Source organism: Tenrec ecaudatus, chromosome 13, assembly GCF_050624435.1.
Source record: "Tenrec ecaudatus isolate mTenEca1 chromosome 13, mTenEca1.hap1, whole genome shotgun sequence".
Taxonomy (NCBI): Eukaryota; Metazoa; Chordata; class Mammalia; order Afrosoricida; family Tenrecidae; genus Tenrec; species Tenrec ecaudatus.
The window spans coordinates 87501654-88078369 of record NC_134542.1 but is presented as its reverse complement, the minus strand read 5'-3'; the positions used below and the strand labels follow the sequence as shown (position 1 = coordinate 88078369).

At 41.7% G+C, this 576716-nt stretch overlaps 3 protein-coding genes and 2 non-coding genes across 14 annotated transcripts; 3 read left to right on the top strand and 2 right to left on the bottom strand.

Moving 5' to 3' along the window:
- Positions 1 to 94613: 94613 nt before the first annotated feature.
- LOC142425241 (small nucleolar RNA SNORA22) lies at positions 94614 to 94747 on the bottom strand. Its single transcript, XR_012779590.1, has one exon. It is a non-coding gene; the product is annotated as a small nucleolar RNA SNORA22 (small nucleolar RNA).
- A 12648-nt stretch (positions 94748 to 107395) lies between these two features.
- FMNL2 (formin like 2) lies at positions 107396 to 444004 on the top strand. 7 transcript variants are annotated; one of them, XM_075529754.1, is made up of 28 exons: positions 107396 to 107631; positions 314219 to 314302; positions 336254 to 336334; positions 342813 to 342889; positions 352919 to 353002; positions 357359 to 357511; positions 359048 to 359167; positions 376742 to 376850; positions 379214 to 379290; positions 381123 to 381216; positions 406177 to 406251; positions 410796 to 410906; positions 413940 to 414089; positions 416518 to 416619; positions 418461 to 418773; positions 419056 to 419271; positions 423994 to 424118; positions 424803 to 425005; positions 426558 to 426792; positions 427948 to 428016; positions 428111 to 428191; positions 429423 to 429552; positions 434792 to 434955; positions 435872 to 435973; positions 438268 to 438366; positions 439062 to 439182; positions 441623 to 441669; positions 442988 to 444004. In XM_075529754.1, the coding sequence occupies exons 1-28, from the start codon at positions 107515 to 107517 to the stop codon at positions 443024 to 443026; spliced, it is 3378 nt and encodes a 1125-aa protein (XP_075385869.1). In that variant the 5' UTR covers positions 107396 to 107514; the 3' UTR covers positions 443027 to 444004. The 7 variants fall into 7 exon arrangements, with proteins under 7 accessions (XP_075385869.1, XP_075385868.1, XP_075385867.1 ...); XM_075529753.1 differs by having other exon boundaries at positions 441623 to 441716; XM_075529752.1 differs by lacking the exon at positions 441623 to 441669.
- A 6358-nt stretch (positions 444005 to 450362) lies between these two features.
- On the bottom strand, positions 450363 to 494194 carry PRPF40A (pre-mRNA processing factor 40A). Of its 4 annotated transcripts, none has more exons than XM_075529744.1 (26): positions 494040 to 494194; positions 492668 to 492799; positions 474776 to 474856; positions 473331 to 473361; positions 471817 to 471833; positions 469323 to 469433; positions 467060 to 467180; positions 466778 to 466831; positions 465668 to 465692; positions 464654 to 465025; positions 462423 to 462531; positions 461906 to 461970; positions 461370 to 461534; positions 460794 to 460902; positions 459426 to 459576; positions 458138 to 458271; positions 457489 to 457603; positions 457223 to 457326; positions 457025 to 457141; positions 456570 to 456707; positions 456230 to 456325; positions 453088 to 453174; positions 452908 to 453004; positions 452765 to 452826; positions 452020 to 452151; positions 450363 to 451407 (listed from the first exon to the last, which is right to left on the bottom strand). In XM_075529744.1, the coding sequence occupies exons 1-26, from the start codon at positions 494079 to 494081 to the stop codon at positions 451315 to 451317; spliced, it is 2760 nt and encodes a 919-aa protein (XP_075385859.1). In that variant the 5' UTR covers positions 494082 to 494194; the 3' UTR covers positions 450363 to 451314. The 4 variants fall into 4 exon arrangements, with proteins under 4 accessions (XP_075385859.1, XP_075385860.1, XP_075385857.1 ...); XM_075529745.1 differs by having other exon boundaries at positions 457223 to 457314; XM_075529742.1 differs by having other exon boundaries at positions 493914 to 494093.
- A 373-nt stretch (positions 494195 to 494567) lies between these two features.
- On the top strand, positions 494568 to 533804 carry ARL6IP6 (ARF like GTPase 6 interacting protein 6). The gene is made up of 4 exons (XM_075529747.1): positions 494568 to 495637; positions 497287 to 497340; positions 513747 to 513879; positions 530418 to 533804. Exons 1-4 carry the CDS (start codon positions 495238 to 495240, stop codon positions 530509 to 530511), a joined length of 681 nt encoding a protein of 226 aa, XP_075385862.1. The 5' UTR covers positions 494568 to 495237; the 3' UTR covers positions 530512 to 533804.
- A 32296-nt stretch (positions 533805 to 566100) lies between these two features.
- Positions 566101 to 566207, top strand: LOC142425113 (U6 spliceosomal RNA). Its single transcript, XR_012779488.1, has one exon. It is a non-coding gene; the product is annotated as a U6 spliceosomal RNA (small nuclear RNA).
- Positions 566208 to 576716: the final 10509 nt, after the last annotated feature.

Below are 576716 nucleotides of genomic sequence, written 5' to 3'. Positions count from 1 at the left end.
AAATCAAATCTCTAAAAATGATAGCTTATTTTGGGGGCACCCCCCCCCAAAAAAAGCAAACTTGCTGCCATTGAGTCACTTCTGACTCATGGTGGCCCTAAAGGACAGCATAAAACTTCCCCTGTGGGTTTCTGAGACTGTAAACCTTCAAGAAAGTAGAAAGCCTCTTCTTTCTCTGATTTTGGTTTTGAACTGCTAACCTTCTAGTTAAGGCACAAAGGCTAGCCAACTGCTGAACAAAAGCCGCCAGTTGTATTGGTGATCCAGCTGTCAGTCTTGTCACTATTTACAATGTTTTCCTTCAGATAGTTAAATTGCCATGCAAATTCTTGAGTTGCAGGTGGTATTGAGATGATGATTCTGCATAGGAGATTGTGGGTGGACACTCACCTGCCCATGCAGGTGTAGTCTCCAAGTGAACCCTGGCAAAGATAGAACCATTACCATTCATGTCTGGTGGTGCATGATGATGCTGACAGCCTCAGAGCTCTGGCATGGAACAGGCAGCTGAGTTAAACAGTAGTTACCCTTCGTGAGCTGAAATGATATTTCTCAGAGTGCGGTCCAAGGGTCACCTGAATCAGGGTCACCGAATGTCTATTCAACACTTTCAGTGAAATTTACTTACTTTATCTCTAGCAAAGGAGCTCAGCAGTCTGTACTTCAAATCAAGAAGTAGAATACAATTACTACCTTTTCGAAAGGATCTACTATATAAAGAGCTATGGGAGTATTTTGCACTTATCACATTAAACATTCTTTATGATTGTACGTTTAGATATTAAAATTGCCTATTATTAACTCAGGGCGCTCAAGTGTCTAGACCAAGATCATACTTCTGGCCAGTGACAGTGACAAGATCCAAACCCATATCTGCAATTCTCAAGCCTTGACCCCTATTTTAATCTATGGTTCAGATTTTTCTTTTCTCTGCTTTTTCATTCCAATGTCATTTGAAACTCCTTACTTTTTGTAGGTGTTTTCTTTTAGTTTCATCTTATGTATTGGATTTAAACCTTTTTAAACTCAAAGATATTTTGCAAATACTCTCTCCAGATCACTTACTTCTGGAATGATTTGGTCAATAATAAGGGCCCTGTGTTTCCTTGCTAATAGCAACTTCCTTCTGGCTATATTTCTGATGGGTAGTGTTTTTGTTTTATTTTGCTTGTTTTGGAAGGAAGCATCACTTCCTGATGCAATCCAAGCTGAAAATGGATCCTTTGTTGGTTAAAACTTGGCATGACACTGAAATCTCATTTTCCATCTTCCCTCGCTGTAGCATCTCAGGGATATTACTATAAATGATTTCATACCTCATTTTGGGTGGAGTCTTTTCTGATTATCTACAGCTATTTAACAAACTAACAAAATAACCAATGGCTTAAAAGGCGATGTATTTTTCTTCCAAATTTGTGTTACTTACTGGGCACAGCTGTGTGATTATCCTTTGGCATCTCTCATGCAGTTAGGGAGCGGCTGGGCTGTTGTCCTCTGCAGACGCAGACGGGTGTCCAAGAGTTTCTTCACTCTCATCTAGTGTCTAGGCTGAGGTGATATGAACAGCTGTGGGCTGCCTGAGTATCTCTCTCCAAATGGCTTCTTGGTGTGCCTAACTTGAGCATTCCCACGGCCTGGGTGTCTCAGTGTCCTCAGAATTCTTACGGAGTGACTTGCCTCAAGGAACGAACATTTCAGAGACTAAATCAGAAGTAGCAGGCTCCTTCTGATCCAGTCTTGGAAGTTCTAGCCCATCACTGCCACTGCATCCTATTGGTTTGCCGGTACCAGCTTAGAATCAAGGGACGGCAGTACACACAAGCAGGAGCACCAGGAGGCATGGCTTATTGAAGGCTGTGTGTCAGGAAGAATTTCCACATAATCGACGCTATAAGTGTCTTCCCTCAGGCCACCTCATCCTAAGGAAAAGACTAAAGCATGGGTTTTATGTTTTCTCCAGACTTCTTCAGGATCCCAAGAGGAAGTTCACAGTTCCTGATTCGACTGGTAATGCTGCTTTCAGCCATTTAGTAACTTTAATTAGCAATGGATGCTGCTGCCCTTAGCTCAGAATAGGATCTCAACATTATTTGGGGGAGGTTTGACCTCACTATTGAAATGGCTCGTCTGTGAGTTGTCAGGAGTGCTCTGGTTGACTTGGTAGAGGGGTCTCCCATCTGCATCAGTGCTACAGCTCTTGGATTAGGTTATCCCAAGGGTAGGTTAGCTCCAGTGGTGGGCTTCAACACCTCGTTTTTATTGAGTCCCACAACCTGGTTACTAAAACGGCACTTGTAATCAGGGTTCTTTTTAGGGTAGGAAGCTGGGCTGCCACCCAGTGTAGAAATCACACATGTACTTTCCTTACTCTACCCCCACCCCCACCCCCAGTTTTATTGGCACATACTCCACATCATACAATTCAATTGTTCAATCATGTCGTGAAGAATTGTACAATCATTACCACAATCAATTTCAGAACATTTCCTTTTCTCCCCCCACCCTCAGGACCAAATCACCTTTAAAGTGAGCTGTGTAATCACATTCTTTTCTAGTGCTTACCTCCCCCTCCCACTTCCCTGTTTACTTCCCTCAACCTCCCCATCTCCCCCTACCCCCCTACAAATCCTTGCATCAATCGTTATCTCTATGCATCCACTCCTTCTGTGCTCCATTGGCTGTTAACCCCAACAGCAACAATAAAGGACAAGAAGGAGATGAAGTGGTAAGGACAAAATAATAGCAATATGAAGATAAAAATACCACAGCGAGCAGGAAAGAAAAGGTCCAGCCAGGATGAAGCAAGAGATCCCAGCACCTAGAACAAGTCCAGGTTGGGTCTAGAAGGCCGACTGGACAAGTATCAAGTGTTATCTAGCCTAAGAGATGACAATGATTTCTGTGTTATAGTAAGGCTGTTTCAGATCTTTGTGGCTAGTGCGGGAATCGCCAGTGGCTTCATCTGACTAGATACTCTGCAGATGGGTTTTGGGGTCCCACTGCCCTCCACAGCCTTCCACAGATCACAATTTGTAAACACAAAGTATACACAGTTTAAGCTCTGATACTTTTCCCTTTGTCATATTTGAATTTTGTACTTCTCACCTTTGGATCACACAAGCTGGTGTGCTTTTTCCATGTGGACTTAGGTGACTCCTTGCTTAGATGGCTGCTTGTTTGAATACAAGACTTTAAGACTCCAGACACTATTCCAATTGATAGCCAGGCACCATCTGCTTTCTTCACCACACTTTGCTGTAGCACCCGTATTTCATGAAGGCAAGCATTGAGCAGGGTCATGTTATCAGAACGAACTATTCTTGGATTGGGGCTAGAAGTAAGCAGGCACCAAGAATCCATCAGCTTGCCCATGGAATATACATGACCGCTCTTACTTTTTTTTCATGTTCATCTGTGCCACAGTGTATTCTGAGTGATCATTCCCATCCACCGGGACAAAAAATTAGACAGAGCTATGCCTGTAATATTTATTTGTAATTTCATAAAGCTCATTATGCTTCTGATGAAATACTAAATTGTTGAGTGAGGGGGAGCAGGGAGGGAGGGGAAAAAAGAGGACTTGATGCAAAGGGCTTAAGTGGAGAGCAAATGCTTTGAAAATGATTAGGGCGAAAAATGCACAGATGTGCTTTATACAATTGATGTATGTATGGATTGTGATAAGACTTGTATGAGTCCCTAATAAAATGTTTTTTTTTTAAAAAGCAACAACAACAAAAAAAAATTTTAAAAAAAAAAAGCAACAACAACAAAAAAGAAATACTACATTGTTATTCCTATGTACTCCAGTAAACGAACACATAATGGAAAAGAAGGGTCAAACAACCAGAGAAGGACACACTGCCTTTTGTTTCAGCTTTATGTTGGGACCCCAAATCCCCACGAGATAATATAAATGAGTTATGCAATTCCTCAGAGTCTTCCAAGAGCTACAAATATTGTCAGAACAGTTGATGTAAGTTTAGCAGAAGTGGAGAGGAGTTTTTCAAAGATGAAATTCATATTTTTATAGAAGAGAAGTTGCCTAACTGATTCTAATCTATCAAACACTAAGACTATGTGGTCTAAATGACCTACCTCTAAAGGAATGAGATCTTAATCCTACAAACACGCCTGTAATTTGAGAACTTAAGACGGAAAATTCAGGGTGAAGAAGCCTAAGACAGCTACCCCAAGATTATTGAACTGTCAGTAAGTGACCAAACATTGACTTACTACATCAATGCCTGGTTATGCTGTATTAAGATATATATTACTGTCGCAAACCTGTGATTGGCATCTGTGAATATTATTGTGTAATTTCCCTCACAACCAACTCCTGTTGTGTAAATAACATATGGGCTTGTTGCTTCTCTGCTAGATGACCACTTGTTTAACTTCAAGCCTTTAAGACTCCACATGCTATATTTTTTGATAGTCAGGCACCATAAGCTCTCTTCACCACGTTTGCTTATGCATTTTGTCTTCAGCAATCGTGTCAGGAGGGTGAGCATCACAGAATGCCAGGTTATTAGAACAAAGTGTTCTTTCATTGAGGGAGGACTTGAACAGAGGTCCGAAGTTCATCCACTTCCTCAATGTATTGCCATATAATAATATATGTACATCGGCCAATACCTCTATTTTATGAATTAATATGTTTACATATGTACACACCTATGTTTATATCTTTATCCATAGCTTTGCTTCCTAGACTTTTCCTCTGTTTCGTTTTACTTTCCTCCTGCCCCACCATCCCACTTGCCCTTCTTCTGCCTCTTAGTAATTCTTCTCCGCTAGATTGCTGTTGCTCCTACAGCACTGGTATCTCTAAATCCTATTCATTGTTGCTTTAAATTCTCTCGTTGTTCCCTGTCTATGACATTGTTTGCTCCCTGCTGCCTCCTCCCACCATCCTGCTCCCCACAAGTACCTCCAAACCATCGGTCTTGTTGCTTTCTCCTCTGCTTGCTTCCCATGTCTATCTTAAACAGGTAGGCAAAACAACAATAACGGAGACAAAACCCAAAGAAAACAAAAGATTGAATAAAAAGAAAGTGAAAAAAATAGGAAAAGACAAATAAATGAAAAAGCATACATACACAATTCCAGGTATGTCTGCTGAGCATTGAGACCTTTGTGTGTCTCCCCATCAGTCCTAGTGGTTGGGGGAGGGGGTCTGGGAACTTCCCCTACTAGCCTGAAGTCTATTTTGGGGGCTCCTGGGGGTTTTGTGGCTTTGCTTTCCTCCTGTTGCTGATTTGTTATGTTCCCTCCTTGGTTCGCCCCACTGTGGGGGGCTCAGACTGGACGCACTGCCCGCTGTGTGTACCCAGTGTTGTCCCCTGTTGCAGTATGCTGAGAGTATTTCCCTTCTACCAATCTCTCTGAAGAAAATGTAAAGAGAGGTAAATATGTGTTTTCTCTTTTTGAGTACTAGGACTCTTGATCTTTCCCTTTCAGGGATTTGAGGTTGTTAGGGAGGAAACACATGTGTCACATTAAAATTCCCAAAGTTCACACTTATTGCTCAGAGGCCTACGGTGGCCTGCAAAACTATCATTGTTAATTACACAGCAAAACCATATCTACATAAATGAGCTAAGAAGATAAGAGTAAATATATCTTAGAATTTAATAATGTGATCCAAAACCTGATTGTATCTTTCAATGATGGCCTAGGAATTGCATATTTTTCCCCATGAAGCTCCATTTGGGAGAGTATTTGTCACTGTACCATACCAATGTAGCCAGAGTATCAATGTTTCATGTATAGGCATATGGATGTGTGTGCATGTAAATGAGTATATAAAGTTCATGGCAGAATATGCTTATGTAAATGGAATACCTATGCCTTCCTAGTATAAATATTTCATTGGTTTCTGTTATGAAGCTTGAAACTAGAGGTGTGGACCCTTGTGTGTTATCTTTTAGATAACTCTCACATGTAATTTGTGCATTAAACATGTATGTGTGCTTCTTGATAGCTCCATAACTGTCATATCCACATAATATATGTGCTCAACAGACAAAGAGCTTATTTCCCCTTTGAATTAAAATTTCAAAAACACGAATCTATCTTGAGAAAAAGAAAACATTGATCAAAGAGCTCAATAAGATACTCACGAGGGACAAGTGATGAAAAGCCTGTTGTAATTATGGTGAGCAATAATTTCTGATGGTGGGCACATGGAGCTGTTTAATAGGCTCTACATGTTCCAACTCCACCACAGCCTTTTTGTCTGACAGTCAGCCAGACCCTCACCTCACCTGGCAATTACCCAGTATCTCAGGAATGTTGTGCAAATTAGTTTCTGGGATCGTTTTTTTTTAAAGATCATGTGAGAAGATAAGGAGAAAGACATAAGGTTTTTACCATTCCTTTCTCAGCTACTAACCGAAAGGTTCGCTGTCCTACTCGCTAGCTGCTTGGGGCCACAGTGGCAGCCAGTGTCCATCAAGATTGTAGACTTGGAAACCATAGTGGGCAGGTCTGTTTCTGAGCTGATTCGGAATCAACTCTATAATAGTGGTGCCTTTTTATTGCATTTTCTATTTTAAAACACTTACATAGCACTTGTCAGACATTGTTCTATGTGTTTGACAAGTGCTAACTCATCTAGTATTCCCAGAAAAGGAGAAAAAACATTCACTCAGGTTCAGAAAGGGGAAAATGAGACACAGAGAAGTTAAATATGATGGGGCTTCATGTAGTGATTGAAAAAAAATTGAATCGAAAGATAATAAGATTTTCACCAACTTTTTGAAGCCCTCTTGAATGTTATCTAAGATCAGGCAGCTGAGATTTTAACTCAAAGGTTGGTGCTAAAGCTCATGCTTGTAATCTCTCCCCACACTCCCTCACCCTGAACACATGGTGCCCAAGAGCAACTCCTCATTTAACCTTAAGCAAATTAAGAAATCCTACTGGACCTTAAAGTTACCTTTTTAAAAAGATGGTTGATTCAACACAGGGAATCCAGGACAGATAAACCCTTCAGGACCAATAACGAGAATAGCGATACCAGGAGGGTAAAGGTGAAGGTGGTGGGAAAAGGGAAATCGATCAGAAGGATCAACATATAACCCCTTCCCACGGGGACGAACAATAGAAAAGTGGGTGAAGGGTGACAGAGGATGATGTAAGATATGAAATAATAATAATGATTTATAAGCTACCAAGGGTTCATGAGGAAGGGAGGGTGAGTAAGGAAGGAAAAAGATGAGGAGCTGATAACAAAGGCTCAAGTAGAAAGCAAATGTTTTGAGAATGATGATGGCAACAAATGTACAAATGTGCTTGACACAATGAATGTATGTATGGATGTGATAAGAACTGTATGAGCCCCCAATAAAATGATTAAAAAATAAAAAGATGGTTGACTCACAACTATTCTTACCAAAGCATATCTTTCATCACTTGAATGTTCACTTGTCATACTGTGGAGGCTTGCATGTTGCTCTAAAGCTGGAAGCAAGGGCACTAGTATAGACAATTAATGTGAACAGGTTTCAGAAAAGCTTCTAGATTAAGTCAGACCAGAAAGGAAGACCTGAAAACCTACTTCCAGAAAATGGGTCAGTGAAGCCCTTTGAATAGCAGGGGAGCACTGTTTCATAGAACGGTAGAAAGTGAACACCTCCAGTTGGAAGTACTCAAAATACAACTGTGGAAGAGCTATCTCCTCAAAGTAGTTGTTGTTAGGTGCTGTCAGTCAGTTTTGATTTACAGTAATCCTGTGTACAACAGAACAAAACTCCGCCCAATCCTGCACCATGCTCACAATTCTAATATTTGAGCCCCTGTTGCTGCCACGATGTCAGTCCATCTTGTTGAGCTGCTTCCTCCCTTTCGTTAGCCACCTACGTCAACAAGCTCAATGTCCTTCTGACTGGTCTCTCCTGTCAACATGCCCAAACTGTTTCTTGATATCTTTGCTTCTAAATAACATCTAGTTGTACTTCTTCCAGGAGACATTTATTTGTTCTTTGGTAATTCATGGTCCATTACCATATTCTTTGCCATTACCATCATTCAAATGCATCAATTCATCTCCAGTCTTCATTATTCATTGCCCAGCATCACATGCATATGAGGTATTGGAAATAGCACAACTTGAGTCAGACATACCTTGGTCCTCAAAGTGAAATATTTGTTATTTAGCACTTTAAAGATACCTTGTGCAGCAGATTTGCTCAATGTAATGCATCGTTTGATTTCTAGACTTTTACTTCCATGGGTGTTCATGGTGGACCCAAGTAAAATGACACCTTTTTTGGCATCAGGATTGGAGGAAGGCTTATTAACAACCTGAGATATGCAGATGACACAAATTTGCTTGCTACAAGTGAGGGGAACTTGAAGCCTTGCTGATGAACATCAAGGATTGTAGCCTTCAATATAGATTATCACTCAGGGTAAAGAAGATCAAACTATTCATAACTGGACAAATGGGTCACATCATGAAAAATGGAGAAAAAAACTAAAACAGAGGGGAAAATAGAGAGAGAAAAACACAAGGGTGATGGGGCAACAACATGGCACTAATACACTCATGAGGAAGGTATTGCTTATGTGTCCGCAGGAAAGGGAGAGAAGAACCAGATCCCATCCCGGATAGCCAAGCCTTGCGGGCAACATACTGGCATGGAGCAGTGAACTAACATAGGATGAAGGGCTGGGTCCAAGTTGAGCAATATTTACTCCTCCCCCTGAAGAATGTAATACAGAGGACAGCACTGAAGATATAGCCAGGGGAGACAGGTGGGTCAGGTGTGAACGAAGAGAGAAAGAGAGTGGATCTCATCGTGGCCCACCAAGCCCTAGGGATGACATCCCTGCTTGGAGCAGCCAATACACAGAGAGGAGGACTGTAGGGGCAGCCCCACCATGAAGCAGGACCTACCCTCACTGACCCATAGCGCTATGGGAGACAAGTCCCCAAGGAATCCTGAAAATAGATTTCTGACTCGGGGGGCATGGCTTAGCACCTCATCAGATCCAATTAGAAAACACTCATAAGGGTCACCAGAAATACCTGGAACTACCTTTTTCTTTTCTTTTTTTGTTGCCCTATGTCTGTCTATATAAGATAGGCAAGACAAACAATCATGAGGAGAAAGCAACAGGACCAGTGGTCCCAGGGGGACTTTGGAAAGAGGATGGGGCAGGGAGGGGGAGGGGGGAACCAATAAATTCAGGGATGAGGGAACAACAAGAGATCTAAAAATGATGGTTAGGAGGCCTGGTGGGGTTTGATCAAGTGCAAGGTATACCAGAGGAATTACTGAGAGCTGAGTAGAGGATGAGCATGTTAGTGTGACAAGAGGAAGGTGAAAGGAAATAGAGAAAAGAAGTAGGAAGTAAAAGCTATTTATAGACATATAGCTATAGGCATGGTATATGTAAATATATTAATTTATAATATAAAGGATGGAGGCCAATGTACATATATTTATATGTTAAGTACTTAGATAGCAGATGGACTTTGGGCTTCTACTCAAGGCCTCCCTAAACACCAGAACACTGTTCTGATAATCTGGCACTCATTAATGCTCACCTTCCCAACAAGATCGCTGAAGACAAAATGGGTGTATAAGCAAATGTAGTGAAGAAAGTGGATGAAGCCCAGCTATTGAAAGATATAGCATCTGGGATCTTTAAGGCTTGAAGTTTAACAAGCAGCAATCTAGCAGGGATGCAAATAAGCCCACATGGAAGAAGCACACCAACCTGTGTGATCATGAGGTATTGACAGGATTAGGTATCAAAAGAAAAAAAATTATATTGATGTGAAAGAGTGGATTGGAGTGAGACCCAAAGCCCACCTATAGACAATTGGATATCCCCCGCCAGAATGGTTAATGAAAGAACAATTCAACCAGGGTTCAGTATAGCACCAATGAAACACACATCATTCCTCTAGTTCCTGAATGCTTACTCACTGCTCTGCCCACCCCGACTCTCCGCCCCACTACCATGACTCAGTTCTACCTTACAAATCCGACTAGACTGGAGTACACACATTGGTACAGATAATAGCTCTCGACACATGGAATTCAGAACAGAAACCCCCCTCAGGAACATCCCCTGAGGGTAGGGGGATGGTGAGGGCAGTGGGCGGGAGGGTTGAAGGGGAAATTGTATATTTAGCCCACTCCCCAGGTGGGCGAATAACAGAAATGTGGGTGAAGGGAGACAGCAGACAATATAAGACACAAAATAATAACAATAACATATAATTGATCAAGGATTCATGAGGGTGGGAGGGTGAGGGAGGTAGGGGTAAAAAGAGGAGTTGATACCAAGGGCTCACGTAGAAAGAAAATGTTTTGGAAATGTTGATTACAACATAAGTACATGTGTACACAATCTAATTGAATGATGGATTTTTCATAAGATTTGTAAAAGCCCCCAATAAAATGATAAATAAAAAATGGAGGAAAGAATGAAGTTGTGAAGAATTTCATCTGGCTTGGATCCACAATGAATACTCATGGAAGCAGCAATCAAGAGATCAAAAGACACATGACATTGGGTCAATCTACTGCACAAGACCTCTTTAAAATGTCGAAATGCAAGGATGTTACTTTGAGGACTAAGGTACCCCTGACCCAAGCCATGATATTTTCAATTACTCCACTTACATATGAAAACTGGTCATTGAATAAGGAAGACTGAAAAAAAAGCAATGCATTTGAATTGGGGTGTTAGCAAAGAATATTGAAAGTGCCATACGCTGCTTAAAGAACAAACCAATCTATTTTGGAAGAAATACAACCAGAATGCTCCTTAGACACAAGGATGGTGAGACTTGGTCTCATGTACTTTGGATGTGATATCAGGAGAGACAAGTCCCTGCAGAAGGACATCAAGCTTGGCAAATTAGGGGTGCAGTGAAAAGAGAGAAAGGCCCTCAGCGGCTACAATAATGGGCTTGAACATGGAGACAGTTGTGAGGATGATGCGGGATCTGACAGTGTTTCTATTCATTATTCAGAGGGTTGCGATACATTGGAATGGACTTGATGGCACCTAACAAAAGCCTTATTGCTCTCCTGCAAAGCAGTTGGTGGTTTCAAACTGCTGACCTTGTGCTGACCTTGTGGAAACCCACTATCCCACCAGGGCTCCTGCACATAATAGTTTGTTAATGCTCTTTCCTCCAATCCTGATGTCATGTTCTTCATCATATAATCCAACTTCTCAGATTATTGGCTCAGCCTGCAGATTGAATAACTATGGTGAGAAGATGCAAGCTTGACATAACACCTTTCCTGATTTTCAACCACCATGCATCCCCTTGTTCTATTCAAACAGGTATCTTTTGGTCCATGTACAGGAAGGATACTTAAGTGCCCTGGAATTCTCATTCGTCATAATGATATCCATTGTTTGTTAAGTTCCACACACCTGAATGCCTTTGCTTAGTCACCACACACACACACACACACACACACACACACACACACACACACACACGTAAACATCAGTAAAAATCCATCTGATGTCAGCAATGTTATCACTCATTTCCTCATCCTATTCTGAATCTAGCTTGAATTTTTGATAGCTTCCTGATGATATATTACTGTAATCATTTAAAATTATTTTCAGTAAAACTTTTTCTTGACTGTGATGTTAATGATGTTATTTGATGGTTTGCACATGCTTTTGGATTACCTTTCTTGGACATTGGCACAAATATGGGATCTCTTCCAAATGGTGGCACAGGTTAGTGAGTGCTTCTTCCAGTGCTGCATCAGCTTGGCAAAACAATCCAATTCATCTTGGTTCAGTCGCTCTGTGTATTTCTTCTGTATTCTTTTAATTCTTCCTGTATCATTCAATATATTCCCCATGGAATCCTTCAATATCACAACATAAGGCTTAACTTTATTCTCCATTCTTTCAGCTTTGGTTTTCTGACTCTAAGCCTTTGTATAGTCTATTATTATTATTATTTTATGTATTTAATGTGGCAACTGGTATTTTATTGGTTGCTTTTCGGATCAGTACAGAGAGATTGTAAACAATCTGTACGTAATTCTTTTGTTGTGATGGTTCAGGATCACACTGGCTGTATTTCTGATGTCTGGGGTTGGAAGGGGATGGCAGGGCAGGCAGTTTGATCACACTGCTGCCATAGGCTGGGATGTCCTCAGAAACTGACTTAGTTCAGTGTCCACGGCCAATGGAAGACTCCGGATCTCCAGCCTGCTCCGGTTCCCTGGCCTACTCGGGGTCTCCAGCTGGCAGCCACGTTCTCTTATTTTCTGATCCAATGGGAGCACAGAGCAGATGATTCCATCTGGGCACCATCTCCCCCAGAAGTCCCCTGCACGTTTTATCAAAATGCTTACTTTATTTTCTTGAGTTACCTTTTGAAATTTTATGATCAGCTATTTTACATCATCATTTCTTCCACTAGCTTTCAGAGTTTCTTCTGGCATCTACTTTGGCCTTTTCTTTATTTTCCATCTTTTTAATGACCTCTTATTTTCTTCATTTTTAACACTTTCTGACTATATATATATATAAAATCATTTTATTGGGGGCTCTTGCAGCTCTTATAGTAATCCATACATCAATTGTATCAAGCACATTTGTATATTTGTTGCCATCATCATTTTCAAAACATTTTCTTTCTACTTGAGCCCTTGGTATCAGCTCCTCTTTTTTCGCTCCCTCCCTCACCCTCATGACCCCTTGATAAATTACAAATGATTATTTTTCATATCTTACACCATTCACTGTCTCCCTTCACTCACATTTTGTTGCTCTTTCCCCTCCCCCTGGGCGGTGGGTGCATTACACGTTGATCCTTGCCATCAGTTCCCCCTTACTCCTGCTTCTCCCCACTCCTTCCCCCCTACCCTCATGGTATCACTACTCCCATTACTATTCATGCGGGGGGTTATCTGTCCTGGATTCTGTGTGTTGAGAGCTCCTATCTGTACCAGTGTACACGCTGCAGTCTAGCAGGATTTGTAAGGTAGGACTGGGGTCATGACAGTGGGGAGTGGGAAGCATTAAAGAACTAGAAGAATGTCGTGTGTTTCCTTGGTACTGTATGCACCCAGATTGGCTTGTCCCTTCCATGTGACCCATCTATGTATGAGGGGATGTCCAGCTGTCTACAGATGGGCTTTGGGTCTCCACTCTGACCCCCCTCATTCACATAGATATGATTGTTTTGCAAGCAATTTTTCCAAGGCACCTCAAAGTGGGTTCAAACTACCAACCTTTGAGAGACGATCTGAGCATTTAGACATTGATGACATCCAGGGGCTCCTGATACTGTACTAGAGGCTGGGAATACCAACATGAGTGAGACTTTCATGATGCGGTGGCTCATAGAGCAATCTGACAAAAGCCAACGTGCATCAGAACCTCCGTCAAAGATTATAAGGAGGCATGGTGGCATGGTGGTTCCTCATTGGGCCGTCCACTGCAATGCCAGGTCAGCAATATTTTATATATCATCCTACAGCTCGACGAGTATAGATCTTTGGTGTTTGTGGTGGTTAAACAATTTCATGCCTACTGGATAAATAGAGTGAAGGGGTGGAGTTTAGCCTGTCAATCAGGTTATAACCCCATTGTGCCTCCTGGCGGGCATGACCTTCTTAGGTGGATTCTGCGAACTTCATCTGTTCCCCCTTGGAGGTGGGACACACTGTCTTTCTGCTACACATTCCTGTTGACAAGCCACATAGAGCCACATTGATGTCAGCCAGAGCCCTGCAGATGATTCCACCACCACTGGACCCACAGGCCATTCCACCCACCAGCCTGTGATCTTCCTGCCTTTGCCATCATTAGCTGTGCTACGTGAGTCTGAAGAGGAACTTATGGGCTAATATTGGACTTATGGGCTAATATCAAACTTAAGGACTTCATCTGGACTGGGCTGGGAGGTTTTCTTAATATATAATTACTCTTTGAGATAAAGCTTTCTCTTACACATGTAGGAGTGTCTCTGGATTTGTTTCTTTAGTCAACCTGGTCTAACACAGTGTCCAATATATCAAACCTATTCTTTAGATAGTCTTTAAACTCAAGTGGGTTCTACTCAAGGTTATATTTTGTCTCTCTGGACTTATTTTCATTTTCTTCAGTTTGCACTTGAATTTGCATGTGAGCAATTGCTGATTTGTTCCACAGTTAGCCCCTGTTCTTGTTTTGGCTGATGATATTGAGCTTCTCCATGTGTCTTCTCACAAATGTAATCCACTTGATTCCTGTGCATTCTATTTGATGAAGTCCACGTATATTAGTCCCCATTTATGTTGTTGAAAAAAGGTATTTGTAATGAAAAAGTTGTTGGTTTTGTACATTTATCTTGCTATCTCTGGTGTAGTTTCTATCACCAAGGCCTTGTTTTCCAACTAATGGTCCTTCTTCTATAAGGGAAATCATTTTAAATGGCTATTGAAATTTATATACCATTGAAATGTATATGCCAACCACAAATATCAAAGATGAAATTGAAAAATGTTACCAACTTCGGAAATTTAAAATGTATCAAATAGTTCGTCAAGATGCCTTGCTGAATTAAAATGTGAAAACAAAGAAGGGTCATTAGTTGGGACCTATGGCCTTGTCGATAGACCCCAGAGATTGCATGAAAAAGTCTTGCAAGAAGTACAACTTACTCATTGCAAACATCTTTTCTCTATAACGTAAATGGCAACTATGCACATGGACTTTGCTGCAGGACATTCACAAGAATAAAACCAGCTCTATCTCTGAAAATAGATGATAGAGAAGCTCAGCATCATCAGTTAGGTCAAGGCCAGGGATTGACTACGTCACAGACCATCCATGTAAATATTCCTTCCATAAAAACCTACTATTAATATGCAAATTCAAGTTGAAGCTGAACAAAATTAAAACAATCTCAAAAGAACCAACTTATTATTTGCATTTAGAGATCATATCAAGAATATATTTGACACACTGAACACTAATGACTGACATTCAAGAGAGTTGTGGAATGATATCAAAAATATCATATATGAAGAAAGCTAAAGATCATATAAAGGACAGGAAGAAAAAAATGGATAGCAGAGAAATTGATGATTGCTCTTAAACACAGAGTAGTTAAAGGATATGAAAACAAATAAAAAGATAACAAAATAAAGTATTACAATGAAATGTGCAAAGATCTTGAATTACATAACTAAAAGGGAAGAAAATACTTGAGCTCTCAAGTTGAAAGAACTTAATAAAAAAATTCAAACCTTGAATTGCAATATTAGATGATTCTATGGATATGTTGAATGATACAGAAACATCAAAAGAAGATAAAAAGGGGGGGAAGAGGAGCTGATACCAAGGGCTCAATAGAAAGTAATTGTCGAGGGGGGAGCAGGAAGGGAGGGGAAAAAAGAGGACTTGATGCAAAGGGCTTAAGTGGAGAGCAAATGCTTTGAGAATGATGAGGGCAAAGAATGTACAGATGTGCTTTATACAATTGATGTATGTATGGATTGTGATCAGAGTTGTATGAGTCCCTAATAAAATGTTAAAAAAAAAAAGAAGCCAAATGCATAACTACTACTATGTCAACCAGCACTCCTAAATCAGAATAAACTCAATGATAATGGGGGGAAAAAAGAGAAAGTCATTGTCTAGAAAAGAATGCTGACAATATATGTACAAATACGCCTGATAAAATTGATGTATGGATTGTAATAAGAATTGTAAGAGCCCCAATAAAATGAACAAAAAGATAAAAAGAATACATAGTCACTATACCAAAAGAATTGGTTGACACTCAATCATTTTAGGAAGTAGCATATGACCAAGAACCAATAGTATTGAAGGAAGAAATGCAAGCATCCTGAAGGCATTGGCAGAAAGGGGATCTAGGAACTGATGGAATACCATTAGAAAGGTTTTATCAAATGAGTGCAATGCTGGAAGCACTCAGTCATCTATACCAAGAAATATGGAAGACAGCTACCTAGCTAAGCAACCAGAAAAGATTCACATTGTGCCCATTGCAAAGAAAGAGGATCCCAAAGAATGTAGAAATTACTGAATGTGTTAGTCTGGGTTGACTAGAGAAAAAAATCCAGAGACACTCATATGTGTATAAGATAAAGCTTTATATAAAGAGTAATTGTACATTAAGAAAACATCCCAGCTCAGTCCAGATCAAGTCCATATGTCTGATACTAGTCCATGAATTTTTCTATAGATTCACACAGCACATGCAATGATACTGAAAGCAGGAAGATCACAGGCCAGGGGGTGAAAAGTCTTGTGGAAGCATTCCAGGGCTGGTGTGGGTCTCCATATGGCTCCTCCAGCTCCACGGCTCTGGCTCCATCATTGTAGCTCCATGTGGTTTGTCAACAAAAATGTCTTCTAGTAGGCATGTGTATCTGGCCTCCAGGGAAGAAGACAGGAGTTCCCAGAATGCTCAGGAGAAGTCCAAGACCACAGAGAGGCCTCATTGGCTATGACCTGATTGACAGGTTAGACTCCACCCCTTTGCAAGTTGACAGATCATGTAACTGCCACCTTGGATACTACTCTTAATATCATATGGAAGTAAAACTTTGCTGAACATAATTAAAAAATGGTTGTGGCAGTATATTGATAGGGAGATGCTAGAAATTCAAAATGGATGCAAGAAGAGGATATAAACCAATGGCTATCATTGCTGATATTGAATAGGACTTGGCTAAAAGCTTCAGATACAAAAAAGATGTTCATTTGTATTTTATTGAGCATGCAGATGCATTTAGCTGTGTGACACTGGGAAGAATGGGAATGCCAGAACACTTAAGTGTGCTCAAGCAAAATCTGTACATAAACTAAGTGACACTCATTAGAACAAAACAGAGAATACTCTGGATTAAAATCAGAAAAAGTATGTCAGGGTTGTACCCTTTCACCATACAGATTCAATCTGTATGCTGAGCAAACCTAAGAACTATAAGATTATGTGAAGAAGAAAGTGGCATCAGAATTGAAGGAAGGCTCATTAACAATGGGATCAAACATAGGAATGTTTGTCAGGATGGTGCAGGACTGGCAGTGTTTCATTCTGTTGTACAAATGATCACTCCGAGTTAGAATCGACTCAATGACACCTAACAATAAACACGTCCTAGGGGTAGGGTATAAAGACATGAACTGCATTGTAATTTTCAGTTCAAGTATCTTTTAGAAGTTATATAAGAATGTATTGCTTAAGATAAATTTTATCAATACGTTGAAAATTTGTAAACATCGTCTGGCTTTAATCTGATAATTCTGATGATGTAGCAATTAAGATTTTAGACAAATTGAGGGGTTGATAGGGATTAGATAGAAAAGTTACCAAACTGAAGCTCTAAGTCTGCCAGGCTATTATTTAGTCTTGTGAATTGCTTCCTCTATCTTCTATCTGATGCCTTCTTAGGAGTCTAGTTCCTGAAATGAATCCGCCTCCTCCGTTGTATTCCTGTGTCCAGACCTTAAACTCTGGCCACAACTATTAACACTAATTGGTAGGCTCAGCAGAGAGGCCGAGGGTTGAATGGGCACCAAGAACAAAAGTAGGTTCTCTTCTTAGAACTGTGTGAATAAAAAGGGTGGGAAAGGCCAGTCTGCTGCTTCCTGCACTGAATCTACTGTGGAAGAAAGGACTTCATTCTGGCACATCCCCTGGAAAAAACAGTTTAAAAGAAATCTCACTAAGCAAAATCTTCTCTTTGGATTTTGCAGATTATATTGGGTTTTGTATAGAAATGCACACACACAAAAGAAATCAATCTATCCCATCCCTTCTGACCAAAAGGAGATTGTAAACACTGGACTCAAAGTTCTTAATTTTTCCAGAGGAGCCCCAGTCCTGTGATTATCGTGCTGAGAGCTTCCTGTGAGTTTAGCTTTTACTGGGTCTAGCCAGTGACTCACCCTAGGGTCCTTGAATCCTTGGTCAGGGTTCTAGGCAGGGCATTCTGTGCCTATTGTACACAAACAAAACAAGCTAACAACAGCAACAATAACAAAAAGGACAGACAGTAAGAGCAGGGCACTTCAAATCTCATTCTATGGAAGGAGGCTCTTGACTGCTACATATAAGGAAGACAATAGACATCTAACTGTCCTTTAGTAGTAGCAGAGAAATTACGGCATGAATAAATTTGGCCACAGAAATGAGAAATTGTGGAATTCTATTTTGCTCTTTGGTCAGTGGGAATCCATGGTATGAATCTAGATGAAATTGAAAAAGCAAGTTTTAAGTTTCTAAGAACACCCCTCTAGATAACACCAAAAAACATACTGCCATCAGGTCAGCGCCCACACATAGCAACCCTAGAGGGCAGGTAGAACTGACCCTGTGACTTTCTGAGACTGTAACTCTTTATGCGAGTAGAAAGCCTGGTCTTTCTCCGGAGGAGTTGATGGGGGTTTAAAACTGCTGACTGCGGTTAGCTGTCCAGTGTGTAACCATTAAACCACCAAGCCTCTATTAAGCCTTTATTTATTTATTTATTTATTTAAACATTTTATTAGGGGCTCATACAACTCTTATCACAATCCATACATATACATACATCAATTGTATAAAGCACATCTGTACATTCTTTGCCCTAACCATTTTCTTTCTTTTTTCTCCTCTTCTTTTTTTACATTTTATTAGGGGCTCATACAACTCTTATCACAATCCATACATATACGTACATCAATTGTATAAAGCACATCCGTACATTGCCTGCCCCGCCTCTATTAAGCCTTTAGATGATCATGGTTAACTTCAAAATTTGGAAAACCGGAGTTTTGAATTTTTCTGACTAAAAATGACAAATGTTTCTCCCTTTCAAGGAGAGTAGTAGTCATAAAAAGTTGGAAATGGGAATCATGGTATTGTACTTTAAAAGGGACAAAAGCCTTTATTCAAACAACCTGATAAAGTTGCAGGTTCATGAAACTCAAGCATAATGTCTAGATAACACAGAAAACCTCTTATCTATGAGTAGAAACTCTTCACTTCGTAATGATTTTAGAAATCAAGTTATCAATCACTTCAATGGGCCAACGTGATCCAGAGGCCTACGAGGTGTTAGACCTCACTTGAATAACACAAAAGGCCGAATGATACTCATACACAGTTTTAATGTTGAAATAGAATTTGCAGGGATAATGATATAAACACCAAAACAATTGCCAACATTTCCCCCTGAACTCAAAATCCAGTTTCCTTTCCAATGTATTTGGCTGGTCTTTCTCTTTATTTTATTTTGTTTTGTGGCGAATATACACAGCAAAACACCAATCCAACCGTTTCTACACATACAATTCAGTGACACTGATTGCACTGTTTGAGTTGTTCAACAACTATCGTTCTCCTTTTCTGAGTTGTCCGACGGGTCTTTTCATCACTGGGTAGCTATAAGAATAGCATGGGGGCAGGGCCTGACATCTGTGACTTCACAAGAGGAAAAGAAACTCAAACGCAATATCAGCCCAAGGCTAATTTCTATGAGGCAAAGGTCAGACATGCCTCCAATCTTTAATTTAACCTTCTGTACCAATTCTGGTATCAACCATGCCACCCCTCTAACTCCTCTGCTGAGTTTGCTAATACATGACAGTGGTGATACAGAACAGACTCACAATTATGAAGCCTATTCGGGAAGTTAACAAGCTACAATTCAGGATCAGAAATGGTCAGGACACAGTTCTCTCAGTAAGGGCAACCTCTTCTCAGCTGTACCCACAGGCACACCTTTCTCTGGTTCTTGGGCGCTTAGCCTCTGCTTTACTCAGGAATCTGTTACAAAGCTATTTTAACATTGCTGGTAAAATGCCCAAAGGGCATGCTACTTTGCCATAAACCCCTGCCTGCCAGTGCTAATCTCTAGCTCCACCAGTCAGCAAACCTATCTCCCCATTAAAGTGCCAAAAGTCACTCACTCCACACGTGCACATCCTTCCCAAAGGCACTCCACTGTACTCCGTTTATGGTGGCGGAAGCCCACCACTCTGTGACTCTGCTGTCGCCACCCTGCTGATTATCTGGTGTCACAGCTCTGTGTCCTGGATCAAGGCAGTTCAATGTGTGGGGAAATTCGAGGTCCTAAGTTGTACTCCATTCCAGGTTCTTCTTTCTCCATGGTAGTAAGACCTCTACCTCCTTCTGAGATGCCTTATTTTATGCTCATCGATGGCAAAATCGACCCATCTTTGTGTTAGAGTTACAAGATTTTACATTCACAATTAAACCTGTTAATAATTACTCACAACTGAATTGTATAATTCTTTACTTTTCATTGTAAATCAGGTGGGGACTACGTGTCAAACCATTAACTTTGCATTCTACCTTTTAAACAACTAATCAACCCCCACCCCTATCAGCTGACTCCTCCCCTGCTCCTTGATTTCCCTTCTCCCTCCTGTGGATCACTTCCACTTCACCCAAGTCAACACCTATTAACATTCTAGCTAATTTCTCTATCCTTTTGTTTTCCTTGTATAGCAGGTAAGATTTGTTCTTTTGTGATTGACTAATTTCACTCAGCATAATGTTCTCCAGCTCTATCTATATATGGTGCTTTATAAAATTGTATAATTCTTCTCCACCTTCCCTTACCTAGAAACCACAGTGACATATAGTTTCGCATTGGGCTGCTAACGTAGAGGTCAACAGTTCTAAACCAACAGCCAGTGGCACAGGGGAATGACAAGGCTTTCAACTTCTGTAAAGAGTGACAGTCTCAGAAACTCACAGAGGCAGTTCTACCCTGTCCTGTGGGATCGCTATGCATTAGAATTGAATCGATGGCAGAGAGTTTGGTAATTGTTTTGTTTTGTTTTATCCTCTTATTGAAACCCATCAGGAAAAGAGGAAAAAATACACCCAATGATCTTACCCAGATATTTAGTGGGAGTTACAAAGATTATGGCTAGAAAAACCGTATTAAAAAATTCGCTCTACTGCCATCAGTTTGTTAGTTTTTTCCTCAGAAGTCTCTCACCCTTCCCTGGAACAACTGAGAAAATTAGGAAAGTGTGCATTGGTTTAATCCCTGATACTCTGGCCTCCTGACGTCCTACTGTTGTTGAACACAGAAATACTCGAGGCACACTCAGGTTTGTGGTGTATGGTTCTTTTCAAATGTTTTATAACTTGTATTACATTGTTCAGAAGCCACCATAACAGATAGCTCTGTATGGATGTGTGTAATGCGTAACAAAATTGGTGACAAAGGAAACATGCTTTTGCTATTTTTAGTTCTTGGTTATGAAAAGAGACATAAATGGAGCAGAAAGCAATTGCTTATGGATGCACTGGAGCTAAGCAGCAACACCAGTGTGTTTTGCCTACAGAGCTACCTCTTCAGAGTCATACCTCTTTATGGCCTATCACAGAAGTCACTGGAATCTCTGTTTATTAAACTGATACAAGAGCCTCATTAAGTGAACTTACAGAAAAGGGAGACCTGCTTCTAAAGCTGTATGGTGAGACTAACATTCTAAAAAATATTTTGAATGTAGCAGATGTGTACCTGTCAAAAAGACAACATCTAGAAGGCTTTCGCTTCTCCTGAAGATCACAATGATTTAGTATTCAGACATAACTTGGAGGACACAATCACCAACATCCAAGAAGGAAGGGTAACCCACTGAGTGATGGCAACAGTCCAAACCCACAAGGTACTCCTGAGGGGAGTGGAGGGTGGGAGGAGGGATGGGACTTTTTCACTCCCATAAAGAGTGACAGTCTCAGAAACCCACAGAGGCAGTTCTACCTGTCCTATAGGGTCACTATGAATTGAAATCAACTTGGTGGCAGTGCGGGTTGTTTTTCATGTTTTATTAGTTTAAGAATGCTTTCCTTTTCTGAGAAAACAGACGGAATCATGTTCTTGCTCCTACCCTCCCTGTGAAATGTGTGCTTCTTAGGCCTTGCTGCAACCATGCTTTAAGAGCTGTCCAAGACACCTAAGTCCATGAAGGAATTAACCTGCTAGGCAAGTGAACAAGAGTGAGTCCTTGTTACCACCAAAGCCTAACCCAACCCACTGCCATCAGAAGAGCTGTCAACTCGGTTGTCACCAAGTGTCTCCTTTCTCTGACTAGAGGGGTGTGGCATGAATCACCACAACCAAGAGGACTGACTTCATGGGTCACTAAGCTTGAGTCATTTCTCCAAGGAATTTTCCCTGCAGACCTGGCTGAAGACTCCCTCATGTTAATTCTTGGTAAAATTTGGCTGTGTGAACTCACTAGCTCAGATTTTAGGTAACTGCTGACAATAGGTTAAGTAGAAGATTCTTCAGAGTAAATGACCAAGAGTTCTGAGAAGATCTTAAATTTCTAAATCAGTGCTTCCCAGTTGAAATACGGGACACTTAGGTCATTAACATTTTTCTTCTAAGCACGTGTCTTTGTTATCTAGTGCTACTATAATAGAAATCACAAGGGGGTAGCTTTAACAAACAGAACTTTATTTTTTTCACAGTTTAGGAGGCTAGAAGTCAGTTCAGGATACCAGCTCTAGGGAAAAGCTTTCTCTCTGTCAGCTCCAGTGGAAGGTTTCTGAGCTTCTGCTTCTGGAAAATCTTCATGTGGCTTGTCATCTCTCTTCTTCCATCTGTGTTCTGCCACCTGGTTTAATCGGTTTTATATCTCAAAAGAGATCGACTCAAGTGTGTATTATATACATCCTGGCTCATTAACATAACAGAGGCAATCCATTCCCCCAAACAAGATTCTAACCACAGGTAGAGAGGCTAGAATTCATAACATATTTGGGGGGTGGAGGTTTCGAGTAATTTAAGCCATAACAACATGCAAAGAAGGCCAGAAGAAACAGGTACAATTAATTTTAATAATACATTTTATTCTGCTCGATATACCTAAGTATAGCTCTGATTTACATTTTACCACGCTTCCCACTAGTGGAAAGAGACCTGTTGGCACAGAGGTTACACGTTGGGCAGGTCACCACAAGGTCAGCAGTTGAGGTTTCCTAAGCCTGTAAACACTTGCAATCTCTGAAACCCAAGGGGCACTTCTACCCTGACCTGTAAGGTCACTGTAAGTTGGAATTAACTTGAGATAGTTAAGGTTCCTTGTGGGAACCTGGCTGATAAACATGTATAATTAATTAAAGGGCGGAGAGATAAATGGCTCCTTGAGCCTCGCCTTTCTAGTTCTCAGGTCTCTTGCTTTCTGATGGTTGGACCAGGGTGCAGCTGCCCTAGCCAGTTCCCTGCTTCTGCTCACAAGGCTCATTACCTGCAAGACATTCCTGAGGAGAAGCCACATGAAGCACTGGGTGCTGCAGCAGCCATGTGGAGGCCCCTGCCAGCGCTGAGATGCTTACACATTCACTGACTCAGCTTTCCTCCTGTAGTCAGCATCATTGCGTGTGTTTTGTGAGATGGAGGAGGACTTTGTGGATTGGTGTTGAATATATGGGCTAATGTTGGATTTATGGACTTGGGCAGCACTGGGTTGGGATGTTTTCTTAATGCAAACTTACCCTTTATATAAAACTCTCTCTTACACCTATGAGTTTCTGTGGAGTTGTTTTCCTAGCTTACCCAGACTAACACAAACTTGAGAGCAGTGAGGTTGAATTTGGTTTACCCTCTAAGTTTTTTTGTTTGTTTGTTTGTTTTTTTCATGATTCACGATCCAGTTACAGACTCTGGTGCTTTGTACCTGGTTACCCCCTGCTGAAGTCCATAATCTTGTGGAAAGTAAATACCTCCTATAATCAGAAGTCAGTTATCAGAAAGAAAGGGCAAATTAGATTTGGCTATAAAGCCAAAAGTGCCTGCTCCAACATTGTTGCTATTTTGGTACCAGGCTTGATTTTCCTGTGGTGACCAAGACTCTCTTCAGATCATCCTGAAGTCCACATTAGGCTATAATGAGGCCAATCCAACCATGTTGCTATGTTGGGCATACTCGTTGCTTCAGGGATGACTTAACCACCTGACTTAAGTCAGACCATGAGAACCTTAACTGAAACAGCTAAAAGCATGATATAAAAATCTGTTTCAAAAAAATCTTGTTTCTACATGTACTGCCAACTCTGGGGTGATTGATAGCATCTAGCCACATGAGATAGTTAAGGTTTATTGTGCCAACCAGATGGATAAATACCTATGGGGTTAATTGAAGGGAGGAGGGAGGAGAAGCTGCATGGACCTACCCTGATGCAGCCCTGGGTGCTGGAGCAGCCATGTGGAGACCCTGCCAGCACTGAGATACTTACACACTCACTAATTTGGCTTTCCTCCTGCAGTCCGCATCATTGCATGTGTTTTGTGAGATTGAGGAGGACTTTGTAGATCTGTATCGGATATAGGCTTGGACAGCACTGGGTTGGGATGTTTTCTTAATGCACACTTACCCTTTATATAAAACTCTCTTACACGTATAAGTTTCTGTGGATTTGTTTCCCTAGTTTATCCACACTAACATACCACATGAAAGGAGAATCCATCAGAGAATGAAGCCCACAAAAAGAAAGCTGACCTATTCCTTGGAGAGAAAAAAGATTCATACATCGTTTCAGAATTTTGATCCTGCTATGCCTGAAGCTTAGATATACTCCTAAACTGGTTATATGAGCCTACGAATTATCTTCCCTCCCCTGTCCCAAGTGAGTTTGAGATGGATTTATGTCACTTGTAACCAAAAGAAGTCTAATATACATGAGGATCTTCAAAAAAAAAAAAAACAAACTTCGCAGCCATCGAGTCAATTTTGACTTGTAATGGCTCTATAGGACAGAATAGAATTGTCCTTGTGGGTTTCTGAGACTAAATATATTTTTTTACTTAGAATTTTTATTTTAAAAATTCACATAATGATAGGTAGCAAAACCCTTTCCATATAAATTTCCTATTTCAAAATCCCCCAAATTTATAAATGTATGCATTATAAATAAATAGCACATGAAAATCAGTAGAAATGCTTTCATCTATGGAACTTTTATTTTAACTCAAAATTTGAGACTGAAAATCTTTATGGGAGTAAAAAGTCTCATTTTTCACCCACAGAGGGACTGGGGGTTTTAAACTGTTAACTTTGCGTTAACAGTCCACCATTTAACCTACCATACCACTAGGGCTCCTTATCACAACCTTAGAAAGTTTTTTGTATTCTAACAGTTGAGAGAGGCCCAGTGTTCCACAATCCTTAGCCTAGTAATAGTGTCATGAAGCAAAGACTATGGAAGAATCAACAGAGCAATTGTAATTATTCTCAATTTTTCTGCCAGGCTTACTTGACCAGTTTATTGCCTTTCTGAATGGTAAAATAATATTGAAAATTTCAAGTCATTCCTGCCAGAGAATTGATGAACACATGTTTGGAAGCAGTTTCAAGTCCTCTAAAGATGTGGCGAAGTGTATTGCATTTTCTTAGCCTGCACCTCTATTTATCCTCTAGTCTGCAGCCAATAAAAAGTACTGTGATTCAACACTTGCACATATGGCATATATCATTTTAAAAAACAAACTCATGACTAGAAAAAGACTTTGACGGCCACATCTGCACATGTCAAGAAAGTGGTTCCCAAAGGTACACACTGGGTGTTTCCCTGCACGGACAATGCTCTGGGTTTTCTTTGTTCTCTGTATTCCTCTGTTTGACACTGGGATTGAGGTCACCCTCCCAGGTGGCCCCACCCCATCTTGCCTGAGGGTAGACAAGGAAGCCGAGTCGGCAGAAAACGAACCGGCAGCTGTGACACAAGAAGTGTGACAGGAGACAGATTTTCTCGCAGCTGCACAGCTTGCATTGTGTTGGAGCCCCAAAATGGCATTTCAGGAGTCTTCCCTTATTTTTTAAAGGCGACCGACTTCTCTTTCCTTGGTCTCCCCTGTCCGCTCTGTGTGTACCCCACCAGTGGTCAGGGTCTGTGGTGGTGTGACCCAGCCATGCGGTTAAATCACACGGTCACCACTAAGCTGCCACTCAGTACGGTTCCGGGTGGAAAAGACTGCACAGTTATAATACTGTAAGTTTTTCTTCAAACAACGACCCCATTTCACTTGAACCCGTTAAAATAAATGATGTTTGTCATTTGGAGGCTGAGCACATATGGATGGATTTTTAGTTTTAAAAAATTCAAACCATGAATATGGCAACAATATTCCCTCTTTGGGGGAATATGATATCATGATTTTAAAAGCATGTTGGGGAGCTCAGCATACTCCTATTTCCTCATCCTCCCCAAACTGACAAAGATAGCTGAGCTACATCTCTGGCTCACACCCATCTGATCAGATGTTAGGAGAGAGTTCTGTTGTAGGTAGATTAGTGTTAGCCAGGTACCAGTCTCAGATCTGGCAGACAGCAATTCAAGTTTGAGTTTATGGTGTCTGAGATCATTGGCAACTTATTTTCAATTTGCATATAGTTCATAGCAAACAAATTTAAACAGTTGTGTTTGTTGGTTGGTTCAAAGGTCCCCTGCTTGCTTTTTGACTGTCTCTAAACCCAGAGAACCTCATTCCATCCTGGTTAAAAGAGCTCACATTTTATTTCCATTTTCGACATAAGGCTGTGTACAGGATAAAGTGGCTTTGTAAACCAGTAAGATCTTGGTCTTTTTTGAAGGAAAATATCACTTGGTTCCTTTCTTCCTTTAGCGTTGATGTATTTGGTTACCAAACCTCAAGGGTTCTACTACTTAAAAATTTTTAAATAAACACTTTTATTGGGAAACAATGCAATTTTCATACAATTCAGTAGTTCAATCATATCAAGAAGAGTTTTACAATCATTACCACAATCAATTTTAGAGGTTTTTTGGTTGTTGTTTTTTTTTACTATTATTAGCTCCCCATTTCACACCAACCTGCCCTGCTGTGCCCCCAATACTGTCTTCTCTATAGATTCAGTTATCCTGGATTCCATATGCCAAAACATGGTCAGAAAAAATAGCAAAACTAAAGAATTCAAAAAAAGCTAACAACAAGATTAAAATAAAATAGAGAAAAACTCCAGTTGAAAAGGAAACAGAGAATTTTAAAAATCAGAACAATTTTCAAATCAATTAAAAGAGATCAAATAATACAGTGTTAGATTCTAACCAAACTACGTCTGCCATGCTCCACTGTTCAATGCATTCTGTATGACACCAGGGCTGCTCAAGTCCCTGGTGTGTGTTCACAGGGAATTCACCAGAGGCTTAATTCACTTATATTTCCCCTTCACCCTTTTTTTTAACTGATAAACCTTCTAAGTGGATTATAATGGGGATCGTCAAATATTAAATTTTCACCTGGCTATACCTATAATTGTCTTTACAATACTCTCTGTCTTATAACAAGACTATTCACATCCCTCCACTATGGTCAGAGGGAAATCACCAGAAGTGTCATCTGTTTGTGGATCTTGCAAATGAATTTTGGGCTTCTGTTATCCGTAGCCTTCTGCAAACCAAGTGCTCACAATGTAAACTGTGATACCATCCCCTCCTTTGGATTTGGATGATATTATTTACAATCCTTGATCGCACAAGCTCGTGTGCTTCTTCCATGTGAATGTTGTTGGCACCTCATTTAGATGGCTGCTTATTTGAAGACAAGTCTGTAAGACCCTAAATGTTAATCTTTCTTCACCACATTTTGCTATAGCACTCAAACATTCAGAGAGCTCTTCAGAGGGCGAGTACAAGCAGGGCCATAACATACAAACCAATGGTTCTTAGATTAAGGCTAGAATTAAGTGCGAGTTCAAAATCCATTCATTAGCTATGGTTTATATATGTCTCTGGTTCACCTTACAGACATTGTCATTTATGACAAAGAGCATTATCAATCATCTCCCTGGGACATAAAGTCATTCCATTGATAGTGACATTAATTTGACCAAGGTTACAGAATTAGGGCTTGCTTCTTAAATGATTGTGTTATTTTTTTGTTCTTCTACATTCTCATGTACCAAAAGCCCTATCATTTCTCACCTGGATTTTGGCAAAAAGCTCACAACTGATATCCTTGCCTCAATCTTCAGTCCTGCTGCAAAAATGATAGCTTCTCTCTTGCTTAAATTAAATGTAACCAGTGCCTCTCCAAAGGACCGTAGCAGCATAGTGGTTACACATTAGGCTGCCAAACACAAGGTCATCAGTTTGAAACAACTAGCCACTTGGTGAGAGAAAGACAAGGCTTTCTACTCTCGTAAAGAGTTACCCACAGTGGCACTTCTGCTGTTTTGTACGATCCCTATGAGCTGGTATTGACTCTGGCCATGGATGAGAGAGCAGCTCTTCATTGCCAACAGAGCCTTGTAGAACACACACGGTCTTACACATCTCGCAGTGCTAATTTATCTTCTTATCTTTCTCACACTCCCCACTGGATGCTTTCAGATGCTAAATTACATATGAACTCTGGTTCTTTCTCATCTGAACCTTTGCTGTGTACTGGTGTGGTTGTGACATAATCTGTTGTCAATTTGAGGCTTACAAGTGAAAGGGTGAAGTTTAGCCTGTCAATCAGGTCACTGCTTGAGATCTCACTTGGAGGCACTAAGGAGATAAATAGCTCTCTGGAGGCGGGACACAGACACTCCCTGAGAGCCATTCCTATTGAGAAGACACATGGCGCTATGTGGAGACCCCTGCCAGCACTGAGATGCTTCCTCTATGACTGGATCCACAAGACTTCCCACCCACTGGCCTGTGACTTTCCTGCACTCAGCATCATTGCATGTGTTATGTAAGTCTGAAGAAGAAGTTATAGATGGTATTGAGCATATGGACTTGATCTGGACTGGGCTTGGATGTTTTCTTAATATTCAATTGCTCTTGTATATAAAGTTCTTCCTTATACACATATGAATGTCTATGAATTTGTGTCACTAATCAAACCAGACTAACACAACTGGTTATAAACTTGTGCTGCTGGAATTTCGAAGATAACTCAGATGTACCTGTCAAACATCTTTTCCTGTCTGCTTCCTGGTAAGGAACTTTTTCTATTTTCCCCTTGTGACTACCTCCATTGACAGTACTCACATTATTATGCAGTCTTATTATTCTTTCCTCACTTGTCTGCCTTGCCCACTAGCCAAAAAAGACTGTTCCTCGTACTTCTGTAGCCCTGTCACCCACCAGGTTCTTGGCTTATAGCTGGTGCTCAAATGCTGAATTCATGAGTTAATTGTTTAATGATGTGTCACATTAATTAATTGTGGTTGTACAAGTTTAATCATTTGTATTTGGTTGTTTCTAATTGACAGTGGAGTGACCACTGGGTATATCTATTCAGTTGGGCATTTTTGATTAGGCTGGGAAAGCTTTGAAGTACATATTGAATCTCTTTCCAGTCAACTGCAAGAGCACTAAATTATTCAACACAATACGCTGTAAGAAAAACGCAAAAGTTTGCCACATGGAGCCAATGAAAGGTGTTAAAAACAGAGGGTAAAAGTTACTGATAAAATGTGACAAGGTTTTCAAAGAGAGGCAATACTGCCTGTTTAAATAGCAGAGACCTTAGCCACACTTAGCAGCAAGCAAAGGAACATTGATTGCTGTTTTATTTTGAAATATTGGGATGATGGACACAGCCTTGAACTCCTGCACCCCGAGTCATTATCTAACACCAATTATCATAAAAATGCATGTTCTACCACTCTCTTGTCTGAGTTTCTTATTGCTTTCTAAGTCCATTATCTTTTCTCCAGCTTCATGCCTTTGCTCAGGTGTCTCCCCCAGTTTGGGATATTCTGCCTTGAACCTTTGGTCTACTTGACTTGAATTCTTCCCCCTCCTTCATACTCAGCCTCAATCTTATTTTACCACCTTGGAGGAATCTCCCCACCTTCTGGCTCATATACCTTGGAGCTTTCTTTGGTTTCTAAACAATAGATCTGTGGCCCTCGTGTAGCTCTTTGAGGACCTGTCTTCAGTAATCCCTCCTCCTTGCCGTCTTACAGCCCATGGACCCTAATGCTTCTGGCACGTCCCCACCCTCCGCATGTCTCCACTCCCCTCTGCATGCACCGTCATGATTATTAATCCTTTGGAATTATTTTCAGCTCTCATTTATCATACTCTCTTCCAAAAAAATCCCTCTCCAGGGTAGTTCCAACTATCCATATATGGTGGACTTGCACTCCCCGAGCTCAGCATGACTCCAGAAAAACAAACCATACAGACTGATCTCCTTCTGAATACCAGATCATGATCTCTGCCTGGGTTCTTGCTGCTGCCTGGCAGTCTTTTCACTCCCCCCCACCACCACTCCCCATCCCTATTCCATTCACACTTTCTCTTTCCAAAACAACTCATGTCATCAAACATTAGCTAGTTCTCCAGTAGTTTGGGCAGTCTTGTGTATGCAAAGCTGTATATATGACTTGAAGACAGTATCCCATGGCCAGAGACCCCTTTTTTGGGCATTAATCATACTAAACACATGGCAGGTGGCCTGTACATGGGCCAGGTCTTTGAGTAGACCTTCTAGTCCATCCTCAAGGCATATCAAGGAATTCCAGGAATCTCCAGAGTTCTGTTCAACTTGTGGAAGACCAAAAGCTACTTGAAATCACCTCATAGAGAGCAAGAGGGTGCCAGGAGAGAGACAATTGAGGGTCCTTTAAATCCAGTAGAGAGGACCAATGAAGGATCAGAAAGTTGAACCAGCGTGCCTGTGTTTGAATCCTAGCTCCATGAATTGGCTGTGCGACAGTGAGAATGTCATCAACTCACCTTTGCATCAATTTCCACTTTAGTAAAATGAGCCTAGAAGTAGTACCTAACACATAGAGTTTAGCAAGTTTAGGTGAGCTGGGTATGTAAGACACTAGCACATATAAACATCCAATAAGAATTCACCATTGTTTTAGGAATTAAAGTGGGACTGAACAGGTTTGATTGACCTTTCCAGCTTGAAAAAAACAATCCTCTAATTATTATTTTAATGAGTTTTATAATATTATGTGGCTTCCTCCTCCTCCTCCTCCTTTTTCTCTTCTTTACCCTGAAACCTTAGAAATGTGGTTAAGTTTTCCAATAACAACTTCCCTACCCCCTTTCTATTCAGGGACCTCACAGCTATAGAAGCCTGCTGGGCTCTCTCTCAGCTGACTTGGCCAGATCTGATCTTTCAGTTGGTACAACTTGTATCTGACTCAAATGGTAATAAAATGTATTGAAATGATTTGAATTCTGGAAAAGGAAATAAGAAGCAACCCTACTCTGGCAATAGTGAAGAGTTATGCAAATATTTTCAGTTTACATTAATATATATGTGTTAAAAGCTCAAAGACAACTCCAGAGGAGAAGGGACGCTTTAATAAAGGGCCAGCAAAAGCCCTCGGGAAGGTGCTACTGCTGATGATGTGAGCCCCCCAGAAAGCTTTGGTATTATTTGTCAATACAAATAGTAGAGCATCCATCTCTGTTCACCCAAGCTATAGCTTTCCCTTTAGCATCTACCAATCATTTCTTGAGCTTTATAATAGACACAAAGGAAGATCCGATCTAAATCTAAGACATGGCCCTGCCTTCAATACTGGCTGACTAGTTAAAAGACTTTCAAGCAAACACACGCTAAGTTGGGACCATGGTACACAGTCTGGTGTTAGACTGAGTGAGATCATCTGTATACAGAGAATAATGATATCAAAATAGTCTCATTAGTCAATGGATCATTTAGGTCTCCATGTTCTTTGGGTAGTGTCAGAGAAGCCATTAATTAATGATGTATGTACCTGAGCGTGGGAGACGGGATGATGGCTACAGTCTTGTCCATTGTGGTAGTTACATAATCTGTCACCTTGCGAAGGGTTGGAGTCTAGTCTGTCAATCAGGTCATAGCTAATGAGGCCTCTATGTGGGCATGGGCTTCTCAAGAGGATTCTGGGACCTCCGGTTTTCCTCCCTGGAAGTAGGACACACATACTCTCTGCTTCGTCTTCCTGTTGACAAACCACAATGGAGCAATTGAGCCAGCGCTGAGATGCTTACACCACCATTGGATCCACAAGACTTTCCACCCACTGGCCTGTGATTTTTCTGCATTCAATGTCATTGCATGTGTTGCATGAATCTGAAGAGGAATTTATAGACTGGTATTGGACATATGAGCTAATATCAAACTTATGGATGTGAACTGAACTGGGCTGGGATGTTTTCTTAATATACTAAAGTAATGGGATTAATTGAAGGTCCGAGAGATAAATGGCTCAGTGAGCCTTCCCTTTCTAGGTCTCACATCTCTTGCTTTCTGATGGTCAGACCAGGGTGTAGCTGCCTTAGCCAGTTCTCTGCTTCAGCTCGCAAGGCTCACTTCCTGTGAGACATCCCTGAGGAGAAGCCACATGGACCTATCCTGATGCAGCCCTGGGTGCTGGAGCAGCCGCGTGGAGACCCCTGCCAGCGCTGAGATGCTTACACACTCACTGATTTGGCTTTCCTACTGCAGTCGGCGTCATCGCATGTGTTTTGTGAGATGGAGGAGGACTTTGTAGATCGGTGTCAGACATATGGGCTAATATTGGACTTATGGGCTTGGACAGCACTGCGTTGGGATGCTTTCTTAATTACACATACTCTTTATAGAAAACTCCCTCTTATACATATGTGAGTTTCTGTGGATTTGTTTCTCTAATGTACCCAGACTAACACATATACAATTACTGTTTGATGTCAAACTCTGTCTTACACTCATATGAGTGTCTATGAATGTGTTTCGTTAGTCAACCCCAACTAACACATCATGATATTGCTTGTTCACCTGTTTTGAAGCTTGTGTGTGAATGTCTACAAAATTTAAACTAAACATTTGATCTAGAAATCTAATTTTCTGGTTACTAACTTGCTAGCATTGCTTTCTGCTTTATGAAATAACATAGGATTTCAAATGTCCTTCAATTTCCTATATAGAGATATATAATTTTTACAATTTTCCTCCATGCCAAACACATATATAGCTGCTAGACTATCCTATCCCATGTTCCAGGGAAATGATACTTCAATAATGTAGTCACACATGAGGGAAACACAGCACTGACTGTAAGACATCATTCAGAGAAGAGTTTGGTGAGGAGTAGGTTAGGACGGATCACTTTCACCCACCAACAGACTAATTTCCTTTTGCTACTCTTTGTCCTTCGTGGGCCCAGTTGCATTCTGGGGAAATGCATCTAGCCATACTTAGTCATCCATTTTTTGAAATCACTTGTTCTTCCTTGTGTTCAATCATTGACTCCTTAGTTTTATTGCTGTTTAAATGCTGTATTTGTTTGGGGAGAGAGGAAGGGAAAGAGTGACATCAATCATTAGAAATGAATTGTAGGGAGAGGCTGGAGCAAGACATACTGTCCTTACAGCAACACTGTCACAAAAACATGCCAGGGCTGCAGATCTGAATGCAGCCACCAATTTCCGAATGTCCCCTGCCACCCCCCACCCCCGCCCGACTAACTTCGCCAGAACATGATGTAAAGCAGTCCACACGAGATTTTATGAGATCTCATTTGAAGACTTTACAAGGCGTTCTAATACTACCAGTTGCCTTCAAGAAGATTCCAACTCATGTCAACCCCACATGTATCATAGGTGCTTGATCACATGGTATCACATGGTGCTTGATATCACATGGTGTTGACAGGTTTTTCAGTGTCTCACTTTCCCTAGATTGCCAGGCCTTTCTGTGGAAGCACTCTGAGTAAGCTACAACCTCCAACCTTTTGGCTAATAGCCAACCATGTTAATCATTTGCACCACCAGTAACAGGCTTTAATGCTAGATGAGGGAAAAGCCAAGAACTCGACCAGTGTGATTACATTTTGTCCAGAGTCTGACATTTGAATTAAACTGGAGTGGTTCGTTATTCTCATTTCAACCGTGAGTTGTCAGTCCAGCCCCAGCATTTACTAGTTCTAATTCACAAAATATGAAGCACATAATTATACCAGCTAATTTTTATTGAACTCTGCCAGTCATTTGCTGAGAGCAAGAAGCTCCAGTTTTCATGGTTCCTAATCTAAGTGATGAGTCTCCGGGTGGGTGAGGTGGTTAAGTGCTTGACTTCTGATCACAAAGATAGTGGTTCAAGCACAGTCAGAGGCCCTAGGAAGAAAAGCATGGCAGTCTACTTCTGAGAGGGCTCAGATGGGGAAACCTTATCAGTACAACATGATTCCGAAACACCTAATATCACCAAGAGTTGAAATGGATGGGATAACAAACGGATTGTTTTTAGCGAAAACAAACAGCAACTTTCAACTACAGTTGAGTTGGGATTGGCTGTGGGTCAACGAAGCAGTGGGGTTAAAAGTGAAGAACCCCAAACAATGATAGACACCTACATACCTTAGAGCATTTTATTTTAACTTAAAACAAAATTCTTCTTTGGTCACAGTGAAGGGGGTTTCCTAAGAAAGTTGGGGAGCACTGGTGGTGTAATGATTATGTGTTGGGCTGCTTAACGAAAGGTCAGCAGTTCGAAACCACCAGCCTCTCCTAGGGAGAAGGACGAGGTTTTCTACTCCAATAAGTAGTTTTACCCTGCCCTGAGAAAGGACTTGCTAGCAGTGAGCTTGGTTTTTTAGTTTTGTTAAGAAAATGAATAGGTTACCACAAGCCAGGATCAGAAAATGGTAAGCATATGGTCTTTTGTTCACAGTAGTGCCTCTCCAAAGCCAGCAGCCAAACCTTTCCCTCTGGTCCTTATCCTCTCAGCCATGTGGCTCCTTAGCCTCTGGTCTGTATGGGCCAGGAAGCCAGCACGCTGCTCTGCAGTCTCACAGTGTCAGCGTGACCTCTTCATTCTCTCTCATTGCCTCCTTGCCTCAGCCTCTGGTCTTGGTGTGGCATGACCTCTCTCGCCTCCGACACTCACACAAGGAGATCTTGAACATGTGCTGCCAGTGGCTCTTCGTCTTGATCATACTGAGAATTTTATCTCTTCTGCTTCGGAGATGGCTCATTCTTATAGGAAAGAGAGTCGCAACGAAAACCGACCTGTCCCCTCTACTGGTGTTTTTCACACCCTCTTTGCATATTCCCAGTTAATCATTTGGTAGGAGTTATAGGAACGTAGACAGAAGACCATATTAGGAAATTTCAGAATAAATTTTGAATGCTTTCTACTGCTTACATACTTTGGACATGTTGACAGGAGAGACCAGTCCCTGGAGAAGGGGATTCTGTTTGGTGAAGTAGAGGGGCAGCGACAAAAAAAGGAAGAAGGCCCTCAATGAGCTGGATTGACACAGTGGCTGTCACAGCGGGCTCAAGCATGGGAACCACTGTGAGAATGGCACAGGACTGGGCAGCGTTTCCTTCTGTTGTGCATGGAGTCACTCTGGGTCAGAACCACCTCATTGACACCTAACAACAACATCATACAAAACGTTCCTTATCCTCGTGCAGCTTATAGCAAAAAACAAAAAACAAAAAGATAATCCTAGATTCAGATGCTCTGAAGGAAAAGCCAGTTCTGTTAGTAGCGTGGGGTGACCAGCCACAACATTTTTTAAATGACCAGAAGTATTCTCTTGTCACTCATGTGTTGTTGCGTCAAGACCCTTTTTTCAATGCATAGGGTTTAGTTGTGCTTTGTTGTTGTCATTTTCTTCCCCCAGTCACACATCACACAGTGAAAATGGTCTAATTTCACCAGAGGGGAGGAGAATCAAGATCAACATCAGCCAAAGGCTGATTGCTATAGGGTCAATGTGAGAAATGCCTCCTCTCTCCAACCTGTTTACCAATTCTGAGCCCGCCCATCACTTCCACGTGCTCTCTACGTCTCTGCTGGGTTTGATAATCCATTGCAGTGGCCACACAGAACCCACAGACGATATTGATCACTAGCATTAAAGCACATGTGTGAACTAAGCTTAAACCTAACACACATACTTTCTCTGTAGGCATAGCACTGCCTTCTTGCGCTTATGGACGTTAAGCGGCATCCCCTGTACACCAGGCTTACTAAGGAGAAGGAATTGCTGGAGCTTTCTTATTCAGCTGAGAAGCATGGTAATTGGTCAATTCCTTGAGAAGTTTTGCAGTATCTACTACTACACATCCTTTGAATCATGAATTCATGTACCTCAAAACTCAAAGTCATTGCCATCGAGTAGATGTTGACCCACAGCAGCCAATGATCTACCTCTAACACTGTGAAGAAGAAGAGAAGTTTGTTGGAAGATGACCCCAGCAGGAAGACGGCCAGAAATGCAGACTGTCTTCTTGGCATCCTGCTCGTGCTCGGGATACATGACACTGCAGCTGTGTCCATGGCTGGGCACATTTGTTTGGAGTCACGTACTTTTCCAGGTACTTTCCATTACTCATGTCACAAGATAATCACAAGGTGTAAATGTCCACTATAACAATCAGATAAAGTAATAAAATTTACATTTATGATGCCCAAGCATTCTCCTTGGATGTCTTAGTCACCCTCCAGGCAGAGTTGTCCGGGCGCTCCTCGAGGGCAAACCATCCAGAGGAGCACACACCATATGCCTCTCTGCAAGCAATCTGATGGTTATAAAAATTCCAGAGGTTGACGTGAGGGACAAGGCAATATGGCACAAGTAAAGCTAACTACAAACAGGGAGTGAGTCTAAGCTGCATGGCTGTGAACACCAGTCAAGCTCTGAAGGAGAAACACAGGGCTTTCTACTCCCATGAAGGGTTATAGTCTTGGAAACTCGCAGGGGCAGTTCTACCCTGTCCTATAGGGTCACTGTGAGTTGGCAGTGAGTTTGGTATCTGGATTGGGTCACTAAAAATAAGAAATGACTCAATGCCATTGGATGCAGCTTTTGATTTGGGGGGAGTAATGACAAAGGAGAATTAAAGGAAAGTCTCTAGGGCAGTGGTTCTCAACCTGTAGGTTGCGACCCCTTTGGGAGTCGAACAACCTTTTCACAGGGGTCACCAAATTCATAACAGTTGCAAAATTAGAGTGATGAAGTATCAATGAAAATAATTTTATGGCTGGGGCATCACCACAACGTGTATTAAAGGGTCGCAGCATTAGGAAAGTTGAGAACCACAGCTCTAGGGTCTTGCATAGCTGATCTGTATTTGTTGTTATTGGGGTGTATTCAATTTGTAAAGACCAAGCAGTAGACTTAAAATTGGTACCATTTTCTGTATATTTGATAAAAATAAAATAGCCCCTCATGGAAAAATAGAGCTGGAACACAAGGCAAAATGTGAGAAGTGTACATCATAAAGAGACCGTAAATTAAATATTGTAGGATTATATAGAGAGAATACGAGGAGGTAGTATCCCCCAAAAAACCGGAATTGCACTGGGCTGAGCAGAGCTTTCATAGTACAGATTTCCCGCCCTAGGTGAGCATTGAGCAACACATCTGAATTAGTGCACCCAGTGGCTTCTCCTGGGAAAGTTCTCTCTGGTCACAATGAATTTTTCCATAAAAGCAGTGAGGTAGTTTATTGTGCCAACATGGCCAATAAACACATGTGGGGTTAATTGAAGGGTGGAGGGATAAATGGCTCAGTGAGCCTTGCCTTTCCAGTTCTTGGGTCTCTTACAATTGCCTTTGCCAATTCCCTGCTTCAACTGACAAGGCTCACTTCCTGCAAGACATCCCCGAGGAGAAGCCATATGGACCTACTCAGCTGCCCTGGTGCTGGAGCAGCCATGTGGAGATCCCTGCCTGGGCTGAGATGCTTACACATTCACTGACTCAGCTTTCCTCCTGCAGTCGGCATCATAGTTTGTGGTTTGTGAGACGGAGGAGGACTTTGTGGATTGGTGTCGGACATATGGGTTGATATTGGACTTGTAGGCTTGGGCAGCACTGGGTTGGGATGTTTTCTTGATGTGCACTTAACCTTTATATAAAACTCTGTCTTATACATGAGTTTCTGTGGATTTGTTTCTCTAATATGCCCAGATTGACACAAGCAGTTTTGCTCAAGCCTTGTTTTATGTGATGGCATATTTAAGAGAAAAGAATGGAGTTGTGAAATTTTGTTTCCTGCTCAGGAAAAATGCTGCAGAAACTGTTGTGATGTTGAACACAGCGTATCAGGATAGCATGATGGGAAAAAACTGTCTGAGTGGTTTTCTGGTTTCAAAAAAGGTGAAATGTCGATTGATGAGCATCCTTGTTCTCGATGCCCGTCAACTTCGCTAAAGGATGAAAATGTTGACTCGTAGTGCATTTGTGGTTCGTTCTACATGGTCAGACTGTTACTCAACCTTTGTATTTAGAGTTTCTGAAAAGATAGCTTAACAAGTGTGCTACCAAAAAGGTCTCATTGGGGCAGACAGGAGACTTGTTTTGCCACCATAACAATGCACCTGCTCATGCAGCCATCTCAGGGCACCAGTTTTTGGCAAAAACAGTATGCCCCTCTTGCCCCACACATCTTACTCATCTTAGTGAGACTTCTTTTTGTTTTCGTGGATAAAGAGGAACATGATGTAGAAGAGGTGAATAAGAAAAAAACAAGGGAGGTGCTGTCAGCCATCCAAACAAGATGGTTTTGAAAAATGTATCCAAAATGGAATAGCAGATTTGAGAAATGTATTAAGTGTAATAGAGAGTACTTTGAAGGTGGTAAGGTTTTGTAAAAAAAAAAAAAAAAAAGTAAATGCATAGCTTTGAAAAAATAATTCATTTTTGGGGGGTACCCCCTCATATATAAGGATTGAAGAAATTATGGGAGCTTCCAAGGAAGAAGAGGGTGAAGTGGGAGAAGGCAGGAGAGAAGCATTTCCAGGGAAGGTGAGTAACAAACATAGAGGTACAGTATATGCCCCAGAAATATCAAATATTTGAACTTGGCTAGAAGGTCAACTACAAGAAGGACTAGGGTGAGTAAAGACTGGAAAATAGGTTATAATTACATTGTGTAAGTAATTGAAAATCAGACGGAGAAATCTAGTTTCTACTCAAAAGGAAATAGAGAGACATTGAAGATTTTTGCCAGTTATTCCTTTGCAAGTTTAAATTAGTGGCAGAAAGAAGGGAATGTAGGAGGAAAGAAACTGAACTGGAGGTAATCAACAGTCTACCTCAAATGAACTAGGAAAAGGCATTGAGAACCTGAAGTAGGTTGGAGGCATTACGCATGGAAGAAGATGTAGAGTGCAGGTGTGGCAACATTGAAGGAGACTTGATAGACCTTGATCCCCAATTGGACTTTTGAGTTTGGGCAGCACAACGTCAAGGACAGACACCAAGGCTGACCAGGAAGATTGTGATACATTCATTTCACCATGAAAAAAAGCTTAAACTACGAAACCTTTTCATAGATCCTAACCTCCTAAAATAGAGGTATAATCTTTATCATAACAGAGACAGTATGTGACCAAGATTACCCTCCCCCTTACCCCTTGCTTTCAGATAGATCAGGAGTTTGACTCGGCTTTCAGTCTTATCTAAGCCAAATGCAATAATGCTTTGGCCCAACAAATTAGCTCAAAGGGAAAGAATTTTCAAAGGCAACATATGTTAAACATACTTGTGTTTAATTCCTAGGTAAGATTGAAGATTGTTAAAAAAGAAATTTCCTCATCCAATGAACATTAAGTACCTCCTATAGATCAGCCACCTTAAAGGACTCATAGGATTTGGAAAAACTTCTTAAATTTATGGGATTCCAAATTTTAGGCATCAGAAATAAAGTCATGGATGGGTAGCTTTAATGAAACTTAGTAGATAGAATATGTTTAAATAACCAAGTCCCATGGGACAATTTAAAATTGTCCCATAAATATTTTGGTTCAGTGTTTCCTAAACGTAACTCTTTAAGCTTTTTATTGTTTTTCAGTACCTGGACTGTTCATGAGGCCAGAAAATGATGTTCTCTGAAAAGAAATGCTGGGTTTTAGATTCATAAAACAACCCTAAATAGTACTGAAGGGTCATGAATGATTTTCATTTCCCTTGAATCCTAGGATCTAGAGCCATTCTGCCCCGAAGAACTTTTGGTAGTGATAGAAATGTTCGTTCAAAGCTCTCTACCAATGGACTTATGTGGCTACTGAACATTGGACATTTGGCTAGAATAACTGAGAAACTAACGCTCAGACTAAGTGTGATTCATTTGATGTGCATGTTAAATGGTCACATGTGGCCAGTGTTTACCATATTGGGCAGCATAGTCTAGGATGTTACTTAATGACTACTCTCGGGAGTGTCCAACTTCATGGTGACTGAATATTTTATGTAGAGAATCCTGGGATTTATTTTGCTGAAGAATCTCAGGAATTTGGTAGGGGTGATAAGGGCACCTTAGGCTGTTAAGATGACTGAAACTCACAACCATTTATTGCCCGCCAATGCCAGATTCTATGATAATGCAGGAAATATAGTCACAAGGGAGGTTCTTTGTTTTGGTAATTAAGCAATAGCTGAAGAATTACAAGTAAGCAGATAACGTTGATTTAAAGTAGAAGGTGGTAGAAGGAATCCAAGGGAAGAGCACTTCCTAGATTTCAATCCTGGTGTGCGTTTTAATGGCCCAATTGGAATAAGCTAGTGAAGCAAGAAGGAGAAAGTTGTCCAGAACACACGGAACAGCAAGAGGAAAGTCACACATCCGGGAATCACAAGGATAACGTATCGCTGTTAGTATTCTGATTTGCACGTGCCCTGATTATTCAAAACCAAACATGCTGAAACATGTCTCTGTGATGGCTTCAGGCAAGTTCTCCCGGTGCTATACCTGTCTTAGTCTTGTTAGAACACCTTCCAAAAAAGGGGAACTTCCTGTGCTGGGTGGGGGGGACATGGTGTACACGATCATCTTGAGGTCAGGGGCAGTATATTTTTTAACCAAGTCCAAATGATTATCTCCCAAGTGATTGAAGCTTAGCGACAAGGTCGCAGGAATGCTGCCTCGCATAAAACAACGATTCTATTGACTTGAGCTTTCCCCACCCTCCCTCCTTTCCCTTACCCCTTCCACCACCTGATCCCACCCTCCACCACCATCAAAGTCTGTTTTTATCGAACAGCATTTTACATTTGAATTTTTGTGGTATTTGGCAAGAGGTCAGAGTATGAGAAAATTCTGATATCCTTCTAAACCAGAGAGAAAAAAATAGGAAAGCATGACGATTTGGGAAACTTTATGTAAATCTTTATGTTCTCTTTCCATGCTTCTGCTATACTGTCTAAGCTTCCAACATCGAATCAGTATTGATCATGACAAGAGCAATACTTCACCATAGGTTAGCACCTGTCTAGAAGCAGAAGTCTGTCTATCCTACTGCCATTGAGTACATTCTGGCTGGTAGTGGTCCAAGAGGGCAAAGTCGAAGAGTTTCCAAGGCTTTACAATGTTATTGGGGCAGACCGCCTCAACTTTCTCCTGCTGAGCCACTGGCTGGTGTAATCGCAGCTCAATGCATGTTTCAAAGAGCCACGAGTGACCCACTCCCTCCCCAGAGCTCTGAAGTCTGTCCAGATGGATGAATTCCCAAAGTCTCCTCTAATAATCTGCACTCATCACAGAAGGAATCAGAGACTGAGCCTGTTATTACCAGTAAGGATGGCATTGCATGTGATGATAAGCCATGCTGATTATCTAATAAACAAGGTAACCATGACTTGACTTGTGCTTGTGTCCAAATCTATAGTGAACAAGTTTCACATGGGTTTCACCATATCCTGGACAACAATTTGATGCAGTAAAAAAAATGTGAAACTGTTCATTAGAGCTTAGTAAACACATGCACACAAGCCTGTGCTTGTCTTGAAGTACATCACTGTCGGGGATCGTAAAAACTGAGAAGGGCTTTGACTCTGTAGTAAAGTGCTATGGGGTTGGGAGAGAGACCCATGTCAGCCAGGCCTAGAAGCAGAATTCCTGATGTGGTGAAAATTATCATTACAGAACCCCTTGTTTACCGGGTTTATTGGGTAATCGGACACTGATGAAACCCTCTGAAACAGACCTGGTAGCACTAGTTGGCATCACATTTCAAACCACAATGAAATCCTCCTACTGAATTATGAGCTAGAAAAGCAGGCTTCTTAAAAAAAAATAATAAAACCCCGAAGTGACACCACCTTGGTATGCGTGCTGGAGGCCATAATTATCGATTGCTTAACACTCGGTGTGCAAGTGAGAACAGATGGAGAGATAGCATTGCAAATGCTGATTCCTCTTGACTCCACTTCTGGGATCCTATGGCAGTGACAACAGGCCGCAATTGTAATTCCCTGAGGTGGGGGGTGATGGTTCTTGTCCTGTCATCTGCTCTAGCTTTATCAATAGGAGGATGTCAAACTCTTTGCCTTTTGTGTGGCTTTGGGCTGAGGTTCCTTCAGCTCTGAGAAAATGCTTCATCCTGAATGGCTCTTTTCAAAGCTCAACTTTAATGCTACAATTTTGCTCTGAGCAAAATGGAGCTTCGTGTGTGCGTGCGTGTGTGTGTGTGTGTGTGTGTGTGTGTCTGTCTGTCTCTCTGCCCTTAGCAATGCTTCTAGGTCTCACTTCAATTTACCTGTAAAAACATGGGCTATCTACAGGGGATAATACTGGAGACACAGTGTTGGAATTGCGCCCAATCTAATCCCACCACACCAAGGCAAAACACTAAGGAGGGGCAACAGAACAGCCAGGGAACAGAGTGGCGAGGTCCCCAGGGAATGCTGAAGGTGGACTTTGGGGCCAGGGCGTGGTGTCCCCACAGACTGGACTGGAAAACACTCCTAAAGGCCAACAAACAGTCCTTAAACTAACTACAAGCTTTTCTCTCTCTTTTTTTGTCATTGGTTTGTTGTTGTTGTTGTTGTTTTGTTGTATATTGTTGCTTTGTTTTGCTCTGTCTTGTTTTTGTGCATGTTATTATCTCTGCAGGTTTGCCTAAATAAGATAGGCTGGATGAGCAATGTGGAGGAGAAAACAATGGGACCAGCAGTTCCAGGGGGACGTGGAAATGAGGGAGGTGAGGGGAGGGGAGATAGTGGTGTTAAGAAACCCAGGGACAAAGAAATAACAAGGGACCCAAATCGGTGGTGAGGAGGGTGTGGAAGGCCTAATAGGGCATGATCAAGAGTAATGTAGCCAAGAGGAATTGCTGAAACCCTGGTGGAGACTGAGCATGATAGTGGGACAGGAGGAAAGTCAAAGGAAACAGAGGAAAGAGCTTGGAGGCAAAGGGCATTTATAGAGGTCTAGATAAAGACATGTACATATGCAAATATATTTATATATGACGATGGGGAAATAGATCTATGTGAATATATTTATAGGCTTAGTATTAAGGTAGCAGAAGGACATTGGGCCTCCATTCAAGTACTCCCTCAATACAAGAATATTTTCTTCTATTAAATTGGCATTCTATGATGCTCACTTTCCCAACACAACCGCTGAAGGCAAAGTGGGTGAATAAGAAAATGTGGTGAAGAAAGCTGATGGTGCCTGGCTATCAAAAGATATAGCGTCTGGGGTCTTAAAGGCTTGAAGGTAAACACGCAGCCATCTAGCTCAGAAGCAACAAAGCCCACATGGAAGAAGCACACCAGCTGGTGTGATCACGAGGTATTGAAGGGATCAGGTATCGGGCATCATCAGAACAAAAAATCTTAAAATAGTGAATGAAGCGGGGAGTGCGGAGTGGAGACCCAAAGCCCATTTGTAGGCCACTTGCAGGGGGGTCTCAGGGAGGAGAGGAGCCAATCAGGGTGTGATATAGCAACGATGAAAAATACAACTTTCAAAAAAGAAAAATACAACTTTCTTCTGGTTCCTAAATACTTCCTCCCCTCCCCACTATCATGATCCCAATTCTACCTTGCAAGTCTGGCTAGACCAGAGGACGTATATTGGTGCATATAGCAACTGGAAACACAGGGAATCCAGGGCAGATGATCCCTTCAGGACCAATGGTGTGAGTGGCAATACTGGGAGAGGATAGGGAGGGTGGGTTGGAAAGGGGGAACCGATTACACGGATCTACATGTGAACTCCTCCCCGGAGGGTGGACAACAGAAAAGTTGGTGAAGGGAGACATCAGACAGGTCAAGATATGACCAAATAATAATTTATAAATTATCAAGGGCTCATGAGGGAGGGGGGAGTGGGGAGGGAAGGGAAAAAATGAGGACCTGATGGCAGGGGCTTAAGTGGAGAGCAAATATTTTGAGAATGATGAGTGCAATGAATGTACAAATGTGCTTTGCACAATTGGTGTATGTATGGATTGTGATAAGAGTTTTATGAGCCCCTAATAAAATGATTTAAAAATTTAAAATACCTAAATCATAATAAACAAAAAAAGATATCACACACACAAAAGGATAGCTTTAGAATAAAATCAAAATTAAAGCCAATAAAATATTTTATTTTACTAATAAATATTTATTTACTAATAAATAAAATCTTTTATTTTATACTAATCTTTTATAAGATCCTACATCCAAAATCAAAATATGAAATTAGAACATTTTGGGGCATCTATCCTGTCCTATAAGCCTGTAAGTCTCAGAAACTCACAAGGACAGTTCTATTCTATCCTATATAGTCATTATGGGACTATGAGTTGCCATCAACTCACTGGCAGTGAGGATTTTTTCTTTTTTACTGGAATGATGCTTTCATACTTCTAGCTGGGTTTTCATATCAGTAAGCATTTTTTAGCTGTGAAAGAAATGGCTGGATGTGTGTTTTGTTTGAGAGATGAGCAATAAAATAGCTGTACCCTAAAAATAAAGAATTTATATGTTATACAGTTATTTTATATAATAAAAAGTTACGTATGAAAAAGTTCTGTATATAAATAAATATATATATATTATATATAATGTGTATATATATATACATATATATATGTATATATATTCAGGCAGGCAAGATAAGAAATTTGAAAGACAGCAGCCCAGCCAACTGACTGGAAGAGATGCATATCTGTGCCTATTCTAAAGAAAGGTGACCCCATGGAATGCCAAAATTATCTAACAATATCATATACAAGTAAAATTTGGTTGAAGATAATTCAACAATGGTTGCAGCAATATACTGCCAGAGAACTGCCAGAAAGTCAAGCAGGGTTCCAAAGAGGGTGTGGAATGAGGGATTGTGATAGTTAGGCTATTGTGCCAACCTGACCAATGGGAACATGAGGGATTATTCAGGTTGCAGTTTGACTGGAGGACAAAGAGAAAAATAGCTCTGCAAGGCTCGCTCCCATCTCTCTTGCTCTCTGGTGAACCTACCAACATGCTCTGCTTTAGCTAGTTCTTTGCTTCAACCTGTGTGCTGCACTACCTGTGGGCCCAGCCAACCCATGGATCGTGTTGCTAGAGACCTGCTTCATTACACTGCTAGTGTGTACATCGCTTGAGCTTGAGGCTGGTGGATCCTGTCACCTTGCTTTGCTTGAATTTGATATCCCATCCAGGTCTGCTTCACTAAGCTCCAGAGCTCCTGACTATTGGTGACCCACCCTGCTGCTTGCTGCCTATATATAAACTGTGCCTGCCTTGCCTGAGAGAGGACTCCACTGTCTGCTTCGTTGGCCTTGGATCCAGCATCCCATGTGAGTTGAAGGACTTCCAGTGTATTAACTGTTCCACGAAAGTGAGTTGAACTGAGCCTTCTGCATTTCTGTGTGGATTAATGAGCAGTTATATTCCTTCTAGCTGTATATATATATATATTATCATATATATATAATCATAAGCATATATATAATAATAAGGATATATATAATCATAAGAATATATATATAATCATAAGGATCCTGGTTTTGTTTCTCTAGAGAACCTTGCCTAACACAGAGACATCCCACTGATGTCAACTCGTTGAAAGCAGAAAATAACAGAAAAATGATTATTTGTGTTTTATTGATGATGTAAATACATCTGACTGAGTGGATTATAGAAAAATATGGATATGACATTGTAAAGAATGGAAATTAATGCAGAATCTGTACACAAATTATGAGGCAGTTATTTAATACAAAAAGGGCATACTGCATGTTTAAAATTCATAAAGGTGTGTGCAAAGGTTGTATGCTTTCATCATATTTATTCAATTTGGATGCTGATCAAATCAGAGAAGCTGGACTATATAAAAAAGAACATTAATATCAGAGGAAAGCTCATTAATAATTTGCAGTACGTGGATGACACAACTTTGCTTGCTGAAAGTGATAAAAACTTGAAGCACTAAAATTAGAATTTCAGTATATTTTACACCTCAGTGTAAAGAAAACACACAACTAGATGAATAAATAACATCATAAAAGACAGAGGAAAGTTTGAACTTGGTAAGGATTGCATTCTACTTGGATCCACAACTACTGCCCATGCAAGCAGCAATGAAGAAACCAAATGACTTATTGTATTGAGCATATCTTCTGCAAAAGACCTCTTTAATATTTTAAAGTACAAAAATATCATTTTGAGAGATAAGGTATACCAGCTCCAAACCATAGTATTTTCAATCTCTTCATGTGCATGTCAAAACTGGACAATAAGTAAAGAAGTGAGGAGAAGAGTCAATATACTTAAATTATGATATTGATGAAGAAGATTGAATTTACCAAAAGATCAATCAAATTTGTCTTGGAAGAAATGCAACCAGAATGCTCCTTAGAATAAAGATAGTAAGACCTTTATCGCATGTATTTTGGACATATTATCAGGAGGGACCGTTCCCTGAGAAGGAGACCATGCTTGGCAAAGTAGAAGGCCAGAGAAAAGTGGAAGACTTTCAAAGATGGATTGAAACAGTGGCTGCAACAACGGACTCAAGCACAGGAAAACTTGCAAGGATGGCACAGGCTGGGCATGATTTCATTCTGCTGCACACAGGATAGCTGAGAAGAAATCCACTATTATAACACCCAGCAGCAGCAATGGACCTTGAATATTGTTTACCTTTGAATGTAATTTAATTTACTTAAATGTAAATTTATATACATACTTTTCTTTTAATAATCTCTGTATTTAACAACCAAATGACAAAATTCCTGAAATGTAATAATCACCCCTCACCAATCTGGATGAACTGACTTTGGCAAACTATTAGAGAGAAATTTACCATGCAATGAGGGAGAAGCAATGTTTAGACACTTTACTGAATTGGCCACTACTACAAATGACTCAGTGCTGAATTACACAGAACCTTCTGAAACCCCTTATGAAAAATATCTCAACCCAGCCTTGCTTCCAGGCTCAGAAAGGAGTGATCCATGGACTCCCACTGGAAGTCACCGCAGTACAACAAACGGAAAGCTCCCAGTTCTGTTCTTTTCTTTCTTTTTAAAATAGCTTTGATTACAGTCTTCACTTGTATAGTTTGTTGCTGTGGAGTTTGCTCTAATTTTCGGTGATCTTATTACAACATAATGAGATGCTGCCTGATCTTGCATGTCATTCCAGGTAAGTTTGCGTCAATTGTGGCAATTATCTACCGAAGGTTTTCCTAATTTTTGTGGACCTACTTTATTAAATATGGTGTCTGTTTCGAAAAAAAAAATCATCTTTTTTTGATGACATGCCAGCACTATCACATAAAAAAATACTAATATTGTTAGTAAATTTTTATGTCCATTCTTCTACTAGCCTGTGAGCTCTGTGATATCAAGACTGTGAGATCTCTTTGCCTCTTATTGCCCCAGTATTGAATAGTTGCATCTTGTATATAATTTATGTGATTAATAATTTAGATAAAATATGTGATTGGGTGATTAAAAGCAATCATCAATCATTTCCTAGCCTCTTTCCCTTCTCCAACTACCCTCCAGCATAGAAAATGGGAGGGGGGAACACTCCCCCTCCCACCAAAATAAACCCAAAGCTTTTAGATACAGTAAATATTACTGAGGCTTGGAAGTATGGGAAGATGTAATCATTTCTTTTTCTACTCTCTGTCCATTTTCAGGGTGGTTTCCATCAGGCTCTGGAAAGCAATTAGTCTTTCTTCCCCTAGTTGGCTCATTCCCTATTGTTCCATATCCTGAGCATTAATATGCTCATTCCAGCAATAGTCCATTTACTTCCTGTCTCTCTCTTTAGAAGCATCGAGGTTTCTAGAGACATTGGGCCTCCCATCTTTCCATGTGATTCTCTCATCTTGTGGAAACGAGCAACATAATTTATTTCCCCAATAATGTGGACTATGACACCTCTCTAGAAGAAAAACATGCCCCTGGTTGCTCTGAAGTTTAATTGTCAAAATTCCCATCTTCATCACAAAGCAATGCCTGGGAAAATACTTAACACATAACCTAACCCAATAAACATCAATCCCATGTACTTTTGTGACTCTCATACAACTCTCCCATATTTTTATATAAATATAAACTATTAGATCTTAAAAACAAAAAAACATTTTTATTGGCACTCATCCGCATATCATATAATTCAATAGTTCAATGAGATTAAAAAAAAGTTGTACAATCATTACCACAGTTTTAGAACATTTTTATACTCATTGTTATTAGTGTAATTTTAAAATGTGGCATAAATATACACAACAAAACATTCCCCAATTCAACAACGTCTACATGTATAATTCAGTGCTATTGACTATATATTATTTACTTGAAATTTCTTTGAACCACTTTAATTTTTAGATAATAAGATTTTTTCTATGATATATGTTTATACCTACTACAAAGAGAACTTTTTGAATCCTTTGTTATAAATAGAAAGTGCTGATGAAAATATAATCAAGTAAAAACAATGTAATTGATTAAATATCTTGATAAATACTTCGTACATGGTACGGTTTAGCTTTGTTTATAGAAAGTGGTCTAACGTGTTATTTTCAAAAAACATGGGCCTTAGAGATCCCCCCACCCCCGACATAATCAAAGAGATTAAAATAGAATTTATTTTATTAAAAAAATCATTTTATTGGGGGCTCATACAATTCTTATCACAATCCACACATATATCCTTTGTGTCAAGAACATATGTACATTTGTTGCCATCATTCTCAAAACATTTGCCTTCTACTTGAGTCCTTAATATCTGCTGCTCATTTTCCCCCTCCCTCCCCACTCCCCTCTACCTCATGAACCCTTCATCATTCATATATTATTGTTATTTTGTCATATATTACACTGTCTGATGTCTCCCCCTGCCCTCTTCTCTGCTGTCTCTCCTCCAGGGAGGAGGTTATACGTATATTCCTGTAATCAGTTCCCACTTTCTACCCCACATTCTCTCCACCTTCCAGGCATCGCCACTCTCATCACTGGTCCTGGAGGAGTCATCTGTCCTGGATTCCCTGTGTTTCCAGTTGCTATCTGTACCAATGTACATCCTCTGGTCTAGCCAGATTTGCAAGGTGTGGGAGGAAGTATTTAAGAACTAGAGGAAAGTTCTATGTTTCATCGTTACTACCCTGCACCCTGCCTGGTTCATCTCCTCCCACAACCCCTTAGCAAGGGGTGTCCACTTGGCTACCATTGGGCTTTGAGTCTCCACTCTGCACTCACCACATTTTCAATGATATGATTTTTTGTTCCTTGATGCTTGATACCTGATCCCTTCACAGCTTGTGGTCACACAGGCTGGTGTGTTTCTTCCATGTGGGCTTTGTTGCTTCTGAGCTAGATGGCCACTTGTTTATCTTCGAGCCTTTAAGACCCCAGGTGCTATATCTTTTGATAACTGGGCACCATCAGCTTTAAAATAGAATTTAAAAGAGCATGATTTCTTTGTTATGCTGTAAATAGTTTTTGGAGTTGTATCTGTGTACTCCTACAGAGCAGCTTGTATATGTGACCTTGGTTTCATTTGTACTGTATGTAAGAGTGAACACTTGAGAAAGTGATGATGATTCATTCCATAAATGCCCATTGGCATTCATTTGAAAGAGAGCATTCTGCCTTGAGCTTTTAATCTTCTGCTCCTTTATTAATAATAATTGTTATTATTATTATTATTAAAAGATCATTTTATTGGGGGCTCTTACAGCTCTTATAACAATCCATACATCAATTGTATCGAGTGTATTTGTACATATGTTGGCATCATTATTTTCTAAACATTTACTTTCTATTAAGCCCTTAGCATCAGTTTCCTTTTACTGTCTATGGACTTAAAATGGAAGTGAAAAATTATTCCATCAAAATCATAGAAACTTTTATCTAAAAAAACCACCAAACCGCAAAGCTACTGTTTCTCAACATCCTCCCTCTAGGTTTGGACACTTCATCTCTATCACCCCTCCCTGGGGAGTTCTGTGCTCTCTGATTTACACCTTTCCAAAGGACAATTTGGGCATCCCTAAGGGATACAAACTGTGTTCCTCTGAAATGTCCCTTTATTTTTAGGAACAAAAAGAAGCCTGAAAGGACCTGATCAGGGCTGCAGCGTATACTGGGTTTCTAATGAAATTCTTGAGAAGACGGCCCTTGATAATGGCAAAGACTGAGTAGGTACATGATCACGATTTTTTTAAAAAATTCAAATTTCCTGGCACAACCCCCGGCCTTTCCCTCACCAAGGCAGTTTTCTAGTTTCTTAGAACTTCTTCCTATGAAGCCCCATGATCATCTGTGTCTTTGACCCAAATCCATCAAGATGACCGCCTTGAAATGAAAAGCAAAGCAAACCACTCCCCATAGCCTTTGACCTGACCTCTCTGATGGAATGTTACGGGTCAGCCTCCCCCTTTAAGAGCCACTGTTTGGATTAGATCTTCCTGTATGGCTCATACCGGTAAATCGTAGCTTCCACAGAATCGCCTTCATTAACTTTGAATTTGTTTGTTTTTTTTAATTGATGGAAATATCAACCCTTTGAGGTAACTGATCTCCGAGTTAGGTTTTCACACCTATCAATCTTAAAGCTTGCTAAGGCCGGGATGTTTGCTTAAAATTGAAAACGCAGAACCAGGCGGGTTCAGAGCTTCAGCAGTTACCATATCAATATAATTCTACCATCTTCTTCCAAGTCTCACCTACCATTTATTTAGTCACGCAAGTTGATGGGCTCCCCTCTTTTGACTTATCTTTGAATAGGGAAGACCACATAATTTGAATTGTGGTGTTGGCGAAGAATATTGAAAATACCACGATTGCCAGACAAACAAACAAATCTGCCTCAGAGGAAGTACAACCAGAATGCTCATTAGAGGTGAGGATGGCATCTCTTTTACTTTCAGCATATTATCAGGAATGATCAGTCTCTGGGGAAGGATATTGTGCTTGGTGATGTCAAACAGAAAAGAGAAGACCCACATGCGAGGCAGTGACAGATCGACTGCAACAATGGGCTCGAGTATGACAACAATCGCAATTGTGAAGAGAGGTTAACTGGGTTGTGTTTTGTTTTGTTGTTCATGAGTCACAGCTAACTCAGTGGCACCTAACAATAACATGTACCTGACGTAAATCTTGTGAATCTTTAACAGATCTACTAGGCCTGGGCCATTAAGGTGGATATTGGAAGCCTGCCTTAAATGTCTCTGCCTGCAGATAAGTTAACCATGAATTCTCTCTGCTACCACTGTGCCCTAATTTTTTAAACTCTTGTACTTCACACACCATGTTAGAACCAATTTGTCTATATGGGTGTCCCCCACCCCCTGCCGCCCCTCAAGACTGCACTTCTTGAGGAAACAATTACCTCTGTATCCCCAGATAGACATTTAATAACTTTTTAATTTACATAATTCAAATTATGTTTTATTACTTGTGTCTAGAACAACTCCATAAGTGTCAAAAATAGGTCATTTCCTCCCTAAGTCATCTGCCCCTGGACTTCAGAAGAACCCTGGGCAGGCACGCTCCTAAAGGAAGGGTTGAGATTTAGACCCTGATGTGTCTGCTTCCAACACATGTGCTCTTCTCGTTACGTAGTACGGTTGGCAGTCAGAGGAGAGCTGACGAGAAAAGCAGAAGTTTGCAAATCATGCTTCTACTTGTTTACTAGAGATTCAACTAAGGCGCAAAGGCACAAAGGGGACCAGCAGCCTTATCTGTTTTCCAGGTTGCAGTTTATTACAAAAAATAATAATAATCCTTTCTTAAACACTATACAACATTGAGCTGACAGCCAAAGTCATTTCAACGAGACACTAAGTATTTAGAATAGATGTTCTTTTATCAAAGATGACTTTTCAGAAACGGGGGGATCGTGCCTATAGTAGGAACTGCATGGGAAAATGGGAATGGGGACAACATCAGTGCAAATGCCATGAGCCATGAGGAGCAGGCACGTGGTCTTATATTTTAGGATGATCTCAAAACCTTTGGGCTTAGTGTCAACCATGGTCCTGTTGACCTAAACCACAGGGGGCTGGTATAAAAGCTCTATTATGAGAATTACAGGGAAGGGTTGAAAATCAGGAAGATAATCAAGTTCATGTTTAGTCAAAAATACCTAAAGTAAGGAGCTGTAGTTTTATCCAAGTTGGCTAGTTGAGAAAAAAAAAAAATCAAACCCAGAAAACACACATTAGGCACATTAGGGATAAAATCATTTGGGGGTTAGCTCATAAAAAAATGAACTCATTTCCCTCTCCATATGTGTTAGAAATGAGAAAATCCAAATTACAGAAAGCTGTCTCTGTCTCCTTACTGAAGCACTGGCAGCAGGCAGTAGGAACAAATGACCACACCTTCTTCCAAATCCGTCGGCTGGAGCAATAGGCACAGTGCCGCCTCTCCTGTTCCTCCCTCCCTCCCATCTCATTGTTGTGTTCACATAATGTAAATATATTTAGACAGGTGCTATAACTCAGGTTCATTTTTATGAGGTACATATTGTGTGCTCATTCCTTTACTGAAAATATCTGGTTCTGACCATGAAAAAGAAGTATCGTTGGATCTGATCAATTAAAAAAAAAACATCCACTGCACCAAATAACTTGTATCCTCAATGCTTCTTTCAAGGTAACATCCTTGGGCATACTAATAGGCTTAAGTCAAATAAAGCCAAGAAAGTTCCATCCATGTTGCTGATAATTATCAGTCTGGCAAGATCCCAGGTCTCAGAGCAGTGTTGACATGGCAAATCGGCCTGTACTTTTTCAAGTGCTCGTTAAAGGCATGTCCTCAAAATTGCTTGCTCAGTGTATTTAGGTCATAACCTGGGAGTATGGACAAGAGAAAGGGTGAGCATCATTCATAGACTACCGGGATCATCTTAATACCCAACATCAGCGCGAGTGCGTGTGTGTGTGTGTGTGTGCGCTATGAAAAAGATAGAGGGACATAGAGAGATAAAGGCGAAATTCCACTGTCATGAGTGAGCCAACTACCTGCAGAGCAGCAGTGTTACAGAGAAAGGGCATCAGACTTAGGAGAGCTGGGGTCTAGTTGTCCCTCTGCGACAATCACCTCTGGGACCTTGTCAAGTCCTGCCACCTCCCTGGGACACTGACATAATGAGGAATTTGACTAAATCGATGGTAACATTTCTCGCCAATTATAACAGTCTAGTATCTGACGCCAACATTCCCGACTCCGGTGCATTTGTTGGAGCTGACCCCACCACTGGCTAGAATTTCCCTCTACCCATCTTCAACATGTCCTATCCCAATAGGAAGTCAAAGTTTCATAAGAGGGCCGCCTTCATCGTTGACCTTTCCGTCTGTGTTAGCTCCTGCACCCACAACTGGTTCTCACAGATACAAGCTATGTCATGTTCTAGTTTGTTTTCTGAGGCAAGAAGGAGGTTGCTAAAGCCTTTGTTTCCTAATTCATCTGGGCTTCGTGCTGTGTGCTATACTTCCTAGAAGCTAGGACTAGCATTGGGCACTTTCATTGTGCTTCAAGCGGAGACCCTCCATCATTCCCATCTTCCTATAATAGCCCATCAAATCCCTTCTCTTTACTCCTCTCCTTAGGCTGTACCTCTTGGTTTCAGACCACGCATATCTAGTATTCTGTTTTAGTATCATAGAAGTTCATCATAATTCTCAAAGGAAATTAAAGGAGAAAAGGAATGCGATAACAAATGATCCCATGAACTATAAATAATAGCACCCTCATCTGTTTGGAATAGGTTTGTGATAAATTATTGTAGTAAGGACACTCAGTTTGTTCACACCTCCTTGTAGCCATTTCCCTTAAAGATTTCTCTCTGACCTCACACTTTGAGCTCGATCAGTGGAACAATAGTAAATGTGTCGCAGCAAAGATTTGAAAATACTTATGATTGCTCTTGCCCCCTCTAGTTGCTCTTGAACCAGGTCATCGCTGGTCCTGAATTGCAGCCAGGAGACAGGACTTTGCTAAGCAGCCTTCAAAAGTCAATTCAAACATCATCTCCAATGTGCATATTTGGTTCCTCCTCAGAGTTTGCATATTGCTTTGTGTATACTTCTATGATGACATATATAATTTATTTATTTATGTAGCAGTGCCCCTTGTCAGAATATTTAATTCACAAGCCAATTTCTTCTGCTGCTGCCTGTGAACTTCCAAGGACATAGGTTCAGAGCCCAGAGAGTACCTTGCACATTAGAACTACTGATATGTAATCCTGATGCCAATGGGATTGATGAACAAATTATCCCATGCATTACAAAGGGCTTATCTAATGGGAATATATTTCTTTTTGTTAGAAGCAATAAATTCAATAGAAATAGCATAATAAATCCCAGAAGGGAAAAAATCCATTAGGAAATTTCACCAAAGAGGGAAAATTTTAATTGTCATTAGTTTCATCTGATGCTTCTGAAATGAATGAGGAAATGAAGAAACTGGAAAGTAGAGTGGGATGCATAGAGAAAGCATTTTAACTGATGGCCCACTTTCTATCATGGAGAGCAGAAGACAACTGAGCTTATGTGTAATTAAATACTAAAATACATTAGGTAGACTAATAAATGCCGATGAAGAATGGGTATTAACTGTGCTATCACTTAGAGGCTGTTTGAGGTTCTGTATTGAAAGAGAGAAATTTTCTTTATGACAACTGACACTCTGTAAAAAAGTACAACCCAATAGCAGGACTCTGCCAAAGAATATTAAGACTTGTGTTATTTCCATACGCGTGCACATGAAACTCAGCACATTACTCTGATTGCTATGATAAACATACAAGACTGGTTTCGACAAGCAGTCGGGCTTTGGTATAATCTCAAGTAGACATAATTAGTTAATATATTGCTGTTCTTTTCTTTCTTTTTGGTTTTTACACTTTTACTGGCATATAATTCACTTATCGCTCAATTCAATCATTTAATCATATTAAAAAGAGTTGTACACATTCTTTTCTTTTAAAGGATAGTGGTTTTCATTTTTACTTCAGCAAATATTGTGCAGGCCAGGGGACTCTATCTTGGGGAGATTTTCAGTCTCCTGATAATTAGGGAGAAGTACAGTCAGCATGGCTCCTCCCTCTTTCTTTTGGTCTTGAATGTGGATGCAGTGGCAGAGCTGCAAAAGCAGCCTCCTTATCTTGAGGGAGGAAAAGGCCAGGAGCACTAGAGAGGCTTTGGCCATGAACTCTTTCCTCCACTAAATTGTCTCAAGCAAACACTTAACTCCAGACTTTTCATTATGAGAAAGTGTATCCTTTCGTGCTTACCCCATTATAATCAGGCTTTATGTACATGTAACCAAATTTGCTTCCAGGTGATATTTCCATCAAAGAACACGTTATTGCTCTGGTTCTGTAAGCAGGTTTAATAATAATTGTTATTATTACTTTGCTTCTTTCTTTTGATGGCAACGAACAGTGTAATTGTGGCAAGAACCATAGTTTACACATTTTCCCCAAAAGTGTAGTTATGTTACTACCTATACTATACATGTAATAAAATTGCCAGTAGTACTATTCTGAATATAAATTATGAGCTGAATTGCTTTGATTGAGTTTGCATCTGTATTTCTAATTCTGCTAGATTAATACTGACTAGTTATAATGTGCATGCTGATGTCAAGCACATTATTTTGGTGCTTGAGTATTGATGCTGATAATGACTGGCCAGGAAGAGCAACATGGTGACAGGTGAAGAGTGGTGGGTGTGAGTGGCAGAATATAAACAAAGCATCCAATTGCTATGGAGCTCCTAGTAGGCCAGTTCTGAATAGAGACATCAACACAGGTCCAAAGGCAAAGCCTACCCCACCCCAAGGAGAGAGCTTAAAGGAGTTTAAGATGTAGACTAAATAAAGCGTAGAAATGACATGGTGTTTAGTAGAAACATGGTGTAGTAGAAAGTACATTATCCATGGGGGCTGGGGGTGGGAAAAGTCAAATAAATGTGATTTTGAGTTTGGTATATGTATTAGCTGCATTACTTTATCCAATTAAACTCTTATTAGCCTCAGCGTTCCCTTCTATAATATGGGAAGAAAAATTGCCTGCCTGACATTAAAAATAAAATGCAATAGCCTATTTCTAACTTAATTATCTCACTTTTGTCCTGTTTCACTTTGATATGCTCAAAGCCAAAGTAAAGTTAGCAGAGATCAAAGCAACATCTGTTGTAACGTCATAGACTGAAGTGAGGTGTGGGTGTCAATGGGTTAAACTGATGGAAGCCCTGTGCACTTGGGACCTTATAAAATCAGCACCCCAAAGTGACCGGCTGGAGTCACTCAGCCTTCTGGGCTGAGACGAGAAGGAAAATAGGGTCTCTGAACCTGAATGAATACAGTAAACGCCTTAAAATTCTCACAGAGTCGAGGGACTCAATGGCTTCTTGCATGTGCTGCTTATGATAACAGCCAGAATGTTTAAGTACAGTAAATATTTATTGAATTAACAATATGGTAGAACACTGAAACCTTTTTAGTGGTGCCTATAACAATATTTACCCAGTTATAGAATAATCTTGGAATTTTTTTCAAGTTATAATTGGAAGTAACTTTTCTAGCGTCTACTCAGGAGGTGGTCTAGACTGAATTAAAGAACACCTTGAGAGTTTTGATATGATATTTCATCACAGCCAAAGTCAATTAACATTTCATTATCCTTGGAAGAAGCAAACTCCAAAGGCTGTTTAAGCAGTTTAACTCATGAGGGAATGGGGATTTTACTAATTGAAGTTGCTTTTATGGGCACGTTTGGTGAACATTTCAGCTATTTCCATAGAGTAGGAAAGATTTCCCATGCTGTATTTCATTCTAAAGTTAGATTTATGCATTCATTAATACAACAAGTACTTAGCAAGAATTTTCCATGTACCCGAACTTTAAAAGCCAACTAACTGTGAGGTCCAGTACAATGGATCTCATGTTTGAGCCTGTTGTTGCAGTGACTGTGTCAATCATGTGGGTAGCTTGTTAAAAATGTATATTTCCTTACATACATGTACATATGTAAATATATTTATATGTGATGATGGGGAAATAGATCTGTGTACATATATTTATAGGTTTAGTATTAAGGAAGCAGATGGACATTGGGCCTCAAGTACTCATTCAACACAAGAACACTTTGTTCTAATAATCTGGCACTCTGAGATGCTCACCTTCCTGACACGATCGCTGAAGACAAAGTGGGTGCATAGGCAAATGTGGTGAAGAAAGCGGATGGTGCCCGGCTATAAAAAGATACAGCATCTGGAGTCTTAAAGGCTTGAAGATAAACAAGCAGCCACCTAGCTGAGAAGCAACAAAGCCCACATGGATGAAGCACACCAACCTTTGTGATCATGAGGTATTGATGGGATCAGGTATCAGGCATCAAAGACCCAGAACAAAAAATCATAATGTGAATGATGGGGGGAGTGGGGAATGGAGACCCAGAGCCAATCTGTAAGCAATTGGACATCCCCTTACAGAAGGGTCATGGGGAGAAGACGGGCCAGTCAGGGTACAGTATAGCACTGATGAAACATACAGCCTTCTTCTGGTTCTTTAATGCTTCCTCCCCACCACTATCATGACCCTAACGCTACCTTATAAATCTGTCTAGATCAGATCATATACATGGGTATAGATAAGAGCTGGAAACACAATGAATACAGGACAGATAAACTCCTTGGGACCAATATTGAGAGTAAGCATACCAGGAAGGTAAGGGGAAGGTGGAGGGAGAGGAGGAACGGATCACAATAACCCCCTCCCAGGGGGATGGACAACAGACAAGGGTGTAAAGGGAGACAGCAGATAGTGCAAGACATAAAAAAAATAATAGGAATTTATAAATTATCAGGGGTTCGTGAAGGAGGGACAGTGGAGGAGAGAGGGGGGAAGTGAGGTGCTGATTCTAAGGGCTCAAGTAGAAAGAAAATGCTTTGAAAACAATGATGGCACCATATGTACAAATGGGCTTGACACAATGGATGGATATATAGATTGTGATAAGAGTTGTATGAGCCCCCAATAAAATGAATTTTTAAAAATGTATATTTCTTAGCTTTACCACAGAAATTCTGATTCATGAGAATGAAGCAAACATTTGCATTTCTTCTTTTTTAATTAATTTATTTTATTTTTCATTTTTTGCAAACATTTTCATTTTCCTAAAACACCCCAGATGATTCTAAAGAAGACTGTGGTAGAACTACAACCTTTGAACTAGTGAGAAGGAAGCAGATAGATGGGTACGTAGATAGATAGATAGATAGATAGATAGATAGATAGATAGATGATAGATAGATAGATAGATAGATAGATAGATAGATAGATAGATAGATAGATAGCTCTGGGTTACATATTTGAGGTAGTACAATATGTTTGGTTGCATTACTCCTAGCAAGGGCAAGACATGATAGCAGGAGGTAAGCTTAATGAGGAAACCACTTTTGGACTTTTACAGTAATCATTTGTAAACTCAAGGAACGGAATCCTCTGGAGTTTTGCTGAGGGATAGTTCGTTAGGAGACTGCTCCATGTAGCAAGAGAACATATGTAAGGCTTGATAAGGTTGTGGGGAGGCGAGACCAGTTGAATCTTTGATCCAGCAAGAGCTTAGGAAGGAAATAATATGATTATAATGTAAGTGGAGATTTCTTATCCTTGAGGCTCCATTTGGAATGCTCTGGAATAAGAAGAGATTTAAAGCAGGAAGCTGTCACAGTGGCTATAATTCAGACCAAGGCAGCATGACCTATAACATGTGAAAACAAGAAAGGTCACGTGAACAAACAAAGAGGGAGGAATCAAGCAAATTCCCAAAGTCTGAATTTTCGTAACAGAGAACTGAAGACATTGCCATGTTTGGGAAAGCGGTTAATGTTAGGACCTTCAGTGGCAAGATGACAAGGACACAGGATGATATATGAGGATGAAGACAGAGGTAGGAAAGCAGAAGAGGTGTCTTAAGGGACAAATGAATCTGGGGTTACCTGGGAGGCGGTGATCATACAGCTAAACAAACAGTTCAAACTTCTTGTAATTAGGGGGCTGATGAGTCAGCTGCAACTCAGTGACCCTGTGCACAGTAGAACAAAACACTGTGCAGGCCTGCATCATGCTCCCAATTGTCCCTAACTTTCAGTCCATTGTTGCAGCCACTGTGTCAATCACCTTGTGGGGGGATCAGCCTCTTTTTTTAATGACACTTTGTTACCAAGCATGAAAAACCGCTCACCTCCACTAGCCACTCAAGAGATACATATCAAAACAAAGATTAGATACTACCTGCCCCAGGGATTGATAACAAAGTTTAAAATAAAAAACCACCACCACCCCAGAAAATAGCAAATGTTGGAGAGAGTACAGAGAGATTGGAATCCTCATACACTGCTGGTGGGGCCGTGAAACAGCACAGCCCCAGAGGAGACCCAGATGGCACTTCTTCAGACATTTGGGCATAGAAATACCACATGTCCTAGCAATCACTCTAGTTGGTAGAGACCCTAAATAAGTAAGGCATTTCGAGCAGATTTATGCACATCTATGTTCATGGAGGCACTATTTACAATAGCAAGATATTTACTATTTACAGTAGCAAGAATATGGAAACAACCCCAATGCCCCTTGATGAAAGACTATAGAAAGAAACTTGAGTTACATACATGTCATGGAATAGTATGCACCCCTAAAGAATACTGATGAAACTGAAGCACCCCATGACATGAAAGGATTTGGGGAACATTCTGCTGAGTGAAGTTAGTCAATCACAGAAAGGCAGGTATTGTATGAGACCATTGTTATAAAAATAATCGAGATAAAGGTTATATTACCGAAAGAAAGAGACTCAGATGGCGGCCCAGGGTGGGAGTGGAAGGAAGGGAAGAAGTGATGGGCTAGAGGCTAACTTGTGTGAAGAGGAAGATGATATCCTATAAGAGGGAGAAGGGCACAAGTAAAATAGGAGCAAAGCAAGCCTGGGGGCGGGGGCAATTTGGTAAGCTGTTTAAGTTGTTGAATGCACAAATAATGCTCTGATATGCAAACCTCCACCTCCATAATGAGAAAAAACAAAAAAAAGGTCGGGTGGGGTGGAACGAGTGTTTCACTTCTGTAGGCACTGCTGTTTCCATCCTACTTTGGGGTTTTCCACGCTCAAACCTTGACCTTCGCATCACAGACTACTTTGCCTGAGCATTCAGTCATTTTTGAGGGTCAGTGACCCCACCTATTAGAATCGGAACTAGATTTGTTCTTCCAAAGCAGCTCTTACTGTCAGCTACCAATGGGCCTTCCAGCTCTCCTCCACATGTTACAACCATTTACTAATCACTGTCTCTCATTATCCCAGTGTGGGGCACCAGTGCAACTCAGGAATAACCAATCGACTCGATTATCCTTGTCCGCATTTCCCCCCAGTACTGACTGAAAGTCTGAGTCATCAGATATTTCCCAAAGCGCTACGTGTGGCCAGCCATTGGGCTGCCACCTGTGTAGAGACTGCTTCTCCGCATGGAGTCCTTACTAACAGGGTGGTCCGGGCTTCAAATGCCATTGTACCATCCAGTGGCTCTGCAGGAGATGCCTCTGGTGGTCTCAGAAAGGGTACAACCTACAAAATCCTATGGGGTAGTTCTCCTATCACTGTGAGTCAAAAATCAACAGGCAGTATAGAACAAAACCTACTTTCTTGGACCACTCGGGTATTGTTATCCGCTGAGTCTCCTGGACAGCAGATGTCAAGATTGAATTCGATCTGCAAGAGACTGAGAGTAACACCTGTGAAAGACACAGGGAAGGCGCATAGGTAGGTAGGCAGAGCTTACAAAGCTGCAGTGTTGACCTCACATTTGTGAAGGAGAAGAGAAAGGAAGGAGGTTACATAGGAAGGGTCTCAGACAACTAAGCATTCCTAAGAAAGTCTCAGTCAGTCCAAGGAGAAGTCTAGCAAAAGATAGTCTGCAGATGAGTCCCACATTGGGCAGTAATGGTCAGGTCTTGTGCTTTGTTGTCTGGGGTTACTCAAGAGGAAGGTGACAGACAGGCTGTGAAGTTACTGATTTTGAAAGCTGTCGGTCTAAGAGAGGCGGATCAGTGTCTGAGGAGCAAATAGCGCACTAACCAAAAGCAGGTTGTGGAGTCATTAAAGTCTGGATTTACATCCCACACCAACCCTGTGGCCGTGACCAAGTTACTTAGCATTTCAGTGCCTTTCCTTATCTGTAGAGACAATATGTGCGGCCAAGATTAAACGAGTTCGTGTGTGAAAGCATTAGTCATTCTGCGTCACTTGAAAGCCAGTGGTTTCTGTGACACATGCGGAGAGCACTGAGAATACTGGAGTCCTGTGTCTCTCAAGAATCGTGAGTCGTCTCATCTGTGGGCGCTACTCGGCCCCCTCGTAGCTCAGCATCCTTACAACCAAGTCTCTTTTTGAGTAAGCTAATATGACTGGAGCTTTGGTGATTGGCAACAGAAAACTAATATCCAATATAGCATGTGATATTGTAAAAAAAATTGTACAACCAAACAAAAAGAAAAAATACTTTACCATAACTTATCTCTCCAAACAAGTTATTTCTTTAGGAGGCTGTATTTATTTGAAAGTTGTGCCTTTCACTTAGAATATCTATTTTTAATTACCTTCAGAGCCTGTAACATATTTCTCCTTTCACACAGTATCAGACAGTTTGTCCTTTGAAAGGCTTCTAGTTTGATCTTTGGAACAAGCCAAATGTGGGTGCTTGAATCTGAACAATAAGGTGCATGCCCTGGTTAAATAAACTCGCTTTGCCTGAAGATCAAGGATCTAGTTGATTTAATATGACAGATTGTGTGAGAGAGGTTTTGGTTTGAAATCTGGATGGGAGAACCACTCGGGACCCCATTCTCCACACCCCCCAACTCTCTCTCTCTCTTTCTCTCACACACACCCACACACATACACACGCACACACACACACATACACACTCTCACACACACATACACACGCGCACACACACTGTTTTGAATGCAAAATTATTAGAGCAAGTGTGCACTTCTAAAAGTGTTTTAAAGGAACCACACCTATTCAAGTCATTGCACTCTGATGTATATGTTAAAATTTTGAAACATAGTATTCACACAGTAAAACATTTAAACGTATACTTTAGTGCCTATCCAATGAGTGTTTAATAGCATATCCTGGTGATAATGCACATTGTCTTGACTCTAATGGGTTAAATACATTTACAACGGTACAATTTTAAAAGTGGTTTATTTGATCTTGTTGTTGAGACATGTAAATTTCAGTGGCATTGAGTACCATCTTCAAGGTGTGCCATTTTTATTGCACCTCTCTAAATTGCCTTCCCTCGACTAACAGAAACGCATAGACGTCCAAGTTTCCTAACTCCTCTTTTTAGCTTCTGTCGTCAGTTTGACCCCATGCAGAGGTGTTTTTTTAAGCACAATGCTCAAAGCAGGTATTATTTATTAAATAAAATATAAGTAATGAAACGATTGGTTGACAAATCCTAACAGCTACACTCATAGCAACATCATGATAAACAAAGAAAAGATTTAAGTTGTCAAGGACTTCATTTTACTTGGATCCACAATCAACACCCATGAAGTAGCAGTCAAGAAATCAAGTGACTATGGCACTGGGAAAATCTGCTGCAGAAGTCAAATTAAAGTGTTAACGAACAGTGATGCCATTCTGAGGACTCCTTGCTCCTGACACCAGTGAGAGTATTTTCAATCACCTCATATGCATGTGAAAGTTGGACAATGAATAAAGAAGACAGGAGACTAATCGGTGTCTTGGACTTGTGGAGTTGGAGAAGAACTCCATTGAAAACTCCAGGAACTGCCAGGAAAACTACCAAATCTGTTTTGGAAATTAAAACCATAAGGCTTCTTAGAAGTGAGGATGGCAAGACTTCATCGCATGTACTTTGGACACGTTATCAGTTGTGGTAGTTCCATAATTTCTTGTCAATTTGAAGTGTAAGGTGGAGTCTAGCCTGTCAGTCAGGTCACAGTTTGATGGTGCCACCTTGTGGGCATGACCTTCTCATAAGGAGGGTTCTAGGAACCTCCCCCCTTTCTCTTTGCCTTCACCCTCAGGCCTATGAGCCACACTGAGGTCTGCACCAGCTCTGTGATGCTTCCACACCATTGGATCCACAAGACTTTTCACCCACCGGCCTGTGTTCCTCCTGCATACATACTGCATCGTTGCATGTGACTGCGTGAGTCTGAAGAGCAACTATTGATTAGTTTCAGATTTATGGATTTGACTTGGACTGGGCTGGGATGTTTTCCTGATAAACAATTACTTCTTGATATAAAGCTCTCTCTTATACCTATATGAATGCCTCTGTATTTGTTTCTCTAGTCAACCTAGCGTAACACATGAGGAGAGATCAGTTTCTGGAGAAGGACATCATGCTTGGTAGAGGGTCAGCGAAAAAAAAAAGACCCTCAAGGAGCTGGATTGAGGGTCCATGGGTGCCATATGCTCAACCATAAGCTGTGAGGACAGTGCAGGCTGTGCTGGGCAGCGTTTGCTGTTGTACATAGAGTTACTATGAATCAAATGGACTTCATGATACCTTACGACAAAAACAGCAACCTTGTTTGACTAAAAGATTATCACAGGATAACAGTATCACTCATCCAACTTCAATGACTGGCTCCAGGAAGTCTGGATTTCATGAGAATTTTCCATTTTGTCCTGCATTTTCCCCTCTTTACATCATACACGTTTAACAACCAAATGACAAAATTCCTGAAACTTAATAATCAACCCTCACCTGTCTGGATGAACTGACTTTGGCATACCATTAGAGAGAAATTAATTATGGAATGTGGGAGAAACAATGTTTAGCTGCTTTATTGAGTTGACCATTACGACAAATGACTCAGTGCTCAATTACACAGAACCTTCTGAAAATCCTTATGGAATGTATCTCACATCATCCTTCCATGCTCAGAAAGGAGTAAGGGTTGATCTATTTATGTACAGGCACCGCGAGGTAGAACTGATGCAACAGCGGTAGGCTTGGGTATAAAAATGGCTCTAATGTCAGATTATTTAGACAGTTTGGGGAGATTGACCGGAATAATCCAGCTAGACATTTATAATGCAGATTCCTAGCCCTCAGTCTTAGATCAGAGAACCCCTCGTGTTTAAGAAAGTAGAAATCTAGGGGATACATCAGGAGAATAAGAGCAGAAACTGGCCTGTTCTAAAACATTATGTTCAAATCTACTTTTAAGAAGATTGCTTACAAAGAAGTGAAGTGTTCCCGGGGCCTCTGGAGTGACTGACCAGTATTTAAAACACGTAGCAACTTCCCTATTTTCTCCATCAGCCTGCCTTGGTTACTGGTTGGTTGCTAAGATCGCGAAAAGCCATCATTGGATTAAAGGGATAGAGAAGCATATTTGATTTTCACAGGTTGATTCCCTTCTTTTGTTCTCAGAATGCAGGTATGCTCTGAGGTTCCACTTCTCAATTTCACTTTCCTGTCAGAAGTACCCCTTTCTCAGAAGTCACGAGCTGGCACTGCTTTCTGTCCCAAAGCAACGCATGTACAGAGATATTCGATATGATAGAATTATCAGGGCTTCTTCTCTATACATCTAGTCATTTAAAAAATACCGCCCTTGATTTCTCTGGCTTTTTGCTGTCCAATTACTACTTTTCCCTGACTAGCAGAATTATTTCAAGTTCTAGTTTAGTACTGTATTTTTATTTTTGTTATCTATAATCACCTTAGTGGAAACAAATATCTAAGAATTGACAGCGTACCAGTTGAAATGTTTCAACAAAATGATGCAGTCCTGGAAGAATTCACTAGTACATGCCAAGAAATTTGGAAGACAGCAAACCAGCTTATTGGTAGAGCTTCATATCTGTGTACATCGCAAAGAAAAGTGACCCAACAGAATGTGGAAAATATCAAACAGCATCATTAATATCACATGCAAGTAAGATCATTCAATAATGGTTGCAGCAGTACATTCACAGGGAAGTGTCAGACAGTCAAGCTACATTTAAAAGAGAATGTGAAGGGAGAGATAGCATTGCTGACATCAAATGGATCTGAAAGCAGAGGCTACCAGAAAGATGTTTTGTTTGCTTGCTTTTCAGATTTTAATAAATTCCAACTTAATGGGTTTTTAAAATCATTTTATTGGGGGTTCATAAAACTCTTATCATAATCCATACATCCATCTGAAAGATGTTAATCTGTGGTTTATTGCCTATCTAAAGGCGTTTGTGTGGATCATAACAAATTATGTATAGCATTGTGAATAATGGAAATTCCAGAACACTTAATTGTCTCCATGTGGAACCTGCATATTGACCATGTGGTAGTCATTGGTACAGAACAAGGGGATCGCGCAGCCCTTAAAATCAGGAAAGGTGTATGTCAGGGTTGTATCTTTTTACTATACTGATTCATTCTGTACACTGAGCAAAAGATTTGAGAAATTGAACTAGATGAATTAGACATGTCACGAGGATTGGATGAGGGCTCATTAACAACCCTCCATGTGCAGAAGCACTTACTGATGAAGATCAAAGACCAAAGTCTTCAGTATACTTCAGTCTGAAGTGTAATTGGACTATACTTCAGTATAAAGAAAAAAAACCCTCACAATTGGACAAATTGTCAACATCATAACAAACAAGAGGAAAGATGGAAATTGTCAAAGATTTCATTTTACTTGGATCTGTTGTCACTAATGTGAAAGTAACTGTCAAGATTGACATTGTACTGAGAAAATCTTCTGCCAAATGCCTCTTTAAAATGTTAATGAACAAAGATGCCACTCTGAGCGCTAAAGTGTGCCCAACCCAAGCCATGGTTCTTTCAATAGCCTCATATGCACGTAAAAGACGACCAATGAGTAAAGAAGAGAGCACAAGAAAAATGTCTTGAATGGCAGTGTTAGGGAAGAATACTAAAAGATGCATGGACTGTCGGAAGAACAAACAATCTTCAAAGAAGTACAGCAAGAATGTTCTTAGAAGTTAGCATGGTGAGGCTTGGTCTCACCTAGAGTGGACATATTATCAGGAGAGACCAGTCCTTGGAAGAGGACATCATGCTTGGTAGAGGTGAAAAGGGGAGAGACCCTCAAGGAGACACAGTGGCTGCAACAATGGGCTCAAACATACCAACAATTGTCCTGTTATCTATAGGCTTGCTGTGACTAGCAGCCGATTTGATGGTACCTGACAACAGCAATGATGAAGTCAAAGAGCTGAACAGAAAATTGCAAAGGACAGCACGAAAAGACAAAATAAAATATTATCATGAAATGTACAAATCCCCTGTGGGATTTTCCCCACTCATGTAGCCTCTCCCCAAGGCTCAACTCTGCAGGCCTACAGGGACCTGGGAGGGCTTGCTGATCTGAAGAGCAGTTTCCCCTCACATAGCCCGGCTACGAAGCCCCAGATCAGCACCATGTCCCATGGCAGGGAGACCTCGCCCACCTCTACCTTGTATTACGCATCACTAGATCTTGGAGGGAAAATAAGGGGGAACATTTATATATATTATCTTGTGCTTGTTTTTTCTTTTTTTCTGTTACTTTCTGTGTTTTCTTCTCCCTCGTCTCTCTTCCTCCTTTTTCATTATTACTATTACTTCTCTTCTTCCCATTTTCTATAGGTTTTCCTTCTATCTTTTTTATCCTACCACTTCCACTATTATCACTTCTTTTCTCTCTTTTATAGCTTCGCTTTCTCTCTCTCTCTCCATTTTTTTCTTTTTCCTCCCCAATTTTAAAAAATTATTTTTAACTATTAAAAAAGTTTCTCTCTTATTACAAAACAAAAAATAGGGCTGCTAAGGGTACCCTGACAGACCAGGTCAAAGCAGCCTCGGAGCACTCACTGAGGCTCCAGCCCCACTCCAGTCACTGAAACATATCACGACTGTGGATCACTAAGCCTTCGGGGAACTCTGCCTACACAGCAGTCTGACCCATCCTTATAGTAGGTCACAGGCAGTCACCTGAAAGAATCCTTAACAGTAACACAGACAAGGTTCCCCTGGCCTCCAAGAAACATTGGGCCTATGAAAGGATCGAGGAAAAATGAACAGAACACATCACTCCCAATAAAAAAAACAGAGAGGCAAAACATAGTAGCAGAGGGAAGGTCTCTCATAGAAGAAACAGATACAGAGCTGCCACAGAAGGAGATCTTCAGAAGCCTGCTTGCAGTAATATAGGAAGCAACCCAGAATAAGGATGCAATGATAGAGGAGATGAAGTCCACAATAAAGGGGATGAAGTTCACCCACCAAAGGGAACTACAGGAGATCTCAGAGGAGGTAGCAGAAGCCACACACAAGGTCATAGAATTTACAATTAAGCTTGAGGAGGCAGAAAACCATATCAGTGATTTCAAGGACACTTAAACAGACCTAAGTGAGCGAGAAACACTGTCAAATAGTAAAATTAAAGAAACAGAAGATAGCCTGAGATCAATGACAGATGCTATAAAGAGGAATAATATTCGAATAATCGGTCTATCGCAGCACAACACAACACACGTTGACAGCCAAGCTAGCAAAGGAATTTCTGGAAGAAAACATTCCCACCCTAACAAGGGAGAACCAGGCATTCATACAGGAAGCAGAAAGGACACCAGCTAGACTAGACCCCAAGAAGGACACCCCAAAGCATTCAACAACATCCAACACCAATTCCTATTTAAGACACTTAAGAAAATATGAATGGAAGGAAAGTCCCTCAAGATAATACAAGCTATATATGAAAAACCAACAGCCAATGTGGTAGTCAATGGAGAAAAGACTAACACAATCCCACTGAAAAAGGGGACCAGACAAGGATGTCCCTTGCCCCCACTCTTATTTAATATCGTGCTGGAGGTTTTAGCTAACAGCATAAGGCAAAGAAGAGATATCAAAGGTATTCTTCTGGGGAAGGAAGAGGTGAAACTATCGTTATTTGTAGATGATATAATTTTATATATGGAACACACCAAGACACATAATAGTAAAAATATCCAACTTCAAGGAAAAAGAGAAAATTTTACAAGAAGCAAGAGAAAGGAAGACAATCACATACAAAGGAGCACAGGTAAGCATATGCTCAGACCTATCAGCAGATACCATGAAGAGGAAGAGAGAATGGTGCAACATCTTCCAAAGTTTGAAAGAAAAAAATGCCTCCCCCAGAATCCCGTATCCTGTCAAGTTATCCATTAAGATAGATAGTGAGATAAGGGTCTTCCAGGACAAGGAAAGACATAAAGAATATGCTGCAAGACACCCAACCCTGCGGAAGATACTGGCTGACTCACTATGGCCAGAGGATCAACCTCCACCAGGAAAGTTTACCAATCCAATTGTAATTCAAAAAAGGCAGAGGTGGCTATCTTAATCTCCGACCAAATGGACCTCAAGATCCAAACCATAAAAAGAGACAAAGAGGGACACTACAGAATGCTGAAAGACTCAGTAAACCAAGAAACACTTAGTATATTGAATATTTACACTCCAAATAATGGTGCGGCGAATTTCGTCAAACAAACTATTAAATAGATTTTTAAAAATCACGGAATCAATAATCATAATAGGTGACTTTAACACTCCGCTATTAGAGAAAGACAGGTCACTGGGAAAGAAGCTCAGCAAAGAGGCCAAGGAGCTAACCAATGTAATTAGGCAACAGGGCCTGATAGACATTTATAGAGTTTTCCATCCAAATGCAAAGGATTTCACATTCTTCTCAAGTCCACATGGATCTTTTTCAAGAATAGACCACATGCTGGGACACAAGTCTAGCCTGAGTAAATTCAAACATATAGATATTATCCAGACATCTTTCTCAGATCACCATGCCATAAAGCTGGAGATTAATAAGAGGATGTCCAGAAAAGCAAGGGCAACCAATTGGAGGATGAACAACAATCTCCTGCAACATGAATGGGTACAGGCCCAGATTAGAAAAGATATTAGGAAGTTTCTAGAAGCTAACAAGAACAAGAATGCAACGTATCAAAACTTATGGGACATTGCGAAGGCAGTTATCAGAGGTAGTTTCATATATTAGACAGATATATGAAAAAAGAAGAGAGGTGTATGACAGATATGTTAACACAAAACCTCCAACAATCAGAGCAGAGTCAACAGAACAACCCCTCCAATAGCAAGAGAAAAGAAATAATAAAAATCAGGACAGTTAAACCAGTGGGAACACAAGAGAACAATGCAAAAGATAAATGCAGCCAAAAGCTGGTTCTACGAAAGAATTAACAAAATGTACAGTCTTCTGGCAAAGCTTACCAAGGATAGAAAGGAGAAAACAGCAATAGCCAGGATGAGGAATGAAACGGGGGCAATAACAACAGACCCCAATGAGATTAAAAGGATAATCACAAAGTACTATGAAGGTCTGTATACTAATGAATTCAGAAACATGGAAGACATAGATAAATATTTGGGAAAACAGTCTCTCCCTAGATTAGCTCACATAATCTCAGATCAAGTACCTCAAGAAATCCATAGCGAAAGAAGAAATAGAGAGAGTCATCAAGAACCTACCAACAAAAAAAACCCCAGAGCCAGATGGCTTCATGGCAGAATTCTACCAAGCATTCAGGGAAGAGTTGATCCTCCACAAAGTATTCCATAACATAGAAGAGGATGGCAAACTCCCAAACTCATTTTACGAAGCCAGCATAATTTTGATACCAAAACAGGCCAAAGACCCCACAGATATAGAGAATTACAGACCAATATCTCTAATGAACATAGATGCAAAAATCCTTAACAAAATATTGGCCAATAGAATACAAAAGTATATAAAACATATCATCCACCACAACCAGGTAGGATTCATCCCAGCTGTGCAGGGATGGTTTAACATCTGAAAATCCATAAATATTATACACCACATTGTTGAAGCCCATTCAGACTCAGCCTTGAAATGGCTGAGAAGTCTCATGACCTAAGTGTTTACTGATTTCTTCTGTGACTTTACGCTTTGAACAGACTGTCACGTACAAGAAAGCAAGCAAGGTCTGGGAAAAACAGGTTGTTTAATTTTACTCAAGGATGTCTGGGTTGGCAGAAGATAAAGTTGCTATGTGTATTAAATGTGCTTGCTTAACAATGAGATAATTAACCCCGGGTTGTTTCTGCATGGATATAAGGAGTGTGTAGAATAAACTCGGGTGCTTCAGTCCATCAGACTGTTGCCCTCCCAATACTTTCTGTCTCTCTTTTTTCCCTTACTCTTCACTCCCCCTTTCAGGACTGTTCAACTCGTCAGCTGGCTCCGACACCACATCGAGAAGAAAAAGGATAAAAACCATATAATAATATCCATAGATGCAGAAAAAGCATTTGACAGCATCCAACACCCATTCCTTATCAAGACACTCATGAAGATAGGATTGGAAGGTAAGTTCCTCAAGCTGATACAAGCTATCTATGAAAGGTCAACAGCCAACATCATAGTCAATGGAGAAAAGACAGAAACAATCCCACTGAAAAAGGGTACAAGACAAGGATGCCCCCTGTCCCCACTTCTATTCAATATAATTTTGGAGGTTCCGGCTAACAACATAAGACAGCAGAAGGACATCAAGGGAATCCAATGGAAGAGGAGGAGGTGAAACTATGGCTATTTTCAAGTGACATGATCCTATACATTGAAAACCCCAAAAGTTCCGCAGCTGGAGTACTTAGAGTGATAGAGGAATATGGAATAGTGGCAGAAAACAAGATCAATAAACAGAAGTCGGTAGATTTTCTATACACATCGGACAGGACCATTGAAGAAGGGATTAAAAAGGAAGTACCCTTAACAGTTGCTAAGAACAAACTGAAATGCCTAGGAATATATTCAACAAAAAATACTAAAGTCCTATACAAGGAAAACTATAAGACCCTACTACAGGAACCCAAAAGTGACCTCCACAAATGGAAGAACATCCCCTGCTCATGGATTGGAAGGCTTAACACAGTAAAGTTGACAATCCTTTACAAGTTCAATGCGATACCAATTCAGATACTAGCGATACCAATTCAAATACTATCAACCTTCTTCAAAGAATTGGAAAAACTGATCACCAATTTCATATGGAGAGGGAAGAAACCCAAATTAGCAGAGAACTCCTCAAGAAGGACACAGTTGGAGAACTCGCCTTACCCAATTTTAATGCCTATTACACAGCTACAGTGGTCAAACAGCATGGTACTGGCACTTGACAGACACTCAAACCAGTGGAAAAGAATAGAAAGCCCAAGAATAAAACCATCAGTATATAAACAACTGATCTTCAACAAGGGTCCCAAAACCATCTATTGGGAAGCAGATGCTCTTTTTAACAAGTGGTGCTGGAAACAATGGATATCCACATGTAGAAAGATGAAATGATACATCTACCTCACCCCATGCACAAGAATACACTCAAGGTGGATCACAGACTTAGAAGTTAAACCCGAAACCATCAGGACCATCAAGGAGGGAATTGGGACTAACCTCAGAACACTGGCCCAGGAAACTCGTAGGCTCACTGCAGTAGGGAAGGGTACACACACAGGTGAACTGGAAATCGACAAATTGGATCTAATAAGAATGAAGCACCTGTGCACCTCGAAAGACTTCACCAAAAGGTGACAAGACAACCACAGACTGGGAGAGGATTTTTAGTAATGACACATCAGACAAAGGGCTCATTAATAAAATCTACAGCACCATCATGACCTGCAAAAAAAAGAGGAAAACTGTTAACCCCCTAAGGAAGTGGGCAAAAGAACTGAAAAGAACTTTCACTAGGGAGGAGACCATATGGCCAACAAGCATATGAGAAAGTGTTCCCAGTCATTAGCCATAAGAGAAATGCAAATCAAAATACCATGAGATACCACCTAACACCCCTGAGGCTAGCCCAAATCAGAGAGCAACAAGTGTTGGAGGGGCTGTGGTGAAGTAGGAACTCCTCCACTGCTGGTGGTTGTGTAGATTTGTACAGTCACTGTGGAAAGCAATCTGGAGATACTTAAAGAAAATGGAAATTGATCTACCTTATGACCCAGCCATCTCTCTACTGGGCATATAACCGGTGGAAGCAACAAATAAAACACCACCAGTCATCTGCGCTCCAATGTTTATTGCGGCACAATTCACAATCGCAAAGACTTGGAAACAGCCTAAGTTTCCATCGATAGATGAGTGGATTAGTAAACTTTGGCACATTCACACAATGGAGTACTATGCAGCACTGAAAAGCACAGACTGTCACATGAAACACATCGTTTCGTGGGAAGAACTTGAAGGAATCATGTTAGACGAGGTAAGCCAAACTCAAAAGGACAGGTATAACATGAGTCCCCTGAGGTAAGTACAATCAGCACGCCAGGAATAGAAGAATAAACACCTATCTCGCAACAAACAGGTGGAAGCATAGATAGTTGAGGAGAGGGAAGACCACACCCAGGGAGGTACATGAGAGTCCAACATAAGGAAGGGGGAGGGGGCAGTTGGAGGGACAATCGGGGTGGGGAGAAACTGAGTGGATGGCAGGGGGGGAACAGGGCACTAACCCACCCAGGGGGAGAGTACTGGTGTATCCCCACAGAACTGGAACATGCATACGGACCCCACCATAACATGCCAAACCAGGAGGGCAATGTAATACGCAGAGGAATCCACAAAGAGACTGGACCATACGCCGGCTCCAACCAGAATTAGCCCGACCCCCACCATGGAAGGGAGTGCCACAGAAAATGAAAATAGATCGTCTCATGTGGGAAAGGAACTGACCTACCACACCACACCCAGGAGGAAGCTGAAACAAAGGAAGGAGGAAGAACGGAGCAGAGCACACCTGGGCCCACCAAGCGCAGAAGATGATAGCCTGGCTCGAAGGGTCCAATGAACAGAGAGGTCCATATAGCCGACCCCACAGCGAGAAGCAACATCCTGCACTAACCCACGACCCTACATGGGACAGCACTGGAGACACAGTGTGGGATGTGTGACTGAGCTGACCCCACCACACTGAGGCAAAACACTGGGGCTGTGCAATGGAGTGGCAGGGGAAGCAGAGCAAGGAGGTCCTGGGGGAGTATAAAGGATGGCCTCGGGGCCAGGACGTGGCACCCTATCAGACTCATCGGGAAAACACTCCTAAGGTCAACAAACAGACCTTGAACTATTAACAGGCTTTTTCTCTCTTTTTTTCTGTCTTTTTTTGTTTGTTTTCTTTTTTTCTCTTTTAAATTTTGTATGTCAGTGGCTTTTTTGTTTGTAAGCTTGTCAGTGTTGCTGCCGTCATTGCCATGTTCTTATGTGCCACTTTGGTACTGTCAAAGCCATCCCCAATTTTATGCACATATTACTATATCTCCAGGTCTACCTAGATAAGATAAGCTGGACAAAGAATGTGAGAAGAAAATAACGGGACCAAGCATCCCCTAGGGACATGAGAGCATGGGAGGCAGGAGAAGGGAGGAGGTGTTGGCTAACACAGGGACAAGGGAACAACAAGTGGTTCAAAACCAGTGGAGGGAGGGGATGGGAGCACTGGTAGGGAGTGACCAAGGGCAAGGTAATAATGGGGGAACCGATCACAAGGATCTACATATAACCTCCTCTCTGGGGGATGGGCAAAGAAAAGTGGGTGAAGGGAGACGCCAGGCAGTGTAAGATAAGATAAAATAATAATTTATAAATTATTAAGGGTGCATGAGGGAGGGGTGAGCGGGGAGGGAGGGGTAGGGGAAAAAGGGAACTGAGGAGCTGATTCCAGGATCCCAAGCAGAAAGTGAATGTTGAGGATGATGAGGACAATGAATGTATAAGTGTGCTTTACACAATTGATGTATGCATGGATTGTGGTAAGAGTTGTATGAGCCCCAATAAAATGATTTTAAAAAACCAACCTTCCTCTAATACTAAAAAATAATAATAAATTAAATTAAAAGCAAACAATAAAAAACATGCTCATGGAAGCAGCAGATGTGCTGCCTTTGGTAAATCTACTGCATTGGACATTGAATAAGAAAGACCAAAGAATTGGTGCTTTTGAATAATGGTGCTGCCAAAAATATATATAGAAAGCATCCTTTTCACAAAGATGGCCCTGAAGGCGAAGAAGGACACTCCTGCCTCTCCCCAAACGGAAGCCAAAGCAAAGGCTTTAAAAGCCAAGAAGGCTGTGCTGAAAGGCGTCCACAGCCACACAAAAAAAGAAGATCCGCACCTCACCCACCTTCCAGCGGCCCAAGACCTTGAGACTAAGAAGGCAGCCCAAATACCCTCAGAAGAGCGCCCCCAGGAGAAATAAGCTGGACCATTATGCCATCATCAAGTTCCCCTTGACTACAGTCTGCCATGAAGAAGATCGAAGATAACAACACACTTGTGTTCATGGTGGATGTCAAGGCCAACAAACACCAGATCAGACAGGCTGTGAAGAAGCTCTATGACATTGACGTAGCCAAGGTCAACACCTTGATCAGGCCTGACAGGGAGAAGAAGGCATATGTTCGACTGGCTCCTGACTATGACGCTTTAGATGTTGCCAACAAAATTGGAATCATCTAAAGTGAGCCCAGCTGGCTAATGCTAAATATAAACTTTTTTTAATACATAGAAAAAAAGTATCATAGACTGGCACAAGGACGAAACTCTGTCTTGGAAGATGGATGGCCAGAGTGTTTCTCAATACTTTGCACATGTTGTCAGGAGAGAAAAGTCCCTGGAGAAGGACATTGTGTCATGCTTGGTAAAGCAGAGGGGGGCAGGGAAGAGGAAGGATTGACACAGTGGCTGCAGCAAGGGGCTCAAGCATTGTGGGGATGGTGCAGGATCAGGCAGTGTTTCATTCTGTTGCACATCGGGTTGCTATCAGTTGTAATCAACTTAATAGCACCTAACACCAGCAACAACAGAACTCACCTTAGCTACCTTACACACACACACACACACACACACACGTTCTTTTGATAGCCACAAGTCTATGCACTATTCACTACTCACAAGCCCCCTGCATTTGTTATACTTTTAACTTGCACTTTTAATCAGTAATATAGCGAACTCACTTCCTCCGGGTCAGTTCTGACTTACAGTGATTCTGTGTGTTGCAGAGTAGAATGTTGCATCGTTTTTTAAATTCAATTTCCAATGTCTTACCCTGTTTCCATCATGGGTTACCCATTTCCCTTATGTTGGATATTGTCTTCTGCACGCAAGTTAACCCTTGGGTCTGTATGTTTCCCTTCCCCGTACCGGCAACCATCCAAGGCTGTTTCTCGTCGTGTGAAAAATCTTTTCTTGATTTTAAAAATTAGCTGTGGTCTCATATAATATTTGACCTTTGTGACTAATTTCACTCAACAAAATGCCTTCCAGGTTCCTCCATGTCACGAGGTGTTTCGCGGATTCATCTTTATTCATTAGCATGTATAGTGTTCCATTGAATGTAGGCACCTGAATGTATCTATCTGTTCTTCCACCGATGGGCATGTAGGCCCTTTCTATCGTCTTGCTCTTGTGAACAGTGCAGTGATGGACATGGGTGTGCACATATCTGTTCATGCCACAGCTCTTATTTCTTGAGGTATACACCAAGTAGAGGGAGGGCTGCATCACATAGTATTTCTATTCTCAATTGTTTGAGGACATGCCATCCGCCTTTCCACAGTTGTACTGTGTGTACAAGCCCACCAGCAGCGTCTGAGGAGTCCAATCTCTCCACACCTTCTCCAGCATTTGCTATTTTCTTTCTTCCTTTCAACGTTGCTGTCATTGCTGAGGTGAAGTGGTATCTCCTTGTTGTTGGGACTTGCATCTCTCCGGTGGCTAGTAATGGCAAGCATTTCTTCCTGTTTGTTGGCCACCTGAATGCTTTCTTTGGTGAACTGTTCGTGTCCTCCACCCATTTTGAAAATTGGATCAGTCGTTTTTCTTCTCTTTTTTTTTAAGTTGAGGTGTTGCAATTTTCTATAGATTTTAGAGATGAGTCCTTTGTCCAAGGTTTTCTCGACTGAAATCTTTACAGAAATTGATTGTCAGGCCTTTCTTCTGTGATGCTGCTGAGTGATTCAAGGCACTTTTCTTTAGCTTCGCAATACCTGTGCCTGTGCACATTCTTTCTCACACACAGCTTTGGAAATTTGCTTCTTTCTCGCAGATTTCAATGTTTTGAATTGCTTTTTTTAAGAATCTTAACAAACAACCCCCCTCCCCCAGTCCCCTAAAATCAACAAGACAAAGCAATCTGGCAATGAAAATCAGACATGAGACAGGCCTGTCTGGCCCCTGTGGTGAGCACTTCTGTAGTATGGTTGGATTAAAATAAAAATAATAATAAGGTGAGTGGAATTCAGCTCTCTGGAGAGAGGACGACTTCTGCAGCCTTCGGCAAATAGTGATTGTAGCTCAGGCAAAGCGCTCCATCTTTGAGGCAGGCACTTGAACCAGTCGTTTGCATTTGTATTCCTAAGAATCACCAGGTGATCATATTAAAATGCAGAGCTTCTGATTCAGTCTACTTGAGATAGCAAGGCAAATTCTTGACTAAACCAAAACCACACTCAATGCCATTTGGTAGATTCTGATTCACAGAAACCTTATAGGAGAGGCTAGAAGTGGCCCTGTGAGTGTCTGAGACTAACTCTTTATGGGAGTAGAAAGCCCTACCTTTGTTCCTCATGGCGCCTGCTGGTTTTGAACTGCCAACCTGCACTTAGCAGCCCAATGAGACCACTATGCCTCCAGGGCTCCTAAGAATGGAACAGGGACGTTTAAATCAGAATGAAATGGTTCAAAGCCCTGTTTTAAGGAGGTCTTTTAGTTCTACTAATTAGCTACTTCTTTCCACAGTAAACTTCTTTTTTATCTTAATTGTGCACAGAAAATGATTGCAACTAGAATGATTTCACGCAATAAACATTTGTTAATAAAATTAAACTGATAAATTCAAAATGATCTAAGAAGCATTCAGTAGCTCTGGTCAATTGCTTTTTTTCTATTCATAATGTAATTATTTGGCTTCTATTCAGTCTACCTTTTCTTATAACTCTGGGTATGGAGGTAGGAGGAAACCTGCAAAACTGACAGCCAACCTCAAATCTTGGCCACCTGACAAAAATCAGATGTCCCAATCGAAATCATTGGTGGATAACTTGCATCATAGAACACACAGTGCCCAGAGAACTAAAAAGCATAGCAAATGTAAATATGAAGGATTGATGTCATTTTAAAAGTTTTATCATTTGTATAAATATAGATGGAAAAGAACAACCCCACTGATTGAAATAACAGTTAATCCAAATTTTAAACAGTGCAGATACTATAATTATTCAATGGATTTAAAATAACTTGGCATTGTTCCTTAAGTAGAGGCATTATTGCTTAATTGCCGATGAGTCATTTCCCCAGTCCTAAGCAATTACTCAGTGTTGCCTGAATTAGGAGCCACCTGGGGTGTTTTAAACAGATTCCTGGGCCCTTCCCCAACCTACAGCATTAGAATTTCCAAGGACAGCATGTAGAAATCTGTCTGTTCAACACGTACCCTCTATGACTCTTGTTATCCCACAGGTGAGGAAATATTGTTTGGATTCCTTTGACAGTGATATTAACTTCTTGATTTCCTAGTAAACAAAGTGACTGGAATAGAGCTTCATCACTGGAAGAACCAGGACCATAGGAAGTTCTCTTGGATTAAAAATCAGTGCATGTTCTATTTTACCTGAGCAAACCATCCAGCTACCTTAAACAAGTGTCCGGTATCTACATGTTTATCCTTTAGTCATTCAGGTACTGCAGAACCTTGTACTCTTTATTATGAAGTGCAAGATGAAACACTTATTACCGTTTGAAAAAAGGAACTTAAGGAGTAAAGCATCTCTTACTGACCCTCTGATATATCACAGGCATGATCCTAGATGATTTAAATAAGTTAATTCTATTAATCATTTAACTGATTTAAACTACCTTTTTGAGAATTTAGGAGCTTGGTAGCTTGTGATTATGAATTGGGATGCTAATTTCTAATTATTTAATCAATTTTTTAATCAATTCAATGAACAATTAATTGACAGTAGCATTCTCATTTTTTTATTAAAATCATTTTATTGGGGGCTCATACAGCTCTTATCACAATCCATACATCCATCTATTGTGTCAAGCACATTTGCATACTTGTTGCCATCATTTTCTTTTTTTTTTTTACATTTTATTATGGTCTCATGCAACTCTTATCACAATCCATACAGCATTCTCATTTTATAGATGAAGAAGCGAGACTTGAAAAGTAAGCAAAATAAAGAAGGAAAGTACGCAAAATAGACAGATTCCAACTCAACCAGCCATGCTCTTTGCACTACATAAACACTCAAGAATTTAAGTTCCAAGTGTAAGAACTCAAATTCACTCTCTGGAATAGTTAAGGGTTTGTGAAAGTGCTGCTCTCGAAGCCAGAAAGAAGGACATTTTTCAGGTTTGGGTTGTCTCCTTTGCTAGAAAGGACAAGAAGTTTTCAGAAAGTCTGTTCAAGTCTTCTGGGATGATAGCCTCTTTCCCAAAGAACAGACTAAGACAAAATATGCTTCCAAAAACAAAGACGAGGGGGGTGGGGGAAACAACAACAACAACAACAAAAACAAAGACGAGTAAGTAAAGGTGTAGATCCAGCTATGGAGCACGTGCAATTCAGGCTGCACTGCCTTTGACTCCAGCTCGGTTTCTTTCTGGGGACACAGTTTATTCTGGGAGAAGTGGTTGCAGCCAGAAACAAAAATTGGCCCCCTTCTGGCTTTCTTGTTTTAAAAACTCTTTTTATAAAGGTTTTGTTTTCTTAGACTTGGAAGCTGTTGAGAGGTGCCAGATGGATGGCTCTGAAGGCTGTGTGTTCTGTGTTTATCAGCAGAGGAGGGTAGACGAGGATGGGGTATCCTGGACTTCCCACACAGCCCTGCTCAGAAACTCTCACCCTCGTGGATGACTGTTAATATTAAATTGAAAGTTGAGGGGACTCCCTAAAAGAAATCAGACAGGAGCTGCAAATCAGCAGCACATTCTTTTGTTGTTGTTGCCAAGGTTGTTGATCTCACAACCCTTTCATCCAATCATTTGTAAGGTGGGTTCTTCAAGAGGGTTTCCGAGGCAGCAATAGGTACAGCAAAGCAGGAAGAAGGAAAAGCAAAGCTAGTCTGAAACTTGACTTTTCCATTCAGTGCTGTCAGCAGGTTATAGTATGTTTACTTATCTACACAAGAGCTGCATGCTTCCGGAGCACATCAAATTACTTCTGGGAGATAACTAATTTGAAAGAGGCTTTCAAATTAAAAAGCAGCTATTTTGAAAGAGGCTTCAGTAGAATTTTAAAAAATCATTTTATTAGGGGCTCATACAACTCTTATCACAATACATACATACATCAATTGTGTAAAGCGCATCTGTACATTCATTGCCCTCATCAATCTCAAAACATTTGCTCTCCACTTAAGCCCTTGGCATCAGGTTCTCATTTTTCCCCTCCGTCCCTGTTCCCCCCTCCCTCATGGGCCCTTGATAATTTATAAATTATTATTTTGGCATATCTTGCCCTATCTGATGTCTCCTTTCACCCACTTTTCTGTTGTCCATACCCCAGGGAGGAGGTCACATGTAGATCCTTGTAATTGGTTCCCTCTTTCCAACCCACCCTCCCTCCACCTTCCCAGTATCGCCACTCACACAGCTGGTCCTGAAGGTATCATCTGCCCTGGATTCCCTGTGTGTCCAGTTCCTATTTGTATCATTGTACATACTTTGGTCTAGCCAGACTTGCAAGGTGGAATTCAGATCATGATAGTGGGGGGGAGGGGGAGGGGGGGATTAGGAAATAGAGGAAAGTTGTATTTTTCATTGGTGCTACATCGTACCTCGATTGGCTCGACTCCTCCCCTAGAGCTCCATTGGCCGACAAATGGGTTTTGGGACTCCACTCTGCACTGCCCCCCTCATTCACTATAGTAAGATTTTTTTTTTGTTCTGATGATGCCTTATACCTGATCCCTTCGATACCTCGTGATTACACAGGCCGGTGTGCTTCTTCCATGTGGGCTTTGTTGCTTCTGAACTAGATGGCCACTTGTTTATAACTTCAAGCCTTTAAGACCCCAGACACTATGCCTTTCAGTTGACTTTTTAAGTTACATAGTGTGTATATATTTAATACATATTAACTTTGTATGAATAAAATTATATAAGGGTTTATTAAACTTGTATAAACAAAATTAAGTTGTTGTGCTGCTCTCTTCTGATTATTAAAATAAATGACCCCTAGCTTTGTTAGCCAGATTTCAAGAACGTGGCTGTGTAATGTTTGAGGACGACAGGACTTGATATTTCTGTGACGCAGGCAAGGTAAGAGCTGGGATTGAAAAAAAATTTTTTTTTAAGAGCTGGGATTGGTTGGAATTGGTTCATAGCTCTCAGGAACAATGGTGGAGGGGCATTATTTGGTTAAGAAATAGTTTTAAAATTAAATTTCTAGTGCCTACTACAGCTCAGAAACAAAAGAAAAGCAGATAATAAGTGCAATCAAGATGGAAAACAGAATAGAAGCCACCTTTTCTCCCATCCAAAAGTGTCTGGAAATGATGGGGGGAAATAATAACAGTAAAAAGGAGTGTAAACCATAATTAAAGAATTTATAAGGGAACAGGCAGGTTTGAAAAAGAACTGGGACTTCTACCAAAATATCATCAATGCAATTTAAATCACAATGAATAGGGGAAATTATAGATTATAAAAGATTACAAAGTTTCTGTACTGGAAGAGCTACGGAAATCAAGAAGAATGCAGCAAAGAGAGAGAAAAAGATTCTTTATTTAAATATGAAAGAAGTCTTAAAAGGATATCCAGGGAATTAAGCTAAGGCTCAATATACATTCAGCTCTCATTTGTGGTGTATTTGAGTTACACCGAGCCGTACTTAAAACCATCAACATTTCTGGAACATTGCATTTTTCTAAGAGAAAGTTTTAGAGAGATTCATGCAAAGGATGCAGAATGATATTCTGAATGATGTGACCATTCTCTAAGCATTTGTTCAGGATAATATGAAGAAAGTGATCAGTGGGAAAATCCATATGGCAAGATTGTTGAATTTAGAACCTGATATAGATGTGGCACAGCTGGATCAGGAAGAAAGAAGTGACAGATTGAGAATTCATGAATTAAAAAAAATAATTTTATTAGGGGCTCGTACAACTCTTATCACAATTCATACACACATACATGTGTCAAGCACATTTGTACATTTGAAGCCATCATCATTCTCAAAACATTTGCTTTCTTCTTGAGCCCTTGATATTTATAAATTATTATTATTTTGTCATATATTGCAATGTCCAACATCTCTCTTCACCCACTTTTCTGTTGTCCATCCCCAGGAGGAAGTTATATATGGATCCTTGTGATTGATTTCCCCTCCCCCCCCTCCCCCCCCCCCCTCCCCCGCTCCACTCTCTGGGTATCACCACTCTCACCACTGGTCCTGAAGGAATCATCTGTCCTGGATTCCCTGTGTTTCCAGTTCCTATCTGCACCAGTGTACATCCTAGCCAGATTTGTAAGATTGGAATTCATGGATTTTGAAGAGGAAAAACATGCTGAAGAAGGAAGAAATTATGAGGAAGAAGAAGAGACATCAAAATGTTTTATAGTTGAAGTATTATTTCATTGGAGTTTTTTTTTTCTAAACTAAATCAGGGGCTTCATTTGCTTGAAAACTTAGACCCAAACACTATTCATTTTGCTAAAGTCAATAGGCAGATTCAGGAATAAATGAGATATTATTACATATAAAGAAAAAAAGGAGGAGAAGAAGCTAAAGGACCATATAGAAAAGTCTCACTAATTATTTGAATAGAAACACAATCCCTATTCTTAGGGATAATGATCCAGAACTTTCCACAAGTGGAGACATTATGACAAATTTACAAAATGTCAGTGTCATTCATTCTAGGTATTATTGTAATTGATAAAATCCCAGTGTCAACTGATAAAATACCATCGTTGGAGTAAATTTTTATGATTTATATGTTCTCAATGTTGGCATATATTAAAATATATCTGTAATTTAAAATGTTTACAGTTTTATTGGCATATAATCCACATATCATATAATTCAGTAGTTCAATCATATTAAGAATTGTACAATAATTATTATAATCCATTTTAGAACTCCCTGCTATGGTTATGTAACCTTTAAAATTAGTTATATAATCACAATCAGTTCTGGTGCTCCCTCCCTCCTACATTCATTGTTTACTCCTGAAATACTCTCACCCTCCCTAAATATCTGTACATTTATATGTAATGTTTCTAACCCTAAAACACAAATATAGATTAAAATACTGATGATAAAAAGTAGAAGTGGTAACTTAAAAAAAAAGATGAGGCACTTTACTTAATGTCACAACCAATTTTTTTTTTTAGTTCAAGGATCGTTTGTTGGCCCTTAGGAGTGTTTTCCAGTCCAGTCTGTTGGTATCACAACCAATTTATCACAGTATTGAAACGGAGCCCTGGAAGAAGTCAAGGACTACTTAGGTGAATGAGTACAAGTTCCATAAGGAGAAAATAAAAGAATGTGTGAGAGACAATATTTTAAAAGATAATGGCTGAGAGTTTCCCTGAACTGAAGAAAAACGTGTCATAAAGTGGAGAGAACAAACCAAGGTTTAAGGAGGATAAATATAATCACCAGACCCCTAGACACTCTGGAACTCTGTAGATAATCACAGACAAAATGTGTTAGGAAATCTAGCAGGGAAGAAACAAAGCTCACATGGAAGAAGGACACACCAGTCTGTGTGACCCTGAGGTATCAAAGGGAATAGGTACCAGAAGTTTAAAAACAGCAATCAGATTGATGTGATGAAGCATGGACGGAGAAGGTACCCCAAACCCACTTGTAGGATTATTGGGCAGTTCCTCACAGAAGTGCCACATGGAAGGGATTATAAACCCAGGGTGTTGTATAGCACTGATGAAACACATAACTATCTTCTAGTTCAGTGGTTCTCAACCTTCCTAATGCCAAGATCCTTTAACACAGTTCCTCATGTTGTGGTGACCCCCCCGAGCCATAAAATTTTCATTGCTACTTCATCACTGTAATTGTGATACTGTTATGAATGGGCGAGCCCTGTGAAAGGGTCATTTGACCCCCAAGGGGGTCACGACCCACAGGTTGAGAATCGCTGCTCTAGTTCTTTAATATTTCCTCCCCTTAGTATTATGGTTTTTGTTTTACCTCATTAATCTTGTTAGACCTGGGTTTGTTCATCTGTATAATTAAGGTCGTTGGATGCATGAAAGCCAAGATAGATAACCCTTCAGAAATAGTAATGGGAATAATGATGTCTTGAAGGTACGGGTGGGGTTGAAGAGGGGAGAAGGGGAGCTGATAGCAGTGGTGACTGTATAAACCCACTCAAAGGGAATGAATATATTAAAAAAAAAAAAAGGACTACTGGGTTTTTGTTTGGAAATGTATAAAACCCATTGATCAAATTGGGACAATTTAACACCCCAACAATCCTGAGTCTTTTAACCTATGAACATAGTATACTGTAGTCTTTAAGGTAAAGGTTTTACACATCTTTCGCCAGATTGATCCTGAGTATTTCATTGGTTTCATGCTATTATGAAGAGCGTCTTCTACAATTTTTCATTTTTGGAATGTTATTTCTACTTTATAATAATACAGAAGTCTCTGTATGGTGCAAATGGTTAAGACCACTAGCTGAAAGGTTTGTGGTTCGAACCCAACCAAGAGATACCTCAAAGGACAGGCCAAACAATCTACTTCCAAAAGGCCACAACCTTGAAAAACTGATGGATCAGTTCAACTCTGCACACATGGTCACCATGCGTCAAAATCTACTCAATGGCAAAACAACAATGACAACATAGTAATAATCTTTAGATTTTTTTTTAATCTTTAGATTTTGTATACTGTTACCTCCCTAAACTCAGGTTAATTCTAGCAGTTATTTTAAGAACCATGGGAATGTCTACATAAATGATTGTTTCATCAGCAAATGAAAATAGTATTATATCTAAGGATATCTGAAAGCAAGTATTCTTACTTCATTCTTAATTCTAGGCTGAAAGCACCATTTAGTATTATCAGCAAGTGTTTTGTAGACACTTTGAAAAAATAGTTTTAGTGGCATATAATTCACACTTCATACAATTTAGTAGTTCAATTATATTAAAAAGATTTGTGCAATCATCACCACAATCAATTTCAGAACATTTTCTTCTTTCTAGTACTCATTGTTGTTAGCTCCTTTTCTCCCCCGCCCCCAACCTCCTGCCATGTCTCTAGGCAATTATTAATTCACTTACTGTCTCTATAGATTTAAAAATCCTGGATTTCACTTCTAGAAAATCATGCCAAATAAAAACAAGAGAGGAAACAAAACAGAGAAAAACCTCAGTAGAAAAAAAAAACCAGAAAATATTTAAAAACTGAAACAACTTTAATATGGATGAAAAGGAAGATCAAGTGATAAAGTGTTACATTTTAACCTAAGTACATCTGGTCAATGGCCAGAAGGATTGCGCTGGAGGTTAATCCGCAAGGGCACCCTGCCAATGGATTTTGTGCTTCAAATGCCATCTATAGCCTTCGGCAAACTAGCTGTTCAGAATTTAACTCTGATACTGGTCCCTCTTCCAGTCTTGGATTTTATTATTTACAATCCTTGGATCACACATGTTGGTGTGTTTCTCCACTGTGGACTAAGTTGTCCTCTCACTGAGATGGCTGCTTGTTTTAAGACAAGCCTTTACGTGTAGATGCTTTTTATCAAGCTCTGGAACTTGTATTCTTCTCATAGTTAAGGGTTTTTCATGAGGAATAGATACTGGATTTTGATAAATGTTTATTCTACATCTATTAAGATGAGCATATGGTTTTTCCTTTTTAGTCTGTTATGATCAATTAGGGATCCCTTTTGGCATTGAGGTTACAAATTGGGCTGCTAACTGCAAGGTCAACCATTAGAAATCACCAGTCACACTTAGGTAAGGCGTTACAGTCTCAAAAACCCACAAGGGCAGATTTACCCTGTGTTACAGAGCCACCATGAGTCAGAATTGACTCAAAGGCAGTGAGTTTGGGGTTGAAGAGGGTCAGGTATATGGATTAATTTTTGAAAACTAAGCTCACGTTGGATGTGCTATATTATCCTTCCTTTATATCGTAGAATTCTTTGTACTAAAATGTTGCTAAGAATTTTTGTGTTTATGTCGATGAGGGATATTGTCCTATAGTGCCCTTTCTTGTAATAGCACTGATAACACTGGACTCAAGAATAAACGGGGAAGTATTCCTTCATGTTTAATTTCCAAATGACTTTATGTGGAAATTTTATTCTTTCTTGTTTAAATGATTGGTTGAATTTTCAGTGAAGCTATCAGGGCCTGCTCTTTGTGAGAAAATTTTAAGAACAGACTCTAGTTCTTTCATAGATATGGAACTACAGCTCTTTATTCTTGAATGATTTGTAGTAGTTTGCATCTTTTAAGGAAACTGTCCATTTTATTCAATATTGTTGAACTATTTGGCATAATTTTTTTCAAAACATACCTTGATTAGCTTTTGAAATACCTCCAAAATGTGTTGTGATTTCTGGTTCCTGATTCCAATCTCTCATTCCTGACATTGCTCATTTGCGTCTTTTCTTTTTCTGTTTAGCAAAACTGCCTAGAGATTGTTCACTTTTACAGATTATTTCAAGAAACTAACTTTTGTTTCATCAGTTTCAGCATTGTTTTCCTGTTTTCTATTTCAATGGTCTCTACTCTATTCTCTGTTATTTCACTTCTTCTACTTAGTTTGGTTTTACTTGCTTCTTTTTTTTCCTTCTAGTTTCTTAAGGTCGAAAGTAAAGTTGTGGCTTTCAGTTCTTTCTTTTGTAATACAGGCATGTACTGTTTTAGCCGCCCCCAGCAGATTGTACATATTTATTTACTTTAACTTTTTATTGTGGTCTGAGTGAAAGTTCACAAAGCAAACTGCTTTTCCCTTCGCTCACACACATTTCGCTTGGGTGACATTAACTGCTGTCCCCACAATGTAACAGGACTCCCCCACTTCCTCTTGTGTTTACCATTTCCATTTGACCGTCTTTCCCATCCATTCCTGCCCTCAGAGCAAACGCTGCCATTTTGATATGGTTTGGCTGATTGTCCCACAGAGTGTGTACCTATCGTGTGTTATTGTTTACCATGTAGTCCTGCCTCCCGTTTGCTTGAAAATTGATCCAAGTGCCTGAGTTGAATCCCTTGCTCAGAAAGTGATCAAGAATGATAACCTCAGGGACTCTATCCATCAGTCTCTGTCAAACCTGTAAGCCTGGTAAGTTATTTAGTTATTGTATGAGTTTGCGCTCCCTTCCATGTTTTTCTTGCACTTTACCCAGGACTCTCTCTATTTTGATTCCTTCAGAGCAGTGGTGGTAACTGAACACCATCTACTTCTGGTCTCAGAGTCATGGAGGTTGAGGCACACGCGACTCATTTCACCAAACAGATTTTAATACGTTGTGTTATTTTCATTCCGTTTGAATTATAATTTCCCTTTTAATTTTTTAGTGACCCACGCATATTTTTATAGTGTGTCATTTGGTTTCTAAATATTTGAGTATTTTCCAGATATATTTCTGTTCTTGATTTCTAATTTAATTCTATTGTGATTGGGGAACATGCTTCATATAGCTTGAATCCTTTTCAATTTATTTTATAGCCCAGTTTATGGTCTATATTGGTAAATGGTTCCTATGCACTTGAAAATGGTTCCTATGCACTATGGGTATTAGGTAAGCTATTCTATAACTATCAATAAGATCTAGTGGTTGATAGTATTCTTGAAGTCTTCTAGATCCTTAATGATTCTCCGTCGAGTTCTGTCGAAGATCGACTTTTCTGACCGACATTGTGTATTTGTCTATTATTCTTTTCAATTCGCGGCTTTAAAGCACTGTTATTGTGTGATCAATTCCCTTGATGAAATGATTCCTTTATTATTTTCATGTAATATACCTTATCCTTTTCTTTGCTCTGAAATCCACTCTGTCTGATATTATCAAAGCCATTTCAACTTTCTTTTCACTAGTGTTAGCATGGAATAGGAGCTTTGGTGGTTCCGTGGTTAAATTCTCAGCTGCTAATTGAACCGTCCCTGCTTTGAACCCATCAGACGCTCCATAGGGTAAGTATGGAAGACCCCTGGAATCTCTAGGGGTCATTTCCAGTCTTTGTCGGAACCAACTCCATGGCAACGGATTTGGTTTTTTTTCTTTGGTATGTTTCTGTTGTTGTGCACTGTTGAGTCAGTTCCAATGCACAGCGACACTGTGCAGCAGAAGGAAGCGCTTCCTGGTCTTGTGCCAGACTCATAATGGTTGTTACATTCCAACCCATTTGTGCAGCCACTGTGTCAGTTCACTTGTCTAGGACCTTCCTCTTCATTGCTGCCCCTCTCCTTAGGAACCCTGGTGTTCTTTTCCAGGGACTGGTCTCTCCTGATAATTCGTCCAAAGTACATAAAATGAAGTCTGGCCGTCTTTCCTTCTAAGGAGTAGTCTGATTGTATTTCTTCCAAAACAGATTTGCTCATTCTTTTGGCAGTTATGGTACTTTCAATATTCTTCACCGGCACTGTAATTCAAATGTATAATATTTTATTATATTTTTTGTTAAAAATGGGACAGCAAAACACTCTCCTATCCAATAATTTCTACTTTTAATATTCATTAATATTGGTTATACTATTCACGTTGTGTCAACATTATCAATATTTCAATTCTGGTTGTTTCACTTTTAAAAAAATAATAAATCATGTTATTGGGGGCTATTACAGCTCTTATCACAATCCATACATCCATCCATTGTGTCAAGCACATTTGTACATACGTTGTCATCATCATTTTCAAAACATTTTCTATACACTTGAGCCCTTGTTATCAGCTGCTCATTTCCCTTCTCCCCTATCCCTCATGAACCCTTATTAATTTATCATTTATCCCCATGTCTTACATCGACCACTGTCTCTCTTCACCCACTTTTCTATTGTTCATCCTCTTAGGAAGGGGTTATATGTAGGTCATTGTGTTTGGTTCCCCTGTTTCTTGTTTCTTCCTTTAAAAATATCACTTTATTGGGGGCTCGTACAACTCTTATCACAATCCATACATACATCCATTGTGTCAAGCACATTTGTACATTTGTTGCCATCATCATTCTCAAAACATTTGCTTTCTACTTGAGCCCTTAGGATCAGCTCCTTATTTCCCCCGCACAGTTTCACTGATCATCCCCACACTTAGCTTTTTAACCCATTTCTATCTTTATTTGTAAAGTGGGTCTATTGTAGGTAGCATTAGTTGCTTCTTGTTTTTAGCTTATTTTAATTCCTGCTTTTTAAATTGGGGTGCTTATTATGCTTTTATGCTAATGTTTACTGTACTTTTTGATAATATGAGATTTAATTCTACTCTCTTGCTATTTGTTTCCCAATATGCTTTTTTCTGCTTTAAAAATTTTTTGTGATTTTTTTGAGTACTGCATATGAGTTTATTTTCTCTTTTGTTGACTTATAGTGATAACTCTATTATATTATTTTATTTGTGTTAGTATTTATAATATGTATGAGGGGGTACCCTCCCCCCAAAAAAGCTCCACTAGGCAGAGCTTTTGTAGTACACATTTTTCCTCCCAGGCGAGCACCAAGCAATTTGCTCTCTAAGTTAGTGCACCCAGTGACATTGCCTGTGAAGGTTCTCTCTGGTCATCATGAATATTTTTGTAAAAGCAATTTCATTCAAGCCTCGTTTTTTTTGTGATGGCTGATTTAAGAGAACAGCGTCAACTTCCTGAAGGGGCAAAAATGTCAACTAGTAGTGCATTTTGTCTTGGAAGATTTTTTTCTGCATATTGGTTTAAACAACTTGATTATGATGGGTCTTGTCCCAAATGTTTTTGCATGTGCTTATGGTTCATTGAGCCTCTTGGTTCTGTGGGTTTAAAATTTTCATCTAATTTGGAAAGTTTTCATCCATAGTTTCTTCTCTTCCCTCCTTCGGAACTCATTTGTGCATTTTTGCTACATATCCTTAACCTAGAGTTTATTTCCATGTTTCATTTTGGATAATTTCTTTTGCTATATCTTCAAGTTTAATCATTTCTTCTACAATGTCTAAACTGATACTAATCTCATGCAGTATATTTTCCATCTCAGACATTTTGGTTTTGTCTCTAGAAGTTCAGTCTAAGTTCATTAACATATTAACATAGTTATCATGCTTAATCTTCCTCATAACTTCTTTTCAACTAATTCTATCATTTGTATTTTGGTTAATATTTCTTCTGATTTTCACCTGTCTAATTTTGCTTCTTTGCATGGCTGGTAATTTTTTAAAAAACTCATTTTATTAGGGGTTCATACAACACTTATCACAATCCATACATACATCAATTGTATAAAGCACATTTGTACATTCGTTACCCTCATCATTCTCAAAACATTTGTTCTCCACATAAGCCCCTAGCATTAGCTCCTGATTTTTCTCCCTCCCTCCCCGCTCCCCCCTCCCTCATGAACCCTTGATAATTTATAAATTATTATTTTGTCATATCTTACACGGTCCAACGTCTCCCATCACCCACTTTTCTGTTGTCCATCCTTCAGGGAGGAGGTTATATGTAGATCCTTGTAATCAGTTCCCTTTTTCCACCCATTCTAACTCCCCCTTCCAGGTATCACTACTCTCACAACTGGTCCTGAAGGGATAATCCGTCCTGGATTCCCTGTGTTTCCAGTTCCTATCTGTAGCAGCGTACATTCTCTGGTCTAGCCAGATTTGTAAGGTAGAATTGGGATCATAATAGTGGGGGGAGAAAATATTTAGGAACTAGAGGAAAGTTGTATGTTTCAACGTTGTTACACTGCACCCTGACTCACTCATCTCCTCCCTGCGACCCTTCCATAAGGGGATGTCCAATTGCCTATAGATGGGCTTTGGGTCCCCACTCTGCACTCCCCCTCATTCACAATTATATGCTTTTTGTTCTGATGATGCCTGATACCCAATCCCTTCAAAACGTCATGATCGCACAAGCTGGTGTGCTTCTTCCATGTGGGCTGTGTTGCTTCTGATCTAGATGGCCGCTCGTTTACCTTCAAGCCTTTAAAACCCCAGACGCTATATCTTTTGATTACCAGACATCACCAGCTTTCTTCACCACATTTGCTTATGCACCAATTTGTCTTCCGCCATCGTATATGGGAGTTGAGCACAAACTGATAGGATTTTTTGTTCTTAGATGCCTGATAACTGATCCCTTTGGCACCTTGTGATCACGCAAGCAGGTGTGCTTCTTCCACGTGTGCTTTGTTGCTTCTGAGCTAGTTGGCCGCTGGTTGACCTTCAAGCTTTTAAGACCCCAGATGCTATATCTTTTGATAGCCGGGTACCATCAGCTTTCTTCACCACATTTGCTAATGCACCCGCTTTGTCTTTGGCGATCATGCTGGGAAGATGAGCATCATGGAATGCCAGTTTAATAAAAGAAAGTATTCTTGCATTGAGGGATTACTTGAGTAGAGACCGAATGTCCATTTGCTACCTTAATACTAAACCTATAAATATATGCACATAAATCTATTCCCATCATCATATATAAATATATTTACATATGTACATGTCTTTATTTAGATCTCTGCAAATGCCCTTTGCCTCCAAGCTCTTTCCTCTATTTCCTTTTACTTTCCTCTTGTCCCACTATCATGTTCAGCCTTCATTTGGGTTTCAGTAATTCCTCTCAGTTACATTACCCTTGATCGCACCCTACCAGGCTGCCTACACCCTCCTCACCACCGAGTTGGATCACTTGTTACCTTGTCCCTGAGTTTGTTAACACCACTTCCTTTCCCCCAACTTCTCCCTCTCCCATGTCCCCCTCGAACTGTTGGTACCATTGTTTTCTCCACCACATTGTTCATCCAGCCTATCTTATTTAGACAGACCTGCGGAGATAATAACATGCACTAAAGCAGACAGAACAAAACTAAGCAACAGAAGAAAACAAAACAACAATAAAAAGCTAATGACAACCTCCCTCCCCCCACAACAACAACAAAAGAAATGCTTGTAGTTAGTTCAAGGACTGTTTGTTGGCTTTTAGGAGCATTTTCTGGGCGAGCCTAATGGGGCACCAAGCCCTGGACCCAAAGTCTATTTTTGGTATTCCCTGGGGACATCATTGCTTTGTTCCCCTTGCTGTTCTGCTCCACGTCCTTAGTATTTTTCCTCGATGTGGTGGGATCAGATTGGGTGGAATTCCCACACTGTGTCTCCAATGTTGTCCCCTGGAGGTCAGTGAGGGACGTCATATCACATAGTGGGGCCGGCCATATGGTCTTCTGTGTGGATTGGCTTCTCTGAGCAGGAATGTCGTCCTCAAGGCTTGGTGGGCCAGGATGTGCTCTACTCTCTCTTCCTCCCCCTTCATTTTCTCCTGTGTGCTCTGATCAGACATGACCCTCTCCCAGAGCTACAGATTCAATACTGCCTTCTGAAATATATTCTTCTAGGGGGAGGGGCAGTTGTCCACATAGTTGGGATTGGGGCTGGCCTCTCAGGCCTCGCCACTGGTTCCCTACTCCATATCGGCATGTTGCATTCACATCTTGGAGCACTGGGTTATAGTCTGGTCCCTCTTTCCCTATGGAGAAATATACGATACCCTCCCCTTGGGTGGGTTAGTGTCCTGTTCCCCCACTACCCATTTCACTACATTCCCTTCCCCGCACCCCTTTTTAGTTAACTACCATATGTATCCCTGAATTTGGTCTGGCCCCTGCCATACTACCTGGTCTTCACCCCAGGAATGTTTGTGTACAGTAGCTTTTTCCTTATATCCTTTTGTATTTTCTTTTTAAAGCTTACTCCAGTGGACTCATGTAACTATCCTTTTGTGCTTGGCTTACTTCACTTCTCATAGCATTATTTCCTCCCGTTCTTCCCATGCAGCAATGTGCTTCGTACAATCATCACTGCTTTTTAGCAATGCGTAGTATTCCATTGTATGTATGTACCACAGTTTTTAAATCTACTCGTTAGTTGATGGAAATTTGGGTTATTTCCACCTCCTTGCAATTGTGAATTGTTCCACAATGAACATTGGAGCACAGATGTCTGACTGTGGTTTCTTCCTTGCCTCTTCTGGGTTTATGACCAACAGGGAGATTACTGGGTTGTAGGGTAGCTTGATTTCCATCTGTTTTAGATATCACAAGATTGATTTCCATCGTGGCTGTACATACAAGTACACCAGCAGTGGATGAGTGTTCCTGTCTCCCCACAGCCCCTCCAACACTTGTTGCTTTCTGATTTTTTGAACTGGGCTGTCTTTGAGGGTGTTAGGTGGTACCTCATTGTTGTTTTAATTTGAATTTCTCCATGGCTAAAGATTGGGAACATTTCCTCATATGTTTATTGGCCATTCAGATTTCTGCCCCTGTGGAACTTCTTTTAAGGTCCTTTGCCCACCTCCTCAGTGGGCAATTAGTTTTTTTTCTTTTGGGAAGCTAGCAGAGTATTGTAGATTTTAGTAATAAGACCTTTGTCTGATGTGCCATTGGTAAAGATGTTTTCCCAGTCCGTGGACTCTCTTATTACTCTCATGGTGAAGTCTTTCGATGTACACAGGTGTTTTATCTTCAGTATATCCCATTTGCAATTTGTACCTCTGCTGTGTTTGTGTTCTTCTCTATTTCTGATAGTCTATGTATTCCCTGTGCCAAAATTCTCAAGTTGGTCCCAATTTCCTCATTGATTGTCCTAATAGTTTGGGGTTTAACTTTAAGGTCTGTGATCCACCTTGAGTTTATTCTTGTGCATAGAGTAAGATAAGGGTCTTGCTTCATTTTTCTGCAGGTAGATATCCTTTTTTTCCCCCTCACCACTTGTTAAAGAGGGCAGCTGCTTCCCATTGGATATATTTGGGGCCCTTATTAAAGATCAGTTGTCTGTAGGCTGATGACTTTATTTCTGGGTTTTCAGTTCTTTTCCATTGGTTTTAGAATCTGTTATTGTACCAATACCATGCAGTTTTTACAATTGTGGTTATGCAGTATGTGCTAAAGTCAGGTAAAGCAAGCCCTCCCACTGTGTCCTCTTCTTGAGGAGTTCTCTACTAATTCTGGGCTTCTTCCCTCTCCAAATGAAGTTGGTAATCCATTTTTCCATTTCTTTGAAGAAAGATAAGGGTAATTGTATCGGGGTTGCATTAAATTTATATAGTGCCTTGGGCAGAACTGACATCTTTACTATATTGAGGTTTCAAATTCACAAGCATGGGATATTCTTCCATTTGTTGAGGTCACTCTTGGTTTCCTGTAATAGTGTTCTGTAATTTTCCTCATGTATATCTTTTGTTCTTTTACTTAGGTATATTCCTAGATATTTCAATTTGTGCTTGGCTATTGTGAAGGGTACCACCTTTTTGATCTTCTCTTTTGTGGTTTTATCAGATGTGTACAGAAGTCCGGTGAACTTCTCTTTGTTGATCTTGTATCCTGCGACTCTGCCAGACACCTCTATTGCTTACAGTACTCCCCTTGTGGAACTTTTGGGATTTTCCATATATAAAATTATATCATCTATGAATAATGATAGTTTCACTCTCTCCTTCCCCAGACGAATACCCTTGATGTCTTTTCTTTGTCTTATGCTGTTAGCTAAAACCTCCTGTGCAATGTTAAGTAAGAGTCGGAAAAGGGGTATTTCTTGTCTGGTCCCCTTTTTCAGTGGGATTGTGTTAGTCTTTTCTCCATTGACTACCACATTGGCTGTTGGTTTTTCATATATAGCTCCATTCCTATCTTCTCAAGTGTCTTAAACAGGAATTGGTGTTGGCTGTTGTCGGATGCTTTTTCTGCATGTAGTGATATCATCATGTGGTTCTTATAGTTTTTCATGTCAATGTACCAAATGGTACTAATGGTCTTTCGTATGTTGAACCATCCTTGCATCACTGGTATGAATCCCACTTGGTGATGGTGAATTATTTGTTTTATGTACTTTTGTATTCTATTGGCCAGTATTTTGTTAAGGATTATTGCATTGATGTTCATTAGAGATATTGGTCTGTAGTTCTCGGTTCTTGTGGGATCCTTGCCAGGTTTTGGTATCAGAGTTATACTAGCTTCATAGAAGGAGTTCAGGTGTGTTCTGGAAGAGTTTGTGTAAGATTGGTGTTAGTTCTTCCCTAAATGCTTGGCAGAATTCTCCAGTGAAGCCATCTGGTCCAGGGGATATTTTTGTTGGTAATCTCTTGATAACCATGTCTATTTCTTCTATTGCTATGGGTCTGTTGAGATTTTTTTTTTAAGATGTGCTGGCCTTTTGAATACATTTGAAAGGACGAACGTGCCTTTCAATGCAGAGGAAAAGACCAGACGTTGCTCTAGCACAGTGTCAAGGCCAAGGGAACTACGAAGCACACTTGGATGTTTATTGTGCGAGTCTGTTGAAATTCTTGACGTCCTTTGGGGATCGTCTAGGGAGGTATTGTTTTTCCAAGAATTTGTCCATGTCTTCCAAGTTGTTGAATTCATTGTTGTACAATCCTTCATAGTACTGTGTAATTATCCTTTTGATTTCATTAAGGTCTGTTGTAATGTGCCCTCTTTCATCCCTCATTCTTGCTATTTCTTTTCTTATGCTATTAGTGGGATTGTCCTGCTCACTCTGCTCTAGTTGTAAATTTTGTGCCAACATATCACTCATGAGTCTCTCATCCTTTTTCATGTGTGCATGTATTGCTATGAAACTTACTCTGATAACCGCCTTTACAGTGTCCTATAAGTTTTGGTCCATCGTTTTCTCATTATCATTGGTTTCTAGAAATTTCCTAATTTCATCTCTGATCTGTGCCAGTATGCACTCCTTTTGCAATAGAAAGTTATTCATCCTCCAATTGTTTGCTCTTGTTTTTTTCATCTTCCTTTTGTTGATTTACACCCTTATTGCACAGTGGTCAGAGAGAGAGGTCTGTATGATATCAATTGTCTTAAATTTATGTAGCTTCGCCTTATGCCCCAGCATGTGGTCTATCTTCGAATAATTACCACGTAGGCTTAAAAACAATATGATTTTTTTTATTTGGATGAAAAAAAACTCTGTAAATATCAGGTCAAAATGACTAGTAGCTAGGTCTAGGTCAAATTGTAGTATTTAGTTCTCTAGTCTCCTTGTTGAGTTTCTTTCCCTGTGATCTATCTTTCTCAGAGAGTGGTGTATTGAAGTCACTGACTATAATTGTTTAGGCTGATTTATTTTTTCATCTTTTGGAGTGTTTGGTTAACATATTCAGCAGGTCTCTCATTCGAATATATGTTTACAATACTTAGTGGTTCTTTGTCTACCATTACCTTGAGCATTGTATAGTGTCCCTCCTTATCTCTTTTTATGGTTTTCACTTTGAGGTCAATTTTATCCAAGATTAGGATTGCAACCCCTGCTGTTTTTTAGTTGTTGTTTGCTGGTATGCCTTTCTCCAGCCTTTGATTCTCAGCCTATTTTTGTCTGTAGCCTTGAGACGTGTCTCCTGTAGACAGCAGATTGATGGGTTGTGTTTTCTAAGCCAGTCTGCTAGCCTCAGTCTTTTAATGCCTGAGTTCAGGCCATTGATATTCAGGGTTATTATTTCCATTTGTGGACTCTGTGATTTCATCTTATACCTTTTGTTTTGGGGGTTTTCCTACCCTCCTTTCTTATTAGTGTTTTGTGTGTGTGTGTGTGTGTGTGTGTATCATTCTTGACTTCTTTCCATTTTAAGCCAATGCTATCTTGGGGCCTGTTTTCTCTTTGTTGCCCTCTGGGTGAGGTTGTTCTATGTGGTGGTCTCTTATTTATGATTGGTGAGTGTTGTTCTTCTGCCCACACTGGGTTGGCAAGGGTCTTTTGTAGGGTTGGATTTCTTCTAACATATTATTTGAGTTTTCCTTGTCTGGGAAGACTCTCACTTCTCCTTCTATAGGTCTCAGCGTATTCTTATTTGGAAACTTTTATATGTGATTGCTTGTTTTTCACTAGCAGCTCTCATGATTTTCTCCTTTTCCTCAAAGTTGGATAGTTTATTATGTGCCTTTGTGATTCTTCTTGGGATTCAGTCTAACTGGTGTTCTTTCAGCCTCCTGAATGGTTGCCTGGTTTTTATTGATTAAGGTGGGGATGTTTTCCTCCAAGAATTCTTTCACTATTGTTCCAGATGACTTCTTTGTTGTGTTTTTATCTGGTAATCCAATAATTCTAATGTTGTTCCTTTTCTTAGCATCAGACATAGGTCTTAGATTTTCTTCAGCTTCTCTGATGTACTTATTAGATTTTTGTTCATGTTTGTTAAAGTCTGCTTGGCTGTCCTCCAAGTCACTGGTGCAGTTCTCTGCTTCCTCCAGTCGATTCTCAAGGTCCATGATTTTTCTACTGGTTTTTGTTATCTCTTCCTTAAGCTCTTGTATTTTCCTTTGGTGTATGGACTTTATCTCCTCTATCGTTTCAACCTTTTTCTGTATTGTTTACTTCATATCCTGTATGACTCTAAGCAGCATTCTGAAAATTTCTTTGTGTGGCAGTTCAATGTCTGCTTCTTCTATGCATATCATTAGGTTCAGGACATCTTCTGCGATTGTCTTTTTTTTTATTTTTTTAAAATTTATTTTATTTTTTCTGCGATTGTCTTTTGTTTCTCCTGTTTTTTTTTCATTGAGGTTGCTGGGGCTGATGACTGCGTTGCATTGTTTTAGAGGAGCCAGGTGCCATTTTCCAGGGAGCAGAAGAGCACTGGCTCTTTCTGGGAGACTTCTAGGAACGCTTCTTCGAACTGCCTACGGCTAATTTCACTATGGAATTGGCCTACCACTTTATCCTCCTGTGGCTTCCCTCTCAGGAGAGTGACCCAGAAGGCTTGTGGATTTCCTGCTTTGGTACAGAACACTGCAAGTGGTGGGCAGAATGGCCTTGGCCAGGTAGATCACCACAGAGTTTGGACAGAGGTTCCCACAGCAGCTTGGAATGTTGGCGTGTGTTGGCCGAGCTGCCTTAGGCCATGTGAGGCCCAAAGTAGGTGGTGGAAATTCTCTCAGTCACTTGGGACAACAGAGGAAAAATAGGAACTCCCCAAGCCACACAGGGAGGAATTCCCTGGTAAGAAGTTGGGTGGAGTATCCCCTGGTGGAGTTCAGCTGGGCTTTCCCTAGCCTCAGGCTATGCTGCACAGGGTGTAGCTCACCTAACTGGATGTGGGACAGGCATAAATGCCCTAGGTTAAGGGGAGTGGTCTGGAGGTCAGCAGTGGAGTGTGAGAGAACAGGGAAGAGACAAAAAGGAGAGAGAAAAAAAAACTAAGCCCACTGAGACTGTGGGGGGGGGGGGATAGAGAGAAGAGAGGGAAACAAAAGTAGCAATGTAACTGAGCCCTGATTCCTGACCCTGGGGCTGCAAGGATTTAATCCCTGCCCCTAGGCAGTGGCAAGATCTGGCTGTGATGAGATTAAGCTCCTCTGCTGGTTCCAAATGGTCCTGGCTCCAGCCAAGACAGTGGTGGGACTAAGGTTAAACCCTAGCTGGCCTCCACATTGGTAAGCCAAAAGCCTCCAGCCCCTCAAAACCTTGTGGATTTGTGCCTACTTATTTTAATGATGCTCCTCCAGCAATCCAGCAGTGTTGAATTTCCCTCTTAGGAACTCTCCAGGAGTTATTTCTGCGGAGTCCCTCTGGTATGTATTACTCAGTTGCTATCTTCTATTTTGTCATATCTTACACTGTCCGACGTCACCCTTCTGTTGTCCATCTCCCCCAGGGAGGAGGGTATATGTAGATCCTTATAATCAGATCCCCCCTCTCTACCCCACCCTCCCTATACCCTTCTGGTATCGCCATTCTCACCATTGGTCCTGAAGGGATCATCTGTCCTGGATTCCCTGTGTTTCCAGTTCCTATCTGTTCCAGTGTACATCCTCTGGTCTAGCCAGATTTGCAAGGTAGAATTGGGATAATAGTGTTTGGGGAGGAAGCATTTAAGAACTAGAGGAAAGTTTTATGTTTCATTGTTGCTACACTGCACTCTGACTGGCTCATCTTCTCCCGTGACCCTTCCATAAGGGAATGTGCAGTTGCCTATAGATGAGCTTTGGGTCCCCACTCTGCACTCCCCCTCATTCACAATGATATTTTTTGTTTTTGATGATATGGCTGGTAATTTTAATTAGATGTCAGACACTGTAAATTTTGCCATGTTGGATATTTTTGTATTTCTATAGATATTCTTGAGCTTTGTTCTAGAACACTCTTAAGTTGTTTAAAAATGGATATGATCTATTTAAATATTACTTTTAAGCATTGCTAGGCTGCAACAGAGGTATTGCCAATACTGAAGCAAGACTCCTAATACTTTAACCAATGCTTCCTGAATGATGAAGTTTCTACTTCATTTGGTGGCACCTGGGAATATTCCTAGAACTGTGCAAATGCCCATATTCTTTATTCTTATCCTTTTGTATAATTCTTTGTCCAAACTTGTTTTTTTTCCCTCATATGGATGGGCCCATAAGTAGCCAACTGAATACTAGAATGTGAATTTCTATCAAATTCTGGAGCTCTCTCTCTCTCTTTACAAAGAGCTGTAGTGGTGTAGTGGCTGTGCATTGGACTGCAAACAGAAAGGTCAGCAGTTTGAAACCATCAGCTGGCACATGGGAGAATGATGGGGTGTTCTACTCACGTAAAGAGTTACAGTCTCAGGAACTCACAGGGCAGTTCTACCCTGCCCTGAAGGGCCCTGATGAGCCAGCATCCACTTGATGTTAATGAGTTCTCTCTTTTAAGCTCGTACCTTTTGAGTAATCTGTCCGAAGAACAGAACGGCCTTTCACCTTGGGGTCCTAGCTACCTGAATTTCTATCTCTGCCTGGAGTCAGGGAGTAGAACAGGCTCAGTCTAGTTTCCAGAAATTTTCTCCTGGTAGTATGCCAGTTTTACTATAGGTCTCACCTTCTCTCCCATCTTCCAGGAAGTATTATTCTTCAGTCTTGATGTTCAATTTCTTATGTGCAATTGCTTATATTTTGTCCATTTAAAAAATAATTTTCAAGTCAAAGGACAAATTCCTATTGCTTCATTTAAGTGGAAGTGGAAGCCTTATTATCTTATAACTGTAAATGATAATTATTCCAAAGAACTTTTTTTTAAGGACATCAGAGGGCACTAGCTTGGGAAGGAGTTAAATGAGATAAAGGAAAATAATTTTGTAATATATAAAGTCATATGCAAATATAAAGTATTATTCAAAAATGCAAAATATATAAGAGAGAGGCTGGAAGATATTGTGTGTGTACCCATTATCTATTCCCTTTCCTTTCTTGATATCACAATCTTAATTCTACCCTGGTGAGGACTGATTTAAATTACCCAGTATCTCTTTCTTTTGTTCAAACTACTGCCTCTTGGTTAGTGTACAGGTTTTTAATTGTGTTCTCGATCCCATTCTTCACAATGTTATCCATAATGTGTAATAATCCACACAATCAAATGCCTTTGTATGGTCAACAAAACATAAGTATACATATTTCTGATATTATCTGCTTCCAGTCAAGATCAATCTGACATGGGCAATAATATACCTTGTTTCACATTCTCTTCTGAATCTAGCATGGATTTCTGGTAGCTCTCTGTGGCTGCACTGCTGCAACCATTAAAACATTATTTCAGTAAAATGTTACTTGCATATGACATTAATTATATTGTTGGATAATTTCTGCACTCTGTTGGATCCCCTTTCTTTCGAACGGCCACATACAGCAATCTCTTTCAGCAGTTGTTTATCCAATTGTTTTGGCAGAGATAAGCACGTGCTTTCAGTGCTGCATCAGGTTATCAAAACATTTCAGTTGGAATCCGATCAATTCCTGGAGACTCATTTCTTGTTAATGCCTTCTGTGTAGCTTGGGCTTCACCCTTCCACACCATCCGTTCTTGATCATATGGTAGTTTTTGGAATGGTTGTACACCAACCAATTCTTTTTGATACAATGACCGCATCATCCTTCCATCTGCTCTTATGCTTCATATCTTGTTCATGATTTTACACATAGAATCCTTCAATATTGCAACTTAAGGCAGTGAAGTATAGCCCTGGCTTTCACTTCTAGAAGATGAGAAATATGGACTCTCTGCTAGTGGTTCTTATAGACTTGACTGACATTGCTCCCCCCCCCCCCCCTTCCTGCTTTCTGCCCCAAAGACAGACCGGTTTGATTCAAGGAACTCTAGCAGTTATTTGGCAAGCTTGTGGGGAAAAAACAAACAAAACCCAGACTGCCTTATTTTTCCCACAGACACTGGCCCCGGCAATACTGAGTTGCTGAAACAACATTAATTAATCACATTCCATCAGATTGCTTATCTAATGAGAAAAAATATATAATTTAAGCCATAACTAGTTGAGTTTCCTTTTACTTAATGATCAAATCATTACTAACTGTGTTAGTCTGGGTAGACTAGAGAAACAAATTCATAAACACACATGTATATAAGGGAGAGGTTTATATATAAGAGAAATTGAACATTGAGAAAATATCCCAACCCAGTCCAGTCCAAGGCCATAAATCTTATATTAGCCCATATGTCCTATACTGTGTTAGTTGGGGTACATTAGAGAAACAAACAAAAACTCATAAGAGAGAGTTTTCTATAAAGGTTAAGTGCACATTAAAAAAAACATCCCAACCCAGTGCTGCTCAAGTCCACAAGTCCAAGTCCAACATTAAACTATATGTCTGACACCAATCCACAAAGCCCTCCTCCATTTCACAAAACACACGCGATTATGCCGACTGCAGGAGGAAAGCCAAATCAGTGATCATATAAGCATCTTGGTGCTGTCAGAGGTCTCCACACGGCTGCTCCAGCACCCAGTGCTGCATTGGGGTAGGTCCATGTGGATTCTCCTCAGGGATGTCCTGCAGGAAGTTAGCCTTGATAGCTGAAGCAGGAAACTGGCTAAGGCAGCTGCAACCTGGTCCGACCATCAGAAAGCAAGAGACCTGGGAAATTAGAAGGATGAAGCTCACCGAGCCATTTATCTCTCTGCCCTTCAATTAACCCCACATGTGTTTATCAGCCAGGTTGGCACAATAAACTTTAACTATATCAGATATCAATCTATAAAATCCTCTTCAGACTCACAAAACACATGCAATGAAGCCAAATGCAGGATGATCACAAGCCAGTGGGTAGAAAGTCTTTGGGTCCAGTGGTATTGTAAGCATCTCAGTGCCGGCAGGGATCTCTATGTGGCTTCTCCGGCTTCCGAGGTCTGGTTGTGACGATGTGGCTGTCTTCTACAATGTCTCCCAGGGAGTAGCTACAAGAGAAGTGTCTTCCACCTCCAAGGAGGAAGTACTAGATTTCCCAAAATTCTCAGGAGAAGGCCATGCCCACACAGATGTCTCATTGGTTATCTCCAGATTGACAGCCTAGACTCCACCCCTACACTCTTAATCCTTAAATGGACACCAGATTAGATGACTGCCACACTAACTGATTTAGAAAGAGATGCGAATTGGTGTGCTGAGACACAGCTTTGCAAGTTACCAGCTATATTGAAGGTTAGAGGAAGCATTGGCTAAAGAAGTCATGTTTAAGGTTGACCAGCAAGAACAATGTCTAGATCAGGGAGATGCTTAATAAATATTTTTAAAGTGAAGGAGAATGATGTATAAATGCCGCTGGACAGTTGTGAATTTACATTGGCATGTCGGAATCCCTCAGTACTACTTCATGATTTTGCTTCAGGGCTTTGGATGGTTCAATGAAGTCTATTATTTTTATCTAATTGCTGTATAATTATATATACACTGGCATTTTTCTTTTTTCTTTTTTAACACTGGCAATTTTCTTAGAGGGACTACACTGCATTCCTAAGATGCCAAAAGAAAACTGCTTTTTTTAAATTAACATTTTATTAGGGACTCATACAACTATTATCACAATCCATACATACATGAATTGTATAAAGTACAACTACTTTTAAAGGCAGTTCCTTACCTTTAAAATCTGAGGAGATTCTCCCCCCCCCCCCCCAAAAATTCAACTCCAGTTCTTCAAGAGGCAGATTGGTAGTCTTGTTGTGGTTGTTAGTGAATGATGGAAAGTCTGCTTTCCTCCTACACTATGATGGTGGGCTCTCTGACCAAGCCGACGTTGACATAGTTTGCAATGCCCAACACATGGAATATTAGTGTTCTAGAGTTTTTGCTTTATGGAAGTTAAAAGAAAATGGGGGAAATATTAGCAGATAGATTCAATAAATGGTATATTTTTGCCAATGTTTTATAACATCAACTCTCACAAAATGATATAAAATGGAAAATAAATTTAAACATGACTGCCTGGTTTCAATTTTGTGGACAGACAGGAGACGTTCTCTTTCCTCTTTCTTCAAGTTCTCCCCCAAACAAAAATGTTCCTAATATTTAGTTCAAAATGCCTGCAGAACATAGACAATTATTGGAATAACTTACTCTTGAAAAATATGCTGGATTTCACCTTGCCTTGTTTATTTTGCAGCAAGAATCTATAAATAACAACCCAATAGTAATGATTGCAAACCTTGAAATGGCAGAGACATTCTGTAAGTTCATGGATTTGCACACTTTGTCCTTGGCTGCTCTCAAAGGGCGACATTATGAGAGACTCAATGTGATAAGACTTTAGTGGGGGAAAAGGTCCTAGTAACTAGCAGAAATATGGCCCGTGGGAACCATAAATATAACAAAAAAGGATTTCCCAACTGCAGAAAAGAATTCCAGTCTTTCCCCCCATTTGGTCAACCCGCAGGGTGGGCTGATTCTGTGCGTCAAGCTGACCCAGAGTCTATGCCTAGAGATGACAAAGAAAATAAATTCATTTGTGGCCCAGAAATAGTTTTCCTGCTTTGTAGTTTGGACCTGCTCTTCTTTCTCACTCATTTTCATTAGTTTGTTGTGTGTGTATTAACATATCCTTGCTTTTTCTCTTATATCAGTAACACCTTTACCATTACCGTTGGCACAGATAATTTTAGAAAGACAATGCCTCTATTAGAATTATAAGTTGAACATTTTTATGCCCTCTTTTAAGAAAATCTTTAGAGGTGTTTCACTGAACACAACACACACAGTGTATTTCTGTAGTTCATAAGCTTTTGGCAAGAGTCACTTGTGCAGTCAACACATGGTCATCGAGTTTGTACTATGTTCAAGACATCTTGGAGTTCATGAACTGAAAGAAATATGGCCCTCGGTGCATGTTACCTCCCTCTGGAGAAGCCCTTCTTTTCTAAGAAGAGGAGGATGACAACCTTCGCTGTAAATCAGAAGCTTCTGAGTAGCTTGTTCAAAATACACCTTCCCAGACTCTAGGTCTCAGTTTAGGGAGATTCCAGTAATGGATAAGGCCCAATATGAATGTAAATCATTTCTGGCTAAAAACTTTTCAAGTGAACCTTATAGCCAATCAGCATGAAGAAGCATCCCTTTTAGCTAAAAAAAGGACTAACGGCAGAGTTCAACCTCATCAACCAGGCGACTGCTCTTGAAATTTGTTACATAACAGCTGGCTAAAATTGCTAATAAAGCTGTTTCTCATTCCACTGCTGCAGAATTGGCATTTGTTAGTTTAAGCCAGGTTTTCAAACCACTTCGTTTCAGTTTGATCCCAGTTGAGACATGGCCCTCTTTAACTTAAGTATATGGAATCAGAATCTACATTTTAACAAGATCCCCAGGTGTTTATTGTGGATCCTCAAGCAATTCTTATGTAAACTGACTCCACTTATGTATAAGCATCACCTGGGGATCATATGGGAAATGAATTTGCTCTGTAAACTTTCACCCAAACCACACCTCAAGATTTTGTTTTCAAAGTAAATTCTGATTCAATATGCTTATCTGGAAAGACTAAATCTCAACTTGGGGTCAAACTGGAAAGACCCTGATGGGAAGATCTGGCCAGAACACACCTCAGAGGACAGGGTGGGACCCAATCTTCTCTGCTGGCACCTGGGACAAGACTGCTCCTGGGGCCAAGAGAACTGCAGTCCCCAAAGAGCATCTCCAAAGCCTGCCAAAGGACTCTCTTAGGCCATTCTCAGACCACTGCTTGACTCTGGAAAAATGATTATTTGTATAAATTTTCTTCTTCACAAAATTTTTAAGTATGTTGGTGTGTTACCTTTCCCAGAAGCACTTGTTTTTTAAATGAGGATGATAACAACCCTAGCTGTTATCAGAATTGTCCTCTTTCTTCTCACTAAGGAACACAATTACCAACCTCCCTGCCCCCACCGCCCCATGTCGGACTGTCATAAAATAGTCCTGACTCATAGGACAGAGTAACTGCTCCTTAGTGCCTGCAGACTAGAAACCTTAAAGAGATCAGATTGCCTCACCTTTATCCTGCTGAGGGTCAAACGCGCCAAATTTGCAGTTAGCAACCTAATGCTTAAACCACAGTGCTACCAGGGTTCTTTGGGGCAGGTGGCAGGGGTGGGCAGGCATACAGTAATTCACACGTAATAGCTGTTTGTTTGACAGCTGTTTTGAATTGAGTTGTGTCCTTTCGCATCTAAGAATCTCATCATTAGCTACCAAGTTACAAACACAAACGGGATGGGATTCCTGGTGGCGCGCACACACGTTTAAAAACAAAATCTTGGATGCATGAAGAGAGAGCTACTGGGCTGGCCCCAACCAGAGCCAAACTGACTTCCTCCTTGGAAGTGGGTGTGGCAGATAGCAGAACTGAATCTACAGGTTGGGGAGAGGGGTCAGCATGCCACACACACATGGAGCCAGGCCTGGAGGGAGGAAGAGAAAGAGAGGCGGAGTGGACCCCATGCTGTCACCTTGCTCAGAGGATGATGTCCCTGAGGGGAGCTAATGGGACACAGAGGGGACTGGGCAAACCACAACAGCACATGTCATGCTGTCCCCTTACTGGAGCAGACTGCTGACAGAGGACATTTCTGGGGTCACATGGTGGGGAAGCAGCACAGTCTGAACCCCACAAAACGGAGCAAAACAAGAAGGGCGTATACCTGGGTAAACAATCTTAGGAGAAAACAAGGAACCGACGCTGGGGGTGGGGGTGGAACATGGGAGAGGGGGAGGTGGGGGAAAGGAAGTGGTGTTAACAAACCCAGGGACAAGGGAACAACAGGTGATCCAAAATCTGTGGCGAGGAGGGTTAAGAGGCCTGGTAGGGCTTGAGCATGGCTTGAGCAAGGGTAAATGAGAGGAAGTGCTGCATTTATAGAGGTCTAAATACAGGCATGTACATATGTAAATATATTTATATATGATGATGGCTAAATAGATTATTGTGCATATATTTATAGGTTTAGTATTAAGGTAGCAGAAGGACATTGGGCCTCCACTAAAGCACTCCCTCAATGCAAGAACACTTTATGAAACTGGCATTCCATGATGCTCACTTTCCTCACACTATCACTGAAGACAAATGGGTAAGTAAGCAAATGTGGTGAAGAAAGCTGATGGTGCCTGGCTAACAAAAGGTACAGCGTCTGGGGTCTTAAAAGCTTGCAGGTAAACAAGCAGCCATCTAACTCAGAAGCAACAAAGCCCACATGGAAGAAGCACACCAGCCTGTGTGATCATGAGGTGTCGAAGGGATCAGCTATCAGGCATCAAGGAGCAAAAAATCCTATCATTGTGAATGAGGGGGAGTGCAGATTGTGGACCGAAAATCCATCTGTAGGCAATTTACAGAAGGGTCAGGGGTAGGAGACAAGCCAGTCAGGGTGCAGTGTAGCAACAATGAAACATACAACTTTCCTCTAGTTCCTCAATGCTTCTTCCCCTGCCACTATCATGATCCCAATTGTACCTTACAAATCTGGCTAGACCAGAGCATGTACACTGGTACAGACAGGAACTGGAAACACTGGGAATCCAGAACAGATGATCCCTTCAGGACCAGTGATGAGAGTGGCAATACCAGGAGGGTGGAGGGAAGACGGGGTAGCTGGAAGGAACCGATTCCAAGGATCTCAGTGAAGGACAACAGAAAAATGGGTAAAGGGAGATGTCGGACACTGTAAGATATGACAAAATAATAATAATTTATAAATTATCAAGGGTTCATGAAGGAGGGAGGGGGGAGTGGGAAGGGAAGGGAAAAATGAGCTGATACCAAGGCCTCAAGTAGAAAGCAAATGTTTTGAGAATGATGATGGCAACAAATGTACAAATATGCTTGACACAATGGATGGATGTATGGATTGTGATAAGAGTTGTGTGAGCCCCCAATAAAATGATTAAAAAAAAATCTCTCAGCCACATAAAATAATACTGCCACACATAAGCCAGGAAGAACAATAAGATAAGCACCCATGTATCCACCACCAAGTTTATTAAATCTGACGTTACTAATGCCTTCGGGGGTCCCTTGTTGAACTAGATTCTTTTGTACAGTGCGCTTGCTCTGAAATTCACATTCACTCTTTGATGGCGTTCATTCATTCATTCCTTCGTCCAACACACACTCTTAGCGTCGTGATCTCTGCTCTTGGAGCGAGGGATATGAAGAGGGACATAGGCTCACCTCTCCGGAGGCCTTGGCTGGAAGCAATTCCAACCCAGCCCGGCGCTCGGGAGCGGGCGTGGTTTCTGCGCGCGGACACTTGCCGCCGAAACTACCGGTCCCGGCAGTCCGCGGGGCGAGTGGGAGGAGCCGGGCCGGGGGCGGGGGCCCGGCAAGAGGGGGCATTGTGTCGGGGAGCGCCGAGCTGCATTTGTCTGCTCGAGGTGCTGGCCGGCCGAGCCTGGCGGGCGCGGGCCGGGGGCTGCAAGTGTCAGCGGCGGCCGAGGCCCCAGCGGGAAGCCGAGTGCGGGGACCGCGCGCCCGCTCGCCGCGCCAGCTGGCAGGGGGCATCGTGCAAGGGGAGCAACATGCCGAGCGGCGCCCGGCGCCCTGACGACCCCTCCCGAGGAGCAGAGGCCGGGGCCGGGCTCGCGCGGCGGGGAGCATGAGGGAGGCCGGGGGGCGGCTGGGCTCGGAGCGCAGCTAGGGAGCGGCGCGCGCCGCACACTCGCCGGGGCGGGGCGGGGCGGAGGGCGGGGAGCCGGGCAGGTTGCGCCAGCGGGCAGGAGCCGGCCGCCGGGAGCTGTTCCGATTGCGGACGCGGACGCGAGGGGCCCGGAGCAGCCCCTGGCCCCGGCGCGCCGCCGACATGGGCAACGCGGGGAGCATGGATTCGCAGCAGACGGATTTCAGGGCGCACAGCGTGCCGTTGAAGCTGCCGATGCCGGAGCCAGGTGAACTGGAGGAGCGCTTTGCCATCGTGCTGGTGAGTGAGTGCGCGGAGAGCCGGGGGCCCCGGCCGGGCGGCGCAGCGACCCCCCGCCCCGGCCCTTTCTCCCGGTGCGTGCGTGGAGCCAGCCTCCCGCCGGGCCCAGGGGGCTCGCACCTTCCCCATTGTGGCCTCTCCCTCCGGGGCTCAACCCTCTCCAGGTCCCGGGATGGAGCCGAGGGGCTCGGGGCATGCTGCCCAGCCAGCCCCGAACCCATTGTCTAACTGGAGAGAGACACCTCGCCGCGCGTGTGCCCCGGAGGTGCGCCGTGGGTGTGGAGGGAAGGTGCCGTGGGCCCGCGCGCGGGGAGGGGGCGGCGAGCGGCTGAGGCTTTTTGTGTCACGCAAAATCATGCCCGCAACCCCCGAGACCCCGCGGGGACATCCCGCGGGCGCCCCGCCCGGGCCTGCGAGGGTCCCCGGCAGATGGGCGCATGTGGTCGCCCGCGGGAGCAGTGCCGAGCGCTGCGCGGGGGCGAAGTTGGAGGACCGTCGCCCGGCTGGGCTCCGGGAAGCTCTCGGGAACGGGAAAGGGAAGGAAAAAGCCGCCGCAGCGCGGGGGTCCCTCAAGGGAGAGGGGGGCATCGGAAACCCAGCCTCGCCTCGGCGCGTTCTCCTTGGTCTTAAATCTTGAACCACAAAAATGTGCCGCTTTGCGGGGACGTGTTGCGATCTGTCCTGACTGCACAGGCGGGACCCCCTTTCTTTCTCTGGTGTCAACTAGACAAGTCTCCGGTCGCCTCCCGGGCGCTGCTGCTGCTCTCTGCTTTGCAACTCTTGAAATCCAAGGCTCTCTTCTTTCTCCCGTTGCTGCCGGGACTAAGTCTCTGTGCCGGGGCCTGTCACAGTGCTGGGGCCCGGGCTGTGGGGGCCGCTCCGTGCTCCAGCCCGTGTCTGGGCCACGGTTGGTCCCACACTTGAGAGCCTCAGTCTGGTGGAAGGGACGGTGAGAGGCAGGCCTGGGGGCTGTTCTACACACGTGTACACTTTCCCCGGGTTCCCCCCTTTTTAACCGGTTATCCTTAAGCGGTCCAGAAAAGTCTGCAGCAAGAGAAACTTGTGCTTGGGGCAGCCAACACTTCTTGTTTTGTTTTCACCATGTATCCTGACTCTGAACAAAATCAAGAATCGGTTTTCTGAGATGAGAACATTGACCGGGGCATTTAAATCGTCAGATTTTTACGTCTTTACCAGGGGCTGATTTGATGTGGAGAGCCAGGTTCTGGCTGGCGGGTTAACTTTATGCTCTTAGGGGGAACAGAGACCTTGGGCTTGTTCACGTCCTTAGGAAACTCTGGTCTGATGTGGCAGTCTGGGAGATAGATGAGGCTGCTTGTCTTGCTGCGTCTCTTCTGTGATCACCCACAGCTGCTCCCGCTGATGTGCAAGATGGAGCGCTCTGAAAGGAACAGCTTAGGCTTAATGACGCTCAAGGCAGCCTGGGTGCATTCTTGACCCCTCTTTCCAGAGACAAACGTTTTTGTTCAAAGTCCTCATCCGACCAGACATATGGTTCTTACCTTCTGCCTGTGTGCATCTAGATGCGAATGAATGATTGTGGTGGAAGGACCGGTGAAGGGAGACCAGTGCACACAGCCACCGTGATACCTGAACGATAATGCAGTGCAATTCTGCTCAGCTGGGACCGGCCTTCTTTACAAGTGCTTTCCGTTACCCTATTGATTAATAGCACATGGTATGAATTAATCTTTACACAAACATTGTCATGTTATTAACATCATAGGTTTATATTACTGTTAAGTCTAGCAGTTATGAGTTTAGTGCGTAAGCATTTCTGAGTGTGTATCACAAGTTCCTGAGAGCGGTGATTGTACTACATGCCACACATAGTTTATGGATGTGTTTACACTATTCTAAATAGAAGAGAACCCCCACCCCATCCTCAGAATCCAAACAGATTACAAAAACTAAACAGGTGGGCCTGTGATGAATAGAGAAAACTTTTGGGAGTGCCTAGGCCTTTTAAGGATGATTGTGGTGGTATTTTAATTTACTTTCTTCAATCAGCTCTATTTACTCTTTGGAAAGCCACAGAGGGGTTAAAAGGAAACTCCTGAATTATTTCTAGGAACTAGGAAGTATGGCAATTTCTCTGGTATGCTACCCTCATCCCCCCCACTAAGTCATACATGTGACACTCAATGTTGCCTTTTGCTTAACAAATGAGCTCAAACTACGTAATTCTGAAGACCGAGCTTGAAAGGCAAGTTTTTTTTGTGTGTGCCAGCTCTGTAATTATAGGAAGGAGTCTTCCAAAAGTTTGTGGAAACATGAACTTGTTCAAAATGAAAAGATAATGAAAAATTTCCACAAACTTTTTGAAGCCCTGTCATTGCTTGCGCTCTCTCTCGCTCGCGCTCTCTTGCTGCCTCTGCCTCTGCCATTGAGCTAGTCTTGCTGACTCACAGTGGCCCCCTAGGGCAGAGTAGAACTGCCCCTCCTGTAAAGCGACTGTAACGCTTTACAGGAGTAGTAGAAAGCCTAGTGTCTCCCCTGAGGAAGGCCTGGTGGTATTGAATTGCTGACCTTGTGGATTGCAGCCCAGTGTATAACCAGTTCTCCAACAGGGCTCCTCTATCCGTAGATAGTAGGATTTGTGTTTATATAGAGTGATATTAGTTTTATATTCCAATGTAATAAAGATTACATATGTATTTTAGAAACAAAACCAAGTAGTGAAACTGTGCTGTGCATAAGAGTATACAAGGATCTTGTGGAAAGTATGGCTTATATCAGGGATATCAAACTGGTAGCCCCTAGTCTGCATGTGGCCCCCGAGGTAATTTTTTGTGGCGCACGATGCTCTGAAATAAAATGAAAATAGAAGCAATTGTTATGAAGAAAGTAGTGCTTAGGGGAGATTGAGGCAGTACTGTACACACAATTCCCTTGTTACATTTTATTTCAGAGCATCCTGGGCCACAGAAAATTACCGTGGAGATGGGGCCGGGGGCCGCATGTGACCTGGTTTACATCAGCACTTAATGAGTCATCTTAGAAATGGAAACAATTCATCCTAAAACCCAAGCTAGAATATTTAAAACCTTCAAAAAGACTCCAAACTTATCGTTTTCAAGCCAGCCCTATAGGACAGTAACTCTGTACAGGAATGGAAAGCCCCATTTTTCTCCCAAGAAGCTCCTGGTGGTTCCGAACTGCTGACCTTGTGCTTAGCAGCCCAGTTTGTAGCTGCTACCCCACGAGAGCTCCCCTTTAGTGGCTCCTAAAGGAAACAGTAAATAGATAATAAGTTGGCAGAAGTCCATTTTAGGCCCAGGTAGGAAAGCCTTATGAGAGGACCAACTGACTCGAGGACTGTGGTCTTCATCAGTGGACAAGGGTTAAATGATAAAAATGAAAGGAAAAAACCTATTAATGGAAAGAGGAGAGAAGAGTCACAAAGTGAAAGACGACTGAATTAAAATAAATGAGGGCTACACTTTTAAACGTAATCATTTTTTAATGTGGAAAAGATCTTAAATAAGACTAAGTGGCAATTACAGAGTCAACCTCTTGCCCCAAACTCCTCTGCAGCATTACTGTAGTAATATTTGTAAACAGCATACAAGAGGGACGTTAAAAGTTCATGGACAAATGGAATGAAACGACAATGAAATGTTTAAGTAGACTTTTTTTTGGGAAACCTTACATGTATTCAACAGTAAAGATTATGGTATAGGGGTATAAGCCGAGTGTTTCAGAACATTTCTTGTGCAGTTTTTGTGGTAAAATTGAGTGCCTCGGCTGATATTCGGGTCGGCTTATCTGCGAGTACATACGGTAGGCACTCTATTCGTTGAACCATTTGACTTCCTTGTGCCTAACATTCAGGTGTAGGGTGTGTGTGTGTGTGTGTGTGTGTGTATGTGCATGTGTGATTTTGTTGTTACCGAAGGAGCTCTGGTGGCATAGTGGGTTACATACTGGGCTGCTAACCATAAGGTCAGTAGTTTGAACCCCCAGTTCCTGCATGGGAGAGCGCCGAGGCTTTCTGCTGCTGTGAAGGTTTACAGCTTTGTGCTCTGGGTCACCATGGACTGGATGGCAGTGAGTTTGGTTTGGTCTTCAGTGGAAGTGCTTTGTGAATCATAATCATCTAACTCAAACTTAGATTCTAACTCAATTTTTGGGGGGGAATGCATATTTTACAGGTGACATACATTAGCCTGTACTTTTCATATGGCTTTCCATCTGTATTTAGCATTTCTAATTGTTGGAGAGGTATGTGTGTATGTGTGTGTGTGTGTGTGTGTGTGTGTGTAAGTGGAAATCTGGTTGTGCCGTGGTTAAGCCCTTTGCTGCTATGGAAAGGTTGGTGGTTGGAATCCATCAGCCCCTCAGAGGGAGACAAGCCCTGGCAATCTGTTCTCAGACAGATTTCAGTCTAGGAAAATGGATGTGGTCGTACTACCATGTCCTATAGAGTCTAGATGAGTTGGAATTGACCTGGTAGCACCCAGCACCAATAACACGTGTGTGTGGTGTTCATATATGTATTACAAAGACAAGCCCTTTCCCATCACGTTGATTGTGACTCTTAGCGATGCGGTAGGGCAGAGTGGCACTGCTCTCCAGAGTTTATAAGACTGAAATCTTGACAGAAGTAGATCGTCCTGTCTGTCTTCCATGGAGTGACTGGTGTCTTCAAACTGCCAAGGTTTCTGTTAGCAGCCGAGTGCTTCAACCATTGCACCACCTGCACACTCTCACCACACACACACTTTAAAAGGTTTTTGGAAACATAACATTTTTTTTTCATGAACTTCTTAAACCTGCTTTGTATTTTTCCCCCCAAAGATGTTGTGGTAAATTTGATTCTTTAGGGGTTTGAACAACTGATTTCGTTCATCAGCAATTCATCTTTCTACATTTGATTTGATATTATTTTGTAATAATGTTCACTAATTTTTGGTTTATAGTGACTGATTGCTACTGAAAATCTAAGGCCCACGATGCCTTTGTGTAGGAGCTGTCGTAAGGAATTCTTGCCTTGAGTTTCAGAGGAAAGGATAATTTTAAATCCTCTGGTTTAGAGGCTGAATCTCTGTGCCCCATCAGATATTACGCGGCTCTGCAAAGAGATTTAAGAAGTCAGATTAGGAAGTAATGGGTTAGGGCAATATTATCTCATGGTTGAGACTGGGAACTGCTTTACTATCTGATTAAATTGGGTCAATTTCCTTTCCAGTTTCTTTTCCTGCCCTAGGGGTTGAATGTAGTCATTCTGTTTTAGGAGGAAGTGGAAGCAGCTTTTGAGTCCTACTATGAGTCAAACCCCATGCTGGGCACTTCTTTACATGTTCGAGGTTTACGTGTTCTAGTTTAAGCCTCATAATTCCAGTTAGCAGTGCAATAGAAGAGGAAATTACGTTTAGCAAAATTGCCCGAAGCCATAGAGCAATTAAATAACCAAGCTTGGTTTTTAACCTAGATTTTGAACTCTGCTTACCACCACCACCCTCATTTGTATTGTGCATCTCTAAGCAGAGACAAGATCATATCTATATATTTGTGATAGGATTATATGTATAAATATGGAAGGTTTGTTAATACAACAATATTTCAAGTTTATGCACCAACCACGTAACCCAATGATGAACAAGTTGAAGAATGCTACCAATTAACTCAATCTGAGATTGATCTAACATGCAACCAAGGTACATCGCTAATTGCTAGTGATTATAATGGAAAAGTTGGAAACAAAGATTAATATTTGGAAAATATGACCTTGGTATTGGAAGTGAAGATGGAGATGATAGATTTTTTCAAAAACTGTGATTTCTTCATTGTAAATTCCATTTCAACAACACACATGTTGTTTATGCATGTGTCCCTCGAGCAGCTCTCATGGGGTAGTGGGTTGCCCATTGGGCTGCCAGTCGCAAGGTCAGCACTTAAAATCCACTAACCACTCCCTGAGAGAAGAATGACCCTTTCCACTCCCATAAAGGTGACTAGCCTTGGAAATCTACAGAAGTAGCTCTTCCCTGCCATGTATAGGCACTCTGTATCAGAATGAAATTGATGGCAGTGAGTTTATACACGTATATTTCACCAGATGGAATGCACAGGAATAAATGGACTATGTCTTTGGAAAAAGACTGGGGGTGGGGTGGGGAATTCATTATCAGCATATAAAACAAGACTGGGGCCCAACCATAGAACATATCAATTGCTTATATGCACGTTCAGGTTGAAGTAGAAGAAAATTAGAACAAGTCTATTAGAAAGTAGTAAATCCCACTGGAAATTTAAGAGACCAACTCTGAAGAGCAGGCTTGATGCAATGGACACTAGTGACCTGAGGCCAGACAAGTTATGGAATGATATCAAGCATGTCCTACACGAAGAAAGCAAAAGATCATTAAAAACAAGGCAAGAAAGACAAACCAGAGTGGAGGTTAACAACTGAAACTTGCTCTTAAATGTAGAGGAGCTCCTGCAAGTCAAAGAAATGATGAACAGAAAAATTTGAAAGGCAGCTCAAGAAGACATAGTAAATTATTATAATGAAATGTGCAAAGACCTGGAGTTAGAAAACCCAAGGGGAAAAACATCTCAGCATATCTCAAGCTGAAAGAACTGAAGATCCAAGATGCATTAAAAGAAGATGGAAGGAATACACAGTCACTGTACCAAAAAAGAATTGGTTGACATTCAATAATTTCACGAGGTAACACATGATCAAGAACTGATGGCACCGAAGGAAGAAGTCCAAGCGCCACTGAAAAACAAAGCACTAGGGATTTCAACAAATTGATTCAGCATTGAAAGAACTCAAATCTATACCAAGAAAATTGAAAGACGATATTCCCATTATGCCCATTCCAAAGAAAGATGGCCCAAATAGAATGGAAAAATTATTGAACAATATTATCACATGAAAGTACATCTTACTGAAGATAATTTGAAAGATGGTTTCAGCAGTACATCAACCGTGAGCTGCCAGAAATTCCAGCTGGATTCGGAACAATGGCTGTCATTGCTGCCATCAGCTGGATTTTGGCTGGAAGCAGAGAATATCAGAAAGATGTTTACTTGTGTGTTACTTACGATGCAAAGTCAACTGTGAGGATTATAACTGCTAAAAATTGGAATTCCAGAAGAATGGGATTTTCATGCACACTTAAGAACTTATACATAGCCCAAGAGTCAGGCATCGGAACACAACAAGGACATGCCGCATGGTTTAAGATCAGGAAAAATGTGTGTCAGGGTTGGATCCTTTCATCATACTTAATGTGTCCTTGTGCTGAGTAAATAGTTGGAGATACTGGACTGTATGAAGAAACGATGCCGCATCAGGGTTGAAGGACACTTTTTTTTTTTTGGCTTGTTCTGTGCCTCAGTTTATTTTTATTTTTTTTTAAATTTTAACAATTTATTAGGGGCTCATACAATTCTTATCACACTTCATACATATACATACATCAATTGTATAAAGCACATCTGTACAGTCCCTGCCCTAATCATTTTTTTCTCCTCTTTTCTTTTTTTACATTTTATTAGGGACTCAAACAAATCTTATAACAATCCATACATATACATACATCAATTGTATAAAGCACATCCATACATTCCCTGCCCCAATCATTCTCAAGGCATTTGCTCTCCACTTAAACCCCTTGCATCAGGTCCTCTTTTTTTTCCCCTCCCTCCCCTTTCACCCCTCCCTCATGTGCCCTTGGTAATTTATACATCGTTGTTTTGTCATATCTTGCCCTATCCGGAGTCTCCCTTCCCCCCCTTCTCTGCTGTCCCTCTCCCAGGGAAGAGGTCACATGTGGATCCTTGTAATCAGTTCCCCCTTTCCAACCCACTCACCCTCCACTCTCCCAGCATCGTCCCTCACACCCTTGGTCCTGAAGGTATCATCCACCCTGGATTCCCTGTACCTCCAGCCCTCATATGTACCAGTGTACAGCCTCTGTCCTATCTAGGCCTGCAAGGTAGAATTCGGATCATGGTAGTTGGGGGGAGGAAGCCTCCAGGATCTGGGGGAAAGCTGTGTTCTTCATCGGTACTACCTCACACCCTAATTAACCCATCTCCTCTCCTAAACCCCTCTATGAGGGGATCTCCATTGGCCGACACTTGGGCCTTGGGTCTCCACTCTGCACTTCCCCCTTCATTTAATATGGTATATATACATATATGCATATACATATACACACATATACACATACATACACACACTTATATCTTTTTTTTTTTTTTTTTGCATGATGCCTTATACCTGGTACTTTGGCACCTCGTGATCGCACTGGCCGGTGTGCTTCTTCCATGTGGGCTTTTTTGCTTCTGAGCTAGATGGCCGCTTGTTCACCTTCAAGCCTTTAAGACCCCAGACACTATCTCTTTTGATAGCCGGGCACCATCAGCTTTCTTCACCACATTTGCTTATGCACCCATTTTTCTTCAGCGATCCTATCATGGAGGTGTGCAGTCAATGATATGATTTTTTGTTCTTTGATGCCTGGTAACTGATCCCTTTGGGACCACTCGATCACACAGGCTGGTGTGTTCTTCCATGTGGACTTTGTTGCTTCTGAGCTAGATGGCCGCTTGTTTATCTTCAAGCCTTTAAGACCCCAGATGCTATATCTTTTGATAGCCGGGCACCATCAGCTTTCTTCACCACATTTACTTGTTCACCCACTTTGGCTCCAGCCGTTGTGTCAGGAGAGTGAGCATCATAGAGTTCCAATTTAATAAAAGAAAGAATTCATGCATTGAGGGTGTGTTTGAGTAGAGGCCCAAGGTCTGAAGGACACTTTATGAACAACTTCTGGTATGCAGATCACTTTGCTTCCTGAAAAAGAAGAGGACTCGACTCCATTTACTGGTTAAGATAAAATAGCGGAGCCTTCTGTATGGATTACGATTCAATATAAAGAAAATAAGACTTCTCAAATTGGACCAATAGATAACATGATAAACAGGCAACAGTGTGAAGTTGCCAAGAAATCCACAACTAACATCCATGGAGGCAATAGTTAAGAAATCAAAGAATATATTGCACGGGGCAAATATGCACAAGACTTCTTTAAGTGTTAAAAGAGCAAAGGCGTCCTGTTGAGGACTGACCTGGTATCTATTCCCTCCAATACATGCTATGGTATCAATACAAGGTATGGTACCAATTCCTCCAATACACGTGAAAGCTGGACAATGAGTAAAGAAGGCCAGAGAAAAAATGACGCAAGACTTTGTTCCATTTACTGTGGACATGCAATCGGGAGAGTTCAGTCTCTGGGAAAGGATATCATACTTGGTAGTGTGGACGGGCCAGTGCAAAAGAGGAAGACCTTCAACCGCATGGTTCAAGCATGAGCTTCGACATAACAGTTGTGAGGATGGTGCAGAACTGGGCAGTGTTGTGTTTTCTTCCGTTGTCCGTAGGATAGCCACGAGTCAGAGCTGACCCAAGGGCACCTAAGAACAGAGCCAAAGAAAGAAAGGAAAAATAGTAAAACAAAAAACCAAGTCCACTGCGCCGTCCAGTTGATTCCCACTCACAGCAACTACTGGACAGAGCAAAACTGCTCCATAGGGTTTTTGAGCCTGTGAAACTTTACATAAGTGACTGCCTCTTCTTTTTGCTGTGGAGCGGTTGCTGGCTTTGAACTGCTGACCTTTCAGGTAGCAATTTAACAAGTAACTCACTGTGCCACCAGAGCGCCTTAACAGTCAAGTCGGGAAAAATGAATTCCTAAATCTGATAAACACAAGCTTCAAATTGTTTACTTGGTTGAAATTTCGTAAACAGTAAGGTAACTGTCTCAGTGCAGAAGGAAAGTCCATTAGATGTTTCTCTCTGGATGTTACGCTGCTTTAGCGCTAGGCATGGAATTAAATAGCAGACTGGTATAAAACTTGGCTTTTCCTTTCAAGGTGGACTTGAAATACCTTGGTTGGGAAGTTCTGGTCTTCCAATCAGAAGGAAGAAACAGGCTGTCATGGAAATGGGTACACTTCAAATGTAATTACTTGTGAAAGGGACAAGGAAGGTCAAGTTTCACCATTTAAGTTCCATTTCCCACTACAAAGTGCTGTTCGCTTTCAACCGCTTCCAAGGGGAGCACTTGCCATGTGTCTGTTCAGCAGCTGGAGGGTAGGATGTGGTTCAGCTATCCGATGTGTGCCGAATTGTTTCCTCACAGTCTTCTGTTCTGAGGTAGGGGAGTGGGGTTGACTACGAATCTTTGCCATCTCCTCCTGGGCAGATCTCCCAAGTGAGAACATGTGCTTAGGACACAAAGTATCCCCCGCCCCCAATAATGCCAGTAAAATACTTGAACATGGATTTGGGTGCCTGGGACGGACAATGATCGAATGATGATGGAATGCCCTGAATCCCAGTGTTTAGCTCCAGCGAGAGACAGGCCGCAGCGTACACTGATGGAATCTGTGCGAGAAAGTCTGCATGCTCTTAAACCCTTAAGCTGTAAGAAGTATTCTTTTGCTTGCGGTCTCTCTCTGGCAAAGAGATATGGCCTGGAAGGTTGGAGACTGAGTTTCCAGAATCATACTTTCTGTATCAGGTTGGGCTTTTTAAACTTTCCTCTCTCGTACTTGTTTTACCCTGAGTGATATTTGATCCAACTATTGAGATAGTCAGCCCTGGTAATTAATGTATTGGTTATGTGTTGAGCTGTTAACTAACTGCAAGGTCAGCAGTTTGAAACCACCAGCTACTCCAAAGGAGAAAGATGAGATTTTCTTCTTTTGTAAAGAGATAGTTTCAGAAACCCACAGGGGCAGCTTGACCCTGTCCTTTAGGGTTACTATGAATTGGAATCGAGTAGTCAACGAGTCTTGGTGGTGGTGTTGAGTAAGTGTTGGGCCACTAAATGAAAGGTCATTGGTTTAAACCCACCAGCTGTCTCTCAGGAGACAGATGAAGCTATCTGCTGTAAAAAATACTTACAGTTTTGGAAACAGGGTCACTATGAGTCAGGTAGTTTGTTAAGGAGCCTATGATACAGTGGTTAAAACACTTGGCTGCTAAGCCTAAGGCTGGTGGTTCAAACCCACAAACCTCTCTGGAGAATGATAGGGCACTCTGCTCTTGTAAGGCTTTGGGGAAGGCTGCCCCCTACAGGACAGTTCTACTCTGCCCGTTAGAATTCAACTCGACTGCAGTAGGTTTTATTAGGATAGCTGTGAGAAATAAAATGATGAAATTTGGCACTTTCAAATGTAAAGCAGCTAGAATAGTTTGTGATCTGTAAGTCAACTTCAAGTTTTGAAAGTGTAGAAAGGGTATCGCTATAGCCTGTATGGTCTGGAACAGCGCTGACAAACTGAAGTTCACGGGCCACATGCAGCTCTTTGGCACTTGCATATGGCTATGAAGTAAAATTGAGAGAAATGTAAAGGATTTTATTCAGATAATCTTGATTTCATCTGTTTGTCAAGATAGACTTGTGGCTCTTGAATAATGTATAAATTGTGGTGAGGGACAGGATGGGCCTTTCTGTCTCAAAAGTTTGCTGACCCCCTATTCTGGAGAATAGAACTCTCCAGGGTCAGTGAGTGAAAGTTGCATACGTAGTAGAAAGAATATTCTAATGTCAAAAAAGTGGACTTTGAAGCTTCAAAAAAGATAGTGAATTCTCTCATGGAATTCTTCCAACAGATGCTGTGTGGGAAATGTGGGCCATTGAAAGGTCCTCCTTGAGGTGAGTCTGTCAACTGCTGGTTGTAAGCATAGACTTAGAAGAGGTTGGGATTGATCTTCAGGTAAATTCCTTCTGAGCTCAAAGAAGACCATATCTATATATGTCTCAAGTTTGTTCTGGAAATTTGTTAGGTTTTATAAAATCTCTTGCCTGAAGGGCTTGGTCTAAATGAACTCTGTTCTTTTTATACTTAGAACCTGGAGTAAGTGACAGGTGAAATGGAGTCCCGGGTTTTCAAATTTTATAAAGTAGTAGGTATAATGAAAGTGGCTGTCAGGGTACTGACTCCAGATGATTTTCCCAGTTTGACAAACTTGTGTTGGTGCTTGGAATGCTGTGAATAACAAAGCAGTGACTCCTTATGAAGAACCAACTGGTAGAACTTAGCATGGAAGGGCATTTACTACCTGTGCAGCAGAGTGGCACATCCTCTTGTGTAGAATAGCCCTATCGTGTTCCTGGGCTACCCACTCCCGTCATGTCAGTTTTTTACCTCACAAGAAATAGACCCCCAAGTTTCAGGTTTGTGGTGGTTTCTCCTTAGCTCTGATGTCCTTCAACCTTGTGGGCAGCGTTACCTCATCCACCCTCTTGCTTTACAATGATATTTGTTCACATTGCAGGGTGGTTTTCCTTTCACCTCCCCAAGTCCCCATTCTCTCCAGAGCCTCCTCTTTCCATGTTCTTAAAAAACAAACCAGAAACGTGATCCTTGGCTTCACAGCTCATGGGTGGCCACATGACCAGTTTCTGTAATTTCTAGGACATAACAAGGGCATTTCTCTGACCACACCTTCGCGGTTCCTGCGTACCTTGTAACTGATGCTCATTAACTCACTGCCATTGAGTTGATGCTATGGGACAGGATAGAACTGCCTCTGTGGTTTCTGAGGGTGTATATCAGGCGTCCTCAAACTACAGCCCGCGGGCCACATGCCGCCTGCCAAGGACATTTATCTGGCCCGCCAGGTGGTTTTGTCCCATTTGTTTTTTACTTCAAAATAAGATATGTGCAGTGTGCACAGGAATTTGTTCATAGTGTTTATTTATTTATATTAAAATCATTTTATTGGGGCTCATGCAATTCTTATCACAGTCCATACATACACACATACCTGTGTCAAGCACAACATTTGTTGCCATCATCATTCTCAAAACATTTGCTTTCTACTTGAGCCCTTGATATCAGCTCCTCATTTCCCCTTCTCTCCTCACTCCCCTCTCCCCCATCATAGTTTTTTTAAAACTATAGTCTGGCCCTTCCACGGGTCTGAGGGACAGTGAACTGACTCCCTGTTTAAAATGTTTGAGGAGCCCTGCTGTATATGTTTACGGGAGCAGTAGGCCTGTATCTGTATCCTGTAGAGCAGCTGGTGGGTATGAACTGCAGGCCTTACGGTTAGCAGCCCAACTGGTAACCTATCAAGCCACCGAGTGACTGGCTTTCAGGCCACTTCTTTTCACATCCATAATTTCAGTCGGCTTTGTTGCATTAGTAACCCCACGATTGTATTTGCTGCCACAGAAACTGAAATCCCTGAAGTGTGTAGACCCCAGTTGCTCAAAGGATAATCTCACTTGGATGACTTCTGTATAGTAGACGATGCTGATGGTCCTGTTCATTAAAATTAACAAGCCCCCCCAACCCCAAACCCAATCAAAACAAAAAAATATCCAACAACAAACAAAAATTCTTATCTCCAGGAAAAGTGTCAAATGGTATGCATTTTTGGCCACTTGTCTGGTGCTGGGGCATGAAGGTGTGAGATGGCGCCTGAAGGGATCTCAGATTTTCCCTTACTGAATTTCAGTTTTGAGTTAACTATTTGCTCAGAAACCTGACTTGCTTTCTTCACTCCGTTTTCCTTTTACCATAGAAATCTAGCCGAACACCTTAACCTTTTTTAAGGTCATTCACTTGCTCACTGCCATCGAGTTGAGGCTCGCTTATAGCCGCCCTCTAGGTCAGGGTAGAACTGACTCACGGGGTAGAAACTTTTGAGTTTCGGAGACGGTCACTGTAACAGAGTAGAAAGCCCTGTCTCAGAGGAGTGAGTGGCTGGCTGGTGGTTTCAAACTGCTGACCTTGCAGATCGAAGACCAGCTTGTAACCACTGCACCGCCAGGACTCAGCTTTGTTTATTTGTTTGTTTGTGTTCAGTTTCCCCAGGTGGTAACGTTGTGCAACCAAACTTGAAAACCTCTGCTTCAGCTTATTAGTCCTTATTTGAGGTTGGCTGATGAAAGGACTGGTAGGCAGCAACCAAGGTTTCAAGCTTGGTTGCATAGTGATACCATAAGGGGAGATTGAACCTAAGCAAACCATTGAAAAACAACTGCATGACTCCCACTGCCAAAGATGCTGATAGGTCTATCTGTGTGTGATCTGAGCATCAGCATTTTAACAATCTCGATTGATGCGGGGAGCAAGGCGGAGCTGATATCAAAGAGTTCACGAAGGAAGAAAATGCTTGGAAACTAATATTGGTAGCACTTGTACAACACTGCTTCCTGTGATTGAACTATGGAATGCTATGGTGTCTGGATTAGCTGCTAATAAAATGGTTTGGAAACAGACGCTGGCTAGAAGAGTCTTAACATGCAACCAAGAGTGAGGAACTCAGTGATAGAGAAATGTTCCTCCTCCCCCACCTTCTCACTGGCTCCCAAGACCAAGCATGACATGAAACCCCAGTGAGAAAAATGACGACAGTAGGGATTCAGTCCAAACACGGTGCCTTTGAGTTGGTTCTGACTCACAGGGAGTCTGAAGGATCAAATGCCCTGTAGGGTTTTCAAGTTTGTAACTTATTCTCGAAGCGATTGCCACGTCATAGCACCAGGGCTGAGAGTAGTACATCAATCATTTAACAATTTTAATGGAACATTTGAAGACATTAGTTAAAGTGGACAAGGGTTCAAAAGAAAAGAAAAAAATTAAAACATATTTTCAACCCACACCTGCAAGTTGAGAGATACAGAAGAAATGGAACACAGCATGGTAACTGGTGATGGGACTCACATCACCAGTTAATGAATAACCATCAAATAAATGAAAATCGTAGAGGAAGTTCTTGTGTATATTATAGCCAAAATGAGGTGTGCTTCTGGAGTAGAGTCATCAATAAATCAATTGTATTTTTGTTCAGGCCTCTGTATTTGCGAAAGTTTAAGAGTTTGTGGGTTCAGCGCAGGCCTTTTGCTTTGATCTCTGGTTTTACCACTAACAAAGACTTGATGAGCTTGGCTTCCTGGAGTAAAATTCAAATACACTTGTGAAATGTAAACAACATTCATTTATTAAGAATCCTATAATCAAGGCAAATTGGAATGCTTATATAAGCAATTAGCTTGGAGACTAGAAGATAAATAGGAGGCTAGGTTAGGAATTGAACTGACTGTTCTCCGTGGAAGACGCTAGTCATTTCTTTATTAGTTTTAAGCAAACAGAAAGTTACCTTCATAATCTTTTTAACAGTGGTTGAGGACAGTATGTGATTTTTCCGAAACTGTGAGAATAGAAGCAATTATTGTCTCATTTTCATATAGAAGGTTTAATAAACATGGACATGTGGGTAGTTGGTTTATGACCAGATAGAACTTTGTTATAATGGGAAACAAGATGAAGGAAACTATGGATTTGGTTAGGAATATTAAAGGGTACTGGATTTGATTTAGGTGGGGAAGGTAAAGAAGAGTATTTTGTAATTCTCAAACCATTAAATGATTTTGACTACCCACTGAATAATATTCTTTGTGTGTGTGTCTAAAATATGGAAGCATCGTAACTTGGCAAGTCAGTTTTCCCAATGAGATAAATACCTCTAAATGTCTTGTTTGTGAACATTGAAGGCCTAATTTGATGGTGATGAATCAGACGAATAACTATAGGTTAGTGTTCTATCCCTTTCACTTCTCCAAATTGTCAGCCTTGTGGCTTTTCCAAGGAAAAGTTCCCTTTTTTAATGACAGTAGGGAGTCTAGACTGTTCTGCATTCGTTTTTCCCCTGAGGGCTTATGCTCCGTGAACCTAGGAAGCTGTTGCAGTGTTAATTTATGGGGAGCAGGATGCCATTAACTTGGCATTAGTGATTCTCTGGCCACACAAAATTCATATTTGACGTCAGATATGAATTTGGAGAATCTGGACTCCAGGATTTGTGGAACCATTCACATTCAGCATTGGCAGTATCTTTTCATATTAAGAGTTCTCAGTCAGGACTTGGCTTTTGGGGAAAATGTACATATATATATTTTTTGCTGGGTGCAATCTACTTTATTGATGGTACATGACAAGGTCGGCTCTCTAAGCCCCTCCCCTTCCTTCAGGGTGTCTGGATGTTACATTCTCAGTATGTTGGGGGATTCCGTTGGGGGCAAAGACTCCCCAGCAACTGAGAGCCTCTCTTCCTCTAGTGCTGTTGCTGGGCTGGTGGTCCAGGGGGGCTCTTACTCCTTGGAGGCCATGTGGACCATGAGGTCCACCACCCTGTTGCTGTAGCCAAATTCATTGTCATACCAGGAAATGAGCTTGAGAAAGTGGTCTTTGAGGGCAATGCCATCCCCAGCACCAGAGGTGGAAGAGTGGGGGTCACTTTTGAAGTCACAGGAGACAACCTGGTCCTCAGTGTAGCCCAGGATGCCCTTTAGGGGACCATCGGCCACCTACTTCACCACCTTCTTGATGTCATTGTACTTGGCAGATTTTTCCAGATGGGAGGTGAGTTCCATGACGGACACATTGGAGGTGGGGACACGGAAGGCCATGCCAGTCAGTTTCCCCTTCAGCTTCGGGATAACTTGTCCACAGCCTTGGCAGCGCCAGTAGATGCGGGGATGATGTTCTGGGCAGCCCCACGGCCATCACGCCAGCGTTTCCCAGAGGGGCCGTCCACGGTCTTCTGGGTGGCAGTGGTGGCATGGACTGTGGTCATGAGTCCTTCCATGATTCCAAAATGGTCCTGGATGACCTTGGCCAGGGTGACCAAGCAGTTGGTGGTGCAGGAGGCATTGCTGACAATCTTGAGGGAGTTGTCATACTTCTCGTGGTTCACGCCCATCACAAACATGGGGGCATCGGCAGAAGGGGCAGAAATGATCATCCTTTTGGCACCGCCCTTCAAGTGAACCCCGGCCTTCTCCATGGTGTTGAAGACACCGGTGGACTCCACGACATACTCGGCACCGGCCTCGCCCCACTCAATGTTGGTGGGATCTCACTCCTGGAAGATGGAGATGGCCTTCCCATTGACGATAAGCTTCCCACCCTCAGCCTTGACGGTGCCATTCAACTTGCCGTGGGTGGAATCATACTGGAACATGTAGACCATGTAGTTCAGATCAGTGAAGGGGTCATTGATGGCAACAATGTCCACTTTGCCAGAACTGAAAGCAACCCTGGTGACCAGGCGCCCAATGTGGCCGAATCCGTTCACTCTGACCTTCACCATCATGTCTCGGGGATGCGGCTGGGACTGCTCGGGAACGGGAGAGGTGGCTGTCTATCGCACGAGGAGCAGAGAGCGGCTTTTGGAAAATACTTGTTTAGTTTAGACATCTCTGTATTATCTGGGAATTCACTGGATCTTAGTGGTTAAGTTTTGTGCTGCAATCTGCATGGTTGATAGTTCAAAACCACCAGCAGCTCCTCCTTGGTAGAAGGACTGGGCTTTCTACTCCCGTAAATAGTTAACAGTTTTGGAAACCCACAGGGAGTCAATATGAGTCAGCATTTACGATAGCAGTGAGATTTAGATGAATTAGTTCTCACTTAGGAGCCCTTATGGTACTGTAGGGTAGGTGTTCGGCTGTTAACAAGGCGAGGTTGGTGGTTCAAACCCACCAGCAACTCCATGAGAGACGAGGCTCTGCTCCATTATCTCAAAAACTCTCTCTAGGGTGACTGTGGACCAGAATTGATTCAATGGCAGTAGGTTTTTGAGTTTTCAGTTTTCACTTAACTGGAGTAATTCTTTAATATTACCAATAGAGAGAGAGAGTGTGTGTGTGTGTATATGTATATATATACTAATTGTCAGAAATTTCAATACTTCCTCTCACTTTCCATTGACCATTGGGGGAAATTTTATATATATAATTTTGTTGTTGTTTGGAATGATCTCTCCTAAAGATTCTTAATAAAAATATTTTATTCTTAATAAAACATTTATTGAAGAATAATGTAAACCAAAATGAACTCATATATTAAGTTCACATCTTGATGAATTTTTGTACACTGAACATATTGTTGTTACTAGGCCTCAGGTCAGTAATCAGAATCTCACCCTTGATGGTTTTTTTTAAATGTGGTTCTTAGGCCTCCCAGCCACTGTCGCTCTCCTGAGTTTACTTTCAAAGTGGTCAGACCCAGCGAGAGCGAGTAGGCCACAGGGTTGGGCCTGTGGTCTGGCTCTAAATGACTTTAGCCATGAGGTTCCCACCACATCCTTTGAGATGCTTCCTCTGTCAAAGTAGGCCTCACTGTGAGTAAATATTGACATCACAGCATCTTTCTGTTGTTTCCAGTTGTGTCCTCAGGAACTCTGACATTAAAAAAAAAGAGTCTGAGAAAGAAGACAGTTTGATTTGTGTCCCTCGAGTAAAACATGAGTGGGGAGTAGCTTGCACAGAGAGAAGGAGCTCTTGTGCTTTGGGCTCCAGTCCTTGGAATTACACGTGCGTGGATACAGGTTTTGTGTATTCCTTCTGTAGTCTTTGCTTTTGCCATCTTTCAGGATAACCCTCGGAAGGTAGGTTGTAGTTGTTTTCCAGTTGATTCTGACGGTGAGTCTGTGTGCAGAGTAAAATTGCTTTATAGGGTTTTTAAGGCTGCGACCTTCGGAAGACGATTGCCAGGTACCTCGGGGGTGTGGGGTTGTGGGTTAAGCTACCAGCCACTCGTGCCACATCATGTTAAAAGGATGAGCTTGTGCATTTCATCTTCTGGCTAAAATTTCCCGCCAGCGCCCTCTTTCCTTGTTCTAGCCATTGGACCTGACTTGAGCAGCTGTTGGCCATGTTCACTGTTACTGGTTTACTTCTGAACTCCTCTCTGACTGCCGTGTCACGGCCATCCCTAGATTGTCCCCGTCCCCTGGCCTCTTCCATTTCATTACAGGACTCTGACCTCGCGTGTGCTTTACCCCTGCTCCCAGAACAGAACCTCACTTCCCCTCCTTTACTCTTTTCTCCTACTGGCTCCCCGGTGCATAGACATTTCTCCTTTTGTGTCTCTGCTTATTTAAGTCACGTCCAGTCTTTAAGACTTCTTAAATTCCACCCCTTCCAAGTGTTCCCATAGGCCTACATCAGCTTGAAGGAGATGGGGAAAAACATCTCCTTTCTTTGATCTCTTTATAGGATGAATTACTGGTCTTACTCATGAGGCACTTGATTAAATATCACCCTGGGGAGGTGTGATTGTCAAACGAGGGGATGCTTTTCCTTGATGTGTAGCTTGGTAGTCACTCATCACACTCTCAGCCACCTGCTTGTGCCCTTGTTTTATCTTCTAGTTCACACTGTAGGCTCCTTGAAGGCAAGGATGGTAGCTTACAGGTCCTGGCAGCTCTAACTTAGCCAGCTCGGTGCTTGACCCACGGAAGGGTCTCTTCAGATAATGAATGACCTCCTTGTGAAGACTATGCCCATTGAAGCAGACTCAGAGTCGAGTAGCAGCCTCCAGAACCAATTTAACTAACCCTGCAGGTTGCCTGTTCATTTTACACAACTTGTTCTTGTGTTTCAAGGGCACTTTTTAATAGATTCTTCTTTTTTAAAACTTGTAATTGTTTTTTATTGGTTTATTTTTGAACAGATTTATTGACATATAATTCCTGTCCCATATACTTCATTCATTTAACTGTGTTAAAGAGAGTTGTGCAGTCACCACCACAGTCAAATTTAGAACATCTTCATCCTTGGATCCATTATTATTAGCTCCTCATTATCCTCCAACCTCCCTTGCCACAACCCCAAGGAACTATTAATCTAGTTACTGTCTCTATAGATTTACCTAATAGATTCTTACTCATCTTGGTGTTCCCCCTTCCACTTGAGTGGTGGTGTTGCCCAAGAATACTAACCGTACAGAGATAATGAATTGGCTTCCTTCGGGAAGACATGTGAATTAGCAGAAGAGGAGGGGGGAAGTGGAAATGGCCAAAGAAAATCAGGAGTTTGTCTCTCCCACCAAGCCAAATTGAAATGTCACGCTGTACTGTCTCGGAAGGAGAGGACGGCACCCTAGGAAAGGACATGATGTTTTCTTTTTTTCTTGGAGTGAAAGCAAGTTTAAGCAATCAACATTTCTTATTTTGGCATTTCAGTGTTTCCTGTATGTGAAGTGCTTCAAGTGTGGTACTTTCTGTGATTATGAGAGTTTTTAATTTAATAAATGAAGCAAATAGGGTATGTGGATATGTGACTTGAAGTCCTACAAGAAAGTGGTGGTAAAGTTCGTGAATGGATTTGAGGTCTTTGCACTAAAACTCCAGGAGAATAATTCACACTAAAATAACGGCAATGTTTATGTGCTCTCTCATATATTATCATGTGCTTTATAAACATTAATTGTCGCCCCTGGTAATCATTCAAGGTTAGTATTGTCTTTCCTAATGAGGCAGTGGGGTTCACAGTGACACAAAGGCCACAACCAAGTGATAGAGGCGGGACTTGAATCAAGGCTCGTCTGACGAGAGAACCTGCTGAGACAGTCGGTACGTTTTCTGAGTGACTGCAAGGATGCCATGAAATGTATGCTGCTTGTTCTTTGCTCTTAATACCCGATGAGCGTAGTTTATGAATCCATACCATAGCCGTTTATTTTGTCTGTATGAGCACAGCTTGTTGATCTCAAGGGACTTGGGATGTGTCTTGGAGAACAATCAAGAGAACTGCAGAGACCTTCATAATCCCTGTAGATTACATTCTAGGGGTTTTGAAGGAAAGTATCCCTTGTATATTTTGAGGGTCAGAAAGCTTCCTCAGACTAGGAAGTAGAGAGCTAGCGTTCGAGATGGCCATACTCATCCAACCTTTACTCGCTGCACTTTCATTCTACACAGTGTAGTCTGGCCCCGCTGACACTGCTAACAAGCACTTAGAATGTACCCTGGTGGCGCAAATGTTAAGAGCTTGGTTGCTAACTGAAAACTTGGTGGTTAGAACCAACCAGCAGCCCTAGGAGAAAGACCCAGACTTCTACTTCCATAAAGATTACAGACAAGAAGACCCTGCCGAGTAACACTGCTCTGCTACAGGAGGTTGTTGTGAACTGAAATGGACCTGAGAACACTCAACAGGAATAAGGGTTTATCCTTTCACCAGGTAGACCAAAGGTACTTACTCAGCACTAACTGTGTGCCGGGCGGTGCTGTTGGCAGGGTTGGACCTCAGGGAGTTTACAGTCTAGTGATGAGAGGGTACAGTGGGGTGGGGGAGGGGTCAGGCATCGAGGGGTAAGTGGAAACATAAATGGAAAAGTACCGATACTATCTGGGCTCCTATCTTAGTGATGAGTGGTGGAAGATCAGGGTTGTGCCCTCCTGCAGAAGGAGTAGTCGGGGCTTGATTTGCTTCTCCCTCTGTTGGCTCAGCGTGGAATTTTGCTGACCCTGGAACAAATGAAGGGAGCGGCGTAGGGAAAAGTACTCAGACCCTTGGCCTCCTTTTTTTTAGGAACCATGTAGGTAGGTGCCCAGAAGTCTGTTTCCATTGACTGTCCTAACAAAGCCATTTCTTGTAAGTAGCTTTGTGCAAATACAATCCTGCCGCTTGTTCAATTCAGATGAATAATGGTTTCATGTGGTTTGAGAATGGAGCATCTGACTCCAAGTAAAAGGACTTTCAAGGCCGGTATGTTGAGTGGTCCAGTTTTCCTCTTAAAGCCGTAGGTTAACCTGGGCCAAGAAAGCTAGAAAGAACTGAAAGAGCTGCCGTTACCGTTGCTACTAGCTTGTGCTCAGACTCAATACTCCCTCCCTTTTCTCCCCCTCACTCTTCCTGTATGATTCCATCGAGAGATTTGGTTCTAAAGTTATAAATAAAAGTTGGGCATAGTTTAAATTAACCCTGCACTAAAACAAAACAGAACAAAAACTACACTACCCTCTTGCCATTGAGTTGATTCACACCCATAGTAATCCTAGATAGGGTTTCCAAAACTTTAAGTTTACATGGGAGCAGATAGATCACTTCAACTTTCTCCTGCAGAGCGGCCTGCTGGGTTTGAGCTGCCAACCTTACGGTTAAGTAGTCCATGCTTACTCAAACCCAAACCAAACTCACTCCATCAAGTCGATTCCGACCCACAGGGCACTGTAGGGCAGAGCTGTAGGGTAAACTTAGTTGCCTGGTGGGTTTCTGAGACTTAGCTCTTTACAGGAGTAGAAAGCCATATCTTTTGCCCACAGAGCAGCTGGTGATTTCGACCTGCTGACTTTGTGGTTCGCAGTCCAACATGTAACCTATGCCACCAAGGATCCTTCAGAATTGCCCAAAAAGTATGATTCCGTATATACAACCTAGATAGTAATTTTTTAAATGCATGCAAAAGTTCACAAACCTCTGAATCTGGCTAAGGATAAGTCATGAAAGTCCAAAAGAGAAAGGAAAAGACAAGAAAGAAGTCCACATGGGATTTCAGACCATTTTGACCTTCAGTTCTCAGAGCTCCAGTAATGATCGAAAAGATGGTGGAGAATTCTAGTCGCTTTGTGTGTTTACTCCACTTGGTACCTCTGTGTCTATATTAATGAGTTTGTTTCTTGTGAGGATTAAAGGCAGACTACCCAGTAAATGTGGGCTTGGCATATGTATTGTAATAATAGGAGCAGATTACTTAGTGTGCATTTCTTTAATCATTCAGCGACTATGACGGGCAGCTTGGGAAACCTGAAAGGTGGGCGCTAGCTATCGTGTCTTTTGCGGGTCTGAGAAGCTGAGGATTGGAGCTGTGAAGGAACTTGCCCGAGGATAGACACTTTCAGTAGAGATGGAAGCTGAATGGCAAACCCTTTTGACGCTGAAGCTGTGCTCCTAACATATTGTTTTTGATAATTATTGACAAAAATAAAATGTTTCAAAGAAAATTGAAAGCCCTATTAGGACAAGTCCTATTGGTACCTATATTTATTTTGTTGACGTATACCCCAAGCATCTGTATGTATGTATTTGTGTGTGTTACAATAACTGGACAAATAAGCCACTGTCCACTGTTGAAATGGTAAAGGCCAAATAAGCTTGTGATCCAATCGGCTTTTTCTAGGAACAGTTGTCCTCTGAGGCTCTCTGAAGGCTCTCTTTCAGACAGCTCTCTCTGAACCTTTGTTGTTGTTTTTCAAATGTCTCTAGTAAAATGGCTGTGTTGTTACAGCTTGAAGGCTCTGTAGTAAGTCCTTTGCTCGGTCTGTAGTGTTAACCCCTCGACTTTGACTTCCTTGTGAGGGGAACAACCCCTGTTATCTTCCATCAGTAGGCCTTATGTTGGGGTTTGCTTATTAAAAAAAAAATCCCTTGTAAGCCTGTTCATTCACTCATTCAACAAATGTTTTCTTTGAGTGTTTACTTCAAGCCAAGGTTAGGGTGCTGGGACACAAAGGTGAATAAAGCATCATTCCTCCCTCTGGAGTTAACTGCCTGCTGGAAGATAGTTTTGAAAATGTAGGTTATTGGATTAAAAACAACTATTTGCCATGTGTGTGTGTCACAGAAGGCTGTGAGTTGGCTGCAAACCACAAGGTCAGCATTTGGAAACAAATATAGATGAATTCTGCTCGAATGCTTAAAAATCCAGATCTGTTTATATCAGCGTGTATCTAAAGGTGTCTGTGTACAAACAACTTGGAGCAATCTGGTAAAGAGTGCTAATGGGTTATAGGCAACGAGACTTACTCTTAAATTACAAGTATCAGAAACGGTCTAGTCCTTTCTTACAAAGCTACTCGGAAGAACTGTTGGCATCGACCCTCTTATAAGGGCATTTAACCAAGTTATTAGAGAAGGCTCAGTTTTGAAATTAAGTAAAAGCTTATTTGGGAGCACAGGCTTTGGGATTAGGATTCTGCTCCTTACTAGGTGAGAGATTTTTTAATCTGGGTGCCATATCTGTCATAGAGATTGTTAGTGGCCGTGAAAGTAAGTGATAGAGCTTTGCACACCCCACTTTTAGCACCTCGGTGAGTACAAAAAGTGGTGATTTTCATAATTTTTGTAGCCTTTTCAATTTTATTTCATTCATGCACAGATAAGAATCAGGCTGTAAGCTCAGACAGGACTCTCACACGCCTCACAGGTAACTCACATTCAGTTATCCTCAGACTGAAATGAGAATAGTAACAGGAAGTCCTTGGCCCCAGGGCACCCGCCATTGAGTTGATGGTGGTCCCTGCTAGTCTTGCCTTGCTGATCATTTTTGGTTTATCTTTCCAAAAGCCAATATCCATGTGGACAGCCTCCACTTGGATATCTTTCATTATCCTGAATCCTGTATGTTTTGTGCTTCCTGGAAAATCTAGAAAATACCATGGTATTCCAGGGAAGTGCACTGTATGGTTTCAAAGCCCATTTCATAATCAGAGCATACAACCATCATGCTGTGTACAATGCTGGCACCACAAAGCAGCTAGTTCACATGAGAAAAGATTCAAGGTCTTGACCATCTGTGCCTTGAAGAAGCTGTGTTGAAGTTTTGTTTGAGATGGATGGAGCCATTTGGACTTTATTCTAAATTCCAATGTTGCCAAGGGGAACACAAAAGTATCTGTGTAACTTTTGAGGTGACCTTCTGTTTGATTTGAGAGATAGTCCACAAAAGTTGTCATCATTTTAAATCAAGAACATCCAACTTGATGTAGAAAACAGAGTAGTTACATACCCCCAGTGACTCATTGTTGTATTTTATTCCCTCAGATGGCCCCATATTGATCTATATTTAGTTATGCTTCATGCAATTAATCTTGGTACCTCCATCGAGAAATGAGAGTCAGAATATCCTGAAGACACTTACACAGTCTTCCTTTTAATTCATTTCCCACTGAAGAAAGCTACTCATTTTTCTCCCAGCTGGTAAATTTCACTATTGTCCTGACTGTTACAGTGGTAGTCATATTTCTCAAAGTTACTGAGATAAAAGAATATGGGAGATAAGATTCTCCCTGTTTTTGGTCCCTGGAGAGTTCTCAAACTGCATGGCTCTTTTTCTTGGTGTCCGATTTTTTAAAATATAAAATGGACTTAATTTTGGGACTCAAAGAATGGAGGTATGAACTCAATCTCCTAGGCTTCTTGGATCATTTATTGTAGCTCTTACTCAGCTTAGAATTGCATGAAAGGAAGTAATAAGCCAACTCTAAGAAGGTCCAGATGAAAAGAATTATAAGATGGTACAAAAATATTAGCATGCCTGGCCCAGCCATGTGACTCATTCCTTTCAGAGTAACCATTTTGACAGCTTTTTTGAATCACACATCAATCACAATGCTGATATTTTTGGCGGAGTGCTAGACTCTACCCTAATGCTGCTGATGGTAACTGCCAAAAATGAACAAAGAGAATTATAAATTAAACATAACAGCATCACAAACATTTATTTTTTTTCTTGAGCAGAAACAAAATTGGGAGTCAGAGGATAGCTTTTCAGTGTCCCAAGAATATCACTGCCTTTTCCCAATGAAAATAAGACCCTGTTGCTTTATCCCCAGTCTTTGGCAGTGGGACCCCCTACTTCTTGTGTTAGTTTCCACTCAAGAGTTTCCCTCCCTCAACATTCTTCCCTGTTCTAGGAATAATTATTTCAGCGCTTGAGGTTTTCCTCCCAATGTGTCCCCGGGGACTAAGCTTGCTCTTGGCTCGTTTTACTCTACTGCATGTAGCCCTTCTGCAGATGGAACACCCATGAACTTCAAAGGGACAACGGATACACAGGGTGCAAGTAGAAGTGAACATTTGACCTTTTGCCTTGCTTTCCCATCTCTTCCTTACATGCATCTTTCCTCCTGTGCAAACAGACCCTGGTCACAGTTGTACTCTAGCATGCTGTTAGTGGTTTGCAGCACGCTTCGCATCGCAGGTGCTGTACATGCTTGCAGAAATCTTGCATACAGTTTATGGCTCTGAAATGCATGTCTTTTGTAGCAGGTACACTTATATACTGAGATACAGTTTTAGTGGGCAGTCCCAGCATACAAAATACTAGGATAAGATCCTCATATTCCTGAGAGTGTTAAATGCTACAAATACAGTCCAAGCCTCTGTCTGGATCATGTTCTGAGCAGATCCAGTCTGTCCTTATTTACCTCTTACCATCCTCAGAGGAAAACGACTCAAAGTTGACATGTGTCATGCCTACACACATTTGTCAAGAAAAATTTGCACTTTTCATTTTCAAAGGAGCAAATGGTATCATAACCTCCCTGTACTTTTGAAACTTTATGAGTTTGATTGGAGAATTATTTACGATGATGCTTATAGCTCGAGGATGTCTAACTTTTGAATCATGCTCATTAAATTATTAATCTCTTACCCTCTTAATGGATGTATTAGGTTATTTGTGGTTTTTATGGCAAGCCATGTTAACAGTCATAATCCTTACCCGTGTTCCATGTGTAAGTTACTTAAAGTTGTTTACATGGAAATGGAGTTGCTGAGTCCAGGGCATTCTTGTCATCAGCTTGAGTGGCTGTTGCTGAAGTGCTTTCTGAAATGGGTGTTTTCCTGATGATGTGATGGGAATCAAGTTCACCCTCATGGTCTATTCAGATTCTATCAACATAGCAGTTAACATGTATTTGTTAGCATCTAATTGGCCCTAGATATTATGAGCAATAGCCGTGAGTCATCATTTAGAAGCTTACAGTATGATTCCGGTGATAAGCTCCAGAAACATAAACTAATGAAAACTTAGTTACAATCCATCCTAAACCTTGAGTGAGATATGAGTACAGTTTTGGATAGTTTGAAGAACATGTATATAATAATAATAATTAGTAAAAGCTAATGCCTGTTGAGTGTTAATTTTTTTTGCTGGCTCTTTATCTTTCAATGCATTTAATATTAGTGACAAGTCAATGAGGCAGATACTGTTATTAATTCTATTTTTTCTGAAGAGAAAAGAGATGCAAAGAGATTAAGCACCTTGTTGAATGTTACACAGTGAGACAGAATTTGAATTTGAACTCTTCTCTCCTTAGCTCACTGTTGGGACCCTGGTCTACACATGTCTCAGTTCACCACTCAATTTTGCACATGTAATCATGGTTTAAGAGGTATTTTTTCTTTAGGTTATAGATAAAAATAATTCAAGGAAGCTGGGGAAACCATATAGTAGCGAGCTAGTTTTGTTTAAACCAGGTGCAGAAGTGAGGTGGAGTTTTGTTATAGGGGACTGTCTTGGTTTTAATACTGATTATTCAATCCCTCTTTGCTCTTTTGGGTGGGTGGGTGGAGGGCAAGGCATTTCCTTGATTCAGTTATTCCCCATTAACCTTTTGCAAAGCTGTGGAGCCCTTTTGGAAGTGGAAAGGAATCTGGTTTTTGTCTGTCCCATTCGTGCCAGAGTTATAAAACTGGCTACTTTTTGAGGATTCTCTCTAGGTCAAGCACTGGGATTGGTGGATATAGTTCTCAGAATCACCTTTTGGTGTCTTAATAATTCACTTAGTAAGTGGTTGAATGGGATGTGGATTTGGGCCTCTGATTCCATAGCACACATTCAACTTACTCTGCTTGACTGCCTCTTGGTGTGAAGATAGAGGAGGAGGGTAGGTTAGAGTGGCTGCGAAAGTGGAGCCGCTGTCGGTCGTGACCCCTTGGGGGGGGCGTCTAACGACCCTTTCGCAGGGGTCACCCAATTCATAACAGTAGCAAAATGACAGTTAGGAAGTAGCAACGAAAATAATTTTATGTTTTGGGGGGGTCACCATAACAGGAGGAACTGTATTAAAGGTTCGCAGCATCAGAAAGAGAACTATCGTGATGGAGGATGGCTTGGGATGGTGAGATCCCGTAGTAAGTTTGTAGGCCATGAACCCAAAGGACTGCAGATTAACTTGGAATGCCATTATTTGTGTTAATTTTCGAAAAGAGCAACTAAAGCATAAAAAGGAATGTTCTGGAAGCCACAAACAGAATTGTTGTGTTTAAGATATTTTTTCTTGTTCACAATAAGATGATTTCAAGTTTGCTACTTAACATTCATTGTTTTTAACAGCCAATGAATTTTTTCCTATTAGCAAATAATCTAGCCCCCCCCTTTTTTTTCCTCTCGAAGTATGGCCTTTTTTGAAGAATAAGATTATTTTTTTAATCCGGTCTCCCAAGCAAAATGAGGTGCTATGCCTTCCAAATGCTCATGATTCATATATCACCCCCTCATTGGTACATCTCAAAAACCACTTCAACAGAAGAGGCCTCATGTCAGCTTGGGTCAGATCCTTCTATTGGGGGTGGGGTGAAGGTACGCTCAGTCATTTCCTACAATAGAACATAGTTCTTTTAGTCACCCCAAATCAACAGATAATCCTATAAGGGTACAGGGTAAACATTAATGGAAATTCAATTCCAGAGGTGAATTGGGGGGGCATGTCCTCAGAGAATGTGATTACACTTCTATTGATGGGTAAACCAGGTGGGGCAACCTACCATTGGGAAAATATAGAACATTATTTATATAGACTCCATTTATGCCCATTATGGTATTCCTAATTTCGCAATTTTGACTTAGTTCCTCTCCAGTCCTTGGAGAACAAGGATGAGAGTTATAGACAACTGACACTTTGGACCCTGTCCTTTGGAGGTGCACACATCCTTCATGGACTACACCAGAAGGATCTGATTAAGAAGCCCCACTATGACACCAGACTTTACCTTAAACACATCTGAAACAGATAAAAGGAACTGAAATACTCCTTTGGACACAAGTTGAAATGTCTTAGTGTGAGAAGAAGCAGATGACTACTATCTCAAGGTTGTGGATTTGGAAGTCTTTCGACTTTGGTTCAATCTCTTATATTGAGGGTGCTTATTAAATGGCATAGACTGCCATGTATTTGCTATTTTCATATTCTTTTTGCTTTTTTAAATGTTGTGCCCTAGTCCAGCAGGCTTACTTCTGCCTTTGTGAGTGAGTTAGTGAAAGTTTTGCCCTATCTCCAGCCTCATTGTTTACATGAACAGTGTCCAGCCACTTCAGTTTTTCAGCTATACAAGTCAACCACCCATGCACTTTACTCTAAAAAGCTGTCCTGCAACAGAAAAGGGGGTGAAGGGTGACGCCGGATAGGGCAAGATATGACAAAATAATAATCTATAAATTATCAAGGGCTCATGAGGGAGGGGGGAGCGGGGAGTGAGGGGGAAAAAAAAGAGGACCTGATGCAAAGGGCTTAAGTGGAGAGCAAATGCTTTGAAAATGATTAGGGCAAAGAATGTACGGATGTGCTTTATACAAATGATGTATGTATATGTATGGATTGTGATAAGAGTTGTATGAGCCCCTAATAAAATGTTTTTAAAAAATAAATGTTTCCAGGGGTGGGGGGAATGAAAAGCTGTCCTGTACATGAATCCTTTTCTGAACAGTGTCTTAAATTCTATATAATTGCCTAAATTAATGATACTCCAAATAGAATTACCAAATGCCCCATGGGGATGATTTATAATGTTTCCTAATAAACTGATAAAGATATCTCAAAAGTTAACCAGAGACATATAAACCATAGATATATGAATGGATTTTGGGCACGTCCTTAATTGTAGCCCTAATCTAAGAACGATTAGTTCTTATGACATGCCACTACTAGATTCTTGCTCTCATGAAGGGATCATGAAGATGTGGGTGCTATAGCAAAACTGGGGGGAAGAAATCAGATGGTGACTGGCCATTAGAAACTGTCATGTCTGGGGTCTTAAAGGTTTGTCTTCAAACAGGCAACCATCTAAGTGAGGTGACAGCTAAGCTCACATGGAAGAAGCACAGCTGCCTGTGTGATCTAAGATTTGTAAATACTAAAATCCAAGATAGGAGAAGGGAACAGTTTTGGATCTTAAATTCTGCGCACCCAGCTTCCAGAAGGCTATAGATTAGATTAGCATGAAGTATGGTGGGTTTTTCTCGCTTGGTCAGTCCCCACCCAAGAGTCACCTCATTAGTACAGCCTCTAAGGTGTGCTCTGGAGCCCTCGTTAAAGGCACTGAAGATTACTCGGGGAATTCCAAGGCTTGAGAGGTTATCTCTCAGGAACCAGGAAGAAAAACGAAGTTAACCCCTCCAGCTGCTGTCAGGTGTCCTTGAGTCCATTTTGACTCTAGCAAACTCACTTGACAGAGACCCGCTAGACAGGGCTTCCCAGCCGGCCGTCTTCATGGGAGCAGACGTCCAAGTCTTTTCTCCCACAGAGCTGGGAGACAGGTTTGAACTTCCAGCCTTTCCGTAGCATCCAAGAGCTTAACTGGCATGCACCATGGCTTTTCCCACATGATAGTAACACAGTTTCACCAATTTTCATTTAAAATTTAACATGTCTTCAACTTAATTTTCACTTGTTGCAATGTTTCCACTGAAATAAAAGTGGGCAATGAAATCCACAGGGTAGTCTTTTGAGGTATTTTTTCTAAACTGTAAACAATTTCTACAGATATTTTTTGTTTTGTTTCAAACATACATTTAAAAAAGAGCCCCCAAACTGGCTGATATCTTTATAGATAAAGGTCCTTTGTTGTGTCTGTGTTTCTACTCACATTTGGTTTCTTTTTGCCTTTAATAGCAAAATATTATCACAATAGAAGGTGGTTGATACTTTGTTTCTGTCTGCCTCAAGTTCACATCTGTAGACTTCACAAGGTAGCACTGTTCCTGTGAAAATCATTGTTTCCTTTCTCTGGTTTTATGCTTCTGATTTGCAGTGTAACCGCGAGGTCTGGCATGACTTAAACCCCCAGGCTTTCATCCCCAAGGTGCCAGCCCTACCCTTAAGGTCCCTGTCTTTTAGCTTTGCCCTTGTAAACCAGAATAACCTTTGCTCTTACTATCCCAGGGGGTAAGATGCTGCACCCGTGTGGACCAAAGCCTCAGCCAGAGGCAAACAGCTTCATATGTAGTAGCGTGGAATGAGGAGTTGCCCTCCGTCTGGTGCTGTAGAGTCATAGTTATAATTGCCAACGATTACTGAAGGTTGCTTTATTCTGACTTGATTAACAATCCCACTTAAGAGGTTATTGACTTAAACTTTGCTGAAAAGTCACGTTTCCACACAGTGGAATGTCATTTGGACATAAAAAGTAACGATATACTGATTCATGCTGCAACATACATGAACCTAGAGCAGTGGTTCTCAACCTTGCCGATGCCGTGACCCTTTCATACAGTTCATGTTGTGGTGACCCCCCCAACCATAACATTATTTTCGTTGCTACTTCACAACTGTAATTTTGCTACTGTTATGAATCGGGCGACCCCTGTGGAAGGTTCTTTTGATCCCCCTAAGAGGTCGGGACCCACAGGTTGAGAACTGTTGACCTAGAGGAAGCATTCTGGTAAGTGAAAGAAGCCAGACACAAAAGACCTTAATGTCATGATTCCTTTTATATGAAATGTCCAGAATAGACAGATTCAGAGAGACCGAAAGTAGGTGAATAGTTGTCTAGCAGGCCTGGTGGCACAGTGCTTATGTGCTGGGACAGCAGTTTGAAACCAGCTGCCACTCCAAGGAAGAAAGGCGGGATTTTCTGTTGCCATGGAGAGTTACAGTTAGAAACCCACCAGGGCAGTTTTAGTCTGCCTTACAGGCTCACTGCGAGTCAGATTGACTTGATAGCACTGAATTTGACCTGGAGGGGCAGGGAGGCCTGGGGGGGTTGGAAGCTGCTTGCGCTGGTTCTTTCCGAGGTGATGCTGCGATTGTTAGGTACAGTCGAGTGGCCTGGCTCATAGCGACCTGATGCACATCAGCGTGAAGCACCCTGCTGCTGTGCCATCCTCACAGTTGTTCTTGTGCTTGAACCCATTGTTGCAGCTGTGAATCTCAAATAGGCAGACCGTTGGATTCCACACTTGTTTCCTCTGATTTTTTTTTCCTTACCAACATACTTCCCAATCTAATGATTTATGACCTGTCTCATTGTTTCTTATTGTATCTAGAGTGTTTCGTAGGGTAATTCTTTTGCTTGCTTTTGAAAGATCAGTATTTTGATCTTCTAACTAGTGGGTTGCATTTTATTTTTTATTTTAATTTTATTTTTTTATTTTTTGTATTTTATTTTATTTTATTAAAAAACATTTTATTAGGGGCTCATACAACTCTTATCACAATCCATACATATACATACATCAATTGTATAAAACACACCTGTACATTCTTTGCCCTAATCATTTTCTTTTTTTTTTCTTATCTTAAAAAAATTTTTTTTTTTAATTTTAACAATTTATTAGGGGCTCATACAATTCTTATCACAGTTCATACATATACATACATCAATTGTATAAAGCACATCTGTACAGTCCCTGCCCTAATCATTTTTTTCTCCTCTTTTCTTTTTTTACATTTTATTAGGGACTCATACAACTCTTATCACCATCCATACATATACATACATCAATTGTATAAAGCACATCCATACATTCCCTGCCCCAATCATTCTCAAAGCATTTGCTCTCCACTTAAGCCCCTTGCATCAGGTCCTCTTTTTTTTTCCCCTCCCTCCCCTTTCCCCCCTCCCTCATGTGCCCTTGGTAATTTATACCTCATTATTTTGTCATATCTTGCCCTATCCGGAGTCTCCCTTCCCCCCTTCTCTGCTGTCCCTCTCCCAGGGAAGAGGTCACATGTGGATCCTTGTAATCAGTTCCCCCCTTCCAACCCACTCACCCTCCACTCTCCCAGCATCACCCCTCACACCCTTGGCCCTGAAGGTATCATCCACCCTGGATTCCCTGTACCTCCAGCCCTCATATGTACCAGTGTACAGCCTCTGCCCTATCCAGTCCTGCAAGGTAGAATTCGGATCATGGTAGTTGGGGGGAGGAAGCATCCAGGATCTGGGGGAAAGCTGTGTTCTTCATCGGTACTATCTCGCACCCTAATTAACCCATCTCCTCTCCTAAACCCCTTTATGAGGGAATCTCCATTGGCCGACACTTGGGCCTTGGGTCTCCACTCTGCACTTCCCCCTTCATTTAATATGGTATATATATACATATACATATACACATATATACACACACTTATATCGTTGTTGTTTTTTTTGCATGATGCCTTATACCTGGTCCCTTGGCACCTCGTGATCACACTGGCCGGTGTGCTTCTTCCATGTGGGCTTTTTTGCTTCTGAGCTAGATGGCCGCTTGTTCACCTTCAAGCCTTTAAGACCCCAGACACTATCTCTTTTGATAGCCGGGCACCATCAGCTTTCTTCACCACCTTTGCTTATGCACCCATTTGTCTTCAGCGATCCTATCATGGAGGAGTGGGTTGCATTTTAGATCTGCTATCTAACAGGACTGTTTATTAACAAGTTAATTTGCATATTTTGGGATTCAGGGTTGGGTTTCCTTGGCTAGTTGAGTTGTTCATGAGGTAGTTCCTGGGGAGCCTCTGATACTGCTCCTCTATTGGGACCCTTCTTGCTCTTAGATGTATTCTGGAAAAGTGAGTCCTGGCAAAGGAACAGTCGGGATAAGAATCAGAAAATTAAGACCCTGTTTGGGCCTTCTCTGCGAAACTTTCACACCCTTTAAATATTTATGAAATTCTTAAAAATCTGTTCTTTCTTTCCTTGTGTATTAGATGCGTATATGCATGTATATGCATGCACAGAGTTATAACACAGTGGACTGCCTAAGGAATGAATGAAAGAACATGTTGGAAGTATTGCCTTAAGGTCCTAGAAAAGCACAAACATACCTAGCAGGTAAAAAGAAGCAGTGCTGCAAACATCATTATGATTCCTAATTCCATGGTTCAAACCCTTCATCTGCAGAATGGTAAAGATGAAAGAATCAGTAACTTCATGTTTAGTTTGGAGATTTAGGAGATTATTGGGTGCAGCCAGTAGAAATGGGCCGATTGAGAAGAACATCTTATGGGATGGCGGGCTCAGTTCAGCTGGGCTGAAAATTTCCCACCAGGGTAGAACAGTACCTTTGTGTCACAGTATTTGTTGAACATACGCTCTCTACTAGAGATTCCTTAATGATGGGCCGAGCATGAGAATGTGTATTAGATTAGACGCAGGATCTAGATACACATAGGGAAACATGAATAGTGGTAGAGTTGCTGCTTCAGACACAGTGTGCCCTGGTCTAAAATGCCCGAGCAATGGCCTTATTTGGTGTTTTAACCATGGGAGGCTACTCTATGACTATGTATTGTCAGTGTTGACTTTAGGCATTTAATAAGCATTTGTGCTTTTAGTCTCTGACTGGACATGTGAAGGATTGCCAAAGGCTATTTCTCAGAATGACGTTGGAAAGATGTGGACGTTCACAGTTAAACAGGTCCAGACTCTCTATATTAATATGTTTGCATTCAGCCGTTCCCATATTTTAGCTGACAAAATTCTCAAGCGATCATTTCCACATCTGAGGAGTCAGTTGGAAATGTTGTTAGATTCCCCCAGAGCAATAGAATTTGTAAAACAGGTTAGCAGGCGATTATGAAATCAGAGTCTGGCTTCCAGGTGTGAGGTCATCTTCAAAGCACACCTCAGGGCTCCGACAGCTGACAATGTGCATCTGGTCACATGCTTCAAAGAGATTTTGTATTCTAGTGTTTAACAGCTAGTTTTCACCGTCCTTTGGGATTGCCAAGCCCATTGATGAGGAAAGTTTATAGACTCGGTATCCTTTGGGCTTCCTTCCTGATTATTACGTTGACGTTGCTGTAGTCCAGGCAACCCTGTGATGCACCTGCTCAATGGAGTTGACAGCCCAAAGAGCCCTCATTTCACACTTCACACTTTGGTTTCAGCTCCTGGCTTCTCAGAAGTGTGGTTCCATATTATCAGCATCAGCGCTGTCTGGGAACTTGGTAGAAATGCAGAGTCCTGGGTTCTGTTCCGGAATCAATCTCCATTTTAACAGGAGTCCACAGTGATTTATTTCCCCTTTAAGCCCCACAAGTGACTTTTATGTAGCAACTAAAACATACTTGTCTAAAACTATACCTGCTACATGAGCAGGAGTTCTCAGAATCTTTGCTGAAGCTTCAGGTTTTTCCTTTTATTTTCTATTAAGCGCTGATGAGGAACATCTGGTTACCATTTTTTGACAGTACAAATCCATTGGTTATTCATTTTTTTAATTAAAAGATCATTTTATTGTGGGTTCCTACAGCTTTTATAATAATCAATACATCAATTGTATGAAGCATATTTGTACATGTTGCCATCATTATTTTCTAAACATTTACTTTCTATTGAGCCCTTGGTATCAGCTGCTCTTTTTCTCCTTCCCCTCCCTCGTGGTCCCTTAATAAATGATAAATGATTATTATTTTTGCATCTGTTGTTTGACCCCCTGGTGTGTGTGTGTTTATATGTCAAGCATTGTGATTGGTTCCCCTTTCCCCCTCTCCCTCCCCCTATCCTCCCCACATCGCTACACCCATTCCTGTTCCTGGATTCCATGTGTCATGAGCTCTTACCTTTTATCTGTACCTGTACACATGCTCCTGTCTCACTCGTAGTGAAAGGCAGGACTGGGCTCATGATAGCGGGGGTGAGGAGGCCTCAAGGAACCAGAGAAACACTGTGTTTCATTGGTGCTAGCTATATTGGTTACCATTTCTTATATATAAATTTTCATGGTTAATGGTGATTTAAGTTTGTCATAGCGTTCTCTTTTTCAGGTTTAATAGTGGAATTTTGTATAATCTCTTTTCTGAGAGAAAGTTATTTTTGTTTTTCCATTCTGTAATGTTTCTGGTTTCTGTTTCCCAGATGATTAAAAAAACAACAACAATGTGATTTCTGAAAAAGGCTTGTTAGAGGATCTGGTTGCTGCTATTAAGTACACAAAATAACTTTTGATTAATGAGTTTCATGTTTTGGGTTCATCCTGAAAGTTTTTTAAATAGTAAAAATCGTGAGTGATACTTCCTTCTGGATAACTTTCAGGTCTCCCATCCAAGTACTAACCAGACCCGACCCTGCTTAGCTTCCTTGATCAGACGAGAACGGGCATATTCAGGGTGGTATGGCTGGCCTTAGACTGACTTTCAATTGTAAAAGTATTTGCTTGACATTTATTTGTGAAGGATGGAGCAAACTGACCAGTGTCTTTGGGGTATTTTATTTGGTTGGCATTTAAGAGTAATTAAAAAAGAAATTGAGGGAAGGAAAAAGACTGATGGACAGATTGATACCTACCTAAATAATAATCCAAGGCAGAAGAACTGAGACCACTCAGTCCAATAATGAAATAAGAGCTTATTATTAGTGGTTATATGGAAATCTTTTCTTTTGGGGCATGTGAGAGAGATTTACTTGAAGATTTAAAAACCTTCATGTACTAGATTTATTGTCAGAGCTTTATCCATTTCCTGTTTATGCAAAGAACCTACAGTTTTGGTGAAGAATTGAAAGGTGTAAATAACAAGATTATTTCTGAATCTTCAGAAAAACTTTTGGTATATTTTTGAGTCTTTTTAGAGTGGGCATCAGTGAATTTTGTAAAAATTGTAGCTCTGAATGAGATACCTTTGTAATTTTCTGCAATTAAGCATCAGACAAAAGAGAAGTTTGAAGTGATTCTTTAAACCACGCTTTTGCAAGATATGACAAAATAACGAGGTATGGATTACCAAGGGCATATGAGGGAGGGGGGAAAAGGGAGGGAGGGGGGGAAAAAAAGGAGGACCTGATGCAAGGGGCTTGGGTGAAGAGCAAATGCCTTGAGAGTGATTGGGACAGGGAGTGTATGGGTGTGCTTTGTACAATTGATGTATGTATATGTATGGATTGTGGTAAGAGTTGTTGGAGTCCCTAATAAAATGTAAAAGAAGAAAAAAAAAAGAATGTACAGATGTGCTTTATACAATTGATATATGTATATGCCTGGATTGTGATAAGAGTTGTATGAGCCCCTAATAAAATGTTTAAAAAAAATAAATAAACCACGCTTTTATTTTTTTTGTCAAAGGAAATTATTTTTGTAATTTCAAAACATGGGAATTGAAGATAGCATATTCAGTTTACCATCTTGTCACAAAAGGAGCAGGCAATAGTTGGTTATTCATGATTTGCTTCCTATTCATTTATGTAAGGTTATAGGTTCAGCATTACCTTGTGAGGTTGTAATTTAACGAACCTCAAAGTTTTCTCTCTCTTACTGAAATCCAAGTCAGTACTTAACATACTGACTGACTGGGGAAGGCTTGGACCCCTGGTTGCTAAGCAGGTAAATTACAGCCTACTCACCTGTTAAGAGTGGCATTCATTGCACGGTAATGTGTTTTTGTTTGATGTCCTGCCTTTGATTTTTTTCATTTTATTGAGTTTGTTTGCATCCCTGTTAATCTTCAGAATTTGTGGCTTGGGTAAGCTGATGTGAAGTAGGTAGAGGTTCATTTGTGTGAACGCTGCATGCCAATTGTCTAGGCCACCAAGGCATGCAATTTAGCCTTCCATGACTGGACATGTATATAGTTAACATTAAAGCATTTCTCTGTTCTCCCCGGGAGGTAATGGGGTCTGAGTTAATGGGAAAGAATGTAGGGATGTGGAAATGTGAACCTTACTTTTCCTGCTCCTGTGCACCTCAGGAAACAACCTTTTCTTTTCTTTCTTTCTTCTCTTTTTTAAGATGAAGGGAATAAGCTTATTTTTGAAGGATACTATGAAAGAATTAATAATTAGAAATACTTCATGATGATAAGGAATTTATTTAAAAAACGATAGGCTCTTGTTTGGCTCTGTGCATCTCCTCTTATCTTTTTCAAAATAGTACTTTGCTGTGCTTCAGTGACGACTTACGCAGCAACCTTGGTTCCCATCCAATGATTTATACAGAAATTGTTCGTGACGTTGGTTACATTCTTCACAATACATGAATACTCTCATTAGTTTTGCTCTGGTCACTCCATTCCAGTTCATTGAGGTTCCCTGTTCTCATATATTTTTGACTTTGACACTTTAGTTTTCACTCTAAGTTATGAGCGGGGGATTAGAGGATGAAGCCTGAAGGGAAGAAGGGGAGGTGTAAGGAGCATTGTCAATACAGGGGTTTGACTTTATAAAGGAAATGTTCAGATGACTGAACAGTGTTTGTGAACCCATAGTTCAGTCCTCATATTCCTTCAAATAATAAGCAAATCCCATTGCCACCAAGTTGCTTCCGACTCATAGTGACCCTGTATAGAATTTTCGAGGCTGTAAATCTTTATGGGAGAAGATAGCCTCAACTTTCTCCCAAGGAGCAGCTGTTGCGTTTGAACTGCTGACCTCTAGGTTAGCTGTCCAACACTTCTCTGACAGCACCAGCTGTCAAATAATAGTTGCTTTGGTATGGAATATATGGGTTAAGTTTCTTGGAGGTGAATTTTCAGAGGTGACGTCTCACATTGATCTTGTAAAGATGATGCCTGTTCGATGAGGTCTTCTATTGGTCCCTCAGGAATTGAACAGTAAGTGATATAAGTCATTGGAATCATTGAAAAGGACAAAATCGACAGTGGGATATGCTACCTTTTTATTTCCTGAGAGGTTAACCAGGAACATGTATTATCCATTGCTGTACAACAACAAATTACCTCAAAACCCAGAGACTAAAAGCACTGGTAAACATTTATTTTCTTTGTTTCTGTGGGTCAGGAAGTTGGGCTTTCAGAGATTGGGGCATCTGTCAAGACTGCATTCTTATAAAAAGGCTACAGTCACGTAGATTTGCTTGGGTGAACTTCCAAGGTGGGTTACTCACATGTTTGGTAAGTTGTTGGCAGGAGGCCTCAGTACCTTCCCAGGAACTGAGACTTCCATAGGTTGCTTGGGTGTGTCCTTCTAGAATGGTGACGGGCTTCCCCCAGATGGAACATTCTGGGAAAAAGCAAGATGCAGACCACGGCACTTTTTGATGGCTTAGTCTCAGAAGGCAGAGCTTTTGGGATACCCCAGTTGGCTACACAGATCATCCCTCTTCATTTTGTGGGTAACATAGAGCATGAATACCTAAGATCCTGGGGGGCTCTATTGAAGACTGGCTATCATAAGAGAGAAACTCATTGTGTGTGTGTTTAGATGATTCGCTCCTTCTGAGGCTGTATTAGGCAACACTACTTGACAGTGTCTTTAAACTTGTCCCTAGGGCGTGTACTGTGTGAGACACCCAAATTCGCTGACATGCGATCGATTCTGACTCACAGTGATCCTCAAGGACAGGTAGAATGACCCTGGTGGGTTTCTGACATGGAAACGGTTAGAAGACCAGTATAGGGCCTCCTCTTTCTCTGTGGACCAGCAGGTACTTTCAAACTGCCGACCTGGCGGTTAGCGGCTCAAAGTATTTCCATTACCAGGGCTCCTTAGGTGGGAGACAGGAGTCATCAACTAAGCAAGGAGAAATCATACACCTTTGGTAAGGATCTTCCCATTGCTGATTAAAGTATTTGAATTAATATTAGCGCATAAATGTACTCCTTAACGTGTTTTATTAGCCTCTTACATTTGTTGCGCGCTTAGGATTACCCTGTAGAGAGATGAGTTTATAGTGAGTGGCCCACCAAAGGAATATACAATTTTAGCATTTGAGTTAGATTTATGGTTCATAATATGTTCCTTGTAGGAAAAGTTCTTTTGGAAATTGGTAAATTGCCTGCCCCCAGATAGCTTGCATCAAGTCTGCATAACATCTGTCTTGAGTTTGTAGTTTCTTTCTTTATATTTTTGCCAGAACTTTTTGTTTTGTTGTCAGATGTCTAGCTTTGGTATGTGGTCCTATGGGAGAAAGCTCATTACTACACAAAGGAAGGTTTTCACTGAACAGTGCTGTCACCTTGATAAAGGTCCTGAACTGCCCCATTGTGCTTTAACCTTGGCACTGCTTGTATGGCTGACCTTGAACTTTTGAGTATACCTCTGCCTTCCCCCTGGGAAGCCTGAACAATGGTTGCTTAATACCAATCAAAGTCAAGGACTGTCCCTCTCAATGGGTTACTATTAATTATAGTCACGCTCCAGCCATCTGAGACAGAGCTGCTTTCTCTAGTTTCTTTAAAGACTGATTTAGCTCTTTTCTGTTTTGTTTGGTTGGCTGGTGAAATCTAAGAGGTAAATGCTCATTTGAGTAAGGAAGAATATTCTTGACTTCACAGAGAGGTGTTTGGGGATTAGAAGATGTGGGCTTTATTCTTCCCCCTCATTAATTTATAGAGAGGTTTTTCAGGATGGATTGAGACTATAAGGGAACGTAGTGAAATCAAACAGCCCTGTGTGTGCGCGTTAGGGATCAGGGCTTTAGTTCCAGCCTTAACTCTAATTGTGTGTGTGTCTTGCAGCAAATCATTCTGTTTCTTTCCCTATCAGTTTCCTGATTAAAAAACAAAACCAAACAACAAAAAAAGATTTAAGTGATTATCATTGTGTTTTCTGCCCCTAAAATTCTATTTTAAAAATTACTTTTTTTTTCCTTTGTAGAGTGAAATGACATGTTATGTGTACTGAAGTCTTGTTAGTGTTGAATACACGAGTTTGGGAGGCACTGTGGTACCAGTGGGTGATTTCAGTCCAGGTCTTAGAAAAAGAGACCAGAAGCTTAAATGAAAGTGAAAGCTACAGTGGTAAAAAATTTCATTTCAGTGGCTCTGAAGTGATCAAAGATCTTGAATTAAACTTCAATAGTATCATAGGGAGGGATTTTGAGAAAATGCTTCACAATCGATTTCCTATGCGACCTTATCACTGCCACTGGGTGAAGTCTGCTTTCTTTCCATTTGAATCTGCATTTGTTTGAAATTCTGGTGGGTTGTGCATTGGGCTGCTAACTGCAAAGGCAGCAGTTTGAAAACACCAGTTACTATGTAGGAGAAAGACAGGACTTTTGCTCCCTTAAAGGGTGACAGTCTTGGAATCCACAGGGGCAGTTCTACTCTGTCTTACAGGGTTGCTGTGAGTTGAAATTGACTCCATGGCAGGAGTTGAGTTGAGTCAGCTCCCTAGTCTTCTTCTAATGGGCCAATGATCCTATATGTTGATTATTTTCCATTTGTCTCCCAGATCCTCTGTCGGACTCTGTGCCTCAGGAGCTGTATCTTCAGAAGGCCCCTAGCTTTTGCTTTTATTTGGGTTCAGTCCGTGGAAATCAGAGGATAGCACTGAGTTGATATTTATTTGTCTCTGCTCCCCAGTAGGCCTTGAGATGGTCATGTAGGTCCTTCTATGTTGCTATTGAACCTGAACGCCAGTGGTTTTTATTTAATTGGTGGGTGTGGCATGCTGTTACTATGTTGTAGACGTGTATTGTTTCCCTCAGGATGGAAATCCATTGTTTCCTAGGACCCAAGAAGAGTATTAATAGTGTTTCCTATTCTTGCTACATCACCTTTTCATGGGGGAAGAGCTTTGCGGTCTTAATGATGCGCACGGAGAAGCCATATAGCCCATGCTTGGACCACTGTTGGAGACTAGACAATTTGAGTCCTGTTCATCATTCTCTGCTGACCAGCGTCTCAACCAGCAGTAGCTTTTTTAATTCAGAAGGAATGGACTTCACATAACCCCTAAATTCTGATGCTTGAAGATGTGGGGTTGTAAGGATGAAGCGAGGTGTAGTGTGTGTAGAGTGCTGAGAACAGGACTTGGCAGAGAGCAAGTACACAGTGGGTATTAGTGGAGATTATGAACAAGTTTAGCCCATTCATTTTTAAAATCAGAAAATGGATGCTGACAATGCTATTTCATTCAGACAGGAAGATTTACTAGGACATCTTTCAGATACCCCAATTTTAATTTTCTTTAGACAATGCCATTTCATTCAGACAGGAAGATTTACTAGGACATCTTTCAGATACCCCAATTTTAATTTTCTTTAAGTTGGAGATAACTTGGCTTAAATTTTTCTTAAAGTTTTTAATGAAAGACAATGTGTGAAGTTGTAAACTGTAGTTAAAGGTGGTTTCTCAAAAACACTACCAGTTGTTTATCATTTTAATTTACAAGTGAAATGCTCTGGTTTGAGTTGTTTTCCGTCTGGGCTCTTCACCACAAGCACCTGCCATTGAATTGATTCTGATTCCTAAGCAAGGTCACTCTTAGTGACCCTGTAGGGTAGACTAGAACAACTTCTTTGGGTAGTGGCTCTGTGCCATGGAGCAGACAGTGGATTTGAACTATTGACCTTGTGTGGTTCGCAATCCAGCGCATAACCCACGGGACCACAGGGTGCCTTGGGCTCCTGGCATTAGCTGTTAGCTTAGGCTAACATTCTGTTTTCTTGACACACCAAATTTTGGTTACCCATTCATCAGTCGATAGACAGCTGTGTTGGGTTCTACCTTTTGGGTTTAATGAGTAATACAGCTATGGGGATTCATGTTCAAGTTTCTGTGTGATCATATAGCTTCATGGGAATGGTCTTTGTTCCTGGCTGAAGCTTCTAGTGCTGGATTGTTCAACTCTGCACATACTTCTGATAATGTCAGAGAGGCGAGGACTTTTCTGAAGTCAGAAAAGCCTTCCCTGTAGAATTCGGCATGGGGTCAAATGGACTTGTGGGGGTGCTGGGGAACGAGCCTTGAGCCAGGGATGTGTGAGGAATGGAGAGAATTCAAACTTAACCTTTCACTGTGGCCCTGAGTGATCCACCTGCCAGCTGCCCTCTCTGTGGGAGAAGAGGGATGTTATTAGTGAAATGTGTAACCTCCCCCTGACTTAGCAGTGAAGATTAATTACTAAGTGTAGGCTGTGTTCCACTTCTTCTTTTGGGAGTTCTCAGAGGGAGCCATGGCGGGGAAGTGAAGGAAATCATCTCTATTCTGAAGAGAGGATTGAGGTAGGGGCTCCTCTGACAATAAAGTTGTAGAAATGTAACTTATTGCTTTCTGTGATGGGAGCTTATCTTCTGCTTGGTTAGTATACCAGCTGATTTCCAGTCTTCCAGGTGGATATTCCCAGCTCCTGGGAATTCTAGAGAAATGTGCTCAACTTCTTCAGTGAAAGCCTCAGAGGCAGATGGCTGAATTAGACATTGAGGATCTACCCTGCAGGAGACAGTATAGAAAGGATCTGCTCTCAGGCGCTCTGTAGACTTATTGGAATCCTGGGTTTGCTAGTCTCCGTAGAGTTATGTAATAGGAATGATGATGGCTAATTGTCACAAGAGGTGAGGGTAGAATATGGAAGTGCTTGTAAAGAACTTATTACAGCGGTTCACAAATCGTACATAATCTATGAACACTAATGTCCTGTTTCATTGGGTTCATTATTGAGCTTCAAGGCCTTATAGAGAAATTGGGATGGAGGGCCTGCCTGTCATGTAACTGTCAGATTGAATTGGCCCTGGACGGGGCTTCACTTCTTGTTGTTTCTAGTTCTTGGAAGGTCTCTGCTAGTATAAACATTCTTAGATAGGTATCTGGATTTATTTTTAGAATTTAAGGGCCCTATTCATCCTCTCTTGAGGTTTTGTTAAAAGATGAATGCATTTCTTTTCCAGCCTATATTTCTAGGTTTTCTGCCAATATGATAGCCATCCGTCACAGGGGCCTATTTGAATATAAATTGGTTAAACTTATAAAATTAAAAATGGAAATTCTCAAGTGCACATTTACAGAACTCAGCAGCAACATTGCTACCCTATTGGACAGTGCAAACAGAGAAAACTTGTATGTAAGCGCAGTAGGTTCCATCAGGCAGTGTTGCTCTGTAGAATAAGACTTTAAGAAATAGAACATGCAATAGAAACTCATTGTCTCATCCTTGCATTTGGGATTTCTAAGATAGTTGATACCTGCGGTGGTGACCCACAACAGTATCTTTGTTTGGACACTTGTTAGCTCAAGTTACCAGCTTAAAGATACAGTACAAATTCAGTCTATGTTTACTCTGTAAACAACCTCAACAGCTGCTCAGAACTTTGCCAAGTCATAGGGATTGACTTGCTTTTAGTGGAGAGTTTGGGAAGCAAGCACTTAGATCATGGAATAATGTATACAAGCACATTTTCAAGTACGATCATTTAGAAAGAATGTGTTTGAATTGAGTTTGTATTAAATAGACTAATCTTAACACTTTAATATCCTTTCCCATTTATGGAAACATCCAAACTCATGGCATTTACATATCATTTTCAGAATGTCAATGTTTTTCTTAGCACTGGAATGATTGTACTTCTTTATCCCTGTGTGGCTTTGTAGCTTGGTTACATTTGGATAGAAGTAGCTAGATATTTATGTGTTTGCTTTCATGTTGAACCCCTCCTTTATTTTTTCTCCGAATTTTCCTTTCAGCACATTGGGATAGAAGCGGGCAGAAGATGTAATGTTTATTGTCTTCCATCCACCCTAAATCCCATTCTTAGTTATTAAGCCTGGTCTGTGTGAGTTACTGATGATGCAAAAAATGATCCCAGCGTTGTTTGTGCACAGGAGGGGCGCTCTCGTGTGTGATGTGTGGATATAGTGATATACGACTTCTGCCTTGCTGTTGTGTTGATGGAGCTGACAAAGGCTTAAATGTAAAATGCTGTGTAGACTGCTCACAGTTCTGTGAACATCATGTTGTTAACATCCCTTTTTATAGGTTGGGTGGACAGGTGGTGTAGTAATGAAATTCTTTATGGCATGAGTTTTCTGGAGGGATTTTCAAGAGGGAGAAGAAGTGTGTCTTAAAGCAGGTGAGTTAGAAGAACCTATTTCACAGGTGTTGAGCTGGGATGATTAAGAAAGGACTAAATCAAGCAGCTATGAAACAAGCTTGGGCAGAGGACAGAAGTGGAACTGAGCTGTCTGTCTGTCTTCTGTCTGTATGGGTATTTGTGTTTCCTAATGGAAGCTTTGTGGTCAGCGGAGTGATGCTTCCCAACTCAAAACCAAACTGACTGCCATTGAGTTGAAGCTAGCTCATAGGGAGGCTGCAGGGCAGGGAAGCACTGCCGCTGTGGGTTTCCGAGGTGATAAGTCTGGAGGGGAGCAGACAAGCCACTTCTTTTTCTCAAAGAGCAGCTGGTGGGTTTGGCCTGCTAACCCTGTGGTTAGCAGCCCCACATGGAACCTGCTACTTCACCAGCGCCCAGCTTAGCACTTGTGACGGAGAAGGGAGATTGATAATGCCCCTTTAAAGCAGGGGTTTTCAACCTTCCTCATGCTGGGACCCTTCAACAGTTCCTCAGGTGGCAGTGACCCCTCAACCATATTATTATTTTTGTTGCTGCTTCATAACTGTAATTTTGCTACGGTTATGAATCGGGTGAGCCCTGTGAAAGGGTTATTTGACCCCTCCCCCCCAAAGGGGTCGCGACCCACAGGTGAGAACCACTGCTTTAAAGGCTAAATGCAGTGTGTCTTGGGGCGAAACACCAGCTATTTAGGTTAGAAACCTTTCTCTTGCTTTAGGACAAGTGCTGAGATGTGGAAGCAGCAGCCCTAACTTTCAGCCCTGTGTTGGTTTCTTGGGCAGCCTCGGATTAGTGCTTCCACATTGTTACTGCACTTTCCTGAAAACCTTGGGTAGTCTGTGTGTACTAATTTCCATGAAAGTACTCGGGATTTGTGGTGAGGCAAATTCATTTTAAAAAATGTTTTATTTTACTCACCAGGTCAGAGAGTTAAAGACCTGTCTATCTTGATACAAACTAGAATTTAACTAGTTTAAAGTATCCTAACCAAATATGGTTAATATTCTACTCTTCGTTTGCTTAGCTATGCACTCCCTAATTTTGCTTTCAAACGATGTTTTGAGTTGCCGTATATCATGAGAAAGTTGGTCAGTGGAGACAAATACCTCTGAAATGATGGTCTTGGCGAAGAACGTTAAATGTACTCTGAACTGCCTGAAGAGTGAACAGGCCTGTACTGGAAGGAGTACAGCCACAATGCTCCTGCAAAGCAAGGGTAGCGTGGATTTTGTCAGGAAACTAAATAGGATGGGCGGGCACAGTGGCTACAACAGTGGGCTCAAATATTGGCATGAATGTGAGGTTGGAGTAGGGCCGGGCAGTGTTTTGTTCTGTTGTACGTACGTTTGCTATGAGTGAAGCCAACTTGATGGCATCTGACCACCACCGTCACTACCATATTTTTAAGTGTGTTAAGATAGGCCTTTTTCTTAGCCCCACATATTTTACCGACCTTTAAAGAAGCAATAGTACTAGGTGTTAGTGCTTTATATCAGGTTTAAGAAATCATCCTCTGTTCCCAGAACCAGGTCAGTGCTATATCCCTAGTTTTACAGTGGTAAATGGAATATTGGGAAAACCTAATTGGGAAAAGGAGACAAGTATTTGGAAGGAACTTGGTGTTATAGTAAGTTTTGACTTGATGATTCTGAGTTGATTCTCTTAAATAGATAGTAGGGCACAAAGGATGTGGAGAATCATATAAAAATTTGTTCAAGACCTGATCTAGTTGATTATTGGTCCTAATGTTGTAGTCATGGAAAATAGTAATGACTTTATAGACACGTGGAGACGGGACAATTTAATAGCTTTGTGGAAATGTCTACAAATAGATAACCCAGAAATCGATGCAGTTGTGTCAAGGGTGGGCCTACACATAGACAAAATAGTAAATTTAAAAAGATGTTTTGTACTATTTCCCTTTTAACATGGACCTAATAAATTGATGAAACCAAACCCTCTGCCATTGAGTCAATTTCACCCCATAATGACCCTGTGTAATTGATGCTAGGCACTCCCTATTTGCTACTCACTCATCAGCTTTCATTCACTGTATTTGTTGCCTTTCCTTCTGGGCTTTGAGCAACCCAGGATAAGGCCAATTCATCCTCACATCCCTAGGATCTGGCACGGTGCTTGCACATAGAAGGTCTTCAGCCAAGGTTGACTGAATGAATGAACCTTCTGTATGTGCAGAATTAGTTTGCTGTACCTGAGCCTTGTTCATGTTGGCCAGCACGCTGCTGGGGCAGCTTTTCACTTGCCTAGTGATCTAGCAACCAAAGTCTTATAAGAAGTGCGAACATCCTCAAGGGACTTCCCTCTTTCTGTTATTGAGACAGCAACAATGTGTTCACGTGCCCCTAGTTGTGTGTCGTAAGGTCTCACAAGTCCATGAGGCATTGTGAATCTTAAAACGTTTCACAATCCTAACATGAAGAGTGGAGTTGAAGGGATTGTTCATTCTTCCCTACACACCCTGGACCCTCCCATCTCTGCATCTGGGTTGGGTTTTCCCTTTACGGGGAATGCCCTCGCTCTTCCTCCTTACCTTTGTGGGCCTCCTCCTTGACTCCACTTGAAGTTTTCCCCACAACTTTTGTAAGAAGGCAGGCATCTGAATCACAGGAAAACCCCCACCCCAGTGCTATCAACCACTGGGCCAGCAGGTGTGTATATGGTGTGTTGCACACAGTGGCGACTGCATTGGGAATACTTCCTTAGTGTAGATGAAACCATGCTCTTTGAGAGCATGAGCGGTAGCAACCACGAGATAACACTGACTCTATCAGTTATTAACTCTATAGGCATTTAAAAATAGTTTACTTAAAACCGAGCTTTTTTTATAAACAAGAAAAAAGGGAACGGAGCATGCCTAAATAGGACATTGTATATAAAACATGCTGGTGGAAAATGCAGCTTTCTACTCCCATACAGAGTTACAGTTTTGAAAACCCACAGGGGTAGTTCTACCTGGACCTATAGTGTCACTAAGAGTTGGAATCCACTCAATGGCAGTGCGTTGGAGTTTGCTCTATGACAGGTAGGAATGGGGCATCTTCCTAATCGCCCAGTTATGTTGATACCAACTCATGGAGATCCCACGTGTGCCAGAGTAGAACTGCTCCGTTGGGGTTTCAGTGGCTGATGTTCTAGAAGCTGATTGCCAGGCCTTTCTTCCTAGGCACCTTTGGGTGGACTCACCCTCCCATCTTTTGGTTAGCAGCTGAGCATGTTAATAGGTTACATCACAGTGGTGCATCAGAATGGCTCGGCTATTTCCGAGGGCGTCAAAGGAGCCTCGTTATAAAACCAAGAGCTGCCAGTCCCATGAAAGGTTATATTTGTTGTCACAGTTTGATGACACCTGATTCCTTTTCAGAATGGCTTTGGGATTTTTTGCCCCGTAAAGCACATACAATTGAAATTACTAAAAGACATAGCCCGAGAAGTCGAGACATCAAAGAGGATCGCGTAAACAGCACTTCGACAATTTCTGCTGTGGCAGAATTAACAGATCCTCCGCCGGTGTCCACGTCCCCCAGGGAACAGAAGCTTCATGATACACGAGCTCATGCAAGTCCTTTTCCTTGTTCCCTCGTCCAGCAGTGGACGCCGCCCCGCCAGGGATGCTCACTGCCGCTGACACCACGGGCAGGCGCTTCTGGTTTGGGTATCTCTGTTCACAGCAGAGAGCTTATTTGAAGTCTGCTCGTCAGCACAAAAAGAGAGAGAGTGCATTAGAAAATGGTTTAATATTTCTTCTGTTGAAGTTCCCTCTCTCTGTGGGGGTCACAAGAGTCACAGCCCTTATTTTGGATTCTGAGAAGACAAGTTGCTTTATTTTGAGAAAAGCACCTCACGGTCTTCGGGGAGTGAGAATTCTTCCTGTGAACTTCTGACTGCGGTCCGCGACACAGTTGCTATGGAGGTTTCTATAAAGGAGTTCAAATGCAGATGTTCTCAATGCCCCTTTGCCCCGAGAAACCATAGATCTCCTTGTTGTTGTTTTTTATTAAATCGTTTTATTGGGGGCTCGTACAACTCTGATCACAATCCACTGCTACATCCATTGTGTCAAGCACTCCTGTGCATGTGTTTCCCTCATCATTCTCAAAACACTTGATTTCTACTTGAGCCCCTGGTATCCGCACTTCATTTTTCCCTCCTCATTCCCATGAACCCTTGATAATTTATAAATGATTATATTTTGTCATATCTTGCATCATCCAACATCCCCCTTCACCTACTTCTCCGCTGTCTGTCTCCCAGGGAGGAGCTTGTATGTAGCTCCTTGTCATCTGTTCTTACCTCCTTGTTTAGTAAGCTTAACAAATAGTAAGGCACATCTTTCTATACCAGTTTCAAACATTTTTTTATTCTTGCCCGGCCCCCAGTTTCAAACATTTTATTAAACTTTTTGAAGTACTTGATAGGTAAACGTACTTACAGAAATTAGATAAGAGGAAAACAACACACACACATACTCAAAGTTGACTTACCCCTAATATCGTGCTCCAGTTTTGCTGAGTGATTCGGCCATTACTTTGGCAGCAGGCCTGTGGGAGGTTGTCCTGAAGGAAAGTGTGTGTCTTTGCATTGGCTTCCCTTGGATGTTCGGATGTGAACTAGCCTGGATTCTACAGAGCAAGCTTCTGGAAGCCTCTGTCAATAGTGTGTGGGAAGTCTTTTCTGGGCTTTGTTAGTGCATCTGCAGCCCCGGTGCAAAGAGCAGACCGTAACAAAGGCTGGAAGGGAGTCGAGAGTTCATTTACCCTCCCTTTTGAGAGTCTGGTGCAAGGGAGGCTGGCTGAAGGAGCCACTTTGGCTTTCACTTCTGACTGAAATATTAAAGCCCCGAAACTCACTGCCATCAAGTCGATGCCTACTCATAAGACCCTGGGACGGGATAGAACAGCCCCTGTGAAGTTTGTAACTCTTTACAGGAGTAGAAAGCCCCGTCCTTCTCTTGCGGAGTGACTGGTGCTTTTGAACTGCTAATCTTGAGGTTAGCACCCCGAGGTGTAACCACAGACAGAGCAGTTTGGTGAGAGAGGGGAATCAAGAGGGAAGAGGAAGGTCATCCATTTAATTCCTGGGAGGAGAGATGATGATGTTATATTGCCGTCCCGCGAAGCCCTGCAAAGAAAGAAAGCAGGCAGGCTTTGAAAAGTGTACAAGACATTTGTGAATTTGACTTTTCTTTTTCCTTTTGGTAATATCTGGGAAGCACTATGTTGTGGGCTCTAAATTTGTAATGACTACTATTTGGTTTTGTTTCTTCTTTTTAGCATCCCTGGATGATGCAGATGGTTAGCCCTCTGAGCCAGTAGCTGAAAGTTAGAGGTGTGAGTCCACAGAGAGGTCGGTCCCTTGGCAGAAAGGACTGGTGATCTCCTTCGGAAAATCCAGTTCTTAGGCGCCATTCTACTCTGACGTATGTGCCGTGAGTCACAGCCAACTCTGTGCTAAGGCGAACACTGGGTTCTTCCTTCTCTGAAGCATACTTTATTGTCCCTGCATTTTGATTGTTTTTTGTCGTGATAATTGTTTGCTCCTCATGCAGAATGTTAAATAGTTACCTATTAACAGCTCTAAATGTAGTAAACATTCAAAAAAAATTAGCTGCTGCTTTAAGCCTCTATGTCACTCAACACTCACTGCCATCGAGTTGATCTCTACTCATATGGACCCTACAGGACAGGGTAGATCTGCCCTTGTGGGTTTTTGAGACCAACTATGTAAGACTAGAAAGTGGCGTCTTTCTCATGCAGAGCAGCCGCTGAAGGTTTTAAACTGCAGGCCTTGCAGTTGGCAGCCCAGGTTGAAACCTCTGCACCACCAGTCTGCCCTCCTCTGGCTCCACTAGGCGGACAGAGAATCCAACTCCCTATCAGCCAAAGGCAGGTTTCTAAGAAGCAGAGGTCAGACCTGCCTGCATCCTCTAAACTTCTTTACTCTGACACCTACAGACCCGCCCACAGCTCTCTGCTTCTCCACTCCGTTTGAGAGTCTGATGCAGTGGCCGCACAGAACTTACAGACAATACAGTACTCAGAATTATGGGGTTGATTAGGTGGCCTACGTTATAGGTCTATACCTTTACATAGCACACTATACCTCTTCTGATATGGGGTTTATTAGAGAAGCTAACAGGTTATAAGTCAGGATCAGAAATGTTAAAGTTACAGTTCTTTTATGAGCAGTGTGCTTTTTGAGCCAAGTTGGCAGGCAAATTTCTTTCTGCCTGATCCTCAGCCTCTGAGCCATGTGACTTTTTTGTTTTGCCATGGTTAAGGCAAGTATTACAAATATTCATTAAGTGCTGATAAATGCTTACAGGGCACCTGGAGCCTGCAAGTTTGTTCTATCTCATGTTCTCAGTGCTTCTGTCACCACTGCTTTTGCTGCTGCCTCCCAGGGATCTTGGTGTCTAATGTGTTCAGTTCTGCTTATGACTCTTCTGTCTTGATGGCTGTGAGATGGCTCTGCATCTGAGATGCCTCGCTGTGTGCCCAGTGGAATGGTAAAACTGACCAATTCCCACTTCAGAGCCCCATGTTCTAAAGCCCCCTATTTATATGTTCCTATCCCGACAGCTGATGGGAGTTACAAAGAGGATGGGTAGAAAGAGTTGTACCAAGCAATTGAATGACACCACAGTGGTTCACTGATTGGCTACTAACCAAATGGCTGTTGGTTCAAACCCACCAGCTACTCTGGGGGATAAGGATGCTCCCATTAGCATTTGAAGGTGTGGCAAGTCTGTGGGGCAGTATTGTGTCCTATAGAGTTGCTATGAGTCAGAATCAACTTGATGGCAATGTTTCATTTTAAGTAGGATAATTATAATAATGCTTTTGTCCTGTCCTGACTGGTCATAGCAGACTTGGTGATTTTTAAAAATTTTGTATCCAGTTAACTTTGGAAAGCTAAGAAGAGCCATTGAGGATATACAAGCCATTCTAAAATTTAGAGCAAATAAATTAGTACATTTACTTCAATTTTTTGAGAGCTTTGACTATAAGTAGATTTATAATGAAGAAATGAACAAAAGTAGTCACGCAGAGCCTGATCATTAGAATTTTGATACCATAAATTAGGAACTTGCAAGGCAGTGTGTGCGTGCCTCTTTTGAACCAGGGTAGCTGCCTTTTTGATACCTGAGAGATGTAGGGACTGTGTCAAAAAGAACATCTCATGATTGACTGGTCTGCTCAGGATTGCCATTTGCTATGGGAAAGAATATTGAAAGAACTATTGACTGCTGATGGGACAAACCAATCTATCCTGGAAGAAGTATGGTCCGAGTGCTCCTGAGAGGCAAGGCTGGCGAGACTTCGTCTTACCTGTTTCGGACATGCTGTTAGGAGAGACTAGGCCCTGGAGCAGGACATCATGTGTGGCAAATTAGGGGTGCAGCAAGAAAGAGGAATGCTCTCAAGGATTGGCACAGTGGTGCAAATATATGGATGAAACCATGCCTTATCCCCACTCTCCAGTCTGGGGAGAGTGTGGAGTTCAGTAGTAGGGAAAAGTGCTGAAGGTAGGGCTTGGGCATCAGGTGTAGGCACCAGTAGTGCTGGCTGGGTAGAAGCCAAGCTATGTATTGATTGTGGATGAAATTCGGCTGATGGGGAAGGTTGGCCTGTTCAGATGGCTGGCATTAATGAGCAGTCAGGAGAGTTCCGTGACTATTGACTGGTACCCCAGGGCAGAAGCAGAAGCTTCCTGTAGAAATGTAGCCTCAAAGACCACCCTGAGGGTGAGCTCTGCTCTCTGCTCACAGACTCCCTCATGTTCTCTTTCTTCCCGAGAGAGCTCACTTCTTGGGAAGATGGTATGGAAAGCAAAGGCTTTTAGGGTAAACCATTATACTTCAGCTAAAATCAGTCTTTCCTGGTTCATGTCTGCACATTGCTCTAAAATTCTTTCATTCTCGCATCATCCGACTGCTGCCCAAACCAAGGGAAGAACAAGATTTACACCCTGGGTTTATTGTCTTCTTTCTTCACTGACAGGCCTCTTGTCGCTTCATTTTACAGTAGTGATTAGTTAGATCATCAGTCCGTTTTATAGAAACCAATACCCGCACGGCCATTGAGTTGGTTCTGCCTCATAGTGACCCTAGCGCTCCCCTCTCCTAACTCACTGCATCACTAGGACTCCTGGTCCACTTGAGAGTAGACGGCAGAAATGAGTTAGAGGAAGCATTCATTTTCAATGCACACTCCAGAGGTCTTTTCTCTACCTTTACCTAACCCATCCATGGACCCTAGCAATGAATCTTAGTCCTGAACTCAGTGGTTCTCAATTTTGCTACTGGTTCCCAACCTGTGGATTGCAACGCCTTTGGTGGTGGGGTGAGTCCGACGACCCTTTCACAGGCATCGCCCGATTCATAACAGTAGCAAAATGACAGTGATGAAGTAGCAATGAAAATAATTTTATGGTTGGGGGATCGCCACCACACGAGGAACTGTACTGAAGGGTCGCGGAACTGTACTGAAGGGTCGCGGCATCAGGAAGGTTGAGAACCAGGAAAACAATGGGGGAGAGGAGGTGTTGTGCCTGTCCCCTGTTAATCCCTGTTTGCTGAAAGCGTTAAAGAGTGACACTTGACCAGGGAAGCAACTGTTTTTGGTGTTAACAGCACCCAAGTGCCAATAAGCAGCATCTGAGTGAGGAAGAAGGGAGTTGTTCTTGATGTTGGTTGGAGGATACATTCTCTGCCCAGGATCCAGAGATGAAGTCGAATGCCATCCACGGAGGGCTGCATGTAGGGAGTGGGTGGGAAAACGAACTTGGTGGGTTTGGGAACTCCCGTGGCTTTGAAACTCGGGCCGAGGCCTTTTATGCTGTGCTTAGTGTTCTCACAAATATGCTTCCAATAAAAACAATTTGAAAGGCAAAATTGAACATTCTTTCATTTAGGAGCACCTTGCTGAGATCTATGGTGGCTGCTTAAACTGTGCTGTGATTAGAACCATACCCTGCGAATGTGTAATGTGCTGTTGGAGCAGATGGTAATATAATATTCACTGTCCTGGTAAGATTACATTAAGAGAACTCCCTCCCGCACCCCCCAAACAGACGTTGGCTGGGAAACTTGAGCTAAGTCAAAGGCATATCTTTGTCTGAGACTGGTTCATTTTGTCTACAAGTGATTAAGTGAGTACATTTCAGGGACAAAGTTCTATTCAACTGATTTGTCCTCTATAAAGTTTACATAGCAGTCTGTCAGTATTTATTGCTTTCCACAATTAATTGCGATGTTAACTCTGTGGTGTGCTCATGAAGTTTTTATTTAAATGACTTAAGAAAATGATCAAAACAGATACCCAGGAGATCTAAATTATGTTCTTATGTTAAGGATATTCTTCAGATAGTCAATTCAACCAGATGAAAAAGTAACATCAGGTTGGATCCTAAATTGTATAAGTGATGTTACATTTGTGGGGACTGCAATATGAGTGGAATCCAAAATGTATGTGAATTATTGAACGGAAAACTGATCTATTCTGTAATCCTTAACAAAATTCACAATGAAAGAAAAAAAGAGGGGAGAGGGCTGTCAGGAGGGTCTTGATTTATCTTTCTCTCATTCCTCTTGGATATGCACCACATTGCCTTCTTTCAGTCTCAACTTCATACACCTTGCTCTGCAGACAACAATCTTGTGCTTAAGCATCTCAGAAGTAGGAGTCTCTTGGGAGGGAAGGTGTTGGCTAGCAATAGATAAGAGATTAGAGCCTTCGGAAATGTCACGTACTTGATGGCTACAGAAGGCAGCACAGTTTCAGGGAAACAAGTGGAGTTTGACTCTAATGCCATGCTGAGCTCTATCCCTAGCACTGTCTTAGATTCCATTGTGATCTCAGTGTCAGGGAGGAAGTGTAAGGCAGAGAGTTCTACTCTTGTGCTTAGTAATCTTGGGTGAGTGCATTCATCTGATCTCATTCACCCTGAAGCTTTTCTGAGGACCCGGAATGGGAGGTGCTTAGGACCTTCTCCCCTCCCTTATAACAAGATCCTTTGTAAGGGTCTCTGTCATTGCTGCACTTCTCTTCAGCCTCTTCCTGGGACTGCTGTTCCACGATGGTTGGTAATTTTGGTAGCTCTTAATTGGGTAGGGTCAGTGCTCTCTAGATTCATTAACACATTCAACAAACTGTAGGCTTCAGTTGATTACTTTTTGTCGCAATCTGTCTCCATTGCTAGTTATTTTTCTTTGATTTTGAGGGCGTTGACCTTAAATATGTCTGCCCTTTTCCCTTAAAACTTTTACAATTCTGCATTTGAAGCACTTCTTGTGTGATTTAATATATATATATATATTTTTGATTTAATATATTTTTAAAAAAACTTAGTGTGAACTGGGTAAAGGTTTACAGATCCCATCAGTTTCTAGTCAACAGTTTATCTTGTTTTGTTTTATCCCATTGACTTGCAAGCCCCACCAAGAAACATCACTTATCCCACCTCCTCCCCAGGTTTCCTGTTCCCATATCTCCTTCTTTCCTAACCCTCCTGAACTTTGTCCTTTTGGTAATTGTAGCCTTTTTAATCTCAAGTAGTTGCTTATTCTAAGATGGGCATACCTTCCTCATTGACCTGTCTATTGTTTGGCCCTAAATTGAGACCTTGGGGTGAGTTTATTTCTAGACTTGAAGGGTGACTTAGGACCAAAGTCTTTCAGGTTCCTTTGGTCTCCATTTGACCGGGGAGCCTAGTTTCTTTTATAAATTTAGGTTTTGTGGCAATTACATAATTTGGTGTCAAATAGGGACTTGAGAGGATTAAGAGTGAAGGGGTGGGGTCTTAAGACTTGACTGTCTAGCTCAGAAGCAACAAAGCCCACATGGAAGAAGAACACCAGCCTGTGCGATCATGAAGTGTCGAAGGGATCATGTATCAGGCATCATCAGAACAAAAAAATCTTATCATTGTGAATGAGGGAGAGTACAGAGTGGAGCCCCAAAGCCCATCTATAGGTAATTGGACATCCCCTTATGGAAGGGTCTCGGGGAAGAGATGAGCCAGTCAGGGTGCAGTGTAACAACGATGAAACTTACAACTTTCCTCTAGTTCTTAAATGCTTCCTCCCCCCAACTATCATGAACCCAATTCTACCTTACAAATCTGGCTAGACCAGAGGATGTACACTGGTACAGATAGGAACTGGAAACACAGGGAATCCAGGGCGGATGGTCCTTTCAGGACCAGTGATGAGAGTGGTGATACCGGGAGGGTGGGGTGGAAAGGGGGAACTGATTACAAGGATCTACATATGACCTCTTCCCTGGGGGATGGACAACAGAAAAGTGGGTGAAGGGAGATGTAGGACAGGGAAAGATATGACAAAATAATAGTTTATAAATTATCAAGGGTTCATGACAGTAGGGAGCGGGGAGGGAGGGGTAAAATGAGGAGCTGATGCCAGGGGCTTAAGTGGAGAGCAAATGTTTTGAGAATGATGAGGGCAATGAATGTACAGATATGCTTTACACAATTGATGTATGTATGGATTGTGATAAGAGTTGTATGAGCCCCTAATACAATAAAATGATTTTAAAAAATAGTGTAGGGTGGAGTCTAGCCTGTCATTTGGATCATAGCCAATGAGGCCTTTGTGTGGGCATGGCCTTCACCTGAGAATTCTGGGAGTTCCTGATTTTTCCTCCTTGGAGACGGGAGACATTGTCTCTCTGCTCACTTCCTGCGAGACATCCCTGAGAAGCCACATGGATCTACCCTGATGCAGCCCTGGGTGCTGGAGCAGCCGCGTGGAGACACTTGCCAGTGCTGAGATGCTTCTACTGCCACTGACTTTGCACCCACTTGCCTGTGATCTTCCTGCATTTGGTATCATTGCATGTGATTCGTGAGTCTGAAAAACTCTTTATAGATTGGTATCGGGCATATGGGCTAACATAGGACTTATGGACTTGATTTGGATTGGGCTCAGATGTTTTCCCAATATTCAACTGCTCTTATATATAGAGCTCTTTTTATACATATAAGTGTCTATGAATTTGGTTCTCTAGTCTACCCAGACTAACGCAGGTTTTGTTCTATATTTTTCTCCCTTTCCATCCGGAACCTTCTAATTTTCTCTTTCAGAGCAGTTGGTAGTGATGATAGGAACTATTGGTAGGTTTCAGAGTTGTGGGGACTGGTGTTTCTGTGGTCCATTGCCTAATTATTTTCATGTGTTTTTAGTTTTCATTATTCTAACCTGCAGATGAGGAGAAACCAATATTTGCATCTTTGATGGCCACTCACTAGCTTTTAAGATCCCATGCACTAATTACAAATGAGAATGTGGACCCTTACCCTACAGAGCACTGTGTTATACCAATTGACTTTGGTGTCATTTTGCGGACTTCTTACGCAGGTGTTCTTCATTGACCCAGGTAAACACTGAAGCAACTTATCCTAAGTCACTCATATTAGCATTCCAGCCCCCTCCTAATTCTTTATTAATTATTCACCACAGTCTGATTAAATACATTTAGTAGTAGTAGTAACTGAGTGAAGTGGTTTCTGGTTTCAGAATGTATTTAATTATTTTTAATGGCCTGTAGAGATAAACTTTATTACTCTAGGTTAGGGGGCTTTACCGGGACAAATATGTTGTTCTTTCTCCCTGATTTCTCCCCCTCCATTCATTATATTTCCACAAAGCTTAACAGATGAATGTAGAATAAAAAGATCTTGGGATATTTACATGAATATCTGTAACTTGTCTTGGGGTCAAGTCCTTACTCCTCCAAGTCAAACTCCCTATCATAGAGTTTATTCTGACTCGTGGTGACCCTATAGGACAGGGTAGAACTGCCCCGTAGATTTCTGAGACTGTAACTGCTTATAGGAGTAGAAAACCTTACTAGGAACTAGAAATGGGCTCTTCATTGCTTTATAGGTGCATGCATTTCTGATTAGTCTTTTAATTTAGCAGAGCACACTGGGATTGAAAATCAGGTTTCTGTTATCCTATTGGATGAATGGTTAGCCTAAGTTTTACCCTAGACTCTTAATGTTTCATAAATTTAATTGCTGGCTGGCTTGTTGGACATTGAGATATGAATTGATTATGCCTACTATGTATGTTATAATTAAGACCTACTCTTAAGCCACAAAATAAATAAAAACCTTAGAAAAGTTATGATGGTGATGACCACATTATTAATGACAGGTGTCACTAAATTTTACTTGTAGAAAATGTTAGATTGACAAGGGATGTTGAAGCTACTGGTGGAGATGTGATTAACATAGCACGATCAAATCTATTTCTCTTGAACATGGAGCCACAGGGATGCTTTGGAAAATGACTTGCCTGCCACTGCACTTTTCCTGTAGGATAAGTAGTAACAATTTTCTTTCCTTTTAAAAAAATTTAAATAAATCATTTTATAGGGGGCTCTTAACAGCTCTTATAACAATCCACACATCAATTGTATCAAGCACTTTTGTACATATGTTGCCATCATCCTTTCCAAAATATTTTTTCTTCTACTTGAGCCCTTGGTATCAGCTCCTCTTTTTCCCCCCTCTGTCTTCTCCCCACCTGCCCTCCTGAACCCTTGATAATTTATAAATTATTTTTATTTTCATATTTTCTGCCATTTGTGTCTCCCTTCACCCACATTTCTGTTGTTCGACCCCCTGGTGGTGGTTGGTGGCGGGAAGGCTGGCATGTAGTCAAGTAACCGTCTCTGGAGGCAGTACCACTCCTGCTTTGTTGGTTTGGAGAGAGAAAGAAGGCAGACCGTTTGAAAGTACGTCTACAAGCCAAGGAACTACCCAGGCTACCGGAAGCTGAAAGAGTCAGCGTCTTCCTAGAGATTTCTGTTCCTGCTGGATTTTTTAATTTGGACATGTAACCTCTTGAATTGAGAGAAAATACATATTTATTGTTTATAGTCATTCACTCTGTAGTACCTTTTTTTTTTAATGACAGTGCAAGGAAATGAATACCCATACTAAGGAAATTGAGTCATGAGGTAAGTACAAGTATTCATGTTGGGATTGTCTTCGATTACAGTCGAAATGCAGTTTTCCAAATCAGACTGAACTGGGACCGTGACACTAGGGAAGGGAGTGTTTTCTTTTCCAGAGGTTCACATAGTATGAGGGAGACACTTTCCTTACCTGGATTTTTAAGTGCCTCTTGGGAATTACTACAGTTTTATTTCATTACGACAGTTTTATTTCCTCATTTGTGATGCCATGTTAAAATAATTAAGGTAATTACTCAACTAAGACATGAAAATACATGGCTTCTATGAGACAAAAGCAAAGAGGATGTTGAGAACTTTCACACCCTGGTTTCAGTGGGTTATTGCTGTTCTTTTTGGCTAGGCTGAGGCATGAGTAAATACTGTAGCAATGATAACCACACCCTGGCTGTGTTTCATTTCTTCAATTTCATCTGTTCTTGAAGCTTGAGCTTAAGCCCACATCCCTGATCTTCCAACCTCAATTATGTTACTGTGTCCTGGAGTTGATGCCCATCTACATTTAATTAAATCATTCATATTTTTTGGGGGGGTTCAATTTCACTTTAAACTTCAAAGTTTCACTTTAAGAATGCCAAGTGAACACACTGGAAATGGTTAACGGCCTTTTGGGGGATTCTGAAGGAATTCAGGGCTCACAACAAACACACATGAAAAGACTTAAGTTTTCAGAAAGCAATTACTAAGGAGCTACTGATGTACCAAGTAACTGTGAAGAGGGTGGAAACAATTGAATGGAAATTCATAAAGAGCTGGAAGGAGTGGAGTTCATCAGCTAATGTTCCTTGTGTGTCAGACTGGGAGGGGTCCCCGAGATGGAGAATTGAAAGGAGAACCTGTAGAAAGGAGAAGAGAAAACAGAAATGCGAGCTTGAGTGGTAGCAATGGAAGCGTTGCTTCTCTTGATCCGCACCGTGTACTCCTCCTGAAGGAGTTAAAAATAAGATCCATTTTCAGTATGAATGTGAGACCCCTGCTTTCCCCAAAGAAGGAAGTTTCTTTGCTTCCTTCAATCTGGCCTTTTTCTAGATTCCAGCTCCTATTGTCTCAACAAAATAACTGAGTAGAACACGTACAGCACTGACTAGGAGTCATGAATTTGCAGATACAGAAGCCTAGGAACCACTCCCACCTGCCCCAGGCCGCAGCAAAAACCCCAAATGAAACTCACTGCCATTGAGTTGGAGTTGACTCATAGCAACCCTGTACGACAGAGGGGACGTGCTCCTAGGGTTTCTGAAACTGTAAACCCCTTTGGGAACAACAGTCTCATCTTTCTCCCTCAGAGCAACTGGTGGGTCTGAACAGCCAACCTTGTGGTTAACAGCCCGCTGCTTAGGCCACAGTACCGCTAGGGACCTTTCTAAGCCATACACAACCCCATCAAACAAACAAGCAAACCTAAACTCACTGCCATCCAGTCAATTTCTACTCATGACTCTAGGACAGGGTAGGACTGTTTCTGAGGAAGGTTTTTGAGACTGGTTTTGAACTGCTGCCCTTGCACTTGTGGACCGCGCTACACCACAAAGACTCGAAGCCATAGAGAACCTGGAATGTGGCCTATTCTTAGCTCTGCCACTCCTTGATTTCATTCGCCACATTACCGTTGCTATTTAAAGACGATCATTCTTTAACTCCAAACCCCTGTGTGATTTCGATGTAATTTAAGTGAGATTCTACTTCAGCAAAATGTCAGCTATTTAGTTATCATGAGAGTTGTACCTAAGTTTTGTGGAAAACATTTTGTTTAATAAGTTTGCTCTGCTTAAAAAAATTTGACTATTCAGATATTTCCTCCCTCCCCAACCCCCCCAATCTCCCTTTGCCAAAGTTCTTTTTGAAGTGATCAAAGCTTCTAATTTACGGGTTAATTTGGGATGAGATTGCTGAACACTGGCATTTATTTCCACCCCGCTCCCTGGTCACAGTGTAAAGGCACTCTCCGTCTTCCCTATTGGAACCTTGGCTGGAGTGACTGAGATGGCTGTTCTTTTTCTTCCTTAGACCTGTTTCTTCATTTTGGGGTAGGTAGTGGTACTGTCTGGATGACAGTCTCCTCGTGGTTTTGTCACCTCTGGTTTCCAGTGGGATTGGCCTTGGCCAATCAAACCCACCAGCTGCTCTGTGGGAGAAAGATGCAGCGTCCTGCTCCTGTAAAGACTTACAGCCTCTGGAATCCATGGGGGCAGTTCTACTCTGTCCTATAGAGTCGCTACAAGTTGTTCATCATTGATGTGCTGCAATGACTCCAAGTACAATTTGAGGATAAGTAAAAAACTTCTTATACTGAAAATCACAAAACTATTTGTATACAGGAGTGACTTTTTTTTTTTCAACTCGTCGGACTTTAGAACCTGTCGGCTGCCACTTCAGTTGACCACGGGAATAAGTAGGACACGTTGGTTTTCTAATACCACCGAGAGCTATTCCTGCCCAAACAAAACACGGTTGTGTTGTCGATTGCTTCGTACAGCATAGTCCACCAAGTCTATAAAGAATTCTGGAAACAATTTTTTTGATGCCTTCTTAATTCTTGGGCTCACAGAAGAAAATCTTACCACATAAGCGCTCCTCTGGTCAGCCTGTATTTGTAGATAGAGTGCCCTTTCACTGAGGAATTTCTGAATGTCCAAGCTGAGTTGTCGTGGTACTGTGACATGAGGTAGCAAACCCCACACAAGAGTTAAAGCGGTGACGATGGAAAAGAAAACTTGCCAGCAAAGTCTAGGCATGGAGGTTGAACCAAACAGTTTCATCCAACATGCAAAAACTAGGTGTCCATGTGCCGTTGTTGACAGATGAGATCCATGACTTGATTCTGCCCTCAGTGGGCTCTGGCTTTAGTTTAGGAAAATAGTACCAATGTTATTGTCTACAATTGTCCGCAACCACCATCTGGATCCCTCTTTAAAGCTAAGAGTTAACTTTGATGTGATCTTTTATTTGAAGTCTTAAATCTGTGTCTCCTGCAACCATAGGATGTGGTTTTGTTCAACTTCTCTGACCAGTATATGGATTTGCAGAAAAGCAGGCGTGATTAAAGAATCCTCAGGCTGACATGAAACCAGAGACAATGTGGAGAGCTCCTTGAATTCGTTTTTGTAAGCCATTTTTATCGATGAAAGACAATCATCTGTGGATAATTGGCCAGGCTTTGTCCTTTTCTTTGGAATATGCTTCATCCAAGGACTCAGCTGTGAGATGAATAGCAAAAATGAATTTGGGAAGCAAAAGAAGTGTTTTGTTTTTTTGGCGTGTCTCTCCTCTCCACCCTCACTTTAACTCAAAAGCAAACCAGTCATGTGGAATCTTTGGCTTTTGTTATTTAAAATACTGCTGTCTTCCGACAGAGTCAGAGACTCTTCTTAAGCACATTTACCAGGAGCGAGAGTCAGTGATCTGTGCAGAGGATGCTGAAGTCTTTAATGTGGTCTGTGAATGTATGCTTGCTGTTTAATCATGGCATTTCTGCAGAACCAGCTCCTGTGCCCTCATCTCGCCCCTTCTCTCATTTCTGCTAGTGTCTTGGCTCTAGACTAAGCATTTGAACAGCCATCCCTAAGTATTTCCACTGGAAAACTAGAAGAACTTGGCTGGAGATTGTCCTGATTTAAAAAAAATTTTTTATGGGAGGGAATTATTTCTCCCTTTCTGTTTTAGAAGTTGTCACATACGACACCTGAACTGGCTTGAAGCGCCAAACAGGAATGAGTCTAGCTACTAAATTTAGAAGACTGATTCATAATTTCTTGATCTAATATAAGTGGACAATATTGTCATTGGCTATTATTTCAGTGCTTGCCAAACCTGGAATAAAATTCAAGGCTGTTTCTTAAGTCTGTCTGACTCTAGTGATTCCTTCCTACTTAACCATGCTCATTTTTGAAGAAAACAATGTTACTAAAGGGCTTATGGGTTCCTACATAGATAGATAAATACATATCAGGGCAAATTTCCAGGCTCTGGAAAATTTTTCAGATTTGAAATATTCTCTTTGTCTTTCCATTGAACAAATAAATATGTTTTCACTTAAGTCGGGGCTAATTCTTTTGTCTCATTGATGTGTTCTTGGCCCATATCCAAGTATAGTGAAAGGGAGATTCAAAATACCTGAGAAATTACTTTTGTGTAGATGTCCTCCTTTTGTCTTAAGCTCATCCTTACCTGACATTTCCACTCACCATTTAGAAGAACAGTTATTCACAGAGTATTACCTAAACTATGTGTTTTCAAAGGTGGACCTCCCCCCAACTTCACTATTGTTTCTGAAGCTTTCTACAAGCTTACTTTGCTTACTGAATCACAAGACCCATGAAGTGGAATGTATTTGGCTTGTTGTTCACTATCTTGTGAATTTGTAGACTAAATATATTATTCTTTCTGTGGCTCACCGACAAGATGTTGTCATCCTTTAAAATCGCAATTAACACGGTTGTAAAATTGGCTGATGGAAAGCGACGTATTAAGATTAAGTATATTTTGGATTTAACTTTGCTTTATTTAAGGATGTTAACATTGAACTAATCCTCCTTCACCTGGGATTTGAAGGCAGAAATATTGAGAAATTCGATGGAACTTTAAAAATAAATTATCAGTGACCAGGTTTGAAGATTTGAAAAAAAAAAAGACCAACAGCCGCCCCCTCGTCCCCCCAAATATCACAAGCACAGATGGCTCACCTGGGTGATGGACAAGGAAACCAGATGGGCAGAATGTAGGGGAGGGGAGATATATGGTAATTTCTTGGATAAGTTCAGCTTTTTCCCTTGACCGATCTGAGCCATTTAGAACGAATTGGCTTTTTGGATGTCAGCTACCTGCTGGAATTATTCAGAGAGCTTACACTTTCCAGAATAAACACCAAAAAGAGGAGACTTAATTTTCCAGTGTGATACTTAAAAAGAAAAAAATAATTTGTGCTGGGGAATGAGGTAGCACATTTTCAGGTATTGAACCCCAGGTAATTTCCTGGCCAAGAGATGTTGCTACTAGCTTGTTTTCAGCTGAGTTTTTGGGGTTTGTTTGTTTTTTTCAACTGAATTCTTTAGGGAAGCAAAATCAGGAGAGAGATGCAGGGTAGGGTTTGAGAGTGGTGGGGGTGGGGTGGGGGAGAAATGGCTTCTTTAGTTGTAGAGGTGGGTTAAGTCCAAGTCAGTGGGTCAGTTATTTGGCTGGAGGCTTCTCTGGACTCTATTGGGGCCGATGAATCCAAGATTCGTAGGTAGGTAGGTCAGACAGCAGACTTCTCTGACTGAAAAAGCGAGTGAATCCAAGGTTAACGGATAAGGTGGCAGGCTACTGAAAACTCCCAGAATTGACAGGCAGTACAGCAGGCTGCTGGCTCCTTCCTGGCTCAAGTGTAAAGAAATAGAGATCAGAAAGTAAGAACCATGTAGGGTCCAGACCAGCAAAAGGCAAACAAGCTTTTCCACAGTGCTTTTTCCACATATATTGGAAGCAGACCACTTCCCCGAGCAAACTTTCTTTCAATTGATTGCATGTTCATTGCAGATTCCATCATAGAAATTCTTACATTATGTTGGATCTCATGAAGGGGATTACTAAGTTATAGCTGCCAAACCTGAGACTCCTGGCCCAACCTAGTTGGCCCAAAACCTTCAGTGTGACATTGTCCCTCTGACTCCCCTCTATTTTTTTCTCTTCTGCCTATCAGAGTTACCCACAATACTAAATCTGCTTTCTTTACTGTTCTTCACTGACCGCCTGCCTTGGCATTAGTGAGAAAGCTATAGCCTATACCTGCCTGCTGGCCTGTGAGCCTCTCGAGGGTGGAACCTGTCATTTATTCACGGATTTGTCCTCCATTCTAGGTTAGTGGCTAGCCTGTAAAAAGGGAGAATGCTAGAGTAGGAAGGCAGTGAGGGAAGTGGAAAAAGCAGATTTGTAGTCAGACTAATTAGATGACTTTAGGCAAAAGTATTTAAATTCTCTGATCATCACTTGTAAAATAGGAATAACGTCTACTTCAAAGGGATATGAGAATTAAAAGTTTTAAGTGAAGTGCTTTATTGCCTGGCATATGTGACAGGTCCTCAAGAAATGCTAGTTTCATTCTAGGCTTTTGGTAATTACAATTTTGGAAGATTAAATTAGCATTCAGCTGATAATTTTTGATCAACTAATATTTAAGACTCTTCTAAGTCTTGAGGGGGTATTAAATCATGAATAGGGTGAGCAGACATTATTTTAAGCTGCATAGAGATTTTATGTACCTTAATCTTCTCTTCAAGTCTACAATGCATACACCATTATACCCCCAATTTATAGTTGAAAAAGTATAGAAAGTTAATTTACCTGGGGTTAGTAGTGATTATGCATTGGGCTGCTAACTGCAAGGTCAGCAGTTTGAAACCACTAAGCACTCCTTGACAGAAATACAAGGCTCTCTACTCCTGTAAAAATTTACAGTCTTAGAAACCCACAAAGACAGAAATGAGTCAATCAATTTGAAGGGAACTGATGTTTGTTCTTCTTTTTGGGTTTTGTTAAAAAAAATTAAAAAAGGAAGCATAGGAGTGGTGTCTGACCTAACTTAGCAAGAGGGAAGGAAGATCACTGTTGACTAGCCTGTATGGCCAAGGTCAGACATTCTTCTACCCTCAGCAGTTCTAAAACCAGTTGTACCTTCCATTGCACTTTATAGTCTCTGTGCTGGGTTCACTAATCTGTGGCACTGCCCACAGACAACTCACAAACCATACTCATGATTGGGTGTGTGTGTGTGGCGGGGGGTGGGGGTGGTTTCATAAGAAAATCACAATTCAGGACTAGAAATGTTTAGGAGACAGTTCTTTGGATAAGACTACCTCTTGTTAGCTGTGTTAGCAGGTACCCCTCTCTCGGGTTCTTGGCTTTTGCCCTACTTGGGCAGTGTTACAAATCTCTTTCATTGTTGCCAGTAAATGCCCCAAAGGAACCCAATTTTGCTATAAGCTTCAACCTGAAGGTGTCAACTCTTAACTCCTTAGGTGAGCAAGCCTACTTGCCCCATTTAAATGCCTGGGAACAGCTCTCTGCAGGTGGCCCTCCTGCCTGAAGGTACTCAATTCTTCTTGACTCTACGCCGCTCTGCCTCTTGGTCTGGTGCTTGGTTTTGCTGCTGCTGCTGCTGCTGCTGCTCTTTTGGGACTCTTCTGGTGTCACGGTTTTCTGTCCCTGGATTGACAAAGGTTCAGGGCAGGGATCTTGGGGACCAACGAACTCCCTCCTCTCCTGGCTTTTCATTCTTGAGGTCAGTGATGGTTACCCCCCTGCTCCTGACATGGCTCACTGTATATAGCAAAATGGTCAAATGGATGACTCCCTGGTAGTGTTTCAAGCTTTAAGAACCATAATTAACAGTCACTCACAAATGAATCCTGTCAGCGTCTTCCCCTACTTCCTCTGAACCAGACACATCAGGATTACGCCAAGTGGTGGGAAGTCCACAGATTATGGCTAGAAGAGCCATTGCAAATAACTCGTGGTACCACCACAGGTTTACCCTGCCTGTACATTAGTGATAGAGTTGGGTGAGGCAAAAAGAGATACCTTGAATGCAGTACAAGGCACAACATGGCGTTTATTTGATAAAAGATCGAAAACGATCAGATGACTTAAAAGAGCAAGCCATTCTGTTTGGTTGGGTTGGGAAAATTTGGAAAGCTTAGACGGAATATTCCATCTAAGATGAGTCTACAAGGAATGGTTGTGCAATGCGTGGAGAGGCAGGGATATGCATTAGAGAGAAGAATGCAGAGGTAGGAAAACTTGGCTTGTGTGTGTGGCCAGGAGCCGGAGATAGGTTTGTGAGGGTACCAAGTTTGTACTCACCAGCCCACAGTCCTAGAGCTGATACTGAAATTCCAGACCTCAGTTGGGGTTTGGGCACATAGTTTCCCATGCCCGAGGCTGCTGGGTGGGAGTAGTGGAAGTTGAACTGGGACATTGACAGAAGTCAAACCAGAAGTAATGTGATGAAGAAAAGTTCATCTGAGGGACAGAGGAATGGAAAGCAAAACCAAACAGGAGTAAGAATATTTGAAGTGATGGTTGAAAAGGGAGTCTGGAGAATTCTCAGAACCAAGGATGGATCCTGCTGTGTCTCTGGGCTATAGATCCTGGTAACTTTGGAGGTGGGTAGAGCTCGACTTCATGTGCTTGTCTTAGCCTTGAAAGGAATTAGGACACAACAGACTGGCTAAGTGACCAGGAGTGGTGGTGTTGGAAAGCCAGAGTCCCGAATGCCAGAGTGAATTTGGATTTGAAGAGTTTGATAAGTGGCTGAAAAAAATATTTCTTTTAGGGGGAAAGGAATGCGTCATGGGAATTAGACTTTAGGAAGATTGATCCCCGGTATTTGTGTGAGGAATGGATGAGAATGTTTTATTTTGAGGGAAGGGCATTTGAGATGGTGCCTTTTTATCTGGAGGTGGACTTCATAAAGACTTTGCCATTGATTTGAAGAGTGGAAGATTGAAGGAGGAGGGAAAAATGACCATACCGTATTTTAACAAAATGCTTGTTCATTTAGCAGATATTTCCCTGAGTTCCACATGGCAGGCAAAGTTAACCACTGGCAATAGGGTGGCAAACAAAACTGTGTTGGGTGGACGGATAGAGAAGAACTGAGCGAAATAGCTGAGGTTTTGAACCTGGGTCCAAGGACACAGTTGTGTGGCGGTCCCTGAAACAGGGAAAGTGGTGGAATAGTGGACTTGGTGGCCCTGGTGATAGGCCTTGGTTTTGAGGAAGTGCATTTCATGTGGATCATGGCAAGTCGTCAATGATGACATTAGACATTTTGGACAGAGGTTGGATGGCAATAAACGAAAAGTGGGTCGGACTGAAAAAAGGCAAGATCATGTCAAGCATAAAAGGAGGATGGGCTGTAAAAAGCATCGCCCAAGGCAGATTTCTGTGAAGCTGTAGTGAGACACGTGTCATCTTCCAACCTTCCTTCCAATTGACACTAACTGTCTGTCCCACATGGACAGTACATCCTCTTCTCAGCTGGACTTACAGGCAGTCCTCTTTTAGCCACACAACCTGTTGGCCTCTGCCTTGCTTTTGCAATGTTACAGAGCTCATGTAGGGCTCCCAATAAATACCCAAAGGCCATCCTCTTCACCTTACATCTCCACCCAAAGAAGCTTAGCTGCATGTTAACGTCATGGGTCAGGAAGGAAAGGACAATCACCTTTCCTTGCTCCATGGGCTGGGAAGTCCACCGCTCGCTCTCATGCTCTGACTGCTGGCCCTGCTGCTGCTGCTGCTCTGCCACTTCTCAGGTGTCACAGTCATCTCATGGGTCAAGGAGACTCAATGTGCTGGGATCTTGGGATCATAAGGACACATTCTCCTCTTATGCTGCTAGTGAGATCCCTTCCTGCTTCTGAGGTAGCTCATTTGATACCCAACAGGATGACAGTCACAATGAATCCTGTGACCATCACTCAAGCGACTCTTATAACCCTATCTGTATCTTCTCCCACTTTCCCTCCCAGCCCCATCAGGAAGAAAAAAAAATTGGATATGGGCCTATGACTAGGAGAGCTACAATGAATAATTCACTGCAGTATAAGGGAAGAGGAAAAACACATTCTCATGAATATTTTGAAGCAGACAATTTTGTGATGGAGTGCTGTCTATACAACATAGTATCCCTAGCCTCTATCCACTAGATGGGAAACCTCCAGGTAGCACCCCTTCCCCGGCTGTGACAGTCGAAAATGCCTGCAGACACTGTCCATTATACCTTGATTGGTGGGCAAATCACCTGTAGTTGAGACCCACTGATTCAGAGAGAACAATTTTGTAATCGTTTCCTTTATTTGACTACAAGAGTTTGGCGACTCAAGACAGTGACAAAAAAAGGAAGCATTGGATATTAAACTGTGAAGTGGTTTTCTAGATTAGGGGAGAGATAGATTGGCAAGACTACCGTATATACCCGAGTATAAGCTGAGGCGCCCAATTTTACAACAAAAAACTGGGGGGCTTAGTCAGCACATAACATGTGCTAACACTGGAGTATATATGGTATTTCATCCCAGCTCTCAACAGGCCTGGGCTTGTGACATGATTACACTCGTGGACATTGCCAGGGGGAACTCCAGCTCTGGGAGTTTAGGGAATTTATCAGTTTTAAGAAGAATATTATTTTTACAGAAGTTCTATGCAGTCTTTCATTGTTTATAGGCAAAGCCATTAATTTAATTCCAAGAAAATAAATGTGTGTCTTTGTGAAGTTCCCCAGCAGTTCTAGCTGAGCACCTCATCCCAGGGTTAACGAGAAGGATGGACTACCCTTTCACCTAGTAGTTAGCTGAGTGAAATTGAATCCTGGCTGTCTGCTATTTTTGTTTGGGATTCTTCTCCTTTGAAGAAGAAGTGCTGGGAGGCAAAAAGCTCCTGCTTACGTCTGTGCAACCTATCAAAGAGCAAGCCTGTGATCTGCCAGGAGTGTTCACCTTTTCATGGGACATCTTTGTTTCAAGATTGGCCTTGTGGGTGTACTTGTTAGGTCAGCACAGGGTGGGACGGTGATACAGCTTGGGGCTCTTCCCTTCCAGGTGCTCCTCACTTGCCTTTGAGCCGACAACCGATTTCTGACAAGTGCTGATGACAAGTGGTTGTTGGACTCCCTTTGGTGTACTAAGGTGTTCACAGGACTCGAGAAACTGGGAGGAAGAGGCATGTGAAACAAAACATTTAACTACTCCTATTTGTAAGTCGTTTCAGATGTTGTTTTCAATCATTTAAAAGCCTGCAAATACGTGCCAAGAGTTGTTCTCGTTTATAAGGAGTGGTGAGACTGAAGCAGAGAAGTGCATGGGGTGTGTGTGTGTGCAGAGGCTTCAATTCAGAAAGTGCACAAGGGTGAGTCTACCATAGGCTGCAACCCCCAAGCAGGCCAGGCTGTGCCTTGCATTGCTCATGGTGACCTCATGCATAACAGAAGGAACCCTCACAAGGTCCTACTCCATCTTCGTGGCCCTTTGTCTGTCTGTGTCCATTGTTGTAGCTATTGGGTCAGTCCATCCTCTTGAGGGTCTCCTCATTTTCCTAGCGATTCGTCTTTGCTCATGTTGTGCTCAGAGTAAGTGGAGTTGCCAGGAGAGCAGGCTCCACGCCTTCTTTCTCTTTAAAAAGAGCAGAATGTGCTTGTTAGACTTGAAGCCACGGAATAAAAGCTGGGCTGTCCTCTGAGTGTAGATCAGCTCTGGACAGAAGCAGATTTACCCCCAACAGAGTTCTACTTTGAAGCCTGTGGGTGACCTCTACCAGGACATGGAGATAGTACCATGAAGACAGGAAGAGATGAAGACAGACAGTTGCTGCTGAAGAGAATTTGGACCAGGGTCGTCCAGCCCTTGAACACAGCTTTCTCATTCATTCCCTCTTACTTGACTTTTTTTTTTAACTTTTGTTTTTGGAATAATTTAGATTTACAGAAAAATTCAGAAGATAGGATAGAGTTACTATATTTCCCTATGCCAAATATCCCCTGTGACTAATATTTCACATTAGTATGGTACATTTGTCATATTGAGCCAATGTGGTATATTATTATGAATAAGAGTCTATTTTTAATAGAGTTTCTCATTTCTTGCATAATGTCTCTTTTCTGTTCTGTGATCTCTTTCAGTGGACTGTGATTGTTAGGTGCCAACAAGCCAGTTTTGCTTCCCACTCACTCCATGTACCCCAGAAGGAAGGACCACCTGTCACTCTGCCGCGCTGTCTCTGCTGGGTTGGAGCCCATATTGGCCACCGTATCCATTCTGCGGAGGCTCTTCCTCTTTTTTTGGATGACTACAAGCACGATGTCCCTCTTGATAACATGTCCAAAGTACATGACTTTCAGGAGCATTTTGGATGGCTAACAAGTCAGTTTTGACTCACAACAACTGGTGGTATAGTGAAACATTGAGCTGCTAATCCAATAGAGTCAGTAGTTCAAAACCACCCACTGATCCAAGGGAGAAGGATGAGGCTTTCTACTCACGCAAAGATTTGGAGTCTTGGAAACCCACAAGGACAGCTCTATTCTGTCTTCCAGGGTTGCTATCAAGTGGAATTGATTTGAAAGCGGTCATTTTCCTAGTTATTTTGGTTGTTTTTCTTCGGACATAGATGTGCACATTCTTTTACCAGTCCATGGTATGTTCAGTATTTTTTCACCAACACCATAATTGAAAGGTACGAGTTCTTCAGTTTTCCACTCTCATATGCATACGAGGTGATTGAAAATATTATGACTTGGGTCAGATGTACCATAGTCTTAAAAGTGATGTTAGGATACCCCATTGCATTTAGTCATCATGTCTCTTTAGGTTCCATTTGGGTGTGATGATATCTCAGGCTTTTCTTGTTAAGGTGACCTTGACAACTGTTAGGATACTGATCAGGCATTTTTGTAGAATGTCCCTCAGATGGAATTTGTGTGATGTTTTTCTTGTGATTTCACTGGGATTGTATGTTTTTAGGAAGAAGATCAGAGATCAAGCATACACACTGTTAAGATGGCTTACTGTTTTCTATTTTTTTGACCTTGGTTCCCTAGTTGAAGTAGTTCTTTACAGGTTTCTCCTCTTTAAGTGGTTCTTTTACCACTTTGCACACTGCCTGCTGAGAGGAAGTTACCACACACAGCCACACTTAAAGAACGGGAGTTCTGATCTACCTCTTTGAGGGGGAGTGTCAAATGAAGACTGAAATTCTTTTGGGTGGGAGGTATTTCTCTTCTATCCCATTTATTTATTTACTCAGCCTTTATTTGTATTAGACAGGACTTACGGATATTTATTGTAAACTTTGGGTTTTAATGAATTCTCTTTATTTAGTTCAAGTTGTTCCACCTTTGGCCGTCACTAACTTGTTTAATCGGCCCCTGTCCTTTTGACGTACCTCCATCATTGTTTGTTTTGCGTTTCAAAAACACTTCCTTGTTTTCTGGCACTACAAGGTTCTGCTTTGATTTTTTTATGTGCCTTTGTAATACTATCTCCCTAGTGTGGATTAATGCCAGATTAAATGCTTGGGGACCTGAAAACTAAGTTTTTGGTCTGAGTGCAGCTGACCAATTCACTTCACCCTTTTGAACCCGTTGTTTACACCTTGAACATAGAACAAATCTCTAGTTAGCCGAGTTGTGAAACTCAAGTAAATGTAAAAAGGCTTTATGCATATTAGGTATCAATCTATGGCTTTGATTTAGTTAGGTTTTTCTCCCGTTGAAGCGTGTTTTCTTCAGATTTTTTTCATCTGGCCATTTCTTTAGTCCAATGCATGTTTATTGGATGCACCAAGAGTGTCCAGTGAGTGCCATGTAACACACTGCATTCCATTTTCTTGCCAGCTTAACATGTATGAATATGTTTGTGCTTTCCCATTTAAGCATTTTGCATTTTGAATTGCTTACAGGTGCCCCCTGCTTTTCAAAAACTCATTTTCCCCCATTTTGCTTTTATGAAAGACCTGTTTCTAGTACCTGTTTCCAGTAACTGGTAGAAGTCAAAGAGGGTTCTTGCTTGTCCGGGGGCGGGGGATAGGTGAAAAGTGAAGCCGGTACCCAGCATTTGCCTCACAGAAAGCCCTTGCAGAGGCAGCAGCGGGAGTGAGGCATCACCAGGCTCCTTTCCTGGAAATGATTTGAGCACCGACAGCAAGCTGCTGTAACTCTGGGATGTGCCTGTGAGCAACATACGCCAGTGCTGTTTTAGGTCTTATGTGCTGTTGGTATGAGTGAGTGGTCGGTGACTTTTTTAGGTCTGCGAACACACAAATTAAAAATACCCCATATAACTTTAGTCATTGCTTTAGGCCATGTTGGCTTACAGATAGGATCACAGAAGCACTCTGCTTTACTGACAGCCCAGGAAGCCTGGATCTTGCCTCTCCTCAGAACATGTAGCGTGGCTCACAGGTACTTCCATCTGCCGAGAAGCAAATAGTAGAGCAGGAGGCGGACTTTAAATGGAAAGGAAACCAAACAATCCAAGTGAGGGAGTATAAACAAGCTTTGGGGTTATGTCACTTCTTTTTCCTTCCTATTAATTCAACCCCTCAAATTATTCCTATTACGAGTCCCCGTGTCACTAGATTATTAATGATGAATGAGTGAGTGAGGGAAGCATTGCATGCCTGGAGCTCTGTGGGATTCTGGTTTTGATAGGTTATCTTTTGGATGATTCGTCTGTGGTGAGTTCTCCACCAGGGCCCGCCCTAGACTCTTTACAGGAACTTGTGGGTGGTGGAATTAGAGAGACACACAGGTGCACTAGAGGATGTTTGCGTGATAAAATCCAATGGGGGGCTGGAATGGGTGAGGAAGAAGAAGGGTTCAAGTGACATCAACCCATTGTCTTAGAGCAGGTGCAGGGATTTTAAAAAATTGAGTTTTTAAAAAAGAGGACAAGGTGTTCAATTGTGACATTTCCAACGCAGGTTCCCCAAACAGTATATTCCTCTAAGACAGTGGTTCTCACCCCTCCTAATGCCTCGACCCTTTAATACAGTTCCTCGTGTTTTGGTGACCCTCCACCCATAAAATTATTTTCGTTGCTACTTCATAACTGTAATTTTGCTACTATTATAAATCGGGCGACCCCTGTGACCCACAGGTTGAGAACGACTGCTCTGAGGCATGATCTAACAAAGGGAGCCACTTAACAATTAAGAGAATGCTGGAAGTAAATGGTTCAAAAGAAATTAATTTTAAATCCTACTTACCGGGGCTACGGAACTCTGGTGGCGCTGTGGGTTAGGCATGGGACAGCGAACCACATAAGGCTGATCATTCAAACCCAGTAGCCACTTTAAGGCAAAACACGAGGCTATCTGTTCTCCTGCAAAAGTTCCAGTCTTGGAAACCCTATATAGAGTTGCTACTGGCCGGAATTCACTCTATGGCAGTGGATTTTCTTCTGGAGGGGGGAGTGGGGTAAGGGGGTTTAGGAATGACAAGATAGCAATGTCCCCATGTGTGTGAAAAGCCCAGCCTTTCACCAGAGGACTGCGTACTGCCCGTGACTGCTCACCATTTTCCTTTTCCTTTCTCTCTCTTCTCTCTCTCTCAACCTCTCTTTGCTTTCCGTCACCCTTGGGGATCCTTACTTGCCCTACTTAACTTCTGCCTGTGAAGTCAATGGCCAGTCAAGGACACATGGATATTCTGGGACATGTCGGAGAAGAAGGGATATGTGCATCTACAATGTTGGTGATCTTGCTAGCAGGTGGAGGCATCAAACCTTTCCTGAAAACATAGGATTAAAAGATGAATTTTACCCCCATGTACTTTATGAAGTCTGCTCGTATTGGGAAGCTGTCCTGCTGAGTGCTTTAGCTGCTCATCTATCTCTGTGGTTCTAGATATACTGGTTCAAGTTCAAATGTTCATGGAAGGAGCACAGCTCCTCAGAGCATCTGCCTTTCTGATCGGTTCTGATCTGTGTCGTTTCCCTTCATTCCTCCCTGGGAAGGTGATCTGGTTCCTGCCCTCTAACTGCCCAGCACCTAGGACGACAACAGAATGACTCATGTTCCCAACATCCTGTCCTTGTTCTGGAGAAAGGGAACTGTTTGCCTTTGGAAAACGCAGAGCTTGCCTCTGTGGAAAAACCCGACACGTGTGGCTACAGCACATAGGTTTTCTTACGGCAGACTAGTTACCCTTTTACTTCCTCTTGTGATTTATTTTTTAAAGCGAAAGTTTTGGGTTCTCTTGTCCTCACTGTGTGTGGCAGCTAATTGAGAATTCAGAGTGTGAACCACGGGAGGGACCTTGGGAAGCATCTTATCCCAACTCCTTTTCAGGGTGGAAATAAAGAGGGCTGAGGGCTGGAAACTGATCAGTGATCCTAACAACTGACTAGTACCCGAGCGTGCCGATTCCTGGCTCTGGGACCTGAGTTTTATGATTTGTAATATGGGATTTTCATTCAGCTTATTAGTAATCTCCCTATTTAAAATGATACTGGTTGATGTTTTAAAATGTCTGTGACTTAGAGAAATATTTCAGAATACGTGATATACATTATGACTACTCAGAAGCTAAGGGGATTTAGAGGAGTAGGTAGTTTCCTGAGAATCAATACATTCTGACACCAGTTAGCTTTATGATAGATTTTGGGCAAATCTTATCTCTTTCAGACTGTACTCAGAAGGTGCCTTAATTAAGCTGTTTCAGGCTCTGAAATTTTATGACTTCATATTTCTATGATGCATGTTGTGTGCTTCTGACATGAAACAAAGTGTGTGGTATGGGTCAAGACTTACTGTTTAATTCTAGTCTTACTAGAAGATGGAATTGCAGTTGGGATACGGGTGTTAGATGCGGGTGGTCTGCCTTTATGTGTCTAAGAGCTGCGGTTGAAGAGACTTGGCAAGCTCTGTAATGGTGATAGTTTCAATTCCACTTACAACCCACACTCTCTCCTCGGAGATTTCGATGTTCATGATGGTAGTTTTATCTGAATGGCATTAGGGATGATGCGTCCGTCACCTTTTCTTTCTGCTGTTTTGTTAGGTGCTACAGAGAACCAAACACTGCTTGGTCCTGTACCATTCTCATCATTTACTGTTCCTTGGAGCCCATTGTTGTGGATGGGCACTGTCATTCCAGCTGACCGCCTGTCTTCCTCTTCTTTGCCGATGTCCGTGACTGAGCATCACGTGCTTCATCAGGAAGTGCTCTCTCCTGATAGGCTGTCCAAATTACATCAGATGATGCTTCACCAGCCGGGCTTTTAAGAACAATTCTAGCTGAACTTGCTCCAAGACCCGTTTGTTCTTTTTCTAGGCCTCTTTAAAGATTCTTTCGAAGCACCATAATTCAGATACACCAGTCTTTAATGGTCTTCTTCATCCATTTTCCAACTTTGAAATGCATTTCAGCCATTGAAAATACCATGGCGGAGTCAGGTGACTCTTATTCTTGAAAGTGACGTCCCTCAGACTTTTAAACAGGGGGCCAGTTCACCATCCCTCAGACCTGTTGGAGGGCTGGATTGTAGTTTTTTAAAAAATATGAATAAATTCCTATGCATACTGCACACATCTTATTTTGAAGTAAAAAAGACAAATGGGGCAAAAACACCCGACAGGCTGGATAAATGTCCTTGGTGGGCTGCATGGTGGGCCACAGTTTGAGGACGCCTGGTCTAAGACAATGCATTTTGATTTCTTGACTGCTGTTTCAATGACCATTGCTTGTGTATCCAAGTAAAATGAGATCCCGGTTAACTTTGATCTTTTCTTCGTTTATCATGTTACTGCCTTCTTGGTCTAGTGAAGATTGTGTTTATTTTGAGTTATAATCCATACTACAAGACCACTTGGTGTTCAGCTACCAGGTTTTGTCATCTGCATATCTCAGGTGGTTAATCAGCCTCCCTTCATTCCTGTGGCCTTTTCTATAAATACCCCCCCCCATTTTATAGATGAGACATTGATTCTTAGAAAACATCAGTGCTTTGCCCTAAATCATTTTCCTGACTTGAGTTCATGCTCTTAATCATGTTACCATTTAGGTATTATATGGGCCCCTTGTTTAATTGTGAGATGTTTCATTACATTATTTTCTAACTGGTTGAAAATGTACTGTTTTCCCGTCAGTATTTAGTATCTAGTGTAGGACCATAATAGAAACTTAAAATTTTTTTAGTAAAATATCATTTTACTGCGGTCTCTTAGAACTCTTATAACAATCCATATATCAATTGTATCAAGTATATTTGTACATGTGTTGCCATCATTCCTTTATAGACATTTATTTTCTATTAAGCCCTTGGTATCAGCTACTCTTTTCCTCCCCTGCCCCACCCTGGTGACCCCTTGATAAAATGATAAATGATTGTTTTCATATCTGATATCCATCGCTGTCTCCCCCCCACCATGGTTTCTGTTTCTCGCCCCCCGGGTGGGGTGTGTGTAGTTATGGTTCCCCTTCCCTTCCCCCCTCTCCCCAATTTCCCCCTTGGAAACATTTTTATTAATGATTTAAAGGTAGTAAACATGAACTGAAAATAATAGTAAACTAACATGGCTCTGCCACTTTGTAACTTTGGGCAAAAAGGCTACCTTTGCTAAGCATCGATTGATTTGCCTGAAACAGTAAAGGGAGAGTGATATTTAACTCAGGGCACTGTTGTGAGAATTAGATACAGACTGTACTAAAACTGTGCATTTCTTAGCACACAGTAAGTAGTTAATGAATGGTAGTTGTTCAGGTTGAGGTGAAATAAATCAAAACTAAAATGTCTTTTTCATTTTCCCTTTTTTACCCGTAAGTTCAGAGCGATGACTCAATCTGGATGTCAGTGGGTTTGGCTTTGGTTTGGAAGTCAGAGCATGTGATTTCCTTTAAATGCCTGCTACCCTCAGGGAGGTCTCAGTAATAGGATGAGCATATCATCCATACAATATGAGGATTTAATACTATCGGATTCTATTTTTTTTCATTTCTCTGTTCTTTTTCAAAAAGCCATCCAGGGGAACTCCCTGGCAGCTGCCTCTCTTTGGGGAATTGGATGGAACCTGCATAGTAATCAGTCTCTTTTCTTCACGCCCCAATTTTCAGTTTGCTGGAAAAGTCCCTGAGTCTTTTCTTCAGTGTACTTGTGGCCCAGTAGGCAAGAGAGTGACCCTGTGTGTTAAACGAAGAAGCGTCATGATAATTGTCTGCCACACCAAGTCTACTGTGTCCCCAGTCATCTGTTCTCTGTCTTCATACGCCACCAAGAAGAAGCCCTGGTGGGATAGCCTTGGGCTGCGATCCGCATGGTCAGCAGTTTGAAACCACTGAGCCATCTTCTCCCGTAAACAGCTGGACTTGGAAACTCAGAGAAGGTTGCTGTGAGTCAGCGTGGACTCGGTGGCAGTGAGTTTGAGTTGAAGAGTTCATATTTCACAGGTTGTATTAGGTTTTTTCTTCAGTTTCATTATTTTTGCAAACAAATCTCTGGGGGTGGTATGCAGATCAAATTGATTGTGGTGGGGAATAACTAAAAAGCAAACAAACAATCCCCCTGCAGTGCTGGTCCCAAATAAGAGCTCAAGTAAAAACTCTAAAAGGTCAAAGTCGCTAATCTTTCTGACTCACAGAGACCCTGTAGGACAGGATGGTGACTCCGTGGGTTCCCGAGACGATAACTTTTTTTTTACTCTCCAGCTTTATTGGCCAACAATCCACATATCATACAATGCAATTTCAGTCATATCAAGAAGACTTACACTATCCAAGACTGTAACTCTTTATGGAAGTAGAAAGCCCCATGTTTCTCCTTCAAGTGGCTGGTGGTTTTGAACTGCTGCCCCTGCAGTGCGCAGCTCAACATGTAACCATTGTGCCACCAGGAGCCCTCTGAATAGTTGTGGTAAATTAGGTAACATATCTTTTACTCTTCCAAAAGCTTACCTTTTCTTCTTATTAAATATTTTTCATCGAGTGACTTTACTTTGTATTTTTCAGTATAGGCTAATGTTCTGGTCTATGTTTTTATTATATTCATCTTAGACTGATTCAATAAGCTCTGTCAATTTGATTTTAAATAATTTATGGATTTTAAGTCTCTGGGTGATCAGGATTGAATTGAAGATATATGAAGCTTCATAATTGCTGGCAGATTTCTGGCTTAGCATTTTTGTTAGTTTATTCCCAGCTAATTTGACTCTTTTAACAGTCAGAAAACAATTGAAATTCAGGTTTGCTTTAGTTGCATACCAGACATTGGTACAATAAATCCTGTATATTGATTATTAAACCCAATCATTCCAAACCCAAATTCTTTGCTGTTGACTTGGTTCTGACTCATAGAAACTCTGTAGGACAGAGTAGAACTGCCCCACAGGGTTTCCAAGGCTGCAACCTCTAGAGTCCTGAGAGTCAAGAATGTATTTACAATGGACCACTCAGAGGTGCTTGCTTTTCTTACACACCTCGTCTTTTATGTTACACGACACTAAGGTGCTTCAATAAAATAAAGTCAGTATTACTTTATTTTAATACTGCATTCAGTATTAAATGCTTACCTGTATTCAGCCTGACTCCAACTGCCATGTGCAATGCTTAAAGAAATTCCTTCACCTTGGAGGATTAAGAAAATGACACCTTTAGGATATTGATAAAATACTATTTGTCCATTAATTCTTCATGTATAGCAACATTTTTGGAATATGAAAGTAGAGAAAGGAAATAAAACCACTGAATCGATTCCGTGGCAACAAACAACAACCTGGACTAAACTATAGTCTAAGAGGACTCTTTAGAAGTCGGAAAAATGGCGGAGTAAGGGAGCAGAAATTCATGGTGACTTGGGAAGTTAGGAAAGTGATGTATGGATTCTCCTTGAAGCAAACAGTTCTGCCTTTGACCTTGGTTCTGAACCTGACTGCCCCGAGGCCAGTGAGTGGAGGTTGCCCTGCCCAAGATGGCGCATCTGGAGTCTTGATGTGTGGACTGGCCTCATGAGTTTCATGATGTAATTTCCATGTGGTGAGACCCATGGAGGCGACTGTTTTTTGGTTGGTAGGCAGGTTGCAGCAGAGACACACTACCTCTCACTACTTGGGCAATACTTATCCTGCCCAGGTTTTTAGCCAAGGATACAATAGAGCAGGGGTCCTCAAACTTTTTATACAGGGGGCTGGTTCACTGTTCCGTAGACCCGTTGGCAGGCCGGACTATAGTTAAAAAAAAAACTGTGAACCAATTCCTACACACACTGCACATATCTTATTATGAAGTAAAAAACTAAACAGTGCAAAAACACCCGGCGGGTCAGATAAATGTCCTTGGTGGGCCGCGTGTGGCCCGCGGGCTGCAGTTTGAGGATGCCTGCAATAGAGCCACCCTGTGGACTTGTATTTATCCACAGGCCATTTTGCTTGGTTGTGTGAACTACATGGTATTGTCCTTGCCAAGCACAGATTGTGCTATTTTTCATTGCATTCTTGACATGCTTAAAAAAAAAGGAGCTTCTACAATCTACTGTAGATGCTTGATGCCAGGAAGGTTTGCTGCCCCAACAATAGCCCTTCTCTATGAAACACACCATTGATACTTTAAGAACTCATTACTGCTAACTAAACAGTAGTGGTTTTATTACTGTACGAATGGAGCCTGGTACTTGGAGGCTGGGCCATGGGGTAGGGGTGGGATAAGGAATGTGGTTGGTAAGATGGATCCCTTCCCATAATCTCCCCCCAGAAAAGTTATTAAGTAGTTTTCAATAAAACAGTGTGATCATCTGGACAAATGCCAGAATGCAATGTGCATATGCAAGGATGCACTAAATGAATGATTTCCAACTGCGAAGAACAGGGCTTTCTCAATGAGGAGTCAGCAAGACAGCGTGCGTTTTCTCTAGCTTTTCCAAACAGATGATTTGCCTCCTGAACAGTGCCTGGAGGCTACAAATGAGTGGTGAAGGCTGTGGGGGCGGCTGAGGGGTGCAGAACGAGGACAGACTTGTCACACCTCTCATTGCAGGCAACAAGAGAGGCCAGAGTGGCTGCTTGCACCTTCTTTGCCCCCTCTTCATGTTGATTGTAATACACTGTCTTTCCCTCCTTGTTGCCCTCCCTCTCATCTCAATTCTTTGTAGTATTTTTTCCCCTTGTATCGAGTATTTTACCCATTGATCTTTAATGCGATTTCTGATGAGTCTGAGTGCATACTTGCCACTTAAGTGTTTTTCTTTTTGACTCACCTGTTTTGTGTCTTTCTCTCCTCTCTGTTTTTCTTTTAAGCAGAGCTGTATTATTCCATGCTTCCATTATATTAAACTTGTTAAATGTACATTATTTTCGTCAGTTCTCCAGCCATTACAGGGCAAATGCTTGACTCGCTGTAATCTAATACAATCCCTTGTTTTAACTTCTGTGTCTCTTAATGGATCTCATTGACACTTCGGATGATGTTATCTTTGTTTTCTTCTGCAGAGGGTCTGGTTTGCTGAACTTGCTTATAGCTTTTGCAGAGCCTCTGCCCAGTGTCCCTGCTGCCCCCGCACTGTAGTCAGAAGTTGACATCCCACAGCTGAATTGTGCTTCCTTGTCTCCCCATGAGGCTGTAAACCCCTGCACAGCAGGGTTTGCTTTGTCCCTTGTGCCACAATACCTGGCCCACAGTAGATCCTCAGTAGATATTTCTGGTTGACCGAAACCAGATACCAGAGGCCACTCAGAGTTAAGATACAAGTGGGATGTGTTTTACCTAATTTGGGCAAATGCTAATCTTTTAGACTTTGCACATTCTACCAGTCTGTTCTGGCTGTTTCTGTTGAGTGATGATTGTTCCTTCTTTTCTTCAACCTGAAGTTAAACAGTTTATATATACTTGCATTAACTGTCATCCCTGCTCATGTGTGAACACGCTCCTCCAGATTGCTACATTTAATGCCATTATCAAAAAAGTTACAAGTGGGAGATGAGTTTTCAAGTCTGCCTGAACTGCTGTTTTTTCCCCCCAGAGAATTGTGAGGAATATGCACAAAACCATAGTCTGTAAAAGTGCCTTGAATTCTTCTTGGACTTGGGCTTGTGGACCTGACGCATATAAAGGAATACTACCTTTCAGTACAAAATAGCGTTTTATCCCCAGATTCAGCTGTGTTGTGGGGTCACTGATCTTTGTCTATTTTAAATGGTCATGAGGAAAGACTTCCACACAGGTGTGGTCTTTGGTGGTGGCGGTGTCAGTCCTGCTGTGTTACTGGTGTTTTTAATAAGCCCAGAGGTTGATCAGGTTGATGAACACACTCAGTTCTCGGTGATGAAGATTGTGTGGGTCATGCGGGTTCTTTCTTGGATCCAGCATAGCCTACCCAGCAACAGCTTGGGTTTGTCATGGCCCAGGTTCAACTTTGAGCTCTGCTACTTTCTGTGACCCTGTGAGTGGTGAATTCACATAATCTCATAGGAAGACTCAGTTTATCTCACAGGCATGTTGAAGAGAAAAAGTTAAAATAATTGGCTCTTGAAAGTGTCTTGAAAACGGTGAGTCATTTTACATATGCAGTTGGTAGCTTCTGTTTGTCCCTCCTAGGTGTTTTACATCCAGACACCTTAGAATATGGGCATTCCCCAGGCAGGGCATGCTGATAACATTTAATTACTATTAAGGTGGGTAGTGGAACATGGAAACGATTAACTAATTGTGTGTTTAAGAGAATCTTTTTTTCTTCTCAATTTCTTCTCTTCTGGGGAAAATGAGTCTGTTCCAAAGGTGCCAGGCCGCATGCTATGCTGTAGACGCTTTTAAGCATAGTCATCTTTCGGAGAGTATTTTCCTCAAGGCAAGTGGCCAAGAAGTTGTTTCCTTAAAGGCAACGGTTGGAGTTGCCCTGTGCCTTGATGTGAACTCCCCGCCGAGCAATATTTCACTGCAGCCTCTCATTTTGCTAAAGTGAAGGTGGTTGCCAGTGGCGACAGCAGCCCCGTCCATATCCAGACAAGTGCAAGACCTGGATTCAGATCCTTTGCTTCCCATGGCTGCCAGCCCGTCTGAAGTTGGGCGTATCCATGGACTGCCTGCTCAGCATTTCTCTCACTAAGAAGTGGGGGTACTCCTTAGACTGGAGCGTGTGGCAAGCACGAGTGAGGAAGGATTTTCACATTTATAAAATTACTTTTTGAGAGGCTGGTGAGTGAAGGGACAGCTCTGCGGACATGCTGTTCAGTGCCTAGAGGCCTTCGTGAAAGTGTTTCTTAGGTAACCCTAAGAAGAGTCAGCACTCAGCGGGAGGAAAGGAGGATGCTGTCCCGGACAGAGCAGGGGGCCTAATGTCCCTTCCACATTTCTGGAATTGACCTCAAGGAGTGATGTCCTCTCCTTTTCAAAGCAAGGTTATTAGATAGTGACAGTAACTAGTGACAGTATTTTATCTTCAACTTTCATGAAGAATGAGCCCATTTCTTGATTTCTTTAAGAAACTGCACCAGAGTGTAGCCTCTGCTGTGGAAGGCTGGATGCATGTTTGGCAAATCTTCCATCAGATCTCGAGGTTTTTGGTTTTTTTCCCCTCCCCCTAGCAGTTGAAGTGAATGGCCAAAGCTAGACTGGAATATATTGGATGCCTGACTTCTTTCCACTGCTCAACTGCAGCCTTTCCAAATGTCTCACAGTTGGAAGTGCCTGAAACTATAGTTGTCCACGCTGACTTCTAGCCAAGCCAAACCCAGAGGCATTTCTGTGATTTGAGGAGACTGTGAATGAAATTAGGTTTAGTTGCTATATTTAACTTTTACAATTATGCCCCATTGGAATTAGTTTTAATTTCCTAAGTGTTACAGCCAAACCATGAAAATGTGGGTCAAGTAAGTCATTGTCACTCACAAATATAACAAAATAACAATAACGAGAAAAACCCGAAGTAAGGAACCCCTAAGAATCTACCAATTTCGTCTCCAGTAATTAAGTAGAGCAGCCTCCAGTCTCTGAAGGCTGTGACGGCTTCACAGGTGCAGATCATTAGTTGGCTTCCAAGGAGACTTGAAATAGGGCATTTCCACGTGGGTTGGTACATCTGCGGGCAGTCAGGCCTTAATGATTCAGGTGTAGGTTATCTACTGTGGTTATCTGCAATGAATTACAAGCCTGTGCGGATTTACATATAGCCGCTTGCCATCCCCATCTGATTAGGGAACTCAGTCCAAGCAAAACAAGACTAGCAGACACACCTGACTTGTGTAAGGTTCCTAAATCCTAAATAGAAAGCTCATGGGTTTGTCTGTGAATCGGATGATTCTTGCCAGTCCTCTGCCCCCTGAGGGTCAGTGATTAAGCGGTGACAGAGGTTTGTTTTGAACTTGTGCTTGATGTCTTCAGATACAAAACGTCAGAATTCTATCTTCACCAGGAGCTTTTGGTAGTTCTTTGAATGCCATTGGCATGCACAAGGAATTCCTTGGCTTTCTGGCAGCCGAATCTGGTGACCGGTAAGAGTGTTGTGGTCCAGGAAACAGTCTTGCTGTTGGTCAGCTGGTGTGCTGAGGGGAGCAAAAGGGGTGGGTCAGAAAGCAGAGGTGAAGGGCAGTGAAAAGTTGGGATGTACCTACACCGCGGTGTTGTTGTGATTTGTGCACATTTACTCAGAGATAACTGGGGCCTTGGGGCTTAAGGCTGAGAGGCAGGTTTTCAAGGCAAAAGATTAGAAGCAAGAAAACATGCCTGCACATGATCTAGCTCCTCCTCTGCTCTGCTCCCAGCTACATTTCTGGCTGCTGTGCTGACATATGACCTTACCTTCCGTGTGCTTTGCTGAGTGAGTGCTAAAATCCCACTGAACCCACACTTATGTTGACCTGTCCAGTTTGCTCCTTTGTGGACCAGTGAGTATGTGAGTGGATGTGTTGATTTCTAACAATCGCTGCAGGTCTGTGGAGCAGTTGGAACTGAGAAAAGTCTCCACTATTCCACTGCACTCTGCCTCATGATGCCTTCGCCTCATCACCGATGCCCATTGGTTTCTAAACCAAACACAACATTGTGAACCGGTGGATGCATGCCTCTTCATATCCACAGTTGGTTAACACTTTTTTCTAGTCTTTTCTGTTTTTTAAATACCTATTTTTCATCGCATCTCTTTTTTTGGGGGGGAGGGGGCTTTTGGATTTGTTTTAATTTTCTTCACTTTTTTTAAAAAACATTTTATTAGGGACGCATACAACTCTTATCACAATCCATACATACATCAATTGTATAAAGCACATCTGTACAGTCTTTGCCCCAATCATTTTCAAAGCATTTGCTCTCCACTTCAGCCCTTTGTATCACATCCCCTCCTTCCCCGCTCCCCCCTCCCTCATGAGCCCTTAATAATTTATAAATTATTATTTTGTCACATCTTGACTTGTCCTGCATCTCCCTTCACCCCTTTTTATGTTGTCCGTCCCCCAGGGAGGAGGTCACATGTAGATCCTTGTAATCGGTTCCCTCTTTCCAACCCACTCACCCTCTACTCTCCCAGTATTGCCCCTCACACCCCTGGTCCTGAAGATATCATCCGCCCTGTGCCTCCAGCTCCCATATGCACCAGTGTACAACCTCTGCCCTATCCAGTTCTTCAAGGTAGAATTTGGATCATGGTAGTTGAGGGGGAGGAAGCATTTAGGAACTGGAAGAAAGCTGTATTTTTCATCCGTGCTATATCGCACCCTGACTGACTCATCTCTCCTATACCCCACCGTGAGGGGATCTCCAGTGGCTGACAAATGGACTTTGGGTCTCCAGTCTGCACTTGCCCCTTCATTCTCTATGGTAAGATTTTTTTTTTCTGATGATGCCTTATACCTGATCCCATTGACACCTTGTGATCGCACAGGCTGGTGTGCTTCTTCCATGTGGGCTTTGTTGCTTCTGAGCTAGATGACCACTTGTTCACCTTCAAGCCTTTAAGACCCCAGATACTCACTCTCTTTTGATAGCTGGGCACCATCAGCTTTCTTTGCCACATTTTCTTTTGCACCCGTTTGTCCTCAGCAATCATATCATGGAGGTGTTAACTCAATGATAAGATTTTTTTGTTCTTTGATGCCTGATAACAGATCCCCTCGGAACCACGTGATCACACAGGCTGGTGTGTTCTTCCATGTGGACTTTGTTGCTTCTGTGCTAGATGGCCTGATTGTTTATCTTCAAGCCTTTAAGACCCCACACGCTATCTCGTTTTATAGCTGGGCACCATCAGCTTTCTTCACCACATTTGCCATTCTCCCGCTTTGTCTTCAGCGGTTGTGTCGGCAGGGTGAGCATCATAGAATGCCAATTTAATAGAAGAAAGTATTCATGCTTTGAGGGAGTGCTTGAGTAGAGGCCTAAGGTCCTTCCGCCACCTTAATACTAAACCTATAAATATAGACACATAGATAATTTTCCCCATTCTCATATATATATTTGCATATGTACATGTCTTTGTCTAGACCTCTATAAATGCCCTTTGACTCCTAGCTCTTTCCTCTTTTCCCCTTGACTTTCCTCCTGCATCTTTTTGAGATCCATTTTGAAGTCATGAGTTATCTGAATAATAGAGTTTAAGTAAGAACACAAATATGGGCTCTCTTATGGAAAAGCCAAAACGACAGAGTGTAAAAGAATGTCAACACTCCTGAGAACTCCCCAGGATGACATGTTAGGGTTTCCTTTTTATTGGGCCTCCGTCCAGTAGAACAAAACCCCACCCCGTCTTGCGCCAGCCTCACATCTGGGGCGATATTTGAGCTCCTTTCACAGCCACGTGTAAATCCCATCTAACCGAGGTTGCCTGTTCTCTCTTGTGCTGGCCTTCCGTTTATCAACCAGCATGATGTCCTTCTGCTGGAAACGACCTTCTTTATAATCTATTCAAAGTACATGTGATGGAAGTTAGCCTTGCTTTTGAAAAGCATGTGGCTGTACTTCTTGTGCTTCTGGCAGTCCACAGTATATTTAACACTCTTACCATTGTACCTTTAAGGAACTTAATTAGTGAACGCTTGTGCTGGATGCTGCAAGATATGTGAGGAAGCATTGGTTGTAAGAGGCAAGTTGGGGAAGAGTTTTTAAAATCATGTTTCTAGGGAGTCCCTGGATGGTTCAATTAGTTAATGTACTGGCTGCTAACTGAAAGGTTGGAGGTTCAGGTTCAACAAGAGGCTCGTAGAAGAACGGCCTAATGATATATTTATGAAAAATCAGCTCCTGAAAATCATAAGGAACACATTTCTACTTTGAGAAACACATCAATAGATTTTTCTGGTGAGACATAAAGGGATTATACAAGGCTAATGGCAGCCACAGCCCCGGGTTGTACAAATGATTAACACACTCTGCTGCTTAACTGAAAGGGTTGAGTTTCAAATCTATTAGAAGGTGCCTTGGTGGAAAGGCCTGGTGATCAACTGCTAAACATACCAGCCTCTGAAAACCGTATAGAGCACAATTCTACTCTCACCCATGGGGTTGCCATGAGGTAGGGTCCATTTTAGGGCATCTACTTAATGCCAGGCCCTAATGAGAGCAAAATTATCCAATCCATCATCATTCCCCCAAGGCTGATGGCTTTTTAAGTAGTTAAGAAAAACTTGCAAGGGGCAAGGAGAGCTAGAGATTAATTAAAAAACTTGTCCCCTGCAGGCCAGTCTTTTAAAAGCCTGGATTTACCAAGAGGCTAAGGCAGTGATTAAGCAAAGACTTTGAAAAGAAACTTAGAAAACTCTATTAGGAGTGATTATAGGGTATGGTTAGTAAACAGCAGAGTTTTTAAAAGCGACTAAAGAAGCAAAAAACAAAGGCTTTGTAAGAAGACCAATTTGGTCACCAAAACTTACAGAAACTTTAAGAGCAATACAGAGAATGCTTGTGGGCAAAATGGAATTCTTTGTGGACTTGAGTTTTAAAATATTTAGTGTGGAGCCTCGTTTGTTAACATGATTTCTAAGAATAAGGTGGAATGATACTTAAAATGCTAACAGTATAAAACAAAACACCTATAGTTCTTTAAAAAAACATTTTATTGTACTTTAGGTGAAAGTTAACATATTTCTTTTTTACTTAACATTTTTAACCCAAAACTTTGAGAAGAATCATTGACTTTGATTATTACCTTAAGGAATCAGCCCTTACTGTGGGCTCCCGGGAAGAGCCTCAGTTGATCGTGTGGAGATTTGCAGAGAAGAGCAATGTCAAGAATGAATTGAATGGGCGGAGGCTCTGACCATGACTGTGGAATTAAACTGCACAGCAGGGTTCCTAAGCCATGACTTCTGTGATGACTGTACCTCCACAAAGAGATGTAGAAATCCACTGAGAGAAAGGGCTTGATCAGGTTCCACTATGAACTCAGTTTTAGAGGCAGTGTGGCATGGTGCACGAGACTAAGGGCAGAGAGCCAGGCTGTTTGTTACTCTTCTCGAGGCTTCCTTGGAAGGGTCAGATCCAGCTTGTACGTGGGACGCTTTTGGAAATGCTCTCATTACTTAGGGTTCTCTTGTCAGTGGGTGTGAAGCGCCCATTAATATCTTTGGACCTACCCGGGTTGCAGAAAGCTCTGGCTGACAGTAGAAGCCCCAATTCCATGTGTAGGGCATTCCCACATGGATTAAGCCTCTGGTGAATGCCCTCTAGCCATCGACCAAGGGTGGGAATACCCTTGCTGTCAGAGTACATTGGAAAGTGGACCATTGAAGATGCAGTTGGGTTAAAATTTGATCTCCTTTTCTAACTTTTTAAGATTTGTTCTGGCTTTTAATTTTCTGCTTTCTTTTTTGTTGCATTTTTTCCTGTTTTATTTTGTTATTGTTGGTGGTTTTGTTTTTTGGGGTGGGGGGTTTCTGTGTGTGAAATTCAGGGAAGGTAAATCTATAGAGACCGTAACCAGATTCATAGTTATTTGGTGGTTGTATATTGGGCTGCTAACTTCAAGGGCATCCGTTCCAAACCACCATCTGCTCTGTGGTAGAAAGACAGAGCTTTCTTCTCTCATCAAAAGTTACAGTCCCGGAAACTCACAGGGTCAGGTCTACCCTGCCCTATAGGGCTGCTGTGAGTCCTCATGGATCCAGTGGCTATGAGTGTACTTTCCTTTTGATTAGTATGGCAGGAGAGGCTGGGTATATGTGTGTGTGGGTGGAACAGGGGTCTAATAACAATTAGTTCAAGAAAGAAGGCAGTGTTATAAAATTGATTATGGGGATGATTGCACAACTCTTGTTGAACTGTGGTTGAACTATTGAATTGCATGATAGGCAATTTATATATGTCAATAAAACTTTAAAAAAACAGTGTTGGCTCTTATGGTTATCTGAGATGAATTAATGACTGCAGGGTGTGAAAAATGAAGTGCTTGATCTATTCGGGACCTAGTGGAGGTTTGCCTTTTCCTAGAGCCAGTGGTGTGAGTTGCATTAACCAAACACTGAATGATTCGTGTCCTGTTTGGGTGACAGTGTTTGAATTGCTTGTGCAACATACGCTCTGTGAGTCTGGACAATTAATAATGAACAGCCACGCTGGGACAACAAATCAATGCTAATGTGTCCAAGGAAGTCGAGCTGCAGGCCTGGCATGTCTGTGTCCATCCACAGACACTGCAAAGGCAGGCCATGGCAGCGGGCTTCACTACTTGAAATCTATGAACAGGGCTGAGTGTAGAGAGTAGACATTGAGACTCCCTAAACTTTTCCACAATTGGCTTTTGAAAATGCTTCTCCAAGAACACGGAATTCTCCTGGAAACTACACATGTCAAAAGTTCTGACTGTTGCCAGCATGCCTTTCTGTTACTGGATGTCAGCAAACTGGGTACTTTTGTGCTGAGAAAAATGCAGAGCAGAGGAATATGGTCAACGGTTGATATGACACGGTGTGGGTATAGATAAAGAATTGATTTTTTAAAAGGTGGGCTGCCTTGTTATTTTGCATGATATCTGTTTGATTATATTTCTGTATGATTGTAATGTCATTGCAGTTTTGCATTTGAGGTCTTACCATGCATCAAACACTAGCCTAGTTTAGGTCCCTTACTCTTGTTGTAAGTGAGGTGGCTTAGTGGTTACACATTGGACTGCTAACTGCAAGGCCAGCAGTTCAAAACCACCAGCTACTCCTCGGGAGAAAGGCTGGGCTTTGTCCTCCCCATAACAGTTACAGTCTCGGAACCTCTGGTCTACAGGGTCACTATGAGTTGGCATGGACTCCACAGCAGTGAGTTTGGAGATTGAGGCTTAACACCTCTCATCTTGGAGGCACCTAGAAATTAGGTGGTTTCATCGATGAGGACACTGACTCAGACGGGTCCAAGGTAAATGCTCCTAGGCCCTGGAACTAAGTGTAGCCTGGACCTGAAATAATCTCCAAAAGTCTCTGAAGGCCTGAGCTCGTTAGGCCATACTGTGCTGCTCTCATGCTGAGGGGAATGGGCTGAAGAAATTCAGGGAAAGTACTTTCCTGTTGAGACATGCTTTCTTAGTCACAAAGTGCTTAAATTGTTTTGTGGTTGTATGAGACATTCTTCCCAGAAGCTAAAAAAGCTTCTTGGGGGTTCTCTTATTCCTCTGTTTTGCCATTGTACTTAAATTCTCACCACTCCGAGTGAAGTTCGAATGAAGATCTGCTCCTGATGCCGTGAACATCGCTCTTGTCTTGGAAGAGGTACCAGGAGTAGGTTTCACTCTCTGGTTTCTGACCCTAACCCTGTTTAAGAGTTTCAAGTTTCATTGTGATGGCCAAATGGCTGAGTTAGTGCCATTGCTCTTTATTTAAATGTGACATTTATTGAGGTGTAATTTAAATGCCATAAAACTAATTCATTTAAAGTACAGATTTGAATATTTTTTGTTGACTTTATAGTGCCCTGCCAGCAGTCACCACCGTCCAATCTTAGGACACTTCTGTTGCCTCCAAAAAGAATCTTTAGGTTGGTTCTCCCCATTTTCCATTTCTGTTTTATGGTATCCTCCTCTGATTTGCCTCTTAGGTTTTGTTACAGACAATGAAGAGGAAGGAGCTATTTAAAATGTTTATGGTTTATTTTAACAACCATTTAATATAGCATCCACCTTATGCCCGATGGAAGAAAGGCAGGACTTTCTATTCCCATAAAGACCTACAATCTCGGGAAATCCACAGAGGCAGTTCAGTTCCACCCTGTCTTGTAGGGTCATTCTGAGTTGCCATTGACTCAATGTCAATAAGGGTGTTTTTTTTTTTAAATGCCAGATACTGTTGAGTGGCTTTGAGAAGATGAACTCGTTTAATTTGACTGATTTTCTCATAACTTTACAGCAGGTACTATGATACCAAGTATACAGATGAGGAAGCAAAGATCAGGAATGTTTTGGTTTTTTTCCCCTAATTTTTATTTTTTCAATATCATTTTATTGGGGGCTCTTAACAATTCTTATAACAATCCATATATCGATTGTGTCAAGCATATTTGTACATATGTTGTCATCATTATTTTCTAAACATTTACTTTCTATTTGAACTCTTGGTATCAGCTCCTCTTTTTACCTTCCCTTCCCCGCTCCTACCCTCTCATGATCCCTTGATAAATTATAAATCATTATTATTTTCATATCTTACACCAAACACTGTCTCCCTTCCCCTACGGTGTCTGTTGTTCATCTCCCTCGTGTGTGTGTGTGTGTGTGTGTGTGTGTGTGTGTGTGTATTGGAGAGGTTATGTGTCAATCCTTGTGACTGGTTCTCCCCTCCTCTCCTCTACCCTCCTGGTATCGCTACTCCCATTTCTGTTCCTGAGGAGTTTATCTGACCTGGATTCCGTGTGTTGTGAGCTCTTATCTGTACCAGTGTACAGGCTTTGGGTTAGTGCACAGTGGAAGGCAGTACTGGGGTCATGATGGTGATGGGTGAGGAAGCCTCAAGGAACCAGAGGAATATTATATGTTTCATCAGTGCTATATTGTGCCCCGGTTGCCTCGTCCCTTCATGTGAGCCTTCTGGGAGGGGATGTCCCATTGTCTACAGATGGGTTTTGGGTCTCTCCTCTGATTTCTTTCTTAACAATATTTTTTTGTTTGTTTTGGGTCTTCTGATGTCTGTTTCCTGATCCTGTTGACACCTCATGGTTGCATAGGCTAGTATGCTTCTTCAATGTGGGCTTGTTGCTTTTCTGCTAGATGGATGCTTGTTTAACTTAAGTGTTTAAGACCCCAGATGCTATAGCTTTTGATAGCCAGTCACCACTAGATTTCTTCACATTTGCTTATACAACCATTTTGTCTTCAGTGATTGTGTCTGGAGGGTGAGCATCACAGAATGCCAGGTTGTTAGAACAAAGTGTTTTTGGGTTGAGGGAGGGCTTGAGCAGAGCCCCCAAATCTGTCCACTACCTCAATGTATTACCATATAAATATATGTACATAGGGAGATACCTCTGTTTTTATGAGTTGATATATATACATATGTACACACCTGTGTTTTTACCTCTATCCATAGTTTTGCCTCCTAGATCTTTCCTCTGTTTCCTTTACCTCAGGATTTTTTTTTTAAAGGCACAGTATCAGTTCTAGTACTAGTGATTTGCACAACCAGTTTGAAGGTAATGTTACAATGTGGGGCAGGCTCTAAGATAGATGTGGGGATACAACTCCCTTTGATGCAATTGAATGATTGAACTGTTCAATTACATGACATGTGAATTATGTGTCAATAAAACTGCTTTGTCTGTGCACACACAAAGACACTAAAAAGTCTTCAAACTCACGCCACTAACGCTGGTGGAGTCAGGATCAAAAACCTGTTATTCATGGCAATCTAAAGCACTGAGGAGACCACAAAGACGGGGGATGTCGTAGCTAAGCAGATGGAGGGGAGGCATCAGCAAGAAGAAGCTTGTGTCCTCCAGGAAAGAGTATTAAATAAAGTGGGGCATCCATTCTGGTTCTCCGCATAGCACATGTCTGCATATAGGATTGTTTCTCCTTCCATCCTTCGATGTCATTGGAAGGGATAGTGTGTAGGCTTGCATTTGGTGTGTAGACATGATGCCAAGGGGCTGGAGTCTTGTGCTCGAGGCCTTTGTCCTCATCAGGGTATGTATATGCGAGGGGTCTTAGGTTCAGGCCACTGGGTCGTTGATGAGGGTCTGAGAATAAGAAGCCTGCTAGGGAATGATCTTTGAGAGGAACTGGGCGCAGGCATTGTCCTGTGCCCTGTCCTGAGTCCCGGCTCCATAGCGCCTCTTCTGCTGTATTGGAGTTGCGAGAGTCTGCCGATTAACTTTGCCTACCCTGACACCTGGAACCGCTTCTCTGTTTAAGAAGGTACTCTTCCAGTCTTACAGGTGCTAGGTTTCTGGTGAAGCAAGCCCATGAGGGTGCTAGCGCTGTTGAGAGGCCCCAGAAATGAGCTACCTGGAAGATGGCAAGCAGAACAGCAATTCCTACTTGGCTCCAAGGGCGTCCGCCTTTACTCTCATTTTGCTTAGCGTCATCCCCTGTTGTAGAAGTTCTGGGGTAGTAGACACAGTGACATGTGGGACTGTGGGCTCTGAATCTACCATGCTGGCAGGGAGGGGCAGGTGCGGGGTGCTCACATTGATATATAGTAAAGTATAAATGCATTCTGACACAAGGAAAAATTGACTCAACGTTTAATTTGTAATGTGCCTTGGGTTCAATGATGGATTGATTTGCTCATTTCAGTACACTGGCTTCTTGTTTTCTCTTTTTGTTAGCCCACTGCCTCTCTATTCTGCTGTGTTACAGCTCTCAACTTGCCGCTGACAAATTGAGGCACTCTTAACCTATGCCCGAGAGGGAACTGAGGATGAGTATGTGGAATGCAAGGGTGATCTGTCGGAATGGTTTATATTAAAAATAGGAAGCATTCTAACTTAGAGTTCTGCTTATACACCCCCCCCCCTTCTTGTCGCCTCATGCTAGCTTGTTTGAGATGACAAACTTTGAAAATAAAATACTATTGCGCTTAGGAATCTATTGACAGACTCAAATGAGAGAGTGTTTGTCTTAACTAAATTTATGTTCATCAGTTTTAGAAATTGAACACCACCAATGGAATTTGGACACCTGCTGGTTGCTGAGAATGCACGAAGCGAAATGTGATCAAGAATTTGTACCTGCTCTTTTAATTATTGTATAGTCTAACTTCTCTGTCTTAATAAACTTCTTTCAATCAATTTCCTGAGCAAGACACCAATTTTAGGTAAATTTTACTTGATGAGTTTAAGCAACACTGGTGATGACTAAGACTCCACAGTGTCTAAGACCCATTGGTACGCATTTATTTGGAATCTGTATCCCTTTTCACTGTCGATCTGAGCTTTCCTCGTGGAAAAAAAAAAGAGAGAGAATATTTGACCCTGTGTTCATTTTGTAGCTCTCTGGGCTCATTTCTGCAGAACCACATTTTTGTCTGATGGTTGCTTCTAAGTACTAGGTGTTTGTCTGGACTGAGCTACGGAGCAGCACAGCCGAGCTTGTGGAACCCGAAGAGGGAGGATTCAGGAGCTTGAAAGGCACCTCTTTTCCTGGGGTGACTGGAGGACGTGATGGTTTGGAGAGACTTTCTTTTATCTGCCTTTTATCATTTATGTATGTTTCCAATCAATATTTTCGGCAGTGTCCAGATGAAGGGCTAGTGCTCCAAGGAACCAATTGGGTTACGAGTGACGAGCATACACAGGTCGTAAGGCCACTTGCTTTCCGGCAGTTTTTTCGCTGGTCTCCTCTTGATTGAACACCACCTTCCTTCCAAAGGAGACTAAAAAGGGGGAAAACGGAGATGGATGTTGTAAAATTAATCTGTGAAATAAAAACACTAGCAGACCGAAGCCTCTAGCTCGTGAGTCGATTCTTACCCATTGCGATAGGGCCGAGGGTTGTGTGAGGGTTTCTAACGCTGCAGATCTCTAGGAAGCAGAAAGCCTCATCTTTCTCCCTGCTGTGTTCAAATGACCAGTGATATGGTTAGCTGCCCAATGCTTATTTCATGCTCCAGGGAGATATAAAATGCAAAAAAATTTTCTTTTTCGTCATGTAAGTGTTATTCCCCAGTCTAGCGGTTCAAGGTAACCTCTGTGAAGTTCCTTGTCCATCCTTCCAGAATTGTGTAAGCACTGAGGCAGGACTTGTTGGCTTGGCTATGTGGATTTCACAATGAATGCTCTTTGTGGTTGTGCAGTGTATACTCTCTAGGCCATGTGTAATCATCATACCTGCAAAATAAGGATATACTACCTTTAAAAACAAAATGGGGAGGGAGGGGAAATTTGAGGAGCTGATATCAAGGGCTCAAGTAAGGAGAAAATGTTTTGAAAATGATGGCAACAAATGTCCAAATGTGCTTGGCATGGTGGGTGTATGGATTGTGATAAGAGTTGTGCGAGCCCCCAATAGAATGATTTATTAAAACAGAAACAAAAACGTCCAAAATGAAGCACAATAAGATTATGCTCAAAGTACCATGCTGGTCCTTGTCTTTTTTTTAACTCAACAGCTTATGAAGAAAAGGCTTCCCTTATTTCCAAAGGGCAATGCTACATTACCACACATCCCATTGAAGAGGTGGTGTTGATATACGTATCCACTGTGTATGAAGTTGCCTGTTGCTCCTCATTCTTACCGATTTTTCATTTTATCAAATTTGAAAAAAAAAAAACCTTGATGGATGACTTGATAACATACTCCTTCCCAAACATGTTTTAAGTGCCTTCCACATGTCAGACTCTGTGCTCTACGCTGGAATACAGCAGTCAGTGACAGGCATGCTTCCTGCTTCCATAGAACATTGTTTTTAGTGGCTGGAGGAATACAAAACAAATAAATCATGATTACGTCATGTATGTTTGTCCTGGAAACAAAGGGGAGTTTAATAATCTGAAGCTTAAAATGCCACAGAAATATGCTTCGTGGCTTCTATTCCTGCAGACTCCCCCTTCGATTTGTAATATATTTTCTATGTAGTTTCTTCATTTGTTTTAAGTAAAATTATCTCTGTTCATCTTAGAATCCCTTCCTTTAACTTCAAGCGCTCTGAATATCTAGCAAATAGTAACACTCTAGAGACTTCTTTTTCAAAATGTTTCTAAAATGATGCCACATTATTTTGGGGAAGCCAGGGGCTACTATACCAGAGCACTTTAAAATTTGGTGAAAACTGGTATTAACGATAATGGAATGGTTTCACATACTGTTTGAACTTTCTTTGAGTACTTTGAGCTAAGAGTTTATAGAAAATTTTGTCTTTAAACTGTTGTATAATTCTGTGGTATAGCCCTTAAACTTGTCCATAGTGACTTTGACTGTAAATAGTTGAAGTGTGTGGGGTTGAAAATATTTCTACATATTGCCATCTAGTTGATGCTCCCTCAGAGGGGCCCTGGAGGACAGGGTGGAACTGCCCCTGTGGGCTTCTGAGACGGTCACTCTTTACAGGAGTAGAAAGCCTCTTCTTTTTCTCCAGGAGCAGGTGGCTTCCAACTGCTGACTTTGAGGGTGTGAGCTGCTGACCTTTCAGTTAGTAACTCAACCCCCAATCTGCTACACGAGCAGGCCTCACAAAGCGCTCATCGTTGTTGCTTTGTCACATACATCGAAATCTAATGTCTGCTGCTAAATTTTTGGTGTGTCTGGAGCTTTGTGCATCACAGATGCCTGAAATGGCTTTAATGGAAGAATGGGCAGTATAGTTCCAAATGCAGCCCTGTCCTTTGTCTCTCCTTGCCTTGTATTGTGTATAAACTCCTGACCCTTCGTCAGTGTCTGGTAAGGGCCTAGTGGTGAGAATCAGAGCAGGAATTGGTAATAACTTAATTTTTGTTTACTGTATTGTTTCAGGGTAGAGGCTTTATTGATATTTTAAGGGAGAAATCAAAGTTTATTTTAGTTTTCTAACTATTGCTGACTCGTACAAGTTTGTTGTTGACAATTTAAGGTGTTGACATTTAGGACTGATCCTTTAGATGTCTCATTTCTCTCTCCTATAAGGCCTTCTGCATTACTTGACCTGTGTGTGTGTGATTCTTTTTTTGCTTTTTCATTTGTAGGTTTTCAGAAGTCTGTGTTCTCAGACCTCTTACCTGAGTTGACACAATGTGGTAGCGATTCAGTACCTCATTTTGCTCTTAAGTCCCATGAATGTTACTGTGTTAGTCTGGGTAGACTAGAGAAACAAATCCACAGAAACTCATATGTGTATAAGAGAGAGTTTTATATAAAGGGTAAGTGTACTATGTAAAGGGTAAGTGTACATTAAGAAAGCATCCCAACCCAGTGCTGTCCAAGCCCATCAGTCCAACATTAGCCCATTTATCCGAAACCAATCTGCCAAGTCCTCCTCAATCTCATAAAACACACGCAGGGACACCGACTACAGGAGGAAAGCTGAATCAGTGAGCATGTAAGCATCTCAGCGCTGGCAGGGGTCTCCACACGGCTGCTCCAGCACCAAAGGCTGCATAGGAGCAGGTCCATGTGGCTTCTCCTCTGGGATGTCTTGCAGGAAGTGAGCCTTGCCAGCTGAAGCAGACAACTGGCTAAGGCAGCTACACCCTGGTCTGACCATCAGAGAGCAAGAGACCCGAGAATTAGAAAGGCAAGGCTCACCAAGCCATTTTGTTTTTCTGCCCATCAATTAATTCCACATGTGTTTATCATCCAGGTGGCACAATGAACCTTACTCATCTCAGTTACATAAAAACAATTTGAAAATTTTGTGCTTTAGTTTCCTGTATCGAAAACACTATTTCCCCAATGTAGGTGACATTGTACTGTAACAGTTGGGGGAGAGGGGCAAAATGCAAAAGCAGATACCCACACTTTATCCTGCATTATGGACTAGAGTATGGTTGAGATTATTGTAATAATAATTTTAATAAACCATGACTATCTTCTCTTTCACAAAGTAACAGTGGTATTTATTTTGCATGTAAATGCTAAAAGAGATTGTAATGTACCTGAGCTTAGGAAATGTGTTCTTGTATTCTTCTGTTCCAGCACTTGGGAATGTGCCATCGTTTGTCTATTCCTTAGCAAACTGCATCTCTTTGCCAACATACCTTGTGTGTGCACTCTTGCTTCTACTTCTCTTTGGTAGCACTGTTACACGCTGAGTGAGCAGTTTGCTGACTGGCTTTTACTCAGTGCTTTTACTTGGGATGAAAGTGAAATATCACTTTCTAATGGCTGTTTGGATGGCTTAGAGTACTGATCATTGGAACTGGTTGAAGATAGAAGTGTTACAAGGCAACTTATTGTTCATATATCTGCTGTAATCATCACATCATTATTAATCTCTAACCTTAAAGATTTGATTCAAGATTTAGCAATTCCTGGGATGGACCCCAAATTATTAGTGTGTTGGTAGATGGTTAACAAGTAGAACCTACAAGTCCAATTTCCAGATTGACTTTCATGTGCCTTGAGTGGTTGTGTTTTGTTTTACAAAGTGACTTTTGGGGCTGAGTTGTTCAAGTATCACACAAGAATACAGAGATAATCATTAATGACTGCTTGAGATTCACGTTATTGAATATTACTTTTGCTCTTTCTAAAAATAGGGAAAAAGAATTCTCATCCGTCTCATTATAAAGTTCAATTGAGAATTAATGGTATGGAAACACATAAAATAAAAATTATGAGCAATTGAGTCCATCTAAGTTTACTTATCAATATTTGTGTAACAAATTTTAAAATGTATTTGTCTACCAACTAGCTATATGTTCTCAGTTAATCCAAGTGACTCATTTTTTATAGCAAATGGAGGGACATGCATCTCCTTGTGGATTACATTATAAGATGAAATAGTTCCTATTCTGATTGCCAAAGTAAATGGAGCAACATTTTTTGAAACAGTGTGACGTGTTTGATGGATTGATCCTTCAATTCAAGAATCACAAGCTTTGTTGTGGTTATATAAAGGTTCGAGTACCTTTGTTAAGCAAACAAACAACAACTCACTGCCATCGCATCTATTCTGACTCCTATTGACCTCACAAAACAGGGTAGAATTGCCCCTATGGGTTCACAAGACCGTAACTCTTTATAGGAGCAGAACGCCCCATCCTTCTCTGGATGACTGGCTGGTGGTTTTGAACTGCTGATTTTGTGGTTTGCAGCCCAACTCATAAACTATTGTGCCGCCAGGGTCTCCCTTGGTGATTTAGGAGAAGTTAATATGCCATGCATTCATCTTAAAGATTGAACGTGAAAAAATTTATATATGAGAACAATGTGGTGATAAAAAATGGCTTATGTTACTGTTTGTTTTATGTATTGGCTAGTGTTATTATCAGAGGAAAATGGGGTTTTCATATTCTGAATATGTGATCTCTCCTTATAAATAAGGACCAGTGATTGAATTTAAAAATAAATCTCTTGGGCCTCTGCTCAAGCCCTCCCTCAATGCAAGAACACTTTGTTCTAACAACCTGGCATTCCGTGATGCTCACCCTCCCAACACAATCACTGAAGGCAAAATGGGCACATGAGCAAATCTGGTGAAGAAACTATAAGCAAATGTGAAGAAATTGGATGGTTCCCAGCTATCAAAAGATATAGTGTCTGGGATCTTAAAGGCTTGAAGTTTAACAAGTGGCCATCTAGCAAAGAAGCAACAAGCCCACAGGGAAGAAGCACACCAACCTGCGATCATGAGGTGTCCGTGGGATCAGGTAACAGCCATCAGAAGACCCAAAACAAACAAACAAACAAAAGCATATTGTTGAGAACAAGGGGAGTCAGAGTGGAGACTCCCAACCCATCGATAGATAATGAGACATCCCCTCACAGAAGGATCACAAGGAAGGGATAGAGTCAAGCAGGGCTTAGTATAGTACGGATGAAACACACAATAGTCCTCTGGTTCCTTCAGGCTTCCTCACCCCCCACTATCATGACATCAGTCCTACCTTTCACAGCTGGCTAGACTGGAGCATGTGCACAGGTACAGATATGAGATAAGAGCTCATGACACACGGAATCCAGAAACAGGAATGGGAGTAGGTTGAAGGTGGGGAGAGGAAGGGAGCAAGAGGGAACCGATCACAATGATCTACACATAATCACCACCACCACCCCCCTCCAAACCCCCTGGAGGGGATGAACAACAGGAACCGTGGGAAGGGAGACAGTGGTTGGTGTAAGATGTGAAAATAATTTCTAATTTATCAAGGGGTCATGAGGGTTGGGCAGGGGGGAACGAGAAGCTGATACTACAGGCTCAATAGAACGTAAATGTTTAGAAAATAATGGCAACATATATATAAATATGCTTGATACAATTGATGTGTGGATGGTTACAAAAGCTGTAAGAACCCCTAATAAAATGATCTTCTAATAAAATAAATAAGTAAATAAAATCTCAGATGATTCAGTGTTCATCACCACTTTCCTGTCTCCTGCTGGCATTGCCTGTGTTGATTGAACATGTTTAAGCCTGACATCATGATCCAATCATTCTCTGATTTCACAATAATTCAAAATGGAGAGGAAGCATTGTTGGGAGAATCATCTCTGACTTCTTAAAAGTCTGACACACCCATCCTAATTTACAGTATTGTTCTAAAGATGCACCAGGAAACACACAAGCAGCACACCCCACTGAGACATCTGAAGGAACTTGACTGCCTCCTGCACCTTTCCTGTCCCCTCCCTTTATTTTCCAGGCGCATCAGCAGATGGCTGCTCAAGCTCTAAATTTGTACCTTACGGTGACCTTTAGCCTGCTGGAAGGCAGATCTCTTCAGAGGGTAGATTCCAGGCCATCGCAAGTGGCCTTTTGTGAACTGTTATAAGGAAGCTTAAGTCTTTGGATGTTCCTTTTGAGATTCAATTAGAACGCATGCCTGTTGATTCAACTCTTGCCTGTGCACGCTACAAATTTAAAGATGTGTGAGAAAGTTAAAGGAGCCCTGGTGACATAGTGACTAACCTCAAGTTTAGCAGTTTGAAACTACCAGCTGCTGCTCGGGAGAAAGACGAGGCTTTCTACTCCCCTGAGGATTTACAGCCTCTGAAACCCACCCTCAGGAGCAGTTCTGCCCTGTCCTTATAGTCACACTAAGGACCTTATACTTTGGAATAAACTTGAATACAGGAAGATGAAAAAAAGTTAAAAACTTCCCTGCAATGTGAGAAAATACTTACTATACTGCAGTAGAATACTTCTGCTGAGGGTGAGCTTTGAAAAATGCCTTTTTGGGCAGCAGAGCTGACAAGAGCATGGACTTGGAGTCAGGCTGACTAGGCCTTAAATTCTGACTGCTGACCACTAGCAGAGGTTACCTCAGAGAGCTGTTAATCTTAAATGACATGTATTCATGCAGTGCAGAACCAGTCCTGGAGCTAACAGGTAGGTACTCAATAAATGCTAGCCCTTTCAGTTTTCTTTCATAAGAACTTACTCTTCAATCTCTGTGTTTCAAGGACAGGAGGACAAGGAATCATCGAAAGAGAGGGAGATTGTGTCTCGCCAACTAGAGCATCAGAATCATGTGAATAATGTCATCCACTTCTTTATCTTTAGCTACAAAACTGATCACCTTATGTGCCCTTTGGCTACTGTAACATAACAAGGAATGTAGGTAGTCTTTTTTTTTATACATTTTATTAGGGGCTCATACAACTCTTACCACAATCCATCCATATACATACATCATTTGTATAAAGCACATCCGTACATTCTTTGCCCTAATCATTTTCAAAGCATTTGCTCTCCACTTAAGCCCTTTTCATCAGGTCCTCTTTTTTTCCCCTCCCTCCCCGTTCCACCCTCCCTCATGAGCCCTTGATAATTTATAGATTGTTATTTTGTCATATCTTGCCCTATCCGGAGTCTCCCTTCCTCACCTTCTCTGCCGTCCGTCTCCCAGGGAGGAGATCACATGTGGATCCTTGTAATTGGTTCCCCCTTTCCAGCCCACTCACCCTCTACTCTCCCAGTATCACCCGAATGTAGGTAGTCTTAAAGAAGTGGTGGTCTCTTGTTTGTGGCATTTCATTTGAGGGTGGGAAAAGTCACATATAAAAGTTGCCCTGTCCTCCGAAAGACGTAAAGGGAGATGAAAGCAGTTGATGTAATCATCTGTGGAAGAGAAAACAAACCCACCTTCTTCTTTCAGCTTATCTCTTCTCACTACGGCGCTCCAAGGATAGTCCGAGAGTGGAGGAGTCTTGCTATCCCAACAGGAAGCCAACACTTAGGGTGACATAGCAAGGATGTTGAGGCTGGTTTGCTTTGGAGGTAGAATGCTGCTGGGTTTGCTGTTTGGTTAAGAGATGATAGGGAAAAGTGAATAGACTGAGGTGGAAGATCAGGCTTAGGGTCCCTCAGCAAAATGTGTTGTCATAGTAGGTCTGTGGCAACTGTTTACTTGACTAAGCCTGTCATCAGAGGGTGCTGGATCCATGCAGGGTCACCATTCCCTTCTCATTACTGCACCCTTGTTCATTGCCCACAATTGTCCCCACCCTTCCCCAGAAAAAGCTCTGTAGACAGCAGTGGGAGAAAAACAGTCTGATGTAGCCTGAAGAAAATGTGTGTCCGCCCTACTTTCCCCTAGCTTTGAAAATTTCAAATGCAAAGCCAAACAATGAATTACTACTAACATGATAGAGGAAACTGGTTCTATTAATGTCACGCAAGGAGAAAGCCCATTTTGAGTAGAAACAGAAGGACGTTTATGAGGGAAAAGTTGGCTGGCTATGGCAAAACTGAGTAGTAGGAAATTTTACTAATTCCATTGAATCTTTTAGAAAGACAATTAGCAACATCGCCATCACACTGTGAGTACGCGCTGACCTAGAGCTCTAGGGAAGGGATCAGAGATGCAAATTTTGTGTGCAGACAATATTTTTTAGCCAGAAAATATGCACAGTAAATTTCCACCTAAGATCAGCCCTGGTTAAAATTTATAAATTGGGTGGGGGTGGGGGTGGATGAAGGCATTAAGATAGTATGTGATCTGGTGGCCCTTTGAAATCTGTGTGTTTGCAGTTCGTGTTTCCTGTTGCAGCTAAATCTGAATTTGAGAATTCAAATCCTTTGAATCAAACTAGGTGTGTAAGCATTAGACACTTGATCTCCTGCTTCTTGTCCAGTACACTGAAACTCTAGTGCTTCTTAAGCTTCGACACCATCTGGACTCCAACTGTTAAGAGATTATGTGGCACCAAGGTGAGGGCAGGGTGCTGCAGTGGCAGGGCTTCCCACCAAGATGAGGGGCCTCTGCCAATCCAAGGAACCCAGTGTGTGTTCACCAGCCTACCTCTTGTTTGCCCCAGTGGGCTGGAAGTCAGCTTTTATGTGCGCACTTTGTTGCTTATTGGTTACAATTAGGCAGGTAGGCTTAGCTCCAGTGATTATACATGGCCCTTTGGGAAAGTGTAAGCTGTTTATCCAGAGTTCCCGTGCTTGGACTTTAGTGGGAATTCCATGGCCAGGCCAGCTGCAGGATTAGTATTAATGTGATACTAATCTCGGGGATGGTCCCTCAGAACGAGGCACCAGAATTCATCTTTTCACATCCAGAATCCACCAACATAGGCTCAGTAATGCCAAACAGGCTTTAGCTGGCACTGTTAAATGGTTTATGTCCACAGATACTTGTCAAATTTATGGAGAGAAAATCAGAATATAGTCTAAAAAGAGTTCCCATATTTAATGACTGTCTACCTTGGTATCATAACCCAGATTTTCTTATTCAGAAGCCTGAACATGTATATTCCCTCTCCCCATTGTGCTTTCCTGGTACATTTATCTAAAGGAAGATGGGATGGCTTATATATGAACACTTTGGAATTCAGGTTCTGCTCACCCTTAGAGTAATTGTATCCATGTATCTCATATTGGTTATTCCTTGATATCTTTCTGTTCCATCATTTGTCCTTGGGATTTGTTATTACTTGTGAGTACCTTATTTCAGATAATGGTTTTCCATACCAGTTCGTTGGATGCCAACTACGTGGAATGACTGAAAACAAAAAATGGCAAAATAGACCTTGATCAGGGTAGTAAAGGAGGTGCAGGATTCTGTGGACTTCATCTTGAATATGGAGATTTTAGCATTTTTATTCAAAGTAGAACTGAGCTAGTTAGTACTTGAATCATCAGGAATGGAGAAATATGAGAATGAATCCAACACAGTGGGAATTGCGTCCTCAGCAAGCAAGTGTTATAGTGTGATACTTTATGGATGTTAGAGGCTGCATCGTTGCTGAACGATTGCATTTTTTGCGTGTAGCTTCAGTGTGGCATTACTGCTTTCTAATATGCTATGGTGCCAGCCCTGGAGTCTGCCACCACCAGGACCACCCACAGCACTTCCCGTCCCATCCTGGCCTGCACCTTACACTTGCTCCTCTCATCCACTGTCAAGCACTGTACCCTACCACCCAGAAAACCTCTTTGTTTTGTCCCTTATCCTTTTTCTGAAGCTAACTGAAATACAGAATACCACGCATTGTTGAAATTCCAGGAGCCCTATTGCCTTAGTGGCACTGCACTGGGCTGCAGGGTCTTGAAACCACCAGTTGGTCTTGGGAGAAAGACTGGGCTTTCTACGTCCATAAGCATTTAGTCTTAGAAACTCCCAGGGGGGAGTTCCACCCTGTCCTATAGGGTCACTGTGAGTCGACATTGACTCGATGGCAGGGAGTTTTTGTTGTTGGTTTGTTTTTGGTGGTGGCAACTCCATGCTTGTGAACGCAGACCTTTTCTCCTGCTTTCAGGCAGTCTTCCTGGCAGTCTGCTCCCATACAGTCTCAGAAGGCTTTGGTGCAGTTCTGCTCTGTCCCATAGGGTGACTGTGAGTCGGAAGCGACTCCGTGACAGTGGGTTTGGTTTTGGATTTGGTTATTGTGTCCCAGGAGGATCTACCAGTTGCTCCCCAGAAGAAAAAAGGTATCTGCTTCAATGCAGAGGAAAGCTGATGGGTTGATTCTATTCCGTCCTGCCCAGGAATTATGAGCTGAAATTGACTCGACAGCAATGGGTATTTGGTTTTTTGTATATGTGTGTGCATTTTGTTCAAATAACCACTTAGTGTGTGTGTGTGTCTGGTAGGCGGGTAGGTCTCTGATTTCTTTCTTTTAATATCCTACTGCCTGTTCCCTGGGGAGGGCTTTGGAATCCTCTGAGGAGGGTGAAGACTATTTCTTGATTTCCTTTTCTCGGATGCTACAGACATTCATCCCTTCCCCTGGTGTTCCAGTAATGAAAAGCCGTCCATTGTTGCTGGTAACTAACTGTCTGGTGATGCTGACAGATGGTGACCCCTGTGTGTCAGTGCAGAGCTGCTTCATAGCACTGGTAAGACTGTGACCTTTTGAAAACACACCACCGGCCAGTCTTCCAGAGCGCCTCTTAGTGGATTCTAGCAGCCACTCTTTGCCTGGAGGTGTAGCGTTTACTTATTCATACCACCCAGGGAGCTCTGGTCATCCCATATACTCTGCCATCAAGTCAGTTCTGACACTTAGTGACCCACATCGGAGTTCTCAGCTGTAAACATTCACGGGAGCAGCTAGCTTTACGTTTCTACCAAGGAGCAGCTGGTGGGTTTAAACTGCAGACCTTGTGGTTAGCAGCCAAACTCCTAACCCACAGTGCCATCACCTAAATGCTAACCCACTGTCAGTGTCAACTCATAGTGACCTGAGGCTGGGTTTCTGAGATGATAATCTTTACTCTGGAACAGACACCTTCCTCTTTCTCTCGAGGAGCACCTGGTGGCTTTGAACCACTTACATTTCGGTTAACAGTGCAATGCCTACTCAGCAGTGCTGCCTTTACAGAGGGTCCTGTAAAATATAGTCGTTTGGTGGCAAGTTACTTCCCAGTGATGTTAGGAGGAGTAGGAATTTTGAGAGACAGTGAGGTAGTTAGTTTATTGTGCCAACCTGGCCGATAAACACATGTGGGATTAATTGAAGGGTGGAGGGATAAATGGCTTGGTGAGGCTTGCCTTTTTAGTTCTTGGGTCTCTTGCTTTCTGATGGTCGGACCAGGGTGCAGCTGCCTTAGCCAGTTCTTTGTTTTAGTTGGCAAGGCTGACTTCCTGCAAGACAACCCCAAGGAGAAGCCACATGGACCTATCCCGATGCAGCCCAAGGTGCTAGAGCAGCTGTGTGGAGACCCCTGCCAGCGCTGAGATGCTTGCATGCTCACTGATTCGTCTTTACTCCTGCAGTCGGCATCATTGCGTGTATTTTGTGAGATGGAGGAGGACTTTGTGGATTGGTGTTGGACATATGGGTTAATGTTGGACTTGTGGGCTTGGGCCGCAGTGGATTGGGATGTTTTCTTGATGTGCACTTACCCTTTATAGAAAAATCTGTCTTATATATGAGTGTCTGTGGATTTGTTTCTCTAAAGTATCCAGACTAACACAGAGAGGTAGCCCCCCTGCCCATTTATATTTATAATAGGAACATCTAGATTGGACAATATTTGAATATGGCAGGACATTACTACTTTTACTCACTGCCATCTAGTCAATTTGAACTCCTAGTGACCCTGTAGGACAGAGTAGAACTGTCCCTGTAGGTTTCCGAGACAGTAAAACTTTACAGGAGTAGAAAGCCTCATTCCTTTTGGCGGAGCAGCTAATGGATTTTGAATTGTTGACCTTGCAGTTAGCAGCCTGGTATGTAAACCACTGTGCCACCAGTGCTTCCGTGGCAGGGGTGGGCAGCATATTTGTCACCGTGAATCTGGCACAGGACAATTTGTAAACCTTCTGGAGTGTATTTCACCACCTGCCATACTGTTGAATAAAGTGTTCAAAAGATCAAATGAGAGAATATCTGAGAGTAGATTGGGGAGAGAAACTTCATGTAACTGCAAAGCGATTGTGGGTTTCTGTTCATGCTTTACACTTACCAGTGTCAGTGAAAACGATGCTGGAGCTTAGCGGAAATGATACTGACTTTATGAGATTATTCATGACCTGGAGCAGAAGGCTGGTGTAATGCCACTTACTAAGAGGCGGAAGTAGGGCGAGTATGATGGTGGAGCAGGAGGAAGGTGACAGGAAACAAAGCTATGGGTAGAGGTATAAGCATAGGTATGTACATATGTAAATACATTAATTCATAAAAATAGAGGTATTGGCCTATGCACATATGTTTATATGACAATTCAGTGAGGTAGTGGATGGATTTTGGGCCTCTGCTCATTCCTTCCCTCAATGCAAGAACACTTTGTTCTAACAACCTGGCATTCTGTGATGCTCACACTCCCAACACAATCACTGAAGACAAAATGGGTGCAGAAGCAAATGTCGTGAAGAAAGCGGATGGTACCCAGCTATCAAAAGATCTAGCATCTGGGGTCTTAAAGGCTTAAAGTTAAACAAGCAGCCGTCTAAAAGAGAAGCAACAGTTCACATGGAAGAAGCACACCAGCCTGTGCGATCATGAGCTGTTGCCCAGACGGGTAACTGGCTTCAGAAGACCAAAACAAACAGACAAACAAATAAGCAAAAGTATTGTTGTGAATGAGGCGGATCAGAGCAGAGACCCAAAACCTGTCTGTAGACAAAGGGACATCCCCCCAGAGGGGTCACAGGGAAGGGATGAGTCAATCAGGATGCAGTAAAGTACCAGTGAAGCACACAGTCCTCCTATGGTTCCTTGAGACTTCCTTACCCCCCACTATCATGACCCTCGGATTCCTTTCACTTTGGGCTAGACAAGCTTGTGCTCATGACACTTGGAATACAGGAACAGGAGTAGTGATACCAGGAGGGCAGGGGGAAGGTGAGGAGAGGAGGGGAGGAAGGGCAAACTAGTCACCATAATAATAGACACAAAACCGCACCCCTCCCTCCAGAGGACGAACAACAGAAACCATGGGGGAAGGGAGACAGCTGTCGGTGTAAGATATGAAAATAATAATTTGTAATTTATCAAGGGGCCACGCGGGTGGAGGTGGACTGATGGGAGGAGGGAAGAAAGAGGAGCTGACACCAAGGGCTCAATAGAAAATTAATGTCTAGAAATAATGATGGCAACATATGTACAAATGTTTTTGATACAATTAATGTATGGATTGTTACAAGAGCTGTAAGAGCCCCCCATAAAATGTTTTTAAACCACATTTATATAAACCTTAATTTTATATTTTTGCCTTTTATCAGTTGGCCAGAAACTGACTTTATTTGTAATGCCAGCATCTAATAACTTGGATACCAGGGTCCCTTAAGAAGAATCCCAGATGTAAACAATAGAAACAAAAGTGATACAGCAGTGTTCCCTCTTGTCCATTTTTCAAGGATTGCTTGGTTCATGTCCGTGAATTACCATGGTCTTGCGGCTGTGTCTTGGGTGCATCTTCTAATAGAGGCCAATTTGGGGACATTCCTTTGCTAAGCATCACTACTTATTACTGTCTTGAGGACACATTAAAATGTGTGGGAGTGGGCATGGGGCGTACAGAAGTGAGCCTTTATGAAATGTATACTTGAAACCAGAGAAAGGTTTACCTTAAAACTGGCAACAGTAAACAAGACTCTCACATGGGAATTCTGAAGATAATTTTTAGTGAAAATTTCCCGGAAGGTTGGTCTGTCTGTCTTTCCTGTTACTGCCAAAACACGAAGCCCAGCTACAGGGCATTTAACATGCTGAGGATAGGAAATTTTAGCTTGGAGATGGAGAGAACTACAAATGAGAGGGACACAGGCATAAGGGAAAATAGAAAGGCCCGTTCAATATTGAAGAGGCCCCGGTGACCCAGTGGTCAGGCACTCGTTGGCCGACTAGAAAGGTTGGAAGCTTGAATTCACCCTCCGCAATGAAAGTTATGTCAAGTCTGTTCCCATAACAATTGCAGTCTGGGAAACCCTGTGGGCCGTGTGATTCGGTCCCCTGTGATTGCGCAATATGAGTTGGAATTCATTAGGTTTAAATAAAGAATAGATAGAACCACATCCCTCTGTAGTCAGTCAGAAATCAGAAGCAGCCAGCCAGCGCCACCCACTTCTATCCACGCCCACAGCTTGTTTCTAGAAGTTCAAGAATCACATAGACAGATGTCCCCAAAGACCCTGCAGAGTTTTATTAGTTTCCAGTGTTCCATAATAAAGTATGTACTACAAATCAAGTGGCTTATAATAACAAATTTATTATCTTGTACTTCTGAAGACAAGGATTCTGATTTCAGGGCATTATCTGAATGAGATAGAGGGTTGATCCTTCCTTGTCTCTTCCAGCTTTGGGTTTCCCCGGGTGTTCTTGGCTTGTGGCTCTACCATCACATGGTCCTTTCTCTCCAGATTGTCTCTCTGTATCCCTTCCCTCTTCCATACGGACACTATCCCAATTGCTCTGGCACCTCCTTTACTGTAGTGTGAACTTACGTTGACTTAGCTGATAACATCTTCGAAGACCCTGTTTCCAAATAGTGTCACTTTCACAGGCTAGGGTTTCAGCATACCTTTCTGAGGGGACACAGGTGAATCCATGATGAGATTTTAGACTGAAGGTGACAAATGGAGGGCTCAGGTCCCATTCCAGGAGGAGTTGGAAGGAGCGAGAAGCTACTAAAGCTTCATTCAGAACTGCAGGGCCGGTTGAAATGCTGTATAGAAATGCACCCTCAGTGGTGTCAGAGCTTCAGATCTTCTAGGCGATGCTGGGACTACAGATCTATTTAATTTAATTTATTTTTTGAGAAATATATGGTTTTTAAATGTAGTTCAGTGAAAATCTGCCTGCTGGGCTTATTTGTCCTGAGAGCCACCTGCCTTGGCTTTTATTCTGGTGGCAAGGGAATGCATATTTGCTTCTGGGCATGTGATACTGGGGGTGGGGGTGGGGCCCTCACTGGTTTAGCTGAATGTTCACTAGGTAAACAATCAGGCTAAGCTTTTTGCAGCTGCAGCCTCAGGGGCTAAGGCCATGTTGAATCTCTTACCAGGCTGGCCTGGCTATATGAAGAACTTTCTATTATTGGATTTTCTTTCATAAACAGAAATTTTATTTGGTTGTCCATTCTTATGATTCCAGTATTTGAGATTGGCAAATCAACAAAGATGGTTTGTTTTGTGGTTGAAAGCACCGCTCATTTAAAATCTCCTTGGTTGCTGAAAAGAAAGTAAAATAACAGCATTCAAATTATTAGCGAGCCTATGAAATGGTAGGAATTCCATTTTGTGTGTGTGTGTGTGTGTTGTTGTTGCCGTAGTTAATTTAGATGGTCTAGGTTTAATGTCAGGGACTCTGGTGAGGTAGTGGTTACTTGTTAGCCACAAGGTGAGCAGTTCAAAACTACCAGCCGATCAATAGGAGAGAGAATAGGCTTTCTACTCCCGTAAGGAGTTTCTGTCTTAGAAAATGACACCGGGCAATTCCACCTTGTCCCATAGAGGCACTATGAGTTGGCACAGGCTTGGTGGTAGTGAGTGATGTTTACTGTTTCTGTGTTTTTAGGAGGAAGCAAAGTTTCTAGATAAAGAAAAACAATTACGGTGTAAAACACAGGGCAGTTGATAAAGGAAACATTCTAATCAGGAGAAGGAACTGCTGATGAGTATTGCGTGCCTGTTTGCAAACTGCTGGCTTGAAGGTGAAACCCTGAGAATCCGTGAAAATATCTCAAGTCCAGAACTGACTGCTGTGAGTTTCAGATTTATTTCTCCTAAGAGAAGACAAGTCTTCCCTGGGCGTGTTTTTTAAAATCAAGCCAAGCTTCATTTTCTTTCTTTGACGTAATGGGCATATGGTAATTAAATAAGAAACAGGTTTTTAAAAAGCATTTTCATTTTTAAAAGTGTTCTTTTGTCTACATGAAAGTGACCTTTATGTCACCGCGTCCCTCTGAACTTCCATCTGTCATTGTGGTACAGTTTGCCCTCCCCTGCAGATGGCCCTTTAGCACCCCAGGGTCATCTATACAATGCAGGCCTGATGCCACAGTGATAAAGAGATCCACTGTTTGTGGACAGTTTGATGATTTGAACCCCCACAGTGGGTGGGTAGAGATCTGCTCATTTTGTTGTTGTTGTTGTTGTTTTTAGAGATCTGCTCTTGTAAAGATTACATAGAATGACTCTTCTGTGGGATGGCTTTGCTCTGATTCAGAATTGACCTGCCACCTGCCTGTTGCAGTACCTGTTACATCAGTCGTTCTCAACCTGTGGGTCGTGACCCCTTTGGGGGGGGGGTCGAATGACCCTTTCACAGGGGTCGCCCAATTCATACCAGTAGCAAAATTACAGTTATGCAGTAGCAACGAAAATAATTTTATAGTTGGGGGATCACCACGACGAGGCACTGTATTAAAGGGTCGCAGCATTAGGAAGGTTGTGAACCTCTGTGTTACATGATAGAGACTTACTTGGTCCTCTCTTCTGGGTCTCTGCAGTTATAGAGACCAGGGCAAGCGGCTCCTAACCCAAGGTGAAGAATGAATACTCTTGTGTATCGTTACTACAGTTCCTTGGCAGCATTTGCCACTCCCTGGACCTTCTAGACACCGAGCAGGTGCATAGCGTGGTTCTACCATGCACACATGTTTTATCGTAGCCTTTGTGAAACTGCACAGAAAAGTTGATATTTTACTTCTTTTTTAAACATTTAAAAAATAATTTTATTGGGGCTCGCACAACTCATCACTATCCATACATCCTTCAATTGTGTCAAGCACATTTGTACATTTGTTGCCATCATCATTCTTAAAATATTTTCTTTCTACTTGAGCCCTTGGTATTATTAGCTCCTCATATCCCTCCCCATCCTTCCCGACCCTCCTTCCCTTATGAATGCTTGAGCATTTATAAATTATTATTTTTTCATGTCTTACACTGTCTGATGTCTCCCTTCACCCACTTTTCTGTATTCCATCCCCCAGGGAGGGGGTTATATGTAGATGATTGTGATCAGTTTCCCCTTTCTCTCCTACCTTCCCACTCCCCCTCATTCACAATGATACGATTTTTTTGTTCTTTGATGCCTGCTACCTGATCTTAACAACATTTTTGTGATCATACAGGCTGGTGTGCTTCTTCCATGTGGGCTTTGTTGCTTCTGAGCTAGATGGCCACTTGTTTATCTTCAAGCCTTTAAGACCCCAGATGCTATATCTTTTGATAGCCAGGTACCATCAACTTTCTTCACTACATTTGCTTATGCACCTGCTTTGTCTTCAGCGATTATGTTGGGAAGGTGAGCATCAGGAAATGCTAGTTTAATAGAACAAAGTGTTCTTGCATTGAGGATGTACTTGAGTGGAGGCCCAGTGTTCATCTGCTACCTTAATACTAAATCTATAAATATATGCACATAGATCTATATATATAAATCACATATTTACATAATATATACATATATTTACATATGTACATGTTTATGTTTAGACCTCTATGAATGCCCTTTGCCACCTAGTTCTTTCCTCTATTTCCTTTTGTTCCATTATCATGCTCAGCCTTCATTTGGTTTCCATTAATTCCTTTCAGTTACATTTCCCTTGATCAAGCCCTACTAGGCCTCCTACACCCTCCTCGCCATCGATTTCGGATCACTTGTCCCCTGTCCCTGGGTTAACACTCACTTCCTTTCCCCGGCTCCCCCTCTCCCATGTCCCCCTGGAACCATCGGTCTAGTTCTTTTCTCCCCCAGATTGCTTATCCCACCTATCTTACCTAAATAGATTTGCAGAGATGATGATATGCACAAAAATAAGACAGAGCAAAACAAAGCAACAAAAAATAAATTAAGCAATGACCAAAAAAGAAAAAAAGCAAAGAAAAACCTGTAAACAGTCCAGGGTCTGTGTGCTGACCTTTAGGAGTGTTTTCCGGTTGAGTCTGATGGGGTGCCATGCCCTGGCCCCTAAGTCTATTTTTGGTATTCCCTGGGGACTGCGTTGCTGTTCCCCTTGCTGTTCTGTTGCATGCCCTTAGTGTTTTACCTCGGTGATGGGGTCAGATTTGGCGCAATTCCTGCACTATTCTCCAGTGTCCCCTGTAGCACTGTGGGTTAGTGAGGGACATCGTGTCTAGTAGTGGGGCTGGCCATATGGTCCTTTCTGTGCGTTGGCTGCTCTGAGTGGGAATTCTGTTCTCAGGGCTTGATGGGCCAGGATGTGCTCCACTCTCTCTTGTGCTCCACTCTCTCTTCCTCTCCCTTCATTTGCTCCTGTGTGCTCTGATCAGACATGTCCCTCTCCCTGAGCTGTAACTTCAGTGCTGTCCTCTGAAATAAATTATTCTGGTGGGAGGGGCACCTGTCCATGTAGTTGGAATTGGGGCCAGCCCCTCAGACCTCTCTACTGGTTGGTTCCCTGCTTCGTGCGGGGGTGTTGCATCACATATTGGGGCACTGGGTTGAAGTCTGGTCCCTCTTTCCCTGTGGAGATTTAAACAATATCCTCCCCTTGAGTGGGTTAGTGCCCCTTCCCCTCACTACCCATGTAAAAGTTGATATTTTAACCAGTAGTAGAAAGAAAGAAATAGTTTTGCCTGTCTTGCTAAACAGACCTGTCTACAAAGAATATCTCCAGATAAGTTGCATAAGAGAAAGTCCTCCCCAGCTGTAAGTGTTGGGCTTGATTGCATATTAAGTTGGAATTTAAGCTTCCTTCCAGCTCTGTTGTGCAGTTGCTTGCCTGCCTGTAGGGGAGACATGGAAAGAATAAAGTTTGATAAATGTGCGTGCTGTGACTTGCTGCTTTTCAGAATGGCCCCGATGCTAACAAGCCTTTTGACAAACACTGTGGCTGATAAGGACAGGGAAACAGAATGCTTGCCTGTGTTTGGAAGTCAAGATTTCTTGTCTTTGCCTTGGGATGAAACGGGTGTGTTCTTAGAATATGAAAGTGAAACTCTTCTCACAGGATTCAATTCCATTCCTGTGGTATTGGTGAGTTTTGAAAGCCCCGTCTGATGGATAATCTCACAGCAGTGATTAACTTTGTGGTTTAAACAAACAAACAAACAAACAAACAAACAAACAGACAGTTGTTATAGACTGAACGATATTGTGAACACACTCCTGTAATCAATTGTGGCAGGTCATTATCTAAGTTTGCCTACAGAAGGCAGAGTGCAAGATGATGATGATGGTTTTCTTTTGAAGCATTTTCTTTACTCTTTCCTCCCATCATGACGAACCACCTTAATGGAAATGGACAGGAACGTTGTCATTGAAACATTGTTAAATTCTTGGTCACTTAAGTCTGAAATAGTAGTAAATCATACCAGCTGGGATGGTCTGATTGGAATGTAAATCCCACAGAAGGGTGGTAATCGAAGAAGCTGCCTTTACTTTGCTTCCCCCCTCCCCAAATGGGAGACGATAGGAACAGCAATACTGAATCTTAAGATAGGTGATTTCTGAGTGTCAATCACCAGTATTAAGGGCTATATAATAGATACAGAGCAATAACATGATAACTGGTAATGTTTTTATACTTAACAAAAAGATCAGTTTTAACTCTTGACAGGCTAGTCATAAATGCCAACATGTCCTTTTCTTGGCAAACACTTTTGCCCATGGTAGCCTGTGTGTTGCTGAACGGGTTTCAGCAGAGCTTTCAGACTAAGATGGACTAGATAGAAGGGCTTGGCAATGTACTTCTGAAAACTAGCCATTGAAGAACCCCATGGATCAACAACCAGTAATTAACTTGTGCATGGGCTTACATTGAGTGGGGATAGGGGTGGAGAGGGAGCTGAGCCAATGGCAGCTAACAGTAGAGGAAGAAGGTACAGCTGAAGAGGTGGGGGGAGAAGGGGGTGGGATGTGCACTGATGTCAGGAGGACCAAGAGAAATGATTGCCTCAAGAAGAGAGGTGTCTAAAAACACTGTCAAGTGCTGCTTAGAATGCAAGAGAAAGCGAGTATTGAGATGGTTTCATTTGCTTTCACCGCATCAGTCCAGTGAGCATGGATTCATTGTTCAATGAGTCCCTACTTAGGGTTAGGCTCTATGCTAAGCACCAAGCTCTTGACTGTGGTCAAGGTTTTTCAACTTCACACTGTCATCAAATTGATTTTTGACTCAGAGAGACCCTATAGGACCGAGTAGAACTGCCCCTGTTGGTTTCCAAAACTTTGTAGCTCTTTACAGGAGTAGGAAGCCTCATCTTTCTTCCACTTCAGTGACTTGGAAGGGGTGAAAGCCTGACCAAACCTAAGCCCAAACTCACTGTTGTCAAGTCCAGGAGAGACAGAGATTAAGTAATGTGGAAGGACTTGGTACAGAAGATAAGATGTCTATAAATGGAGCGGAAGGGAAGGGAGTGCAATAGGCTGGAGAACAGATGTCTTTCTTCTTATGGTATAAGAAACTTGTACCTGTTTATATTCTGATAACTCAAACTCACTGTCATCTATTTGATTTTTACTCACAGTGACCCTGTAGGGCAGGCTAGAACTGCCCTGTGGATTTCTGAGACTGTAAATACATATGTGTGTGAGATAGTTAAGGTGTATTGTGCCAGCCTGGCCAATAAACACATGTGGGATTAATTGAAGGGTAGAGAGATAAATGATTCGGTGAGCCTTGCCTTTCTAGTTCTCGGGTCTTGCTTTCTGATGGTTGGATCAGGGTGCAGCTGCCTTAGCCAGTTCCTTGCTTTGGCTGGCAAGGCTCACTTCCTGCAAGACATCCCTGAGGAGAAGCCACATGGACCTACCCTGATGCAGCCCTGGGTGCTGGAGCAGCCACATGGAGACCCCTGTCAGTGCTGAGATGCTTACATGCTCACTGATTCGGCTTTCCTCCTGCAGTTGGCATCATTGTATGTGTTTTGTAAGATTGAGGAGGACTTTGTAGATCGGTGTCAGGCAGATGGGCTAAGTCGGACTTATGGGTTTGGACTGGATTGGGTTGGGATGCTTTCTGTATGTGGATTTGTTTCTCTAGTTTCCCTAGACTAACACAGCATGGGGGTAGAAAGCCTTTTCTTTCCTTAGGAACAGCTGGTGAGTTCTACGTGCTTGACTGTAGATTTAGCTGCCCAACTGGTAACCTAAGTAAAGATGTCAAAAGCCTTTAGAAAAAAGGAAATTGGATTCAAATCTATGAGAATATGGAGGGGAAGCACAGCATAGACCCTACATAGATGGCCTGCCTGCCCATCTCACAAGAGCCAAGTTTGTATGAGTATCTAGGCCCGATGGGCACTGATTTGCAAATGAAGGCCTGGCTAGAGGCTTTCCCTGTTGATGTGCTGCACACACCGCCTGCATGTCTAGCCTTAAAGATTTATTCCTTTGGCTTGTTTTCCTGGAGAACCATCAAATACATATTTCTGGAAAGGACAACATATGATAACAATACACTCCAATGATCAAGGGAGTTCTTCGCTCCCATTCTACCTGAGTGAAGACAGCGAGCTTGAAGTACCCAGGAAAGATGGAAGTTTGGAGATTCTTAGTTTACCAAGCTTAACTTATGGCTCACAGGAGATATGGCCCTGTATGGTCTTACTACTACAGTTCTTTCAGATGGTATTAAAATTTAACTGAATATATCGAATGTTCAGAAGCATGTGGATGACTCATAGAGTATCTAGCATCACCAGCCTCTGCAAGGGTACAGATGAGGTTGTGTTAGCAGTAACCTTAACATGCTGCTACATCCTGGGAGATGAGCAAGGTCATGGGCCTCTTCATGACGTCTCTTGGTTATGTCTGTTGGTGTCCAAGTGGTTCAAAAACAGTCCCAACACTTTCTACTCTGGCAAAATAAAAATAACCCAACTCACTGCCATCGAGACAATGCTGATTCACAATGACCCTATAGGACCGGGTAGACCTGCTTCTGTTAGAGTTTATAAAACTCTTACTGTTTACGGGAGTAGAAAGCCCATCTTTCTCCTGAGCAGATAGCCTCATTTTTCTTCTGAGGAGCAGCTGGTGGTTTCAAACTACCAACCTTGCTGAAAACAGCCCAAGGTCTAACCACAGTGTCCGCTCGTCTCCTCTGTACTCTGGCAGCAGACATTGGTGAGGAAGTTTCTCACCACCTCTGCTGCTGCTGCGGCGGCATTCCACGAGGATGGAGGCCATTTGGCCCGGGTTCCCATTGAATCCTGAGCTGCAAAAATTTCCAAGAACCCATTTGCAGTGTTTCCTTTAGTCTTGATGGCGTCGTTCTCTCCTGTTGTAGAGACCCCAAGAGCTGGCCCCTTACTTCAGTCTGTTTTACCTGGTCCCTGGTGAAAACACCAGTTTCAAGAATTGCTTGCAGGCCCTATCTATTTTCTGTTGGTACAGACCTGGCCTGTGTGCCCATAAGTCACCATGTTTTCTTCTCCTCTTCTGTAATTCTCTGATACTTCACCTTATGGAAATAAATCATGCAGTGGACACCCAGTAAAGTTCAGTTGAAATATTTATGACCCTTGCCGCCCAGTTGTGCTTTGTGCAGTATTGGAAATGGTCTATGATCGGAGTAGCCACAAGAGACTGAGGAGGAGGTTTGGTGGCACTCTCAGGTAGGTATTGGACTGCTAACTGCAAATTGGCAGTTCAAATCCACCAGAACAAAGTTGGAACTATCCGCTCCTATAAAGATTTATTATACCCTCGGTAACCTTTCATAGGGCATCATCATGAGCTGCATTGACTCAGTGACAGTGGGGTTGGTTTTGGTTTTGTCATGGAGCTGGTGAGCATTGAAATGTGGCTAGAATTAGTTAAGGAGTATTAATTTAGTTTTTGATTACTTTAAAGCAGAAGTTAAATAATCACGTGGTGGTGGATACCCCCAGTCACATTGGGCATGCATCAGGGTCATCTGGAGGGCTGGTTAGAGAATAGATTTATGGGATCCACCTCTAGACTTTCCAATTCTGGAGGTCTGGGTTAGGGCATGGCATTTGCATTTTTTAAGACCTTCCCAGATGAAGCTGCCAGTGTGGGGGAGGTTACACTTTGAGAACCACTACTGTGAACCGTAGGTAGAATATTTAATTCACAGACTAATTAGCACAGCTAGAAATGCCATCTGCCTGTCTTCAGGGCTCCTGTCAGCTGGTTGACAAGTGCCTAACACCCTCCGCACCTTCTCCCCCACAAGCCACATTGGGTCCTGCTTGCCAACATATCTCAGCTCATCTTTAAAACTGAAGAGCGACTCTTTCTGAGCGGCCACAGTAGCTGAAGCGCAATGGCTGATTAGGGACATTCCAGCCTTGAAGAGACTTTATTTTCATTCCAGTTTTATTAATGTGCTCTGCAGCCTTATAAGAAATTCGACCATGTGTGTGGTGTGTGTAGACTGAGCAATTTTATCTTTGCCAAGCTCATACTTGGCATTATTCTTGAGTGATTTTTGCATTCATTTTGGATGACTGGACTGGGCTGAGATGGACTGTCCTTAAAAATCCTGTCTTAGCCAGTAGTTCTTTCTTTGGAATAAAGGATAAAGTATTTGAATACTCAGAAACATTTTTTAATAAAGAAAAGATCTCTAGATCTATAATTATTATTATGTTATTTTCTAGAATAATGAAGCATTTTCTTGTGGATAATTGCTTATAAAAAGGCCCTTCTGAGCAGAGGCATAGAGATTAGAACTGATGCAAGGTTCGAGGGGAGGTTGAGGTGGGATTGGGGAGTAGGGAGGGTGAAGGGGTTGGGGGAGCAAACAATGTTTGCGTGAGCGGGGAGAGAGCACTCTCTAGAACTGATGGTGATTACACAACTCATTTTAAAGTTATTTAACCATGGTGGTGGGATGAGGGGTGGGAAAGAAAATGTTCTAAAATGGGTTGTGGTAATGATTGTACACCTCTTCTTGATATGATTTTAACTATTGAATTTTGTGATATGTGGATTAAGTGCCAGTAAAACTGTTTTTTTAAAAAAGAGGCTCTTCTCAGAATGCATATTGGAGCATTTATAGATGCAGTGCTATGCTGTGTGTGATGCTCTCATAGCATCCCTATAGTAGAACTGCCCTGTGGGTTCCTGAGATGGTAGCTCTTTAGGGGAGTAAACAGCCCTGACTTTCTTGAGCAGCGTGGCTGGTGGTTTTGAATTGCTGACTGTGTTATTGGCAGCCCCGTATGTTAATCACTAAATCACCAGGGTTGCTATGCGTGCACATCCACTCGATGGCAGTGAGTTTGTTTGGTGGATCCTCTGTAGAGACTGGGTGGGAAAGGGGAAGTAATACAAGATGGCAAAATGGTGGTGGTGTTTGATGGGATGTGATGGGTCTATGGAGTTACGCCATTCCATGGTCTACTTTTGTGATTGCTCTAATATATTTCTGTCCTAAGTTAAGACATGTTCCTAGAGACACTAAGTGTGAGGGGGCTTCCTAAAGTTCGTGGGAAGATGGAATTAAAAGATGGAACTTTTCCACAAACATTTTGAAGCCCCTTCATGTATCATCTTAGTGAAATGCCAGGTGGATAATCGAAACAGAAAACTTTGTTGGTTTTGCTCTAGAATTTTAACTGAGCAAAGATTTTAAAGAATGAAGGAAGGCAGAAGAGGATAGCAATGGTTTAAGTGTAATAGGCAGAGATAATAGATACTTCATAAGTGTTTAGAGTCCTGGTGGCAGGGCATTGGACTGCCCAACTGCAAGATCAGTGTTTTAACTCACAAGGTATTTTGTGTGTGTGTGTGTGGGGGGGGGAGAGGTGGGGTTATCTGCTCCTATAAAGATTTAAAGTCTCAGATAATCTATGTAGAGATACTATGAATCAGAATTGATTTGTAATAGCAGTCTCATTTATTAATTTTTTAAAATGCCTATGGTATTTAAGCAGTGGGAAATAGACCTTGCCAGTTTTCTGCATGCAATAAAGATCCCTCTTCTTTGAAACATGAGTTTCCAACGCTAGTACTTACTTCAATCAGTCAGTAGTATCTCCCCTGAGTTGGGTGAAGGCACCACTGAACACATAGAGGAAGGCAGCTAAGCCCTTCCTGGTGGCAGTTTAGATTTTCCTAACACAGTGATGATATTCGCCCTGAGCAAGACTTAAAAAGAGCTCTCTGTATCTTCCAAAGTCTGTGTGAATATATTCAGCTCATTTTTGATTCAGGGGGAGGAATATCTCAGATTTCCTTCTGCTGGACAATGAACCTTAGTAGGAGTTGAGTAGTTTAAAATTCCTTGGTGACTACAGGAAGTAAACAAGTGGTTTTATTAAGTCGTCGTGGACTTCAGGCCAACATGCAGGATATAAACGAGTTCCAGTTGTTCCTCTGAAATAGTAAATCTGCCATTTGTCATTTTCTGCTTTAAATGTCCCATTAGTGCATTTTTTGTGCCTAGCCCCTATTTCACACTCTAGCTCAGTTCTTACTATCATCTGCTTAAGTTACTGCAATGGATTCCCCCCTCTCCCCCCATTTGCCCTTTTCTCTTTCATCCCCTCAGGGCTTTCCCTTTTCCACGACCATTTTCTGTACTTGGAACACATGATGCCGCTTTCATTTGTTCTTGATTACCTGGATAATACTGTTTGCCCAATTCTGAAAATTTTGCATGTGTGTTTATTCCCATGTCACATTTCATACAGAGCCTAATGGTGCTGCTGGCATCCGGTTGAAAATACTTCTGGAAGGTAATGACGGTTTCCAGTCTCTTGTTCTTTTAAAAACTTGCCTGTAATTGAATGGAGGGTACATATGTCAAAGGTGGCGTCTTTCTCAGTATAAGACATTACCTTCAGGCCGGGAGACTGTACTCATAGATGGAGAGGTATTTCGAGACTTTCGGGCCTCTACTCATTGAACTTTATTGATACATCCCTGGATCAATCAAAGTTGGCTGTTAGAGTAAGTCTAGACTGTCCTGTTGGTTCAATCTGACAAGACAGATGACATGCTAATCAAGTCTTTACTTGGTATGACCTCAAAGCTAAATGTGGAATAAAATTCTTGGAGGTTTCTTTCTCTGTCTTTTTTAATTAAAGGCATGGTATAAAAGGAAGCCAGTAGGCCAAGAACACGATTTGAACCCTGATTCATTCATCAAAGTATTTTTCAAGCATTAGGTTCTGTAATTTTCTCAAACCCCTTTACCTTTTTAATGAATTGAAAGTGGGTTAGGATCATATTGAAGTAAAAGAGATTGAGAGGGAACATCTTGTGTGTGTACTTTAAGGCATTCATTTTGAAGACAGCACAGAAGGAACTGTGCCCATCAAAGGGATGCTGAAACCTCATGTTGATGGTTGAGGAGCCAGTTTGTGGTCACAGCTAACAGCTTTCAACTCACCAAACAGGAGCACAGGGAGGGTATTGAATATTTCCATTTGGGTAAAGACCTTTGTGCCTTCTCCTTGCTAGAGAGGACCCAAGATATTAATTTACAGACACACTTAGCCACCCCCGCCCCCATGCCTCCTTTTTCCCTTCCCACTCTGGGTTTTCTTTCCTGGATGGTGGACTTTTTATTGCATGACAGCATGTGACCTTCAAGGTAAATCGTGGTTACATGTACCTCCAAGAAGACTCTGGGTTGTTTTTTCTTACCCCCCCCCCCCCCAACACACATTTTTCCTGTGCTCCTACACTTTGGGATGGGTTCCCTTCTTAGGATTTTCCTGCCATCGGATGGATTTCTGCAAAATGAATCAAGAGTATAAGGTTTCTCACTGTTTTCCATGCCCCTTCCCCCAAATCATCTACAGTTTTATGGTGGGACGGTGGGGCTCCCAACCACACAATGAAGGACTAGTCGAGGTCTTCCCTGTAAAAGCCTCTTTCAGAGGTTTAAAATTTCCAGCAGTTATCCTTCATCGAGAGGAGGAAAGCCTTCTGTTTATGTCTGTACCATTTGAGAGGAAATTTGGGGTGAAACAGACTAAATGTTTGTACTTACTGGGATTTGGGTTTTTTTATGATTATTATTCATTGCTTGGCTAACTGGTAAGAACAATGAATTTTAGAATACTCCATAAGCCGAGTTATGGTTGACTGACTCACAGGGACCTCTTATGCATCAATCAGAGTGGAACCGCGCTCCAAGGAGTCGCCAGTGGCAGAGTAGAATCATGCTTCGTTGAGGCTTCAAGGGCCCATGTTCTTGGAAGGAGATTACCAGGCTCTTCTTCTTAGGTACTTCTAGATGGATTTGAACCTCCAACCTTTTGGTTAGCAGCTGTGCGAGTCTTTACTGTTTCTACCCCTCAGGCATTCCAGCCGAAGTGGTGTTGTGTTGTGGTTGTTGTTTGGTCTAATGTAATGAAGTACGGACCATCATCAGGTTTTTTTACTTCTATAGAGTACAGTTTTCTGTGATGAGATTGGATGCAACAGTACCTTAAGCGATTGCATGGTTTCTATACGTGATAATTATGACAGCTGGGAATGTTGGTCATGCATTTGGTGTTGCATTGAAGAAATGGAATAACAACGGTGTCCTGGTTAATTGTTTGGTTATTTACTACTGACTGTTTATTAGGAAACTCTTGCTCTCTCTCCACTTTTCCCCTTTAAAAATGGTCAATAAATTATCAAGGGTTCATGAGGGAGTGGGGAGCTGGGAGGGAGGGGAAAATGAGGAGCTGATGCCAGGGGCTTAAGTGGAGAACAAATGTTTTGAGAATGATGAGGGCAATGAATGTACAAATGTGCTTTACACAATTGATGTCTGTATGGACTGTGATAAGAGTTGTACGAGCCCCTAATAAAAAAAAGGAAATAAAAAGGTCAATCCTTATTTATCCATAACATGGTCAGAGGGACATTTCCAGAGTTTCTATAGTGACAGAGACCAGAAAGCACACTCACCCTCAGCTCTTCCTCCTCCTGCTTCTACTTGACGGCGTCCCATAGGATGCAGGGCCTAACATCCCATCTCATTCTCACTTGCTTTACTTCACTGTCTCCGGTCTGCCTGAGCTCTCACAGAGTCTTAGAACCAATCATTCTGCCTTCACCCTCTTACCTCTCTGGTCCATTCACTGACAGCTTTCTTCTTAAAAGACAGAAAAGGATAAGATCTTGCCCTTACGTGTTCATTACTCAGGGCAATTGTATGTCCCCAGAATATGTGTTATAAATCCTAAGCTCTGCGCTGTGGTTATAACCTGACTTGGGAATGGGCCGTCTTTGTTGTGTTAATGAGAACAGATTGATGGAGGGCATGTCTTAAATTGATCTTGTTTCAGATATAAAGGAGATTAACCAAGCAAGCAAAATAAACAGAGATGTGTAAGGAAAGATGCACACGAACATGGTGGTACCCAGAATTTGGTCTTCTAGCTTCCTAAATCATGGGGGAAATACATTTCTGTTAACAAAGCCACTCCCTTCTGGAATTTCTGTGATAGCATCACTGAGAACTAAGGCAAATGGCATTTATTTATTGACAAATGGTTTTTAAAAGGTGCCTTTTTTGCTGAGTAATTTTTTGGTTACAGTTTTATTGGCTCATAATCCACATATCATATAATTCAATTGTTCAATTTTTATCAAGAAGAATTGTGCAATCATTACCACAATCAATTTTAGACCATTTTCTTACTTTGTCCCCCCAGGACTAAATCACCTTTAACATGAGTTGTCTAGTCACATTCAGTTCTAGTGCCCCCTCCCACTCCCACCTTCATTGTGTACTCCCAAAGGTGCTCTTTAGGAGAGATGGGACAGGGTCCCTGGGTCACTCCAATCCTCTCTATCCCATAGAGCTTCAGTTGATTTGGGTTCACTTTTGTTCTGCATTTTGAACTTTGAATAAAATTTTATATTACATGTTAAAGGGCATTAAATAAAACCAACTTTAGAGACCACAGGATTATTCTCTCTTTTTTGAAGAGTTAATATTGAACATTTTTGGTCTTTGATTTTATTATTATAATTCAACAAGTTTTTGTGTATGTGTTGTGATTGAGTTGATTCTAAGTCCTGGCATTGTCGTTGAGTGTGTGTGTGTGTGTGTGTGTGTGTGTGTGTGTGTGTGTGTGTGTTGTCAGCTCTTTCACAGTTTTCCAGAGTATGGAACGCATGCTTTCTGTGACTAGTGACTGACTGGATGGCACCGTTTTTGGTTTTGGTGCTGTCATCGGCACTTTCAGGAATATTAGTTCACCTTACTTAGGTACAAATAAAGTTAATTTGTACCTAATTGGTACAGGTACTATTATTAGCACCATTTTCCAAATGAGGAGACAAGGCACAGAGGTTAACTCCCTTGCCCAAGGTTGTATAGCTCCAGTTAGTGGTGGAGCCTGGATTGGGATTCAAGTAGATTTGCTCCCCATGTTCCTAGTTTTTTTTGTTTTTAAAATTAAAGTATTTATAGGGAAGACATAGCTATTTTAACCATTTTCTAAAGTACAGCCCAGTGACATTAATTGCATTCATCATTTGTGCATCCATTATCACTACTTATTTCTAAAGTTTTTCACCTCTACAAAGAGAAACTCAGTACTCCTTAAACTCCAACTACTAATTCCTCTCTCTCCCTCAGCCCCCATGCACTTTCTTTCTTTCCTTTCTTTTCTTTCTTTTAACTTTCTATCTCTGCATTGGCTCATGTACTCATTGACTGCTAGTGAATCGATGCCGACTCACAGCAATTCTATAGGACAATGTAGAACTGCCCCTGTGAGTTTCCGTGACTGTTGATGGCAGTAAAAGACCCCATCTTTCTCCCTTGGAGCCGGCTAGTGGTTTTATACTGCTGCCCTTGTGGACTGCAGACCAATGAGTAATCAGTAAGCCACAAGGGTTCTTCTGCATTTACCTAGTCAAGATGTTTAATCTAAGTGGGATCATATAATATCCTTCTGTAGCTGACTTATTCCACTCTGCATAAGGTTGTCCAGGCTCTTTCATGTAGTATGTATCAGAATTTCATTTCTCTTCATCGCTGTGTAATGAACTAGTGGCCATCTAGCTCAGAAGCAACAAAGCCCACATGGAAGAAACACACTAGCCTATGTGACCACGAGCTGTTGAAGGGATCAGGTATCAAGCATCAAGGAACAAAAAAAAATCATATCATTGAAAATGGGGGTGAGTGTAGAGTGGAGACTCAAAGCCCATTGGCAACCAACTGAACACTCCTTACTGAAGGGTTGTGGGGAGGAGATGAACCAGTCAGTGCAGGGTAGCAACGATGAAACATAACTTTCCTCTAATTCTTAAATGCTTCCTCACCCCCACTATCATGATCTCAATTCTACCTTACAAATCTGGCTAGACCAGAGCATATACAAAGGCACAGATAGCAACTGGAAATACAGGGAATCCAGGACAGATGACTCCTCCAGGACCAGTGGTGAGAGTGGCAATGCCTGGAGGGTAGAGAGAATGTGGGGTAGAAAGGGGGAACTGATTACAAGAATCTACTTATAGCCTCCTCCCTGGGGGATGGACAGCAGAGAAGAAGGCGGGGGTGGAGTGGGGGGGGGGAGAGACATGGACAGTGTAATATATGACAAAATAATTATGAATGATGAAAGGTTCATGAGGTAGGGGGGAGTGGGAAAATGAGCAGCAGATATTAAGGGCTCAAGTAGAAGGCAAATGTTTTGAGAATGATGATGGCAACAAATGTACATATGTTCTTGACACAATGGATGTATATATGGATTGTGATAAGCATTGTATGAGCCCCCAATAAAATGATTTAAAAAAAAGTCTCTGCATCACTTACATCAGATTTTCAGGAGTGTGATTCTTTTTCTTAAAACTATGAGGGAGGGGGGAGCAGGGAGGGAGGGGGAAAAAAAAGAGGACCTGATGCAAAGGGCTTAAGTGGAGAGCAAATGCTTTGAGAATGATTGGGGCAGGGAATGTATGGATGTGCTTTATACAATTGATGTATGTATATGTATGGATTGTGATAAGAGTTGTATGAGTCCCTAATAAAATGTAAAAAAAACAAACAAAAATAACAACTATGAGATACTACACTAAAAATGCTGAGCTGAGCACAGCTTCCAAACCCAGCGCCCTGCCCCCTCTCCTGCTTCTGGTAGCTCTTCAGAACACCAAAAGCTTGCCCTGAGTGTTTCCTCTTGCACAACTCTTGACACAGGGGTTCGCCATGGCAGGGCCAGCCAGGGCCACTACCTTCGTTTTCGTAGGCAGAAACCACTAAGCAGTGGGTTGAAGGAGCAAAAACTTCTGTGCAAAAATAAATAAATGTGGGCTGGTTGGAATTTGCAAAAAGAAAAGAAAAACAATTTTTTAACACTTTAGTCATGGAACAAATGTGACTGCCCAGATCATTCCCACATGGGCCCTTCAGAATATATTTTATCACTCTTTTGTGTGTGTGTGTGTGTGTGTGTGTGTTTGGTGTAAGTAAGAGACACTCCCCACTAGACAGCAGGGAGGATATTGCACGGGTCCAGGACTACCTCTGTACACGTGTGTCCTGGGCAAGGTGGGGAAGGCTGTTGTCCCAGGTGAGATGCAATTAGTGGTTAATCTCACAGCAGGGAACCAGCAGGGTTTGGCTCTTCAATTTATGAGTCCCAGTGAAAACCAGAAGTTAGTCACAGTGTGGTGCAGGTTTAGAAAGACAACATGGCTGAAGGGAAGGATCGGGAGTGGATTCTGGGACCTAGTGGCCCCTGCGTGATTATCAGCAGGTTCCTTGGTCAGCATCCTGTTAAGAAAGCCCCTTTGTGTGTGCTCTGTGTGTGCATGTCCTGTGTAAAGGAGCTTTCTTCATTACACTTGGAATGCGAATTATGGGGTGTTAGTAACACTTGGTGGAGACGGCAAGGTCCGCCCTTGATCCTAGAGGAGGGGAGAGCTTCAGCTGTGGATTACCAGGATGACGGTTTTTGTTCTCCCCTGCTGCCCAGCCGTCTGGCTGTTTTACTATTCACTGGCTGCTTCCTTAGAAGAAGGAACAAAGGGCATTAAAGTTCACCTTTTTCTGGCTTGGCAGCTTTCCTTAAAGGTGGGGAGGGGAAGGGGTCAGCAGTGGAAGAGGTAAAGGTGGGTTACGATGGACTTGTACTGTCTTTGCATGCCCGAACTCTGCAAAGGGGATTCTGTGTAAACGAGACAGCGTTAGCACCAGATTGGAACAGCATTCCGTGCTCCAAATGTGTTCTCATGTAGCCAGGAACATGGCTTCACAAACCTGGGAAATAGGCCAATTAAACAACAACACCAAAGTGCAAGCTATGCACCCAAGGCTACTAGTGTATTATAGGGAATGAAAACGTTGATATTAGTGGAATATTTTTTTTCTTTGCAGTTGGGGAAGGGATGTGCCGTGTTCACTATTTTCTTCTCTTTTAGTGTAACTTGCATTCAGTTTAAGACCCAAGACTTAGCACTAGCTCTTGGAGACACTAAGGTGAAAATCCTTGCACATCAGGGTGGAAATATCTTACTTGGGGTGGGTGTAATGTTTCACTCAAAATAAGAACTGTTAAAATCCTGATTGCAAATAAGGGTGCAAAAGGCACAGGGGAAAGAAAAAAAGCACACACCACACCACCTCACCTTCTCTCCTGTCTGACTTAATGAGGTTTTTTTTAGCCTATAGGAGCTTACAGACATTGTCTTATTTGGGCTATCCAAAAATATGCGCTCCACTCCTGGCTTCCTGTGGAAAAATGTGGGCGTGAAGCCGATCTCAGAAGGCAGTTCATTAAACTCAAGCTCTGTGTCTTCAAGGGCCACTGAATGATTGGAACTTGAATCAACAAGTGGGAGAAAGGAACTTAATGCCATTGAATTGTCCAGAGGAAGGCCAGAGAAAGGGTGATGACCCCAGAGGCAAGCGGTCCCGCACCTGAAGCATTTCTACACGGATTCAAATCCACAGTCTCCCTGGAGGACCTCCACATCCGGAGTCGCAGCTTGCATCTGTTGAGGCCTCATGTCCGGGAAAATCCTAGCCAGACGCTTCCCTTTGAAGTGAAGCCGTGATTGAGAGAGTCTCCAGGCTTTTGTGGGGAATCCCTAGATGGGGAAGAAGCTGTTCCACATGGAAAACCTGGTAAAGTTCAAAGCCTACCTCAAAGGTTTTCTGCTCAGATGAAGAGCCTTGGAGCCAGGAGACAACCCTCTTTTTGTATAGATGACCAAGAGAGGGAGGTCAGGAAGGGAGGGAGAACTCAGCCCCAGAAGGCCCATGGAGCACGCACTTGTAAGCAAGCAGGGACAGATGCATATTTACAAAGCCAGAGGAACAAGGTCTCTGGGAGAAAAAGCAAATACGTAAGGAATTAAATAAATCAAACGAGGTGACGTCATTCCAGGTGAGGGGGTGGGTGTTACCAAAACAAAGACATGGAGTACTGGCATTAGGATGAACCCCGCTTACTGAGTCTGAGTGCACATCTTGTTGCCAGTAATAATTGCTACATATACAGTGTTGCAGGATGTAATTTGCCGACGTTATCATTGGGAGACATTCCCTTGCAGATGTTGAAAGATAAGATTTATAAACACTATTAATAAAACCGATCATAAAGGAAGCTGAAAAAAGTATTTAAGAGTTATAGCAGAGCCGTTAGAAGGGATCTGTGGTGTAAGTTGGGACCTCCTGTCCATAGGCAAGGAAACCCCAAGGGTAGGTGGAGAGAAAGTTCCCATTGGACAGTGGTGCCTAGAGCTCTACCAAGTGTAGGGGTGAAGGTGTCATTGAGGTGGGAGCCACCGAGACAGCATATTTTCATTCTTCTTCGTTGGAGGGTGTTCACAAGGGTGCACGTGTTACAGCAACGTAGGAGGGGGCTTGAGAAAGTCTGGCAAATGGAGTGCAAAGATCATGGAATTTTCCCCACAAGCTTTTTGAGACCTCCTCGTATGTATCGATCAATACCGTAGAATGCGAAAACAGAACTTTAAGTACATGGGAAAGGGGAAGATTTTGAGGTGAGGGATATCTTAGAATCAGATACTGTATTTGGTGTAACTTCCCCAAAGATATGTATCTCTTTGGCCATCTCCTGCTTTAACCAAATTGCCTTTCCAACTCCCCTGTGATAGTAGGGGAAGTTTTCGTTCATGCTACTTCTTAGAACCATAGATTTGGTAAATTAGGTTTCATTGAGCGCCTGAGCCTCTCCATTTACCTTCCCAGGAAAAGTACCAGATTGTTGCCTTTGACACAATGTTGTGAACTAGACTCCATTCTCAAACTCCCGGCTTGTGGATTTGCTGATTTTTTTATACATAGGTGTATAAAAAAACAGCTAAACTCAAAAACATCAATTTTCAGAGTTGATGCCGGCTCATAGTGATCCTGCAGGACAGAGTATGTAAGTTTCCCAGACTGTAAATCTTCACCGGAGTAGAAACCCCATCTTTTCCTTGGGAGCAGCTGGTGGCTTCAGACCATTAGCTGCAGTTTTTAGCTCTGAGTAACCGCCCTGCCACCAGGGCTCCAGTATGTATGAGAGTAACTTCAGTCTCCTAGTCTTTGTTAAAAGTAATTTAGAGAGAAGCTCTGCGCTCGAAGAGCATTTGCTCGTTGAGAATGTCCTTCCATAGTAACTTCATTATGGGAATATTGTGAAAAACTATATACTTGGTCATGATGGGGCACGGTTTTTGGACCTGAAGAATGGAGTTGGCTGTGGAATGGAGAATGGCAAATACCAAAAAGCAATTCAAATTGTGAGTAAGGAGTAAAGATGTTATCAGAGTTGGATCTGAAATTTGGAGAATGCAGAGAAGAGGCGGGCAAGGAGGAAACTTTGAAAAAGTAAGCAGACTTGTTTGTTCATTTGCCTTCTAAGCATGCACTGTAGACCAGACCAGACCCTGTTCTCGTATATAGTTCTTCATGGAACTCCTACATTTTTGGTGTGTAGGTTAAAAGCAGAACAGAGAACTTTGGGTCTGTCGATGGTTCCTGTGCTGCCATTGGCCCAGTAAGCTAAAATCAAGGGTGGGCAGGACAGCATTTCTCTCTCGAGACACAAGGGAGGAGTCCAGTTTGTTTCCTTTTCCCAAGCATCAAAGACCACTCACATTGCTTGATCTATGGTCCCTTTCCTCCATCTTCAAATGAGCAGTATTGAGTTGAGTTCTTTCTACAATTTCTTATCTCCGATTCTCTGAGCCCAACTGTGAAGTGTTGTGTAGTTAGATTGCGCTCACTCAGCTAAGCCGGGATGTTCTCTCCACTCATGGCTTTTAAGTTGAATTTTATCTGCCAAATCCCATTTGCCTCATAAAGTAGAATATTCATAGGTTTTAGGGATTAGACTATGGACATCTTATCAAGACATGGGGGTTGGGTTGGGGGTGAGCTGCCATTGCACTGCTTAAGGAAAAATAGTTTTGTCTTTCTGCTGTGCATATGGATCTCTAACCCATGGGAATAGCCCCTGAACCAAATCCACAGCCATAAAGAAGATTTTAACTCACAGTGCTCCTTTACAGGCTATCCGAGACTGTAAATCTTTATGGGAGCCGACAGCCTCACTTTTCTCCTCTGGAGTATCTGGTGGGTTTGAAACACCCACCTTATGGTTAGGTACCTAACACCGAACACACAGTGACACCAGGGCTCATTAACTCTGGTTAAAAAAAACCCACTGCCAGCCAATCAACTCCAGCTCATAGGGACTCTTGGAGTTCCCGAGACTGTACATCTTTATGTGAGCAAACAGTCACATCTTTCACTTATCGTGACTGGTGAATTTGGACTGCTCATCTTGTGGTTAGGAGTCCCATGCTTATCCCACACCACCACCAGGGCCCCCCTCATGTAGTTCAGCTTCAAACCACGTACAGCATTTTAATTTCTAAGAGGCTCCATTTGATACGTCATTCTTTCACTCAAAAATGCTCCTTGGCCAGACACTCAGCTCACTCCTTGGCGGGGTGGGGGTCCTCGGCCGGCCCTCCTCAGCCTAGTCCTGTACAAGAACTCCATGTTCTGGTTGGACATGTTTACTCGCCTTTCCCCACCATCCTCTGTTTTGTTCTTCACATTCCTGACTCTGTGCCTTTGCCTGAGCTGTTCCTTCCTAGCTAGAACACTGTCTCCCCTGATTTCAGTCTCTTTTATGAAATTCTCTTACATTTATCTTAATTGTCTGGTACTATTATTTAACTTTTATGGGAATGCATTTGATCCCTCCATCTGCACCAGTCATTCTTACATACTGCCAAAAGCAGAGCTGGGATACACACTCAGAGGTGCTGATGGTCTCAGTCTGGGATGTGCCTTAGGAAAGTGGGTGATCTAGACTGTGGGTGATGGAGATACAGGTGGTCCTTTTGAGGGATGACCTATTCTCTCAGTGACGTGCCTTGTGGTTTGCATGTTGTTGTTAGCTGACACGAGTCCTCTCTGGACTTACAATGAGTGCATGCACAACATAAATTAAATCCTTTAATAGATAAAACCCAGGGGGTTATGATACATAGGGTTTTCATTGCTAATTTTCTTTTTCTTTTAATCATTTTATTGGGGCCTCATACAGCTCTTACCACAATCCATATATGCATCAATTGTGTCAGCACATTTGTACATTAGTTTCCCTCATCATTCTCAAAATGTTTGCTCTCCACTTAAGCCCTTGCTATCAGCTCATTTCCCCCCTCCCTCCTGAACCCTTGATAATTTATAAATTATTATTATTTTGTCATGTCTTGCACTGTCCGACGTCTCCCCTCACCCACTTTTCTGTTGTCCGTCCCCCTGAGAGGAGGTTATATGTAGATCCTTATAATCGGTTCCCCCTTTCTACCTCACCTTCCCTCCACCCTCCAGAATCGCCACTCTCACCACTGGTCCTGAAGGAATCCTCTGTTCTGGATTCCCTGTGTTTCCGGTTCCTATCTGTACCAATGTACATCCTCTGGTCTATTTGGATTTGTGAGGTAGAATTGGGATCATGATAGTTTGGGGGGAGGAAGCATTTCAGAATTAGAAGAAAGTTGTATGTTTCATTGTTGCTACACTGCAAGCTGACTGGCTGGTCTCCTCCCTATGACCATTCTGTAAGGGGGTGTCCTGTTACCTACAGATAGGCTTTGGGTCTCCACTCTGCACTCCCCTTCATTTACAATGATAAGATTTTTTGTTCTTTGATGCCTGATACCTGATCCCTTCAACAACTCAGGCTGATGTACTTCTTCCATGTGGCTTTGTTGCTTCTGAGCTATATGGCTGCTTGTTTACCTGCAAGTCTTTAAGATCCCAGATGCTATATATCTTTTCATATCTGGGCACCATCAGCTTTCTTCACCATATTTGCTTATGCACACATTTGTCTTCAACGATCGTGTTGGGAAGGTGTGCATCATGGAGTGCCAATTTAATAGAACAAACTGTTCTTGCATTGAGTAAGTACTTGAGTGGAGGTCCAATATTCCATCTGCTGCCTTAATAGTAAGCCTATACATATATGCACGTAGATCTATTTCACCATCATCCTATATAAATTTATTTACATACGTACATGCCTGTATATAGACCTCTATAAATGCCCGTTGCCTCCTTGTTCTTTCCTCTATTTCCTTTTACTTTCCTCTTGTCCCACTATCGTGTTCAGCCTTCATTTGGGTTTCAGTAATTTATCTTGTTTACATTGCCCTTGATTAATCCCTACCAGGCCTCTCACACCCTCCTAGCCACTAATTTTGGGTCACTTGTTGTTCCTTTGTCCCTGGGTTGGTTAGCACCACCTCCTTTCCCAAACCTCTCCCTTTTCCATGTCCCCCAGAAGCATCGGTCCTGTTATTTTCTCCTCCAGAGTTTTCATCCAGCCTGTCTTATCTAGATAAACCTGCAGAGATAATAATATGCACAGAAAAACAAGGCATAGCAAGACAAAGCAACAAAAGAGAATACAGTGATGAGAAAAACAAAGAAAACCAATGACCAAAAAAGAATTTAATTAAAAAAAAAAAGTAAAAAGAAAAACCTGGAAATAGATCAAGGTTTGTTTGTTGACCTCTAGGAATGTCCTCCAGTCAAGTCCAATCAGGTGCCATACTCTGGCCCCAAAGTCTATTCTTTGTACTTCCTTGGGAGTTCCCTGCTCTGCCACATTCTTTTAGTGTTTTGCCATGGTGTGGTGGGGTCAGACCAGGACAATCCGGACACTGAGTCTCCAGTGTTGTCCCCCTTAGGGCCATGGGTCAGCGAGGGACGTCGTGTCTCGTAGTGGGATCAGCCATATGGTCCACTCTGTGCATTGGCTATTCTGAGAGGGAATATCGTCTTCTAGGCTTGGTGGGCCAGGATGTGCTCCACTCTCTCTTCCTCCCCCTTCATTTGCTCCCGTGTGCTCTAATCAAACATGTCCTGCTCCCCGAGCAGCAGCTTCAGTGCTGTCCTCTGAAGTAATTTCTTCTGGGGGGAGGGGCAGTTGTCCACGTAGTTGGGATTGGGGCCTGGCTCTCAGACCCCTCCACTGACTCCCCGCTCCATGCTGGCATGCTGCATTCTCATCCTGGAACACTGGGTTGAAGTCTGGTCCCTCTTTCCCTGTGGAGATATAAACAATACCCTCCCCTTGGGTGGGTTAGTGCCCTGTGCCCCTGCTACACATTTCTATGCCCCTTTCCCCTCCCCCCACTTTTTTTACTTGGCTACCATATGTACTCCTGGATTTGGTCTGGTCCCTGCCATACTACCGGGGCCTCGCCCCTGGAATGTTTGTATACAGTTGCTTTTTCCCTGTGCCCCTTTTGCATTTCTTTCTTTCTTTTTTTTCCTTTTAATAAACTTACCTCAGCGGACTCATGTTGTACTTGTCCTTTTGTGCTTGGCTTACTTCACTTAGCATAATTTCCTCCAGTTCTTCCCATGCGGCAACATGCTTCATGCATTCATCACTGCTTTTTAGTGATGCATAGTACTCCATTGTATGTATGTACCACAGTTTTTTAATCCATTCATCTGTTGATGGAAATTTGGGTTGTTTCCATCTCCTTGCAATTGTGAACTGTGCCGTGATGAACATTGGAGCACAGATGTCTGGCTGTAGTTTGTTTCTTGCCTCTTCTGGGTATATGCCCAGTAGGGAGGCTGGGTCATGTGGTAGCTAAGTTTCCATCAGTTTTAGAAATCACCAAATCGATTTCCATAGTGGCTGTACATACCTGCAGGTCCACCAGCAGTGGATAAGACTTCCTGTCTTACCATAGCCCCTCCAACACTTGTTGCTTTCTGATTTTTTGAATTGGGCTACCTTTGAGGGTGTCAGGTCCTCATTGTTTTAATTTGCATTTCTCCTATGGCTGATGATCGGGAACATCTTCTCATGCTTATTGGCCATTTGGATTTCAGGATTTCAGACTCTGTGAAACTTCTGTTCAGGTTGTCTGCCCATCTCCTCAGTGGGCAGTTAGATTTTCTCTTATTGTAAGCTTGCAAAGTATTGTAGATTTTAGTAACAAGGCCTTTGTCTGGCTAATTTTCTTAAGTGACTTGCCAGGCCTTTCTTCTTAGTCTGTCTGAATAACAATTTTCTTCAGATGAGCTTTAATTTGGAAAGTAAGAGTATCTTGTAGAAAATAGGCAACAGGGTTAAGGGCACCTAAGTGCATGTCTTTTTGAAGCCCGTTCTGAGTTATAAAAGTTCAAAGTAGGATAAAGGAAGGAAGAAGTACAGCTGAGACTGGGAAGTAACCAGTTATGATGGCAAAATGGTCAATACTTCAAGATTTGGTTTTTGATAGGCTTTCTCTATTTTAGGGGCTTAATATGAGGTTTTTAGAAACAGAAATGTTTTGAAAAATTTGAAAAGGAGAAGTGGCTAGGTCTTGGTAACAAGCAGGAGAAACATTATGCTTTCCGTGTTTGTGTTGGTGAGAGTGTTCTTCACGAGGACTCGGACAAGAAGAAAAGCAAAAGCGTGTTCCCACCAAACCCGTCATGTTTGGAACGAGGCTTTCGTGAACACACCATGATTTTGATTTCTGTTTTGGTTAAAATTGTTATGGAGTCACTATTATTTCCTAGACTCCCTGGAGAGAGTAGCTCAAATGGCTGTGTTTCTTTTACAAAATTGCTTTTGCCTTTTCACATTTTCTTGAAGTCTTATTGCATAAAGTGCAAGTTAAAAAAAATAGACACGCTAAGCAAAATGCCTTTTGTTTCTTTCACATTTGTGCTTTCTCGTTGAGTTTTTGCTATTAGTTTTCTGACAGATAGAAAAGGCATCTATTTTCACTGAGAGACAAGCTGTAAATAGATAGCTACCTCAGTGTTCCTTTTACAATGGGTTCCTAACTTTCGTCAATAATTAAAGGAATGTACCCTGGACTAGAGGAGATGGTATTAAAAATAACGGGAATTTCTGTGAGCTGGAAACTGTCCCAGCAGAGACACATTTGGATTGGAAATCACCAAAATGTCCTTCTGATTCCCTAGTCACCAAACGAAACACAGGTAGAGGTTTTTTCTTATTATCTTTTATTGAAAGGACGAGAGCTATTAGAAGATGAATGTTCCTAGACACTTTTGCAACTGTCTTGGGTTCAATTTAAGCCAATTCTCCATCTCCCTGTTCAATCCAAATATTCCATCAATCCGGTAAGCTTCAAATATTTGCGTTCTTCTGGTGGGCTTATATTGTCTTCAACCAATGGTGGCAGACTCTATGATGATAACTGACAAAACCAACGTAAGGCAAACACGAGGCAAAGGACAGTAGCCTCTATGCATTGGGAGCTAGATGAAAATATTGATGATTATTATAATTATTTTGCTATATAATCTTATTTATTTGTAAGTAGCTATTATGTGATCCAATAACCTCAAAGTAAAACAAATGAAAGAATGAAGGGAGTTTTCTACCATGCAATTGCTTACTGCATTTTTTACTTCTTTTGGATGACATTTGCCAATAGCTCACCATTGAAATTCCCTACAATATAACCAAACAGTGGAACTATCAAAGTATTTTGGCCTACTGCTTAATGAAATTAAGACATTTAATATCTTTTCTGCCCACAGCTATCCCCTCTGTAGTGGCAAAGAGAAGAGCTATGTGTTATTTGTCTTTTAAAAGGATTGCTAATTTAGAGCAGAGCTGTATGATTTAAATATTATATGAACCACTTTAAATTTCCCAGTTGCCGCAAGGAGGAAAAAAAGAAAAGAAACAGGTGAAACTCATTTTGAGAGAGTACTTTATTTACTTCAACATGTGAAAAATGCTATTTCAGCATATCCTCAGTATAAAACTATGAATCAGATCATATACATTCAAAGATATATATTGTCTTCAAAATCTGATGTGTGATTTGCTCTTAAAGGATATCTCAACTCAGATGCTAAATTTTCCACTGAAAATACTTGACCTGTATTTAGACTATAAATAGTTACAACATACATTGGCGTGCCCGATCTGGTCCCGCCACACCGAGGCAAAACACTAAGGGGGTGCAACAGAACAGCAAGGGAATGGAGCGGCGAGGTCCCCAGGGAATGTTGAAGGTGGACTTTGGGGCCAGGGGGTGGTGCCCCAACAGACTGGACTGGAAAACATTCCTAAAGGTCAACAAACAGTCCTTAAACTAACTACAAGCTTTTCTTTCTTGTTGCATTTTGCTTTGTGGGTTTTTTTGGTCATTGATATGTTGTTGTTTTGTTGTACATTGTTGCTTGGTTTTGCTCTGTCTTGTTTTTGTGCATGTTATTATCAATGCAGGTCTGTCTAAATAAGATAGGCTTGATGAACAATCTAGAAGAGAAAACAGCGGGACCGACAGTTCGGTAGGGGGTGGATATGGGAGAGGGAGATCTCGGGGGGTGGTGGTGGGGGGAAGGTAGTGGTGTTAACAAACCCAGTGACAAGGGAACAACAAGTGACCCAAATCAGTGGTGAGGAAGGTGTGGGAGGTCTGTTAGGGCATGATCATGGGTAATGTAACCAAGAGGAATTGCTGAAACCCTGGTGGAGACTGAGCATGATAGTGGGACAGGAGGAAAGTCAAGGGAAATAGAGGAAAGAGCTGGGAGGCAAAGGGAATTTATAGAGGCCTAGATAAAGACATGTATATTTATATATGAGGATGGGGAAATAGATCTATGTGCATATATTTATAGGCTTAATATTAAGGTAGCAGAAGGACATTGGGCTTCCACTCAAGTGCTCCCTCAATGCAAAAATACTTTCTTCTATTAAATTGACATTCTATGATGCTCACCTTCTTGATATAAACCCTGAAGAGAAAGCAGGTGAATAAGCAAATGTGGTGAAGAAAGCTGATGGTGCCCGGCTATCAAAACATACAGCATCTGTGGTCTTAAAGGCTTGAAGGTAAATAAGCAGCCATCTAGCTCAGAAACAACAAAGCCCACATGGAAGAGGCACAGCAGCCTGTGTGATCACGGGGTGTTGAAGGGATCAGTTATCAGGCATCAAAGAACAAAAAAATCTTATCATTGTGTGCTCATCTCCATGATATAATCACTGAAGACAAATGGGTGCATAGCAAATGTGGCGAAGAAAGCTGATGGTCCCCGGCTACCAAAAGGTATAGCATCTGGGGTCTTAAAGGCTTGAAGGTAAACAAGCGGCCATCTAGCTCAGAAGCAACAAAGCCCACATGGAAGAAGCATACCAGCCTGTCCATCATGAGGTGTCAGAGGGATGATGTATCAGGCATCATCAGAACAATAAATCTTACCATAGTGAATGAGGGGCTGAGTGCAGAGTAGAGACCCAAAGCCCATTTGTAGGCCACTGGATATCCCCTTACAGAAGGGTCTCGGGGAGGAGACAAGCCACTCAGGGTACGATGTAGCAACAATGAGAAATACAACTTTCCTCTAGTTCCTAAATGCTCTCCCCCCTCACCTCCTATCATAATCCCAATTCCACCTTGCAAGTCTGGCGAGACCAGAGGATATACACTGGTACAGATAGGAACTGGAAACACAGGGAATCCAGGGTGGATGATCTCTTCAGGACCAGTGGTGTGAATGACGATCCTGGGAGGGTCAAGGGAGAGTGGGTTGGAAAGGGTGAACTGATTACAAGGATGTACATGTGACCTCCTTCCTGGGGGTGGACAACAGAAAAGTGGGTGAAGGGAGACGTCGGACAGGTCAAGATATGACAAAATAATAATTTATAAATTTTCAAGGGTTCATGAGGGAGGGAGAACAGGGAGGAAGGGGATAAATGACCTGATGCCAGGGGCTTAAGTGGATAGCAAATGTTTTGAGAATGATGAGGGCAATGAATGTACAAATGTGCTTAATGCAATTGATATATGTATGGATTGTGATAAGAGTTGTATGAGCCCCTAATAAAACAATTAAAAACAAATAAAAATAAAATAAATTGACCTATTGAAATTTTCTCCCATCTATTTAGACTATTTCTAATCTCTGAATAGAGCATGCATTAGTTTTTAATTTGAATTAAAATTAAGAAGATTGAAACATCAGGTTTTCTATCACTGTAAACTCATGTAAAATTTTAACCACTTCATGAGACTATTGACTACAGTATTAGACCAAAAAATATCCAAAATCTCTGCTACTGAGTAGGATAGGATAGAATTCTCTGTGGGTCTCTGAGATTAACTCCCTACCAGAGTAGAAAGCCCCATCTTTCTTCCTTTGTGTGGTTGGTCGTTTCAAACTTATGACCTTGCATGTAGTAGCCCAAAAACAACCAAACAAACCAATTACTGCCTTTGAGTTGATTCTGACTCATGGCTACCTGCCCCTGTGTGTTTCTGGACCGTTATACTTTACAGGAATAGAAAGTTCCACCTTTCGCTCTGAGATTGGCTGATAATGTCTAACTGCTGGACTTTCAGTTAGCAGGCCAACGTGTAACCACTGTGCCCACAGGACTGCACTGTTTAAATGAAGGAACAAAACTTCCTTCTCCTTCAGTGGTTAAAAAATAATTCAAGGTGATATTTAATTCTATACACAACTGCGTAGAATACGTAGATTATTCTATACAAATACCTAACAAATTATTATATAATTAGAATGTATAATACTGGGTTGAAAAATAGATCCACATATGGAAATTTTCATACATCATACTGAACTTTTGGTTATATTGGAGACATAATAAATTCTTATGTATTTGTATACAATGATGAAAAGAAAACTAATGGCTTGATTAGTGTTGCCCAATAGAATTTTCTGTGATGATGAAAATATTCCTTGTCAGTACTGTTCTAGTGTAGCCAGTAGCCAAATCGAGGTTTTGCATACTTGAAATGTGGCAATTCCACCAAGCACAGTGGCTCTCAACCTTCTTAGTGCCGCGACCCTTTGATACAGTTCCTCATCTTGTGGTGACCCATTATGTGGGCGTATCTGCATGCGGAATGACCCGCCTGGAGACGGATAGAAGAGTGAGCAGTGTCTCGGTTTCTAAGACCATCAGAATATGGTCTTAGGCAACCCCTGTGAAAGGGTAGTTTGACACCCCCCCCCAAAGGGGTCGCGACCCACAAGTTGAGAACCACTGAACTAGCAACTGCATTTAAAATGTTAATTAATATGACTAGTGGCCACCACACTGGATAGTGTAGTGACTACCACACCAGTAGCTCTCGAGGAGCCATGACTTTAATGATCTTGAATAACACAAAAATAAATAAAACCCCAACCCCCAAACCTGCTGCCACGAAGACAATCCTGAATCACAGTGACCCTAGAAGTCAGAGTAGAACTGCTCCTTAGGGATTCTCTTTCAAAGCAGGCAGTCTGATCTTTCTGCTATATGCAGGCTAGTGGGTTTGAAAAGTCACCAGGTGATTCTGATGTACAACAGATTTGGGGAACGGGTCTGTGTATTAAAATCTCCCCAAATCAGTTTTTTTCTTTTTTCTAAATGTGCATATGTTTGTTAGGACTAAGAATAAATACAGAAGGAACCAAATGAGTAGTTTGTATTTGTGAAGAGATTTCTTGGTTTCTAAGATTTAAATAAACTCACAAAACTAAACTCACTGCCATTGAGTAGATTCTGATTCGTAGTGACTTTCTAAGATAGGGTCGAACTACGCCTGCATGTTTCAGCGACTGTAGCTCTTTACAAGAGTAGGAAACATCTTTCTCCCAAGGAGCAGTTAGGTTTTGAACAGCTAACCTTGTGGTTAGCAGCTCAACTTGTAATCACTACACCAGTAGGGCTCCTAAGATACATAACCTTATTTGACCAAACAAAGCCATGTGCATTAGGCGGAGCAGAATGATTCCCGTTTGGCTAATAAGAAGACAGAAACACCAAGGTTAAGGGACTTTCTGAAGGTCACATAACTGGGAGGTGATGGATCTTGCCTTGAAGCTTGGAACTCGTGTTCTGCCACCACATATGCAGAGAAATATAGAATATCCAGCCTCCTCCAGGTCATGGCTTGTTTTTTCTCCCTTCATAATAGAGCCCTTGTGCTTGGATTTGTAAAGAATGTTTCTTTTGATATTTAGGGAGGAAAAATCTCATTAACAATTGGATGTTTGTAGTCGAACAGATTCATGGTTCTCTAAAGAGCACTGTGCTGGGTGCTGGGAGATCTGTGTTCTTGTCTTGGTACAACTTACGAGCTCGTTGAGCTTGAGCCAGCCAGCTAGCTAGTCGAAGGGACATCAGGTTTCTAGTTGTTAGAATGAGTTTCATCAAACTTGCCTGTTTTATAGCTTATTGTGGGAAAAAAATCTCATGACCCACGAATGAAGATCAATGTTTATACTTCTCCAAATTGTACTTGCCTCTGAAATATTATGAAAGTATATTTTTCTTCCCCGCTTTAAAAAGAAGTAAATGTATGATTTAAAGATCAGTGAACATTAATTTTGAATGTCAAAAATTGAGCACTTTTCGTGTGCCAGATATGAATTAACTCTCCTCTCACAAATGTACTGGGAAATAGGACCTGTAACCCTCATATTACTGATGAAGAAATTGAGGTTCGGTGACTTGCCCAAGGTTGCAGAGTTTTATTAGAGGCAGAGGAGGGAATAGAATCAAAATAGTTTTGTTGTAAGGCCCCTGGTAATATCTGTTACAGAAAACAGAATCGTATCCTAAGGCCCGAGTGCAATTGCTTTCAACAGGTTATTGACTGGGTTCTGCATTCGTGGTACCACGGCGTGACCGCATTTCAGTAGTAGCCTTGAAGTTACCCCAATTGAAATGAGAGCAGATGCTAACTATTTTCTCTTGCCACGGAAATAGCAATCAAGAAATCAAACTTAAGTATGGCGTTGGGCAAACCGCAGAATATCTCTTTAAAGTTCTAAAAAGCAGAGATGGAGTTTTGACTTCTAAGTTGTGCTTGGCCCAACCCATTATCTTTTCATTTGCCTGGTGTGCATGCCAGAGCTGGGCACTGCAAAAAGAAGCCAGCAAAAGAATTGATGCATGTGTTTGCAGTTGATGCCAAGACGATCGACTGTACCCAAAGTCTTCAGAAGATGGAGCACATCAGCCTTAGAAATACAGTGGAAGAGTTCTTTAGACGCAAGGGCAGTGAGTCTTTGGCTGGCTTGCTTACTTTGGACGGGTCATTAGGAAAGCTCAATCCCTGGAAAAGGACATCAGGCTTGAGAGAGTAGAGGGTCAGTTAGAATGAGGAAAACCTCAATCAGATAAACTGACCAAATTGCTGCAACAATGGATTCAAACATACCAGTGACCAGGACGTGACGCGGGAGCATTTCTTTCTGCTAAAGGTAGCGTCCCTGTGAGTCAGAGCTGACCCACACCAACTAGCAGCAGCATTTCGTCAGTTGTTGGTCCAATGTTAACAAAAGCCTCCGAGGGAAATATGCCTGCTCTGTTGGCTTAAGCATTCACTTTAAGAGCTCGCTGGGTACAAAGCAGCTTTGATACCTGTTTTCCCCGGATTTTTCAATACGCATTCTAGAGAGACTATTACATTTCCGCCAATGTTTAGTTAATACTCTCCCCGGCTCCTCCCCATAGTGAATAAATACACCCACTCCTGATTTACTGACATGGTTAGGGTCCTAAGAGCAGATCATTATTTGAAAATTGATGTTATAAAAAAAAGAAAAGAAAAAATGGGTGTTATATAGAAATAGGCTAGCCACATGGCCATGGATTATCAGTTGCCTCACATGCATGTGGAAATTGGACATTGAACAGGAGAAGTCCAAAGAAGAATCGATGCAGTTGAATTGCCGTGTTGGCTGAGAATATTGAAAGTACCGTGGACTTTGTCTTGGAGGAAGTCTGGCTAGAGTGCTCCGTAGAGGCCAGGGTGTTGAGACCTTGTCTAAAATACGTTGGACATGTTATCGGGAGAGACCGGTTCCTGGAGAAGGACATCACGTTTGATAGAGGGGCAGTGAGGGAGGACCTCAGGAGATGGATTGACTCTGTGACGGCAGCAATTTACTCAAGCGTGGGAGCAATTGTGTGGGTGGCACAGGACTGACTGTGCAGTGTTTCCTTCCACTGTGCCATACGGCGGTTATGGGTTAGAACCGACTTGATAGCCCCTAACAACAATAGCACATCGCCTCATACCTTCACCTGTATGTGACCATCTGGCCAAGCTGAGATCACCTGATACTGCCTCCTCTCCCTCCCCTCACCCTTCCAGGAGAGCTTGGCCCCCACTGATGCCTGCAGGGAGGGCTGCTCAGTGTTCTAGGTTCAAAGTGGCCCCAGCACTGCCTTCCTACCCTTACGTGGGGTCACCTCCCTTCCCAGCCCTCACTGTATGTTCTAGATGAGCGGGCCCCTCAGTCTTGGGGTGGTTTTGTTTTCAGTGGGGGAAAGGAAAGGCTCCCTGACTGCAGACGGGAGGGTCTGAGTGCTACAGGGGAGTTGTATGTTACTGTCTATATCCCCCTGCTGGCTGTTTGTCTGACTCACTGGGCTGCTCTGTGCCCGCCAGGTCTCCCTAAGAACTGTTAGTCCAGAGCTTCCTCTGAGGGGATGGGGATAGGTAGGCCCAGCTTTTGCACTTGACCTTAAACTGTATCTTCTGCTGGCCACTCAACCTGCTGACCCCACCCTAGCACAAGTGCCAGCCAGCAGATAGGCGACCCTGAGGACCCCAGACACCTGGGTGCCCCATCTCTGGGCTCTTAACAATAGCCCGTGCTGTCCCTGCCACTCCTTGGGACTGGGGACTTGGGCTAGACTCTGAGATTTCTGCTTCCACTCCAGCCCCTGGGTGCCTCCTCACCTTCAAGACACTAGTGGTGTAACCCTGGCCTCAATAACTGGTGAGTACCCAGGACCTGCTGGGCTGTATCCTGTCGCTGCTGCTCTGCTCATATTCCAGATTTCCTCCCCCCCCCCCCCCCCACTCCTACTCATCACCCTAAGGCCTCAGAGAGACTGAGCCGATCTCCTCTCTCGGGTGGTGAACACTATACAAAAACTTTCTGAGCATGTGAAATCTACCATCAGGGACACAGCCAGGACCTCAGCATTTGTTACTGCCAGATGTGCAAAATAGTGAGCCAGTACATTTTTTACTATTCCCATAATTATTATGCAGTTAATAAGTGACGGTAGGTGTATTTTAAAGTGAGAAGAGGAATTTGCCTTGTTTGATGGCTAATGTTCATATATGTTCTAGGTTTGGTAAATGATATTTCTACAAATGTCTTGGTAAGTGCTGGAAATATACCCAAGGATATTGTAGCGAATACAGGACAAACTTCTGAAACGTTCTTAGCCAAAACCAGATACCTTGGGAATGAATTACTGGGCTTGGAGACTTAGAACTAGTCGTGGGGACATCTAGGTCAATTGGCATTACAAAGACCACAAACTATGTTCTGCCTTTTGCTTTGGTGAATAGTGACCGGGGTTCTAACTACCGAAAGTTGGGGCTGGAGCAACAAGGAGTGAAGAAAATCAGAGATTCAAGGAAGCGATTAATCAAAGGACTAATGGGCCACGGGAACCTCGGCCTTCATGGTCTTGATGCCAGATGACGTCGATGGTGCCCGATGGTCTAGTTCTCTTGACTGCTCTGATCGGGATCATCCTGTTTGGAGAGGAAGTGGGAAAGAGTAGAACAAAATTCAAAATAATGAGAAGGCCTAGACTTACTGGGAACATGAGACACCCTTCAAACTTGTAAAGGGACCCACACATGGGCACCATCTATATAAGGAATATTAACTCCAGGAAGGAATGTACTCCTCAGAACAGTACATCACACAAGATCTCAAAAGAGCAGCGTTTGCCCCCGACAGAGCTCAGAAAGCAGGGAAGGGGTGGGGAAGTAGGGCAAATGGCAGCAGGGAAGCCTGGGAGAAAGAGGAAAGAGTCCTGTTACACTGAGGGTACTGCAACCAGTGGCATGGAACAAACATGGATACGTTGTTAACTGGAAAACGAATTTATTCTTTAAATGTTAGCCCAAACCGTTTTTCAGAAAGGCTTTTTCTCTCTCTTTTTGTTTTGTTTACTCTTTGGTGAGTGGCAACCAGGATGGTGAGCCCTTTCATTACTCTCTACTCCTTTGGCTATCTTTGAACATGTTGTTCTTCTAGCAACGTTATTTTTCTAAAAGCTCAATGCCATTACCAGGCTCCCATTAGCTAGGCTGGTACCTCTCAAGGTGTTGCTGAGCATCTCAGGGATGCACCGTCTTGATGCATTGAACTTTAAACGTGCCAATGAGATACCCTAGAAGGAAAAGTGAACAGATTATATTTTCAGGAGGTTTTTCTGGTTATCTTTCTGTTGAGGAGCTTTAATGGTTGCCATTTCACTGCCCTGTTCCCAGACCAGATAGATAACCTTGCATCTTAGTGTAGACATGATGGAGTGTAAAACGAGTTAGCACAAATGAAGTGGCAGCTGATGAGTCTATGAGGAGAGGAGATTTAGATCTGAATCCACTAGTTCAGTGAGGTTGAAAACATCTACTGCCTTCCCTCCATAAGATGCTTCTCTGGGTGCATTCGTCCTCATTCGTAAGCTACTGTGCCCAGGGGTTGCAGATTGTGCCTTTCGTATTTGTGTTCAGTGAGGTGGAGGGTTTGTGGGAGATAAAAGTAATTGGTCTGATCCCTGTTCTTAGAAAATTCATAGACCTGGGGAGATGGCTTTATTTGTTAACGTCTTATCTAGCTTCTGTGCATCAGCAAGGAGGTCGATGAAGGTTAAACAAGAGATGGAGCATTGCCCTCAACACGCACCTTTATTAGGGAGCTGAGTTGTAACACCGTGTGATTGATACTATCAGAGGATCGTGAACGAGTCACACCACAGCAAGTGCCAATCTCTTCCAAGGAAGTCAGGATGACTTGACAGAAAAGTGGAGTTGGACAGAGTTGTTTAAAGGCTTCGCCTCAGACTGGTGGCTGGGGAGGGACATTTCAAGGAGCAAGAACACCTTGTGCAAAGACCCTGAGGTATGAACTACCCAGGTGCATGCTGAGCGAGTGCCCCCAGGAGCAGTGCAGTTGTTTTGTATCAGTGGGCAGTAGGTTCAGAGGAGCCGGAGAGAAGAAAGGCTGAACCAACCAAGGCAAGCAACGCTCGATTGGATTTGGAAACCCCGTGCCCTGCTGGGATGTTCCAAGCTTGAGCAGAATGATTAAAATGGGGTGAAGACATAGGGATAGGAAGGAATCCATAGCCCAGTTAATATCTTGAATGAGGCTTTTGAATAGGAGTCTAAGTGCATTACTATATATTGGTTAATTTTGCTCATTTCTTCCAGGGTCTATTACACTTGAACCCCAGTGGTTATTTCAGATTGTGACTGGATCCATCTTTAGGATTTACCCCAGTCCAAGCTGAATGGCGGGCATGAGTAGGAACTAGAAGGCTCAGGGTTCTGTCCTAGGAGTTTCTTATTTTCTTTAGAGAGGTCTGTTTTCTTCCATGACGAAATGATGGCAACGCACTTTCCTTAGAGCCCTGGCCTCAGGACACTGCTGGCCTTGTATGCAAAGCAAAGGCAAGCGATTTTCTAGAATGTCCTTTGTGCTAAGGAGACTGCCCCCATTTAAGGCACTAGCTTATCCAAGAGATGAGCCTTTATGATGGGGACCCGGATAATTTTTGGAAAAGCTGCTAAATGGAAAATTGCTGTTTGTTATTTTCGAGAAGCAACTTAATGCTGTGAAATAAACACATGGGAGACAGGCTAGGGAAATAGCATTTAGTCTTAGCTTTACCGTAACTAGTAATCTGACGTTGAGCTTTGTTTTTTTGATAGGCAGATGAGGAAAATAATGGTGAGAGAATCAAGAGATCCCACGAATGAGCGTGGTACACTGTTTGCACCTGAGCGTGTGAGGAGTGCCTCTGAGCCTCAGCATCTTGCTCCTCTGCTTGGTTGTCATTGTACATCCTTCAAACCACATGGTCTTTGAAAATAAAGCACAACATAACTTCATTTCCTTAGTTTCTTTTCTCTTGAAGGCTGTCTTAAACAGACTTGATTTCAAAGAAGTGTCTGGAATGACCCCCTTCCTCCTTAACCATTCTTAACCTACCTATCCCACCCCTACTTCAGTATTTCTGATTCATATGATAAGATCTGGGCCACTTCAGCTCTGAGTACTGTAATCAAAACGAGAGTCTGGCCAGTAATTGGATTTTGGAGATGTGTTGAGCTGAAGCCATCTCATAAAACAAAAATGGCACAAGGCCATTCGGTTCACACTAGGCTCCCCTCATCCTCCCCCTCACAAGACCCCTTGGTCTCTTTGGTATTGAGGGGCAAAGGAGGAGGAGAGGGTAGTGAAGAAGGCACTCTAAATGTGCAGGTATTCCTGAACTTTATGACCACAAAGGAATATACATTCTCATAGAGTAGATTTGCCTCTATAGAGTAAGTAAGCTTCCTCTAGTTCCCAGGAAACTAGATCCTAAAAAGAGAGCATCCTCTACAGTCCTCATAAAGTGCTGGAAGAGGGGAGCCAGTGGTAATTCTCCTGTCTTTCTGGGGATTTTAGTTGGTGCCACTGAGGCTGCGACTTCCCTTCCAAAGGAACACAGACGCAGCTGGTGTGTTCCTGAAGTTTGAGCGCTGTAGAGGATTATCCTTTCTTCCCTCTTGTCTCCTCCACCCTGGGAAATCTAACGAGATAACCAAAAGGCCGAGTGAGGCAGAATGGTTCCAACTAGGAGGCAAGCCTCAGTGTGCTTGGCTTAGCTACGCTTGATTTCTTCCCACGCTTGACACCCCCTTGACTTCACCCTTGTCCCCACCGAGTCCTGAGTATTCTCTCACTTTTCCTTTCTTGCTGACACTGGCTTTTCTAACAAGCGGTGCGTTCAAGAATCTCGCCTGGTTTCTGGCCACCTTCCCTCCTCCTCCTCCTTCTTTTCTGGTAGTGTGGAACCTGCTCATCAGTAATTCTTGATGGATTGCCACTCCTTTTGGCAAATCGAAATAAAACATACAAATCTCAAAATAGATGTAACCAGACTCCTCGGGCTTAATAAATACCATATGGGTCTGCCCTCAGAATTTAGTTTGTCTTGTTTGGTGACTGGTGCGTCTCCTACTCTCTTGTTCGTCCCAAGGTCCCCCATTTTCTTCAGAAGGAAGGTTGGCCAGACTTTTCTCTTGGGGACGCTGCCGGCTCTTCTAGTAACTCAGATTGGTGATGTGGCATCTTTTAAATTCCAGACCCTTTATGTTAATAGCATTAAATTGTGTAGAGAACTGTGTCTGCAACGGTGTTTCGTTTGCGGAGAATGGCAGCAGTGGAGGGTCCATCTGCATGCCTTCCTGGAAGTGAGCCCTGCGTGATCAGGTGCGCTCACAGTAGGTCTTTGACGTGCCCTCCCTGCTTTGGAGAGCAGGCCTGGAGAACGTTGATGCAAACCTGTCACCACTGTTTCTTGATCTCTTAGGGTGCGAAGGTGTGTGTGTGTGTCCAGGCTCATTTGATTTTCAAAATAACCTTATTAGTTAGGAAGTCTTGTCATCCGCATCCTTCTTTTACCAGTGAAGACTGTGAGGCACAGGCAGGGTAAGCTACCTGTCCACGGTCCAGTGGCTAGTATAGTGTTCAGAAGAGTGGATAGTCAACTCAGCAAAGTGACCTCCAAAACCTTAGCTCTTACTGCTTTCCAAACTCCAGTCGAGTTTTGTGTCCATGCAGATCTGTACTCTGTGGGGCTTTGTGGAAATAGATAGCCATGTCTTCTTCTGAGTGTTCTTTGGTGGGTACACAAAGTTCCTGAACTGCTTCGCCCTACCTGGCTAAGCCCGAGTGTCAGCCCAAGAACTGATTTCATTCCCAGGGAGGGGAACATAGAGTAGTTTGGGCTTCAAAAGTCACATCTTTATGGGGTGGATTCTGGGGAATTCTGATTTGATTACTTCCCTTGAGGCCTCTAATTCAGAAGTTAATAGGTTCTCTGATCCATAATGCAGTGCCCGTCTTATTTTCTGAAGAGCTGGTTTTGTAGGGCTTTGGGCCCAAGACAATGATCATTAGCCACAGGTGGCTTTTGAGCACTGGGAATGAAGCTGGAGCAATTGAGGAAGTAAATTTATGATTTGTAGCATCCCTATTGTGCTCTGGTGGTGTAGTGGGCTATGCATTGAGCTGCTATCCACAAGGTCAATGGTTCGAACCCATCAGCTTCTCCCAGGAAGAAAGATGAGGCTATCTACCCTTGTAAAAATGGAAAGGTTCCAGGACCCAAAGGGGGCAGTTCTACTTTGTCCGATAGGGCTGTTATGAGTGGGAATCAATGTAATGACAGTGAAATATTTTTTCTGACTAAGTATAAAGTACACACAGGATTTTGAAAATTAATTTTTAATACTACCTCATTAATATTTAAGGAATGAGTAGAAATTGAAACGCTGTATTTATTAAACAAACTTCATATAACTATAGATATTAGAAAATGAACTTCCATGTGTTGCTGGCATTATATTTTCTGTTTGGCTGGTTCTAGAGTTTAGAGATGAGTGCTTCTTTTACAGAAAAATTCCTTGCTAAAGCAAGTGCTCAGTAGATAATTATTGAATTGGGTGGTGTAGGGGTGGGAGCTGGCTTGTCAAACTCACTCAGTGGAGAGAGCTAATGGAACATGATTACTTCCGTGGAAATTGCCGTTCCATTTGAGGATCTAAATGAAGTCATCGTGATACACACTATAATAGACGTAGTATGCACAAGGCCTTTTAGCCATTTGAATACTATGAGTTACTACTTTGAACACAGGAGAAAATAAAAGTGCTGAAAATTACAGCGAGTATCACTCAGCCACAGAACCCCGGTGGTTCAGTGGTTAAGCAATAGATTCCGTACCCAAAGGTTCAAACCCACCGGTCACTCTGAACGAGAAGATGGGATTCTGGAGAGATGTGCAACCCTAGAAGCCTTCTGGACAGTTCTAACTCTGCCCTACAGGGTCTCTGTGAGTTGGAATTGACTCACTGAGGTGGGCTTATCACTTAGCCAAGTCCTCCCTTTGTTAAAACATGTGTCCTCTTTCTGCCAGGAGCTGGATGACACCGTACCGTTTGATTCATTTTTCCTCCCCTTGGGGTAGAGGAGTGCCCTACCTACAATTAAGTATATGAAGCCTGCTGTTCCCACCCCACTGCAGGCCTCTTTTGTTTCTTCCCTGTTACTCAGCAAGTCTCTTATGGTTCGTGAATCCCTGCACATCTGTTACTTCAGGTCTCTATGCCATTGTGTGCACTCTTCTCTTGGCTGGGAGCACCCTGTCACCTGGGAGGCAGGGCATGCCTGTTTAATCGGAATTCAGTGTCTGTGCTACTTTGCAGCTGTTGCCACCACCCGCCTGCTTATCCATCCACCTCTAAGGACCCTCCTTGGTTGCCACATTTCTTTCATTGTAGGGTGCCCCTGGAGCCCTGGTGGCTACCTGTTGTGCTGCTAACTTCAAGGTCAGCAGTTTGGGTCTCAGAATCTCATAGGGGCCAGTTCTACCCTGTCCTCTGAGGTCACTCTTGAGTTAGTTGTCCTCGACTACTAGATGAGAGTGAGTTTGATTCTGTGTGGGCGCTCTAGTCACTTTTTGACTCACAAGTACAGCGTGGAACTGTCCCATGGGATTTTTCTCCGTGGCTCTGTGAGACAAAGTTCTGTGATCTTTCTCATACAAATTATAGCCACGAAACTGGATAGGGTGGTTCTGGTCTGTATACGTTAGAGTAGACTTGATTGCACCTAACATGAAGTCTTTACAGAAGCAGAGCATCCATCATGCCTTTTGTTGTTGTGCACCTGTGCGCGTGCACAACCCCCCCCCATTAAATGGACACATTTATATTCAGTGAATTGAAACTTTACTGTGTGCCCTTGTTTTTGTTTTTTCATTATGCACTTTCATGACTTTACCTTCCTCTGACTGAGCATACCTGCTGCTTGGTCAATCTTGGGGATGGAAGTGCCGTGCCAAAGCTCATACGAAGGAGCCAAGAGTCTAAAATACTATGCTTAGTTGTTTGTGTAACTAGTTTCTTCCCCTTGTGTAAATTGGAGCCTTATCCTGAAGAGGCAATACACCATCCTTAAGAAAGCACAGCACATCTTTAGTGTGCCTCGTGTGGCTTTGGAGTGGGCTTCTGTCACTGGATTTGAAATGGTACCTTAACCTGAGGCACTGGAACTAAACTAAAGCCAAAAACCTACTGCCATTGAGTTGATTCAGGTTCATAGCAACCCTATACAGAATTTCTGAGGCTGTAAATCTTTAAGGAAGTAGACAGCCTTCTTTGTCTCCCAAGGAGTACCTGCTGGGTTTGGGCCGCCGAACGCGCAGTTAGCAAACCCCGAGAAGTGCCACCAGGACTTCTGGATTTACTAATGAAAGAACTGTATTCCTGTTAAAGCTCTTTGAAGGTGAAAGTCTTATGAAAGAGTGTATTTCTTCTTTGCTTGCTCCCCCTGCTCTGCTTCATGGCTGCATTGTTGCTTAAATTTTTCCAAACAGTTATGAATAGCTTAGCTTTAAAGATTGCCCTTTTCTTGCCTTCTTGTAAGAGGATGAAGGCTGCTGTTTTGAAAGTACACTCGATTTGACACAGAATAACGCCGTGTTTAGGACAAGCCCAGAGGAAGCCCTGTTCTGGTTCTAGTTCTTGACAGTTCAGCCTATGTAGTCACTGTGAGTTGGGCCAAGTCCCTTATTTTTAGGTAGGGAAATGTACGTATGTGTGTGTTTGTTTACAAACGTGCGTACATATCCCTTAGCATAAGATTTGTTGTATAGTAATTGTCCAGTATTATTAGCCACTGTTAGTGATTGTTTTAGAACATTTCTAGAATTTGATTAACCGGATTTGGAGGGTTGCTGTCTGAAAGTTGCATGGATCATTCCTCTCTGAGGGGTTGACATAGGGACTGCAGCAGTGAGCGCAAGACTAACAGCACTTGTGTGCATCATTCCTCTCTGAGGGGTTGACATAGGGACTGCAGCAGTGAGCACACGACTAACAGCACTTGTGAGCTGGGGCAAGACAGGGCGGTGTTTCCTTCGGTTGTACGTGGTGTCCCTGTGAAACAGAGCTGACTTGATGACACTTAATAACAACAGTGTCTTGGGAGGAGTTCATTGTAGTGTAAACAGGACCTTTAACCGAGAGGTTTGGGGTTTGAGTCTACTCAGAGACACCTTGGAAGGCAGGCCGGGAAAGGTACTCCTGAGAAATCAGCCCTTGAAAACTCTACGTGGGGGTAGCCAGCGCCCCACAACTAATCACGGGTTCAGTAAGCACAACTATACAGTTGAGATATATAAAGATTATACTAAAGTCATAGAGAATAAGGAGAGATGGGAGAGAAAGTAACATAAAGAAGTCTGACACATTTCATGGTAGCTTGCTCACCTCATCTCCTTTTGGTGGTACACGTGGAGATGGGACACGAGAGGGCAGGAGAGAGAGAGATTTATTGCTAATCAAGACGTATATATCTTTAGGGGTGTGTATGCCTCCTGATTACAGGTAAAGACATACGTCACAGGAAAGGGTTGTACAATAGGCAATACAGCAACAGGAGGGAGATATACAATGGGCATAAGAGTGACAGGAAGGGGATGAGCTAGGGGTGTACATGTAATAGGAAGGGGAGGGATTAGGGGTAAACATGTGACAAGATAGGAGGACTCTAGATTCATGATGGCAGCCTAACCTTTGTCACCCTTGAGAGGGCTTGACCTCCCTGGGTTCTATAAGGACAGTCTACTACTTTCCTTATCAGAAGGGAGTGGGCCCTACTTAGGGTGGGACAGACTATACAGTCTGATTGCTCTAGATGGCTGATAACCCCTGATCCATTTTTGTTGACCTCCAATTGTAAAGTCATTTGCCATGTGTGGCAAGCAGCTAAGTTTGGCATATATTTGGGGGATACAACTTGGGAGAAATCTTTCTGTTTCCCACATCTATGCAGCATAGTTATCTGGCCATGGGTCAGAGTTGACTTGAGGGCAGTTGTTTTTTTGTCTTGAGAAACTGAGAACTAGTTATGATCAAAATGATCATCTGTAAAGAAAGCGGTAGAAAATTTCTTTTCTCTGAACGAGAAACTGACTATATATAATACCACCTATTAAAAAAAATACAATTTCCAGTGCCACTTCTCTTTAAAATGTTTTAAACACACTGAAGATTAGCCTTGTACGATTCAGCATCTTTACTCTTGATTTCTTATGGTCTGACCAACCCCTGCTCGGTCCATTTGTTAGAGAATGTTAGGCTTCCCATAAGGTAGTTCGCGCTGTTTGGGAGATTTTAAAAGAGCAGAAAAGTCAAGCAAGCCATTATTTTCTTCCTGCTCTCTGAGCGGGTGGCATATTTTGCCTCTGGGTTTGGGACCATTTGACCAGCAAAGAGATATTAGAATATTAACTATACCATGGACTGCCAAAAAGAATTTCACTCCCCTGGTATTTATGTTTTGTCTTTTGGAAAACGAAGTTACAAATCACGTGGGGTCCCACCCAAAAAAAACAAAGTGAGGCTGTTCAGCTGTCCATTTTGATCCTCTCAGGAGTGAGAGGTTGTTTAGATTGAGCAAGCAAGATATATTATTCATTCTTCCTGAAAAGAAAGCCAAATTATTTACCAGAAAGCTCTCTAGTTTCCTGTACCTAGCACTTGACAGCGGGGTGCCTTAAAAAAGCCTGGACCCCAAAATAAGCAAAAGAATGGCTCTCAGTGTAATCCACTGGGGGTGGGGAGTCGGGCGCCTGAGTATGGTTCTTAGCAGCCCTACTTCAGAGAGGCAGCCAACATTTGTTTCCTTGTGGTTGGATTTAGAAACTTTTAACCCTGCCTTCCTCACACTCCCAGGAATGCATAAATAGGCATCTTTTCTTCGATCTGCATCGTTTGGAGGCCTGTTCCTAGTTAGTTTGGAGTTCTGAATTACGATGATTGGGAAATCGCGCTCTTTGCCGACAGTGCGGCCAGGACTTTGCTGCATTAACGGTTTACAAACTTGACGGTGTGTGAAAATAAAAAAGAATCTCTCAGAGGAGCTTTTGAAAATTCCGAATAGCAGGTTCTTCCTAGTGCTGAACACTCTTGAGGACCGAGGCCAGGCGGCATTATTTCATAAAGCCCCTCGAGGGATATCCTCGGACAATGACCACATCATCGCTAATGGAATAATTGTATTGTGAAGTAACCACAAGACAGGAGAAAGGGAAGACAGCCTCTTTTCATATGCAGAGTGAGAGTGTCATCGGAATGTTCTTATGATATTGTGGCCAGGAGGAGTGCTTTAATTGTTCTAATTCATCTTGTCTGTCCAGTAGCTGACATGTTGTTCACCAGCTAGATCACAGCCCTCCTTCCCTTACTGAAAATCTCCCAATGGTTTCCTGACGAGTTCTCAGGTACCCTGAGGTTGTAGTTTCTCGTGTGTCATTAGACACTGCCTTAGAGCATACTGGCTGTACTTCCAGCCCGTATTTGTAGATTGTTTTGGCAGTCATGGTATAGTTAATATGCTTTGCCAACACCATAATTCAAAGGCACCCATTGGTGTTCTTTTTCCCTATTCACTGCCTAGCTTTTGCACGCTCCTTACCAGCTGGTTGAAAAACACTACGGAATTGAGTCAGGCACACCTTAGTCTTCAAAGTGACAGCTTTGCTTTATCGCACTTTAAAGAGGCCCTTTGCATTGGGTTTGCCCAAAGCAGTGCAGTATGTCCTTTGATTCTGAACTGCTGCTTCCATGGGCATTAATTGTGGATCTCCATCAATGATAACCTTGACAAGTCCAATCTTTTCTTCCCATTTATCAGGATGCTGCTTAGTTGTCCACTTGTGGGGTGTTTGTTCTCATTAGATAGCCGTTTAATTAGAGGTGTAATCAATAACTGCTCCTCTTGTCTTTGCTTTAAGCAAGCAAAGCTGTGTCATGCACTTGTTGCAGGTTCTTAGTAGGCTTTCTGCCAGTCCTGATACCTCATTCTTCTTCATATAGCCCAGCTTCTCGGCTTACGTGCTCAGCATGCAGATTAAATACTTATGGTGACAGGCTACAACCCTGTGTACCTCTCCTGACTTTAAACTATGTGGCATCCTCCTGTTCTGTTCAAACGACCAGCTTCTGCCCTATGAATAGATTCTGCATGAACACAACCAAGTGTTTTAGAATTGACGTGCTTCACAGTATTATCCTGTCTTTATTATTGACATGGTTGAATGCCTTTTTATGGCCAAGAACATGCAAGTAAACATGTTTCTTTTTTTATTTTTAATCATTTTATTGAGGGCTCATACAACTCATCACAATCCATACATTCATTTTGCTTTCCACTTAAGTCCTTGGTATCAGCTCCTCATCCCCCCCCCCCTTCCCCGCGCCCTCAAACATGTTTCTTACACTCTCAGCACAGGTCTGTCTGATGTCACTGGCGACACCCCTTCGTCCATGTCCTCTTCTGAATGCAGCCTGGATTCCTGCGGTTCTCTGTGGCTAATGGGCTGCTGCAACCATTTAAAACTTGCCTTCAGCACAGTTTTATTTCCATGTGATATTAAGGATATTTCTTTTTTTTTTTTTCCGCGAGTCTTAAGGATATTTCTTAACAGTTTCCTCATTCTGTTGGGTCACTTTTTTTTTTTTTGCAGTGAGTTCAAATATGGATGTCTTCTAGTCAGTTGACCACCAGGTAGCTGTCTTCCAAGTTCTTTGATAAAGCATTTTTTGGTCAATGCCTTCTGGATAGCTTGGATTTCTCCAATTTGTTGTGCAGTGTGTTGCACTGTGGCAGCTTCAGGGTTGCTATGACGCTAGAAAGGATCCCGATGGTTTTCCAAATACTAGCAGGGCCATACTTGATCAATAGGTTTCTGACGAATTTTGTGATTACGACAGAATAGACAGCGTAGGAAGAAGACAGATCTGGCAATCTGTTGAAAACAACCGCAAAGAGCGCCCACGACAAGTGAAAACCTTATGAATAGCAGAGGAAGAGTGTCTGATAGGGTGTAGGAAGATGAGCCCTCGTGATGGAGGCCCTCAGTCGGACTCAGGAAGAGCCGACTCCTCAACGTAGAGTCAACCTTAATGGCAGGGAAGTAGGAAAGCTTTCAAAACCTTCAAATGGCATGACTCAAAATGACAAGAAATGGCCGCAACCATCCGCTGATTATCAGGACGTAGACTGTTAGACTATAGAAAGTACAATTCTAGGAAAATTGTTAACCATCAAAAATGGAATGTATAAAGATCAAGATACTAGGAATTTGTGTGAAACTGGCTATTGAGAACCAGACAATCATATATTCTAGTATGCTGGGAACAGCAAATGGAAGAGGAATGGTGTTGTGTTCGTTATCTGTGAGGAACAGAGGACTAGGACGAGAGTATTTGTGGATGAATTCTTTACTCTCATAGTTTAAGGAGCTTGGAAGGCCAGGAGCCTTGGTAGAGGGAGGCCTTCACACTTGTGATTAAGAGATGAGCCCCAATCAAATTCTCATAATTAAAATTAATCCTCACAATATCCTCCTATAATCATGCTACCTTACAGTTACCTCTCACAAGCCCAAGGCTGATTGCTATCAGGCCGGCAGCTTTCCTTCTAGGAGCAGACATGTTGTTAGTGCTCTCACTCCTCAGGGGACAGTCACTCCCCCTCACCTGCCCCCAGCACTGGTGTTATTGGAGTTCCTCCAGTGAACTCAGGGACCTCTAGGGTTAGGGGGCCAACCCACTTTGTTACCTATGTGGTTACCTGTAATCAGAGGGACTTGCATGCACCAAGAGTATATAAGATCATGTGAGACTCTAGTGTCTCTCTCTGCTCTCGCCTGGTTCCAGAAGCCATGGTGGAGGTAAACACCCCAAACTTTTGTCTGGCTCTTAATGTCTTCCCATCAGTTACACAGCCAACCCTTAGAACCCGTCTGGATGTGAGGTTGGATCTCACCATTATCTAAAGAACTTTCATGATCTATCATAAAGTATAACACCAGAATGCATGTCAGAAGAAACTCTGAAAGTTGCTTTTGAACTTGGAGTAGCTAAAGCCAGTGGAAGAAGTGATGAAGTAAAAGAGCTGAATAGCAGTTTTCAAAGGGTGGCTTGAGTAGACAGAATATCATTATAATGAAATGTGCAAAAAGATAGAGTAGAAGACCAAAAAGGAGGAACATACATGACCCTTCTCCCCTGAAAGAACCAGAGGGGGGTGGGGGGGAATTCAAGCCTTGCACCAAGAACTGGTTAACCTTCAATCATTTCAGGATGTAGCATATGATGAAGAGCCTTCCAGTTTCTAGTAATAAAAGAAAAACAGATTCCAGATACCTAATTAAAAACAAACAGTTGGTCAAGACTCATGTGTCAGAGTAGAATTATGCTGCATAGTGGCTGAGGTCAAAATTTCAGAGGTGAATAATGAAGGCTTGTTTCTGAGGTGCCTTGGGGTGGGGGGTGGCCTCTGGAACTTTTGGGGTTAGCAGACATGTTATCTTTTGTACCACCTTGCATTCTAGCTTTCGCTCAAACTTGTGTTCTGGCGTGCACCCTCACTGCCATTGGGTAGATTCCAACCCATAGTTAGCCTACAGGACAGGGTAGAACTGCCCCTGTGTGTTTCCAAGACTGTGACTCCTTATGGGACCAGAAAGTTTTGTTGTCCCCCTCTCCCCGCTACCCCCCAAGCAACTGGTAATTTCGACTGCTAACCTTGTGGTTAGCAGAGCAGATATCAGTGCTCCGATCGACTCCTAGTTGTCCAGGTAGTGCCTGTGAAACCATTTCAGTCACCGATTTCTCTCAATATGTATGTTTTTAATTGCCACATAATTCCCATATCCTACAATTTAGTAGTTCAATCATATTAAAAGTTGTGCAGTCATCACCACAATCAAATTTAGAACATTTTCTTCCTTCTTATAGTTACTGTTGTGACCTCCCCTCTCCCCTACCACGCGCCTAGGTAATTGTTAATCCGGGTACTGTCTCAATAGATTTCCCTTCCACTTTATTTGGCAAAAGGCCACTATACTGTGTATTTACTTCTATTTAAATGGTTTCAATTAAAGTATTTATAATGTTAAAATAGCTGCTTATTGGAAATTTGGTGACAGAGCCAAATCAGTTCAGCTGGCAGCCAGCTTTACTTGAGGTGAAGGGGTGCTACTTACCAACCTTTGTTGATCCCAATCGGTGTGAGCACTCATGGTTTGCTACAGAGACTCTAGTGTTTTGATTGTGGGATGTGGCCCCCAGGCATCACTGTGAGTACTGAGCATGTGTGCTGTTTATAACCTTTCTAAACCTCCCTCAAAAATGTAAATTCTGAAACACTTCAGGGTCCAAGTGATTCAGATAAGGAATGGAGGACTTGGATTACCATTTCTAGAACCTACTTTGCAATCATAATGCTTATGTGTACAGCAGAGCTCTGCTAGGCTATCTGGGTAGTTTTACTCAAATTACTTGCTCTTTCTGTGCCTCATTTTCCTTAAAGTGGTACAAGTGATTGTAGCTCTGCTGAAGGCTATTGTGAGTATTACAAAAGTAGAAGTTTGAGGTAGTTGCTAATACCACAAGTTCTCCTTTGGGAAACTGTTACGGTACCTGGTCAACCTCATGTTTCTTCTACCTGGGGTCCTCTGTGTATGTGCCATAACCATGCAGAATAAGCCTTTTGTGCCCCTTCAATCTGTGGATAAAGATTGGGTTTTATTTTGTGTACTAGTTTATGAACCAAAAGGAAGCAGTTTGAGCCCATCTACTGGCATTGCTAAAGAAAAGCTTGGCGACCTACTTGTATTAATTCCATGCCTCACCAGTCCCTTCACATTGTCTCTGAGTCATGGACTTGATGCCAGTGCATTTAGCTTAAAATAAATTCTTGTATCGACTTTAAATAAAAAAGCAGTAATAAGGTATGTGTGCATTGCTTGAAGACAGGCGCTTAGTGTATTGTATAAAGTCAGGGTTTGCGTGATTCAGATAAGGAGATGTCAACTTTCATGATCATTTGATGCGTGGATTATTCCTTTACCTGTACATTTATATATGTATGTGTGTGTGTTCTGAGGCGCAATCCTTGCATGGTGGGTGATAGCAGACAAAAAGAGGGTTGAAGAGTGTGTTTTTAGCAGTAAAATACTCTGGGCACTCTCTCTAGGGATGATAACACCCCCAAATGTTGTTAGTGATTAGATTAGACTAAGGCACTTCACATTAAGATACCACAGCACGGTAGTCTCATAGACGTATAATGGGGATAATACGAGTCAGAAGTTCTTTTTTGCTAGAATATGCATAATTAAGGCCAAACATTTCAAGTTGATTCAAAATATATGAATAGTTGTCATAGCTCTTCATTCCCTATTGCTTATGCAGGCCATATAGAACGGCCTCCATAGAAAGTATTGACAATACCCTTCTGTTAGGAAACTTACTGTAAGAAAGACACATAATGAGTTTCTTGAACCATGGAGTATTTGTGTAGTGTATCATGTGTGGGACTTTCTTCCCCCTCAGGAGTTTGTTTCTTCATAGGCCACGTTGACGTTAAAGGCCCTTCAGAAACGTGACACGTAATTTGTTTGCTCCTCATCTTGCTGTCCTGACTGCAGCAAAATCTGTGCCACTCTGTCCTGACTTGAGCAAAGGTGATTATTAGCTCCATGATTTGCAATTGCTTTGTGTTTGAGTGTTGGCTGAAGACATGTTCTACCTTTAAGAGTAAATAACGCATCCTAATTAAATGGAAAGTGAGCATAAGAAACTTCATGTGATTGAGATGGAGTCAATACATGTTTAGACTAAGGTTTATTGACCAGCAGTTGGGCCTGAATAGACCTGTGGATACTTAATAGTCCTTGGTCTGATGGCTGGGAAGCAGAGGGCATTGTGGTTAGAGGGCTGTCATTGCTTATTTCACTAAGTTGACTGTGGATTTCGATTTTGGGAAGGCTGTATAACATAGAGGGTGGAACAATAGCTCAAAGTTTCTCTGTTTTAGCTTATGCTTTAAATGCTAAGGGGCCTGATCTTCTGAAACCTCTTGGCTTTCCATACAATGGGGTTATTTGCTTCTAGACAACTCATCTGGAAGAATTATGGAAAAGTAAGCTCAGACCATTGTTAAAAACTGATCCTTGCTATTCAAATGTAAAATGCATGGTGATAGAATGCTGGAAACTTCTTGAATATAAGATCTGGATTTGATTCATCTTTGTACCTAAAAAATATAGGCAAAATAATCCTGTGTAGCAATTTAGTTAATTTGGGGGTGTGGCTCTGAACGGCTTTAAGAGCTATTTTATCCTCCCCTTTTGATTTTTGGAGCTGCATGTATGTGTGTGTTGAGAGGTTCGAGGTAGCCATTTGTGTTTTTAGGCTCTCTTGGCACAGAAAATAGTCCTGAACTTTAGATTTAGCGCCTTGGCCCTTTAATATATATACCTGGCTATCCCCGGAGGAAGGCATCTGGGGGACCTTCATGTGCGGTACTTTTTCTCTTTTATGAAAATCTTTACAATCCATTTACAGTGACAACAGCATGGCCTCCATTCAGAGAGTCTTTGGTGGTAGCTGGTCAAATCGTTCAAAGCTTGGACCATCGTAGGGATGATTCTGCTTAAAGGAACATACTTACTATTTGATGGTATCTTTTTATCAACGGCTTGAGTTTGTTTTATATGTATTGCCTGACAAAGAAACAAGGAACATGAGTGTGTTAGTCTGGGGAGACTAGAGAAACAAATTCATAAACACACATGTGCGTATAAGAAAGAGTTTTATATACAAGAGGAATTGAACATTGAGAAAATATCCCAGTCCAGTGCAGCCCAAGGCTCTAAGTCTGATATTAGCCCATATGTTCGATAACAATCTATAAAATCCTCTTCAGACTCACGAAACACATGCAATGAAGCCAAATGCAGGATGATCACAAGTCTTTGGATCCATTGTCGTTGGAAACATCTCAGGGCTGGCAGGGGCCTTCCTGTGGCTTCTCCGGCTTCCGAGGTCTGGTTGCGTCCATGTGGCTTGTCTTCTGCAATGTCTTCCAGGGAGCAGCAGAGAGAGAGAGGTGTCTTCCACCTCCAAGGAGGAAGTCCCAGATTTCCCAGAATCCTCAGGAGAAGGCCAGGCCCACAGAAGTCTCATTGGCTGTCTCCAGATTGACAGCCTAGACTCCACCCCTAAACTCTTAATCCTTAAATTGACACCAGATTAGGTGACTACCACAATTAGCAACGATTTGTGAGAGATGGTGTTTAATTGACTTGCACAAGGTAATACAACTCTAAAAGAGCAGACCTAATAAGGATCCTCGACATTGGCCGAATGCCTTGTGTAAACTTGGTGTCTGCTTAAGGTTTTCATAAAAATAGCAACCATGAAGACAGTGCCATTTTTGCCTCAGAGAACTGCTCCTAGGAGCTCATGGCAAGGGTTCTGGGCTGAGAGCTTATTGTCCATTGTCTGGCCCACTTGGGGACCAAATTTCCTCTCTGGGAAGTTAGAGTGATCACTTGTGTAACATCCTGTTTCCTTTCTCAAGCTTCAAAACTGTGGATTAGACGCACTTTGCTTCCCAGAGTATGAAAATACTTGTGCTTGAACACCAAGAGTATAGTAATGCTTAATTTCTATGAAAAGACATAACAGACAAGTAGCTTGAAACCTCCATTAAAAAAAACCAAAAAGCCAAATCTACCATAGAGAGTTAGCGTACTCAAGAAAATACTGTGTTTCTCTTAAAAAAAAAAACAAAAACTCGGTTTCATAGGAATTATAGTGCACAGCATGGCAGATGGTATTTTCTATAAATTCATAAAAGCTTATTAGGGAATAGCCTACTCATTAGCCCGTATATTTTGGAACTGGGGTTTTTTATTAGTAAAAATTGTGAGGGTGTGGGGAGCAAACAAACTGGAAAAGTCACTTCCTGGACACTCAGTTTCTTCATCAATAAAATAAGGGTATTGGGATTTAAATAAAATAAATAAAGAGATTAAACCCACATAGCCCGCCCCCAAATGTCCTATCCAGGTTCTGGTTCAAGTTTGTTCTTTCACTCTTTGACTCCCTCAGCTATGATTGCTTTAGATTGTAAATCACAACTAATTGGCGATCTTAAAAAAAAGCAGTAAAGAAGAGTAGAGTCTGGAGCACATTGAAAATTTACTATTTGGCGTTTGGGGTTATTTGGAAACTTTTACATCTTGGCCAATCCAACTAGGTGAGACTCAATATAATTTTAAATCAGCCATTTAAACAAAAAATAACAGAGGAAAGCACTCAGCAGACATTGAGTATAGGTTGGGCACTAAATGTATAAGGATGGTTTGGGTTCTTTATAATTATGGCCAGACATAATTCCAGTAAAGATATCCTTGGCTAAATTGGGTAATGCATAGTGTATATATACACACAAAAGATATACATGTAAACAGAGAAGCTTCTAAATTTAATGCTCGATGTTGTTTCACAGCCCAGCCCTGTCTGCTAAACCAAGAATTGATTGAACCCTTATTGAAACTAGGCTAAGGACTGTTGATCATTCAGATGTGGTGGTCAGAAATTTAAAAAATAGCACAACCTCTTCCCTTGTTTCTCAAACTCAAATTTATACAAAGACACAAATATACAAAACACTTAAAAACATTTTTAACACATAAAAACATTTAAAAGCAATACTATTCATATTTTCCTGGGTTCCTTCAGAGGAATTTGATAACTTAAGTTTTACTGTTTGAAAACTCCAACCATCATATTTTCCAGTTGTTATAAATAGATAAAATATATCTAATAAAAAATGAGAAAATACCAAGTATTGTGGTATGTGTGCTTGTTTTTAGTATGGTAAAGATTGTATTCTCTACTTGAAAGTATTTGTTTAACATTGAGTTAAACAATGAATACCCATTATCTTTAAAATTTAAAAAAAAGCTCAAGAGCTGAATTTTAGGAAAATTCCTTGCTTCAGTGTTACTGGAAGAAGAATCATGAAGACAAAAAATGAGTTTCATTAAAAATTTACAGCATATCAAAGTAGAATAAGGAGATTAAAATTTGTGGCCTGATGAATATCGATACATTAAATTAAAAACTATCGTATATGCCTATATCAAGCAACTTCTAAATAAGCTAACCTATTTTCCCAAGGAAAAGATTACCTAAAGTTTGAAATAAGAAAAGTTTTTGAAATATTTAAAAATAATAGGAAATTAGCAAATAATACACATAAAAATAATACATAAACATTAATTTGGGAATTCTCCTGTCTTTTTTTAAATTTTCTTTCTATTCTGAACCAGGGTGGTATAATTGGGTATATATTAGGCTGCTAACTTCAAGGTTAGCAGTTCAAAACCATCAGTTGCTATGAGTGATAAAGTTGAGGCTTTCTATTTCCAAAACAATGTAGTCTCAGAAATCCACAGGGGCAATTCTACTCTGCCTTTTAGGGTTATTATGAGTTGGAATTGACTCTATGGCAGTGAAGGTTTAAAAAAAATTTTTGGAAAAAGATATAAGTGTGTGTATGTATGTGTATATGTATATATGTATATATATACCATATTAAATGAAGGGGGAAGTGCAGAGTGGAGACCCAAGGCCCAAGTGTCGGCCAATGGAGATCCCCTCATAGAGGGGTTTAGGAGAGGAGATGGGTTAATTAGGGTGCGAGGTAGTACCGATGAAGAACACAGCTTTCCCCCAGATCCTGGATGCTTCCTCCCCCCAACTACCATGATCCGAATTCTACCTTGCAGGGCTGGATAGGACAGAGGCTGTACACTGGTACATATGAGGGCTGGAGGTACAGGGAATCCAGGGTGGATGATACCTTCAGGACCAAGGGTGTGAGGGACGATGCTGGGAGAGTGGAGGGTGAGTGGGTTGGAAAGGGGGAACCGATTACAGGGATCCACATGTGACCTCTTCCCTGGGAGAGGGACAGCAGAGAAGAGGGGAAGGGAGACTCCGGATAGGGCAAGATATGACAAAATAACGATGTATAAATTACCAAGGGCACATGAGGGAGGGGGGAAAGGGGAGGGAGGGGAAAAAAAAAAGAGGACCTGATGCAAGGGGCTTAAGTGGAGAGCAAATGCCTTGAGAATGACTGGGGCAGGGAATGTATGGATGTGCTTTATACAATTGATGTATGTATATGTATGGATGGTGATAAGAGTTGTATGAGTCCCTAATAAAATGTAAAAGAAGAAAAGAGGAGAAAAAAATGATTAGGGCAAAGACTGTACATATGTGCTTTATACAATTGATGTATGTATATGTATGAACTGTGATAAGAATTGTATGAGCCCCAATACATTGTTAAAAAAAGATTTTTAAAACAAGCATAATAACAGTACAATGAGATAGTCTACATTCAATAAACATTAGCTTTGCGTTTCTCTAAAAAAAAAAAAGTTGGGAATACTAAAAAAAAAATTTTGGTTTTGTGTGTGTGTGTGTAGAGAGAGAGAGAGAGAGAAGCATTTAAATTTTCTGCATATGCCTCAACCTCAACTTCATCACTAGGACAAATATTTGGATTCTATAGTTCATCATCTTCATTTCCAACTAAGGATGTTTTAAATATGATTTTTGTTTTGAAATCTGTGTGATGGGGTCAATATTACTTTAACATTCCAATTTTGATGCTTTAGATGTAAATTATTAACATAGTTTAAAATTGTTTGGGAAGAGGGAAACACGGGGGTATTGTCATATATATGCATACACATACACGTAGGCTAATGGATTTATGGAGGTGGTAGAATGGATCATTTTTTTCATACTTTAATATCTTCCTTTTGCCGTGTGACGTGCATTACGCGAGTGTGTGTTTTATTCCCTGTTGGGCGAGGCCTGTGAACTACAAATGGACCTGGTGCCGCAGATAGGCTTTGGGTATGATGCCTTAAAAGTGATTGGGGTGTTTGTACTGTGCTTTTCCCCAAGTAAGCCCCAGGTAGCTGCTCCCTATTCCACTTAGCCTCTAGGATGAGGCTGGCAGTGGAGGAGGCCCTGGAGCTTGACCCAAGGCAGGTTGACTACAAGTGTTTTTTAAAAAAAATTATTTATTTATTTTTACTACAAGTCTTTAGGAAGCATCCAACCTAAATTGTTCATTGGCATAGCAGACAGAATCTGACCACTGTAACTCGCTGGTCTAATAATCCAGTTACTTAGCTTTTTTTGGTTTGAATCAGTGAGTGCACCAAGACCGCTTGCTTAGATATGGGTATAAAGAAGGCTGTTGGGGGATATGACCAAGGCATAAATGAAGTAACTGGAATTCTTGACAATAGGCATTTTGAAGCATACAGCATACATGGAAACCAGATGTGCACCATAAAAAATGTACCGTCAGCCTGTGTGCGCTGTTCATTTTTCCAGCGAGACCTCCAAACAGCCTATGAATTGCAACCTGGTGTTTTCCTCTTAGATGATTCAGTTTTTGAGTACAGTAGGGACAAAATTTTAGCTTTTGTGTTAAACATAGTTCCAAAGTCTCCCTACACACTAATTGAATTGTGTAAGACACGCACATGCATACACAAATACCTCCCCTACTCCTGTGCTGGTTTGAAGCATATCGATGTATTTGTGCATAGTCTACTTCTAGGTGGCTGTTTAAGATAAATGTATTACCTGAACTCACTTTTTAGGCTCTCTAAAGAAAAGTAAGCAGATTTATGGTTTTAAACATTTCTTCTCAGTAAGAGTTTGGATTAAAATGATTCTGTTCAAGTCTGCACGTATCTACTATTATACTGCTCCTTAGGTTACTCAAGAGATTTAAAGTCTCAAAGTAGGTCACCTTTGTAAGTGGTCCAGTTTGTGGCTGTGACTCCCCCAAATGAAGTTAATTGATGCAGTTGTAACTCCCTCCTTTGCACAGTCACTTATTTCCTTTCAAGGGATTAACTTCGTCATGCCTTTGATCAGCACTTTTAACAGCAAAAGGTTGGCCCTCTCTAAGGCTGTTCTGCCCTGATTTCACAGGAGACCCAGGTGGGGAGCTTTTTGAGGGAGGTTGAAGTTGTGTTAGGCAGGGTTTGCTAGAGAAACAAAAATAGGACACTTATGATTTATATATATAGATTTATATATATATATGGATAGATTTATACAGCATCAAGGAATATAACAATTAGTCCACTCAGCTGTACATAGGGCTGAGTTCAACTCACTTTTGTGGAATAGTTAATATACTGGATATCCTTCAATTTAATAGAGATGCCTGGTTCTAGGTCAAAGACGTAGACAGCAGTCCTACCTGGAGTGAGGCAAGCAGAGTCCGCTGACTGGCAGCAAACAGCAGGGCGGGTTCCCAACAGAAGCTCAGGAGCAGGCCCAGATGGGATATTGAACTCAAGCAATGCAAGACAACAGGATCCACCAGCCTCAAGCTCAAGCGGTGTACATACCAGCAACATGGCGAAGCATGTCTGGAAGGAACATCAAGCTCTAACCACAGGATCCACAGGTTGGCTTGTCCCACAGGTAGTGTAACTCACAAGTTGAGGCAGAGAACTAGCTAAAGCAACTGCACACTGGTCCAGTCACAAGAGAGCAAGAGAGCTAGGGGCTGGCCTTGCTGAGCCATTTATTTACTTGCTCTCCAATCAAATTGTGACCTGATCAATCTCACATGTTCCTGTTGGCCAGGTTGGCACAATAAACCTACCTATCATGAAAGTGATGCCCCATCTCTCCCGTCCCAGATTCCATTTAATTGTTCTGGTGTAGGACGCAGGAATGCAGGTGATTCTAGTTTCTCTTCAGTATTGATGGTCACTGATTCTGGAACAATTTTCATTTAAACTCTGTCATGTAAGTAGATTAGTTTAGATTTTTGTTTTACATTTATGATAGTTCCAGTGAAATGGATAATACCAGATCTTTGAGGAAATTCATGTCATGTTGAAGTCAATTTGTTTAGTTTCTATTTTCAGTGCACTCATTTTGGGTCAGTCGTCAGAGACTGATGAGGGAATATTAGCTGCATAAATGAAGCCGTAATGCTAACTTGGGGCTAACTGCCTTCCTTTCACATTCCTTGCAGCCATTTGGATAATTCTCAGAGTTGCCTTTGAAATCACACGATCTCCGTCCCCTTCCTGGAAGTTTGATTTAGATTGTGGTGAACCTTGCACGCCATGGATAGGAGGAGCCCAGTGGGCCTGCTCAGGTGATCTCAGTTACACTGAGTACACTAGAGCCTTGTTGGGGCCCAGGAGTCAGCAGGCTTACCTTTCTCTGGCAGATGCTTATGTAAATAGTCCATGGCAAGGAGCTATAAAAGTTTCAAATACCCGAATTAATACTGAGCTTTAAAGGGGGTTGGGGGGAATGCAAAGCCTGAGCATATGTGCCTTTACTATTTATAAGAGACTCAAATCCACAGAACTAGAGCTACCGTATATACTTGAGTATAAGCTGACCCGAATTTTACCTGATTTTACCACAAAAACGGCATTTAAAATGTGCTGAAAAACTCGGTTTATACAGGAGCATATGCAGTATGTATTTCCTGCTACAATCCCAAACCTGCTTGTCAGAAGAGGTTGCAGGTTTCATCCTGCCCAAGTTTCTAAGCATGCATGTGTCTTGCCCCACTGCATGCACATGCATTTCTTTCCATGTATATATGAAGTAGCACATTTCTTGTACCAGGCAGTCAGTGTCATTCTCCTTTTTTGGTGATCTTGGGATGTAGTGAGACTTGTCGGCTCCCTTGCTGTGTTCCAAGGATTTTCTCATTAGCTAGTGGGGAAATTTGTGATCGTTTTCGTAAGACTGACTTTTATGGGCTCTGAAGATGAGGCAGTGTAATTAGGGGTTTAAGTTCTACACTTGAAGACTGTTTAATTTCGAATCACCGAAGAGCCAAGTGACTTGAGCACTTAAACATTTCTTCTCTAGCTCCTATCATCTTGATGTATAAGCTGGACTAATTATTGTTGCAGCCTTCATAAGGTGGTGGTGGTCTGTCCTGTCTGGTCGGTTTTGACTCAGAGCTGCTGTAAGAGAGAGGGGGACTGACTTGTGGTGTTGTGTGGCTGGATTACCAAACCATTTTTCCAGAGGAGAGCAGCTTGTGATTTCCAACATCTGGCCTTTCAGTTAGCAGCCAGATGCTTAACCATTGTACCACCAGAGCGCCCACTCGATAGAGTTGCCCGCTTCCATCCAGTCTTTGTCAACTCATAGCAACTCTGTAGGAAAGGTGGGAGTTTTCCTCCTGGGGGGGGGGGGGGGTTGGTGCCTGAAATGTTGGCGGGAACAGGCAGCCTCATCTTTTGGGTTTGAATTGCTGACCTTGTAGTTAGCAGTAGTGAGGCTTGAAGGAGTTGTTTCAAACCTTTAGGACGGTTCCTGGCTCTCTGTAAAGGTTGGCTTCTGCTGCTGCTCCCACCAATGATTACCACTGTGCTTCTGCTCCAAGTGTTGCCTCCGTTGAAAAAACTCTTTACAACATTATAAAACAGCAGGTAAAGCAAGATCTGTGGTGAATTATTAAAAACAGAAACCAACTATCTTTCCTGGGACCTTTTTTTATGGATTCTTTGGATGGGGTCTTCTGTTTATGAGTCAAGGGTTTAGCTCCTCATGATTATACTCCCACCGAGGGGAGGAGTCTCCTGTACTTCAGAACAGAATAATTCTACCTCTCCCCCATGGGATGCAAAGTTTCGTTGTATTGGCTGAGTTATGAAGTGTGAATCTTGTGGAATTGGTCCTGTGATCCTAGCATTAATGTAGATTAAATTAAATACTTCATTGAATTAAAAAAAAAAGCCCAACCCAAAACCCAAACCAACATCTTGGAGTGACTCAAAGCTTAGTTCTCTCAAGTTCTTGTCTGTGTCACTGTAGCCAGTGTCCTTTAACCAGGGGGATGTGTTAGCTGTTGGTTAAAATTAGAATATATTTCCATAACCACAACTACAGACATTTTTTTAAAGTACCTGAGTTCTAATTTCATGTGTGGATTCATGAAGTTTTAGAGCCAATTCAGCCGACTACAATTCGATTCTGTTCCTGGACTTGGCTTGTGGCATCCTGGGCAGGCTTTTTCAACCAAGTGAAGGCTCATGCCTTGGTTTAGTCACAGAAACGCATAGCAAGGGGAACCTCGAGCCCTTCAAGACTGTGATTAGGAGCAGAACAGTGAAGATAAGGCAGTGTCTCTGCCTTCCTACTTGTCTGCTCTGTGCAGACAAGTACCTTCCTAATAGCCCCAGGGGAGGGCTCAATGTTGACATAATTTGCATTTAATAGCTCATTACTCGTGTCCCAGCTCTCCAGCTCAGCCAGGTCCCAGCACAGTTTAGCTGTACACATGAGTTTCAAGGCTACCACAGGAATTGTCCATCCCTGAAAACTGTTTGTAGCTAATAGCAAGCATTTGATGCCTCTTGAGGACCAGGGAAATGCATACACAGACACTGTTTCCACAAAGAAGAAAAGATAAAAAAAATAAAAGCCAAAGCTGTGAACTAGGACCCTGTTTTTGCGTAGGACAGTTGCAGTTGATGTGAACAAGACAATGCATATTTGTACAGGTTGCAGGTTAGAAGTTGTTGGTGCTCAATGCATGAGACTCAGCGAAGATGGGACCATAATGAATTGTCTCCTGGCCAACTAGACTGACTGAAGGGATTGTGTGAGGCTCTTGACCAAGAGGAGTTTGAAATGGTAATGGGCTGGCCACTGTACACGTGTCTTATCGTGGCCCTTTGCCTCTCATGCTGAGTTGTAACAGATCCACTGGTGTGTAGTCCCAGCTCTTGTTAGTCTTTTCATCCTGTACCTATCAGTTATAGAGTGACTTTAAGTCCATGCAATCCTTGGGCTACAGAAGAGATGTGCTCCTAAGTGTGCCTGTAAGTATAAGTCTTTCAGTTGAATTTGTCGTTAAGATAGAACTCTCACTCAACTCACTGCCCCCAAGTCAGTTCTGACGCACAGTGACCCTATGGACAGAACAACCCTTGTGGGTTTCTAAGACTGTAACTCTTTATGAGAGTAGAAAGCCTCATCTTTCTCCCATGGAGTGGCTGGTGGTTTTGAACTTCTGACTTTTAGTTTTGGTAAGCAGCCCAAGGTAGAAGAGGTATATATTAACTTTACTTTGCCTATTACAAGAGAAGGCTGGAAGAGCTCCGTTCACATCAAATGAAGGTAATTGTGATGAAGTATTTGGTGCCGTAGACCTGGGTTCTGTTGTTTCAAAGGGAGGGAAAATTTACATAACATTTAAGAGCAAGTGTGAGTTGTCCCTCAGTTGGACTATCAGGCTCATGGTCATAACACAGGGACTGTGTGTGTTTGCCTCAGTCCAAGGTCTTGGCACTCAGCATCTTTTTCTTGCTTATGCACTTTTGAAGTCCACATTGCCATTTCTCAATGAACAAGTATTTTTGAAGAGAAAGAGTAATAGCTTTAGGATTTAGGCTGTAACCAATGCTGCCGAAGAGATTTCTTTTACCGAAGGAATAAAAGATGCCTTAAGGGGAGTTCAGTGTCTCTGGTGCATGAATGCATCCTGTTTGGACATGGTGGTGTCTCGGAGTTTGCCCTGTAGCCCCTGCATATGGGATGTGGTATTTTTCAAGATTGTGCACCAATGGTAGAAGAATAGGTGATATTTTATTTTTTTGGCTTTTTTGTTACGCTTAGTATGTTTTAGGAAGGTTATCTGAGAATTAAAAATTGAATGAGATAATTTATAACTTGTAACTAGTTGTGTGTGTGCTTGCAATTGATTCTGACAGTTGCTGGAAAACTGAAGATTTCTTCTGTATATAGTTTCATAGACGTATGAAAACAAGAACAAGCATATGTGAGAGACGCATGTGTGTGGTACGAGTGCTGCATGTGGGTGAAATCCATTGATTCTGTCTGAGCTCCTGTGGAATAAGGAAGCTTGGGTTTTGCTATAAGGGAGGGCTTAACCCTTGTAGTAGAAGAGAGATCACAGCACCTTCCACCTGCCAGGGAAAGAGCTTTCAGAGAAGCCTAGTGACTGCATAGCCAACAGAAATTGTAGGGAAAAAAATTAGACTACACCTCAAGTTGTACAGGTACATGACAGTCAGACAGACACACACACACACACTGAGAGGTAGAATTTGATTGTTTACCTTCTCATCTTAGTAAGCACTTATTGGATTTCACTTCAGAGCTAGAAGATAGGTAGGTATCCCAAGGCTTAAGATAGATAGTGAGGAATCCTGCTAGTCCCCACGGTTACCAGGAGCTCAGTACTAGAGGATTGTTATCCCGAGTGAACAGGTTCAGCATCTTCCTGTGCTATATTCCAGCTGTTTGGTATTTGGTCTCTTTCTCGAACCAGCTGTAACATTAACATAATATACAGGATGTGCCCCAGCCACAGTGCCTGCTTGTTTGTGTGTGTGTGTGTGTGTCTCAAGACTCCAACAGCCTGCCACTCTGTTGAAGGAGAACTGTTTAGGTCCTTGACAACCCCCGATTCTTTCAGGAGCTCTTTTTATAGGTGGGGCTGGTTAATAGGAAATTGAAGAACTGGGTTTCTCAGGCATTTTGTCTAGGAAGTTGTTAATATTTTCCCAGTTTTCGTGACCTGCCCTGTACAATAAAACCTCAGTGAACCCGGATCCCATGTTGGAAGGACAGGTTCTGTTCATTGCAGGGCCACCTTCTATGCCTTCCGTTCAACTCAAACAAGCAGATTTTCTTTCTTTTGACTTTTGGAAGTGAAATCTCAGAATTTAACAAATACGTCTTTGCTTCTTTGATTTAGTCTAGAACGGGGCCTTGGGACGTTCTTGCTCTGTTACTCAGAGTTTGACCTTCCACATGAGTTTCAGAAGCTTTTAGCCTTAACCACCAAGTTCTGGAAGTGGTTTCTTTAACCAACGATCCCTTTTGACATGCTCTTTGTTTGTTTCCTCAGAGATTCAGAATAAGGAGCTGGCCCACGAAGCCTAGCATCAGTGTTGCTCTTCTGTGCTGTCTAGTCAATTCTGGCGCACAGTGACCCTGCGGGACAGAGTAGAGTTGCCTCATAGGCTCTCCTGGGACGAGATCTTTATGGAAGGAGATCACTTGGCTTGGACCACCTCCCTCTCAGAGAGCAGTCAAGCACTTGGCTGTGGTGCCGTCAGGGCTCCTAAGAAGTAGTTAGTTTACAGTCTTGTTATTTGAGGGTTTCCAGATAGATTAGCAAAATAAAGGCAACGAGTGAGTCAAACTGTTAACTTAAGACACTGGCCCCCCCACCCCTTCCTTTGTGACAAGTTTTGAAGTCAAATTGTATGAGGGGACTTCAGAAAGTGTGTGGGAAAATTCCATCATCTTGAAATCCCATTAAAAAGTCATTTTATTGGGGGCTCGTACAACTCTTTTCACAATCCATACTTTAATTGAATCAGGCATGTTTGTGCATATGTTTGTCTTCATTCTTTTCTAGACATTACTTTCTATTGAGCCCCTGATCGATTGTGCATTGTTAGTATCTTCATCTCTCACACCGACCGCTGTCTCCTTCCCCCAGGCTTTCTGTTGTTCTTCCCCTGGAGAGGGCTGTATGGTTATGTGTCGATCGTTGTGATCAATTCCCCCTTTCTCCCTTCCTCTCCCCTCTTCCCTCTTCCCTTCTGGTATCACTATTCCCACTCCTGTTCCTGGATTCTGTGGCAATCCCATTTTATAATCGTCCTTTGTATTTCATGGACTGCTGAGTAGGTTCTTTTTCCTACCCCAGACAAATGCATGCATCACATATTTAGTGAACACCTACTCTCTGCTCTTTGTTGGCCACATGGAGGGATCTTAATGGAAGATCTTAGTGGTGAGATTACAGCATAAATGTACCGACTTCTGGTAACCTCTGCGTAAATGTTATTTTCCTAAAGCAAGGGAAACGTGTCTTAGCAGCTCTGATCCCCTGGTTTGATATTCTCATTTGAAATATTTATGAACTTTGCAACTGCCATTCTTTTCTACTCAGTTTTAAAAAATAAAGCATTTTGAAAATTGCTGATTTTAAGATACCATTCTTTAAGAATAAATTATAAATATTCAAGAATTTAGAAAATTTTCCTGAATATAGGTTGAGAATTTAGTGAAAGTGTTACTTTAATTTCATCTACCACTTAATTTCTAATACTGATCTTAAAATATTAAGGGTGGCAGACCAAGCCAAACTCATTGCCATCAAGTAAATTCCAACCCCTGGTGGCCCTCTTGAACAAAGTAGAACCATTCTTTAGGGTTTCTGAGACTACATTCCTTTGAGGCAGACAGCCTCATCTTTCTCCTGTGGAATGGCTGATGGATTTGAACTGCTGACCTTGCAATTAGTAACCCAGTGATTTACCCCATTGCACTAGCAGGGCTATAAAATGTTTCCAATTAAAGATAGAGGTAAATCACTATCATAGATAGTGGAGGATAGGGGAAATTAGTTTGCAGTAATAATTTGTGTGCTAGTTTTGGTTTAAATAAAAATGGAATTTATTTCTAATAGATTTTTCCCTTTAGTTCTTGAGCTATTCAGTCTGTGCATATCAAATAAAATCTCTAATATGCTTCTAAAATGTGTGACAAAAGGTTAAGGTTAGACAATAGGTGTTCAAGTTTCTGGGGCATGTATCGTATTCTTGATACATAGGTGTGCTTGAAGTATAATAAAAACACTTAGATGAATAATTTCTTTTAGGGATTTGTTTTCTTTTTATCTGCAGAAGTGTTTCATTTTGGTACTGTGAATGAATGGACCCTATGCTGAGTCTTGTTGGGGTTTGTGATTTATAGATGTTAAAGTAAAATTTACACTTTGAAGATGAAGTAATCTACCTCTGTCAGGTCTTTTATAAAGAGCTTGCTGGTGGGTGAGGGTAGTCAGTGTCATCATATTACTTGACAGTTAAGGGCAAGAGAAAGGTCAGGCTCTTGGTGGAACCTGAGCTCGCAAGTCGGAAAATAAGCTTTTTAGCTAGTTGAGCCTAGGTGTTTTATTGGCATTGAAGCTTTGATCGTACTAGCAATTTAGTCTCTCAATCAAAAGTGCCTGCTGATCATGCAATAATAGTGAGATAATAAGCAAACAATGTACTCATTTTCTCTCTCTTTTATATTCAGATGGCATGATATGTGTATATCTGTCTACATACATATATGCATACATATGGGGTACCCTCCAAAAACCGATTATTTCCAAAGTTATATATTTACATTTTTTTACAAAACAATGTTATCTTCAAAGTATTCTCCATTACACTCAATGCATTTGTCAAATCTGCTGTTCTATTATTGGAAACATTTTTTCAAACTCATCTGTTTGGATGGCTGACAGCACCTCCCTTTGTTTTTCTTCACCTCATATGCATTGTTAAATTGCTGTCCCTTTGTGTCCCTTTCATTCACGGAAACAAAAAGAAGTCACTATGAGACATGACATCCCTCACTGAGCCATAGCCCTACAGGAGATAACACTGGAGACACAATGTGGGAATTGCGCCCCAGCTGACCCCACCACACCGAGGCAAAACACTAAGGGCATGCAACAGAACAGCAAGGGGAACAGAGCAACAAAGTCCCCAGGGAATACCAAAAGTAGATTTTGGGACTAGGACTTGGCACCCCATCTGACTCGACCTGTAAACACTCCTCAAGGTCAGTAAACAGACCTTGAACTAACTACAGACCTTTTTTTGTGTCATTGGTTTTGTTGTTGTTGTTTTGCTCTGTCTTGTTTTTGTGAATATTATTATTCCTGCAGGTCTATCTAGGTAAGATAGGTGGGATAAACAATCTGGAGGAGAAAACAGGGCCGATGATTCCGGGGGAACACGGGAGACGGGGAGTTAAACCCAGGGACAAAGGAACGACAAATGATCCAAAATCAGTGGCAAGGAGGGTGTAAAAGGCCTGGTAGGGCTTGATCAAGGGAAATGTAAGCAAGAGGAATTACTGAAACCCAAATGAAGGCTAAACATGAGAGTAGGACAAGAGGAAAGTAAAAGGAAATAGAGGAAAGAACTAGGAGAAAATGGCATTTATAGAGGTCTAAATACAGTCATGTACATCTGTAAATATATATATTTGATGTTGGGGAAATACATCTATGTGCATATATTTATAGGTTTAGTATTAAGGTCCCAGATGGACAATGGGCCACTCAAGTACTTACTCAATGCATAAACACTTTGTTCTATTAAACTGGCATTCTATGATGCTCACCTTCCTGACATGATTGCTGAAGACAAAGCGGGTGCATAAGCAAATGTGAAGAAAGCTGATGGTTCTCAGCTATCAAAAGATATAGCATCTGGGGTCTTAAAGGTTTGAAGATAAGCGGCCATCTAGCTGAGAAGCAACAAAGTCCATATGGAAGAAGCACACCAGCCTGTGTGATCATGAGGTGTTGAAGGGATCAGGGATGAGGCATCAAAGAACAAAAAATCATATCATTGTGAATGAGGGGGTATGCGGAGTGAGGACCCAAAGCCCATCTGTAGGCAACTGGACATCCCCTTACAGAAGGGTTGCAGGGAGGAGATGAGTCAGTCAGGGTGCAGTGTAACAATGATGAAACATACATCTTTCCTCTTGTTATTTAATGATCCATACCCCCCGACTATCATGATCCCAATTCTGCCTTACAAATCTGGCTAGACCAGAGGATGTACACTGGTACAAATAGGAACTGGAAACACAGGGAATCCAGGACAGATCAACTCCTCAGGACCAGTGGTGAGAGTAATGATACCGGGAGGGTGAAGGAGGGTGGGGTAGAAAGGGGGAACTGACTACAAGGATCTATATATAACCCCCTCCTCCCTGGGGGATCGACAACAGAAAATGGGTAAAGGGAGACATCGGATACTATAAGACATGACAAAATAATAATTTATAAATTATCAAGGATTCATGAGGGAGATGGGGGAGGGAGGGGATAAATTGAGGAGCTGATACCAAGGGCTCAAGTAGAAAGCAAATGTTTTGAGAATGATGATGGCAACAAATGTACAAATGTTCTTGACACAATTGATGAATGTATGGATTGTCATAAGAGTTGTATGAACCCCCAATAAAATGATTTTCTTTTTTTGTTTTTTTTTAAATTTTTTTTAAACTTTTAAAATTTTTTTATTTTTAAAATGATTTTTAAAATAGTTACAGTCCCAAGGGCTCAAATAGAAACTAAAAGTTTAGAAAATGATGTGGGAACATATGTACAAATATACTTGATGCAATTGATGTATGGAATGTTATGAGAGTTGTAAGAGCCCCCAATAGAATGATGGAAAAAAGGAAGTAAATGTCTGGAAAAGAACAATGGAATATATGTACTAATATGTCAGATACAATTGATGGATGGTTTGTAACAAGAGTTGTAAGAGCCCCCAATAATATGACTACAAAGAAAAAGAAGTTGCACCGAGCGAGGTCAGGTGAGTAAGGTGCATGGGCAAGAGAGGTGGGCTATTTTTTGCCCAGAACTGGCACACTGAAGATGGGTGCTTGAGCAGGTGCATTGTCCTGGTGGCAAAACTAGTGCCCTCTCCGCCACGAATCAGGCCTTTTTTGTTGCACACAGTTACGCAGTCTTTTCAAACCTCTAGATAGAAAGCTTGATGGACAGTCTGACCTTAGGAACAAACTCCACATGTACTACGAGTCAACATTTTTTTCCATTCAGGAGGTTGTTGGATTACCAGAACGAGGTTTGTCATCAATTGACATTTCACCTTTTCCGAAATGAGAAATCCACACTTACACTTGAGTTTTTCCAGTAGCGCTGTCCTGGACATCACAGCAGTTTCTGCGGCATTTTTCCCAAGCAGGAAACCAAATCTCATAGCTGCAAGCTGTTCTCTTAAGTCAGCCATCACGCAAACAAGGTTGGAGTAAAGCTGCTTTTATGAAAAATAATACATCGTGGCCGAGAGGGTCTTCCGAGGCAAGTGGTGCCCTAACTCAGAGAAAATTGCTCAATGCTCACCTAGTGAGAAAAAATGCATACTATGACCACGAAGCACAATTCCAGGTTTTTTGCGGGTACTCTCTTGTATATGTATAACTTATTAGGACTATCTTCCTTATCGGAAGAAAAAGGGGGCTCTCTACTCCCTTCAAATGTTACAGTCTCAGAAACCCACAGGCGTAGTTCTACCCTCTCCTATTGGGTTACTATGAGTTGGCATCAACTTGACAGCAGTGAGTTTTTAAAAATCTACCTTCTAATTTCTATAATTTGCTTATCAAACTAGTAGCCATGTTAACAAGTATGCATCAAGTTAGATTCGCTTGAAAGCATTGCTTAATCCTAGCCAGTGTTTGTTGGGTTCGTTGGGAAAGGAGACGAGGGAGCATGGAGGAGGTTGTCACCGTGTCCAGAGGGCACAGGTCTTTACAATATGTGCATTTATGTGCACTTGCCCTTCTTCCTTCCCCTGACATGACAGAAGAGGGTCAAATCCATAGGAAGAAGGAAACCGTATCTTCAGTGGGCCAGAAGTACGAAGGAATGTCTGGAATGGTCAGAGCAATAGTAGCATGATGTCTTTTCCCATAAAGTGAAAATGATGCGGCTGCTAGAGAAGAGTTTCCAGCCCAGGGGACAGAGCAGTGTGGCTGTGCAGTGGGGCAATGAATGCAAAGGGTGCCCGTGGGATACAGTGTGTGCCCTGCCTCTCCCTATGTATGAAGGGGCTTCAGAAAGCTCAGAGAAAAATGGACAAATAATGGAATTTTTCCACCAACTTTTTTGAGCTCCACACAACCTCTAATAAAAAGTTGTTAGTTGATAGTTGTTTACAACTGAAAAGCATGAGAAGAACTCTAAACAAAAACAGAACTAAGAGAGAGAGAGAGAGAGAGAGAGAGAGAGAGAGAGAGAGAGAGAGAGAGAGAGAGCGCGATTGATTTCTTCGGAGCAGGACTTTGAATGGAGCATAGAAGGAAAAGCAAGGAGAAGTTGTTTGGCAACTCTGAGGCCCCTGCTTGTTAGTCTGTCTCCTCATGTCTTCTACCTGTCTACATACCTATTTTAGGTTGGAACCTGATGTAGAAAGGCACCACACTACAGTGGAGGGTCCTCGAAGCTACCTGTGCCAATAGTAGATGGGATTGAACCAGCAAGCATTGTCAGCCAGTTGAAGAAAATGAACAGCATGCAAGAAAGACCCAGATACAACAGAGCAGCTGATCCCAGAGCAAAGTAGAGTCGTTCTAGATCCTCTGGGCGTGTTACCCATGCAAGCACATAATGCTTATGAGGGCCAAGCAAACACTTTGGAGAAGGATGCCTACCAAACTATAATGACATTTTCCTTTGGTGGAGGTAGATATAAGAAGTGCACTCTCAACTTTCTACCCTTGTATTTTGATATTCTATCATTGATTATTATGAACAGTTTGAGTTTAGGCTTAAGAGCAATAGGCTTCCTGGTGGCTCGGTGGTGAAAAGCGCTTGACTGCTAACAGAAAGATTGGCGGATTGAACCCACTGGCTGTTTCCTGGGAGCAGTGGTCTTGGAAACCCTCTGTGACAGTTCTGTGCTGTTCCGTCATATCGCTGTTTGCATCAATTCCATGGTGGTGGGTTTGATTGAGAAAAATACTTAGCTCTCATCTTGGAAAAGTGAGATGGGGTCATGAAGACGACTGGCCAAAGGTTCCCTGTCAGAGACTAATGGTTCTGTCAGCCAAAACACATTCTGCGAGTTTTGTAGGTATAGTAACTGAACTGAAAGTGTTGCCCTGGGGGAGCCAGAAGACATAACCTGTGTTATTTGTGAGAAACCACAAAGTCTGTCATGGTATTTAAAGTAGTGTCATGTGGCTACTAAAGAATTAGCAGAGAAAATGTGGAACATACTCGTTCGTTCCTTTCTCCCTAATTTAGAAAAACAGATGTTAGCTTTCTGGTTTGGCTTCATAATGGGAGAGATTGAAAATTGGACCTAAAAACTCGTGGAGTATTTATTTTACCGTGGAAGAAGGTGACAAGGCTACCCAGGAGGGGCGGAGGGAGGGCGGTAGAGGATGGCTGTAGCAGAGTGGAGCTTACAGCCAGCGCTAGGGAATGGGTTTAAAATGAAGGGTGAGTGGGGGCCTGGGGAGAGGCTGGGCTTGTGAGAACAGAGAAGTACAGTCACAGTGTTTGCATTTCTTCCTTCTTTCCTTTAAAATAGAAAACCACCACAGTGCTGAGGCAGCTCTTGGGAGGACTTGAGTTTACTTCCACACTTTATGCTGTCCCCGAACTTAAATGTTCCTATAAACGCTCCTAGAAGTCTTTGAGCTCTGAGCCGACTAGCTTTCTGTTGTGTGTAAGCCAAGAACTTAACAGCCCGCTTGCATGTGGAGGGCTGCATCTGCTCCTCTTCAGGGTGGACTGTTCATGGTGTGTGTGTGTGTTTGTGTGTAACTTAAAAATGATCTGATAAACTTTCAACAGCCTGTTGATTACACGCTGTGGTGATGAGTTAGTTCTGAACTTGGGAATCATATTTGTCCTCACTTCCTATATTAGATAAAACTATAGTTTTCAGGAAACAGTGTTTGGAGTCGAAAACAACTAAGCCAGAGGGAAAGTGATCAAGCTCCAAGCAAGTTGTTTGTGGACCAGTGGATGACAGAACATCTGATGTTAAAAAGAAAGAAAAAGTTACAGATGGGTGGGGATGGAAAGGCAAATGTGTTAGGTAGCCGGCCAAGCACTGCTGGCCGTGTCAGAGTGGGGGAAAATCATTGTAAGAGCGTTGCATTATTTTTGTTCCTTCCATCTTGCTTGCCATTTGTCTCAAACAGGCTGCTGTGTCTTGAGCCCCTTGTGTTACTTCATGGCCAGCACTGCCCCCTCTCTTGTCCTACTTCTCGGGGAGCTTTAGTGGGTTGAGTGAGAGCAGCCTAGTCTTGGTGGTGGTGGTCGAAGGTTATGTTCCTCTCTCCCTTTTTTGTTTGTCGTGTGTGTGTGTGTGTGTGTGTGGGTGTGTGTGTGTGTGTGTTGGGGGTTAGGGAGCCAGTTAAAACTAACATCTGGCACAGAAACTGTCCCGATTTAAGGAGGACGTTTGCTGGATTTATGATCTCCCTTTTCTGTTCAAGTACAAACTGGAGACAAGCTGGGGCGCGAGGTCTAGCCGCACAGTTACTCAGAGGTCAGGGGTCTGGGTGGAGCGAGTGGGGGTGCTGTGGAGGCCGGAAAAACATTTTGTATCAGCAGAGTGGCTGCTGGCCTGCCAGAGTGCAATTGTTTTCTCTCCCGGTGCAGTTTTGTGAAAGGACACTGGGTGTGAATGGTTGGCGGGAAGCCCCTGCCCTCTTGAGTACTAACCCGAGTTCAGCTACATTGGACACATGAGCTCTCAGCCTCGTAACCCCTACCTGCCTGCTCCCAAACCCCTGTCTCATTGATTCCCTTTCCTTGAAGCTGCTTTACCATCGCCAGTCTGTCATATCGTATGGAGTATTTTATCTTCATAACGACTGTTAAAGGTGCTCTTTAAAATGAACTCTGTACTTCAATAGAATTAAACTGATAGAAAGTATGTATTTGAATGAATACCATGGGAAATAATAAATTGTGTTTTTTGGTAAAAACTACTAGTATGTTCCCGCTGAAGAGGTTTGTGAGTCACAGAAATTTGGTAGCTCTTGGGATCAGTGTGGTCCTGCCTATTAAAAAACTCATGATCCTTGAATAAATCATAGCTTGTCTTTCTATCACCTTCCCCTTGGGTCCAGAGAATTCTCTATTTTTTTCTTGTAATTTCTTGATACGGAACTTTCTACCACTAAAAACAACTGAGATAGATTAAATCAAGGTTCATGGTCAGTCTAGAAAAGCAGGAACTTCAGGGAAGATTTTCTTGTAAGATCATTTTCTAAAATAGCATAGTATCAGAAATATTTTCGTAATGCTTTTCAGCAAGGAAATTAATTCAGTACGTTTGGCTTTGTTATCTCAGTACTTGATATGCTCTGATATCACTAGTGCTGGCTTTTATCAGCTGGAAAATGATTTTATGTCAAGTGCTTTGAAAATACTCATTTTTTTCTCCCGGTTTATCTAATGTTTTATAAATGCTCAAGTACAGTGTAAAACCAGCAAGATCCACGTTTCCTTATGTTCATCATTTTAAAAATTTCTCTTGAATTAATGTTGACTCCAGCAGGTGGAAGCTTTTTTACTGAAACCTCTGGTTTCTGAATGTCCTTTTAGTTAGTCACTCCTTTTCCTTCTAACTCGAAGATTTTCTTAGGACATAAGCAGATCAGATAGAATTCCTTTGCTTTATTGAACTTCATAACTGGAATTTGTTTGAAGAGGCAGTTTTTAAGGGGTTGATAAAAATAGCTGATGTATTAGTAACTGCTGTGTTTTTTCCTCCAAGATTATTTCTTTGCCTCCCTGGCAATTTTCATGGAAACAGCACCAACAAGGATCAGATAGTACTCCTGCCTTACATGGTGCCGTTGAGTGACCATTGGGCTGCTAACTCACCAGTCGCTCAGTGGGGACACTGATGAGGCTGTGTCCCATAAAGCAACGGTTCTCAACCTGTGGGTCACAACCCCTTGGGAGGGGGGTTGTCGAATGACCCTTTCACAGGGTCACCTAAGACCATCAGAAAACACATTTCCGATGGCCTTAGGAACCACGTTGCCACTTTCTTGTGTTTTGTTTTGTTCTTTGTCAGTGGTTTGCTGTTGTTTTGTTGTATATTATTGCTTGATTTTGCTCTGTCTTGTTTTAGTGCATGCTATTATCTCTGCAGTTCTGTCTAAATAAGATAGGATGGATGAACAATCTAGAGGAGAAAACAATGGGCCTGACAGTTCCAGGGGGACATGGGAGAGGGGGAGGTTCGGGGAAAGGTAGTGGTGTTAATAAACCCAGGGACAAGGGAACAACAAGTGATCCAAATTGTTGGTGAGGAGGGTGTGGGAGGCCTGGTAGGGCATGATCAAGGGTAATGTAACCAAGAGGAATTGCTGAAACCCAGGTGGGGACAGAGCATGATCGTGGGACAGGAGGAAAGTCAATGGAAATAGAGGAAAGAGGTGGGAGGCATTTATATAGGTCTAGATAAAGACATGTACATATGCAAATATGTTTATATATGAGGATGGGGAGCTTGATCTATGTGTCTATATTTATAGGTTTAGTATTAAGGTAGCAGAAGGACATTGGGCCTCCACTCAAGTACTCCCTCAGTGCAAGAATACTTTCTTCTATTAAATTGGCATTCTATGATGCTCACCTTCCCTACACAAACGCTGAAGACAGAGCGGGTGGATAAGCAAATGTGGTAAAGAAAGCTGATGGTACCCAGCTGTCAAAATATACAGCGTCTGCGGTCTTAAAAATTGAGGGTAAACAAGTGGCCATTTAGCTCAGAAGCAACAAAGTCCACATGGAAGATGACACCAGCCTGTGTGATCACGAGGTGTTGAAGGGATCAGTTATCAGGCATCAAAAAACAAAAAATCATATCATTGGGTGCACATCTCCATGATACGATTGCTGAAGACAAATGGGTGCATAAGCAAATGTGGCGAAGGAAGTTGATGGTACCCGGCTATCAAAAGGTATAGCGTCTGGGGTTTTAAAGGCTTGAAGGTAAACAAGTGGCCATCTAACGCAGAAGCAACAAAGCCCACATGGAAGAAGCACACCAGCCTGTGCAATCACGAGGTGTCAGGGGGATCAAGTATAAGGCATCATCAGAACAAAAAAATCTTACCATAGTGAATGAAGGGGGAAGTGCAGAGTAGAGACCCAAAGCCCATTTGTTGGCCACTGGAGATCCCCTTGCAGAGGGGTCTAGGGGAGGAGATGAGCCAGTCAAGGTGTGATATAGCAACAATGAAAAATACAACTTTCCTTTAGTTCCTAAATGCTTCCCCCTCGCCCCCTGTCATGATCTGAATTCTACCTTGCAAGTCTGGCTAGACCAGAGGTTGTACACTGGTACAGATAAGAACTGGAAACACAGGACCCGTGGTGCGAGTGGTGATACTGGGAGGGTAGAGGGAGAGTGGGTTGGAAAGAGGGAACCGATTACAAGGATCTACATGTGACCTCCTCCCTGGGGGACAGACAACAGAAAAGGGGGTAAAGGGTGACATAGGACAGGGCAAGATATGACAAAATAATAATTTATAAATTATCAAGGGCTCATGAGGGAGGGAGAGCGGGAAGGGAGGGGAAAAAAAGGGCTTAAGTGTAGAGCAAATATGTAAATGATGAGGCCAATGAATGTATAGATGTGCTTTACACCATTGATGTATGTAAGGATTGTGATAAGATTTGTATGAGCCCCTAATATAATGTTTAAAAAACAAAGAAACTCGAAAGGAAAAAAAATCAAATGTGTTTCACATTGTACAAACTACTAGCAGGAGGAAGTTCAAAGCTTTAATGTTAAATTATACCACAGCCATTCCATGATGTCTTATCTTTGCAAAGTTGGGTTTATTGGTTTTTTTTTTAAGTAATTATTGTTATTTAGTGGATAAAAACCAGTGCTGAGGGATACCGATGTGGAACAGGAAATGACAGAGGTGGTGTCTGATCTCAATCTAGATATGAGAAATTATAAACAGCACAGCACATCTGTAAGCAACCGTGGTTTTTTTTTTTTTTTTTTAAAAAGGGTTAACAAAAAGACAACTCAATTTAAAAAATGTGCAGAGGCCTTAAGACATTTCATCAAAGAGGATATTCAAATAAACAACAAGCACATGAAAAAGTTCAACTATTATTAACCATTAAAGCAAAACCAAACCAAACACATTGCCCTCTAACACACAGTGACCCTATAAAACCTAAACTACTGCTATCAAAGTCCATTCCAACTCATAGTGACCCTATCAGACACACTAGAACAGCTCCTTTGGGATTTCAAGGCTGTCAAGCCTCATCTTTCTCCCACAGAGCAGCTGGTGGGCTAGACCTCAAGACCTTGCAGTTAGCAGTCCAATACGTAGCCTACTACATCATGGGAGAAAGATGAGACTTTCTGCTCCTATAAAGATTTGTAGTCTCTACAATGACTAGTGACCCCTATATTCACCGGCATCGTGTCATTGCTGACTCATCGCATTTCCCCTATGGGTTTCCAAGACTGTACTGTTTACAGTCTTTCTCCCTAGGAGCTGCTGGTGGTTTTGAATTCCCAACCAGGAGAATTGCGTGCCCAGCATGTAACCACTACACCACCAGTGATCCTATAGGGGGATGCAAATCAAAGCCACAATAAAATCACTTCACATCCAAAGTTCACAAAAAAGAAAACAATGAAAGCTTGTGGAAAAACAGGAAGCATGGTCCACAGATGGAAGAGATGTAAAACGGTATCAGGCTATCTGAAAAGCGAAAGAAACCTGGCTGTAGCAGCACCTACACAGCAGCCACAATGTGTGAACCAGTGAAATGTTCAACAGACGGATATGCAAAATGTGATAGATGCACACACATATACGTGCCGCACACATAAATACAGACCTACACATATACTCTGGAGTAGGACTCAGCCACAAAAAAAGAATGAAGTCCTGATAAATACCCCTTGGATAAACCTGGAAAACATCAAGCTGAATGGAAAAACATTCATAAAAGGAATAAATACTGTATGAGCTCACACATATGAAATATGCTAACACACAGAAACCAGAGATTATTAGTGGTTATTGAATGGGAGGGAAAGAGAGGGGGACTTCTTTTTGCTTAGCGGATATTGGCTCTATGGTAAGGTGGTGGAATAACCTGGGGAGGGACATGGATAATGAATGGTTGCACACATGAAGAATGAAAACCAATGTCACTAAATTATATATGTAGAAATGGGTAAAATCGTGTCTGTTTGGTTATATATAATTTTAATACAATATTAACAAATTCAAAATATTTTTCTTTTAATTTCCGGGTAACAGTAAGACACACATTCTTGGTACTTGTTTGAACTACTTAATAAATGAAGCTGTTAGATCATTCTTTTTGGTCTAGGAGCACCATGAAAAACTAAAGAAACATGAAGGACACTGTGATCCAAAGAAATTGGGAATCTCTTGTTTAGATTATATGCACCACCCCCTCCCTGAAATTACTCCTGATAATACTGCTTAACAGATGTCATCTAAATTAAAAGAACATTTGAAAAGAATTTTAAGTTTTAATCTTAAACCAATGTATGAGAAATTATGAAAAGTTTAAAAATGTACTGATTGGAGGGAAGTCAATATGCATTTCAATTAGATAAATAAAATTTTATGATTAAAAACATACTAAAGGTTCTTAGTATAATACAATTCATAGTATTGTAGTATAATAGTATTCAATGGTACAATACAAAAGTATTATACAATATGTAGCATCTTCATTACCAAGAGAAAGTTTGTTGCTTTGTCCCCCACACCCTACCTCATGTAATTTCTAAAGAAATCTTTCAGACTAAACATTGTATTTCAAAACTACTCAACTGAACTAAGTTTTCTGATAGAATTTTGTTCTAAAATGTTGTCCCCGTATAATTATTAATAATGCCCCATTTCACTCTCAAAAAGTAACCCAATTTGGATAATCAATTACGTGGCTACATTAACTTAGAAGGAAATTACACGCTAAAAAAAAAATAAGGAATGAATGTCTAACATTTTTTGGGGGAAAGATAAAATAAAAATCTTAATCATGTTTTCAGTGTTTATAAATCTCAGTGTCAAGACATTCAAAGACAAGGTTGGGGTAAGATGACCCTTTACTGTAAAATCCTGTAACTATGTTATATAGACAGTGAATCAGCACTTATAGCAGTCAAGTTCCTGATGAGATGATCAGGCTTTGCATTAGACAGTATTGTACCCATGTTTTCATCAGTTGATAATAACTTGCCATTAGTGAATGACAACTATACCACTTGTGGAAATCTGGTTAGGTTAAAGAAATAAAAAGAAATATTAATAGACTTTAGAAGAAGTAAATCTTATTTTTGCAGACAACTTGTTTTAAAATTTATAAAATATGGAAAACTAACAGAGTTTCTAGTTTCATCATTTAAAGAAAAAATTTCTTTAAAAGTGGAAATTTGGAAGTTTGGAATTATCATCTTGTTCAATGGCTTTTCAGATTTCCATTTACAATAGCTACAATTAAATCTTTTCACAAATACAACCAACCCCCCCACTCCTGTAATTCCCTAACATGCACCAAGGCAAAAGGAAACATTTATTTACCAATATTCTATTTTTGTCCCCAGAAATCCAGATAGTCTTTGCACCAATTGTCTCCCACTGTTTTTCTGAATATTAAAGCTGCAAGGATTTTTCCTCTCACAATAAAGATATGGGAAACAAAAGCCATGATCTGAGTAAAATACACACTCTGAGAGAATAAACCTATTCATTATTCATGTCTGGCCTTCTAGAATGTCAACAAGATGGAAATACTACTATTAATTTCAGCCCAGTAGAGGAAAATATCATATGATATCATTCTAAGTCCATATCTGAGGCCCTGTGCTTCAAATCTGAAGGTGCTACAAGGGAAACAGAATTTGATGGCTTCGCCCTTACATGTTCCCATACTTCAGTACTTAGTACATGTAAGGCCTATGATGGCGACAGAAATAGTGACCGACAACCACCCTTCTCTAAGCTTATCGAATTATTAATTTGAAGATATGCAAATTCCCAGACCTCAACCCTGTAATACTAACCAAGAATCCGGAGCAATGAGTCATTGGAACTGTTGAATGCAGTTGATGATCTGAAGGGTAAACCCCTGCTCCCACACCTAACTCACAATAAAAAAAATCATTCACAAAAATAATTCCGGGATGTGAGCCCAGGAATCTCTATCTCTTATAAGCCTCTCAGGGGATCATTATGCACATGTTTGAGATCTATTGATGAAAAGATTTAGGATGTCTTGTGTTCATGTTAGAGAGAGGGTTACATCCAGCAAATAACCCAGTAACTCATTCCTCACAATTCTGAGCACAAACAAATGAGACAGACCACAAGTAAGACTGAAAGAGAACAAGATAGAGAATGAGACAGAGATATGATGAGGAAGTCTTTCTACATGTGGTAGTAAAAAGGTTGGGGAAAGACGTCCAAACCATAAATAGATAAACCTTCCTCACTGCAAAAAAACAACAACAGTGTAGCTAAGAGCACTTCTTAGTTACAAACTGAACGTCTTAGCTCCTGATTGTAATGACCTTTCCTTCTACAGTCTAATATTCTTTCCAAATTTATTTGATGCTTAGTTGAATTCATGGTCCATTTATTCAACATGCTTGACAAGACACTAACATTTCTTGTCCCACTAGTGTTTTTTTCCATGCAGCCGTGTGGCAAAGCCCCAAACAAATAAATTTACCAACTTTCCAGCCGGGTGTATTAGCAGCGGACACTGCCAGAGAGGACCACAAAGCAGGCAGAGTTTGGTACATCTTAAAACAATTACCAAACACAAGTATCCCTCAACACTGCCCAGAAAACCTTCCAGTCAACTCAGTGCACTTACATGTACCAGTTAACTCTTTACGTGCTCTCTCAAGATCACCCCATCCCCCATACCTCACTATATATATATTTATTTGTGTGTGTTTTTATTTTCTTTGTGAGGTATGGGGGATGGGGTGAACTTGAGGGTACACGAAGCTCCATCAGAAACAAAGTACAGCATGCACGTTCACAAGACCCATAGACACCATCACCATCCTTAACATGGAGTGAATGGATTTAATTTTTCTAAATAGTACTTATTAGAAAATCTGGACAATTTTTGAGTGAAACGGAATAGTCAGCTCGCTCAAGGCAAGAACACGAGCAGTCTCTTGGCTTGCTCCGATGCAGATATCCATAGCCCAAGGCTGCCTACGGCATTTCTCTTCTAGGACAGAAGCACAAACTGGGTTGGTCTGGGTTGGGCCCTCTGTACTGGCTGTCCAGTCACAATAATTTTTGAAATGAATGAAGCCTTCAGGTGCCATTTCCATCAGTGCAGCTGAAGTTCTTGATATCAGCTAATCAATCACTGTGCTTTTAAGTTATAAGGCATGCTTTGGGAAAAGTCAGACAGCCGTTTCTAAGCTACCTTTGAAGGGAAGTTTTCCTTTTTAAGTAAGGAGTCCTGGTGGACTGCTAACTTCAAAGTTAGTAGTTCAAGGCCACCAGCTGCTCCCCAGGAGAAAAATAAGGCTGTCTGCTTCTCTATGGAGGGGGGTTCTGCTCTGTCCTGTAAGGTCAGTATAGGAATTGGCATCGGAATTGACTTGATGGCAGTGTGTCTGATTTGGGGAGTTTTAACCTTTAAGTTTCACTGAATACAGGTGAAAATCTTCCCCATACCCAAGTGATTTTATAAAAAATATGACATTTCTTATACCAACAGTGTAGTATCCACAAAAGTCTTTGATTTGAATAAAAGATCATCTTTAAGGGAAATTAGCTTTAAGAAAAACATATTAATTACCCAGTGAACTTCGGTTTGAGGACTACTGGCCTGCATGGTTAGTTGATGGGGTAATAAGGGCTTCCGTGGTTCTGATTGGCCACGATACGTAAAAGAACATAAAATGTCATGCGAAATGTGGCAGATTTCTTAAAAGTCCAATTGTCCATTGTTTCTTGATGAAGCTTGAGTGCCTCCTCTTTGGCCCAGAATCCCTCCACTGCCTTCTAGTTAAATCCAGTTCCCTGAGCCGACATCTCAGTGCTGCGCCTATTTTCAGGCACTGTTGAGCACTGGGTGTGATGGCGGGTAGAGGACACATTTGAAGCAGTCAGCAGTGATTGATTCTTCAAACGAGAGTCCTGTGCTATCTGTGAAAAGGCTTTGAGGGCGAGGTCAACCAAGTGCTGTGGACCTAAGCAGACAGAAGAGGAGGACAGAGAAGAGCAACAAATTTTATCCACCAATAAATGTTTGCCTGAGGCCAGTCCTGTTTTTCTTTTTGATAAAAGTTGTGTTGTGGAAATAGAATCAAACTGATTTCTTAATCTAAGTTTATTTGAAGGGGCAATTTTGTTCTCACCCTCATGCTCTCTTGGTGGGCCAGAAATCTCCAATGATACTTATCATGGTTTGTCAATTTTCCTCTGGGTGTTGCCTATAACAACATGTTATCATCATCAGAGATTCCCCCACCCAAGCTGTCCTGCTCTGAAGTCAGCACTCATTCACTGTCTTGTTTTCATTAACATCGGGTGAGCTTTAATAAAGTAAACCCAACATTGCTTCATAGGTCAATGTCTTCTCTCCCGACTGCGCAAAAGAGAAAGCAGACAGGCTTCCTTCGCGGCTGGTGGGAACATGAGAGTGAAACTCAGATGGATCTTTAGTGGATCCAGGTTTGGTTTTTTGGCACCAGAATACAATTTAATTCTCCAGAAACCAGTATTAGGAAAACCACAAGCATCAGATTACCAAAATAACAAAAACAAGAACTTACAACTCAGTACACTGCTAGCTAATACATGCACATTTAAGAATGTGTGTTTTTGTGAGTCTGTACATAGTTTAAGTTTATGGCCTGGAATCGAATATTGTTAGAATCACAAATATGGATGCGTGAGGTCCATCAACCAGTCAAAACTTTACACATACTTTTGTTCATATAGATTGAAATCAATTTAGCATTAAAAGATTCACCTTGAAAAAATGCTATAACAATCCTGAGTAATCCATAACAAAGTTAAGAAATTCTTCCACAAACAAGGTTCTCTACTGATTTCTCTCATTCAAGTGATTAATTTAGAACTTAGGTAACCCTGGCTATTAAATAAAAGCCATGAGTATAGAACATTCTAGAACATGGGTGAAGGGAGACAGTGGACAATGTAAAATACTAAATTAATAATATTTAGCAAGGGTTAATGAGGGTGGGAGAGGCAGGGGAACATGAGCTGATATCAAGGGCTTAAGTAGAAAATAAATATTTTGAGCATGATGATGGCAACAAATGTAGAAATGTGTTTGACACAATGGATGGATGTATGGATTGTGATAAGAGTTGTACAAGCCCCAAATAAAATGATTTGTGAAACAAATAAATAAATCGCTATGGTTCTTAGAGGCTGCACCATACGATCTAGAAATGTAATTCTTTTCTTTTTTTACATTTTATTAGGGGCTCATACAACTCTTTTCACAATCCACACATATACATACATCAATTGTATAAAGCACATCCGTACATTCTTTGCCCTAATCACTCTCAAAGCATTTGCTCTCCACTTAAGCCCTCTGCCTCAGGTCCTCTTTTTTTCCCCCTCCCTTCTCTAGAAATGTAATTCTAATATTTACTTCCTGGCATATCTCCTGCTGATCTAACTATACATTTTTAAGATGATGGCCTGTTTGTCACATAAAGCAGTGCTTGCTGTCATCAATGTGATTCCAGTTCATATTCACCCTCAGTGAGGTTCCCAAGGATGTAGTCTTCATGGCAGTGGTTCTCAACCTTCCTAATGCTGCGACCCTGTAATACGGTTACTCATGTTGTGGTGATCTCCCAACCATAATAATTTTAAAATAATTTATAAATTATTATTTTGTCATATCTTGCCCTGTCCGACGTCTCCCTTTACCCCCCTTTCTGTTTTCCGTCCCCCAGGGAGGAGGTCACATGTAGATCCTTGTAATCGGTTCCCTCTTTCCAACCCACTCTCCCTCTACCCTCCCAGTATCACCACTCGCACCACTGGTCCGGAAGGGATCATTCACCTGGATTCCCTGTGTTCCCAGTTCCTACCTGTACCAGTGTACAACCTCTGGTCTAGCCAGACTTGCAAGGTAGAATTCGGATCATGATAGTAGGGAGGGGTGGGGAGAAGGAAGCATTTAGGAACTAGTGGAAATTTGTATTTTTCATTGGTGCTATGTCGCACCTTGACTGACTCATCTCCTCCCCTAGACCCCTCTGCAAGGGGATCTCCAGTGGCCGACAAATGGGCTTTGGGTCTCTACTCTGCACTTCCCCCTTCATTCACTATGGTAAGATTTTTTTTTGTTCTGATGATGTCTTATACCTGATCCCTTCGACACCTTGTGATCGCACAGGCTGGTGTGCTTCTTCCATGTGGGCTTTGTTGCTTCTGAGTTAGATAGCCGCTCGTTTATCTTCAAGCCTTTTTTTTTTCTTCCTTTCTCAGAACGATCGTGAGGCCCCGCTTTCACGGTCTGTATTCTTACTGAAAATCAAGATCAAGCGAGCTTTTGCCCTTCTGCTCCATGGGAGGTTTCTGTCCTCCCTTAGCTCACCTTAGGAATTTTTAAATTTTTTCAGAAGTTTAAAATATCAGTTTTCCTGTGAGTACATTGTAGTGCCCTTGGGAGTGTGGACATAAAGTTTGAGTACCACAGAGCTCAACTTTATTTTAATTAACAGTTTTATTGCATATAATTCACATATCATAAAATTCAGTCACTCAATCATATTAAAAAGAGGTGTACGATCTTCACCACAATCAATTTTAGAACATTTTCTTGTTTCTTGTACTCATCGTTATTAGCTCCCCATTGCTATGAAGCATATGATTTCAGGATAGATAAAATTTATTTATAGCATCAAGAATTCATAAGTATTTATATTTGAGAAACTCTCAGAAGCATATGTTAAAATAAATTAAGATGCTCCTATCCTTCACCTTGGATGGTCCCCAAGTGACATAGTAGCTTACACATTAGGGAGCTAACCGAAAGACCAGCAGTTCGATATCACCAGACGCTCCACAGGAGAAAGATGAGACTTTCAGTTCCCATAAAGATGTACAGTTTGGGAAACCCATGGAGGCAGTTCTGCCCTGCCCTGTTCTATAGGGTCATTATGAGTTGGAATTGACTCAATGGCAGTGAGATCCTTCACCTCAGTCCACGTCCTTGATGTGATTTAGTACTCAACAGGCATTGTGCACTGTACACATGAAGCACTTCATATGTGTGCATGAACTCATTTATTTTTTAAGTTTTGTAGCGACTCTACTGCATTCAGCTTCTTTTATTATGTTTTGTCAGACATCCTTCCGAGGTGGGTACTAAAGCAATACAAACTGCCCATGAGTTTACTCTGGCTCATGAAGGACCTCATGCATGTCTAGTAGAATTGTGCTCCATTGATGTTTTGGATGTTGGTCAGCAGGCCTTTATTCCAAACTACCTTTGAGTGACTTGCACCTTTTGGTTAGCCGTTGAATGAAATAACTATTTGCACTGCCCAGAACTCTAAAGTAAATCTTACTCTCGTCCCCCTAGTCAATTCTAACTCAGTGCAACCCTATGTAGAGCTTCTGCTACTGTGCATCTTCACGGAAACAGCTAACCTTACCTCCTGCGGAACCCTGTTGGGTTTGAACTGCTGATGTTGTAGTTGGCAACCCAGTGCCTAACCCACAGCACCACCAGGGCTCCCTGAAGTAGCTATTAGCATCCTTGCCCAAAGAGTTGTTTTGTGTATGTCTTTTTCTCTGAAGATTCTCCCATAGATACCATGATTTTTGTCCATGTTTCTGTTACTGTGAGAGGTACTTTCCATGTTTCTTGGAGACTCAGAGAGGTGCTTTTCTTCTTACTTTCAACTGAGGACACTGAGGTGCAGAGAAATTTAGTTGCTTATCAAATTAACTTAGCAGGTTAAGCTTGTTAATGAGCAATTAAGTGTTAATAATATAGCTTTGTGTTAATTATTTTTGTAAACCCCATTTGTTTAGAAATCATGCATGGCATGTGTGGCACCTCTATAATACACAGCATCCCTGTTGCCCAACCATATGGACCAACAGAAAATACATTGTGCTTGCCATTTATAAATATATGTACAGAAGAGAAAGGGAATGAATGGATGTGTTTGTCAGTGAGTCGGCTAACTGGGATATAACTGCATAGCATCATAACCAATAGACCCATGAGATAGGAAAGTGTGTGAAGTGCTTTTTAGCATCCAATTTTAAAGGCTAGTTTGGAAAGGAGAATAAGTACTAGATAGTATTATTTTTTTATTTTTAAGCCACAATTGGGAAATTTCTTGATAATGTCACTTCTCCTAATTCCAGACAGTGAGCCACTAGTACTCGGAATTGAATTTCCCTCAGGAACGAGGCAGATGTGAGTCTGTGGTGCTCTTCAACTTGACAAAATCTTGCTTGGTGGTGATGGTGGTGGTGGTGGCGGCGGTGGCCGCCAGGAGGGCTTAGAACTTAAAGTTTAATTTGCAGTTGGATAAATGAATTGAGTTCCATATATCTCTTGAGTGAGGAGGGTGGGGGCTGTTAAACAAAGTGAGAATGCAGAGATTAAATGGCCTCTGTAGTATTTTGGCATTTCTCCAAATACTTATAGCAATCTTGGAGAAGCATAACACTGCTTTGTAGGAAACAGAAAAGTGTTTACATCCAGAACATATTGAGTGGGTGTGCTGAGTTCAGCAGCCAGGGTCATGTCCTCCAGGCGCACTGTTGTGGTTTACCCAGCTGAGAAGCACAGGGACTCAGTGCAGTTGGGTTCCCCTTCCCCTTTCTTCTCCTTACTGGCTTGCCTTCCCAGGCTGCCTTCCTGCCCACAGCCCAGGATAGCACTTAAAATTGGGTGGGGTACACTCTGGGGCCACTTCCCAGAAATGTGTTGTCTGTATATGTAGGTGTGCACATACTCTAGAAAGTGTTTTTGTTGTTTGCTTATTGCTTTGCCTGGTGCCTAGAGTGCGAACGTGACTGCGCCTCCTGGTTTTACCCTGGGGAGCCAGTTTCTATTACTTCAGAAGGACATTATGGGTACCCTACTATAGCGAGGGAACATAAAACCAGGAATCATTTAAATGAAATGGGTTTTATTTCAGAAGAATCTGAAGACTCTCCTAGGCAGGAAAAACAAAGCTTGAAAAACCTTAAACCCTAAATGAGAGATTTCTGACTGAGGTGTTTAGAGATTCATGTTTATAATATAATGTATTTATATTATATAAAACATATTGATTCATTTTCCTTCTAAATGATCTTTTATTTAATGCATATCATTGTGTGTTGTGTGGATAAAAGAGGAACATTTTGGGTAGTGTGGGAATTTTAATCGAACACATGAATGTTTTATCTGTTTTGTGTCTGCCCATGTTCAGAGCATATCAGAATCTAATCAAAGTAGGTCACAGAACTTACCCTGTCATGGCTGAAAAAGCCTGTATGTGTGAAATGGTAGAATGGCACATGTGATTGTGTTGGGATGTCCAAAACAAGTGGAAGTAACACATAGAAAATGTTATGCTGAGTACACAAGTAATAGATGGAAGACCCGGCCCAGACCGCGTGTTGAGTCTTAGGTTTTGGCAGAGGACAGGGGTGGGCCAGGGACTGTACAGTGTGGAAGGTCAGGTCCAGGCTAGAAGATGAGAGAGAACGTGCATTCGTGACTTTTTCTTTGAACAGTAAAGAATTGAAATAGAAAAAGATAGTACGTACAGATGGAGCATGCCAATGTGGCACATGAATATGCTAACCACTTACTTGTTCAAAAGACTCTAACAGAATTGGGAGGAGGATTTCATTTCATTGAACGAATTACTACCCATCAGAGTAGAGTTTAGCATACAATTATTATGTACCACCTAAGTGCTAACTGATTAGCCAAGGAATGAGGCTATCAAGATACAATTTCGCTCTGGCTCCCTGGAATAGAGAGCTACATCAGTAGCTGAAACTGTGACAATGGCCCTCGCCAAAGATCTTGAACTTACTGATACATTTTCTTCTTATGTCACTTGTTTTGGGAGATCTGTGGTTCTTTGATTTTTAAAGAACAAGGAATTAAGTGTTTTTAAAAAATTAAAGATAAAGATTACACATAAAGACATGTACGAATTAACTTGTTGATGGTTGGTATTGACCACAGAAACACCAACCAATTAAGTTAGTGCTTTTAATACTAGTTAGTATATACATAGAAGCAAAAAAAATTTTGCTTGATAATCTTTTCCACACCTGGGGGTGGGGCGTGGGGTAAGAGCCAAGTAGCCAGCTACCGGAAAGAAGAGCAGTAAAATGAATCATCTTGTAGGTCAGGGCCTGCCTTTCTTGGCTGCACTGTCTGGGAATACTGTGGTCGCTTAAAACAGAGTCCATCAGGCTGACCAGATGTCTTATCATGAAGCCTGAAGCTGTGCCAATGTTATGGGGTTTAAATATTTTTTATTTTAAGATGGTATAGCATTTAACTGCATGTCTTCAGAAGCATTATTTTTAGATATTCCAGTAATTTAATCTTGGGACATTGTCTGGTGCCTGAGATTTTACATTTGCTACTGTGATTAAGTTGAGCACCAGCTTTTCATCAATTTAGTCTATAGGAAAGAAAATGGAAAGGAGGCCTCTGAGCATTGGCGGGGAGAAGGGCACATGACAATTTGGGATTACAACAGGGAGAGACCATGCATTTTGGGGCCCAAAATATGGGAACAAAGGTATTTTTTCTGTCACAACTTTTACAGATTGCCATGAGTTTAGTAATTTAAAACAAGGAACTTAATTCTCTCGTAGATGTATGTAAGCATGGTGTGGGTCTTCCTGTACTGAAATCAAGGTGTGGCTGGACTGTGCTCATTAGGGAAGCTTTAGAGGAGAGTCTTGGGGTGTAGTTAATTACTAGGGGGGAGAGGGGGGATGAAGATGCCGTGATCTGCTTCCATGAAGATTGGTCTGGGAAACACTGCGAACAGTTCTCTCACATGCTCGCTTTTGAGTCACTAGTGACTGCATGGTAATGGGCGGAGAGAATTTACTTCCTTGCCTTTTCTACCTTTAGAGACTTCCCATAGATTCCTTGGTACCCTTTCCCTCATCTACTAACTGAGCCTTTTGATGATAAAGCCCTCAGCACTCGTAACTTTTTCTGTAGTTCCAGCGCCCTCTAACACTCTCCTGACTTCTGCATTTGTGTCCAATGTCTGAAGACCCTGTGATCCGCTGCACTTGTGGCGTTGTGGTTCAGTGTTGGGCTGCTTACGGAAAGGTAAGCAGTTGGAAACTACCAGCTACTCTGCAGACGCATCTTTCTCCTCCTAGAAAGGGAAGTTCTTGGAAACTCACAGGTGCGGTTCTACCTGCCCTACAGGGTCACTATGAGTCAGAATTGACTGCATGGCAGTGTGTTGAGTTTGAGTGATTCCATTGGTGGTTTGGAGTGTGTGACCTGTTGGATTACTTACTAACTGCATGATCAACCCTTCGAACCCACCCACTGCTCCATAGGGGAAACTTGAGGCTCTCTGCCCCCATAAGAGTTATAGCCTTAGAAATGCCCCATGTCGGGCCTCTGTGAGTCAGAGTCAACTCAATCGAAAGGGCTCATCCAGTGGTCCATCACATGTGCAAATCAGATCTTGTGTATAACACACTCAGAGGTTTTTACATCCCCATAGAATGTGGACATCTCAGAGGACCAGTATTCTGCCAAGACAGCAAGTCTACACTTGAAGTTTTATCTTTTTATAAACGAGGAGGTACACATTCAAGCTAATAACTTTTGGTCATGATTCCATCAAAACCATCATTTTAAAGACAGAAGCATTATCTTTGCCCTGTTGTCTCAGGGGATGTGACTTATGTGCACATGAGTTTGAATTTCTTTCTTGGAAGTGCTCATGAGATTGAAGAGTGTGAGGCACTAGGTGGGCCAACACTGAATATAGAACAGAGGTTCACCGGTCCTTTCCAGAGATGTTGTTGTGAAAGAGAGGGGAGATTAATGGGGATCTGGAGGCACAGTGGGCTAAGTGTCAGGCTGCTAACTGCAAGATCAGTGGTTCAAACTCACCAGCCACCCCACAGAAGAAAGGTGAGGATGTCAGTTCCCACAGTGAGTTGCAGTTTCAGAAACCTTCAGCACAGTGCTGCTCTGTCCTGAAGGATTGCAGGGTGTCAGAGTCGATCCGGTGGCAGTGGGTTTGGGTTGCTGGGGACGGGAACAGTGAAAAGGACCACCAGGACTTCAAAGCACGTTGTGGAAAATGGATTGAAAAGGTAATGGAATTTTGAAGCCCCTTGTATGTTTTCCTAAGAGCAGCTTGTTGAGGTCAGATTCCTGTCCCTTGATTGTGATGAAAGTAGATGATCTAATATGTTGTAATTAATTTGACCTTAGTTATCCTCCATTATCAAAATGTTTTCACTGTACAGATTCATATGATATCAAAAGTTGGTGTTGATAATAGAATAAGAGCCCTTTCTTTGAGGTTTTACTTCATTTTGTCCCCTGCCAGTAAGACTTGATACTTATGTATGTTTGATCTTTGTTGTCAAGTGTTTGCCAGTGAGACGGTTTTGTAGCATGTTAAGAGTGGCCTCTTCTGTAATCCCCCAACAAACGTGCGCATGCAGATGCAGCTTTTGTAACAGTGGCGGTGGTTGGCAGCAACTCGGTAAAGACTATTTGAGTTCCAGAATATCAGGGAATCAGTCACTGGGCCTCTAATGACAAATCAGATAGGAAGTTTGAATGAAATTGCGGGAATGATTCCATTAATCCTTTTGTGTTTGAATGCGATAAGAATCTGTATTTCAAAAATTGGCATCATGGTTGGAGATGAGTGCATTTGGCCTCTACTGGGTGTTGAATCATTAAGCTAATGATGTGGGAAGTAATTGAAAGAGTGGGTTCCAGGGAAACCTGCCCTGAAGTTCTGTAATTATTCTTTCGTCAACCAGATTCTTGATGATATGGCCTTTCAGCTACATATAAATAATAGAATATATATATGTTCATTTTTATTTCCATTTGCAAAGTGTGTCATAAAAGTATGAGTTCTAAAGAAGAGGAGATAATTTATACGGAATGTTGAAACTTCCTTGTTCTGTTTGAGTTCACTGTTTGAATGAGTGTATGATTTTTTTTAAAGATTCATACCTTCACCCACGAGTTGTTCTGTAAAGACAAAGCCGCAAACCAAGTAGAAACAGTGGCGAAAATGGCAAGCGCAGCACTTACTGTGACATGGAAAGATTGTTCGAGCACAGTCAGAAAAATGTCAGACTGACGAAAGTAGAGGAGGATCATAATAGTAATTCACTATGCTTATTCATCAAAATAAGAAAGGTAAGAGTGACAATATTTAATGTGAGTGGAGTGCTTACTATGGTAGCCTCTACGCTAATTATTTTGCGTCCACGCATGCACACCAGATGTAAATGGGTTGTCTTCCGTGATACTGGAGAAAGAACAGTAGACATGTTGGCCTAGATTCTGTGATCTATCACTGGTAATAAAGAATTATTTAAACTTGGACAAATAGCTTCACGTTTTTTAGGCTGTTTGGTTGCCCCAAAGTACAGAAGTAGACTAAAATATCAAACAGACCTCTAGCTTGTGATGGCGAAAGTTATGTTTGTAGGCTTTGATTCTCAGTGGTGCGACGGATATAACCGTCCTCTGTTTTGTGATCCGATGCGACCAGCCCATCAGTTGAAAGAGGCATTTCCTTGAGGGTGTGGCATGGATCCAAATACACAGAGATATTTTTGCCAAGCTCTCTTGATTTGGCATCCAACACATCATCCTCTGACCTCTGCCTGGTTCTTGAGATATGAACCTGCCATCTGACCTGCCAATTTGGGGTTCAGGAATCCCTGGAGTGACATGAGTCAGGAGACGCCTCGAGCCTGACTTGACTAGTCTATGAGACTGAGATTTGCAGCCTCTACAACTGCATAAGGCATTAAATTTTTTTAAATTCATTATGTGTATTTAACTGACAGCAGAGAATACCAGAAAGATATATGTTTTTTATTGACTATGCATGTGCCTTTGTGGGCCTTAACAAATTATGGGTAACCTTGGGAGGAATGGGAAATTCCAGAACACTTAATTGGGTTCATGCAGAACCTGTCCATGGATCAAGAGGCATTTGTGTGAACAGAACAAGAGAATCTTGCGTGGTTTAAAATCAGAGAAGTGTGCATCAGGGTTGTGTCCTCTCACCATACTTACTCGGTCTGTATGTTGAACAAATAATCAGAGAAGCTGGATTATATGAAGGCGAAGAATGTAGCACCGGTGCTGGAGGAAGGCTCATTGACAACTTGCAGTATGCAAGATGACACAGTCTTTCCTGCTGAGAGTGAGGCGGACTGTGGGAGCACTTGCTGACGACGAGCCATATGGATGACAACTCAGCGCCAGGACAACTCAACTCCTTACAACTGGTAGCATCATGGGAAACGGAGAAAAGGGTGAAGTTGTCAAGGATTTCATTTTACTTGTATCCACAACCCATGCTCTTGGAAGCATCATTCCAGAGCCCAAACTCTGCATTGCATTGAGTGTATCTGCTGCAAAAGACTTGTGTTGGAAAATACCAAGCCATGGTGTTTCCTGTTGCCTCCTATACATGAGAAAGTTGGACACTGAGTACAGAAAACCAAAAAAGAATCGATGTATTTGAATGATGGTACTGGCAAAGAATACTGAAAAAGTGCCATGGACTGCCAAAGGCAAACAAAGCTGTCTTGGAAGAAGAGCAGGCAGAAAGCTCCTTAAGCAAGAAGGGATGGAAGGACTTTATCTCATGTACTTTGGACATGCCAGGAGTGACCAGTCCCTGGAGAAGGACATCATGCGTGGGAAAGTAGAGTGGCAATGAAAAAGACATAGTAGCTGCATTAATGGGCTCAAATAGAACAACATTTGTGAGGATGGTTCAGGACCAGGTGGGGTTGTATTTTGTTGTGTGTGGGATCACCATGGGTTGGAACTGACTCAATGGCACCTAACAACAACAGCATGTATATTTTATTTAGGGCTCCAAGTGATGCAGTGGGTTAAGGGTTGGGCTGCTAACCCAAAAGTCAATGGTTTGACCTCACCAGCCACCCCAAGGGAGATTGATGAGGTAGTTTGCTTCTGGGAGGATTTCCAGTCTTTACAAACACCATGAAGCTGTTTGACTTTGTGTATTAACAGGATGGCTATGGGTCAGAATGAACTCAGCAGCTGTTGGATTTTGTTTGGTTTATATTCATATACGCTTCATTGGTTTTGCTCCTGTTAAGAAACCCGCCCAAGATACAGCTTTAAAAAGAAGCTATGGACGAGCCATTTGTATATAACTCAGTTTTAAAAGATAGACTTCCAGGAAAATAGCCTGTACCTAAAGGGGTAAAAGGGAGCTTAGAGCTATGGGTTATTGCCACAGGCCCCCACAGAGAAAATACTGCTTCCAGTCAGATTTTCTCTCGGAGATGAAACTAGCTCAGAGCGTGGGCAGATTTTATCTCTTGTGGAACTTCACTGGCCACAGTGAACAATATTAACATCCTCAGTGATTAAATATAACAAACCGGGACAACAATGCAAGATGACGGATGGTGATGAGGCGCTTTGGGGACTGAGTGGTGGGCTGTCTGAGTCCCGTGCCAGGAAAGGAGCTGAATTAAGTACACTGTCGCAGCATCCTGTAGGTTAGGAAGGTGGGGAGATGTGGGTGCTAGTAGGGAGTGGTTTGGGACATGAATGTAGGTCATAGAAGAAAGTAACTTTTAGTATGAACTAATAACCCTTTTCTTGACTTGAGGGCCCCTGAAAGTCTTGCTTTTTTCCTGTCTTCCTTGCCGATGACAATGCCCTGCCTATAAACTCTGTTTGAAAATCTGTGGTCTGAGTCCAAGGCCTGGCTTTTCTAACTTCTTCAGCCAGACCCGCTCCTTACCCTCTAGTTTATTCTGCGGGCCTCATGGTCCCCTGTTTTCTTTCATAGCTGTGCTCACACCATTGCTTTTACCCCAAATCTTGAGAATAATAATAGCCCTAATGTTTTGAGGGGTACTGTGGTGTACTTTCATGCTAATTAAGTGTGTTATATGATTTAAATTTCTCAAAAGCTGTTACTGGTAATGGTATTATTGTTACCACCATCATCATGGCTACCATCACTGTCATCATCTCCATTTTATAAGTGGAGAAGCCGGGACTTAGTGTCACTAATCCAGGATTACACTGTCGATGAGCAGTTGAGTTAGAATTGGAATCCAGGTAGTCTATCTCTAGAACTGAAATATTATAAACCACCCGGTGCCAATTAATGCCAATTTTCATATCCAGAGCATTCTAGGCACTCTCTGCCATTCCCTAGGTCTGTTTGCATATCTAACATCTCACGTTGCATGCTCTATCTTTACTGGTGTACATCTCTTTTTGCTCACCGAGGAGGCTCCATGGAAGGCTAAGTTGACCTCATATTAATTCGTATCTCCACCTTGATTTTGATTTGTGGAGACTTAGTGTGTCCTGACCTGCTCAGTAGCTCTTTCATCCTAAACCATGTTTTCAAGATCTTGAAGATCTCTGTTAAAATGCCAGTGGCCTTCTGAAAATACCGCCGCCCCGATGAAGACTGCATTTTCACCTTCTGCATGCGAACGGCTGTGCCTCTTGTGAGTCAAGTATGATGTTGATAGATTGCTTAGCTCGAGCAGGTTTTATTTTAGAACCACTGCAGCTGCAGTGCCATGGCAGGATGGTGATCAGACAGGTAATCCATTTGAGCCCTGGTTGTGCTACCTGTGTGTGAGCATGCGAGAGTTACCTAGCCTCTCCATCCTTCAGTTTCCTTCTCAGTTCAATCCAGAGAGTAAAAGCTACTTGTCAGAATGGCAATGCAGATTAAACTGGACAATGCATGCCAAGAACCTAATTATCTGAGACGGATCAGACTATTAATAAACGGCACACCTTGCTGTCTTTGAGCCTCAGCATTGACTCTGTCTTGATTCTGAAAATTGAAAATTGCGGTTACTGGCATCTCCCACTCCCCAGACTTTTATTCATTTTAATTTGCTTTTTAATTCCAATTGTGTGGCCCCAAATCACAGTGAAAGGGGGAGAGAGTCATTTTTTCCGTTTGATTTATTCAACTCCAAAGGCCAATTAGTAAATCCCACACCCATATTGCTCTATGGGACCCCATTCTTTACTGTGCTGTTGCTCGATCATCTGGGTGCAATGCAAAGCATTCCTATGCTTTTATAGCAGATGCCAATGACTCCTCCTTTGGGGTCCCCGTAAAATTGTTCGTACTCCTATTGTTCAGTAACTCACAAAGATTATCTAAACGATTTCTCCTGTGACATGCTTTTCCTGATTTCCTTAAGCTGTGTCCGTCTTCATCGTAAGCAGGTGGCTATGTAACGGGAGAGTTCCTGCTGTAGAATTAGGTGACTTCATACATAGGATGTTTAATTTAGGGATTATGAGGACAAAGGCATGTTACATAAGGTGTATTTAATACACATTAACTTTTGCTACTGGTGCCTGTATTATTGTGGGGCTCTCAATATGAGCCTTGATACTAGCAGGGGCGGAGAGAGGATGTACAGCCGATTTGCCTTGGTTCTCTCGTAGAATGCATACAGATTACAGAAAACCATAACTTTTTATATTCCTGGGCTGTAGACTTGTCTCTGAATGAAATTGGTACTTTCATTCATTCTGTTCTGTGTTGAATATAACAATCTGTAAGCATACCTTAACTCATGTATAGACTGCCATGGACTCTTCTTAGACATACTTTATTTTTCCATGAAGCACATAGAAACTCAGCTATTTAATTTTCATCAATTTAGTAATTTTACAGCCCCCCCGTTATTTTTTCAAAAAGATTTTGAAGTGGAGGACAGTTTAAAAGCATTATAAATAATAGTACAATTAAGGATCAGGCCAGAATCCAGACAATACATGTAACTATCACTTGAGTGGATTTGTTTTTATGATGAGTGCCAAGCTGAGTTTTCTGACCACAAAGGGGAACATGGTGTAGGTTCCATGGTGTATCACATGTGGTAAAAGACTGCATAAAATGTCACACACACACACACACACCCCAGAAGACATCCCTAGAATAGCACTTAAATCTTGAAGTTTGTCAGGCTGAGAGTGGAAGGGAGGAGACACCCCGTAATATTAAGAATACTTTTTGTTTGATCTCATTTATTTTCATTAAGAACTTAAAGAATCTAAAAGAGTGATAACCGACTTCCATTAAACTCTTCCCAACTCAAATATCCTATGCCCTTATGAAACGTTGGCAAGCAGCTGACTGCAGCAACTTCATGATGCCATTTTCTAATATGCCTACAGTGCAGATAGCCAAGGCACATGGTTGAAGCCCAATGCCTATTTGATGGGTGATGGGTGATGGGTGAAAGGAAGGAAAAAGAGCCCTCTGTCAGAGATAGAGAAATTATAGGTGAGTTGAAGCTGCCACTCACCGTGCTGGGAAAACTTAGAAGTTGAGTTCAGAGTGTTAAACCAATTCATTCTGATTTGATCCCCTGCCGAGAATATGCATTTCCACTCCAACTATATTGAATCACTTGTTTAACAAGAGTCTCTGGTGGGGCGTACAGAGCACCCTGATGATTCCAATGTCGGCATGAGCGCCTCAGGTGAGCCACTGAATCCTGCAAGAATCACCTGAGGAGCCTTGTTAAAAAATGTAGATTCTGATTTCTGATTTTTCATATGTGGAAATGCAAATTATTGATATCGATAAGGGGCTGAACCGGAATGAATTGATTTGAAACTCTGGTTGATTGAAAACTTCAGCCAAGCAGAAAAGCAAACCCTTGTTTATACAGACAGAAAAGGGACCTGGGGGATAGAACCGACAGTTTCCTAAGAACATAATTTGGACTTTTATGAATTACCTTCACAAACATTTAACTTAGCCTCCCGAGTCTTGCCCTGTGCGGCATAAAAGGCACAAGTTCAGTCTAAAAAAGTTTAAGGCCATTATTGCCAGCTAGTCACAATATTCTGGAACTTCAGCCAGGCCTCTGTGGAGTGTCTAATTTCACATCGGGCTACTTCTCCATGCTCCCTGTACAGTGATTAAGCAGTGCAGTGTACGCCTGACCGACTCAGAGGCTTGGCCTGTGGAAAGGGCTATTTGAGATGCTTGGTGAACGATTACCAAATACAGTTCCAGGCTTGATGCATTTTTGTTGAACTCCTCTTGACAATAATCTGACATCCACTCAGAAAGACTTTGAAAGACTCTTCTGCAGACTTCCCTTCTGCTTCCAGTATTGTGTCTCTGCTTGGCTGTTCTCTTGCTTGTTTCATAGTGCATCAAATCGAGTCTTCACCATCTCTTCCAGGTCTGCTGCTGCTTTTGTTAGTGTTCCTCTCTCATCAGGCGACTAGCATATACTGTGTTTCTTGAGCTAGGAAGTAATTCTTGACTTTTCCTCATCCTGTGAGTGTGATGCATGGACCTGAGTGAATGTTGCTGACCTCTGTTCACGTTTCTTCATTTCACTGCCATCGACGTAGTTCAGGTGAGCCCCATCATGCACTTGAACCACTGCCATGGCCTCTTACCTGGCCTCTCTGCTTCCAGTGTTGCTGCTTCTAATCAGTTCTTCACATAGTACCGACAGTGAGTGGTTTTTGCAAGAGAACTTAATTTTACAATTTACTGTTTAAAAGCCTCTGTCGGCTTTCCATTGCACTTTCGATAAAATTAAAACTATGTACCTGGCCTGTGTGGCTGGGCGTGGTATGACTTCAGCTCACCTCTCTAGCTTCATTTTTACCTCATGTCCTCTTTTGTTTCTCTTCATCTAGGGTGGTTTTCTCCAGCTTTTTGAAGATGTTAAGTCCACTCCTGCCCTAGTACCTCCTTACTGTTTCCTCTACCTAGAATGCTTTCTTCTCTTCTGGCTCACATTTTTGGGGGATTTATTCATTGCTGTTTCTTGGAAGATACTCCCAGACTATCCAACAAAATTACCCTCTAGTAATTTTTTTAGACTTACCATAATTTTAAAAGATGTGCTGCATACCTCCCTCCCTCATCATAAGGTAATGCTCTACAGGGGCCAGGCCTGTTGTCCTATTGTATGCCCAGCCTGCAGCACCGTGTACAGATTAGAACTGCTCCTGTGGGTTGCTGAGACTGGCTTTGTGGGGGTGGAAAGCCTCATCTTTCTCCCTTGGAGTGGCTGGTGGTTTCGAACTGCTGGCCTTCGTTTGTAGCCCCATGCCACCAGAGCACTGCACCGCCAGGGCTCCTCACCTGTAAAGCAAGGAAAACTGCATCTACCCCATGGGCTTGTTATGAAGAGTAGAATTACAGGTAAAAACTGCTCAGTACAGTGGTTGGCATATTGTAGAAGTTCAAGCATTCTTTTTCTTATTCCCTTGATATCTCAATGGATTCCTAAGATTTTGGAGGACAATTCATTCGACTTATATTTTTCTCAGATTTAATGGGTAATCATAGCTAGAGTCACGCTATGGAAGTTTAACACCCTCTTTAGGAGGAAACTATCCATCTTTAAATATAGCAGCATTTCTAGGGCATAGAAGCAATGATGGACTCGTTATTTAATGATCAATAACTCCAGGTTCCCCTCAGAAGGAAACACATGGAATTCTCCTTTTCCTTATCCCAGGGGCAGTTGTTTAACATTGTAAAAATTATGATGATAAGTAACTATGACTAGCTATTTCCCAGTCTAGTTCAAGTAGGTATTCCATGGAGACAGGCCACATGAAAACACGTTTCCTGTTGCAGGTATTTCTACGGAGCAGCAGCCTTGGCAATACCTTGAACACTCTGGAATCTAGAGCTCTTCAAATTAGATCCTCAGTTTTGGGTTTAATTTTAAAATGAACTCTTTTGGAGGAAGGCTGTTTGTTTTAAAATCCGACAGATTCCACGAGAGTGGAAGGGGAGAGGGAAGGACAAGAGGAGCTGATACTGAGGACTCACACAGAAAGTAAATGTCTAGAAAAGAATGATGGCAACATATGTACAAAGATGCTTGATATAGTTGATGTGTGGATTGTTAAAAGAACTATAAGAGCCTCAATAAAATGATCTTTAAAAGAAATCTGAAAATGATTAAAAAAAAAACTAGTGGGATTCTTGAGACTCTGACCCTTAGTCACCCCTAAAGGGTGGAAATGAACTCATCCCCGCGGCGCAATTTACAGTCAAACTAGCAATGGTGTTGTAAGGGAGCAATAGCTTGAGAGAGGCATGAACTCCTCAGAGCATTGGTTCTCAACCTTCCTAATGCCTCGGCCCTTTCATACAGTTCCTCATGTGCGGTGACCCCAACCAGACAGTTATTTTCGTTACTAATTCATAACTGTAATTTTGCTGCTGTTGTGAGTCGTCATGTTAATATCGGACAAGCAGGATGTATTTTAATTGTTATAAATTGAACATCATTAAAACATGGTGATGAATCACAAAACAATATGTTATTATATTTTGTGAAATATTTATTTCTAATGACATGTAAGTGGAATTTTGTCTTGGAAAAAATCTGACAAATTTGAGACAAATTAAAAAGAGGCATATAGTTTAAATCCTTATTGCAGTGGACAGACACGGTGGCTGCAGCCATGGGCTTAAATGACGATTGAGAGCATGGCACAGGCTGGGCGATGTTCTGTGCCGTTGGATAGGGGCCCTGGGATTTATACCCAATCTGGCCTTACCTTCGTCTTGAAAAAACCCAAATCACTGCTATCAAGTCACTGCTGACTCATAGTGACACCCCCCCTCACCCCCCAACCCCCTCACTGTGGGTTTTCAAGGCTGTAACTGTTCGCAGGAGTAGAAAGCTCTGTCTTTCTCCTTAGGAGCTGGTGGTGGTTTTGAACTACTGACCATGAGGATCGCAGTACATTGCATAGCCACACCACCACCAGGAGGCCTTCATCTCAAAAAGGGAACCAAAACCCCCAAACCAGTGGTATTGTTTCAGGGATCTTATAAGTCTGTTCTTTCGTTCCGTGTTGTTTGTCAAGGAGGAAAAGTTATGGTTACTTAGCTAGCAGTGTCATACATTGAACATTGGACGGTTCTGGTTCTTAGAAAAGGACATCTTGCTTGGTAAACTGGAAGACTTTCGAGGAGATGGATTAATACCATGGCTGAGGCCAGTGGGCGTCGTCTTAACATTGGCGCGAAGATAAGGCAGTGGGTCCCTTTGTTGTAGACAGGGTCCCTGTGAGTCTGAACCACCTCCAGGGCCTCCGACCACAGGAGCAGCAGTGTTTCTGGTCAGTGTGTTTTCGGCTGATTCTGATGGAGCTGAATTCAATTAATAAACAATGACAGCTGGTTTGAACAACTTCTGGCCCTCTGTTGAGAAGAAAGGCAGCCCATTGTTAAGTGATGAAATGCTTCTTTATCTTTGTGGAAATACACGTCTGTTCACAGTAAACCACCTCAGATGTCCCCCACCAAGACTATCTTCCATTCAGCAAGTTTTATGTGTAAATTATTTCTGTGCGATGCTTTGGTATAATCAGATGCTGAGAGTTTAAAGAAATCTATTGATGGGCCAATATTCTTCTTCTTTGGTCTGTGAGGAAATTGGGGAGGGGGAGAAGGAGGGCCACCCCTGACCTCCTCTGGCTTCCGAGGCCAATTGCCACCAGGCAGGGGTTGAACCCTTCACCCTCCCTCCTCAATTAACCCTTTTCTGACATCAACAGTTGCTCTCATATGCTGCTTGTTTTGCTGGGTTGGATAATTCACTGTGGTGGCTACACAGACGATGCTTATCATTGTGAGACTTGATAGGGATGTTAGATTATTTGTAACCCAGGGGAGAAATTTCTTCTCAGCTGTATAAGCATGCTGACCTCTCTCCGCCCCTCAGCCTCTTGGCCAGGCCTCTACCCTGCTCAAGCAATGTTAGCTCTTTTAGGGTTGTTAGTAAGTACCCAAAGGGCATGCTGCGCCACTCAGCTCTAGCTTCAGCTCTGCCATCAGCAAACCCAGCGCCCCCAATTAAGTGCCCAGAGGCACCCTTCCACAAGCCAGCCTCCTGGCCCAAAGCACCCAGCTGTACTGGCTCTATGGGCCAGGAAGTCCACCACCCTGCCTCCTGCTCTGACTCCTGGCTTTGCTGTTGCTGCTCTTCTGCCGATCCTCTGGTGTCAGCGTTGTCTTCTGGTTCATCCAGACTCAGTGTGCAGGCATCGTGGATGCATTCCACTCTTGGCACTTATCTCTGACTGGTAGAGAGGTCCTTTCTTTATGCCTCTGGGAGGTCTGATTTTGTACCCAGCAGGATGGCAATCCCAGTGAACTCCGTTAACAACCACTCCCAGCTGAACCGCATTCCTGCCAGTATTTTCCCAACCCTCTTACCCAGACCCATCAGGAAAACACGGGTCATTCCGTGATAGTAACAAAGACTCCGGCTGCAAGAGTCAGCTAGGTAACTCCCTGCTTTGCAGTCTGCGTGTCCACGCAGGAGCAACCTGTTGTGGAGTGTGACGTATCTTTCCTCTTTGTTTCCTAGAATGCTATGAACCTACCTCCGGACAAAGCCAGGTTGCTGCGGCAGTATGACAATGAGAAGAAATGGGAACTGATTTGTGATCAGGTAAGAAACTGTGACGCTTTCTAAAGGTAATGGGAAAACTAGATCCGCCCCCCCCACCGGGCCCCAAATGTGTTGAAGTTCTTTCGGCAGATACTCGGGACACTGTTTTGTGACTCTCTGCCTTCCTGCTTCTTATGACCCATGGAAAAGCTGGAACACATCTTGTTGAAAGATCATGGAAGTGTTCCATGACCTTTTTGACACCCCATCACATAGTCTGGAAGATGATGAATTGGGTTTTTTTCTTCTCAAAGTCTTTGTTTGAAGCTGATTAAAAACATTTTAGACTTTAGAAATTCTCTAGCTGTTTTTATTTTTCGTTACTCAATCATTATACACAAACTCAAATTCTAGAGAGGGAGGTAATGTATAAAGTGAACTTTCCTATTTTCCTTCACTCAGAGACTCTTGAAATTCTACACCTTAAAATTCCACCGGTAAAGATTCAAAGGTTTTCTTGCTAGCCATTTTCCCGGTTTTGTTTCTAATATAAGCAAACAGCAAAACAAACAAACAAACATGGATACTCCCGCACCTTTGGCATTGCAATACTTGATCCGGCTTCTGGCTCACCTGCATTCTACCTCAGCAGTGATGATAGTATTCCATTGTAATCCGATCTTTTCAGCACTCTGTTGCCAGAATAGGACATGACTTGTGTTGTGAGCCTTTGATGGGTCACAGTCTAAACCAAGGAGCGAATCTCTACAGATTCCTTCGGTTGCTTTGTGCCATGCGCTTCATAGCACACTTGTGAGAAGCAGGGTAATCCTGCAAACAGCCTCCTCGGGATCTTCTGCAGGGACAAAAGGTGTGAAGGAAGGAAGGAAAGGGGATTTTCTGTCCCTAGTAGGTAGAGAGCCTGCGACTCTGTATGCCTGCACCTCACCTAGAATTTCTGGGGAGCACATTGTGTAGTTTTACCTTCGTTGCTAACCTGAAACTGATGAATTGAGGGTAAAATTACTGTAGTTTTTTGTATGGTAAGTGTGAGCACCGAGAGTTACAGGCTGAAGAAGAACACCTGTCTGGCTGTGAATGCCAGAGAGAGAGAGAGACAGAGAGAGAAAAAATCTGACATTTAACACTGCTTCCTTGAGATTGACTCCCGCATGGCATCGTGGGTCACCGTGGGCTGTCACCACCAGGTGAGCAGTGGGAAACCAGCAGCAGAGGCTGTGGCTGAGGCAGTGGAGGCGTTCCACTACTACACACAGGGACGTCTCGGAAACCCGCGGGGGGCAGTTCTAGACCCACAGGGTCGCTATGACTCGATGACAATGAGAGAGGTTTTTGTTGTTGTTTTTGTTTAATTCTCAAATCAGAGGAGTCCTGGTGACACCATAGTTAAAGCGCTCGGTTGCTAACCAAAAGGGAACTTCAGAGAAGTTAGTTCCACAAGAGAAAGATGTGACAACCTGCTTCTATAATGATTGACAGCCTTAAAAATCTGATGAAGCACTTCTGGTGTGATCTACCAGGTGGCAATATGTTGGATTTGACTTGACATCAATGAACCTGGGATTATCTAAACCTACAAATATTACTGTAAGGAAAAAAGTGATTTTCAGTGATAGTGAAGAGAGGGATTGGGGGCAACTAATATAAAGGAAATATAATCACGCAAATGAAGGAAGTTGCAAGTTGTGTGTGATATGTTTGGTTGTATTGATAGGGTTTGCTAAGTTTTGAGACAGTGAATAGAACACAGCCAAAAGGTGGGAATGTTATTAGTGCACTGAAGAAGGGCTAAACCTTTCTCAGTCCAGCAAGATTTATTGACAACCCAGTCTGCTCTACTCCTTTCTGGCTTTATTGTTTATTAAATTTTGCATCTCAAAGGTGCCAGAAAGGGAAGGTTACTGATCATGGAAGAGTCCCAACACTTGCACATAGTATGCACATGGGAATTTTGTGGCAATAAAAAAAAAAAAAATCATGAGATGAAGGCATTCAAAATTTACCATTTATCAGGCAATTTTCAGGTCTTGGTACTTGCTATCTGAGAGTCTTATTTGGTAGGTACACAGACCATATCGTATATCTCCTGGGTACCACTCAAAACTCAAGATCACTGCCATGGAGTCACTCCTGACTCATAGCGACACTGCCCTGTGGGTTTCCCAGACTGCAATTGTTTACGGGTATAGGAAGCCCAATCTTTCTCCCACGGAGCTGCTGGTGGTTCTGAGTAGCACACCTGGGTGGCTCCCAGCCCAATTTGTAACCACTACCCCACCAGGGCTCCTTCCTTCGGTACCTAGCTCATTTTTATCTATAGTGCCTATCCCAAGGAGCAATCCGTGGCTCTTATTATCCACAGTGTCTAGGCTAGGCACAGCTGTAGAGTCAAGAGGCAGATTGAGGATTGCCAAAGACTGAGAGGAGGAGGGGAGTGATTGTTAATGAGTGTGGGGATTCTTGTTGGTGTGGCCACATGTTGTGGCATTAGATATACTAGGAATTATAGAATCATTCTTTTTATCATTTTATTAGGGGCTCGTAGAGCTTTTATTACAATCCATACATATGTCTATGTGTCAAGCACATTTGTACATAAATGTCGCCATCGTTTTCAAAACACTTTCTACTTGAGCCCTTGGTATCAGCCTCTTAGTTTCCCCCCCCCCCCATGAGCCCTTGATCATGTATAATTTTTTTCATGTCTTACACCAACCACTGCCTCCCTTCACCCACTTTTCTCTTGTCTGTCTCCCTGGGAGGGGGTTATATGTCAGTCATTGTGATCGGTTCCCCCTTAATCCTTCCACCTTTCCTTACCCTTCTAGTATTGCCACTCTCATTATTGGTCCTGGATTCCCCGTGTTGTAGGCTCTAATCTGTACCAGTGTACATGCTCTGGTGTAGCCGGATTGGAAAGGTAGGATTGTGGTGATGTTAGTGGGGGTGGGAGGAGGAAGCATTGAAGAACTGGAGGAACGTTGTGTGTTTTGTCGGTGCTATACTGCACCCTGACTGGCTCGTCTCTTCAGAATTGTATTTTTTAAAGTATGAATTTTATGATATGTGAATTACGTTTCAGTTTATAAAAGATACCTGCTTTTATAACATGTCCTAGTTGGGAAGAGGGGAAGGACTTAAGAGAAGTCGCCCAATGTCTGGATCCCCCTATGGAGAACCCAGTGTTACAGTACCGTGTGTGCTTGCTTTACCGATTTCATCACAGCTTCACCTTCATGTCCCCTGTCCACGTTTCTCATCTCTGCTTTTTTCTTCATGTAAAGTGTGCATGTCTGTGTTGTGAGTTACCTTAACCCTGTTTTAAGAACCCATAAACATAACTGGAGTGGAAAAATGAATGCTTTATTATAATCTTGTTTCAGAGCCTCAGTTGAGTTGAATCCAATTTGCCATTTAATGTGGGGCATCTGCTTTTCTTACTTTAAGACGGCCTGTCCTCTCTGTGTAAGGATGTAGCTGAAGGTGCCTCCCTCACCTGGGCCAGGCCTCATTTGTTCGTACACCTCCAACACTGTGCTCAGTGCTTGAAGCATCGGAAGTGCTTGTTGAGGGCTTGCTGAGTGAAAGAAAGCAAAGCTAACTGACATACTTGAGACACCGTGGAAGAAATCCCCCCTCTTACACTTGCCTCTGCTTTTTGCTGTCTTGTTTGACTTTGGAGCCTTGGCTCTTTCCCACGAGTTTGAGCACTCAGTGCATGCTGCGTTGAGTGAGCCTAGAGATACAGAGTGAACTCTGATACCTGGAAGGGATTGCTAGAGATTTTTTGGTTCCAATCCACTTTGGTTTTTTCCTCCTATTAGAAAAAGTTGACACAATTGTAAAAAAAAAAAAAGGTGGGGGAGAAGGCTTAAAGATATTAGAGCATATGGAGTAAGTGAAGCCCTTCTTTCATCTGCCCTACTTGTTCCTCAGTTCCCTTATTTTACAGATGATGAGACTGGGGTCACCGTGTATGTGACTGAGCCAAGGCCACTCCACATAGTGAAATGCAACACTTAACACCTAAACTGAAGTCATTCCCCCTTTCAGTTTCCTCTTATGTCAGGAGCTTGGAAACAGGCCATTGAAGACAAGTAAGGTAGTGGGTTAGGGCTACTACCACGCCCCTAAGTGGCTTGCGATTGGCAGCTGACCAACCAGTCACTCAACATTGGTAGTTCAAGTCCAACCAACGGAGTTTTGGAAGGGACATGTCAGACTGCTTCCCTAAACTTACTCACTCACTGCCATCAAGAGGATGCCAACTCATAGTGAGATCTTATAGGACAGGGAGAACTGCCTCTGAATTTCTGAGGCGGTTACTGTTCACCAGAGTAGCAAGCCCTGTCTTTCTCTCAGTCGCTGGTGATTTTGAATGGCTGCCCAGTGTGTAACCACTCCGTCAATCCCCTGGTTGGTCCAAGAAGACACGATGGAGCAGTTCTGCTTTGTGACATATGGGGTTGCCATCAATCAATGGATTTGGCAAATTGGGTTTGGGATTTTTTTTTGCATTGTTTTGTTATTTGTTTGAAGTGTTATCATCAGGGCCTCATGCTGTAGCCTGTTGGGTGAATTTACAACTGGATTGTTGTAAGGATAGGGTCTCTGTGAATCAGAAACAGCTCTATGGAGATAAATTTGGTTTGTTGTAGATCTGGGGAGGGTGGGGCTCGGTTCATAAGTGTGCTCTTTTGCTAGATGATCGAGTAATAGTTAGCCAAAGGATTCTGGACATCTCTAAGTTGTGGCATGTGTTAAACCATCCCAGTGACTAATGATGACGGTGTCAGTTCTATGAATGCATAATAAAATAACTGTTAGAGCTGACACAGGGAGCTGGGTTAGAATGCTGTCCTTGGCACTTTGTCTTGGGGACAGCAGGATTTTTATGGGGATGATTTGGTGTGGCTCGACCTCGCCCCCTAATGGCTGGCAATTGCTTTGTATTGTAGCCTTGGGGAAGGGTTGAAAAAAGAAGAAGTTTAAGATGTGGGCAAGGGGGGGCTTGCCTTTCTTCACTTGTTGAAAATGATATGGGACAAGGAGAAGAAGGGGGGGAAAGGGCAAGCGTGAAGAAGTGGCAGGAAAACATACCCAATTAGATTCAGCTTCCTGTGTTAAGCACTTCAAGGGATCAGATTGTGAAGCTTGGCACAAGTCCTGGTCTGGACAAAGGGGAAGGCTCCTGCCACTCAGCTAGAGCTGAGTCAGGCCAGTGGCACCCAGATCGTCCACCACAGTGAAGCCGCTCTCTGCGCTTTCCACCACCGCTGGAACCCCATGCCATTAGAATGGGCCTCGTATAAGGTTGCTGTGAGCCAGGATTGACTGGGTGGCAGTGGGCTTGACTTATTAAGACGATAATGATTTGTTAACTTTGTTTCCAATTCTTTTTATTTTAAAAGTAAAGAACAATATTCATTGACTAACTTGTATTACTTGTTAAGCCAAATTGCCATCGGATTAGAAATTCCCTCAAATTAAATAGTAAATCAATCTCTCTCTCTCTCTCTCTCTCTCTCTCGCTCTCTCGCTCTCTCGCTCTCTCGCTCTCTCGCTCTCTCGCTCTCTCGCTCTCTCGCTCTCTCGCTCTCTCGCTCTCTCGCTCTCTCGCTCTCTCGCTCTCTCGCTCTCTCTCGCTCTCGCTCTCTCTCGCTCTCGCTCTCTCTCGCTCTCGCTCTCTCTCGCTCTCGCTCTCTCTCGCTCTCGCTCTCGCTCTCTCTGTCAACATTCATACTTTTTAACCCGGTAGAGCTCTTCTCTACCATGTTAGTCTGCATTACTGGATAAGGGTAAATGATTACCTGTGAACCATCAGATTCTAGATAATGGGGGTGAGTTACTTGGAGCACCAAGACTACTGCCCTTGAATTGATCCTGACAGAGTGACTCCCTAGGTCAGTGGAGAACCGCCCCACAGTTCCCAAGCCTGTAACGGTCACAGAAGCAGACTGCCACATCTCTTTTCTGTGGAGTGGCTGGTGGGTTTAAACAGCCAGCCTTCCATTTAGGGATTGGGCACCTCACTATGCACCACCAAGGGCTCACAGAACACCAGAAGTAATAGACAAACAGCAACAATGCTGGGATTTTGATAAACCCCTTCAGTGATGGTGGCTGCCCTATGTTCAAATCTTTTGCGCTTGCGTATGGTGAGCAAAAATGTGAGGAAGACGTTGAAGGGAAAAAATAGTGACTCCAACAATTGCCCGCCCATTGCTTACCGCCCCCCGCCCCCCCAATCTATGCTCCCTGACTTAATCTGCCTCCAGCTTCTGTTCCCCCGACCCAGGCTTGTTTGATTCTACATTTACCCACGGCTGGCTTCTTTCCCCAGCTGTTGGCGTCTCAGCCAGCTGCATCCGTCGCCTTTCCTTCTCTGGTGCTTCTCTCATCTTCCTAGTGGACTCTTCCAATAGATTTAATATTGTTTGATGTAGATTATTTAAATTTTTGCTCTGCTTCCATAATCCTGTGGTATGCTATTTATTTTTAAATCATTGTTAATGTTTCATGACCTATTTAATTCTGTTTAATTTCTTTCAACCCCAAGTACCTTCTGTTATGAAAAAAGTTAAAATCATTAGCCCTTGATAAATTATAAATTACTATTACTTTCATATCTTACATTGTCCACTGTCTCCCTTCATCCACTTTTCGCCCCCCTGGGTGGGGGGGTTATATGTCGATCACTGTGATTGATGCCCCCTTCCCTTCCTGGTATCTCTATTCTCATTATTGGTCCTGAGGGGTTTAATCTGTCCTTGATTCCCTGTATTTCGAGCTCTTACCTGTAGCAATGTATATGCTCTGGTTGTCAGATTTGTAAGGTAAAATTGAGGTCATGATAATGGGGTGGGGGGAACTGGAGGAAAGGTGTATGTTTCATCGGTGCTATACTGCACCCTGACTGGCTCCTCTCTTCCTTGTGACTCTTCTGTAAGGGGATGTCCAGTTGTCTACAGATGGGCTTTGGCTCTCCACTTCACACTTCCCCTCATTCACATTGATAACATTTTTGTTCTGGGTCTTTGATGCCTGATAACTCATCTCATCAATACCTCATGATCACACAATCTGGTGTGTGTCTTCCAAATGGGCTTTGTTGCTTCTGAGCTAGATGGTCGCTTGTTTACCTTCAAGACTCCAGATGCTATCTTTTGATAGCCCAGCACAATCAGCTTTCTTCACCACATTTGCTTATGTGCCCATTTTGTGTTCAGCAATTGTGTTGGGAAGGTGAGCATCGCAGAATGCTGGATTATTAGAACAAAGTGTTCTTTCATTGAGGTAGTACTTGAATTGAGGCCTAATGTCCATCTGCTACCTTAATACTTAACATATAAATATAAGTACATAGATCTATTTCTCTATCATTATATATATATTTACATATGTGCATACCTGTATCTAGACCTCTCTAAATGCCCTTTGCCTCCTAGTTCTTTCCTCTACTTCCTTTTACTTTTGTCCCACTATCATGATCAGCCTTCAGTCGGGTTTCAGTAATTCCTCGCGGTTACATAACCCTTGATTAAGCCCCACTAGGCATCCTGTGCTCCTCTCTCTGTCGATGTTAGTTCACTTGTTGTTTCTGTGTCACTGGGTTGGTTGACACCCTCTTCCTTTCTCTCACCTATCCCTCTCCTGTGTCCCCCAGGAACCGTCGGTTCCGTTGTTTTCTCCTCTGAATTGTTTATTCCTCCTATCTTATCTAGATAGACATGCTTTCCCATCATTTTGATATTTGTTCTTCTCTTTGGGCTGCCCATTAATTGGATTTTGCTTATTTGTTTGGCGTTTTATTTTGGTCTTTTTTTAACTTTAGAATGCATTTTATTAAAATAAGCATTTTCTCTATAACTGAATAATGTCATCACAAAATGAAAGCTACTTCTTTAGCATCTTTTACTGCCCAGAACACATTGCTCAGTTTTCCATAAAATGTGTCATTCTCTCCCCACACCCCTGCTATTTACTAAATGAAAATCCAGTCCAGGATCACATGTTACATCTGGATGTTATGTTCTTTAAGTCTCTCTTAATCTAGAACATGCTTTTATTCATGATGCTTATTTATGGAAGAGCTCAGGCAGACTATGTCAGGGCAGGTACAATAGGGAAACAAATCCAGTGACACTCACATATGTGTAAGGAAGAGTTTCATATCAAGAAGTAATTATATATCTCAAAATATTCCAGCCCAGTCCAGTTCAAGTTGATAAGTCTGATTCTAGTCCATAAGTCCCTCTTTAAACTCACGCAGCCACATGCAATGATGCAGGATGATCATAGGCCATTATGTGCAAAGTTGTGTGGATCCAAGGTTGGTGGAAACCTTGGCAGGACTTCAGCAGCTCTCGGTATCCAGCAAGCAGGAAGGTGAAGGCAGAGAAGGAGGCTGGCTTCCAGATAGCCATATCTCTCGGTTGCACCTGCAGGGTCATTAGGCTTTGACCTGATTGACCAACTGAACTCCATCCATATCTTCTTACAGGTGCCATGCTCGCACGAAAAACCTATTCCACAAACCTCCTTTAAAAGCTTCAGTTTCTATATTTAACTGATTTCCTGGTGGTGTCTTTCAATGTCTGAACTTTTCTGGTTAATTGAAAGTTAGACTTGAAGGCACGATGAGATTGATGTTGCACATCTTTGTCTAGATGATTGTAGGCGACAAATAATATCTGGTCATCATGCCATTAGTTAATATTGGTCCCTGGATTAGAGTGATGACAACTTGATCCCTCCTTGGTACACTTGTGCTTTTTCCCTTTTGCTAGAAAGGAATCTCTGGGTTGTTTCTTTTGGCACCACACAGTTGTCCAGTTACCTATTCGTCTTGTGCCAGATGGACTTCACACCCATTGATACTCATTTGCCGAGTCCGTTTCATTAGGAGTTGCAGAAAGATGACTTTCAAATTTCATTTCCCTTCTACATTAAACCAACATTTGTCTGTAAAGTAAAACTTATAACGCAGTCGTGACTTTCCTGGGAATGCAATTATTCTTGGAATTCTTCCCCACCAGTTGCCATTTCTCAGAATAAGAATTTGACCCAATAGAAAGCCTCGAAGGGGTCAGATGACTTTTCTCTGACTTCCTCTTTTGAATTCATTTTGATCTCATGAATTTACTTAGATTCAATCAATGTACCATTCTTTCTCAGGGTTCGAACATTATTATTTTGACCCATAGTAACTTTTTTGCTGGCTCCTGTATCCTTTTGACCTGACTCAGTTATTTTGGGGTAGCTTGTTTTATAGTCAATCCACAAGTGATCTTAAAAGCTGAATCTACTTTCCTTAATGCCAGACCTAGAGTGAGCCATTGCTCCACCATAAAATTATCTTCGCCGCTACTTAATAACTGTAATGTTGCTACTGTTATGAATTGCAGGACTCCTGTGAAAGGGTCATTCGACCCCCCAGGGGGTCGTGACCCACAGGTTGAGACCCGCTGAATGAGATGCTGTATGGAGATGGTCATGTGAAGAGTCATGTGCTCTGAGGACTGTGACCGTGAGACTCCTGGGCTTTAGGAAACATGATGTTGAATTTTCTAGAAGAGCTTGAAAAGAAAAAAGAGTAAGACAGTGACGTAAGGGCATGTTTTGAAAACAAAAACCCACTGCCATTGAATTGGTCCCGAGCAGACAGCCTACTCTTTCTTCCATGAAGCGGCTGACCCCACCCATCCTGGAAGTCCAACTCTCACCTGGCAGCACGGCCAGAAAGCCCAAATAGGTCACAGGGCGCTCGTCGCCTAGTTGTGCAGGCGTAGAGCTCCTGTGATAGGTATGCCATTCCCTACAGATCTTGATGAGCACCCAAGGAAAGAAGATGCTTTAAAGAAGTAATTTTCTTTAAAAATTGAGGAAATGGAAGTGTCCGTGGGCCTTCCCTCTGCTGTACCAACATTTGTTGCTGTTTTTTTTTTTTTTTTTTTTTTGTTTATGTTGGTTTTGATTTCCATGTATTCTCTAGATACAGGGCAGGACAAGAGGGCATGAGGAAAATGATGTAAAAACATGGCTTGGATTTTGTCATCTCTCTGTAGAGACCGGCAGAGATGGTGCATCGTCTAGATCAGTGGGTCGTGACCCCTTTGGGGGTTGAACGACCCTTTCACAGGGGTTGCCCGATTCATAACAGTAGCAAAATGTCAGTTATGAAGTAGCAACGAAAATAATTTTATGGTTGGGGGGGGTCACCACCACATGAGGAACTGTATTATTAAAGGGTTGAGGCATTAGGAAGGTTGAGAACCGCTGTTCCATCTGAACGTGGTGGCTACTCTCTGTGGATCAGATTAAAGCTTGCTCCTTCGGGGACTCAAAATGCATTCTTATATAGCCACTGCTGGTTTCCTCCACAGTCACCTGGCTATTGGTATATGAACCAATATTGTCGGATGGTATATAATGTTCTCAGTTCATTTTCTACACTACAAAATGGGCACCCCTGATAGGTTGGCTGGGAGCTCAGGGGCAGAGGGTGATGGGTTGGGCTGTTAACCCAAAGCCAGCAGTTCCAGCTCTCCAACCCCTCAGAAGAAGGAAGACAAGATTCTCTGCTGCTGTAAAGATTTACAGTCTCTGAAACCCACGGGGCCAGTTCTGTAGGGTCCCTGTGAGAAAGAATTGACTTGATGGCAGTAAGTTTGGTTTTGAATTTTTAATAGGTTGGCTATTCTTATATAGGAGGGGCTTCAAGATGTTTGTGAAACATGGAATGAAAGAAACAGATATTTTCCCCCAAGAGTGTTTTGGAGCCCTCTCTGTGGCTAGCACGTTCAGAAAAATGACCTCAGCAGGGACCAGTGTAGAAAATGTATTCCCGCCATCGTTCTCAGTACATGGCTATCAGGAGCTATCTGAGAGCTTGGGTAATTTAATGATGGGTGCTGGTGGTGTAGATCACAAATGGAAAATACTGCTTCATCTTGTGATAATGAAGGTTAAAAGGAGGAAGTAAAATGATTGAAAAGGTGTGTGTTTGTTATGTTACACTGAGGTAATTATCATGGAAGATCTAAGGAGAAAGCATTAAATATCCAACTAGAGCTCTAGATTTAGGTCTTTAGATTGTCAAAAGATACTGTCTTTGTATTTACTTTTCAGAAAGATAAATATTATATACTTAGCATACATATACTCAAAGCAGTGTCAGTGCATTTGAATTATGGTGCTAACAAAGAATATTGAATGTACCATGGGCTGTCAAAAAACTAACAAATCTGTCTTGGAATGAGTACAGTCAGAATACTACCTAGAAGCAAGACTGGTGAGACTTTGTCTCACATACTTTGGACGTGTTGTCAGAGAGACCAGTCTCTGGAAAAGGACAGTGAAAGCAAGGGGGACCCTGGATCAGATGGGTTGACACAGTGGTTGCAACATGAGCTCAGATATAACAATTGTGAGGATGGCATGGGACTTGGTGGTGTTGCTTTTGTACGTGGGTTGCTATGAGTTGGAACTGATTTTGATGGCACCTAACAACATGTTCAGGTTCATGCATATGCATATGTGGTGTGTGCACCTGCACTTTGCATGGGGCTAGCTTGAGGGCATAATTGGATAAAGGTGCTGGATTGGGGGCAATGCTTTTGAGCATGAAGACATGTTGGTAGTCTGTGATGGTTTTTATTCTTTAATTAAAAGAGTTGTAAAAAGAGTTGATAACAATATTTTATAAATTAAGAAACATAAAAGTTTATAGTATCCATCCCAAAACTAAATCCATTGCTTGTTTCTCAGACAAAGGAGCAAGAAGCTTTCATCCTTTCTTGAATTTTCTTAAGCAGAGTATTGCCCAAAGGGTTTTATAAAATTACATAAAATCCCAAGAAAGTAACTATACTTGTACAATATAATCTTCATCTTTAATTATAATTCATAGTACATATTTCTAAGTGTTTTACTTAGCAAGGACATACACATACTATTTGTAGATTTAATAAAGCAAGGATCACAAGGAGAAAATCTACCTAAAACAGTTTTAATAGGTATGAGTGTGTAGAAGACTCACTTAGGAAATGTTATGAGGCTTTGAAGTTTCCCAGGCCCCTGATTGACTAGGGTGGAGTCGAGCGTTTGCAGCCTATTTACTTCCAGGTCCTTGGTGGTCCATACTTTGAAAATCAACAACACGCTCATCTCAAAGGAAGGATAGCTTGGGCTCTTGAAGAGAAGGATCAGTAGATTTGAAGGTAATCTTAAAATATTTCCAATATAGCTTCCACCCCTCTAGCCAGTCCTTAGATCCTCCACAGTAACGGACACACCGATTTCTTATTTAATGTTGCTCTGCTCTGTGCCAAACACAGTATCCGTCTTGCTTAGTGTGAGCTCTCTTCTTCAAACCACATCTCAGACCGGGAAAAACAATGAAGCTGTAAGTAGGGTTATAGAAACTCTGTTAATTTTACCTATTAGAAAACATAAGTTGGAATTGACTCCATGGTAGTGTATGAGTGAGTGATTAGAAAAAAATATAGGAAGTTTTTATTAGAAAAGGCCTGTTGAAATAGAAGAAACACTAGTCTAAATAAAAGGAAGTCATTTCGAGAAGCCTTGTTGAAAGTTATTTTCAGTCTGAGAGCTGTAATGGAACACTTGGAAAATGGTTCTCTTTGACTAGGAGTTTGATCTCCTATTCTGAGCTGAGGAATGCTTTAAGGCTTTCCAAGAAACGATGCCTGTGGAACGAATCTGACATGCGAATTTCTCGAGTCCAGTCTAGTGCAGAAATGGCCAACTTTCAAAGTTGGGAATGAAGAAAGAAGAGCTATGCAGTGTTAACCATATGTTCTTCCACTATTTAGTGCCCCTTAATGGCTCCTTTTTGTCTATTGTCTCTAATTTGTTATTGGAAACCGGTTGTTTGGGGATGCAGCTTACTGTTTAGACCTTGTCTGCACTTCCATTCATAAAATCTATTACCGGAAATGAGCCAGCTCGCCGCATGTTCCTTGGCTTTTGTTCCCATGATCCACCATCTGGAAATCTGTCTCCTGCTTCCCACACCAAGCCAGGTTGCCCGTCCTTCAAAACTTGATTCAAAAGCCACTTTCCCTTGGATGGTTCCTTTGATCATCTCAGTTGGAAAGAGCCTTACCTTTCATGGAACTTCCAGAGGATCACAAATGTCTCTTACCTTAATTCTATTTTGTTATTGTAGTTATGTCTGCCATTGCTCCAGATGAGACTTAATGCCTTGGGACAGAATTTGTGGGTATTTAGGGGTTGTGTGTGTGTGTGTGTGTGTGTGTGTGTGTGTGTATGTGTGCTTTTTACACAATGTATGATATGTTCTAGATGAGTAGAAGAATAAAATGATAAAAGCAAAATAAAAACAACAACCTCCTAGCAAAATAGATGTATTTCTTGTTAGTGCCTGGAAACCAAGGGGACCCAAACAAGATAGCAAGGTTTAAGAGGTTCGGGGGCAGGGACTTACTTAAGAAAATGTTTACCTCCAATAAAGAGCACAGGGAACGTTCTAAAGAGCACAGCTGGCAGGAGCCTCCTCTGGAAGTTGTTCAACAAAATAGAATCTCACTTGAACTTGTCTTCCAGGTCAAGTGTTATGGTAAATAGTGTCTTATAATTTTCCCTCAATGTCTCCAAATTGCCCTCTCCTGTGGTTTTTCCCCCTGCATGAATACTTGGGCATGCTTTCTGTGGATAAGGCTGTTGTGCAACCTGTATCAACTTTCAGGATCTGTTTTTTCATCATGTTGGGAGAATGAGGAAATAGGTGTCCCTCTGGGGACATTGGTCCACTCTCAATTCCTGGGGGGTATTTACTTTTCCCTGTGTGATAGTCACACCTGGGAGGGCTGAGATGGTCTGCTTGGCTCTAGCTCCACCTTCTGAGTCCTGATATTGGTCTTTAGCCCTCCTCCCAAGTATACTGTTCTTGGGCTCTCTTACATTGTTGAGGTCTTTTCTGCTTATGTTCAATATTAATACTGTGTTTTATTCTCGTGGTTGCTTCTCCCTGTCTACTCACGTCAGCATTATCCATTCTAGAGGATGAACCCCTTGAGGATGTGGTCTCTTCCTGTCACTGTCAATTTGAGGAGCCTTTGGCACCATGCTAAGCCCTGCAGATTAGTGCTCACTGACAGCGGCGATGCTGGCTGCACGTATGGCTCGTTTCAAGGCTACAGTCTGCTTACTCAGCCTTTGGGAAGGAAGCCCAAATACTTCCATCCTCTAGGAAGAAAAACATTCAAGTGGGGTGAGCTTATGTGCGTAAAAGCAAAGGCCCCTTGAATTTTTTCGCTATCTAAAGTGAATATTACAGCATCAGCGTATCGTTAATAATGATAGGATGGTGACATGTTTCAGCAGCTAATATAGCTCCACTAACACTCTGGGTAAACAGAGCCAGTCACCCTGCAGCCATCCTAAACTGGGAAAGCAGCTCAGCAGAGGCTGTGCTCAAGCGGGATTCAATTCCTAGAGCTTTCCTCTCTCCCCCCAGACGTCTCACCACGATGTCTTTCCTGAAACCTCAGAGTGTTGAGGTATGAGACGAACTCAAATGCGATTGTTTGATTCTGGAGTTGCTTGTCCAAGTATGATTTATGGGGCAGAAGTGGTTATAACATGCTTGGTGTGCATTTAGCTAAAAGCAAATTAACCTTAATTAAGTAATTTCTCATGTAGTTATATACATGGAGAAGGAGGATCACTTTTGTCTGCTGATCCTCCAGTTGCAAACTTTTTTGTGCAGCAAGGCATTTAATGACAAACTTCATTGATTGGAGTGGAGGCAGGGGGGTGTTAGAGGGCAGGAGTGAGGGAGGTGTTAGAGGGAACCTACAGCCCCTTATTGGAGTCTAACAGAGCAGCTGAAGTGGGGGCTCCACAGACTGCAGCTTACCTCATTAACTCACACACTCTTGTCGCTACCCCTTCATTGAGTTCCGTTTCAGAATGGCCTGGTTTTCTAATCTGGTTTGCAGTAGACTTGAACCCCTTAGTAAGGTGAGTTCAGAAAATGCTTTGTCATTGTCTTATCTGCAGGACAGACCAATGTGCAGACACTGTGACCCTCCTGGTGGCCAGGGAAGTGTAAACCTTAGTGGAATGAGTTAACGAGAAACATCAAATTAAGAAAGGTATCAAATGGTTTCAGAGCCATAGAGACACAGAACGGGCTTGTCAGCAAGCGCCCTTTATCTGTAACATTGCATTCCCCGAGTTGGCTGACTTATGTCTAGCACGGAACCCATTTGTTATGTGCCTGCACAGGGTGTTTGTAACCTCATTGTGTACTTTAAAACGCTTAGAAAATTACCCATAATTTGAGTGAAATGACTAATAGAGGGGATGGAAAAGAAATGTAATTCTTTGAACAATCCTAAGGACCAATGAAACACTGCTCCGTCCAGTACCAGCCTCACAGTTGCTGGTCTGTTTGAGCCTGTGTGGCAGCCGCGCTGTCAGTGCATCTCCTTGAGGCTCCTCCTCTTTTTTGCTGACCTCTCTATTACGAAACGTGGCATCCTTCTTTCAGAAGGGGCTTTCCTGATAGCAGTCCTGAGACTGTACTCTACTGCTTCCAAGGCAGGTTTGTTCATTCTTCTGCAGTCCAAGGTACACTTATTCCGGATGCCTTGCCAGCACCCTAATTCAAAAGCACCGGATCTTCTTCTGTCTTATTTACTTGTCCACTTCTCACAGGAGTTTCAGGTGATTGAAGATACCATAGCATGAGTCAGGTGCACACACTAGGATTCAAAGTAAATAGCATATATTTCTACCCTTGAAAAGCCTCATACACTGTCACAAAGTCAAGATGAGCATGTTTATCACAGTGTCATGGAAAACCCATGGTCAGACAGCTTTAGAACCTGAAATTGAGTCCTTGATCTGCTATTTAAAGAGATATGATCTTAGACAAGTGATTTAATGCCTGAGCTCCATTTCCACTATCAGTATACCAGGGATAATATTTACCTGCCAGGTAGCAGGAGATTTGAATGAGGTAAGAAGTCTGAAGACATGAAGTTATGAAGGGCCATTAAAAGGTAAATGAATCTCTGAGACACAAAAAGTGCTTCCCCAGATGAAAAGATAATTATGTTCTTAGGCTTGTATAAACAAAGTCATTTTTAGCAGTGGAGAGATTTTCTGATCATTAACAGAGAATAGTACTGAATAGAAATTGAATTTCTAACACCCTAAATTATTAAAATATTTGCAAGCAGCATTAAAACATAATAAAGACCCCATGTGTAAGGTTTGGTCTCCTTCTCTCTTCCACTCTACCTCCCTCCCATTGTGATTTATAGGGTCTGGTTGGTTGGGGATCACTGAGTTGATTTCAACTCATAGCCCTCAATTGTAATCATATTGCAAGCAAATTGCCAGCTTTCCTCTCAAAGAGCTATTGGGTAGGCTCAAACTTTAGGCTAGACTCCAGATAGCCAACTGCTTACCACCATGGCTCCAGTTGAGGCACTGACTTCAAGGTCAGCAGTTCGAACCCACCAGTCCCTTCTCAAGAGAAAAATGAGATTGATTGTTCCAGCAAAGACATACAGCCTCCGAGAGCAGAAGGGGCAGTCCTCCTCAGTGTTGTTGCGGTAGGAGAGTTGGAGTGGACCCCACGGCAGTGGTGCACATATGAATAGTGCAGGCTTGCAGGTCTCTTCTTTGAGTGTTGAATGGGAACAGTGGGAAACTTCAGATAATTGATGTTTTGGGTTCTGAAACTTTCTATGAAGAATGCCTCATCACATATACAAATAAATGGCAGGAGTTCAGATTGGTGGTGATACTGCTCAATTTAGACGTTTGAAGGAGATCTTTATTTCATTTTAAACGTTTACTGGCATACATTTCATATATCATGCAATTCAACATTTCAATCACATAGGTATACAATCATCGCTACAGTCAATTTTAGAATGGAAATTTTTGTTTGAAAAAGCTCGTTCCAATGGCCTAGCATTTCATGTTGACAAATCACGATGATTAAAGAATATGGTGTTTATGTTTCATCTGTAAGAATAACACAAAAACTCTAAAAACTTACTGCCATCGGGTCGATGCCAATTCATAGCTACCCTATAGGACAGGCCAAGACTGTAACTTTTGCTTTTTTAATCATTTTATTGGGGCTCATATAACTCTTCATACATACATCAGTTGTGTAAAGCACATTGGTACATTCGTTACGCTCATCATTCTCAAAACATTTGCTCTCCGTGTAAGTCCCTGGCATCAGCTCCTCAGTTTTCCCCCCTCCCTCATGAATCCTTCATAATTTATAAATTATTATTTTGCCGTATCTTATTCTGTCTGACATCTCCCTTCATCCACTTTTCTGTTGTCCGTCTCCCAGGGAGGAGGTTATATGTAGATCCGTATAATCAGTTCCCCCTCTCTACTCCACCCTCACGGTATCACTACTCTCACCACTGGTCCTGAAGGGATCATCCGTCCTGGATTCCCTGTGTTTCCAGTTCCTTTCTGTACCATTGTACATCCTCTGTTATAGCCAGATTTGTAAGGTAGAATTGGGATCATGATAGTGGCGGGGGAGGAAGCATTTAGGAACTAGAGGAAAGTTGTATGTTTCATCATTGCTGCACTGCATCCTGACTGGCTCCTCTCCTCAACTGTAACTCTTTACAGGAGTAGAAACCCCAAAATTTTTTTGTGGAAAAATTCCATTCTCTCCTCATCCTGTTTGTCCAAAAACATTTTGACGTCCCCTTATGCTTCTTCTATATAATATAATTCAAGTTGAGGACTTCATACCAGTGGTATGGAGAAGTTAGTCATTAATTGTTGGAAAAACAGCACGTGGCAGATGAAGCAGCTTGGAAAGTGAGGCTAATGGCGAACTTTAGGCCAGTCAAAGACAATTTTAAGTCTCAGTGTAAAACCAAAAAACTCTAGTAGTTAAAGAGAAACATAACTTAAATGAATATGATGCCTATAATCTACCCAAGACTTTTTAAAATCCATGTTTCTGGCAAGATGCTAAAATTCTCACAAATTTTGCCCCAAGATTTCATTGCTCTACAAACCATATGGAAGACAGAAATAAAAGGTTTGGGGAGTCAGGTACTGGGTTTATATCTCAACAGTAGCTTTGCTTGAGATTAGACAAACAACTTTAAGTTTTAGAAACATAATTAAGATTTCCTAATGGTCTTCTTTGAATCCCTGTGCGTAGGCTGAGTTTTCTGAGAAGTACCGCTAGTGCCCGTTCATTTTTTGTTCTAAGATGTTACGTTTCTGTACTTTCTCTTTGGGAATGCCATGAGTAAAGAACTCAAAGAGTTGAGGAAAAGGGATAGCAAGAGGAAAGTTGTCATCGTCGCTAGGTGCTATCCGTTCACTTCCGTCCTGAGTGACCCTCTCTGTGCACAGCATCATGAACCATTGGCCAGGCCTGGACCAGCCTCACAACTGCCTCTGGGTTTGAGCCCTTTGTTGAGGCCACTGTGTCGATTTGTTGAAGGCCTTCCTATTTTCCGCTGCCCCTCTGCTTTGGCAAGCATGATGTACATGTGAAAAATTCTGAGTTGATTAAATTTAGACTTGCCTGTAATCCAATCCCCAGGACCAGTGAATGTGTCTATTTTAAGGATTCCATTGCTCTCAGGTAGGGAACAGAGAACAAACATTGCCAGCCTCTTGGGAGTGCTCTCTATTTTCCATCTTGATTAAAACCTTTCCTCCCAATAAGACCTCCTTCTTGACTTTTATGTTAATTATTTCCTTTCACAGATATATGTATACATAGATTGAGAGATAGATGTTTGTGCATGTATGCATATATGTGCATATCTGTAGACGTATACACCTATATGTTGTTGGGTCCTGTCCGATAGGTTTTAAACTGAGAGTGATAAACCGTATGACAGAGCAGAACTGTCCCATAGGGTTTCCAAGGCTCTACTCTTTACCAGAGCAGGTTGCCATGCCTTGTCTCCCACAGACCAGCTGGTTTTTAATCACCAACCCTGTGATTAGTAGTCAAGTGCTGAACTGTCACATCACCGGGGCTCCCTCTATGCATATACATACATAAACCCAAAACAAAAAAAACTCACCAATGACAACCAAAACAAAACCAAAAACAAAACAAACTCCAGTCGATGACAACTCATAGTGACCTTATGGGTTTATGTTCTGAACTGCCCCTGTGGGTTTTTGAAATGGTACCTCTTTAAAAACAATTATTGATATAAAACTCACATATCATGCACTTCCACAGTTTAGTAACCTTTAAAAAGTGTTGTAATTACAACTGATTTCACAATCAGTTCTAGTGCATCCTCCCTCATTCATTGTGTGCACCCCAACCTCTCCCGCCTTGTCATGGATAAACCATTGCATCAGTTATTGTCTCTACACATTCACCCCTTTTCTGTTCTTCAGAAACGAAAAAAAAAAAAACCAAAAAAACAACAACAAAATGAAACAGAAAAAAAATAATGTAAAAATAAGTAAAATGAATAAGAAAGAAAAGGCTACCTGCAATATTTTTTTAAAAGCAGAGAGGAAATTGCTACTATGGAACAAGCAAGAAATATTTAACCTTAGAGAAAATTTAGGTTAGGTCAAGAGGGACGTCAACTGAACAAGTATCCTATTAGACTATAGTTCCAGCCACCATAATCAAGTTTTAATCTCTGTCTGATAGTAAAGTTATGCATGTCACCTGCCTGTGACTAGAGACGATCAGCCAGAGGCTTAATCTGACTATACACTCTGCAGATGGTTTTTGGGATCCCACTGTCCTCCATAGCCTTCTGTGAATTGAGTGTTCACAATTTAAGCTCTGATGCTTTTCCTTGTATCATATTTGGACTTTGTTATTTGTCATCTTTGGATCACACATCTTCCATGTGATGTGCTTCTTCCATGTGGACTTAGTTAATGCCTCACTTAAATGGCTACTTGTTTGAAAACAAGCCTCGAAGACCCAGACACTATTCCAGTTGATAGCCAAGCACCATCAGCTTTCTTCACCGCACTTGCTGCAGCAGCCTTATATTCAGTGATCTCTTTGTGAAGGCGAGTATCAGGCAGGGCCATGTTATCAGATCTAAGTGTTCTTGGATTGGGGCTAGAATTATGTGGGAGCCCAGAATCCATCTGCTCGTTCACAGGTTATGAACAACTTTGATTTTTACAGGTCATATTATCATTTTATGACAAAAACAAATAAAACATTGTCAATCATCACCCCGGGGTATAAGGCAATTGCATTGATAAAACCCACAATTTAAGGTACTGTTGAGGAGTTCATTTGAGTATAGTTCAGCCACAAACTGAAACCCATGAGTTGTTGCTGTGCGCAGATTGAATCCTTAAATGAGCTCTATTTACATTGAGCCTAGGGGTTGGTGCAATTAGAACATCTCCTGTAACCTTCCTTACGAGGGCAATCCTTGCCTATTAGATACCTGTCATATTGATGCAAGGGGAGCATTGAGGTACTAAATATATTGTGGTTCTGGGTTCCACTAAACTAGAGGTCCCACCCAAGGCCCAGTGACTGCCATTTCCACCGTCTTGGGGTAGCCATCCTTTGCATCCTTCCCCATCAGGGACACTGAGCCCTAAGTCCAAAGGTACAGGTAGTTTTGAGGTAGGGTCCAGTTCAGTCAGGTTTCCAAGATGAGTTCTTCTGGTGTGGCCCTTGGAGGATGTCATATTCCCTGGAAGGTCAGCATTTAAGGTCATCATAGTGCTTTATCCAGAGTGTGGTTCATCAAAGGCTGGGTAGAAATTCATTCAGAAATGAGACTGTAAAGCTTATGGGTGTAGAAAACCTCATCTTTCTTCCTTGGAGCTCTAGTGGTTTTGAACTGCTGCCCCTGTGTATAGCAGCTCAATGCATAACCATTATGCCACCAAGACTCCTATATACACATCAAACATATCCATTTGAGGGGTTTTCAAAAAGTTTGTGGAAAAATTCCATTATCTTATAATTCCATTTTTTTCCATGACCTTTTGCAGCCCCACCATATGCATGTGTGGTTGTGCTTTCTTATAGGGCCACTCTTTTTATGAATCATCTCAAAGGTATTCAACATTTTGTGTGTGTGTGTGTGTGTGTGTGTGTTAGTGTTAGTGTTAGTTAAGGGCACATGGGCTACGGGGTAGAAGAAAATATCTTTTCTTCCTCAACAGTTTTTGATCACATAATTCACATACCACACAATTCAATAGTTCAGTCACATCAAGAAGGATAGTGCGGTCGTCACCACAATTGGCTTGAGAACGTTTTCTTCATTCTTGTCCTCATTGTTACTAGCTCCCTATTTCCCCTCAACCTCTGGCCAGACCCCTAAGGAACCATCAGTCCAATGACTTTCACTGTAGATTTACCTATCCTGGGTTTCATATACAGAAAAACATTAAAAAACAAAGGCAACAGCAAATTAACAAGAGTAACAAAGTAAACATTTAAAACCTCAATCAAAAAGAATGCAAACAATATTAAAAAAAACTAGAACAAATTTAAATGGGTCATAAGGAAGAGCAAACGGGAGTGCACTAAATTTTAACCTAAGTGCACCTGCAGCGGTCCATTTCCAAGGCATGTTGCATGGTAGTGAGGCTGTTCACCTCCAGAACAGGTTCTCTTGTTCTTTAGAGAAGCAGATTGTTCTTCTGTGAACCCCCCTGGGCGGGGGATGGTGGTGGGTGTTTGAACTGTCAAGCTTTAAGATTAGTAGTCATTGCAAACCTCCTGTTTGCAGCCACCCAGGGGTCTGGTTTGTATCTACTTAATCTCTGTAATTGTATGCATAGTTTTATCACCTCATCTATTTCCTATGTGGAATGAGGCTGCTAACATGCGCCAAAGTGAATCAGCACAGCCAGTGCACACAGGATTCTTTGCAGGGCTGTGTTCCTTTGGCGGGTGCAGTCGGTCTGTGGATGGGCACCTTCCCAGTGTTCATCCTCTCCACTTTGTTCTTCTTGCAGGAACGATTCCAGGTGAAGAATCCTCCCCATACATATATTCAAAAGCTCAAAGGCTATCTGGATCCAGCTGTAACCAGGAAGGTAAGATGGATTTGCTTCCACTCTTTGTTGTCGTTTCCTGGTTGGCTGGCAGAAAACTCTTGCGTTGGAAGGCCTTCCTTCCTTCACTTGACAGCCTGCCGGACCCTCCAGGAAAGCCACCTTTGGAGACCAACAGCGTCAAGGAGACAAAGAAAAACGCCACCCTTCTCCCGCAAGAGCATGTTTAGAAGTGTGTTTCCTTGTAAAGGGAGTCACGCACGCCCCACGGTTAGTAAGTCACTTCCATTTCCACTTACACAGGCTTGTGAGTCCTGTCCAGAGGTGTTTTTCTAAATGGAAAAAAACCAAACCCAGTGCTGTGGGGTCGATTCCAACTCACAGCGACTTGAGTGTTTAGCCCCCACCCCGTCCCGGGAAGCAGGCCTTGTGAAGGGACGCCTTGCCTTTCATGCCTTGGTGCATTTCCAGAGACCTTGAAAAATAACTGGGCTTTGTCAGGCCAGCTGTGCGCACACATCCTGTGTTGATGCTTTTTAGCAGCTTCTCTTACCCCCACCCCCCACGAAGGTAAGGAGAGAATAGGAGAATAGCCCCTCCCTTCCCAACCACGTCTCTTCTTTCACAAACAAGCCCTGCTTTGTGTCGCCACACAATTGGTTTAAACCGATGCCTTGCGGTAGAGCCTGCAGCCTGGCACAGCCCTGCGGGCCCTGATCGGTCTAGGGATGGCTCAGGGCAGCACTGTCCTTGCTCAAGACAGGGAAAGGGACTCATCTCCAGATAGCACTTGTTTCCACTGACCGTCCGCGGGAGCCGCTTTCCCTCTGTTGTTTTCAGCTCGAGCCTCCTTTTTTTCCTGGTTCCCCCCTGTTTTGCAAGGCTCTTGTTTTTGTTGCTGTTCCAATCTTCCCCTTTTCCTTCATTATCCATCATCTTCTAGTTTAAAAAAAGAAAATCAAGCAGAAAAGAATACTTGTCATTTCCTTTTGGATAGTATCCTGACGCTTTGCTCGTGTGTGTGTGTGTGTGCGCTTGTGTGCGCGCGTGCATCCACGTCACGCAAGAGCATATTTAGAAGAGTGTGTTTAGAAGTGTGTTTCGGGGCGGGGGTGGGGGGGAGTGTGTTTCCTTGTAAAAGGAGTCACCTTCCATGGTTATTGAATCACTGAGTTACTACACACACCCACACACACACACACACAACATTGACATATACAGGCTCCTTTTCTTTAAGAGCTGCTGGCAGGCCTCTTCATGGGAGAAAGACTGGACTTTCTACTCCCCTAAAAAGTTAGAATCTTGGAAACCCACAGGAGCAGTCCTTCCCTGCCTATAGGCTCGCTGTGAGTCAGAATCTACTTGATGGCCATGAATGTGATTTTTTTTTTTTTGAGTCAGGCCTCCTTAAGTAAGACCATTGTTTAATTCCTATGAGATGAGAGAGGGTGAAAGGGAAAGGGGCATAAGAGGCTAGGATGTTTTCAGAACTCCTCCAGCGGGCACACCTGCAGGCTGGTACGGACAGACCCCAGCGCGGTGTGCCCCGCTGTGCGCCCTGAGGGAGCTGCCCGTCTTTGTGCACAAGACTGCCATCTCAATTCAGCCTCCCACAGAACTGGTTGCTGGAACGGCATACATTCCACCCCCAAACAATGGGCTCAACATTTTTCAAATTCTGAAGAGAGAGCAGGCAAGAAGAAAGAGAGAAAAAGTAAACCATGACTAGCGAGCAAGCACTTCTTGGATTCCAGGCCTCAGACCCCGTAAAGCCAGAGAAGTTGACTCGGCCTCCTGGCACAGCCCCCTCTTCCCATTGATTACTTCTGACTCGAGGCAGAGAAAATGATTGTTCAACAACAACAAGAGACCTCCCCAGAAAGTATTTCCTTCCCTCAGAAATCCAAAGGGCATGATGAAAGATGGCGTAGTGGCAGATCCTCGTTTTGAACCCCCTGCTCTGCTCTGGGTGAGTGCACCTGAGTGACCTTGTTGGGTCTCTGCCTCCTCTTTCAAAAGCCATCACTTAGCTTTTAAAGAATGATATAAGATGGCTATTGAACCACTGGCTTTAGGATGATGGCTGTCAGGAAGTTGTAGGCGAAGACGCTCTGTTCCACTCAACATAATCTAAGACTTGCATCCTGGCGAGGGAGCGAGAGCGCGTTTTCTTTGGGAGCAGGCATGCTTGCAGCTCAGATGAGTTTAAGGGTCTCAGCTGTATTTTGGCCGGAGAGTCAAAAAGAGGATTTGAGATCTGGGCTTTAAACTTGAGCAGGCTTCCTGCAACCTCCTCTGGAGTTTCAGAGACTTCGTTGGCTAATCTTTTTTGTTGGAATTGAAGAGAAGATTTGTTCTCTTTCGGGAGGAAAAAAAAAGTTTCTTAAGCACCTTCTATTTAGATTTTCTTCTGAATAGTTTTAAATTGAAACCCTCTAGGTCAGGGAAGGAATCGCCTAAATTAGATATCTCTATGACCAGAACTTGCCAAACCAACCGCCTCTTTTGCTATCAGGGCTTATTAGTCTGTGCACTGAGGGATGTGCTCATGTCTAGCCTGAAAAAGGCGGGAGGGGGGGGGTGAGGGGGACTGCAGACCATGAAGAAAGGAGTCTGGTCCTGACTGCTGCCTTTGTAAAACGAAACCTATTGTTTGCCTCTGCCTGGGCTCAGCTGCCTCCATGGGCTCATCCCAGAGTCTCTTATTTCATGGGAAGGGAAGTGAGGCTGGTGCAGATCCTACCTGGTTCCTTTCTGCTGGTCCCCACAGGCCCGCGATTTCTCTCTGGGCTGTTGGAAGGTATTCTGGATACATTGTAGCAGTGCAAAGTGTTAGCACTCATTATTTATGTGTCAGAGAAGCAGACGCCAAGGATCTCTGCGCTATGCCAGAACCCAGTCTGCAGGTCCTCCCATTCTTGAGATGGCATAATCCACACTTTCAAAGGGTAAATGTTGGCGGCTGCTGCTGTTACTGCCATTTCCTTATAGAGTTTTGCTTTGGTTATTTTGTTTCAATATGCATCTCATAGTCCTTCAGCAGAAACCCCTCTTAAAAATAACTCTTGTTACATCCTCAAGGTTACCCTGCAAGCCTTGTGGATGATGATGTAGCTAAGGAACAGCCTTTCCCTGGGAAGCATAAGGCAGAGTTAGGGAACCAGTAAAGGCCAAGATCAACAGTGAATAAGACCAGATTCAGTATCGTGAGACCTGACCATGCAGCTTGTACATTGAATGGTTTACTAATGGCTACATGTGCAGATAGCCTCAAGGTTAATTTTGTGTGGCTGCTGTAACAAAGTACCAGAAAGTTGGTGGCTGAAAACAACAGAAATGTATTATTTTCTTAGAGTCTGGTAGCTGGAATCTGAATCCAGGGTATCACCAGGGCCAATATCTCCCTGAAGGCTCTGGTGAAAGATCCTTTCCTATAGCTCCCAGTTTCTGGTAACAAACTGTCATCTAGTCAGTTCTGACTCATAGGAACCCTATAGGACAGGGTATAACTGCCCCTGTCGGTTTCCAAGTCTGTAACTCTTTACGAAAGTGGAAACCCTTGCTCTCCCAAGGAGTGGCCGAGGGTTTTGAACTGCTGACCTTGCCTAAGCACTGTGCCAACCAGCTCTGGTAGCCACAGTATTCCTTAGAGTATGTATGGCAGCCAAACTCCAATGTCTGCTTCCATCATTACATGTCCATTTCCTCTCTGCATCTGTCTGTGTCCCTTTATAGGATTCTGCTCATTTAGAATTAGGACTGATCTTAATTTAATATGACCTCAAGTTAACTAATAACATCTTCAAAACTATTTTCAAACAAAGTCATATTTGGAGGTCCCTGAGATTAGGACTTCATTACAACATCTTGGGGAGCAGGGTGGGGGTGGGGGATACAACTCAACCTAATCATCCTCAGACTCGTGACCCTAACTCGGAAACGTCCACTTTGGAGCAGCCAGCACAGCTGGAAATGATAGCTGTCTCAGCTGTGTAACCGCAGGTCTTAACTTCCTTTAAAAAATACCAGAAAAATATTTTGTCTCCTTTCTCTTCCTTTCCGTCACCCGCTGCAGCATTGCCCCCAGTGACTCCCTCCTGCTCTAGGCCTGACTTTCCTCTTCTTAGGAAGAGGCCAGTGAGAAAGCCTCTTATGCACTCATCTTGTACGACTCCGTACTGTTCTGAAGTGGCCTTAGTGTCCAGGGAGCTGGACTGGATCAGACTGCAGATGACTCTTCTGTTTCCTTAGGCCTTTTTTGAAAGGGGGGTGGGGCGGAGTGAGTGCCTTCTTAAAAAAACAAAAAATCTCTTTCAGGATAATTTCCCTCCGTACATTCCACCATATCTGGATTATACCTTAGAAGAGTGGTTCTCAACCTTCTTAAGGCCACGACGCTTTAATACAGTTCCTCATGTTGTGACCTGCAACTATAAAATTTTTTTTTTGCTATTTCATAACTGTAATGTTGCTATTGTTGTGAATCGGTGGCCCCTGTGAAAGGGTCATTTGACCCCCAAAGGGGTCGCGACCCACAGGTTGAGAACTGAGATGGTTTGCTTTCATGAGGCCCTGGAGAAGCAGTTGGTGGAGAAGCAAGGAGCCCTCAGAAGAAAGAGAACAAGGTCCCAGGAGCCCGTGCATGCAGAGTGCTGTGCTCCATGGCTTCACCGTGGTACTAGATCTTCCCCTGGGCTGTGGCTCTTCCAGCCACTGCCTGGGAGCCTCAATCTCAGCCTCTTTCCCTTCCTTCGAGCCCTGGGGAACTCTTCTCCCAAGCTATGGGAGTCGCCACCAGAGACCAGGAGCTGGGCTGTCCAGTTGTGGCGGCCGTGGGAGATGAGTGCTGGCATCTTGAGGCATAAAGTGATGGGTCTGTCACACAGTAGTGTAGAACTCTTCAAGAAGACGCTGCATATCGACGGTTCCTCTTCCCGTGTGGTCTGAGAAGTTACCCGTGCGAATACATATTTTTTTGCAGAAAAGGTTTATTTTATCCAGGAACGCATATGAAATGAAACCTTTGATATCGTGATGATTTTTAAAGTATGGAGCGTAGAGAGATGAACATATTATCAGAGAAGATTCATTGATGAGAGAAGACCAAAGGGAGTGCTGGAAGTGGTGGGATTATGGTAGACCAGGGGTGAAGGTGGGCATTCCAGATTGAGGATGGCATCCGGCGGAGGGTGTTCCAGAGGAGGAACCTCTCAGTGAACACTCTGGAAAAGTGGTGACTGTGAGTGCTTACTTTTGAAATGTGTCCGGTTGTACAGAGATTTGTCGTAGCAGGCTCCACATTGCCTGCTTGCAAGGAGACTCTTTGGCTGGCATCTGGGAACTTGGATTTCTAGATTGTTCCCACATTCCCTGATGAAGGATGTCTCACTGTGCCTTAGCTGTGCCAATGATACATTGAAGTGCAACACTCGCTCCCTTCTGGAAATCTGCATTTTTGAATGCTCTAGCAGAGGGTGCCTAAGTGACCAGCCCCAGCAGTACAGAGCCTCTCCTGAGTTTTCCTGGTGGCCACATTTCACATTTGCTGTCACTCCACTGGGAGAGGACACGTGGAAACTCATGCCTGGTTTCCTTCAGATCGGCCTCACAAACCTGATCCCCTGGCTGAGTCTGCTTTGTGGACCTGCACTGTAACAAATCACAGCTGTGAGTACAACGATAAGCAGAGCTCTGTGAGTGCTCTTAAAGGAGTCTTCAACCCTGCTGTGTTCTTGGTGGCCCTGCCAGTAGACATGGTGGTTGAATGTTGTTGCATACATGGTGTAGGAAGCAATCATTGTACCCAAAGATGTGTATTCCATGAAATATGTGATTTTTACAGTCATTTCTCATAACCTGCTATATGATGAGAAAATGTGTGCAGTTTCGGGAAAAAATATTTGAGGAAATTACTTCCGTTGATCCAGTTGACTAGAGAAGCAAATCCAGGGACATTAATATATGTGTAAGAGAGGTTTTTATCAAGGAACAATTGTATATTGAGAAAACATCCCAACCCAGTCCAGATCCAGTTCATAAGTCTCACATTATTAGCCCATATGTTTGATACAAGTCTATAAATTCCTCTTCAGACTTGCAAAGCCACATGCAATGGGGCTGAGCGCATGAAGATCACAGGCCGGTGGGTGTAAAGACTTGTGAACCCAATGCCGGTGGAAGCATCTCAGTGCTGGCTCCTCTGTCTCTCTGAGGCTGGCTCCTCAGCAGAAAGGAGAAGCAGGAGAGAGAGAGTGGCCCTCCTCCAGGGAGAAAGAGGAAGTTCCCAGAATCCTCAGGAGAAGGCCACACCCACAAGAAAGCATCATCAGCTGTGACCTGATAGACAGGCTGGATTCCACCCCTTCACTCTTCATATCCTCAGGTTGACATGAGATTATGTAACTACCACGCTACTTTTGAAGCACAACTGTTTGTGTCATATTAGGTTAAACATAATTAAGCTGCAATTATAGCAGTTGGTAAAGTGTGTTTCACGAGGATTTATTTTCTTGAATTACAGAAATTCAGGCGGCGTGTTCAAGAATCCACACAAGTGCTAAGAGAACTGGAAATTTCCTTAAGAACCAACCACATTGGGTAAGTGTGCCCCTTTAACATGTTAGCTTGAAGGCTCAGGCGTTTAGAAGCCTTATCATGTATCCAAGTCATACTAAACGAGTTAAGTTTCTTTATTATTGTTCATCATACTTTAAAAGACTGATGCTTTGATGGTTGACGACGTTTAGTGAATCACCGTACAAGGATCAATAGAATCAAGACAGATTGTTTTCATTTAGGATATTTATAGAAACTATAGCAGGTTATGAGTTGAGCTGCTAATGGCAAAATCAGCAGTTCGAAACCACCTCTGTGCTCCATGGGAGAAAGATCGCTTCCTGCTTCTGTAGCCATTCGCAGCCTCTGCCTTACTCAGGCTCGCTGAGCTGGAGAGCAGTGCATTTGATAGCATGCTTTGCTTGGTTGCACTGAGTATGGACAATTCATAACAATTGTGTGGTTTCATGTGAAAATCAGGACTCTCCCAAAGTAGATATGGACTGTATCCTGGTCGATCTCTAATCCTTCTCTGTGGTTCTCCAAGCTGGTTAGTTGGAACTACTTTCCCCAACTTGCTGAAGTTGGAGCGTTGGTGGCACAATGGTTAAGTGATCGACTGCTAACCAAAAAAGGAGATTGTTTGGACAGATCCGCCATTCCACTGAAAAACAGACCTGGACTTGCTCCTGACGAGATTTCAAACTCATTGCCATTGAGTCGATTCTGACTCAGAGCAACCCTGTAGGACAGTGGAATTGCCTCATAAGGTTCCCAAGGCCTTCAATTTTATGGACTCCAACTGTTCTCTCTTTCTTCTGTGGAACACCTGGTGGTTTTGAACTTCTGACCTTTCAGTAAGTAGCCAAGTGCTTAACCACTGTACCACCTGAGCGCCTTTCTCACAAAAATGCAGCCTAGCAAGTGCTATGGGGCGGTTCCGTTGTCTTATATGGGGTAGCTGGGCATTGGAATGATCCGACAGCCTCCAACAACACAGGCCAGAAGGGGCTAATACTAGAGTGTTGTCAACCTGACCCTGTCATTGTCTTCAGACTTTGCTCTCAGTCTCTGCTTCATAAATCTCAAGAACTTCAGTATGAATCCACTCTGGGCATATAAAGTTAGGAGACTGATACAAAAAGATTTCTTGTTGATTTTTCTCAACTAAGTACCACTTTATCACATTCTCCCTTAGTAATAGAATGTGAGAATTGTACAGTACCTTAAAATAAGATGGCTTGTCTCCATGGCAGAATGGTGTCGAATGAACACCAGAGCAAACAGTTGATGGCACTGGTGTTAGTTGCTGTCAGGCAGTTCCTACTATTAGAGACTATATGTCTGCAAAATAGAAAAACTGCGTAGGAGATTCCAGGCTGTGGCACTTCAGAAGTGGAATGCCAGACATGCCTTCCAAGGCATACCTGGCTAGGTTGGAACCACCAGCCATTTGATTCATAAGCCAGCACTTCGCCATTTGTGTCCCCCAGAGACTTCATAAAGATCGGGTACCTATCTGAAAGACTTACTTCTGCCTTAAGAATAAGATGATTTGTGTGTGTGTGTGTGTGTGTGTGTGTGTGTGTGTGTTTTCATTGTCAAAATGCAAGGATAATTTTGTATGTGTGTTTGTTTGTTGCTTTGAGAATGAATCTAACATCAATAGTCACTGTGTCCCAGAAAATTCTCTGTAGAACAGTGAGTCATGGAATCATGATTTTGACTGTGGAGAGAACCTAAAGATGGCCTCGTTCCTTGTTCTAGAGACAAGAGAATTAAGGACCTCGGAAGGCTTACATTCAGTCTACAGCTGTTGAGCCAGGTGCTTTGGCTCTAGATGCTGTGTTCTTGAGGCTTGTTGGTTGGGGTGATGGTGATTTAAGACAATTGGGTATTCCAACTCAGGAAATTGAAAATTTCTAATTATCTGTGAATCAGGAACTTTATTCATTGGCTAGAGCCCAGCCCTGTGCTCTTTGCTCTTCTTGAGTGAAAACGGTACAGTGAGCAAAATCCAGGATTTCTGCAAATTGTCCAAAGGCATTTCTGTAAGCATTGCTGGAATAATGTGACAATGACCTTTGAAAGTCGGCTGTATAGAAGTGCCCTGGTTGGGTTGAGGCCAGTGCAGTCTGCAAGCCATCGGGGTAATTTGGTGTTTTAGAATACTGTAGGCACTCTGCATTCGTTTCGTCTTCCCCAGGTAAGGTCTCCTTCACCCATCACCCATGTAAACCACCCTGAAGGCTTGATTTCAGCACCACCGAAACTCATAGAGCTGCATCGGCTGCTATACATTTAGACAGAATGAAACTGCCTGCTAGGGTTTTGACCTAGCTAGAATAAAACTCAAATCTGAACTCACTTGCTCTTATCTTCTTTGGATTGGGAACCGAGATAGTTTATTGTGCCAGCCTGGCTGATAAACACATGTGGGATTAATTGAAGGGCGGAGAGATAAATGGCTTGGCGAGCCTCGCCTTTCTATTCTCTTTCTCTTTGATCATCGGACCAGTGTGCGGCTGCCTTGCTTGTTCTGTGCCTCAATTTGCAAGCTACACCACCTCTGGGACACCTAACCTGTGGACTGTGTCGCTGTACTTTGAGGCCCCTTTAAGACCTGCCTCGCCAGAGAATTGGAATGTACATCTCTGGAGTTGCGGACTGACTCTTGGTGACCTGGCTGACTGTTGGTGACCTGCCTTGCTCTTTGCTGCCTGTGCTAGGATAGCCTAAATCTCTCTACAGAGGACTACCTGGTAGTCCTCAAGACTTTGGACTACCTGGTTGTCCTCAAGACTTACAGACTGCCAGTGTCTCACAACTCTCTTACAGGAGTGAGTTACACTGAGCCATTTGTACAGCTTTATAATTTAACGGTTCATTTCTTGTATCTATCTTTATATAATTATATATAATATCTTTATATGATATATTTATAATATGTTATATTTGTAATAATCATATTATAATATATCATATAATATCTTTATATTATTATATATTATATAATTGTATCTGTCTTTATATAATTATCTATCTATATATAATTTAACAGTTCATTTTTTGTGTTATATATCTCTTTATATATATACATATGTATATGTATATATATATATATATAAATTATCAGCAATCTGGTTTTATCTCTCTAGGGAACCCTGTCTGGCACAATTCAATTGAAGAATTACTGTCTAATTCAATTGAAGAATTACTCACTAAAGGAACTACTATAATAAGGGATTGTTGGAAAGCAAGGTGCTCTATAAATAAGAACCAAAGATTGCATTGTGCTCCTGTAGGCTCCCAAATAGAAAAGTTCTGTTTGCCCAATGGAAAAAAGAGACCATAGTTAAAATGTTTGCCACGAACCTTATTGATAACCTGATTTTAGATACATTACCTAACTTTGTTGAGCTTACTAACTATATGACGTAGCTAAGTCAACTGATCATAATGCCCGTCTGGTTTGAATATTTTAAGAATGACGTGAGATCAGTTGTAAAAGACTGAATGTAGTGTCCGAAGCACAGTAAATGCTAACTGCTGTTTTGCTGTTCTGTTTTGTTGAAAAGAATCAAATCACCAATTAATTCATGATATTATGAAATTGTACGTAATACGTCCCTGAACAGCTCCATACAAAGAATGTTATCTTCTCTATCTCAAATGACCTAAGAAATAGTGGCCCTCAGGAATAAAAGGAAGAATAATATTTAAAATATACTTTTCCCAGGGAAAAACTTCTTGGCACATGCTTGAGTTTCAAGGTTAGAGTCTAAGGCTCGGCTGAGATAACATTCTAAGCTGCAGCTTTGTCAAGTAAAAGGCTGCTTCTGAGTTCTGATAAAAGCCTAAAACCTTATAAATGGAGCAGTCTACTGAGAAAGAAAATTAATTTTCTTTGAGTCTGATTGAATTAAGAATTTGGCCGGAAATAATCCCGTTCACTTACTCTTAGTAATAGCTATAGTAAGAGAAAAGAATTGGATTCTGACTTATCAGAGCTCTTGAAATTACTTGAAATACCCTTGAAATGTGAGCCAAGTACAGTTAGGACAGGTTGGCGTAACTATGAGCAGGCAGATAACATGATGTTTAGGATTCAAGTGGTGAAAAACTTTAGCGGCTTTTTCCCAAGGAACTGTGGGGCAGGTTATTTTGCTTTTGTGATACTTTGTTTAGAAAAATTTTCTGATGCAAAAAAAATTATTTTTTCAGCCTCAGAGCAAAATGGCAGGACTTCCGAAGGATGCTGGTTTCACTTTCTCTAATTGGTAGGGCGGGGGGTGAGCATGAGAATGTTAAGGGGACTGTGGCAAGGTAGTGCGGAGGAGAGGAGATATGGGAGAAGAAAGAGCATTGCCGACTCCCGCAGCCACTGAGTCAATTCTGATTCAGCTCTCTGTGGGGTTTCTCAGGTTTAAAACTTGATGAGAGCAGACAGCCTCTTATTTCTAATATAGAGCAGCTGGTAGGATTGAACTGCTGGCCTTGCAGTTAGCAGTCCAGTGCTTACCAGAGAGTGCCACCAGTGCTTATTGGTGCAGACCAAAATAGGAACGACAAAGAGTAATGAAGGCGGCAGGCCTAAGATGAGCTGTGCGCAGGGACTCAGTTAAATTGTGTGTGTGTGTGAATGTGTATATATATACACATATATATAAATTTTAAAAGAACAAGTTCATTTCTTTATTAGTTCTTTAAAAGCATTTTTATTATCATCCATTACCCCAAACCCCGATTTTGTAGATGAAGATGAAGCGATTAAGTATCTGGCTCAAGTTTATACGTACCCTCAGAAGCACTAAAATGCGATCCTTGGATGTCTACATCCAAAGCCTGTATCAAAATCAGCACCACTCAGATTTCTTGATCTCACTGCACATCAGACGATAATGAGATACTACCTCACCCCAGATTTGATAGCAAATTTCAAGAACCAGGAAAGAAGTGCTGGAGAGGGTGCAGAGAGATTGGAACCTTCATAGACTGCTGGTGGGACCATCAAATAATACAATCCCGATTGAAAGCAATATGACGCTTCCTGAGAAAATTGGAAATAAAGTTACTTTGTTGTTGTTAGGTGCTGGTGAGTTGATTCTGACTCATAGCGACCCGATGTACAACCAATGTAAAACCCCCTGGGCCTGTGCCATCCTCACAATTGTTCCTATGCTTGAGCCCATTGCTGCACCTGCTGCTGTTTCAATCCAGCTGTTAAAGGTCTTCCTGGTTTTTGTTGCCCCCTTACTTTACCTAGCTTGATGTCCTTCTACAGGGACTGGTTTCTCTTGGTGACATGTCCAGTGTACGTAAGACAAAGTCTCACCATCTGTGCCACCAAGGAGCATTCTGGTTGTGATTCTTCCGAGACAGAATTTGTGGTCCTTTTGACCATCCATGTACTTTTCAGTATTGTTTGCCAGCACCATCATTCAAGTGCCTTGATTCAGTCTTCCTTACTCGGTGTCCAGCTTTCACATCCACACGAGACAGTTGAAAATACCATGGCTAGAATGATGAGGGCAATGAATGTATAAGGGTGCTTTACTCAATTGACATATGTATGGATTGTGATAAGAGTTGTATGAGCCCCAATAAAAAGGTTAAATTAAAAAAAGTGAAGTAGGATTAGCTGTAAGTCAGATGTTCGTAACCCAGAGATTCTCTGTATAAGCAGAAGAGAAGTGGATTGTTACGAAGAAGGTCCTTCTTTATTGTTGTTGTAATGACATCCAGAATACGGAAAAATTTCAAATTACAAATGCGATGGTTTAAGTAAACCAAAGTTCTTAAAAAAAAAAAAACAACAGAAAGAAAATACCATGGCTTTGGTCCTCAGTGACATCCTTGCTTTTCAACCCTTTAAAAAGGTCTTGCGCAGCAGATTTACCCAAATGTAATGTGCCTTTTGATCTCTTGACTGTTGCTTCCATGCGTATGGATTGTGGATCCAAGCAATACAAGATCCTTGACAACTAGTGGTCCAGTTGTGAGGATTTGGGTCTTCTTTACATTGAGTTGAAGGCTGCAATCCTTGATTTTCATCAGTTAGTGCTTCCAGCCCTCCTTCCTTTCAGCAAGCAAGGTGTGTCATCTGCATATCTCAGATTGTTAATAATCCTTCCTTCAATCCTGATGCCACAATTTTCTTCATTTAAGCCAGATTCTCTGATGATTTGCTCAGCAGACAGATTGAAAAAAATATATGGTGAGAGGATACAACCTTGATGCACACCTTTCTCAATTTTAAATCTTGCAATATTCTCTTGCTGGGTTCACACACTGCCTCTTCACTCGTGGACAGGTTCTGCATGAGCATAATACATTGTTCTGGAATTCCCATTCTTTTAAAGGCTGTGTCCGTCCGTAGATGGTTACGATCCACACAGTCAAATGCCTTTTCATAGTCAATGAAACACAAATAAGCCTATTTCTGTATGTCTGACATTCTCTGCTTTCAGCCCAAATCTACCTGATATCAGTTATGATATCCCCCGTTCCACGTCCCCTTCTCTATCTGGCCTGGAGCACTGGTAGCCCCCTGTCAGTGTGTGGCTGCAACCATTCTTGGATGATCATTAAACAAATAGTACTAGCATGCGATATCGTTGCTATTGTTCAATCATTTGTGCATTCTGTCTGGTCACCTTTCTTTGGGATGAGTACAAATATGGATGTCTTTGGTAGCGGTCTTCCAGATTTCTTGGCATAGACTAGTGCTTCTAGTGCTTCAACAGCCTGTTGAAACACTTCCCGTGGAATCCCCTCAATTCCTGGAGCCTTTTCATTACCTGTGGTAAATCTGACTGACACTTTCATTCCTTTTCTGAATTTTCAAGATGTTTTTCAGTGACAGGAGGCTGGCGAAGGGAACGCATGATCCGTGTCTTCACTTGTTTGCCTTGGTACAGTTTTGCTTTCTTAGAAATCCTAATTTTCCAGATGAGGGCTGTGCTTTCTAAAAGTTTGGCAGAAAGAAAACGGTGGCCGCTCTGAAATAAAACTTTGACCAGTCGACAACAAAACAGTGACTGTTGGCATCTGCACTTTGATGCTTTTTCTGAAGCAATGTTTTTTTCATTTTTCCTGTCTCTCTCAGCTGCGAAGCTGCTGATGGCTCCAGGTTCTTGAAGGCAGGCTCCGCTTCAGATACTCTATCCCAGGGGCCCATAATTCAAGGGTTACGAAAAATTGGCATTGTCTGACCTTGTGGTTGATTTTCCACTTACTGCCCCTACAGAATACCATGGTTGGTGCACCCTCAGGAACGCTCCTTGTCTAAACCATTGGTATTTCCATCTCATTGAAGGAAGTTCAGTCGCAAACCTGGACCATGTGGTTTCTTGCCATATTTAAAAGATGACCTCTGTGCCCAATTAGAGGGGCTTGCGACTACACATTTACAACCAGAAGCAAATTTAAATAACGCAAACAGCATCCATAGACCAAAGGAATAGAATGGCCTAAGAGAAGCTAAAATACTTAAAGAACAAAGTCATTCATTTGATTTGGATCATGAGTTCCACTCTTTCTTACATCTTTTGTTAAAACAGCAGTTCTCAACCTGTAGGTCATGACCCCTTTGGGGTACACTGCCCCTTTCACAGGGGTTGTCTGATTCATAACAGTAGCAAAATGACAGTGATGAAATAGCAACAAAAATAATTTTATGGTTGGGGGTTCAGCACAGCATGAGGAACTGTATGAAAGGGTCGCGGTAGTAGGAAGGTTGAGAACCACTGTGTTAAAAGGAGAGGAGAAAAGCATCTTAGTCTTTCTAAGCTTCCTAACTCTCGATATTTAAAAAACGGACAGTGTTTTCTGAGACCTAGTAGCATAGGGAGTAACGAAAAGACCCTAACGAAATGCAAGCACTGAGAAGCAAATGGGGCGAGGCTGTGTATGCATAAGTCTGATCAGCAGTCAGCCCCTGCGGTTTTCTGTAGATCTCATAGCAAAGCCGCTTTGTGCAACCTAACTGCTGGTGTTTTCTTTGCCAGTGTTGCCACGCTGGAGCTCCCGAGAATGAGCTGCCCGTGCTTACATGCGCTAACATGGGTGCATACATTTTTTTTGGATGCAGTATCATGGGGACGATAGCAAGCGAGCTATCTACCTTACTCTCCTTTCCACTTTCTGAAACTACCCATTCACCTGAATTTACATCAGGATGAAACCAAGGAAAAAACAACCGCCTCCAAAATGCCCCACTGGGTTCTATCTTACTTTAAAGCAAACGACTTCCAGAGCTCATCCCTAAGGATTATCCTACTGGGGGGTGGGATGTGTGTGTGTGTGTGTGTGTGTTTACAAATTCGTCTTTGGGAAATGTTTTAATACAATGAGGCTAAGTTTTAGAGGCACGCTATCATTAGTTTAGAGAAACAGAATGATTGTTTACATGATGAAAGATTTCAGACCTTAAGCAGCTTCACCTGATGCCCTTTCAGTAGTACTTGTTTAGTTTGGTCTGCTTACTTCCCAAGAATGTTGCCATCTCTAAATGAGAAGTCATCCTTTTCAGATGAACGACTTTGTGCATCCATATTCAGGGAGAAGAACTGCATTTCTGACTTCCCCGCTCCCTCTTCACCCTTGCCTGCAGAGCCAGACCCAAAAGCCACGACTGCTGCTTGCAGGACTTTCCCTTGAGATTCGACAACACTCGCTCAAAGAGGGAAGACACTTTGGAGATGCCCATTCTTCCATGGCACTGGGTCTCCACAGCTCTCACTCCTCTTAATCTTGATTTAACAGCTAGCAAGTAACTAGGATGCCCACAGCTAGTGTGCTGTGGCCTTGGTGTGCCAGGATGAAGGCCATCATTTGAAGTGCGATTGGCAGTAGCGCCCAGGGTGTCCCACAGGGATGGCACTGGCCTTATTCGCTCACTACTTATTAGCGTTGGACACATGGAAGCACTCCAGTACCACAAGGTCTTTGCAGATGAGTCTGTGGGAAGCATCTTAAAAGTAGGATAACAGGTGTTTATCGTTAGGACCTAAAGAACCTGTTGGACCACTCTGCTTAGCTGTCTGCGTTTAGAGGAGCAAATAAAGATGTGTGAAATTTCTGAGTGAACCGTTAAGCATGACCATTCTAAGGTCATGTTTTTTGTTTTTAGAGAATTCTGAGAAAGGGTTATTTGTTTTATCTTGGTCTTGATGATGGCATGTGGTGCTTGCAGCTTCTAAGAAAGTTTCACAGTCATGGAAAAAATTAAGCAAATTATTATACCTATTGAATTTCTAGAAGCCCATAAACACTGGTCTGTTGCTGGCTAGTTTAGTGTTTCTTACCACTTCATGTGCCAAGGAGATGAACGTGGATTTGGAATCAAGCCTGGGTCTCAGTGGTTATGCTGTCATGTCCCCAGCCGGCCGTGTTCCCTGTATAATCTTGGCTTCTTCACCAGCAGCCTGTGGATCAGTTGTGGTCAAAATGCACATTTAGTATGCTCCTTTTTCAGAAAGTTTCATCCAGGTTGTCTTAAGACTCCAAGAAACACAGTGAACTGGGACACATGTATGCTTTTCCCTTCTATTTATCCTTGCACTTTGAAATGTCGTGTTCCTGGTTGCTTTATCTCAGAGTTCCTACCTAGAGTGCCATAACCAAGGCCTGCTCCATAGTCAGTGCTTCCGATGGAGAAACCAAACTTCCTTTTGCATCCTTTTCGTGGTAGGACATGAGATGAACCTGTCTCTCCACCCTTGGATTCTGTAGGCTTTAAAAAATTATATACATATATATCTGAATGATATCATTTGCATCACAATTTCCTGTTACTTTGATGAAGTCCAATTTTTTGTTTCTATTTTTGTTTCATTCTTCTGTCCCTTATACCTTTCTTGTCATATCTAAGAATCCATTTCCAAGCCTAAGCTCATGAAGATTTATTCCTGTGTTGTCTTTCAAGACAGCATTGACTTATCTTTTAGCTGTTACATTTATACCTGTCTTTATTTTAAGTTAGTGTTTGCGTATGACCTGAATTAGGGATTCAACTTAAAAAAAATAGTTTTATTGGCATGTAATGATGGTGTTTTCCTCCCCCAACAGGTGGGTCAGAGAGTTTTTGAACGAAGAAAACAAAGGTCTTGATGTTCTGGTGGAATATCTGTCGTTTGCCCAGTATGCAGTAACGTAAGTATAACGTGGCTCGTTGGCTTCTGAATGTTAGGTAGTCGCAGAGCCCAGAAGCAGATGGGGGAGGCTTTCAGGAGGTTTGTGTCTGGGTTTGGGTAGCTTAAAACAAATCACATAATTTGTATTAGAAATGTTTTAAAGCAGAAATAAGACAGGTGATTAAAAATAACCCCTAGAGAAAAACTAATTTGAAAAGGAATACTTATTTGAAAATGAGTTCCTTTAGGGCTTCATATATTCATATATGCACACATACATATTCATACAGATACATGTAAAGTAGAATACCCTACCAGTTATTGAGAGAGACTTAAGATGTATCATTACGGGCTAAGGCAGAGAGTGTGTGCTTTAAAATCTGGTACACTACACAGGTGTGTACATTTGTACTCACTAGTAAGTGCGTAGGGGCCCTGACAGCATGGTGGGTATGTGCTAGCCTGCTGATGGCAAGAGTAGCCGCTCCCTGGATAGATGAGGCTTTCTACCCTTGCAAGGAGATCCTGCATCAGAAGCCCACGGGAGCAGCTCTTCCCTGTCCTGTGGGTCGTTGGAACCAGAGTGGATTAGTGGCAATGAGTGAGTTTGCTTGAGAGCAAATGCATAGAAAAATGATTACGAAAGTAGGTAATGAACACATTTTAACTGCAGAAAGAGGCAAACAAGACTTTATTTTATGTACACTTGTGTCCTTTAGGCTCCCCCCCAAAAAAAAACTGAGGCCGAAATGAAAAACAAAACAAAACAAAAATAACTTATTTAATCTTTCTTCTTAAAATCCTCCCCATTTGCTAGGCTTCTGGAGTGACTGACAACAGGCCTTTAAAGTGTACATTTGAATGAGATTGTTTTTTCACTTTTCGTCCCTTGATAAAAAAATGCATCGTAGTATCCACTATATCCAGATGTACGCCTACACAGAAACTTAGGAAATAAAATCATATATTTAATTCAGTTAAAAGTAATTTCATTCTGGGTAGGGTTTTTATCACTCATATCTTTTTTTAAGAGGATTATTTATACATATATATAATGACTTATTCCAAAGTCCCAAACCCTAACCAGATGCTCTCTTATCCCTTCCCCAAGAATTTGTGAGGAGAAAGCTGTAATTGCTCCGATATTACAGATGCAGAAACTGAAGTGTTCACTGAAACTCACTTGATGAGTTTCAGCTCTGAGCCCTCTCAGACATTATATTGTCTAGATTAAGAAAAAACAATAAACAGATTCTTCCCAATATGTTTTTCTCTGAAATTTCATTCTAGTTTTATAGCATGAACTTCTACAGGATGTTTTTTAATCTATCTGTATTACGTCAAAAACGGCTAATCTTTTTATACTTGTATGATATGATAAAACAAATATTACCCTGCCACCTGCCTTGGAATGTGGAGTGGTATTTACGGAATTATGGAAGGGCTAAGTAACTTAAGGAATGGAGGAAAAGAATCGCATGCTATGTGCGAATGTATGCTGTTATTAACCCTTCACGTACATCATAATAGTAGTTGGAAACCAGCTCTCCCAAAAGTGGCCCAATGGGGACCAATGAGGAAAGGAAGTATTACTGGGAAGGACTTCCATTACTTGAAGTGTAAAGTACTAGCCAACAAACAATCAGGACTGTTTCTATCATTCTTCAGCATTTGAGACACTTTCCGAGCTCTTGGAATCTGAAACAATGATTAATTACTTCCCTCTTGAAAGTAAGAGCGCTCTTAGAATGGGTATTCGTATTTCCTTCTGTGTGAAAGGAAAGGGGAAACTGAGAGGAGCATGATATCTGATACACAAATACAATAGGCATGAGGGGGTCCCTTCGCCACTTAGGATGGCATCTTACAAATTTCTATGGTTTTTAATTAAAGATATATTTAATGATCTACTTTGACCTCTTTCTGCCTAGCACTGCTACCTGCGTTCAAAGCTATGACAAAAGTGTCTGTGGTTAGACCCATAAACCGATTCTTTACAGCAGTCTCTACTATCTGAATTCGCATTTAATCAATGGAGAGCAACATCTGGTTTTATGATAACATACCATTCATAATGGAATTGATGGAATACCAATCAAAATGTTTCAGCAAGCTGATGAAGCACTGGAAGCACTCACTTGTCTCTGCCAGGGAATTTGGAGGGCAGCTACTTGGCCACCTGAGTAGAAGAGATCCATATCTGTGACCAAAGCGAATGCTCCAACTACAGGACAATATGGTTGATAGAGCATGCAAGTAAAATTTTAATGAAGATCATTCGAAAAAATAGTTGTAGCAGTACATTGACAGGGAGCTGCCAGAGGTTCAGGCCATATTCGAAAGAGGATATGGAACAAGGGGCATCATGGCTGAAGTGAGACGGATCGTGACTCAACAGAGAATTGCAGAGAGATGTTTGCTTGGGTTTCGTTGACTGTGCAAAGGCATTCCACTGTGGGGACCACACTAAGTTATAGATCACCTCGAGAAGCATGGGACTTCCAGAACACTTCACTGTGCTCTTGCAGAACCTGTGCATGGATATGGATCAACAGGTAGTTGTGTGAACCTAACAAGGGAATAATACTGCATGATTTAAAACCAAGGAAGGATTATTAACAACCTACAATATGCAGATGGCACAACCTTGCTTGCTGAAAATGAGGAGGACTTGAAACCTTTGCTGATGAAGCTCAAGGATTCCAACCTTCAGTATGGATTACAACTCAATGTAAAGCTCGAATCTTCCTAACTGGACCAATAGGTAGCACCATGATAAAATGGAGAAAAGGTTGAAGTTGTCAAGGATTCTGTCTTGCTTGGGTCCAGAACCAATGCTCATTGAAGCAACAGTCAACAGACCAAAAGATGTATTACCTTAGGTAAATCTGCTACACAAGACCACTGTAGAGTTTGGAAGAGCAAGGATGTTACTTTGAGGACTAAGGTGTGCCTGACCCAAATCATGGTGTTTTCCATTGCCTCATGTGAATATGAAAGTTGTACATTGAATAAGGAAAACTTAAAAAGATTCCGTGTATTTGAATTGTGGTGCTGGAGAAGAATATTGAAAGTACCCTGGACTGACTGCTAAAAAGACAAACTTACCTGTCTAGGAAGAAGTATGGCCACAGTGCTCTTTAGATATCATCTTAGACACTTGTCAGAGAGACCTGTTCCTGGAGAAGGACATCATGCTTGGCAAAGTGGAAGCCTGAAAAAGGAAGGCCCTCAAGCAGATAGGTTGATCCAGTGACTGCAACCGTGGGCTCAAACATAGGAGCAGTTGCAAGGAAGGCTCAGGACTGTGCAGTATTTCTTCCTGGTGTGCATTGGATTGCTCTGGACCAGAACCAACTCGATGGCACCTTAAAAAAAACCAACAGCACCATTCTTATTTTGGCAAGCATATGTTTTACTCGCAATGCTTTTTTTACGACTGCTTTTTCATCTGCAGTACTCTCTAAAATGTTCCCAAGGACATGAATTATAGCTCTCTTTAAGCTGCCTTCTGTTTGCGGTACTGTCAGATCAGGTGGTGTTTGGTAAAACTTAGAATAGAAGCAATGAATAAGATGTTTTCTTTTTTTGTGTGACTTTTTAGAGAAAGCAGAGTGACTGACTTTGGGAGGGAAGAGATGCATGGAACACAAAGGCTTGTCTGTTTAAAAACTTTGTTCCTAAAATTATACAAGAATGAGCAACTTAACTTGCCATTTATTCTAACATGGTTAACATGAGTAATAACCTCAAAAAATGTCAGAGAAATAGCCATCCGACTTTAAAGAGTACCACATTGGGAAGAGATTCCAAAATCAAAGCAAATCCATAGTTTCAATAGTAATGTATCACATATGGTTGGAAAAGAATGCTTGCCAACGCACTGGGAGAAAATGCTCAGTGAAAATTGATGGGTAGGAATAAATTAGGATAAGCCTACCATATTGACTTGTTAAAGCAAAATGAAGACAGCTGTGGGATCTCTCTCTCTCTCTCTCTCTCTCTCTCTCTCTCTCTCTCTCTCTCTCTCTCTCTCTCTCTCTCTCTCTTTCTCCCCCTCCCACTGTAGCAGAGTTAGTAATGGGTAAGTTCAGCATGTCTTACAATGAGGGGCAAATAATACATCAGTATTTAAGGTTTGCTTTTCTTCACGCCTTCTTTTGCCAGGTGTAGTATTTGTCACTCTGTTTTTGAAGTTAACCCTGAGCCTGTGGAAATTCTTTTGTGTTTCCCTTTTCAGTTTTTCCCTTTTTTAGCAGTGACTCTCCAGCTTCAGGTGACGTTGTGAAATAGGGAAGAGTAAAACCGGGTGCACCTGCCTTTTTGTGTGGATGTGAATTTCTAAGTCCGCTGTGCCTTTTGTGCTTTGTTTTAGCTTTGACTTTGAAAGCATGGAAGGCGCCGTGGAGAGCTCCATGGACAAGTCAAAGCCTTGGAGCAGGTCCATTGAGGACCTGCACAGAGGGAGCAACCTGCCCTCACCCGTGGGCAACAGTGTGTCCCGCGCGGGAAGACATTCTGCGCTACGGTAAGTTCCTCTCCTTAGCAGGCCGGTTGCAGGAGACACGCCAGGGGTACTCTGATGCTTCTGGGTGATGTGCTGATGTCTCTTGCCACACCTCTCTTTTCATTCGCATTGATTCAGAGTGAATGTTTCTCAGGGCATTCATGGGGTCGTCAATCAGGAGTATTTTATAACTTTTAATAATCCCCGGAGGAACACACACCTCTGAAACCAGGAGGATGTTGATATGGTAATGTAGGCACTATTTCCTGGGTAAAGGCAGTGCTTTGTGGTTTGAGGATCCAAAGAGCCCCTTGTTGCTATTCATCCTCTCTCCACCCCCACTTTCTTTCGCTGGGAGCTCAGGTATGTGGTTTGTTTTCAAGGTGATTTCTTAGGACTTGTTTTTTTGTTGTTTTTTTGGGGGGTAATAGGCACCAAATACTGGATTGATCATTGCATTAACAAGAGCCTTTAAGTGGCATTTCTTTGGTTAGATGAGCTTCAGTTATAAACCTTATATTTTCTCTGACGGATTCCCTTCTAGTTTCTCCTGTCTGAAACACCACTCTGTTAAGAGAAGTTGAGAACTTGACCACCTTGTCACTTGAAATGTCCACAACTAGGACAGGACTAATTATATGTACAGGGCGAAATGTAAAAAAAAAACACATTTTAATTTGGTTTTCCATCCTTCTTTAACTGGAAAGAATCAGACCAATGACTCCCTTATCCAGTTAATAACTCATTATGCATATTTTTGAGTTTCTGTATTGTTTCCAGTAGAGTGGAGGCAGCAGGGAAATGGGAGGCACTTTGGGTCTGAAGAGGGGTCCAGGGCCTCCCAGGGGCAGCTTGATCTGCTTCTTAACCAGCTCAAGGGGGAGCTCACTACAGTTCAGTTTAAATTGGAAAGGAATACTGAAGGAGTGACGATAGAAGAAGGCGGACAAGCCGTCCTGAAAACCACGGGAGAACTGTATGACACTGGGGCGGGAGGTGTGCGTGAAGATGACCACCGCAGAAACCAACATCATCTTCCTCCTTTGTGTGTGTTCGCACAGTTTCACACCCACCCACGAGTCACTTGAGTTTCCTTTGCCTCTGCTTCATGGTTTCTAGTAACTCAAGGAAATCCATATGGCAGTAACTTTCAAGCCATTTGTTGACCTCAAGTGTGAATCCTTGTTTGTTTTAAAAGTGACGCATGGAGGTTCTGTGTTCATGGCTTTGTGCCTGGATTCCAATTCTGTAGTTGGTCATTTGGTCACTCTGTGACATGAAAACGGGAACCAGAAGTGCAGGCATGTGGTACATGTTGCTTTTCGTATACCCCAAGGTTGTTCACGTATTTTTTTCTCTTCCTCCTCCTCCTCCTCCTTGTCTCTCCCTTTCCTTCTCCGCTCCCCATACTTACTTCACCTTTTGGCTTTCTTTTTGTCGTCCTTCATGTCTCAATCTGCCATCTCATTTCTTACTGTCTCCTCCTCTTCTTTGTCTTCTCTCCTCTCTGTGGACTCACCTCCCTCCGGTCTCATTTATCTCTTACACCACCTTCAGAGTGGTTTCTCTGCCTGAGCGTCTTCCATTCAAATGCCACCAGAGCTGCTTCTCACCCTGTTGCCTCTGGAGCAGCTTCAGGGTACACACTGGGGACGAGGCTGCAGACCGGAACATCTCGTAAGTCACGGGTGAACACGACACCCAAGAGAGCTCAGAGGGCATGGTGGCAGGGTATTACCGCTGCCCTCCATGTTATAATATGATAACCTCACGGCTTAGTGCCATTAACCCTCCATTGAGATAAAGCCCACACTGCTTTTTAAACTCCGGTACACACTGTTATCATATTATGATTTCTCATCTTAGGAATTAGAACTGTAAGGTATGTTGTATTTTTATTAGCATTGCAAATTTTTGTGAAAGAAAATGGCTATTTATATTTTGTAGAGATTCTTTATTCCGATGTCTTTGTTCAGTTAGCATACGCTTTGTATTCTCCAGTGTAGATTTTAGTACACTACCCTAATCTCAAGATAACAATATTGATACAGCAGTCTTACCCTAAATCCCTCTGCAAAATGGACTAGATAGAGTTAGATGGAAAAGCAAGATTTCAGGAAATTTTAAAACTTAAAAGAAAGATACTCTGTTCTAAATTACCAGACTGTAGAATCAAATTCCAGTGTTGACATACACCCTTCTCTTTGTATTTTGATATTATATTCTAGGCATTCAAAATGATATGTCTAGTATCTTAAGTGTAGTGCCTGGTGCGCATTCAGTTGTGGTAGATTTCTTTCAACGTGACTGTGGATCTAGCTAAAATACACTATGCCATATATGAACATAAATCATATTACATGGATAAAGGCAAAGGCAGCAATATTTCAGATGCAAGAAAAATTAATGTTTAACTTTTAAGAACGTCAAGTTTAATGCATTAGATGTGAATTAGAAGTGTCGTAGGTAATAGATGTAAATTCCCCAAGCCTTTTAAGAAAGGGATGGAGCACTAACGTAGGGTCATGCAGAAGGGGCATAATTCAGGCAGGGCGCTCTGGGTGATGGCCAGAGTTGGTCCACAGTATGCCCCAAATCTCCAGATGGGGGTACAGTGAAAGCAGAAGCAACACCTTAGAGATTGGGCATGTTGGGGAAAGAAGGAGGAACCTGGTCTTTCAAGAATAGAGGGTTTCTTGGGTGTATCCTTGATAGAGATTCCTGTACCTCGTCTTGAGCTATGACGTAACAACCTCAGGCAGCCTCAGGACCAATATTGTAAGCTCCTCATAAATAATGCATGTGTCCTACTCATGGCCCCGATCCCTGTGTGGGAGTCCCACCAGTAACTATGTTTTATTGATCTGCCACTGACTATTTATGTAGCAGTCGTCTTCGACCTCCCATGTCCTTTTTAAAGCTGTATATCCCAGCAAACTCTTGGACTCCGTTATGACCTTGTGCTAATGGTTTCCTTCATCCAGATGATACGCCTTTGTAGTTGTCTTCCCTTGTCCTGTTTATTTGAAAGGAAAAAAGAAAGAAAAGGGAATAGAGGGCTTCTGATGGAGTTGGAGGGTCCTGTCGCAGAAAGCTAGAGTCAAAGGCATGCAAAAATGGAAGAGGCCTTGTAGTTCATCCCACTGCCCTTTCCACAGTGCCAAGGAAACCAAGGTCGGCCTCCCCTTTAATGGGTTAAATGCCATAGGTACTTGTTCCTACGCTCCCCAGAACACAGTTTCTTCGCCCTGAGATTATTGTTGCAATGGAATAGCCTTTCATGAACTGTCATTATCTAAGTGGTTACCGCAAAATATTTAGTGGATTCACATGAAGAGAGAAACAGTTCAAATTTAGACTTTGTTGATATATTTTAACACAGGAATCCCAATGTTTTTCAAGGAAGTAATTTTTTTAACTATTTAAAAATGGATATCCACATACAATTGATGTATTTTTAATTGGCACCCAAATCATTTATTACGTGTGCTCTTTCTGCTAAGGACTGACTCAAGAGCCTTGTGTAACTTCTCACACTGTTCCTATGAGGTAGCTGCTACTGTTATCAGTAGGAGAAACATGAAGCAAGTAGTTTGGCAATTTCCTTGGGATCAAAGTACTAGATGCAGGGGACAGAATTTAAAATAAGTTCACTTACTTTGCTATTTTGTCTATTTATGATTAGGGAGGAGGATTTCCCACTCCCAGTAAATATAGTGTTTGCATATCAATGTGTTCAGGCCCACAAACAGCAGGCAGGGCAGGGAGTTCTGCTCACCAATCCCTGGTCCTTGCTGACAGTGCTTTTTGTTAATCCTTTCTTGAAATTGTACCTTTTCATAGTTCACACAAAGATGCCAGATGAACTAGTATAGGTCCTGGTCAATAGGATGGTATCTTTTGCAGCTATATAGAAAATAATATGCATTTTCCTAAATAAATTGCAAGAGAAGAACAGAAAATTAGGTACTTATCCAATTTTATTTTTCCTTGTTTACCAATGAGGATAAGTCGAAAAGAAAGTTAAACTAGTTTCGGCTACTTTTACAGAAGGAAAGATAGGGTGAAAGAGCAAGTCTTTTTGCATTTCAGTTATTTATTTTTATGATGCTTTTTAACTGATGTAAAATGTATATTTAAAGAACCCAGGGATCCAGTAAAGCGAGACCTTCTATAAAAGTTCATCTTGAATTTCATCTTTTAGTTTTTATTTTGTAGACAATGGAATGGGGAGTTGTTTGTAGTAACTCATCAGTGTTCTTAATCATCTAGGTCTGGCGGCTGTATTCAATGGTGATTGGAGGAAAAGGTTGCCAAAACAGCTAAGACTTGGATCTAAACATGAGTTATTGAAATTCAGAATATAGCTCAAAGGCCAAATATGAGACATTCCAAACTTATTTTTAGTTGAAGGGATAAAGGAACGAGAAAGTTTTGTTTGTGAGTGACTAAAAGAACAGAGCTTTCAGTTAAAGCAAAAAAGTTGGAAGCTGGGTGGGCTCTCAGGTGTCATTTGTTCAGCTCTCTGTGAGGTGAGGCTCTGAGGCCTTCCTCTTCAAGGAAGTATTGAGTTCTGGCAAATCTGTTTGCATGTTTAGGTTACAAACTCCTATCGTTCATTGCATTAAGTACTAATGTTCACAGGGGGAACCGATCACAATGATTGACGTCAAACCACATCCTGCCTCCCGATCGCGCCCCCCCCCATGGGAAGAACATCAGAAATGTGGGTGAAGGGAGACAGTAAGATATGAAAATACTAATAATTTATAAATTATTAAGGGTTCATGAGAAGGGGAGGGAGGAAAAATAAACGAAGAGCTGATACCGAAGACTCAAGTAGGAAGAAAATATTTTTTAAAAGATGTTGGCAACATACGTACACATGTGTTTGATACAATTGATATAAGGATTGGTATCAGAGCTGTAAGAGCCCCCAATAAAGTGATTTTAAAAAATTAATAAGTGGGAAAAAATGAAGAAAATGTTCTAAAACTGATTGTACTAGTGGTGATACGATTGATGTGATTGAACTACTGAATCTTTTGATATGTGAATTATATACCAGTAGCTATTGAGGAAGAAAACAAACAAGCATAGTAATGTTTCTCATCTCTGTGGAACAATCTTAGCACATACCAATATTGGAAGATCCATTCTGGACCATCTTGATTATAAAATGCACATGTAAGAAAATTGCAGCTCCTTTAAACATTTACAAGTTCTTTTATCTTTATAAGTAGATTTTTACCTGCAATTTTTATTGGTTTTAGGGAAAAAAATTACTTAAACTCTAATGTGAAACCATCAGTGTAGAGATCTTTGAAATCTGTAGTCAGAAAGCTGAAGGACTTCTTATCTTGATTTATAGCAAAGATGCTGAATTCAATTTGCCTGACTTTATTTTTGACAGATTATGTAAATTAGGAATGTAATTTTTTAAATGGTTATCATCCTTACTCCCTCATTGCAAATTATACAAAATAAACTGGGTCATTTTATGTGCCTTATTATTAAGTGTTGTCATCTGTATGCTACATGGATAGCTTCCCCTTGGCTTCATTTGTTTTAACTTTCCTCATGGAAGAATATTGAAGAATCTGATCCACTATTTCCCTAGCCTCCCACCTAAAGACATTTTCAAAAAACAAGCAAACAAAAACAAGGTAACTGCAGAAAATTCATAGAAAAATTGAATTAATAAATAATGGAAATTCTCCAGAGGCTTTTTGAAGCTCCATTGTAGATTTGAAAATTCTTCTCAAGATTTGATGTTGTTTCTGTTCACCAGATTAAGTGGCAGATGCCAATTAAAATATTTATTAACACCTAATTTAGGAGCGAAAGCACTGTAACAGCGGAGGGAGAAGGATGCTATAAATGCTGTCATAGGGAGACACGCTAAGACATTTCTGAAGATTATTTCTGAAGGGGAAACAATGAAGCTAGTCTTTAGTGTGATGGACTGCTGACGTGAAGATTGGAGGGTGCAGAAAAATGCAATTACCATCTATCTATATAAAGTGGAAACTTTCTAAGTATTCCAGACTTTCCAAAAAAAACCCCCAAAAAACAGTAACTATACGCTTCCTGGTTTTCTTTTTAGCATGTTCGTAGTCTAAAAGGTTAAAAGTGTTGCATTGCTATGTTTCAGAGTTTCACATTTTTGGTGGTTGTTGCTATTTGAAGTCGTAAAAGAGAATCATGTGTTTGGGCTAAGAGTGTGCATTCCAACTCTTTTTAGCTTGGAGCTCGTTTTAATGGTCCTGCTAGTGAGAACGGTGACAGTCTTCATAAGGGTCTGTGAGTGCGAGATATGGCAGATCCGACTCGCAGATTGACTCAACTTGTTCTACCTCTTCGTTGGATCCCTCTCTAAGACGGTGTAGAAGTGGGCAAGCAGGACAGTCTGTCCAGTGCGTGGTGGGTGATCCATCGCTCACATTGTCATGTTGGGGGAGATGATAGGCTCTAGGACCTGCGTCCTATGTTGTGGAGATGAAAATAGCAATTTCTGTGAAGCACTTGGCAAAATGCGTAGTGGGTAATCAGTGGTACAGTGGTTTAAGCCCTTGACTGTTAATCAGAAGGTCATTGGTTTGAATTCACTGGTTGCTCCGGGGAGAAAGATATGGCAGAAAGATTTACACTCTTGGTAACTATAAGGGACAGTTCTACGCTGTCTTGTAGGGTCCCTATCAGTGGGGATCAACTTAATGCCAATGGTTTTATACAGGATTAAACACTAAAGTGAGTCAGCAATTCCTGTAGCTGTAATCAAGTGCCATCATCTGCAAATGTGATCTACGCGTGGCAGGTAAAGGATACTTGGCTAAGTTCTGAGGTTTCACCAAGATGTTTAAATAATACGGTCTATGAGAGTCATGGCTGATAAAGGATTTTGTCATACTCAATATAATCATTTGTCTTGAAAATTATGGGAGCTTGAAGAATTATTAAGCCTGCCTTATCAGTAAGGAAAGTGAGGCTGAGAGAAATTATACCATAACTTGTAAGTGAGTCAAGAAATATAATCAAAGTCTTCTGCTTTCATTCTGTTATACCATGATGTCTTTATCTAAGATCACACTGTATGTAACGCATTACACTTCTGTGTCCCAAACAGTAGCATGTTTCATGTCATATGAGTACACTCAAAAAGAACCCCCAAATCAAACTCACTCCCTCCCAACCGGTTCTGACTCACATAGAAATTCAGAGGCTAGTCCAAAGTCAAAAGTCAACTTCCATCGAATCGATGCACTCATCGTTACCTTCTGTGCAGGATAGAACTGCCTCTGTGAGTTTCCAAGACTAACTCTTGATGGGAGCGGAGAGCCCCAGCTTTCTTCCATGGAAGGGCTGGTGGTCTCAAACTATGAACCTTGCAGTCAGCAGACCAATAAATGTGTAACCACTATGCCACCAGAGCTCCTTCTGGAGGTACCGTCAATAACGAAAGCTCGGAAATATTCTTGAGATTTGGTTTGGATGTGGAACAGTAGTGAGTCATACCCACAAGAGTGGATCGGAAAGAGGAGAGGTCGGCAGAGTGGTGAGTGTGTAGTGGTTTCATGGTCATTTGTGCACGGGTTATTTAGGAAATAATGAGTAGAAGTTTAGAACCAGTTTAGGAAGTGTTTTAAAGTCCAGACTGTGAAATCGTAGTTTGAGCTCACTGACAAGGATCCAGTGAAAAGAGGGGGATAATTTGGGATGGGCATCGAAAGATTAGTATTGATAGGCCACAGATGAGAGATAGTTTCCTTGGACCCTTTTGCACAAGTTACATCCCGACTGATTAGTCACGTCCTAGCACATGCCTTCACAAAGTATATACTGACAGTTCAGAACAATCATGGTGTGGTGCGCTTAGGATATGTTGGCACCCAGTTCATCCGCTCACTCCAAACGAAAACCATGCCTTTAAACCTTTTAATTTGACCAGAGCTGTTCTAGCAGTCACTTGATCCTTCCATGGGAATTACAGACAGATAAACAGAAAACGTCAATAACGGATTTTCAAAAGTTACAGTTTCGTTCACTCCCAGGGAGAAACAGGAATCGTGCTCTCACACTGGGGTATTGCCATCAGTGTCACCAAGCAGGATGACCTTTTGGATGTAAAGCCAATTTTCTCGTTAAGCTTTCACTCAAATCAGTTAAAAAGGAGGGAAAAAAAGGTTTTGTTTACTTCTCTCTTTCTGTCTCTGTCTCAACCTCTACCTCACTGTAAACTATATGGATCCAACTATTCAGCTCTGTTTCTTTTGGCTGTGGAGACAGAAAAGTAAGTGCTGGGCTCATTTTAAAACATCATATATTTTATATGTTTAATTGGTAGAAAAATATGTCCAAGTGATGTCATGTCTGAAGGCTAGTGAGTAAGAGAGAGGAAACCTAAAACCCCAAATCTTGGTTATAGTTCTGTTAGCCCAAATATTGGAACCAAAGGAGTCTAGTCTATTAAACGAAACGATGTGACATTCTCAGTTGATTTTGGATTCCAGTTGGGTTGAACCCTGACATTACTTTTCAAGGGAGTTCTAATTACTCTTATTTATTGGGAGAAATTTACATGCTATCTGAAGCATTTAGAAGACTGTTTGAAATTATTTTTTGAAAGAGAAAAAAATGTCTCTTCGTTTCCTATACAAGGGGGTGCCCCCAAACCAGAAACAACCCCCCTCCTTTTCACAAGCTATGTATTTAATTTTTTTTAACAAAACAACCTTCACAATACCATATTTACTCGTGTATAAGCCAAGTTTTCCAGCACATTTATCTATTTATTTATTAAATAATTTTATTGGGGGCTCGTACAACTCATTACAGTCCACATCCATCCATTGTGTGTCAAGCACATTTATACATTTGTTACTCTCATCATTCTCAAAATATTTGCTTTTTACTTGAGCCCTTGGTATCAGCTCCTCATTTTTATCCCCTCCCTCCCCACTTCCCCCTTCCTCACGAACCCTTGATAATTTATAAATTATTATTTGGTCATATCTTACACTGTCCAATGTCTCCCTTCACCCATTTTTCTGTTGCCAATCCCCCAGGGTGGAAGTTATGTGTAGATCCTTATAATTGGTTCCCCCTTTCTACTCCATCTTCCCTTCCACCCTCCTGGTATTGCCCTTTCAGCACTGGTCCTGAAGGGATCATCTGTCCTGGATTCCCTGTGTTTGCAGTTCCTATCTGTACCAGTGTACATCCTTTGGTCTAGCTGGATTTGTAAGGTAGAATTGGGATCATGAGAGGAAGAATTTAAGAACTAGAGGAAAGTTGTATGTTTCATCTTTGCTACACTGCACCCTGACTAGCTGATTTCCTCCCCATGACCCTTCTGTAAGGGATGTCCAGTTGCCTGCAGATGGACTTTGGATCCTCAATCTGCACTCCCCCTCATTCAGAATGATACGATTTTTTGTTCTTTGACACCTCGTGATCACACAGGCTGGTATGCTTCTTCCATGTGGGCTTTGCTGCTTCTGAGCTAGATAGAAGCCTTTAATATCCCAGACACTATATCTTTTGATAGCAAACCACCATCAGTTTTCTTCACCACATTTGCTTATGCACACATTTGTCTTCAGCAATCATGTGGGGAAGGTGAGCATTGTGGAATGCCAGTTTAATAGAACAAAGTGTTCTTGCATTGAGGGAGTACTTGAGTGAAGGCCCAATGTCCTTCTGAGACCTTAATACTAAACCTATAAATACATGCACATAGATCTATATCCCCATTATCATACATAAATATATTTACATATGTACATGCTTGTATTTAGACCTCTATGAATGCCCTTTGCCTCCTAATTCTTTCCTCTTCTTTCCTTTTGCCCCACTATTGTACTCAGCCTTCATTTGGGTTTCAGTAATTCCTCTCAGTTAAATTACTCTTGATCAATCCCTACAAGGCCTCTTATACCCTCCTTGCCACTGATTTTTGGATCACTTGTTGTTCCCATGTCCCCCTGGAATCATAGGTCCCGTTGTTTTTCTCCCCCAGATTGTTTATCCAGCCTATCTTATCTAGCTAAACTTGCAGAGATAATAATATGCACAAAAAACCGAGACAGAGCAAAACAAAGTGACAAAAGAAAACAAAACTATGACAACAACAACAATGACAAAAAATGGAAAAGTCTGTAAATAGTTCAAGGTCTGTTTGTTGACTCTTAGGAGTGTTTTCTGGTCGAGTCTTTCAGCACTTATTTAATGCAGTTTTTTTGTGGTAAAAGTAGATGCCTCGGCTGATATCTGGGTTGCCTTATCCTCGAGTATATGCAGTACTCACGATTATACTTAATGCATTTGTCAAATCTGCCATTCCTTTATTGGGGACATTTTTCAAACTCATCTGTTTGGATGGCTGATGGCACCTTCCTAATTTTTTTCTTCATCTGTTCTATGTCATCAAATCCCTGTCCTTTCTTGTCCCTCTTCATTCCCAGAAACAAAAAGACGTTGCCTGTAGTGAGGTCAGGGTAATAAGAGCGGTATGGTGGTTTTTACCCAGAACTGGTGCATTGAGATGGCTGTGTGAGCAGATACATTTTCGTGATGGCAAAACCAGTCCCCCACTTGCACAAATCAGGCCTTTTTTGTCACATTTCAGAACTTCTAAACAGAATGTGTGATTAACAGTCTGACCTGGTGGAAAGAACTCCAAATGCACTATCCCCCTCACATTTAAAAAACAAATGAGCATCACCTTGATCTTTGATTTCACTTGAAGGGCTTTTTTGGGGGGCAAGGTGACGATGGCATCTTCCACTGGCTTGATTGATGTTTGCTTTCAGTGTCGTAAGAATAGTCTCATGTCCCCTCACTCTGGGAAAAGAAGTCTGGGTCGCTTCAGAGCTGTTCTTTCAAAACACGGCATGTCTCCACACCACGCTCTTGTTTTCCTGGTCAGTCAACCGCAGGCACAACTTTCACAGCGACCCTTCTTCTTCTCAAATCTCCTGTTAAAATTCACTGAACCGAGCTCCAAGATAGTGCGGATAACTGACCCGTCTCTTCAGTGGTCCATTGTCAGCCTTGGAGCACAAGTGCATGAATTTCGTCGACATTTTCATCCATTTGGGAAGTTGACGGATGTCCAGAATGAGGTTTGTCGTCAATCAACATTTCGCCTTTTTTGAAACAAGAAAACCACTCGTACATTTGAGTTTTTCTATAGTGCTGTTCTCGACTCTGTGTTCCACATCACTACAATTTATGTGGCAATTTTCCCGAGCAGGAAGCAAACTTTCACAGCCATGAGCTGTGCTCTTAAATCAGCCATCACAAGAAACAAGGTTTGAATAAGACTGCTTTTATGAAAAAAAAAAAAAAAAAACCCCACTGTAACCAGAGAGGACCTTCCTAGCGACACCGCTGAATGCACTAACTAGGAGTTGTCTGATGCTCGCCTACAGGAAAAATGCATACCATGAAAGCTCCTCCTAGTTGGCCCTTCTCCCATCTTCTTTTTTGAGTACCCCCTCCTATTACTATTTGGATTCAGATACTAAAAATCTCACACATGTTGACATGGAAGCATGTCAACCTCTTTGCCAGAACTCTGGGAAAGCCTCGTTAGTCAAATTAAAAACAGTCACTTGGGATCCTGTAATAATATCCAGCCTGTGGATAAAAGCAGCTCAGAAAGAGAGCCCGGTGTGTATGCAGCCTACATACTATTACATGCCTAACTGCCTAGAAATGCACAGATAATAGGACAATGGATGAGTGATCCGAGTTACTTCATGGTATCAATGGGCATGAACAGCAGCTTCCATTGTACTGCTTACGGATCCCATAGGAAAGCCTGCAGTTGATCGCATCCATCTTTTTTTCCCTCTCCCACATCCATCTTTTGCTGAAAACTAACAGTCTTTCTCCTGCAAGAATTTTCAGGTAGATCTCTATCTCTTATGCTTGTAATTATCATCTCTTGCTAACATTTAAGATATAGTGTCTTAATAGCGCTCACAACACAACTTTTATTCCTTCACAACAGATAGTGGTTTAAGGAGACAAAGCATGACTTTAGCTAGAATTTTAACTAGCATAAGGAGCCCTGGTGGCGTAGGGTTATACTTTGCACTGCTAATCACAAGGTAAGCAGTTTGAAACCACAAACTGCTCCCTGGAAGAAAGACGAGTCTTCCTGCTCCTGTAAAGAGGTAGTTTCAGAAACTCCTGGGCAGGTCTACTATGAGCATCGACTCCATGGTCAACTCCATGAGTCTACTCTGCTGCATAGGGTAAAACTGCCTGCTTAGGGGTTTCCAAGATTGTAAATCTTTATGGGAACAGAAAGCTACATCTTCCTAGTAAGAGAAATTCCCATGTGCGAAATACAGATTAGAACTGCTTTTTGCTTGCCTACCCATTATTATTATTTACTTCTTGGGTGGAAAGTTCGCATTTTACTTTTTCATTTCGTACTAGAATATGTTGACTGGCTAGAGCTTCCTAGTCAGCTATTCTGAAGGGCTTTCACACAGAAGTACTTCTGTCCCTGTGGCCCCTGCTGCCAGTGCTGCTCCGGGTGAAGTGCTCATTGCATGCTTCTCGGCAGGTTCGTTGCCAGGCGTGCAGCAGAGGGCTCAGATAGTAGTTTCCAATATGGGTAGTAAGTGGGAAATGCTTCTCAAAATCTGTTTTGTGAAGCTTGCTGGGTTTTTATGCTTATCACGTGTACTATCATTGACTGATAGCTTCCTATTACTCTCAAGTACCTGTAACTATTGGACGCTTAAACATGCGTAAAGTTAGTAAAGGCGGTGCTGTCATTTCTGCTTGGTTTTCATCCTCATGTCAGTTTTGCAATCTGTTCCTTTCCGTGTTCACAGATGGAATTCACATAAGATTGGATCTCATGCTTGAATACGAAGATAACATTTAGAATTCTCGCTTACTACTTGGCAAAATATCAGACAGTTTTTGAGGTGATGGAGAAGCGAGCCTGAGGAATTGGCGGTGATAGTTTCCGTTTCCTTTAAGGAGCCCTGGTGACAGAGTGCTTATGCAATCGGTTGCTAACCAAAAGGCCAGCAGTTTGAAACTATCAGCCATCCCGAGGGACGAAGAAGAAGCTCTCTACCCCCATAAAGAGTTACTATCTGAGAACTCCACAGAGGCAATTCTGTCCTGTTCTAGAGGGTCGCTATGAGTCAGCATCGACTTGATGGAATTGAGTTCGGTTTGGGGGATTTTTGATTCATGATCCTTGGTGACACCGTGGCTAAGCACTAGGCTGCTCACCAAAAAGATCTGTGGTTCAAACCCCCAATCTGCTCTGTGGGGAAAAGATGCTGCCATCTGCTTCTATAAAGATCACAGCCTTGTAAACCCCATGGGACCGCTCTGCCCTGCCCTAGAGGTTTGCCATGAGCTGGCATCAGCTTGTTGGCAGTGGGTCGTTTTTCTACCAGGCTTCTCTGCCCACATGGCCTCTTCAACAAACTTTCCGAAAACTCTTGAAACAGCACTAAGTAACTGTTCTGATTTGCCAGAGACTCGATGGTGTAGAAGACTTTGTTAGGTGTACCCCCACCAACTTGAAGGAATTGTTGCCCTTCAAAATGAACATGTGGGGCAAAAATGGTTTAGGAGTCTCTTGTAGGATGCAGGGGAAAGATGAGGCTTTTTACTCCTGTACACTGGTACGGATAGGAATTGGAAACACAGGGAATCCAGGACAGATGGTCCCTTCAGGACCAGTGGTGAGAGTGGTGGTACTGGGAGGATGGAGGAAGGAGGGTAGGGTGGAAAGGGGGAACCAATTACAAGGATCTACATATAACCTCCTCCCTGTGGGACGGACAGCAGGAAAGTGGGTGAAGGGAGACGGGCGGTGTAAGATATGACAAAATAATAATTTATAAATTATGAAGGGTTCATGAGGGAAGGAGGAGTGGGGAGGGAGGGGGGAAAATGAGGACCTGATGCCAAAGGCTTAAGTGGAGAGCAAATGTTTTGAGAATGATGAGGGCAGTGAATGTACAGATATGGTTTACACAATTGAAGTATGTATGGATTATGATGATTGTTGTATGAGCCCCCAATAAAATGAAAAAAAAAAAACTTATGGTCTCAGAAAGTCACCGGGGCATTCTACCCTGCCCCACAGGGTCGCTATGAGTCGGCACTGACTCAGTAACAATGAGTTTGGATTTTTTTAAAATATATTTTATTCTTTTTAAAGTTTGGTTTTATTGTAGGGTGTAAGGGGGGGGGATCGTGGAATAGGGCTTTCAAAAGTCCTCTCCATAAAAAGCAATTCTGAAAACTGACCAAATGGGTTAGAGTTAGAATCAACACAATCAGAATTTTAGACAACAATTAAAGGCTTACAACAAACCAGGGAGTGTTTACTCAGGAAAAATGGCTGACCCTCAGTGAAGCGGCACACTTTGTAGCAGCACAGCGGTTTGAGTTGTCAGCTGCTAACCAAAAGGTCATCAGTTTGAACCTACCAGCTGTGGGGTGAGAGAGACATGTGGCAGTCGGCTTCTGTAAAGATTTCCAGCCTTGGAGACTGGATGAAGAGATTCGAGTCTGCCCTATCGGGCCACTCTGCATCAGAATCAACCCCACTGCAGTGAGATTTTGATATGTACAGCCCCTACACCCTGTTAGCCTTGTCAACCAACAGTGCGCGGTGACGGTAAAATGGTGCAGCCTCACAGCCAGTAGGAGGGGCAGAGCAGAGTTGGTGTTCCTTTAGAGTCCCATTTTTCAGAGTTGTCAGGATCCAGTCTGTGGATGGCTCCCTAGAAGACTCCACCTGCGCAATTGTGTTTGTTTGACCCTACAGGGCACTCTCTCAGCATGAACAAAAGTAATGGCTGGTTTTTAGATTAGCCGTGTGAATTGCTTTGTATTGGATCCAAAGAAACTAGACATTAAAGTGTGAAACTAAGTCTTGGTTGGTCCAGGTGTGATAACAAAGTGTAGGTTAGAGTAGGTCAAAAAAGCATTAGGTGATAGTAAAATACATGCGAAGGAACATTTGGGGGGCAGTAAGAGAGTAACCAGAAAGAAGAGCCTGCCAAGGCTAGCACCTTGAAGAAACACCGTCATTGAAGTAACGGGCGGAAAAAGCGTTGGAGCCGTGTGTCTACGCTGGCCCAACTTGGACTACAAAGGGAGATGCTCCAGACCTGGACTTGAAGCTGATTTTCCTTTTCTCTTAGCTTAAGCTCCCATGCACAGTGAGACGAGCGCCAGCGGTGAAGAGAAAGAGTGCCCAGGGGATGCACTGTCACAGAGGCCAGTTTTAAATCTCAGTTATGGGAATGCGGACCAATAGCTATTGACAGCAATTACGATCCTTCAAGACACAATACACGAGAATGAGCTAAAAGCTCATCTGCCCCAGTTATCTGTGGGAAACTTCGTGCTGCCCCTCATTTGGGCCTTTTAGCATACCACAAGGAGTCCGGAGGACAAACTCCAATTTCACTTTGTTCCAATATACTTTTTAAATATAAAGTTCTGTTAATAACTTCAGGAAGAAGTATATATTATATATATTATATATATAATGAAGAAAATATTATAGTACTCAGTCTCACTTTATTTCATTCTGTCACAGAACACGGTTCACCGCAGATGCCCCCATACTTCTTACTGAGTCCCCCACTCCGTCCCTGGAAGCTTCCTTAAAGTGGACGTTTGTGAACAACAGCCTAAAGGGTTGGCATCTAATGGGCGCAGAGCCACCATTCCACCTTTTCCGAGTGTAGTGGGTTGCATCCACTTGTGTGACCGTATTGCACACTTGCACCGAGCACACTATTTGACTGCTCTGAATTTTTAACCGCTGAGTGGTTCTTGCTGTGATTTGCCAGCCATACTTACGTGAATCCCTGTGACTCAGACACTGGCTAGGGTTTTGTGTTTGCAGCACCAAGGAATCCGATACGCAAAGCGGAGTCTCTCTAATGGTGCTGAGTTCTTTTGTTATCGACGCTGTGTCAGGATTTGGTCTCCTCACAGCTATCCACAGCTTTGCTTTATCCAGGTAAGGCCAGCTCTCTACCCGAAAGAGCACTGAGACCATGTTACCTAGGGAGCCCTTGTCTGGGCAGGTCTAGGTCATCTAAAAGCATTGGTTTTGGTAATGCCCCTTTTTGTTTGAAAGGCGGAGAGGAAACAATTTATCTCTTGGTTTAAAAGCAAGTTTATCAGCTTAAGGCAAGAAAGTTGCCTTAGGCTTACAATCAAGGATGGTTATTTAGGCCAATGTGTTCTGAAAGGATGCCTTGGGTGGGGCAAACAGAAGGTTGGAAGTTCGAGTCCACTGGTGGCACCCTGTAAGAAAGGCCTGTCCACCTAAATCTGAAAAGCAGTCATTGAAAACCCTGGGGAATGCAGTTCTGCAGTGGCACGTGTGAGGTCACGAGGAGTTGGAATTGACGCTTCAGTGGTAACAACTGATATTTTGAAAGAGATGTACAAATGCTGCTGCTATTGCTTTAGCTCAGCATGGTGAAATAATTATGAGAAAGGGTGCCTATAGCAGACCAAAGCATAAAACTCGTCGAGATGTCATCGTACTAACACTTGATAAGAAACAAACTAGTACGGATGGCTGTGGGCAGGAAACTTTCACGTTGTAACCTGACAGGTGCTGATAGACCAGGTTGAGAAATAACTTGTACAGCATGACATCCCCGAATCCCAGTAAAGCGACGTGGGCAGAGTCAGTCCCAGCTCAGCTCCATGTCTAACTTACTGTGTACATATGACTGACTGTTGCCTTCAGCTTTCTCATCTGAATCAGAGGGGTTGGAGTAAATCATCTTGCATCTCCTTCAGCTGTCATTGCTAGCTATTATTTTAAACATACAAGTTCTTCAGATGTTGCCCTTAATCCTCACTCTATTTTTATATCAGCCAAAAATAAAAAAAAAATAGAGCAAACACCGTACACTTTAGCAAAATTCAGTTCTATTTTCGAGCATTGAATGTACAAATTAGTGAATACAACACTCATTTTATTTGACATATATATACTATATGTATTTTAAACTCTTGAATATTAATAAGTGTAATTATGGCATTTTATATTAATCTACTTAAAATAGTGATCCAGAAAATATACTTAGGATTAACTGTAATGTATATCATAAATGGAAACCTTTGTGTTAATGTTTTTTGGTATGTTAATATTTAGTAGGTAAAGTATTATTCTAAGTAATTAGTATTTACTGGTTTGTACATTATGAAATATAATGGTTAGTAGCTCTTGGATTTCTTAAAAAGGGATTTATAACAATGTAGCTCAAGAATTGGATCAATAAATAAAACTAAAGACATCTGCTATGTTATTTAACAACACTCAAGAAACACTATTAAATAAATTTGGTGTACTTTTTAGTCAGTATAGCTTTGGAATCATTGCTACACATAGATAGTAATGTAGCAAAGAGCAGCTGTTTCCATTGTAGCAGTCTTTTCTTTTAATCTTAGATGATTGGGTTTTAAAATAGTAACGATTACTTTTGATGAAAAATGAGAACTCTCTGTCGTGTACCTTACAAGTGACTCCACAAAAGAAAGGCAAACCTGAGGATAAAAGAAGTTAAGGTTAGTAGAGGGAGAGAAAGAACTTCTGATGCAGAAGGAAAAAAATCTCATATGCTTGTGGTCATTAGTCAAAGGCAGCGGTAGATTACCCAGTAAGCATGGGTTTGCTTGTGCTTACCTTGCTTACTGGGTACTCTGCCCCTGTCAGAGATTGTGCCTAGAAGCAGAGTCTTTGAGGTGGTGAAAAAATAGGAAAAATGTCCCTACAGATTAATAAGCACAGGGAAGTCCATGTGTAACTTGCTTATTGGGTAACCTGACACTCATTGAAATTGCACTAGGCTCTGTGAGACATCCACGCATTGCGTTTTCCTTCATAGTTAGCGTGTAGCAAAGTGACACATTGGGAAGTATTTTTAGATGTTGAAATTGGGTTTAGTAATAGCAGAAGCTGAAATTCTCCCTCAAATCTCAGCCTCTTTTTTTTTTCATTCAAGAGTGAATTAGACCAGCTTCCACCACTGAAATTTTATTTCCAAGTGTGAATAAAGCAGAAATCCTTGCATAAAACTTCACTCGCCTACCCCCTTTAAAAACGTCCTTTCTGTGAGTAGCAGGGAGCAAATGAAATCTTACATATTCAGGTCTATTGCGGCAAGTGACAGATTGGGTGCTTTTAAAAATCTATTTGGCTCAGTACTAGGCTTAAGTGAAAGAACACTCTTTCTTTCCTGCTTGATAGTTTTTTAACCGAAAATGAAACTTAGGACAGCTGCTCAGTTGCACGGTTTGGACCTGTCAATTCATTTTTTAGCTTCTGTTCGGCACCTGTGGGGCTTTTGAAAGCACGTTGATATTAATTATTGGTCCTTTAAACATTTTCGTTAGTTCAGTTCCAGAAGGAGAGGCTGTAGCTTCCCTTGTGGAACATTCCTAGCCTCGACTACTTGAAAGGCATTGACAGCTTTTGAAATCTGCATCACCTTACATCGGTGTGCAGGCTCCCCGCCTCCAAGAAAGAGAAAGCAGACTGCTTAACAGTGTGTGGTCCATAGTGCAAATGCTAACTCTGAACACGTCTCCCATTAACGTCCAGACACAGTCCCTTCTAAGCTGCCGTGCTGGGTTTCGGGTAAAAGATCAGGCTGTGGAGGTGTTTATGTAACGGCTAAGACCTCAGGGTCCAAGATCTCGGCCTGGCTTCAAATCTGCTCATGTGCAAGCATGCCTAGGCTTCAAGTCGCAGGCACTCCTGAGAACAGGAATGGCAATGGGCAGTTTAAACTCAGATCAGGTGATGAGTTCTACAGATAAGCTAAGTTTCACCACCCTTGCACTTGCTTGTAGACTAAACTGCATGCGTCTTGTCTGGGTTCACCATGCTTCTGGCTTCAAATTCAGCTTGGCCTGCTGATTAGGAGCATGGAATTGCTGGTAAATCTGCCATCGTCGGTCTGGTTTGCTCTCTAGTGTGGGTGAGGTGGAGGGCCCTCACCTGTGGGCCTCTGGCTTGGCAAGAGGATGAGCAGCACACAGAGCACGCAGACCTGGCTATCTGCGGAGGTGGCTTGGCGTTGGTGGGTTCATGGTGATGGTTTTGAACTGCAGTTCCCAGAGTGGCACAGGTAAACGCAGAGAAAACGCTCATTTCCTAAGCGCCTGTGCCCGGAGAATAACCTGTAGTTTTATGGAGATTTCCCTTTTTATTTGTAGGTATAATACATTGCCAAGCAGAAGAACCCTGAAAAACTCAAGATTGGTGAGCAAGAAGGATGACGTACATGTGTGCATCATGTGTTTACGTGCCATCATGAATTACCAGGTATGTGTGTTGCTCGACTCTATAAAAGACCCTGAACTAGGCCTAATCCAGTCTTATTCTCAAAATTTTTATTATTATTTCTGTTTGATGTATATACCAAGATTTAATGAGTTTCCATTGTTTAAAGGACATTTGGGTGTATTCAAGACTGACTTCATCACCCTCAAATTAGCATTTATGTTTTAGAATATATTTAAAAGGAGAGAACTGTTTTCCACTACACTGAAAATGTATTTTCCTAGACCATTTGGTTAATGGCAAAGTAACTCTCTGGCCGGGGAGCATCTTTAGATGGGTAGGATTGAGTAAACTAACGCTATCTCTCATTGGGCTATGTAGTGAACAACAAGAACTTAGAATTCATTGTGCTCGACTGAGTTACAGGATCACCTGGAGAATTCTTGCTAAAAGCAGAGGTTCCCAACCACCCTGTGAGAGTTGTGATGCAGATTGGCCATACTCTGAGAGACTCTGGGGGAGGCAATGGGTTGAGTGAATTCTGACCACAGAGTGGAAGAAGTCTAGTGTCCTGCATGGACTGACAGGGTTAAAAAGTATAGGTTGGTGAGCTATTCAGGTATAAAAACAGAACTTACTTGGGGTGATTTGGGTGAGTCTAAGGTAGTGACTTGGGCAGAGTTCTGACCCAAAATAGGTGTTGAATTGAATGTAGGAAGAGAAAGATGCAATCAGCTTTTCTTTCAGTCAGTGAATACATTTAAAACAATTGCTGCATGCCCAAACCTCTTCCAGGCACAGAGACTGCAGCATTAGTTAAAATATGTGCACCAACGAACTTAGCTTCTATTGAGGGACAACAGATGAAGAATAAGTAAATTGGTAAAATAGATTAGCTTCAAATGATGGTGGTAATGAAAGCTAAATCCTAGCTAGTGCTTTCTGCAGGTCTAGCGATTTGAAGCCTATTAACTTGGTTAAACCTCACAGTAGCCCTATGAGATGGGTAATAAGACTTCCCCCTTCTTACTGATGAGGAAACTGAGGCCCAGAGAGGTGTGCCTATAGCTACCAAGTGTCGGAGTCAAGATTTCAACCGGCTCCTGAGCCCTGTTACTAAGTACCTTGGAAGGATTCCTCAGCAAGGAAGTACCTTAGAAAGATGCACCAGCAACTAGGGGTGGGAATAGTAAGTGCCAGGGATGTGTATGCAGCTTTAAATGAGGCAGCCAGGAAACGTGTCGTGCAGAATAGGCATTTAGTCACACTCGGAAATGGTGTTTTCCCTTAACACCCAGCTGCTAGTTACAAGGTTGGCGGTTTGAGCCTGTGCAGGGGCACTCAGACGAAAAGCCTAGATAAAAAGCCCTTACACAATACGAACCGTGGAACACCAAGGCAGCACAGTGCGACTTGGACACACGTGGGTTTTCCCTGAGTTGGAGTCAACTTGATGGCAAGTGGGGCGTAGAAAGCCTTTGGGATTTTTAAAATTTTGCATCACGCTTTTATGTTCATGGTAAAGAGTCTGCGGAGAGAGGTGAAATGATGGAGCATCGGGAAACTTGCTGGAGCACTACCATGCTTGAGAGTAGGTGAGGAGTGGGACCAGTTAGGCCATAGAGTGCTGGCCTTGGAGAATAGGACACTTCACCCTAGGTGTGGGGAAGAGGTAAGCCCTGAGTCTGTGTAGCTGGACCCACAGGTGGGTGAGAGATTATGAGGATTTTTTTTTGTCTGATTGCGTTGTCTCAATGTAAGAGGGAAAAAGGGGTTAGGAGCTGAAAGTGAGCTTAGGAAAGAGAGGATAGTTACTCATTTCCACAGAATTAAGAACAATTCTTGAACCTGTTACCAAGTTCCTTTACAGAGGATGAGGCCACATGCCCCAGGGAAGGGCGGTTTTCCTAGGTTGTGGGTCCGATTCTGGGTCCCATGTTTCTCAGAGAGAGGGCCTGAGGCAGTGGCTGTCAGCACTGCTCCACACATTGAAAAAAATAGGTAAATTGACCTGAAAATGAGTCCTGGGGAACCAGTGTGGTTTGATGACTCTTCTGAGGTGATTTAAATGAGGCGCCAAGGTCGAAAATCAGAGTCAGGCCACAGCCTCAGAGATGTCTTTACCATTTCAATAGAGGGGGGAAAAACATGCAGTTCATTTATAAAGAATGGAAATATTGTTTGCATAATAGGGTAATCTGCTTGATAATAACATCATTCCTGATTTTTTTTCAATGGTAAATTATGTTCTGATACTGATGTAGCAGAGACAGAAATGCACTTAATATGATATAAATTGCGTTAGACAGAAAGTTCAGGTTTTGTTTTTTAATCAACATTGACAGTCTCCTAACTGGATTCCTAAATCTAATGTCTTGTTTGTTTTTTCCCTGTGTTAATTTCAGTATGGGTTCAACATGGTCATGTCTCATCCACATGCTGTCAATGAGATTGCCCTAAGTTTAAACAACAAGAATCCTAGGTAAGCATGCTTTGTACTATGCATGTCTACATCACACTAGGGAAAGCAGAGAGCTGCTTAACACTTAAAGAGCCCTGCTGGGACAGTGCGCCAGCCTTGTGCTGCTGACTGTAAGGTCAGTGATTTAAACCCCTCAGTGACTCTGGGAGGTAGAGCGGCCTTGGGAATCCCAGGGATAGTTCTCTGTTCTAGGATTGCTGCGAGTTGAAAGAGACTTTACAGTGATTGGTTTTAGCTCACACTTACTCAAGTTAGAGTTTTGAAACGTTGGAGTGTGTCTCTCTGAAATCAGATTGGCTCTAGACTTCTTGGCTGTGTAGGATTTTCCTTTCAGCCAAAAACCATTCTTACATGTGGCAGAGTTGAGCATCCGGTGACCGCTTTGACACTTCACTGCCACCCACAAGTTTGTATCTCTTTCAAAGCCTCATTCTTAACATCCTTGCTGTTGGATTTGATGGAGAGGGTGAACTTGCCAGGAAGCAAGAGGGCCAAGAGAGGCACCAGCTCGTGTTGAAAGCTAGTGAGAACCTATGTCCTGCAACCACTCCTTCACGACCTCTACATGCATGACTTTTATTATCAAACAATGGGAAACAACCACAACTATGGATGCATATTACTCTCTATGTAGGCCAGCCCATGTAGTATGAACTTCCCAGGTGACCTCCCAAACATGTGTTCCTTGACTGGTTTTACTGTTCTGATCTATCTCCCATTCTGAGAAGTCATTCTGCAGGTCAGATGTCTAATTCATGTTAATCAGATACCTCTGTATAGACTGATTATGTCAAAACTCTTACTTCAGCTTAAAAACAAACAAACCCTTGATTATTAATAAGATCCTTTCTGATTTGAAATACATTGCAAAATCGTCAAATTCCAATTTAAATGTTGAATATTGTTTCCATGTTTACCTGATGAAAACTTGGTAACTTTGTGTTTGCCTCCTTGGTTTATTTGACTCCCTGCCAGTCATACTTGTATGTCCCTGCCGTCTATTGTTTATTATTAATGCAAATAAGAAAACAGCTGGCTTGTGACTATCCAGCAGGTCTTTGCTTAAGAGGTTGGAAGTGCCCTTTCTTACTGGAGAAAGATGACATAACTGAAGTGGTCCCAAGACAAAGAAACAATGGATGTTGTTGACATTCCATAGATTTGCAAGCTTAAAACGCATCTCTAGGTTCTCCTTTGCAAAACCCTTCGGAGGGAGCTTTCCTTTCTGAACCAGAGGAAGATTTTATAGTAATGTAGCTGTAACCCAGTTCCTTCCAGATCTTCTGCATATAAAGAATAGGTGATGGAAACCTGCATTGGCCTGGGAGGTTTTTATGGAGCCATCTGTAAAAGAACAGATTCGAAATGAAGGACTTTGGTTTTTTTGGGTTTTTTTTTCCAAGTTGTTAGGCAAATGTTTTGCCTCGGCTCCAAAACTTTCACAAAATATTTACTCAGTGGTTGGTTTTCCTGCACAGGCTCAAGTCTCCTGTTGTGTTTAGCTCCCTAATGATTTTCTTTTTTCCAACCACATTTCACCAAGTCACCTGGTAATAGGGAGAACGAGACTGTTCTTCTCAGCGTTAGTTTTCCTTGGTGAGTAATTTGTTATGTTGAGAGTGGAAAACATACTTTTCAAGTTTACTATCTTAGACAAGTCACACATTTCACAGTGAATAAAGGCTTGAAGAAATACTTTAACCTAACCGTTCCTTAGTTAGTAAAGGCTTTAACAAACAAATGAAATATATCCATCTTGGGAGGAAGGAACAGCTGATTCATCCTGGTGTCATTTGCATTGATTAGTGTTTCTTTTTTTCTCATTTGTACAGAACAAAAGCCCTTGTCTTAGAACTGTTGGCAGCCGTTTGTCTTGTCAGAGGCGGACATGAAATAATCTTATCAGCATTTGATAACTTTAAGGAGGTAGGATACTATTATTGTTTCTAATAGAACACATATACCTTATATTTGGGCATCTTTGTACAACGTTATTGACTTTTTCATTTCTTCTAGGTCCAAAAATGTCTAAATAATTCTTTTTCTGAAATGTTACTAAAGAGAAAATGATCGATGGGTCTAAATAGCTGAACTGTACAGATTATGCTTTCTTTGGTGTTTCATTTCCAGGATAAATTAATAATATTCGCACTACATTTTCCCTTGAGACCTCGGAAGAGCTAGTTTGATGACAGCTTTGGTAGCTGTATGTGGTTTTCATTGCATTGCATACTTGATCACCTACCATGTCAATCTTTATGAACCTTTTCTTGTTACTTTCTCCAAATCATCTTTATTATCATTGTTTTTGATGAGCGCAGTGAAGAGCCTGTGGAATTAAAATACAGAGCCTAATTTTAGCATGTAATCTTGACCAAGTGATTCTATTATAGGTAAATAATAAACTGATGGACATGCATGTATACAAATGAAGACTAGCTACAAAAGAAGAAATAATGACATATATGTATTTCCCAAGGATTCATCCTCAAAGTAGCACAATATCATAAGTGAAGTGTGGCTAATTTTCTCGCATGGTAATATTCAATATTACACAGTCATGAAAAGTATCTCTTAGTTCTCCTAGTAGGGGTCTAATGTCTTTCAGGTGATCCTTGGAAAACATTGAAGGTATTTAAATCCCCAGGTTACAGAAGTCCCCTAGCTAAGTTGTAGGCTGTATCCTGGTAATAGCATTTGAGTTTAAGTACTATGGATGAACACCTAGATTGATGAAAGTCCAGATCTTCGGCTTCCAAACTCTATCATATTTTCCAAATACTTATTGAGGATGCACGCTTTGTCAGGTATATCCAAGAAAGTAGTTGGTTCTGTGATAATATCTGTGAGACAAGAGTTCACCTCTTCTCCCTTTTTTACTTCTGTAAACTAGAATTCAAATACAGTGTTTCCCTGTTCACTTAACTTGGTAGTTGGCTAAGCTAGGGTCAAAATTTGTTGCATCCAAACCACTGCTTTTATGAAACTAGTAACATTTGGGTTTGGTTGTGTGTGAATTATCAGAAGGAAGTGCTGAATTAGAAAAGCCTTCCTTTAATTAGGATTTATTACCTAGTTTCTCAATGTACTAGAGAATGACCCCTTGATTGTGTACATAGACTAGAAAACTTCAGAGATGTAAACAGGAAAAATAGCCTCCCAATTCTTTATTTGCATGGTTCTTCCCCCATCTGTCACTGCTTCAAGAGCTTGCTACTCTTCACTTAGTCTATACATACAGACTTTTGTGTATTTAACAGAGACAGTGAAAAAAAGTATTGGTTTCATCAGCCTCCATGACCATGAGACCAAAAGAACTAGATGGTGCCCAGTCACCACCACCAACTGCTCTGAAAGGGATCGCCTTAGAAAGTCCTGGATAAGAGTGGGAGAAGAATGTGGAACCAAAACTCAAAATTGTAGACAGATCAGGTGTACTGGTTGGATAGAGGCTGATGGAACCCCTGAGACTTGACTCTTATCTGCCTGACAGGTCTAGAGCTGATCTTTCCCCAGGGCCTGTTTTCAGCCAAGCAATAGACAGGTATGGAAGAGAACAATCATACTACACACACACCTTAGAGTAATCCACTCTCTAAGATCAAAAGGGCAGCCTTTACCCAAGGACAGAGTTCAGAAGAGTTAGAAAAGGAAGAAAAATAAGGATATCGAGAAATGGGGAAATTCGTGTTACCAAAAAATGTGGGTACACTATTGAATGGAGAACCAGTGTGCTCTGTAAACCTTCACCCAATTCACAATAAAAAGTTTTTATTAAAAGAAAGAAAAATTTAAAATATCCAGGTTAGAAAAAAATGATGCAGAATCATAGTATTGAAATGCATATTTGGGCTTTCAAAAGAAATGGAGACTTTAGAGACAACATTATAGGAATGCTTATTTGAAGGTTTTTATGTGACATCTATATTTGTTACATTTTACATTTACAAGTAAGGAATCTCTGGATGGATGGGTTCAATTAGAAACAGCATGCGAAAAGAACTCCCAAATCTTTGCAAACTTGATCGTTAGTCCATGTTTGGAAATAGCACATTCTACTTTCTTTTTTTTCTATTTCCTTTCTATGCTACAAATACTTGGAGTGCGATTTCAAGTGACTTTTGTTATTTTGATTACATATTGACTTGTTCTATTTGGTTATATTGTAGGTCAAATTATGTCCCAGAAATATAGTTGTAGAGTCATGAGAGGAGTGTTGATTTTGTTTTCTCCTAGGAGGAAGGAGTGTCTCTTGTCATTTTGGTAGACACACAAATATTTGCAGAATTGAGTTTTAACTGTCTGGTGTCTAAATCAAATATGGTTTAGCCAGTTAGGACATAGGTGTGTGCTTAGTTGGGAAAAAAAGGTAAACCTACTAAATGGAATAGCTGTCTAGAGGTAATGAGAACTAATTTGGGGTCTCCATTTTGGAGATTTATTTTAAATCTGCCTCATTTCTGTACTTAGGTCTGAATGCTAGTGGATGGCTAGGTTCTGATTCTCCATGGCATGGTATTTACATCTAAGAGAAACAATACTGTGTAAAAGAAGGGCCACAGAGCTGGTTCGGTGAGGGCTCTTGGTTTGCATTGTTTCACCTCAAGTAAAGGGATTACCCAAGTAGCCATGGGGATGCAGACAAGGCAGGAACACGATTCTGAACAATTCCATTCCAATGGATATGTCAAAGGAACACTAACCTGCTTATCTGTCCAATCGTAGTGCGGAAAAAATACTATGCCATTTACAGCACAAAGTATTTTAAATCCCTCCCTCTTCCGTTTTGCTCTTGCCCACATGAGTGAATTGGTTTTCTCTTACACATCATAGTGATGGATGTATTCTCTCATCTTTTACGCCACACTGTCATTGGGAACTTGTGGTTTGATCAGGGCATGGAAGGCATTTATTTCTCATTAAAAAGAGTTGCTCTTATGATCTGTGATGCCTATGCAGGTAGAGGCCTGGTCAGTGAGTAATGTCACCTAGACTAACCGTGACAGAGAGAGTAGCAGATAAGATACAAGGATGTCAGAGACTTAGGCCAAAGAAAACATTTTTCCATCAAAAACATTGATATTAAATATTTTTTAGTAAAGTGGGATGATGTCAGTCTCCCTAGGAAGGAGGAAAGAATGGTCCCCTTTTTTGACTGGAGTGGGAGGAAGGAAGACCATTCATTCAGCATCAGAAATCAGTGTCCAGGTTGGGCAAAGTGATCTGCTTTAGAGTCGCCGACCCTTTTGGCTATGACCATCTTCAGAGCACAGCAGCGCATGATGCTACAAATTGGCACCCGAATGCCAAAAGGCTATTTGAAGACCACATGTCCTACCTCCACCCCCACCCCCCACGAATCAACAAATCTATCTAATTTGATCACCGCTAAATGGAGCTCTGGAAGCGTGGTGGTTACCCTTGGGGCTGCTAACCACAGAGTCAGAAGTCAGCACTACCAGGCACTATGAGGGAGAGAGAGACAGAGGAGGCTCTCCACAGTTACAGTCTCAGAGACAAACCCACAGGGACCACCCTACACCCCTATTGGTTCAGTTTGCATCTGTTTGGACAATGGCCAGATGGCAATGAGTTTGAAAGTTTTTCTTTTTGCTTTTTAATTAATTCAAAAGGAGCCTGGTGTGATGGTGACTGGTTAAGCATTTAGTTGCTAAAGGAAAGGTGAGCTGTTTAAACCCACCAACCATTTTGTGGGGGAAAGATGCTAGCAGTCAGCTTCATAAAGTGACAGTCCTGGGAACCCTTGGGTCGGTTTCACTCCACCCTGCGCGGTGGCTGTGCGTTGGAATTGGCTGGACAGCCAGAGGGTTTGGGTTCTGGTGTTAATCCACATGTAAATTGGAGCAAGCTCTCTCTTTAGCTCTTGGCAGACTTGGTTTCATCATTTTCTCATAGCTTCATTAGTATTTAGAATCAAAACAGTTTAACTTCTCTATTTCCCCTCCTCAAGAATCTTGCTCCCTGTCTTATACCATTTGAGGTACATGTTTTAGGATTAGGGAGTGCTTTCAGCGAAGAGTAACTGCTGTTAGGAAGACTAATACAAGGCCTTACGTGCATAGACTTAGTGGAGAGGATTGTAAAAGGAGTTTTCATGAAGTAAATTCAGATGGTAAATATTTATCAGATATGGTTCGTGACATAACTAAAAACATGATTGTATTAGATGAACACTAGCCAGCTAATAACCATGTACTCCTTGATTCTTTTCCCTTAAAATATCTTTATATTTTTAAAAAATAATTTTATTGGGGGACTCTTACAAATCTTTTGACAACCCATCATTCAATGGTATTAAGCACACTTTTCCATATGTTGCCATCAACATTCCCAAAACGTTTTCTTTCTACTTGAGCCCTTGGTATCAGCTCCTTGTTTTTCCCTCCCTTCCCCCCAAATATATATTTTTTATTTTTTTACATTTTATTAGGGGCTCATACAACTCTTATCACAATCCATGCATATACATACATCAATTGTATAAAGCACATCTGCACATTCCCTGCCCCAATCATTCTCAAAGCATTTTCTCTCCACTTAAGCCCTTTGCATCAGGTCCTCTTTTTTTTCCCCTCCCTGCCCCCAAATATATTTTTTAAATAAAGGGAATTAACATATGTGGTTTTGGTGTTGAAACATTTCTTCATGAAAATTTATGCTCTTGAAATGAGGATCATGGTGAGAACAGAAAGTCATCTGCTTTTTCTTAGTGGCTAATGTTGCCACATGGAAGGACCTACACCAATCTGTCCTCGATTGACTGTCCGCCCTCCATAGTTGTCTGATGATATATCTTTTTGATCATTTGGTCTGCGAGTAAGGGAAGAAAACTGTTTGAAACTAAAGGCCACTCTGCAATCCTGTTAGTTCAGGGCCCTGTTTGCAAGAATCTGAAACTGACTGTGACCTCCCGAAGAGAAAGGAGCGAAGTTGACTGGAAGGATGTTGAGGAACAAGTGCACAGACGGCCATGGAGACTGGGGACTGGTCTGGGGAAGGGCGGGCATCTCTAAAGCATGTCTGCTCTTGACACCCAGCCACCATGAACACGACTTGGGGTCTGGTCAGCCAGCAATCCTCCAGGCCATAAAAATACATGCACTAGTTAAGGGCATCAACCAGCCCTCTTCTAGATCCATAAACCATGACCATTCATCCTTTAAAAACAAAACCTAAACCCTTGAAGTCTTCAATCCAGACCTTGCTAGCCTCACCTTTTTACGACTCTCACCTTTTTAAGAAGTCTTTGATGTATCAGAAATTTCCTTGCTTAAAAAAAAAAAGCCCCACCTTCCAAAAAAAATTCCCATTTAAAATGAAAGGGGAGACCCCTTGGCCTCCATAGACTCTGCAGCGAAACAGCCGCCAGGCTAGTGAGGAAGTCCTCTGCGGGCTTAGGCTGCTAGCTCCCCGGGCTGCTCGACAGCGCACCTGGAACTCATCAGGACGCCAGCTTGAGTGGAACTGTGTTCTCATCTGCTTCCATAATGAGAACATATGGCTTCGCCAACAACGGCTGAGCTTATTTTAAAAGCTCATCTCCCGCTCTTCCCGGCCCCGCACCCCCCCACACTCGTTGCCGAGTTTCCCCTGGAGCTAGATGAGCCTTGTGAAGTGAGCCACCCAAGGCCACCATCTCCCTTCCACACAGCACTCTGGGCAGTAGCCATCGGGACTGTGTTTTGCCTGTTGCTAGAAGGCTTCCTAAGAAAGCTGATGTGGTTTAGCTACTGGGCATCTGAAAGCACGCGTGCTACACATTATTAAGTTGATTTACGAAAGCCTGTCAAGTTGTATTTACAGTGGTCCAAACTAGGCAGGAAGGAGAGCAGACGTTCTGGTGTGCTTCCAGCATCCCTCGGGGTTTAATCCCATCTAATCTAATCTCTCCAACAGATGAGGGCACAGGACCATCCTCATGACAAGTGGTAGAGTTTTTAAGGTGGATGGAAGGGGCACATTTGTCCCCGTCTCTCATTGAACTGTAAGCAATGTTCCCTCTTAAACATCAGACCACGGGAACCAGAGCTCTGAAGCGTATGTGTCCACCTTGTCGGCCCAGCATTCTAAACTCTCCAGACCTGCTGCCATCGAGTCATTGCTGACTCATAGCGGCCCCTACCGGAGTAGAAAGCGCAGTCTTTCTCCCTCGGAGTGTCTGTTGGTTTTGAAGCGCCAACTGTGCCGCACACAGCTCAATGGGTAACCACGACACCACCAGGGCTTCGACTCTGAAATTAGAGTGATCTAATTTACCAGGACTTTATCTGGCCAACCTGTTTTCCTAGGATCAGAAGCAAGGCCACAGCTGTAAGTGGTATTGATACGGCTAAGTAACTATTTGTTGTTTGTGTATTAACTGTTAGCGTTATTGATTGGGCATGTGTAAGTTACTCCCAACTTGTTTTTATTAATCTCCTGGGATCTGAGGCTGGGCCTAGCAGAGATGAATCGTTTCTGTTCTGTGGTGTTCCAACTCATCAGGAGAGATTTCATGGAGTGGGGTCAATAATTCATCTGAGGACTTTTTCATTGTGAAGTGTCATAGGATGGACTCAGCTGGGACCACCAACCAAAGTCTCTACTTACAGAAATCCTTGTGACTCAGCTTCTCAAAGTGTGGCAGCTGGGCTCCGAGCAGGACTACTCAGAGAACAAGCAAGGGTCCAAAGTGGCAGGGTTTCCTGAGTTAGTCTTAGAAGTCAGGCACAGAAGGAGTGGATGCATGGAGACAATAACGGATGCAATGATTTAGCAGAGTGAGAAAGTAAAGTCTAATAAGAATATGAAGCTTGGTATTCTGATCATTAAGGGCGAAATTATGCTAACTTACTTGGAAAAATATTATTTAAATACCCATTATGTATCAGTAACATTGACAAACATTGGAAATATGAAAATGAGTAAGCCGTAGGCCCATTCTTTAAAGGAACCTTCTGCGACTAGAGGAAAGAGACTTACTCTCACAATACTGGGCTCTGTATAGGTAAATGCAGAGGGGAACAGCTAAGCAAGATTCGACGAGGGAAGGACAGCAAAGGAGGGGCACGCTCTCAGGGAGGCTGCCTGAGATGCGTTTAGGGTGAACAAGGGTTAATCAGGTCTGGCAGCTTCTGATTCCTGCTGTAAAAAATTATCACCAATGTTTGTCTTACGGTTTGAACATCAGAAGTTCAAAAGGTTTACTTATAATCCTTGGCTCATGGCCCCTTCCTCCAAGCTTAAAAGCCAGCAACCTAGTACCGTCTGTCTCCCTTCTCCCTCTTCTGTGGTCGCATTGCCATTTCTGAAGTTCTCCTCTCCAGTATAAAGACTCTTGTGATTCAGGAGGAGATGGTGTGCCCCTGCAGTTTGGCACCACCACTGCAGACACCCATGGTGACTGAGCGGACTCCAGTGTGTACTGATGACCTTGCAGGGCAGAGTAGAACTCCAGAGGCCTTCCACGGCTGGACGTTTTAACAGGCAGGTAGCCTCGTCTTCCTTTGGAAGAGGGGCTGCAATGCCTGGTGCGTTTGAACCGCCGTCTTTGCGGCGAACAGCTGAGTACTTTCAGTAACCACCACACTACCAGGGCTCGAACAGGGGCTTCTGGAGTTTAATTTGTTTTGAGTTTCCAGGGGAGTGGGAAGAGGAGAAGATGAGATAGGAAGTTGGGGCAGCTCATGAAAGGCCTCATTGCTTACTCCAGAGTCTTCATAATGTCACGAGGCTTCAAAGTAATAAGGGACAGCTGTAGGAAATGTGTTCCCCAGCCCACTTCAAGCGTCGGCTGTTTAGATTGATTTCCTCTGCTAATAAAGAAACGGCGCTTTTGTTGTGCTCCAATAGCCCGTTGGCGTAGGGCTCCCCATGAGGTCACTTTGACAGAGCAGGGTGTGGCTGGGGTCTGATACCAGTTTCAGAAACTTAGCCGTTCATAGTTCTCGTTCCTGGGCCTGCTCCTTCAGCTGCTCTGTCCAGGAAAGCACCCTGACCCTCGTGAACGCTTTCCTTTGATGTGGGCCCCGGGGAGCTGCAAACAAGGGAAGAAGAAGAAAGGAAAGACTAGAGGAGGATGGAGCAGAGGGAGAGGTCAGCTTATCTCCTCCTGTAGGGAGAATTTGCAGAGATGCTTTGCTTCTCAACCTGACTTTAATTGTAATCCCTCCCCTCTCTCCACAGTGAAATTTTATACCAGGAGCCCCACCCTCTGTTTTATTCATAGCAGCCCCCCCTTTTAAATAACTGAATGTTGTTTCCTTGTTATTTTTATTCATACAAAAAGAACGCTCCTAAGACCTGTGCCCTTTGCCAACGAGAAAACAGTTGACATATTTTCCTTCATCTCCTATTCATGGGAGACAGCAATGGAGGAGCCCAAGAGAAAGCAAGTAAGAGCCGTGGGTAAGACCCGGCGGATCCTGACACAGAGGCTGGGAAGTGACTTGACTTGGAGAAGTTGTAGTTATAAGGCTATATGAAGTACTCTGCTATGAGTTGATTACAGAAATTACAATAGAAACTATTATAGCTTTGCCAGTATCCCCATCAGTTCTAAAATTAGAATAACAGCATTCAGTTCCTCGCCGAAGTCGGATGCCATTCTGGCATTGTTTTTGCACATTAATATAAAAAATGTGTATTAGTATCACCAGTTTCCTTTTCCCCAGTGATATAACTGCCTCCCTAGTCTTCCTCTTCTGTACCTAATATGTACTTAATACATTCAGGAACTCTGGTAGCACAGTGAAGTAAGTGCTGGTCTGCTACCCAAAAGATGGATGGTTCTACCCAGTGGCTCTGTAGGAGAAAGACCTCATAGTTGGTCCTCATAAGGGTTACATCCAAGGAAACCCTGTTGAGCAGCTCCGCTCTGTCCCACAGGACCACCGTGAGTCAAAACTGGACCACCGCCAGTGGAATACTTCAGTATTCTGAATTTGTTCTAGCTGCTTTTTAGAATAGTTTTACATGAGTTAACATTGTTTAAAAATGCCAAAAGATTCTAGATGCTAAGTTCTCTTGGATGTGATCACATGTGGTGTTGAGCCCTGGATACAGGATTACATTATTTACCTTATTAGCTTAGGTTTTCATGTGCACATATAGCTGTAAAACCATTATGTTTCACAAATACTTATACTAGAATGTTAACTAAGAAAAAGTATAAGGTAAATCATATTTATTTGTGTGTGTTATATGCTGTGTGTATAATGGCAGGAAGATGTTTTTGTGCACAGAAGTAAACCCTAAAAGGAAACATGAATAGGGTTCGAGGTGCCAGTGTTACTTGTACTTGTTGAAGTATTCATTGTTGTAGCTGTGATATTTGGAAATAATACCTCACATCCAGTCTCAGGCTGCTTCTCTACAGAAGCAAAATCAGTGCAGCTTATACATGTATCTATCTCTCTGTAAATTTATATCAATAAAAGGGTTCACACCATTGTAGAAGCACAGTCCGAGTCCAGGAAGGCTCAGGGTGTGTGGGTCAGTTAAGCTAGAAGCTTCTCCTGACTCATGGAGCTATGGGGCGGATGAATCCAAGAACTGCAGGAAGACCACAGACTGGTGGCTGCAGAGGTGAATGAATCCAAGGTCCACAGGTCTGATAGCCGGCCACAACAAAAGGATCCACAAGGATTGGCAGGCAATATGGTAGGCCTTTAGCTTAAGTTCAACAACCCGGAAATTACTGGGCCGGAAACAGGGTCCAGCCCCACCAAAGAGCAAGCTTTCCTACAGTATCTGTTTATATTGGAAGTAGGCCATACCCTTTTAACTGATTACAAGGGTATTGCATTGCCCCCAAATCTTTCAACTAATGGGCAGCTCTCAGAAGATTCCGTTATGCACACATTTGCATTGTGTTAGATCACATCAGGGAAACTGCCAAACCACTGAGAAACCTAGCACAGCCAGGTTGACACAAAACCTAACAGTCACACATAGCTAGAATGCTCTTATTATCTATGCTTAGATTTTCCTTCCAGTAACCTTTGCAGCCATTTTCCTCTAAAGATGATCAGTTATCTTTTGTGTAACATATTTCCAAAATCAGAGAGAGCATTGATCATATTTTCTTCAGAGCAACAACAACAAATCAAATGTTTGGAGGAATTTCGAGGAAGCTGTGGGGAAATAGATTTCCTGCCATGGAAAAGGTACTATTACAGGATCGTGGGAATTTAATAGCAAAAAAAAGGCCTGATTCCTATCCCTAAGAAAGTTACATTGTCTTGAAAAAGGTTGGACTAGTTTTAATAAACATTTGTTTAAAGGCCAGAGATATGCCAAGGTCAGCAATACAAGTAAAACTCATGTGAAATTTTAAGAATTGTGTTTAAATTAAAGAATTATTCAAGGAGCTTTTATGGTTACGTGATGGGCTGTGAGCTGAAAAGTTGGCAGTTCTAAACCACCTGCAACTCCGTGGGAGAAATACTGGACTTTTTATTCCCATAAATAATTACAGTCTTGGAAACCCACAGGGGGTCTGAAACTTTAAATTGTGAAAACGCACATTTAGACTCTCACTGCCACTTATACTTTCATAATTTAAAATTTCAGATGTGATTGTAATTATTGAACTTGACTCCTTGTATAAGTTAAACTAAAATTTCATTTGAAATTTCAACACTTGCAAAATATAAGCACATTGTATTTTATTTGGAACCATGGTCCGTATATAAAGATTTTGCTTGTTTCTTTTAAATTATCAACCGTCTTCAGAAAGAAAACATGAATACCATTCATGAATATATCACTTTGCTTCCAGGTTGTAAACATGAGCCAGTGTAGTTACGGCTTGTAAATAAAACAGGCAGGCAGGCAGGTAGGTAGAAGTAGTAGGGCTACTATTTATCATTTGCTTAGAGCCAAGAAAGTAGCATCTAGAGAAAGAGAGAGAATTATTACTTTTCAAATCTACATTGTGAAGCAGGAACAAGGAAAGAAAGCCCTGGAGTAAATGGGCCCTCTGCTTAATCTGGTTAACAAGAACTTTGGCATTCTTGTCCAGGTCACCTGCGTCACTGGGGAGAGCTCACATACAATGTGATCTAACAGGCTATCACATAGCACTTTCTGTGCGTACTTGGACATACCTTCCATTTCTCACCCCAAAGCTAGCCTAATGGGATGGTTCTAGATTGGGTAGATTGTAGGAAGGATGAAATTTTTAGTGAAATTCAAGCCAGACTAAGCTGGTCTGGGCGAGAGGTTGTTCTTGAGGACTATTATAAGAGGGAAGAGACTTGATTTGATGAAGAGATATCTTAGAACACAAGAGGACGTTGGCATAAAAATCTCTGTGCTGGTGTGAACTATGATAGCTGGTTAACCACGGGAAATAGCTGGCTGTTACAGAATAGGGCTGCGCAAGAGGCGAGCTTGACAAAGGTCAGAGGGAGTAATGATGGAGATATTTGAACCCTGTGACCAAAAAATCAATTGGAAGCTGGGTAAAAGTAGATGGACGAAGGAAAAGAGAAAAGGAAGAAACGATGATTTTATTGTACTCTTTAGTTTATAAAAAGTATGTCTATTCCATTCAATCCTGTATAAATCCGAGAAAGGTTTTTTTAATGGAATTCACATAAATCTCAGAGCCTTGTTATTTTTAACATTTTATTGTGATTTGGGTGAAACTGTACTGAGCCAACTGGCTTTCCATTCCATAGTTCAGACACGTTTCATTTGTGGCGTCTGTACCAGTCCCTCTCCCTCCCTGTGCTTATGGTCTCCCTTCCTTCTTTTCTATCCTTCCCGGCTTCTGAGCTTGATCCCTGGGAAGCCAGGGCCATCTTCTAACCGCGTGTGTTTGACTGTCCAAGAGCACGTAGCTACCTGGTGGTGGTGGTGTTCTTGTAGCCGGTCTGTTGTTTCCCCAAGTGGTGACCCACAGAGGTGAGTTCACTTCCAGGGTTGAAGGGTAGCCGGTGACTGTTGTGTCAAGTGTTTCCCCCAATCTCGATTAGACCTGTAAACATCTGGTCCTTCTCATAATTTTTATGTGTTATTTCCCCCACTTTATCCAGGACCTCGTTGTGATCCCTTTCACAGTGGGCAGCAGTAGTGAATGAGAACCCCCTGCTACCACCCACTGTGTAGGGATTATTGAGACTGGAACTCTTTAGAGGAATAGATAGCTACCTTTTTTGGTCTTGAAGCAACTGGTAGTTTTGAACCATCAACCTCATAGAGCCCATGCCTAACCCACAACACCACTAGGGCGCCTGATATTAGAGGTCCATATATTAGGACCTCTAAGATTTTGCCACTCTCTTTTCTTTGATGATTGTGCTAGAGTGGGTTATCTAGAGAAGTAAAATAAGTGATACTTACATATGTATCTAAAGAGTGAAGTTTAGCAACAAAAAATGGCTCTCACCATTGTAAAAGCTGTCCAGTGTTGTTCAAAACCCACCTGACTGCCTGGGGCTGGGAAGTTGGGAAGCCAGGAACCTTAGGATTACAACCTGTGGAGGCAGAGTCCAATGGGCAGATCAGATGTCATAGCAGACTCCTGGTACCTCCCCGGAGAGACAGGCAATCTGGAGGAACATGACCCAAGTTTAATGAACCGGTGGCAGGTGAAACAGATGCAGGGTCCACACCAGCAAGAAGAGAAAGAGAGTTCTTCACACGATTATATGTTATGGTTAGCAAATAGGACAGATCTCTGAGGAGATGTCATTAGGCTGTGACCTGAGCGAGAGGCTGCACTCCACCCACGCCTTCTGAGAGGTGTAGCCAAGTTGACATAAAGCCTAACTATTACAATGCTCATTGTAGTTTTAGGTCTTTACCTTGAAATCTTTGGCCATGTGGAGTTGTTTTATTTGTGAGATATGGGTCCTCTTTCCTTTTTCTGCAAATAGATACCCAATTTTGCCAACTCATTTGTAAAAGAGATGATCTCTTCCCTGTGTAATGGGCTTGGGCCCTTTATCAAAGACCTGTCCGTAAACGGGTAGATGTACTTAGGGTTCTCAGTTCTCTTTCATTGTCTGTGTATCTGTCATTGTCCCAATGCCATGCTGGTCTGCTGACTGTGGCTGTCTAGTAGGCTCTGAAATCAGAGAATGTGAGACCCGCCTTTTTCTTTTTCCCTTGCAATGCTTTGTTTATCCAAGGCCTTCTTTCTTATAAAATCAATAGTTTTTCTATCATAAGGAGTGTTGTTTTTCGCGAAATTCCTTAGAATAATCAGCCATTTCAGATCAAAAGAGCTGAATTTACCTATGGAGAGAGGGTTAAGAAAGAAGGCCAAATGGGAGCAGCAAACTTGGAGAAAATGGGACATGTGCATGCTACACTGAGGGGCTTGTAAACAAGATGGGAATAAACTGTTGAATGTGACACTGATGCTTTTATTCAGGAAAACTTCACCTAGTTCACAAACTGAAAAAGAAAGTTTGCCGAAAACTAACATGAAAATAGAATGGATTTTGTGTAATAACCCTTGAAGTCCCCTTATGTGTATTTTCCATATATATATATATAAATAATTCTGACCCAAAAAGATGGAGCGCATCTTTGCTGACCTAAAAATAAAATACCTAGGTAATAAAATGATAAGTGCCTACATTAAAAAGAGCCCAAAAAACCCCAAAACAAACAACAACCTCTCAACCCCAAATGAACATGTCCAAAGTAGTTAGAAGGATCGCAACAAGCTGAAAGCAAATCTCTCCTGAGTTTAGACTACATTGTGACTCCAGCCCTTTGTTTCCTTTTATTACTACCCGGAAAGTGGCAACATTGATCCCATCAACAAAGTATCCTTAAAAAACAAAAACACAAGCAACAGAAAGTTGCAGTGTGTCACAAGACCTTACTAACCAGAAAGTGAGTGTAAGTTCTGAGCAGAATGCTAGTGTCCTGTCACCAGGGCATCCTGTCTCTGAAAACAACGCTGAGGTGTGTCATTTCCGAAAGCCCAAGTTCTCAGGTCACTATTGAGACTTTCCATATCCCGTCTTCTCCTTCACAACCAAGCCCCGCCTTGCTCACTGCAGTTAACAGCCATCCTTTATTCCTTTCACCGCAGTGGAGCCTGTGGTTCCTGCCCAGGTCTGCCGTTCTGCATGTCCATCTGCCAAGGAGATAGAATCCGACGTAGTTTTCACTCACAACAATTTACGGAAGCACATTTAGTAGGAGAGAGTGGCTCAGCGGTTCTTGATACTGATGCAGCAACTCCTGCCAGTCACCCTTCCTGCTGAGCCCTCTGACGGAACTTTCCCCCTCCGCTCTGCATCACTGGACAATGGAAATGGCCAGTCATGGTAACACGAGCTGCAGGCTCTGTTCAGTTTGGGGAGTTTGGTTTTGACTATGGAACACTGGGCTCCTTCCACACCAGCAACACACAGTACCTCCAATTTACTGGTATGCCACTAAGAACATGGAATTGCTTTCCGGGTGTAGGTATACAACTAGTAAGTAGTGCGACCTATTTAGTCAAGATAAAGGACTTAGGTAATGCATTAGTAGAAGAAGGTAATTGTTATTGTTGTTCTGCATTGTGTGATGCTAGGGTGCCAGGCATTCCCAGGGTCTGACTGCAGAGAATAGGACGCTTGCTAGTACAGTTTGGTAACCCTGCCTTGCTGCCTGCTAAGGCCCCAGTCATTTTACTTTCCACCGGTTTACACCATCGTGCAAATGTCACTGCGTGAGAAAGCGAGGAACATCTCAGTCCGTGTGGAAAAGCCATTTGGATCCCAGACATTGTCAGAGCTGGCGGTTCGGCATCTGAGGACTGCACTTTCAGAATTTTTGCCCAATTCTATCATGTGTTATTCTGGGCTGGCTGGAAGTGGTTGCAGTTTGCTAAAAGCAAGATACTCTTGATTGAAAAACAGAGCCATAGTTAGGGTAAGTTTGAGCAGAATTTCGAAGAAAGAAAAGAGTGGCTATGAAATGAGAGGAGGAACCCTTGCCAAACTGCAGGAATGTGCCGAGTTTTGGCCTGAGGTCTTTGTTCCATCAAACAAAGAGACCTTGTCTTTCAGGCTTTGACTTCATAGCCCACCTTCCTTTGATCTCCCTTGAGTTGGGATTTGGACATGAGGCAAGCAGAGGCTGACATCCGTCTCTTGAACAGGTCCCAAGGTCTACGGTGAAGAAACCACTATAGGCTTGAAGCAGCTCCAACCCGGCGCTGCTGCTGCTGCTGTGGTTTAGAAAAATCTGCAATTACCACTGGAAATATGTCATTGTTTCCCTTCCCTTGCCTGAATTATGTATGTTTTCTCAAAGGAAGCTTGGAGGAGAAATGGCTAAAAGAAGGGACAGGATCAGGCCCTCGTATTTTTTGAGGGGTCTAACTGGCAAGTTGTCCCCAAGATGACTGAACCTCTTAGGCATATACGTCTCAGGTAACTGTGTACTTAAGGAACAGCCGCTCTTTCAGACGAGAAGGTATTTTGGTCTTTGGCAGGAACAGAAGCCTTGCCGGAATCTGCATCTGCCCTCCTGAGGACAAGGAGATGCGAGCTGGGGGCGTCAACATGGAGATTAGCAAGGGTTCTGGCAGGTGCCATTTATGAGATACTGTAATGTTCAGCAGAGATCATGGCCCTCTCCTTATTAGAATTTAATGAAAGGCCCTGTCTTTTAGGGGTGAGAGAAATACATTTCTTAAGGCTCGGCTGGTCCATGAATCGCCCGTGGGCATTTTAGTAGCCCTCCATGTCTGCTCTGTTTTCTTCAAAGCGCATCTGTGGAACATAAAGCCATCGTCTAGGTGCTTGGTCTGCCTGGTGCCAAAGATTTGGATACTTGGAAACATCTGGAAGAGAATCTGAAGGTTTCACGAGGGTGTTTATTTATCAGGTGTACAGGAAGCCTCTGGCTCGTAATCTGATGACTGGCAGTCAACAAGGTGGATCTACGTTGTCTTATTACTCTCTGTGGAAGGAAGGTTGGGGCAGTTTGTAGAACACATTCAGTTGTGTGGCTGTCCTTGGCTTTGAGTTTAATGGCATGAAATAAGATTTAGTTTCAGATTGCTTCATTCAGGTCTACATTTCCGTCTTGAAATCCCCAGGAGACGTAGGAAGCAGCCAACAGTGGCTCTCTTTTGTCACGGCAGGCACTGAATGTAAGGTGACCAGACAGCCCGCTGGTTTTTTAATAATTTGTCCCGCATCCCGCGGCATTTTTTAAAAGTCCCGATTTTTTAAAAAAAATGCACGACAAGCTAGGGAATGGCGGGAGAACAAGGAGGGAATACACGGTTTTCAGCTGCCATGTGGCTATTTCGCCAGGATATGAGTTTTATATTATTTTTGTTAATTTTATAATGTTAAACTTTAATAATGACAAATAATTGTTGAGAACTGATTATCGAGAACTGCTTATCAAAGTTCTCATTGTTCATCAGTTGTTAGAATTTGACCACCATTGTTTGGACTTAATGAACAATGGCATTGGCAACGATGAAAATATTTTGTAACTGTCTCTCAGACAATATGCATCTTTCTGCGTGCTAGTTCAACAAGGGATGTCAACAAATCAGCTATTCTGCTAATGCTAATTTCTTTTCTTCGTCTCCATAAGTTGTTTTCTGAAAAAAATTCTTGTACTTTGGAGGAAGATGTAGCAGTATTTAAGTATCTTTTATGTTTTTGAGTCTCCAAGTGCTTTGAAATATTCTTCCTGCTGTGCAAAAATCATTTGATCATATTACCCAAAATTTCCCATATAGTAATATTTCCAAAAATGATCTTTTTAATTAGGTATCATGATTTAAAATATATGTTGATAAGGAAAAGGTTAAATATTGGGCATCAGCAAAAATCACAATGGAGAACAAATGGTTAGAAATATTTCATCATTTTGAAACAAACCATGTTCCATACAATAATGCACTAAAAATTGTGGAATACGCACTGTCCATACCAGGAACTAATGCTGCAACTGAACCCGGTTTTTCTATGGTAAATAAAGTATGGACATCAGAAAAATCATAATTAACTGTTGAGACTTTGAAAGACATTTTTTGTGTGAAATATAATTTAGCAAATTCTTGTGAAAAATTTCATGACCTTTTAAACAATGACAGCAATCTACTAAAAAATCCACTCAAATGAGAAATATGCCAAAGAATAAAATAATACTATACATAATTTTAATGTATTATATTTGAAAATTATACTTATGTTGAAATTTAAAAATATATATTACAATACTATTTTTGTGTTCTATGAAAATTTTTGTTGCTCCATATAGACCAAATTTTTAATCAAGAACACCTCCCCCCCAGTCAATGGTGTCCCACTTTACCAGTGTTAAAATCAGGTCACCTTAACCGAGTGTCCTCACTAGAGTGAGTTGGTTCTCATAGGGGGAGGGAGGGACAGAGCCCCCAATAAGCCAAAAACAGCTCAAGAAAAGTGTTTTTAGTGGGTTGTTATGGTGGTGCAGGGGCAAAACATTGGCTGTTAAGCAAAAGGCCAGCTCTGAAGGAGAAAGGTGTGGCAATCTGCTTCCAGAGAGAGTTACCGCTGGGAAACCCGACGGGGCAGCTTTGCTCTGGCCTGTTCAGGTCACCGACCAGACTGCAGTAGGTTTATGTTATGACTTTGGCCCACGCTCGGAAGGCTCGAACTCGAGAACTCTAGGTAAAGAAAAGGGTATGTTTTCATTCAGGACTCAGGATGAAATAACCGTTGACTCCCCGAAGCCCCGAGAAGAAAACAGAGCATTCGTTCTCTGCCCGCCGGCCCGGGAAGGGAAGGGCCGTCAATCCGTCCTAACAGACCGTGTCTGTGCGGGAGGCCTGCCGCGCACAGGGGCCTATTGTGCGACGAGGGAAACAGGAGTGGGGCGCCAGGCAACGGGCTAAGAAGGAAACCCTTAAGCAAGGGCCCTTAATTTTTACACAGCTAGCCCAGAAGCATATTTTATACCCCCCTCATAAGAGTGAGGCCTCCTTCTGGCTGCAGACTTTGTGTAGTGCCCTGGGAGCCGCTGCCGGGGAAAGCCAAAGCCTGTCAGCGCCCTTGAAGGCATACCGAGGGCGGCCGAAGGCAGGGCGCCTGGTGTTCATTTCAACATCTGCTGGCAAGATAATGCATTGTATTACAAGCTTTTTGAAAACCATCTTCTCTCGGCTATTAATCTGTAGGAAAATCATCCCCTAACCCCTGCCCACCCTTAGAGGCGCTTTAAACCCTGGCCTCTTTTGCATCAAGGGCCTTGACTGTATCCAATTGGGTTGGGAGGCTGTGCAGAAATTTCTTTCACAGATGTTTGAGAACATAGTTGAATTGCTTGTTGGCAGGCATTGTGCTTCTTACTTCAGTGCTCCTTTATGTGAAAATGTATCTCACGTGTCCGAGGAGTGCAAGGCTTTCTCTGGACAGGACAGGATTGATCAGGTGCGGAAGCAGGCGTGAACCAGATGCTGGGGGTAGTGGTTTGGCAGGGGTGCTGGGTACCTAGGGCCTGTGGAACCAAGTGGGTCTCTCTGAAGGTGGTTTGTCTAGAGTTTGGGGGCTGGTCAGTTTGGGAGTATGACATTATATTGCTGCGGGGTATCTAGTGAAAGGTTATTCTCAAGCCTTTGGTAACAATGAAACCTTTTATGAAATGAAATCCTACTAGGCAACTCAGGGTAATAAAGCCAATCTGCATCAGTGAGAGTAGAAATCTCAGGAAACCCACTTACTTGTGCTCCCCCCTTTCCCTGCCAAGCCCCTCGCCTCTGGATTCCCCCAATATGCTCCTCTGTAACCCCATGGCTGCTTAAAGCACAGCTGGAAGACCAGGGATATAACCCAGGCCCCTCAAGTCAATAGATGTGAAAGCTGAAGTCCAGGGTCACTACAGGATAGACAGGACATATAACCAGGGTTTCTAGTCCCTCGTCAATTCTTAGATTTTCATTACTGCTCTTTTCCCTCCCATAAGTGTTAGAGCTTCAGGCTCAAAGGAGGGGTTGATGTGGCAGGCCAGACCCACAGAGATGGATGGGCTGGTAATGGGATCCAGAGTGCTTCAGAGCTGGATCAGCAGTGCTCTCCCCTCATGCACCGCTAATTGGATTTGGTGGATCCCCTCATTACCGTGTTGGCAAAGATTATCGAAAGTATCGTGGACAAACAACAATGTCTGGGAGGCGCTACAACCAGACCACTCCTTAAAACGAGGATGGTAGCACTTGGGCCGGGCATGTTATCGGGGAGAATCAACCCTGAACAAGGTCATCGTGCGGGGTAGAGAGTTGTCAACAAAGAGGAAGACCCTCCTGGAGAAGTGTCAACACAGTGACTACAGCGCTGGCGTCGGGAGGAAGGATGCAGCAGGAGCAGGCAGTGCTGTGTTCTGTTGTTTATGAGGTTGCTGTGAGACAGTTAACTTGACGGCACCTAACCACCACCACCACCACCACCACATTTTATTGACATAGACGATTAATGCGGATGCTCTTGGGGGAATGAGAAACACCGGTGAATGTAGTCCAGCAAGGGGAATTTTAGTTGCAATAGTGAAAATTTACTTTTTAGCTTAAAAAGTTTGGGGATCGTATATAATCTGGCTTTTGTTGGCAGCTGGAAGTTCTATGTAGCCCCCATGCCACTGTTCCTGTTTCTTGGATGGGTTTTGATGGCGCCTGGGAGCAGCCCCAGGAAGGCCGTTGTTTAAAACTGAAAACTCCCAAGATCTCATGTTTCTCATGTCTCTGTGTAGCGTTTTGGGGCTGGTCCTCCTTTATGTGAAAATGTATCTCACTTGTACCTTCACCAATTTTCTATAACGAGGCCGATTTCAAAGGGGAGAGGAGGCCTGCGTGGCCGTGACGGTCCTGTTTGACTGGCTGATGGGGTGGTCCAGATGTGAGCACCATGAGCTAAGATGGTTTTCTTTGATGTGGGACACCACTTTTACTACTCTCCCCAGACATATCTCTCCCACTTCCTGTGGGATCGCAGCAGTGTACACTTGTTTAATGATTGCTCGAGTATGTAATGTAGAAACAAATGTGAATCTGGTTCGCAGAAATAAAGGGGGTTCCGGAGCCCCATCTGGTTCCTGTGGAACAATGTCAGCAAATGCCACCCTGTACTTTCTCGTTGAGATGGGCAGCAAGCGGTGTAAATCTTCACATAGAAGCTGCACCAGTACTGGTGACACGGACCCGAGGCAACGGACCCTTTCTGGTTCGTTCGGTGGACAGGGAGCATGATCAGCCAGGTCACCTTTCAGGGTTTTCCTCAGCTGGCCTCTGCATGGGTGACATACTGTACCACGAATTTGGGCCCTTGAACTAAATTCAGAGCAGCTGTAAATTAGCAGCTATTTAAATCATTACTTTTGAAGATGAAAGGTATTTCTGTGTTTCATAGTCCACATGTTCTCAACATGGATTTGTCTGTTGACAGAATGAAGGATTTCTAAAGAAACCCATATAGCCAAGGCTTTTAGAACGGCGGGGTCTTTTTGCTGCACCAGTACCATGATTTTTGGGAATGATTTCGATCCAGTGTTGCATATTCCAAATTTGGCAGCATCTCTTTTTTTGTTGTTAACCAGATCTAATGAGCTTGCGCTTTCCCCGGTCCTATCAAACCCATTTTTCTAGTCCGAGTTGTTTGGGGAAGGGCCAGATCGCTCTCCATAGTGTCTGCAGGTACTTCCTGGTTGTGTTTGAACATTGCCGTCACTGCCAGTGCAAGATGGTAATCACCCTTTTGATTTGTCTCTCTCTGATGATTAGTGATAGCAAGCATTTCTTTATGTTTGTTGGCCACCTGGATGTCTTCCTTGGTGAACTCCCTGTTCACATCCTCTGCCTATTTTTAATTGAATTATTCATCTTGTTCTTGTTGAGGTACTGCAGTTTTCTGTAGATATTTGATATTAGTCCCTTGTCCAATGTATCGTTGTCGAGAAAAGTTTCCCCGGTCTTTGAGTTTTTTTGAGTACTTTCAAAAAACACAAGTTCCTGGCGCCATCCAGAGTTGTTCTTGTTCAGGACGATTCAATTTGGATCCCAGGTGTGTGTTGGTTTTAGACGTTCCTCTGCTGGCACTGGTAGTTACCATCACTTTTCATTGACAATAGTTGCCACTTCTCTATCAGTGAATACCTAGTGGTTCCCTCCCTGCCACTGAGTCAGTGCTGACTTATAGCTACCCCTGTGGAATTCCAAGACCGGAATTGTTACCGGAGGAGAAAGGCCAGCACCAATCTGTCTCCCACCTGCCCCCATATCCAAGGAGCCTTCTCTTCCTTACTCCTCTGCTACTGCCACCTCTCCAAACAACTGGCAGTAACCACGTTCCTAAGAAACACATTTCTATATGAGAGTTTCTCACAGAGAGCCTTCTCACTCCAATGCAGCGGTTTCCCAACGCGTCCCTTCAAACACAATGTGACAGATGTCCGTGGAGAAGGAGCTGGCCTGAACACTCTCACCATTCCTTCAATGAAGCTTTTGTTCCCAGAAACCTGTCTGTTCTCTATGAGTAATCCAATGGCTGTTTAGCGAACTCTGTCCTTTAACTACCCGCATGTGTTTGGATAGGTCTGCTCCATTAAAGTCTTCAGTGGCTGATTTTGGAAGAAGATCACCAGGCTTTGTTTCCAGGGCAACTCTGGGTGGACTTGCAGCTCCAACCTTTTAGTTGACAGCTGAACACGTTAACTTTTTTGAGCCACCCAGGTACTCTTCTATACTTCCACCTGTTGAGTCATTCCGCACAGTGGGTTAAGTTGGGCTGCAAACCATAAGGTTGGCGGTTCAAACCCACCAGCTACACTGCAGGAGAAAGCTGAAGCTGTCTGCTCTTCTAAAGATTCACAGACTCAGATTCCCCTGGGAGGTCACTCTCCCCACACTCTGTCCAGGTGGCATCGTGTAGTACAGGGCTCTGCCCCATCATGTTCACTCCTTTTCCCCAACATCAGGGATGAAGTGCAGCCTTGAGGCTGCGCCCGCGTGTGCTCCCAGCCTCTCAGAGTACTGTGGACAATGACTGAGGAGACACCATGCCGGAAACAGCCAGACAGCTCCACCTGAGCTCCTGAACTCCACCTGAATCTAGGTTCTGTTCTATGATGAGTTAGACTTGGGAAACAAAACAACACTGTGGAGCAGTTTTCTGCCCTATGGGGTCACTCTCTGAATGAGAGTCTCTAGAGGAGACTCTAAAATATTGGTGCCAGGTGAATAAGCAAATGTGGTGAAGAAAGCTGATGGTGCCCGGCTATCAAAAGATAGAGCATCTGGGGTCTTACAGGCTTGAAGGTAAACAAGTGGCTATCTAGCTCAGAAGCAACAAAGCCCACATGGAAGAAGCACACCAGCCTGTGTGATCATGAGGTGTCTAAGGGATCAGGTATCAGGCATCATCAGAACAAAATATCATATCATTGTGAATGAGGGGGGAGTGCGGAGTGGAGACCAAAAACCCATTTGTAGGCACTGGACATCCTCTTACAGAAGGGTCTTAGAGGAAACGAGCCAGTCAGGGTGTGATGTAGCAACGATGAAAAATACAACTTTCCTCTAGTTCCTAAATGCTTCCTTCCCCCTTCCTCCCCATCATGATCCCAATTCTACCTTATAAATCTGGCTAGACCAGAGGATGTACACTGGTACAGATAGGAACACAGGGAATCCAGGGCGGATTATGAGTGGTGTGAGTGGCAATACTGGGAGGGTATACAGAGGGTGGGTTGGAAAGGGGGAACCGATTACAAGGATCTACATGTGACCTCCTCCTTGGGGGACGAACAACAGAAAAGCGAGTGAAGGGAGACGTCGGACAGGTCAAGAAATGCCAAAATAATAATTTTTAAATTATCAAGGGTTCATGAGGGAGGGGGAGGGGATAAAATGAGCTGATGCTATGTGCTTGGGTGGAGAGCAAATGTTTTGAGAATGACGAGGGCAATGAATGTGCAAATGTGCTTTACACAACTGATGTATGTATGGATTGTGATAAGAGTTGTATGAGCTCCTAATAAAATGTTAAAAAAGAAAGATTGGTGCCAAGGGCCCGGCTGGGACAGGAATTAAGATACAGTGTCTCCTGATACTTGTAGTCTTGGCCTTGATGAAGCATCAGAATGGTGGCCCTGACTTCCTAGCTGACCTTGGCCGATACCCTCAGACTCACTGGGGGCAGGGAGCGTGCATTGTTGTAAGACTACTCTTTAGAATCTCCTAGAGACTCTCCTGAGCCTCCTCCCCTTCCGCTGCACTGGCCCTTTGTGCTCCTCTGCATCTCCACTAACTTTTTTATCCAAAAATATCTAAAGAAGTAGGGCGTTGTCATTGGACTACATTGAACTCGGATCTACAGCTTTTGAACAAAAGGAAGTTGCTGTAACACTACAAGGGTGCTGTTCCCTTAACCCTCTCAGCCGCTGAGTTAGGCATACTGGGGGGTTCTGGGTGCTCACCTTCAGTGCTCTACTGCGTCTTGTTGCACCCTCAAGCATGATGGGGAGAGTGTTGTCAAGTATATTTTGACAGGACAACACCACTATTATGGAGAACTTAGAAGTTGCACTACGCATCATTCTAGGTGTTAAGAATATAGCAGCAAACAAAACAGAATTCCTTCGTGGGACTGTCCCCTCACCAAAAATATATGTGCTCACTTAACATGCAATTCAATGGCGTTATGTAACAGGACTGAAATACATCATAGCATTATGAAGTACCCCCTGAGGAGAATTCTTCGGGATCAGCATGAGTGTCCCTAAGATCACAAATGGGATGCGGCAGTCTGCGGTGGGAAACCAGAGCGTTGTCTTCCCAACCGCGGTTGCCGTCCGTCCGTGGGTGCTCAGAAACACCTCACTGGAGGCTGAATGGAGGAATAAGCCTGTGGGAGTACGACTTTGTTCTGTGGAAGGGCATTGCTAGAATTAAAGTTTATCCCTTACATTTTGCCCGTGAACTTCCACAGGCATGTTGGGCTTGGCAGCTCGAGCCCACCCCTCCCGAGGAACGTGGGGCAGTCGGCTCGCTTCCGTGCAGACATGCAAGGACCATCGGTGGCAGTTCTGCTCTGCCCTACGGGATCACCAGGAGTCGGAATCGACTCGACGACAGTGAGCGGACTGCTTGATACCGCTCTGTCCTCGAAGCCCCCAGTGCCACGGTGGTATCTTTACCGGTGCATTCAGTGGCACTGAATACGCCCCTCGTAGTGTACAGCCGTCACCACTATGTGCCTTCTTCTTCTGACTCGGGCTTCTAATTCCATGTGTTTAACTTTACATACATGCAGATCTCCCGGAGCTTGGAAGTTCCCAATACTGTTTCTATTTATGTCACCAATTTAATCGGGTCATTACTTTGAGCTGAATGTGTGCTTCAGCATTGGGGGATATTACGAGTAACTGCAAATCTCTGTTTGAAATAACTTTCCACAGCGGCTCATTCACGCCCGTGTTGTAATTTCTGCACTGAAAGTATTTGATTCAGTTTGACCGAATGTAGAAATTTTGAACTTGCCTTTCTAGCAATTAAAATACTCAGTTATTTAAAATGCTCAGCATGTCTGTTTTAAAAGTATACCCGTAAGAAGGAAATGGGTTGTTTTTGCCATTGCCTGCCTTCTGGGATTCCGAGTGTGTGCTGAAAGATCGGTGCGTCTGCAGAGGTAACCAATGAAAGAAAAGGACTTTTGCGATAGATTTCAAGATGAAGAAGATGCAAAAGAGACCCGGGATCCATTTTGGCCCACGTTGCTATTTGTGAGTTAAGTAGCTTAGAAAAGAAGTAAATAGTGTGTGAGGCGGGGAGCAAGAAGGTACTCTGGAAGTAATTATTAACGCCGATGTTTCTGCATCTAATCTTGGAATGCTTATGTTTGGAATTCCACGTGCCCGATGAATTGTGTGTTGCAGGTTTGCGTTGAAAAGCAGCGCTTTGAGAAGCTGATGGAACATTTCAGGAATGAAGACAATAACATAGATTTTATGGTGAGTTGTTTCAGTGTTACATTCAACATAGCAAACTCAGCAGTTTTTTCCTCACCCCTCTAGGTCTGAGAGAGAGAGCGAGAGAGAGAGAGAGAGAGAGAGAGAGAGAGAGAGAGTTACAGAGGACAGGAAATTGAATATTATATGCTATAGATCGAATCTAGACAGGCTTTCTGAATCTGTGTTTCCCCTTATGGCATTTATTTTCCTTTTTATTCCTTGTATTCTTACTGCACAGTCAAGTCTAGAAGTAGTGTGTGTTTGTCATGGATGAAAGTTGGGAAAGGAAAAGGAGGGCCACAGGGGCGCATTTCCTGGCACATAGCCTGCAGTAGTCGTGTTAGCTGATGAGGGTGCCGCACAGGCCACCCTTAGGGTAGAACCGAGAGCCTCACCACACACCTCCTAGAGGCCCCAGCCGCACCCTCCTCCCGACGACAGAGAACTGGCAGTAGGTGCACCAAACTGAGGCAGCCCTGGTGGCGCAACGGTGAAGCTGCTAACGGAAAGGTTGCGTCAGCCTGGTGCTTCCATGCGAGGCAGGTTCTGGTGGGCAGTCTGCTCCCAGCCCTGCAAATAGTCCCCAGCCAACAGCCATTGCTGCCGAGTCATTGCCAGCTCGCAGTGACGCTGGACCGAACAGATCTGTCCCATAGGCTTTCTTTCCAAGACTCGACGTACATCTTCATAGATCTTCAGGGGAGTGAGCAGATTGCCACGTCTCTTCCCCAACCAAGCAACGGGTGGGTTCCTGCCGCTGACCTTTTAACAAGCAGGTGACACTTAACCCCTGCTCCACCAGGGCTCCTCTCACAAAGGTGACAGCCTAAAAAATTCTGTGAGACAGTTTTGCTGTGTCCTGTAGGGTTGTTAGGAGCCTCAGTGGTGTAGTGGTTGCGTGTTGGACTGCTAACCTCAAGGTCAGCAGTTTGAAACCATGAGCCGCCCCTAGTGAGAAAGCCAGGGTTTTCTGTCCCACCCAGAATTGCAGTCTGAGCAGCTCACAGGGGCAGGTCTACCCTGTCCTGTCGGGTCACGAGGAACTGGCATCAACTCAAGGACAGTGAGTTGAGTCCTCGGGTTGTTGGGAGCTGGAATCTACTCGACAGTGCACAGCAACAACATCCCCAGATTAACATGCAGCCGTGACTTTCCCCTTAGATTTCTTTCCTGGTCTAGTAATTTGGTGAGAGCATAACCATACTGCAGATCTCCTTGGGCTAGATGGCAATACTGCCTCCCCAAGGTTAAAAAATTTTAAAAGACCGCTAAATGACTTTCAGGACTTCTAAATCCATACACCTAAATCCTAATTGTGGTCTGAAGACACTTTGAAGAATTTTCTGAGATCTGCATGCTTTCTTCCCTGGTTGTGTAGTGGTTACATGTTGGGCTGCTACCCACAGGTCCCCAGTTCAAAACTACAAGCCACTGCATGGGAGAAAGATGAAGCTTTCTACTCCCATAAAGAGTTACACTCTTGGAACCCCATAGGGGTACTTTTACCCTATCATAGACGGTTGCTATGAGTCAGAATTGACTTGATGGCAGTGAGTTTTTGTTTGGTTTTGTTGGGTAATAGTTCCTCTGGGAGCTGTTAGATGCAGGAGGTCCATCCTTGGCCTTAGTCTCAGGGCCCAGTCCTCAAGCAGATGTCCTAAGCAGCTGTGAATTGCAGTCTCCTCAAGCCAGTGCTTAGAATACCGAATTCCGTGTTCGCTTTCATTGTGCCAGGGACTGCCAACTGTGAAGCATAGCGTTACAAACTTATAGCCCTTTTGTGTGGGAAAGATAAGTCCCCCCCCACATTGGATTCTCCAATTTTATATGCCTCTTAGTCCCCCTAACGTCTCCCGAAATTCACGAGAAAGAACACTCTCTAAGAAGTTGTGGGGTCCCCCGCATACAGTGTGTTATTTATTTTTAAAAGATAAAGACAGTGTGAAACAAGAACAGCGTTCACATTGACTTCTTAGTAGGTAGGCGCTCTTGCAGTGTGTGAGGCTGATGTTGGCCCAGGCAGCAAGCCTCTGGAGCTCCGTGCCTGGCTCCTTGCGTTGCTTAGAGGCGCTCTTTGTTCTAGCGTTGCACTTGCCAACCCGTAATGCCCAGCTCAAGCCAACTTAGGGGTTTAGTGTCAGGGTTGGCCCTTTGGAGGTTGCACAGAGAAATACAGCATTCTCATTTCCTTCAAAAGGAAAATATCTGTGGCCAACACATGAGCAGCCCTGATGGTGCCATGCGTTAAGCATTGGCCTGCGAACCTCAAGTTTAGCGATGGCAACTCCCCATCCACTCCACAGGAAAATGACGAGGCTCTCTGCTCCGTAAAGATTTATGGTCCCGGAAACTCTTCATATATTGCAGTTGACCCAGTGGCAGTGAGTTTCCTGGGGTTTCAGCTCCTGTTAGCAGAGTATCTGCTTTAAAAACCAAGGAGCCTCTTAATCCTTTTCCATGAAGATGTGCTCCTCAGTTTGCCACAGTCCACACCATTTCTCATTGGCTTGCGCATGGCCTGGCTCACTTATGTTACCCACCAGACATCTCTGGCCATTGTGTTTCAGCTGAAATTATAACTACCTGAAGTCTCTAATAAACCATGCAAATGTTTGTTTACAAACCAGAGCATGTTTTCTGTCTCTTCATTGATTTCATTGGTGCCTACATTTGCAGCAGCTTACATAGAGACTGCTAGGGACTGTAAGGAGCCCTGCGAGCGTAGCATAGTAGTTACAAGTTAGACTGCTAATCACAAGGTCAGCAGTTTGAAACCACCAGCTGCTCCTCAGGAGAAAGATGAGGCTTTCTGTTCCCATAAAGAAATTCACAGGGGCAATTCTACACTGCCCTATAGGGTTTCTGTGAATTGGAATCAAGTTGCTGGCTGTGGGTTTGGGTTTAGGTACTGTGTGCTGGGCTTATGTATTACCCAGCAAGCAGTGCGTATCATAGAGCTGAACAGAGCTGGTAGACCGGTTTTATCAAGAGAAGTGGAAAGATGCCAACATCTGACTTTTTTTTTTCCTCTAGAAAATGAGGCTTTTCATAAAACTGCCCTTTGGGGATACAATTAGGTTGCTCAACTTCCCAAACATCATGTTCTTCATAACCTATAATACACATTTCTTTAAGATAGGGTAAGATGTGTGTTTTTTTTCCTGTATTCTTTTTATGGACAAAGGAAAAAAATTAACTGGCAAAATCTTCTTTAGCTTGTTTTACCATAGAACTTGAAGTGCTTCCCCTACCCCCCCCCCCATCCCAACGTAAAATACAACAGAATGCCCTAGTAACCGAGGGTAGTAATACATGTTACAAGATACGCAGTGTATGATGAACTCAAAGAAGGCCCTGTGTTGATAAAGTCACTTGAACAAAAGTTAAAGAAACTAGGTTTGGAGGAGCGAAAAGAATAAGGAGGCTCCGAGAGAGAAAATGAATACAGGTTTCTCAATCGATGTGCGTCTTTTAACCATAGTAAACGATGTCCACCACATGTTGGGCTCTGCTCTGCTAGTAGTCAGCCCCAGAGCTACTGACAGGGTGTGGGCAGAGAAGAGGAAATCCAAAATTTCCGTGGATCTTCATTGGTTCAGAGGCAATAGAGATGAGTTATCTACTGCTGTCCTGTTGAGTGGGTGGGGTTCACAGGGACTCTGTTGACATGATTACATTGTGAGGTGATCGTGAGTGATTTACAAGTTCTTCCTGTAATCGCTTTCACATTTGTTACATTATGCCTGTAATAATTGATACATTTTACATGAGAAACCTGTGTGCCTTCTTAAAAATCATTTTAGTGGGGGCTTGTACAACTCTTAGCACAATCCATACATCCATCCTAACTGGTTTCCTGAGATACAGTTGGCACACTGCTCACTATATCCATTTATATAAGTGTACAAACCATGGTTTCAGTTTATTCACAGGTTGTCCAACCATCACTGCGATCGATCCCGTTTTAGAACATTTTCTCTCTCCTGTAAGAAACCCCATCCTCATTAGCAGCCCCACCCACTTCCCGCCAGTCACCCCCTGCGCTGCAGTCTGTCTCTGTAGAGTTGCCTCTTCTGCATAGTTCATACGATTGGAATCACACAGTACACGGGCTTTGTGACTCTGCTTCTTTCGCTTAGTGTACATACAGTTTTCAAAGTTCATGCATGTTCCGCTGTGTGGGTCTGCTCCATTCGTCGATCCATCTGTCCGCTGATGGATCTTTGGGTTGTTAGGAATATGACATGATGAGTAAATGCTACCTTGCGTGTAGACGTAGCCGTGGAACTGCTGGATTACCCGGTAGCTCGGTGTTCAACTTTGTGAGGACCCACCTCACTGTTTCCAGCAGCGGCCTTATCTGTTTGCATGTCCCACGGCCGTGGATGACGGTTCTGGTTTCCCTACATCTTCTGCAGCACTAGCTATGGAGGAAAAGACATTGGTACATGGGCCTGAATTGGTGAAGTAGTTAGTTCATGACTGTGATTTAAATGAGAAAAGAGTTTGGGCATCTATCTAACTCGTTGACAATTTCCTTTCAGGTGGCCTCCATGCAGTTTATTAATATTGTAGTCCATTCAGTAGAAGACATGAATTTCAGAGTTCACCTCCAATATGAATTCACCAAATTGGGCCTGGATGAATACCTGGATGTGAGTAATACTCTATAACCTTTCCCTCAAATTTAAGAATTGATTTTTTTGTCCACCTTCCAAGACACATTTCCATAATAGTGAAAGAGGGCTTATAACTGAATGCAGCCCCCCACTGCCTGTGCATTAGTTACGTTACTGGGAACCAGTCTGAGTGAAGCAGTCTATGAGAGGAGCTGGATTCCGGCGGACCTCGTGGGACTGCCTGATGTCTTCTGCCAGCAGCTCTTTAGTCCAGAGTTAGATAACCTCTTGCAGGCTTGGCTGCAGCATGCCTCTGCTTGTGAGCTTTCTCTGGGGCAAGTCTCAGTGCGCTCTTCCTCTGGGCTATTGGGAAATTCATGTTCTTGGTCACTCTGGGGACGCCATCCGGGCAGGGAAAGTCAAAGTAGGACTGCTGTGGAGTGATGGGTAAATGCTGGGAGCATACAAAAGTCACGAGGAAATGGACTTTGGGGACTTCCTCGTGTAGCTGGGAAATTCTCCTTAAAGGGGTTGTGGCTTTAGAAGTTCCACTTTCCGTTCTTGGGTGAAAGGGATCTTGTTTCGTTTTCTTGGGCCCTTTCAGAAGTGTTCGGCCAGTTCCCTGAAAGACTTCAGCCAAAGAGCAGGAAATTGGTGTGGGTGGAAGTCATAATTGCACCTGAGTAACTGGAGGATGCACCCTCATCCCGGGACCCTGAGGCAGTTTTTCTTTTGCCCTTACCTCGGTCTCCCAAATGGGTAGCTGCATTTGGAAGATCGCTAATGAAAGGCAAGATTGCATGCCTCAGGTTTGTCTGCTGCTGCTGCTGTCTGTGGTCTCCACTTCCTGTCTGCCATGCTTTCTCGGCTGAAAACTCAACCAATATCACTGATGGGCGATCTTATTGAGAGCTTGATGTTTCTCCTGAGGCCCAGGTTTGTCTGGCTGCTTCTCCCACGTGCTCTGAGAATAGCAGTATCTGAACAAAAAATGGATGTGTGGATTCCTAATAATGGCCTTGACTCAGTTTTGTGATGTCAAAAAGCTCAAGGTGTTTTTTAGGCCGCAGGTAATAGTGGCAGTTACTAACATATCAGTCACTACCTGTTACTCATTGAGAATCTTACAAAATAGCCAGTAAAGCCTCTTCTCTATTTTCCCATCTGACCTCTGCCCTTATTCAGAAGCCTTTTCAGTTCTGACCCCTCTGGAAAGGTCTCTTCAGCACACACTACATTGCAGGATTCCATGTTAGTCCGGGGAGAAAATTTACTTTTACGAGAATTGATGTAGAGTGAAATTCCATTTAAAAATTAAGATTCTTCTCCAACTCTGTATTTTTTTCCTTCCTGGTCTGTTGATTTGGGTTCCAGATAGGCAACAGTGTTTGAAAGACTGACATTACAAGCACAGAGTGGTGCAGATGCTTCGCTGATTAACAGTAACCCATCTCTGTAAATGGGCATTGACTTAAGCAGTAAAGGCTTTGCTGACATCTTTCCTGAGTCAGATATTCTGGCCACTCCTTTCATGCAATCCCCAGGTGATGTGTTTGTCTCAAACAATCGTCTCTACTTTTTAAAAACTCTAGATTCTATAATTCATTGCCATGGCTACACAGAGCTTACAGACAGTATTTCATTCTTAAAGGGTGTTTTGAGGAAGCTAACAGGCCGAGAGGAATGCTGAGGATACAGTTGTTCATCAGGACAAATTGCAAAGTTCTATCAGGGTTGTCAACAAATGCCCAAAGGCAGGTCACTGCCCTATTGGCCTTCCCTTGAAGCATTCAGCTCAAGCTCTGCCAGCGAACTGCTCCCTGAATGAAGTTCTCAGAGGCAATCCACTCCAGTAAGCCTTAGCCTGAAGGCACTGAGCTCCAACTCCTTGGGTTGGCAAATTCAGCTCCCCCAATTAAGTGCCCAGAGGCACCCTACTCCTTAAGCCCGCCTCCTGCAAAGAAGCACTCAACTTTACTTGCTTCATGGGCTGGGAATTCCACCACTCTGTCTCATGCTCTGACTCCTGGTTTTGCTGCTGCTGGTCTGATGTCGGCTGACTTCTGGATCCGGGAGGCTCACTGAACAAGGATTCGAGCGCAGAGGCTGCACCCCCCTCCTGACTGTTGCTGGTAGTGATGTCCCCTGTCCTGCTTCTTCCCACAGGGCTCGTTCTATACCTATAGGGGGGAGCATTCCAGCAAATCCTTGTTCACAGTTGCGCGGAGGTGAATTCTATCATTGTCTTCCCCCAGCTTCTTACCCAGACCCATGCAGGAAAAGCTCATTGGGTGGCAGTCAGAGACACTTTGACTAGAAGAGCCACATCAAAGCATTCACTCGGCCTGTACCAGGACAAATTCTGACTGATGTAGGGAAAGTTCCGTGATCTAGTTTACTTTGAGCTTCCTCTTAAAGCTTTGCTAACAGTTGCAAATGGATGCTGAGCCCTGGGATGCAAGGAACAAGGGAAAGCTTTCCGATGAGTGCTTGGGGAGCCTTAAACTGCTCCTGCTGTACAGTGATGTAGGCTGCAGTCATGGAGGATGAGTCACTTGTGCTAACATTCACCTGCAGGCAGCATATATACCCCTCTGGGTATCTATGCTTTACATGCACGTGTATACTGGGGAGCATTATGCAGGCAAAGACAACACTCACCATATTCATTGATACTATACAAACCCCCACCCCCTCAGGTTTTTTGTTACCTATGACTTCTGTTCTTTTTTCAAGCAGTTTTAGGCATTTTCCCATTAGCTTGATTTTGCATACTCTAATATCTTTTCGGTTATAATGTGCCTACATGGAGTAGGACAGAAATTGTGTGTATTTTGGGGAGGGGTTGTACCCTAGAAGGTAGTCTAGTTGATTGTACTGTCTCCAGAAATCACTTAGTGGTTTTCTTCAGGAGGAGGAGGAGGATGTGTTAATCTTTCTCTTGAAAGAGTCTAGAGTGTTTGGAACAAACAGAAAATCATAGACTGTTGGTGGAGGGAGGGCGGGGGAGGTTATGTTCCGTTTCCACAGATGATGCTTACACCACCTGTGTTTCGTTTTGGTTTTCAGAAGCTGAAACACACAGAGAGTGACAAGCTGCAGGTCCAGATTCAGGCTTACCTGGACAATGTGTTTGATGTGGGAGCTCTGCTGGAAGATGCCGAAACCAAGAATGCAGCCTTGGAGAGGGTGGAAGAACTGGAAGAAAACCTTTCTCATGTAAGTCCATCGCAACAGAAAAGGTGCCCAGGTTGCTGAATTAATGATGGCTAGCTTTAGGATAGTACCTTGGGCATAGATGAAAGATTTGCAGCTTGACATGGGGATTAACAGAAGTCCTCCTCCCCGTAGGCAGTTTGTGTTACTTATAAACGAAGAGGAAGCAGCAGCCTCGCCTCGGCGCACACTCTGTTGGTTCGAGAGCATTAGAATTCCCTAGCTCGCTGAGTCAAAGGCACAGGAGAGTTAGGTGCTTGACATAACCCGAAGACTCCTAGGAAATGTGATGCAAATGTGGAAATTCGTTCCCTGGGTGATGAAGATTTCTTCAAATGCAAGTCATTTTTACCAAAGGCGTCCACACAGGATGTCCCCGATGACTCCCTGATGCGTGTCTGCATTCTCCTGCCGTGTGGGCCCTTACATTTTGAAACGATTCATTCAACAATAGGTATTTTCAGGGTAACCAGCGAGTGGGCTTTTCCATATCTCTTCCTCCGTGCAGACCGGCTCCCACTCTGCTGGAGCGGGACTCATTTTTGCTCGGCAGGTCTGTTTTGTCTTGGACCACAGCTGCATGGGAGGGAGAAGACCTTCAGAAGCTGTCCCGCTGCTCATCCTGAAGCACACACTTAGCAGAGAGAGTGAACAGGAGGGTGTCTCTCAGACACCCATGGAAGGGTGCGTGCACCCGACTGTTGGATGGCATGCTTTCTGGTGCACTGTTTTCTTGATTGTGAAATGAGCGTTTGGGGTAGACCATTCTTTTTCCATTGATTTTTTTATGTGCTTTAAGAAATAAGTACTTACTGTCCTTCACCTTTCCCATCCCTCTGAAAGCAGATGTCTGTCTTCCCGCCTTGGGTCTGAGCCAAGGCGCGGAGCCCAAGCCCTCCTTGTGTAAGTGAGTGTTCCACTGACCTAGTCGGCACCTTCTTAGGAGATCGACAGGCCCGGCATTCTTCTTCTCTTGCCAGATTTGTGTTATCTGGTGACCCTGATCACGTTAAATCTCCACTCTCGCTCCTCATATTGCCTCACTGATTATCTTTACCTGTGATTATTTTCAGTGAGACCTGAAGTCGCTCAGTTCTAGAGTCTTCTGTTAAAGTAGTTTTTTTTAAACACATGTCCTGTCTGTCTGCCCTTCCTTCACTGCCGCAGCCGGCACGGCCTGGCTACAGGTATACACCCACCTAGGTAGCAGGCCACCTGTTTGTTTAAACTCGCCCCAACAACATCTTTCCTGCTCGGTTGTTTAGAAAGCAACAAATAGTCATTAAAAAATGATTCTCTAATGACAGAGCAAAGTTTCCTGGATCAACTGTTTCCCAAACCTTTTGTCTGGTGGTCCTTTCTTGCTGTTGTCGGGTGCCATCGAGTCAGCGTCGACTCACAGGGACCCTGTAGATGGCAGAGTGAAACCCTTCCTGCACTGTCCTCACGATCAGTCCCACGCTGGACCCCATGGGTGCAGCCACTTCGTCAGTCTATTGACCGAGGATGATGTCCTTCTCCAGGGACTGGCCGCTCCTGATGTCTAAAGTACGGGAGATGCAGTCTTGCCATCCTTGCCTCTACGGAGCATGCCTGCTGTCCCTCTTCCAGGACAGATGAGCTTGTCCTGTGGTAATCCGTGCTATTTCAATGTCCTCTACCTGCACCACAAGCCAAATGCGTCAGTTCTTCTTCAGCCCTCCTGAGCCAGGTGCCTATGGCTTGGGTCAAGTCACATCCTTATCTTTCAACCCTTTAGAGAGGTCTTGCCCGCACATTGACCCAATGCAAATGCACTGCTGGCCTCGTGACTGCGGCGTCCATGAACATTGGCTGTGGAGCCCAGCACACTTCGTCTGGCTGGATCCTTTCTGAGGCAGGAAGAAAGGGAGAACAGACAGCTTCCCCCTCCTCTCCCCTCTCCTTATTCCCCGTACCCCTCACCTTACTGGTCTCTATTCTGGCTCCTAATACAAGGTACCATCCAGTTGATTCCAGTTCCTTGTGATTCCCGTGTCTGTCAGGATAGAATTAAACTCCGTAGGGTTTCCAACGGCCGACTGGCAATACGGCCCATCCGGTAACTCAACCACTTCCCCGTCTCAGTTATCAGCCGAGTGCGTTAAGCATTTGTACCACCTGGTTGTCGGGACCCTGGCTAGCTCCTTCCACAGTGGAGGCAGGCACACCACGTATGTTGGAAACAATGGAGCCGACATGTGGGTCTTTTTAATGGTTACACATAGATGATTAACTCCTCTCAGAAACAAATATGTACTCAGAGCCAGCATATACATAGTAACCAGGCCAGAAAGCCGCTTGTGGGCACGTGTGGGCCTCTGGTGGTCGCTGAGCTTCATTTTCTGGGAACCAAGGGCCTCCGTCCCATGTGCCCTGTGGGGTGACTCCGCATCCCTTTTCGACATTACAGTTGTCTGAAAAACTGCAAGACACGGAAAATGAAGCCATGTCCAAGATTGTGGAACTGGAAAAGCAACTCATGCAGAGGAACAAGGAGCTGGACGTTGTGCGAGTAAGTGGGACGGTGGCAGCTGCCCCGGTCGAGCGGAGGGCTGGGCGCTCATGCGCGCGTTAGGCCCGGGGGCCGCGGAATAGGGTCCATTCAGAGGAGGGCGTTGAAGCAGCATGTTTCGTAGACCTGTTCAGAGGGGGATACTCTGTACACATAGTCACGGGCTGTATCCACGTGTGTGCTGTCACACACCGGGGGCACGGGATGGCTTTGTCACACGCTTTGGGAACCAGAATTTTGGCCCATGTTGTGGAAACCGAGTTGATTCTGGGCCTCATCCATTTGGTTGGAAATAAAAACACAGTGTGGGTTTAATGCATGCCACTGCTGTTTCTCTTTTATTGGGGCTAGGACTTCTTAGTATTTCTGTGCTTTGCATCTACTTGAAACCAGATTGGTGGTCAATGTTGGAAATGACACACGGGTTATGTCGAATGGCATTCATTGAAGAAAAAAAAAAGTTTTTTTAAAGCGGTAAAGCAAAACCCATCCATTTTACCGTCAGCTAATTCCTGACCTGTTTTTTGGCCGCCCACTGGTTTCCCCTTACACGTCAGGTACTCTGCAGTGTTGTCCGTGAGCTTGTGACTGCAGAACGGGCGCACGCCAAGGTGCCCAGAGGGCTCTCGGGAGAGGGGCATGCCTTTACACCACCGTGAGTGCAACGGCGCGTTTTCTGACGGGTATCGTGCCTGTGTGTGCTGCCTGATCCGCCGCCGTGTCCCACAGTTAACTCTAGGAAATGTACTTTCTGGCATGCCCCAGTAGCATATGGACTTAATTCAAGTTCAGCTCTGCGGTTATTAAGAACAGGCAGGGTGTGAAGCATGGTCCCTGCCTGTTGGAGATTTGTGGGGAGAGAGCCCATGTCCATGGCCCCACAGTCGGTTCATTTCTATAACATCCCTTCCTTGCAACCTCGGTGGGCCCCTTACAGAGGGGACCAGCATGAGCTTTCCATCCAAACTAGCAAGTTCCTTGTTTTCTGCTTTAAAAAGAAGTCTGCAGAAATCAGTAATCAGTGGAAGGGATGCCTTCTGGCCTGCTGTGTTAACGATAACACCAAATGTTCAAATAGCCCATTGCCCGAACAAACTCTGGTCTAGGGGACGCTGTGAGGGCCAGAGTCCTCCATTCCGAGACAGCTCGCTTCTGCTTCATCCCAAAGAGATTGTTCCCGAGTTTCTGGAGAGCATTTTAATACCCAGTCTGATGTGGATCCTGTTGTCTGTTGTTAGCTGACATGTATGTAGTGGTTACTAAAGAATTTCACCATAAGGAACAGCATAGCACGTTGCCCCGCCAGGATATGGACTCGGTGGAGTCCAGAGTCAGCTGTATAATTATTTGGGGGTTGTCTCTGCCCTGCTCCTCTCTGCCCGCAGAAAACATTGAGTAAGAGCTATTTATTAATGGCAAAGAACCATCTTAACCATAATGTAATTGCTAGAATATATTGTGTGTGTCACCAGTGAGTGGTCACGGGAACTTCACAGGTCCTGGTGGAGTTCCATCTAATTCCTTTTCCTGTGGTTCATTGCCACCTGAACGATTCCAACTCATGGCGCCCCCTGTGTGCAGAGAGGAACCACTGCACAGGGCTTTCAAGGCTGCGATGGTCCAGGCTCCGGGTGTCGCTGGGTCTTTCTTCGAAGGCTCCTTTCTGTGGGTCTGACTTGCCAGCAGCCTTTCAGCCCATCGCTGTTTGTGATACCCCCGGGGATTCCTTATCCTGTTGCTCCTTCTCGCTTATCTTCTTTGCCCCTTCATGCCCCCATCTGATGGGGACAGACAGATAGGGAGGGTCACGTGAAGCCCAATCCTTCGTGGACTTTTTGCAGGAAATCTACAAAGATGCAAACACCCAGGTTCACACGTTAAGGAAAATGGTCAAGGAGAAAGAAGAAGCCATTCAAAGACAGTCAACCCTGGAAAAAAAGATCCACGAACTGGAGAAACAAGGGACCATTAAAATCCAGAAGAAAGGGGACGGGGAGATCGCCATCCTGCCGGTTGTGGCAGCGGGCGCATCGCCCGCAGGGTCTGAAGCCGCAGCCGGGGACTATGTGGGACCAGGCACCGGGGCTGCCTCCTCAGGGCCCTTGCCCACCCCTCCCCTACCGCTACCTCTGTCACCAGATGCACCCGAAGCAGGTGAGCACCAGGGCAGGGTTGGGTTATCCTTTTACTTACCCGACTTAGGAGCATTTTAGCTTTGGGGATTCAGGTTATCCATCTTCCTCTCGCATGTGTTACAACATCTTCTCCCGCCCGTGCAGCGAGGAGGTTGTATGGTCCTTGGGGGCAACCACACTTTTTGTCCTTTTCAGTGAGTTGTTTCCAGGTACATTATGTGTCTGTGACATACCGTGGGGGGTGGGGAGGAAATTGCTCCTCTGTTTTTAAAGTCAGACTGTCTCTTTTCTCCTTCACTAGTGCAAAATGGTCCAGTAACACCACCTATGCCACCGCCACCACCGCCGCCACCCCCGCCTCCTCCTCCTCCGCCACCCCCACCCCCGCCTCCTCCTCTCCCTGGACCTGCCACGGAGACTGGGCCAGCTCCCCCATTACCACCCCCACCACCCCCCTCTGCACCCCCACTGCCCGGCACGTCTTCACCCACAGTGGTTTTCAACTCAGGATTAGCAGGTAAGAACACCGACTTAAGCCCAGGTACTTGTTGAAGAAACGTCCACCTGCCCTATCCCCTCTGGAGGGCTAAAGCCAAGTCCAAGTCTCTTGCCATCAGGAGCTCCTTTGTTTTTGCTGCTGTAGCCAGTGACTGTGAAATCATCTCTCAGACCTTCTCCATCCTTCTGCCCTTTCCATGCAGAGAAAGGAGGGGATGTAAGGTCCCTCTCATGGTGCAGCAGACCCTTCCCACACACCTGTGGTGCACGGGGCTGATGGCTTATGAGACTCTGATGAAATGTACGTGTGATGTCATCTGTAACAGGAAAATGCCTCTCTGTGTCCTGACTGTGAGTCGGCTTCCAGCGAGTCTCCTTAATTTGGGAGGGCGCCAGAACTCATGGTAGTGGATTGAAGCTTCAGGGGTAAAGGCTCTTGAATAATGAGTGTTGTCCCCTGCTAACTAGGAAAGCATACAGCGCCCTCGCCTTGCTCTCCGCCCACGGCGCCAAAGGTGGGCCGGAGGATCCCGAGTAAGGGCAAAGGAAGGGAGGAAGTTCCCTGATGCTTTGCAAGACAGGTTATTTTTGGTTCATGGAAATGAATTTGTACTTTTCCCTCAAACACCGGAAGTTGGTTTTCCAGTCATGGAGTGTTTCCCTGGCATTCAGCATTGCTCTGGGGTTGGCCGTCCCTGTGACTGGACAGCCTGAACGCCATCCACTTCAGCCCCTTCCCAAGGTTCCTGACTTTGCATGAAGAACCACTCTCCTAAGGCCTCTGCTTCCAAGGCTGCCATGATTTTCAGAGCATTTGCCTGGAGTCCCGTGATCAGCGTTAGCTGTCAAGCCTGTCCTAATGCCTGTTCCACAGTTTGACCAACCAGCCACCCGGGTCAGCCTGTTGGATACCAGATAACAACCCAGCCCACCGCGCTCTGCCACTTCCTTACCATTGTCGGAGACACACGTGCCCGGCAGGGTGATGCTCACAGTCAGCAGTGCCTTGTTGCTGCCTTTCAAGGGCCTCCGGTCTACCCCTTTCCTCTAGAACGCTTCTTGCTCTGAAGGATAAAGGTTGCAGGAGAGCCATCGTGGAACGATTGGATCTTGGAAAGTACAACAACAGCAAGCAGAGCACGGCCTCACAAGCTGTAGGAACCCCTCCCATCAAGAGGCCTTTCTGAGTGGCCATGTGTGAACACCATGTCACCATCACCGTGGACCGGGCCCCCTGACTAGGCGTTCCTCTCTGCAGAGTAGTGGCTGTGCCACTTGTCCTTGTCGTGGCTCGCATTGGGAACCTCCTTTCTCGGGCAGCACGCGTGTGACACAGCATCCACGCCCATTCACCTGACCACTGGCAGAAGGAAAGAGCCGAGAGGCTGAGCTGCTCAGGTCCCGTGCTCCCCTCGGAAGGGGCCATGCCCTTCCAGGCTGAATTTGTGCCCGAATCTCTGCCCCAGTGGTTCTCAACCTTCCTAATGCCGCGACCCTTTAATACAGTTCCTCATGTAGTGACCCCCCTCCCCCCAACCATAACATTATTTTCATTGCTATTTCGTCGCTGACATTTTGCTACTGAATCTGGTGACCCCTGTGAAAGGGTCGTTAGACCCCCCGAAGGGGTCACGACCCACAGGTTGAGAACCGCGGCTCTACCCACTTCTCAATTAGTAAAGTCTGCTGACTTCCGTTTGGCGCCCTCAGTTTGAATGTGGGAGCTCTGTGCTCTGCTGATTGTCAGCTGCTACCTTTAGAGGATGGAGCTCTGGTGGTGCTGTGCATTAAGCACCAGCCTGCTAACCACAAGGTCAAGCCCACTGGCCACTCCACTGGAGAAAGATGAGGCTGCCTTCTTCCATAAATACTTACCATCTCAAAAACCCTGTGGGGTAGTTCCACTGTCCTGTAGGTTGCTAAGAGTCAGAATTGACTCGACGGCAGTGAGGAGAGGTCACACGGAATCAGGATGTCCCAGTTGAGTCACGAGACAGACCTGAGCTGATTGCCCCTGGGAAGTCCCAAGCCAGCCAGCAGCAGGGATGTCGCAACCCTCCCTCCAGGAGGCATGTGTGTTCTTGGCCAACATGGGACCATAGGTGGTCCGTAAGTTTATGCCTGAGTGAGAGTTCCCTTTTCAATTTTTAGAGAAAATATCACGAACCTGAAATTAGTGTCTGAAGGCCCAGGCTTGCTGCCACACCGCCAGGGGAAGATGGAGCTGACTCTGCTGACTGGCATAGGGTCCCGAGGGTATTTGTGACTTACCATCGGGGAGTCTGTAGATTGGCTTTCTCTTTAGAAAATGTGTTTGGTCTTCAAAATGGGAGAGTGAGCTTCTGCTGACTACTTTTTCTTTTCAGTTTAAAGCAGTTCTGTTCATATCTTGTAGAATCTCTAGCACAAATATGAGTTGTGAGTGTTTGCAACCGTGGCAATAAACTAGCTTTTTTTTTTCACGTTCTCTCTTCTAAAATGGATTATTTTATTTTTAAACAAAATAAACAATGAGTCAGTCTTCAAGGCAGGCAAGAATGGAAGTGAACTCTTGGATCTGTGCTGCTTTGTGGAACGTGTCCGAGAAGCATGAAATTCTCTGTTAAAAGTGCGTGAACTGCCCGAGCCCCTGGACTCTAACCATGTCTAATTTGTACTTTTCATTTTCCTTATGCTTCCACAAAAGACGGGCCAATCAAGCTTTTCTGTAGGTTGCTCTTCACTGAGTGTGTTGCGTACTTCCCATGCGTTCCTGTTGATCCCACTGTGCCTTGACACCTGTCCGCTCCATCTCGCTTTGACCCATCATTGCATTTGACTCTGTGTCTGCAGGCAGTCTTGCTGTTGCCTCGCTGCCACTGAAGCTTTGCCCGTTCGTTAGTCAACACTGGGAGAGATTGTGGCCCCTCTAGCTGGACAGCCTGTATTTACATACCACCTTCTTTTTGTCCCAAGAACCCAAGGAAGGATGACTTTCAGTTTAAAGCCCTCCATGCAAGAAAGGTGTTCAATCGGTTCTATGGAAAACTGAAGAGCACTTTCACAGAATAAGGAAGAGCGGCAGGGAAAAACCCATTTTCCAGTCTCTTCCCTCTGGTCTCTGCCTCTTTGTGGGACACAAATACCCCCCTCACCTGCGCACGCGCTCTCTCTCTCTCTCTCAGCCACTTTTGTTAGCCTGGGCCCTGGAGACATGGTCACACATGGATATGTCCCTTATTTGAGTCAGTGTCCCCGTCAATAAAACCTCCCCTTGGACAACTTACTTGCCTGTGTTCTGATCTCAGGCCTATTCCTAGTCTTGCTAAAGAGTAGAGAGTAGAGGAGGTACGGTCACCGCAGATCATGAACAGAGTCCTGCGTACCTCTCCCCTCCCATCCCTCCGCTGCCCTCTGTGACTGAAGTGCCACAGCAGAGGGAGGTCTGTTCCTTTACCCCCGCAGGCCTCCATTGCCCTGGGAAGCTTAGACAGGCGGGAGCGCCGGGGAGGCTGACACAGCTGGATAGTGGGGACTAGGGTATCATACTTGGTGGCGGCAAGGCCTGGTTTGGCAAAAAGCTGTGTGTGTCCTGCATGCTTCTGTGTGGATTATAGATGACATTCCTGCTCTTTACATGGCCTTTGTAACTCTGGAGGAACAAGAGGGCCACCCTTTGTCTCCCTGTGAGCAGCCAGCTGTGTGTCACAGTTGCTTGTCTTCTGCACGGGGCGGTTGGAGTGCTCAGTGTCGCTTGCGAATGATGGCAGATGGTGGGTGGGCTCCCAAGGGCAGACGTGTGAAGTAGGGCATTTTTCTGTCTATATCCATGTATAGCTATAGATAACTTAATTACGATGTGTAATTGATAAATGGAATTCGTTTATGCTCATTCTCCCAAAGTAAGATGGTAAATGTTCTTCTGGATCCTAAGAGATCCCCCCTCCTCTGTCTCAGGAGGGTTTCTATGTTTTTAACCACCTAGCTCCACAGAGCTGCGTCCTGGGGAGAATATGTTCTTCCAAAGGAGGGACGATGGGACGGTGGGCAGCCCGAGGAGCGCTACATACTGTCTTGGTGGGTTTCTAAGTGGAACCTATTTCTGTCTTCTTAAACATTTTCTCACTTGGACACTTCTCGGACCTTTTTTGTAAAATAACCCAGCAGCAAATATAAATCCTCATGATCAGAATCTTCCCCAGTGATGGGTTGTTTGGGCCCAAAGTCACCTCTTGTTGATGCTATGGCTTTCCTGGTGGTGGAGGCAGACCCGAATCCTGTCTTCGGGGTTGTTTTGAACTGTACATACTCAAGATCCGAGGTTTTTAGATGTTAAAACTCGGTCACCGATGTCACACGAAGTCACAGAGTGCGTGCGCTATCTGCCACCCAGTGGCATCAGTGAGAACGTTCACTCTCGCACAATTCGTTGGTCGTAAGCATTTGTCCCAATAACGTGGCTGTAAGGCAGCGATCCAAATTCCCGAGTTGTTTTTTGCTTTTTTGTCGATTTTTTATCAGCTCCTGGCCCTTTGACCAGTTTAGCACTACAGGATCGCCCAGTCAACCAAATAAAGGATGACCTCAAGTTACCTTGGCCAAGGCCAGGTGTGATGTTTCCCCTACTTTGAAACCATCCAGGCGCCTCGTGCCAGCCTTCCTCCAGCGTTGAAATGTCATCTGTACGCACTGGGGGCTGAACGTTCCCCAGGTCTCAGGGTCTCGATGGGATCTTAATTTCCTTCTTCTCTGACACCTCCAGCTGTAAAAATTAAGAAGCCAATCAAGACGAAGTTCAGAATGCCGGTTTTCAACTGGGTGGCTCTGAAGCCCAATCAGATCAATGGCACGGTCTTCAATGAAATCGACGATGAGCGCATCCTGGAGGTATTCTTTAGTGACTAGAAACAAGGGAGCATCTCTGTGCAGGAGCCCCCAAACGGGCCTTCACCGACCTACAGGTTCGGGTGATGAATTGTTAGCGTGTTAAGTTCTCTTATGTAACGAAGAACAAGTTTCCTAATGTCCAAGAGTGAAAACACACACTATTCTGTAAGCTGTTTTAAAAGTTATTGAATAACAAATCATTTTGAGCAACTGTGCATGCATATATATATATATATATATATATATATATATATATATATATATATATATATATATATATCAAAAAGCTCATGGAAGACCTCCGTTCTCTTGTCATCCTGTTTTCCTAGTTTTTTGATGCCTCCTAGTATTTGACGCAGATCCTGCCCTTAATTTATCTACAGGTATTGAATCGGACACAGATAAGCACTGAGGAAGCCCATACTTGCCCCTTTTGCTGGGTAGTTTCCATCTGTGTCTGTAAGCTACTGAAAGGCAACTGAACTGTCTAGCCTTTCTTTCATGTGTTACAAGTCTCACTCTCAAAAAATGGGAACCAGGGAAAAGACAGACATTAAGTAGAAAAAGAGAAGAGCCCTCAATAAAATGGTCCTTTAGATAAAAGAAACCCCTAAACATCTAAAAGATGCCCTCCTGTGGGGATTTGTAAGTAGGAGCTAATGTTCTAATTCCATGTCTTTTTAGGATTTAAATGTGGATGAGTTTGAGGAGATATTTAAGACAAAAGCCCAAGGTCCAGCCATTGACCTTTCTTCAAGCAAGCAAAAGATGACGCAGAAGGGCTCAAGCAAAGTCACACTGCTGGAAGCAAACAGGGCCAAAAACCTGGCCATCACTTTACGGAAAGCTGGGAAGACTGTTGATGAGATTTGTAGGGCTATTCACGTGTAAGTTTGGGCACTGTGTGTGGGAAATTACTTCCCACAGTGTTTAGGGTCAACATGAAAACAGCGAAATGATGAATTGATCGCTAACACCAGACTTACCACACGGGTGCAAGGTCTGCGATAAAATGTTGAGACTTTCATGCGTTGGAGGTTCCCATTAGTGTGTACTTCAGAACCGAATTACATGCGAACCCTAAAGAGGCGGACCAGCACTTACCCTAGGGCGTGCTGGACCAGCCTGAGTAATCGATTGCTTTTGAGAAATAGCATCTGGATAGTTACTTCATCTGTTATCTTGGTCTGCTCTCGTGTGGGCCTGCAGCAGCGCTTACATTAAAGGAAAGTCTAGCTGAGTATTGCAGATGTTAGGAAAGGGATGCAAATAGCAGCTTTCGCTGAAGTTTCTGAACTCAATCCAGACTTGTCTCCTACAAATTTGATGACATCGTGGAATGCCACAATCAAGTGCCAAATGCAGATAGGATGCAGGTGTGCACCTTAGTGCACAGCAGTAGGAATCTGTGGATCTTTGCTGTTCAAGACATTTTAAAGCAAGCTCGGTCTGCCTCACTCGGGATTGCATCGGCGGCTTTGCTTTTACTCGCCTCCCTCTTGTCAGGCTCCTCCTCTTGGGGTCATGGTGCCTTAAAGATCAAAGGCTGCATCCAACGCTTCAGGAGCTAGGTCTTCATACGGTGACAGTTCATAAATGTTATTCCGAGCCTCTCGGAGGACTTAATGCCCCGGGAAAAATAACTGGCTCTCTAAAAGTCCACCACTTGCCGTCTTCTTGCATTCCGATTTTAATCTTGTTACACCTTCCTTGTGGGGTGATTACATAGACCTGCTCTTTGAGCTGGACACAAGAACTCTTGGCAGGACGGGCAGTGTTCTTCTGATGTTCCCAGGGTCAGGTCGCTGTGAGTCAGAACCTGCTTGACAGCCCCTGAGAACCACAGCAGTGGACTGCGAAGACATGGTTCACAAGATGAAACAGGTTATAGCGAATACTTCAGTCAGATTGAACACGCATCCACAAAGATCTGAGCTCCTTCCATGCATGTAAGCCAAAATAGTCACACAGGGTAGGCATTTGGATACATTGTTTTCCCCTAAAAAATGAAAGGCTCTCCCAATCTCCCGGTCGCATTGAAATGAGTGACAGTATTCACTAACTGTGTTGTACGTCTGCTTATAATCTTCATTTTATTATGGAGCCGTTCTCCTCATTGCCGGGGAAACCATGTCCTTGAACCACTGAACTACTTAGACACTTCCTTCCTTCATTCTGCCTGTTCCTACTGTCCTGACAGTTCATGGTTTGAGACACTGAACTGACCTTACCAATCGCCTGAAGGTCGAGCGGCAGCCTGTGCGGCTCAGGTTTTCAGGAAGGACCAGTTGCTTGATCTGTCGTCAGGAGCCGGTGCCAGGGTCGGTCTTTGCAGTGCCTACTCTTGAGCTCAGTGCTGAAGTAGCTCCTGGTGCCATTGAAGCCTGTGGGGTGCGGGGAGGGTTTCCCCCACACCGACTTCTCTCCACCTGTCTGCAGATTTGACCTGAAGACGCTGCCTGTGGACTTTGTGGAGTGTTTGATGAGGTTCTTGCCAACTGAGAACGAGGTGAAAGTGCTTCGGCTCTACGAGCGGGAACGGAAGCCCCTGGAGAACCTGTCGGATGAAGACCGGTTCATGATGCAGTTCAGCAAAATCGAGAGGCTCCTGCAGAAGATGACCATCATGGCCTTCATTGGGAACTTTGCCGAGAGCATTCAGATGCTGACGCCTGTGAGTGGGCCTGCTCGGAGGGTCGGGGACGCGCCCCATAGCGACAGTAGAGGCTTGGGGGCTCCAGAGGCTCTTCCTGAGAACGTGATCGATGGTGTTTCAATTACGCGTACAAAATGAATTAGAAAAATCATGGAAGCTTGAAAAAACGGTGTTTGTTCCACCCTGTCTTACAGGGTTGCTATGAGTCAGAATCAACTTGATGACAGTGTTTGATTTCTAGTTGCGTTTTTAATACTGCTATTTTCCCGAGAAAGAATGCCACTTTCTAGGTCTTCAGCTAGCCATCCGCTGGGGTTCCAGGGCCCTTCAGTACTGTGGGCCAGGGAAATCCTTTCCTCAAACTTGGCTCTCTGAAGAGTCCAGTCTTCCAGCTTGGTCGGCATGACTGAAAATATTACTTTCATTTTTAGAAATAGCTTATTCATTGAATGGACTTACAGCTTTCATTTGGAATATTAAATATATCACAGGAATCTTTTTCCTTTGACATGTAGTGCATCAGTCTGTGGCAATTCAGAAATAATAGCCAGCCATCTGTTTCTTGTTCTATTGAGTGAATTTGGTAGAGAACTTTATAAATATCAGAAACTTCAGTCCTTTCCCAGTTCTGTTTCTAAATAAACTTGTTAGTTACTGATTGTGGTAGCGTGCCTGTTGAAAAACGTGTTCTAAGAATTTCTGCAGAATCATTACACCCCCTTTGTCCCCCCCAGTGCTTGGCGGCTCCATTGATGTGTAACTGTAGCATATCAGTTTATATCGACTTTTTCGTGTTTGTTTACAAGAACATAATTTTTATGTATTTCATGACTAGAAGGGGTAGGCAAAGAGCTGGATCCTACTAGAAGATGCTGTTGACCCTTAACTGTGATCTCATTGGTTACTGATTTTGCGATAAACAAGTTTTCCTAATACTTGTTACTGGTAACAGTTATGGAAAAAAATGAATTGGTAATGGTAAGGTTACCTAAGTTCCCATGGGACAACTTCAGTGTATTATGCTGAGGAAAAATATAGTCCTACCATTAGGGTATTCAGGTTTAAATGCAGGCCTGTGTTTCTGTGTTAATTTTTAATTTACAGTTAGAATTTCCAATTTTTAACATGTCTTTTTCACCTCCCTCCCGCCCTCTACCTTTGACTGGAACCAAGCAACTACATGCTGTCATCGCGGCATCTGTCTCGATCAAGTCATCCCACAAACTCAAGAAAATTCTAGAGGCAAGTGGCGTTTTGCTCCTGTGCGTGTGCCGAGACGCTGGCTGCCTGCGAGGCTGTACTTACTGAGGGCCTGCTCTTCTCTCCCTGCTTGCAGATCATCTTGGCCCTTGGAAATTATATGAACAGCAGTAAGCGAGGAGCAGTGTATGGATTTAAACTTCAGAGTTTAGATCTGGTGAGTGTACTCAAGAAATGAAAACCCTGCGAAGGAGGAACCAGCTGGCAGCGGCTGGGTTTCGGGTCGGAGAGAGGCTGTCTTTGGGGGCTGGAGTGAGGTTTCTGGATGAAGATTCGCTGCCTGTGGGAGCTCAGCTGGCACACGTTTCCTGTTGGCGGCTGTGCTTAGAGGCTTAAAAATGACTCAGACCCTTTAACTCAGTGTTTCCATAGCGAGGACTCTTCCCTCCGGAGTCCGGGTTTGGTTGATGCTTTTGATTTCTCATTGCGCATCAGCACCCGCACGCCGAAAGCCCAACATTTGGGAAACGATCCGGTATGTTCCAACAGTAGTTCACACAGTGGACTCCTCTTCCACTGTTAGAAACTGGATGCCCAGAAATGGATGACTCCGTTTGTTAAGGATCCAGGGTAGTCATTTGCATGTAGATTTGATCTCCACTCAGTAAAGCATGTAGGGAAACAAGACGGAGTGGAAATAGATTAAACTGTGCATAGAGAGGCTGGCGAGATGATGGAATAACACTTTCCCCTGCTTTATATTTTTTTAATGTTTCGATGATGTAAAAGGGTGCTCTGCTTCCTGGAGTCAAAACCCTGCGTGGAACTCTCCCTCCACCCCTCGCCCCCCCACCCCCTTCATCTTATGGGGCTAGAGCAATTCCATGTGGGAAGGTCACTTGGAGGGCTGAAGGCCAAGCCAGAGACACCTGCGTGTTTGAGCAGGGCCGTCCAGGCAGTCACACAGTGCAGGGACTGTGCAGATTGAGCGCCTCAGCGCCAACAGCATGGCAGTGGAGCATCTCTGCCTGGGATCGTGAGAGACTCGGGAATGCGAGGACACAGCTATGTATGAAGACTGCAGGTGGGACCGCGGTGTGTAAAGGGCACCCCCGCGCACTGCCGACTCCTCGCTTCCCTTCGCCCCTGTTCATCCACTGTGCTGCGCGTTACAGCAAAGGTGCCGGCTTGAAGCAGGGGCCGAGATGTACATTGTTAGGCGGTGAGAGCCAGCCCTCACGTACAGCACACCCCTAGTCAGGACGCCCTCCACGTGGTTCATCATCAAAGAATGGCATGTACCTTGAGCCTCTCCTGGGAACATTCACGGTCACCCACTGGACAGACGCCCTAGGTATTCACACTGAGAGAGCAAATGGCATCTGGTGGGAAACACTCTGCTGTCACCTTTTGTTCCTGCCCCCAACCCACATTTCTTTTGTTTTCAGCTCCTAGATACAAAGTCAACCGACCGGAAACAAACCCTGTTGCATTATATATCCAATGTTGTGAAAGAAAAATACCACCAAGTGACCCTGTTTTATAACGAGCTTCATTATGTGGAGAAGGCTGCTGCAGGTATTTGATTTCACCGTTGACCTTGCTTCCTGCCTCTCATCTTGGGGGGACCAGACCCCGTTTAGGCCACAGGCCGAGCCTCTTCTAAAAGGCCTCCCGGAAGCAGTCAGGTGCTCCAAGCCGAAGCCGATGGACTCTGGTGCCGTGCTCTCCCGAGAGCAATTTCACACACAGGCATGGAGGGGCCTCGTTGGGCCTCGTGGACCTGTACTCTCCTGCTCTTACCCTCTTTGTTCTTTTGCTGCTGTTTGAACTTTGAAAAAGTGAACCGAAGACAACCAACAGACACTTTAGTTTGATTGGATGCTGCCAACTTGGTTCAGCGGTGGCCTTTCTAAATGTTTCCCCTTACGCCCAGGTGAAATTATCTCTGCTTCTTTGGTAGTTAACTTTTCTTTTTCTTTAACATTTTTATTGGCACCTAATGCACATTATCATACAATTCACTAGTTCAATCGTTCGATCATATCAAGAAGAACTGCACAATCATCACCACAATCCATTTTAGAACATTACCCCCCCCCAATGGGTAAATCGCCTTTAAAATCAGTTATGTACTGACAGTCCACTCTAGTACTCCCCCCCCCCCACCTTCATTACTTATTCCTGAGATCTCCTCACCCTTCCTGTCTCCCAGGACACATCCCCTATAGATCCGTGCATCCGTTATTACCTCTATACATCCACTTCTTGTGTGCTTCACAAACTGGGAAACCCAGTAGAAACAATAAAAAACAATTGAAATAAAGTGGTAAGGATAAAACAATATAAAGATAAAAATACAAATAGTAAGAGAGAAAAGACCACCCTCAATATTTAAACAGCCAGGGAGAATTTTGGTATGTGGAACACGCATGAAATACTTACACCTAGAACAAAATCTGGTTGGGTCAATAGGAGGTCAGCTGACCAAATATCAAGTTCAATCCAGTATAATCAAGATTACAATGACCTCTGCCTGACAGACTGTTCAAGGCCCTTGCCTCTGGCTAGTGGGGGTCTGCCAGTAGCTTACGTACTCTTAGTAGTTACACAGCAGATGAGCTTTGGGCTCCCAAACCTTCGATGTCCTCCATAGCTTTCTGCCAGTTTAGCTCTGGTACTTCTCCCTTCATCATTTGCATTTTGTAATTGTCATCACACAAGCTGGTGTGCTCCTTCCATATGGACTTAGTTAACTCAGGGCTTAGATGGCTGCTTGTTTGAATACAATCCTTTAAGACCCCAGACACTATTCCTATTGATAGCCGGGCACCAACTACTTTCTTCGCCACACTTTGCTATAGCACCCTTATCTTCAGTGATCCTTTCATGAAGGTGAGTACCAAGCAGGGCTGTGTTATCAGAACTATCTGTTCTTGAACTGGGGTCAGAGTTCATTAGGAGGAGCCCAAATCCATCTGCATGACCATGGAGTATGCACGACTCAGCCATACTAGGACAAAATTGCAGCCTCCTAAGACCAACTACACCAATAACAGCAACAAACAAAAAGAAAAAGCAAAAAAAACAAAAAAACAAAACAAAACCCTAAAGACAGGAAAACAAAAATCCATAGAAACAAAAACATACAATATTGTCTATCATCCCACTGGGGTGTAAGGCGATTACACTGATTGATCCCACCCTCTGGCATTGTTGGTATGAGTGTATGCAAGTACATTTCCAAGTAGAGCCGCGACCCGTGAGTGGTTGTCCTTCACAGTTTAATCTCCCATTCGATTGGGCTCTGTGTACTCTACGTTTGGGGATTGGTACCAGGGTGCACCTGCCTGGATCAGTTCTTTTAAGGTAGTGCTTCTCAATCTTCCTAATGCCGCGACCCTTTAATACAGTTCCTCATGTTGTGGTGCCCCCCCCCCCCCAACCATCAAATTATTTTGGTTGCTACTTCATCACTGTCATTCTGCTACTGTTATGAATTGGGCGACCCCTGTGAAGGGGTCGTTCGACCCGTCGGTTGAGAACCTCTGCTCTAAGGGAAGCTCCCGGCCCAGTAGATCAAAACCTGTCATGTCACTGCCAGGTGGGCATCGAGGTACTAAATATATGGTGATTCTGGACCCCTTTCCATTGGCACCCACCAAGCCAGGGTTTCCTTCCACTTCCACAGTCATGGGTCAGCCACTCTCTTATTTTTCCGTGAGAGGCATTTTTCTCATTTGAAATCACCAGTAACTCGGATAGCTGGACTGTCCCTGGTGATACTACCCCATTGTATAGGTGAAACAGTGGACACCTTTAAATACCTGGCCCAGGGTGATCTTGTTAGAACATGATAGAAGCGAGCCTAGGCATCCCAGGTGCCATGTTTCCTCAACCACGTTAGGGGAGAAAAAAGGTTGTGCACATCGATGTGGGAGTTCGTGATTCTCAAGTTTCATCTTGGACCCTTGATAAGCAGGGTGGTTATTATAAATTCAGATTCCTAAGGCCAATCCCAAGCGCACGGATTAGATCTTTGAGGGCAAGCCCATCTCTAGCTTCTTCACACCAAGTTACTGAGCCTCACTGCTGCCGTGTTCACTGCCCTCTAGCACGTGGTTGTCAAGTTCTGCTACAATGGTTTGCACACCCTGTGTGCTTCTGACGCGCGTGATCATATCTATCTGTTTATTTTGAAATTCTCAAACCTTACAGCCATTTCCATGATGGGGACACGTAAGGGGGGGGGTTGGATGACACACCACTGTCGGGACAGAAGCTGCTGAGGCCCCGGTGGAGACCGAGAAGGGTGGATGTGATTGTCATTACTATGAAGAACTCTAGGGCATCGCGGTGGTTTCACACTGGGCTGTGATCTCAGCTGTCAGGGGTGCGAAGCCACCAGCCCCTCCACAGGAGAAAGATGGGGCTTCCTACTCCTATAAAGGACCATCTTGGAAATGGCCAGGGGCAGTTCTGCCCTGTAGGGTCACCGTTAGTTGGCATGGCTCATTCTCCGTAAGAACCCTGAGACGAGCCGAGACAGGCCTTCCGAGGGAGGGCTTGCTGATTTCTCTGGCACTTCCAGTTCTACTCTGGCTGAATGCTTTTCCTCCGTTTAAGTTGCCCTTGGCCTGGATTGAACCCCGAACCAAATGTACTACCTTTGGATTAATCCTAACACAGAATGGCCCTATGTAGAGTTTCCCCGACTGCAGCCCTTTTCAGGAACAAGCCAACTCATCTTTCTTCTATGGAGCAGCCAGTGGATTTGAACCATCAACCTTGCAGTTTGCAAGCAGCCCAATGTCCAACCCACAGCACCCCGAGAGTAACGTCAAATTCTAATTAAGGAAAATGTTAAGAAGGGATTTTCCGTCTTTACTAATTTGTAACACATTTGATTTGACTCAAACAAGATCCTCAAAAGTACTATTTGAAGAAACAAAAATAAGTAGGGAAGATGAGATTGAGGCACCCTGTGATTGGACTCTTCTTTCTCGGTTTGCTTGCTGATGCTCAGGGGACTGAGGCAGATTCTCTATCCCCTCGTTCAGTGTTGTTTGTCCCCGCAGTCTCTGCCCCCTTGCCATTTGGTCACTCCATGCACAGCATTGAGGGCCTCCTGTGACCTTGGCAATGTTGGAAGCAATGAGAATCAGGTGGACAAGCCTTTGTGCAATTTGTGAGGGGAAAGCATGTACCACATTGTTCATCAACCAGCCATTTGCAAAGCTGAACCAGGAAACGAGTGGGCTGATGGGGCTGAACCGCCAGAGGAGCTGGGTCAGGAGCCGTGCTATAGGGGGTGGGGATGGGGGCTGTACTGCTGATGGAAAGGTCCAGGAAGAACCATTCTGACATAAGGAAAGGTGCTCAGCCTAAAATCAGGAGCTAGCTGTCCAAGGTTTCTTCCAGGCCTCATGGTCCCTGGAGCTGAAGTCCAGTCGTTCCATTGCTCCCCCTGCTGGAGAGCAGCAGCAGTTCAGAAGGGAACACTTGGAAACTTGGGTAAGAGGATTAATGCCTTGAACCTATCATGGTTTAGGAACTTCCTAGCTTCCAGGCTGTCTCATCAAAGAAGAGGGATATTTGTGTATGATCACTGGAGTTGAATGCTGTTCTTGTTAATTCAACTCTTTCTCTGTCCCGTCCTAGAACAGGCCGCATGGATTAGTTTTCCGGGGCAAAGCTTCTTAAGTGGTGGGTCTCAGCTCTGCACAGTCACCCCCCACAGTTGTGTAACTGAATGCCAGGGCAGCAAAAAATTGGGCAAAAATAAAAGGTTTCTGAATGCACAGCGACCAAACGTTACTTAGAAGTCAAACGCACAGTGAATCCGAGGTGTTCAGGGGTGTGGGTCAAGAGTGGGAAGTTTCAGAAGCGCTGGGCCGGAGGCTTAGAAACACATTCCTTCTCTCCTGGTTCTACAAGCTAAGTGCTCGTCTCCAAGTGTCAGCCAGGCCATGGAGTCTCCGGAGGCTGGAGAGCAAACCTGATGCATTACCGAGTACCCGCCCCTTGGCAAGGACAAACTTTTGTCCCATAGCCTGTAAAATCCAGGATAGAAATGTAAGCTTCTGCTTGTGCAACCCCTTTGGTTTGCCCCAGCCAGCCACCGCCCGCTCCCCTCCCCACCAGGAGGAAATACTGGGCTAGAGGGAGATGTGTCCTGTCTCTCCACCTTCTTGTAGCTGCAGCAGAGCCTAATCTTGGCCTCTGTTTTTCCATGATCTTCCTGTTGGTGTCCTTCCTGTGTATCCACTTACAGGAATTAGGATCCACCCTTCTCCCACAGGGCCTCACGCTAACTGATATCTACAGATGGAGTTGGGGTGTCAGTATTTACTTTTGTTGCACACAGTTCACTCCATCGCACCATGTACACTCTGTATCATTCTATTACTCGCTGGAAAATTGGGTTGGGTTGGTTAGTAAAAGTGAATTCACCCACGTGGGGGTAGATGAGATCGCAATGGATGAAAGCAAAATGCCCGCGCGTTGTTGAATGTACAGCTGACAATCTCTGTTAGCCTTCACCGGAGTCACAGTAAAACGCTTACACAAATAATAAAGATCATTTTAAGAGGAGTTAGCACATGTGAAAAACTTAATGCAGTGCTTGATGGTGAGCACTCAGTAAAACTCACATTCAAGGACCATGGTTCCAAAAGCCAGAAACTAGGTGCAAGGCCCTTCAGCATCTTTGTTTCTCTCTCTTAAGAGTCTCCTTAGAGCTTGGCTCACCGGCTAGACTGGCTGTGGTTTTGACTCTCCCAGCTGTGTTCACTGGGCTTTGTCTTCTCTACTTCAGTCTCCCTAGAGAATGTGCTGCTGGATGTCAAGGAGCTCCAGAGGGGCATGGACTTGACCAAGAGGGAGTACACCATGCACGACCATAATACACTGCTGAAGGAGTTCATCCTCAACCACGAGGGGAAGCTGAAGAAGCTGCAGGATGACGCCAAGATAGCACAGGTGAGGACAGGGGCCCCTGGACAGCCAGAGTGCTCCAGAGCGACTTGGATCACACAGGTGCTGCTTGGGATCCTATTGGCGGAGTTGCTGAGGGGGAGATTTGTGACAGAATTTGTGATTAGCATGGGTGGTTGGTGGAGGGCGGTGATCTTTCTGAATGTTGGCCCCAGGAAAGCCCTGACATGCTTACTGTCGTTTTCTAACTTTGGATCTTCACCTTCTTCGCCAGAGTCCCTCCCTGCCCTACCCCACTCGCTGTACTGCTAGACTCTCTCCTGAGTCCTGTATTCAGCGAAACCACCTTGTATCAAGCCTGTGCTTATCAAAGCAGGGTTCCAGGTGTATCGGCTGTCTGTGGAGCACATTCTCACATGTTAAACTCTCCTGGTTTTGCCAAAACCCCCAAACCAATGAGCCAAGTAGTGGCGAATGAGCTGTGCGCTAGCAAGGAAGGGAAAGCAAAGCGTGGCTGGGGCTCCGAAAGCAGACCGATTGGAAAGGCTCTGACCCGCCCGTCTTGCTTTAGTGAAGGATTGGGGCAGAGGCTGTCTTCAGTGGGCCTACTTTAGGGAGGACTGGAACAGAGGCTGGATTTGGAGTCAGAGCAGCTGATCAGAGGCCCCCTAACCATATGAAGGAGTGCTGCCGTGTGGCCTTAGAAGCCCTGGCAGGGATGACCTCTGTGAAGGTCACATCCTTCCCATGGATGGGTTCCTGCATCCCCTGAAGGCGTCTCCTGGTTGCCTGTCACGGCATATGGAGGGGCGGCATCTCTTGAAGGTGATGCTAGGTGGCACAGGCGCCAGGCTGCTACTGTCTCCTTGCCGCTACTTAGCTCTCCTCCACCTTTTCCCCCATGACCCCAAGTTCAAATGCTGGAATTCGTGAAATTCAAGAGAAATTTGCTTCTTCATAGGACGCCTTTGATGATGTCGTGAAGTATTTTGGAGAAAACCCCAAGACGACCCCGCCCTCTGTCTTCTTCCCGGTCTTTGTCCGGTTTGTGAAGGCCTATAAGGTAACTGGGATCCTGGCCCTCGCTGCCATCCTCTGTCCTCTCGGGTGGCTACTCTGGTGACCAGGACAGGCTGGTGAGCCCTTGTGGAGCCTGAGAGCTTCTTGGGCCCTCCAGACATGCTTCACGTACCTTCACCGAGGAAATGCTGGGGCTCAACTGGGGGTTGGTGGGGAGGGGGAGCTCTTGGCTGGCTCCATGAGAATTCACTGGGGCAGGTGAGGCACTCCAGTGCTCGTGTTGCCCCCCGGCAGTTCACCCATCCAGGTGAGATGTGAGGGGCTTAGGCAGGTGCAGGTCTCGGAGAGGACCTGCGTGTAAACTACACCGCTGGAAGCACCGAAGAAGTGAGGCCTGCGGCAGAGCTGAGGACCAGATCCAGACTGGGCTAGGTTTTCAGCCTGTATTGATGCCATTCTTCCTTCTCTCTCACTGCCCTCGAGCAGAGGCCAGCTTAGAGCTCCAGGACAGGACAGGGTGGAACTGTCCCTGGGAGTTTGTCACTTGATGGAAGGAGAAACCCTGCCGTTCTCCAGAGATTGGTGTCATTAGGAATGGAAATTCTCTGGTGTTGCTTTGTCTGGACCAGTAATGGTCCTTCTATTAAAAGGAGAAGGCCTCTTTGGCATTCCAAGGCCCAAGGTCTTTAAAAGGCGTGAGAACCAAGGAGCATGCACCTGAAGAATTCCACGAGGGAGTAGAGACTTTTGAGCCATATGGGAGACATTTCAAATGATACTCTCGGGGCTTGTCTGCATAGAGCATTCCATGTGAAGGGCAGATCACTTCCTGGTTCTCTCAGAGGCTGATGGCTTAAGGAAATCGTGAGGCCTTTTGCCGAATCTCAAAAGGATCGGATGTTTAGCCACTTTCCCCAGCATGGCTTAGTGCCGTGGGGAGGATCTTAAGTTGCTATCAGAAGTGTCCTTGGCAGTGAGCAGAGCACAGACTCCCAGGGTGAGGCAGTGGAAGGTCACCTGTTCGCCACTCGAGGTTGGAGGTCCCTGTCTGTGGGGTGCAGGTGCCTGGGGCTCTATGCATTTCAAGCAAGAAATTACAGGTCTCAATTCTCAAGAGGATATAGATGCTGATCTAAAGTTGTAGGAGACCATTTGAGAAATGCCTCTGCTTGCTTGCAAAGGCAGACCCGCCAGTAGGACCATGTGCAGAGCAGGGGGCAGTGTGAGGTGCGGCTGGGGGACCGGTGGCAGATGGCGATTGCTCCCAGGGGTCGTGTGCAGCACTGACGGGGTGGGGTGTTTTACTTGCCCTCGATGGCATACTCTACCTCCCTGTCTGTCTGGCACTGACTTGGGACTCGTGCACGATGGTGCTGTTCTAGGAACTTTGGGAGCTGCTCTCTTTTCCCTTTCCAAGTCCGAGCCAAAGGGGAGAGAAAAGCAATAGAGCTCAAACGTAAGCATTTTTTGCTCCACATCCGACACAACTCAGCAGATCCACAGCTGGACAGTTAGAAGTCTCTTTAGAGAGATAACTTAAGGGAGTACATGAGAGGGCCAGGCTGAGGTGGATCTGCTGCGTTTCCTCTCCCATATTTGTCCGCCTAGTCACTCTGCCTCCCTTGGGAAGGAGTTTGCTGTGGAGAGAGCCCAATTGTGTTGCTCGGTTAAGGTCTCCAAGGGAATAAGAGGCCAAGGGAAATGGTGTTTTCGCCTGAAAGTGGGGGGAGAGAGGGAGGCTGAAGAATCTTACATCCTTGCTTGTAGACAAGTGATATGTAGGTAGATAGATTCTGGAAGCAAAACAAACATCCTGAGGCGCAGTTATCTAAAGAGTAGGTCCCCACCACATGGGCAGGAGTGAGACAATCAGAGCAGAGACAGCCATCCAGAAAGGACATCTGGGTAAGATGACTGTCCTGCTGCTTGATCTTAGAGGTATCATATACACACAGTGGAATGAGGACTAAATGTAGACATAATGTAATTTTAATTTCAAAACTCAAGGTCACTCCAACTCCTAGATATTCTAAACCACAGGCTCCAACGTTTATTTGGCTTACTGCTCCCTTTTCTGGGGGTGGGTGCAGAGAAAATTATTCGGCAACCCCTGGCAATGAACACAGGTCAGGATAGTGTAGCTACCTGGGTTTGCTGCCTCCCCAAATCAGTCCACCACTCTGCCTGTCCCCAGGGGTACGTTTATCGGAAACACTGTTCCAAACCTTCAGTTTACTCCAACTTCTGGTTCACTGAGGAATCCTTAAGTTTCCCTTTTTAAGACCTGAGCTTTGTCAGTTTTATTGACCTCGTTTTTGTTTGTTTGGATTCAACCAGCAAGCTGAAGAGGAAAATGAGCTGAGGAAAAAGCAGGAACAAGCTCTTATGGAAAAACTCCTGGAGCAAGAAGCTCTGATGGAACAGCAGGACCCAAAGGTAAGACGCGCTGGGCCAACAAGGGCGTGCGTGTGAGAAGCTGAGCCTCCTCTGGGCAGCAGCAGGCCGCCTGGCGCTCCGCACGTCCTGCAGCCTGACCAGTGGTTCTCTCCTTCACTGGATGAAGCCGAATGCTTATTTGGATGTAGTTTCCAAGAGACCTGGGATGGACATCTAAGTTGGTTGTATTGACTGAGGATAGGAAGGCTTCACGGGAATGCCCGTTGGTGCGGGGTCCTCCTTATGTGCAGGAAGGCTTAGCTAGGCAAAGTGGCAGAGTAAGCATTTCAGGGATGGAATGGTCCCAGGTAAAGACCATGAAGGTGAGTAACATTTTTAAAAGTAGACGAGCATTACTGGCTGTCTCACTGCCACAGGTCCAGCCGTCAAGACTCGTTGCACCCGTTTAAAAAGGAGATGGTTCTTACTATGGCCACAGGGTCTAGCCTTCCCGTGTCAGCTGGAGTTTTGTGTAGTTTCAATGCTTCTGTTCCCTCTTCCACCACCCCCACCCGCCCCCCCCCCCCAAAAAAAAAAAACTATCTGACTGCCTTTGAACAGTGTGGCATGGCTGCTGTTTGTATTTCTGCCTGAGGCTACTCACCAGCAACACAATGCTCAGACATTTTGATTTCTCCCAAATCCCAGTGTGGGTCCCGGCAGGACTGACCATCTGCCTCGTTCCTTCCTTTCAGTCTCCCCATAAATCCAAGAGACAGCAGCAAGAGCTCATTGCAGAGCTAAGGCGGCGCCAAGTTAAGGATAACAGACATGTGTACGAGGGGAAAGACGGTGCCATCGAAGATATCATAACAGGTAAGAAAGAGGCTGGCCTCATGCGGATAGTGCCTTCTTTTGTCCAGGGTTTGCAAGCCCTTCAGATTCAGAATACAGGGAAATTGTGCATTAGTGTTTGTAATAAATATATAATAGCATGCCAAAGAACACCAAGTCTCTTTAAAAACTCCAGCTGTTTCTCAGTATCATTGAAATCTTGTACATTTCAAGAGGGCTAGTTCTCCTGGTGGTTTTCCACGTTCTTTACTGTGCTCCCATGTTCCCTTTTCCTCTCCATCTGCCTGGCTCATGAGCATCGTAGACAAGGCCCCTTCAGCTCTGTGCTGACCACTGTCTATGCAGGCTTTCCCAGCAAGCTTCCCTTTACTCCTTCAGTGGGAGGCCTGGCGGCACAGGGGTTCCAAGTTGGGCTGCAGTCCATAAAGTCAGAGAATTATACCCACCCCACCATTAGTCTCAGAAACCCACCAGGGAAGTTCTACCCTGTCCAATATTCAAAGTAACTGCCCTGAAAACCAATACAAACTCAGAGGCAGATACTTTTACTGATGAGCCAACAGTCTTTCATTAAGTCGGAACTGGTGCCTCGTCCAGCTTGGTTGTTGTGATGAAGCCTTGCTGCTGGAACCGCCCTGGAGTTTGGGCTCTGTGCTACAGCATACCTCTAACTTGGGCACTGCCTTGCGTCGTGGCAGCAAGTGTCTTTCCTATCTGTCGAGCTGTTTATCAGCTTCCAAAATACAAAGACATTTTATCATGGGGAATGAGTGTTGTGCTTGGAACGCTTTCTATTTTCGACCCCCTCCAAAGCTGCAGATTGAGGAACTCTTGCGTTCACGCATTTGGGTTTATGCCCCCTTTCTAGCCCCCCCCCGCCCCCAGGTGTGATTAACAAAGGACTAACCGTGGACTAATGCAGCGGGTCTTGGCCTTTTCCTCTCTCTCCCTCTCTCGTTTGTTCTGTCTGGCTGCCCTGGCCCATGCAGTGCTGAAGACTGTGCCCTTTACCGCTCGCACCGCCAAACGTGGCTCTCGGTTTTTCTGCGAACCTGTTCTCACTGAAGAATACCATTACTAAACTATTACTCTTTCTCACCTGATGCCCTTAAAAGGTTGCTATGGTTGGTTTGGTTTTTTTTTTTGACCTCTTATGTGCCTGTGTGTCTGACAGGGCCACCCCCATGTTGTGACGTGTGTCGCCCGCATTGCTGCATGTGTTTGCATTCCAGTCATTGCTTACTCAGCGCCACATTGATCGCGTGAGTCAGGAGTGAATTCAGAGAAGTGCTGCTGGCAGACACTTTCAGAAACATCATTCTTTAAGCAGCACTTCTTTTGAGAATCAAGATGGGGACCAACAAATTGTAAACTTTGTAGGCTACTGCCTTTGAACAGAAAATGATAGAAATGAATAGACTTAACTAATATTTACCGTTCTCCCAGAGGTTTACAGATCTTACACCACCCCTTTCGATACCCACTTAGCACGCTTTGATAGTCAAATGAGCTGCCATACAAGTGCTCAGGAATGCGCACTTCTCTGAAGTTGCAAAATGATTTGCAGGTGTTGTGAACTAGCCACTACTTCAAATTCTACCTTCCTCGGCTGTAGTGTGTGTGTGTGTGTGTGCTGAAGCTCACCGAACACTGTACACGCGCAGCCTGCACATCGGCTGACACAGCTTGGCAGTCACCCTGTCTTGCAGGTCACTTTTCCGAGTGTCCTCCCCCCGCTCAGCTCTCAGCAGTATCAGACAGTTAGGATCACCTGCTGTCATAGCTACATTTCTTGCAGCCTCTGGTCCCTAATAAGCCCAGGTTATTTCTTCTGTGATTAAATTAAAACAAGAAAAAAACTCCTGCCCACTTCATTTGCCAGGATGCTAGCATTATTGCTACCTCTCTTAGAATTAAAACAAAACAAAAAAACATTATTTTAACGGCTACAAAAGGAACTTCTCTTCGGTACCCAGTTGATAAGAAGAGAGACCAGAGAAAACACGTATTCTAACAGGAAATCACCTTCGTTTGACTCCTGTGCTGGGACTGACAGGGAACTGAGTAGGCATCTGTGTTCTGTGTTGTGACATGAGCAGTTTATGAATGAATTGCACGTGTATGTTTGTCTGGAGCCTTGAAAGGATGTGGTTTGTCTTTGCCTGCTCTGCAGTGTACTTACCCACCAGCGCTTCCTAACAAGTCAGCACCTGTCACCTGAGTGGCCAGTGTTTGTCCGTTTTGCTGCTGGACTGTCCTTTTGGAGCCAATCTTCAAAGCAGCTTGGACCTGGGTGGGAAAACCCCTGCCCCCACCCCCCCTTGATTCATCTGACACTTCCAGTGCTGGTCCCCTGTCGGCTAACATACCCAGGAGTGTTAAGGACTAAGTTGAGTTGCTTTCCATTTTCATCCCATTTTTACTTAACCATCATTTTTTGTTGTTTTTGTTTTCTGTTTAGCCTTAAAGAAGAATAATATCACTAAATTTCCCAATGTTCACTCGAGGGTAAGGATTTCTTCTAGCACACCGGTGGTGGAGGATACACAGAGCTGGCAAGCATCACTTTTTACTTAGCTTCCTCCTATCTCTGTATGCAGATCATGGTTTCAGTGCACGGCCGGCCGAGGGTAATAATACTTACTGGTGTGAGTCTGGGCCTCGCCGGTGGACTGTCTTGCCCTGCTTCCATGCTCTCGAGTGTGGTGGCGTGGGCCAGGGTATTCACTGCCGATTCTCCTTGCATTGGGTGCTAGTCTTCTTCCCTTACTCCCTTAACCCCATTTTGCTTCCGAGATGGAGAACAGGAGCTGTCCACGGCATTTTCTATAACCTTTGAAGAGGGTTTAAGGTTTTTTAGGGAATTCTGAGGACTCAGGTATGAGGCACAAGTCACTGACGGCACACCCTGAAGTACAACCCCGACATTCCATTACCATTCTGGGCCAGGAAGCAGGGACTTGACAGATTTAACAAACATACAAACTGTTTCTGGTTGATTCTGATCCCATGAAATAGAATGAAGGCATAGAATTGTGCCTTACAGGCTTTTCAGTGGCTATGCCCTTTCAGAAGTTCCGCTGGAGGGACCTGAGTGGATTCTAGCTGCTAGCCTTTTTTTTGGTTAGTAACTGAGTGTTTAACATGTTGTGCCGTGCAAAACTAGTCCTTGCTTGAATTTAGAATTCCACCATGCAGGGGGTTAGGAGGGTACCAGAATGGAGAGTAGTATAGGACTCATCTTCCACTCAGCTACGGTTGGTTGCCTAGTTCTGCCGTATTTTCCACTTTTACAAAGAGAAGCCAGAATCCATTCTTTTAAGGGCTAACTACCAGTTTACAAGCTGGGAAATAATTATTTCAAACATGAGGGGAGGTCAAACATTCTGAGGTTCCTTTCTTGACCAAAACTTGAGGAAAAGGGCAGAGCAAGTCTTTTTATTTTTGCAACTTAAAATTAGCCACAATTGCTGATCTGCAGATTTCTTGGGGTGCCTATTAGGGGAGGCAAGGACGAAATCACAGCTACTTTCAAGTGAAGAAGTTTTCAAAGTCAGTCTTCCAAGTTAGACTCGGCCAGTGATGGAAGCCCTCTCCTCTATTTACCTTGAAAAGTGCCAGAATCCCACCAGTGTCGCCTCCTGGTTTGATGACTGTAACTACTGAAGGCAAAAATCGCTTCTCTGGCTCAGTGCTGTTTGTTGAAGGGCCATTTAGCTGACTCTTCTATACAAGCTGCTTTGATGGGCTGCCAGTTGGCCTTTTCTTGCTTAGACACTTGACATTAAAGGTTGCCACTCTCTTATTGGTGCTCTCCTTTTGACAGATCTTAGAAACCAGCCCTACAGACGGGCCGATGCGGTGAGGAGAAGCGTCAGGCGGCGCTTTGATGATCAAAACTTGCGTTCTGTTAATGGTGCCGAAATCATGATGTGAGCTCAAGACCTGCCTGCATGAAGAGAGGGTGTGCGTAATGAAACTGCCCACGGGAACATGCAACTATCTAATAGCAACCTATAGAATACAGATAAACATTCTTAAGGGCTCAGCTATAGCAAATACATAGGTCTCTTAAAAATGATGGGCTCTCCTGTCCACCCTTGTTAACAAGTGCCTAAAAGTGAAAGGACCTGCTCAGATTAATCACAGCAAAGCAATAGGGTTTGATTTTTAAACCAATGTTATTCAGTTTAACCAAAATGTAAATCTCATAAATGCATTCATCTATCCATCGTCGTGAATGTCCCATGATGGCTCCCCCTGGTTTCCTGTGAAGTTGTAAATGACACGGATGCATCTGCTGTGGGCTCCTGTTGCTGAGCTATCTTTTAAGGAACCAGCTTGTTTCCGCCATACCCATTCACGTCACACTTCGAAGGGCTTGCAGCATGGAGGAAGTTACTAAAGCACAGGCAAACTTCTCCTGACCATACCCAAGGGCAAGCAGGATGCAACCGCTGTGACAGAGGTCACCCCACCCTTTGTCCCCAGTTCCACAGTCCACTGCTGTGCGGGGCTCTGATGGTGCCCTGCAGTTACTGGTATGGACGCAAGGCTTTGAAAACTTAAGCCGTTGTTTAAGCGTTATTTACAGTACTGTGTTCTTCAGCTAGAGGCAGCTTTTAAAATAATGCAAATATATTTATTAACACTAAAGTTAACATCTCAGTAACCAGTATTCGGATTTCTGAGGACCATGATGGTCAATCCTGAGAATAGAGATTGGTGCCTTGCTCACCAGGGAGTTTACTAAGTTCTATAGACAGATGTGCTAGCAGTATTAACCCGGCCTTACTCTCCTGACAATCGCAGGGTTTGCTTTTTTTTTGGTTAATTGGAAAAAGATACATCTGACATCTGTATCAAAGCTGTTGGAAAAGGAAGTTCTTGTTTTTCCCAGATTACCTCATGGGGTATTGGAATGAAGTTGCTGAAATACTCACATTGGAACAAGCTTAAGTGCTATGTAATGGGACTAAATGACCAACTAAGTCACTGTTTTCCCTTCTCGGGCAGGGCACTTGATTTCTCCCAAGTTAAAAACTGGACTCAAGTTAAATTTTTACTTTTCATAATATACATTCTGCTCTGGCTTAACCTTCTTGGGTACACTTCATCAATTAACAAGTGTAAAGTTTATTGTATAGTATTTAACCACTGAATTTCATATTTTATGTTATGCTTATGTGAGTCCCTTGGTGAAAGTCCCATTTTCCTTTGATAATGTGTAGTTATATGATCTTTTTAAATGTACAGATATTTTGCTATAAAATTGGTGCAGTTTTTTATGGTTTTTACACTTCTCTTTAATTCCCACCTAAGCCTCTGGGTAATAATGTAAATATTGTTAAAAAATGCATCAGCCTATGCTATACAATCTGAATGTTATTTTAACTTATAGGTTTTTTTTAATATATATATTTAACTACAAGGATTGTTTAGGGATCAGTTATCACATTTCACATTAGTGTACCTATTTACAGAAAAGATTACTTTAAAACTGTCACCTGCTGGCACATCCCCATAAATGTGTACTTTAAAAAAAAGAACATGCCAAGATTTAGTCTATTGATAAAATATAAACGAAAATAGCCATCAGTGAAATAACCCAAGTAGCTGGCCCTTTATCACTGCCCAGCTGTTCAAAGTTGATGTACACATTACAAAATCACTTCTAAGTTCTAGAAATAGACAGTAATGTTGGCATGTTCTTCTGTTTATTAATAGGCCTGCTTCTTAGCAATATTAGACATGTTTTATAAAAGCAGCTCATGTTACTTTCCTGGTCTTTTCATGGCATATGAACAAATAAAATTATTTACACTACTATCTTGTAATACATTGTAGTCTGTTAATGGAACATTAAAGAAGTTTTATGTAGTCGCTTGCTAACTGAATTTTAAACCAAAATATATTTGGTAAATTTTAGAAAAGACTCTCTCCCTGTCATGAGCTCTTAAAATTATTTGCTGTATGAAAATAGGAATTAAAGATGCATCTTCAAAACTCTTACTCATAAGCTTACAGCTACCAGAGAGCCAGTGCTCGTGTTCTTTTTGAGATGTCACCTATCAAACCTAGTTTAAAGCATTGGGGTCATGTGCGTATACAGCTGGAAGTAACTGTGCACCTGCCAGATACATTAGCTTGCAAGGCACCTACAGGCAGTTGGAGGACATCTGCAGGCCACCCCTGCTCACATACAAATCTCTAAATCATCTAGAAAGGATTTAATTTATTTTTGTGAAAGTGAATTAACTTGCAATTCACTTTAGAAAACTTTTCAATTGGTGCAATAAAACCATAACCAAATGCATTGCCCTCGAGTGGACTCCAACTCCGAGTAGTTTCCAAAGACTATAAATCTTTACAGGAGCAGCCTCATCTGTTGCCCAGTGGACTTGAACCACCAACCTCGTTGTTAGCAGTCCAATGCTTAATAAAACTTAAAAAGGGCATAGTTCTTCAAGAAATTGTTAAAACAAATCACTCCTTTCTGCAGCCCCACAGCGGTTCCCGGGACAACCACCCTTCAACTAGGAAAACCGGTTGTGGATCTGAGACACTCTCTTTACCACCCCACGCCATCAGGGCTCCTTACCACAGCCATCTTTTCTATCAGCACCCTCTGCTTTGCACAGACTGTTACGAATTAAAATCCCCATGTGCCTACATAAATCACACAATGTGCATAGGAATAAATGCAACAGAGTTGCAGTTCGGTGGAAAAACATGCATGTTGGTTGTTTTTAAAGTACAGCAATGTTACTACTGTATCCACAAGGAAATTGGCTCAGGAAAATGGAATGACTTGCTCCTCAGTCACCGATTATTATTTTAGTTGTGAAAGATTTTTTGCCCCTATTTGGTGCTCTATTATATCTCACTGCAATGCCCAGCATCCTAGTCAACAGAACAAAAACTTGATACTCCTTTCAGCAACTCTACTTTGGTTCATTATAGAGCTATCCCCCCCCACCCCTTTAGTTACTTTAGAATAGGTCAGAGTATCATACTTTTTAATACCATAATTATATAAACTTTGATAAATATTACCATCAGCACAGTACATACAAAAGGGGTTGCCATTTCTTTAAAGATTAAAAAAATCGATGAAACAAATGCATGAAGAAAGTATTGGTATACTTTATAAAACAGCTATCTCAGAATAAACAGTGTAGGCATCAAGCACCTCACAACAGAACTGACCGAAAGGAAAATGCTTACCTCTAAATTCGTAAAGATGCATTTTTCTTCATTATATTTAAAAAAGGTCTACTACTTTTATGAGTTTACTTACGTCAGAACATATGAGCAAATGTGGTAGAAGCCATGTTCCCTTCATGACTCACCTTTCACCAGTCTTCAGCTTACCTCTAAAGGTAGGCTAGATGGCGAACACGTACCAACGTTTGCAGGTAAGAAAAAATAATGCTTGTAAGTAGCACATTTAGAGATCCAAGGAAGAGCAGAGTAGTGCAAAGAATTTGAACCCTTAGGCAATGACTCATTTTACAATCTGTAATTCAAAAGGTTTAGCTAGGTTACCAACTATCGACAATTTACACTTGGGCAATTTCATCAAATTAAGCCAATACCACTCCGTTCACTAGCAATGAGACGATCTTGAATGAGATCCTATTTAGACTTCCAGAAGCTAGTTTTCTGAGTTTTCATATAGCAAATTCCGGAAGTAGAGCATCTGCTGCCTAAAAGTTAAGAACTCAGCTTAATAAGCCAGTTATTTCCAACTCACAGTGACCTTACTGGAAAGAGACCCGTTCCTGTAGGTTAATCAATCGTTCTGGGACTACCGAGTCCCATCTTTCTCCGGCAGTGGTTTGTGGTTTTGCTCTGCTGACCTTGCAGTTAGCCAACTAGTAACCTACCTGTTACGAGCTAGATATGCAAGCTAAGTAACTTCTAAGTCTCTGGATAGGAGTAAAATTGAAAGAACACCAAGCCACTGCCATCAAGTTGTTTCCGACTCAGTGAAATCCTCCCACAGAGCAGTGAGTTTGACTTGCTAACCCATTAGAGCACCTCATGCCAAAAGCAAGATCACAGCACCTGTTGCGTCAGTGAAGCTCCGTATTACTGCCCTACGGCTTTTCAAAATGAATGTTACCGACTCAAAGCTTACTTTGAACTATGGTGGCATACCAATTAATGTTCCAAATCATTTCCTTACTAAAACAAATGAACAAACACCTGGTATGTTCTCACTAGCAAGCTTTTCTGAAACAGCAATAAAGAGAAGGTGCTGGTACTAAACTCAAGTGACATGTATGTGGCTCAGTTACATCATTTACAGTGTCTAGCCCCCTTTAAATGATGTGTACTGTGGTTCCTGGGGGGCACATGTCCACCAGCAGTACTGTACACTCGATGGATGCAGTTCTGTTTCTCAGGGATGTAACAGTGAAACAAAACAAATGCCCAGCCCTGAGGAACTTCTATGACCACCATTTAGTGGAAAACAAAATCAAAAGCGAGTTATGAATAAGTTCACAATTACATCAGAGTGTGTCATCTAAACCGTGGCATGGGATTATAAGCTTACTAGAACACAGTTGTATGAAAAATGTAATTTGTCTTTTCTTTCATGTGGAACTGGTTCATTTACCTATACAGGCCATTTACTCACTGCCGTCGATGACGTTGATTCTGATTCACACCAGCCACTTATCTAGGCCAGGGTAGAACTGCCCGTGTTTCCGAACCTGCACCTCTTTTAAAGGAAATAGAAAGCCATTTTAACCAGACTGGCGGGTGATTCTGAAAGGCTGACTGCAACTAGCAGCCCAACCCGTAATCTACTATGCTACCAGAGTGTCTACAGAAGATATGGCTGCTAACTTTTAAAGTTCATTTAATAATGAGACACCCCCAATATAAAGACTGGGTAGACTTAACATACCAGAAAATGTTTTGTCACAATATGCTTTTAGAAATGTTTATTTCATTTTAAAAGCTGAAGTTCTTTATTTTCTAGTTTACATTAAATTTACATAATATACTTCAAATAACCTATGAACCTTAAGGGGTAAAAAAAAAGCATTCATCTCTCTTCCCTGGGCACTATTTGATTGGAAACCGGTTCTCTTAAATAGCATGAGGTGTTTTGTTTTTTAAATCTTCATAAAGAGGGGGTTAACCATTCCTTTCTGCATGCAAAAATATGTCAATACTGGTCAGCAGTGGGGGGTGACTATCAGCACTGGGAGCACCTAAGCCTACCTTTGTACTGTGGGGCGCAGGTCCCTTGGAAATCAAACAAAATCAGGCTCTTTTTCCAATAAAATGAACAGAAAACATTTCCAAGAGTTTTACACACTCTTTAACCTATCACTATGAATAAAAATGGCCAATTCCTTTATTTTGCAATCTAATAGCGTGAAACCAAATTTCCACAAAATCAAAGGATGAAACAATAGCTATATTTTAACCATTATCAGATGAGGGTAAGTCCAAATTGCATTAAAAAAAACCAACCAAAAATACTACTATGCTGAATATACTTAAGCTAAGAATAATGAAATGGTCACCGGATTAAAAAAAATTAAGGTGGGGTCATTGCTGTAACTTACTAAGCATTAGTTATTTAAATACATTTAAATAATTTTGTATTTAAATAGCTATTACGTTTTCATAGTATAAATTATTTTGTCTGTGAGAAAATCGAACAATTAAGATATTGACATTAAAACATTTTATTTGTGAATTTAATCTGGTAACTCATTGATACAAATGATACTGAAGATAAATGAGTAAAAAAAAGATAAATGAGTAAGGGTTAAATGAAGTGTGAACTTCCCTATGTACATCAACACGCTTTCCTGTTTGTACACTTTATGTTAAACACTAGCAACACCAACATCCCAAGACAATCCAGCCATTGTTAACGGAAGATTTAGAAACATAATGGCTGAAATGATTCACTCAGAACTCTAGCTCTTAACCAAACCTAGTAACTTTCCATCTATGCTTTCAAACTATTCAGAACTGGCAACTAAATGCCATTTGATGGGACTATCAAAGGCAGACTAGCATTGAGTGACTTCAAAGCTACAACTTTTATAGGAAAGTCTATAATCTAAGATGTATTTTCAATTGTACTCTGTCCACCCCTTCTGTTTTCAGTTCAAATCATTTTCATGAGGGAGTACTAACGTGAAATTTGAATTTGCATTGTCTTGTATGTATCTAATGTGATAAGATGGTGTGTGTGTCTCTGTAAGAAATACAGAAATCTGTTTTGAGGACATACTAAAACACATCGGTAGCTTTTATTTAGATTAAAATATCAGTCTTTTAAGATTGTACTTTAAAAATCATCAGTATTGGAAGAGATTAAAACAATGTTTTACAGACTCAAATTATTTTGTGAAGCATCGTTAGTATTTCTGCCAATATCATATGCATAAGATTTTCATGTCAATATTTGACATGATTAGTAATATTATATAATATCATTACAGTGGGACTTCTGAGAAGTAAATGTAGGCAACTACCTTGTTGTCAAAGTAGTTATATATAAATATTTTAATTCAAATATATACTTGGAGATTTAATCTCAAGTAATGTGATTACTTCATTTTCTCAGATCAGTATCAGTCATGGAAAATTTCACAGCACAAAAATGATTTGGTGAAAATTTAGAAACATAATTTTCCCACTCTTATTGATTTTAAAACAGTGAACATTGCAGACTATCAATTCAAACAAGGAAATGGGAGGGCAAAGAGATATCCTGGTGATTTTTTTGTACTACTACATATCAAGTCTCACTTTCAATGATACTAAGATGAAGAAAAATAAAAAGAACTGTTTGTTCGGTGAGCAAATTAAAAGAACAAAATCTAAGGTAAAGCCTAGAAAATACCGAACACTATGTGCTAATACTTACTTTTAAAAAAAATCTGCATGGAAGAAAAATAGTATAAATTACATTACCAACCTTCAAAAGTTAGCATCTAGAGCATTCTCACTTTGTCCAAATAACTGCCTCCCTAAAATATCCTGCTGAAAGGGGCTTTAAATGCACCGATCTATATAACATCCGTAGACATTAAAACTGGGAAGTAAACTAGCTATTATGGGCAGGATAAAGCAAATTTTGGGGGCTTTAATATCTTCAAATGATCATACAATTTCTTTAGCGCTGAGCAGTTTAATTAGAAATAAATACTAGTACACGCTAGAAGAGAAGGTTTAATAATTGATAAAAATGTACAAAAATATTCAAATAAGAAATGCTTTAGAATGTGTACCACGAAGTCAATACTTCTCAATGAAAAGGGAAGGTAAAAGACTTCCGCAAAGAAAAAAAGAGAAAGGTTGGATTAAAAAAAAAAAAAAGACAACTCTGTTAAAAGAAAATACTCAAGTCAACATTGATTTTTGTTCTAGACAAGGATATTGCAACTATCACTTAAAATTTGTGGCACATTCTTTAGTAGGTCCTTAAGGCAAATATATTTAAACTAATTTACAATTTGATGTTAATTTTCTTAAACATCACCTCAAAATAAATGCTGAAAATAATGCCCTCGTAATAGCCTTTTAAAAATGTACTCAGGCGTTTGTAAAAAGAATGGTGGCTGCAGTACAGTAGTGCTCGCTCACAGCAACACTGTAGCTCAGGGTCTACCAGATTCCCATCCAATTCACCTGTTTCTTAGGAGCTCACATAAAAAGATCTTACCAGCTTCAATCAGTTCGGTAGTGCACAAAAAAGCAGTTTTATCAGTTGCTGGTGCTTATTTTGTACCACTATATATAAAAAAATTTCATTATGTCAAAATCCAACTTCTATAAATCAAATCACTTCATGACTTAGACTTTAGAACAAAGTGGAGACACCTGCAGTTATCAGGAAATTGCCACCTTTAATCCAACCTGCAGTGCCCTGTGAGAGGGTCACAGAAAGACAGTTATGACCATATGAAAATATGATTCTTGTTATAGAATCAAAAGTTATTTTCAATTTCTTTTGTTTTTATAAAGTCAAGTCCACAATAGTAATATACTTAAATGCACTTTTTGTTCTGTGATATAATTAAAACCCAGTGTTATTTCGATTGAACTTAAAATAGAGTCCCTGGTCTGAATTAGATTTAAATCATACTGTAAACATATATTTGGTATATTTTATTGATCATCATCCAGTTGCTCCAAAAGGGTCCTTCTTCGTTTTTCTAATTCTCCTTCACTCAGTTCACTACCAGAAGTATCCCAATTACCCTGAAAAGAATGAATACAGTTAGAGATGATGTCAGTATCCCCAGGTTCTTTACCACAGAAACACAGGGCCTCCCCCCAAAGACCGCCAATGGATCACAGAGTGAACGCTCATTCGCTGGTTATTTCATTAGAATCATCACCGAACTTAAAATCAAACTTCTCATGTACTGAAAATGGTACACAAGTTTTTCCTCTTAAATTTTTTCTTAAACGCAGCACTTTGCTTCTACTTAATGGAAACCAGCTGTTCTGAGGTACCAAATTCCTTGTGTATTTGGCACATATTCTAGATTGGCAATCAGTGTTTGATATGACAGACACATGCTTACAGCACGTTAAACACAGTTTAACATAAACAGAATTTTAAAACAAGTCCTATAATCATAAAGACAACAGATAAACATACAATTACTGCATTACCTGTGAGGTAGAATGACTGAAAATGGACAATTTTACCTTATAAAGAAAGGGTAGTTTCTTTTCCCTCTGTACAGTGACTTGAATGCACACATATTCTGTCTATACACACTGTCCTGATGTTGACATTGGTTTCCACTTTTGCATTTTAGAATTATAAAAAGTCTTTAATCCAAAAGGATTCTAAATACTTACAGAATCTTTTCCAGTTTTTTTCTTGGGTGATTTGTGTTTTGACTCCGATCTTTGTCTGGTTCTGTCCTTTTCACTTTCCCGGTCTTTTTCTTTTTTGTCCTTCTCTCGCTCAGCATCTGACTCTGGAGAATCCTATGAAATAACAATATGCATACTTTTTGATGAATTCTCTGCTATGCTTTTAAAGTCTTTACACAAAGGATAATATTTATGAACATCCAAGTACATGAACACGTGACATTTCCCATGAGCCTTAGAAAGGGTCATGAAACAAAATTTGAATTTTTAACTTCAAGGATTCAATTAAGGCTGTCAAAGTTCACAGGAGAGGTCTGTTTTTTCCTCATAGGATGACATTCTGATAGGGTAATTTATAATTAAAAGAAAGCCTCATAAATTAAGGGCTAAGATATACATCAGATCAAAGCCTACCGTGTAAATGTAAATTACATTTATCACTAAACCAATAAAGCACTTGCTCTTTTAGCCATGTACAAGATATTGGTCTAATCACATCTTGTATGTATGCTGACAACTGTAATAAAATGGTTTCCTCAAATTTGGTAAGGGAGGAATTGCTAAAATGTGATAAAAGAACAAGCTTAAAGGTGTACGGCTCTGAAAGAGATTCTACAAAACAAGCCCAGGTGCTGTGTTCTACAAAGGGCTAGAAACAAAGAGATTCACCTGTGGCTGACAGAAGTACAAAGTGTACATAAGGTTTAAAAATTAGAATATTGCTTACAGATTTATGTCTCCTCTTCTTGCTTTTCTTCTTATGCTTTTTTGACTTCTTATAACTTCTCTCTAGGCAATAGCAAAGAAAAAAGGGTCAGAACTTGAGGACATACTACTGTCAATGACTTTAAGCAAAATAGAATTGCTTACCAGACTCAGCACTAGAAGAATGCTCTGAAGCAGAACGGGATTCAGATCGCTGTCTTTTTTTCTTTGAATGGCTGTCATCATCATCTGAATCTGATCCCTACCCAACACAAATAACTTTATTCATATTGATGCTGGCAATATTTCAATATACTTATGGTGCAATTTACAAAATTTCCTTACCGATCGAGAGCGGGAACGTTTCCTATGATGTTTTTTAGATTTCTTAGAATGTTTCTTGTTCTTTGAATGATGGTGCTGGCACTCATGCTTCGGGGCCAAAAAACAAAATTGTTAGTAATTACGATAGAATTCTATCATGAAGAATTTTTTTAATTGAAGAATTTTTTAAAAAGCCATATAACAAAAGTTCTTTTTTAAAATAGTTTTATTAGGGGCTAATATAACTCTTATCACAATCCAGTCATACATCAATTGTGTATAGCACATTTGTACATTCGTTGCCCTCATCATTCTTAAAACATCCATTCTCTACCAAAGCCCCTGGCATCAGGTCCTTATTTTACCCTTCCCTCCCCATCCTCATGAACCCTTGAAAATTTACAATTATTATTTTGTCATATCTTGCACTGTCCGAAGTCTCCCTTCACCCACTTTTCGGCCATTCCCCAGAGAGAAGGCTATATGTAGATCCTTGTAATCGGTTTCCCCTTTTCCAACCCACCCTCCCTCCATCCTCCCAGTATTGCCACTCGCACCACTGGTCCTGAAGGGGTCATCCTCCCTCTGTAAAAAACCATCATCTGAAGAACAAAGTGATAGCAGCTTTTCAAACATGCCAATCAGGCATGGGTTTTCTGACCAATATGGCTTTGGCTAAGCAGCTACACACATAATGAGATAAATAACTAGCTCTAAGTCATCCATGAAGTACGATAACTGGAATTGGTCTTAGACTAAATGAAAATCTCTTTCCCTTACTCAAATATAGATAACCTAGGACAATTTAATTCTAATGAGAACATGAATGCTATCTCTATGGATTACAATTCAAAATTTTATTAAAATAATCATAAAGTTGGTGGGAAAGGTGAAGTCTTGCATCAAGAGTCCCAAAGAGATCTATGGCTGTAAAAATAAACTCCGAAGTGGCAGTGGTGAAACCTGACTGAGAAGGGGCGGCAGTCTAGCCAGGGAGCCTTCTCACAGCCTTCAGTGAACAGTAGCCTTTCTTCCTCAATAGAGAGCCCAGATCATATGCTTAGCCATCCCTACCCTATGCTACCATTTTTAAAGTGGACTTACTTCCTTTACTAATTTCACCTTCTAACACAGATCATGAGAGACTCTGGTTGAAACTCTTTTCAGTAAGGGAATATTAAGAGCTGAGCTCCTTAAAATTAACACGCATTTTAATCCTTGGGAATTGTTAAAAGGAAGATTCTCTTTTTACATTTTGTGCCAATTGTATTTGGTACAAGCTTTCCGGTGATGGACTTGATAAAGTAATGGTCAGTAGGATCAGACATACGATACAGGAGGCTGGGCAACAACATGGGTATATGTAACAGCAAACTCCTGTCAACTTTGGTATTAATCAAGAACAATCAAATGATCAATATAGCGACTACCCAATTAAGGGACCTGCTGTGTTCAATTACTATGCAACACTACTAATATTAACTATGTATAAGTTTCCAGTTTGTATTAGTTTGTATAAAACTAAAAGCACAGAATACTTATTACAAAGCATTAACTATAGAATCATAAAGAGTTGAAATTCCTTAACCATAGTCAAATAGCCTGGGTTGAAATATCTTCTCTGTAAGCTGTTACACTTTATTTCACTATTTCTTTATCTGTTAACCATATGGGATCATTGTGAAGATTAAGTTCATATATGTAATAGACCACCAAAGAACAAAGTATCTGGCCCACAAAGGCATCAAACATCATTCCCGTTCAGCAAGCACCCGTTATATACAAGCACCTACCTAAAGCATTCATTATCTAACATATTTCATAACCGCTTGTGGGCTATATAATTATTTCTATTACCTGAAAAAAAGCTATTTACAAGAAGATTCCAGTCTAGTTAATCGAAACTAGACTATAATTGTATGCTAGCTAACTTTATAAACTTCTAGAACTTTTGAAAAATATAAAAACATTCTTCTAGGCAATTGCCTTATGACAGTAAGCCCCGTTATGATTCTCTGGAGTCTGCGTTTCTAGTTCCTAGCTCTTTCCAAAAGAATGTGCAGTTTGTAACAGCAGCAAAGGAGACCTTCATTAAAATCTTTACCATGAAACTGTTGTCTTCTGAAGAACACATAATAAGGAAAATGTATCTAAGGAAACAATCGCTAGATCCTATTAACTTGTGCAATCATTCATTTGTGGAATAAAAAGTACTGAGTACACACTATCTATGTTCTAAGGCCCTATTTAGGATACAGGAAAAATATAAATGAATTATATATATGAAACAGACATGAAGAGTCTCTACAAATACACACTTCAGCCCAAGTTTATAGTTTATTCCACTTAAAAGTACAGCTACCCTTGAGCAACGCAGGGGTTGTTGAAAATCCACATGTAGCTTTTGACTTAGTAATAGCCTATTGTTGGCCAGAAACCTTGCTGGTAACAAAGTTGATTGTAACTAGAGAGCTATAAAAAAATTCATGGAAAAATTACCATTTAAAAAATCTCTATTTCTGTTTATTTTCTGAAGCTAGTCACTTGTATTACATACTACCCCCACAAAAAAAGCTGCAATTTTCAATGAAACAAATGGTATTTCACAGGGGGAAAATTAGCTTTTTATATCAAGGGCTCAAGTAGAAAGAAAACCTTTTGAAATGGTGGCAACAAATGTACAAATGTGAATGACATAATGGGTGTAAATTAAGGATTGTGATAAGAGCAGTATGGATCAATAAAATGATTTTAAAACAATGGTATTTCACAAAAACAAATGGTATGTTTTGTGCCTGGTGGCATAGCTCCAGTGACCATTTCTCAAGCCAGTGCGTTTCTTTGTTACAACAGGCCTGGGGCTGGATTATCATGAAATGCCCGGAAACCCACCATAGTTCCAGTGATTAACAAGTTATTAAAGACACAAACTACTCACAAGGAGATAACTCGCATAACATGGTATTAAAATAAAACCAACATGTAAATGGAGAGGCATAATTCAAACCACGCCATTTAAGACTCAACTGTAGCTTTCATGGGGATAAAATAGCTCATGTAATTACATTTATATGAAAGAAGATAAATCTATATTCTTCCATTTTTTATACTCCTTATATACATATTTTAGCACATCTACCAGTTATGAGAATATTAAATTTACCTCAAGCACATGCATAAAATCTTTAAATATCCGTTTTCTTTCAGACTCAAGTGTTATGTCCTCAAATGCTGGTTCTTTTACAAATCTCTCTCGTATCTGAAAATTCAGAAATGGAATCAATGAGCACCAAGAGAAGTGTAACAAGCATGCCCAAAAAGAATTACAATAGCCCAAAGTAGGTGCTGCTGAAGACAGAATCCTTTTCAGATCCAGTCGAAGTAACAACTTCAGCTTTTTAAGAGGGTGGGTGTGAGGTGAGGAGAGTGCTGCAGTGGGAGAGTAAAAGCATTCTCAAGTGAGCAGAGTACCCGCAGGAGGGGAGACGGAAAAGTGTGCCTACCTCTTCCCAGACGGCGTCCAGTTCGATGGGAGGAGCAGCCTGCTTCAACATGCTCTTAAAGGCAGACTCTTTCCGCTTCATCTTCCGGGCTTCTTCCTTTTCTCTTTCACGCTCACGGGCTTCTGCCTTTTCTAGTAACTTGTGGGAAAAGTGTATTCAATCAATTTCAATTGTACAATTTTAATTCCTCTTGAAATTACCATTCAGATTAAAACGTATTCTCATACCACTTAGAAGTTACAGGCCAATCCATTCATAACACTGCAGTTAGTATGAGCAACGGAAGCTTACCTTATATTGCTTTCTTTTAGCTTATTCTGAACAACTCTACAACTCCGTAAACTTCTACTCACATTTTTTATTCTAACAATATCCAAGTTGACTTTTTTACTTACTACATTAGAATCTATGCTATTTACAATGATTATAGTAATATAGCGAAGAGACTAACTTACACTATTGAAAGCCAGTTTGATATTTCCAGCATCTAAAGTGGTTGACCTTTTAGTTGAACTGATAACAGCCACGAAGTCTTCAAATGTAGTATTTACTTCAACTATAAATCCTTTATCCTAACAATGGAAATGTTAATGTATTAAAATGAGTCTCCATCTTTAAAGTATAACATAAGCTGGCAGCAACTGTTTATTTACCTTTAGGATGTCTTTTATTATCTTCTTCTCATCATGATAACGTGCTTTAAGATCTTCAACATAAAACTTGAAAAGATCAAGTGCAGTAGATCCTAATGAAAAAACTAAAGAAGTCAAAAGCTAGCTCTAACCAAAGAGCTGCGATTACTTTTTGTTTATAAAACAAAAATAAAACACAAAAATCCCTCTCCTCCCTTCAAAACTACTCCTTCCAATTGGCCCATTCAACTTCTACCCTAGCTGTAAAATTAAGAAAAGAATCTCACCAGGCTGACCAAGCATATTAGTGAATCTAATGTCAGAACTAATAGTGGGATACAATTCCATCCAAGATGACATAGAATGTAGTTGTCCATGTTCATGCAATTCATCTAAAAATATCTGGAAAAAAACATATTTTAAAAAGCATCTTAAGTACATTAGAAATACTAACAAACATAAAATACAGTGTAAAAATTTAGCAACACTTAAAGCTCTTCTATTCACGTGATTCAAAAAACATTTAGGTATGCTTCCTAGTCCTCAGGACGAAAGACCCAACTAACGAAAAGGCTGAAATTCAAAGGAAGCAAGTAACCCAGTTCCAAACTATACTTCAGCCTCGACTACTACTGACAAGTCTTGTTTACATTAGTCTATCATGTTTTCTCCCCCAAGTGAAACTGTTATCTAGTAATATTCACTGAATTGCCAGTATCTGTGGCAGTTTTCTAGGTTCCCCTGCTTAAATGACTGTTCTCCTAGTAAATTCATAATTATATTACTTTAAGGTATACATGTATGGATCATCCACAAACTCAAGGTCAAGAAATGAGGGATTCCAAGTAATTTATAGAAAGGTTTAGGTTTAGTAAAGATATTAAAAAACAAGACTTAAAAAAAACAAAACCAAGGCAGGAGTGATTTTTCAACTACCTGAAAAGATTCCCTATTTTTACGCTGTCGTCTTCTTTCCCTCAGCAAACTCTTCTGTTTTTCTTCTTCTTCTTCCTTTTCTAAAGCACGAATGTGTTCTTCAAAGCAAATTAATGCATCTTCTTTGTCCATGTCTAAATTGGGTTTTGGGAGATTTTTTTTTTAAGATAAATTTCAGTGATCGGTAAGAAAAGCACTTTGACTATTTGCAGTAACTCCTTATAAAACTCTTTTCCTTTTTCAAGGAGATTTACTCTAAATACAGCTCTAAATATATTTAGTAAGTTTTAAGGATCAGTTTACATAAACTCATTACAAGAGGCTCTGAAACCCAGGACGAAGCAAAGGATATGCACACAACATAACAGTTTTCAGGGGGGAAAAAAAACCCACCAAAAAACCTGCCAACAATATCAGAATTACCCAAGAAGTTCTTTAAATTTCTAAACAATTTCTAAATTATTATCTCTAATCTATCAATCCAAGATTTTTAACAAGGGAAAGCCAAAGGCCTTTAATTTCTAAACAGCAATAACACAGACCAGAAAAAGGTTATGTTTTGCGAAATCTACTGTAATTTTCTTTCTGAAATCCCTAATTATAGTCATAAAGACAGAAAATACAAACCTTCCCCCTTGCACTCAAATTGATTATAATTCAGTGACCCTAAAAAAGGTGCCTAAGGCTGCACCGCTTTACAGAAGTAGATAAACTCCCTGCCATCCAAGTAAGTGACTCAAAGCAACCCTATAGGACAGGATAGAACTGCCCTGCCCCTGTAGGTTTTGGAGACTGTCAACACTTTACGGGGGCAGAAAGCCTCATCATCTTTCTCTTGAAGACCAGATGGTGGTTTTGAACTACTGATGTTGTGGTTAGCAGCCCAACATGTAACCAGTAGGCATCAAAGCTGGTGAGTTTGAACTGCCAGCCTTGCTGTCAGTAGTCCAAAGCTCACTCGACAGTGTCACCAGGGTTGTTTGAGAAGACAGTGTGAGTAAACATAGCCACTGACGTGGGTTTTTTCCCCCCTTTCTTTTCTGACTTGGTTCTAAACACAAATGGTCAAGCATATTTCAGGTTTGGCAGAAAAGATAAATTTCAATAATCATCAAATGAAACAAACCACGTTTCAGGAAAAATATTCAGTCCTATGTAAAAGATGGAACAGGATACATTTCCAGAAATGACAACTCCTAACAAACTGAACCAAGGAGCTCATATACAAAGGATTTCATTCACTACGGCTGAAGAACTTGGTTTAAAACCATTTCGTTATTATTCTTACTCTGTAACTCCTCATCTTCTGCAAAAGTTGGATTATCCATCAGATATTGCTGAGCTTCAGACCAAGTAGTAGAGTATGTTACATTAGCCATGTTATCAAGTATATTTTTTAAGGCTTCCCAGTTTCTCTTTCGCAATTGCTTCGCTTGTTCCTAAAGTGTAAACATGAATATACTTTTTGTAATTCCAAGACTGATATTAGAATTATAATTACTAAAGCTTTTTTACATTCTAATGCATCAATACACTTCACTTGTTATTTACGGAGTTTAAGTATTAACACTATTTATGCCATGCTAAATGTTCTTGCTTACTCCTAGGCTTGAGAGTTACTTTTAAATTTTCACTTCTAAAGTCTGAATCTGAAAACCATGCCATCTCTTGCCTTTTTCCCACTTACTGTATGTACTTGGTTCCTCTCTCCTTTCTCAGTATGATTCGTTACAGGCGGCAGTGTATAATCAAAGTTCCCAAGGGCAAGTCATAATAGTGGGTAAATGCTAAGGCTTTCAGTGACCTGTAGCGATGTGTCTGTAATAACACTGCTGTTGAGTGCTATCAAGTTGAGCTGGACAGTTAATCTAGAAAGCAGTTTCCCAAACTCACCTCCATATAGTCAAGGTAGACTCCTAGTAGAGTAAGGGTGTAACTCTTTAAGGGAGTAGAAAACACGGTCTTTCTCCTTCAGAATGGCTGGTGGTTTCAATCTGCTGACCTTGTGGGTGGCAGCCTAACTAACGTATGCCCACTCTGCCACCAGGGACCCTACCACAGAGGTTGCTAAAGTAGCATATCTATACTTTATCCTGGATTATGGGCTACAGACAAGTGTTAACTGGAAAGGGCCACGGGAATTTTTTTTGTGAAACGGAATGCCAAGTAAGTTTAGGATCAAAAGTTTTAAGGCATAAAACTGCCAAGCGGGTAGTAGGTTCAAACCATGAACTTCTGTTTAGTAGCTAAGTACACAACTACTGAGCAATCAGGATCACGAGCAATGCCAAACTTTAAAACTTTTATGAATATCTGGAATTAGAAGATGGTAGATTTCCCCCCATGAACTTTCTGAAGCCCCTTGTAACAGGAGTCATATACTTTCCTTACACACGAGCTAATACAAAATATTACAAACTAGACACGAACAGAACCGCTGTGATAAAATAGTAGCCTACTAATGCAGACTTGTGGTAATTACCACCATCCTTATAAAAGAATGTTCTAAATCTAAATAAAAATTTCTTATTTAAACCTAACTTCTAAATAAATAGACCTGTTGTAGCATATAAACTAAACTACAAAAGTCAACATTTTACACCTAAGTCCTGAGAAATATCTTATTTGTGCGTAAATAACAATTGAGACTGAATACCTTTTCTTTTTTTGAAAGAAAGAACAAAACATCTTCATAGATTTCAAGACGATCACGTTCCGAGATAGCATTCCAGACATCCATTTCACCAAACATTTGCTCTGCCTTTCTGTTAAAAAATTCAAACGTTATAAGGAAGCAAGACTCTTAAGATTTCTGAATCATTCTTCTGAAAAAATGAGGGGAAAGTGTGCAGGAAAAGCAAGTTTAAGTTACTGTAAAAAACTTAGCACTGAATTACCTGTTTTAAATACAAAGCACTCTAATGTTAAGAATATAAATCAAACACGTTTTTAAAAGTATCTATTTATTGTAAAAGCCAATTCTTATTAAATGAATATGAAGTTTCCATTCTTTACGCTGAAAACAATCCACTTCGGTTGTTATATTTCCTTTTCATTCCCTGATAAACTTTTAACTCTGTAAGTTAAATTCCACTAGCTTTATCTTGTACACCTTAAGAAAAGGCCACATTCATAATCATATAGTTTTATATAAAGAGCATCTACTTCTGATCAGTTATTGTAGCTGGATAAAAGCACAGCACAGAATCAACATATTAACTGAAAATCTTACTTGTATCTGGTTGTAGAAGTCATTTTTTCATGATTTTCAAGAAAACGCTGAAAGGATTCTTTTGCCTCTTTGTATTTTGATCTTGCTTCTTCTTTTTCTTCTTTCTCAGTCTGCACTTTATAAGCATTAAAGGCTTGTTTTTTTTCACTCAGCTTTGCTAAAGCACTGAAGACAAAAATATGGTTTCAGAGTAAAGGTTGGCAGGACAACACAAAGTTAGTGCTTTTTAAAAAGCAACAGTTTCTGAACATAAATTAAGAAATTTTAGTTAAAAAAAAAGAAATTTTAGTTAGTAATGATGTATCAATATTAATTCATCAACTATAACAAATAGACACAAATGCAAATGTTAATAAAAACTGGTTGCAAGGGACAAGGGAGTACAGAGGACTTCTGCTTACTTCTATCTATCATATTGTAGTAAGCTTAAAACAAAATGTTAATGAGGTTTAGAGGCCACACAAGTCTACACAATTTTGAACTTGCTAAAGCATGCTAACTTTACCGTAAAAAGTAAATAAAGTAAAAATTATTACCTGTATCGTGGGTCATTAATGATCATTTTCATAGCTTGTTCCCATGAAGCATTGGATGGAACCCGCTGAAAACCATTAAAAAAAAAAAGATGAGTATTTCACACAAATATAGTGAAAGTCATGCAACAGGAACAAAGTATAATACTCACTGCAAACATCAAGCACTTCTCTTTGCAGGAGTTTGATAAAGTTCTAAAAAAATAATCTTTTATTGAAACAAAGCAAATCTCTTTAAAATCTCTACTAGTACTAGACTGAAAATTTAAACTGAAGCTTAAATAGAGCAGATTATTTAGACTTATTGATTAAAACAATTATCATGAATTAAAAATTTTTATATTAAAAACTGAGATGTAACTTGCAAAACACCTTGTACACAACAGCATTTTTTGGGTGGAAAATGAAAGTAAAAAAAAGTGTTCTTCAAGAGAACAAGACAAATTTAGCTCAGTTTCCATTACAACAAGTTTTAAGATGCTATAGTGTGTTCAGTGTTGATTATATAAGAATATAATACCTTTTCTTTCAATAATTCTTTAAAAGCTTGCTTTGCCTCTTCTTTTGTATTCCAAGTGTATGTTTTCTTCGCTGGCTGGCTTTCCTCTTCTTCCTTTTTGGGAGTAAAACTGAGAGAAATTTAAACATTGTTTTCATAATTTAAATAAATTGACTGCCTCTCTTATGCCTTAATACTCATTAAGCCCTGCTAGCAAAGTAGTTATGAACCCATCAAAGAGTCAGCAGTTTGATCCACCATACATTCCACGGGACAAAGATATGATTCTCTATCAATTTAAGACTTACAACCTTGGAAAGGGTGTCCTATGGGCCAGATCTAGTCTGTCCTATAGGATCATTCTGAGTAAAATCGACAGGATGGTAACGGATCAAAAAGTGATTTTAATTAAGCATTAGATATTTGCTCTAAGCTAAATCTGAAAATTTTATAATACACAAACACTAAAAACATAAGAATAAAAACTTAAAAAACAAAAACTTTTCTGTTATGTTCATTTCTTAAGACGTTATAATTGTTGTAATAATGCTTAATAGTACTAAAAAAAAGAGTACCTCCACTATCCTATCATGTAATACTTTTAAATGGTAAAATAACAACTCAGAGCATTTGGTTACAAACAGATGAAAATGAAAATCATGCAAAGATCAAGGGATGTTTTTTGGGTAAATATAGCTTAACCGAACACAGTCAGATATGTCTGTTTTCATATTGCTTTATGGCTAACTTCCTGCTACAACAGAGTTAATTAATAAAGACTGTGACGTAGATCTATTACCTAAAAATTCAAAATCAATTATGATCAGTTTGACAATTACGACAAATCTAAAATCTAACAAATGACTTCAAGAAAAATTTATTAGCGATGAGAAAATTCTTCAAATGAAAAGCTTGTTATAACAACTGGGCATTATAAGAATGCTAGAATAAAACAAAAAGCAGGAGGCTCATGGAAAAACCATGAAAAGTAATTTTGAAAAATAAAGATGTGAAAACAATGATTCTAAAACGTCAATGTCATATCAGATTAAACAATTCATGTCATTTATCAATCAATATAGATCACCTTCTATCAATGTAGAAACTGTCATGTAACTATAAGTTTTTAATACACTAATTAGGACAGGATAAATAGAATACTAATAATTCACTTTTCATATCTTCAAGTACATAATCTTTTCAAATTTTCTAATAAAAAATCATAGAACGATTTTCACTTTGATAAATTTCAAGAAAAAAAATGACCTATTCTGAGTGGGTGGGGGAGAAGTGATGCAGTTTCCATGTTTTTATGGGTGTCGATACCTTTACGATGCATCTCAACCACACATTTTACAGCTCTCTACACATTTTTACATTCCAAACCCAAACCACACTGACTACTTTCGAGGTGATGCCAACTCACGGAGACGCTGCCGGACAGAGCAGAAGAGCCTGTGTGTGTGAGTTAAGGCTCTAACACAACCCATCACCACTAGCCACCAAAGCTCCTCCTGTGGCTCACAGTGCAACTATAAACTTTGACGGATGCAACTATTTTGCCACATTAAAAGAATTCTTCAAGTACCTTTATTTTTGTTTTTTTGAGTTTTGCTCAAGTGATAGAAAAATGATCAAGTTTTCATTTGTTTTTATGATGACAACATACTTTTTGGATACATCCTGAACTATATCCCCTTTGGATTAATTTCCTCTTATACCCTTAATATATTTTTCTACAGAGCTGTTGGCACATTTGCAGGAGACTGACAATCAAGGAGCACCAATAACTAGTAAAGAAATAAAAACCATTTAGTATTCAACTTGGCAGGGTTTCCTTAACTCTCACAGCCATTGTTTCTTCAATAACCACCTACTGCACTTCACAGTATTGTCTTACTACTAAAGACAAACTTCAAAAAGACACAGCACTCTCCTGTCTATATTAAAATTTGATAGTTTGTCATTGCTTTTACATAAATTTTACCTTAAACATTATGAATCTTGATTAGTTTTGGATCATCTCTTAAAATCTGTTGCCTAACTCACTTCGCTCTACCACAATCTTTTCCTAAAACTTTGGTTCATTCGTTTTGCCAGGAGTTTGGTGGCTTAGCCCAACATATTTCAAATTTAAAAAATGATACATTAAACAGAGGTTTGTGTTCTGATTCATAAAAAAATTTTAAGCAGTTAATGTTCACTAACTCTAGGTTGGCACAGATGTTTAGTTCACAGGTTACTACACTTACTCAGCTACAGTTTCCTGCTTAGATGCTTCTTCTGTATTACTGGATATTTCAACACTTTGCTCTTGAACAGCAGAAGTACTGCTGGTAAGCTGTGCTTGTTCTTCAGTGGAAATAGTTACTGTATTTTCATTATCTACAACAGTGGCAACAATGGAAGTAACTTCAGGTTCAGGAACAACTGGAACAGTCCCACTGACAGTATTAGCAGAAGTGGAAGCACTGGCATTGGCTGCAGCAGCGGCAGCAGCAGCTGCAGCAGCTGCTGCAACAACTGCAGCTGCAGCCTCTGCAGCCGCCATAGTGCTCATTGTAGTTGGAATTTCTGTTGTAGGAACTGGGGCTGTTGAGGCGGTAGTGGACTCTTCTTGCTTACTATAAATGAAAAAAGAACATTGGTATTTCACTATTAATCAAACTAGTAATCAAAGTTACTTATTTAATCATAAAACCAATAAAGGGAAATGATTGTAGAAGAAAAAAATCAGTACTGTCCAACTTAGTCCTTCTAATAAGATTATAATTAGAATAAGATTATATTACTCTAACTTAGCAAATACTGATATTGCATGATACAGGGTGTCTCTGGTAAGAGTCTACACCTCGAAAAGTACCAAATATTATCTTCATTTTCAAAATGTTCAGATTATATTACACCATAAAAATTAACCTGTATCACAAACTTAATTATCTCCATTTCCCACATGAAAATAAAAGCTAAAATAAAATAATCACATGCAGATAATGTACTGTATCCTTTCGCAAATTATTTCAAATCAAATTGAGGTCTTGGAAATTTGAATAATTGAGAAATACAAGACAAATTATTATCTAGTAAGTTATCATTGAAATATCTTGATTAAGCAACTCTCTCCTACAAACACCCCACCCCCAACAAAACACTGAAGAGAAACTTAACATGTTAAATGCTAGAGTATAGAGCAAATAGACAGTCGCAATAAGGATGTTTCAGGACTAAGATTTTAAATCAATGTTGATGTACAAAAATATGCTTACCTGCTTTCTTCAGCTTTGATCATCGCTATTAAAGAAAAAAAGTAGAAGTTATCTACTAAATATTTTAAAATACAATAATTGAAATTAAACTATAAACGAAGAGAATCACATGATAAGAGTTTATTTTACAGCGCTAAAAAACAATCACTCTTTGAGAATATATGTCTGCTCCAAAGTTCCAGGGCAGCAATTAAAGAATGGAAATAAATTTAGACAAAAGCAGTTATTATTAGAAAGCTTTCTCCACACTAGTTTCCTAAAAAAGTGTTGGCTACTGCAAAAATCCGTGAAAGAAACAGGATAATTCTGGAATAAAGTATTTTTTCTGGGGAGAAAACTAGTCTTATTTTTATCTTAAATCCCATTATGAAATTCAAACACTCTAAGCTAGCACTGGCAGAAAATTGTGCAAACCAAGTATTTGTAGTAGGATTATACCAAAAATGAGCTTGATGTTTATAATTCTTTCCTTCCTGTAAGGTATGATTTAACATTTATTACTTTAATAACCTCATTATCCTAGAATTTGGTATAGTTTGTGACAATAGATTCTGTTATTAAAAATGAAAGTACAAGAACCAAGTTCTCCATGCTTCCTACAATTAATGCTTTGATGGCAACGCGTGGGCATTATGATTACCTAGAATTTGCATTCTGAGTAGTTGAGGATGCTGAAAGATTCTCCATCTGTAAGTGAGGCATTATATTCTTTGGTACCAAATATACCAGAGTTATTTAATACTTTTAGAAGAAAATACACAGTCCACCTACATTAGAAAATTTAAACTCATCAAGATTAAAGGCTCTTCACTATCCACTACCCCAAAATGGTGATGAAACCCATATCCATTGTGCACCAAAACAGAATATTCAAGCTGTTGTAGGTGAAGTCCTTGTTCAATTTTCCAAAGACAACTAACTCACAATCACACCCCACACCCCCAAATTTAAGATGCAAGCTCATTTACAATATAACCCCGATTAAAGAAAAGAGAATCTTTGAATTAGATTTTTCACTGCAGATTTATGCAGTCACGGTTAGTGAATATTACTGACACACTAAAAAAAGGTTAGATAACGACAGAAAAATGAATTATCAAAGCAGCTCACCATGCAGGTTTGATTTTGTAATAAGACTTCCAGCAACAATGGTATTCTGGTATCCTAGTTTCAAATGAAATCAAATCAAATAAAAATCTATTTAAAATCTATAGAACTAAGATCTAGAGCAATATCAAAATAAGAGCCCATAAAACTATTACACCATTTAAAACGTTCTACATCATTTAACTTTTAAAATAAGGTCTTAGTATAATCCTATTTAGGACAATTTATTTCAATGTGAATGATTTATACATTACACAAATTAATTCCCACTCATCCCCCGTTTACCTTCAAGATCCTCAAGTTCTTTAGGTTTGGCCCAGCGGGATTCTTTTGTTTGAGAATTATAATAGTAAGGCTTTCCTGAGTCAGATTTGTACTCCTTCCAAGGGCATTTAGACAGCAGTTGCTAAAAGGAAATAAAAACCTCCAATTAACAGTAATATACTGAGCACCACTGATGATTGAATTTTGTACCATTTACACCTCACAATAGATAAAAAATTAAACTGCCAGTTTTTTACAACTAACTTTCCATAATACCAATACAAGTAGGAAAAATAAAATTTTAAAAAAGAACAGTCAGATTTAGTCATGCTTACATTTCAATTTCATGACAAATAACCTAACATGATGTTATTATGAATTTATAAAAATACAGATATGAATGCTTATATAGGGCAGGTCAAAAAATGGAAAATTAACATCTAGGAAATGTTATATTGTGAAAATGGATAATCCGATGCCACTGTCTTCAAGTCAGTAATGAGAAAGACATACAAACACCAGCTTCCTTTCCAAGCATGCTGTAATCCACTCAGACTGCCGCCTGCTGGCCAAGGACATTTATCCAGCCCATTGGGTGTTTTTGTCCCATTTGTTTTTTTTTTACTTCAAAATAAGATATGTGCAGTGTGCATAGGAATTTGTTCATATTTTTTAAACTACAGTCCGGCTCTCCAACGGGTCTGAAGGACAGTGAACTGGCCCCCTGTTTAAAAAGTTTGAGGACCCCTGCTGTACTCAGTAGTGTGATGGCCTAGAAAATTCTTCTTTCTCAAAGAGCTTAATTAAGAATATATATTTTTCAAACACACTATCGGCTAGATAAAAAATTTTAAGTACCGCTTTATATGGCTTAACATCTACAATACATTCTTTTTAATTTTTTAATACATTCTACATAAAATAGAACACTATATGATTAAGACATTGTTATGTGAACACCAAATTCTGGAGAGACATGCAGAACAATTAGTGGTCAAGTCGGGCTGCAAGGCTGAAAGATTGAAACTTTTAATTCTGCCACTGCCTCTCCTGACTGGACACCAACAACCAGTGAGAGCTACGCCCAGGCCCTACCTGCTTCTGCAGGATTTACCATCAAGCTGGCCACTTCTTCTGCTCCTTTTCCTATCCACAGTGGACTTAATTATACTTACACCACCCACCACCTTAGGCCCAAGCATGAAGGTACAGGTTACCAGGGTCAAGTGGGGCAGCAGCTCAAGTGGAGCATCTCCCTTGATGGCTATGCATGATCCCTGCTTACAGTGAGCGGGTTGGGACAGATACCCAGGACTCATTCTCCCTACTACCCTAGGACAGAACAGGTGAGATCCAGTTATCTCGGTGCTTAGCTAAGAATGTCTGTAATACCCCCTCCCTCTCTGAGATTTCTTCTATTACAACCTTATGGGCACTTCAAATATATATGTAGGCAGACAATACTTGAAAGGACATAAAATGACACGTACCTTTTTTAGCTTAGAGGACCACATCAACTGTAATACAACACCGGAGTTCACGAAATACCGCTTACTCAATTTATTAATTTATTTTTCAAATTTCACATGTTTATTTTAAATAGTAAAATTGGCAATGTATAAGGAAATATAGATACTTTAGGGGAAAGGCATTTCAGCAAAGAAGCAGACATTAATATATGCCTCCAAGTGAAAAAAAATATTTGTAGGTAATGTCATTTCATCTCTGTTGAAAAGTTTAAATTAGTAGATGCTTAACAACTCATGAAATCCCCCAGGTTTTGCTATAAAAGGGGGGAAAACTCAAGTATGAATTTAAAAAGATGAGCAAGCGAGTCTCCTGACATATTAAATGACTTTTCTCAAATTGCTTACATCCAACAAGGGTTAATGATCTGGAGCAATAAATCAGTAAATAATATCAGTATGTCTCTAGCAGGTAGACATACTTACTGTTCTAGCTGACCTGAGGCTGCATTGCCATTCTTCCCTTCTGAATACCTTTATAGCACCCTCTTCTGGTATGTAAGCAGCAATGGGCCTTGGAGAGTGAAATCAATACATGGACAGTGAATGAATTCCTGCCTAATAGCAACCATATAGGTTTTTCCTAGGATATAAATCTTTACAGGAGCACCTATTTTTTCTCCCAAAGAGCAGCTGGTGGACTTGAACTCCTGACTGTGGCTAGCTGGCAAATACTAACTACATGTAAGATAGTCAAGTCTCCACAAAATGTCCCCTAACCTAATTAATACTCTGATTTCAAGTCCTCAAAATTTTACCTCAGCAGGTGTTTTAAGATCATCTGGCTTCTCCCAAGTAGACTGCTTTGTTTCAGTATTGTAGTAGTAAGTCCTTCCATCAGGTGATTTATGTTCAGTCCACATGGATTTCTAAGAGAGAGTATCACAAAGATGTGAATCGTGTAATAATGTTGACAGTGAATATCATTATTTATTGCAAAACAATACATGCTAAAAAGAATAAAAGAAATACGTTGAAAAATTAAGTTTTTAGAATTCAATCCCAGTTGGCAGGGAACTGAAAAATAGAATACAGAAGTCCTTGATTTACAATGGAGCCCTGTACTACTTACTGAAGACTGTCGTAAGTTGATTCTGACATAAGTTAAATCTTTCCTCTTATTAAAATTTAGTTCTCATTATGGTCTTTCATGATCCTTAGAAATTATCTTTGTTTTTTAGGAGCTGGAAGCATTACATATTAACTTACTGATACAAACACTCATATTAGGGTAAATTTTATAAGTATTGCTATAAAAATTACCGAAATGTGATGCTATCTTTCCTAAACTCATCCTTTATTTAGATCTACAAAACTTCTTGATGCTCCCATCTCTCTAGCCATTCCTATGAGGAAGCCTGGGGCATAGATCAGCAGCTTGAACCCACTAGCCAGTCCATGGGAGCCAGCAGTGGCTTTCTGCTCCCATAAAAGATTTAAAGTATCAGACTCCCACAGAAGGCAATTTTACGTCCCAATAGACCCATGGCAGAGTTCTTCCTTAAAGAATTCTGCACTCTTTGATTCATACTTCAATTTTTTGTCATTCTAGCAAGTGATTAACAAGTTGTTCTGCATTTATTAAGTTATGCTAGAGAATACTGCTCAGACCATGATTTGGGGGGGGGGGATCCCAAAAGAATTAAGCATGCATATGGAAAGAGGATACAAGAGGCAAGACTGCCATCCGTGATTTGTGGATGATAGTAAATATATACAATAACCCCATGAAGCAACAACCTATGGGCTGGATACAAAATTGCAATAAAGTTGATTTGATTATATACTCCCACATCCTACAAAATATGGCAAATTTAGAAAATATAGCTACACATAGAACCTTTATTAAACAAAAATAATGAATTGTGAAGCTACTGTTTCTTGACTATATACTTCTGAAACTGGTGTTTCCAGCTCTCTAATCCTTCCCCACTAAAGATCTCTGGTGTCAAGGGTAACAACACAAGGCCAGCACTTTGAAACTGCCAGCTCCACGGAACAAAGGTGAAGCTTTCTATTTCCCTAAAAAGTTAAGTTTCAGACACTCACAGGGGCAGTTCTACACTGTCCTATAGGATCATTGTGAATAAAAAAAGCAACTTGGTGGCAATGAGTTTAGAGTTTTGTTTTTTTAGTTTCAACCCTTCCCTAATATCTCAGTACTCTTCAGTTTCTACCAATACTGAACATGTTCCTTTTAAGTGTTGAATTTGGAAAACAAAAATAAGCCAACCTAGTTAGTGAACATAAACTGCTTAATATTTTTTGTGAGTCAGAACACAAACCTCTGGATAATGTATCATTTTTTAATTTGAAATATGTTGGGTTAAGCCACCAACCTCCTGGAAAAACTACAGTGGGTGGAAGGCAACCTTCAGGAAATTCTGCTGTCATTTAAAATCTGAGAGCATTGACTTAATGGCAGTGGGTTTTGGGGAATGCATTGACATAAAACATAATGAGTTTTTACAGCAAAGGACACAGTTAAAAAAAATCTGACTTATATCTTAGTGAAACAGAACTAGATGCATAAGGAATATGAGTTGTAATAGACTGAAACTTACCCTCCCCAACATAGTATCTTTAAAATCTTTCTCAGAAAGAGCATCAGTGAAAGAATCAATAGTTTGCTGCTACGGAAGGGGTGTGTGTGTGCTGGGAATAAGTGAAATGCTATTGAATCTTTCCTAAGGAAATCATGTCTAAACCTCCCATTTGCCTTAACAGTGTTAAAAAAAAAGTCCAAGCAAGAAAAGGCTTATTTTAAACTACTAGGCTTATACTAAAGGGTCTTGGTGGTCAGAAGTATGAAATCACCACCAGCTCTACAGATGATAAATAAGGTTTTCTACTTTCATAAAGGGTTCTAGTCTCAGAAACCCAGAGGGGCAGAGTTCTACCCTGTCCTCTAAAAATCGTTAACAGTTAAAAGTTGACTCAATGGTAGCGAATGAGCGAGTAATTTTTCCATAAACTTGTTTGAAGTCCCTTGCATATGTGATAGCCTTTAATCTTGAAAGGTACGTAGAATGCTACAAAATTTGTGCCTGTTAGACATCCTGATTATCTATTTCCAAATTACAATAAATGCAATCACTGAATTCATTTTATCCCGAATTTCTCTTAAAATTCTACTTCACTAATCAACCTTAGGCATAAAAGCAAAGGAAAAAGATTCAGCTTAGCTGATAATTTAAAGCAGATCAAAGAAGCACAATTAAACATATTTCAGAGGTTTAAAAGAGTACTTACTGCACCAGATGTGGCACCTAGAAGAAAATACACAATATTTAATTTATATTATGTTTAATCACACTTACCTTTCTTACTTAAAAAAAAAACTAAATTACTTCCTCCCCCCTTATTATCCTTATCATGAGATTATGCAGATGACTTCTGTGCTATCTCGTTTCCACAAAACAAATAGCAATATATTTCATATGGGTCTTTTGAATTTTCAATCTCCAAACTCATATAAAGCTAGGAGATAAGTATTCACTTTCGCCTTTTGTTTTTAATCTCCTTGCTATAGGTGTTAACATGTCTCCCTTCTCTGGTTATGTTACTATAGTAGAATAACACCCTAAATCCTATTAGATTTTTGCCAATTTCAACTAGGTAGCTGGCTACCAGAATTGTACTCTACAAGAGTAGCAATTAGTCACTGTATATCCCTACTTAAATCCAAACTTAAATTAATTGCAACTAAGTAAAAATTCAGAAACTCAATTCTTCAGTTACAACAAAACTCATGTACCAAGCAGTCAATAAATTTCTGCGGCTTATAGCTATTACCGTGTATACTCGTGTATACGCTGAGTTTTTGAGTACATTTTGAATTTGGGTCCGTCTATACTCAAGTATATGTAGTATATTGGACTACTGAGCAGTAGAGACTACAGAGCATTTCTATCACTGTAGGAAGTTCTAGTAGATGGTGCCATTTTAGACTACTACAGATAGCGCCATAAGAAAACCAAGCAGCCAGTGCTCAGCTCGCTTAACCCAAACCTTAGTAACTAGTAACTCAAAACTGGTATCGAAACAGAAACCGCACTACACTGAGAGCAAAATAGGTTGAGACAAAGAATTTCAAAATTAATTAACATTTAAAATTAACACTCCAGGATTATGTAGAGTAACAGAAATTATGTCCATAGGCTAAAAATGCCCAATAGCTACAAGGTATGCCAAGGCATTTGGAATATAATTTCAATTTAAGCAGATAATGAAATTTATGATACATAAAAAGATGAGGCACTATTATATGAATGTATAAAAGGCAAGCTTGTCAAACAAGCACTTTATTGGTGGCTTACAGAGACTACAGTAGTCCAGAAGGCCAAGAGACAGGTGCTCCAAGCATTAGAGCTGCTCTTCTATCCCACACGGTTAACTTACTAACTACAAATATGGGCTCAAACAGAGTTCATTCACTCAGCATGTATTTTCTGAAGACTTGCTGTACTGGCTGGGCCACTGTAAGCACTGAATATTTAGATCATCCAACTTTTCAAGATAAATTCAATCTTTATTCAAAACCTGCAGATTTTAAATGTTGGCAACTAATTACAAAATTTACATATATTTAGAGCCACAGTGAATTTTAAAGAACTCAATTATCAACACACCAGTATTTCCCCTTCACTTAAGTAAACAAGGATTGCTGACTATAAAAGTCCAGCATGAAAATTCATTTATGTCTTAATATACTCAGTCCTCTACAAATGAAGTCTAATGAATATGACTACACAAAGTATACGTACCTGCAGCTACATCCATATTATTTACTCCTGGCTGTAATAGAAAATGACATTAGTAATATTTGCTTTAAGTTATATTTTAAATAAGATTCTCATAAAGTAGTGTGAATCAATCTCTTCTGTGCATAAATTTCAAGCTAATAACTCTAAGTTGCAGTGGCAAAGCTTACCTTACATGTAACCCTTTGTGAACCTTCACTTACCCCATCTCGGGGTGAATACAGTTAAGTTTTAATATAAATGTGTTGGAACTGTTTTCAAAGAGGTCAATTGTCACGGAAGCAAACCACCACATTTTTCTCCCACACAGTGGCTGGCAGGCTCAAACCATCAGCTCCGCAGTTAGCCGCCTAGCTCTTAACCATGGTGCCACTAGGGATCCCACCAAGGTTGTTAAAACTGCCTTGCAGGATTTCCTAGGCTGTAAATCGGCTGCTATGGGGAGCAAAATGCCAGGTCTTTATCCCCACAGGGCTGCTGGGTGTTTGCTAACCCTACAGTTAGAAGCCAAGCAGTCAAATCGTCTAATTCTAGTAGTAAGAGATCATAGAGTATTTTAATTAATACAGGATGGGCTTCACAAAAGTTCACAGAAAAATTCTAATATATTTAAATCCTACTTTTGTATACTCTCTTTTCGGAGGTAACGCTTATTTATTTAGAGTCTATGTAACATACATTTTAAATACTACATTTTGAAGTATATCTTGCCCTAAGGGTTTTGGATATTTTAAATCGACTACTTCAGTCAAGCATGCTTTGTCTATTCATTAGAACACTACTCTATCAAGTAATAACAAAATCAGGTTAATTTGAATAAAATAATGATTTATATATTACTATACTGAGTAAGTGTTAAAATTGAGCAGGGATTCTCTAAGCAATTTGCTCTAAAATTTCAATAAATCACTTTAAAACTGCTAGTGTTGTTAGAGCCCCTCAAGTTGCCTCCAATGCATCAACCTACTGTGACGGAGAACTGCCTGCACGCAGGGCTTCCTGTGCTGTAAGCATCATGGGAGCAGGATGCTGTATGGGTTGCTGCATGGTTACTGGTCTTTCTGTTAGCAGTCAAGCAGCTATCCAATTGCTAATTCTATGATCAATACTAATTAGAGATCAGAGAACGTCTGTCTAATTAGTTCTCAGTAAATGTCTATATTCAAAAGATTAGAATACTACCAGGCAAACAAACTGCTTTCTCAATATTCAGCGTAATGTGGAATAATTTACTAACTCAACAGGTATATAGAATACCAGTATATGGAAACAATGTAAACCTTTTATCATTCAAGATACGGAAACTAAAAGGAAAAATACAGGACAATTTATTTCCATTTCACATTAAGTTACTCAACCAAAGGCATTGAAGAAATTTGACTATATATGTATATACATTATAAACACATCAGAGTAATCAATAAATTTATCAAAGGAAATAAGGTTACCGGTAAGGCAGGCTGCATAGAAGCCTGAGACATATGAGACATCATCATGCCAGGCATTACTGAAGACATCATCCCAGGCATCTAGAATAAAAGTTAAAAAAGGAAAAGGTCATAACATCACTAAGAATCTGATTATTAAAGCTAGTAAATGTAATTTGAAGTTTAAAAATACTGAATAAAGTTTGCTGAACAAATTATTTGATCAGTTATTCATTTCAATATTTATGCTGTAATTTTAATATTCAGTCAAAATTACCTTACTGTGCAAGAAGAGTAATATTAATTTCCTTTTAAATCAATTCACAATTTCCTATTATGGGGCAAAACAACCCTCCCGTCTCCCAATTTTCCCCTTTGATTTTAACACTGATGTTGAATAACCTTGATAGCAATTGATTTTTTAAATTATAAAACTAAACCAAAGGTTCTTAAAATCCAAACAGTGACTTGGAAAAAAAGCTCGCACACAAAACACCAACTCTTTAATAAAAAATTCTTTATCCGCTCTTATAAGGAAAAAATACCATTCAAACACAAATATATGAAGAAAGACAAGCATTTGGGATATTAATCTAGTTTACCAATGACTGCCATTCAAGCTTATTATCTTGTCTAGTGAATATAAAACTATGGTGATTAATAAAGGCTTCCAAAGAATACAAAAGACCCAGGGCTAGCAATACTTTCACACCACTATACTGATTTTAAGTGAACAAATACAGAAAAGGCAAAATGAAAGCAATGTAATCTGCATACAGTAGTCTCAGTAATCAGAACAAGGAAGCCAGCTACCCCAGTTCATCAAGTTTCAAATTGAATGGACAACCTGAACAATTGGACTAAAAAAGAAACAAGTAAATAGTAAAGACAGGCCATCTTAAATACATGAAAGCTTATTACACTTAATATTCACGTACTATATTGCTTATGAAACCAAACTCCAGAAAACAAAATAAAGTTAAAGGACCTATCAAACAAAGTAGCATGGTGTTAATGAATTAAAATGCAACCCCACAACTAGTCACCGGTAACAATAAAGTATTGCTGCTGCTGTTAGATGGCATTCAGTCCTGTCTTACAGGGACCCCACAAGTACAACATATCCAAAGGATATGTGAAGTCATCTCAAAATACTCCTTTCTAAAGACCATTAAGGCTAAACTTTTCTCATTAGATTTGTTAGTTCTTATTGTAACTCATGGCATATTTGTTATTATTTGCTAACACCTAATTTAAAGTCATCCTTCCTCACTGTTTAGTTTTCAGATTAAAATACATCCTGTAAATGAAAATGCCATGCCTTTGGTCAAGGCTCACCTTATTCTTCAAATGACATTTTTTCAAGCATGAATGTTCAATGCAAAAGACACTGACATTATGATTGCCGTTTCCATGGGTGCTGGTTGTACATTCAAGTAAATTGAAATCCTCTACAGCTCAATCTTTTCAGTTTTTTTTTTTGTAATGTTGTTCACTGGCCCAGTTGTAAAGATTTCTGTTCTCTTACACTGAGGTAAAAACCATACTTAAGTCTATAGTCCTGATGTTCAACAAGCAAGGTTGTGTCATCTACGTGTCACAGGTTAACGGCTTTTTCCAGTTATGATGTTTTGGTATTTTTCATGTAATCCAGCTTCTTGGATTATTTACTTAACACACAAATCAAGTAAGCATGGAGAAAGGGTATAACCATAATGCATTATCTTTCCTAATTATAATAAAAGATCATTAATCATTATGTGCTTCATAAATCAGGAAATATCCAACTGTACACCAGTGACCCCCAACTTCTGTATAACCTATTACATTGAAAACTCAAGATACATGTAATAGTTTATGATGCAAGGGTTCTATATTTTACAATGCACATCACAACATTACTATTGCATTAATATGTTAAAGATGTCTCAGTATGAGTTTATTACATTAAAATGTCTTAAGAGTATCTGGGTTAATGTGTATGAATAGAAAGGCAAATTATGCAGTACATATTAAGACAAGTATTTGACTAATTAACAAAGTAACTATATTAACAATTCTGATTTACATACAAATTTGACATAAAGATACATTTAAGGAATAAAACTTGTTTATAATCTGGGGACTGTCTGTACACAATAAGGTGCTCATACAATGTCTAAATAATCTATTGTGCTATTTCACAGAACATATAGAGATATTAAAGAAGCCCTGGTGCCATTGTGGGTTAACTGTGGGGTGGTAACTCCAAGTCAGTGGTTCAACCAACCAGCCCTTCTAAGGAAGAAAGGTGAGGGTCTCTGCTACCATCAAAGTACATAGTATTGAACCTACTATGAGTCAGAATCAACATCACTGCAGTAGTATTTTAAAAAAAAAGTTATCAAAACAATAGATCTAGGTTTCCCCTACTCCCACTTAAAACAGTTACGGGTAGAATTTTATTTTAGAACAGGAAAATAAGTTTGAATTGCTTAAAGCAGTTGTTTTCCAACCATCCTAATGCCACGACCCTTTAATACAGTTCCTCATGTTGTGGTCACCCTCCCCACAACCATTAAATTATTTTTGTTACTTCATAACTGATTTTGCTACTGTTATGAATCGGGTGACCCCTATGAACGGGGTCACGTGATCCACAGGTTGAGAACCACTGACTTAAAGGAACAGTTACTGATACGGTGTATATTCATGTATAAGCCGATTTTTCCAGCATTTTAATGCAGTTTTTGTGGTAAAATTAGGTGTCTTGGCTGATATTCAGGTTGGCTTATACTCGAGTATATGTGGTATTTAAAACTGTCTGGAATACTCAACACATCAATTTTATAAATGCTTTGACATATCCTATTCAGATGTATCATATTTGATAACTTTGATAAACCATGTATAATTTCTAAAGATCACTTTAATTTTTCTACGACTAGCTCACTATGTAAATTAGCCTCATACACATATACTACAGGCATAAAAAATAAAATTCTGCAAAAAGTTCTGACATATTACACATACATGTGATGACAGTGGGCCTTCCAAGATCTGTCTTAACCACTCTGCACACATGACACTCACACCTACTGTGCTGCATCCAGAGATCTGGATAGCTTTAGTGTAGCAGCTGGCCACTAGGACTGCGTGCACTGCACTGGTCGCACCTGCCTGAGTGCCTTCTCCCTATCCCAGTGTGTGGACCACTTTATCTCCTGTGTTGGGACTGCTGTCCTGAGCAAGTATTTCTGGGAGGAAAAACAGATTTCCTTCTGCACTGGAGAAAATACTTTTCGGAGTAGGGGAAAAAAATCCTGCTGTGAGAGGGGCTGCTATAAAACCACCAGGGTTGGTTTTGAAGTACTTGACTTATACTTCACTGGAATAGATATGTACAGCAATAAACAGGTTTTCAAACCTGGTACTTAGTTTGTGTATAAATGCAATTATTTTCATTGTGTATATATTATACAATAACCACATGTAAGCATTAAAGGCTACTTACTATTGTTTAAATGCAAATGTTCATCTCATTTCTTTATGTTCTTAAAAAAAAAACAACAAAAAAAAACTCCAGGGATGGATAATGAGGGTCTGTTGCTGGGAACCAAACCTCTGCACCAGAAAGTACCAAGACAAAGATTTAACATTAAATCCATGAGACAAAATGAAAAGAAAGAAATCATAGTCAGCAGCATGCAAAAATAACATTAGTATGACAGCGTAGTTGGTTATGCCTTAATATGGTATGCTTATGGAAATAGCATGTATTGGGATGGTGGGTAACATAATACAGAAAATATATAACTAGTGGATTATATGTGCAAAAATACAGCCCATTTTTAATTTACAGTCTTTTAAAGATAAACACCATAAAACTAAGCGGCTCCAAAAAAAAAAATCACCAGTATGAAGAATTAAAAAGCAAGGTAATGAAAAGTATGAAACAACCAGTCATTCCCAGGATCCTATTTGGAAAGTTTTTATTTAAAGTTCCACGAGGGCAAATCAAAAAGTATTACTGCAAGGTCCCTGTTCATGCATACACAGATCTATTAAAAACAAAACAAAACCCATGTCTATGTCTCTGAGATCAGTGGATGGTAGCCGACAAGTCAGTGTTTGCAAAAATGATTGAAACGACAGTAAGTTGAATGAGAATGCTGTCCCACACAAAGAAATATATAGAAGGTGCATTTTAAGGAAAGTCAGGAAGAACTCAGAGATGAGCCAAGAGTATATTTCCACATCTGAAGAAACTGTGACTGACATTCAGAAACCTGAGAAAGAACATTATAGAATCACCGCCAAGGCAGAAACTGCTGTAGGTTGGATCTCACAAGGTCTGCCATTTTCTATTTTAAATGATCATCTTCGCTTCAAGCCAACTTTTGGCTCAGTATATGCTGAGAATGTTGCATACAGACTTGTGAACTCAAAGAGAAAATCTTTTAAGCAAAATCAAGTTTAATGAAGATGGCCTTATGGAACAAAGAGTAACCAGAGATGAACCTTGGATTTTCCAAAAGGTTTAGAGAGCAGGGTCCAATTAGAACAGTGGCTTCTGAGGCTAGCGGCTGGACCTGTTGCGTTCAAGGCAGAGTTGTGAGCTCAGGAGGTATTCTGGTATTCTAGAGTAATCTTGATTTTTTTCTTTTTGGATATATTTTCTTGAAGGACACAAAGCAACTAGAAAGGCAAGATTTTTTAACAAAATTGAAACCTTCAATGGGGAGAAAAGGGCCAGGAAAGCAGCACCAAAAGTTTTCGCATCAGGACAAAACACCTGCTGTGACCATCAAGGGCTGTCCCACACAATTTTTTGTGAGAAACCTCTCATCCACCCAAGAGCAGTGATTTGCCCCTTTAGGCCTTTTGAATGATCCCCCAACTTCACAATTAAAAGGAACATGATTTGACAGTGTAAACGAGAAGTCTAGGGGGAAGGATAAGAATTCTGATACATTGCTTTCAGAAAAGTACAGACTTTAGATCAGTGGTTCTCAACCTTCCTAATGCCACAATACAGCTCCTCATGTTGTGGTGAGCCCCCAACCATAAAATTATTCTTGTTGCTACTTCATTACTAATTTATGAATTGGGCAACCCTTGTGAAAGAGTCGCTCGACCCCCACAGGGGTCATGACCCACAGGTTGAGAACCACTGCTTTAGATGTTGAGAAACACAACCATGATATTTTCATATTTTTGCTTAGTAAAGGTCACTATGATTTTGTAGCAATACTCTTTATCTTTATATTAACAAGCAAGCACTATTTTCATTCCAGTTCTCCCGAAAAGCAGTAGTATCAAGGCAGTGTGTTATATAAAATGCAAACCAAGCTATTCCCAATTTAACTATGATCTGAAGAGAACACAAAACCAGAGACCTGCATGTGGCCACTTTAGATGGCTTTCTTTCAAAATTATTTTCCCAAAGCCTTTTCTGCCATGAAAAAATCACAATCTAACCTTTAGCAAGTCACATAGAAAATAATCTTATTGAAAAAAAAAAAAAACCTAGTAAATTTGGTTATTTTTAAAACAATTCTTGTTATATTAATGGATTGCAAGTTGATGCTCTTAAGTTTGATTCTTGCCTTTTTAAATGTGAGGAATCTAGAGACATTAAGTACTAAGAAGCTTTAAAAAGCTCAAGAGAATATTAAAAAGTTCACAAGAAACTTCAATTATCTTTCAATCTCATCCACAGTGTTTGAAACCCCCTTGTACTCAATATTATAAAATCTTAAGTTATCTCATGCACCAATACATTTCAAGTAAAACTTATACGCTAAGCAATATTAAATATTTGAATTCTGAGTTACGTTTAATGTATCTGAAAGAAATTGGCTGCATTTTGAGAAAAATCATTTAAATTTAGTTGCCTCTTCATCTAGAGCAGTGCTTCCTAAATATGAGTCGTGAGCACCAGAGTGCTCTGGGTCGTGGTGGTTGGGGCTGCAAAAGTAGTTATCTACATTTTCTCCTGGATTATGGGATACACTTCAAGTTTATAACTGCCTGCCTGAGGGACACTGAGCAACTTTCTGAAGAGGAGGCGGCAGGCAAGTTTGGAACTTACAAACTAGTGTATGACTTCAATTGCCAATTTAAAAAATATTTATTGTGCTAACCTCTAATAAAATTCTTTGTTTTGAGCCATCCTTTGAAATCTGTTCAGCTAGTTTATGTCAACAAAGTTCAGAGAATCTTCTAACATTCATTCAGCCATTTCCCCCACTTGTCTTTTTAAATGATCGAGTGCTTTCTTCATGTATGATATCCTAATGTCATTAGACAGCTTATCTGGCATTTATTCAGTCTTCAATGCATCAAATTTACTCTTCCAATGCTCTCAAAATTCAGGTAGGAAATGGCCAAGGGCTTATTTTGGCTCTAGTCAACTTGTTTCATATTTTCAGCTTCAACTTAAGACTTCCACATGAATAATTGGTCAGTTCTGTTGGCCTCCTGGCCTTGTTTTGACTAACACTAATGCGACCAATTTGATTCTTGTGTATTTCATTAGGTAAGGTCCACTGTGTACCAGGGTCCACTGTGTAAGGGCCAGGGGTGTGAGGGGTCATACTGGGAGGGTAGAGGGTGAGTGGGTTGGAAAGAGGGAACCGATTACAAGGATCTACATGTGACCTCTTCCCTGGAGGTCGGACAACAGAAAAGGGGGTGAAGGGAGACATCGGACAGGGCAAGATATGACAAAATAAAAATTTATAAATTATCAAGGGCTCATGAGGGAGGGAATAAAAAAGGAGCACCTGATGCTAAGGGCTTAGGTGGAGAGCAAATGCTTTGAAAATGAGGGCAACGAATGTACAGATGTGCTTTACACAATTGTATGTATGGATTGTGATGAGTTGTATGAGTCCCTAATAAAACGTTAAAAAAAAAAGGTTCACTGTGTATAATCACCATTTATGTTATTAGATAAACAAACTCAGAATGGGTGAATCATTGGTCTTGCAAAACTCTTATCATGTGATATCCAGCATCATTTAAGCATCAAAATAATTTAATGGCCAAATCAATGATACTACCTTCATTGTTTCTAACTTTTGAATTTCCATCACCCACATTTATCAGTACATCTGGATTGTATGTTTCATCAACTTCATACCACAGAAGTTGATAAAAAATCTGCAATTTCTTCATTAGTGGCCACCACTCATTTGTCAGTGTCATACTGCAGTAGCCTGTTATTCCCATGATGTTGAAAGCTATGTCACTAGTATTTCAAATGGCAGCAGAGTCACTCATGATGGGTAGCTTTCAGCAGAGATTCCACATGAAGGCAGACTAGGGTAAAGGATCTGGTGGTCTACTTCAGGGGAAAAACCTCTACTAATGAAAACCTTAACTGAAATATAAAAATCAAGCAACAAATCCACTGCTACTGGGCTGTGGTGGCAGTGGCTAAATGTTGGGCTTTTAATGGTAAGGTCAATGGTTAGAACCTTAAAAATAAACCCCCAAACCAAATCTACTGTTACGGGTCAATTCCAATTCATAGTTGCCCCATGTAGGGTTTCAAATACAATCTTAAGTTTATGTTAACAGGCAATCCCAAACTATTCTCTGCTCTGTTGGTTGAGTGTGAACTAATGACCTTGAGATTAGCAGCTCAACAGTTACCCAACAGTACCACCAGGGCTGACAAAAGCGACAGTATTTTCTGACATAATGTCAGAAGATAAACCTCTTATAAGATTGGAACACACTAAAAAAAAAAAAACCAAGAAATAACTGCCTCCTCAAAGTACATTTGAGCTCACTGACTTGAATGTGGTAAAGCTTTCAAGACCTTAATTTGCTCATTTTAAACTGAAAATGACAAGAAACAGCAGCAAACATCCAAAAACCTGGACATCTACTTCTGAAAACCCATTTACTGAAAATCTATGGAGTACCGATCTACTCTACACCGTATGTCCATGATGCAGAACTGGATCTCAGGCAATGGCCTTGGGTCAAACTGCCAAGATTCTTATTCCTGCATAACTACTTAGCAACTATGTGATTTGGGGCTATAATTACAGCTATCTCAATTTCCTCATCTATTAAGCAAAGAAAATAGTACCCATCTAATAAGGTCATTTTAAGGATCAAATGGCCTGTACCTGGCAGGAACTTACAGTAGCACTCAATAAAGGATAACTACATTACCACCTCTCTCATTCAAAAGAAGCCCATGGCACAGTGGTAAAATGCTGCTAACTGGAAAGGCCCAAAGTTTGAACTCATCAGCAGTTGTGTGGGAGAAAACCATGGCAGTCTGCTTCCAAAAATACTATTTCCCACCTTGGAAACCCTGTGGGGCAGTTCTATTGTCCTACAAGATGGCTACAAATCGGAATCAACAGCTACAGGTTTGGTTGGGCTCTCTTTCATGTCTTATGCTGCCCCAGTCCTCATCTATTCTGTCTACTTCTTAGATGAGTTCCCTCGTTTTAAAAAACCAGGTAAATATTGAAAATTCATCTTTATTAACAAGTCTAAGTATATGTAACAAAGTCAGTGCCAGCTAAAGTATTACTTTTTGGTGGGAGCTCTACAATGTGACTACAGTTTACTAAGTCTGCGCAATACGATTCTCATCTGTAACCTGGACATAATATCCAGCCAATCCACATATCAAGTCAAGATGATCATATACAACAGGTAATATGAAGTTCTCAAAGTTAGAAAGAAACATGGCAGTAAGAGTATAACTATTTTCAACAGGGAATTATGCACTAAAATCTTTAAAATTGAAAGAAAAGTATGTGGAAAGGACAAAAAACTAAAATTATTTACTGATGCCCAAGTCATTATCTTTGATTTATTTTCAAGCTTCTAATATGAAGGTACAAAAAAACCCCCACCTGATATGACTATATAACGCAAAAATATAATGAACTATATCACTTTATAAAATATAAGCTATAAATATAATTAAGAAAACCAATGGGATGTTCCCTTAAGTCATACAGAATTAAGGACCTTAAAAAGTCATCTAGCCTTCTTGTTCTTTTTAATTTTTTAAAGTTCTATTAGCACTTCATCCACGTCATACAAAGTAATTATAGCAAGAGTTGTACAACTATCACATTTAATTACAGAACATATTCTTCTTCCTTGTTATTCATGTAATTATTTTTCTAATTACGCATAAAAATCTATCAACCAAAACAGTCTCCAATTCAACAATTTCTACATATTATCAATTACGCAACAACTTTCTCCACCTATTGATCAAGTTTGGCTTCTATTTCTTTTTAAAGTTTTCTTGATAAAATATTCACATAATATATAATGCTCCCTCTCTGCTCTGCCTCCAGTTTGTCCCCAAATCCCCTCACCCTCTCCATCTCCCATTCCCCCCAACACATCCCTGACAAACCATTGCCATCAGTTATGGCTCTATGCATCAACTCTGTTTCATAAACTGGGAAAACCAACAAACAAAAACAATACAAAATTAATAATACAAGGGAAAAAATACAAGTATAATAAAGAAAAGACCACCATCCACATTTAAGAGATCAGAGAAAAAACTTCTGTTCTGGAACAGGTGAGAAATACGAGGGGGTAAACAATTTTTCCCCACCAAAGCTATGTGTTTAAATTAAAACAAACAAACAACGTTATCACTTTCAAAGTGCTCTCCTTTGCATTTATGAATTTGTCATATTTGCGATTCCATTCTTGGAAACATTTTTCAAACTCATCATTTTGGATGGCTGGCACCACCTCCCTTGTTCTTTTCCTCACCTTTAAGTCCCCTTTGCATTTGAGGAAACAAAAAGTCCCACAGAGAGGCGAGGTGAGTATGGTGTGTAAGGCAAGAAAGGCATGCTGTTTTTTGCCCAAAACTGGTGCACCGAGATAGCGGTGTGAGCAAGTGCATTTTCATGGTGGCAAAACCAGTGCACTCTGCGACAAATCAGGCTCTCGTCACACAATTGTTATGAAGTCTTTTCAGAACCTCTAAACAGAAAGCTTGATTAACAGTCTGAACTGGTGAAATGAACTCCCAATGTACTAGGAGTCAACATTTTCATTCCTTTGGGAAGTTAACTGATGCAAAACGTTTATCATCAATCGACATTTCACTTTCTGAAACGAGAAAACCACTTGAAATTCAAGAAAAACACTTGTGTTTTTTTCCCCATAGCTGTCCTTGTAAACTGTGTTCATCGTCAGTTTCTGTGGCATCCCCATCCCCACCAGGCAAACTTCACAGTCACATGCTGCTGCTCTCTTAAATTGGTCATCTCCAAAAACGAGGCTCAAGTGAAGCTGCTTTTTACGAAAAAAGCCTGGTGTGGGGGCCAGGAGATACGTACCCCCTGGTACTTCAGCCTACAGCAAATTCAGGTTGGGTCAAGAGGAAGTTCAATTGAGGAGTACTGAATTATTCCATGGTTCGATCCAACACAATCAAGTTTATAATAATCTGATATTAAAGCTGTCAAAATTCCTTGGCTGTGACTAGAGGGGATCTGCCAGGCTTAATCTGAGTAGATAGTCTGCAGATGGGATCTACATGTGACCTCCTTCCTGGGGACGGACAATAGAAAAGTGGGTGAAGGGAGACGTCGGACAGGGCAAGATATGACAAAATAGTAATTTATAAATTGTCAAGGATTCATGAGGGAGGGAGGAGGGGAAAAAATGAAGAGCTGATGCCAGGGGCTTAAGTGGAGAGCAAATGTTTTGAGAAAGAGGGCAATGCATGTACAAATGTGCTTTACACGATTGATATATATATGGATTGTGATAAGAGTTGTATGAGCCCCTAAATAAAACGATTAAAAAAATAGTAATTATAAATGTGCTTGACACAATGGATGTGTATGGATTGTGATAAGAGTTGTACGAGCCCCCAATAAAATGATTTTAAAAAAAAGATACTGTTTATGAGTTTATGTGAATACAGTCCAACAACGAGCTACAATCCATGAGTTGTTGCTTTGAACAGACTGATTTCATTGATTGGGCTCTGTTTACACTGGACGTGGGTACTGGTACTAGGGGAAAATTTCCTGTATCAATTCTTAGAAAAGCATATCCTTGCCTGTCAATATTAAAACGTGTCACATCCATGCTAGTGGAGTATTGAGGTATTAAATATATGGTGGCTCTGGGTCCCCTTCCGTTGGACACTAAGCTAGGGGTGCCACCGAAGGCCCAATGAGTGCTACTTCCAGTCTTAGGGGGTGGGGGGCACCCGGTTCCTTCTCCCATAAGAGTACTTCAGTCCTAAGTCCAATGGTGCAGGTAGTTTTGAGGTAGGGCCCATTTCATTCAGTCAGGCTTCTATGTTGGTTGAGTCCTTCTGCTGTTAATCTTTTGGACACAAGCCCTCTACAACACAAGTCCTTCAAATTACATTAATACACTGCTAAACTCGCATTTACCTATATAACACTTCATTAAAAAATATTTTTAATACTTTAAAATCACCTTTCAATGTAACAACTTTCTTGACATCAGAGGCGTCAAAAAGAAGCTATATCAAACCCATATTTTTAAATGGGAACTAAATGCTCATTAGTAAACAAGAAAGGTAATTTTAAAAGTCTTTAGCCCAAATAAACAGAAGATTCAAACCTAAATACTACTTTCATGGCCACTTGAAGATTTTATTTAAAAAGACACTCCTCAGTGGCTGGCATATTTAATCTTTAGAGATGGTATCTTCTACTTTGATAGTATTGCTGAGTCAGAATCCGTCAGATGGCAACAGATTTGGATCAATGTTAATGGGGCACTGAGTTCATGTTAATAGTGGTGAAATGAGTTTATATGAATTGTAGAATTACTTTGGGGGGAAAAGTGGTAGTAGTTGTACAACATTATGAATGTAATCAATATCAATGATTTATACATGTAGAAATTATTGAACTGGTGAATGTTTTGCTGTTTATATTTTCACCATAATTAAAAGGTCTTCTGTAAAGTCTTCGGTCTTCCAAACTTACATGGCCCTCCTTACAGTTATCTCTTCAAATACTTTTTACACTTAGAATCACTATTTTAACTGAAGCTTAATACATGAGCCCTTATTTAAATTAACTACAATCCAAAGACAATGAAAAGAAAATGTTGCCTTCTGGTCTCATTCACAGACTCCAACAATTAATTTGTTTCTTTCACACAAGAGTGAGTTATACAACAAAAGTTACATAGGTACATGATCGGTCAATTTATTTTTTAAACTACTTGGCTAGATAATAAAAATGCACCCATATATTATCTAGATTTAAGAATTGTGAGCATATACTCTAGTCGGCTTCTCAGTGGCTAAAACCAATTCAATAGCACAAATTCTGTAAACAGTCACGAGTACTTCAAAATCAATAGCAACAAATTAAGGAGATGATTAATATATATATATATAAATAAAAAATTTAAAAATAAAAATAAATAAATATATTTTAAAAAATTAAGGAGATGATCAATTAAGTCATACAGGTAGAAGTATGTTTGCCTATACTTCATTGTTTTAGGAACCCTGATGGCTGATGGCCATTGTGGTTACACATTGGGCTGCTAACCCTAAGGTCAGAAGTTTGAAATCACTAGCAGCTCCGTGGGAGAAAGATGAGGCTTTCTACTCAACAGTTAGTCTCGGAAACCTAGAGGTAACTCTACTTTGTTATACAGGGTTGCTATGAGTCGGATCAACTCAATGTCCATGAGTAAGGGGGTTTTCTTACTTTTTTAGTGTTTTAATTTTATCTATCCAGAAAAGTTACCTATGTATGGGTTGTTACCTCTAGTCAGCAGTTCTAGCCCATTAGCTGTTCTAACAACAATGTCTCAGAAACCAGGAAGGGCAGGTCTACTCTTTCCTAAAGAATAGGAACAACTCAATGACAATAGGTTTGATATTTTCTATTTTGTCACATGAACCACCAGCAAGAGGTGGATACTAAGAATAAGTATTAACAATATATTATAAACAGTAACATACAGGCTCAGCAGAGTATCTATGTATTTGTTTCTTTCACTCAACAAGTGCTAGGGGCTACAAATGTTTATGAGAAAGTTAAAACACTTTTTAATGAACCCTGTGAAACCTCATTATTTTACTGAGCACTGTGATGTGCCAAGAATTGTGCTCAAACATTTTACTGGAGTTTGACAAAATATACACTACAGCCGCTACCCTCCAAGAGATTATAATTTTTTATATTTTAGAAATACAAACTGAGTCACTCTGAAATGAGTCAGTATAGGTTAAAACAAGTGATACTCTAGGAAATATGGGTGAATTACACAGGATTTTATTTTAACAATATTAGGGCAAATTATTGCTGAGGATAATCACAAGAAAGCAGAACTTAGAATGGTAGAAACTAGGCGAGCAAAGTAGTTCTTTACTATTGGTGCTAGGATAAGGTGACCAGACGCCCCGATTTTTGCAAAGAAAAGCTAGGGTATATAGGGTTTTTGACTGCCATGTAGCTATTTCGCCAGGATGTGAGTTTTATCAACGGTGTCCCACTGGTGTCCTGCTTTACCAATGTTAAAATCTGGTCACCTTATGCAAGGAAGCTAGAACCAGGAGAGCAAGAATAGCCACTGAAGGCCCAATGCCAAGTCCAAGCAAACATTACAATAGATTTTTTTCCAAAGGAAAGAGTATTGTCATGTGTACCTAAGCGAGCAGCAGTAAGTGTTTGACTATCGAGACGTATGTACTGTAGGCTATATGAAGTATTGTTTGACAACTTGCAGCACAATCACATTTTATATATATATGTATATATATATATAGACATACTTAGATGTTGCATGTAGAAAACGGCTGGTTCCCTATGCTTGATTGTTGATTGGGACTGAACTATTACAACCTTACAGGAACAGACATCTATTCAGGCAGACATCACCTGAACAGACATAAATGCTGTGCATAACATATTCCCACCAAGCAGGAAATATTATTTAATCTCTTATTAATCCTTCCAAATTTTTAGTTCACAAATTAAAGTTTTACACAACTTGTAAGTTCTCTTCCAGCTATGCCACTAAGTAGGTGCCATACAAACACAAGCTCATTGCCGTAGTCTATGTCAACTCAGAGACCCTCTAGTACAAAGCAAAACTCCCTTTGGATTTGAGGTTGTAAACTTTTATAAGAGCAGAAAGCTTGGTGATTTCAAACTAACCCACCCCACCACCATTGGTTCTTGTTCCACACATGTAACACTGCCCAGTCCTGAGCCAACCTCACAATTATGTTTGAGCCCATTGTTGTAGCCACTGTCAGTGCATGCCAATGAAGATCTTCCTGCCTTTCAATGACCTTCTGTTTCACCAAGCACGATGTCCTTCTCCAAAGACTAGTCCTTCCTAAGCTCATGTCCAAAATGCACAAGACATAATTTCATTGACCTTGCCTTCTAAGGAGCATTTCAACTACATGTCTACCAAGGCCAATCTTCATTCTTTTGGCAGTCCATGGTATCCATAGTATATTTATTATTTTTCATCAACATTTTAATTCAAAAGCATCAATTCTTCAGATTTCTTCATTCATCGTCTAGCTTTCCCTTATACACAAGGTGACTTCAAACAGAAGGGCTGGGATTGAGTGCTCCTCTAGGCTTCAAAGTGACATCTTTGCTTTTTAGCCCTTTCAAAGAGCTCTTGTCCATTCAATTTGTCCAACGTGTCCTGAATTTCATGCCTGCTGCTTCCATGGGTAAAAACTGTGACTCCAAGTGAAATGAAATGGTTGACAATGTCAATCTTAAGTTTATCGTGCTGTTGTCTATTTGGCAGGATTTTGGTTATGAAGTGCAATCCATATTGAATGCTGTAGTTTTTGATATTCATCAGGAAGTGCCTCAAATCCTGTTCATCTTCAGCAAATAAAACTGTGACACCTGAATATTGAAGTTTGCTCATGAGTCTTTCTCTAAGCCTGATAGTGTGCTCTTTATATTGTCCAACTACTTTTTTTGCTCAACATACAGATTGAAGGAATGAAGTGAAAGGATAAAACACTTTGGCACACATTCCAGTTATAAAATACTGTAATTCCATACTAGAAAACTTCCCAATTTTAGGTTTATGTATTAAGAGCTAAATTTAACCTGTAAGGCATATAATTTACATCTTCCTGCAAGAAGTATTATCAGGCTCCATCTGTAACTTTCCAAATATTTACCACTACTAATAGATTCAACCAGAATGTTAAAGTGTCAAAATTTATTAAAACTGTTTTAATTAAAACATGCCACCTTTTTAAACAACTTGCTACCATTTGGAAAATTCCAAACTGCACTTCCTTAGAATTATTATACTGCCATATCTATACAGTATGTTACAAACAAGTTTTAAAATTTCAGTTCACATGCATAACACTCCAAAGTCCACAAATAGCCACCAATTTTAGTCCTTGGCATGAGATACTAGCAAGTGCATAAAGTAAACTACATGAAGGTTCTTCATTCCCAAGGCTAAAGACAAACTCATGAATTAAGTGGCTTTAAACTGATGACAGAACCCTATCAACTTTGTAATCGCTGGTGTAGCCTACACAGGCTACATTTTTTTTCTTGACTATAATCTGAGTACTTACTGTTCATTAATAATTCTGAGGAATAACAGAAAAATGGGTAGAAAAAAAATCAACTTTGTGATCTATGATCATCTTTTTTTTGAGGGGATGGTTTGCACATTTACCCATACTTTTTTGTTTTCTAAAATAAGAATAATCTTTACCATGGTTAGGGTCCCACATTTGCTAGTTATATATTAAGGGAAGAAAGGTCATAATTTAATTTCAAGACAAATAATGGCTATTGTCTTGGACCTCAAAGCTAGACTCCTGTGACATTCAGTTTCCTAATAAGAGCCAATAAGAGAAAAGACGTCTAAATATTTTAATAAGTTAACTTATAGGCACAGGATTTATACTGGCGATAGGAAGAGTGAAAACCATAACAAAGTTCTTGATATCTGAATAGATGTACACCAAGCCACAAGTAAGCTTACTAGAAAGATGGTCACTGAAATGAGAAGAGGGCTTAAGGCAAGTGTGACCAGCTATGTCAATGAAATACAGAAAAGTACTTTTAAAAAGAAAAACCCTGGAATTTATTAGAAATGACTAGCTGGTATCTTGGCTTTGGTAGTGCAACAGCACCATGACAGCAAGGGTAAGCAGGTTAATCCCTTGCAAAACTTACCTTGATTGGCCCAATGGAAACAGAAGGCCCCAGAAAAGAGAGAAGCATCTGGCAGTAGCAAATTGTTTTATTTTATCTTTCTGTGGAAAGAAACTAATTTTAAATAAGAACCAGAGCATTTAAAGAATAAATATTTTTAAAGCTCATTATCTAGTTAGAGTAGCTCTACCAAGAAACAAGAGCTCCTTTGCTTAGAGATGGAAAGAAATGAGAAGAACTAGAGTTGTTTCTCCACCATCTAGGGAATTTTAAAACTTGTTATTTTACAGTCACAGAATAAACAGATATTTTTATTTAAAGAATGCCTGAAAACATAATTTATTGGGCCTATACCTTTATTGGGCCTATACCTTTTATACAATATGAAGGGCTCCAAAACGCAAATCCAAAACTCAATGCATCAAGTTGATTCTGACTCGTGACACTAAAGGACAGAGTAGAACTGATCCATAGGATTTCCAAGGGTATCAATCTTTATGGGAGCACAGAGCCTCATCTTTCTCATGTGATGCCATTAGTGGATCTGAACACCACTGACCTTGTAGTTAGCGGCCCAAAATGCTTAGCCCACTTTGCTACCAGGGCTACAATCCAAATAAAAAGAAAAACCACTTGACAATAAGCACTTCTCCTAATGCTAAGGAAAAAAAAAGACAACACAACAAACTCTTTTCATCTGTACTTATACCATTAACCTTCATAGCTTAAACAATAATCAGAGAAAACATTAGCTACCAAATGATCATTAACAAAATATTCAAATGCAAATAACCAAACCACTTGAAGGACTTAAAACAGAAGGCATAAAATTATGGTAACCAAACCTGTTATCTTTCTCGATTGCTTCCTTTGGAACTCAGTTCTATCCCACAGAGTCAGCAACAAAACTTTCTGATACAAGTCACTCCCACAAAACAGCTCTTTACAATTTATGCTAAAGATGGAAGGGAAGGCTCAGAAGCAGGAGTGCCGAAGCCAATGCGCATTTTGTTTAAACAACATGGTACAAATGGAAAATGAACTGGCTAGTTGCTACTAGCTTATGAAAAACTAGAATTGTAGATACTTCACCAGCCCCACCTCCATCATACACACAGAAGAATGTATTTCAAGAATAACACATCAAATTCGTTCTCAGTTAATCACTTAAACAATAACACCTTTCCAAATGCCATGCATTTATCATCTATGGCCCCCCAACTTATGGTGACAAATCAGATTTTTATTCCCAAAACATTCACTTTAATTGGCATAAACCCAAACCCACTGCCATTGAGTCAATTCTGACCCAGACAGACCCTATTGACAGAGTAAAACTGCTCCATAGGGTTTCTGAGGCTGTAAAATTTTCCAGAAGCAGAGTGGCTAGTAAATTCAAACCACCCACCTATGGGCTAGCAGCCCAATGCATAACCCACTGCATCAACATGGTTAAAAAATGTAATTAAAATATAAGCCTAGTTCTATCTTGCCAGCTTTTAAATTAATAAACTTGTTGAGGTAGAAAATAAGTTTTTCACACAGAAGACTTTTCCAATCCCCATCCAAAGGGTTGGCCTTCGGCATAATTCAACATATGCTATAATCGAGAGCATCATTTTCGTATAAACTAATCACAAATGGCTGCAAGTATTTACCCAGATTTCAAAATCACGGCACAAGACCAGGAGACAATTGTTAACAAAAATCAAGCAAAGCAAAAATACAAGCACATTCTTACTTGTCCCATTGGTGGCCCTCCCATAGGGGGCATCATTTGCGGCATCATTCCATGAGGTACCGGTGGCATATTGGCTCTCTGACCCATAGGGTGCATTCCCATGGGAGAATAATGCATGCCAGGGTGTCCCATCTGAAAAAAAGTGAAAACTAAAAATTAGAAAGTACTGTGAGAACATCTCAAAATCTCAACAGGTTACTTGCATTGGTATACTAGCCATGCGTCATTTAAATTTTGAGGTTTATATCTTCTTGTCCTAAATAAAAAAACGCACTAGTTATTTAATGTTACTAAACTTGGAGGAAATCTTTGTAGGGATCAGTTTAAAACCTTATGGTGAAAAATCACAACTTTGTCCTATTTCATAAATACAAAAGATAACCCATCCTATCGCTTTTTTACAATGCTTCTTCTTAGACTTGTTTCTAAATAAGACTAACTTTAAAACGCTAAATTGATAAATGCACTCAGATTAGGGTTGGTCTTGGAAAACAGGAACAGTATGCGCACCCAGGAGCACTTCACTGCTAACAAACTATGTCCTAACATAACCTTTAAGACAGGTAAAATCCCTGAGAGGAAAATAAATTCTAAGTCTGCTGTGGCGTCACTCATAGATATTAAACGGAACCAATTAGTCCACGGAAAGTGCTGCTAACCACAGGGTCAGCGGTTCGGTCCCGCCACAAGACCTGGCTTCCGTAAAGATTACCAGCCTGGGGAACCTACAGGGTTGCGCTCAACCCAGTCAGACTCTGGCACGCAATGCGTTACTTCGCCCACTGCCTCCGTGCTTCTTAAAAAAAAACCCACTTTCTCCACCTGTGTCTATTGTTCAAGGCCTTGAAAACCAATTAATAAGCCCCTGCCAATTCTCGCACGGAGCCACCACCTCTGCTCGTGAGGACACAATTTGGCAGCTTCTGGTAAAAGTCCACGAAACCAAGTTTCCGCCTCCCCCCCTCCCGCTCCGTCGGGCCTACCTCTGCTAGGCGCTCACCCCGCCCAAGGCCCAGCATCTCTACCCCGCCTCTGCCTAGGCCAAGCCCACCAGCAACTTCCAGGGGCTCCAATCCTCCCTTTCGGTGTCCCCCACCCTCCGTTTCTCTCCTTCGCCACATGTCCCACCATCTCGAGCTCTTCGTTGGTCCGCTCTCATCTTCGCCTCCTCTTTGGAGAACGCTTCCTGTCTCTCTGATTCCGCTTTTCATTGTGCCGCTTTCTCCCTACCCCACCGATCCCTTACCGAAGGCCGTCTCCTCAGGAAGCCGTCAGCAGAGACCCAAGAGCTGGAGCAGAGGCTTGAGTCGGGCAATCTCCGCTCCCCGTTCCCGGTACCCCGCAACGGAGGTTGGTTCTCCATTTCACTCACCATGAGGCCTCCACGCTCGGCTCCCGTCCCCGGCCTCATCATCGGGCTCAGACTGCTCCGCCGGCGGCCACTGCCGCTGCATATGCCAACAAGCAGCGATCTGAGTGGCTGGCGCCCGCCCGGGCTAAAGGTTAAAGGCTGCGCGGCGCTTGGGGGCGGGATCAGTGGGGCCAATAAACTGACAGGCTTGCTCGCAGTCCAATCAGATTGTGCCGCCGGCACGCAGCTCTGCGGCGATTCGCCCCCAACCTCACTCGGCGTCGCCAGCTTGGAGGGCGGCTGGGAGTGGGGATAGAGGAAGTTTCTGTCCCCAGTCTTCGGCTGGGAAAACTCCACCAACTTGCCCCGGGGATCCTAAGACCCCCGTGTCACAGCATCCCGAGCTTTGACTGCCCCCATAGGGGGTGAGGCAGCCGGGCCCTGTTAACTCAGCCCCACAAACCTGAGGCCGCCAGGGGTAGGGAGAGGTGGGGTGTGAAGCCGGCAGCTTCTAGCGTTAGGGCGTTTGGGGCCAGATGGCGGGCGCGCAGTGCTCGAGGCCGGAGGTGGGGGGTTTGGAGGCATTCGGTTCGAGGCTGGAGGACACTAGGCGGGAAGCACTCGCGGGGGGTAAAGAGGCGTGCCGAGTAGCGTGTTGGGAATTAGTGACCGAGGCGGGAAGAAGAGATGCGAAAGGAAACCAGGAGTGGGCAGTTAAGGCAAGGCCTGAGCGCTCGGTGGTGAACTACCATTAGTTGGAAGGGGAAAAATGAGACCGTCGAGAAGGAAGGAAATATTGGGGGGAGGGGGAATGTCTGTTTGAGCAGGATAGGCGGGCGCTAGGACCGGGCATCGGGAACACGCGACATTGAGGCGGTGGCGGCCTTCTCGGGCCAGGACGAAGTGCTGCCGGGGCGGGCGCCACGCTGAGATGTGTCTCGGCTCGCGTCTTCTAGCGCGTTTCCTCTCTCTTCCCACAGACTCTGGGCCCCGGGACCGCGCCCAGGTCCAGAGGTGCCCCACTTCTCAGGGTGCCCGACTTCTCGGGGAAGGGGGAGGGGGGCTCCGGTTGGTTTTCCGCCCACTGGACTGTTAACGCACCCCTGCGCGTCGGCGCCGGGTGGACTAGGCCGTGACGGGCCTCGTGCGCTGATTGGCTGCCGGAGGCCGGGAGGGTGGGGGCCCGTCCGCCTGCGCGGGGATCGGCGTCTTTCCCGCCATGTCGTTTGTGGAGAGCGGGGATCGCTCGGCCGTGCTGCGCCGTCGTCTCGGAACAACGACCCGACTCGCTCGGCCCATGTATTCCGCCCTTTCTCAGGGCGACAGTTGGGGTGAGGGCGAGGTCGGCGAGGAAGAGGGATGCGACCAGGTGGCCCGCGACCTACGGGCTGAGTTTTCGGCTGGGGCGGTGTCGGAGCCCAGAAAGGGTTCTCGGCTCCCGCCGGACGGCGATGGGTCGCCAGTCCTGCCCGAGAAGCGCAATGGCATCTTCCCGGCGACTGCGGGCGGCCGAGCCACTGCCCGGCGGTGGCCGGTCCAGGCCCTCACTGTGCTCTGTTCGCTGCTGTTCGCGGCCCTTCTCGCCTTCCTCCTGGCCATCGCCTACCTGATCGTAAAAGGTACTCCAGTCCGGCCGTTGGAAGTGTCCAGGGTAGAAGTTGGGGCTTCGGCCATACCGCCCACATCGAGCCGGTTGATCCCAGACGATCCCAGAGGGGAGGATGAGCCTGGTTGCGTTGACCTGGTCTCTGGCACGCCTGATTCACCAGCTGGCGGGCTCTTAGCATTTGCGCCTCTCTTAGCTTTTTGTCTGCTCTCCTCAAGGTGTAGGAGACGCCCTGATCGGAGGAGCCTTCTGCGAAGAACTGATTTGCTAGTTGGATAGTATCTTAAAAGTCAGACCAGTTGGTGAAAAATTGACAGAATTTAATAACATGCTCAGCTACCTTGTGGTGGTGAAAATTGGGTAAAATTAAAACGGGCCCGACATGTTGAGGCTTTTAATTCATTGACTCTGCACTCAATTCTAGAGTACAGAGTTCTGTCCCACAGCCCAAGTTTGTTCTTACATAGATAAAACCATTTGTCTCTTTCCGTTGTTATGTTAGGCTTGTAATTTGGTATACAGTAAGTTTTACTGCATGGTCATAGGGTATTTTTTAACCAGATTAAAATGATAGGTGTACCTTGAAAGGTTTTGCAGAGGCTTAGGTAGATGTATGCATTGCTTATCAAAGGGGGAAGGTAAGAACTATGGTACATAGTTCAGTGATGTGTGTGGGGTGTTTTCTGGTGTAGTTATAGGAAATACCCAACACATCACTAAATACTCTTTTCAACCTTACCAAGCCAAACTCACTGACATTGGTTGATTCCTTTCCCACACTTAATCCCTGTAAGACAAAGCCGAAGAACTGGCCCGTGGGGTTTTCAAAACTAAGCTTTACAGAAGCCGGCTGCTACATCTCTTGTCTGAAAAGAATTAGCGCCAGGTGCATTTACTATGAGGGCAACTTTCACTTTACTAAATAGTTTCTTCAGTTATTTCTCCTCATTCCTTTCCAGCCATTAATGGGCAGCAGATGTAACCTTAATAGCTTATAGTCCTTGATTGTAAAAAGATGGACCGACAGTATGCATTTTGCCACCTCTGAAAAGATAATAAGCCCTGGTGGCACTGTCATGTAAACGTTGGGCTGCTAACTAAGGTCAGTGGTTCAAATCCACCAGCTGAACATCAACAGAAAGAACTTGACAAAGAAAGAATTTACTATGAATCTGAATAGACTCGGTGGTGGGTTTGAAAATGGTATTGGATGTAAATTGCTGATGTTTCATTCTTTCATTACTTAGCCCTCTTTTTCACAACTGAGAGTGTTTTAACTTCCTAGGTATATTCTTTTGCTTAGAAACATTAGCTTTGTATCGTAAAGTCATAATATAAATGGAAGTACATTGCAGAAGACATTGTGCAGTGCTTAAAAAGTAGGGAAAGGAAATAAACTAAGATCTAGTGTGCTATGCAATTCCTACTACACAAATGTCTTCACAACAACCTATGGATTAAACAGCTTTCCTATAAGGCAGTGGATGCCCGGAAGTCTTACTTGCTTGCTAAAGGTCATATAGCTAGTAAGTACAATCAGAATTTGAACCCACTTTGACTCCAGAGCACTTCGTGGAACTGCAGTGTCACCCTAGCTTTTAATTCCTCTTTCGATCATTACATAATCTTACTTTCTCCCTAAGTCCCTCTTTGTACTTACAGAATTGCATGCGGAGGAGCAGAAGAATGAAGATGGTGTAGACACTGGGCTGTTAGGTATGGATTTAATTGGCACTTAATTTGATTTTGGCTTCACTTTTGTAATCCTATTGGTACAAACTTTTAGTGCAGTTCATTTAGTCTTAGAGTTTTCATTTCCATAATAGTGAATTTTATTAGAATATCTGTATACCTGTGTCTGTATGCTATATATATACTAGTACATTTATAAGATTGTGGTAGTATATTTTGAGTACAACTCTTAAGTGACTGGAATCTCTAGGTGGCACAAACAGTACCCCCTTAGCTACTAGCCATTCAAGGTTGGCCATTCAAACTCACCCAGAGATAGATGTCTGAAAGTGTTAAACTTCTGTGGAGCAGTTGCACTCTGTACACATGAGGTCACAATGCATTGGAACCAACCCAACAGCATCGAACAATAGTACGTGACTCAAGTCCAGAGAAGACTGAAAAACAACCCTCTCAACAATGATAGCATTTTAAGCAAAACTTGTCATATTTAAATCCAGCTCTCTTTATAAGCAAGTCTTTTGTTTGTTTGAAATAAACTTGTTAGTCAATAAAGATATCAAATTCATTTCAGTTTTACTTTTCTTCCTTTTATAAAAAAATTTTTAACCACTTTTTAGGTTTGAAGGATAAGGAATCTGAAAGTTTTTTTTTTGTTGTTTTAATTTGGGGGTTGATTTTTATAAAAACACATTGTATATTATATTTTTAAAAACATTTTATTAGGGGCTCATACTACTCTTATCACAGTCCATACATATACATACATCAATTGTATAAAGCACATCTGTACATTCTTTGCCCTAATCATTTTCTTTCCTTTTTTTTTCCCTTTCTTTTTTTACATTTTATTAGGGACTCATACAACTCTTATCACAATCCATACATATACACACATCAATTGTATAAAGCACATCCATACATTCCCCGCCCCAATCATTCTCAAAGCATTTGTTCTCCACTTAAGCCCTTTGCATCAGGTCCTCTTTTTTTTTTTTCCCCTCCCTCCCCGATATATTTTCATGTCCTATTAAGTCCTCCATATTATGTGGTTCTTTTTCTTTTTAAAATTATTTTATTGAGAAAAATTATTTTATTGGGGCCTTGTACAACTCTTATCACAACTCATACATCTATCCATTGTGTCATGCACAGTTTTTTGTTTTTAATCATTTTATTATTAGGGGCTCATACAAGTTTCTTTTTCTTTTAAGGAAGATGTGAGGCAAAGTACTGCAGTCCAACACACCAGCCACTCCAACAGAGAAAGGTGCAGCAATTTGCTTCCATGGGTTTCTAATAGCCTTACAAACCCTGTGGGGCACTTCTATTCTGTCCAGCAGGATTGCCGTGAGTCAGAATGGACTTGATCACAGTGGGTTTGCTTAGTTTGCAGACTTTCATGGAAAAATTTGAGTTATTGATTTCTCCTATACTTCTACCGAATTATTTTGTAGAGTTCAGAGCTGTATATGCCTGGCGTGCTTACCAAAAAAACCACCCTCGCCACAGTTGAGCCAGTGCTGACTCATAGTTAACTTCCCTGTGGGTTTCTGAAACTGTCACTCTCCAGGAGTAGAAAGCCCAGTGTTTCTCCCTTAGAGCAGCCCGACCTGTAACCACGACATCATCAGGGCTCTGGCAGGCTTGGGATAGTTTAATCCTGTTTGCTATATTTCACTTGGTTCGTCTCAATTAAAAATAATAGTAAAATAAGTCCTTTGCCCTCACCCCATCTCATTTTATCGAAATTAATTAATCTACATCTTCAAGGCTAGTGCCCCCACAACCACATATAGTCTTCCTGATTTGCAGACGGGAAAGCCTCTTCAGATTGTTTAAAAAAAAAAAGATGGGTATGTGTGTGTGTTTATACACATGCATATCCCATGGAAACTTAGTCTTTCCTTTTCTCAGTTACTTGCATGAAAAAATGTGTTTTAGACTCATTTTGCTAGTGTTCGTTTTTGCAGTTTGATTTCTAGAGAGAAATTAGGAATGTGAAACATTTCATAGTACTTACTGATCTGTTGCTTTCACAGGTTTGCTAATCTAAAGGTCCAAGATTTTTTTTTAATATCTTAAATTACATGTTTGTTTGTTTTTGGTCAGGTATTATCTAATATTTTTATTAAATAATTTTATTGGGGTCTTACATCTCTTATCACAATCCATACATTCATCCATTGTGTCAAGCACATTTATACATATGCTGCCATCATCATTTTCAAAGCATTCTCTTCCCACTTGAGCCCCTGATATCAGCTCCCCATTTCTTCCCCCTCCCTCCCTTCCTCACCCTCCGTCCCTCACAAACCCTTAATAAATTATAGATTATGTTCATATCTTACATCTTCCTCCCGCACCTCTTACCCACTTTTCCTTTCGTTCCCCTGGGAAGAGGCGGTTATAGGTTGATCCTTGTGGTCGATTCCTCCTTTCTCCCCCCACTCTCCCCGAATCCTCCTGGTGTCTCTACTCTCATTGTGGGCCCTGAGGAGTGTATCTATCCTGGATTCCCTGTTTTGAGGGCTCTTATCTGAAGGTCCAAGATTTAAGATTGCTAATGTTTCATACTTTCAGTACTCCTCATACCTCTTTTTCACAGCTGTGAAGTGTTTAACTTCCTAGGCACGTTCTTTTGCTCTGAAAGATTAGTTTTCTATCATAAAGTCATATTATACGTGGAAGTACATTGCAGAAGACAATGTGTTGTGCTTAGAGTGGGAGAAGGAAATAAATTAAGATTTAGTGTGCTGTGCAATTTTTATTACACAAAATGCCTTCACAACAACCTGTGGATTAACATTAGCTTTCCCTCATAAGGCAGTGGATGCCCATCAGTCTCATTTGCTTGCTGAAGACCACAGCTGATGGAGCAATTTTACTCTTGTCTTACAGGCTCAGTAAGAGTCACTTTTTACTTAATTGAGGCTCCAGATGGTTGAAGAGAAAGTGTTTCATTTTGACTGGCATTTATCTTTAAATCCTTCGGTGATGCATTCTTCTGATTCCTAGCTTACCTCACCTAACAGGAGCATAAGTATATACTATACTTAGAATTAGATACAAATGATGAGACAACTCTATACCTTTAATAAGCACTTGTTGAAGGCATCCATTATGTTCAGAAAAAGTGTTATACAACCTTTAATCACATTTAATTCATTGTATTTACTTTGCTTTGGTTACTGGGAACCTCAGTTTCATATTTGATTGTTTTATGTAGTAACCTAATTTTTCTAAGTAATTTGTTTTTGACATAATTATTGCCCTTGCTTTATATTTCAGTGAGCCGTGAATAGATTTTATTACATACTGCTCCAATGTTTTGTTTGAAAGTAGATTGGTTATTAGAAACAATGTGAGCCCAGTAACTTTGTCTTGAGAGTTCCCTTTATAAACAAACTGATAAAAACAAAGTTTATTGCTGTAGACTTTTTTTGTTGCAATTTAATCTAGTACAGGGTTGGACTTGCTCAGTAAACATTAAAAGCTGTAATTTTCCTTTTGGTGTGAATGAGAATCACCAAGGGTCTTTGTTACAAACCATGTGTTTGAATTGTTGAATGGAAAATCAGTTTTCTCTGTAAACTTCATTCAAATCACAGCAACTGGTTGGTTATTGATGGTGAACCCTTTTTGTCGAGCAGGACCTTGAAGGGTTTGACTGCCTGCTGAGAATTTGCCTTTCCACCCCAGATAAATCAGAATCCACATTTTAACAAAACCCCCAAGTGATTTTTCACAGTCCAGAGTGATTCTTAAGTATATAACCTGTCAATCTTGTTAAACTGTAGGTTCTGAGTCAGTATATTTGGGATGGAAAGGCAAACTCAGCGTTAAACTAGTTCATTCCCATGATAGAGGTGTCTCACAGTAGAGCCTCAGAATCTTGCACTTAATCCAAGAACCACAGAAAAAGTATTTCTGCAGATTGAGAACAGTTTTCTAAATGTGTCCATACTTGAGAACAAGTTATGGGTTATAAATTGGACTGCCAAACTCAGAGTCAACAGTTCAAAACCACCAGCTGCTCCCTAGGACAAAAAGAGACTTTCTACTTTGTAAAGTTTTACATTCTTGGAAATCAACAGGAGCAGTTCAGCTTTGTCCTCTATGGTTGCCATGAGTCAGTTTGATCTACTGGTCCCCAAACTTGAAACAAAAAAAAGATGGGGGGGCTGGGTTTTGTCTTTTTTTTTAATATGCAGATTCTCAAAGTGTTTTCAGTATATTTAATCTCAAATAATGCTTAGAGTATATTTAGTCCTTAGTATACTATAGGTTCATTGTACCTTTTAATATCTTAATACTCTCGTAAGAATTCTTTGTAAGAATTGATGGTTTATGGCTTCTTTTCCTCCCAAAGAATAGAGTTGGGTTAAATTTTCAATACAGTAAAACTTAGATGATCTTGAAATTAGCATATTGGTCCTTTGGATCCTTAAAGAAATGTAATATATCAGAGACCTTCAAGAAGTTTGTAGGAAAAATCTATTATCTTTTTTAAAAATTTATTTTTAATTATATGAAAGCTTACAGAGCAGTTCATTAGTTTTATGTTCAACAATTTATACATATTTGTTCCAGTTCATCCATTGGAATACCTTTCATGTACCATTTCCCTAATTCCTCCCTATTTCCTTGTTTTCTAACCATCTGAACTTTGTCCTTGGGTAAATGCTGTCCTTTTGATCGTACATGGTTGGTTAGTCTAAGGTGGGAGTAGGGTGGCCAAGGACCATAGTCTTGGTTCCATTAGTCTCTATCAGTAATCCAGTGTCTCATGAGTCTGAATTTTCTCCTATTCTATCGAGGACCTTCTAATATGATCCAATTGGTAGTGATAGCGTGGTACCATCTAATTCTTTTCGTCTCAGGGTTATAGAGACTTATGTTTGCAGAATATGTGGTATTTTACTTCCAGTTTTGCACAAACTGTTTGACACTCCCTCATAAAGTTTCTGAGTTGTGAATGAAATCCAAAGTGTACCTTTAATTTGAATATGTACATAAGGCAAAACTGGTGTGTTTTAGCTTTATTTTACCTCAAGAAAACCTCAAAAACTTTCCAGGGATTAAAAAGCTGCATGTGCAGCAAGTGAAAGTAATTGTGAATTTTTTTGTGGATGGATAGGTGTTAGGTTAGTGGTTTCAAAGTGAGGGCAAAATTTTATAACATTGAAGGTCAAGTACAAGCCCCACAGTTGTCTATCACATTTACAACACAAGGAACTTTAAAAAAACAAAGCAAAATACATGGAGTTGATTCTGACTGAGAATCACGCTATCAGAGAGTAGAACTGCTCCGGGGCTTCCAAGGCTATCATTTATAGAAGCAGACTGCCTCAGTTTTCATCATTGAGTAGCTGGTGGGTTCAAACTGTGCGACTTACCTATTATGCTCCGAGGAGCTCTATTAGTGGGCTCTTAGTGGCAATGGTTTTTCCTAAATCTTGAAACATTTTTCTATTTCATTATTAATAAAAGAGCACTTCAAAAAGTTTTGGGGTAAATGGCACTTTGATATAAGGGAGTTTTATAACTAAGTTTTAGAAGTCCCATCATATTATTCATCAGTTACTCTCAACTGTGCTAAAAGGAATATAATGTGAAAACAGGAGAGTAATAGAGTCCTTCTAGAGCACGGCTCTACAAAGTACTGAGCAAATCTGACCTGCTTGTCTAAGTAAAGCTTCAGTGGCGCATGGCCTCATCTGTTTCTTTATGTATTGTCAGTGCTTGCTTTCAAGGTACAATAGCAGAGAGAAGAATAATGGGGACACCTCCCCTCAATCTTGTAAATGCTTTTAACTCTCACTAAGCCAGACTTCTTCATTTTCTACTTAAAATGCCGGGGAAAAAACCAAATTGAGGAATCATAATTACTAATCAGTCAAAAGAAGTCAAAAGTAGACCCTACTAGTGATGAACTTGATCATAGAAACAGAATCTTAAGATTAGTGTTCAAACAATATTTAGAATTTTCTCAAACCTCAAAAATGAGCAAAATAATTCTAAGATCAAAAGTAATAGTCATTCAGCTTAAAGAACTTCATGCACTGATCATCAAGAACATGAAACATCTTTTTGCAGTATTCATCCTTTATATCTGTGTGCTCTAATTACTGTTTTTTTAATGGACAGATGCTAAAGACAGATGATTGAAAAGGTGAAAGGTGATTGGAAAGAAATGAAAAATAATGGATCTCTCATATGCTATTTATAAATAAGAATGTTTTTCCAAATTACAGGGGAAAGAGGATGGTTGTCTTCTCCCAAAATGATGAGCCACAAAAGGTTTTTGAAGAATTACTTGAAGTATGGTGTTCTGATTATGCAAGTGTAAAAAGAAAAAAACAGAAGTAATTTTTAAAGCTAGACTCAATTAGATATCTGAAATTTAAAACCATTACATAAAAAATTATTATAGTCTATAGATTTCATCCGTGAAGTTAGTAAGCAGCTATTTGAACTCAGGGAGACATGCCCATTTCTGATGATCATTTGTTCAATACCAGGAAAGTCGTAAAATTTTGGATTTGTACTGTTTATTCTTAAGATTTGTAATGAGTCTTTTGTTGTTTCCCACCCCCAACTGCCTCTTTTTCTGGTAAAAGAAATACAGCTTTGAAACTAGATGAAAAATAGTGATACTTTCCTGGTGTGCTGGAGATTACTCACTTAACAGGTGAAACAAGACTGGCCTCAAGTTCCCTGTTTTCAACTAGGTAATGGTACATAGGGATTCTCTATACTCTTCTTTTCTGTTTGAAATTGTCCTTAATTAAAAAAAACTTTAAAGTTTCTCATGTGATTATAATGATTTATAAAGGTTAGAAACTGTTATTTCAAATTCAGCAACTTTTATAATAGTCACCTCCTCTTCCTCGTCTTTTTTAGCAGAAAGGAAGTGGAATTGCTTCATGCTGGTCTGCAAGTGGAGAGTTTGGGCAGGAGCTCTTTCCCAGTATGTCTATTGTGCATTGGTAAAGGAGAGAGTGGACAGGAGACCTTTACCATATACCCACTGTGCTCAAGTTGCCCTGGCAAAGAAGGAAGGACGCCTTTGCTCTTGAACTTGAAGATAGAGGGCTGTCTAGTTTTAAGTCCCTACATGCATAGAGACATGGTTCCAGATATTTGAAGATTTGGACTAGATATGGATTCATTTAGAATGGGCAACAAGTTAATAAACATTGAATATATTTCCTATTCTATACAATTAAAAAACCTTAGAAACTGTTGAATTGAGAAAATTTCCTCACACAAACATAATTACTGATCAGTTTTGTGCCTTTGAGTATACTTAGGCTTTTATTAGACGCTGACAGGTTACAACCTTTGAAAGGATATGACCTGTGTATCTATTTCTATTTGTAGTTTTATAACAGTGATTTTAGAAACATCTCACTGGAAAACAAATTTTACAATTAAGCAAAGGTTCTGACCAGTGGCTTTTCAGAATTTTTTACTCATTTACCTGTTGTGGCCATTTGAAATGTGTTTTCTATCATTGTAGAACAAATAATGGGATTATCACTTATGCCACTTTATTAAAAGGATTCAGATCTACCTCATTCTCTTTAGTTACTGCATTGTATTTCACAGAACAATGCAGTCATTTGTTTTCATGTTCTTTAAAGCTTTACCTACTGATTGTACATTGAATTTTGCAACCATATTTCATTGTAGACCATTTAAAACCCTGAATTTTTCAAGTAATGATGTCAGAAGCTTGAAAATAGGACATGAAAATTATCATTGCTTGCTCAGTGTGAGAAATTTAATGAAGGAAATGTAGTATATAAATAATGTAGTGTATAAATAATGCTTTAAGTAACCTGCCCCATTATGAGAACACGGGAATCCTCAACCTATTCCTTCTGCGTATGTTTAAAGTGAAAGCTACTTCTTTGATATCCCAGAATAGTTCTGGAAATCACTTCATGCCTCGAAGTCCCAAAATTACTAAAGATACTTGTAACATAGGGTTTGTGGGAAACAAAGATTTTCCCCAAATTGTCTCCCCCAGCTGTTTTTGAATGACTATACACTTGGAGGTCATCAGAAGTAGATCAGGAGTTATTCTTTTTTCCCTAAAGATTATCAGCCATCTACAGCAAGCAGTCACTACTGTTTATCCCACAACAAGTAGGACCCACTCCCTTCTGATAAGGATAGTAGCCTGTTTCCTTGTAGGAGACCTCGGAGATGTCAAGCCCACCCAAGGGTGACTAAGGTTAGACCATGAATCCAGGGTCCGCCCATCTTGTCACATGTATACCTCTAGTCTCTCCTGTTCCTATGGGCACACCCCTAGCTCATCCCCTTCCTGTCATGCTTATGCCTATCCATCCCCTTCCTATGATGTGTATGCCTATTGTACTGCCCCTTCCTGTGATATGTAGTTACTTGTAATCACATGGTTATCAATAAAGGGGGTGCTCCTGCTCTCGCTCTCAGGGTCTCCCCACGAGGGCCACCAAACGGGCCTGATGTGAGCATGCTACCATCAATTGTGTCTGACTACATTACGTCAATCTCTTGTCTCCTGCTCTCTATGACTTAACTATAATCTTTACTTATTATCGCCGTACAGTTGCGCCTACTGGACCAGTGATGATTTGTTAGGGGCCCTCCTTTCCCCCGCTGGGGTGAGGGGAGGAACAAAAGTGTATAGAAAACTGTGTTGAATGAATTTTTCCTTGAACTTTTTCACTCCCCCTTCATATAATCATTTTGCTATATTCGTGGAAATACAGAAAGTTGCAAACACTTTTTTTACCCTGAGGTAAAATCATTTACCAAAAAATGTACTAAATAAAAAACAACTTTAGGTTGGAAGAGTATGAAATTCCAATAAACGGTTTAGAATCAGAATTTCCCTATCCTACCCCCATGTTTGCTTCCAGAGAAAAAAAGTTGAGTCTTAAGAAGTTTCAATTGATCATCAATTGATGAACTATGGAGAAGAACAATTGTGTAATTATTTCTTTAAAGACCTGTATCCTTTGATATATCCACTCTTCCAGAAATTTGTTCCGATCACATTTGTGATCGCCTGTTGTTTCTATGTCCATTTAGGATAGGCACCTGCTAGATTGTCCTTGGATTCATCTGGCAAGATGCTGTGTACACATGCATGCCCTCATTTGATGTGAGACCCCCCAGATGGCTCTGCCCCTCTTTCAGTGAGCGCATGGGAACAGTGCTTTCTTCATCCCAGGGAAGCTCACCTGAAGAAAAAGCCATCTTGTTTCACACATTACTATTTGTACCTCTCATCTTCCTTGCTATCAAAACAGTTTGACCATGTACCCTCCATCCCCTGCCAATTCTAGTTCCTCTAATTTTGCAATGTAACCAAACCGACAATGTATTTCTTCATTCTGCCTTGCCGCACCACATCCCTCTTGGGTAATAACCACAGAGCACATTATCTCAGTGGGGGGAGGGAAAGGGAACTCTTAGAAAACAAGGTCAATCTTTTAAAAATACACTTTTAAAAAATGCATTCTTGTACTTGCGCTGGCTATATTTTAGCATCCTTATGGGTCTTTTGTATTTCTCATGATTTCTAAACAGTCCAATGCATATATTTCTCCTCTGTTTACTAAAATGAAGGCATCTTATTTTTTGTTGAGATAGAAAAATCATCCTTTTTTCTCTATAGTCTTTATTCCTGAAGCATACGACAGCTTAGTTAACTTGTCTTAGGAAACAGTTTGAATAATGCTTCTGTAAAGAGTCTGATACAACTTCCATGCCCCCTCTCCAATCAAATAGGACTTTATGGAATTTTTATTTTTCTGATTTTTTTCTAATAGGCATGTGGTTCCAAATGCAAAAACTGTGAAAAGTAAGTAGACAGTGGAAAGACTTCATCAAATCCTTGAACCCCAACTATTCATTTCCTCTCTCTCCAAGGAGCCAACTGTTTAATTAAAGCATAACTACTATTTGTATATGTGTGGGTGGGAACGGATTGTTTTTCTTTCCTTTCTCCAGATAGTCACCCCATTGAATCACTGAGAGTTTTAATCTATTTGGGCTTACGAATTCAATTTTTCTTTCCTTTCTCCATTAATTTAATTTATTTGGGTTTAATTTTCAGCTTTATTTTCTCTTTCAAATTAATCGTTTTATTGGGGTTTCTTACAACTCTTATATAATGCATATATCATTATGCATACAAAATCAAGCTCAGTGGTACATATGTTGCCATCATCATTTTCAAAGCATTTTCTTTCTGCCTAAGCCCTTGGTATTAGTTCGTCTTTTTCCCCTTCAGCTTTCTATTCCGTTCTTTAGTCTATGTATGGTACCGCGTTGTTGGAAGAGCGAGCGAGCCCTTGAATGGTGAGCTTCAAACAGAAGGGGACCATTATTATCCTTTCATTCGGCTTTTCTACAGACATAGTCTCATAATAAACGTAATTTCTAAGACGAGGCTGTGATTATCATTTTCTATCCCATATGAATTTTAGAATTCATTCATCCCCTTCTCTCCCATGAGTATGTATACAATTGGCAATTAAACATTGATTTCATGATTAATTTAGATTTGGTGTCCATTTTGGACCCAGTCTTCCTACCTAGTATCATATCACTCTTCCTGGCATAAATTTCTTGAAATTTTTTTTTTAATGTAGACCTTGACATTTTTGAGTAACACTGTATTATCTTTTTTTCTTGCTGTGGTATACGCTTTCTTCCATTATATCTAATTTGTTGCTTGTATATATGGAGGCTGCTGATTTTTGTATATTAATATTTTCCCTAAACATTTTCATGAGACTTTTTAAAAAACATTATTAGGGGCTCAAACAACTCTTATCACAATCCATACATGTACATACATCAATTGTATAAAGCACATCTGTACATTCTTTGCCCTAATCATTTTCAAAGCATTTGCTCTCCACTTAAGCCCTTTGCATCGGGTCCTCTTTTTTTTCCCCCCTCCCTCATGAGCCCTTGATAATTTATAGATTATTATTTTGTCATATCTTGCCCTTTCCGGCGTCTCCCTTCACCCCCTTCTCTGTTGTCTGTCCCCCAGGGAGGAGGTCACATGTAGATCCTTGTAATCGATTCCCCCTTTCCAACCCACTCACCCTCTATTCTCCCAGTATCACCCCTCACACCCCTGGTCCTGAAGGGATCATCCACCCTGGATTCCCTGTGCCTCCAGCTCCCATATGCACCAGTGTACAACCTCTACTCTATCCAGACTTGCAAGGTAGAATTCGGATCTTGGTAGTTGGGGGGAGGAAGCATCCAGGATCTGGGGGAAAGCTGTATTCATCATTGGTGCTACATCGCACCCTGACTGACTCATCTCCTCCCCTAGACCCCTGTAAGGGGATCTCCAGTGACCGATAAATGGGCTTTGGGTCTCCAATTTGCACTTCTCCCTTCATTCACTATGTTAAGATTTTTTTTTTAATGCTGTCTTATCCCTGATCCCTTTGGCACCTGGTGATCGCACAGGCTGGTGTGCTGCTTCCATGTGGGCTTTGTTGCTTCTGAGCTAGAAGACTGCTTGTTTATCTTCAAGCCTTTAAGACCCCAGACACTATCTTTTGATAGCCGGGCACCATCAGCTTTCTTCGCCACATTTCATAAGACTTTTTTATGTGTTCTGGTGTTGTCTCCTTCGAAAGGTAACATCTATTCAAAACAGTTATTAAAACCTACATTTCATTTATTGATTTGATATTTGTGTATAAGCCGAGTTTTTCAGCACATTTTTAATGCAGTTTTTGTGGTAACATTAAGTGCCTCAGCTGATACTCGGGTCAGTTTATACTCGAGTATATACGGTATCTCTCTGCCCCACCTGAGTTATCCCATGAAGGCAATGATCTTGTCTATTTTGTTTACCGCTCTATTTTTATGATCTAACAGTAAAAAGGAGCCCAACTAGTGCTGTTGATTTGGTGTTGGGCTGCTAACAAAAGGTTGGCAGTTCAATCCCCACCAGCCCCGCAGGTGAAAGATGAGGTGGGCTGCTTGCACACAGATTCACAGACTCTTGGAGGGAGGGCGGGGTAGAAAGGGGGAACCGATTATAGGGATCTACGTATAACCTCCTCCCTGGGGGCTGTACAACAGAAAAGTGGATGAATAATTTATAAATTATCAAGGGTTCATGAGGGGGGAGTGGGGAGGTAGCAGGAAAATGAGCTGATGCTAAGAGCTTAAGTGGAGAGCAAAGTTTTGAGAATGATGCGGGCAATGAATGTACAGATGTGGTTTACATAATTGCTGTATGTATGGATTGTGATAAGAGTTGTTTGAGCCCCCAATGAAATGATTTTACAAAAAAGATTCACAGCCTGGAGAACCCTTTGGAGCAGTGCTGTTATATCCAATGGAACTCTGGAGGCCTGATTGAACAGTAATAGGTTTTGTTTTGGTTTAGCATGGTAACAAACACATAGCAATCCCCTTTTTATACATTTTGTTAAATGCATAAGTGAATTTGTGAAATTTTGAAATCTTGACAGCAAAATAAAGTTCTGTATGTTACTTAGGGTGTTGGCTACTTATTTATCAGTATTCTATGCCTGACAGTCACTATTTATAACCTTAGAGTCTCACTAAAACAAGTCATTCTAGTAACAGAGGGAGCTTCAAAAAATTCATGGAAAAATTGAATTAATAGCTAATCGAGTTTTTTCATTAACTTTTCCAAGCCTCTTGTATATGTATTTAAGGGCTATGAATAAAGCTCAGTAATTGATGAAAACACCAACCTCACTACCATCGAGTCAATTCTGAGTCATTGTGACCCTGTAAGAGCAAGTAGACTCCCGAGGTGGGTTTCCCAAACTGTCACTCGCTATGGGAATAGAAGACCTCCTCTTTCTCCTGACGAGCTTGGCTGGTGGTTTCCAACTACTGACCTTGCAGGTAGCTGCCCAAAACAAAACCCACACACTCACGGCTCTTATGGATACCATCTACAAATAGTCTAGTGTGGGGTGATGCCATTTTGAAGGAGCTTTGGTGACAATGTTTAAGCATTCAACTGCTAACTGAAAATGAGCAGTTTGAACTCACTGAATGGCTTTTAGGGAGAAAGACCTGGCCATCAACTCCTTTAGCAGTGGTTCTCAACCTTCCAAATGCCACGACCCCTTTAATAGAGCTCCTCATGTTGACCCCTACTATAAAATTATTTTCGTTGCTACTGCATAACTAATTCTGCTACTGTTATAAATCGTAAATATATGACAATGCAGGATATATTTTCATCATTAATTAACATTATTAAAGCATAGTGATTAATCACAAAACTATGTAATTATACATTGTGAAATATTTATTTCTAATGACATTTTGTCTTGAAGCATGGTGTAGAGGCTTCACTGCCAGGTATTCGTAGGTGGGAGTGTCTGCATGTGGGCGGACCCGCCTGGAGGTGGATAGAGGAGTGGTGTCTCAGTTCCTAAGAGCATTGGAAATATGTGTTTATGGTCTTATTTTAGACGACCCCTGTGAAAGGGTCGTTTGACCCACAGGTTGAGAACCGCTGTTGTAGGTGATAGTTCTGGAACTCATTAGCTGGTTACAAGTCAAAATTGATGACACTGAACCAACAGCATTGCGATTTTGTTCTTTGTTTCTTCCACTTTTTTACTCTTTTCCTTCCCCTTGAATCCAGTGTAGTAGCATGCTTTTTTATTTGGTGTTTGGGAGAAAATGCAGTTCCAAACTGACTGTAAGCAACCTATTTGTAAATTAATTGGACATAAACTTTTGTTAATAAACTGAGTAAGGTTAAAGAATTGGTTTAGGTCTGTAATGTTGCAATGCAGTAATGATTTAATGTGTTCTTATAGCCATAGTCTTTGCTAATCTCACCAGACGACCTTCAGGTTCCTGATAGGCCTGAGTAAGAAGGTGAGCAAAGGTAGCACTTGAATTATATGATTCACTGTGAGTAATAATTTAGCACAGTTCATTGTGATTGCCATCCTGCTGGGTATAAAATCAGCCATCAGAAGACGAAGTCATGCTTGGGGGGTGTGTTGGAGGGGGAGGGAGATCTCACCTCGAGTGTTCAAGAGTGCAGCGTGTCCCTTGGAGCTCTAGATCACTGTGAACTGAACCTCCTTGATTCAGGAGACAAAATTTGACACCAGAGGAGAGACATCAGCAGCAAACCTGAAGCCAGAACTTGAGAAAGCTGGGTGGACTTCCTAGCCCACGGAGCAAATAAAGCTGAGTGCTTTGGGGCAGGAGGCTGCCCGGTGGAGAGGGATGTCTCTGGACACTTAATTGGAGAAGCTGGGTTTGCTGACCCACAGAGCTCCATCTAGAGCTGAGTACCTTCTGGTTGAGACTTACAATGGAGTGGCATTATACCCTCTGTAACATTGCCTGAGCAGGACAGAGGTCAGGCCAAGAGGTTGATTCCCTAGAGCAGCGGTTCTCAACCTGTGGGCCGTGACCCCTTAGGGGGGTGGTCGAATGACCCTTTCACAGGGGTTGTCCAATTCATAACGAGCAAAATTAGAGTTATGAAGTAGCAACGAAGTTAATTTTATGACTGAGGGGTCACCACAACATGAACTGTATATTAAAGGGTTTCTGCCTTAGGAAGCTTGAGAATCACTGCCACAGAGACCTGCCTTCAGGGATGGCAAAGAAGAAACTGCCCTGACTCAACTGTATCCTTAGCATGTCTCACCTGAATTGTAACCTGTGAACTTCCCTAAGAACCACCATAATCATGAATGCTATCTGTGAGTTCTGTGTGGGCACTGCATTGGTTAGTGAACGCAAATGAGAAGCAGGGTACCTTGGGAGGAGGGATAATTGGAGGGAGTAACATCCTGTATCTGATCTTGGCCTCATGGAAATGGGCTTTGGGCAGCTGATGCTGATGATGGGAATTCCTTTACTTCCCCCTACTGAAGTTAGCGGTCAGAAGCCCCTACCACATCATTGCATAATTTTTTGTTTTCCATAATCTCTATGGGTATGTATAAGAAAGCTACAAAGGGGAGACACCACAATCTATATGTTAAAAGTGAAAGAAAAGGAATTTCTTATTAAACAGCAAGGTGTGATTCATGAAGTTAAATGTGAAATGTCAAGACAACTGAAATTTTTTCCATTTTTTTCCTGTAACTGAATTTTCTAAAATTGAAGGTGAGAGTTACATCCTTAAGATGAATTTACATGCTTGGCTATCAAAAGGTATAGCGTCTGGGGTCTTAAAGGCTTGAAGGTAAACAAGCGGCCATCTAGCTCACAAGCAACAAAGCCCACATGGAAGAAGCACACCAGCCTGTGCGATCACAAGGTGTTGAAGGGATCAAGTGTAAGACATCATCAGAACAAAAAAATCTTACCATAGTGAATGAAGGGGGAAGTGCAGACTGGACATCCAAAGCCCATTTGTGGGCCACTGGAGATCCCCTTGCAGAGAGGTCTAGGGGAGGAGATGAGTCAGTCAAGGTGCGATACAGAACCAATAAAAAATACAAATTTCCACTAGTTCCTAAATGCTTCCCCGCCCCCCCCCCACTATCATAATCCGAATTCTACCTTGCAAGTCTGGATAGACCAGAGGAGGTACACTGATGCAGATAGGAGCTGGAGGCACAGGGAATCCAGGGTGGATGATCACTTCAGGACCAAGGGTGTGAGTGGCGATACTGGGAGGGTAAAGGGAGAGTGGGTTGGAAAGAGGGAATCGATTACAAGGATCTACATGTGACCTCCTCCCTGGGGGATGGACAACAGAAAAGGGGGTGAAGGGAGATGTTGGACAGGGCAAGATAATGAGAAAATAATTTATAAATTATCAAGGGCTCATGAGAGAAGGGGGGAGCGGGTAGGGAGGGGGGAAAAAGAGGACCTGATGCCAAGGGCTTAAGTGGAAGGCAAATGCTTTGAAAATGATGAGGGCAATGAATGTACAGATGTGCTGTACACAATTGATGTATGTATGGATTGTGATAAGAGTTGTATGAGCCCCTAATAAAATGTTTTTAAAAAGATGAATTTACATTGTTTTCCACATACTAAAATGTAAAATGATGTACTTCTAGTTATGCTTTATTATTTTACATTTTTACATGACTTACCCAACAACCCATAAAGTCAATACCAACTCAAAGGTTTTCCAAGACTAAATCATTACTAGAATAGACAGCTTCATTTTCTCCTGCAGTACAACTGATGTGTTTGAAATGCCCTGCCATCCTACTGATGAGTTGCCCGGTGCTTACCCACAGCACCTCCAGGGTTCCCCACTCTTGCCTTAGCTCACACTAGGGTCTCTTATAACAGCACTTACATATAATATAGACCAGACATACACCTGATATTCTGAACATTAAGACACGTTTAATTGAAATTGTTTCAGTGTTAATAATTCAAGGTTTTTCTCTTTTCCCATTAAGGATTCTGGACTCTGCTTATAATATCCCTAACCGCTGGATTCTCCTGTTGCAGCTTTTCTTGGACAGTGACTTATTTTGATTCTTTTGAACCAGGAATGTTTCCTCCTACTCCTCTGTCACCAGCCAGGTTCAAGTAAGTAAGCTGTTTGTGCTTTTGTGAGCCAGTACCGCTCTGTTGAAAATAGTGGCATAGAGGGAGATGTTGTTTTTTGTGGAACTCATGAATCTGTGAAACAACAGTTTTTCACTTTGTGGTGTTAACATTTAGAAAAATTGACATTAATATTTTCAACTTCATATCTAGATATTAAAGTGCTTAACAAATGTAATTTAAAATATCTCTGGATTAAGAAACTTTACTGTTTGCCCTTTTGGGTAGAATTTAAAGCTTGCGTCTGAAGACAAAGTTAATATGAATACGAATCAGCTGAAGTTTTTTTTTGATTCATGAACACCAATGAGCAGACTTCTATAACATAATTGGATTGGATTTTTCCTCAAGATTTAAGGTTTGTGTAATAATTAGCGAGGATTTATATTACGGATCCCAATTTATTTATTTATTTCCCACGCCATTTTATTAAGACCTAATCCAGACATCACACATGGCATACTTGTACAAGGAACATGCTAATCTTGTCTATCATTCTAATTTTAGTGTATGTGCAGCCGAAGCAAGCACGTGGCACCCCATTTATATGTGTAGGCCAGATTAGATGTTATATAATAACTGCCATCGAGGTGACTGACTCAAAACAACTATATAGGACAGGATAGAATTGCCCCTATGGGTTTCAGAGACTAATTCTTTATGGGAGTAGAAAGCTAAGACTTTCTCCAGCAAAGCAGCTGGTAGGTTCGAATTGCTCACTTTGTGGTTAGCAGCCCAACGCATAACCACAATAACAATAGGGCTCTGTATCATAGGCTATCAACCCAAACCAAAACTACTGCCATCAAGTTGATGCCAACTCATAGAGATCCTGAAGGACAGGGTAAAACAGCCTCTGTGAATTTGAGACTGTAACTCTTTAACAGGAGAAAGATAGGGCTTTTCTACTCCTGCAAAAGCATACCTTAATTAAACTCTAATGTTGATCTTGAAGATGTCAGCATCCACCAACTTACCAAGGCTTTGAAAGTATTCTATCCTCAAGATAGTCCTGCCTTTTGAAATGTCTTTGGAAAATAACTTCTTCGTGTGTGCAATTTTTGCCTTCATATGCATGGGAAAATTGGACATTGAATAAGTAACTGAAGAAGAATCAATGCAAAAAAAAAAAAGAAGAATCAATGCATTTGAATAATGATGTTCACAAAAATATGGAAATTACTATGGGCTGCCAAAAGAACAAACAAATCTAAGAAGAATTACAGCTAAAATCCTCCTCATAGGCTAGGATGTCATTCAAGTCTTGTTTAATGTTCTTTAGACAACAAATGTTATCAGTGGCAGCAATAATGGTGGAGAAACATAACAATTGTGCAGACGCACAGAACTGGGCAGTGTTTCATGCTGTCCTACATGTTCAGTTCCAACACGATAGTTCTGAACAACAGTGAGGCCTTTCTAGTGTACTTGTCTCCTTTCTATCCTCCACGCTCTCAGTCTTAATTTTCATTCTTCTATCTTTCAAAAAACTGATCTGGTTACATTTCTCTCTTGATTAAATTGTTAGTGGCTTTCTTATTGCCTTCAAAGTCAAGTGCAACTTCTAAGAATAGTGTATCAAGCTCTTCCTCGTATGACACACTCTAGTTTTCCAGTTTCTTCTTCAGCTATTTCGGTGTACTGTACATATACTGTGGATATGTACAAAATTAGCTTGCCATCCCCAAGTAGAGATGTGGTGACGCTACACTTCTCTCTTCCTGGACCAGCCTCGTCTCACTCAGCTTCTTCCACCACCACTATGAATCTTAAGTATTATAAATGGTATATTATTAGGTTAGCAGAAAACATTTGAGTCCTCTTAAAAATCCGTGTTTTAAACCGAGGACATCTTAACCTTTGTGTTGTTGTTACATTCTTTATTAAATTAGATCCAGTGATGTAGAACTCATTTTTCACTGAGTCATTCGGATTTTATATATGGCTAGGGGCAGTTCAGAGACCTATATTACAGACATGTTAGCACAGCTCTTAAATTCACTTTAGTCATTTAAGAATGTTTATATGTGCGTGTATAAATATATACATATCTTTGTGTTTTTATTTAGCTATGTACTAGTCTCACTTAAATCAGCTATTATTTCATTGTCAAACTGCAATTTGGCATTGTTACATATTAACAGAAAACCATTCCCCACCATTGACAGCCCTAAAGTCATTGTTGAAATTCAAGGTTTATAGTGAAAACCTTCCCTCTAGGACTTATGTAATATACACAATTGCTTCAGAATGTCAGGATATATATATTCTCTCTGTCACCAGTAGAGAGAGTCCTTGTACAGGGAACCAATGCTCAATTTTAGAGAGTTGAAATCAGCACGTTTTTTCTTTAGGAGTCAGGCAGATATTCACTGATAAGTAACATCACACTTAACATTTTTTTTTAAGTTTGGTATTCCATTATTCTAAATAAGTAAAGATGATGTTATAAACATATTTTCTTGGTTGTATAAAATTAAGTCAGATTCGTTGAAAAAATTAATGGAAATGATTCATAATTAGGGCATTGATTTTCATCTTTGTTCTGCATATTTTAAAAATTGAGATTTAGATAGTGATGTGTACATACTGTTTTGTAATCCATATTTAAAATTTAACATTATATTGGAACATTTTCCAATCATTTTCTTTTGAATTTTCAATGTTTTAAATATTCTTTAAAGATATTTAGAAAGCCTACCAATATTAATGAGAGCTAGATTCTAAAGTAAGTTAAGCTTCACTAAGTGAAACTTAAAGGGAACAAAAGATAGAGACTTTCTTCCTGAGGTTAGAATTATTCGTTAAAAGTATCCCCTATTTTTAGTTCCACGAATATTAAGTATGAACAGGGTATAAACACCCATATAGTAAAATATATATATATATATATATATATATATATATCTCTTTTGCTACCCTTTGTAGACTGAAGCACGTAGGCTTTTTAAAAACTAAAATACCAGGAAACTCAGAAACCAACTTGGTGTGGAAAAAAATTGAAAAGCCTGTTTACTGAGGCTGTCAATGTGTTTTGCTAGAAATTTATAAATTCATTCTAGAGTAAGGAATTCATTCTAGTCCAGAATAAACAACAATAAGAACTTACTGCCCTTGAGTCAATTCTGACTCTTGGCAACCCTGTAGAACAGATCAGAATTGCCCCGGTGGATTTTAGATACTGCATATGCGTACAGGAACAGAAAGCCTTCTGGCTAACAGCCCAACACGTAACCCATTATGTCACCAGGGCTTCTAAACATTCAGTTAAATATTGAGTTAAGTACAGTAATATGGATCAGTAATTTTCTAAAAGAAATTGAGGTTTTTCTTTTTATATTTTTCTATCTTTACTGTCATTGAAAATCTTCATGTTTATGTAAACAAGACTTTTAGGAACTATAAAAGAGGACTTGCAAATTAATATTGTTTGGGCAGAGATTTGGTAGACTTCAACAGGAATACTTTTTAAACATTATTGAATTAAAAAGATAGCCTACAATTTTACATATGCAGATGTCTATTAGGAAGCAACAATTTAAAGTATTGGGTTCAAATATAGTTCTAAACATGGCAGACTTTAACTTACTTGTTACAGAGTTGAATAGCAAGAGGCAATAACTTTAGATTCCTTGGAGATAGAGACATTGCCCGCTTCTGATATTATAAATGATTATTCTGCTTATTCTACACTGCCAAATGAACATCTCCAGTTCACTTTTTATCATTTTGTCCTATTCATTCATTAGAACTTGTCAGTGTTTTTCAAGGAGTCAAATATAATCGTTTGCATAGTCATTTCAAATTATAATTCTGCTGTAATTATGATTTCTAGGAGTTGGTGTATTTTAGTATGTGATCTACCTAAAGAAGGAAGCTACAGCTTGAAGTAATCTTGGGTTTATAGTGGCAACATCACAACTTCTATTTGAGTCCTTGTGATGGGGGAAGAAGTTGAATATGGTTTAGAAACATGCCGTGAAGCTCCCTAACAAGGGCACCATTTTACTGGATATTCTAGGATTGCTGGGATGTCTTAGAGGTTCCCATTAAAGATTACAGGAGAATTAGGCCCTTCCTAATTACTCTTAGTGTAGGTCCTCCCTTTTTTTTAACAAATGCAGAGACTTGAGTGCCAGGGAGTTTAAATGACCAGCACAAAGTAAAGTAATTGCATGTGGCATAGTTGACAGCATGTTAAATGGTTTCATTAGTTTTACATTGCTGGTTTGCTGAACTAAACTCATTGTCATTAACTTGATGTCACCCTGTGGGACAGAGTGACCCTATAGGACAGAGTACAGCTGTCTCTGGGTTTCCTAAGCTGTAACTTTTTTTTCCTTAACAACTTCTACATGTATAATTCAGCACCATTGATTATAACTCTTCGTGTTGTACAACCATTATTGTTATCCCTCTCCAAATTATGCTGCTACCATTAAAATGAACTCAGAGTCCCCTAAGCAAAACTCTACCTCCTTCACCCCGAGTAAACTTAGCTTGTTTGTTTGTTTTTAGTAGTTTTCTTGATATAATATATTTCTATAGTTAAAAACAGATTCTAAAAAGAGTTATATCTAAATCATTACAATGAGCTCTAATGCTCTTTCCCCTACCCCAACATCCATTGATTGCTCCCCAAATCCATCTTCCCAATAAATCATTGTATCAGTTATTGTGTCTATGCATCCAGTCCTTCTGTGTTGCTAACTGGGAGACTTGGCAGAATAAAAATAATAAAAATATAACAAAAAACAAAATGAAACAGAAAAGAAAACAATAATAATAATAATATAAAGATAAAAATAAAGGAAGAAAGAAAAAAATCACCAACAATATTAAAAAAGAAGAAAATTCTTTCTATGAACAATAGAGAAATATTTGAACTTAGAGCAAAATCAGGTTGGGTCAAGAGAGGGGTCAACTGACCAAGTATCATATTATACCATGGTTGATTTCCCATAATAATCTCTGATCGAAAAGTTGTTTGAGTCACTCACCTGTGACTAGACGGGATCTACCACCATTCTACAGGTGGATTTTGGGTTCCCACCGCCCTCCATAGCCTTCTACATTGAAGTTCTGATACGTTTCCCTTTATCATATTTGGATTTTGTTATTGTCATCTTTGGGTCACACAGACTGGTGTACTTCTTCCGTGTGGACTTAGCTGATGCATCACTTACATGACTGCTTGTTTGAATACAAGCCTTTAAGACCCCTGACACTATTCCAATTGATAGCCAGGCACCATCTGGTATGGCCCTTGGGGGATGCCATGTTCCCTGTAAGGCCAGCTACGAAGGTCATTGTAGTGCCTGGTCCATGGCACGGTTCACTGAGGGTTGGGTAGAAACAATTGAAGTGTCTACCCAAGTCCATAGAACTGGGTTTATTCACCCCATAGATTACCTATGCTTATCCCTTCCCAGTGTGAGGTTGGTCTTCCCCATTTCCCCATATACCCAACAGATCTACCAACAGAAATGTCAGTGCCTCTGAAATATAGGTGCTCCCGTCCCCTGGTCTCAACCTGACTTTCCAGACAGACTAACTCTTTATGGGAATAGAAAGCTTCCCCTTTCTCCCAAGGAGCGGCTTATGGTTTCGAACTGCAGATCTTGAAATTAGCAGCTCAACACATAACCCACTATGCCATCAGGTCTTTTAGCCAAAGAATGCTGCATAATAGAAGGAATAGGCTCTTCATTTTATTTACAGTGCCATTGGTACACTGAGCTTTTGCTGCTTCACAGTTTTCTAATCCATATTGCCTAGTGCAATCAAAGTCTGTTCTTAACATCTCACTCCTTTTTCTCTCCTAGTGACCAGTGATCAGGTCAAACTGCATTTCACATTGTCAGCATAGAAGCCCCATCTAGTGGTGCAACAATGTAGCTGCAATTTTATAGTTCCACAGTGTACTAAAAATTAGAAACATTCAGTGATTATAGGCACCGCCTACCTGTAGTAGGTTGTCACATAAGATCACCATGGATCAAGATAATCTGAAATGTGAATAGAAATATTCATATCTAAAAATAAATCTTGGTAGAAAATGATTGTGGGTAAGTGATGTGCTAACAAAAAGCCGTGTAGAAAACTCATTAGGTTTTGTTTTTTTAAATCTTTTTATTGGGGCTCATACAACTCTTATCACAATCCGTACATACATCAACTGAGCAAAGCACCCTTATATATTTGTTGCACTCGTCATTCTCAAAATTCACCTTCCACTTGGGTTCCTGGAATCAGCTCGGTTTCCCTTTTTATTCCCCTCCCCCTCCCTCCCCGCTCCTCCCTTCCCCCTGGTCCCTTGATAGTTTATAAATAATTATTATATCTTATCTTACACTCCCCGGTGTCTCCCCTCACCCACCTCCCCATTGCCCATCTCCCAGAGAGGAGGTCACACATAGATCTCCAAGATCGGTTCTCCCTTTCTACACCCCCTTCCCTCCTGGTGTCGCCACTCCCACCGCTGGTGTTGAGGGGTTCGTCCGTCCTAGATTCCCTGTGTTTCCAGATCCCTACTGCACCGCTGTACATCCTCTGGTATAACCAGGTCCGCAAGGTAGAATTGGGGTCATGATAATTGGGAGGGGAGGAAGCATTCAGGAACTAGAGGAAGGTTTTGAGTTCATTAGTTTTTAAATTAAGATGAAAAGTTTTTGTAACTGGTATGAAAACAGTAAAATAAGTCATTTTTCTACCTTGTATAAGAGAAAAAAATTAAGTTGGAAGTGTTGCTTCATTCTAATCAATAGTGATAATTAAGAAAGTATTGCTGGCATTGAAAACAAACAAACAAAAACACTATACCAAAGGTCAAATTGAACAGCATATAACCCTATAATCAAGACGTTAACTTTAAAGAGATATAAAGCCAGAAAGGATCCCTGGTGGTGCTGTCAGGTAAACTTTGGACTACTAGCTGCAGGATTGAGGATTCAAGCCCACCAGCCACTGCCTGAGAGAAAGAGCAGGCTGTCAACTCCCAAGATTTACAGCCTCAGAACCCCAGTATAGTGCTGCTGTTAAACTGTGAGTTCCAGAATAAGTCAGTCTCTCAAGAAAAGTGTATTTAGTCATCTTAAAGCTGAAGGTAATTTGCATGATCTAAGGCTATTGAGTGGTAGGTATTCATAACAGATAATTCATGATTTCCTTAGTAAATTGGGTCAAATAATTGCAAAGGAAATGATTAATACTAACTAACCTTAATGTTAGTAAAGACTATTGGTTTCAGAGGAGATAGACACTGCATTAGGCATGGTTGACTAGAGAAACAAACCCAGTGTCACTTACATATGTGTAAGAGAGTTTTTTATCAAGAAGTAGTTCTATATCAGGAAACATCCCAACCCAGTCCAAAAGAAGTCCTAATCATAAATACCTCTCCAGACTCATGCAGCCACATACAATGATGCAGAGTGCATGGAGATCCCAGGCCAGTGGGTGCAGAGTTGTGGGGATCCAATGGCAGTGTCTCTGGCAGCTCTCCAAGTGACTTGACAGCAAGAAGGTGAAGCAGAAGTTTACAGGATCCTCCTTGTGAAAAGGTCACACCCACCAGGAGGGGCCATCAGGGCCCCCCTACTACAAATGCTTGTACTTAAAATTATTAAGAACCAAACTCAAACTCAGTACCATCAAATCAATACTGACTCATAGCGACCCTATAGGCCAGGGTAGAACTGCCCCTGATTGACAGGCTAAACTGCACCCCTTTTCTTCTATATCTTCAAGTTGATGTATATAACTACCACAGCCATCAAACTGAAAAACAAAACCCACTTCTATCGTTTTAATTCATACTCATATTCCTCATAGGATATGAAAGAACTTGCTCTTAAGGTTTTTGAGATTATTAATCTACAGGAATGGACAACCTCATCTTTCTGCCACAGAGCAACTGGTGGATTGGAACAGCTGACCTTGCATTTAGTAGCCTAACACCAACAACTACCAACAGTACCAGGACTTTTTTGAGATACCCGCCAAACCCACTTCTGTCTTGTCTATTCTGACTCATAATAACCCTACATAGGATTCCCAAGGCTCTGTAAATCTTTATGGGGGCAGACAGCCTCATCTTCCTTTCGAGGAGTAGCTCATGAGTCTGAACCACTGACCTTGCACTTATCTGACAGCATCACCAGGACTCCTGAGACTTAATATTTCTAATGAGGAAAATGATGTGATATGGAGCTTGGAGACCCCCAGATAGTTTATAGGAGCTTTCGTCATAATTAGGAAATGGTGGGGCAAGGCAAGGAGACCAGGGAGAGAACGGTTAGAGAGAAAAATAGAAAATGGTAGGATAAGGTTCAGTACCCCATTCACGTAGTTTGTGAGCAGAAACTAACAAAGTATCAGGAGTGAAGCTCCATGGGATCTTAGATGAGACGGTTTTAGGTTTGCCTTGAGATTGTGACTCAAGGTCACATGATCATGAGTCAACTGCAGCCGCCACTTAGGTGTTTGAAATGTTGCAACCAATTCTATAACTTTTTTTAACCTGTAATTTGACATGTATATTTAACTCCCACTTCTGCGATTCCCTCCTTTAGCAATAATGTGTTAATTAATAACCAGAATTTTTCTCAACTTCTAAAACCATATAAGGGGGATTCAGAAGTTCATGGGAAATTTTCCATTTCTTTTAATTCCAGTTTTCCAAAAACTGTGAAGCTGCTTTGCAGATTGGCTGCTCTCTAACTGGGAGTTGGTAAATTCTGCTGATGTACACTGGCAGATCTCTCATATAAATGATGGTCATTGTTTTGGTCTAATAAATTTAAATCTGGGGTCTTTTCCACCACAAATACTTGTACTTAAAGTAACTTAATACCAAAACCCAAACTGACTACCATCAAATCAATGATGATAGCAAGTCTGTAGAACAGGGTAGAATGACACCAAAGCTCCTTGAAGTCATTAACAATACACTATTTCTTTGGTGGCATGACAATTAAGCACTGATGGAAACTATGTGGAGCAGTTGAGCTCTGTCACATGTAATCAGTGAGTCAAAATCAAATCATTAGCACCTAACAGCAGCGACTCTTGTTACAGAAATCAAATGCTGATAGGAATTTTTCTAAATTAATTTCTTTTTTTTAATTGTTTTATTAGGGGTTCATACAACTTTTTTTTTAAGTTTGTGCCTGTTGTATTTTATAGAGAGATTTTTCTAAAGCCATTGTAGGTTGACAGAAAAAATTATGCAGTTTAAGTATAGAGAGTTTCCTCATATCCCTTCTTCCCTCTGCAGAGTTTCCCTTGTTATGAACACCTTGCATTCATAGGTTAGTTTCATACATCATACGACTCTTATCACAATCCATACATACATCAATTGTGTAAAGCACATTTGTACATTCATTGCCTTCATCATTCTCAAAACATTTGCTCTCCACCTAAGCCCCTGGCATCAGCTCCTCAATTTTTCCCCTTCCTGCCCACTTCCCCCTCCCTCATGAACCCTTGGTAATTTATAAATTATTATTTGGTCATATCTTGCCCTGTCCAATGTCTCCCGGAAGAGGTCACCTGTAGATCTTTGTTGTAATCGGTTCCCCCTTTCCAACCCACTCTCCCTCTGAGAAACTGATTTTAAATCATGTATATCTCTGTTGAGAAATATTATAGAAATGATGTGTCTTGAAATTACAAAAGAAATAGTGTGCCCCAAAATCACATTGTAAATTTTGGAGACTCTCAATTCATAAACTTGTTGATCTATATCCTTTTGTTTTAATTCACAATTTTATTGGGAGCTCTTTATAGGTGTCATAACATTTCATAATTAGATCAGGCATACTTGTACAATTGCTACTACAGTCAGTTTCAAAATACTTCTCTTCTTGAACTCTTTGGTATCAGCTCCCCTTTATCCCCTCCCTCTCCCACCCTTCCCCCAGGGGAATTGTTATAATTGTTACATATTACTATTATTTTATTAAACATATATATGCATTAGCCATATCTTAACCTATCTAATATATCCATTCACCTACAGTTCTGTTATTTGCTCCCACAAGTGAGGTTGTACAGACAGCATTGTTGTTAGCTCATCTTTCCCCCCCCCCCCCACCTCCCTCTTCTCCCTGTCTTCCCTATCCTCAGGGAATCATTTCTCCAGTTGCTATTTCCTTTTTCTTTGTCAGTTTCTTTTAAAAATATCATTTTATTGGGGGCTCCTACAGATTTTATTACAATCTAAACATACATTCATGTGTCAAACACATTTGTGTATTTGTTGCCATCATGATTTTCAAAACATTGTCTTTCTACTTGAGCCCTTGGTATCAGCTCTTCATTTCTCTCCCTCCCTCACTCCCTTCCCCATGAACCCTTGATAATTTATGAATCATTATTTATTTATGTCTTATATTGACTGATGTCTCCCTCACTTTTCTCTTGTCCATCCCTGTGGGAGGGGGTTATATGTAGATCATTGTGATTGATTCCTCCTCTTCCATCCCACCTTCCACCTACCCTCCAGGTATCGCTACTCTCATCTTTGGTCCTGAGGGGTTTATCTGTCCTGGATTCCCTGTGTTTCCAGCTCTTACTGATGTATATGCTCTGGGCTAGCCAGATTTGTAAAATAGAATTGGGGTTATGATAGTGGGAGAGGGGCTGAGGAACCATTAAAGAATCAGAGGAAAGTTGTATATTTCAACAGTGCTATACTGCACCCTGACTGGTTTGTCTCTTCCTTGTGACCCTTCTGTAAGGGGATGCCCAAGTGTCTACAGATGGGCTTTGGGTCTCCACTCTGTGCTCCCCCTCATTCACATTGATATAATTTTTTTGTTCTGGGTCTTTGATGCCTAATACCTGGTCCCATTGGTACCTCATGATCACTCGAGCCAGTGTGTTTCTTCCATGTGGACTTTGTTGCTTTTCAGCCAGATGGCCGCTTATTTATCTTCAAGCCTTTAAGATCTCAGATGCTCTATCTTTTGATAGCTGGCCACCAAAAGCTTTCTTCACCACATTTGCTTATGTACCCATTTTGTCTTCAGTGATCATTTTGTGATCTATATTCTAACATCAAAGACTGGAAGCTCCCGAGATAGCACAATGTACTAGACTGGGTACTTTACAGAAACAAATCAACAGAAACTCATGTATAAGAGAGAGTTTTATATAGAGGTTGTGCACATCAAGAAAACATCCCAACTCAATGCTGCCCAAGCCCACAAGTCCAACATTAACCCATATCCAATCCACAAAGTCCTCCTCCACCTCACAAAACATACACTATGATGCCAACTGCAAGAGGAAAGCCAAATCAGTGAACGTGTAAGCATCTCAGCGCGATCGCAGGGGTCTCCACACAGCTGCTCCAGCACCCAGGGCTGCATCAGGATAGGATCATGGGGCTTCTCTTTGGGAGAAGTCTTGCAGGAAGTGAGCCTTGCCAGCTGAAACAGGGACTGGGTAAGGCAGCTGCACCCTGGTCTGACCATCAGAAAGCAAGGCTAGAACTAGAAAGGCAAGGCTCACCGAGCCATTCATCTCTCCTCCCTTCAATTAATCCCACGTGTTTATCGGCCAGGTTGGTACAATACACTAACTACCTCACACAACAAATCAAATACCAGATTCAAGAGCCTTCTTTTGAATCTTACAACTGAAAATGAGGCACTGTGAGGCTAGAGTGTTACAATGAAAAATCTCAACTTTGAGCACCAAAATCATCCCTTCATTTTGAATGATTAGAATTTAAACAAAATTACTATGTTTTTATTACAACTTAACTATTAGCTTTAAGTTGAAATTAGGATATATATTTCAGGTGCCTCTTGAATAACCATATTTCTGTCAATTCCTAAAGAGGTGTAGAATGGAAGGTACAGTTGAATGTCCATTTTATAAAAGAACATAATTTCCCATTTTTATATTATACAGAAACATGACATTTGGTATCATTACTCTTTCAATACTTTAAAATATATGACTGCTTTATATTTGTGATTTATTTGATATGAGGTTAAAAACTGCAGGTCAAAATCCAAGGCAGCTCTACAATTGTTACTTGTTATGATTTCTGAGAAATGCTGCATCATTTCACTAAAGCTGCTTTCAAATATAATGTTTAGAATTAGATTGATGATCTGCAGAGTTTCATAGTTAATATAAATACTAGAGACTGTCTGCCGCCTTCGCTGCTGCTATTTTTTCTTAGTTGGGTCATTCTGAGGTAGCTACCTTTCTGCTTTTCCTCCCATTACAAATGATAACTTGCTAAATATCTTGATGCTTGATTTTAGAAAACCTGTGCTTTAAGTTAAATTAGATTAAATTAAATTTAGCTTATACACAAATTATAAGTCACTTAGAAAGTAAAGGCAACACACTGTTTATTTACTTTTTTTTTTTTTTTTCGCAAACTGGGTAACTGTTTTACTAAGTATTGATATATAATAGTCCTTTTTTCTATTAAATCTTTCTGGGTATAGTTAAATGCTGGGATATTGACATTTCCATGACATTTATAGGTGAATATGTATTTGTTGTTATAAGGGACAGCAGACATTGGGTAGAATATTTAATATTTGAATTTCTTAGAAATTTCAGGATTTAGAGTTGCCATTTACTATCTTGTACTTTTTCTATTCAGTAATAGGCTTATGCATTGTGTGTGTGTGTGTGTGTGTATAATCAAAGGATTTTTTGTTGTTGACATTGAGAGTTTTATAATTCTTGAGGGTCTAGGGTAAATGGAGTTGTAATAGAAAAGGGTTATTCGTTCTTAACTCAGACAGTAAAGTAATCCTTGGAGATCAAGATGAGTATGATTTAATATTTAAATGTGAAGTTTTGCTTCCAAGCACACTAGCTTTGACATTGAGTGCAGTGAATTCACTCCACCACGACTCTTTCATGGAGTGCTTGGAGAGTTGCCGCTTTGCAAAATCAGATTCTTTATTGTTATGAACTAATAAAACAGATGTCAGATGGCTAATTGTAGTAAGAGAGGAAAACTGACAAAACAGATCAAGAATTTGGCTTTGATATTTAAGTATCATGAAGTTTTATTTTCTGGAGAGTATTTGGAACCACCATTTGCCATGTTGTCACTATTAATGAATATATTGATGGCACTCATTGTGCCTTCTCAAATTAAAGGGTTAAATACATACATGCCTTATACATACTTCCCATTCTTCTGAATGGAGACGTAAATGGATGTAACAAAATGTAGATGTAAGAAATCTACATCTATACATCTATATCTTTAGTAACTGTCTGGACTTGTTTTCATAAAATAATTCAAGTGTAGCGAACAGGTGTTTGTTTTGCATCTATTTTCAATGACTCTTGCTTATCCATTGTTTACTGTGTGTTATGTATTGGCTGCTATAAAGTACAGCTGGCCATATGCACCGAGCTGCACTGATAAGAAATACCTGAGATGTAGTATTTGACAGTTTCTACTTGAAGCCCTTTCTGTGTATTCATCGGTCTGTGAATTATAAGAGGCAGCTTGGTATGTTACAAAAGGACTTAGAAATACAAATAGCTTCTGAAGCCAAGTTTCTATTGAAAAAAAAAATCGTATTCTCGCAGGAAGAATTTAAGCAAATTACTTAGCCTGAGCCTAAATATCCTCTTTTTAAAAATGATATAAGAACAACCATATCTCCCCTTTCAGGCAGTAAGTATAAGTTTACTAGTTAAAGCAATGGTTGTGTCAGATGGTAGAGCAGAAGTTGTTCTAAGGCTGTTTGAGCCTTTTTCTTTTTTCCAGTATCTTTCACACTCAGAGTCTGGCTGTGGCTTACCCTGAAGTATTGCCTGCTGTCTTTCCTAGGGTTAAATGATTAATCCTGAGGTTTCACCATATATTTGTGTCTAAATAGATACATATATAGGTATATGTGTATATATTACAGGTCTGTGTGTATATCTATTTGCATATATGTATACTTTATTTTTTCCTCTTTTTTCCCCTCCCTTTCTATTATATTCAGATACTCGTTTGTTTATGAAAGGAATGTGGCTTTGGCCTCCTGAACTATTGCCTGCTATCTCTTCTAGGTTTTTAATTGTTATTTATCTTGAGGTTTTACCATATGTATATATAGATACATATATATGTGTACTATAGATTTTTTTCTCTGTGTTTTCCCCCCTTGCTTTCTATTCTTATTATTATGGTATTGAGATGCTTGCTTGTTTATAAACAGAGATCCTGGGTGGCACAAATGTTTAAGTGCTTGACTACTAACCAAAAGGTTAGTGATTCAGATCTGTTCCCCCCTAGGGGCCTCCAAAGAAAAGCCTGGTGGTCTATTTATGAATGTTGACAAGCCATTGAAAACCTATGGAGCACAGCTACACTGTGAAGCTTATGGGTGTCTATGAATCAGAGCCTACTTGATGGCCACTGGTTTGATTCCCCCCCCCCATTTTTATTTTATGAAATAGAGCTAATAATAGTAGAAAGTAGTAGTTTTGGCAAAATTTAAATCTTGGCAACACTTTTGTCAGTTATTTCCATTTGAGCTTTAGAAAACTTTATTTATTGGCCCATGAAGACTCAAGCCTTGAAAATGTTGGCGTGTGTGTGTGTGTTTTAAATGTTATACTGTCTGCACTGCTTTCTAGTAAATAATGACTTTGTTTAACCAAGAAAGTGCTCAGCACCGACTTCAATAGTTTTTCCATTAGGACTTTCTGATGAATAAAGTTAATATCTGTCTGATATACTTCAATTTGCAGCCAAGTAGACTGCTGTCATGATAAAACACACTGTAGGTTAATATGCAGTGGCATGCAACCACCTATACCTTCATTCTTTTCAGTCTCTACTTAAAGACTTGAGTAAGAAGTATTTAAAATGTATACTTAATACAATTTCATTTGAAAGAACATTGTTCATCCTCCGGATCTTTCAGTGCCTCTGGGTCATGGTGATAGTCAGCACTGTGCTGGAAAAGCATAGGAGAATAAAACTAAATGAAAAACCAAAAGACATTTATTTGTGGATTGTATTCTCTTTGACCTTGCTGTCTCCCCAGGGTTGTGATTCTGAGCCCCCAGGCCCAGGGACTCGTGGCCCCAAGGTGTTTGGTTATAGCTAAGTGATTTTTATAACTTTGCCCCTGAATATGCTACTATATTCATGGATTTGTATGCAGCATATGTGAACACATACAGAGAAATGTCCTCTGTCCAACATTCACATATTAGTGGATGTAATCCCATTCACCTTCCCATACCTGTTTATTCTTTGTGTCTTTGTATCTATTCATAAATTATTCCAATTACTAGATTGTGTGTGTGTAACAAACTGTCTTTACCTCTGTTACCTTTAACTCTTATGCTCTTCCCAGTATCTTCTTTTGCCATGATTATTTTATGATGTGCTCCCCTTTACTTTGCGTCGCATTTTCCTTCACCCAAGTTATGCATTGGGCTACTAGCCACAAGGTTAGGGGCTCACAACCTCAGGATAACGAGGGGCTTTCTAATCCTCTGCTCTATGGAGTCACCACGAGTGAGAATTGACTCTACAGCGCTGAGTAGAGTTTCACCACAGTTAATGTGTGCCTACCCTGCCCTCCCCTACCTCCTAATCCATAAAAGAATGTTGCTTTCTTTCTCAGGGAATTATCTCCATCTTGACATTGCACCTGCTCATTCTTTAAGGTAGCAAGAAATGGGTACCGTATATACTTGTGCATAAGCCAAGTTTTTCAGCACATTCTGTATGCAGTTTTTGTGGTAAAATTAGGTGCCTAGGCTGATATTCGGGTCAGCTTATACTCGAGTATATATGGTAGTTTACTTTTGATTTATTACTTTGAAAACTGACATGTGCATATTACAGACATTTATAGACTATAAAAAGCATATCTGATATATCAATCATATGTGGGCTTGTACTGGTTTTAGTGCTCGAAGAAGAATGCTTTCGCATTATCAAAATGGTAAAAACAACAAATACTTGAACTGATAGGTATTTTAAATTAGAGATAAATGAGAGCAACAAAACAAGGAAACAGAGTGCTAATTAATGAAGGGCCATGCCCTGGTGCAGCAGAATCAATCATGGCTACACACAGACTGGAACACTGTGCTCTGAGTAAAGCCCTTGAAACAATTACATTTGTAACTAAGACAGTTACTGACAGAATTTAAGATTTGTCTGTTACCAATCCTACAAAAATCGACTATTCCTTACTGTTTGCATGTTAGCGTAGGAAACACATTCCTAGATGATAAACATTTTCAAGAGGAGCTCTAGTGGCACAGACTAAGCCCTCAGCAGGTAATCAAATGCCAGCACTTTAAACCAAATAGCCACTTTGTAGAGAAACATGGCAGTCTGCTTTCATAAGGATGTATGGCCTTGGAAACCCCAATGGGGTAATTCTACTGCCCTCTGAGAGCTGGAATCAACTTGATGACAATGAGTGTTGATTACTATTGTTTTTAAGCATCTTGACTTTTATACTAAATACTACTTTCTGTTTTGTTCTGTTTCTCCCTTTTAGGAAGCTGACGGGACATTCCTTCCACATGGGCTACAGCATGGCAATTTTGAATGGCCTTGTAGCTGCTGTTACTGTAGCCTGGTGCCTCATGTAAACTCACACTAGAGCAATATTGTCACCAAAATTAGTCATGATTGTTTTGTAATAATAGAGAAGATTATCACTGCCTACTCAGAGGACTGATACATCTCTTGTTCTTTATATGACCTAGATACCTGTGGGGGCGGCCTTTTTAAGAATGGTTCTAGAATCTTGGCATTGGAAATATGTGTATGAGGTTTCAAGTACTCTCTTAAAGATGTAAGATGTTTACTTCATCTTTTTACTTTTGTATGCATAGTTACTACAAATTATAGAAAAATTTAAATGAAAGCTAAACTTGAATACAGGACATTGCCTACCTTTCCATGTATATAATCCATTTTTGTGAGGAAAGACTGGTTTTGCTGTTTAACTGAGATAGAAATATTTATATATTTAGGAAGCAAACCAATACAATTGGTCATTTCATAGTAGCTGCTTTTAAATCAGAAAATTTGGTGTTTGCTATTTGTATATTCACTAGAAGGTGCATTTATATTTTTATGGGGTGTACTAAATGTTTTGGGGGTGTTTTTGTTTACATACTTTGCTACTACAAATAAATTTGTATGTTTTATAACTGTTGATAAATGTAAATGTTATTTTTCAGCTAGTGTAAACTTAATACCTACTTTTTTACAATTATTTTGTGTTTAAAATGCAAAAACACTTGATCTGAGTTTAGAATTAAGTAAATTTATTTCTCAGAAGAAAGGACTGAAAGGGGAGAATATTTAAGCCATTAAGTTACTGAGAAACCAGAAGCTGTTTAATATTTCCGTTTCTACAATTTCAGATATTTATCATGGTGTATATATGGTTACTTCAACAGAATTTATCTTGTTTTTAATAAATGTAAACGTAAAAGATTTTTACGTAGAAAAACTTGAAAATGTTTTTGTGTTTACTTTTTAAGCAGAAAAAGTATTTTGGTAGGCAAGGCAAGTCAGACAGTACTGCTGTTAAGAGTCCCAGCTCACACCCAGGTTTATTACAGACAACACATTTCCATCAGTAGATGACTGCAGACATGTTTTCTCAGGAATACCCTTGTCTTAGTCTTCTTGGGTAGTTTCATGAACAATCTCTAATCAAAACTGGTTTCCAGGGGAATCTGCTCAAAACTCACAGCCATCTGGTCAATGCTGGCTCATCGCAGCCCTTTAGCACAAGGTAGAACTGCCTCTGTGGGTTGCTGAGACTAAAGCCTTATGGGAGTAGAAAGCTTCAGTTTTCTCCTGAGGAGCCACTGGTGGTTTTGAATTGCTGACCTTGTGGTTAGCAACCCAATGCATAATCAAATACACCACCAAGGGATCTGCTGAGCAAGTTACATTCAAGGCAGAGTTCAGTGAGTTATGGCTACTGTTTTTAGTTTTCCAAAAGGGTCATCCTGATATTCTTTAAAAAAAAAAAAAAAAGCGTGATCACAGGGACCTTACAAGGAAAACTTACAGCGCAGTTTTTAGAAAACAGAAGGCTGCATTCATGAGAAAAAGTCTAAAAGGTAGTGCCAAGGAGCTGTTGACCATGAGGAGAGTGTACCTCCATTTTCTTCAAGGAGCGGTTGACCCATGAGGACAGTGTACCTCCATTTTCTTCAAGGGTAGCAGGGTGATCTTACAAGAACTTCACTGGGAAACCGTACCCATGTACCAGGCCACTCACTGTAAGTTGGCTGCCACTTGTACCTTTTCATCCCCAAAGCTTAGCATTTCAGAGGAACACAGTAGAAGACCCTCAAGAATGCCAAAACCCCTGGACTTGGGGGTGCGCAGTCTTGACACCAGCACACAAAGGTTTCGTTTGTTCAACTACATCGGTTGTGTTCACGTCTGTCTGCCTGTCTGTCTGTAGCTTAATGAAGCTGAGTCGCTGTTTTCCAAGCCTGGTCCGGAAACAAACGCCGGATCTTGGCCAGCTGTATGTGTTCCAGGACCGTGATTTAATTTCCGTTCCTCGCCACGAAGCAAGCAGATGATTGCGTTGTCAGGCCAGCTTAGGCGAAGACAAGATTCTCCGTGGTCCCGAAGGTGTTGCTAAGGTGTGTCTGGAGGGATTGGGAAAAGGCTCTCCGAGGAGATGACATAGGATGGGGCTGCGTAAGGTGTTAAAGACATTGGAAAGGAAAGGTGGATGGTTTACTAGGAGGTAGAAGGGCCCAGGGCCAGAGCAGGCAGGAACAGGTAAATCAGGCTCCCTGGAAACTAGTTCGGACAGACACACATTTGCAGTGTGCCGGCAGCCCCGGGGGTCGCTCTGGGTTGTCAGTACTTTGAAGTTGGCCCAGTAGCCCACAGCTGGCTTAGCATTTGGGGAAGAAACACCCTGACCGCAGAGTCTTGAGAGGGAGGAAACAGCAGCCACATCTCCGTGCCCTAATAACGGTTTAAAAAGCAAATCAAGAGGCCCCCGAGCGCCAGTGTGTGGCCCTCGTGACAGTCACGGTCAGCTGTCCCCTGGGAGGCAGCTCCTTCAGCCATGGCCGCGCAGGCTTGAGGCAACGTGTGTGCGCGAGGGTCTCGGTGCCCCCACACTCCTCACAATCTCCTCGCTCTGACACAGCCCAGAAAACGGTCACGGTTATTTTTAGGGGGCCGTATTTTACTGGGGAATCTCAGAGCGAATTTAACACCCTGGGGTACTTCCGATGCAGGGGAACGGGAGAAAGGGATGTGGCTGTGTAGCACTTTATTGTCCATTATAAATCGCTAAGGGAGATGCTAAACTGGAGACCTGCGTCCCCGCTGCTGCCTTCTTTCCAGTACGTGGTCTGCGGAAGGACGTCTTACCCAGCAAGCACACGGTCTCCCTGATTCCCAGACCCCCGTGTACTGGGCGCGGTTAGCCCTTCATGTTGACGCCTCTTCTCTTCTGCTTGACAAATAAGTTCCAGAATAATTTACCATTATCTTCCATCACTCAACTATTGTGCTCCCCTCCTCCACCCCCCCCCACTATGGGCAGTTCACACAGGCAAAAAAACAAACAGCAAAATTAAAACGGTTTAGTGTGTTGTGTAACTTTGCTGTATCTCAAAACTAATTTTTACAAGTTTTCATCTTAAACCCCGACACATGTAATTAATACTTCTGCCTGTTATTTATGACCTACTTGTGATACTTTTATTAATAAATGCTAATGAAGAAGGATCCTTTGTTAAGCTGATGACTAGACCTACACTTGATTTTCCTGCAGTGTCGGAAGAAGTATTGTACCAGAGTATTAAAAGATATGTAATATTTTATTGATTAAAAAAAGCTATCCTTTAAAAGGAATACATTTTAGGATGTCATCATTTTGATGTGAATCATGTACGTGTTGATAATATACACTGTTTACTATACATTAAGTGTTTCAAGAGATCCACTTCTTTGCCTTTTTGCCCACGTATATTATGTAGTCTATTTGCAATCGTTTCAAAACAAGATGACGTGAAGATGGTAGTTGATGTAGGGAACAATAGTGGCTATTAGTCATCTCCTCACCTGTACGTATGGCTGTTAGCTCAACTGCTTTGCGAAGCAGGATTATCAGAGTAAAAGTGTATTTGTAAGCTGTATGGGAACTAAAAATTAGGAATAAAAGCATTTTCTTAAAAAAAAAAAAGAATGCCAAAACTGCCATTGTGATGTAGTGTTAGTGAAGAGTACACACTTCTCGGGGAAAAGCGAGAGTTAGGGAAATAACGCTTTCAGAAAAGTATAGGCCGAGATGGGAGTGTGGGAAACAATGATTTCTCCCAAGTTCTCTCCCCCCAATATTTGCCAAACCTAGCTGCTTGCTACACATGGCAAATAACTACACTTGGAGGTCAGCAAAAGTAGGTCAGAGGTTATTCTCCCTAAGGGTTATCAGCCCTCCAGAGCAAGCAGACATCACTGTTTATCCCACAATAAGTAGGGCCCACTTCCTTCTGATAAGGGTAGTAGTAAATTGTTTTCCTGAAGGAGAGCCCAGGGAGGTCAAGCCCACTCAAGGCTGACCACGGTTAGGCTGCCATCATGAATCTAGGATCTGCCCTTCTTGTCACATGTCTACCTCTAGTTCCACCCCTTCCTATCATGTGTACACCCCTAGCTCATCCCCTTCCTGTTATGTTTATGCCCATTTTACATCCCTCTCCTTTTGCTTGTATTGCCTATTGTTCAGCCTCTCCGTGTGACACGTGGTTACCTGTAATCATGCCCCCTAAGTAGATATAAGCCTTGGTTAGCAATAAATCTCTCTCTCCTGCTCTCTCCCCTACCCTCTCGGCCCATGCTGTGTGCAGACCTGGCTGTTGAGATCATGGCCATCCAAGAGGTGAGCATGCTACCGTACAATTGCACTTACTGAACCCATGATTAGTTGTGGGGGCTGGCTTCCCCCACGTGGGAGGATTTATCAAAACAATAGCTTTACAGTTTGATATTTTTACTTAATAGAGATTAATATGATTTTACTGCACTATTTTTGATAGCCCTATACACACACTCAAGGGCTTTCAGAAAGTTGGTGGGAAAATTAAATTTTTTAAATAGTGTAATTTTTCCACACTATTTGAAGGTGCCTTGAACACACAGGCACACACACACGCGCGCGCGCATTGTTAGGGTCCATGGAGATGGTTCTGACCTGAAGTACAATAGAATGGAGCTTTACGTATTCCGGAGCCATCCTCACAACTGTTACTGCTTGAAGTCATCGCGGCCAGTGTGTCTACCTCCTTGAAGATCTCTGTTTCATTAACCATCGACTTTAGCAAGCTTGAGGTCATTCTGCAGACGGATTCATCTTGATAACACGTCCAGAACACCAGTCACCAAGTCTCACCCTCCTCACATCTAAGGAGCATTCTGGCTGTACTAAGAAGTACAGATTTGTTTCTTCTCTGGCAGTCTGTGGCATATTCACTAGTCTTGGCAAACATCATAATTCAAAGGCTTCAATTCCTGTCTTTCAGGTACAACTTTCACTTGCATACTAGGGGAATGAAAACCCATGGAACGGATAAGATGTTCCTTGGTTCTCAAAATTACCACTTGTTTGCCATATGGTGCTGCCTTCTGTGTTGGTGTGATCCTGGAAGCTATGTTACTGGTGTTTCAAATGCCAGCAGGGTCAACCAAACTGAACAGGTTTCAGTGGAGCTTCCAGATCATGAACAGACGATGAAAAAGGAATTGGCTGCCCACTTTGGAGGAAGTAGCCACTGATGTATCGCTTTGCAACCTTGTCAGATACTGGAGCCCTAATGAATGGAAGCAGAACATAGGTGTTCCAGAGTGTAGACCCTTCAGATCAAAGGTCACTCAAAATGTGGCTGAGGAGAAGCTGCATTTTTGGAGCAAAGTCGACTGTGCTGCCTTGAGTTGGGTACTGTGAGAGTTTAGCATTCGGGATCTTCATTTGCTGGTGGGCTATGACTCAGGTAAGAAGAAACAGTTGTAAAAATCTAATGATCGGAGATTGGAATGCAGTACTCTAGGAAAATTGGGACTAATAATTGAAATGGAACTCTTAAAGGTTGACATTCTAGGCGTTAGTGAGCTTAAATAGACTGGTATTGGCCATTTTTGACTCAAAATCATGTGATTTACTATGTCAGAAATTGCACAATCAAGAGGAATGGTGTTGCATTCATTGTCACAAAGGGTATCCCCAAAGCGATCTTGAAGTACAGTTCTGTCTGTGATAGGATTTTATCTATCTACCTTCGGGGAAATCTAATCAAAAGTATTATTTCAAATTTATGCACCAACCACAAAAGCTAGTGATGAAGGAATTGAAAAATTCCACCAACACCTTTGGTTGGAAATTAATCAAACATTTAATCAAGATGTATTGATAATTATTGGCGATTAGAATGCAAAAGTTAGAAATGAAGAAACAGTAGTTGGAAAATACGGACTTGATACTAACAAAATTGGAGATTGCATGATAGGATTTTATAAGATCAACAACTTGTTCATAGCAAATATCTTTTTTCAACACAAATGGTGACATGGGCTTGATGTACTACACAGAAATCTAATTGAATACATCTGTGGGAAGAGACACAAGAAGCTCAATATCAGCAGCTGAAATGAGGCCAGGGCAGTGCTCATATGTAAGTTCAAGTTAACTGAAGAAATTTAAAACAAGTCCACAAGAGCCCAAATATGACCTTGAGTCTGTCCCATGTGAATTTGAGAAACATTCAAAAACAGTTTATTGCATTGAACACTAATGGCAGAAGACCTGATGAGCTGTGGGGTGATGTCAAGAACACCATTTATGAAGAAAGCAACAGGTATTAAAAAGGAAAGAAAGAAAAGATCAAATTGGACGTCAGAAGAACCTCTGAAACCTGCCCTTAATCTTACAGTAGCTAAGGCAAATGAAAGAAACGATTAAGTCATAGAGTTGAACAGAAAATTTGAAAGGACAACTCAGGAGGACAATGTAAAATATAATGAAATGTGCAAAGACCTAGAATTATAAAACCAAAAGGGACACTCAAAATATTATATGTATGTAATATATATAATGTTTATTGGGAACTCTTACAGCTAAAACCATCTGTAAATTAATTAGATCAAGCATAATTGTACAATTACTGCCACCATCAGTTTCAAAACATTTTCTTCTCGAATGCTTTCATATCAGCTCCCGTTTATCCCGTCCCTATATATTATTATTTTATTTAGCAAGGGGAGGAAATATTAAAGAACTAGAGGATAGTTATGCGTTCCATTAGTGTTAGACCGCACCCTCGATAGATCATCCCTTCCATGTGACCCTTCTGTGAGGGTCTATCCATTTATTTTATAGGGGTCTCCATTTTGCCATGCTCCTTCATGTCAATTTGGTTGCTTGTTTTTCAGTTTCCTATACCTATTCCCGTTGACACCTCATGATCACACAGGCGGGTGTGCTTCCATGGGGGCTTGGTTGCTTCCCTGCTAGATGGTCGCTTATTTAACTTCAAGCCTGGGCTGAGGACCAGATTTTTCTTTAAAACCCCAGACACTGTATCTTTTAATAGCCCAACACCATTAGCTTCCTTCACATTTGTTTATGCACCCATTTTGTCTTCAGCGATTGTGTTGGGAAGGTGAGTATCATACAGTGTCATTATGACAAACCGTTATTGTACTGAGGTAAGATTTAAGTAGAGGGCTTCAGGATTCCTCAGGGACTTCCTGTCTGTGCTTCCATTGTTGGCATGTTGTGGGTGGGTCAGACCAGCAGCTCTTCCTGAACTGTAGATTTAGTGTTGTCTTCTATAGTGCTGTTATCCAGGGAGGGCATGACATGTCTCAGAGATGAAGTCAGTCCTGCAGTCCTCTCTGTAAATGAGCAGGAACATCACACAAGGATTTGCACACGGGGATGAGATGTACTCTCCTGTGGAGATATAAACAATACCCTCCCCTTGGATGAATTAGTGCCCTGGTCCCCCATTGCCATCTTTTTTCTTCCCCCACCCCTATGTGGACCTTAAAAGCAAAAATGAGGGGGCCAGAAAGTTATCTTTCAGCACAGGTGCTATATATACCTTTTTATTCCTTTTATTTTATTTTGATGACATATGCATCACTGGGTTTGGTTTGGCTCTTGCCAGAGTATATGGTCCTCAGCCCAGACTGTGTGATATGTATTTTTCCCTATTCCTTTTCTGCTGTTTGAACTTACCTCAGTTGACTCATGTTGTACTTGCCCTTTTGTGCTTTGCTTACTTCCATCAGCATAATGTCCTCCAACTCTTTCCACAGACAAGGCGCTTCATCTTTTCATCACTATTTTATAGGGAATCAAAGTACTCTATTGTGTGTATGTACCAGTTTTTTTAATCCATTCGTTAACTGATGGAAATTTAGTCTGTTTCCATTTTTTTTGAAATTGTGAACTGCACCTCCATGAACATTGATGCTCAGATGTTTGGGCATGGTCTGTTTCTTATTTCTTCTGGGTACATGCCCCGTAGTGGAAGTGTTGGGTCTTAAGGTAACTTCATTTCCATCTATTTTAGGTATCATCAATCACTTTCCACAGTGGCTGTACATATCTACAAAACCATCAGCAGTTAATGAGAGTTCCTACCTCACCACACCCCCTGATTTCTGATTTTTTGAATTGTGCTCTTAGGGGTTGATAGGTGTTATCTCATAGTTGTTTTGATTTGCATTTCCCAGATGGCTACTGATTCAGGAACATTTTCTCATTTTTATTGGCCATTCAGGGTTCCTCATGAATGTCTTGTTCAAGTATTTAGCCCACCTCTTCAATAGGCAATTTGTTTCCTTCTTATTGTAAGCTTTCAGGATTCTGTAGATTTTAGTAATAAGTCCTTTGTCTGATATTCATTGCTAAATATCTTTTCCCAGTCTCTGGGTTCTCTTTTTACTCTATTGATGAAGTCTTTTGAGTGTCTTCATTAGTAATGGGTGTTGAATGTTGGCAAATGTCTTTTATACATCTGTTAATATTATCATGTGGTTCTAGTCCTTTTTCTTGTCAATATGATGGATATTTTTCATGGATTTTTGGCTGTTGAATCATCCCTGCATCCCTGGTATGAATCCCACTTGGCCATGATAAAGTATTTGTTTTATATACTTTTGTATTGCTATTGACCAAGTTTTTGTTAAAGATTTTTGCATCAATGTTCATTAGAGATATCATCCTATAGTTCTCTATTCTTGTGGGATCCTTGCCTGGTTTGGGTATCAGTGTTATACTGGTTTCACAGAATGTATTTGGGGATTTACCATCCTTTACCATACTCTGAAAGAGCTTGTGTAGAACTGGTGTCAGCTCTTTCCTGAATGCTTGGTAGAATTCTCCTGAGAACCCATCTGGACTGGGACTTTTTAAAGTTGGTATTTCCTTGATAACTTTATTTATTTCTTCTTTTGGTTTGGATCTGTTAAGGTTCTTTCCATCTATATTAGATAATCTGGGGAGGGTTTTTTTCCTTTTTTCCAAGTATTTGTTCATGTCTTCCAAGTTGTATTCATTGGAGTACAGACCCTCATAGTACTGTGTAATTAGTCTTTTAACTTCATTATAGTCCATTGTAATTCCCCCTGTTTCTTCCTTCATCCTGGATATTAATGTCTGCTTGTGATAGTTACATAATCTGTTGTCAATTTGAGACTTATGAGAGAAGGGATAGAGTTAGCCTGTCAGTCAGGTCGCAGCTGAGGACCTCATTTGGAGGTGCTAAGGAGATAAGTAGCTTGTTGGAGGTGGCACACATGCTGACTCCCTGGGAGACATGCTTGCTGAGAAGACACATGAAGCTATGCTAGTGCCCTGGGCTGGAGGAGCCACGTAGAGACCCCAGCCTGTGCTGAAATACTTACACCACCATAGGATCCACAAGATATGCCACTCACTGGTCTGTGATCTTCCTGAATTCGGCTTTATAGCATGTGTTTTGTGAGTCTGAAGAGGACGGGAAGATCACAGGTCAGTGGGTGAAAAGTCCTGTGAATCCAATAGCAGTGGAAACACCACAGGGCTATGGCAGGTCCCAGAGTGTTTCACCAATAGTAGGTGAAGGCAGAAAAAGAAAGGTTCCCAGACCCCTCCTTATGTGAAGGCCACACCCACAAGGAGGTACCATAAGGCTGTTACCTGATTGACAAGTTGGATATCACCCCTACATTTTTATATATCTTCAAGTTGACATGAACTTAAGTAACTACCAAACCATTCAATTGTGTGAATCACAACTGTGTGGATTAGCCTTGAGAAGAATGGGAATTCCAGAATACTTCATAGTGCCCATGGAAAACTTATACATGGATCAAGAGGCATTTGTGGGAATAGAACAAAGGAATTCTGCATGGTTTAAAATCGGGAAAGAATTATGTCAAGGTTGTATCCTCTCTCCGTGCTTATTCAAGTTGTATGCTGAGCCAATAATCAGAGAAGATTATAAGAAGAATGGCATCAGAATTGGAGGAAGGCTTATTAACAGCCTGCAATATGCAGATAACACAACTTGATTTGCTGAGAATAAGGAAGATTTGAAGCACTTGATGAATATCAAGGATTGCAGCTGTTGTTATTGATTACAACTCTATAAAAATGACCAAAATCCTCACAACTGGACCAATTGGTAATATCATGATAAATGGAGAAAATGGAGTGCCCTCCAGCCCAGGGCACTAGCATAGCTTCATGTGTCTTCTCAGCCAGCACGTCCCCCAGGGAGTCAGCTTTCATTGACGTTGACCGTGATTTGGTCTTGCTTGGATCTACAATCAGTGTTCCTGGAAGCAGCAGTTAAGATCAAAAGACAAGGTAGGTAAATCTATTGCATTATGGGAATCTGTTTCACAAGATGTCTTTAGAAGTCTTGTTGGGATGTAAGGATGTTACTTTGAGGACTAAGGAGCATCTGACTCAAGCCATGATATTTTCAATACTTTCATATATGAAAGTTGAATAATGTAGGTCAAAGAATTGATGTATTTGAATTGTGGTGCTAGGGAAGAATATTGAAAATACCATGGATTGCCAAAAAACCATACCTGTCTTGGAAGAAGTACAGCCAGAATGACCCTTAGAAGCAAGGATGGTATGACTTTGTCTCACGTACTTTGGACACGTTTTCAGAAGAGACTGGTCCTTGTAAAAGGACATCATACTTGGTAAGGTAGAATAGGGCAATAATAAAGAGAAAGACCCAGTGGTTGCAACAATGGGCTCAAGCACAGGAACAATTGTGAGCATGGCCCGGGACAGGGCTGTACATAGGGTTGCTATGGGTCAGAACCGACTGATTGACACTTAAGGCAACACCTCACCTCACTGCCATCTAGTCAATGCTGACTCATAATGACCATATAGGACAGTGCCAAACTGCCCTGTGAGTTTCTGAGGCTGTAATTTTACGGGAGTAGAAAACCCTGTTTCTCCCATAGATGGTGCTGGTGGTTTCAAACTGTGGACCTTGCTGATTGCAGCCCAGTGTGTAACCACTACACCACCAGCACTCCTAACAACAACAGTCTGCAGAACATGCTAAAGAGGTCTTCCACAGAACATTTACTCGATGAGATAATCATTTGAATTCTTGACTGCTGCTTCTGTGGCTATTGGTGGATGTGAATCCAAGCAAAATAAAATTCCTGACAACTTCAATCTTCTCTCTGTCATGGTGTTCATTATTGGTCAAATTATGAGTGTTAGTTTTCTTTATGTAGAGCTGTAATTCTAAAGCTTGTAATCTGATCTTTAACATTAAATACTTCATGTCTTCTTTGTTTTCAGCAAGCAAGGTGCTGTCATCTATGTAGCAAACATTGTCAATGAGTCTACCCCCAATCCTGCTATCGAGTTATTTTTTTGTAGTTCAGCTTCTTGGACAACTACTGTATATACTTGAGTATAAGCTGAATTTTTCAGCACATTTTTAATGTAGTTTTTGTGGTAAAATTAGGTGCCTCGTAGGATATTTGGGTCAAATTATATACGGTATTTGCTCAGGATAAAGAAAGAATAAATATGGTAAAAGGACACAACAGTATGCATACCTGTCCAGATTTTAAAGCAGATAATACTCTTGTTCCATTTGAAACACTACCTCTTGATCTATAAAAGGCTCCTTATGAGAAAAAGTGTTTTTAGATGTTCCATTCTTTACAATGTAACCTATAATTTATTACCCACAAAGTCAAATGCTTTTGCATAGTCAATAAAACACCATATATATTCGAATATAAGCTGACCCAAGTATAAGCCGAGGTACCTAATTACCTGGGAAACCAGAATACCTGATTGACTCGAGTATAAGCCTAGGGTAGAAAATGCAGAAGCTATTGGTGAGTTTCAGTAATCAAAACAAATGAAATTACTAAAAATTGAGACATCCGTGGGGTAATGCATTTAAATATTTATTTTAAATAAAAACATAAAAGGACAAGTCATTTAACATTAGTAAACCAGCACAGTAAGTGGAAAATAGGTTCAACAAAAACAATAACAATAAGGTATCAACAATGAGGTCATACACGCTGTCCTCACTGAGATTGCCGTATCACCATCAATGCTGTCATTTTCATACAAAGCACAGTCTTCACTGTCATCCATAGCATTACGAATACTACATTTCTGGAAGGCACGTCGCACCATGTCTTCTGGAATGTCTTCCCATGCATCTCGAACCCACTTTGCTATTAACTCTGTGTCAGGCTTATGAGATTTCCTCCTTGTGTTAGTCGGGCTTGACCAGATGACATCCATTCATGCCACATCCTTCGCACACGGTCTTTAAAAGGCTTATTCAAAGATACACGTCATAGGACGGCTCTGATTGGTTAGATGTGAGTAAACAAATATTCAAAGCCCTGCAGTGTCAGCGGGGCTTTGAATGAACAGCGGAGGACCAGCAATCACCCGTTACCTTGGGGGGGGCCCCAGTGAGATGTTACACCTCACTGGGTTACCAGTGACCCATATATAAGCTGAACCCCAGTTTTTCAGCACATTTTTTTTGTGCTGAAAAACTCGGCTTATACAAGAGTACATACGATAGGCAAACATCTCTCGTATTCTCTGCTTTTAGCCAAAATCCATCTGATGTAACCTGGTCGACTTCCTCTTCTAAATCCAGCCTTAAATTCTCAGCCAGTTCCCTCTCAGTGTATTGCTGCAACCTTTTAAAATTATCCTCAATTTACCTGCATGTGATAATGATAATGTGCCTTAATCACTGCATTTCATTGGTGTGCCTTTCCTTTAGGATGGGCACAGAAATGAATCTCTTCCAGGTCTTCCAGGAATTGCAAATTTCCTGACATAGACTACTGAGAACTTCCAGCATCACATTTCTTTGCTGAATTATCTCAAGTGGCGTTCCATCAATTCTTGGACTCTTCTTTTACACCAATGCCTCATGCAACTAGGACTTCTTCTTTCAGTACCATCAGTTCTTGATCATATGCTACCTCCAGAAATAGCAGGACGTAGACCAGTTCTTTATTGTACAATGACTCTGTACTCCTTCCATCGTTTGATCCTCCTTGCATCATTTTATAGTTTGCCCCTAGAATGCGTCAAAATTATAATCACAGTTGATTTTTTTCTTCAGTTCATTTAGCTTGAGAAATGCCTAGTGTGTTTTCATTTTGGTTTCTAACTCTCCTGGTTTTTGCACTTTCCATTATAATACTTTACTCTGTCACTTCAAGCCACCCTTTGAGTTTTCTATCCAGGTCTGGTTATGATTGATGGCATGAATGTCTTCATTGCCTCTTTCCACATGTGCAGTTTAGAAAGGCGTTCCTAATGAATACATTGATCTTGCAAAATTCTATCGTGGAACCTCGAATATATTTTCTATCATGAATACCATCTTTTCCAACTACCAATCTTTCTATATCTGTAGGTATATGTCAGTATAAAGTTTTCTAATTTACTTAAATGTTATATACCTGGTTCTTTTATTTTCATGATAATGAATCCGTAATTGTTCCCATACCCTAAATAAATAACTTTAGTTAGGTGTTTAGAAATGACCTCAATTTTAGAAGGATAAGTGTTTTACAAAACATTTTGCTGGTCAGAGGAAAATTTTCATTAGGAAAATCCATGTAGCCAAATTATTCAAGCTAAATAAAGAAATAGTGTGTGCTGTGTATTTCCCTATTATCCATTAAGTGTTGAGTAGGTAATTTAGCAAACATTGTAAAGGCCTACTAATTTTCTTATTACTTACAAAACCTTTAGTTAGAAATGACAAGTGCTGCTTCCATTAAAGTTATTTAGAGGTTATACACTAATACACAAACACATATGTGTACATGGGTGTATGTGTATATGTGTACACACAAGAGGGTAAATAAGATTTTTGCTACTAAGTTTCCAGTTCACACATGTGGGTGTATTCCAAACAAAATGTACTTAAATGTGTCTGCAGTCAGTGGAAGGTTGCAGGTATGTTGTTGTAGTGTTTTTAGGTTATCTTAAAAAAAAACAATCACCACCGTGCCTTCCAAGGGAAGTTAAATTCAAATCAGTCAGGTTAGATGGTCATGGTCACGTTTTTTTTATTCCCAAGAGGTCATCTTGAACGGTTTTTCTGGCCAGACACAGGGTGATCACTGGGGCTTATTAGGCAGAAGTTTTAGGAAAAGTGTAAGCTGCATCAATGAGGAACAGGCCTGTCAGGTTGTGCTGCGGAATTTCTTTCCCCATCGGAATGATCTGCCAGCACAGTTTTCAAAGTAGCCAGGGCTATTCCATGTGAGTTTTGTTGGCAAGCTCGACCTCCTCCACCCTACAGCCCTCCTCCTGCTGCCCTTTGTTTCCCAGAGAGCAGTGAAGAGATTACGACTCGGTCCCTTAAGGATGCCTATGCTGCCATTTTGATGTAGTGTAGCAAAGAGTGCTGAATTTTTCGAGGACGAATTCTTAAAAAAACCCTCGATTCTGACTCATAGTGACCCTGTAGGAAGGATTAGCTCTAAGCTTCACTTTCAGAAGTGTGCAGAGCTAGATGAAAGATCTGGTGAGAAACAACAGCTTCACATTTTGATATTATTGTTTAGTAAGTTTTTTTACTATTTTGAGTGATAAATTTTACCATTAGTGTGTGTAATATGTGTTACCAATAATAGTTATTAATCAAATAAATATTCTTTAATACTTAAGAAGGGTTATTACAAATTAATCCATTTCACACAGACACACCGGCTCTAAGACTCTAATTCCAAAGTAACAAATTTATTTTTTCCTTTCTCTATCATGAGTCTAAACCGATATTAAGAAAGTTCCCCCTGGAGTCTTTGTGTCTCATGACCAAGAAATATAAGAGAAATGCTGTATATGTATATATAGGATTAAAAAAAAAAAGAAAACAGTTGTCCTTCAGTCAAGTTCATTTCAAATTGACCCTGTATGACAGTAGAACGGTCCCCATAGAGTTTCTAAGGCTTTAATCTTTATGGAAGCAGATTTCCACATTTTTATCCTATGAAGCAGTTAGTGGGTTCAAACCACTGATCTTTTGGTTAGTAGCCAACCAGTTAACCACTGTGTCACCGGGGAATCTTAAAGAATATTATAATAATCCTATACTAGTAACCCTGGAGTAGCACTTACCTCTCCTCAGTCTAACATAGGACTCAAAAGTAAACCATTCCACTTTTATAAGAGCATGACTAAGGTTAGTCATAGGTATGTGACCCATGCTGGGCAATCCTACATATATATATATGTAGGATTTATATATATAAAACGTTGTGGGAAACAGAAAGATTTCTCCCTAGTGTCCCCCAAATACATAGCAAACTTTGCTGCTGCTACAGTGGCAAATGACTATATACTTGGAGGTCAACAAAAGTAGGTCGGGTTATTCTCCCTAAGGGTTATCAGCCATCTAGAACAATCAGACTGTATAGTCTGTCCCACCCTAAGTAGGGGCCAGTCCCTTCTGATAAGATAGTAGTAGATTGTTACCCTGAAGGAAAGCCCAGGGAGGTCAAGCCCACTCAAGGGTGACCAAGGCTAGGCCACCATCAGAATCTAGGGTCCACCCTTCTTGTCACATGTATACCCTTCGTCCCCACCCTTCCTATTATGTGCACACCCCTAGCTCATCCCCTTCCTGTTATGCTTATGCCTATTGTACAGCCCCTTCCTGTGACGTATGACTTTACCTGTAATTGGGAGTCATGCACACCTCCAAAGATATATAAGCCTTGGTTAGCAATAAAGCTCTCTCTCCAGTGCTCTCCCCTGCCCTCTCGGCGGGTGCTGTGTGTGGAACTGGCTGTTGAGATCGTGGCCATCCAGGAGATGAGCATGCTACTATGAAGTATGTCTGACTTATTTATTTTACTCTGTCTCCAATCTCATCTATGACTGTATTATAATCTTTATATATCTCAACTATGCAATTGTGCTTACTGAACCCGTGATTAGTTGTGGGGGGCTGTCTTCTCCCACAGAAGCTTGATCCTATGGGACAACAGACCTGTTCAGACAACCCATCCTATTCTGTTCTTCCCAGACAATAAATTCGTGAACTCATAGCACTGAATCACCATCAAGAAATGCTTTAAGAGGTTCATGACCCAGCAGCTGTGCTCTGTGTTCTGGGTATCGCTGGTATTTCATGTCTTTTCTGCCCCCCACTTCCAGTTGAAGACTTCCCTAACCAAGCCATGCAGTCTGTGAACCTTGAAGCACTGGTTACCATCCTTGCTACCCGTCTAGTTGTGAAGATTTTTGTTTTCTTTACGTTGAGTTGTAATCCATACTCAATCCTTGATCATTACATCAGCTGGCGCATCAACTCCTCTCTTTCCACAAGTAAGGTTGTGTCACCTGCATATCACAGGTTGTTAATAAGTCTTCCTCCAATCTAAGAATTTATCAATCCAGTTACTGTTACTACCTTATAGATTCACTTATTCTGGATTTCTTATAAAGAAACAAACAGAAAACAAAACCTCAATCCAAAAGAAAGCATCAAATAAAAGCGAACAAATTTAAAGGGAGAATAAATGATAAGGTATGAATTTTAACCTGAATACATCTGCATTAATTCACTTTCCAATGCACTCTGTTTTCAGGAAAGTATATTCACATCCCTGCTAAGAGGGAATTCACCAGAAGCTTATCCACATGGGGACTCTGCAAGTGCTTCCAGTGTCATCCACAGCCTTCTGCAAATTGGGTGCTCAGAATTTAAACTCTCATACCATTCCCTCCCTTGATTTTTTTCCCCTCCCTTGATTTTGTATATTATTGTTTACATTTCTTGGATCACACAGGCTGATGTGTTTCTTCTGTGTAGATTTAACTGATACTGTTAGACAGCTTAGCCTAGGGAATTGGGAAGTCCATTGATGCATGCCCAGGAAAGCCAGCAAAGACAAAGCTGGATTTTCCCACCAGTGGGTGGAGATGGGCGTTACACCTGGAGCAGCCCACCTGGGCCAGGTGACTGCAATTCAGCCAATGGGATCAACCTGGGGTCATTCACCACGCCTCCCCCGGAACCCTTAAGAAGGCAGGAACCGAGAGGGAGAGGGTCTTGCTTGGGTGGTCTGGTCTTCTTCGTGGGAGGAGAGAGATCCTTGCGTGACCTGGAGCAGTCTCTGCCAGGCCGAATGGTCAAAGGAATCCTAATGGGTGCCACATAAAACCTGAAACTTCTTTTAACTCTCATTAAATTCACTTGGATCACGAGCCCGGCTTCGGTGTGAAATCTTTCTCGTGCGGAGCCAAGGACCAAGGCTGAAATTTAGGCCGGAGAGAGAGACCTAACATAACCTCACTTAGATGACTTTGTTTTAAGACAATATGTCAAGACCCCAGATGTTACTCTTTCTGATAACTTGGCATCATTGATTTCTTCACCACTTTTTGCTATCATACCCATATATTCAGTAATCTCAAGTAGGCCTACATCATGAGAAGTAATTGTTCTTAGAATATGGCTTACAATTAAGTGCAAGCTCCAAGTTCATATTATTATATCTAATATATATATGTATAAAATCTCCCTGGTCTACTTTAGAGACTTCATTTTCATTTTATTCAAGATTAAAAATAATCCCCATGGGGTATATGGTTATTCTATTAATAGTATCATTAATTTAACCAAAGATATTGAATTTAAAATACTTCAGAGGAAAGGAAAGTAGAAATATATAGGATAGCTTTTCTAAAATACGTGGATTGTTGACTTGTACGAATTAAAAAGTTAAGTGACTGGGTGCTGTTTACGCAATCCATGAGGACTGAAGACAGGGAAACATTTCAACAGCACCCATTCACTAAGGCAGCACTATGCATGCTGGACTGAGACCTATCATAAAAAACAAAGTATAAAAATACCAAATAATGGTCCTCTTAAATTGCCATTTATTGGGCACTTTCAAAGCAAGAGTTTGAACCAAACTCCAATGACTTCCAAATCCACTAACTTTGGGATAATAGTTATCTGCTTCTTCTCATACCTGTGAGTCACGATGCCTTTGGGGGTCGAACGACCCTTTCACAGGGGTCGCCCGATTCATAACAGTAGCAAAATGACAGTTTTGAAGCAGCAAAGAAAATAATTTTATGGTTGGGGGGTGGTCACCACAACCTGAGGAGCTGTATTAAAGGGTCGCGGCATTAGGATGGTTGAGAACCACTCTACTAGGGCATTTCAGTCTTAAGTCCAAGGGAGTATTTTAGTTGCTTAAACTGTTGCAGGTGTGTTTAAAGTCAAATCTGGTTCACTTCGTGGGTTCCTGATCAGGCCCTTCTGGTGTGGCCTATGAAAGATTTTGTGCCCCTCAAAAGGACAGATTCTAAGGTCTTAATTGTTTGTAGCACCTGGCCTGATAGAATCTGGGTCAAAAGTGCTTAATTAAAAACTTAATACCCGGCGCATACTCCCCCTAGGGGTCTGTATAAGTACAGTAAAGGGATTTTCCCAATGCCTGCCATTTCTTGCCCTGGCAGTTCTGCTCAAGGGTCAGTCCAAGGAGAGCGTGCTCGGTTGGTTGGGTTTAAGTTCTGTGCCTAATCCTCCCTTCTGTAAATAAAGGCAGCATCCTCAGTTCTCTCACCGAAGATAGACTCGTATCCAACGGGAACCAGACTTATTTTGTGTTGGTGAGTGGTTAAGTACCAACCAAAACAGACAAATACTCATCACAATTCACTTTTTTGGTTAATTTCCACCCACATGTAAATTTCAAAAGTGCTCACGTTTAACAACACAGTTCTCCTTCATATCAAGAAAATACAGTAACCCGGTTTTCAACGGGACATAGTTCTAGAATGCCTCAGTTACTACAGCCAAGAGTAAGGTGAGGACCTTCAGATTATGTGAGTTTTTCTCATTTTGCCACATTGTCCTATTGATGTTCTGAAAAGCAATCATTTTATTACCCAATGACACACAGGACAGGAAGCAGGTGGGGAATTTGTTAAAATACATGATTGTGTAGGATGGAACGAGAAAATAGAAGCACAAAAAGTTATCGCTTTACTTAAGCATCTGGTTATGGCTTTCTTCAGTGCCTTCTCCACTGAACAAGAAATGGTGATATTGTGTCAAGTGAGAAAACTTTTTAAAAAAATTAATCATGCAAAGAGGTGAGTATGTGTGGGATACAGAAAGATTTCTCCCAAGTTGTCTCCCTCAAATATATGCCAAACCCAAGATACTGCTTGCTATACATGGTAAATGATTGTACACTAGGAGGGCAATGATAGTAAGTCAGAGGTTATTCTCCCTAAGGGCTATCAGTCTTCTAGAGCAATCAGACTGTATAGTCTGTCCCACCCTAAGTAGGGCCCACTCCCTTCTGAGAAGGCTAGTAAATTGTTTCTCTGAAGGAACTCAGGGAGGGCAAGCCCACTCAAGGGTGACCAAGGTTAGGCTGCCATATGGAGTCTAGGGTCCATCCTTCTTGTCACAGGTGGGCCCCTAGTCCCTCCTCTTCCTATAGCCTGTACCCCTAGCTCATCACCCCCTTCCTGTGATGTGTATGCCTATAGTACAACCCCTGCCTGTGATGTATGTCTTTAACTGTAATCAGGGGGCTTGCACACCACCAAAAGATAATAAGCCTTGGTTAGTAATAAATGGCTCTCGCTCACCCCTGCCCTCTCATCTCCCACCTCCACGTGTACCACCAAGAGGAGCTGAGAGGAGCATGCTTCCATGAAATGTGTCTGATTTCTTTATGTTACTCTCTCTCCTATCTCTCCTTATTCTTTATGACCACTATAATCTTTATATATCTTAACTGTACAATTGCACTTACTGACCCGTGATAGTGTGAGGGGCTGGCTTCCCCCATAATATGTGTATATTGAATAGGTAAGGAAATTGATTTCTAGTAAATATTTGTCATTTTTTATTATTCAGTGACCAAACTCCTTTCCTTTGGTGAACGATTCCTTATTATGTGACTGTGGAAGGCAAATCTCCACATTACACTCCCAAAATCTAATATGAGATTTCTAGTGTATATAACCTTGAAGCCACCAATTGGATAGTCTTTGAATTATAAATGAATGTCAGAATAGCTACGAGAAAACTTAGAATTCATAACTGTGTCATTCAGAAATGTGGTAGTTACATAATTTGGTGTCAACTTCAGACTTTTAAGAGTGAAGGGGTGGAGTTCAGCCTGTCAATCAGGTGACAGCTTGATGACCTCATTTGGAGGAGCTAAGTTGATAAATAGCTCACTGGAGGCCAGATATACCCTCTCTGTTATGTATTCCTGGTGGGGCCAGAGCCCTGTGAGCTGGAGGAGCCATGTGGAGACCCATGCCAGCCATGTGGAGACCCATGCCAGATGCTTCAACTGCCACTGGATCCACAAGACTTTCCACCCACTGGCCTTTGATCTTCTGGCATTTGGTGTCATTGAATGTGTTGTGCGAGTCTGAAGAAGAATTTATAGAATGGTATCGGACATATGAACTGATCTGGAATGGGCTGCGATGTTTTACTTAATATACAATTACTATTTTATATAAAGCTCTTTTTTATGCACATATGAGGGTCCTCGATTTGTTTCTCTAGAAAACTCAGTGTAACACAAATAGCAATAACAATCGTTTCTAGCAATGGTCACCAACTGGTCTAATAATACAATCCTAACCATCCTTTTTATGTGGTATATAAGTATTTATTTGATGCTCTATAATCCACTTCCAAATAATTTAAAAATATTTAACAGTTTTATTGATGTATAATTCACGTATTGTACAATGCAATAGTTTAGACATATTAAAGAAAGTTGTCTAATCATCACAGTCAGTGTTAGAACTAAACATACTGTTTCAAAACATAGCCTTGACTGTGTTTTGTTATTTAGTTTTCATTTATTTTTACCATTTTGTGAGCCTTTCCTTAAATTCTGTGAATTCATTTATAACCTTCTAAAAAATTATTTCTTTCTTAAGCTAGCCAAAGTTCAATTCTGATTTTCAAAATCATATATCAACTTTCTACCATTAATTACCTCACCAGAAAACTTCCTGATAAACTTTTTCCACCATGATTTCTATCACCTGGACTCGTTTCTTGTATTACTAATTAAGAAAATTATCATATACTATCTAGCTTTATAGTTATATAATGACTTGTCCTCCTAAAGAGTCTTCTAGGCTCTTTTTAATAGCGAGAGTATATATGCTGAAGCGTACACAAGCAGGTGTTAGGTAATTGTTTATGACATTTGTTGAACACCTAATTTGTGCAAAGAATTACAAAGCAGTAAAAGAAAAAAAGTAAAGAATAATTTTTGAAGTAATGGCTTTAGTTCTTCTGCATTTTAGAAATAATAGATAATAAGAAAATAGGCAATGAACATATGAACAAGTATTCTCTATTATAGAATAATACAAAACACCTTTATAAATACAAAAAGAAATTTACTGGAAATGTACATATAAAAAGGGTGACTTAAAATAAAATGTTCTCATTTGGAGGAAAGAGGAGTGATGAAAATTGGAAGACACATGGAAACAGTCCAATGGACTAATGAGCCATGCAAACATCAGTTTCCACAACCCTGAGACCAGATGAAGTAGATGGTGCCCAGAAGCATATTCCAAAAATGTGGAATAAAATCATAAAAGAGACTAAGCTTACTGCTAAGATCAGAACTCCAAAGAGTGTGGCTCTTAATCACCCTTCAGGCTTGTAACTGAAGTCACTCCTGTGTTAGGATAATCCACAACTTAAGATCAAAAGGGCAGCACTTATGCAAGGACAAAGTTCAAAGGGTTAGGAAAGATGGAGTGGAATGGAGTGGAAGCAGGAAGCACAGGGAGGAAGTTGAGGGGATTGCAATTGATGTATTGAATCAAAATGCATATGATCATGGAAAACAAATATGATCTGTAAACCTTCACCTAATTACAATTAAAAGACAATTTTTAATGAAAATAAAAATTTTGGATTTACTTCAGATCTGACAATTGAAAGTGCTGTTTGCTCAGATAAATGGGGTAGACAAGTGAAAATGTACTTTATTCAAAATTTTAGAGGTAAATACATAAAAATAAAGCTTAAAGTAAAATATTTAAAAATATTTGGAGAAACAAAGAAAGTATAGGGCACATCTCTGGATAAAGAGATATCCAGAACTATGAGAGAGTCTCAGAAACTAGTATTACGGCAGTACTATTTATCATCTGAAAAAGAGTTTGACTAATACAAACAACTATATACTGGAGTTTGGAGATATTCCACAAGAATATTCCAGAAAGTCCTAAATGTGGACAGAGAAATGATAGATGTCACAGGGAAAATTCCAAACTGTGTCATAAGGAACCATATAGAGAAGAGTTAAAATACATTGGAATACATGCTTTGAAATAAAGGCCTAGCCTCCACTATTCAAGAAAAATCATGAAAGCTTCAAATTCATTCTAAAAAGATGGATTAAAGAATAGGGTTTCAAGTCTTCTGTTTGAAAAGTTTAAGCTTCAGTAAATATGTGGGTGACAGGGTGTGGGAGAGAGTAATTGTGAACTGTTTATTAAATAGAATTGAAAAATGGATGTCTGCAGATTCCAATGAGTAAGGGTCTGTGGAGCGTGCCGCAGAAGCACACTGGAAGGGAACAGCCAGAAATGCAAGCCGGATTCTGAAGGGGACGTGAGAGGGGGGCATCCTTGCCATTCTCAGGTGGATCTTTGCTGAAAACAGAACAGAAGAAAACTTCAGAGATATTGTGGATTTGGTTCAAAATCACCACTGGTCAGCGATTACCACCATTCCCTGTCCATATAAAAGTTGTGTTTATATTACACAACCTTGTTGGCTGAAAGTTAGGACTTGAGACGCTTGCTGAGGAAGATCAAAGGCCTTCCTTATTTATTACACCCAAACATAAGGGAAGCAAACACTCTCATGGCCCAATAAGCAATATCACGATAAATGGGGAAAAGTTGGAAGTTTCAAGGGTTTCATTTGACTTAGATTCACAATCGAGGGTGACGGAAGCTGCAATCCAGAAATCAAATGATGGATGGCATTTGGGCAAACTTATAGGGAAAGACCTTTCTAGTTAAAAAGCAAAGAAGCTGCCTTGAAGACTAGCGATGCACTTGTCTCAGAGCAAGGTATTTTCATTCTCCTCAGAAGCAGGTGCTAGATAGCTGGACAGATAAGGAAGACAGAAAAATAATTGATGCCTTGGAATTATGGTGCTATCAAAGAATATTGAGTAGACTATGGGCTGCCAGAAGAATGAACAAATTTGTCTTCAAAAAAGTACTAGACTGATGTCCCGATGTGAGGATGCAAGTCTCATACACCATGGACATGCTACCAAGAGAGATTACTCTCTGGAGAAGTACATCATGCTTGGGAAAAAATAAGGTCAGTGAGAACAGGAAGCTGGGCAAAGAGATGGATTGACACAGTGGCTATCCCAATGGGCTCAGAGCAGTGATTGTGAGGCTGGTACAGGGCAGGGCCGGGTCTCCTGTTGGACATAGGGTCACTAAGAGTTGGAACCAGTGCAACAGCACCTACCAACAAGAGAGCATTTAAGTGGAAGTTGTAGAAGGAAAAAGAACAATCCTTCGTGCATTACAAACTTATCGACCAGGATTTGTACCTAGATGTAAGAAGAAGTGGGTTGTTCCAACAGAGCACATTGAGATCACAGAAGGGTTATTTATTTCTTTACATTAAAAAATCATTTTATTGGGGGCTCATACAGCTCTTATTACAATACATGCATACATAATATCAAGTATATTTGTACATCCGTTGCAATCATCTTCAAAACATTTTCTACTTGAGCCCTTGGTATCAGCTCCTCATTTTTCTCCCTCCCTCCCTCCCCCTCCCTCCCTCAAGAACCTTTAATAACTTATAAATTATTATTTTGTCAAGTCTTACACTGTCCAATTTCTCCCTTCTTTTCTGTTGTCTGTCCCCCAGGGAGGGGGTTATACATAGATCATTATGATTGGTTCCCCCTTTCTCCCCCACCTTCCTTTCCCCTCCTGGTATCGCTACTCTCAATATTTGTCCTGAGGGGTTTATCTGTCCTGGATTCCCTGAGTTTCCAGCTCTTATCTGTACCCATGTACATAGTCTGGTCTAGACGGATTTGTAAGGTAGAATTGGGATCATGATAGTGGGGAGAGGGGTGGGAGGGAGAGGAGGAGGAGGCACTTAGGAACTAGCAGAAAGTTGTATGTTTCACTGGTGCTATACTGCACCCTGAGTGGCTCGTCTCTTCCTTGTGACCCTTTTGTCAGGGGATGTCCAATTGTCTACAGATGGACTTTGGGTCTCCACTCCGCATTCCCCATCATTCACATTAATATGATTTTTTCTTCTGGGTCGGTCTTTGATGCTTGATACCTGATCCCTTCGACACCGCATGATCACACAGGCTGATGTGCTTCGTCCACGTGGGCTTTGTTGCTTCTCAGCTAGATGGCCACTTGTGTATCTTCAAGCCTTTATGACCCCAGATGCTATATCTTTTAATAGCCAGGCACCATCTGCTTTCTTCACTACATTTGCTTATGCACCTGATTTGTCTTCAGCGATTGTGTTGGGAAGGTGAGCATCATGGAGTGCCAGTTTAATAGAACAAAGTATTCTTGCATTGAAGGAGTACTTGAGTGGAGGTCCAATGTATATCTTCTACCTTAATACTAAACCTATAAATATATGCAGATGGCTCTATTCCCTATTTCATAACTTTTTAATAAGTATTGACATTACAGCAGAATCATTAGTCTTTTTGTTTCCCCCTTGTCTTTTATTCTTCCACTTCGTTATCTCTTTTTAACTACCATCTTATAGTATGACAGCATAATTTATATGTGAAAATTATGAGACTTTTTATATCTTATTTTAGCTAGATACTGGGAAATAATGAGTACTTCTGGGCAAGTTATAATAAATTATAATTCATAGTGCTGTACAAATCTTGATGAAAATTGGCCTAAGGTAAAAGTCAGTTACACTGAATCTAAAAGTGTAATGAAGGGTAATTTTCATTTTGTATTAAGTGCAGCTAATACTCTGTTGGATGCTATAAGTGTCTATTGGCATAAAAATATAGAATATATGATCTTCATTTTGCATCAGTTTACATACATACAGATTTGTACTTTCAGATTGGGCAAATTCCCTTTTGGATTAATGTTCAGGGAACAATTAAATGAAAAGCAATACTTTTATTTAAATGTAGATATTTAATAAGAAACATTTTATATAACCGATAAAATAAATTGATTCAAATGGAAGGAACTGGTAGAGTGAATCTCAGAAAAAGTTGTTAAACAACGCTTGTTGTTCCCCTTGCTGGAGCACATTGAGACAGAGCACAGTCCGGGACACACTGTGGGGAGTGAGTCCAGTCTGACCACTCCTAGAGTGGGGGAACCAAGAAGGGAGCATTACAGATCAGCAACGGGAACATAGCAAAGCTACACTCCCCTGAGGTATCCCCAAATTAGACCAGGCTAGGCGGGGCCACTCCTGGAACCCCTCAGGAACAACAGGGAGTTAGTTATAAAGGTCAGCGGACACACCTGGAATTATGTATGCTTTTTCATTCTTGGGTTTTTTTTGGCTAGTTTTTTCCATTTTTATGCAATCTTTTGTTTTTTTTTGTTTTGTCTCTGTTATTATTGTTTTGTCTACCTGTATAAGATAGGCATGGGAAGCAAGCCTGAGGAGGAAGCAACTGACTAACTGTTCTGGAGGGATTTGGCAGGGAGGAGGATGTTGGAGAAAGGAGTGGTGAGAAAACTATGCCACAGACAGGCGGACAACTAGGGAATTAAAATCAACAATGAGGAGGACATAGAGATCCTGGTGGGGTTGGAGAAACAGCAATCTAGCTGAAAGGAATTACTAAGAGGCAGAAGAAGTGTGAGCATGATGGTGGGGCAGGAGGAAGGTAAAAGAAAACAGGAAAGACCTACGAAGCAAAGCTATGGATAGAGGTATAAACATAGGTGTGCACTTATGTAAATACATTAATACATAAAAATAGAAGTATTGGCCTATGTACATATATTTATATGGTAAAACATTGAGGAAGTGGTGGACTTTGGGGACTCAGCTCAAGCCCTATCTTAATAGAAAAACACTTTGTTCTAACAATCTGGCATTCTGTGACACTCACCTTTCCCTACACAATAGCTGAAGACAAAATGGGTTCATAAACAAATGGTGAGGAAAAAAAAGTTGATGGTGCCCAGCTATCAAAAGATATAACATCTGGGGTCTTAAAGCTTGAGGTTAAAAAGTGTCTATCTAGCAGAGAAGCAACAAATCCCACATAGAAGAAGCACACCAGTTTGTGTGATCATGAGGTGTTGACAGAATCAGGTAACAGGCATCAAAAGACCCAAAGCAAACAAAACAAAAACATATTGTCGAGAACGAGGGGGGTTGGAGCAGAGACCCCCAAGCATTCCCTCACAGAAGGGTCAAAGGAATGGATGAGTCAACCACTCCTCCACCCCCAGGGGAACGAACAGCAGAAACATGGGTGAAGGGAGAAAGCAGTCCTGTAAGAGATGAAAATAATGATAATTTATAATTTATCAAGGAGTCCTGAGAGTGGAAGAAGCAGGGGAGGGAGGGAAAAAAGGAGCGGATATCAAGGGCTCAAATAGAAAGTAAATATTTGGAAAATATTTATTACATATGGCAACATATGTACAAATAGGCTTGATACAATTGATGTATGGGATGTTATAAGAGCTGGAAGAGTCCTCAATCAAATGATTAAAAAACAAGCACAAACCCTTGTTGAAGGCATGTGTATATGTAAATATATTTATATATGATGATGGGGAAATATATCTATGTACATATATTTATAGGTTTAGTAGTAAGGAAGCAGATGGACATTGGGCCTGTACTCAAGTACTCTCTCAACACAAGAACACTTTGTTCTAATAATCCGGCACTCTGAGATGTTCACCTTCCCAACACAATTGCTGAAGACAAAGCGTGTGCATAAGCAAATGTGAAGAAAGCTGATGGTGCCAGGCTATCAGAAGAGATAGTGCCTGGGGTCTTAAAGGCTTGTATATAAACAAGCAGCCATCTACCTGAGAAACAACAACGCCCATATGGAAAAAGCACACCAGCCTGTGTGGTCATGAGGTGTTGATGGAATCAGGTGTCAGGCATCAAAGACCCAGAACAAAAAATCATATTATTGTGAATGAAGGGGAGTGTGGAGTGGAGACACAAAGCCCATCTCTAGGCAACTGGACATCGCCTTCCAGAAGGGTTACAAGGAAGAGAGGAGCCAGTCAGAGTGCTTTGAAAATGATGATGGCAACATACGTTCTTGAGATAATGGATGTATGTATGGATTGTGATAAGAGTTGTGCAAGCCCCAAATAAAATGATTTAAAAAATAATTTTAAAAATGTATAAAGCAAAGCAGAGTTTTGATAAACAATTAAAAAATTATTTTAAATATAAAAATTTCTCAAAAGATTCTGTTTTTAAAGTTACATATAATAGTAATTTCTGAAGACTAATTAAATACTATATACTTACTTTAAAAAACCCTTGTTGATAAACAAATTTCCATAGCTAGCCTAAAAACAAATATACCTCTACTGACAATGAAGATAAACCACAGTAGTATATTGTGAAGATCTAAATCTGTAATAAAATCGATTTCTCTGTTTCCCAGTAAAATCTAATTTTTCACTTTGTAAAAATCTCTCAGATAAGTGTAAAAAGCTTATTTTAGTGTCCTATATATACACATGCCAAGAAAAGCAAGGACTTATTTGTAGGAAATATCTTTCTAAATTGGATTGAAATAATTTTAGTAGATTATTGCTACCCAAAGTAAGCAAATACTTCAGCCCCCAAATTAAAAAAAATCAAGCAATTGGAAGTTTCTTAATATTTAAAAAATATATCTTAAAAATAAATCATTTTATTGGAGCTCTTACAATAATATACACATCAATTGTATCAAGCACATTTGTACATATGTTGCCATCATCATTTTCAAAACTTTATTTTTCTACTTGAGCCCTTGGTATCAGCTCCTCTTTTTTCCCTCTCTCCCCCACCCTCCTACCCTTACGAACCCTTCATAAATTATAAATTATAATTCTTTTCATATGTACACCCTTCTCTGTCTCCCTCTACCCACATTTCTGTTGTTCATCCCCCTGGGGGGGGGAGGTGTGTTATATATCGATAATTGCAATCTCTACCCCTTTCTCCGGCTTCTTCCCCCACCTTCCACCTACCCTCATGGTATCACTACTCCCATTATTATTCCTGAGGGAATATTCCTGAGGCACTGTTGTCTGTCCTGAATTCTAGGTGTTGAGAGCTCTTATCTGTACCAGTGTACAAGCTCTGGTCTAGCCACATTTGTAAGGTAGAACTGGGATCTTGTCTCTTCCTTGTGATCCTACTGTGAGGGCATGTCCAATTGTCTACAGATGGGCTTTGGGTCTCTACTTCACCCCCCCTAGTTCACATCAATATGATTGTTTTGGATCTTCTGATGACTGATGCGTGGTCCTGTTGACATGGGCTGGTGTGTTTCTTCCATGTAGGCTTTGTTGCTTCCCTGCTAGATAGCCGCTTGTTTAACTTCAAGCCTAAAAAAATAAATCTTAGGATATATGTAACAAGGAATAATATCTCTACCCAAATAGAATATTAACAGTGAAGGTAAAGGACAAAAATTTAAAACATATTATAGCAAGGCTATTATCATATGTTGTATTTATTAATCTATTTCTACATTAAGGATATTTTTCTGGTAAATCAGGAAGACTAAAAATATGTACATATATGAGGTTAGCAACATGAAAATAGATAAAGACATAGTTACATAAAGATAGCTACAGTACCACTAAAACTACAGGACATTCTTCTCTATGGTTTGTGGGACAATTCAACGAGAGTTTAATGAAACTGCCTTTCAGTTGAGCAGTCTGCACTTAGAGGTTTGACTTACTAGTCCCACTCCTAAGGATTTACCCTAAATAAGTAATTGAAAATAGAAAAACGGTATACACCAGAGATATATCCTTCAGAACACATCATTTATTGTGATAGGAAATAATAGAAATAACCTAAGAGGCCAATAACATGATACAGTCGAATACTATCCAGCATTAGAAAAATGGTAACTATGGAAAGACTAGCATAGACAATAATATGCTATCATAGTAAAAGCAACAGTGGAGTGTAAATGATATAAAGCTGAATTTGAACTACTGAAAATAAACTTCACAGAAAGAAGATATTAAGGAGATTAATTGAAATAGTATCAGAGCTTTTCTCTGAACAATTTAATTATAGATGACTGTAATTTTTTTCTTTATGGATTTGTTTTCTCCTTATAAAAGTAGATTGCTTTCAATTAATATAAAAATTAAACAGTAGGAATAGAGACTAGCTACTTACAGTCGTTGTGAGGCTCAAATACCATGCTGTGTGTTAAATTTTATAGCACATAAATGCTTCCTTAGAAAGATAAGTAATATGTGGTTTCTCTAGTTAGAAATCAGGCTGTTTTCATTATTGTTAAAAACAGTAACAAATAAATTCCTGTGCCCTAGAACTAATCTTGTAACTCTCCTTACAACCATGTGGAGGGATATTCATCGAATGCTAACAAAGAGCAGGAAACAAGCTAGAGGATCCCAATATGATATCAATTAAATGGTTTTTGTCCATACATGCACTGGAATATTAAAATAAATGAAAATATGTCAATCATGTACTTTTAAGTGAATTTTAAGTCACAAAAGTTTATTTTACTTTTGGCAAAAACAATAAAAACCCAAAGCATCTTATGTTGTGTTTGTTTATGGAACTGACATATTCCTCTTTTAAGAAGCTGAACAAATCACAGGGAACCGATTCACTGCTCAGAAAATCCAGAAAACACATCTAGCTAAAGTACCAAATTTTGTTTTAGATTTCTATTTTTAAGACATTGTGTAATACAGATGTTTTCACTTCTACTACCACAGGATACGAGCAATTTATTAAGAATTATAAAGTGGATTCTCTATGATCTCACCACAGGGGCACAGGACTCTGGTTAATTGTGTAAGGGCAGATTGATGTGCAGCTGTTCTATGGTAGATCTGTGCTTATGTCTGGGGCCACCTGGAGCCATGGTTACTGACTCTTGGCTAGCATGGGAATGAAATATGCTAGGTAGTGACCCAAATTATGTAATGTGTTCTCTGAAGTCCCGAATTCATGGCATGGGAGTGTCAAGTTGTCTGCATTGTTTCTTGAGCATGTATAAATTGATGGGGTTCATTATTACACTTACTCACCTCACCTGAGTCCTGCTTTGTGCTAAAACTCAAACTCGCTGCCATCAATGTGTAGCTGAATCATAGGAACTCTATAGTTTAGAGTAGAATTGCATCTGTGGGCTTCTGAGTCTGTAACTCTTTATAGCCTAGAGAGCCTCATCTTTCTTCCTGGCAGTTTCCAACTGCTGATCTAGTAGTTAGTAGTGCAACATGTACCCCACTGTGGTAGTTACATAATCTTGTGTCAATTTGGGACTTGAAAGGATTAAGAGTGAAGGGGTGGAGTCTACTCTGTCAATCGGATCACAGCCAATGAGACCTCTGTGTGAGCATAGCCTTCTCATGAGAATTCTGGGAACTCATGTGTTTCCTCCTAGGAGGTGGGAGGCACTCTCTCTCAGCTCACTCCCTTGGAGACGCTCTACTGACAAGGCTGACTCCCTGTAAGACATCCCTGAGGAGAAGTCGCATGGCACTACGCTGATAGACCCCGTGCCCTGGGAACTGGAGAAGCCACGTGGAGACCCCTGCCAGTGCTGAGATGCTTACAACACCACTGGATCCAAAGACTTTCTACCCACTGGCCTGTGATTGTCCTGCATTTGGCATCATTGCATGTGTTTCATGAGTCTGAAGAGGACTTTATAGATTAGTATCAGACACATGGGCTAATATCGAACTTACAGGCTTGGACTAGACTGGGTTGGGATGCTTTCTTAATGTACAATTACCCTTTATATAAAACTCTCTCATATACACATATGAGTTTCCATGGATTTGTTTCTCTAGTCTACCCAAACCAACACACCCATTATACCACCAGGGCACCCGTGTAAAGGACCCCTCAGTAAACTGGTGCTTCTCTTTCCCTGAGACTAAAATATCTCAAACTTACATTGGGTTTTATTCTGTTGATACAGCAGTTCCTGTGTGACTGGGAAGGCCGAGAAGCTGTTACGGGGTGATCTGACTTTTCCTGATGTTGACCTTTGCTTTCGTGCTTCGGTGTATTTTTTGCCTGTTGTGAGTGCTCCTTTTTAAAGTCACCTGAGACCTTCTAATTTTCTGAATCAGGGAAAATTGGTGTAGTTTAAAAAAATGTTTAGATTTTATTTTTCATTGAAGTCACCTTTATTTTGAGTGCTTCATGTTTCAGTAGACAAGGCATTTGTTTACAGATTGTGAGCTCTATTGATCATTCTAAGGAGCCCTGGTGGTGCTATGGGTTAGGCATTAGGCTTTGAACTGAAAAGTTCAAACTCAGCGGCAGCTCTGTGGGTGTGAAACTCATTTCTTTTTTCTTTTTTTTTTAACAATTTATTAGGGGCTCATACAACTCTTATCACAGTCCATACATATACATACATCAATTGTATAAAGCACATCTGTACAGTCTTTGCCCTAATCATTCTTTTCTCCTCTTTTCTTTTTTCACATTTTATTAGGGACTCATACAACTCTTATCACCATCCATACATATACATACATCAATTGTATAAAGCACATCCATACATTCCCTGCCCCAATCATTCTCAAAGCATTTGCTCTCCACTTAAGCCCCTTGCATCAGGTCCTCTCTTTTTTTTTCCCCTCCCTCCCCTGAAACTAATTTCTTTTAGTGAGATCAACACTAGTCTCAGGGAGGTGGATATTAAAGATGTCCCAAATGTCTAACTTTTTCAAAATGCCATGCTATGCCAATATCCCTGATACCAACCTCCATTCCTGTTCTTAGTGTATTCCTTCAGGTCCCAGGGTTCTGCAATTAGTTGTAACATCTCATAGAACTCATAGGGTGGTTGTGAATGCTGTTAAGTTGAAAATCTGAAGTTCAAACATCTACCTGGAGGATCCTGTTCACTCATAATGCCTTTGAAGCTGGTGAAGCAGGTCATGTGGAAGCCAGAGGCAAGTCAGATGGGGGGGCCAGAGTCAGAAGCGAAAACGTTTGAAAGTCTAAGCAGGTCACCTTGCTTCTGCACACACTCAGGAAGAGGAAGATACACATAAAAAGTGTTTGATGAGGGTGTGGATTTTGCCTTCTGCTGAACATCCCCCCAGGGAAACAAAGGGTGGTGACTTGACTCATACACTCCAGTAATGTGGAGACTGAAAAGATATTCCTTCTTACTCGTATCCAAATGGAGCCCTGGTGGCACAGTGGGATAAATGTAGGGCTGTTAACTGCAAGGTTGGCAGTTCTAATCTACCAGCCATTCCTCAGGAGAAAGACAAGAATTTCTGCTCCCATAGAGATTTTCAGCTTTACTCTATCCTATAGGGTAACTGAATTCAGAATTGGTACTATGGCAGTGAGTTAAATTTAATCCTGGTTATGGTACATAACATATGTTACTTTGAGGATGAAGGTACGCCTGACCCAAGCTTCATATGCATGGAAAAGTTGAATATTGAATAAACAAGACCGAAAAAGAACCAATGCATTTCAATCATGGTGCTATCCAAGAATATTGAAACTACCGTAGACTGCCAAAGAACAAACAAATGTATATTGGAAGAAATAAAGCCAGGATGCTCTTAGAAACAAAAATGACAGGATTTCATCTCATGTCCTTTGGTCACGTTGTCAGGAGAGACCAATCCCTAGAGAAGGCCATCGTGATTGGCAAAGTAGCAGGGCGGTGAAAAGGAGGACGGCCTTCAACAAGATGGATGGACACAGCGGCTGCATCGATGCGCGCAAACATAAGGACAATTGTGAGGATGGCACCGGACCGGGTAGTGCTTTGTTCTCTTGTATTTCGGGTCACTAAAATTCGGAACTGACTTGTCAGTAACTAACAACAACAACAACCTGCACATAACAAAGAACTCCCTCCAAAATGGGATTATAACCTTCTATGTAGAGGCTAGAATGTACAATCCATCATAAAAAGGGTCACTGCTTAAAGGATTGTACAGCAGAAGCCCAGACCTCCATGCTAATCCATTCGAGAAGGGGCGCCGAGGTACCCTGCAGCCGAGTTCCGAATCCATGTTTCCCATAAGAAATACATGAAAATGGATTAATCTGGTCTCGATCACCCAGTTTTTACCCTAACCTTGCCTTTTTACAAAAAACATTACACAGAACTTTCAAAGTAAATAAGTTTTGAGTTAAATATTGTAACTTAAATAAGAAACACAACATTTAAAAAGTTTTTTTTAACAACTACAGTATGGCCCATACCTTGAGACTGATGAGGATCTGCATCTGTGGACACGGATGTGGAGAGGCGGTCTGGAGAGAAAATTATTGCTTGGAAGGGGAATCCCCTTCCATCAAATCAACTGGTCGCTGCTTTTCAGGAGTTTTCCCCCCTTCTTTGCCTTTTTTTCACTAGGGCCTGGCTGGCCTTCTCTAAAAAAAAAAAAAAAAATCGGTCTATGTGGTCTGCTGTTGGCATTTCCTTAAACTGTTTTCTAAAAGGGTTTACTAATTATCATCAACAACATGGTTAACCAGTGTTTATCATGATGATTCTCTTAAAAAAACAACCTCTTCCTTAGGACCCATTTTTTAAAATCTAAAAACAGAAAGTCACAAAAACTAAAAATTATAGCAAAACACTGGAACACAACTGCAAAAGGTTTAAACAACACATACTAACAACACCTAAATATCGAGTGACTGAAACACGAACTGCTTTTGTTTTCAAAAATCACGTGCGTCAGGTCGGATTCCAATGATTTGTTCGAGTTCTGATGTAAAATTTCCTCGACATTTTGCGTCGAAATCTGATTGTGTCGAGCACTGATGCAGTCGAGTACTGGGATTCTACTCTTTTAAGTAATTGACGGCAGCTCAGTGGGTAAAAGATGAGGCTGTCTGCTTTTGTAAAGATTTACAGGTTTGGAAACCCTAAAAGTCAATGTAGACTTGATGACAGTGGGTAGGTCCTCCATAGTGCTGGTTAATCTATATGTTATGTTATATAGTAAACATGAGACATTCCGCAGACCGTTGGAACCACAGTTGTCCGAGATAAATGTAGTTGTATATGAGCCTAGAAGATTTTTGAGGTCCCATCATGTTTCATTTAGGGTACTCTGGAAGACAGATGCCAAGACAAAATTGGGAGCGTAAGAAATTAATCAGGTTGCATCCTCTCACCATACTTATTCAGTCTGTATATATAGCAAATTATCAGAGAAGCTGAATTATATAAAGAAGACTTCAGAATCAGGATGGGAGGAAGGCTTATTAACAATCTGCCATATGCAAATGACATAACCTTACTTCCTGAAAGTGAGGAGGATTTTAACCACTTGCTGATAAAGCTCAAGGATTGCAGCATTCAGCATGGATTATAACTCAATGTAAAGGAAACAAAATGCATAAAAATGGACTGTTTGTCATGATAAATGGAGAAAAGATTGAAGTAGTCAAACAGATCGAAGTAGTCAAGAATTTTGTCTTGCTTAGATTGACTATAAATGTTCACAGAAGCAGTCAAGAGATCAAACAACACACTGCACTGGGAAAATCTGCTGCACAAGACACACAGATGTCTCTTTGAGGACTAAGTTGGGCCTGTCTCAAGCCACAGTATTTTCAGTTGCCTCATCGGCAAGTGAAAAGTGGACATTGAATAAGGAAGAGTGCAGAAGAATCAATGCATTTGCATTGTGGTTCTGAAGAAGGATATTGAAAGTACCATGGACTGCTGAAAGAACAAACAAATCCGTCTTAAAAGAAGTATGTCAAGTGTGCTCCTGATGGCAAGACTTCATCTTGGACATATTGTCAGGAGAAACCAATCCATGGAGAAGAATATTGTGTTAGATTTGGTGGACTAGAGAAAAAATCAAGTGAAACTCTTATATGTGTAAGGAAGAACTTTATAACAAGAAGCAATTACGGAACTGATTACAAGGATCCACATGTGACCTCTTCCCTGGGAGAGGGACAGCAGAGAAGGGGGGAAGGGAGAATCCGGATAGGGCAAGATATGACAAAATAACGATGTATAAATTACCAAGGGCACATGAGGGAGGGGGGAAAGGGGAGGGAGGGGGGAAAAAGAGGATCTGATGCAAAGGGCTTAAGTGGAGAGCAAATGCTTTGAGAATGATTGGGGCAGGGAATGTATGGATGTGCTTTACACAATTGATGTATGTATATGTATGGATTGTGATAAGAATTGTATGAGTCCCTAATAAAATGTAAAAAAAGAAAAGAGGAGAAAAAATGATTAGGGCAAAGACTGTACAGATGTGCTTTATACAATTGATGTATGTATATGTATGAACTGTGATAAGAATTGTATGAGCCCCAATAAATTGTTAAAAAAAAAAAAGAAGAAGCAATTACATATCAGGAAAATATCCCATTCTCACATCAGCAGCACATATAATACAATTGGAATGATACAGAAAAGTCTAGCATGGCCCCTGGGCAAGGATGACATGCAAATTTGTGAAGCATTCCTTTTTTTTTAATGAAATATTCCACTCAAGTCCAACTCAAGTGTGTAAGTACGATACTAGTTCGTAAGCCCCTCTTCAGACTCACGCAGCCACATGCAGTGATGCAGAATGCAGGAAGATCACAAGGCAGTGGGTGAAAAGTTGTGTGGATCCTATGGTGGTGGTAGCATCACAGTGCTCTGGTAGCAATCAGGGTCAGCCAGCAGGAAGGTGACGGCAGAGAGAGAGGGGGAGGTTCCCAGGATCCTCCTTTTGAGAAGGCCATGCCCACAAGGAGTCTGTTTCAGACTGTGACCTGATCGACAGGTTAAATTCCACCCCTACACTTTTATATATCTTCAAATTGACATGAAATTATGTAACTGCCACAGACATTGGTAAGGTGGAGGGGCAGCAAAAAAGAGGAAGGCCCTCAGCGGGATGCACTGACCTCATGGCTACAACAATGGACTTCAGGTGTAGGAACAGTTGTGAGGATGGAGCAGGACCAGGTGGTGTTTCCTTTTGTTGTATGTACATAGTGTGGCGCTATGGGAACCAGCTCCATGGAATGAGTTAAATTAAACATTAAAGGATATGGTAGAGTATAAAGATAATAAAGATCATTTTAAATCTATTACCAAGAGTTTATATATATATATATATATATATATATATATATATATATATACATATATATATTCTTCTTTTAAAAAATCATTTTATTGGGAGCTCTTACAGATCTTGTAACAATTGGTAATCCAATTCGATTATGCATGATTATACAATTTTGAAGCATCAGTTTCAAAACATTTTCATTGTTCTTGAACTCCTTGATCTCAGATCCCTTTATCCTCTCTCTCCCTCACCCTAGCCCACTGGAGCCCTTATTATTATGTATGTTATAAATTATTATTATCCGTGTCTTACACCATCCATTCACCTTCAATACTGTTATTTGTTCCCCTCGAGTAGGATTATACAGTTATCTTTGCTGTCAGCTCCCGATCCCTCTTCCTGTATCCTCATAGAATCATTACTCCCATTACTGTTTCTGAAGCAACAGCAATCATCTTCCTTGGCTTTCATGCATCCATCAACACATCTGAGCATACTCATGTCTAACTAGGTTAATGAGGTAAGACAAGAACCATAACAGTGAGGAGAGGAAATATTAAAGAAATAGAGGATTATTGTGTGTTTCATCCATGCTATACTGCATCCTGGACTAAACATCCCTTCCATGTGGCTCTCTGTGAGGGGCTGACCAATTATATTTCAGGTGGGTTTTGGGCCTCTACTCTGTGCACACTTCTTCACTTCTATTTGATTGCTTTTAAAAAAATTTAAATTTCTGAACCTATTACCACCAACACCTCATGATCACACAGGTTGGTGTGTTTCTTCCATGTGGACTTGGTTGCATCTCTGCTAGATGGCCACTTATTTGACTTCAAGCCTTTAAGACCCCAGATGCTAAATCTTTTAATAGCCAGGCACTATCTGCTTTCTTCACCACATTTTCTTATGTACCTATTTTGTCTTCAGTGATCCTGTTGGGAAGGTGAGTATCATACAGTGCCAAATTATTAGAACAAGCCATTCTTGTACTGAGGTAAGAATTGAGTAGAGGCCCAAAGTCCATCTGCTTTCTTGTTATATATATATATATGCATATCTATGTTTATCCCTATATTTATATAATTTTTAATTCCTTCTACCTTCCTCTTTCTCCTACCCCTCCATCATGATTACCTGTCATTCATCTCTCTGTAGTTCCTCTCAGATACATTTCAATTGATCATACACGACCAGAATGCTACACCCTCCTCACCATTTGTTTTAGGACCTTTGCTATTCCCTTGTCCCTGTCATTGTTGGCCCACCACTCCCCTGCCCCCACCTTCTCCCCTTCCATAGCATCCCTTCCCAAACCATCGTTCCCATCACTGTCTCCTTAGGCTTGTTTATCCTGCTGTCTTAAATAGATAGACACCAAAAATATAAATAACTAGGCTAAAAAGAGAGAGAGAGAACCATGTAGTTCCATGCCTAGTTGTTATCCTGTCCCAGAGTAGATGAGCATCTCTCTGTTAAGTAGGGGGAAGGGATTGTTATAATCTGTCAGTCCTGACCTGACTAGATCACTGAGGACAAAGTGGGTGCATAAGCAAAAGTTATGAACAAAGCTAATGGTGCCCAGCTATCAAATGATATAGCATCAGAGGTCTTTAAAGGGTCGAAGACAATCAGGCGGCCATCTAGCTAAGAAACAACAAAGCCCACAAGGAAGAAGCACACCAGCCTACCCTGATGCGAACACTGAAGACAAAGCGGGTGCATGGGCAAGTGTGGTAAAGAAAGCTGATGGTGCCCAGTTGTCAAAATATATAGAATCTGGGATCCCATAGGCTAGAAGATAAACAAGGGGCCATCTAACTGGAAAACAACAAAGCCCACATGGAAAATGCACACCAGCCTGTGAAATGACAAGGCATCGAAGGGATCAGGTATCAGGCATCAAAGGCAAAAAAAAAAAAAAAAATGAGGGGGAGTGCAGAGTGGGGACCCAGGACCCATCTGGGTGAAATTGGACATCCCCTTGCAGAAGGGCTGTGGGGAGGTGACAAAACAGTCAGAGTGTAGTATAGCAACGATGAAACATACAATTTTCCTCTAGTTCTTGAATGCTTCCTCCCCTCCACTATCATGATCCCAATTCTACCTTACATATCCGACTGGACCGGGAGATGTACACTGGCATGGACCGGAACTGGAAATATGGGGAATTCAGGACAGATAAGTCCCTCAGGAACAGTGGTGAGAGTGGCGATGTCAGGAAGGTGGAGGGAGTGTGAGGGAAAAAGTGGAAACAGATGACAAGGTCTACATATAACCTCCTCCCTGGATGACGGACAGCGGAGAACTGGGTGAGGGAGACATGGGATGGTGATAAAATATATGATAAAATAATAATTATTTATAAATTATCAAGGGTTCAGGGGAGGGGGGACCGTGGAGGGAGGGGAAAATGAGGAGCTGATACCAAGGGCTTAAGTAGAAATCAGGTGTTTTGAGAATGATGATGGCAACATATGTACGAATGTGCTGGACACAAATGATGCATATACGGATTGTAAAAAGAGTTGTATGAGCCTCCAATAAAATGATTAAAAAAAGATGTGCCTCACCCAAGCCAAGCTATTTTTAATCCCCTACATGAACATGAAAGCTGCCAATGAATGAAGAAGATCGAAGAATTGATGCATGTGAATTACGGTGCTGAGGAAGAACACTGAAATTACTAAGGCTGGTCAGAAGAACAAAGAATCCTGTCTTGGAAGGCATGTAATCAGAATGTTCCTTAGAAGTGGGGATGGTGGCGACTTCGTCTGCTGTACTTTGAATAGGCTGTCAGGAGGGATCCGCCCCTTGAGAGAGACATCATGCTTGGTACAGTAGAGGACCAGCATGAAAGAGAAAGACCTGCAGGGAGAAGGATTGACACAGAGGCTGCACCAATGGCCTCAGCCACAATCACTGTGAGGATAGCGCAGGACGGGGCAGTGCTTTGTGCTGTTGCACATAGGTTTGCTATGAGTCAGAACCTAACATCAATAACAGTGACAACAGCAATGACAACCGTGAGAGTAAATATTACCATTATTGACACCAAATTTTTCATTCCCATGAACAGAAATTCAGTGCTTCTTTCCTTCCCCCCTCACTCCTGCATTCGGTAAACACTAAATACGCTTTGGTCTGGATACATTTGCCTATTCTAGGTATTCGATATAAATGACCGAGTTACATAGAGTAACATTTTTGAAAGTTCATCCATGTTGCAGCAGAGATTGAGATTTCATTTCTCTTTTTGTTCAAATACTTTATTGTTTGTATATACAACATTGTGCTTATCATTTTTATGTGGAAGGCCATCTGGGCGGTTTCTAGATTTGGTTACGGTGCATAGTGCGGCGATGAGGATTGGTGTTCATATGGCTCCATTACTCCTTTCAAGTCTCTTAGGTATATCAGAGGTATGGAATTGCTGGGCCATACGGTAGTTTATGTTTAAAGTTTTAGGGGGCTACCACAATGCTTTCTACTGTGGGATTGCCATTTTACATTCCCTCTAGCAATGGACGGGGTTCAAATTTCTCCTCATCCTCACCAACATTTATATTAAAATTTCTTTTTATCTTTACAGCCTCAAAATAAAACAAGCAAACAAACGCAAATTCACTGCAATCAAATCAATTCTGACTCATATCATCCTATCTGAATATCGTATGGTGATTTTGATTGCCTCTCTCTGGTAACTCACATAGTGGTGCATCTTTTCCTATGCTTGTGGGCTTTGGATATTTCCTCTTATGTGAAATGCTTATTCAAGTTCTTTCCCCAGGTTTTTTGTTGCTGTTGAGATGTTACCTATGTATTACTTAATATATAATTATCAATTCATGTCAATGAAGATTTATATAATTATTTTTAATGATGTATGGAATTTTATTCTACCTAATTTGGCCTCATATAGCATTTATTTCTTTTGATACCTGAGTACCTAAAAATGTCTTTCTTTCCATTTTGATTTATTATGTTTTAAACAAAGAATAGAGAAAATATAAAACTTCCACATTATGTGTGCAGTAATTAGCTTGGTGTTCTTGAAGTTTTCAAAGAAAGGAACAACCTTTGACTGGCTCCTGGAAGGTAATCCACAAGCCATAAAATCAACCATCTTAACAAAGAAGAAGAAAAAAATCAATCCATAAAAGAGATGCTGATGATGTTTAAGATAGCAGGTCAAATTCCAAAGAAGATTCTTAGGAGTTTACTGAAGATTTAAACACAAAGCACACAGCTTTTTGAAAACATGAAGGAAATGAAAGACCACAGCAAGTCCTGTAATGCCAGCAAAGGTTGGCTCCATTGGTTCAGATGCAGATTTAACTTACACACGTGAACATAACTGGAGAAGTAGGAAGCCGTTGAAAAATAATGAACTGGACACGAAAATACAAGATGCAGAATATCAGAGCTGATTTTTAACATGGATCAATTGGCTTGTTTTGGAAAAGGTTTAGAAAATGAACCTATGTTCATAAAGAGACAAAGTTTATGCTTGGTTTCAAGAAATTTACAGACAGAATCATGCCACTATTTGGAGGAAATACTGCTAGATTTATAAAGATACTGGCCAGAAATGACAATACCAATAAATAAAATCAGAAAAGCATTTTACTTAAGTCAGAACCGACTTACAATGGAACTGTGTGAGTGAAACCCCATTATTAGTTAGGGACTACATGTAATAGTGAATGCTTCTTTTGATTTACACTCACCTCATTTCCATCTATGTATTTATTAATAAATGAAGGCTGGAAAATATTCAATTTATCAAGGCTTCTGGTTCGTTAACCTATAATAATTGCTATCATACTGCACATTGAACTTCTTTTAAAATTGTTGACCAATTTTACATTAGATCCTCTGGCTTTTTATCTTTTAGTCTTAATGACTGGCTTAGGTTATACATAAAAGTAATGGCCCATTCAGTTATTTAATCCATCTCAATAATTGATGCAGGTCATTGAACCTCGTGGTTCAGCTGGTTTGATTGAAACTGAACATAAATGTAGCAGAAATAAGTGTGGTTATCATTCAAGAGCCTGATTTGTCTCCTGCAGCGTTGTGAATCTCAGATGAAAAGGGTTTGAATTCTCAGTAGCCAATGATACCTGAGCATACAGGGTCTGGTTCCTTTGCCCCAATATCTATTAGAGCAGTTCATCTATTTCACTTTCTGAGATTCTTTATTAGATCTGATTTGGACAAAGATTTTTTAAGCTGAAAACAAATTTTGAAAATTATTAGTCAATTGAATAAGATTAGACCAATTTATGCTATATTGTATGATCATTCATTTACTCAATGAATGTTTACTGAGCACTTGCATGTGCTAGGTACTAACTTGGGCTTTGAAGAGAATCTCTTCTCCCCAAGACCAGCAACCGCTAACTGTTCGGTATACAATCAATTATGCCTAGTGTGAGACATTAAAAATGACCATTTTCAAGGTTTCTATTTTATGCCGTCCAGACAAAGTTCTAATCCCTGATACTTACAAATCTGGCTTCATTTGGAAACAATGTATTTTTAGGTAGAGTCAAGTTAAGGTGAGGTTACTGGATTAGGGGAGTTTGGTAATCCAGCATCATCCTAATGACTGCTGTTCATATCATTCACTCATTCTCAAGGCCATCGAGTCGATTCAGACAGGGTGACGTGCCGTTGTTGGTTTCTGAGACTGTAACTGCTTACGGGAGTAAATCGCCTGGTGCTGGTTTTGAACTGTTGAATTTCTGCCTAACAAGTAAAGTCGTAACCATTGTGCCACCAGGGCAACCCTGGTTTTCTTTCTTTTTTTTTTAAATTTATTTTTTTTATCCTTGGTTTTCTTATGAGGGAAATTTAGTTATAGACAGGTAAGGAGAATGGTAAGTGATGACAAGACAAAGATTGGAGTAAGCCAAGGAATGCCAGAAATTGCCAACCACCAGATACTTAGAAGAGGTAAGGATGGTATGTTAGACAGGGGTCTCTGGAGACACAAAACCAGGACACTAATAATTTTATATATATTTATATAGATAGCTAAATAACATAAGAAATAAACGGTTATATTATCTCTAAAGCAGTACAAATGGCTCAGTGCAACTCACTCCCGTGATACAGTTATGAGACACTGGCAGTCCTTCAAGTCTTGAGGGCTGCCGGGTAGTCTTCTGTAGAGCAATTCAGGCTATCTGGGCACAGGCAACAAACAGCAAAGCAGGTGACCAACATTCAGCCAGATGATAGGGTCCGACAGTCTCCAGCTCAAGAAATGTACCCTCCAGTAGCATGGCAAAGCAGGTCTTGAAGGAACCTCAAATTACAGCGACACAGTCCACAGGTTAGGTGTCCCACAGGTAGTGTAGCTTGCAAACGGAGGCACAGAACAAGCAGGGCAGCCGCACACTGGTCCGATGACCAAAGAGCAAGAGAAAAGAGACGCAAGTCTTGCCGAGCCATGTATCTCTCTGCCCTTCAATTAATCCCACATGAGTTCATTGACCATGTTGGCACAACAAACCTACCTATCACAAATGGATTCCCCCTTAGAACTATTAAGGTTAGCCTGACTCTGTTGTTATCTTGATTTTAGAATTTCAAGACTGAGACTAAATATGTTATTTTAAGCCACATAGCTTGTCTAAGTTTGGGGATCAAGAAGAGTGAGATTTGTAGTAATGAGGGTTTTATAGAGCATCTCTAAAGGACTTTGCATCTTTTCATTAATTTAACTTACTTTGTTAGATAAATTACATTAGTCTTATTTTACAAATGAGAAAATTGAGGCCCAGATACAAGTGGCTTACTCAATGTATGGATGTGCTTTATAAAATTGATGCATGTATATGTGTGGATTGTGATAAGAGTTGTATGAGCCCCTAATAAAATGTAAAAAAAAGAAGAAAAAACACAAGTGGCTTATTCAAGATGCACAGCTATTAAAGGGGCAGAGTGTGAGTACAAAACCCAACTCTTTCAGTTCACTTGCGTCCCCACCACACTCTGCTTCCTTTCTGTTTTCCCTTCCCTCAAGAACCCACAAGCTCTCTGGACCCTCTTTTTTTCCTTTGGAATTTTCCCCAGCAAAAATGCCCCTTCTTTCTCTCCTATAATGCTGCGGAATCCCCCAAAGCAGGCATCTTAGAATCAGTCACTTCAAGCAGCTCATTGAAATATTTCAGGGAGGCATTTTGGAGAGTGACATTATTCCACCACTTGTTGTCGAACTGCAGTGGACACGAAAGAAGACTCCTGTCAGAGGAGAAGGTCAAGAACATCCCTGGAAAGAGGATGTCGGATGCCAACGGCTCCTCCAAGCCTTCGAAACGAAAAACATAGTCTATAACGTAAGTGTTGCCATGAGATAAATGAGAAATTTCAGCGATATTGATCGAGGAGGATAAAGTTTCTTTGTTGTGTCAGCGTTCCGTGTCTGCTATTGCCTAATTTGTCTAACCCTGAAATGCTGTTCTACAAAGGATTTTATACAGTACAGTGAAAGGGGGGTTGAAGCAGGTGCTAGTAGAGAGACACAGAAAAAGGGAGACGGGAGCAGCTTCGTGGCGAGGCACAGCAGGTCCTGGTTATTTCAACTTTCTATCCCAGGCCAGGCAGGGGTGGGGTAGATGGCTGTCCTGAGGTTGACTGAGGAAGGTGGCTGCCACACTGGCATATCACTTGGAACAGTTGGTGCTGGGGGAGGGTTGGGTTTTCAGCTTAATACAAAATGGCTATACTTAGGGTTTTAAGTAAGTTCTAACATGAATCCCCAAATTTGTTCGGCCTACTGCCCACTTTTCAGAAAAACAGTAAAACCAACTCAGCACTTCCCTGGCAACAGGAAAACGTCTGTGCTAGAGCCCATATTCCTCGATCACCCCAGGGCACCCCTCCTCCCCCCCACCCCCCACCCCCCCACACAGTGAGCGGCATCACTGCCTTTGGGAAAACACTGGCTCATATGCTCATTTAAATGGAAGGAACAGAGTGTTACCGAAGTGAGGGACTACCCCCAGTATCACCTAACCAGGCGAGTGTTGTCTGGGGGCTTAACTTCTGATCATTGAGCTTGGGAAAGTCTCTGGTTTATAGTGAGAGTCCTAAATCCATTTTCAGTCCTGACGTAAATTCAACCTCCATTGAGTTCTTAACCTTTACCTTGTAATGCAAACAGCTGTCCCCTTAGGCAATGTGTGTTGGAAAGCATCTGACTATGGCTCACAGAGCCAGACCAGGGAGGGGCATTCTCCCCTGCCGGGATTTGTCTGGACCTGCTGTACATGGACATTGGTCATGCGCCATCCTCTGACCAAGACAGTCAGAGAGCCCCAGGACCACGCCTGCAAGCTGTTCTAGTCTGCAACAATGTGCACATTCCAACCAGACTCTCCTTCTTGCCTCTGCAGTCATGCGTACAACAATGATCCATTGATGCACAGCCAATGAAGATTTTGTGATGAATTTCTTTTTTGATGCTCTGTCCGGTAAGCATTGGGCAGCTAACTGCAAAGTCGATGCCTCAGACTCACCAGGCACTTTGAGGGAGAAAGATGAGGCTATATCTGCTGCATATAAAGATTTACAGTCGTGGAAACCCTATATAAGGGTGCTGTGCACCTGAATCAACTTGATAGCATTGGGATACTTAGCAACATGGCTATAAATCCTTTGGATACTGTTATGGTTTTATGCTGATGGATTTTCTCCGCCAGATGAATTGTCTCTGTCTTGTTTAAGATGGAATAAAGGTGTGTTTATGTTTGAATTTGTGGTCTTTTACCTCTAGAACACTGCCATGAAGCACCCACTCGCACATCCCACTGTTAGGTTCCTGCATGGGGTACCTCAGTTCTTTGCTTCAAGGAACCAAAAGAATTCATGCAGCAAGAAGCGCTTTTGTAACCTAAGTGAGTTTTGTGACAGAAAGGGAAAGTTTCTGGTATCACAGTCTCAAAAAGGTATAAGCTATATCTGGAAAGTGTGGGGCTGTGGGGACCCCAGAAGGCTGGCAGGCACTTACGACTCCCACCCGCCACCTGCAGCATGACCTGAGCAAGAGCCCCGTCAGAGGCCAGAGGTGGGTCAAGAGGGTGTGTAAGGCTGCACACCTGGCTCTTGTTCTCTCCCGCCCCACTAGCTGGGGGAGGCGTGGTTGAGGGCATTGGCTGATTTAACTGGCTGAGTCTAGGCCCACCTGTGTGATGTCATGTGCCCAGGCCAGGTCTGTGTGCCCAGGTGGACCTCCCACCAGCTCAGGGGACTTGGGTCTGAGCATGTGTCTAATTAGTATGCCTGATTTCCTTCCAACACCATTATTGTGGCATGGACAGCTAATTTTCATTTAGGGCAGGCATTAGGAAAGACAACCCCCTTTGTCCCTAATCTAGCCACCAAACACCATGCCTGTGACCAAATGTTTGAATCTTTTTTTCTTCTTCTGCAGATTCTGGCTCCCTACCTCACAAGTAGAAACCATTATGTGTGGCCAAGCACATTGGGGAATGTTTAATCCTTTTCCTGAAATAATAATTAATGGTAAACAGTTGCCTTTTCTCTTTTACTTAAACAAAAAGGGGGTGGGGGCGGTGGGGGAAGAATTTCTAGGGGGGATAGTGATGATTAATATTCACAAATTACTCTCTGAGGGGAAGAACTGTGATTACTCAGTAGGTCTTGGGTCGTGAGATTAATCAATCTTTAACAAATCTCCTTTAAAAGGGGGCAACGTGACAAAACACCTGATCAAAAGGCGAAGACGCCAGGCACACAGCCACGCGAGCTGTGAGGCTGGTCAGTATTTCAGAACAAAATCTGCGGAGTATCATTCCTGAGTGTCTCCTCAGGGTGGAGTTTAAGTAGGCGAACTTGTGTGGAGCTCTTGGCCATGCCCACCTCATCACTCCAGTGAACATGACGTCA

What these genes read in the sequence shown, in the direction of transcription:
- FMNL2 (XM_075529752.1), top strand. Translation starts at nt 107,515, where the DNA reads ATGGGCAACGCGGGGAGCATGGATTCGCAGCAGACGGATTTCAGGGCG. An exon ending in GGGAACTGATTTGTGATCAG is followed by an intron (nt 314,303 to 336,253) that starts GTAAGAAACTGT and finishes TTCTTCTTGCAG; the next exon opens with GAACGATTCCAGGTGAAGAA. An exon ending in CATTTGATAACTTTAAGGAG is followed by an intron (nt 381,217 to 406,176) that starts GTAGGATACTAT and finishes TGTGTGTTGCAG; the next exon opens with GTTTGCGTTGAAAAGCAGCG.
- PRPF40A (XM_075529742.1), bottom strand. Translation starts at nt 494,081, where the DNA reads ATGATGAGGCCGGGGACGGGAGCCGAGCGTGGAGGCCTCATGGTGAGT. An exon ending in TAATAAAAGACATCCTAAAG is followed by an intron (nt 457,142 to 457,222) that starts GTAAATAAACAG and finishes TTCCATTGTTAG; the next exon opens with GATAAAGGATTTATAGTTGA. An exon ending in AAAAAACTGGAAAAGATTCT is followed by an intron (nt 451,408 to 452,019) that starts GTAAGTATTTAG and finishes CATTCTTTTCAG; the next exon opens with GGTAATTGGGATACTTCTGG.
- ARL6IP6 (XM_075529747.1), top strand. Translation starts at nt 495,238, where the DNA reads ATGTCGTTTGTGGAGAGCGGGGATCGCTCGGCCGTGCTGCGCCGTCGT. An exon ending in CGCCTACCTGATCGTAAAAG is followed by an intron (nt 495,638 to 497,286) that starts GTACTCCAGTCC and finishes TTGTACTTACAG; the next exon opens with AATTGCATGCGGAGGAGCAG. An exon ending in TGTAGACACTGGGCTGTTAG is followed by an intron (nt 497,341 to 513,746) that starts GTATGGATTTAA and finishes TTTCCCATTAAG; the next exon opens with GATTCTGGACTCTGCTTATA.